The 576,716-nt window shown below is 40.2% G+C and overlaps 29 protein-coding genes, 1 long non-coding RNA gene and 16 other non-coding genes across 81 annotated transcripts in view; 37 read left to right on the top strand and 9 right to left on the bottom strand.

Moving 5' to 3' along the window:
- Positions 1-5,506: 5,506 nt before the first annotated feature.
- Positions 5,507-6,808, bottom strand: LOC119740611 (muscarinic acetylcholine receptor M5-like). Its single transcript, XM_038215971.1, has one exon. It carries the CDS (start codon positions 6,806-6,808, stop codon positions 5,507-5,509), a length of 1,302 nt encoding a protein of 433 aa, XP_038071899.1.
- Positions 6,809-30,018: 23,210 nt separating this feature from the next.
- On the top strand, positions 30,019-47,402 carry LOC119740731. Of its 2 annotated transcripts, none has more exons than XM_038216131.1 (3): positions 30,019-30,257; positions 40,668-40,836; positions 42,029-47,402. In XM_038216131.1, the coding sequence occupies exons 2-3, from the start codon at positions 40,721-40,723 to the stop codon at positions 44,700-44,702; spliced, it is 2,790 nt and encodes a 929-aa protein (XP_038072059.1). In that variant the 5' UTR covers positions 30,019-30,257; positions 40,668-40,720; the 3' UTR covers positions 44,703-47,402. The 2 variants fall into 2 exon arrangements, with proteins under 2 accessions (XP_038072059.1, XP_038072060.1); XM_038216132.1 differs by lacking the exon at positions 30,019-30,257 and adding an exon at positions 33,295-33,506.
- A 22,735-nt stretch (positions 47,403-70,137) lies between these two features.
- LOC119741555 (toll-interacting protein-like) lies at positions 70,138-77,472 on the bottom strand. The gene is made up of 6 exons (XM_038217357.1): positions 77,369-77,472; positions 75,385-75,567; positions 74,359-74,541; positions 73,399-73,551; positions 72,149-72,257; positions 70,138-70,921 (listed from the first exon to the last, which is right to left on the bottom strand). The coding sequence occupies exons 1-6, from the start codon at positions 77,408-77,410 to the stop codon at positions 70,719-70,721; spliced, it is 873 nt and encodes a 290-aa protein (XP_038073285.1). The 5' UTR covers positions 77,411-77,472; the 3' UTR covers positions 70,138-70,718.
- Positions 77,473-83,515: 6,043 nt separating this feature from the next.
- On the top strand, positions 83,516-84,817 carry LOC119740609 (muscarinic acetylcholine receptor M3-like). The gene has a single exon (XM_038215970.1). The coding sequence runs from the start codon at positions 83,516-83,518 to the stop codon at positions 84,815-84,817; it is 1,302 nt and encodes a 433-aa protein (XP_038071898.1).
- A 1,196-nt stretch (positions 84,818-86,013) lies between these two features.
- LOC119740608 (muscarinic acetylcholine receptor M5-like) lies at positions 86,014-87,099 on the top strand. Its single transcript, XM_038215969.1, has one exon. The coding sequence runs from the start codon at positions 86,014-86,016 to the stop codon at positions 87,007-87,009; it is 996 nt and encodes a 331-aa protein (XP_038071897.1). The 3' UTR covers positions 87,010-87,099.
- A 4,768-nt stretch (positions 87,100-91,867) lies between these two features.
- On the top strand, positions 91,868-100,130 carry LOC119741841 (aqualysin-1-like). The gene is made up of 8 exons (XM_038217750.1): positions 91,868-91,976; positions 92,071-92,215; positions 92,890-93,025; positions 93,716-93,822; positions 94,856-95,006; positions 96,772-96,956; positions 98,345-98,516; positions 99,782-100,130. Exons 1-8 carry the CDS (start codon positions 91,870-91,872, stop codon positions 99,919-99,921), a joined length of 1,143 nt encoding a protein of 380 aa, XP_038073678.1. The 5' UTR covers positions 91,868-91,869; the 3' UTR covers positions 99,922-100,130.
- Positions 100,131-106,085: 5,955 nt separating this feature from the next.
- LOC119740624 (catalase-like) lies at positions 106,086-132,056 on the top strand. The gene is made up of 12 exons (XM_038215988.1): positions 106,086-106,305; positions 118,254-118,428; positions 118,887-118,997; positions 120,503-120,684; positions 121,570-121,749; positions 125,365-125,475; positions 125,673-125,753; positions 126,479-126,631; positions 127,353-127,491; positions 128,844-129,082; positions 129,977-130,054; positions 130,860-132,056. Exons 1-12 carry the CDS (start codon positions 106,135-106,137, stop codon positions 130,884-130,886), a joined length of 1,647 nt encoding a protein of 548 aa, XP_038071916.1. The 5' UTR covers positions 106,086-106,134; the 3' UTR covers positions 130,887-132,056.
- A 3,214-nt stretch (positions 132,057-135,270) lies between these two features.
- On the bottom strand, positions 135,271-164,481 carry LOC119740623 (protein inscuteable homolog). Of its 3 annotated transcripts, none has more exons than XM_038215984.1 (14): positions 161,459-161,954; positions 146,513-146,572; positions 145,427-145,572; positions 143,435-143,498; positions 142,546-142,669; positions 142,147-142,199; positions 140,711-140,825; positions 139,863-139,976; positions 138,582-138,707; positions 138,227-138,398; positions 137,609-137,784; positions 136,683-136,977; positions 135,848-135,924; positions 135,271-135,636 (listed from the first exon to the last, which is right to left on the bottom strand). In XM_038215984.1, the coding sequence occupies exons 1-14, from the start codon at positions 161,479-161,481 to the stop codon at positions 135,505-135,507; spliced, it is 1,677 nt and encodes a 558-aa protein (XP_038071912.1). In that variant the 5' UTR covers positions 161,482-161,954; the 3' UTR covers positions 135,271-135,504. The 3 variants fall into 3 exon arrangements, with proteins under 3 accessions (XP_038071912.1, XP_038071914.1, XP_038071915.1); XM_038215986.1 differs by lacking the exon at positions 161,459-161,954 and adding an exon at positions 164,343-164,481 and having other exon boundaries at positions 135,272-135,636; XM_038215987.1 differs by lacking the exon at positions 161,459-161,954 and adding an exon at positions 150,546-150,748 and having other exon boundaries at positions 135,272-135,636.
- A 1,963-nt stretch (positions 164,482-166,444) lies between these two features.
- LOC119742102 (glutamate receptor ionotropic, NMDA 1-like) lies at positions 166,445-184,475 on the top strand. The gene is made up of 17 exons (XM_038218125.1): positions 166,445-166,853; positions 167,654-167,782; positions 172,086-172,265; positions 173,534-173,634; positions 174,270-174,569; positions 175,309-175,540; positions 176,565-176,667; positions 177,228-177,346; positions 177,703-177,867; positions 178,083-178,308; positions 178,571-178,719; positions 179,211-179,368; positions 180,010-180,151; positions 180,902-181,031; positions 182,040-182,185; positions 182,833-182,935; positions 183,478-184,475. The coding sequence occupies exons 1-17, from the start codon at positions 166,503-166,505 to the stop codon at positions 183,618-183,620; spliced, it is 2,877 nt and encodes a 958-aa protein (XP_038074053.1). The 5' UTR covers positions 166,445-166,502; the 3' UTR covers positions 183,621-184,475.
- Positions 184,476-189,509: 5,034 nt separating this feature from the next.
- On the bottom strand, positions 189,510-201,944 carry LOC119741081. Of its 3 annotated transcripts, none has more exons than XM_038216746.1 (9): positions 201,773-201,944; positions 198,245-200,488; positions 197,318-197,541; positions 195,893-196,094; positions 195,082-195,255; positions 194,663-194,863; positions 191,495-193,456; positions 190,867-191,019; positions 189,510-189,681 (listed from the first exon to the last, which is right to left on the bottom strand). In XM_038216746.1, the coding sequence occupies exons 1-8, from the start codon at positions 201,823-201,825 to the stop codon at positions 190,905-190,907; spliced, it is 5,175 nt and encodes a 1,724-aa protein (XP_038072674.1). In that variant the 5' UTR covers positions 201,826-201,944; the 3' UTR covers positions 189,510-189,681; positions 190,867-190,904. The 3 variants fall into 3 exon arrangements, with proteins under 3 accessions (XP_038072674.1, XP_038072673.1, XP_038072675.1); XM_038216745.1 differs by having other exon boundaries at positions 201,733-201,910; XM_038216747.1 differs by lacking the exon at positions 201,773-201,944 and adding an exon at positions 201,572-201,617.
- Positions 201,945-205,402: 3,458 nt separating this feature from the next.
- On the bottom strand, positions 205,403-231,270 carry LOC119741115 (fibrillin-2-like). Of its 12 annotated transcripts, XM_038216794.1 has the most exons (36): positions 230,954-231,267; positions 229,710-229,910; positions 228,244-228,612; positions 227,564-227,962; positions 227,007-227,123; positions 225,945-226,343; positions 225,388-225,504; positions 224,637-224,765; positions 224,121-224,240; positions 223,626-223,739; positions 223,037-223,171; positions 221,945-222,058; positions 221,350-221,472; positions 221,042-221,167; positions 220,544-220,699; positions 220,039-220,161; positions 218,935-219,060; positions 217,452-217,586; positions 217,173-217,286; positions 216,586-216,720; positions 215,508-215,621; positions 214,918-215,040; positions 214,610-214,735; positions 214,115-214,270; positions 213,603-213,725; positions 212,513-212,638; positions 211,430-211,522; positions 210,873-210,983; positions 209,801-209,995; positions 208,972-209,196; positions 208,377-208,510; positions 207,754-207,856; positions 207,467-207,655; positions 207,244-207,327; positions 206,705-206,884; positions 205,403-205,769 (listed from the first exon to the last, which is right to left on the bottom strand). In XM_038216794.1, the coding sequence occupies exons 1-36, from the start codon at positions 231,030-231,032 to the stop codon at positions 205,699-205,701; spliced, it is 5,484 nt and encodes a 1,827-aa protein (XP_038072722.1). In that variant the 5' UTR covers positions 231,033-231,267; the 3' UTR covers positions 205,403-205,698. The 12 variants fall into 12 exon arrangements, with proteins under 12 accessions (XP_038072722.1, XP_038072723.1, XP_038072728.1 ...); XM_038216795.1 differs by lacking the exon at positions 212,513-212,638 and having other exon boundaries at positions 230,954-231,265; XM_038216800.1 differs by lacking the exons at positions 225,945-226,343; positions 227,007-227,123 and having other exon boundaries at positions 230,954-231,265.
- A 112-nt stretch (positions 231,271-231,382) lies between these two features.
- On the top strand, positions 231,383-235,175 carry LOC119741117. The gene is made up of 3 exons (XR_005272718.1): positions 231,383-231,544; positions 233,687-233,848; positions 234,995-235,175. It is a non-coding gene; the product is annotated as an uncharacterized LOC119741117 (long non-coding RNA).
- An 11,908-nt stretch (positions 235,176-247,083) lies between these two features.
- On the top strand, positions 247,084-248,343 carry LOC119740607 (tripartite motif-containing protein 59-like). Its single transcript, XM_038215968.1, has one exon. It carries the CDS (start codon positions 247,084-247,086, stop codon positions 248,341-248,343), a length of 1,260 nt encoding a protein of 419 aa, XP_038071896.1.
- A 4,398-nt stretch (positions 248,344-252,741) lies between these two features.
- Positions 252,742-254,853, top strand: LOC119741151 (tripartite motif-containing protein 3-like). Its single transcript, XM_038216848.1, has 2 exons — positions 252,742-253,894; positions 254,207-254,853. The coding sequence occupies exons 1-2, from the start codon at positions 252,778-252,780 to the stop codon at positions 254,836-254,838; spliced, it is 1,749 nt and encodes a 582-aa protein (XP_038072776.1). The 5' UTR covers positions 252,742-252,777; the 3' UTR covers positions 254,839-254,853.
- A 2,847-nt stretch (positions 254,854-257,700) lies between these two features.
- Positions 257,701-271,829, top strand: LOC119741150 (hemicentin-2-like). Its single transcript, XM_038216847.1, has 8 exons — positions 257,701-257,993; positions 266,065-266,211; positions 266,556-266,697; positions 267,156-267,310; positions 268,677-268,816; positions 269,785-269,953; positions 270,491-270,799; positions 271,700-271,829. The coding sequence occupies exons 2-8, from the start codon at positions 266,115-266,117 to the stop codon at positions 271,801-271,803; spliced, it is 1,116 nt and encodes a 371-aa protein (XP_038072775.1). The 5' UTR covers positions 257,701-257,993; positions 266,065-266,114; the 3' UTR covers positions 271,804-271,829.
- Positions 271,830-277,689: 5,860 nt separating this feature from the next.
- Positions 277,690-277,761, top strand: Trnad-guc. The gene has a single exon. It is a non-coding gene; the product is annotated as a tRNA-Asp (tRNA).
- An 84-nt stretch (positions 277,762-277,845) lies between these two features.
- Positions 277,846-277,917, top strand: Trnad-guc. Its single transcript has one exon. It is a non-coding gene; the product is annotated as a tRNA-Asp (tRNA).
- An 84-nt stretch (positions 277,918-278,001) lies between these two features.
- Positions 278,002-278,073, top strand: Trnad-guc. Its single transcript has one exon. It is a non-coding gene; the product is annotated as a tRNA-Asp (tRNA).
- Positions 278,074-278,157: 84 nt separating this feature from the next.
- Trnad-guc lies at positions 278,158-278,229 on the top strand. The gene has a single exon. It is a non-coding gene; the product is annotated as a tRNA-Asp (tRNA).
- Positions 278,230-278,312: 83 nt separating this feature from the next.
- Trnad-guc lies at positions 278,313-278,384 on the top strand. Its single transcript has one exon. It is a non-coding gene; the product is annotated as a tRNA-Asp (tRNA).
- Positions 278,385-279,920: 1,536 nt separating this feature from the next.
- Positions 279,921-279,992, top strand: Trnad-guc. Its single transcript has one exon. It is a non-coding gene; the product is annotated as a tRNA-Asp (tRNA).
- An 83-nt stretch (positions 279,993-280,075) lies between these two features.
- Trnad-guc lies at positions 280,076-280,147 on the top strand. Its single transcript has one exon. It is a non-coding gene; the product is annotated as a tRNA-Asp (tRNA).
- A 238-nt stretch (positions 280,148-280,385) lies between these two features.
- Trnad-guc lies at positions 280,386-280,457 on the top strand. The gene has a single exon. It is a non-coding gene; the product is annotated as a tRNA-Asp (tRNA).
- A 1,721-nt stretch (positions 280,458-282,178) lies between these two features.
- Positions 282,179-291,926, bottom strand: LOC119740273. The gene is made up of 5 exons (XM_038215534.1): positions 291,575-291,926; positions 286,755-287,117; positions 285,301-285,606; positions 284,434-284,499; positions 282,179-282,986 (listed from the first exon to the last, which is right to left on the bottom strand). The coding sequence occupies exons 1-5, from the start codon at positions 291,876-291,878 to the stop codon at positions 282,850-282,852; spliced, it is 1,176 nt and encodes a 391-aa protein (XP_038071462.1). The 5' UTR covers positions 291,879-291,926; the 3' UTR covers positions 282,179-282,849.
- A 5,609-nt stretch (positions 291,927-297,535) lies between these two features.
- Positions 297,536-297,607, top strand: Trnad-guc. The gene has a single exon. It is a non-coding gene; the product is annotated as a tRNA-Asp (tRNA).
- Positions 297,608-297,691: 84 nt separating this feature from the next.
- On the top strand, positions 297,692-297,763 carry Trnad-guc. Its single transcript has one exon. It is a non-coding gene; the product is annotated as a tRNA-Asp (tRNA).
- Positions 297,764-301,052: 3,289 nt separating this feature from the next.
- Positions 301,053-301,124, top strand: Trnad-guc. The gene has a single exon. It is a non-coding gene; the product is annotated as a tRNA-Asp (tRNA).
- Positions 301,125-301,207: 83 nt separating this feature from the next.
- On the top strand, positions 301,208-301,279 carry Trnad-guc. The gene has a single exon. It is a non-coding gene; the product is annotated as a tRNA-Asp (tRNA).
- Positions 301,280-301,673: 394 nt separating this feature from the next.
- On the top strand, positions 301,674-301,745 carry Trnad-guc. The gene has a single exon. It is a non-coding gene; the product is annotated as a tRNA-Asp (tRNA).
- A 1,537-nt stretch (positions 301,746-303,282) lies between these two features.
- Positions 303,283-312,591, top strand: LOC119741692. Of its 2 annotated transcripts, XM_038217544.1 has the most exons (6): positions 303,283-303,593; positions 305,104-305,193; positions 307,306-307,689; positions 308,224-308,529; positions 309,398-309,463; positions 311,361-312,591. In XM_038217544.1, the coding sequence occupies exons 1-6, from the start codon at positions 303,518-303,520 to the stop codon at positions 311,537-311,539; spliced, it is 1,101 nt and encodes a 366-aa protein (XP_038073472.1). In that variant the 5' UTR covers positions 303,283-303,517; the 3' UTR covers positions 311,540-312,591. The 2 variants fall into 2 exon arrangements, with proteins under 2 accessions (XP_038073472.1, XP_038073473.1); XM_038217545.1 differs by lacking the exon at positions 305,104-305,193.
- A 2,895-nt stretch (positions 312,592-315,486) lies between these two features.
- Trnad-guc lies at positions 315,487-315,558 on the top strand. The gene has a single exon. It is a non-coding gene; the product is annotated as a tRNA-Asp (tRNA).
- Positions 315,559-315,644: 86 nt separating this feature from the next.
- On the top strand, positions 315,645-315,716 carry Trnad-guc. The gene has a single exon. It is a non-coding gene; the product is annotated as a tRNA-Asp (tRNA).
- A 2,278-nt stretch (positions 315,717-317,994) lies between these two features.
- Positions 317,995-318,066, top strand: Trnad-guc. Its single transcript has one exon. It is a non-coding gene; the product is annotated as a tRNA-Asp (tRNA).
- A 1,500-nt stretch (positions 318,067-319,566) lies between these two features.
- LOC119741690 lies at positions 319,567-333,869 on the top strand. Of its 5 annotated transcripts, none has more exons than XM_038217538.1 (7): positions 319,567-319,910; positions 321,701-321,790; positions 324,231-324,608; positions 325,148-325,453; positions 325,783-325,851; positions 332,396-332,585; positions 333,365-333,869. In XM_038217538.1, the coding sequence occupies exons 1-7, from the start codon at positions 319,835-319,837 to the stop codon at positions 333,414-333,416; spliced, it is 1,161 nt and encodes a 386-aa protein (XP_038073466.1). In that variant the 5' UTR covers positions 319,567-319,834; the 3' UTR covers positions 333,417-333,869. The 5 variants fall into 5 exon arrangements, with proteins under 5 accessions (XP_038073466.1, XP_038073470.1, XP_038073467.1 ...); XM_038217539.1 differs by having other exon boundaries at positions 319,569-319,910; positions 325,786-325,851; XM_038217542.1 differs by lacking the exon at positions 321,701-321,790 and having other exon boundaries at positions 319,568-319,910.
- A 4,710-nt stretch (positions 333,870-338,579) lies between these two features.
- LOC119741160 lies at positions 338,580-364,031 on the top strand. 5 transcript variants are annotated; one of them, XM_038216863.1, is made up of 7 exons: positions 338,580-339,004; positions 359,831-359,918; positions 360,467-360,802; positions 361,990-362,292; positions 362,594-362,647; positions 363,255-363,429; positions 363,711-364,031. In XM_038216863.1, the coding sequence occupies exons 1-7, from the start codon at positions 338,996-338,998 to the stop codon at positions 363,775-363,777; spliced, it is 1,032 nt and encodes a 343-aa protein (XP_038072791.1). In that variant the 5' UTR covers positions 338,580-338,995; the 3' UTR covers positions 363,778-364,031. The 5 variants fall into 5 exon arrangements, with proteins under 5 accessions (XP_038072791.1, XP_038072794.1, XP_038072790.1 ...); XM_038216866.1 differs by lacking the exons at positions 359,831-359,918; positions 360,467-360,802; positions 361,990-362,292; ... (1 more) ...; positions 363,255-363,429; positions 363,711-364,031 and adding exons at positions 347,887-347,971; positions 348,647-348,973; positions 350,049-350,354; ... (1 more) ...; positions 351,543-351,725; positions 352,108-352,191 and having other exon boundaries at positions 338,585-339,004; XM_038216862.1 differs by lacking the exons at positions 359,831-359,918; positions 360,467-360,802; positions 361,990-362,292; ... (1 more) ...; positions 363,255-363,429; positions 363,711-364,031 and adding exons at positions 347,887-347,971; positions 348,647-348,973; positions 350,049-350,354; ... (1 more) ...; positions 351,543-351,711; positions 352,108-354,309 and having other exon boundaries at positions 338,586-339,004.
- A 3,780-nt stretch (positions 364,032-367,811) lies between these two features.
- Positions 367,812-377,487, top strand: LOC119741159. The gene is made up of 7 exons (XM_038216861.1): positions 367,812-367,898; positions 371,009-371,087; positions 371,725-372,063; positions 372,927-373,226; positions 374,040-374,096; positions 375,367-375,562; positions 376,855-377,487. The coding sequence occupies exons 1-7, from the start codon at positions 367,821-367,823 to the stop codon at positions 376,940-376,942; spliced, it is 1,137 nt and encodes a 378-aa protein (XP_038072789.1). The 5' UTR covers positions 367,812-367,820; the 3' UTR covers positions 376,943-377,487.
- Positions 377,488-380,950: 3,463 nt separating this feature from the next.
- Positions 380,951-393,120, top strand: LOC119740855 (juvenile hormone acid O-methyltransferase-like). Its single transcript, XM_038216306.1, has 5 exons — positions 380,951-381,128; positions 388,313-388,488; positions 389,826-390,130; positions 390,807-390,939; positions 391,825-393,120. Exons 2-5 carry the CDS (start codon positions 388,314-388,316, stop codon positions 391,995-391,997), a joined length of 786 nt encoding a protein of 261 aa, XP_038072234.1. The 5' UTR covers positions 380,951-381,128; position 388,313; the 3' UTR covers positions 391,998-393,120.
- A 1,009-nt stretch (positions 393,121-394,129) lies between these two features.
- Positions 394,130-401,470, top strand: LOC119740856 (juvenile hormone acid O-methyltransferase-like). Its single transcript, XM_038216307.1, has 5 exons — positions 394,130-394,332; positions 397,128-397,309; positions 398,572-398,876; positions 400,235-400,367; positions 401,007-401,470. The coding sequence occupies exons 2-5, from the start codon at positions 397,135-397,137 to the stop codon at positions 401,177-401,179; spliced, it is 786 nt and encodes a 261-aa protein (XP_038072235.1). The 5' UTR covers positions 394,130-394,332; positions 397,128-397,134; the 3' UTR covers positions 401,180-401,470.
- Positions 401,471-403,344: 1,874 nt separating this feature from the next.
- On the top strand, positions 403,345-410,121 carry LOC119740857 (juvenile hormone acid O-methyltransferase-like). Of its 3 annotated transcripts, none has more exons than XM_038216310.1 (5): positions 403,345-403,447; positions 405,895-406,076; positions 407,900-408,204; positions 408,769-408,901; positions 409,500-410,121. In XM_038216310.1, the coding sequence occupies exons 2-5, from the start codon at positions 405,902-405,904 to the stop codon at positions 409,670-409,672; spliced, it is 786 nt and encodes a 261-aa protein (XP_038072238.1). In that variant the 5' UTR covers positions 403,345-403,447; positions 405,895-405,901; the 3' UTR covers positions 409,673-410,121. The 3 variants fall into 3 exon arrangements, with proteins under 3 accessions (XP_038072238.1, XP_038072236.1, XP_038072237.1); XM_038216308.1 differs by lacking the exon at positions 403,345-403,447 and adding an exon at positions 403,618-403,696; XM_038216309.1 differs by lacking the exon at positions 403,345-403,447 and adding an exon at positions 404,254-404,351.
- A 939-nt stretch (positions 410,122-411,060) lies between these two features.
- Positions 411,061-423,604, top strand: LOC119740605. Its single transcript, XM_038215964.1, has 7 exons — positions 411,061-411,715; positions 416,732-416,809; positions 417,765-418,139; positions 419,638-419,955; positions 420,457-420,546; positions 421,035-421,200; positions 421,859-423,604. The coding sequence occupies exons 2-7, from the start codon at positions 416,740-416,742 to the stop codon at positions 421,929-421,931; spliced, it is 1,092 nt and encodes a 363-aa protein (XP_038071892.1). The 5' UTR covers positions 411,061-411,715; positions 416,732-416,739; the 3' UTR covers positions 421,932-423,604.
- Positions 423,605-425,160: 1,556 nt separating this feature from the next.
- Positions 425,161-465,250, top strand: LOC119742144 (bcl-2-like protein 1). 5 transcript variants are annotated; one of them, XM_038218183.1, is made up of 6 exons: positions 444,578-444,619; positions 445,276-445,414; positions 453,767-453,910; positions 455,036-455,199; positions 460,568-460,756; positions 463,089-463,176. In XM_038218183.1, the coding sequence occupies exons 1-5, from the start codon at positions 444,593-444,595 to the stop codon at positions 460,709-460,711; spliced, it is 618 nt and encodes a 205-aa protein (XP_038074111.1). In that variant the 5' UTR covers positions 444,578-444,592; the 3' UTR covers positions 460,712-460,756; positions 463,089-463,176. The 5 variants fall into 5 exon arrangements, with proteins under 5 accessions (XP_038074113.1, XP_038074114.1, XP_038074112.1 ...); XM_038218185.1 differs by lacking the exons at positions 444,578-444,619; positions 460,568-460,756 and adding an exon at positions 425,161-425,316 and having other exon boundaries at positions 463,089-465,250; XM_038218186.1 differs by lacking the exons at positions 444,578-444,619; positions 460,568-460,756 and adding an exon at positions 437,507-437,662 and having other exon boundaries at positions 463,089-465,250.
- Positions 465,251-476,514: 11,264 nt separating this feature from the next.
- On the top strand, positions 476,515-479,849 carry LOC119740459. Its single transcript, XM_038215778.1, has 3 exons — positions 476,515-476,808; positions 478,255-478,459; positions 479,363-479,849. Exons 1-3 carry the CDS (start codon positions 476,551-476,553, stop codon positions 479,590-479,592), a joined length of 693 nt encoding a protein of 230 aa, XP_038071706.1. The 5' UTR covers positions 476,515-476,550; the 3' UTR covers positions 479,593-479,849.
- A 7,202-nt stretch (positions 479,850-487,051) lies between these two features.
- LOC119741129 lies at positions 487,052-520,144 on the bottom strand. Of its 2 annotated transcripts, XR_005272719.1 has the most exons (12): positions 519,963-520,144; positions 517,864-518,093; positions 505,826-505,956; positions 502,557-502,675; positions 500,868-500,913; positions 499,133-499,251; positions 498,394-498,460; positions 493,605-493,724; positions 492,953-493,041; positions 490,114-490,861; positions 487,338-488,501; positions 487,052-487,279 (listed from the first exon to the last, which is right to left on the bottom strand). XR_005272719.1 is itself a non-coding variant. In XM_038216820.1 (11 exons), the coding sequence occupies exons 2-11, from the start codon at positions 518,003-518,005 to the stop codon at positions 488,403-488,405; spliced, it is 1,680 nt and encodes a 559-aa protein (XP_038072748.1). In that variant the 5' UTR covers positions 518,006-518,093; positions 519,963-520,144; the 3' UTR covers positions 487,052-488,402. The 2 variants fall into 2 exon arrangements, 1 of the variants encoding a protein (XP_038072748.1); XM_038216820.1 differs by having other exon boundaries at positions 487,052-488,501.
- Positions 520,145-525,276: 5,132 nt separating this feature from the next.
- LOC119741561 (guanine nucleotide exchange factor for Rab-3A-like) lies at positions 525,277-542,374 on the bottom strand. Of its 3 annotated transcripts, none has more exons than XM_038217361.1 (9): positions 542,170-542,374; positions 535,129-535,761; positions 534,299-534,422; positions 533,100-533,195; positions 531,684-531,761; positions 530,884-531,144; positions 529,982-530,190; positions 527,539-527,705; positions 525,277-526,444 (listed from the first exon to the last, which is right to left on the bottom strand). In XM_038217361.1, the coding sequence occupies exons 2-9, from the start codon at positions 535,320-535,322 to the stop codon at positions 526,374-526,376; spliced, it is 1,200 nt and encodes a 399-aa protein (XP_038073289.1). In that variant the 5' UTR covers positions 535,323-535,761; positions 542,170-542,374; the 3' UTR covers positions 525,277-526,373. The 3 variants fall into 3 exon arrangements, with proteins under 3 accessions (XP_038073289.1, XP_038073291.1, XP_038073290.1); XM_038217363.1 differs by lacking the exon at positions 542,170-542,374 and adding an exon at positions 536,194-536,220; XM_038217362.1 differs by lacking the exon at positions 542,170-542,374 and adding an exon at positions 536,122-536,175.
- A 22,552-nt stretch (positions 542,375-564,926) lies between these two features.
- On the top strand, positions 564,927-571,339 carry LOC119740604 (neurotrophin-3-like; the record flags this gene model as incomplete). Its single annotated transcript, XM_038215963.1, has 4 exons — positions 564,927-565,068; positions 568,007-568,227; positions 569,020-569,192; positions 570,039-571,339. Coding segments are annotated over 4 exons (672 nt in total), but the record flags the coding sequence as incomplete, so codon positions are not given.
- Positions 571,340-574,546: 3,207 nt separating this feature from the next.
- The window catches only part of LOC119741054 (phosphomethylethanolamine N-methyltransferase-like), a 13,715-nt gene continuing 11,545 nt past the window's right edge, over positions 574,547-576,716 (bottom strand). For both annotated transcript variants that reach the window (XM_038216669.1, XM_038216670.1), the window contains exons 4-5: positions 576,495-576,633; positions 574,547-575,022 (exon numbers count right to left, since the gene is read on the bottom strand). In XM_038216669.1, coding sequence (XP_038072597.1) covers positions 574,880-575,022; positions 576,495-576,633 — 282 coding nt within the window. In that variant the 3' untranslated portion in view covers positions 574,547-574,879. The remainder of the gene's footprint in view (positions 575,023-576,494; positions 576,634-576,716) is intronic.

The raw sequence follows: 576,716 nt of genomic DNA, 5'->3' as shown, positions 1-576,716 counted from the left end.
TAAAAAGAAAACCGCGAAAACAATATAGATGCTGTTCATGTTTACGTAAATAAGAGTTATCCATGAGAATTGGTCATGAAGAACGTGTCGTTTTTATTATCTACTTTGATGATATTTTTTGTATATCTGAGTTGATTTTTGTTTTCAAACTCCAGATTTGTACAGTCATGTATTGTCAGTGTGCCCGTTTCTTCTTTGTTTCATATCCACAGAGATACGTTCATTAAGGACGTCCATCACTTTGGCAAATCACTGTCTTTCTTTACTCGTACATGAATAAAAGGTTGATTTGATGATATTGGGGAGTGAAGCCTAGTGGTTAGGGTTCGTGACTCGTGATCAGAGGCTCAGGGTTTCGAATCCAGCTGCTGGTCATATGTTGTGTCCTTGGGCATGCCACTTTACCCCCACATGCCTTTCTCCACCAAGGAGTATAAATGGGTACCGGCATTAGCTGGGGAATAACCTGCGATGGACTAGCATCCCATCCAGGGGGAGTAGAAATATTTTCAGTTGTTTAACGCAAAAGACACTGGAGATAAGCGCCGGTCTGATCGGCCATATTGGCTCATGTCAGACTTTACTTTAGTTTCTTTTGGATGTCTGAAAAATTCTTGAAAATCCACTAAAGCTTCTGCCTGAGGTTGTATCACTGCCAGCAAACCATTCGGGATTATGTGCAATATAAAGCACAATGCTACATTTTCAACAAACAATAAAATATTACTGATCAAGGTGACAGGGTTGATGTCGAGGTTGGCTACCTTAACAAATGAAACGTTTTGGAAAGAATGCGAAAATCTCACTCATTTGTTAACATAAACAAGATGTCATTCATTGTTTGAAAACAATTTTCTTTTATAATCTATACAAGAACATAATGATGGTCGCCTCAATTGACATTCATTGAATTATTTTGCTACATGTAATTATTTGGTGACTTTGGGGGTTAAATATTACATTTCAGCAGTACAAACGGAGCAATAAATAAGTCGTCAGCAGCTGTGTACGCATAGACCATGACACATCATGCTAAAACAATTCCATCATGTGACGCTGACTGAATCAACATATTCCACGTTGCTTTTATGTCACTTGAAATATGGTTTGTATTTAAAGGTAATACAATTTTGCAGATATAAAAAAAAACACCCAAAAATGCAAAATTGTCATGAAATAGCTTACTTGACTGTAAGTGAATAGTAGTCTCAAGCATTCTGTGAAGTCATGGCACCTGATATGCTGTCATTTTCAAGAAAAGTGACATTTTTGTAAAAAGAACGGACCTTTTTCTTCAAACTCCGACCCTCAATTCACCAAATTTAGTTAGTCCACTTTGTTTTTGGCAATCGGCTATGCATCCGTGAATGGGTGCAAGCCAGCTAGTCTTGTTCCCTGACTTAAAATTTCCCACGTCTAAAAATTGCTTCGTCTGAAGTAGCGTCAGGGTGAAAAAAACACTTTTTTTCCTTTGGTTTTTCCAGCATCTAAAAAAACAAAACTTTAAACAGGTCAGTGTATTTTTGCTATAAAATACTAACCCCCAAATCCATCCATTTCTTAAAATTTATATCAAAAACAAATGTTGTATATTACCTATTGTTTTGTAGGCAACCGACAGTCATGACGTCACAGCGGTAATCATTAAAACCAAAGTAGTCCCTAAAAAATGGTTGATGGAATAGAACGATAACTGTAGCAGGACTAGTTCGAAATGTTTCACGTACGCTGACAACTTTAATTGCTAATACGGTGCAATTAATTACAATCATTACACAGAAGTATGTGTTACCATTCTTTTACCAAAGAATACAACAAATATTTCTCATTAGGCCAAAAAAAATGGTGTGTTTACGGTAACGGCCGGAAAAAAATCCAGGTAGGTAGGTAGGGAAATAATTTTATTTTGTAATTTTTTTTTTTACTTCAGTTCTGCATGCGCATGCGTGTTCTTTCGCAAAAAATTGTACAAAACCACTATTCAAGCATTGAAGATATTCAATCGGTACATTTCAATTCAAATTAATTCGTATTGTCCGCCAGGGTTCTCCCCAGGATTTTTTTCAAACATGTGGGGGAAGATTTGCTGTGATTCAACAAACCCGAAAATGTTTGAACTTTAGAAGCTCTCTGGTGCATTTTAGAGCAAATCTGGGGATCTTTATCTTAAGATTTGTCTTTGAAATTCAGAGGAGATCTTGTAGGTCACTAATTTTTTTGTAATTAAAGAAAAAATCAAAATTGTTAAATTTAACATTTCACAACCTGTGTTTCACTGCTTCCTAACTAGAAAAGTATGAATTACATTTACATGTAAGTTTCAAATTAAGAAATCAAGGTGGAGAAAAAAATTACTTTTGCTTCCGATTACATGCCTTTCAAAATAGCGTCAGTAGGTCGGAAAATTATTTCGCTAATTTTTTGGGGGTGCTGATTAATGGAGCATCATTCGTACTAATCATAGAGCAAGGAATCATGTTTATTTTGTGCTTGGATTATTTTCATTTGAGCCACGAAAATTATCAAGACTGGCTATCAAAAGTGATTAAAACTTGCCTCACCTAATTAAAAATATATATTTGAGGTCGGTGATTCAACTTTATGCTTAACATGCATCACGGCCGCTGGCACCGCCAACATTCCGCCTGGCTGGCCGAACATCGCGCCGTGCTCACGGCCCACGTGGCCGAAAATCTTGCACTACTGCAGAAACACGCTACGATGTTTCGCCACAAGTTCGAGCTTTGCAATCTCGTCATTTTAATGGAAAACACATACACAGAAAGTAAAGATCATGTTCTGTGAATTAATTCGCAGAAATTCTCTTTCTCCAGCGATGTTTGTTTGGTAATATTTTTACGATCCAACTTCGGCCCACTACATCATCATGCTGTATGATACGAAGTATGGACCGGGGAGAGGCAGTAGTCACTGGTTACGGTCCTACATCATAGCATTGATTCCTTTAGCTGGCGAAGGAAACCAGTGTACCATGCTGTATGTTAGCTGGGTGCTGCTGGTGGTCGACAGAACACGTCATCGTATGCATTTTGATCACACATGCATCGAAAAAAAGGATTTGGGTCAAGATTTTGTATGTCAAGATGAAATAATGGCGTATGTAACGATCAAATGTGCATTTTAATGGCGTGTATGATAATTATATTGTGCGTATCAGGGGCAAAAAAATGTGATCGGCATTTTTTTGTCGGCGTATCGGGCCGGCCGCAATTCCAGCGTATCGGGCCGATGAGCACGTTTGTACGTGGGGAGAACCATGCCGTCCGTCGGCCATCCAGGCGTATCCCGATGCGTTTGTGCAAAAATAATCGTACTTTGTAGTTTGAGAATTCAAGTTTTGAGATCGTTGCGATTTTCGCACGTTTAACACAGGTATGTTTGTGTCATATCATGGTCAGATTCAAGTGTGGAAAATGGTTTTTGTTCGTGGCAAATAATTAAAAGTAGGCTACTTAAAATGTTTGAAATTTGTCAATTATCAACCTTCAAAATGGCAATAAAAAGTTTGAGGTCGGCATATTGGCCAAAAAAATCCAGGTTTGGCCTTAGTGAAAATCTCAAAATTGAAATACCTCAAAATTGTCATATATACATACAAGAAACCTACGTTTGAATATTTTATCCTCTTAATTTTGTTCAAACACGTAGTGTTCAAATTATCTTAAACGTTTACCGTTAATGAAACACATGAAATAATAATGTTATCACACACATTTTCTTTTCAGCCTAAGGAGTGTTGTGCGCATTAGTCTACTGTGTATAGCACACGAGTGGACAAGACAGTAACCTCATTTTCAATTTCCATTAATTGTCTTCAAAATTGCTCCATCGTGCTCTTCAACATTTTCTATTTCAACATGATAACAGATTTGATTTGTTTCCTCCTACCGACTATTACATTTGTATGTAATTGTATACGGGAAAAGCTACTACTTCCTATTTTGGACGTTTTCAACCCTCTGAAAATAGCTTTTCATTGTGAGTTACTTTTACGCCCCTAACGCACAAAAATATACGCACAGTCGTAATATACGGGTAAAAAAGTTTTCCTACTTTTGATCCTAAATAACTGTTTAGTTTACCAACGGATACGATTATGTAAATAAAGGCATGACAAATTTTATCGAGCGAGTTTCATCAGCTTTGTGCAACAGAGTGATATTTAAACGCCATACGAAAACAAATACTTTCAGAATCTGCCACTTTCGACGATACAACGCTGGAGACGGTGGCGGAAGGCGCTTGCTGCGGCCAAAAGCTTATGAAGAAATGCAGGATCACCCCTGATGTCATTGCACACCTCCTCGAGGAAGAGTTATTTAGAATCAAATGTAGGACTTTTTTTATTGACACGTATAGTATTTTGCCATTACATCTGAGGACAAGGCATTGTGGTTGCCTTTGTTCCTAATAACACTCTCCCATAGACTAGGCACACAAACTTAAGTTCGAGGACTGTTTTCAACAAAAGATGGACGATCGAGGACGACAAATAATTCAAAAATGTGTATTCCACAACTCAACGTGACAACTTTTTTTTCAAAGTCTCATTCGAAACTGAATAACTTTTGTGTTGCTAGAAAAATAGCAATTAGTTTAAAACATAAATCTATTTTTTTCGGAGTGAAACTCGGAAAATAGCATCGGGCGGAGAGCGCGGGGGGGGGTCTACTTTAATACCGAGCTAGGGTTTGGCTTGGCTCTTAAAATGTTTTAAGTACAATAGCAATATCTCTTTATCTATTAAACTAGTAGACAGACTACAAAATGTTTAGCTTGAGCTACTTTTCAGTTTATAAAATAAATCGAAGATTGACGAATTAAATTCTAGATAGGTTTGGGTGGGGTGGGTCTACAACTTTGGAATAGATTTGAACACGTGAACTGTGAATTATTGTTTTGAAGAAATTTTGAAACAATAAGGAAAATGTTTGCATTTTTGGTATTATGAAAGAGTGAAATTAGGGACTAGACGTTTTAGAACGAAAATCACTCTCAATTTCGATTGAAATAGTCTGAAAAAAAAAGAACCACTTCAGTCGAAGCTCGAGTGAAACCTCGATCTTTACGATTGAAGAAATTTCACTCTAAAACGTCTAGTCCCTAGTTTCCGACTGTGCCGAGTGAATCTTCACTCAAATGGAGTGGATTTGCACTCTTTGGAATTAAGAGAGTATATGACTTGAAAAAGATAAAATGCAGGGCAGCTTCAGGCCGAAGAAGCTAGTGACCATGTTTCGTGCTCAGCTCAGCGGAAACTTTGAAGTACAAAGCCACGTGCATATATATTTTGTTTTATATATTTTTTGTCACAAATATACAATTCTTCCAACTGTGAGATTGCATTTAACTGATTGGACATCTTTCATATCTACGTTTGAACAATTGCATCCAAAGTCAATGATGTTTTAGCGGTCGAAACATGAATATGATATTAAAAATCTGTCCAACCTCAATGACACTTTTAGCATGACGGATTGCCTACCTATGATCGCTTCGTGCAAGACCTCAAACCCAAAAAGCGCAGAAAATTCTGCCGGAATCGCACCGCAAGGAGCGCGTACAGAAACGGGTTGATGGTCGAGTTGCACCACAGAAGGTAGTTGACTACCTCCCAGGCCAGATCGGAGACGCAGCTCTCGCAGAAAGCGGCAAGGAGCGATGCAATGTAGAAGGGTAACCAGGAGGCAACGAAGACACCCACTAGCACTGAGAGCGTAATCGCTGCTTTGCGGTGCCGGTGGAATTCTCTGCGAGTGGCCCTTTGGTCTCGGTCTGGGCCGATGCTCTTGCTTGCTGCCACGGGATTCCGAGTTTCCTTGGTCGGATTGATGCCGTCCTCTTCTTGGGCAGGCGTTTGGACTTGGCCAGAGTCCAGATGGATTGTTATGTCTTCCAGTGTCCCATCAAAACCCGTGTTACTCTGACCATTTTCGACTCTCGGTACACGCATTTTCTGGGCTGGGGACTGGTTGAGTTCGATGCTTAATCGTTGTCCAACTGACAACTGGTCCTGATGGGCTCTATCTTGATCAAGAATGCTTGCACTGCTCGGGGCCATACCCGAGATCTCGTGAGAATATCCTCCGGGCTTCCGAAATATACCCTTTGAGCGCTGCTTGATGTTGATATACACCCGTGCATTCAAGTAGGTAATGATCAGCAATGGGATGAAGAACTCGACGGCCATTTCGAATGCCAGAAAGGGGAGATTGTCGTACGGCTCCAATTCGCAATCCTCGCCATAGTCTACATTATCAACGCCCGCCAACGGACCCCATGCGAAAGTTACCAATGTGTAAAACAGCCCAGTGATAACCCACGACGTGACGATCATGACAGTAGCCCGTTTGTGCGTCTGAAATGTACCGTAGGCGAGTTTCTTGGTCAGCAGCCAGTACCGATCGAGGCTGATGAACAGAACTGTGATGACGGCAACGTTGGTGGAGGTGTAGTCCAACACGAGCCATATCTGACAGGGGATCTTTCCAAAAGGCCACCGGTCCAGGATGACCCATACTGAATTCAGTGGGAGCGAGACGGCCCCAACTATCAAATCGGAGATGGACAGACTCAGTATGAACGCATTGGAGACGGTGGAGCTGATGCGTGTGTCTTTGGTGTAAGCAGCAATCACAAAGATGTTGCCAATGACTGTCACTACAGCGATGATACCAAGTACGATTGAAATGGATACCGTTCTGGCGAGGCAAAACACCGGTGTGTCCTCGCTGCACACGCTGGCGAGGGTGTCGTCACCAACCGAATCATTAGCGAGTGAATCCATTTACGCTATCGGTATGCAGGCTGTGAAACTTCAATTCGACCAACCACACAACTCATCATGTTCCTCATACGGTCTTCCTTGCTCACTACATCCCTGCATTGACGCATCTCTCCTTATATCTCGGGACGCACCTGACGTTTGTCAATCACGGTGTCTGGCTTGCACGGTTCCCACGGCAATATAATTTGATGACGACCGAAGTGGATTTAGCTGTGATTGGACGAACGGTATCCAGGCAAATATTAACAATATTTGCACAAATCTCATGGTATGCAGTGACTCGATTTTCCCTTTATTATTACTCAATAACAAAATAAGCAGAAGACTTCGATTTTATGATTACTCATTATACAATGAAACAATACAAGCACGGCAAGCATTATTTTTATTGACAAAAATTAATACAAGTACAACCACTTCACATCCGACAATGCAGGGTGAGTAAAAAAACACAACGAAAATGGCAGGACGAATTTTGAATGAATTTTTGCCTGTAGCACTTTCAAAATCTAGGATATGAAAGCCCAGTCACAAGAATCATTCAAATCACTCATGTACTTTCAAGTTACGGAATTGTGAACACAAACACCACTTTAAAGTTCTGTCCACGGATCACAAAAAAGTAAGTGTTCTCTCAGAACAACAATTCCCATAGGGATGCATGTGAATTGTTTTCGTTATGCTGAAAGCACATTTACCTAAAAGAAAGCTCACTAAACGGGCTTTCATATCCTAGATTTTGAAAGTGCTAAACAGGCAAAACGTCATTCAAAAATTGGTCCTGCCATTTGGGTTGCGGTTTTTTTTTTTACTTACCCTGTACACAAGCTATCTCGACCATTTCCGAAAAATCCAATTGGAAACAGTGCCATGAGATCGGCAGCTGCCAGACATAAATTGGTTGGTCAGCATAATTATTTAGGTCTGTGTATCAGACTACATTTTGTGACTGCTATTGACCGAACCGACGTTTGAAGCAAACATAATCTGATAAGACACGTGCACTTCAGAGAGCACTTATAGCACATTAACTTGAAATGTCAGCTCAGGCAGGGGGAGCTTTCTCGTATAATTTGTAAGGTTCTCTTAGACGTGGCAACCATTGTATAACGCACTCACCTTTATCCTTCCCTTTGTAATTTCGACATGACAGCGCTAATTGGACACTACTGGGGAAAAAAGGTACATTTTAGGCTGCATTCATTTCTTGGAGTGCTTACTAGTGATACTGAATCAATTAGAAGTACGGGACCCTCGAAACATCACGGTAAATAAACACAAATTCAACTGTTTTTTATCAGTTGTCTTGACAACAGTTGCTACAATTTAGAGATTGACCGAACGACTTCAGCGCAAGCTACTATCCAGTGTGCATTTAGGTTACCTAGCAATGAGTCGAGCCACTTAGAATGTACGAGAAAGTTGTGATCCGGCTTTTACAAATGCGTGGCCAAGTGTAGCTCTACACACAGAGCCTTTCTGTCATAGCCAGTGATTAAAAACCACATCAGTTTGTAAAACTGAAAAAAATGTTAATTTCTTCATTCTTTTTAATAAGACCACAAAAAATAAAGGAGCGACACACCGTGGTTGAAGGTGAATCGATTGAAACGTCTACTATCGGTGGCGTGTCCAACTTTTGGGTTGGTGAAATGGCTTCCTGGTCTTCTGACAAAAATCGGTGACTTGTATTTTTCGTTCGTTGAAATAATTAAAAGGTAAGAATGAAAAAAGGCAACATTTTACCAGGGGACGTCTCCCCTTGATCGTTGCAAGGGCGGGGGGGGGGGGGGAATGGGGGATCTAGACCCCCCCCCGGATGAGCGAAATGGGGAGGGGGAAGAAGGGGGGAAAAAGAAGAAAAAAGAAATAAGAGTTGTAAAGTCATATTTGCTTTTCATTTACTACCCATTTAACAAAATAAGCGTAGGTTGGGGTGTCAATGGGGATGGGTTGGGCAAATATCCCCCCTTCCATCCTCGATTAAATGATAAATTGAGAAAATGATTAAGAAAGTACAAAAACTTTGGGGTGAAATGTATTTTGCCCCACCCCTAGAAAAATCCTGGCGACTCCCATGTTCCCTCGACTTGCTCCCCCTACCACCACCCCCGCCACCACCCCTAAATATAAAATGAAAAACAAGATTCAAATGTATTAGTTACACGAACGGATAAGACCTTTGTTCCTTCATGCCTTTCATCTGATGAAATGGGAGTTAGATGCTAACATGTAAAAAAATGTCAGAATCAGAAGCAAAGTTATTTAGTTGAATTTCTTATTTTCAGGTCTTCTTTATGTCAGGATCAGGATACTCTCCATCGATCACAATAGCTTTCTAAAACTAGGACAATGAAGTCAGCGGTTGCCGACTGTTTTCAATTAAAATTAAGTCTTTTAAACTCCTTTAATCCGACGTCGAGAATTGAAGTAAGAGGCTATTATGTTCTGTCCTTGTAATACAAGGAAAAAGGTTATGCGCGTACGAAATGCTCGTGTAAAGTAATTAAGGCATGCAATATGATTCTTGGCCTCCGTGCTTCATTGGAATCACGACACTGCACTGAAATGCAAATATGAATTCCCCTGTAGGAGATAGGGTTTCAGATTTATGGACAAAAATGTCTCCCGTCCCCCGCTTTATAACGGCAGCAAAAAGGCTAGTGACGTGACTACAGACAATTGTGCAATGTATAACTCCCCAGTCATCTCGAGCTAGGATTGTGGAGTAACACCGCTGATTGAAGCGAGCATTATGTACTGCGATGCTTGTACGGTCTACATTTTTTTTTGTGACTGAAAGAGGTTATTTAACCATTTCCCACATAACGTATCAGACGTAAAGGCGAAGCTTGAGTAAAATATTGCAATAGGGTATGAGTACATTTGCTTTGGTACTCTGGTCATATATTTATTTTGATATTTAAGTCATATATCGGAATATGGTCGGAATCGTGACCGACTGGTCCAAAGCACCAAACTTGGCAGATAGATTCGTATAGCCCTAGAGAAGATATTTAGAAGGGTGACATCTGAATTTTTTTTTTAGGAAAGGTGCCTAATTTGCACTGAGTCGTATATAGCCTCTGTGTACTATACTCATTTTAACACTTCGGTAAATTAGCTTTTTTTCAAATTTTTATGCTTTTTCAAAAGAATATTTTTGGGATTCTACTATTCAAAATCCTTGCTTCGATAAAATTGTCTGAAACATATTATGAGAACATATATGCAATATCAAAAAATGGCTACTCGCCCTGAAGTTGCCATTGTTTACCATTTCCTTAGTCTTGCCAAACCTCATTATTGGTGAACTTAAATTACTAAAGTTACTAATTGGCACAGTTACCCTAATAAAACAGTATGGAAAATCATGTGAACAATGATAACATCATGATATTTAGCACAGAAAATAAAAAAGGGGCAAAAGGAGATGTCAGTAAATTGTGGTTATTTATAACAATTATGTCTACGTCAAAATGTGTTTTTTTTTGCAGATAAATTTGGGATTACTTTGAACCTGTTCAAGTCCCTCACGTTAGGCAACCCTTCGCCTAATTGTAGCACAATTTACGGACACTTTATTTATTTCCCTTTTATTTTTCTGGGCTAAATATCATGATGTTATTATTGTTCACATGATTGTCCATATAGCTTGATTGCGGTAACTGTGCCAGTAAGCAACTTTGTGAACTTGAAAATCATCAATACAAAGGTTTGGCAAAACTACTTGATAATAATGGGGATTTTTTGGCACCCCAAAACGAATTTCAGGGTGTCATCCCTTCTCAAATCTTCTTATTAAACGGTTATCTGCCAAGTTTGGTGCTTTTGACCAAACAGTAACGATCTTGTCAAAATAAATTGCATCTAAGCCACTTGACTACTCGTACTTGTACTCGCACTCATGAAAAACAAATGTGATGGTACTCGTACTGGTACTCGAACTCATGACATACTCATACTTTTACTTATAAAAATGTACTCGACTACATCACTGATCCAGTCTCTCCGTGTTACCTGTGGCAATGAGAATGGACTATAACTTGAAAACAGAAGCATTTAAATAAAATCAAGCAAATACCTAATGAATCATGTTCAGCCTGAGGGATGATTAAGACAAGAGGCGTCAAGATGAGGTCATAACCTAGGAGCCATGGGCGCCATCTAGTGACATCTCAATAACCTTCCTTGAATGTATTTTTATAACTTGTAAACTAAATGGGATGATGCCAGACCATTTATATGCCTTCCAAGCCGCACTTTCGATTTGTGTTTCAATGTGGCTTAAACAATTTTGTAATTGAAATTAAGTCATTGCCGACTCGTGAATAAAGCGTATGGACCCCCCCCCCCCTATCTTGACTAGGAACCTCCGCTGTTGAAGCGTACCAGACGGGTTACAACAAGGGCTACGCAGACTCTGTGATAAACAAAAAGAAGACGTAGCCGCTTTGTATTGTTATGTTGGCGTCGCGCGTGCGTGACTCTACAATTAGAATGGTTAATGGACAATTGTTTGTCCTTGTCGCTCAATTGACATTTAGGCGAGAAAGCAATTTAATGGTTGTATTATTGTGTGTATTTTCCTGGAGTAACTGCATTATTAATGACAGAAGCTCATTATGTACGATCTTATTTATAAAAGATATAAATATTGCAAGAAAGGCCAACATACTGTTTTCTCGACATTTAGTTTTACTGTTCAGTATTATGCTAATAGAAATGGTATATTTGTAGATGCTTCGTAGTTGCGGTTGATTACACAGCCGAATTGTTTACAACAATAGGTTTTCATTGTGTGTACACACACACACCCTAGCATGTTGGTGTAAATGGTGTAAATCAAGCATTTTCCATTGTTCCTCGTCATCAATCTTTTGTTTATAGCTCCCATTGGTTTTGTAAACGTTTTCTAATCGAGGTCGTCCAGGATTTGACTCCTGTCCTGTTATTTATTTAGCAATAAAAAAAACGGAGATTGAACAGGATTTATAAAGCGCCATTCCATCTAGATCATGGCACTAAAGCAACACAAGATAATGAAAACAGACATATTAACATGAAATTTGAAACAGGTTAGCTTTTAAGTGTTTTCTGAGTAATGAAATAGTCTCCTGTGATCTGATGCTCGAGGATATGGTGTTCCAGAGCTTAGGGCCGGCAATAATGAAGGCACGGTCAGTGGAGGTGTTCTTGGATCTCTGCACCGACAATAGTGTACCATCGTTACTGGAACGAAGGCCAGGTCGGCCAGATACGTTGAGCTGGATGAGGCGGTTAAGGTACCGAGGAGCTGTGTGTTGAAGACATTTGAAGATGAGGAGGGCTATCTTGAATTCAATTCTTTGCCGAATGGGAAGCCAGTGAAGTTGGTTAAGTAGTGGAGAAGCCGATTCACGCCTGCCAGCGGTAAATAAAAGGTGGTATATAGATGGTGAATGCCAACGGACCTAATACCGAGCCTTGTGGTACCCCAGTGTTTTTTGGTGGGAAAACGTGCCGTCAATACACACGCTACAAGATCTGTTCCTAAGATAACTTCGGAACCAAGATAGTGCCTTTCCTGTCAGGCCAATGGAATTACTGAGCATCCGTAGAAGGATCTGGTGGTCCACAGTGTCAAAGGCGGCACTTAAATCTAGAAGGACAAGAAACACGCCTTTGGTGTCACCAATCATCAGCATGATATCATTTTTGATGGAGAGCAGTGCAGTTGCAGTGCTGTGTCCAGATCTATATGCAGATTGTTGCGGTTCCCATAGATTGTGATCATCCATGTGTGTCGTAATGCGAGAACCGATAACCTTTTCAATGACCTTCGAAAGAAAAGGTAAGTTCGACACCGGACGATAGTTGGCAAGTTCGTTGATGTCAAGCGACGGCTTTTTGAGGATTGGAGTGACAAAAGGATGTTTCAGCGAATCTGGAAAGGTACCTGTAGAAATCGATGTGTTGACTATATGGGTAATAATCGGAAGAAATGAATCAGTGTTAGCCTTTAGAAACCAGGTTGGAATAACGTCGAGACTGCATGATTTATTGGCTAAAGAGCTGATGATTTGACTAATCTCTTCACAGGATGCGATCTCAAAGTCCAAAGCTGGTATCACCCCCGTGTTTCGCTTATGTAGGACTGGGACAGCCTCACTCTCCAGGTTGTTGCGAATTGTAGATATTTTGTCTGTGAAGAAGTTGATGAAGTCATTAGCCAATAACTGACTTGAGTCAGATGAAGGGCGGGGTTTGCTGTTCTTGTTGAGTAGGGTGCCAACTGTTCGAAACATGCTCTTAGTGTCAGCGTTTTTTAGTTCTTTGGCGAAATACGCTCGTTTTGCTGCTTTAATGAGGCAATTGACGTGTCTCTGCCGATCCATAAAGACTGCGAAGTGCCATTCAAGATGGCTTTTTCACCACATCCGTTCACTCCAACGCCTCATTTTGCGGGCTGCATGAATATCCGCATTGTACCATGGCTGCCGCAATCTGACTTTGCGGTGACGGGTCTGAAGGGGGGCGTGTCGATCAAGCACTCCTGTGCCAGATGTACCGAAAAAGCATTTTTTTTTTTGGTTCAGAATTTGAACAGAGAACCCCTAAACTTAACAGTCTCTTCCTCAAATGACATCACAGCAACAGCGCCCTGAGCTGTCCCGAAAAACAAAATTTAAATGGAACAATTAAATGCTGAAAGAAGTGCACTTTTTAATCAAATTTAATAAATGTATTTTCCATACATTTAAGAGGAATAGAAAGTTGCACAAAACATGTTCCTAAGAAAAGTTCACTTCATGACCCCTTTAATTCGTTTGAAATTGTGCACGTTTTTGCTTTTCTCAAATATTTGTTTTCTGGAAATTGCTACAGTCGCGGACATGAAAACAAATTCGCTGAATAGGCCTACGTTTCGACTAGGCAAACAAACGACGAAAAATGACAAACAAATTATTGTGGGTTTCAATTCAACAATGCGATTAAACATTAATCTCGGAGGTTCGTGTTTAGGTTAAACATTTGTCTTTTTCATGTATTAGGCATGTGTACATGCGCTCCGATAAAAACTGTTCTGTCAACGAATGCATTGGGAATTACAAACTCAATAGTACTTATGTGTTCTACTTATCAGTTTTTACCCAATAAATTGACAAGTGCCATTTCATCGCAGAGCTGACATACCGACGAATAAGCGAAAACCCTGTTTCGAGTAATTCGCGTTTGAAGTTGTACGTTTTTTTGTGGGCGTCGTATTTTACCCTGTTTCGATAATAACTCTTTTGGTGTATATTCGAACTAAAATAGGAAACGTAGTTAATAATTCAATCAGAGAAGTTGTGCGATATGTTTTCATTTGATGGTCAACGTATTCGTCAGTTTGTCAAATTACAAAATCTCTATTAGCCGGTTGTTCTTGATACTGTTTGTATGCTATTCGTCAGTTTGTTGGATCGCGCGCGCACGCGGGGCCGGGGAGATCTGACGAAATGACGAATAACATTTGTTGGTACTTTGAACGCAAACCTTAAATTAGCTGGTTACCAGCGAAATTCTGTATTCGTCACTTTGGCAAATTATGGATTTGTCATTTTTGACAGATTCGCCACAGGCGGGGCTCCGAATCTCAAAATTCGGACAAGTATTCAGAATTCTGGCATACATTTAAAAACCACAAAAATAACAAAATCTCAAAACTGCCGAAATTGGCGATTTGTTTCAAACAATACATTTTCCCTCGATCCATCACATTATTATTTTATTATTTTTTTTTAAGTATAATTCATTTCAGCCTCAACATCATTAAGTTACTGATATTTTTTTTATTTCTCTTCTTTCCACATGCACCAGCTGCTTGCCTGGTTTCACTTAAGACTATTTTGTTTAGTTAGCTGCTTTATAGCAACGCAGAAAAACAAACAATCGCCATCAGACCTCCTCCATTTGTGGCATATTCTGGATTCAAAGTCCAAAATCGGGAAATTACAGTGGCGTAAACGAAAAGTCGCAACTACACGTAATCTACATTGGTTACTTTCGTATTAAAGGTACAGTCCATCATTTGTAATTTGTGCACTTTGTCCGTTTGAAGCAACAAAAGCTCTCAAAATCTAAAGAAGGGTGCTGAACAACTAGCCCGATGAAGTCTCAGCTGAAACTTCACCGTTGTGAGAAAAACACCATTGTAGGATCTCGATTTCAAATCAAAAGTTGCTGAGTCACGTTTTGAATTGGGCTGGAATTCAGCGTCCGAGACACATTAGAAACCGATTGCAGCTTAGCGATGTCGCGCACTGATCCGACGAATTATAACAACAGCACCCGCGTACCGCGTGCGTCGTGCCAACGTTTGTGCGCGCTTCACCGAATAAAAACGAACTACTATAACGGAAAATTCCCAATGAAATTTCAGCTCAAAGGAAAGGCCTTCTTTTGTTGATTTCTTCAAAATGACAGCATGCCATAAAGAATAATTTTACAGGGAGTTTAGTTCCCTTACTATCTTTCAACCAAGCATGTTTTTCAACGACAATTACGTCAGTTACTTTTGGGATAGCTGCAAATGATGACTATAGCTTTAAGACAGGGTAAGATTTTCACTGCTCATCAGAGGACGCGCGGGCATGCCAGCTCAACCACTTCGCCATATACCTTGATGACATAGTGACATTGGTTCACTCTTTATTAAGACTCTACCCCTGTCCATTTACTCCAACACAAGACTGAGCAGTTAAAGAAAACAAGTGTCGAACAAACATGCAATCGTTTAAGCAAACAAACCCGTCAAATGATATAATGAGATTGCCAGACACATAAATGTAGCTTTGAAGCTACGAGTACGGTGAGTTGTAATTTAAGACCAAAAAAAAAAATAGTTTCTTGTCCGAATCTTTAAAAACAGAAGGATGCAGGAATATTTCGTTTACGGTTCCCAGATGGAGGATGGTCTTTGTTAAAATAAAATAAACCACCTTCGTGAGATTCTCTTCCAAAACAGCGGATGCTGTTTTTCTCAAAAATAATTGCCATCAATTTTCTAGACTAGCTTTTAACCTCAAAACGGCTACTCATTGACTCATTCAACTTGGAAATAATTATTAAGACATAAGATATTTCTGATGCTGAAAACTACAGAAACTACGGAAGATTTCGCCTAAGAAAGAGTAAAAATTAATTTGAAAATTAAAGTTAAAAACTAAGGTTGTTTAAAAAGGAAAGCTGCTATTCCATCGAAAGTTTATAGCAGCAGAAGAATTGGCTGCCCGAAAAAGGCACAACTTGACAATTGATCGGCTTAAATTTTAAAATTATATAATTTCACAAAAGACCTGCGACCACTTCTGAAAAGTGCGATTGAAGTGGATTTTTTTAATGCAATTCTAACCGGAAACGTTTACATGCCATTTTCTCAAAGGTTTGCACGAAAAAAAATACACCACGGGCACAACGTAATGAATAGTCAGCTTGCATATAGCAGTTTCTTCAAGGACAATGCCATCAAATAACATTTCCTCCGATTTTGCGTGTGCGTGCTATCAGTTCGCGTGCCTTTGTAGACAATAGCTTATGGACTTTCATCTCGCAACAATATTGATCTAAGAGACGGCCATACCTTCAGAACAAAGAAATATTGCCCTGGCGAAAGAAAACACGCATTTTGCCTATCAAATGGCTGGACTGATGACCCCAGGCACAATAGCAAAATATCTATGGAAGACAAACATGGAACAATTCAGGAAAACGTTCGTCCTGTTTTTATAATTCGTATGATGTTTATTAAGACTGAGACAAATGTAGTGCCTGTATAGTAAACTCGCGTTTGTTTAAAAAAAAGAAGAAGAAATAGTCAAATCAATAACTAACGTCAGCGTGAGAGTTAAAGATGCAGACCCCGTGTTCTTCGAAAAATTGATATCTTTTTGTCACAGTAACGTAATTTCAATTTGTATATTCCAATTTTGGGCCGTCTACAACTCTCCGATGGGCTTTCATTTTGCGGACAAATTAAATACGCACAAACGCACCCGCCCTGCAAGATTCGAATTATTGTCCGACAGCCAATAATTCGAATTTTGTGAAGAAATAATTCCATCACTAAACGTCGGGTTTTTTTCGTTCGATGACTTGTTCAAAGGTGAATAACTTTTGCATTGCTAGGGAAATAGCAATTGAACAAAAAAATACAAATGTATTTTTCTAAGTGAAACTCGAAAATAGCACGGAGAACATATCTTTAAATAACTCCCCTTATTTTGTGAAGTGATCATTATCAGAATTATACGTACAGACTTCAGTTTATGCTGTGAACGCCTGGAGAAACTTGTGGTATAAACCCCCACCTCAATATGGAAATTGAAATTTGAAGACGCAAGCACAGTTGAACTCGCTGCATATCGTAATAAAATGAGCATTATTTAGCAGGTAGGGTTTGGTCTAATTAATTATTAAAGTGTTCCAAATCAAATAGAGTAAGACATATGATGGTTAATGCCTATCTGATTTTATTTGATAGAACCACTTGCGATATCCAATTGTAAATGTGTTTTTTAACTCACGTTTACGATACCTTCGGCTTATTTTTCATTAATGTAACTGATCTTGAAAAGAAAATGTGGACATATTTTCCGGCCATGATCGATTTAGGCCAGCAGAACATAATAAATTGGTTAGGTTTTTGGCACGTTGTTTCGAAATTATTTGATAATCAATAATTGACCAAAAGCAGCAAGTATACAGGTAATGGCGTATCCGCTCCCGAATACCATTTTTGTAGTGCCCCTTTTCACTAGTGGTTAACCCCCCCCTAATATTTTGTACAGAGTGCCCTTTTTTGAACACAAGTGCCATTTTTACCAGCGGCCTTCATGAGTACCCTTTTGGAAATTTCACGCAAACGGTGGCAATAATGCCGCCCTGAAAAGCGCCACCTATTGTCCGATAGCGCCCATGCTCGTCCGGTTTGAACAGCGCCCCCATACGAAAATGGTACCAGCCCCCTCCCCCCCCCCCCCCCCAGCCCCCACCCTTTTTCACGTCTACCGCCTCCAATAGGAATTACCTTGCTTCGCCACTGGTATAACGTATCTGATGGTTTTTAATTTCAATTCTATTCTCCATTTTGCCCGTTTTTTACATAAACTTATTTCAAAAACTCTGACTTTTCCACGTTATAATTTTCCGTTTCGTGGGGCTCTGAAGCGCGCAACCAGGGGGCAGGGGTCAACTTTCAGGCTATATAATTATACACGTTTTACATATTGCACATTGTTGTTTACGAGACACTCTATACAAGAAAAAAACATGTGGGCTAGCGAGTTTTTTTTTCCCAAACGACATCCACATATAGGTGTACGCTACGGCGTTTTGGACTTAACTTTTATAAAAACATGATAAGAAAAGTAAAAATTTGAAAAAAGTGAATGTGAACGTTATGAAATTCGGATTTTATTTCCCTTTTAAAAAAAATCCTCCAAAGTCTCAAGTTAGAAAAGGAAAAGAATTCGGGTGCAAAACCGAGATTCGAATCCGCAACCTCACGGTGCAAAATCCTACCTTCTATCGACTGAGCTGTCGCACTACTCACCAAAACATGGGGAAACAAACAATTATATACCCGCGTACGTATCATAAAAGTATCGTAGCGGGCGCTAAACAACCAAGTATGCGGATGTCGTTTTGGGAGAAAAAATCGCAGCCCGGCTGGCTAGTGAAAAAAAAAAGAGTTAAGGTCGAACCCTGCACAATTAACACTTAAATTGCAGTGCTGTACTGGGTTCAACAAGGAGGCAAATAACGTTTTTTGTGTGAACAGGTTGCCTTATATTTTGTGTTGGTTAAAAAAGTTGAAAGCGGGGATGGGAAACTATACTCCTCCTGCATATCACATGTGATCTGTTTTTCTTTTACAATTATGGACGACAAAACGATGTATAATGACATTAGACCACGGCTGTAAAACCACTGCGCTGCACTAGCAAATATGACACTAGGATTAAGGCTTCGAAACTTATTATTGTTTTCTACCGTTCAACATAACTGTAAAAAAAAAAAACAGCGTAAAAAGTTTTTACGCTGTTTTTTTTTTTTTTTACAGTTATGTTGAAGGTTTTCTTTTGCTAAATGTGTTGTTCTGAAGATGTTATTCACACAAGAAAAACTTCGAGAACCTGTTTTGCAACGCCTTAAAAAGTGCAAGCTAACCCCATATTGTTAAAAATAGATAAATATACAAGTTCAGCCCGGCAAGCGATGCTCTAGTCGACAGTTTGTAGTGACGAGTTTGCACTCATCTGACACAGCCTCCTAAATGACCGTTTATGATGATGTCATTTGATTGATTAGCGGAAGTTTAGACGTGTGAAGAAAATAAGTGCTTGCGCAACAAGCTTCTTGGACTCTTTCGTAATCGTAAAATAAATGACAGCTAAGACAAACCACAACAGACACCACTGACTGGTACAACAGTTGGTTCACACCAACAAATAGGTTCTGCGGAAGCGAATATTAATTGCGTGCAAAAACCCAAGCAAGTGCGCCTAAACATTGGCGAATATTTTAGCCAGAGTCTGGGTGGAATGAAGACTACTCACATATCTATGTTTTATATTGTCCCAGCCACGTGGTAGCCATGCCCCAGGTCATCTATCACAAGATCCTAGTATGGACCATGGTACATATCCACCAGAAAGGGTGTCAGTCTTGTGATCCTACTGGAGGGGTTGAAAATTGGCGGGAAAACCGAGTGTGCTTGTGAACATTTATATAGACTTGTGTACAAATGCATTGTTCACACAGGGATTACCTCGATCACCCCTGTGACCCAAATGGAACTGTCAAATGGCATTGAGGGCAAGTCTGCGGTTTTAATGGCTGTTTGGAGCCTGAGGGATACCAGGGGTTAATCAGGGGTGAATGGTCTGGTTATGAGAGCCGGGCGGCTCAAATCACATGTTGTCATGGATTGATTCCCTCCAGGCTCCTGATATTGTACATTAAAGGTGCACGCTCCGGCGAATGTGCCACAATATATGCTACGTAATATTCTCGACATACGCGATACGACGCAACAAGTAAGCTCCCGAGATCACAAGCTACTCTATTCTAGAGGAGATACCCTCCTTCGCTTTTTACTGTTTGTCGGAAAGGCCCAAGCCGAAGGCGAGAGACGTCATCGGCGACCAGGCCCCAAGCTGGTTGTAAACGTACTTGTTTAATACCAGCCAAGCACATATTTATTCCCATTCGCCAATACCTTTGGGTCAAAAAGTCTGAAAAAGTAAAAAATTATAAATTTCCAGTGATTTTGTTCAACAGTTTCACTTCATGTTTTTTTAAACACCCCTCTGGCTAATGAGCCTCTCGCGAGTATAGTACTAAAAATCTCCTTATGTGGCGGTTGGCACGCGCGTGGCGCGTACTGCGCGAGTGGCGCAGAACCCGGCAGAGCCGGTGTAGTGTGAGTTTAGGACTGTACATGAAATATGGACTCATTGGCATGCATATGTGAAAATTGTGAACGTTTAACCAATAAAAGGGTAAAAAGGACTAGATTCCATAGGAGTCAAAATGTGACCCCGGAAAAGTGTTTAAAAAAAAACAGCCAGCCGGTGTTTTTATCAACCATTTAAAGCCACCCACGTGATTGGCACTCGACCAAGAGGAATGGGTAAACTGTTTTAGGTGGGCCCTATTTATGAATGAGAAATGATGCATAAGCCCTACATGTTTTATGAACATTAAAAAACTTTCTTATGTGATTTGTTTGTGTGTTATTGGTTAAGTAAACAGTAACAAGTTAAGTTTTACAGATTACCAATAAAGGTTACATAAAGTAAACAAAGTAAGTATGCTTATATTACAAACCAACGGACAAACATGAACGAGTTACAAACAATGATTGTCCTACTTATACTAACTTGAATACGTTTTAGGGTTACCGTAAACAGACCTTGTCGGCCTTATAAAACAATTCACTTTACATTTTCAAAGTGTTTTCCACTTCAACTCTGCATTCATTATAATTTGTCAATGACATCCTCATGTCTGGCACCGCTGAGTTGGTATAATCATTTTGAACTATTGTTGCGCACGTGCTTCAGTAATTTCAGTGTGAACGTTTGAGAAGCGAAGTAGGTATAGCTGCACAAAACAAATCGTCTCATCGGTTCAACAAAGTTGACACTGGCAAAGATGCACGACATGCGTGTGGGTGAATGATTAACTGAGATGTGTAATCTAGCTTTCGGTTTAATTAATTGTTGAGGAACAAACAGTACTTGATAGCTTAACTCTTCAGAATGCAATCTATTTTCTTCCACCATGTATGCCTGCTGCATACTTTATTGTTAATGGCACGGCGATTGCCATAGTGTACCGAGGTTACAAATAATTCAACGCACAGAATATCTCCCAGAGCGCCTATTTCCTGAGTGGTTTTACCACGTTAGAGGGCGCTCATGCCATCAAGAGGCGGTTTGCTCGAAAAATATATTAGTCAAGTGGAATTAGATCCAATGTTTGACAAGATCGTGACCGACTTGCCTGTTCAAAGATCCAAACTTATAGCCCTAAAGGATATTTTGAGAAGGGGTAACACCCTACAATTCTTTTGGGAGTGGTGCCTTATTTGCATAAATTGTAATAGCTGCCGTGTAATACTATGTTAATTCTTATTTATTGGTATATATTTATATTTTTTGAAAAATCTATTTTGGTAATTGTACTTACACATCCTTACCTAAATAACATTTTTTAAGGCAAATGACTGGATATATGAATGGTCCAAAATGGCTGCCAATATACCCTCAAACTGCACCTGATCGATTCCCTAGATGTCACCAAGTAGTCTTGCAAAACCTTAGCAAACAAAACCCCCTTTTGCCCTCAGGGCCTATTGTAAGTCAAACATATACACACCAGGTATCATAACATATGACAAACAAAACACACCGTGAGAGTGGGAGATAAGGTAAAATTTTTAGTTATCAAAAACACCTTAACTTATGATTATAATTCGAGGAACTGAGTTTTTTAATTTTTCACAAAGACAGATAGTGAGGGTAGTTATTTAAGAGATTCATCCAAACTATTCCTGTATGTGATGCCTCGATGAACAACACTATTTTTTAGATATTGACGTTCTGTTAAATTGGACGAACAAATTTCCCCTAGCGCTACTTCGAGTATTATAGACATGAATGTTAGATGTTAAGGTGAAACAAGAATTAAAACAGGGAGGGAGTAAATTATGCATACATTTATTATTATTATTATTATTATTATTATTATTATTATTCTGGTTTATTCATATAAAAACACGAGGTAGGCAGCCACAAAAGAGTCGCTGATATAACCTAGTTTACACTTTACAGGAATTAAAAATTGTAAAATAGCAGTTAAAAGGAGTAGAAGCATAAAATTACAACAAAGTAAAGGATCATGTATACAGCACAAAACAGCACAATCTTAAAAAAAACTGATTTATAAACTTTTTTTTTAAAATTCAAAATTGAAGACAGATCATTCAGGGAAGATGGTCTAATAAGAAGTGCTCACTTGCACCTACATTGTAAACAATTAAGAATTACAAAAGTTTAGCTAAAACAGGAATTGTAGACTTCATGTATCTATCAGTCTTGCACTTGGGTAAAACTAGCGTAGACGTGGAACTGTCTCTGAGTATTCTGGTAGTGGTGTTATTCAATTTAAGAGGGGGGAGCATATTTCTAAATCTGGGGGAATGTAATAGTTTTGTGCCAAAGTTATACAGTAAGGTGTCTCTCCTAGTTTGAAGGCTAGAAATACCTAGAACGTCCAAAGCATTGGAATAACTGTGATACTGATGAGAGCCTAACATAATGCGACATAATTTATACATGAATTTTCCCAGATTAAGGTAGTGTAAGTCATTACATTGCAATATAAGTATATTTAATTTAGCAAATAATGGAGCAGAATGATCACGATAGCCAGCGTTCGAAATTATAGGAACCGCTCGTTTTTGTAAAGTGATTTGTTACATTTAGATGACAAACTGCCCCAAGTCAAGATTGAGTGATTTAAATATGGTAAATGAAATGAATTATACGATGTTAGTCAAATCTTACTCGGGAAGTAGTATTTTAAACAATTCATTATAATACCGATATTCTTGGATATTTTTGTCGGTAGTTCATCATTATGATTATTCCAAGTTAGATTTTCATCAATAGTTATAGGCCTACCCAGGAATTAGTTTTAACCTAACTAAGCCTATATAAGGCTTTACTTGCATGATAAAAAGTATAACATCAAGCGTTGTGTACGCTATATACGGTATTTACGGTATTAATTTTTGCACTAGGCAACAAAGACACAAAAATTGATTTATTTTTATGAAGCGTGCAAGTTGACTTATCAAGACCCAGGTATGTTACCGGAGAGGCATAAGATGCGGCCATCGCAAGAGGGCGCTCTACCCATTTTGCCCAAGTCGGGTTGAAATATAAATTCGGGCAAAGTAAATGGCCTCCAATTACTTGGTACAAATACCTTTGAGTGTGTTTAAATTAAGTAAACCAATATTTGACAACCATGACTGCAGCAAGAGGCGCTTGTACCTATATACTTTTGTTCAGAGGAAAGAATGGTGCGTAGTTTTGTCCCAAAATGTGATTACCTTTCTACCCCCAATGCGGCTTATAATGAAGTGTGTTCCCAAATACTGGATGGGTTTCGGCACAGACAACTTTTTGGAATGACAAACATTTGTTGAAAGGTTTATATTTTGAACTTGTTTATTTTTGTTGAATTATTGTTTGCCATTTGTCAACCTCGGAAAACCCACAGAACTGGTTTTGGTATAACCTTGATAAAAGTCAGGAAAACGTATACCAAATTTTAATCCTGACCGTTTCGGAACTATTTGCATGTATATAGAACATCCCAATCAACATTACTTAGTGGGCCCTAAATGGGTCCCACTTGGGCCCCATGTTGGCTGCCCAGTTGGGGACCATAGAGTTTTGTCCCCCGGCGGCACTTGGGTCCCACATGTGTATAAGCCCATAGTTAATTTAATGTGGGTCCTATGTAGATCTCATTTACACTTTAACCGGGTCATAATCGGGCAATATGTACGTATGAATGTGGGCCCTAAATAGGTCCCACTTGGGCTACCTCGTGGGGCCTATGTCGGCTGCCCAGTTGGGGCCCACAGAGATTTGTCCGCCGGCGGCACTTGTGTCCCCTATGGGCAAGCCCAGTTAATTTAATGTGGATCCTATTTCGGTCCCATTTACACTTTAACCGGGTCATGTGGTCAATATGTACGTATGAATGCGTCCTATGTGGGTCCAGTGGCGTCACCAGACTTTTCAGTCTGGGGGGGCACAGGGGGGGCACCAGCATTTGATGGGGGGGGGGGGCACTTAGGTGGATACGGATCGCCGTCCTGGGGGAGGGGTCTAAGGGGAGGGGGTGCCCCCCTCCCCTTTGGAAAATTTTCGCATACGGAGGATGGGCTAGATGCAAAATAGTGCCACATTTGATGCTATATTCGATCTGAAGATATCTCCAGAAATTGCTATTTTTGAGGTAATGATTTTAACAACGCGTAGAATTTTGCAGAGGATAGGGGGGCACCAGCATTTGATGGGGGGGGGGGGCACTCGGGGGGGGGGGCACTAGGTTTTCCAGGGGGGGGGCACGTGCCCCCCCCTGGCCCCCCCCTTGGCGACGCCACTGTGTGGGTCCTGTGGATCCCTTTTACACTTTAACAGGGTCATAAGTGGGCAGTATGTACGTATGAATGTGCGTCCTATGTTGGTCCCTCCTACACTTTAGCTGAGTCATAAGTGGGCAAAAAGTATGTATGAATGTGGGTCCTATGTGGTCCCTTTTACACTTTATCTGGGTCATAAGTTGGCAATATGTACGTATGAATGTGGGTCCTGTGTGGGTCCCTCCTACACTTTAACTGGGTCATATGTGGACAATATGTACGTTTTAATATGGGTCCTTTGTGGGCTGCTAAGCTGGCTCAAATGTGGGTCCCATCTAGGCCCTGAGCAATTTATACAAAGGTAAGCAGCAGGTGAAGCATGGGCTCATTATGGGCACTCCACAAGATGACATTGGTTTAATACTTGGTAGTCTCAGTGAGCTCTCGTGCGGTTCGGTTTGGTCTCTGATTCAGGTCATGGAGAATGGGAGAAGAAAAGCAAACACTAAACCAGCAAGAAACAATAATTGTATAAGTTCTCAAAAGAAAAAAATTTACTTTAATAAATCGGAATTTCCAATGACAATAATCATAACAACAATTTATACAATTCTGGAATTTGTATTTCTGGGTCCAAGTATGTATTTAACAAAACCAGGTTTCGTTACTCCAAGCTATGCAGATTTTATCATGTAATGACAAGTCATAGAATATGGTCTCTTTTTTGGATATTTCTAGAATAATGATTCCACAAGCAGCAAGAAACTTCTTATTTCTTTGCATTTCAAACCTAGAAGACTTAAATCAAAATTACGTCAATGTGTACAGACCGAGCTTGTATACCATAATTACCTGTTGCAATGTTTGTAATGCATTGCAATTAGAAACACCAAGCTAGTAATATCTTACTCTCTAGAGTTTATCATTAACTGAATATGCGCCAGGGATGTAAGTCTCATCAACAATAAGCTAGCTTCTATACAGAGTGTTCCATATTATGGTTCTATACCATTTCGAGCCACTTGTCTAGCACAGATACTTGTACTCCAAAAAAGAAAATCTCTTGGAATTAACTGACATGAAGATAATCTGTAATCTGAAGATATTTCCACACATTAAATACCTGGAAAAAAAAATCTTTTCACGGGCAGGTTTACGCGACGTCAAAGTTGGTTTGCCAATTGTCTTTAACAAAAATGCATGATATCTTATCAAATTTAGTCTCATTCTACCACAGACTGTAATTAACATCCTTTATTTTTATCTGAATATCTACACGTATACTTTAAAGATGCATCCTAGAACTATCTGAAGCAGCTAATGTCTTGTTCAGTCAATTACTAACTTGCTGCAGATTGTTTCTTATCACATTCCTCTCGGCTCGCCGGAGCCCTTTTCCATCTCTGTCATGTCTGTCTCTGTCCCCCGCCAACCAGCCACTTGGATCTCTTCGCAATGGGTTGGACGATCAAAAGCGTTTATACTACGCTGCATCAGGAGTCCTGTTTATTACGTCACGATTTACTATGTTTGGTTGCTGCCCCAACGACGACTTTTACACAAATTGCACGTCTGGGTCGAAACAGGACCTGAAAAACAGCTCTCAAAAGTACCTTTTGTACTCATTTCATGACAGACACAATAGACGTTTTTATTTTATCACACCTTAGGCTACATATACCCTAAAAATGACGATAATGTCTTCGAGCATTCCACAACCTCTTTAAAGTAGATCGTTAATCGTTTACCCCACTTACCTCATATACATTGCGTTGTATCTAAATTACGTACGTATAGATGCGTTGCTCTGGCGTACGGTGTTGGGCCAGTGTAGCGTGAATTTAGGTTTCTAAGAAATACGGACTCATTGGTAATATTGCGCATGCCTAAGCGAAGATAATTAGGATGTGACCGGCCACATGAGAGGGTTTAACCAATAAAAGGGTAAATGAGTCCGATTTTCATAGAAGTCTGATTTTCCGGCAGTTATTACACCGCACTGATTAAATTTATTTCTTGCATAGTAAGTTGCAAGCCTTTATCTGTTTAGTTTATTGGCACGATGGTAAGTATAATAAGTATTGTTATATCGTCTCTTGTGGGTACTATAATTAGTAAGTTGCTATAATTATTAAGTATAGTAAGTTGCATGCTTTTTCTGTTTAGTTTATTGGCACGATATAACAATTCGATTGCTGACTGCTGTGGGCCCGAGTATCTCCTTTTTAGCTCCTTCGGGGTGCATAGCATCCTCTGTGTCGCCTCAGGTGCTATTAGTGTGAGTATATAGGCCTATCATCCGTTTTTCAAAGGGGCCAGCTTCCCTGGTATATCCCGTGGAAGTTTTATATGGACATGCGGAAAGCCAGTCATTATTGCTTATTTGTCTGTTTTTGAATGCACCCGCAGTGACAGTGTGTCAAGGACTAGACTTGATTAGCAAGTTTGCCATTGGACTCGTTTTACCCATTGTACAATTGTTGTTACATACGTTTCTATGAATTTTATTGTGAATGTTATTTTGTTACATCACCCGGATAATAAACCAAACCAAACCAAACCAAACCAAACCGAAGCAAACGTGTGGTATATGTGAGCATGCACATTTCATGCGACCCTGCGCATTGATTGGTCAATGGGAGACTTTTGAGACGCTTGGTGGCAGCAAACATATCGATCCTTTTCTATTGTTTACATCATTCTGAACATGCGCACATTAGCTTAAAGGTAAAGAATGAATGATTATCTGAAATGCCAAAATGATTACGGATGCAAACATAATGTCTAGTTTTTGAATGTTTCAAAAGTGACGTACTGTTTGCTGTGCCAAACGGGCCCGACTACCGCCCTTTCACTTAAGAACAAGATTTGCTGAAGCCTCCCCTATAGGCGCAACAGTTCACTTTGCTGGTCTAAGTTGCCATTTACACATGGCTATCGTCCGATATGTCCGATAAAGGGCATATCGAGACGTACATTGGTCAAACTTCGAATCACCCCCCCCCCTAATGTACGTAAGAGTCCTATAGAACGTGCGATGTTATAATGTATCTACAGGTGGGAACTTGACTGCTCCCCCGGAAACCATACGAAATCGGCCCATGGCAACCAGGCACTTCTGGCTTTTGTTAGATGACAAGAAGTTAACTGTTTTACGCGCGCAATTTAAAAAGATTTTTGGTTTAATTTGTTTTGTATTAAGCCCTAAAAAAAACTATGGCTAGAAATTCCTGTCGGGGAAAAAATTCCATGTGGTGATTTTTCCTTCGTAAAGTGGTTGCTAAGGTACAAATAAATTATGAGTTTTGATCGTTTATGCGGCACTTTTTTCGCTAAGATTTCTAGACATTTAAAGTTTTCACAATGCAATAAAACACTGAACATAAAACCTCACGAGGCAATTTCTTTTTACACGCAATAGTTTTCTTTTCGCTCTATTTTTGTGTTTTGTAAAAAAAAAAATGAGAAATTTTAAACGCCGACTTAAAAGTGTATATTGTTTTAGACTACTATATGTTTTTGGAATGCTTGCGATACGTGGTACCAGACCCCAACAAACCTGACTAATATCTGAGATCGTGGTTAATATATTTTGAGAGCAACATCTGAAGAGCAAAATGGGGCTAAAAACCTTAATTGTGATTTCATGAAGAAAATATTTGAATATCGGTGATAAAATTTTGTGGCATTTAGCGTTACTTAAAGTATTTTATTTTACGTCGAAATTTTACGCAACAACTTTCCAACTTTCACTCGGGAGGTAACACACTAAGTATACAGTGTTTATACGTCGGTGAAGTGCAAAACCTAATTTGATTTACATCACCCCGACGAAAAATTCTATCTTATGAATAGTTAATGCGGTACCCGCTGCTATATGTACATCAGATTTGAACCAGCCAACCGATCCCGTTAGCTCGGTGGTCGATTGGTAAGACATCTGCACTAGAAAGCAGGAGGTCGTGGGTTCGAGTCCCACCCGAGTGATTTTTTCCAACTTTAACTCGGGAGGTAACACACTGAGTATACGTCGTCGGTGAAGGGCAAAACCTAATTTGATTAGGCCTAAGTATTCATTAATTGCAACAAAAAATATATGTTGCTCAGTTTTGGAAAATATTTAAACGCGGTCAATCTAGCGAAAACTTGTTCACAAATCTGATTACTTGATAATCCCCCTTTACTGTTATGTACAAGTATGAATGTTGGGGAAACCTCTGAAATTATATTCCTGTAAACAAACGAATTCTGAGAAAACACAGTTTTTTCCCTGAAATCACTGTTTCTAAGTTCTTTGAAGATATTTTTAAACATTTCCTGGACAAATATACAGTGATTGAACTATTATTAATGATACAATAACAACAGCTCGATGCCAACTTAAATGGGTCTATAAAGGATAAAATGTTCAAAGATATCTTCTTGAGTCTCATCATTGTTCGGCAACCCTAATTACGTATGCAAAAAAAACCTCGAAGTTGCACATGCGCAATGGAAAGTGCGGCTGAAACGTACAGTCCCGCCCCCCTCCCCCGACCCACCCCTCCCCCATGCCCCTGTTGTTACGCCACCATTGTGGAACAACCAGCATATCATATTGCCAACCGTTTGCTGACAAGAGTGATTTCAAACTATACTAATAAGACCAATAAGATACCTTTCAGATGAAGAATTTAAGTTATGCTGATCGATCTCATCACAATCTTTATTGTCTTGGCCCAACTATGATAGCGATATATGCAGAGCGCCCTTGCACAAGTTTAATTTTTTAATATCTCGCACTAACGTCTTGGTAAATTTACAGCAATTGGGCGTGGCCATTTTATGTAAATTAGACCGTTGGTGCAAATATTAATATCTTATACGAGCGAAACGGCGGCTTCCAATTTGGTACCGGTAGTCGATCGCGCACTAGTCACTGGTATACTGCGTTGTATATCTAATTAGCGTTGCTTAATTAGTCACCGGAGTACGTACGTAGAGCGCGCGACTGACTAAAAATCATTTCGTGCCCGCTGATTGGTTCCCTATGAAAGCCTGGTGAGAAAGTACAGAAAAAGTTAAACCGCTATCTACGAATTTCCAAGGATTATGCAAGCAGGCGCACTAGCTGTCTTACATGCCGTTATGATATGCTCACTCCACTGAGCATCTTGGTACAGGACTATAATCATTAAGATAAGTCTGAAAGCCCTACTAATTATACTACGTTGTTTGAAAGCTGCTGAGTAGGTCTACAACATGCAAAAACAAGCAAGTCTTGAGACCCAAGACTTGTGGAGAAAATGCAAGATGTAGTCACATATGCATGAAGATCAGTTTTAACTATGCGTGGTGGACCATATGGTACGTGGATATGGTACGCGTCCTCAACGTATTACGCAATACAGCGCACATCTCAACCCTTGAGCCAGTGCTCATTATGTATGCAGCGTTACTATGGCTACAACTTCATATCCGCGGAACTCAACCCCGCCTGCACCACGCAGACCATACACGTAGGTACGTCGGCCAACCGGGTCATTGTGTGGTAGTATTTCACTGCACCATTATTGATCATGCTTATCACGTACGTCACGATTTATACACTATAAACAGGAGCGCGCGAACCCTGTGCTTGTGGCCGGCTGGCTTATTCACACAGCGATCACACTAGCTCTACGTTCTAACGTACGTGCACACACTGTTTACGGAAAGCATTGTCAATTCACCAAGATAAGAGGACAAAGAAACGGTCTTTGAGCGGTCATGTTGGCGGTAAGTTCCAGTGTAATTTTACATTTTGACATGGGTGTGTGTAGGACTCATTGTGTGAAAATGAGACAGTGTAAGTAAATGTACAACTCCCAAAAAAACATTTAGTAAAAACATTTCGATCTTACCAATTGCCTCATAAAGTTTGAAGCAGTGTGACACTGAGTTGGGTGTACGTGTTGACATATGACACAGGTGACCTGAGAGATCGAGAATAGGGCATGGGTTAAAGTGCAGCCAGGACGTGCAGCTCTGAAGAAAATAAGCTGTACCCTGGTCTGCTCTATGGTTCGTTTGTGGGTAGGTATCAGGAAGTCACATTTGCCCTTTGGATATTCCTTCAAGCTTCCTGATGGAATAAATCACAGCTGTATATAACAAAAGAACTGTACCACATGTACATGTAGTCAGTGTCCTGTGTGGGGTTTATAATGTACTTATTTTCCCTGAAGGTTATTCTCCATGTCGCTCCATTTCCGTGTAGTCACCCCAGTAACTTTCTCTTCAATGTTGGATCCCTATTTAAAGGTTGTTTTGAACGGGGCCTTTTTCATTTTCTTCTGATGCGATCTAAACCATACACAAACTTCAGTGTTGCACTGCTTCAGCATAATTGCCAGGTTTTTTAAATGTAAGCCGTGGTAAATTTTCAGTTTTGTTCTTTTCTTTTATTCTTTTTTCATTACACCAGTTTTTGACCATGGTGTTTTTTTCTAATTCGTGTTCACAAGTTGAACACAAAACCCCTAAATTGTTAAGTGGTTAAACAGCAATGACGCCATATTGAGTGGTCAAAAACATCATAAGACACTTTTTAAGTTCAAAGTAATTGCCCTTACAAATTTACGAATTATGAATGTCTCAAAAGACTCAAAGTATTTACAACATATAGCGGAAAGAATATTTGGACAATTATGTTCCAGCTAGTATGAAAAGAGGGAATAGAAATACCGTACAACAGATCGACATGGTATATCCTTTTAAAAGTTGGGAAAAAGTTCTGTGGACTGACTCATTTATATATTTCTAAAGCGCAATTCGTTTTTATATCAAACATAAGAAAGCGCTGAACAATATAAAAATTAAATCACCATGCAAGTTATCACACACAAACCAAAACAAAAATTCACTATAACAAAAAAACCCAGATATCAACATTTGGAGGCAACATAAAAAAAATTAGCCAGAAGTGATTCTAACATTAATTAAAAAAGTATATCTGAAGGCCAAGAACCTAATTGTGATCCAGTAACGTCCGGCAAAATGATCCAGGTGTAGGAAGGTAGTGAACCAATTGCATTTTTGTTTTACTTTTTATTCTTATTATAGCTGTATTGGTATTACTACTAACGTTGTGTATTTAAAAGGGTACCTTCAATTGTATGCACGTAATTAATTTATTAAAGGAACTCTAGTAAGGAACAAGTCATTGTTTTTGTCAAAATATACTTTTCTTTTTTTCATTTCGGCCAAATAAAACAATCAAAACGTCTGAGATAGGTATTTTGTCCGTGAACACATAGAGTTATACATGTACACAATTATGTGTAATGTTTTTGCCTAAGATAATACTATTCCTCATTGGTGTCCCACTTTAATTTGTGCGATTAATTTTTCAGTAGGCAATGTTTTTAGAGGCAAATTGGCCTGATCATGCAATTAATTTGTTGACCTGGAAGCATCAAGATTCAAGAAGGTGTTACAGCTAGGTCGGCGAAAATTACCTTACGGCTAAGGTTACCCGAATAGACCTCTAACACTTCGATCCAGCACTCAAAAAGCGTAGCGATCTGACGTTTTGTAAATTGGTATCGCTTTTGCAAAGAGCGAATAATAACTATAACAAAGTTATTTTCCCCGCCGCAAGAGCCGGCTAAAATCACAACTCCTAAAATGAAAAAAAAAACCGAAATGTAATCCTGAAAAAAATAAAGCTGTTTTATGGACTCGATTATTGCGAATTTACCACTTTTGAGATTGAGGTTGAAATTTACCCAGAAAGGTTGCGTTTCATACTTCGTAAGAAAGACTTCGCATTTTGCAATATCTATGGACTATTCCATTTTACAATGCGTTATTTCCTTAATAGATTGATATGGAATGGTCCAAATAGGACATACCAAACTATATCTTATTTTGCATGTAGGCCCCATGGCTTTGTTTTGTTAGCACTAACGTTTAAATACTCAATATAGATCGATGAACTGCGGAACAAAATTACTGCTGTACGTTATGAATGCATAAATCGATTCTACCCAAGCTACATGCTGTAGCCTAGGCGCTTTGTCCAAAATAACAAAGAACCAGGCAGGTCAAAAGCTATACGTACACCTGCAGTTACATGTATGTATTATATAGGCAAGCGCTTTGTGTAAGGGCTCAATGAATATGAACAACCTCTACCCGACAGTTCTTTCAATTCCAAAGCTGTGTGGCAAGAACAACTCTGGATAATGCTTGCACAAATTAATGTCACATCAGGTCTATGCTGAAAAGATAAGGTATACATATTTCAAAGATAAGTCGTACATTAAAGGGTCAATAATTTTGAAATGTTACAATATTCAAATTACAACCGCACAGTACGGAAAGATCGACTGATCTCACATTAGGAAGTAAAGCTACAATTCGTTTTGTAACATAATTTACTTTTCCAATTTAACATTAGCTGGATTATAGACTTTAAAGTAACATAAAAGCGATCGCTTTCTTCAGGTCTGACCAAACATAGCATTCCCCTGACAGTAGTTGCTGGAAAAATGTACATCACTTTATATTGTACCAAAAATCAGGAAGTGTGCCTGCAATCAGCATTGTAGGCCTGGTTGTGGTTTTCTGTTAAGCATGACCTATCCAATCCCAAGTTGTTTTGCATATGTACATGTAATACCAACAGTGCTCCGCTTCATTGAAGCTGACTGGCTTTTCTTCAGTAGTGCGCCTGCCTACGCGGTGGGACTGTCTTTCATTGGTCATTACATATTCAGCGTTGCTATAGTTACGGTTGACGTGGGCCCCTGAACGGAATGCAATTTCGTATTGCGGGGAATGGGTAAAACGGCCTTTCGTGTCGTGGTCAGGGCGTGCCTTCAACGTTCCGCGCGCTGTAGGCCTAGCTATACCGTGGGCTTTACGGCAGTTGGTATGCGCTCAGCGTGTACATGTGCATAGCAATTATGTCGCCATGTGCTGACGATTGAATTATAGTGGCATATTGTGCCAAGAGGATCAAAATTCGTTTAGAGATTTGAGGTAAGATTTTTGTTTTAAGTATGATCCAGAAACATTATACATGTAGTGTTATATCATTATTATGGCAGATGACTAAGATTGAGAATTGGGTTGAGAAGTATGATGTCAGAAAAAGGTTTCTTAAATGGCTCATTTAGTATCGATCGGAGCATCGGAGCGACTGGCGTTACGTACTTAAGCGTATATAGAACCCATCTTAGAGGGCAATACATTTGCTGTGCTGGGATACATGAGTGAAGCTTTTGTGCATCCATTGTTACTGAATTGAAATAACAAATGCCCCCTGAGATGGCCTATACTACGTCAGGCTAAAGAAAAAGGACAAAGAAAAATCTTGAAGACTCGATATTGTGATAAACAAAATGTAGTAATTGTGTATTTATCGCGGTTCATTAAAGCATTGAAATTATAAACTCAGGTTTCATGGTATTTGTCCTTTTTTTTTTTTTAATATTTTTATTTCAGTATGAAATAAAATTACCTACTGTTGCTGGTATTTCGAAGCGGTCGTCAGATAAATGATAAAAAAAAAATAAGCCGGGCAGTCATGGTAATGGTTGTGATTAAAATACTACCCCTTTTTTGAATTATTAACTGCTTAGATAAAAATACACTCATGGTGCACCATGGCGCACCTTTTTTTATTTCATATAAGCCAACTTTCACTGTTAGTACGTGTAATTTAGTTTGGTCATTTGGAGGGGTGTTTACTCGCTGGGCCCTTTGTCATATTTATGCTCATTTGAATGTCTATATTCATGAGTTAAAATGAGGTGCCCAATTGGCCGGGAATCAGTGTTGATGCCGTGGACTATTGACGAGTCACAAAGATTCCTTGGTTTGGTATAATTTGTCTGTTTTTGTGTTTATTATTTCCATTGATTACACAAGCAAAGTTGATAGACAATGTTATGACTGCTACATTTAATTTTGAGTTAAAAAAAAAACCCGAAAAAACCAAAACCCTGCAAAAGAGCTACACCCTCACATTCAGAGAATAAAATAGACTGTAAAGATAAGAATGAGTCATAGAATTCAGAGAAATAAATAAAACGAAAGGTGTTAGGCATCATTTTTTGCTGATTACCAATTAAAATTTTGTGCTGTTATTTTAACAAAGAAATTTCTTCCCCCCCCCCCCCCGCTATGGCTTCGCCAAAACCCCGAAAATTGTTTCTCTGCAGGTTTGCTTTTTGCGCCTTCAAAACACAAAAGCTCTTGCTGAATTTTTCCTCGCTGCAAAACGCGCGTGGATTTGCATTCAACTGTAAAAAACGTAAAACGTTGGTATTGCTTGAGGGGAAAAGAAGCAGTGAATGTATAGGACAGAAGAATTAATGTCGTGGCGAGACCCTTTAACAGCACATAGTACAGGCCATTCTTTATTGCGACGCAGGAAATTGGGTTCAACAATAGCAGCGGCAGTTCCCATTAAAATGCGATGAAGCGGATATTTGACCTTGGTAACTTTATCGACCAGATGCTAGATGAACTGGCCGTATTGTCTGATTAGGCAGCTTGCGCCGTGGAGTTGGTGGTCAAAGGTCACCAATTGCTCACGCTGTGTTTGTGTAATCCTGCTGGGCTGTTTGTTCGGACAATACTGTAACAAAGATATAAATTTCAGCTTCCAAAGTCCACAATGAAGAGAAAGACAGAAATGCATTTATTGTGTTGTCACGCCAGGACAGTGTCCACTTAGTCTTACTTTTGAATTTGTTAAGTTATATGCAATCCTTTTCAATACAGTAACTCTTTGTAATTCTGTAACTAATGGGAATAATGGCTTTAACCATAATAACGCGTGCCAGCAAAACCATGGTTATGGATCACACAATTTAAATGAATAACATTAACAGCGCATGAACACTTACACGGTGAAATTCATGTACAAGTACATGTAACGTGTTCTTATTCGCTGGTGTGTGTCCAGAATGCATTTTTCTGGTATGCCTGTGTAACGTATTCCCTCATTTGAGATATTTGTAACCGAATCTGTGAATAATACCGTCAGGTTTGGCATAGATAACTACTTTGCCAATTTGAATGCGTTTAATGTGTCACACCACATGGTCTACAATATAAAAAGGTATTATTGTTAATCAGGTAAGATTTGAGGCTTTGCATGGTGGAGATAGTAATGAATGAAAATTTTGCGGAAACACGATGTGGGAATAATTTCTCAAACTAAGAGAATGGTTAAGAAAAGACCCAGAGGTATAAACTCGACGTTCCGGTCAGTATGCTCTGACTGTCGGTAAGAGCATACCGACCGGAACGTCGACTTTATACCTCTGGTTCTTTTCTTAACCATTCTCTTAGTTCGAGGAATTATATTCCCATATGGTGTTTCCGCAAACCTTTCTTTCATTGTAAATTAAAAACAAATGTTACACCAAACGGTCTACAATTGTGTATGTACAGCAAGGTATTATTAAGGGCATAAATGTGTGATTGGGAGGTATTAATAAACACTATGTGTAAGACTGGTTGGAATCTGGATGCTGATAATTAAGCGAGCCGAAGGCTAGGGTAATTATGATTACCATAGCCTTCGCTGATAATTACCCGAGCCGAAGGCTCGGGTAATTATGATTACCCTTGCCTAGGGTAATTATCAGCATAAAAACTCCAACCAACAGTCCATCAATTGCTATCCAAAAAGTAACTGACGTGATTATTCTTGAAAAACATACTTGGTTTAATTGTAATAATGGGATTAAACTTCCTGTGAATTATTTTTCGGGCATGCTGTCATTTTGAAGAAATCAATGAAAGAAGGCCTTTCCAACTATGCGTCTAATGTAAATTTCCGTTAGAAGTTCGTTTTTTTTTTCAGCGAAGTGCGCACAAGCGTTGACACGACGCGCGCGCGGTTGCTATAATTCGTCGGTTCAGTGCATGACCTCGCGTAGCTGCAATCGGCTCAGTTCGAAAACGTCCCCAAATAATTAGCCTATGTATTTATATCAATTTCTAGAAATGTGTCCATTTTGTTATTTCACGAGTAGTCGAGCACTCATCTAAGTATATTCCGAGTTTCAGCTTAATAGGCCTTTGTTCTTGGAAATGCTAGTGTTACATCTTGAACTATCTCCAAGGAAAATTTCGAAGATGATTTTGCCGACCATCATATCCACCTGCATGGTTTTGAGCATGGCCTTAGGCGCTACGGTTGGCCGATTTCGGCCCGGCAACGCAATGACGAAGGGCATATTAGCATATTCATTAGCGTCACTCGGCTTGACTTGGCGTTGGTCTCGGTGTCAACCAATGGAAGCCGGCAAAAGGGTGATATTTATCAATTAATAACTCGTGAAGGAGGCTTTTTCCCCCCAATTTTTTTACTGCACACAATAATGGATAAGAACCTTATTAATATAATTTCGTTAGGCTTGAAAAGATTGACAGATTTTGCAAACGCTATATGTTACAACTTTCCAAAATGCACGTACAGCCAGGCCTATTTTTCCAATTTCAACGAAAAGTAATGAACATTATCACAACGAATTTTAGCACATACTTGAATCATTGTAAGGGAAATAAACCCTGAAAAGTGCAAGAAGATACGGTTTTAAAACGGGAAAAAAAATAATTTTCAAAGATTTCGCCCGTCAACGGGTCTTCGGTAATCCGCTGTAGTATAACAAAACCATGTCAGTCAAAATGACCAGTCAACAGCTAAGTCCACATTTCTAATCTAAATGACGTCACAATTTCTAAAGTCGACTCCGATTGGCTGGCGCGCGGGGTCGCATAAAATATGTATATATCAGATGTTCGTAGTGTGCTCTAATCTGCAAACGTGAATGTCTGATCCTGACTGAGTTTTACCATGGAACAAACCAAACGCCAATAACAATGAAAGTGAATGTTTCAATATATTATGCCCCATTGGTATACCACTGTTATAATGTTACAGATATTACCGTTACCAATGAAGATTTTAAGCATTGTTAACGGATACAGAAGGTGTTTCTGACATGAAGATAGTATAGTACCGATCAACCAGTGCGCCGATAATGTTAACACTAGGGGTTGTTTTATTGCGTAATGAGATGGCATCTACTTGTTCAATGTGGTGTATATAGAACATGTGAAATCGTGTTTAGAAAATGGATGTTATGGTCACCTGATGTCATCTTTCAACATGCACTGCATGCACATTGTTCATCTCTTGAAATGTGAGTGACTTAAAAGTGTTGACATAATTTTGTTTGATGCGGGCCGAACAACATGCTAAAAATGTTTAATTGTTTGGGTTGCCGAGCGGTTGCGTGTCGGCATAACATAATAATAATAATAATAATAATAAAAAGATACTTATAAAGCGCCAATTTGCCATAAGGGCCTCACAGCGCTAAATACAAAGATAAAAAACAATTACCGAAATACAACAATTATAATACAAAGGGTTTCCGTAGAATTTTTTTTTAAAAAGACAATTACAGAAATATGTTTATTTTCTGTAGTACAATAGGTGTTCCGGTGTCAAGCTAAAAACTGTCCAGTGCGAAATAGTGTCCACTGAACATGCGCGGTAGATGCAGGACACTATTTGAACTCTTGCAAAATAGTGTCCGATGCTAAAAGTGTCCGAGCGCTGTCACGGGGTAATTGCAGCGGGGATTTCAGCACACGACGTCATTAATTCCTGTGTCTGATAACTCCATTACTTATATTACTATACCTAATACATATTCATGATCGAGAGCCGAACGCTCACTGGTCAATTCACCATCACGTGCCAGCTGTTATTTTTGCTGTTTACCAAGCGCGGGCGCGAGGATTCACGCGCCGGGTAAATACGCATGCGTACCCGTGCAACAGTCTACTACGCATGCGCTTTACAAAGTAATCGTGGAACTGTCCCACGGGTGAAGTACGCACGCGCGAACATCGCCCAAACGAGCTACACATGAAGAGCGCGTTATTTTCCCGAGCTCAATGATGCTGAACTCGAGAATATTTATGGACAATAAAGACCCCTTCTGTACAAAAGAAAGTTGTACACAAACTACTGTATTTACAGCTGCACTGTATTGTAAACGAACTGAATTAGTGAAGTTGAGCAATACGATTCTTTTGGTGAACTGGACAAGTTTTTCAAAAAAAAATGTTTTGATGTGCATACTGCAACGAAACAAAAAAATCGGCGCTGAATATGTATGAGGTATAGTAAAACAAATATAGCATGGTTTATTTCGGGTTTATTAGCTCCCCTTGGTATTGGAAGTTGACAAACTAGTTCGCCTCGGGAACTAGTTTGTCAATCTCCAATACCTTGGGGAGCGAATATCAACTGTCCACCTTGAAACCATGTTATATTTATATACTGTACACGTTTTTTTCCTGGCCGGATATAGTGCGGCCGGCCGGATATAGTGCTATGAGGTCACACTCCGTCAGAAGAGTCATATTTATTAGCCAAGTTATAGAGGCACCGTGAAAAGTATCGGCGTAAACGTATCTGCAGCTGCTAATGCATAGAAACCTGGGATTTATACAGATTGGGCGCCCGTCTGAAAGTAATGAGTAATCATCATGCAGTTAATGCATGAAGCAGAGCAGAAATGAAATCATCTCCGGAAATTTGAAAGACAGGAAGAATGTCGTATACCAAAACGAGCAGGCATAAATGGACCTGGCATTGGTCTGGAGCATGTAAATAAAAAACTTGCAGTGCAGAGCAATTAAGAGCAATTTCTTAAAGCGATTAAAATCATAAGCTTGGACTTAAAAAGAAAATCTGAACTGGGATTCACCAGAAGACGATTAAATAATATTGTTAAAAAAAAGTCCGTAGAATGCGAATGTGCTATGATGTGCTTGAAATCGCCGGTGTAGCGTGAATATCCGACTCCATGAAATGTGGACTCATTGGTAGTATTGCGCACGCGTAAGTACGAGAATATGCTAGTTTTAGGATCACATGCGGGAGAGTGACCTGTCACGTGCGAGGGAGTAGCCAATAATCGGGAAAAGGGGTCCGATTTTCATAGGAGTCGGATTTTCATATGGCACCGGTCCTTATTAAGAAAAGCATTAGGCTTCATTAAGGTCATCAGGAAGAGATGAATAATGCTACCCTTCGTGTATTCCAGTGAATGAAATCACGCAGCAGCAAAAATGGCAGCAACACAACGAGTATCTTGGCTGAAAAAAAAAAGTAGTTTAACTGCTATTCACAGGTAATCAATGAATATTACCACAAAATGAAACATAGTGAGCTTTATATAAAACTACAAGTCAGCAGTTTCAAACCTAAAGAAATGAATGGATTCACTCCAAAGATTCCCAAATAAAAACGAACATTAACAAAATTGCTGCCAACTGGTTGATGAATGGATTGACCTAAAATGTACAAATCAAACAAAATTAGGCGGCCAAACATTTCGATCCTAGCCGAATCTTTGTCAAAGATTCTGCTAGGATCGAACATTAGGCCGTCTAATTTTGTTTGATTAAAATATAACACGAATTATATTATTACAATTTCTTATAGATTAAGCTTTTCTTTGGGAAAGCCGGATCAACTTGAATTACAAATATAGCTTTTATCAGATAAGGTCAATCGCATCGTAGATAGCAATCCAGCTATCTACGATGCAACCTTTTATGAACCCTCCACAACAACGAAAACACGTCGGTCTGAATATTCGACATCAATGAACTTGATGTATTTAATGAAACCATCTGTCATTTTCCCAAGGTTGAATTGCAAATAAGTGGCAGCTCGAGTATAATCCATAGAACGGTACCAATTTGGAAAAATAAGTCACAAATAACCACTGTGTAATGGAACGAGCGATTTTCTTTACACTATCGTAAACTAGGATGGTCCTTTGACTGAAAGCTGCGAGGCAAAATCATGTGCGTACTGCGAGGAAACTTTAATTTACATGAAGTCAGGTCGCTGAAACAAGCATGATTCAAGCACGTCTACGACTGCGGAAATTGCAATGATTTCCGCAGGAAGTTACCAAAGAGAAAAAAGAAAAGCAGAGGACGTGACTCACCACTGAATAATTAAAATGGCATGAGGCAGCTTCACAAAGGAACAAGTTCATGTAAAAACACCACACGAGGCTCGTCAACTGCATTGAAAACATTGTTATTATATTAAGTGACATGCATATTACATGTATGTTCTATCTGCAGGAGACCTATAGGCTACATTGAATCACCAGGACACTTTTAAAGGCGGCACAGCCATGCAACGACTTATGCAGAACAGTCATAGTTCTTCTGTTGATCGGAGGGCTCGGCCACCCATGGTGTCCAACAGACTGGAAGAACCAATGGCACTCTTTGCTGTGCCATTGCCAAGGTTTGTGTCACAAGAATGTAGTAACTTTGATACAAACAAATAAATACACAATGCATTATACGTTTACATTTGTAAAAATCTGTAACAACTGTAATTTTTTTGTGAATTCAATGACATGTACATGTTACTGATATAGGGCTGCACAGTCTGCTTTAAAATGTAACAAGGGTCTATATACACAAGCACGGTAACGGGAAGCGTAAACATTAACGTATGATGAGTGGGAGAACACGCGATATTATGCTAATTTATGTAAATTACTGAAATACAGGGTAACGTCATGGCCAGCTCCATCACGCTATAACGGTCAATGCGCTGATGCGATATTAGGGAAACTTGATCAGGTTGCAAACTTCGGCGTATTATCCACCATATAAGCGCGAAATGTTTGTGTGCATTAAAGGGCCAATTGACATGAGGTGACGGATAGCGTGTTGAAACCAACGAGGTTTGCTATACCTCTGTCTTACTGTACATGTATTTTCATTGGCCTAGAGCGATCACGTGTTAAGTTTATCACAGGGAGTGTGCTGTGACGTTGTACGTACGTACGGTACGTACGGTGCGAAACGCTTATATCGTTGGTACCCACGCTATTTTCACTATGATTTCACACATGAGTGGGAGCAGCGAACTAGCCGACGATCAGCTGTTCCGAGCACGGTACGCGACATGCATGTGAGTTGATGTTCAATTGTCATGAATGTTGTGTTTGCTGCTGCTTGTTTACATGTTTTCAAAGTCCAAAGAATCCAAGACAATGGTATAACGTTTTGAACACCCTCGGGGCGCATACTGCATAGTGCCCTGGTGAAAAACCGCGCGGTATTATGAAAATTAATGCACATTTTTGCAAGGTTTATTGGCCAACGACGCCATGGCCAAGTATCAAAGAGAAACCACCCGTGCGTTGATTGGTCGTCAGGCAGATGCGCGGTATTTTTTTTTTGGGGGGGGGGATTGCTCCGGTTTTTAAGTACAGTAGTTGTATGTTCTTCCTCACTGTTTGTACGCACACAGTGCAAACCAGCACATTTGCATTTTGTTAACCTTTTCGGAATCCCGTTACCGCCCGCAGTGTGAACAGGCCATAAACTTCTTGTATTTATGACAGTTTTCCTCTCTCCTTCACCCTGACATACATAAGTCTTGATATCATTTCCATTGTGAATTAATGTCATCCTCTTTACAGTTCCAGTAAGAGCGATTTCTTGTGCCTCTGTAAACGTCTATTCTGGAGCGTTGGGACCTCTTACTTCTCGGCTTTCTGTCCTCTGACCGCTGAAGAAACCAGACTTCTACCACATTCTTCCGCGGTGGTCCAACTCGTATCGGTGACACCTGCTGTACCTCCCGGTAATGATGGCAAGCAATATCTGAAGCAGGATCTATTGGCGTACACTATACCGGGAGACATTGTCGGTATTCCTTATGTAGCCATCTCAAAGAACCATCAACCAAGGGGAAAACTTGCCAAAGCTTTTCCTTTTGACGATCTGGCGTCGTGTGCATGGGTCCCCGCTATCAATGCCCCATTCGTGGGCTGCACAGCTGATGAAATAGGTATAGGCCCCCAAAAGGACGTGTTCATCATTAAGAATGATGAGAAGACGAGACAGTCGTTGTTGAAGGGTGAGAATGTCATCTTCTCACAACAGGACGGCCAAAGTAGTAACAGTGAAGAGTCGAGTATCAAGTCCGCCCCAGAACTGCGACCGGAGCAGGTCATTCCTCGAAACTTGCCGCGAAAAGAGAGCGCACTGCCAACTAACGTCTCTCCTACTTCCAGCTCGTTGTACAAGTTGTACAACTCGGGCAAGAGAGATACAGAGAATGGAACGTCCATCACTCCATCAGCAAATGGATTGAACGTTCCCGTCAAAGAATCAACACCAACGCCGCCCAAGAAAAAAAAGGAGTTGCCTACAATGGTTCTACCTCGGATCGATGCCGTGTTTTCGTTGGCAGATTCGACAACCACTAATGAAAGTTTATCAAAGAAGATTGCAGATACCCTAGCGAAAAGAAGTGCTTTTTCATCGCAGCAAAGCCACGCCGTGAAGACGTCAACACCAGTAGATTCCGGCACGACCTCGAAAGATGCACCACTTAAACAAGGTGATTGTGGTATCCCTAAGTCTCAGTTAACGAACTCCCCAAGGACTTCTGCGATTGGAGCAACCATGGCATCTGAATTACGAGAGTCACGTTCAGGTACGACTCGCACATTAGCAACACCCACAATGGCAAGCAGAAGTGGCTCTGTACAATCCTCTCCAGTCTGTTCATTAGATTCGACGAGACAACCCGATGAACGACCGTCTGCCCAGACTGTCCATCCAGTCAATGCCATTCCTCGTGGGAAGACCGACGGTGGGGCCCAGGCGCAACAACAACAACAACTCGTGAAGTTGTGGGAGTCGTCAGAAATCACGCCAAGCGGTCCAGTATCCCAGTACAGACAGGGTCTTGAAAATCAAGCGCGTTCCTGCAGAAGGTCGCCTGGCTTAACCGTGAAACAAATTCTGATGAGTCGTCGTCAGTTAACCTCTCCGTTACATTTTGCACATTCTACCAGTGTATCTGCAGGAACAGGAGCTTTCCGTTCTTTCGAGGCAGTATATGCAAATGAAGTCGCTGATGTAAATGATGCGCAGACGTGTTCCGCTTTTCAAACAAACTCTGATGAATCCAACACGACAACACTTGGCGAAGCTATTGGGATCGTGGTGGATTGTGTAAACAGTAGTGATGCAGTCTCTCCATGCGAAGAGGGTGAAAAGGTTAAAGTGCCTCCTTTGAAAATGGTTATAAAAACCAAACGAGACAGTGACAATAAGGTCAAAACAACTTGTCATCCTGTCGAAGAAAAGCTTGCCGACTTTGATGGCAAAGTTCTATGTCTTAAACTTCATAAACTGGACATCAGTCGTTATAGCTTTGCAGACTCGGATTTGATAGTGAAAAGTGACTGCGAGTCCAAGGAAAATGCAAGTCTTCTTGGAGCACAGGAAACCACAAGTGTCGGTAACACAGCTAACTTTCAGAATGGAGACAAACATGTCATTCAACCAGAAGCCACAGTTGGTGTACACGTACTCGACCAACTGACGACAAATTTGGATGTCGAAGACACAGTAGACAACATCGACATTGGCATTCCGGGAAATGTTAAACGCCTGGCATCTGTTACAAATGGATGTGATCAAGATGGTGAACATAAGAAGAAAAAGAAAAGGCGAAGAAAGTTTCGACTGACCCTGTCAAAAAGATGTAAACCAAGTCACAACCATGACAGGCCGACCTTTCAACGAAAATTGGAACGAAAGATAGATTCCACACTGACAGAAGGGCGGGAACACCTTTCTGACTGCCAAAACACGCTGCCAAAAAGAACTAAACAACACATACTTGAAGACCTGTCTTGTAATAACGTCAGTGCTTTTGACAATTACTTCCAAGGGCAACCTACGGACCACGAGCCCTCAATAACACATGAGGTGGCAGAGGAGTTCCAGAGTCACATTGACGGGTCAGGAAAAGAGTTTGCGACAGACGTCTCACATACTGCTCAAAAGATACATGAATTTCAAGACGATCTATGGAGCGATGGGGCAAGTTCGACCGACATCGACAGTGAATGGGAATGTCCAGACAAAAAGTCTGCTGAAGTCGACAGTGACTGGGATTCCAGTTTAGAAGATGAAGAAACAAACTCACCTTTCAAAGGTGTACAACCGATCAAGAGCTCACCTTTTGGAGATCTCCAGCATATGGTGCTGCAGGACAGATTGAGGCTGCTAGAACAAACATTAAAAGAGCACCAATCGGTCCTAAATGCGATTCAACGACCACATGATACTTAACGCCGAATCTTTGAAATGATTCGCTGTCGGAAATACAGATTCCAGAATGGGAGCAAAGTCATTCTATACCAAATGTTTGTTTCACGATTGCACTTTAGATACCAATGTTTGCCTTTGTATAAAAGCTTCAGTAATACATGTAAATTGTTTCATTTTTTGGTTCCCTTTTTATCTGTAAGTGACAGCAGTGCTTAATGTAAACTTTATTAGCTGTATAATGCTTGGTAGATTTTCTAAGGCTGAAGGTAACTTTCTGGGAAAGATTTGTAAGATCGATACTTAGCTCGCCTTATTTGAAGGTCAAGTTATTTAACATTTGTGATAATACCTGTAGTTAAGACGAAACCATGCAATGATTTGATTGGATTGTTTAATGTACGTCTTGGAAATTGCTTACAGTAGTTTCGCATGAGTCCCTTCAGACAAGGATATCTCAACCCTAAAAGGTCCAATGGCGGCATCCGCCCACGTCCGTTTTTGTTGATATCATCACCGCGCGTATTTTTTTTTTCGTGCGGAGTCGCAAAGAGTTTGTAGACTGATAAATTGCGGACAGTTTGACACATTCGTCCTAAAAATGTCGATTTTCGAAAATCTTTAAAAACATGGAATATTAATGACCACCGAAAAACCAGTCACAAATCAAGCAGAAATGGAACAAGAAGTCCTGCTAGAGTCTAGTTACCAGCGGCGACATACGAATGTCTTTGTCGCAAACAAAGGTGCATAGCTGGCGACGTACCGGTAACTCAAGACTTGAGGATGACTTGTAAATGATTTCTTGGCCAAAAGTCAAACCTCTCTAGCTTAAGAGTACATGTAGTATGACGTAACGTGAGTTAAGGACATTTTTCAAATGGAGGGGTTACAAGATGTATGCGCTTTTGAGACAGAACATTGTTTCAACCTACAAGTATCTACAGGGTGAGTCAAATAAAAGCGAAATTCAAATGGCAGGACCACTTTTTGAATGACGTTTTGCCTGTAACACTTTCAAAATCAAGGATATGAAAGCCTAATCAATCAGCTTTCTTCTAGTGCAGGAATCATTCAAATCACTCGTACTTTTCAAGTTACGGAATTTTGAACACAATACCGTTTTAAAGTTCTGTCCACGGATCACAAAATAAGTAAGTGTTCTTTCATCAAAACGAAAACAATTCACATGCATCCCTTTGAGAATTTTTTTCGTTTTGCTGAAAGAATACTACTTTTTTTTGTGATCCGTGGACAAAATTTTAACACGGTGTTAGTGTTCAAAATTCTGTTACTCAAAAAGTACACGAGTGATTTCAATTATTCTTGTACTAAAAGAAAGCATAATGTCTGAGCTTTCAAATCCCAGATTAGAAAAGTTCCAGAGGCAAAACTTCATTCAAAAATTGATCCTGCCATTTGTGTTTTTTTTTACTCACCCTGTATAGATAATACTAAAACAATGTTTGCTAATGAGCCATATATGCTTCAAAACGGGGACATGTATGTCTAATGTGCCAAATTGTAAATGTTAACTGTGTGATATATGTTTTACATGTTTTAACTTAAAAGTAAAATAGCATGTGCTGAAATGTAAATATTGCTTTTGCTTTTTCATGGTTCACGTATTGCAACCGATCTAGTCTTTGTCAAACAGTTCGGTTGTGAAAAATGGACTGCCATTGCAAGAGCGGTTTCTGTAGTTGTTGGCCGTCGCATAACCGTTTTATTTTACTCGCACTAATGTCTTAGGAATCCTGCATTGACGGGGTGTAGTTATCGTGTGCAACTTAGAATATTGGTGTGAATTGCTCATAACTTGTAGCAACACGACGGCTTAATCATGCATATCGTATACAAATTATATGCAAATTTACTCTTCTTGAAAAAAAAACGCCCACGAATATTAAATTGTTTTGCCGGCGATACAAAAAATGTACTTATTGCATTGTAGTATCTCGTCACATCTAGGCCTACTATTCCTAGAAAAGGAAAGCTTTAAAATACCAATCATTTTTTGGTCAGGAACTCTAAAAGCAGGAGATTGCCACTGGCAATCTGTAACGGAAATCCGTAGGTGTAGATTGGGATACACGCGGTGCGCACTACAGATGCCGCGGTGGTTCGACTCCCACGACATTGGTGCGAGAGGTTCGATGTCTGAGGCTTTTAGTGTTCAGGCAACTTCATGTACATTGAGCATTTCAAAGAAGAGTTGTCATTCTTCCAGCCTAGTGGGTATAGTGAGATGAACTATGAAGGCCCATTGAAAATCATCGCTGAGGTGACATGGCTACCATCAATAAATAAAGTTACAGGTATTATTATTATATACACGATCCCTGCTCCGAATCCACGAAGCCTTTTTCTCTCTCTCCAAATTTATCAGTTGGATAGTTTTACTAAAATGGGAGAACAAAAAGAGTCCGAGAACCGAAGTGTCTTGCAGTGACTCCATCGTAATTTCTGAATTATTCATGACAATGTCTTCACCATGTTCCTTATTGAGGAAAAAATATAGGTGTGCTGGTCGTACCAAATGTATGTACATGTAGTATCTGTTTGATATATAAATATTCTGTACACAAGTGACTCAGCCCGGTGGTTTGGCGTACAAGAAATGATAGCTCGCATCGCCGACGTTTTGTTATTGTCATAGACATTTTACAGATTTGTGTACAAGTTTGCATGTGCAGCTACAACCATTACTTATATAAAAAAAAATTGAAAAAATATTAACCATTGAATAATCTTTTTTATAAAAATATCTATCTTACCCCTAAATTGTGGTTTGGACGAGGTCCTTCCATTATGTCGGCCAGTCATGTTAGTAGGCTAAAACTACATTGTATTGATACAGTACATGTAGGGCCTACATGCATCTAGTTTATTGTATATAATTTAGTATTTTCTTTATCTTTTTCAGTTTTGCATTTTGTACATGTACTCAACTTCAATCGAAGCAATAAAATATTAAAAGTGGGCTACATCTTTTTGCCTGATAACATTGTCGTGTTTTATTTGACATTCGATATTGTCTGACAAAGTGGTATGGAAGATTCGTTCTGCGGCGGATTTCATGAAACAAAGCGCCATTACGCCGCGGTCTGTATAAGATTTAAGCATCAATAATAGACATAATTTCCAGCGCCTTGAGTACCACATCGCTTGTTCACCCTCGTCTTAGACTGGCGTTCCAAAGTCGCGCCTTTTCAGACTTTTCCAAAGATTTGAACCCAGTGCACCAAAACTTCGAGGGTTGAAAACAGGCGCGATTACGTCGAAACGCCTACTGTTACAGTTGTCAGAACGACTCTGAGTCGAGGGGAAATCAATAAGTACGTCTAAAACCAAAGGCTAGTAGTTTAGTCGGAAAAGGGGGGTATCGTGCACCCTCGGAAATCAATTTCTAATCAACGTGTCTAGGTCAGAAAAAATGCGTAGAAAACGATTTGCTATGTTAAAAAATTAAAAAAATGTCCCACGCATTGTTTTTATGCAAATTAGTGCCGCCATTACCGAAAAATCTATTTTTAATTATATCTCAGCCAATATTGCAGATAACTGAACGAACTAGGTGTCTAAACCCATGTTTTCAAGGTCAGAGATCACAATAAAACTATTTTGGAAGTCACCACATGTGTCTGTGGCATAGGAATATGCAAATTAGTGCCGCTAATACCGGAACATCATGTTTTTGGCATATCTCGGCCAATATAGAACATAACTACACCAGTAAGGTGTCTAAACCCATGTTTTGATGGTCAAGTATCATTAGAAGACCATTCACGAAGTAACTATGTGTGTCTTTTGCATGAAAATATGTAACATATTAAGTGTCGGTTTATCAGATATTTGATTTTTAGCCAATATCTCGGCAAATATTGCACATAACTACACAAGTAAGGTGTCTAAACCCATGCTTTGAGGATCAGGTATCATTAGAAGACCATTTACGAAGTAACTATGTGTGTCTTTGGCATGAACATATGTAAATTCTAATTTGCCAGTTTATAAAAAAATTGATTTTTAGCCAATATTATATTCAATTTCAGCCAATAGTACAGTTTATTTTAAATATGATGGCTTAAAATAAACTTTAATCATTATTGCTTATCAAAAACCCTTCTGTCAACATTAGCTGCAATATTGGCCAAGATATTGGCTAAAAATCAAATTTCCGATAAATCGACACTTTTGAATTTACATATTAACCTGCCAAGGACACGCATAGTTACTTCATGAATGGTCTTCTAATGATACCTGACCCTCAAAACATGGGTTTAGACACCTTATTTGTGTAGTTATGTGAAATATTGGCCGAGATATTGGCTAAAAATCAAATATCTGATAAACCGACACTTTATAATTTACATATTTTCATGCCAAAGACACACATAGTTACTTCGTGAATGGTCTTCTAATGATACTTGACCCTCAAAACATGGGTTTAGACACCTTACTGGTGTAGTTATGTGCTATATTGGCCGAGATATGCCAAAAACACGACTTTCCGGTATTAGCGGCACTAATTTGCATATTCCTATGCCACAGACACACGTGGTCACTTCCAGAATAGTTTTATTGTGATCTCTGACCTTGAAAACATGGGTTTAGACACCTAGTTCGTTCAGTTATCAGCAATATTGGCTGAGATATAATTAAAAATAGATTTTTCGGTAATGGCGGCACTAATTTGCATAAAAACAATACGTGGGACATTTTTTGAATTTTTTAACATAGCAAATCGTTTTCTGCGCGTTTTTTCTGACCTAGACACGTTGATTAGAAATTGATTTCCGAGGGTGCACGATACCCCCCTTTTCCGACTGAACTATAGTTGTTCCTAGGATTACTGTATTTGGTTCGACTGTGAAACGCCAGCCTCAAACAGGTGTAAGATACATGTACATGTACTTCCCTGACTCATGAAATGCCGAGGAAATTTGCCTCCGACTACAGGATAGAAGTGACGTCGTGAGGGGAGTTTGCATTTTAAAAGTCAGGGTATTTCCATACCAGGATTTTGTTGTATATCTTTTTCTCTGCCCACTGTAGGATTATCTGGTTAATCCCTTAAGGCAGTTTGCCAAACCACAGGTGGCCAGTCCAGGCCATCCTCTCTGGACAAACACATGTACAGCGGAGCCCCATAATTTGGAATTTCCAATTGTTGTGCACCAATTTCAATGATCAAAAACAGGAAAAGTGTTTTCATTTCTGGACATAAACAAATGCTACACTAGATAATAATTATATTTATTGAAAAGGTGTGTGCCAATAGGTCATTTGGGAAGGGTTAGGGCAAACCTAACAAGTCATTTAGTCAAATGATACTAATTGCTTCCTGGTGGTTGTGGGAATTCAAGTTCAAATCCTGATACAGGCTTGGGCAAAAACCCGAATATAAGCTCTGTACTCGGGTTTTGTCTCGAAAGAGAGATTCATGGCATGGTAGTGGAATTCACCTTAGTTCTTGGTTCACTAGTGGCGGACTGCTAGCTGCATTCTGGACAAAGATCATTGCAATGATGGAGATCCTTGATCCGTTCTCGGTCTTAGTCTCGAAGCAACGAGGTCTAAGTTTGCTAGGAGTCGAAAATGGCGACCCAAACCCGTTTCATGTGACGCTTGATATCGGCTGTTTACCGAATTCGGAATTGTCTCATTTTGAAACTGTAAAACGAGAGGTAATATGTATATCTTGGGAAGTGTGTATTGTTTTTAAATGATGTGATTGAAGGAAAGCCTATGGCGATTATAGGGGCTTTTCTAAATAAAAAAGCGACCGTGATCCTGGAGAAATTGAGAGAAAATGACCCAAATATTTGGACCGCTGTACGTTTTTAAAGGGCCGCTTTCGCTTCTTGCCCCCAGGACCATTGATGCGCATGCGTGCATAATTATGAACGTATTAGTAAAAGGTCCACAATTGTCGTTGAATAAAGTTTACATTATACAAATCTTGGAATATGCATCACAATTGTGACAGTCATTAATTATACATCCCATGAAGCAGATCAAACTGAACTGAAGTAATCTAAATATAACTTTGCACAAAAATACATGTTCATGTACTTCCTTAAAATAACAGCAGCGATGGACCTGGCTTTCAGTAAACGGAATGGGAGGGGGATATGGAAGGGGGTTAATTTGAGGCGTGCGTAGGGTTCGGGGTATGCTCCCCCGAACGTTTTGAATCTACGGTACTTTCTCCCCTAAATACTGGGGCAATTGGAGAATAAATATTGAAACTTTAGCATTCCATGTACATGTACTATTCACATTTTTGCCCCACAATTTTATCATCATATCGGTAGTCAGCGGAGAACCTGGCCGATGGAGGTGCAACGGTTGCCTCCACCCGTCCCTCTAAATCTGCCACTGAACAGACAGATGACGACTTTGGGTATGGAGACTTTATGAGATAGGCAGAGCATGCACTTTCTGTACAGAGTACATGTAGTTCTGAAAATATGCAGGTCGGGTCAATCTGCCACTGAACAGACAGATGACGACTTTGGGTATGGAGACTTTATGAGATAGGCAGAGCATGCACATTCTGTACAGAGTACATGTAGTTCTGAAAATATGCAGGCCGGGTCAATCTGCCACTGAACAGACAGATGACGACTTTGGGTATGGAGACTTTATGAGATAGGCAGAGCATGCACATTCTGTACAGAGTACATGTCGTTCTGAAAATATGCAGGTCGGGTGAATTTGAGAAATGAATGGCGGTTTGCGCCTTTGATCAACGGATTATGATGAATATTGGCCTTTGATCGCTGCACCACGCATAAATCAATAGCTTAGTCGTCACAGAAGTTACAGACAGCCCGGTGCCATACCTGACAGTCTCCACAATCGATCGTCAGGTCGACTTTTTTTTTATTCTTCCTCTTTGTTTAGATTAAAGGGACTTTTGGTTGTGTAACTGTGTATCTGTAAGGTGTTTGAACTTTGTAGTATGTTAGATGTACACTTTCTTATAACTGTCATGTACAATTACAAATGCAATGCAATAAATAAGCGCAATAAAAGCTGGACGAGTATTTGAAGGTATATAAAGAACACAGTGCTGTTTCGGCATTTTGATGCGTGTAATACGTTTATGTCATTTTATAAACTGATGGGATTGTGCAGTAGAAAGTTGCACAGCGATCAGACGAGTAGCACTGATGATAGCACACTGTTGAAATGCAAGATCAATACTGTTGAAATGCATCATACAGCACCTTTAATGTGACGTTAATTGTTTGACACATGATGGCGTCATCATTTCATCACTTCAATCTTCGTCTGTAACATAGCAAGGTCCAGGTACATACCTCGTTACAACCGAATTGGGCATTTAGTTCTGTTGATATAGCCAGGCATTTGAAAAAACACGTTTGAAATACACGTTTAACCCTAAAAGACCAGGCTATTTCGATCATCTCTCAGCCGGGGGGGGGGGGGGGTGGGTATCGGCCATCGAGTGACAAACAATTTTAAAACTCGGTACATACATAGAACAGGTTATCATAAACATACCTAAGAAATTTCATGACTATAGCTCAAAGGGTTTTGGAATTATGGCTAATTAATTATTCATATGCATGAATGCTAATTCTGCTCTGTGTACACTACGTGTATGGGGAAATTCAGTTTTCAAGGCGCATAGCGCCGGAAATTTTTTTTCCTGCGCGGCAACCCGTTGTCCGATTTTTATGTCTTGGTATCAAAAGTTGCGCAAGGCTCGAGGCTAATAAGTCGGAACAGCTCGGGTCGCGAATATTTTTTTTGAAGCTATCGCGGAAAAAGTTGAGGGGCGGATTCCGCCACCCCGGCCACTTTCTGGTTAAAATGTGACATAATGCTATGGGAGAGCTACTTGACAGTGATTTAGTTCACTTTTTAGCAATCCTGCAGGGGCGTGCAATTATCTCGGGGTAAGGGTCTTAGATTGTTTTTTAATTAATGGTTTTAGGTGTATTTTAACTCATCATGTCTTTTTTTTAATGTCTATACTGTCTGTAATATTATTTTTTTTTATCCATTGTAAATGTGACCTGCGAAATAATCAATGAAATGAAATGGAAATGAAACGTTGCGTAACATTATTATGACGTCAGCATGATTTAACTTTATTTTTCATCTATAACACATTCTGTTGTATGTGCATACCGAGTAATAACCCAATCGGAATACAGTTCTGTAAATATGAATATAGGCCTTTTAATGATGAACCTTCGTCCTATCACACATAACGTCATAATTACTTCACTTCAATTTTCATCTAGGCCTATAACACTTCCCGGCTTAGGTACATACAAATTAGCTACACCCAAATCGGATATAATTCTTTTCATATATGCCTTACAAAAATGCACCTTTAATGTCAACACATGACATGTTATTACGTCAACATGATCTCAATTAAATTTCCATCTACATGTTTAACACATCCCGGTGTAGGTACATGTACACACCAAGTTACAACCAAATCGGACTTGCAGGTTCTGTGTTCATGCCTTAGACAAAATACACATTTAATATGACGTCATATGACACATATATGATGAATTCAGCATGACATCCTTTAAATTTTCATATATTACACATCCTAGTTTAGATTCATACCAACTTTCAACCAAATTGAATGCTGTAGATATAGACCTTTTAATTTATACACCCCGACCAATATGAATGGGTATAACTGTTTCAAGTATTAGGAATGCAGTTTTAACTTCATGGCAAACTGTTTTGGTATGATTTGTGTTGGCTTGTGAATATGATTGGCTTATTAGCATACTCGGTTTTTCTGGTCGCTTTTAGCCAACTCGGTGTCAGTATATGAGCACTCCATCGTGTCTGATGTAAACAAAGTTCGTCTTTTCTCGGGAACGGTAAGACATAAGGTTAGTTTCGTTTGACCTAAACTTTTAACGTAGTACATGTATAGGTACACAATCAAAAAGATGAGAGATTCCCGTGGATATCAGGCTGAAATGCCCTTTTAAGCCAAACTGTCGTTTTGGTCCATACGGTTAAGCATCACATTTGTCAATTGGAATGTGTTTGGTGGTGTTCACGGTGTGTTGACCGTATAGGTGAGTACAGGCTTTACGACTGAGGACTTGGGACAACGGGGTGTGTGCGATAACAACGGGCCTGACGCTGCCCGAGGACCTGGGCACTAGTCCTCGGGAGAATTTCGTGTACACATCTCATGGGAGCTGTCGAAAAAAAGTACAAACAAAAGGGACCAAAAGAAGGAATTAAAGGAGCAGGTCCTCATGAGTATAGTAAAACACGACTGCGTGTGTTAACGGTGGTAAGTATGACCGGTATTTCACGCGAAATATATATATATATAATCCCCATCAACGATGGTGTGAACTTGTGCCTACGTATTAGTACAGGTAACCCGCATGCATTGACGACAATTAGAAAGCGCTAGGCTCGGTGGAATTCAATGGGTTGTTTAACAAAGGAACTGAGTGGGATGCATGAGGAGTGATTGATGGACTGCCGCAGGTGTAACAACAATAGTAATATTCACATCGCACGAACGCGGTGTGGGACAGGGTTTTAGTTAAGACCCCCTTTACACAGGGCTGCGGCATTTGGGCCTCGTTGTGCGACCATAAAACTGGCCAGGTCGCCGTTGGAGGCTCAAAGGAGGCCGAATGGTTGCCTAGGTCGTTCAAAGGCGGTACAAAAGAGGTTCAGACATTGCCATGGACGCCATGGTCGCCGTAAATTTTTGAACATGTTCAAAACAGCCGCGCAAAGGTCGCAGGGGAGATTGGTTGCTCAAATGAGGCAGAAGGAGGGCACAAGCATTGCCGTGGTTGCTGAACCGTAAAACATTTGTAGGTCAACAATAATATTTTAAAATTGATCCTGAACCTGACCGGAAGCCAGTGCAGGTCAAACAGCAATGGTGAAACATGACAGAATTTATACGACTTACAAACAAGTCGAGCACCAAGCCCGCGGGAACGGGCTGCAGCCCCCACAGCACCCCCAACTATTTGGATTGGGGTGCTGGAATATGCTTCAGCACCCCCTACTCCCGGGCAAAAATATGTTCCAGCGGCTAACCGCGGCGCTTCGAAAGTCTAACACTGTAAAATATCAGGAGGAGGTATTTTCTAAATCTTCAGGCAGTGCAGAATCGATATTTCTCTCAAGGTATATAAAATCATGACATGTCTATGATATTTCCGCCACGATGGAAGCTTTGACCCGAAATCAATAACCTCGGCCATGACGATGGTGGCAAAGTTGATTAAGCTTGCCAGGATTTTTTTCATTCGATCTTTCAATAGGGGCAAATACCTTTCCCCTGAAGGTTTTTCTTTTCATTTAAAAGTTTCATTGACGTTGCAAGCATTCTGTACTCAACGTTAACAAATAGCAAGGTTAATTAAAACCAGTCATGCTTTACGCCAATTCCAGTGTAGTTTCGTTTTAATAGAAAAAAACTATTCATGCTTTACCCACTGCAAGTTTTTCCTCATAAAAACTCTGTAGACCGATAAATCACTGCCTAAAGCCCCAAACTTGCCATCTACCGATCATAAACATAAAGACACATTTGGTCTTTTAGTCTTTTATATTTGCCATTCCCCGTAACAAACAAATAACTCTGCAAATATATCGAGAGCCACATCGTTTGGTGAGTTAAAAATATTTTATAAGTTTCAGTATACTACCAGTTTATTTCATCACAGTGCATCCAGAATCCAAAATTTTCCTGGGCCTTAAAGCGGACCCCTGGCCATGTGGCCCCTCGCCGTAAGGGCTCGGAAAATAGAACAAAACATACACCACGGAATTTACCAAATGTAAGAAAGCAGCCTTGCAACAATGATATTTACATGCGATGTCATGCGTAATGATACAATTCTTTTTCCAGAATTAAATGGAACCAAAAATGGAGATAAAAATACAGAGTTCTCCACTTTTCAGTACAGTTAAACGTTTTAAGAGCAACAGTATATTCTAAACAAAATAATAAAATAAAGTTTCTTTATAATCTCAAAAACCTTTTGCTAAAAAAAGTCCAAATGAAAGTGGCCAGCAATCGCCTCAGATTGCACCACAGAGCATCTATATTCCGAATTGAGCCACGACGTAAGGGCTTTGCGCTCCGCTTTCGTATTGATTTTGTCCGTCCTTTAGAAATCCCAGCACCCCCTGGCAAAAGTTTGTCCCAGCGGCAGTGTCGAGCACAGGCATTTTGCACTCGTTGAAGTTGATTTATTTGACAGTCAGGTAAGCCATATAGAAGGCTGTTACAGTAATCCAATCCACTGGAAATGAATGCATCAATGTTTCGGTACACTTAGTGGTCTGGTATTTTCTAATGGGTCTGATGTTATGTAAATAATAAAATGCACTGCCACAAACCTTAGAAACGTGAGTAGTCGTAGTCATTATGTACATCAAACCATGAACCTAAGTGACGAGTACTGACGACTAATGGGCACATGTGTTACAATAAAAAATAGTGATTCAGCCACGGTGAAGCCAGGCAGGCGCTATTCAGCACAGCGATTCATGGCCCTAAATTTGGTGGATTACTCCCCCCCCCCCCTGATGCGTAGGGAGCCCTGCTGATTTCCTACGCCCTCGTGCACACGGGACGAAAGCAATTTGTAAAGTTGTTATTCTGTGTCCCAAAAGGGGGTCCGCTCATAAGTCCGACACCTCATAGGCCCGACGCCTCATAAGTCCGACAAAATCGCATCCCCCAACCAAATAAAGGCCCATAAGTCCGACGCCTCATAGGTCCGACGACTCATAAGTCCGACAAATTAAACGCCTCGTTTTTCCGACGTCGGACTTATGAGGCGTCGGACCTATGAGGCGTCGGACTTATGATGCGCCCCCCCCCCCCCCAAAAAGCCTAGTCTATGTAATAAACCATGGTTTATACAATTTGAGCAGATCAGGCGCTGATTGATTATGCAACAACTGCATCTTGACCTCTAGATTTTGACCAATCAGCGGGCGCTTTCTATGTCGGGTCTTTGGTCATTCACCCGTTGTCGCGTCGTAAACATTGATTAAGACACAGCAACAAAGGCTGTGGTCACGCGCTCTGTATTATGTTATGCAAAACGCGCCCGGCTGTTGTATTACAAAACACTGCATTGTACTGATTTGGGAACGAAATGACATCACGATTTAGTAAAGTCTTCTCCGATTGGCTGAGGCGCGAAATCGCATTAATCTGCATGTGTTACTCGGACTACAAAAAGCCCACTTAGGCCAGAAAGTAATGCCTACGACGATTTAGGGGCTTTTCTAATAAAACAAAAGCGACAAATCCCGGAGAAATTGAGAGAAAAAATAACCCGAATATTTAATCCCCTGTACACATGGACTGTTTTCGCTTCTTGCCGCCAGACCCATTTATGCGCGTGCGTGCATTATTATGAATTTAATATTTTAAGAAGGGGCAAAGTGAGCGTACAGTGATCATATGCGCAGATTAGTCTAGATAAAGTTTTTTTCGTGAACGTTAAAACCAGTGACCAACAGAACTGAGCTAACTTACGGCAACATTTTCCCCATTTGTTTATAAAGGAACGTCTAAATTTACGTCACTTTATTAGAAGCGCCATATAATGTCAGGTTGTATCACATGCATTTGTGAATAATAAAATGTGTGAACAAATAATGTGTGTACGCAAATAATGTGTCTGACTCTGTGGTTATTTTCTATCAGATTAGCGACAAATTACCTAAAGTGTTTTTGATATGATCTTTAATATGTCAGACCTCATTGGGTTGGACTTCTACACATCCCACTGTTATTTTTAAGCTTTAAACGAAAAGCATGTAATACGAAAGGAGGAAAGCTGTTCTGAATTTGGATGGTCTAATTAGAACTCGCATCATTGTCCAAACCTGCAGAGAGGGCACAAAATATTTGTTGTTAAAAGGTTGGATTTACTGAAGTAAACGCAACTTAAAGATGAGCTGCTTGTTCAGACGGCAATCAGCAATTGGCACTGTAAAATCCAAACCAACACTATTCCAACACAGCGTGGCTCGTTATATCAGGAAGGGAATCGATATTTTAATAAGTTCCACATAATAGGTCTATGTTGTCGCATAATGTAGACCTTGCTGCAACGTCTTGATAGAGGCAATCAATGTTGATATTATGCTCCTCTGCATACGCGACGCAATGTCGCCGCTCGATATGGAATATCACCTTGCAGCGTCTTGACCTCGAGATTCTAACCATTCAGCGGGCGCTTCTATAATGCTCCTCTGGATACAAATTGGTTGCTATACGCGACGCAATGTCGCCGCTCGATATGGAATATCACCGGCACCATGCAGCGTCTTGACCTCGAGATTCTAACCATTCAGCGGGCGCTTCTATACAGGGCGAGTAAAAAAAAACGAAACTCAAATGTCGGGACTACTGTTTTACTTAATTTCTGCATGTAGCACTTTCAAAATTTAGGACATGATATCCCAATTCAAAAGCTTTCTTTTAGTACAAGAATCATTCAAATCACTCATGTACTTTTCAAGTTACGGAATTTTAAACACTAGCCACCCTTTTAAAGTTCTGTCCACGGATCACAAAAAAAAAATGTGTGCGTTCTTTCAGCAAAGCGAAAACCATTCACACACATCGCTATGTGATTTGTTTTCGTTTTGCTGAAAGAACGCTGAATTTTTTGGTGATCAGTGGGGGTCCGCTCATAAGTCCGACGCCTCATAGGTCCAACGCCTCATAAGTCCGACAAAATCGCATCCCCTAACCAAATAAAGGCCCATAAGTCCGACGCCTCAAAGGTCCGACGCCTCCTAAGTCCGACGCCTCATAGGTCCGACGCCTCATAAGTCCGACGCCTCATGTAGTCCGACAACGTAAAAACGAGGCGTTTAATTTGTCGGACTTATGAGGCGTCGGACTTATGAGGCGTCGGACCTATGAAGCGGAATAAATAAATTTTATGCATCATAAGTCCGACGCCTCATAAGTCCGAAATTTCGGACTTATGAGGCGTCGGACCTATGAGGCGTCGGACTTATGATACGGCCCCGATCAGTGGACAGAACCTTAAAACGGTGGTTGTGTTTAAAATTCCGTAACTTCAAAAGTACATGAGTGATTTGAGTGATTCTTGTCATTAAAAAAACCTTATGAATGGGGCTTTCATATCCTAGATTTTGAAAGTGCTACATGCAGAACTTCACTAAAACAATGGTCCCAATATTCGGGTTTCTTTTTTTTTTACTCACCCTGTATTGGGTCTTCGGTAAGCCGTTGTATTACGAAAACGTGGAAGCCAAATTGACCAATCAACAGCTTTGTCCACATTTCTGATCGAAATTGTGCAACTTAAACATTTTTTGGATAGCTGCAATTGATGTACTCTACCTTTAAAGTTTCTGATGGGCACAGAGTCCGCGCACGCACTCTGTGTAGCCACACACTCTGTCCACCTGCCGTTGCCATGGGCACGGGAGTGAATGTCCCATATAATTATATTTTACCCCAAAGTGGCCTTGAGTAGGGCCAGTCATCTCGCACTTTGTTTTAAGCGAACTATTCTTTGACAATTGGGATATGTTCTGGGTGAACATCCCGTGATAATGATTATTTCATGTTATCTCAATGTGTTCTCTTACAAAGTTGTTCCTGGCGAACATATCGGCTATTCATATTTCTTTTGACATGGTCTATAATTAGTTCAAATATTGCATGTTTTGGGGTACTTTTTATGGAAATCAGCTCGCGTATATTTGTGAACCCTCATCAATCGCGAATTTATTGCACCCGCTATCGGTCTAATTGCGTCATTCGGATAGATCATCTATCTATAGAACAATTAATACGGAATGCCAGACGTAGAATGTATAACCAACGTATGGTTTGAAAGATACGCATTTCCACTTTAAGATCAGTGAGACACATCAAACGTCCAAATCTGAAAATTTTTGACAGAGTTATGAGTAATTTAAGAGAGGTCAAATTGACAACGGGGCCAAGATTTAGCTTACTGCCTCTGTGTGGATATTTGACTTGTCTACAAAAACGTGATTAGCGAGTAAACACAATTCTAAACACTTTCTTGCTATCCGTCATGCTAAAATGTTTAGCATGTAAACATGTTTACAAACTGATAGCAAGAAAGTGTTTAGAATTGTATTTACTCGCTAAACACATTTTTTTGTAGGCCAGGCAATTATCCACACGAGTGACCTTTGTCAAAATTCAAAATACCTAAAATGTAAAACTTGGTCCCATGTCAATTTGACCTCTCTTGGAAATTATTCATAACTCTGTCAAAAATTATCAGATTTGGGCGTTTGATGTCTCATTTTAAAGTGGAAAGGCGTACTTTTTCAACCACTCCTATAATTATTTATGTTGGTCACACATTCTACGTCTGGCATTACGTCATATTTTGTTTGCATTATATTGTTACATACTGTATATGTTCACAAGTTGGGTTTAATTTTAACACATAAATAAATGAATGAATGAAAAAAAATCTCATATTCAAAATACAAATCTGACACTAAAAGTAATGTTTTAATCTTGACAAAAATAATACAAATTCATTGGTATCTGTATGCCTGTGTAATCTGAAATGGTTCACACTCAACTCAGTAGCTTCAAATTGCATTCATGGACAGCTGAAAAAAATTGACTATTTTAGTAAAATATGCGTAATTGCTCATATCATGAATCAATTTCAATAATTCATATTTTTTTCAAACAAGTTAAACATGCTTATTTAATGTACTGTGTGAGTAAAAAAACACTATACACTTTTAAAATTGGCCATAGTGTTATTATGTAGCAACACAGATAAGATATTTTCATATGTACTTTTCGAGTAACTCTTCCTGCTTCTTTTGGTGACATTTTCACTGGATTAGTTTTCATGCATGACTGCACAGGAGACAATTAAAGGGGTCGGGTGAAATCTGACTTGCCCAACTGGTCAGGGCTGGATAATAATGAGACAACTTAAAAGAACACAACCATTGTCTTGGTTTTGGTCATGGAATGCATAATCAGTTCAGATTTGTGGATCTTGCTTGCAAGAGTTTCAGTAGGCAAATCCGGATGACCTCCAGGATAGGATAGCTCGTGAAATTGACATTCTCAGACAAGACAGGGAGGTGATTCGCCGTGCTGTTGCAGGAATGATGCGCCGAGCCCAGCTGTGCATTGAACGAGATGGTGGCCATGTTGAGGACTAAGACACCGGGGAATTTAATTGCCTTTTTAATTAAATTTAAATGTTTTAAATAAACACGAAGTTTTAAAGCTTCTGAAATCCTGTTTTGTCTCTTTGTTAGACAATGGTTGTGTTCTTTTCAATTGTTTCTTTCTTATCCAGCCCTGACCAACTGGCGCAAGTCAGATTTCACCCGACCCCTTTAATTGTCTCCTCTGCAGTCATGCATGAAAACTTATCCAGTGAAAATGTCACCAAAAGAAGCAGGAAGAGTTCAAGTACATATGAAAATATCTTATCTATATTGCTACATAATAAAACTATGGCCAATTTTAAAAGTGTATAGTTTTATTTCGACTCACACTGCTTCGTTGGTCTGTCAAATTTAATAGCATTTAAGAGGGAAAAATCATTAAACAAGGTCACTCTTTTTGATTCACCCTGCATATGCATAAAATATTAAGACGATTACGTCAACGAAATCAATGATACCGAACACATTAGTCTAAACCTCTCATTTTGGCATGCTTGCACGAATTCCCATGGAGATAACCTGTTTTTCAACATGATGGCGAAGCTTATTAACATAATTATTAAAAAAATATGCGTAATATAATTCCATGCATTACTCATAACTACTAAAGCTTTAGCATTGGTTAATTCAGAGACCCTACACGAGCATGGCTCTGGAAACCTTGTTTAGTAATTTGGGGAATCGCTGAATGGTTTATTTTACATAAACATGTTTAGTTAATGTATTAATTTATATTTATGATGCTTCGAAGGATTGGCACCGTCGGAATATTGATTTATTAGATCAATATTAGGTCAACATTTCTTAACCTTTCAAAAAGGTTTTTTTTTAATGTCAACTTGAAAAATACAATACATGTTGTGGGAACCATGGTGTGCAATGCATCTTCAAGTAGGGATTAAACCCCTAGAAATACCTGGATAAGGAAATGATGCACGTTTCTGTAGAATACTGCGCATTTTATTCTTTTCCCATATCTCTGCACACGATATTCGAATATTTACCACATTTGTAACTGCTCATAAACTTGTGAATCGCTTTAACCAAACAAGTAAAATGTTTCAATTTTTGGTTTGTAATAAATGTGTTTATTAGAGAATAAAGAAATTATTTTTTTATTTTTTTTTCTATTTTTTTAGAAGTAAACAAAAAAATATGCCCAAAAGGTTTCCCCAAATTTTTGGCCACAGAATAAAGAAATTAGGTTTTGTGTGTGTGTGTGTGTGTTTTTTTTTTTTTGGGGGGGGGGGCTATTTGGACGTTGGTGGCGCCACTTACACCCCTATTATACTACTCAAAAATAGGCTACATACATATCACCAAGGTCAAATTGTGGGACTATAAAACAAAATCACCAAAAAAACCCCCCCAAAACAATCGTCAATCTCTTGGGGGGGGGGGGGAAGGGCTGAAGCCCCCCCCCCCCCAAGAGATTGACGATTGTTTTTTTGGTTTTTTTGGATGCGCCTGCATGATGCGCTCCTAAAAACACGTTGAACAGAAAGGGCCAAAATGTAGGAAACTTGAATTTTCGTTTTCACGAAGAGACACATATCTTTACTAATTAATTTTCACTAATTAGCTACTGGGTTTACGTAAAAAATTCAGCTCTCATAGAATCATGTGAAGGTTTCCTTACTGCACAAAGTTGTTGCAAAGTAGTATTTTTTGCAGTTTTAGAATAGGAGAAACTTCTTTTGCGATCTCGAAAACGCTTTTTCTTTGTTCGTGAAAACGGTGACGAATTGTGGTGGATAGACCAATTTAGAGTGACGGATAATATACCAGCCATCTCAGCTGATGATGCAACTTTTAGCTATAAATCCCGGATACGAAAGCTTAAGCCAGAGACCAGTCTTGGCCTGTACTACTCATGATGTTTCAGCTCGACTCCATGTCACTATTCCAACAGAGTTTCGAGGATTCGTCCGGGTCACAAAACTCTAATTGGCGGTTGGCCTGGTTTCGGATTTCCGTCTCTTTCGAAGTCAACAACCGGATGAATCAGTCTTTTGTCTCAATGTCTACTGCATGGTATACACAATCGTGGGTATACTTCCACACGTATCTTGCAACCTGTAATGGCCCTATGCAGAATTTCTTATATGTATGCTGTGCCCTCAAGGATTCGTCCGGGTCACAAAACTCTTAGCCTGGTTTTGGATTTCCGTGTCTATTCTAATGATACATCCTTTCTTATGAACACAACACCAAATTAATATACAACAGATATTACCATATATAGGGTACGGCTTGCCAAGGGGCAGTCAAGCAGTTGGAGCTGGCTCTTGAATTGTCACTATACACAATAATTATACAGATCGATATTCAATGTAATTTAACAAACTCCCGAATAACCCCACTGGATTAAAAACCAGAGATAAAACTCAATGTGCAAAAACTCTGGAAAACCTTGTGGTTGCCAGCAAAAACAAAACGTTTCGAACGTTCACACAAAGTAAAGCTGTTTCTAAAGCTGATTACTCTCAGTTTGTTCTGTGGCAAGCTAGAATGGTCCCCCACGCCTTCGCCTCGTACGTTCTACGTACATTCTATGTACGTCTTTCATATGCAAATTTGACACCCCCTTTCTATCTACCCTGCCTTATATGCACCACCGCCTCGTGGAATTCATTCCTCAATCGATTAGACACATTTTTGCCTGCTATTCAACCGTTTCGCAGGCAAAGGTAATTCTTTTGAGGTCAACACAAAACTAGATACAATGTACCGGTAGTTCGATCTTCTGTCTACTTGTAAATCGTGGATGCTTCCACACGAACGTGCAGATCATGAAACCTGTAGTACTATGAAGATTTCGCCCAGACCATACAATCATATGCCCTATTAATATATTCGAACATCATAGTTTGAGGATTCGTCCGGGTCACAAACCTCTTGGCCTGGTTTCGGATTTCCGTTTCTTCTTACACAAAACCGGATATTTCCATCTTTTATCGACTGAAGTGGTATACGCAATCGTTGAAGCTTTCCAAACGTACATAATTATCATGGAACACGGTGGTACCATGCACTTAGTTTTCGTATCATAAGACCATGTGCCATATTTATTCGAACAGCGTTTTGAGGATTCGTCCGGTTGTTTTTTAGGTCAACACAATACCGGATATTGCGATCTTTTGTCTACTGGTATATACGCAATCGTGGCTACTTGCAACACGTGCAGATTAACCTGTAAAGATCCTGTGAATAGGAGAAGTTTCTCCTATTTTAAAACTGCAAAAAAATACTACTAGCCACAACTTTGCGCAGTAAGAAAACCTTCACATGATTCTATGAGAGCTGAATTTTTACGTGAACCCAGAAGCTAATTAGTATACATAGACCATGCGCCCTGTGACGTCATTCCAACGTGCAACTGACACGCAACCGATGGATGGATGGACGACCCAAAAATTTAAGCATCTAGATGTCCCCCACTTTATTTTTGTCACCAAATTTTAAACCAATTACATTTCAAGAGACACAAATGCTGTGCAGAAGAGCACACTTTGCTAAAAATTGGCATCACGTGACCACAACATCTAATTTGTAAACAAAAATGAAACATATCGTCTATAGCTATTAAACGTTATATAGGTTTAACAATAATATTTTGAGGTATAAATTTGCGTTCACAAAAACTAGCGACACAGAACAGTCGTAGGGCGTTCGTGGTTCGTGTCTCAACAAAGGAAAATGGAGACAAAGAACTTGCCGGATTGAAACTGATACCATATTCCTCACGGACAATGCAACTGTAAAAAAATAATCACTCTACACAGGGCGGATCTTGCTTTCAGGAACTGGGGGGGGGGGGGGGGGTTGATGTAAAGGGAGTTGGTTGAGTCTACAGTGTGCCGAAGGACGCTCTGATGCGGGGGATCAGCCTGGGGGCATGCCCCCTGGTAAATTTTGAAATCTTATCTGATGATTTCACCTGCATTTTAAACATTTTAAGTAATTCAAGAAAAAAAAACTTTAGAGTTCCATTTAATTATCTGTGTCCCCATTTTATAGCTTCATAACATCTAGCTTCAAACTGACGGGTTGGGGTGCAGGGGTGCACCCCCCCCCCCCTAGATCCGCTACGGCTACAGGTCATCATCTTACAACGGACGAATGGTTCGGTAAGTTCGTGTGGCATGCATGGGCGTCGCGAGCCCCCCCCCCCCCCCCCCCTGGAAAAGTAACCTCAGAACGGGAAAAGAAAAATGAAAAATGAGAAAAAAAGAGACGAGCGGCGAATCATATTACTGATAAATTAATGCATGTAACAACATGGACGGTTTTTGACAAAGCGTCGCGAGTGATGTCTAGCACCCCCGGAATAAAATCCTGGCGACGCCCATGTAGTGGCGAGTGGCGTGACATATGGTGTATTTGGTGTGACGGTATCCTTCGCACAAAACTGAAGTACACTTGCATATACTGACTGAAACACTAGAGTCCAAAGTTTGAAATGCGTTGTGCATGTGTTTCTGCTTTAAAGCAATGAGCATTTTCGAATAAGGAAATCCGAAAGCAATTTTAATCATCCGAAACAAACCAAAATGTTCTGAAATGCTTCCGCCATATTATGTTTTGTATCTTCCTCTTCCTGGTAGTATAGCATGTGATCGCAAACTGTCTATTGAACTCAACACATTTGCATGTAGTGTCAATGTATATCATGGAATCTGTCGCTGTAATCGCTTTGGGCCGATTAAACTGCACAAAGGAAAGATAAATTTGATGACAAATATTGATTCTCGAGTCAATGTCAAAATTGAGAATGAAATATTTGAATTTGAAGTGAATGAATAAAAACACCTTGGTCAAACCCTTAAGATACAAGACACAACTAAAGAAGAAGTACTCACAAGAATAAAGGCAGGATGGGGTCTTTTCGGAAGATATCAAGAAATCTTCTATCGCGGACAGAAAACTACTAAATATCAATGAAGAAAGAGAGTATTCGACTGACCAATGCACACTACCGACAATTACTTATTGATGCCAAACAGTTGCCAAGCAAATCTACAATAAATTGTCGACCACCCGGAGAGCAATGGAAAGAAAGATGCTGGGAATTACACTACAAGACCGGATACTCAATCAAATTATCAGGGAAAAAAACAAAGAAAAGGTATCACCAAATACGTCCACACAATGAAATGGAAATGGGCAGGACATGTAGCCAGGATGACAGACAACAGATGGACAAATAGAACAACAAAATAGCAACCTAGAATAGGAAAAAGATAGAGGCAGACCACATAAAAGATGGAAAGATGACATATCAAAGTTGGTTGGGGGACTAGGACAAGGACAGCAAAGGAAAGAACAACCTGGAGGGGTCTGAAAGACGGCTACATCCTGCAGTGGATGGACGACGCCTATAGGTAAAGGTAAAGGTGAATCGCATATTATGTGCCATTTGTTAGCATGTTAAATGTACTCATAGGGATGCAAACTCAACGACCACCAACATGTTTGTATAGGTCTTAATATTTCGTCAATTTTCAAACATTGCGACCGCGTTCGGGTTATAGTCTTTGAATGATTTATTGTACATTAATATCAGATTGACGTTTGTCACATATATGCACCACGGTAATCGGCTATATATGCAGTGCATAATGAGCAACAAATAATAAAACGCTATAAATTATTCACTGCAGTTACAATATAGGATCGACGATGCCTGCATGCTATACGTACGAAAAGGTTTTTCATTAATAATGCATTATTAATGAAACGTGAAGGGAAGCAGCAGTCTCAGGCTACGTAGGGAAGAGCAACAAAAGAACATCCGGCAAACGGGGGCCTTTGTGTATCGTGTCCTCCCTCCCTTCATCGGCCCATTAATTTTATAAGCGAATGATATGGGTGACTGAACAAAAGATAATTAAACAAAAATAGGAGCGAATAGGCCCTACGATCGATTTAGATAAATGACAAGAGGGGGCGCTCTTCAGCCATTCAATGTTATTTTGCACTGCTGCGGTCTCGTCGTAAAATGTAATGCTAGGGGGCGCTCTCTATAGCTTCTGTTGAAAAAGATCTATACGGGATTCAGGGTGACCATTTTAGCCGATTTTCGGCTAACTTTGACAGAATTTTTGTTTAAAAAAACGATTTTGACAGAAAATTTGACAAAATCGATTTTTGGGGCAGATTTCTGGCAGAATTATGCAAAAAATGGTTATTTGAGCAAATTTGAACAAAAAGTTGTTTAAAATAGCTTAAATCCGTTCAAACAAACCCTTGCATAATGGGACAGGTTGGCTGGTCTACTTATATAATTTGAATCTTAATTAAGGCAATACTACCAATCTGCATGTGATGGTAAGTCTTCATAGTATATTTTGAGTAATTCTGGGGAATTTGGCAGATTTTTTGATAAATCTGACAGATTTTTGATGTGCATTTAGCAGAATTTGTCTCTGACCTTGTTACGTGGGATATATCAGACGTTCGACCGTGGCTCTGCACACGTGAATATCTGATCCTCAGATCTCAGGGGATCCAAAATTATAGTAAAGTTTGGAGCCAGCAACATAGCTCACATTTACTACACTGAATTTGTACATGAATCTTGTACAAATTTCGTTAAATAAAAAAAGCCATTTCATGTGTTTCGTGATGTTTTCCCGTTTTATATTTTATTAGTAGCAAGTTCTCATTGCAACTATATAATTTATATACATAATCTGAATATGGCGGCGAATAGTATATCTGTCATAACGACGCTGAAAACCACAAGAAAGTATTAAAATCAATACGTGTATATCATTAAACTACGGTTTGCGAACTGGAAACTCCCAAAACGACTGTTTTCATGGTTACAATTGGCTCGAAGATCGACTTCCGTAATAAATGGAATTAGGAGTGATATGCACCCAATACATCATTTGCTGGGCTATAAACTACTACAAACATTCATTAGTACCAAACAGTCAGAAATTTGTATTTCTTGCGCAATTAAAGAATTTCCTTAAAAAAAAAAATAAGGCTATTACAAATATTTTAATCTCTGCATAATTATTTTGGATGGACATAATAATTTGGGCTATACAATACGAATTTTTGTAAAATCAGAACGTACCCCAATCAACTACATGTGGATGCACTGCAAGCGATTACAAACAGCTATTTTTCAATGACGTAAGTCTTCAAATGCATATTACTCCGCGAATAGACCATAGATTTTTTACAAGACACTGCAGAATTAAAGACCACAAACGACGTGAGCATGGGTCAATTGCAAGCAGCTGCTCAGCATACACACATAAGTGTTAAGCATGAACAATACAGTATTTGCTTAGCTTGGGAATCCCAGCTCTAGTGATCATGACATCGGAAACAACACATCATGAAGTGGTAAAACCCGACAGCAAGAGCCCTCATATAGCACCCCTGTCCGTATTGTATTCAACAGCATAGTGCCAACTACTAGGGGCATGTCCAGTGGCGTATCTAATGGGGGGGGGGGGGGCAGAGGGGGCAGTCTCCCCCCCCCCCCCCCCCCCCCCCCCCCCGGCGGATTTTGTCACAATTTTTCGTTGAGCAATTATTTCAATAAATGGTTAAAGAGTTTTGACATTACACCGTAAAAATGGATATATAATTTGCAGTATGCATAATAATGGTCATTTTTGAAGAGCGCCCCCATTTGGAAGGTGGGTACCAGCTTATAGACCTAAGACACAATGACATCACGCTTTGCTTGCAAGGGCGCTTTCCTATGGGAGCCTGCATGGCTCTCAGCCCCACCTGGCTCCCATAGGAAATGCAATGGTAAACAAAGCGGGACATCATGTCTCTAGGTTACTTCACAGTAGTTCATTTGGGCAGTATTTCTGACAAGGTAATATCAGAACAACTCTACCATTATAAGTAGCACCTTAAACTATCGAAGAAATTCTTAAGGATGCAAATTTCATTAAACATAATGGTAAAGTACGGCTAACTGAAGAAGGTAAATCACAGCTGAACACAGACCACTACAACATGCACAGAAACATCCATATTGGTCATTCTGTAAACTCGGGGTACAAAGTGTGGCATTTTTTTCTTGTCCTCGTTACCTTGGTACTTTGTATTTTGTCATTCAAGAATCATTAAAAGGTAAAAAAGGTAAAGGTACCCATAGCCATTACTGGCCGTAGGGGCAGTGGGATGTTAGAGGTCCACTGTGTCTTGGGCGCGGCATATGAGTGGCGGGGCCCAGTCCTCTCCTCTCGCCGTCTTACCTTCCCTTAACAAATTAGGTACCCATTTTACTGTTGGGTCGTTAGAGTTTTTCCGGTTTTTGGTCCGAATGGGATTCGAACTGCCAACCTTCCACTCCGTAGCTCCACGCTCTAACCGCTCGGCCAAGAGGCCCCTCCAGAATCATTAAGAATGACTTCAAATGAGTTTTTTTTTTCTATTTTGGTGTAGATTGTTTGCTATTCCAAATATCTCTGGGATGAGTGCTGCAGAATAATAAAATCATAGATGTCTCCGAACGGAAAAAAGTGGACCCCAAATTTACAGAATTACCCATATGGTTAAACATCTTCATGAAAGGAGAGCATGTACATCTTTACATATTAGAAACTTAGAAATAACAATATCAGACACGCCAAACCAAAATATTTGCAGCCCTTTCTAAATGAGATCTACATAAAATTATATTAAAAAAAATTGCTTTGCGTCAAATAAATTTCTCATATTATCTGAATAATCTGATACATACATGTATGTCAAATTCTGTTAATTTGCCGAGTGGATTGCATCTTACTGTACATAAATTTCCTTCCTTAAACTTTTATTGTTGGATTTATTTGCTTACTGCCTATCTCAATTCATATCTGGGACACGTTTCGGACAAGTTCCGGAACCTTTTCAGACTATAACTGAAAATCAGCTTGTTTTTATGATTATTATTGTTCACTTCTGGGAGATGATATAGAAATTTCAGCCTGTTTGTTATGTGTTGAACAAGTTTTCAATGTTTAAGTGCTAGCAAAATTTATAATGCAAACATGACTGGTTCTGTCTTACAGAGCTTTTTGTATAAGACCATTTTGTTCATGCTCGGCACGGAAATGAATGCACACATGAAGTTTTGATGTCGCAGTGAGTGTTCACATTGCAACTACACGTATGCAAAAGGCAAACACATGCCAGCAAAATTTGCGGTTATGTTATTCATGGCATTTAATTTTTTTGAAATTGCATTTGCATCCACGACAGTTACGAGCCAATCCTTAATCATAACCCTGCCAGAGGCAAAACCGTGCAGCACGTGTAAAAGTCTGTTGCATAAACTGCAAATTTTCAGACAACTATAAAGCTAGTTCAGTACAGTCAAATCCTGCTCCGGGGCAGCCTGGCTTTGAAATTGTTTGACCTAATGGATCTCGCTTCACTTATGAATAGTTTGGTTGCGGTACCGACTGCTATATCAGATTCGAACCAGCCAGCCGACTCCGGCAAGCTCGATGGTCGAGTAGTAAGATGTCCCCACTAAGTAAGCAGGAGGTCGTGGGTTCGAGTCCCACCCGAGTGGTTTGTGATTTTTTTTCTCACAATCACTCGAGACTACACCGAGTAAACAGTGTTTATAAAAACAAAACAAAAAATATGTCAGTGAAGAGCTAAACCCGACACTGAATTCACACTCTGAAGGCTTCTCCATTTGACAAATGGTGCACGTTATTGCATTTAGCAGGCTTGCTAGCCAACATACGCTAGAGGGATAGGGTTTAAATGAGGATAACTATTTGAGGACTTGGTAAAGATGAGATTGAGATTTTCTTAGCTGCTCATGGCCAGGAGGCTGTTGACGGCAGCGTCCTTGTTGCCGTTGTTGGCCTCTAGGACCGACTTGATAGCCTCGCTCTCCATGTCAGGGAACATGTCCTTCAGACCGGCCACGTCTTCCTCCGTGATCTGGGGTGGCACGCGGACCTGGCTGGGTTGGCGATGGGGTTGTTGAGGCACGGCCTGGGGAGGATAGCCTGGGGGAGATAAACACAGCCACAGTGTCGGTAATGTTAACCCGTTAGCACCTGTACTGCATTGTATTACATTGTGTTTAGTCCCTGATGAATTCATAAAAGCATAGAGTGCTACGGCAATTTTGGACTGTGACGTAGTCTAGTCCATCACAAGTCCTCACGAGTCCTCACAAGTCCTACAGCCTCAACTCAAGTCAATTTTTTTTATTGCTCATTAAAGATAGGGTAGATCATTTGTGCACTTGTTTTCAATTGAAGCAACAAAAGTCCTCAAAATCTAAAGATGGGTGCTTAACAACTAACCCGATGAAGTTTTAGCTCTGTGAATGCTGTAATATTCCAAGAAAACAATATTCTAGGATCTCAATTTCAATTCAAACGTTGCAGAGTTATTTGTTTAATTGCGCCCGAAATCAGCGTCCAGGAAAAGTTCTCATTCAGCGGATTGCAACGACGCAATGTCACAAACTGAACCGACGAATAATGGCAACCGTGTGCACGTGTGTGCTTCGCCTCAACGCTTGTGCGTACCCATTCACGGATTTGCCAAATTACAAACCGACTACTAATGAAATTTCAAAAAATGAGTCAAATGACACATCTTTGGAAATGGCCTTTTTTATTGTTTTCTTCAAATGACAGCATGCCAGAAGGAATAATTTCACAGGGAGTTTATTTCCATCCACATCTTTAAACCAAGTAAGCTTTTTAACAATAATTTGTCAGTTACTTTTTGGATAGCTGCAAATGATCTACTCTACCTTTAACTGATACTTGTCACTAGACTTGCGAAAGGACTTGCAATTTACTTTTGACCAAGCTAGTGATGGATTTGTGATAGAATCCACTACAACACGGTGCAAACAGACCTTTGATTGCTGTGCTGCTTGAGGCATATAGTACTTTTTCAGATTGATGCTGCAATGGTATAGTCAGTTTGGTCATGCACGGTAACTACTTAGCATTAGCGAATACCATGTGATGTACTCTCAGCCAATCAAAAGACACAATCTGTGGGTGGGGTATTAAACTACTTGCATAAGGTCAGATAGATAGATAGATTTGGGAGAAACATGACCCTATATATCGGTGCTGAAATGTGAAGTGAAAACTTAATTTGTATGCTTTAACACATAGTTAAATAATTGATACAGAGCATAGCCAAAGTGATATGTTACTGTACTTGTAGCATCCCTTCTTAAAACACTAGGCCTACAATAGACTTACCCATCATGTTAGGCGCAACAGGGGCATAGCCATAGGGTCCTGGAATGACCATGGTCTGGGGGGCACCGTACACAACTTGAGGTGCAAACATCGGCATCTGCTGAACTTGCTGTTGTCAGAAAAAAAAAATAATAATAACTCCATTCCATCAGGGCTGTCCATTTTAGAAAAATGTAGTATTTGATTATTCAGAACTGCATGTCACCGAATATTTCATTATTTGAAACTCTCTGATCAAGTTTTGCACACGCCAGATGCAAATGCCTACCACACCGGTCAAAAGTTGCACGCAAAACGCGCCGGTTAAATTTGCTTGCAGCGATCTATCTCATGGACTGCTGGAATGTTTTACAGTACATGTAGGTATTTTAAAAGTGTTAAGGTTTTTAACCTGCTAAAAGGATGGGAACAAACCAACGCCTACGAAAAAAAGTGCAATCTGACAATAAAGCGCCGCAAATTTACGATTGAAATAACATCATTGTCGTGTGTGCACGTGTGTAATTTTTGTTTATTTTTTTTTCAATATTCAAACCGGCAGAAAGCTATTTGAATATTTGGTATATTCGGGCAGCCCTAATTGACATACAAATTATCATGCTTCAATAGTTTTAACTAGTGAAAGAGCCTGAGATCGGTCTATGTGAAAGGGTTGTGGAAAAGACAACATTTGTTTTCAATTTTGTTTTATCCCTCCAGGGTATTTGGGCTAGAAATCCTGCCAAACGCAGCAACATGCAACACTTGTCTAAGTAACAAGCCTGCCCTGTGCAGCAAGATCCATCAGGCCTAAAGTCTCAAGGCCAAACTGCCTCAGAGTCTATGGTCCCTGGTCTGTGGTCCCTGAACGCAGCAGGATACAACTGTGGCTTTGTTCTATGGGACTAGCTGTTCATTGTCTCAGAAGCGGCTGTTTATGCACTGTTGTTGGTAACTGAATGCATCAAAGTGCACCAGACTTTTCCACCTGATGCACTGTTGCGTCTGGAAGGTTTAGGGTTATGGGAGTTTCCAAATTTTTTGTTTACCCAGGTTAAATTTGTGGTCAATTACAACCTGAATCTAATCTGAAAGAGATCAATGCACCCATTCATAACCTCATCTTTGGCTGCATGTGAATTACATGGCTACGGCTTGCAATTACACACGCGCCTATGGAAGCAGGTGTAGCCACTCCCCATAGACATGAGTGTTACTACTAGCCATAGCCAAGTCATTCAGGCACAGCCTTTCTCTCTCTTGTTTCTTACCTGATGAGACAGCACAATGTTGATCATGCCTTCCTTCTCGTCTCCCTGTTTACCAGTTAGCGGGTACCAGTCATCCTTGACTTCACCTTGGAATACAGACGGCGCGATCTGGATGTGATTCCACGCAATGCGATAGTCAGCTCCAAAGGATTTCTTCAGAAATTGAAGAAAGACAAAAACAGAGGGATCTGATCAAAGTTTCTGGCAAATTTTAAACAGTTTTAACTACAATTTAATGCAATATTTTGTTGACGTGTTACAAAATATATATCTTTTGGGTTTTTTTCAAAGCCATATCCAAAAATCTGAGGGAAAATAAGCGACAGGCTTAGAAAGAACCCTCTCCTCTCACCCACTATACGTCAATTTACTGTAAAGTTCCCCTTCCCCAACTAAAAAAAAAAAGAAATTCGGACTGATCTGTTGCCTTTACATCCCATGCCTATTTATTGCATATCAATTGACATATGGCAGTGTTCTCCGACTTGAGTCGGTCTCGAGTTGCCATTTCGGCGACCTGGACTCAACTGATGTGACATCTGCAAAAGATTTAGACCCTGCCTCGGATTTAATGACATACATGTTCAGCGTGATTGGGGCTTCCTTGTTATTTCAGTCAATCAGGGGTAAATTTCACCGCGCTGCTAATCACAAAATGTGCAGGTTACCAGCCAAAACTACACGTGATGTATATTGCTCGTGATTAGTATTCAGCTGTTGTTTGCTTAGCATAAAAATCAGATGGAGTTTTGGCTGGTAACCGGCTTTTATAAGCCAGACTTTTTTTTGTGCTAAGAAAATGTTTGTGCTTAGCAGCGCCTGGAAATTGGCCCCAGACAACAAGAAGGGAAAGTACGACACAGCAAAGCGCAAAAATTGAAATCTTTCGAACGAGCTTCCTGTTCTCAATACCAAATATACCACGATAAGCCACTAGTGGTACCCGCCTTTGCTACGTACCTCGTCAAAAATCTCTAAGTACACAGATTCTACCCCAGGCTGTACGTTGCACTGAATGGTCTTGTTCCACCTGGGGTTTTTCGAGCCGTTCAGATCAGTAGGCGTCTCAAACACGGCGTGGCCGACCCTGATGCGACAGTAGGGGTCCATGCGCGTCATGCCGTAGTTCTTGGCTAGCTTGGCCTGCAGTAAATGGAGATAGAAATAGTTTGAGCAATATAACCAAATTGAACACTTTGCAGTCTACATATGAGAATTACTTCAACTGGATCATTACAAGTTCGTAATGTGGCCAACCCGTATACAGGATTTGACTAAAAAGTTTAGTTCTTTACACATGTATTGGGTAAAACTTGATATGCGGCACATATTTTTGGCCAGTGTTGCAGTTAAGTCTTTGTCAGAGTGCAATAATTACATGTGAACTGTTCAATAAGTATGTGAGAGTTTGCACAAGGACTCAGACTCCTTCTGAAAGTACATTTCTCTAATAACTGTGCCAGCTTTGTGCATAAACATTTCTTCTAATTCAAGAGCTCAAATCTTTGTGGGTAGGGGTCTATTTAGGGGACTCGACTCGACTACAACACCGGTATTTCTATGCTGAATGTGTGAATCAGTATGTCATACAAAACCTGCCAAAAATTGGCCTTAGGAATGTACGTTAATGTTTTGCCTCATTTGCCATATTGAGCACATAACACAGTCTTAAGCTACATGCACACCCAATCTTGTTGCAAGAAAGTCAGTGATGAAGACTTGGGCTGTATCCAAATGAACATTATTCTCTGTGGCAACAGATATTTACTGTACCACACCTATGGCTAAAACAGACACCGTAGCCATAAAATATCAGTAATGGATGCAGTGTTAGGCCGTATCAACTGGCTGCGGCTGGGAGTAACACACACACGTCTATGGGGAGTGGCTGTAGCCACAAGCCAGTGGCTTCCATAGGCACACATGTTATTTCCAGCCGCAGCCACAACTTTGGGACACAGCCTTAGCTATCCTCCAACACCATACCTGTACTATTGTGATGCTCAGCCTGCCGATGCATGGCCCACCAGCCACCTGTACGCCAGCCTGACCATATTGTAGGGCTCGTGCTGTCTGCTCGTCGGCAGATATTTGAGTGTTGTTTTGTGCGGGGGCACCGCTGACCCCCTGGATGCGCAGGAAGTCTGGAGGAAGGTCCCCGACCATCACCTGAGTAAAAGAAAGTCGGATTGAGTAAAAGGGTCTGCATGTAAGTGAAGTAGGCCTACATGTACATGTATATGCTGTGTTTTTTAAGCTATAGTCCATCATTTGCAGCCATCCGAAAAGTAACTGGCGTAATTACTGTTGAAAAACAAACTTGGTTGAAAGATAGTAAGGGAACTAAACTCCCTGTGAAATTATTCTTTCTGGGAAACTGTAGTTTTGAAGTAATCAACGAAAGAAGGCATTTCCAACGGTGATTCTTAAGAAGCACCGTAGGAAAATTTAAATTAGTAGTTCGTTTTGTTATTCAGCGCAGCGCGCACAAGTATTGGAACGATGCACACGCGCGCGCGGTTGTTATAATTCGTCGGATCAGTGCGCGACGCCGCGTATAGCTGCAATTCAAAACAATTCAAAACATGATTCAGTAACTTTTGATTTGAAATTGAGATCTTAGAATGCTGCTTTTCTCAGAATGTACAGCTGAAGCTTAGCTGAAACTTCATCAGGTTAGTTGCTCAGATCCTTCATCAGATTTTGAACACTTTTGTTGCTTCAAACGAACAAAATGCACTAACTACAAATGATGGACTATAGCTTTAAACTTGAGAAGAAAAAAAATTAGAAAAGGCCACTAATGATAAACTTGAATTTTTTTCAAGGCTCCTGTCAGCAGGCCAAAAGAACGATTATGATTGGTCAGTGTTTAGAGGCGTTGGCTTGAAATCTCAATTTTGATTGGCCAACATTAGCAGGTTATAATATCATAAGTAATGACACTATCTAGGGATTCCCCAAAACTTTTTTTCATTCTGATAAGCTCTGAACATGATTTGTTCAGTAATTATATTTCCAATTACCACTGCACAATGTGTGAAAAGTTGATCACTAAATTCTTGATATAAGGAGGAGGCATCGAATTGAAGTTTCAATTGGCTAACGGTCCATGCAATGGTTTGTGCTCAAATTGCCCGGTTTGTTTACCCTCTATATTGAACAATATGAACAAGGAGACAAGAGATAAATAGAACTGTATTAAAACCCAAAACTGGAAATTACATTTTGTCGTCTCTCAATCTCATTAAGAATATAATATATTAAAAATATGAAATAGAAACAAACAACACCAGATGTTACTAAAAGCTTGTCAATGAAATTTATTTTTACCCATTTCCAAGTGATTTTTTTTTTCTCAATTTCACCTGTACATCGAGAGCCAACACAAGTGTTTCTTGGGGTGGGTACATTTATAAATCATTCGGCCAAAAACTACAGCAGATAATGGGGAACACAATGTCAAACGTAGTGGCTATTGTTACCGGAAATGCGATTTTCAACTGCTATCGTTACGGAACCATCTGGCTTCCCTGACCTAATGAATTTTTGGCTGTTGGAACCAGACATGCAGACTTTCGAAGTGGGCAAACATGGCAAAATAGTGGGAGCCAGAAATCTGGCCAAAAATTCCTCTTCTTCAGATTTTATCGGAAAAGTCTTTATGTATCAAGGAGCTTACACTTTCCTTTTCAAAATGCACATCGTCAGAAATAAAAATTATTGGAGACTAATCCAAAAGAACTAGGACAAATCCGGAACTAGGATTGGTAGGAAAACGACTGTATGGGGCCGCGAGCGAGAGTTCCGGAAGCTGTGGCCTGTGTCAGTGTTTTGACTGCGTGATTTTGCAACTTCAGTTTCAGGCTCTAGTCTATTGACTTTGTTGCTTGAACACAGAAGAATAGGTAGGCTTACGTTTTACAATTATCTGGCATTCAAAAAAGAAAATAACGGTTCCAGTGCTCACATTTTGCCTGGGATTCCTCGTCGTAGTTTCCGTCGTCGCCATCGCTGTAATTCATGCAATTTACTTTTCGGAAGGAGTATCAGCATTTAGTCTGGTTACCTGAAGTTTTGTCAGCTCATGCAACTATCTGGCATTCACGATGCTGGATTCCAGACAAATCTTGTTGTTGATATTTTGGACCATTACGTCATCTGCAGGACGCCCTCTTTTGGTTAACTTGGATGAGTCATGATCATGAGTGTGGACTTTGAAAACAATGAGTGTTCTTCTTTTCCTCCATCGTATACGAGTAGCTCGATGGGGAAAAAAGAGGGACAAAAATTACGGATGGTAATAAACTGCCAACGCCACGACACGACTTTTTTTGGTGTGATCGAAATCAGCCGTCCGCATCAAAAACAATTTCTACCGCATCAAATTATTGTCAAGTTTAAAAACGGTGAAATAATACTTTCAGATCATTGTGTCTTATTAGTGTATGCTTCCAATATGAATGAGTAGTCATTTGAGGTCGAAAAGCCAGACTCTTACAAAAGTGATGGTAATATTGAGAAAATTAGTTGCTTCCGCCGTCTTGGAAAAAATTGCTCGAAAGCGTTGGATGCAGCGGCGGCCGGGAACGGTTTTCAAACTGGGAGATAATTTTGACCAACGTGTCTAGAACTGATTAATGATATCAAGACCGTCAAAACCTCGTCCGCCCACTCAAGATAGGGAGAAGGCTTTATGCGAATAATTTAATAAAGTGATATTAATGTTGACATCGTCGCCCTTTTTCATGCGGTTATAAAACGCGCACGTATAGGCCTACTTGAAGGGAAGCCACAATATTTTAGAGATCCCTCATTGTTCAAATATTATATGGCGATCATGGATTGTAGCCAATCATGATAGTATTCAAAACGCTGACGGAACGGTTTTCAAACTGGGGGCATCACCAAAAAGGGGCACTTGCTCAGTAAAAGATATCTTCCCTGTGTGCAGCAGGCGTAGGGCCTATTCAGCATTTTTTCGGCACATCCGTGTTGAAATGTAGGGGGGGGGGGCTGCATCTTCTAAAATAGGGGGCGTTTCTTCAAAACCGGCTGTCATGCAAAAGACTGCATTAATAGTTGTAGGGGTTTTGGGGCTTCATTTTCATATTCCTCGTTCACATCAGAACTATTTCCCGAAATTTTCGGGAAGTTTTTGTTTTCATCTGGAGGGGGCACATTTATTCCCGCAAAAGGGGAACTTGGGTAAATCTGGGAGGGGGAGTGCCCCCCCCCCCTCCCGCAGGTTCCACCGCCCCTGGTTGGATATTTGAAAACATTCTTGGATCTATCATTGGCCACTCAAAAATTTCCCAAATCCTCCTTGGTTTTTGGGGTTTTTTTGCTTTAATAGTTTGGACGAGACAACACTTTTCGCCACTTCGACTGTGCCCGCGGCAGCCCATCTGAAATCGTGAAAGTACTTTATGATTACGTCCGTATTATATACACTGGCTAAACTAGCCGGTGTGTGAAATTGGGTTTCTGTGAAATACAAACTCTTGCGCATGACTAAGCCCTGGGACAATGGCTAGGTGAAATGTGCGCGTTAGATGCATTAAGGTAAGAGACACACGGCTTGAGGAGTCCAAATTTAATATGCCACCGGCAAAATAAATAAACTCGGCATATAATGTGACCCTTAGGAGGCTTCCCGTAATAAAACGCGTGTAAATGCGCACTCATTGGTTGTATATAGGTCACGTACGTGTCACTTTAAGTGTGAGAGCTAACTAAAAACCATAGAAGGCAAAGAGACAGCAGGTTTTTGATGTAGGTTTTCCCGGCAAATTTCCTGAAATTTTCTTTCACTTCTGAAAATCGGTCATTCGTTGCCGAGTTTGTCATTCCACGGTTAATAGGTTTTCCCGGCGAATTTCCGAATTGTTCTAATCAGTTTCATTATCAGCCATTCGATTTCGCGAGAGTTTTGCACATGTTGTCAAATTGGGGTTCCTTTATTATTTTGGGTTCATTCAATTTCATTTCTAGGCAGCCTATTTCGTTTTGGCGCATTCAAGACTTAACTTGTAGCAGTCTTAAAGTAAGTCTTTGCAACCTTTTGACGGTTGACGCATTCAAATTAGCAAACATCTGTGCGCTTGTAACGTATAACCATGCTTTTCGTTTCTTATTCGTTTATGGGCAATCGCTTTCATCGTTTGGTTATTTAAATTAGTAAGATTTTTTAATCGATATATTTTCGTATTTTTCTCCGAGGTTCATTTTCCCCCCAAAATCTTGATGACCGAAAATTTACAATGTTACAAATTAACCGATATGAGGGAAACAAGATGTAATTACGAATTAATTAATTGAAAGGGACTAAGATAATTTCTTATTCACTGTTGATCTTTTCTGACTTGTTTAAACGTTTGAGTAAGGGACATCTTTACGTTGACGATTTCTTGACGTGCAAGACATGGCGACACGTAATGTTTGGCAATGGTTGTACTATCGGGAACACTTCTCTTGCGTTATTTCTTAAATTATTTATTGCGGACGTATGTCTGGTCGAACACTTACCGTATTCACAGGGCCCATGCAAAGTCAGTTTTCAATGCAAACCTTGAAATTACATCTTTGTGTCACATTTAACCTTATTTGCAAGTTTTATTTTCCATTTTGAGGGGTGTTTTGGTGCCTTCTCCGTCTTTATGCTAATGCAAAGTTTCATATTCATTAGAAAACCTGTGATGGCATTCCGGGCATGATTAATGTTACACGACTATTTCAGTAAAAAAAGTTGCTAGAATTTTGGATATTTTGCTGTCATACATTTCTTTGTTATGGTGATTATATGATGTGTCAGTACATGGCAGTAAGCCAATGACCAACCCTTTCCCACAAATGTTTTCAATTAGCAAATTGTGGATGAATAATTTGAAAGAAAAAACCTGTAAACTGAACAATGTCTTCCTGAAATGACATCACAGTAACAGCGCGCTCATACGTAGTCCGGAAAAGCATGGACAAAGTTTCAAAAGTGCAATTTTGCAGCAAGATTACCCCCCCCCCCCCAAAGTCAAATGTGTAGTTTTCTTACATTTCACAGTAGTAAAGAGTTGCACAATAAGAAGTCCTGAGAAAAAGTCATTGCACATACCCTTCAAATAAGAAAGAAAGGCATCTACGGATTGAAACATCAAATGTGATTTACGCTAAGGAATACGGACACGTATGAAGTCTTCAAAGATGTTTGACAAAATGTGAAATATGTTTGCCCATTAATGAAAACGAATGCCCGATCAACCCCTGACCATGAACAACGCAAAACTTTTAATATGAATGCATCTTTGATAAGGACGAGTGAAGCTAAAAGGCGATAGAATGCTCGGATAGGGAAATTGAATGATTCTTTTTGATTGTCGAATGCCGATCTGCATAATCTTTCAATTCCGATCTAAATTGAATGAGCCAGGCGTTAAATTAAATGGCGTGAAAGTGGCCGGGAAAACCTATATATAACATCATACCTGACTGCGATGGTCTACATCAGGCGAAGATCCAAAGGCATATTCCGAGTTCAACTGGGACTGGCATGCATTTGGTTCAAAATGATCGACTGAAATCCAGTTTTTGGACCAAGATTATTATGATGCCTTAGTCTGTGAGGGAGAGGTATTAATTGGGTAAGTACTTCCGGTTAATGTAGGTTTCTCGGCCAATTTCCTGAAATGTTCATTCACTTCTGAAAATCGGTCAATCACTTTCGTCTGATTTGAATGCACATCTACAATTCCATTTCAATTCAACGTAAGTTCAATGGTTTTCATTGTCCGTTTTGAGAAACAGACGGCAAATTACGTTACCTGTGCATTCATTTACGCAAGCATACCTTTTCTTAATTGATTTCAGGTAGAGCTAATAATGACTGATGGTTAATGCAAAAGAAATCCCTAAAGGGCCTGTCACATTACATGCGATCTCATAGGAGAACTTACGGCGACCAAAAATATTTCATAAATTTAACAATCGCAGCGAGGACGCAAGAAAATGAAAACTTTCTGTCTCAAAGAAGCTCAAGCTACGCTCATACTGTGCTCTTCCCGCGCTTACGATGCGCTCAACTCGCTCTCTATGCGCCCTTGTCAAGTTCCACTCGGTCTAGTCGCTGCCGCTGCGCTGTCACTGTGCTCACATTACGCTCTGCTCGCTGTTGTCCTTGTAGCTCGCGTCGCGCTCTCTATTCGACCAAAATACGTTCATGTGACGTCACTTGCGCTGTGTAAATACCAAGACAAAACGGTCTTTACACACTTTCAAAATTATTCTACAAGTGCGCAGTCGAGTTACTTTCTCATGGAGACTACATCAACTGTCTTGCGCCTAGGCTGCCTCAATGCCACTTCAATGTCGCACGATTCACGCTCGCACAGCGCCCAAGTTGCGTCTGTCATTACGGCTCCCTGGCCAGAGCGCAGAAGTGTTGCGATTGTTTTGAGCATGTTCAAAGACCTTGGCGCTCATCGGAGACCCTCTGGCGCCCATATGGCGGCCTATGTAGTTGTCGCTGCGATCTAGTAGTTGTTGTTGCGCCCCAGTTATTTTTCAAGGACGCAGTGAGAGTGCTTATAAGATCGAAGACAGTGTGACAGGGCCTTAATGTATCCGGCGCCGATGGCATTAACCTAAAAGTGAAATAGAATGATGAATGTTTGGATTCGCCCACTAAAAGCGAAAAAGAAGTCTTGTAAACAATCTGAATGGACATAAACGAAAGGTGCTGCTCAATCGCTTAATTGATTGAACTGAAATGGAATCGAATGCTCTGGTAGTGAATATGGAATGCGTATTCAGAGCGATTCTCAAATTCAGACGAAAAGGAATGACCGATTTTTAGAAGTGAATGAATATTTTAGGAAATTGGCCGGGAAAACCTAAAGGTAACCCCATCGATGGTGTTGCATATCATCAAGCAGACCTGAGTACACAATGTCACCATAATCACCAACAATAGGGAGGGAGGAGGGGCACGTGCCCCCCATAGCTCAGTGCGATGAAAACGTTTTTAAATCAAGTTGCACACAAACACTATATACATTGCCCTCAGTGCCCTCTAGAAAAATTGGTGCACCCCTAGGGGCAGTATCATAAGTCCGACGTCTCAGTAGGTCCGACGCCTCATAAGTCCGAAATTTCCGAAATTTCGGACTTATGAGGCGTCGGACTTATGAGGCATAAAATTGATATATTCCGCCTTATAAGTCCGACGCCTCATTTATAAGTCCGACGCCTCATAAGTCTGACGTCGGAAAAACGAGGCGTTTAATTTGTCGTACCTACGAGGCGTCGGAGCTATGAGGCGTCGGACTTATGAGGCGTCGGACCTATGAGGCGTCGGACTTATGAGCGGACCACACTCCTAGGTGCCCCTAGCAGCTTAACCCTATAGTTATAAGACTATCAGAGAATACATTGCCATAGTTACCGTAGACACGAGCAAAACTACCGATGCTTTATACGCACTGACGCCATCGCAATGATTAAAGAGATAATTTTGACCAACATGTCTAAAACTGATTAATCAAGACCGTCAATTTTGGTTATGAATGACATAATAATGAGGTGAATGTTTTGCGCACACTGACTTTAATAAATCGTCGTCCGCCCACTCACGATAGGGAGAAGGCTTTGAACGAACAATTTAGTAAAGTGATATTAATGTTTGCCATCGTAGCCCTTTTTCATGCGGTTGTAAAACGCGCACGTTTACTTGAAGGGAAGCCACAATATTTTAGAGATCCCTGAATTATTGTTCAAATAATAATTATGGCGATCATGGATTGTAGTCAATCATGATATTATCGCTGACGACCATCAATCGCGGTTGCCATACGAATAATGATCACCAGGAAGGAACAATTAAGTCTACCATTTTGGTCAAATGATTTTCGTGAAACGTACGTGTGATGTAGTAAACGTGAGTCCGAGGTCGATACTGGGAAAACGATTAGGTGGTTGTGAGTTGAGCAGTGCATTATGAGGATGTCAGAGTATGCAGCACTGGAGATATTGGCTTAGCTGGTCCACCTTTCACCCTAGGTTGGAAGTTAATGACTACTTCCAGACGAACATCTACATGTACAGCATCATTGCCATCCGTCCTAACAACATGTCGAACGAGAACAATGAGACACTAACCGGCGTGTGCAGTGAGGACACACCCGTGTTTTGCCTCGCCAGGACGATATCTATTTCAATCGTTCTCGGTATCCTCTCTATAGTGACAGTCATTGGCAACATTTCGGTGATTGCGGCATACATCAGGGACTGGCGCATAAGGTCATCTGTCGCTAACATGTTTATATTGAATTTGTCCATTTGTGATTTGATCATTGGGGCAGTGTCGCTGCCTGTGGATGCTGCAGCCGTTGTCTTGGGCCGATGGCCTTTGGGGAAAGTCCCCTGTCAGATATGGCTCGTGTTGGACTACACCTCCACCAACGTTGCCGCTATCACCATTCTGTTCATCAGCCTCGATCGGTACTGGCTGCTGACCAAGAAACTCGCCTACGGTACATTTCAGACGCACAAACGCGCTGCTACCATGATTGCTATTTCGTGGACGATCAGTCTGCTGTTTTACACCGTAATAAATTTCGCTTGGGAACCTTTGGCAGGGGTTGGGAACGTAGATTATAATGTCGATTGTGAGCTGGAACCTTATGACAACATTCCATATAATGCATTTGCATTTGTGGCCGAGTTTGTCATTCCGCTGTTTATAACATCATACCTTAATGCGATGGTTTACATCAACATCAGGCGAAGATCCAAAGGCATATTCCGAGTTCAACTAGCTGCTGTGAAGTTACCAAGATCTCCAGGCGAGAGAGCAGAAAGTAGTGAGAGGGATCAAAAAGACGTAACACTGGAACTCACCACAAAAAGCCAAGGATTAGGGCACAACACTGCTCAGGCGCTGCCAGAAGAAAGGAGCGAACCGAGTGATAAAGGTGCGAGAAAGGAAATAGAACTAACTCGGGAGGGAGCCTTTAATAATCTGGGATTTGATGAGCAGATTGGGGATACTAATTTTCAGATCAAAAATGCTACCTCCGATGAGAAGAGAACCGAGGTCAAACCTTCAGGACCGGCCGAATCTCCGGACTCTAGAAGATCTCGAAACCACGAAGTCAGAGAGTTCAGGCGTCATCGCAAAGCTGCCATTACGCTATCGGTGCTGGTGAGCGTCTTCATGGTGTCATGGCTACCTTTCTACGTCACATCAATGATTACCGCCTTTTGTGGTGACTGTGTCTCCAATCTTGCATGGGATGTGGTGAACTATCTGTTGTGGTGTAACTCTACGTTGAACCCGTTTTTGTACGCACTCTTGGTTGTACGTTTCCGGGAGAACATAATGCATTTCTTATGTTTTAGAGCTTGGAGGAACCAAAACGGTCGAAATTGACGTTTTGATGTAACAGTTTGCATACTGTCATAACATTAAAATAGTATGCAATTGTTGATATGGTATATCTATTTGTGAAAATGTGTCGTACTGGACGTATCTACGATCACTGAGACTTTAGCGGCGGCACGGTACGTCCTTGCCTTTTTTGCAGGTATATTCTCTGATAGGGTGATGCTTAAAGATACAACATTTGCAAACATCAAAAAACGAAATGATCAAATTATCACGAAATATTTTACTGGATTGTTAGGGAATGACAGTCCAAAGAAGCCTGCAAAATTGTGGCTTTTGCTGCTGTGCTGACATTTTCAAGAAAACTTGTATATTTTCCAAAACTGGTCGGCCCTTTGGAAAAAACTGGATTTTTTCAAAAACTGCTCCTAATTTTTCGCATTTAGTTAGTCCGCATTTTCTGAAATTTGCAGCAAAAGCAAATGTTGTACATGATAGTCTCAATATTGACCAAAATATCATGATCAGTGGGATACCCCATATTCCAAATGCATCTGACTTTTACTGAAAATATTATCAAGTATGGATTTTTTTCTCTGATTGCGGTTTTATACCATAACATTGTCGTATAATATAAATAAAAACTATACGCATTTGTATATGTTGCACATGAGATAAAACATTCTAACACAACTTTCACCCATTTTGTGGGCGTGGCTTAAGTAAGTAAGTAAGGGAGTCGGTTTATAAGAGCATGCAGCTTGATTCAAACGAGGTCCATTTTGGTGGTGAAATAACCGACCAGTGACTAAATATTTGCCTTCGCAGTTAATTTTCATTTGACTTTCCAGCTGTCAAACATCCTCCGAACGATCGAGTCCTTTCATAATTAGTGCTCTGCCACCTCCATTGATCTGTGAACTACTGATCTTAAACGCAGTGGGTAAGTTAATGGTACAAAGAAAGCCCGCGTACACTGGGCCGGGTAGCACAATCCAGTGGCGAATTCCCCCCCCCCCCCCCCTGGCCACTCACCCGTTCAGCCGCTCCTGACTAAGAACACTAAATGGAATGCTAAAGCTCATAATTGTCAAATTGGCTTTTGCAGGAGAAAGCATCTTAGATTTAAACATTTCCCGGGGGCATGTCTGGCCCCGGACCCCCATACCATATCGCATGGCGTACATTTAGCACGCTTTCACTCATCCCCCACCCCTTCATATCAACCCTCCTCTTTTTCCATGAAAGCTAAATCCGCCCCTGCAACCCGCAAGCCAATCACCATTCTGTTCATCAGCCTCGATCGGTACTGGCTGCTGACCAAGAAACTCGCCTACGGTACATTTCAGACGCACAAACGCGCTGCTACCATGATTGCTATTTCGTGGACGATCAGTCTGCTGTTTTACACCGTAATAAATTTCGCTTGGGAACCTTTGGCAGGCGTTGGGAACGTAGATTATAATGTCGATTGTGAGCTGGAACCTTATGACAACATTCCATATAATGCATTTGCATTTGTTGCCGAGTTTGTCATTCCGCTGTTTATAACATCATACCTTAATGCGATGGTTTACATCAACATCAGGCGAAGATCCAAAGGCATATTCCGAGTTCAACTAGCTGCTGTGAAGTTACCAAGATCTCCAGGCGAGAGAGCAGAAAGTAGTGAGAGGGATCAAAAAGACGTAACACTGGAACTCACCACAAAAAGCCAAGGATTAGGGCACAACACTGCTCAGGCGCTGCCAGAAGAAAGGAGCGAACCGAGTGATAAGGGTGCGAGAAAGGAAATAGAACTAACTCAGGAGGGAGCCTTTAATAATCTGGGATTTGATGAGCAGATTGGGGATACTAATTCTCAGATCAAAAATGCTACCTCCGATGAGAAGAGAACCGAGGTCAAACCTTCAGGACCGGCCGAATCTCCGGACTCTAGAAGATCTCAAAACCACGAAGTCAGAGAGTTCAGGCGTCATCGCAAAGCTGCCATTACTCTATCGGTGCTGGTGAGCGTCTTCATGGTATCATGGCTACCTTTCTACGTCACATCAATGATTACCGCCTTTTGTGCTGACTGTGTCTCCGATCTTGCATGGGATGTGGTGAACTATCTGAAGTGGTGTAACTCTACGTTGAACCCGTTTTTGTACGCACTCTTGGTTCTACGTTTCCGGGAGAACATAATGCATTTCTTATGTTTCAGAACTTGTAGGAACCAAAACGGTCGAAAGTGACATTTTGATGTAACAGTTTGAATACTGTCGTAACATTAAATTAGTATGCAATTGTTTGTATTGGTATATCTATTTGTGAAAATGTGTCGTACTGGACGTATCTACGATCACTGAGACTTTAGCGGTGGCACGGGTACGTCCTTGCTTTTTTTTGCAGGTATATTCTCTGATAGGGTGATGCTTAAAGATACAACATTTGCAAACATCAAAAAACGAAATGATCAAATAATCACGAAATATTTCACTGGATTGTTAGGGAATGACGGTCCATAGAAGCCTGCAAAATTGTGGCTCCTGCTGTGCCATTTTCAAGAAAACTTGTATTTTTTTTCCAAAACTGGTCGGCCCTTTGGAGAAAACTGGATTATTTTTCAAAAACTGCTCCTAATTTTTCGCATTTAGTTAGTCCGCATTTTCTGAATTTTGCAGCAAAAGCAAATGTTGTACATGAAAGTCTCAATATTGACCAAAATATTACGATCAGTGGGATACCCCATATTCCAAATGCATCTGACTTTTACTGAAAATATTATCAAGTATAGATTTTTTTCTCTGATTGCGGTTTTATACCACAACATTGTCGTATAATATAAATAAAAACTATACACATTTGTATATGTAGCACATGAGATAAAACATTCTAACATAACTGTCACCCATTTTGTGGGCGTGGCCTAAGTAAGTAAGTAAGTAAGAGAGTCGGTTTACAAGAGCATGCAGCTTGATTCAAACGAGGTTAATTTTGGTGGTAAAATAACCGACCAGTGACTGAATATTTGCCTTCGCAGTTAATTTTTATTTGACTTTCAAGCTCTCAAACATCCTCCGAACGATCCAGTCCTTTCATAATTAGTGCTCTGCCACCTCCATTGATCTGTGAACTTCTACTGATCTTAAACGCAGTGGGTATGTTAATGGTACAAAGAAAAAGGAAAAAAAACCTAGAGATTCGCGTTTGTTGTTACAAACGCAGAGTGGTCGGGTAGACAACTATTTTATGAAACACTGTCCATTAAGTTATGAATATTTTGCAACATGATGTACAAGTTCAATATAAGGCAATTATTATTCATTGCCGCTATAAAAAGTGCAGCACCAGCCCAGGATGAGGCGATCGGGGGGCTAAATTTGCAAAAACAATCATGAATGGGTATACTGCAGTAATTGGGATATTTGTTGTGTTCTTTGAGACACCGGAATTTAATGTTCCAGGCTAATTTGTGCGGGGGTCGGTTATTGCTCCAAGTTAATTGAAATTTACCGGTGGCGTCATTTGGCATTGTCACGCATGTAGTAATGGGGCGTCATACATGTAGTGGTGACAATATCCAATTACATGTATTAGCCTACTTTTATGTGACATCTGTGAAGGCTCTCAGGCATGACTGTTGTGTGCCTTTACTTTGTAGAGAGCATTGTGATAACTTAATTGGCAGGCAGTGGGCAGTGAAGTGTTTTAAACAAAGACGAAGGAGCTTCCTTAGTTTTCAGGGTTTTTTCTCCAATATAATAGTTCATGTTAAGAGCCCGTAGACATAAATTCTGTTTTGAGATCATGACGACTCCACAGGGGAAAAAAAGAAAATCTTGTCACGAGCATCCCTAGAGGGTGGGGGCATGGAGGATATGACCCCCTCCCCCCTCCCCCCCCCCCCCCCCCCTTAATCGTTTTTGTCGGCAAAATCGTTGTCTTGTCGGCAACATCACCCCGTCGGCAAATTTGCCGGATTGAAAAGCACCACATTTTGTCCGATACTGTCCATGATATTCCGATTTGAACGGCAGCCCCATAAGAAGACTGAAAACCCAATCCACATGTGGACCTGGCCAGGAATTGAACTCGGGCCATGGAGGTGAAAGGCCAGGAAGAACTTCTGCGCCAACCCGATTAAAACAGACAAATTGTGATCTGCAGTCTGTCAGGGAATAAAATTAGTCAGGCTGCGACTGACATCTGCACTTTTCCCGTCAATTTATGTATCTGATCTTACAATCTCCAAGGAGATGGCACCATAACAGAAGAAAACGGGGATAAGTTACACGAACTTGCACGGCCTGCGCGGCTAGCAACAGACACGCGTCGCAAGGATGCCGCTTTTAATAATAAAAAGTTCACACAAGGTTTTGTGATCATACCGTGAACCGTTTGGAAGAGATTTTGCTTGGTTTTGATGTCAGGCTAACGTCTTCATTTTGAATTCACCTAACTTTAACCTTCCGGTTGACCCGGAAGAAAGGGTCAATTGAGTTCACGTACTCAAAAAAAATGTTAATCAATTCATGGTCTATCTGATGACAGAATATAAACATCACTGATTATTTTGTTCAAGAGTTATGAGTGAAAGTAATTGGACCCTTTTCCAGCTAAAATCGCTTGTAATTTGACACCCGATGACGTCATCATGACGTCAGAGTAATATGCACCACTTCGGATGAGGGTCAATATATATTGAAAGTTACAAGTTCATATCATGAACCGTTTAGGAGAAAACCCGCGGAGAATTATTGTCCGGAAAAAAAAGAAAAGATTTACCAGAACAATAACAGAGAGTGGTCGGGTTGTACCCGACCACTCAAATATCTAGTTTTGAGCCCGCGTACACTGGACCGGTAGCACAATCCAATGGCAACCCCCCCCCCCCCCCCCCCCCGGCCACTCACCCGTTCAGCCGCTGACTAGGAACACTAAATGGAATGCTAAAGCTCCTAACTGTCAAATTGGCTTAGACTGCAGGAGAAAGCGTCTTAGATTTAAACATTTCCCGGGGGCATGCCTGGCCCCGGATCCCCCATACCATATCGCATGGCGTGCATTTAGTACGCTTTCACTTATCCCCACCCCTTCATATCAACCCTCCTATTTTTCCATGAAAGCTGGATCCGCCCCTGCAACCCGCAAGCCAATCAACCTTAGGCCAACATAAAGGTCTCCGGTTTCTGGTACAGAGCTTGCCCCAAAAGTGGTTCGGCTAAGCGGGTTGTTTCCCCCTACTTTTTTCTACTTCAAACTTAGGCAAAAAAAAAAAATAAGTCGGTCTCTGGTCAGCGCGCGCGTCGATTTTAAGCATGCGCGTCGATCTTTTTTTTCCCAAAATGTTCCGCGGTAGCTCCAACAGCGCCCTCTATTTCCGCACCTCCTCAATTTTTTTTTTACCAAAGAGCACCAAGGAATGGGAAATTGCACCAAGGCAAATGATCGAAAGCACCAAGGCAAATTATGGAGGACACCAATGTACATGAGGACACCAAAAAAGCAAAATAGTACCCCACCTTGTCTGTACAATCCAAGCTTAAAAAAAAAAAAAAAAGCAAAAAAAAAAAAAAAAAGCCTCGTGGCCGCGTCAATTCTGGAAGTTTGGTCTGACCAGAGACCGAATATTTTTTTTTTTGGCCTTACATTGAGATTTTTTTTTTTTAGTTTTGCCGACGCGCATGGCAGCAGCGACTCTTTGGGGGCCTTACTCACCTAATCTACCCCGTTAAAGTCTCCCAAAAAAACACCCAGTTCCAATCCAACAAAATGTCCACTCCCGGCACATCAATTCTCGTGAGCATGCTCGCCACTTCTATACTAGAACAGCAGGCAACTGATCATCCCCAATTGCTGGGGTCTTTAACACAGTTGCTTAGGTTAATAAGTGACACGCATTACAATATGCATATCATCAACAATAGGTTTCCACCATAAGCTTCAGATAGCCTTGATAATGCACGTTACAAGTCCACGAGATAGGTTAGAGAAAAAAGTTGTCAGACTTTGGTATTTTGTTTCGTTTGCGTCAATTCCAACTGATAAGATTGGACCGTCACCTTTCGTTTTTGCAACAGCCTGAGAATTGGCCATGTTTTTATCTAAAGTGAAGCTGAATTGGTACAACTCAGATATGGTTTCCGGTCCAATTTCTTTGTTCAACAGATTTCACTGGTAACACAGCCATGCTTCTTTGTTGTTTATGCAAGGAATTTTCAAATTGCCGGGTACATAATATAATTTCTGAAGTAATCATAAAGGTTAGACAACCGTTTTATGCTGTTTATCTTTAACATTATTAACTGATCGCGTGCGGTCTAGCGGTTGAGCTGAGGATTCATGATCGTGAGGTTGTGGGTTCGAGCCCTGCCGTGGCCATGCGTGTTGTCCCCTTGAGTAAGGCGCTTTACCTCAATTACTCCTCTCAACCCAGGTGTTAAATGGGTACCGCCATTATTCAATGCTGGGAAGGTAACAGACTCGTTGTGGAGGAGGTATTGCGACCCCCTCCCCCCACAGCAATGAGTCTGGCCCATTCGCTAACGAAAGAGAGATTGGCACTCCGTTCCTCTGTTTCTGTGAACACAGGTTCGCCCCCTTATTAACTTTCTTATCTTCCCTTGTACTAATGAAACAGAGAGAAAAATAGGAGTAGGCCTAGATAAATAATTTATCGGTCGTATATGCTTGAGACATTACAGCTGTAGTCAGAATTGTTTTCAATAATATTTCAAAATGATATGGTATAAGGATTAAATTGTGCGATAATATTCTGGTATAGCTGAAAGTTTATTTGAAGAGAGATGGGCACTCCGTTCCTCCGTTCCTGTGTTTACAGGTTCGCCCCCTTCACTAATATCTTATTAACTTTCTTATCTTCCCTTGTAGAAATGAAAAAGAGAGAAAAATAGGAGTAGGCCTATAAATAATTTATCCGTCGTATATGCTTGAGATATTACAGCTGTAGTCAAAATTGTTTTCAATAATATATAAAAATGATATGGTATAAGGATTAAATTGTGCGATAATATTCCTGTATAGCTGAAAGTTTATAAAAAGGCTGGTGTGTTTCTGCACCTGTTCATTGGTGTTAATATACCTGCTGAACAATGCATACATTGGTTCTTCTGTTGTTGGTTGGCGTAGCTGCAGCTGGAATTGCTCCACTGCTTAAAGTTGATGACAGCCCCAAAGGCCGTTACCTCATCAAATTCAAGTAAAAATGAGAAAATGCAATATATTATTAGAAAATTATTTATGTATGGCATTTACTATTTTGTTCATTTTGAAATTTGTGTGTTTCGTTTCAGGGATGACGTGGACGTGGATATCGTTGCCGATGGCATCCAGCGCCGTGTGCAGCAGCGGCGTTTGGGCCGCGCAGACGTCTCCCATCGCTACCACCAAGTCTTGAAAGGCATGGCCGCAGAACTATCGGAGGAAGCCCTCGATTACGTGAGATTTCCTGAATGATCAAGAATTTCATTTGCAATTCATTTTTCAGTTTCTTATCTATAGATGGTTCAATGTGACTATTTTCAGGGGAATATCTTAATTAATTTTGATGAAGAAATTCATAAAAAGCGAGTTTCTGTTGAATAAGTGTCATGGAAATTGTAATTGTGTTTATTTCCATCGGCTTTGTTGTAGTTAAAACCTACACATGTCCTCACAAATCCTCCAGTAAAAGTCAAGTCACACGCTTTTCAAAATAATGGACTGCGACAAAGGCATTCCTCAAGTTGTAGTTCATCCCATGTTATGCTAAGTTGTGACTGGACTTATGCAGGGAAGGACTTTTGACCCCCTGTTAACCGGACTTGTGCTTGACTACAACACAGTTCATCTGGCATTCTCTCAACAAGGACTTCAGAAGAAAATCCACGTGTCTTGCGTTTTGCGAATCTCGCAGAAACCTAAAGCATTAACAAACAGTTACTAGTTGATTCTGGTTAATTTCCTGGACAGAAAGGCACAACTTAGTTCATAAAGTAAAAAAATTGCGGGTAACACCATGTGGAAACAAATCTCTTCTTGGAAGAAGTGTGGTCCTGAAAAGAACCAGTTGGTTGAGTGTAGAACCGGTTTTTTTTCAAGAACCACATTAGTTCAAATTTTTTCTTGGATAGATTCGAACCTTGGATGAGGTTGAGTACGTGTCTGAGGACGGTTTGGCGCACGGAACAGCCCAACCCTGGGGCTTGGACCGCATTGGACAGAGAAACCTACCCCTTGATGGCTCCTTCTCAACAAACTCTGCATATAGTAAGGACAGAAATAGTTCGTTTGGCACCGTAAATGTTGGTCCTGATTGCTCGATTAATATACAGCTGATCTTGCAATAGTCTTTTTAGAAACATAGGGGACTTGTGTTTTTTAAACAGTTAATCAATGATAATGCAGTGACAATGAGACAATAATGTGTGATCCTAACCCAGGCTGATGAATGAGATTCCCGAGTTGTGGACAAGCTTTCATATACTTAGAAAGTGTTCACACTGATCTGAAAATATGTTTGAGTTGAAAATCTTATGACAGTTGTGGACAATGCCAGTTGTGGACAACTGGGTGTGTGAAATTAATCTTGATACTTATAATAGATTGATAGCTCAAAGCACTCCTGGAAACTTCAGTCGGGTTTGTGGATTATGAGTTGCACTATCCGTAGTTGTTTCATCCGTGCAGCAATTATCTATGGTAGAACAAGCGTTTCATCAAATGGTGGTAGACATTTTTAATAGTTGGGGTGCCTATGTAGCGCGGATACAAAAGTGGTGAAACAAAAGAAACAAATAAGACAATTGAACAAGCCATTGACGGTCTATAGGTCCAAAATAACTGCGTTGCTGGTTGCGTAAACCATACATACCGAGCATATAATTAATCATAATAGATTTACTTCCAAAATCAGTCTGCTTACATCAGCAACCTAAAAAAGAAATGTTTGTCTTTCAGAGGAGGGAGAGGGGGTTGAAATGTGGGTTGTAGACAGCGGTATCTTGCCGACCCACGTTGACTTCGGAGGCCGTGCTTCTGCTGTGTTTGACGGTTATGGTGGCAATGTAAGTTTCACTTCTTTAAAATATTAATCATGTATTAACCAAATTGTGGCGACTGAGTACTTTTCAAACAAGGATATAATTTGGTTATTGTTTTGGGTTGGACATTAAAGGACCCACCAATTTGTTTTGAGAAGTCCTTAAAAAATGCACATTTTCTTTGTCCTTTCTCACTTTATTTTTAATTTTCATTTTGCCATTTTCAAGGGTATTTGGTGCCCTCATGGTTTTTATGTTCACGAAAATGTCCATATTTATGACCAATTGTGTGATGTCAGTTAGGGCAGAAAGTTCAACGTTACAGTTATTCCAGAACCAAAAAAATCCAGAGTTTTTTAAACTAGCTGTCGTAAATTTTCTGTTCTTTGGTGATAATATTAATTATAATAAACAGTGCTTATAAAGCGAATATCAATATTATTAATACTTGTCAGTCTTGAAAAGATTGACAGATATTGCAAACGCAGAGTCTACCAACTTTCAAAAGTGCACGTAGCCAAGCCTATTTTTCCAATTACAACGAAAAGTAATGAACACAAAATTAATGATTTCAATTAGCCATATTTTTGGGTTCACAACCAACTTGAAAGCAAACCCCTGAACTAAACAGTGTCTCCCTAAGATGACATCACAACAACAGCGCCCTCGGTTGTAATAAAAACATGGAAAATTGTAAATGCTTAAAGAAGTGAACTTTTCAAAAAACGTTAACCAAAAAAGGATGTCAAATAGTTGTCGTACATTTAACCCGAACAGAGCGTTGCACAAAAACATGGTCCGAAGTAAAAAAAAAAAAAATAAAAATCATGTCACCATCCCTTAAGAGCGAATTTAAGTTTTGGTGGGGAGGGGGTAGCAAAATGGGTACTTTTTTAAATGGGCAAAAATATAGGTGAGGGTCGTACTTTATAAAGGTTGTGAGGTGGCAAGAAAAAATGATATAATATACATGTAATAAAAATGCATCAAAATGTTGCTGGGGGAGCATCTCCCTGGATACACCAAATAACATTGTTATTCTACCATCTTTGAATAGGGTATAGACTGCCAGGGCCATGGAACCCACTGTGCTGGTACTGCGGCAGGCAGTTATTATGGAGTCGCCAAACAGGCAACCATCAAGGGAGTGAAGGTTTTAGGATCAACTCCCTGTGGCAATTCTGGCTACTACTCTACAATCGTCGCAGGTAGGGTGTAAGGACATTTTCCACTGACTAGCCTAGTTTCCTCAGTTTGTGTATCATATCTCACTGACAGACTGACTCAATGACTGACCGTCACTTGTGACTCTGGCAGTGCTATCGTATAGGATTACCCTGTAATGCCAATGAATGGGCTTAATCCGGCCCATTGTGTATTCATGAAAGAACAAAATGCATTAAAAACCTTAGTGAATAGTTATCCTGAATCAATTCGGGCGATCCACAATGCAGTGCGCCACCAAGAATTTGCTACGGAGAGATAATTTTTCCCAGTGCATTGTGGGAGATGGTCGACAAATTCGCAGAGTGGGACATTTGAAATTGTCACTTTTTCTGCGGTCAGTAGTTTCGTAAGCGTATGATTCAAGGATCTGTTTGCCCTTATCTTTTCTTCTTTTTTTCAATGTGAAGTTTTTTGTAAGACGGCAGAATGCTATACCCCAATCTATAACATATTAGTTCAAGTTGTCTACTGACACCCATTCAAATGGGCCATGTTTTGTCGACTGTAAACTTGAAGAATTAACTTTCCATGGCAAAATCTTGGTGGCGCACTGCATTGTGAATCGCCCGAATTGAATATAATTTGGTGTGCTCTGGGATCGGCTTTACTAGACTTGCCTTGTCGTGTCAATTAAAGGCTGTGGATTCATTACCTCCGCCAAAGAGGTTATGTTTTCATCGGATTTGGTAAGTTTGTTGGTTGGTCGGTTGGTTTGTCTGTTAACAAGATAATTCAACAAGTTATGGACAGATTTGCTTGAAATAGTTTAAGGGGTGGCCCTGTTTTGGTACAAACGATTAGAGTTTGGAAGTGATTTCGATCTGGGTCTGGATCCAGGATGTTTTTCAAGGATTCCTCACCATTTATGCGAGTATTTCTTTTGGGTGCACTGACAATATGGCGGGGAAAGTTCACCCTTGGCGGCGGTTTGCGCTCTCTGAGTGCCTTCTAGTTGACGTCACTGCAATGGGCCTTTGGCTAGTTTGACTTGAACACGGGTCTATCACTGGGAACATTGTTACTCCCCTTTAACTTTGGTAACTGGCAATATTGGATTCGATTTTGTCCTTAAAACAAAACTTTTTCGAACAACAGACTAGAGAGTGAAATTGGATCGAAACTCACAAGAAAAGTCCTTGGATTATGACTGAATTCACAATGGTGACTGTGCACTTGTGCCCAAGTACCCCTTCAGCAGTTCCAAAGAGAGTATAGACCTGAGACAAAATGACGTCACACTTTGTTTACATGTGCGCTATTTTGATATGGGAGCTTAATGGCTCTTGTTTCTACCTAGCTATATACTTTTTTTTACATCTCAGTTAAGTCATAGACCGTAATACGCATGCGTGAAACATGTCACGTGAACAACTAAATCGCCTGATTCGGAATAACTTCTTATAAAGCTTACATCCCAGTGGTCAGCGTGGCTTCGCTATGTAGCCTGCTGAGTTAAATTACTCGTCTGATTGCTGGAGGTTCCAATTTGGATTGTACATTTTAATTTCTTCCCCCTACCCCCCAAAAGTACCTAAATTGTGTTTAATCAAGTCCTCATGGTAGGTTTTTGTTAAAAAGGAAGTTGTAAGTCCGAGAACCATTCTCTGACGCATAGTGCACTTATGGTCATTATCTTCCCCGCAAAATCACATTCTTCCCCCCCCCCCAAATCTTTAGCATCGCGAATGCAACATGGTTGTAATAATAATCAATCCAGTTTCTTTATCATAATTCCTTTACATGTAGGATTGGACTATGTCATTGCAAATGCAAAGAAACCAGCTGTCGTATCCATGTCCATCGGAGGCCCCAAATCTACATATTTCGAGACGGGAGTCAAAAAAGTTGTTTCTGCTGGTATTCCGGTGGTGGTATCAGCTGGTAACAGCAATGCTCTAGCGTGTACATCATCTCCAGCGTGGCTGAGTGAGGTATTGAAGAAGAAGAAAAAGATGTTAAAAGATCATACCTCCACCCCACCCCACTAACTCATGCACCAATGTGTATACACCTGCAATCGTGGACCCCGTATTGTCCTGCTTTTATATTTAACTTGGTAGCAACTGCTCTCATTGTTTTTGTACACGAATATCAATCGTGGACCATTTGTCCTCTATTGTTCAACGTCCACGATTTGAATGGGTATACAAACGCTGTTACCCCTCCCTTCTTCCCTCCCTTTCCAGCCCCCCCCCCCCCCTTTTTTGTGTAGGCCCCATTGTGTGTGGCTTTTTTTTTACATGGGGGAGACCTCCCTTTAACCAGAAATCCCCCCCTTAAAAAAAGGCTGAAACTTAACCAAGTATAGTATCAGTTTGTGATACTAAATAAAATGGCCTCATTGCTACGGGGTTCTTATGTAAGATTGAAGCTTGGAAAGACGACACATATCCAGACAGGATTCTGACTAACAACTGTGTATTCTAGAACTCTCCGTATATAACTGCGTGACTGGCCTTACAAACTCAAGAGGGCGATATACAGTTTTAGTGGTGATGAGTTGCACCTATATCAACCTCGTCCCCAGTGCTTACTTTATTTCAAACATCGTTTTCAGTGGTAAGCCCTGGATAGGAAACTTTCTTCCTGTATCCTGATTCGATACCGAAATTTGCTAGTAATGGATTTATATCGTGTACTTGGTGTTGCTATTTCCAACGTGCGTTAGGGCCTACGTGTTTTCACGATCATTGTGATTATAACGCCCGGGCCGCCTTCTCAAAAATACTCATTTCCTTTCCAATTTGCTCATATTAATATAAAATGTGAAACTGTATATTGGCAGGATAAGATGTAACATTTTAATTTGGAAACAATCCTGTTTTCGTAACTCACGGCGCGACGAATTGATGCTGTTTTTACTCCAGATACCGCATGCAAAAACAAGTAACAAACATGTAACGCATAGGCTATGCATGCACCAGACTATTCCTCATTTGCATACGTGTTCAAAATCTTGCACATGCAAAGATCCAATACCAGTGTGAGAGAGCAGGTAGTGGTTGGTGCGTACTGCTCGACATCCCGGGAACGAGGTTGCACCTATACATCCCAGACACTCGCAATCGTATTGACTCAAGCAAGAAAGTGACTCGACCTTAACTTAACTTGACCTTGTTAAGCTAATGACTCGACTCGACTCGACTCGACTCGAGTCAGTGCCTTACAATGACAGAACTCGACTCGAGTCACCCAAAAGAACGACTCATCTCTGATCACAAAATTCAGAAACCAGTACCTAAAATGCAAATATAACATTAAACTACTACTTCTGAAGGTCTGAAGCTCTTTTTATTCAACTCCATTTTTCCGATGGCAGGTGATTACAGTCGGTTCCACTACCTCTAGTGACTACAGATCATCCTTTTCAAACTACGGATCATGCGTGGACATCTTTGCTCCTGGGTCCTCTATCACAAGTGACTATTACTCATCTAACACCGCCACCAAAGTAATGTCTGGAACCTCCATGGCGTGTCCGCACGTTTCAGGTAGAAAAAAAAGCAACCACGCATTGTTCCTCAACTGTATTTTGTTCTTGCCAAATTTGCTGAAATTTTGTCCCTGGCACGTTTCTCCCTTTTTAACTTTTCTTTAGCTTTCTCTGCTCTTTTCTGCAGTTTGTTTTTTAAAATAATGTTTTTTTGCAAAGAAAAGTGATACAGGTTTATTTTTTTTACGATAAGAACGACAAGCAAAGAAGTTCACTGGAGCAGGATGTGAACCTGCGACCCCACACCATCTTTAAGCGCTCTACCAAATGAGCTATATATCCAACGCTATGTTAGCTTCTTCCAAATAGTCATTGTCTTAGTTTCATGCAAGGGCGTCAATCTCTTCTCAAAAGTGGGGGGGGGGGGGAGGGAGGGGACATCAAGGGCGGATCCAAGGGGGGCCAAAGGGGGCCATGGCCCCCCCAAAAAACGAAACCAATTTATTTTTTGTTTATGTGACATCGCAATAAAGGCAGGCAATGAGTACACCACCATCTTTTCCTCAAAAAAAAAATTGGTTAAAGTGGTCAGAAATTGCCTCAGATCGCACCACAGAGCATCTAGAATCCAAAAAAAAATTCGGGGCCCTTAAGCGGGCCCCGAACCCCACGCCGTAATTTGTTGACCCATTTTTTGGGGGACCAATTTTTTTGTTGCCCCCCCCCCCCAAATGGTGTTCTGGATCCGCCCTTGGGGGACATACCTTGCAATCAGCACTAATGCGAGCGCAAAGCGCGAAGCCCTAACGGCGTGGGGTGCGGGGCCCGCTTAAGGGCCCCAGAAAATGTTTGGATTGTAGACACTCTGTGGTGCGATCTGAGGCAATTACTGACCACTTAAACCAATTTTTGTGAGCAAAAGATCACATTATTTTCAAGTTTTGCGTGAATTGCGTCATTGAATCAGCTATTCTGAGTTATAGAATCGTGCCCCACCGATTGACGCCCATGGTTTCATGTCTAGGTTTATGGCTTCTGACTAGCGCCCTCAGATAACAGAGACATTGACTTACGTGGAGACTGCCAGCTTTTTGCTGGCAAGCCCACTTGGTAGAGCGTCGGTACAGTGTTTGCAGATCGCAGTTCAAACCCTGCCCTAGTCAATGTCTTTATTCAAATATCTTATTATGGGCTACGTGCACAACTACCCCCTCAATGGTAAGCAGGGGAGAGTCTGTTGAGGAGACCAATGAGATGAGATATAAATAGTCATTTCCCCTTTGGGTTTATGATGATTTGTTATTTTTGATTGGTATATTACAGGAATATCTGCCCTCTACTTGGCCGAAAATCCAAGTCTGACACCGCAGCAGATTAGGACCAATCTCGTGAATGCTGCTACTCCCAATGTAATCAATAATGCAGGAAGTGGCAGCCCAAATATCCTTGCTTACGTGGATTAAAATCCAGTTTGAGTCATACAGTTACAGTTTAAATTTGGATTGATTGAAAATGTCAATGAAGTGGAAGTGTCGTTTTTAACCCTCCGAATTTCGGGCGATTCATAATGCAGTGCGCCACCAAGAGATTGCCACGGAGACTTCATGTTTCCCATGTCCAGTACATTGTGGGATATGGTCGACAAATTCGCCGCGCGGGACATTTGAAATTGTTAGTTTTTTTCCGGTCAGTAGTTTCTTAAGCGTATGATTTGAGTATATTTTTGCATTTTTTTAAAATCAATTTGGTGTTTTTTGTGTGTGTTAGGCGGCAGAACGCTATGTCCCTTATATATACAAGTTAGCTGAAGTATATTTTGTCGACCGCAGACTTGAAAAATGGACTCTCCTCTTGGTGGCGCACTGCATTGTGAATCGCCCGAAAATTGGCCAGGGATATTTTTGGGGGTACTTCCTGGGTGGGGCCACCGAGTTAAATTGGGGAACATGCCATTTAGAGTGAAAATCGCTCTGATTTGAAATTCTTTGAAGAAAAAAAAAGAATTACACTTAAGGCCTAATTAAGTGAGAATGTGAGTGAAAACACAGTTCGTTTAATTAATGAATTTCACGGTAAATTTGTCGAACGAATTGAATTTTCACTTTAACAAAATGACTTGTTATTTATTGTCAGGATCGCCCAAGACAATAGAGTTGAAAGTGTAAAGCTTCAGTGTCAAAATGATGTTTGAAACAGACAAAAAAATTCTACTTCCCAGCATTTCCAACAGATGAAAATATGTCTACATTGTCCATTAATTAAAAGCGACATTTCACAAATATTTGAACTTAAAATTCAAACAGCATGTCCAATACTAAACTGGAAATGTTCCACTATAGCATTTAATTTTCAAGATTTAATTTATGCCAACATAATAATTATAGATCTGTTTTATCACTGTGCAATGAAAATAAAAGATAGAATCGTATCAGAACAAATATAGTCCCTTTCTTAGTGAATCGATTCTGGAAATTGAAAAAAATGTTCATATCAGTTACTTTGTATTTGTATAATTTCTAACTTTGGCCACGATACATATTGGATGAGTACCGGTACATGTGGTTGTAGATTTGTAAGGTATGGTATACCTGTTTGCAAATAGCAAAGTGCAAATGTGTCCATCGAAGATAAGTCAAACGTAAACTTCAGAGGCAGTCATAAATAGTTTACCACTCAAGTCAATCAAGGGCGGATCCAGGGGGGGGGGGGCCAAAGGGGGCCATGGCCCCCCCCCCCCCCCAAAAAATTAAAACGAAACCATTTTTTAAATTTTTTTTTTATGTGACATCGCAATAAAGGCAGGCAATGAGTACACCACCATCTTACCTCAAAAAAACATTGGTTAAAGTGGTCAGAAATTGCCTCAGATCGCACCACAGAGCATCTAGAATCCAAAATATTTTCGGGGCCCTTAAGCGGGCCCCGAACCCCACGCCGTAATTTTTTGACCCACTTTTTGGGGGGACCAAAATTTGTTTTGGCCCCCCCCCAAAAAAAATTGTGTCCTGGATCCGCCCTTGAAGTCAATCAAATGAATTGGTTTGAGACATTAATGAGGGAGTTCGTGTTATAAAGAATATCTAGGAGAAATTTGGTAAACTTTTGAGGATTGGTTTTTAAATTCACACATCGCCATTTCCAATCCCACTTGTAATTTCGAAAGACGGTACTTGTTCATATTCACCTACTAAGTTTACTTGCTCTACCTCTTAATGTCCAAACTGGTCCACAAATACAGCCTGTCACCCCTGACAAACTTTTGAGCTGGCCACATCACGGAGGTCGTGGTAAAACCAACTATTTTGCATTAAAAACATGTCAGCCACACTTTACAACCCAAAACAGGGGTGGAAAGATGCCGGGAAATCTTTAATGGCTCTTGCAAAGGCTACAAATCTGTAAATGGGGAAGCGCCTGGCTAATATTTTGATGGCCATTCAAAGAGAAGATTTTTAATATGTCAATGATTCGCAGGGTGTTCTTATTGCTGTTAGTTCTTTTTACTGTCGATGGTGGTTACAAACGAACTAAGGGGAATAAAGAACAAACAATATACAAAGGAACAGCGATTTTCTAAATCTGCAAGCAATGCAGAATTGATACATATGCTATCTATTTATGACAGGTCCATTATTATAGCAACTTGGGCAATGCATTGTGTCGCCAGTGGAGTTATGCTTGATGGATGCTTGACCCCAACATCAATGGACCTGGACCATGACAATGGTGGCAAAGTTGTTTGTGCTTGCCAGGGGTTTTCATTCGATATTTCAATAAGGACAATTGTTAATACCTTTCCCCTGAGAGTGTATACTTTCCGTTTTAAAGCTTCATCGAGGCAGTTCCTATGCTGGCATTCTGTAATCAACCTTAACCCTAAAAGGGCCGGGGCGGAATCCCCTCAACTTTTTCCGCGATAGCTTAAAAAAAAAAATCGCGACCCGAGCGGTTATGACTTTTTAGCCTGGAGCCTTGCGCATCTTTTGATACCAAAAACATAAAAATTGGACCAGGGGTTGCCGCGTAGCGAGCCCCCCCCCCCCCCCCCCGCCCCTTGGGTGCGCCACTGCATGCACGATATGTCGATTTGCTGTATGGGTCTGATGTTACCGTTTTCTCTTGACTATCCAAATTTCATGAAGAATGCTCGTGTCGATCGAGAGCGCAAGTTGGTGCAGAATTCTCAAGCCTCATAGCCTTACTAAGGTCACCTCAAGCTCCACCCTGAAGGATGTTTTTGAGTAAGTTAAGAGGATCGAAGCATCATCTGCAACAACAGCCGACACTTCAAAAAAAAAAAAGAGGGGGGAAAACCCGCTTCGCCACACCACTTTTGGAGCAAGCTCCACACTAGAAACCGGAGATTTTTGAGAGGCCTAATGGGAAAGGGACCGGCTTCATTTAAATACCAATTCTTTAATTACGCCAATTCATGTTTTTAATACAAAATTACAAAAACTAATACAGTACAATAATCTGCAGCTACAACTTGAAACAAAATTGATACGGTTTTGGATCAAACCTTCAAGTCGGCAATACCTGTATTGGCATCCTGTTTGCTAGTCTGTGTCCATTCGCTGATCAATTATGCAATACATCCGCATCTTGACCTCTAGATTTTGACCAATTAGTGGGCGCTTTCTATATCGGGTCTTCAGTCATTCACCCGATGAGACGTCTTATATAGACATGGATAAAAAAAACTTAGACACAGCAACAAAGGCTGTGTCACGCGCTCTGTATCATCAAGCTGCGCGATGCGCGCCCGGCTGTTGTTGTATTACAAAACATTGCACTCGAATTGACCAATCAAAGGTTTAGTCCTGATTTGGGAATGAAATGACGTCACGATTAATAAAGTTGACTCCAATTGGCTGAGAAGATCGCATAAATCTGCTTGATTTGATATATCAGATGTTATACGGGAGACTTGGTTCCGTGGATAACGAGGATACTCAAACTACCTGTTTACTCACCACTAGGCCTACACAAAGACGAAAACCAATGAAACATGAAATGATCAAAGTGCTACGTCCAAACTTATTCATGGCCCCAACTTTAGCTGGGACCGTTTCAATTTGTATGTGTTCAAGTATAGCCCTAGCTTTTTCTTGCTATAATTTTTGGACAGACTGATTTTTAACTGTAATCACCCCATGAAACATCATGTGGACTTTTATCTTGGTATTACTAAGGGAATAAATGTGTGTGATAATTATCCGAGGCAAAGCCGAGGGTAATTATCGCCCATCCAGACGTTAGGGGCCGCGCCACGTTAGGTATAGGGCACATCAACAATATTACCGAAGAGTACAGACTTGTCCACGATCGACACAAGGGCTTGGTAATTTCAATGACTTGGCTTTTTTTTTCAGTTCAACCCGTGACGAAGAATTTCATTACCGCAGATTTGTATGATGAAATTCAGTCATGCGCGTACTGATCTATAGAACTTGGAACGGGTTCAAGTACTGTTGGTGCCTTTAGTTGTCAGTCACGAGATAGCTGTTGACACGTCTGATTGATCAACAAAAATAAACAAAAAAGTGCTGCGCAATGAAGTGAAGTCGGACGATGTCGGTCTGGTACCCAGAAGCTGAGTGTATATGGAGGAAGATCGGACACTGGGTATCATTTTGTACGTTGACCTGTGAAACACGTGAGATCTTCAATCCAGGCTATGAGGAAGGGCGCCTCTAGCGGTAGGTAGGTAAACGCGCGTGCGGCTGAGGTGAATATTATACACGTGGATTTTATGACATCGGGTGTGAAATGCAAGCGGGATTTATCATTGACCCAAAATCAGTAAAAAGAGGGATAACGGAGAAATCTTGAACACGTTAAATTTCCGATCGTGTTTAATGTTTGAACTACGCGATTTCTTCTTCATGCCCAGCGTACATTCGATGGTCCCCGTATCCCGAGTGCGATTCCGTTACCGAGCGCGCGCGATGCATCGATTATGATAATGAGTAGACTGGATCACGTTTGTAAACACATGTGCATTTCAAACGATAATAGGGAGTCGGGAACTAGCGTAGCTTTTATGGCGGATACCAGTTCAAGCTGGTTCCCGATTCCCTTTTACAGTTCGAAATGCACATGTATGTGTTTACAAACGGGCCTCATGCCACCCTTGTCACGACTATTTTTTTTAGGGAGACCGTTCGCATGTACATCACAATCCTTCTTTTTGCTAACTTCCATTTTTTTTGTACGGAATTTATTTTTTGGGGGGGCTAGACAAAATTTTGGGGGGCTAAAGCCCCCCTAGCCCCCCCCCCCCCCCCCGTAGAACTGGGCCTGCCACGACCCTGCAAGGTTTGAAACGGCCGTTAAAACTAAGTCATTCATCAGGAAACAGGTCAACTCGTACGCGAACCAACTCGTACGCGAACCAACTCGTACGCGAGACAACTCGTACGCGGATTGGTCAACTCGTACGCGAGACAACTCGTACGCCAGCCAACTCGTACGCAAGACAACTCGTACGCGGACCAACTCGTACGCGAACCAACTCGTACGCCAGGCAACTCGTACGCGGACCGAAATAAGAAAATTTAAATTGAACGATGTTTACGATCGCCAAAAGTTTACCCCAAAACACACGCCAAAGTTATCGATTTATCACAGTACACAGTACGATTGTATGACTGAATAACTATGATTGTAGCCATATGTATTTTCAACAGTTTAAATTCCATAAATGCAACGATGTCAAGTTAAAAGTTTCAATGATACAAAAAAACATGATCCATTTTAATTGCGACCGATGTGTAGTGCAATGCTGCGGCATGCGCTTCCAACCACACAGCTAGTGTGGAGAATTTGTCAAGACGTACAACGATTTGATTTACACATATCGCGGGGCCACTATAGCAATGTATTGTTGGAAGTCTACAAATGCAGCGGACATTATACGATTTAAATTCTCACTACGTGGCAATATCTTGTCGTATAGCGTACGGTGTGAGCCAGGATCAGACATCGACAGTGTGCAAGTGGTCCGGCAAAACAAATCACAACTTTTTTGTTATGAGCAAAAAAAGCTGATTTAAAACTGAACTAATTGGGACCACTCAGTAACCCAAATTATCCCCTTAACTTAAGAAAAAAAAGAATGTGCCGGACAACTCACGTGTACGAGTTGGCTCGCGTACGAGTAGGTCCGCGTACCCGCGTACGAGTTATCACGCATACGAGTTGGCCGGCGTACGAGTTTGTCCGTGTACGAGTAGTCCTGCGTACGAGTTGGTCGCGTACGAGTTGGCTCGCGTACGAGCTGACCTGTATTCCTTCATGAATAACTCTTTTAATTATTCCCATTCATAAATACTAGGGTACACTGTCAAAACAAGTTCTTTTAACTTGTAGGCATTTCACCATGAAGCACATAAGTGGTGTTATCAATTATAGAATAAACTGCTTTAAAATATTCCATATCGGCATGATTTTAACCCCACAAAAATACATGTACTTTAGAGGCTTTTTCACAACCATGCGTTTGAGCTAGTCGAGAGTCAGCTGAGCTCAAGCAAGTACTTTCGTGTTTCACATTTTTCAGAGGACTGTCCGATCTTCCCCTATGTACGACCTTCGATACAAACCGATGGAGTGCATGTAGGTTATGGTCTGTGTGTGTTACGTAGAGTTCACGCGTTACGAAACGACGAGCCATGTCCTTTTGCATTGTGTCTCTTGCGAGGATTGGACGTCAGGCTTCGAGGGGTGTTGCATCGTCTGCTAAAGGAGCAAATTTTTGGTCTAGAAGAAACCTATCGTCATCTAGCATCATGGCTAATCGTGACAAGGCTTCGAATCAGATGGAGGACTACAAGAAGACGGTGGTAAGCTTTTGGGGTGCCATCATTGAAGTAGGCCTATAGCCTAGCTGAAGTGTATTTCTAGGCCTAATTTCGTGGAAAGCATGGAAAGAGGGCAAGGTTTGTTGTAAGACATGATGAGGGGAAAAAAATCCATACTGGATCACCACTTACATGTTGCCAAACTCATCAGTTTTCACCTCACCATGTGATTTCACCCAAAAGGAATCCAGGAAGCCTCGGCAATGTGATTTTTTTTTCAAGAAAAATGTGTTTTTAGAGCACATTTTGGATGCACACGTCGCTAAGTTGAAGCAGCCGGTCAAAACTGATTAAAGTGTCTGGAAGACAGCAGTATGTTATATCCGGTTCGTTAGTGTGACGTCACCTCCAGCACTTTCTGCACGTTTGGAATCGGAAGTTAACGCAACTCGAGCGTTTGTAGCCAATGGACGCTAGTTATCAGTGGTGCGCGCGTGTGTATGACGTTTTTACTATTAACGAACCAGATACGCATGACGTCAACAACCATGACAACGCATGAGCCGGTCATTATGAATATTTATTTTCTCATGAATATTTAGTTTATTTCAATGGATACTTCAAATACGACCAAAGATCTATCATTGCATTGCGATTATGCGTGTGGTCTAGTGGTAAAAGTCTCGTCTTTCAAGCAAGTGTCCGCGGTTCGAATCTCGATGAAGTAAGTGACTGATTAATAAAAAGGAAAAAAGGAAAGGAGAGGGTGAGAGTAGAGGAGGTAAAGTGGAGGAAATAACCATAAAGGATGCAACTTTTGGTGCTTGAAAATTAATAGCCCCATAAATGTGGCCAATTTATTGGACTACCTCCGTAAATAAAGGCCACACTTCCACCATGTACAAAAACATGTCGAACTTTGTCAAATTTTAATTTTCACATTTAGGTTTAGTTTGTAGTTTATTTTTGCTCTAGAAGCATACTCACCCTCTGTATAGGCTAATCAGAAAGTGCTGCCTTTTTCAGATGTCTAATTTTCGTGCAATTTCATGTTGAAATTTTGATACGCAAACGTGTGTAAACGAATCTCGAAATTTCATGAAAAATACTAATAGACATCTGAAAAAAGCAGTTTCTACCCCAAGAAACTATTCAAAAATTACCAACAAGAGAAGTCTGCTTTAGGTTGACAATGTCATTTTTTATAAATAAAAAAATTCTCGATTCTAATAATTGATCAAAACAAACCAGGGGCCCTACACTACACGATCGCCACCATAACAAGTCTTTTGAAAAACGTAGTGGCTAACTGGCTATTGTTAAATTTCCCACCGTAACACAATTTTCAACTGCTATCACTCATGTAATTACGGCATTGCAACAGCACCATTGGCATGATTGGGAATATGTGCATCACATCATTAATAACAACTGCCTGTTTGACCAGAACGGTCCAGTATACATGTAGCTCGACGCCGACAGTGAAATGTTCAGCTACTATTACTGTAAATATTCCAAAAGCTCCGTGATTGACCGGGCCAGTTTTTTTTTTCCTGGGTCTTAATGTTACCTTTTCCTAAAAAAATTCCACAACTATTTGAAAAATTAAAGTTACATGTATTTCTTGTTTGTTAAAAATGGCATGTTCCACATTCGTCAGACAACATTTGTTAAAATGGAGTTTTAATGACCATTAGTGAGCGCCAGGCATGAGACTGCAGCATCTATGTGTCCAAGACCCTCCCAGTCATCGCCCCTGTGTTTCGCTTTGTAACCAAGTGAGCAAGTACGATCTACATTTGTACAGTATGAAAGTAAAAATATATCACTATACAGAGTGAGTCAAAAAAACCGGAACCCAAACCTCCCAAATATTCCTTATTTTAAAAAAATATGAACATGTAGCATCAAAAATAATAATAACTGGAAAGGCAATATTTCATAAGCTACTTTTAAATGATAAAATTACTGAAATTGCTCAATCCGTTCAAAGAATATCACCATTTAAACGCAATGCAACGACCCTAAAATCTGTCTCGTGCCAAAAAAAAATTTATTGTGTGTTTTCACTGTTTGGAATATCAAAGAAAATGACACAGAATACTTGCTATAACAACTGTCAGTAACTGTAGTACACAATGTCTTTATTAACAACCCTGGTTTGGCAAACAATATGATTTATAAAATCTACTTTTTATAAAGACAGGCCTTCAAAACAACTTTGTTGAAGATTTTTATCTTTCAAACAGGTTATGCATGTCACAATCATCTTCAAACATCACCAGCGATAATCGCTGGTGATGTTTGAAGATGATTGTGACAACGATTCTTGAAATCGCATTTTTGGATGAGACAGGTTTTTGGGTTATTATGTAAATGGTGATATTCTTTGAACAGATTGAGCAATTTCAGTAATTGTTTCATCTAAAAGTAGCTTATGATAGTTTTCTAGTCAATATTTTCTTTGGTGCTAATGCTACAATTTTTTTTTTTAAGCATGAAATATAATTTTTTGGGTTTGGGTTCTGCTTTTTTTGACTTAACCCGGTAGGCCTACATAAAAAAGCAAAAATATATAAATGCAGCCTTTCAGCTGCAATGTTTCCTTTTCAACAGGAAATGACAGTTATCCTGTTTACAATTTAATGGTGTACATGTAGGTCTACTGACCAGTATTAATTTCAAGAGACTTTACAAAAGTCCTGTGATAAGAATTTCAACACATTTTTTTTTGCAGCAGGCATGACAGGACAATTCCACAACGACACTATGGATTTTGTTCTCAACTTCAAACAGTTTCTTTTTGCATGAGTAAAAGTGAAACTGCAATTCTGAAACGTGACTTGCAAAAATGACGTGGAAGTCCCTGTATAAAAGTGAAATTCTACTTAATAACTTGTGGAATGTGAAATAGAATAGGAAATGATTAAGCACGCCTTACACATGTTCTTAAAAATACACACTTTACATGATACAACGGTATGGAACCTGTATTGTAACGATTGTGTACTCAAAAGGGGTGGTGTCCCAAAGTCCCGTGTACATATTGGAGGTGTTTGTGCCAGTACCTGGTGTAGTTGCGTTTTACCATTTTAGGGTCACTGAATCGGCCTTTAGGCTTTGTGTGTAACCCACACGTATTCTCTGTGCCTGGATCTGACCCTGTTTATTTGATGTGACAGAGATATATCGTGTATGTATGTGTAGTGACCTCTGTGGACTTAAACTTTGCCATTGCAAAGGTTTGCTTTGTCTTCTTTGACTAATCTGTAGTCAGGGCGCAAACTTGTGTGCATGCCTTGAGTGCTTTAAATACATGTACTGAACAAATATACTGTTGGCAATCATGACCTTACTAAATAAGAACAACATCTATTTGAGAGATCCTAATACCTGACCTTTGATTTGAGACTTAATGAAAATTTCAAGTTAAATAGTTACAAAACTTTGTTACAGATCAACTGAGGGTTTTTCCAAATTCATAAAAAGTCACAAAAAGTGAATTATCTTCGTCCAGAACGACACTTTGCATTTTTAGCAGTATTATCCTGACAAGTAAATTTTCAGCCAAATTAACTATTGAGCAATAAAGCCTAGTGATACCACTCTTATAAAGTGTGCTCAAGGATTTTTTGTAAAATTCTAATAGCCCAAAGTACTTTCTAAACAGGCTTGAAAACAATTTTTGAATGTCCTGTACGACACGTACATTTTGTACATCTGAAAATTCTAAAATTTCTGCAGAACCTTTCAAGTTTGTCAGTTTAAAGTTTTAAACGAAGTTTGTTAGTCCCTCATAGGAAAGTGGCTTTTTACTGAACCACAGAGTTGAGCTGTGATGCTTGCATTTGAAAGAAAAGAATTTTGTAAAAAAACATCAACCAAAGCAAAGTATGCCAGTTGACACAGCCTTGCAGTTGCCTTGCTACACAAATGGAACAATAACAATTTCTGTCCTTGTTTCTTTGCAAGGGAAAAAGTGCAAGGGCATAGAGATCATTCCAGACGATATGCAGCAATTGATGTTTCCTGGGCAATTCAATGTTTCTCTGCAAAGAATTTATAACCAATAGCCTTATTTATGGAACGCCAAAGAGGCATTTAATGTGATCATCGAATCGGTGATGGACTTTTGCAATCGGTGATGCATATTCACGATCGGTGATGGACTTTCGCGATCGGTGATGGACTTTTACTGGTGATGCATATTCACGATCGGTGATGGACTTTCGCAATCGGTGATGGACTTTTACTGGTGATGCATATTCACGATCGGTGATGGACTTTCGCAATCGGTGATGGACTTTTACTGGTGATGTATATTAACGATCGGTGATGGACTTTCGCGACCGGTGATCAACTTTGCAATCGGTGATGGACTTTTGCAATCGGTGATGGACTTTTGCAATCGGTGATGGACTTTTGCGACCAATGATCAACAAGGGCGGATCCAGGGGGGGGGGGGGCAAAGGCATCGCAATAAAGGCAGACAATGAGTACACCACCATCTTTTCCTTAAAAAAAATAGGTTAAAGTGGTCAGAAATTGCCTCAGATCACACCACAGAGCATCTACAATCCAAATTTTTTGACCCACTGTCTTGGGGACCAAATTTCCCCCCCCCCAAAAAAAATTGTGTTCTGGATCCGCCCTTGATGATCAACGACCCATCACCGATTGCAAAATCCATCATCGATCGCCAAAGTGCATCAGTTATTGAACGTGCATGCCGCTGTGGCTTAGGGTTTCTCGTGTTGCCCCTGACGGTGATATTTGTTTACGGTGTTTTTGTGTTTGAAAGTGTCTTTCTCATATGTGAACTGCATTTTTTTTAAAATTAATGTGCGTAAAATGTTTGTTGTTGGTGTATGCCGCTGTGGCTTTGGGCTTTGGTGCTGCCCAAATTGCAACCGGTAAATGCCCAATCGATGGTATCCGGAATAAAAACACTCCCCCCTGTGGATGTGGCATAAACACAATGATTTTTTTTTATCCAATAAATGGTAAAAAGTTTTTTTGCACCTGGTGATTGATGGGTGGGCCATCGGAGACAGCATATGGCGGGGTTATTGGGGGGCCTGACCAGGCATCCAGGGGGCACAGGAATGCAATCACATCATCATCATCATCATCATAAATCCATCTAATAGCCAATCTTGGTATAGATATGTGGGGCCCTCTGGTCACTTAAGCACACTTAAGCGAGCACATGATGGACAGTACACAGAGGAACTTTCCTTGCAAATGTTTTTCCACCACCACCCCTTACATCCGCCAGTTATAGTGCTCCAAGGTTTCAAGAGACTATACAAATTACAAGGATTAAAATGTTCGCAATTTTTAGGATACAGACAGCCTGCTCCTCATATTTATGGGGCAAATGGAACCATTCAATCCCTTGTTTTTCTATTTTGTTAGGCTAATTTGATACTTGCCGTAGCGATCTCACTGTGTCACGAGGCTATGATGTTTTCCTGACTGAATGTACATCTGTGGGAAGCTATTTTTTGTTATTCAACTTTAATTTGCATTTGTTGTCATTTATTGCCACATATATCTCATTTTCATATAGGCCTACATGTATTTCATTTATTGTCAAGCATATTGTGTATGCCGTGGTTTTGAGTTTCTTGTGTTGCCCACTACTGGTCGGGCCTGGTGTTGCCCCTAAATTGTGTTAATACGGTTATATGTTATATAATATGTCCGTTCTCACTTGCAAACTCCATTTTTTGTAATGTCCGTGAAATGTTTGCAGTTAGTGTATGCCGCTGTGGATTTGGTCCTTTGGTGTTGCCCATATTAACATAACCATAACAATTAACAATTCAAACGGTATATGCCATATCACAGGTATCCGGAATAAAACACTCCTCTGTGAATGTGGCATGAACAGAATGATTTGTTTTATAATAGGCCTATACCCTTCGGGAGACTCTTTAGCGTCACACACTTAGAGGCAAAATATTATCGTCGCAAATAGACTCGATTGCTCGTGGTCAAATTAGTAAAAAATACCCGGCGAATTAAGGTAAAATTGGAGTTACGGGTCATTAAAGTTGGGGGGGGGGGGCGGACATGTGTGCACTAGTTTATGGGAATGTTCCCCAAATAGCCAATTATGGAATATTATAAGTTATTATTTTTTATCATTATTATTAACATTATTATTATTTGGGTTGATTATCACCATCAATCAGCTCAGAAGCTGAATTGCACAGTGATTTACAGTAAAAATTAAAATGAATTAAAAATAAACACATTTCACGAGAAATCGAAACACATACAAAATGCACAACAATCCATTATTCTCAAAAACATATACACTCGGATAATAGCAATTAAAATTGTATACATTTGAAAATCCTATGTTGAACTATTGATGAGTCTGGGCTATTTCGAAATCTCTTGGATGAACTGGGATACTCCTTGAGTGTTCTACTCGATCTAAGATTCATAGTGTGCCAACTTTTTTGATTGAGGAAACCACTCATTAAATTTGCCTGATTTAAAAGCACCTAGTGCAAAGTTTGTACACATAGTGGTTCTTCTATCATAAAGGTGATCCAGAGATAGAGTAATACGGCAAACTCTTTTGGATCGACTAAATTAGATTGGTCTGTTTGAGTGTAATGCTTGAGTGCCAAACCGGCGATGCGTTTGCTAGGACTGGTATAACATAGGGTAACAAGTTCTTTGAGTAAAACCAGTTTCTTTCAGTTTCCTGAACATGAATAATTTTCTATTAGCTTTACCAATCATCTCAGCAATGTGTTTCTCATGTCCTTAAATTTGAGTCCGAGTATTTTTTTACCAATACGCGATAAAAGGTTTTTGCATAATATGATGATTGATGTGTGGGTCATTGGAGACAGCATATATGGCGGGGTTATTGAGGGGTCTGAGCTGGCATCCAGGGGGCACAGGAATGCAATCACATCATCATCATCATCATCATAAATCTATCTAATAGCCAATGTTGGTATAGACATGTGGGGCCCCTGGTCACTTAAGCACACTTAAGCGAGCACATGATGGACAGTACACAGTTCCCCCATCTTTTTTTTTTGGGGGGGGGGGGGGGGCTTTTCCGGGGGGGGGGGGGGGGGAAGCGCCCCCGTGCTCCCCCCTTGTGACGCCCATGGGTGATGGTCTTTCACGATCGGTGATCAACCTTGCATGGACTTTTGCTATCGGTGCAGAGGTTTTTTTTAAAAATATTATCAAAGTAAGTGGGTGAAAATATCCCAGCCAACCCCCCCCCCCCAAAAAAACCCCACTTTCTTCAACTTAAATATGCTGTCATTTCTGGGCGACGGAGGCTGCCGGCGTCATGGGCAGACTAAGCTTTGTTTAGGTTGTCGGTACATAGGTAACTGTTGCGGTTGTACTCCTATTGGAAAATGTTAGTGTGTTTTTATTTATACATTATTCAATATTTTCCTTTGATAACTCCGATGTTTAAAAAGACTGTGCACACCGGTGAATAATTTTTTATTCATTAGTTAAAGAATAATGTAACCAATTGGGTTAAAATAGCGAATGTCTGTTCTGTTTGTGCACTATACAATTGACAAGGCCACTTAAGACAAGCCCGAAAAGATCTCGGAAGTTGCGGCTCGATTGTAGACCGTTGTAGCCTATACATCATGTACATGATGTAAAGGTATGTTCTTAAAATTGAAAAGGATTCCATTATTTTGCTGAACGTCAGTTGGTGCATGGAACGCGTTTGCATGTGGAACACCCAATTTGTGAGCCCCCATGTAAAAATGATTGACCTCGATCGTGCCCCAATTCCACGACTGCAAAAAAAAAATGGTAGCTGGTAAGTGGAGACCTGAAGCACGTGTTGTTGCGAGGGCTAAAGGGACAAGGTGACTGATTGCCAAAGAAGACATGGCTGGCACAAACCATAGAGCTAGCTCTATATTTCCCACAGTGGTCTTAGCAGATTGAGTACCATGCTGCATTACAAAAATGTACACATCGAATCATTGCTCTTTGGAAAAACAATGATAATATTTTCTAATCTTAAAAATGATTAATCTAAATTTAACTCTTATCAAACACACACACCATGGTTCGAAAATTACATCGGTTACGTGGAAGTAAAATTTATCAGATTTTCGCGAAAGGTATTAAAAAAACAGAAGAGCAAAATAAAGGCTCTGCGCATTTGCAATTAAATTTAACTTGCTCCAGAGCAAGGAACATAGATAAGTATAATACGTGTAAATGATTACGACGCAACACACAGATGCGACGGTCGCGAAAGTCCATCACCGTTTCGGTGATCACATTAAATGCCTCTTTGGCGTTCCTGTTTCGCCAAAAGCGGCATTTAATCGGTGATGGACTTTCGCGATCGGTGATGATCTTTCGCGATCGGTGATCAAAGCTGCAATGACCAGTCGTTGAGTAAAAGTCCATCACCGATTGCGAAAGTCCATCACCGATTGCAAAGTTGATCACCGGTCGCGAAAGTCCATCACCGATCGTGAATATGCATCACGTGAAAGTCCATCACCGATTGCGAAAGTCCATCACCGATCGTGAATATGCATCACCAGTAAAAGTCCATCACCGATCGCGAAAGTCCATCACCGATCGTGAATATGCATCACCAGTAAAAGTCCATCACCGATTGCGAAAGTCCATCACCGATCGTGAATATGCATCACCAGTAAAAGTCCATCACCGATCGCGAAAGTCCATCACCGATCGTGAATATGCATCACCGATTGCAAAAGTCCATCACCGATTCGATGATCACATTAAATGCCTCTTTGGCGTTCCATACTTATTAGTGGTATTCAAGGAAATTAGTCAACAGCCAGAAAGGTTGGACTGGCCTTGTGTACATGTAAGTAAAGGTTGCAAGCACTGGCATGCAAGTTCCTGTGTGCATTGATGAGGCCAAAACAAAAATAGTTCTGCTTCGGATTACATGGCATTCTAAAATAGGGTAGGTAGGTAGGAAGGAATTTTTTTTTGGGGGGGGGAGTCAATTTTGTGTGTGTACAATCATATGGAGGTGTCTGCGTGTAGTCAAGGGTAAAAATTAGGAATTGATGTTATTGGGTGTTTTTTCCTCATTATTCCAATAATAGGGGCTGTCAGAATAGGGTAAGTAGGGAAACCGGAAGCAGAACTATTTTTGTTATGGCCTTAAGGTTAAAATTGTCCTGTCTGTGCAACAAGGTCGTATCTTCTAAAATGGCAAGTGACATCATGTACGTGAAATGCGAGTTTTCAATGTGAAAAGGTCGTATCTCACTTTACCCGGATTTACACGCAAAGTCAATGGACGTCATGTTTCACGAGATACGACCTTGTTGCACGGAGCGTATTCGCCCGAGATACGACTTTCTTGCAGAATCGAGTTACGTACCTATCCTTTAAAAAAACAAAAAAAAAAAATTATTATTAAATACCTCACTGGACTGTTAGCGAATGACAGTCTAAAGCATCCTGCAAAATCGTGGAGCCTGGTTTGCTGGCATTTTCAACAAAGGTGGTATTTTTGCATCAATTTCCAATGGTGGTCGGCCGACCAGCTTTGGAAAAAAAATGGCTTGTTAAAATACTGCCCCCATTTTACAAATTTAGTTAGTGGGCATTTCGTTTGCGATTGATCACACACCTATGAAGGGGAACAAGCCAGCTAGACTGGTTCCCTGACCTTATGATTCTCAGACGTCTACAATTTGTTCAATTTCAATTTAAGTTGGGTCAGGGAACCAGACTACAAGAACATGATTGTTTTTCTTGGTTTTTCCAGCATCTACGAACACAAAACTTCAAACAAGTCAGTGTAACAAAATTTGCTATAAAATACTACCCCCCCCCCCCAAATCCATCCATTTCTGAAAACTACAGCAAAGCAAAATGTTGTATATATTCCCTTAAATGCATAATGTCTACATATTAATTAAGGAAGGAGGGAATTGTGAATTGTGTTGAAAATGATCACGCATACAGTATATAGTTACATGCTTCTGTATATTTTTCAGGTTTTTGCAGGTGTGGGCCTACCCACTGTTATGGTGCACATACAATGTATTTACACAAATTGTTCAGTAAATTGTTTCCCTTAATTTATGTGTGGTCTGTCATCAGTTGTTCACAGTGTCACAGTATAATTAACATATTCACGTAACCTGATGCATTGTCCTTACTGTTCAAATGCAATTCAAATTATTGATCTGTTTTAGTGTTTGTTTTCATATATATATATATATATATATATATATATATATATATATATATATATATATATATATATATATATATATATATATATATATATATATATATATATATATATATATATATAAATGTTTACATTATGTAACATACTCATACAGGGTAATGATAACATTGATTCCATAATAACTTCAGCACTGCAGTACAAACATCTACATAAAATGTACATGTTGTTTACACTTTAGTGGATCTGTGAAAAGCTTGTTTTATTTTCTTGCAAAAAATGATATGTATTTTTTTTATAAATACATGTATACATTGACTGCACAATTACAATTTTCCCCAGGCATGCCAGGGGCCTGGTGAAAAACAGGAACAATTGCAAGTCATGCACCGCTGCCTGTCATGATTTGATATATAACCATAAATTCTGTGCCAGGTACGATAGAGTTCTTGCGTAAACGTTTGTGACCTTGGTTATGAAAGTTGAGCTCTCAGATGGATGTTTGTGTTACGGAATGGCACAGTCTGTGGCCCACATTGCCACAAAAACGATTGTCATCAATAAAATGTTATGAAATTTCTGCAATGTCATCGGCTGACCTTCATAAATGTATTGTACAGGCACTGCAGTACATGTTTACATAACTTTTGTACCTGCGTGTACATGTACATTCATGAACATGACATTGTAGATTTAGTTACATTGGGGTTACTAAATTTCACCTACATTTCATGATTCAACACCTGATATGTAACCGGTAGGTGAAAATCAGCTGTCAAAGTGTTCATGAAACTTGATTACGTGTACATGTTACAAGTACAAACTTTACACAATGATTTGACAGAAACTATAAATCAGGGTATGTGTATGTACCGGTACATAGTCAGAAACTTTGGCCTAGAAAAAAGATGTCCTTTTCTGATGGGGTGGGGTTGTTTGAGAACTATGCAAAAATTATGTAAATGAACCCCCCCCCCCCCCCCCCCCCCCCACTGACAGACATACATGTGCCCCCTCCCAACACATACATTTAAATGTACAATGTAGTGTGGCCAGAAAAGCAGAAAAATACAGGAAAGAAAGAAGAAACAAAGAATTCTATTATAAACAACACAAGTGTTGAAAAATGTCCTCCCTCCAGATTGACTATTAAATCAGGGCCTAAGTTCATTAGGGGAGGGGGTATCTATGGGGAGGGGGAGGGGCAATTTTAAAGGAGTTTTTGAAAACCCCCAAACAACCCCGCCCAACCTGAATTGGACATAACTGCAAAAATTGAGTCAAAAAGAAAGTGACCTAATTAGGAAAAAAAAATTACAAGATATGTTCATGTTATTGACCAGTAACTGTGAAAATTTCACATAATTTGCTAAACTCAAATCACAAGTTGTGTATCTCTATTTTAATAGAAATACCACAAACTTCAGCTGTCCAACAGCCACTTGGAATCTCATTCATGTCTTTGAATGCCTACATGTACAATGTATACATCTCTGAAAAATGTAGCTTAAAAAATTGCATTCCATGGACAGCCATGAAAATTGGGTTCTTTTTGTAAAACATTCATACAATTATTACGTCTGATGGCATGTAGATCAATTTCAATAAATGTTTTCACACGAGTAGACAAATGGTGGAAGAACATGCTCGTTTTATACATATGCTTCATAAGTGTATCAAATTTGATTGCATTTTTAAGGGGGGGGGGGGAATCTTTAATTATGTGCTTATCAGCTCTATAAAATTAAAGATGGATTCGAACAAATCTGTTTTACAGGACAAGATGGAACGTCTGACCACGTCCACCGGTATGCCCATTGACAACAAGCTGGCCACCATGACGGTGGGGGAGCGGGGACCCGTTCTGATGCAAGACTTCGTCTTCTCGGACGAGATGTCTCACTTTGGACGGGAGAGAATCCCCGAGCGTGTCGTTCATGCCAAGGGGGCAGGTTAGTGTTTTGATGGGTTGGGAGGGGGTTGGGGGGCGGAGGGTCTGAAGCACGCCTCTGACACCTTTTTTCAGGCTAGTGTTCTAGAGTCATGCTGAACCAATTTATTCCAAAGATTAGAATTAAGTTTGATGATTGAAACAGTTCTAACGATCATATTTGGCTGTGGCAGTGTTCCAGTTTTTACCCCTCTTTATGCACGTACAGTGTATATGTTGCATACTTTTGCGGTGCTCAATGGTCTTGTGCCAAACTGGCAGGCTGAAAGGGAGTGGTATCCCTTGCCTCCAGAGCAAAAGGCTCCCTAAACGGCTTGGGAATCGGTCATGGGAAGCCCTGATTTTGTCCCGGAAAAGTCCCGGAAAAGTCCAGGGATTTCATTTTGGGATTTCTGTGGGAACCCTGCACACGTAATCTATGCATTGTGAATACAATACATCTATTGCTTTCTCTGCCAGGTGCTTTTGGTTATTTTGAGGTCACCCATGACATCTCCAAGTACACCAAGGCTTGCGTCTTTGAGTCCATCGGCAAGAAGACTCCAGTTGCTGTGCGATTCTCAACCGTCGGTAAGTCCTCAGCTTCAAAGGTTCCTGAAGTATCCCTCAGAAGAGAGGAGGTTCATTCCAAGTCATGCTTGCTGGATTTTGTTTTCTCTGGGTTTTTTTTTGGGGGGGGGGATAAAAGTTTCTAATTGGAACTGGTTTTCAGGATCTGTTGAATTGGTAGAATCCTCCTGACACAAAAGAAACCTCTTGTTGTTGAACTTGAAACCTTAGAAACTCTTTCAATGACTGGATTTTTGGAAAGCTAACACATTTTTAGTAATTTTGCCATGCTTTTGTTCCAGGAAGAGAATGGGCTAATGAGTCAGAATGTGTTTACTTGAAGGCATATATAGGATCATTTGCTTTTAATGCTTTTTTTTTCTTCTCCAGTAATAACACCAGCTCAAAATCCAAAGAACCTGTTGCAGTTTCAGCTCAGTGGATATTACACTTTTCGAGAAAATAGTGAAAAACCACGCACAACCTTTTGATCACTGAACACGATTTTTTCAATAGCGCTCTTCATTCCAAAAATCAGTCCATTGACTGATCGTTGGATATCACCCATACATGTACATTTCTTGATTTTTTCTTAGTAACCATGGTAACAGCAAGCAAGATGGAATGATTTCACGGGGTGTTTAGCATCAGTACGATCTTTAATCCAAGTAATATTATTGATAATGATTTGGTAGGTTACTTTTGGGACGAATGCAAATGATCCCATGTATGCCTTTAAATCGGACAGTTTCATTGCTTTGGTTGATGCCATAGTAAAAACATTTTGTTTTTCCGCATTGAGATGTGAGAAACAATAACACATTTTGAAACTGTGTACAGGTTTTACATAGGGTTTGATGCTCCTTAAAGCATGAAGCACAAATAATTTGCTATGATGTTTACGCTTAGTGCTCAGTTTAGGAAGATTTAGCCGTAATCTCTGTACTGCCCCAAACTGTCCTGCCTGCTACTTCCTGTACAGCCCAAAACCATCCGAGCACTCTAGGGTTTTATGGAGTCAGCAGAGAAAAACAATACAATGTAATACAATGTAATACAGTGCTGATAGGTTACATTAACCCCAACTCCCTAGGCCTTTTTGCTAGGATGTAGCCTCAATCCTGCAAAACTTCAGTTGGCCTCATGGAAAAATAGCATATAGCCTCAATCCTGCAAATTCCTCCATTATTTCTTGAATATGGTCCGTGGAGAGGTGACCACTGCCTGAATCCTGCAAAGTCCTCCGGCTATGACTGTCAATAGGCTGAGGCAGAGGCAGTGACATCCTGGAGCAGTGCGGAGGATTTCAAGTATAATCAAGGACTAACTTTGTGCTAGGTTGAGTATAAACGACACAAGATCCGGCCCAAGACCTTGACACAGTGCGTCCTCCGAAATCAGCAACGCACTTTTGCCATGTAACCTCCATCCTGCAAATTCCTCAAATTTGCAAAAAGGATTTTGGAGGATTTGGGATGGTTAGGGTTAAACTTGATGACAAATCCGTTGCCTTGTTTTGTCGGAAGGTGGTGAGTCGGGCTCAGCCGACACGGCCCGTGACCCCCGCGGCTTTGCCATCAAGTTCTACTCGGAGGATGGCAACTGGGACCTGGTGGGCAACAACACCCCGATCTTCTTCATCCGGGACCCAATCTTCTTCCCTAGCTTCATCCACACCCAGAAGAGGAACCCGGTCACTCATCTCAAGGTTTGCTTGTCTGTCTGTCTGTCATTCTGTCAGTTTGTTTGTCTATTCTTACTGTCTTTTGGTGGAGCATCTGTTCAATCTTTCTAATTCTCCCTCACTTTTTCTGCAACCCTTTACTGCTACATTGTACACCGTGCCCATCTTATTGTACGTGTATGTTGATTTTAGGTTTTAGGTTTCTTGATTATATTTCTGCCTCTGTTTTTCTTGATTTTCAAATCCTGATGTTGATTTTACATTCAGACTCGACTGTCAAACACTTGGAGACTATTTCATTCCCTTCTGACCTTGAAACAAAAGTTCAATAATCTGTAAAGGCTTAAATCGTACCACGCATTTAAAAGACAACATGATGATCCTATTGATAATTATACAAGAAATACATTTGGAATGTAGTGTCAGGTGGATAATCTAAAGAGAAAGACACATGTTTTTTTCTGAGTCTAATCCAGGAGTCATGATTTCATTCGGAATCGACTCTAATTCAATTGGCACAAAGCATGGCGAAGCAATTGATATCACAACTCAACCATAGTAGCTATTCGGTTATACGAGATCGGTAAGATGCACAATCCTAACATGGTCACGTATCCCATTAAATTTGTTTTGACGTGTCTGGAATTGATTCTCTGGGGTGTGTGTTTGAGGGGGAGGGGCGCGGAGGGAGTGGGATGGGGGGGGGGGAATGGCTGAAATTTGCAACATCATGGAGTCAATTCTTCCCAAAAGGTGGTGTTAGAATTCAGATTCGATTCTATTCAATTCTAGTATGGAGTCGCCAAAACCTTATAGACAACTCTTGTTTTCTATCCGTTTGCCTAAACCCTGAAACTCATAATCTCTTTACCTTCTTAAAAATTCCTTCCCCCACCACCAACAATTCAGGACCCTGACATGTTCTGGGACTTCATCACCCTCCGCCCAGAGGCTACCCACCAGGTCAGCTTCCTGTTCAGTGACCGCGGGACCCCTGACGGCTACCGTCACATGAACGGCTACGGCAGCCACACCTTCAAGATGGTCAACAAGGACGGGCAAGGCGTCTACTGCAAGTTCCATTTCAAGGTTTGTACTTTTAACACCAAAGTTCCTGCAGCTGCTAAGCAGGGGTATTTACTGCTTAGCAAAGTTAAGAAAGTTTAGCTGAGAACCGTTCACGTGCATTACACATTGCATAACATTTTGGCTGGTTATTTTTTTTCCCAAGCAAATAATTGATGTGCTTAGCAGCTTGATAAAATTGGCCTCTGGATTGAAATCAGAAATTATTATTTATATCAAAAAATAAATCAGCGTATTGTACATGTTTGCTCTTGTAAAATGTACCCGGATGACTGCAATATTATGTCAGTAAAAGTACCCGGATGACGACAATATTAGTTTTGATATTGTCCATATCCAGGCATTTTAACAAATTCGCTGATTCCTGCTCAAGCAAGAGAAGTTACATGTAGTTTCGACACATTAGACATGGGTCGTTTTCTGACCGTTTACATCAAAGACTGCAGTACTTGAATTTCTGTGATTTTTTCTCATCAGGATGAGTTGGATCAGTTTATATTTTATGGTAAATTTAGTGTATCTAAACTTTGGAGACCCAGTCATCTACATGTAATGTTACCTTCTCTCACAAAATGCTAATACGGAGTACATTTGTGTAATATTTGAAGGCAACTTTTTCAAAGGTATGATTTTAATGATTCTCGTACTTCATTAAGATAATCCAGAAATTTCAATATCCTGTTAAAATTTAAAGTGAACTAACTCTGTCAATATACCTGAAGAAATTCAATGTCTCAAAACAAGATCGTTTTGCCCCTCTCAAAGTGTTTTATGTATTGGATGTATTTGAAATTCCCAGTTGCAGTCTACATTCGTGAAACCAGAGTTAGCCAGACGTTAGCACACAGTACTATATTTACCGGTATCAGGAGAATAGAAGTCCCAAAAATCATAGAAATGAACTCAATTCATGTCATGAAACAGTAAAACAAAAACGATTTTCGACGGGAATTTTGGATAGCCTTGAGGCTGTAGCTGTGTTCTAGTTTATTCCCCGTCCCAGTAGCCAAGCCACGTTGGCAGTCACGGCTAGTGATTGTTAAACTTTCTGCTGAGTTCATTTTGTAAGGAAAAATCCTTGACCCCATAACAAATGTTTGTCAAAGACTTGAATCTTTTTCACCACTGAATAGTGCATATTTTGGCTTTTGCAAATATGTTTATCATCCTTTGAAAGGTTCAAGCCGAAAACAATATTCCGAGGCACGAAATAGTATGCTTGTTTGTTTTCACGCTTGATGCACAGCAAAAAGGTTTAGAGTTAGGTTTTTCTATTCAGGGTGTCAAGGTATTTTTGGTGGTTGATCTTTTGAGGAATTTTGTAAGCTGGGCTATAAAAGTCACCATCTATTGTTGCACATTTTATTGGTACTAGTACTCTTGACAATGAGTGCATTGAGTTAGCAATATGCTTTAGTTCAAGCTGACCCCAGTGTTTGAAGTCACACGTACTTTAAAACACTGAGACCCAGATGTCATTTTGGTATTTATTGTGCTGTTCTCCACCAAAATTAAGAAAAAAAAACCAGCCAATAGTGGGTGCGATGCCATTAATCAAGATCTTCACAACTATTTATTTTGTAGATAAAATTGTCATCGAGTGCATTTTGAGCATATAGGCCTACTCAGAGTGTAATTTGTCTTCTAATACCTATTCATTGTCCTACACAATGTAAATCTCCCAAAACCAACTTTAGGATTTTGAAACATGTCGGCAGGGATAGCTTAAGTTGGGCACTATTCAAACCCTAGACTACAAAGTAATGTACAGATCCTAAACTTTAAAGGTAATTTTTTTGAAAATATTAGTGATCACAATCCTTGGCCACTTGCATGTATTGCTTTGCATAGTGTATATTTTAAGAAAATGATCTTTTTTGTGGGGTCTAACATTTATACAGATGTACATGTATTGATCATAGGCATACATTGTACTGTTGTACAAATTTTGTATCTATTTCATGTGTCTACGTTTACACCCCCCCCCCCCAAACAAGTTAGATAAATCGGGTAAGTTGTTTCAAATTGATACCCATGTACATGTACATGTGCATGTCACATGTCAGCCAATTATTTAAAAAGTTACTGCTCAAAGGTCACAAGATCAGACCAAACAAACCCTTGATCATTGGAATGGCCTTCGGCAATTTTTCGTAATGGCAGAACTTTGAAACATGTACGCAGTGTTCTTATATTGCTGTGCCTACGTGCTAGACTCCACTGATGTTGTCTATATTTACAACAAGGTCATGTGTCACCCTAGCTCTATGCAGCATTCAGCCTTGCCTGGTGCGTGTGTTATCAGTTGTGTTGCACTTTGGAATTACTGTTCATTTGTGATAATGCAACGGGACCTTCGTTTGTAATCTGCCTTTTAATAATATGCAAGTCATTTTGATTTTGTCAGAATTCCATTGTACAATTGGCGTGTACATGTTCACATACTTTTTTGTACTTGCACTTGTGCATATATTCTATAATCATTATAATAATACATGAACAAAAGCAAATATAAGGGCAATTCCAGTGTCATGTAATGTCCATGACAAAGCTTTCAGTGAGTGAACCTGAAAGTGTATTTTTCAAATCTTACTCCATCCGTCATCTAGTCATCAATTAGACCATGGTGCCTATTACTCACTGTAGCGCCCCAAACTGCCCTGCCTATTACTCACTGTAGCGCCCCAAACCTCCTGAGCACTCGTGGGTGATTGATTTTTCAGTGAGTATTAACACAATGTAATACAATTTAGTACAGGTGCTATACACATGAAATGGACATCTGTCAATGTATACTTTTACACTTTTGTCCACTATTATTACATGTGTTGACATGCAATGCCCCTAACCCTGCTGAATCCAACAGGATCCAAGTATGTCATAAACCCGTACGAGCCTGTTGGATTGAGCAGTAAAACCCTTGTACAAATGTACATGTACATATTCAGAGTCGGATTCTGTTGGGTACTGATAAATAACGCCAAGTTGGACTCTGTTGGATCCAGCAGACAACTAAAAATAAGGCACAGTTGGATTCTGTTGGATTGAGCAGGAAGTAACCGTTAGACTCTGTTGGATTTAGCAGGGTAGTCCTGAAGAACCCTTAAGGTTATAGGCTGATTGAACATCATGCACAACACTGTCTTTAATAGTCGTACTAACTGTCATTTTTTTGTTATCTATTTAAGTGCTGAAATTTGTTTTCGGAATTGTCTTGCTTTCCTTTAAAAAATTCAAAACCTGTCCCTAAATTTTGTCTGGATTTGGGAACTTCATGTACCCTTTCTGGAAATTTCTATAAATGTTCCACCCTGTCTGAAAGATAAAAGCAACCTATTGCCTTTGACTTGCAAAAAAAATCTGATAATCTTCGACCTTTGCAATCATTGTCGTCTACAACGGAGGTTACCGGCTTATCAGTCAAAAGTCAGCCTCACAAGTCAAGTTTTAGGCACGTTGCATGTGTACAAGAATGTGTCTGACAATAAAGTTCACTCTTATGAATATTCATTAAACAGAATAAAAAAAAACATGAAAATTATTCAAATGAAATAAATGTACATTGAGCTCAAGATTCATGTCAGTTATCTAATTCTCTTTATTTCTCTTTATCGACAGACTGACCAAGGCATCCGCAACCTGAATGCAGCCCAGGCTGATGCTCTGGCCTCTAGCGACCCTGACTACGCCATCCGTGATCTGCACAATGCCATCGCCACCAACAACTTTGTAAGTATCAAACACCATAGTCTCAAGAGTCTGAGAATATATCTTGGCTATTTTGAATTTCTAACCCTACTGAAGTATGTTCGTGTGCCAGTAATTTCCGATTCATGCTCTTTGCCCTTCCTATGTAGGTGACGTGCCTCCCCTTGAGATGTTTTTATTAGTGGCCATTGTTTATTTTTCTCTCTCTATCTCGGCAGCCATCTTGGAGCGTGAAGCTGCAGGTCATGACCTTTGAGCAGGCAGAGAAGCACAGGGACAATCCATTCGACTTGACCAAGGTAAGGGTGATGTACAACTCCTGTACTGCGCATAAGAGCTATGGACCCCATGCACGAACAGTGGATGCCATTTTGTGATCATAACAAAAGGCCATTTTGTGACCGCACAAAGCATGCTCCACTGCAATGCACTCGAGTCCTCCATGTATCTCTCTTTTTGCAAGGACTCGTTTCAATTCATATCCGGGACGCCTTCAGAACAAGATGCGGGTAGAATCATTCACTTTGCCCAGAAGAAGCTCTGCATTTGTTCCGGAAATGTTCCGAGAACATTTTTTATTAGCAACTGCTTGACTCACCGTCATGCATACCGATGTCTTTATTGCGGGAAGATTGCTGGGAAGTTGTTCAGAATCCTGCAACGTATACATGTACCCGGTACAATGTCCGCAACTTGTCCAGAACTCGTCCGGAATATGAGTGAAGGGCACATGTGCACAGTGTCCATATGGCCTGTCAACAACATGTGCACGTTGCCCATGGTCCAAAAAAAAAAAAAAATGGTGTTGGCAGTGATATATTAAAGTTTTGTTTTCAAGAGCCTTTGCTTTGGGCTTTATACATCAATGGATCCAGGTGAAAATGTTGTGACACTGTGAAGTGTGGGTATATCAAGGCCATGAATCCTGGGGGGGGGGGGGGGGGGCAGGGTTCCAACGGTTCAATTATTAGTTGTACTTGCTGCACATCATTTGCATGGCTGGCTTTTCCCCCCGTTGCCATAGGTCTGGTCCCAGAAGGAGTACCCACTCATCCCTGTCGGCAAGATGGTGCTCAACCTCAACCCCAGGAACTACTTTGCCGAAGTGGAGCAGATCGCCTTCGCCCCGGCTCACATGATTCCCGGCATCGAGGCCTCACCTGACAAGATGCTGCAGGTTGGTTCACGTTTTGTTTGTTTGATGAGTTGATCTGGATCAACCTGGGCTCATCCTAACCCCCTAGGCCCTTTAGGCTAGGAACCATCCTCAATCCTGCAAAATCCTTCAATTGTTACCATGTCAAAATTGGATGCAGCCTCAAACCTCCAAAATCATCCATTATTTGTTGAATCTGTTCAGTGGAAGGGTGACCATTGCCTCGGGCATGCAACTTTTCCTCGGATCAGCTGATTTCCTCTTTTTTCACTTCCAATGTGTGCCATTGAAAATAGAAATTTACACTGTACAAAGTCTTGGAAAGATTTGAATTTCCTCTTTTTTTGTGACTTCCCAGTTGCATGCCTGTTGCATCAATCCTTCAAATTCCTCCAACAACCGCTGTTGATAGGTTGGGGCCGTGCCGATGACATTCAGAAGCAGTGTGGTTGATATCGAGCATAATGCAAGGCTTACTTGCTTACTTATGCATGAATGAACAATAAACAATGCTGGGTACATCCTAGGGACTCAAACACAATGCATCCTGCAAAATCAACTGACAATTTTTTTGTCATTCAGCCTCAATCCTCCAAAATCTTTCAACAGTGCCCGGAGGTTTTTTTGACAAACTGTGCTCTTTCTAGAGATAATCTGCTCAAATATCATGTGATTTTGTTTTGTCTAATTCCAGAAGTCAATTTAGTACTAAAACAATATCCAATTGCCTGGTATCCTACAGGGACGTCTGTTCTCCTACCCTGATACGCACCGCCACCGTCTGGGAACCAACTACCTTCAGATCCCGGTCAACTGCCCTTACAAGGCCAAGACTCGCAACTACCAGCGGGACGGACCACAGTGCGTCACCGACAACCAGAGTGAGTCCAGAGCTTACATCTTACAAACCCCTTCCTATACGCAGTGTCTCAGAAAAAGTACAGCAGGTTCACCTGGTCAAGGTTTGGGCCAAGTGGCACGAGGCAATGTTTACAGGCAACAGGGAGGACACCAAATGCTTTGAAAGATAAAGGAACTCTTGAAAAGATGAAAGTTATTTTCCCAACAGTTAATGGAAGTGCCTCATACACTTACATAGAATTCAAATTTGCCGGTGTTTTTTTTTTCCTTCTTGGAGATGGCGTGGAATGAGTAAGCTCTTTTCATTTATTGTAATTCATTATTGGCAAGCTTTCTGGACTCTCTGGTATGAAAATAAGCTTGTCAAAGTGTATAAATTTGCAACTATTTTTGATTCATAGAGTAGTTCTTACATGTAGGAATATCACCTTAAAAGGCCTTTATATATCTGTTTTAAAACTAATAAGGTCCAATCGTACAACGTCAAAGTACCACATGACCTTCTGGTTTATCGGTGATCAGCCACCATTGCAGTAGGCAAGCGTTTGGTTCGCAACCAAGCTGTACATTGTAAACTATAGGGTAGGGCTTACGTTCATGTAAATAACCACAAATTCGTGATGTTAAAGGGTCACTACTTGTGCCGCATACAGTTGTCATAATCGTGACCACTTAATATTACAGTGGAACGCCGCTACAATGAACATCGTGGGATCCACAGAAATTGTTCGTAATATCGATCATTCGGTATAGTGATTTTCACACTTTAAATTAAATAGTGGCGCCCTCTTTTGATCATTGTTATTGTGTAGTTGCATTTTCAAACCACGCGCTGATTTGCCAAATGTGTCCATTAATATTTTCAATTCCGTAGCAAAACTTCACCAAGTACGCCCTGGTAGTTACTGAAAGACGACTTCGAACACGTGCGACTATTGAATCATGTAACTACATACTTTTTGAGTTTACATGGGTGGCTTTTTCCTATTCGTTAAGGAAATGATAGCCATTTGTCGCTCTTCTGTTGACTTTTCCAACAACAATCATGACAATGTTCAGTACGTTTTGTACACAAAAACTGGGAGCCAAGGCTGATGTTCGGTCTAGCCGAATGTTCAGTATAGCGGTGTTCGGTATAGCAACGTTCCACTGTACTGAGTGTTGGCTCAGAATTTTCTCTTGGTTTTTGCCATGCATCACAGCTTAAAAGGCTTGTTTATGACCTATGCTGCTCACAGTGCTATACAATATTTGCCTACTACAATGGCGATGGATGCAGGCTGGATCACACGGATCAAATAGAGAGCCACGAGTACTGCAATCAATCACTATTTGTTATGACGACATTTTGGGGGGTTTGTTTTTGTGACAGCTGGAGCTCCCAACTACTTCCCTAACAGCTTCAACGGTCCCCAGGATGACCTGAAGTACGCCCAGCAGACCTTCCATTGCTCTGGCGATGTGGCTCGCTACAACACCAAGGATGACGACAACTTCACCCAGCCCGGCCACCTGTGGAACAACGTGCTGACCCCTGCTGACCAAGACGCGCTGGTCTCCAACATGGCCGGACATCTCAAGAATGCCCAGGAGTTCATCCAGAAGCGAGCAGTATGTTCCCTCCTTCTCTCTTTCTGTATAGACCCCGCCCCCACATGGAAGGCCAGTTATGTTCCCTTCCCACTTGCCACTCAAACACCAATGAGATTATGGATTTTGGTCATGTGACCACAATAGCTGAGACAAACTCAGTCAAAGGGCCATTCAAAATCATCAATGTTTTAACATTTTGATTTCCTTCCCCCCCCCCCATTTTTTTTTGACCCACCCATCCTCTCCAATTTTTGATCTTAAGAAACTGACTTGCTATTCAGAACAATCCGAATACAAGTATGCCGAGTTCAGCGATAGTGTGTTGAAGTCGTGGGTCCGCCCCTCTTGTACATGTTCCCAGATTACTTTTTGTGTTTCATCATGTGATAGGATGTTGGAAATGACCGATTGCAATCTTCATGGACACAGATATGACCGTACTTCTGTCTTTTTTTGCAAACGGATGAGGCTGTGCCTCTTGTGTGCACTTGTGGAAAAAGAGTCCAAACACATTTTTTTTGGGAGTAAATTTCGATTTTCAGTTATTTTCCTTCACCCACCAACCTACAATTTCAAGAAAAACATTTGAAAAACAAAAATGTAAATTTGATAATTTTGAGTAACCCCTTATTCAGCAGATTTTTGGGAGTGAATTTTGATTTTCAGTTATTTTCCTTCACCCACTAACCTACATTTTGAATAAAATAAATTATGAAAAACAAAAATTGAAATTTGGTAATTTTGAGTGGCACCTTATTCAACGGATTTTAGCTAAATCCCTAAAATCAGTGCACTCTATTTTGGTACAAAATTATCAGTGTGAAATTTCTTGAGGAAGGTAACCCAAAGATACTGACTGTGACTTGATAATGTGTAATATGGACTTGAATTTGTGTCTCTCTATTTGAACAGGTTGAGAACTGGTCTCAGTGTGACAAGGAGTGGGGCCGTCGCCTGCAGGCTGCTCTGGACGAACACAAGGCAAACGCTGTAAGTTGACATGAACGGGAACAAGAAAATATGTAGTTTGCCTAATTTTTCCTGTGTTTGTTTTGCTTTGCATGTGATGTAAAGCATAGTGAGCCTACATGTATGTACACTAATCACCTTGTTTTCATGTTCATCGAGTGTTACCATATATGGTGGCCACTGTACTTTAACATTTGCACACTTTAGGGACATCCCTTGTTTTTGTTGATAACTTCCCTTTGTGAAGATGTTTGTGTGTTCTAATACAAATAAAAAAGGGCCAAAAGGGCCAAAATACATCCATTAAGGATTTTGCCGAGTTTGACAAAATGTACGAGGGCAAATTTTTGAAATTCTTCTTTTTGTGGAGTCCTTTTTAACACATTTGTTTTTGAATTCAGGTAATTCACAACGCAGTGCGCAACCAAGAGTTTGCCATGAATTCCATTTTTCAAGTTTATGGTCGACAAAACATGGCCCATTTTAATGAGTATCAGGAGACAACTTGAGCTTATATGTTATAGATTGGGGCATAGCGTTCTGCCGTATCACAAAAAACACCATACTGATAAAAAGAAAAGGGCAAACATATACTCGAATCATACGGTTACAAAACTACTGACCGGACAAACTAACAATTTCAGATGTCCCACGCTGCGAATTTGTCAACCATTTCCCACAGTGCACTGGGAAAAATTATTGCTCCGTGGCAAACTCTTGGTGGCGCACTGCATTGTGAATTCAAGTCCTGGAAATGTTTGGGATTTCCTTAAAAAAATTCAGTTTGTAGTCAGTGATGTATTCTGATTCCTTTTTCTTCCCGCAGGCGAAGGCAGCCGTGGCCAAGATGTAAACAGATGCACCAAGTAAGCTTGAAGCTGATTGGCCAGTCCCACTGGTTTCAAAACATTTGGCCAATAATATCAGAGCTTAAAAACTAACAACTCTTATCTGCATAAATTTGAGCAAAGGTAACCTTTCAATTTTAGTTACACAACATGAAAAACAAAATACTGGCACAATACGTGAATCAACTACCAAGAAATTGGAATAACATCATTTTGCGAAACGAAAACAAAAGCACACTTCCATTACAGATCCTGTAATTTCATACAGTGCCTTGAGCAGATTAAAAATGATACTGTTTTCCCGCTTGCTTTTCTGACGGTTGTTTTTGAAAAAGTTGTTTGAGCTTTGCTGATTTAAGGCACTGCCTGTAATGTACGTAAACCGTAATTATTTTGTAGATTTTAGATTCTAAAAATATTTTATCAAATGATTTTTATTTTTCAAATATACTGAAATGGTTTCTTTCTTCTTTTTGTCAAAAATTATATTGCTGACCATAGTTACATGATGTAGCAGTTGGATCAAAGCCTTAAAAGAAAATGTTTGGTTTGATTTTTTAAAGTTATGGTTTGGTGAATGAAATTTAGTACCTGGAAAATCTGTAGCTTAAGTTACTGCTGGCCCATTAGAAAAAGGATAATATTCAAATATTTTTGAAGCTAAAAATTACCAATGGCATGACTTCATTTCTAGCTTTCCAACATTCTTCATGCAATTACCATTTTAATACCAAAAAAATCACTTTGTTTGCTAAATAATGTCATTTTTTGATCCTGTACAGAAATTTTAATGATCAAAATCCCATTGATTTTTTTTTCCTTCTGCGGTGATGGTTTTTTTTGTTAACAGTTTAAAGTGTGATCTCCTTTCACATATCGTAATAAAAATATTACAACATTAATCCAGAGATTATCTTACACATTTTTACTGCAATATTGGGTGCTAGTATATGGTTCAAATCATTGAATTGTTATGATTGATTGGTAATCATGGAGAGATTTTAAGTTTGGTTGTCACATTTGCTGATGTCGTCTTTACGATAAATAATTGTTGAAATAATACTCTGGGAAAAAAAATTGTGCCAACGAATGCTCTCATGTTGAATTTCACTCATTTTTCTATCATTCCAATGTACACTATATAATGAGAAATAAAACGTAGCATTCAAATCAAATCATTGTGTTCATGTTTTTATTATTCTCACCAGGGTCAATAAGTTACTTTTCAAATAATTTTGCTGGGCAATAAACTCTGCAATACATAAGGGAATAAAAATATGTGCTTCGCCATTTTGAACAAGTGCGTTTAAAACTGGCTAAGGCCTGGATGCAGATAACGGCCCGAGCCGAAGGCGAGGGTCATCCGTGTCCGAGCTATAAACCAGCTAGGGGTCTTAAACGGACTTGTTTAAGGGTATAGTCCATCATTTGTAATTTGTGCATTTTGTTCATTTGAAGCAACAAAAGTGCTCAATATCTGAAGAAGGATGCTGAACAACCAATCTGATGAAGTTTCAGCTTGGCTTCAGCTGCATTTTTCGAGAAAAACAACATTCTAGGATCTCGATTTCAAATCAAAAGTTGCTGAATCATGTTTTGAATTGGGCCTGAATTCAGCGTCCGAGACACGTTCTCACTGAGCTAATTGCAGCTACGCGATGTCACGCACTGATCCGAAGAATTATAGCAACCGCGTGAACGTGTGCGTCGTGCCAATGCTTGCGCGCGCTTTGCCGAATAACAAAACGAACTACTAGTTTGAATTTTCTACAGTGCGTCTTAAGAAGCACCGTTGGAAAGGCCTTCTTTTGTTGATTTCTTCAAAATGACAGCTTGTCATAAAGAATAATTTCACAGGGAGTTTAGTCCTCTTACTATCTTCCAACCAAGTATGTTTTTCAACACTAATTACGCCAGTTACTTTTTGGATAGCTGCAAATGATGGACTCGGGCTTTAATACCGGCCAAACACATTTATTCCCATTCATAAATACCTTCCAGTCAAAAAGTCAAAACAAGTCAAAAATTCACAAATTTCCAATGATTTTGTTGTGAAACGCCCCTCTGGTCGTGTCTGTGGAATGTCGTGTGTCTCGCGCGCATAGTGACAAAAATCATCTTGTATGGAAATTGGCGCGCACCTTGTGTACTGCGCGATGTGGCACAGAACGCAGTGGTGTTTTGTTGGTGACGGGCCCTTGACCAATAGTAATTGCTACACTGTCGGGTATTTATGAATTCTGCTTGCAAACCCCAACAAGGTTGTGATGACAAATCTAAATCGATAAACAGTTCAACCACTTCAAAGTGCCATCCCCTTATTGTCAGAGGACCAATACTATCACAGCTGCTAATTGGAAAATACCGCTTAGCAAACTTATGAGCTGAGCAAAAATAAGTCAGGTAAATGTGATACATTGTACTCAAAATCAATTAGCATGGCTCAGAACAGTTATCGGAACGATGGAAAAGGATTAAACTTGTTTATCTATCCAGCACATTGTGAGAGTATTAACCATGGAGCTGTATTAAAATTACTAGAGCGCTGACTCTTGCAGAATCCTTTTCAACACATTTGGCTTTTGTACAGCTTTTCATTTTGCTCTACCCAAACAGCGCAACGCGTGCGCGTATCCGCTGCAGACTTTTTTTTTAAACCGTCATGACGCACTAAAGTTATTTGCATACGTTCTACTTGCGTGTTGCATTTAGAGTACACTTTCAAAATTCAATCCATCTCATTTCATTATGTTCTACAAACATGCACATTCAAAATGTCTGCGCCCAGGACGGCTTCAGAGCGTCTCCGCACGCAAGAATGAGGAGTTAGCGCTCTAGTAATTTGAAATAGCTGTATGTTAAAACCAAGAACCATAAACAAGCTACATACTCTTTGCCTACAATATAGGTTCCATTTTTTCCAAAAAGCTAGTGGAAGATCTGTGAAGAGTATATAATATTTCTATAAGTTTGTTCCAAAACCTACAAATAATAACTCTGATATATATCTCACAACATCTCTTTGTGTATACATGTGCATCTGTATATATACATACCAAAAACATTCAAATACATTTTCTTGTAAAAGTTTTACATGCGTTAATAAATACACAAAAAAATCTTATATACACTTTCATCTTTAAGTTATGCCACAATATTGCTATGGATATCACGTGCAGTCTATGTTCACGGATGTATATACTCAGAATTATTTCTGGAAGATTACTTTATGGACTTCTTACATGCAAGTATATGGCACCTTTATGAGCACAGTCATTTACTCAAGCTCAAGATGGCTCATGTTTTAAATGCAGATAGGATCACTGTTTTTCATGCCTTTCGCTCGTTTCCAATAAGGCCACCAAAAAAAATACTCGGTCTCTGGTCAGCGCGCACGTCGATTTTAATCATGCGCGTCAACCTTGTTTGTTTCAAAACCTATTACCTGTTGAAATTTCAGCTCAGTGGATTTTACACTTTTCAAGAAAACAGTGAAACACCATTCACTACCTTTTGATCACGAAACAAGGTTTTGTCAAAACCACTCTTTACTCTCAAAAATCAGTCAGTTGGCTGGTCATTGGAAATCACCTTCATGTCTTGATTTCCTCTAAATGACAGTAAGCCAGACAGAATAATTTCACAGGGTGTTTAGTTCCAGTATGATGTTTTACCTAAGTAAAATTTTCAATAATAATTTGATAGGTTACTTTTGAGATAAATGAAAATGATCCTATATGCCTTTAAGTGAGAGGGCCATGCGTCTTTCAGACAAAAAATTGAAAAAAAGTTACTCAAGCCAAAGTTGCGAAATGAAACCCAATAAATAACACCCGTCATATAAAACAATGACAGCCAGTTCCCACTGGCAATCTTCATTATTCCAAAGAATTGAATTAAGTACATAAATGTTTGATGTTTGAAACAATGTCAAATTATCAAATGTTGTTTAGAATGACTCGAGGGCCCAGTTCATAGCGCTGCTTAACAGGCAATTTTGTGCTAACCGAGTCACCGTCTATTTCATAGAGACCGTAAGCAGTAAGCAAAAGCACGCTAGACCACACAGGAAGAGGATGCTTAAATCAGTGACGTAACACTAGAAATCGACATGTGCGTGCAACTGTTAGCACGAAATAGTGCTTAAGCAGCGGCATGATTTTCTGCTTTGGTAAGTACAAGTTTTCTGCAAACTGTTAAGCAGCGCTACGAAATTGGGCCCAGAGTATCCGCTCCGTTCACAAGTACCCCCTCACCGGCAAAGAGAGTACAGTTGGGGGGTGACTGACCGACGCCATCTTGCCTGACTGCGATTCATTTGCCGCAAAGCGCGGCCACTGCGTGTACATAGTACAAATCCCCTGGTGTACGTGCGTCACACACAAGGAACGGTGCGCGTCAACCAGCGAAATGTCCCGCCCATGGGACGTCGTTGCTAGGTAAAAGGGCGCCCCCTTGTCGGCGCACGGAGCCCATAGTCAATGGAACATGAGTTTGCTCGTCTGAAACTAAAACCTAGTTGGGTCAACTCAAGTCGCTCCTAAAACTGTTTTGTTCAGTGCGACTCTGGAACGCCAGTCAACAAAGGTGTAGAATACATATGTGCACATTTCTGGCCAGATGTCATACAAAACTCTCTTTAGTTGCTGAACACATGAGGTACGAGTCGATGAGTCTTGGTTTGATGAGCTGGTCGACATCGGAAGACTTGAAGACGGAAGGGCCCAGGAGGTTGTGGAGCTTTCTCAATGCAGCCTGGGGAAGACAGAAGGGTAAAGGATTGTCCAAAATGAGGTCATATTATTGAAACTGAACATCAGAGGACTAAAACATGCAAAGGCCTAACGGTACAAAAATGTAGGTCTGAGTTTAAACTTTTAACTTAACCATCCAGACGAAGTTCTTTTTCAAGAAACATTAACCCCAACCCCAATTTGCTTTCTTTACTTTAGACCTTTTAACTTACAAGGCAGGCAACAAGGACTGGCTCACTGTCGTTCCTCTCTCGTCTGTTGCAGCAAAGCTCCACTAATCTCGGTATCGCTGCACAGGTACAAAAACAAAGAAAAGAAAAACACAACAGGCATTCAAACTCTTTCTAATTACATCTGAAATGGTTATGCAAGAATACCATAATCAAACTGCTTCGCAACATTTCAGGTATGTCTTTGGATGGTTAAACTCTGATCTGAGTGATGAAATGAGGGCCTGATCTTTCTTACCCCATTTCCTATAGGAATTTTTGAACCAGTTCATTCCTGCACCTAGGATATCCAAGGGCCAATTCCACAGTTACTCATGTTACATTTTCGTAACGTGAGTAACCGATTTTGTGCATCTTGTTTATCATACATAACACATTTTTCTGGATGTCATCTTTGGTGCTTAGGAAGGTCTAGGTCTACTCTATGTACCATGGGGATAACAGTTATTCAACCTTTTCAGTAAGGTAATTACAGCCCAAGGAAACTCAAAAGTACATCAAAAATGTAACGTGAGTAACCATGGAATTGCCCCTAGGCTATGTCAACATATGGATGCCAGCCCGTCATGTACTCAAACTATGTAGAACCCATCGGTGCCTATAAAGTCCAATAAGATTGAACTGATATTGATGCAATGATACTGATGCAATGATACTGATGCAATCAATCCATTACCGCCTGTACTGCACCGTATTACATAGTATTTATCCAACAATGAATCTTTAAAACCATAGAATAGAAGAGAGTAACAGGCATGACGGCTTTTCTTGGGGGGGGGGGGGTGGGAGTGGTACAAGGAATATGAGTAAAACTCACCATCTAATTCCAGAATGAGCTCAGCGCTATCCTGGTCTCTGGCCAATCTTGCTAAGGCTATAGCCGCCTTCTGGTGCACCTTCTCACAAGACGATGACATCACCACATCCTGCTTGCCACCGCTGCCACTGCAGCCCCCGCTCAGCCCGCTACCCTTCAGACCTTTCTTGGCACTGCTGGGGTGGACTAGCGCCCTCGTGTGGAGAAAGTCCACCAACAGCTCCGTGCCGCCCGAGACCATGATCTCCTTCCGACACTGGTCCGTGACGGCCATGTTGGCCAGTATCGTTGCTACCTGAAAATACCAGCAGAAGGTTTCACCATAACTGCAACTTGCTTACTTTGAGACCACTCACTATTTATTCCATAGAGTTGATATGAGAGAAGCATTTCTCATCTTTAATATAAGAGAAGAATTTGTCTTCTTTAATGAAACTAGGCGAGCCTAGTAAAGCTGGTCCCAGAGTGCACATCATTCTATTCCATTGATTCAGAATGGCTATTCACTGCAAGTCTTTTCCTGCATGCATGATCTACACAATGGGCCGGATTGACCCATTCACTGGCATTACAGGGTAATCCTATACAATAGCACTGCCAACTCACAAGTGTCAGTCAGTCAGTGAGATAGGCACGAAGAGACTTTAGGCTGGCCCTCTGGGACCAGCAAAACTAGCTGTAATTCAAATCTTATGCATGCATATCTGCTTCAAAGTGTCCAATCATAATTGGTGAGATTCATTATTTTACTATGTATAATCATACAACTTTTTAGGCAGAGTGGTAAAATGTAAAGCACTGTTTTTATGATGGAAAAGGTCAGATTTCTGTCAGACAATTCACTGGGTCAGTCTTGACTAATGAAAATATAATCCTAACTTTGAAAGGAATATTGAACCTAACAAATATGTAAATAATTTCTATACCTGGTCTTTGCAGTACAAGGTGTTGGCCATGCCGTTATTGCAGCCCTTGACTAGCGCCCTCGCTGTGTGGAAGCTGGCCAGGCAATCGCAGGCCATACTGTCCATGAAGGTGATGTTGGCTATTGCAGAAGTCGCGATGACAAAGACAGAACTTGACGAAGCCGACCCGGATAACGCTGACGGCAGAAAATTACGACAACTTACAAGATAATCAGATTTAATTTTCAAAGCTCCCACTAATATAACCGACTCAATATTTTTCAATGTAGGCCACATGTACAATATTAAAATGGAGGGCCAACCATTTTAAACCAACTTCATAACCAGTTGTGTGGTTTTTTTAACGAAGGAATGAGCTTTACAAATGTTTGGGAACTGAGGAAGTGTTAATGCAAATGATTTATTGAAAACAAATAAAACATCACAAGTCAATCATAGATGACTCAGACTTGATTAAATTCAAAAGCTGCTGGGTTGACGTCGAAGCCCTTTCTTTCCTATTGTGCGCACCTTGTTACTAATGATGTTAGTTGTGATTGGTTTATGAGTTGACTAGTGAAGGATTTCACAATGAATCTGACTAGTGATCTTCATTACACTGCTGGCCGGCGATCTTACCAGTTAATTCTTTCAGCAAGTCTTCCATGTACTCAATGAACCCTAGTAAGTGATGGTAATTGTCGATATTTGGTGACGTGATCTGTGCAATGACTGACGCTGCCTCGGCCTTGACTGACTCCGTTGCCGTGGGAGAAGACAAGATTTCACTAAGGTATTCCACGCCGCTTGCCTGAAAAGATACAAGAATTCTTGGTGAAATATTTTGCATAGGGGACATGTACATTTTCCGATGCAGTGATGTAACTTTGTAAGCCACTTCCCATACACATATCCGCTTGAGTTATAAACTGGCAAAATAGGCTCACATTATCAAGATGTTGAGTATTTCTAATTTGGTTTCATTTGGTCTCACCCTCTCCAACTCCTGTCTTCCCTCTGCAACATTGCACAGGTTAGCCACGGTCTTGAGAGCCATGGGCTTCATGGCATTGAGAGATGCTTGTTGGCAGAGCTGCAGTAAAGCTGGAATAGCGCCCTCCTGTGACAGTAATGAGGCAAGAGTTTCAAAAAAAAATCTTTCAAAATCACGGGGAAAAATATTGAAACCCTTCAATCAGAGCACATGCATAGAAATTAGAATACAGCAACTGAAATCATTACAGTATAAGAAGGATTAATTAAATTCAGAAGCTTCAAAGTCTTTGCCGAAACACCCTCCAGGAATGAAATTGGATGGAATGAAAAATCCACAGCAATAATCGGCAAAGAGTTTAAGGGTCACCAAGTGGCCCCAGGGCAACATAGGGTCTACGGTATATGTTCATATTTGCTTAAAGGGAATGTACAACATTTGCTTTTGCTACAATTTTCAGAAATAAATGGATTTGCAAAAAAATAAACGTTACAGCAAATATTGTTAAACTGACTTGTTTCACGTTTTGGGCTTGTAGATGCTGGAAAAACCAAGAAAACCAAACATTTTCTTGTAGTCTGAAAAATGAACGTTACAGCAAATATTGTTAAACTGACTTGTTTCACATTTTGGGCTTGTAGATGCTGGAAAAACCAAGAAAACCAAACATTTTCTTGTAGTCTGGTTCCCTGACCCCACTTAAGATGAAACGGAGCAATATGTAGGCTTTGGGGAATTGTAAGGTCAGAGAATCAGTCTAGCAGGCTTGTACCTCTTCACAGGTGTGTAATCAATTGCAAAGAAAATGCAAAATAACTAAATATGAAAAATTAGGAGCAGTTTTGAAAATAAGCCAGTTTTCTCCAATGCTCGTCGGCTGACCAGCGTTGGAAAAATACCATTTTTCTTGCAAATGTCAGAACACCAGGAGCCACAATTTTACAGGATGCTTTTATAGACTGTCATTCCCTAACAATCCAGTAAGGGTTTTTGTGATAATTTGATCATTTCGTTTTTTGATGTTTGCAAATGTTGTACCTTCCCTTTAAAGGCACCCCTTACAAACTTTTGTCCCATTAAAACTTTTATAAGTAAAAACACCTTTACGGTAACACCTACAGAATTCCAAATTTCCAAAGGGATTCTATATAAATCCTGAAATCAGGGAAAGTCCTGACAAAAACAAATCCTAAAATAGGGAAAAATCCTGTCAAAATTCATCCCTGCACCTATTTTTGAGAAGTAAAACAACTTATGTGTTAACCATAAATGAGACTTTACCTTGGCAAGTAACCTTCTGATTTCACTGTCGTCTTCAGACAGACAGTGTATGGAGTTGATGGCAATCTTGATGTTGTACTCACTGGCGGACTCGTGAATACTCCTCACAACCGTCTGAAACGAAAACACAAATCAAGATTATCAAATGTGCATTGTTTCTGTGCGTAAAGCGACCTGGTAATGGTGAGATTAATTGACATCTTGATTTATAAGATGGAATGTTTGCATCAGGGAAACGGGAATTTTAAACAACTTAATGTTTAATTTAAATAACTTCCTGCTGCTGTATCAGATTTGAACCAGCCAACTGACCACAGCAAGCTCAGTTGTCATGGAGATATCAACCTAGTAATCTATTTTTTTTCTTCCAAATTATTGAAAAGACGGAGTATGCAATGCTCACAAAATCATCCTTATGTACATCCTAAAGCCTTGTTATTAATCAGAGTGAAAGGGAACGAAACTTTGGAATTTGTGAAGTTGCGAGTTTTTGAGTTACGAATTTATAAAGCTGAACACAGTTTAGGTTAATTATTTTGAATTTAAAAGAGAAATTGAACCTGCTTTTATAAAATGTATCATTCCGGTGCTCTACCAACTGAGCTAGCCTGCAGTTTACATACCCATTTTGTCATTGTTTTTGTTCAAGGGGCGACAGTTTAAGTTGGACAAATTCTGACATGAATGTTTTATTTATGTTAAGTTCTGAATGCATTCTCACCCACGTGAAGGAACTTTCATTCCAACGAACAAAGAAATCAGTTTAAAGCATCGTGTCCCAAGAAACTTAAAAGTTTACTTATCTCACAGGCATCACTAAACAATAACTTAAAAAGAGGTTTTCTGACCTGAATGAGAATGCCTTGCACCATGTGAACCAAGTCGTTGAACGCCTTCCCTAAACTGCTCAGTACGTTCAAAGTCGGTAACGCTGGGGGTAGAGTACCGTTCAACTCTTCAAAACTGTAAATTAAAAAAAAGAAGGATTGATTAACTGATCCAATCACAACTTTCACTGAAGATTCTTGAAGTCTATAAATGTCTTTATTTCGTATTACTTTACCAGGATAGCCAAACCATTTTTGGGTGAACAGTTCTCTCCCTTAGGGCCCTATAGGTAAATACAAATTTTGAGGATTAAGGCTAAATCCCTCACATGGTCAAAACTTAATAAACATTTTTAAAAACCATAACATTTTAAATGAATCATGAAAACCAACAGTGAGTTAATAAATGCAACTGGAAAAGGAAATTAAATGCCTGGAAATTAAAATTGGCTACAAATATCAAAATTGTATACTTAGTTATTAAATGTATTCAGATTTCAGTAAATATCACATTAAAAAATGTTAAACATGAAAACTCTGCACGTCGCCAAGAAAAATAAAAATAGCCCCAGACATATCATTTAAAGACCCAAGAGTCTCGAAATTACTCAGACGTTGTACTGTATTAAAAAAAAGGTCAAGAAGGACAATCAGTTTTGAGTTTAGATTTCTTTTTACTTTGCAGCTCTGGACAATAGTTGTCATGCTCTGTTGGTTTTACAATTGTGCCACATAAAAAGAGCAACTTATTCATATTGGCAGTGAATTTCATACTTCAAAGCCGTCTTTGTCAGAGTGCTTTTCCTCTTAACAGTTGATCCAGTTCTTCAACTTATAAAAATGCTGCAATGTAACGCCCCAAGATTCCATCGGATTCAGTGCTGAATGAAATAGTGTTTATCTGTTACAACGGAATCTGGATATTTTCAGTTGAAACATATTCCATTTCATCCTGCCTTTCTCAACTTTGTGGACTAGTTATGATTTCAAAGGGAAGCAAACAATAATAATAATAATGTGTATTTATAAAACGCAGGTATCCAACAGTATTGGTGCTAAAGGCGCTACATCATTATAAACCTTCTCGCTGGGCCAATGAAACATTCCAAACACAATCTCAGCTACATGTACCTGAACCTGGGAAGTATACAGCTCGATGCTGCCATTTTGGCGCAAAGCAGCTAAAATCAACCACAATAACCATCTCTGCCCTTACAACGAGTATAGAGTGACAAGTGCCTTGCCCAAGGGCACACGCACCATAACCCCAGGCTGGACTCGAACCCACAACCTGCAGAATTACCCGCAGACCACGAATTCAATGCTCAAGATCAGGAGGCAACATGACTCCAAAGAATGTTGTTTTGACTTTGAAACACTCTCTTGACAGTCACACATCCATGCTACACTCTTCTTTTTTTTTAGTTCTCAGGGGGAAAAAGGCAATATATTCGTACCTCTCTGCATGCTTCACAAGTCGACCACATTCCTCAAGAACTGTCTGTTGTCGCTGTAACAAAACAAATAGGGAAGAAATGTGAGCATAACGAACAAAAACTCAGACTTCTGTCAAAAGTATATGAGGATTCTTCTAAACTCAACCACAGATTCTCTTTTTCTGAGACTTAAACCACACAGCAACTGACATGCTGATCCTGTTGTCGTTGACTATATTATGTTACTGTTGGAAGCATTTCAACTTAACAGGAATCAATTCAATCATAAATGTTCTAAACAGACTGTGCAGGAAAAATGAAATTACTTTAATATTTTATGTATTTATTGCACAAATGATTAGGTTTAAGAAGGGGAAAAAGGTTATAAAGTGTAGTTACTCCTGTATTTGTAATACCTACTTGGAACAAATGCAGTGGCATGGTGGGGACATAGGAGGTGCACTCATGTAGGAATGTGCGTAGCCGAATGGTCAATGAAAGACACAACCAGTGGACTTGATCCCAAGAACCTGAATCAAGTTTACTGTTTGAGAAAACAAAAATATCCACATTAGGCCCCCCAAAATAATAGTCGGTCTCTGGTCAGACCGAAGTTCCGGAATTGATGCGGCGACGTGTTTTTTTTTTTTTTTCAAGCTTGAATTGTACAGACAAGGTGGGTACTATTTTGCTTTTTGTGTCCTCATGCATATACATTGGTGTCCTCCATAATTTGCCTTGGTGCCCTCCATTATTTGGCGCAATCTCCCCGTTCCTTGGTGCTCCTTGGTACAAACATTTGAGGAGGTGCAGCAATAGAGGGTGCTGTTAAGTAGCTTCCGTGGTAAAAAAAAAGGTCGACGCACGCGCTGACCAGAGATGGACTATTTTTTTTTTTTTTGCCTTACCACTTGTTCTTTACTTTTATACACAAACTCACGTTGCTCATCACCTTGCAAATGTGCTACTTCATTATCACACTGTAGGTCTACATGGTCATGTAAATGTACATGTACATCATTTTTATGCTCATCTTCTGTTCTGTGGATATTTCCACGTCAAATCCTTCTCTTCTATTTTCAGAATGCTTTTTTTTTCTTTTTACAGAAAAAGAGCTTTATGGCATTGTGCAAGAGGACACTGACACAATGCAAATTCTACAATGTACATGTAGCTATTATAGTCCTTCACGTAGCTGTGTTCTTCTATGTCAAATCCACCAGAAACCACATCAAACGTAATGGGCTTGCATATGAATGAAACCATAGTTTTTTGCATAATTTCTAATAAATAATTCAGAAACACTTACTAGTATAATTTGGCAAAATCTGCTGAGATAGAACTGGCTCGTTGCCTGAGGATGTAAATATTATCTGACAAAGAAAAAAAATCACATCAAATTAAAAAAAAAAAGTCATTATTGTACAAAAATGCCCTTGGAAGGATGAGAATCACACAAAGAAGAAACTGTCACTGACATTTCTCAAGGTTTTTGTAAACAGCAAAATTCTAAGACGCCTTGCAGTTTACAAAAGGTTGTACAGGTAGTCTTAAAGCTAACAGCTTAATTTTGACAAGTGATAATTTCTTTTCAAAAAGCAAGGATGAGGGTCTAATCCAGATGTAATCTCCAAGATTACATCGGATTATGAGCGCACATTACAATGAAATTACAGATAAAAGATACAGATGTTAGTCCAGATAATCTGGATTAAAACTTTGGACTTTTTTGTATTGTAGGAACACAATTTTTTTTATTACAAACTGCTTCATGACACTGTACATAAATAAGAAAGAGAATGCATTATCGTTATCACTGGAACCCAAAGGTTGCCATAACACCAGTGACACAAATCTGTGTTTACGACTGAGGGTGATGGCGCCCAAAAACATCCTGAAACTTCCCAAGCAGTTAATACTGGAAATTTATGCCCAGTAAATATTCAATTTTTCTTTTTTGTAATTAGCTAAAATGATTTTATTGTATTTTTTTACAACCAAAATCTTGAGAGAGATGATCCAATGGCCCATTCCCCGTTGGTCAAAAAGTGAGGGAGGGGGATATATACCCCAAAATTCCCCCCCCCCCCCCCACCGAAACACCCATGCATGGGGGGGGGGGGGGGGGGGCGTGAAGGGCGCACGCCCCCTTCTTTTTTCTTCAGAAAAAAAATGTTAGACAAGCTATTCTTAATTTCACCTGGACATACTAAATCTTGATGGAAAAAGCCTGTATTTCTGACGCATGTGTCATCAAAGTGCACATTCACGACATGGAAGCCATGCCGCTGTACCATGTTCCGTACGGCATGCGGCAGTGCAGTGCAGTGCCATCGCCATTCACTGGTTCCCACCACGTTCCCAACAGAATCAAAACTATGATGTAGGACCAGAACCAGTGACTACGGGCTACATGATTATATACATTGCGACTGTTTCGTGCGTTGAATTTGGATCACAGAAAATACCAAACGAACATCAATGGAGAAAGAGAATTTCTTTAAATTAATTCCCCCAGAACGTGATCTCTCTTTTTTGTGTATGTATTTTCCATTAAAATAAATATTTATAACGAGATGGGTTTTTCCGGGTCCCACACAATACACAGTGCTGTTATATGCACACCGATACTGTGCCGTGTGCGCGACTTTTCCAGTTTAGGAAGTTGTAATGTTTGTGAAATGATTATTCAATATTTGTTTTTAAAAATATTATAAATCTCCTCTGAATTTTGAGGAAAAATCTGCCGCAGAGACCCCCAGATTTGCTCTAAAATGCACCAGAGAGCTTCTAAAGTTCAAAACTTTTTCGGGGCTCTTAGGCGGGCCCCGAACCCCACGCCGTGGCTTCACGAGTTGGTGTGTCACAACAAAACTTCCCACACAGGTTTGCAAAATGTCACGCCCCCCCCCTTTTGAAACAATACTGGATCCGCCCCTAATTAAAGCCTGTCTCAGATTGGTGTTCAACATGTTCAAGAGTTGTACCAAAATATATTTTTCCAAAGATTTGAATGAAATACATATAGAGGCCTACCTGATAAGTTCAATGTTTTAAACAGTTTAGAGCAAGACTGTTATAGTCACTCGAAATGACACTAGAGCCCAGTCAATGAAAAGTGTATAGAAAAAAGACACTTGTTTGAAACTAAAATCTATTAGGGACAACATTAGTGGCGCCTAATACTATTTGGTTTTGTCCGACTCTAGTTTTTAAGCCAGTCTAAAAATCAGTCAGTGAACAACACTTCTGTTGGCAAAGTACAAAATTCTTGACAGAGACGCTGGCAAAGATGACAAACCTCGTGCACTGGAGGTGACCTTAGCCATGTCGTGTGCCGAGGTCCGGATGGGCTTGCCTTGCAGTATGCACATGCACTCGCATTCTGTCATGGTCCTCAGATCTTGCAACCATCTCACTACTGAATCCTTATCGGTCATGTGCATCCTGCAGACAAGGATATCAAAAGTCAAGTTCTTGGGGAAATGGGTGGTACAGAGGACATGAGTTAACCCCAAAATAAGTCATTTGGCAAGGGTTCACACGTACCGGTACGAGACATGTGAAGACATGCTATGCTAGATCGTCATTTAAAAAGCGTCTGGAAATTGAATGAAACGATGCATTTTGTTTTATTCATCAATCCAATTTTGAAATTATGGTGACAATTGATGCGTCATTACTGGGACACTTCCTTGCCTGAGCGTCCATCGCGCATGCATTGTAAAAGCTCTGACCACTAAAGGCGAGTGCATTCATTGGATGAAATACCAGAGCAAGCTTTGGAGCATCCCTATAATGGTGGAAAACCACCCCAGTAATCACAACAAGTACCAAGTGGTACAACCCACAGCGGCTGGGTAACGTGTGAAGACGGCTTTAATATGGCATCGTCTGTGCACTCAAATGGGGCGTGATCTAATATGCAAAACTATGCAAACTAGACACATGCGCATCAGTATTTTCAGTCTTCGAATGCAAAGCTGGAATACTCGAGTTGCATGAATACAATATATGGCCGAGTTAAAACTGTCCACCAACCAACCAACAAACAAACAAACCAACCGACCAACATAAGCAGCTCAAGCCATGGGTGTGTTTCACACCCTCCATGGGAAAAAGTGGGCAACTTAGATTGGTCTATATTCATGTCTTTCTCTCAGGTTCAAAATCTGTGTTTTCAGGCAAAAGTCCGAAAAAATATCTTGCCTCCTCCTATGCCAAGTCTACTTATCCCCTTTCCCTCCACTGATTTTTGAAATGTTAACGGCAGGAAAGACAAGAAAACAAAGGAGAAAAGGTTGTCCCTAGCATCGAATGAGGCCCAGTACCAACCCATCACCCCCCCCCCCAGAAAAAAATGGAAAACAGAAGAAGCAGGACTTACTCAATAACGTCATCAGCAAGCCAACCGGCCAGTGCACTTTCATTGAATCCATTCATGCCCCTGTAAGAAGAACACAAAATTCATCTAGACACATAACAAAATCATCCAGGGGTTCCAGTCAAATAATTGCAAGCACGTGATTTTGGTCGCACCGCTTCAGTGAGGACTTTAGAACATCAGAACAACTTAAATATCATTTTTTAGTATAGAGTTCTACAGTGACTTATCCATTATGATATTTTGTGCATGTAGTTTTATGACACAGTATTAGTAAGCACATGATTTTGGTCGCACCGCTTCAGTGAGGACTTTAGAACATCAGAACAACTTAAATATCATTTTTTAGTATAGAGTTCTACAGTGACTTATCCATTATGATATTTTGTGCATGTAGTTCTATGACACAGTATTAGAAAAATGTTGAGGGCTAATAAGGCTCTAGGGAGTTTTCAGACAATGTCAAGTTGGCATCAGTGACCTGGAATAAAGACATTAGTGCGTTGTGAATCAATTTACGACAATGCAATAAAATGGAGGACAATAGCAGACACTGGAAAATATAACCATTTAAATGAGATAACATTCTCTCTACAGCACAGATCAAAGTCAAAATGATCTTTGTTTTGCTCGTTTAAAAAAAACATCTGCTGACATCTACAAGCAACAGCTGATTGGCAGGGATTTTATGGATTCTGCAGCTACATTGTATACACATACATTCCGGTAGCACCGCTACATTATGGGGGCTTGTTGTTCCAGCTTTGTTGAAGTAAATGTGCACAATGTACATAGTATGCGTTGGTTAATTTAAATGCAATTTAACCGACTCAGACAAGCTTTCCAGCAGAAATGACTTCGGGGTTAGGGTTTATCTAAGTTGGCATTGCTAACATCAGTTTATGGACTTATTTACACACCCAGGCCAGAACAGAAAAACACTCTCTTTTAAAAAGTTGGTTCAAAACCAGACCATTTTGGATAATTTTCATGTTTGTCTGTGCTGCCCAAAATTAGACGACGTAACACACTGTGTGTGAGACGCATACTGTGCACATACTGGCACTTAGACCTTTAGAAACCATGCACAACTATTGTGTTTAGCATGGGTGCGGCTGTTCTTGAAAAGCTGGGAATACCAGATCACAAAAGTACGAAACATCCCATTTTCCTTTTCCCCCTTGCAATACAATCATCAATTTAAGCAATTTGTAACACATATTTTGAAACACGTTACCATTAATAACTCAAATTATCAATACTCACGATTGAGATGTTTAAAACCAGCACAAATTTAAACCAACTAAAATCACGACAATTTCCATATCATTTTTTTTAAAGATACAATTGGATCCCTACACAAATAACGCTATAGCGTCAGGTTACTAAGCATTCCGTAATGAAAATTCTGTTTCAATTATCTGTGGATACAAGTGGCCGTCAATGATTAAACACTGATCAATCTGTGACGCTGACATTTTTTGACACCGCTCTCCGTGTTTCTATTGTGTTCGTATCCAAAGTCCGCGTTCACGAGAATCGCAGTTTGGCAAAGTCCCAAACAACGCCAGACCCCTCTTCGTCACTTTGACTGGCAGAATCTAACTTCATTATAATGATACTCGAACAATATCTGATCACTATACGGGCTGTCGTTTGGAATCCAGGCACACCTGTTTTGGTTGTAATAGGTTACATTGCAAATGCAATCATTTATTTGCACAACGCCTTATCCAGTGATTGTTCAACCTGAGAATGAGGTTATTTTTGCACTCCAAATATCTTGAGACTGAAAAATTGAAAATTAATTCTTTAGAAAACTAGATGAATCATTGACAGGGGACAGAATAAATTCTTTTATAAAGGACACATTGGTTCAAATTTCAAGATAATCCTCTCCCCCCCCCCAAAAAAAGTAATAAAATAAAAATAGAAAATACGAAATAAAAAGGCAACATTAAAAAAAACAAATAATCTCGCTCGTCAACCTACCGTACCCTACATGTGAGTAGTAGGGTATTTATGTAGTTTAGAAACCTTATTTTAATTTCGTTTTCAATATTATTTTTAAAGGCACGTTTACTTTTTTCCCAAATAATTTCAATTTTAATATTTGTGGACCAACAACAACTGCTTTCCGACAGATGGAGGTCACAGACAATAATGACCATGTTCCACAGCGCACCACACCAAGTCTGAAATAGCTAGCAAAAATGTAGATAATAAGTGAAATGACTGGATATCAGGTTAAGACAATGAGCAGCCAGTAATGTATGCTAAACACCTTGCATGATTGCTAACATTCCATTGTGGTTATTTACCGTGCATACCCATTTGGATAATTTCAGTCCGCAGAAAGTCATTCGTTACTTAAACAATGCACTTCTTCAGCGACCCAGTTGGTCCTGTAAAATGCACCACTGTGGAGCGTAAACGTACAATCAAAAGTCAACACTTGACAATTAGGGAAGTGTACTGATGGTCAGTCCGCACTGGACTTAATTTGAAAAGTTCACAACAGTCTACGTAAAGTTTACCAAAAAATCAAATACGAACACGGATTTAGTCAGTGAAGGAAAGAACAAAGTTACAGCTTGCCATTTGCACAATGCGACTACCGGTACTTCAGAAAACAAGCACTTCATACATTGGCTCAATGGTTAGTATTTGCCACTCATGTACAAAGTGATGCCTGCTGGGCGCATCCCTGTTTGTACACAAGCCCATGGAGAATTAGAAATTGTGTACGTATTTTGTACGTTTATCTGCGTTTGTATTCCATACCGGTGCGTCATCACCACAATCAGCAAATGAGCGTGTCATGTTGCTCTACGCAAACAGCGCAACGCCTTCAAAGAGTCTCCGCGCGCAAGAATGTAGAGTTAGCGCTCTAGTAATTTAATACAGCTGTATGGTACATGTATTTGCACAGTGTGACTACTTCGGAAAAAAAGCACTTCATTCAAGTGTAGGCTCCATACAAACAACAATGGAATTGTAAAAGATCTTTCCAAGTAAGAACCCCGCCCTCAGGACAACACAAACTCCAAAAAATAACATTGACAATGCAGGGATGGTGTAAGTGTGTGCTAAGACTTTGGAGGGCCTGTCTAAAATTTCAAAGCATTTCTTTTCCAGACTGAAACTTGGTTCACTCACAGTTCATGTGCATGTATACAAAAATGTCTGCCGGATACTGTGACATTATCCAACAGGTTCAACATGAGGGCAAACCAGTACTTTGATACTGCATTTGCAACTGTAGGTATGCTACAATTTAACTGAGACTTGTTCCAAAAAGAAATTGATACCAGCCTGGTAAAGGTTTATCAATGTCTGTAATCTGTGCTGAGCATCTCTCAGACACAAACGTGCACATGTAAGGCCCAAAAAATAATACTTCTGCTTCCGGTTACCCTACCTACCCTATTTTGACAGCCCCTACCCTAATTTTTTTGGCGAAAAAAAAAAAAACGAGGAAAAAAACTTGAAGATCATCAATTACTACCTTCAATTTACCCTTGCTACACGCACACACCTCCATATGATCGTTCACACAAAAAATTGCCCCAACAAAATTCCTACCTACATATTTGTACCTACCCCATTTTCAAATGCCATACATATGTGTGTTATTGGAAGCAGAACTATTTTTTTTTTGGCCTAAACAGTTCACCCAAAAATTTAACTGTAAGAAATAGAAGAAAACCAAAAATTGCTGGGCAAAGCATGACTAGAAAAATACTGAAAGTATACTGCACTAAAATCACAACTGACTAATTTGGAAAATGTCAAAGTAAATTCAACACAATTACAATTTCAAGGTACACTAAAAAAAAATTCAATCCAAAGTCATGTATAACCATGTGCATCAAAACAAGCCACTCTCCAGCAAACCATGGAATTCCTCCATGATCGAGCAAACTAACACTACAACCAAAGAGCTAGGACCCAGCTGTAGGGCCCTAGCTCTACATGCTACAACCAATACCGCCAAAAAAACAAGAGTGCTAAAAGAGCAAAACATAACACTCACAGTCACAATAAAGTGCTTCCTCTACCTCATGCCATGAAGCTTGCTCTTCAAAGAAACCCTGATCAAATATTTTGCCTACAGCCCTCCCTGATCAAGAACACCTGTGTCACTTGCAGCTACAGTGTAACTGCTAATTGATTGGCAAATTGGCAAGCAAACATAGGGGCTGTACTGCCACAATTCAGCAAACACAACTAACAAGATTACAACAGCTCCATGATTACACTGCTGTGGCAGCAATTCAATAGTGAATACACTAATGAATGTAACTGTTTAGCACACCACAAAAGAGTCTGGCAACAAAGCAGGCTCAACATCAAGATGCTCCATTCTTTCTATTGAGGAAGACATGGAATGTCTTGTACAGTCAAATATAAAGTCCTGGTGCCAAAGATCTACATAATGAGAAGAATTTCTAGCCAATGAAAAATTGACACCAGAAGGAATCCTGGTGAACTACTCATGACAAATTTTCATACTTCTTCAAAAGAGTCTCAAGTTGGCTGATTAATATCATCCAGTGGTTTTAACGTTCAAGGTTTCAACCAAAAAAAGACGGGAGAGAATTTAGTATGTCATGCCAACTTTATTTTGGCCTGACAATGTAAAAATTTTAAGTAAGTTTCAAGCAGACATTGATTGACAGTGTAGCATTGAAATTTTGGGAAAATAGGCCTGTGTAGAACAGCTCAGGACTAGTGCCAAAAATAGTTTTTACCGTTTAGTCAAATCAAAGTAAATAATTAATGAAGATGAATCAGGTTGAAATTTCTCTCAACACTAATAGGCTTCCTACCAGTACCAGCTGCTTTGACTGCAGATTATCATATCTGATATGATATAATACCAAATTGCACCTTTTTCAGTCAGTTTCGAAATAAAACTTAACAAAAGTGGGACTCTTCATTAATGCTTGCAATACAAGAAATTGTGACTCATTTGAAAAAAAAAAACACTGTGCAATGCTCATGCTCAGCACACAGACACAATGCTTACACAAACACACACAAGCGATGAAATCCAGGAAGAACGATGAAATCCACATTTATGCATGTCCCAGTTTTTTTCTAGGCTATATAATAAACTAGGACACCGGTTCTCCAAAATGCATGCAGAGGTAATTCTGGCGTATCAGTTTCAGCCTAGGGTAGAGCAATTTGTTTTCAGCGTCCCCATTACTTCCCCACTGAAAGCCACAGGCCAATCTCCGAAAATGAGGTCACAGCCTTGTTTTTAGCATCACGGATCATTTGTCATTCGGCAGTGAACCTTTATAATGGGACAAAGTAGTGAAAGAGCTGTTCCAACAGAAAAAAATAATACCAAACTATAAAATACTGTACCTCCAGCCTGGGCAGAGCAACAGGTTTAAAACCTACATCATTGATGGATATAGCTAACAATGTGTGCACAAAACTAAAACAGCTAAAAACCAGAGGCAATCAATACAGATTGGTCAACTGTTTTTAAAATAGTCCAGCTAGCAACTACTTTTTCTAGCAGCAGACCTCGTAACAGCCACTTTGTTGTGCTTGGATATGCATGAGTGAACCTTTAATGCGTTCATTATTACTGAATTAAAATAACAAAATATGCCCTCTAAGATGGCTGCTACGCACAAAGGTTATTCACTCTTGAATTAAACATCTCACGAAAAATGGACCTATAAAATATGCAACAACAATTACAAATTTCTTATTATTTGGGCCTGACAATTTGTAAGAAAGAACTTTTTGTGTGTAAGAGATGAAGAGTAGTCCTAAAGGACAGCTTTTTTTCAGAGGGTCTAAAGATAAAAGTTGGTTTTATCACGTGGAATCCATTAAGCAAGATTTAAATGAAAAAGAAAAATGTTTACAAAATCTTGGTCCTGTAGCAGAAAGTCCACTGACACAAGCTTAAAACATATTGATTTGGAAATTCTGGTAATTCAAGTCACGAAGGACACCAACAGCACAAATGTGCAACCAGTACGAAGCTCAGATAATTTTGACATAAATAAACCATGTTTACAAGCTCGTCCTTAAATTATGTACAACACAGGGCCACAGATCTGAATAAAGAAACACTTTTTTCTTGTTAAACTTACTGCCTGCAGCACCAAAACATACGAGCTGACCAAACAACAGTTTAGGTTTTTAATGACCTATTGATTGGCAGGGATAGTGGTCGATATCCCAGGGTTTAATCCGGACAATCTGTCAGGGTCTTTGTCCGCACGTTGTTCACGGTAGCGCAGTTACGCTGCGACACTGTGTGGCAAGCACTTGAAGTTATCACTGTATGATTATCAGTACTCGTCAACCCCCTCCCCCCCCCCCCAAACCCACCCACACACACAGTCAATGCACTATATCCATTTTCAATATTGCAATTTCATCCCTTTTATATTTAGGTTAAGCACACTCCATCACACAGGAGATTTCAGGATTGTACCCTTGCGTTTGAGACATAAAAAGTTTGCCCAGGCCATGACGTCATTAATGTACTGTCATGCGTATGTTTTAGTTTAAACCAACAAAAACAGTCTTTCTACCAGGGTTCCGGTATGTTGGGCATCTGCAATCTATAAAAAAAAAAAAGAGGCTTATTTCAGATTGATGTTTGGCTCATACATGCACAGCTCCATTCAGAGTAGACTGATTCACTTAGAACCTACATTTTACATTATATTTTGGGTTTTTTTGTATTAAAAGTAATTATTCCCTGGCTAAACATTGTGAGCCGATTTATTTAATCAATGTCTCATTCAAAAGTGAATAACATTTGAATTGGTAGTAGAGGAGTACTTTACATACAAGTATTTTGAAGGTGACAAAAGAACTTGGACAGTACATTCTTAATTTAAAAATAAGAGACCAAAGACAGTATAAAGGGATGAGTTGGATGGGGAAAAATTGGAAAACCAAGCTACATGTACATTGCACAGAGAGGCAATATTCATGATGGCAGAGTACTGAGGCTGTGATATTTCTGTCTGAGAAAATTATTGGAGACATTCCCAGAGGTGTAGTAGGGGATTCAATTACATGTGTGAGGTGCACCCAGGGGGATGAGTGAATGATGAGTTTTCTTATTCAGAATGACAGGGATCTATACTCTTATTACATTTGTTAGCTTTGTTTGTTTCTATACTACTGGGAGGTTTTGTGCAGACCCAAATTACATGCTCAATATTTGTCAATGTCAATCACTGTGAGCAGCATGCACTGAACTTTGTTCATTGCTCTAGATTCGAAGCTTATAATTTCTTTCTTTCAAAATAAAATTTGAAACTAAAGTGGTGAACAGCGAGTTCAATTTTAATTGTTTCTTAGAATGAAGTATTTAAATCAAACATACATGAAAATGTACATGTAAATTATTGATTGAAATGATTCACCATTTGTGAAAGGGATAAAATATCAAAGATGAAAACAATTTTGTGATGGAAATAATTCACCATTTTTAACAATAAAACATGAATCACCTTTATTGCATGCAAGTAATGCAGAACATAAAATGTTACTGCCTTAGAATCCTTGTACAATTCCCCCCAGGTCCAATTGTGGTTTTTTTGCTGGCAGGTTGGGTGGCACATAGCATCACCTGCATCTGTTACCAATTTCTCAGCGGTTTTATGAGAATGTGCTCAAAAAGGTTTCTGGCAAAATGTCAATTCTAAAAACAGACACAGGACCATCATACACTGGCACCATAGGTGGTGGACCAAAACAATGTCAGGAATTTCATCTCACCGTTGAAACTTGGCCTAAGGTTGTACGGTACCTTGAGTCCAAAATTGTCTGAAATTCAGAACCCAAAAATATCTCTAATGTGTAATACACAGTATTATTTAAACAAATTTGTCCACAAACTATCCACCCCCCCCCTTTTCACCATGCACTTGGTGCTCTTGTACTACATGTTCAAGTACATGTAGCTTAATGTGCTAACATATTATAATAGGGGTTCTTTTCTGCATGTACAAATCATTTAATTTATCCAACTTGTTCCTTGGAGCCATGTTTGTCTGTTTTTTTCATTTTCGTCTGCAGTTTTTCATTTGCCGCCTTTGATTGAAGCGAACACAAACGTGTTTACAATTCAAAACAACATATTTGACATGTTACATGCATTGGAACATTATGAGGTCATTCAAAGTGCAAGTACATGTATGCAGTTCAGAGGCAAACAAAATGTAGTCATATTTCCAATCACATCATTTTCAAAAAGTGCTTATTAGTAGACCGTTACCTTCATGCATTCCTGACTTGCTACAGACCACGAAAATACTACACTTTCATCCAATCAAATGAAGCTCAACAACCAAAACAAGTGATCAATAGAAACGAAATTTCAACACGGTAGGCCTACCCTTCAGTAGGCCTACCGGTACCCTACTTTGGGCCCAGTCACGCATCGCTGGAGCAGCACAGAGGCCTTACAAAGTTCAACTTGACAAAAAATTGGGCAATTTCACAAAGTGATTGGCTCTTTTATTATATTTTTTCACTCGCAATATTTGCTTTGATTGAGAAGGTTAAAATTGTAGCCAATTTCTTTACAGGTCAGTACGTGCATCAGTACCTGACAGCAGGTAACCATAGCTCTATGAAGTAACAAACAAATGAAAACAAATCTAAAACAGAAAAAGAAAAAAATATCCAATGGGCTCCGTGCACAAGTACCAATGCAACGGTTACTAAAAAGAGACAATTTGGGGAGACCACTAGGAAGGACATTCGAACGGAGGACCATTCGAATGCGACGCCAGACGCTCATGCTAAGACGCTATGGGTTAGGACACATTCAGAACAAGTAGTAGTCATGCGTAATGTACTTAAAGTTATACGCGTGCGAACCAGCACGTGCATGCAGTGTGCCCCTCCCACGTGGGTTTAAAACATAGTTATAAAACACCATCTACTGTGCATACGCAAATCTATTGAACATACATGTAGTTGATGTATCAAAGCACACAAGGATCACTTGGAGTTGTACATGTACATGTACATACGTAACTCCTTTGGAACATGACTTTTTTCGGGGGTGGGGGGCAAGTAAATAAAACCTCAAGAATTTGAAAGATTCATACAAGGCATAAATTTGCATAAATGATGACACCAAAATTGCCCATTTGGTGACTCTTTGTCTCAATCAACTGCTGTACCGGGTATGCGTACACTATGCAAGATGAGCAAAAAAAAAACATCAATCATGAAAACGTCTCCAGTTTTGGTATCACTAAAGCTCTTCTAAAATGTGGAGAAAAACAAAGTTGGTGACTTTCTTTTTCCATTTTCTCCGGCAACCGGTTTCTACTTTACAGGTCATTGGCTCACTCTGTGCACTTGATTAAATGACAACTAGACTTGCTACCAATCATACCAGACAAAAAAAATGTAAATAAGAATACAAGCAAAGAATACAAATACCTGCAATACTTCAAAAATACTTACACGTTGAATTAAACATAAAATCCGGCTTTAAACTGTATACAACAGAAACACTTGTGTGCAATGAAACTTGAATAAAGTAACAAAAGAATTAATCAATAAAACCTGCTCGAATGAGAGAACTTGTGCAAGTTTATCCCCAAATGCAACCGTTTAATCAATGGGCCAGGCAAGGTGGAGTTATTGATCTGAAGGTGGATAAAGCTGGAGGATTAAAGAGAAGATTACACAGCCCCAGGCTACGGAGGAGAGAGCTAGGGATGCTGCAAAATGTACAGTCTAATGAGGGTAAAAGACCCCATCGTAAACACCTGTCTAGCTGATTTAAATCTGCCAGTGTAGTTTCTTGAAATTTACAAAGCGATTGAGTCATAACTTTCACTAAAACAGTTAGGGCCTAGTACCAGTGCTAGAAGGACTGACACATGATTGCCTGCTTCAATACGGCAAATGAAAGAAAAAACCTGAAAAAACTAGAACCCCCCAAAAATCAGATTACACACTTAAATGCATGTAAACATGATGTACATGTACCTATAGGGTTGCAGACCAGTAAATCGGTCCGAAATTGCCTTCGCCGGCCAAATGACGATTTGCATGCCCTCAAAATCTTCAGTATTTGAGCATGCTGTGGGCCATGAACTTGAGGGTTTGTAAAAAATATGGGTGGAAGCCGTGCACAGGACTGTGAGCTTGTAGTTCCGTTCAATTTGGATGAAATTGGGGCCCTTAAAGCGCTCTATTTTTCAATGGAGTGTAGGCATCGTTTTTCAACATGGCGATGGGCTTCAGGACTATTTTCAGGGGTGATCATCTTCGGGTGGACATTTCTCCTCTAAAAGTCATCAGTTGACCCCCCAGAAAATTGAAAAGAAAATGAGAGATGATGAAAAAAGCTTTAATTTGATGTGTGTCTCGAACACCTTGGAGAGTTGTGAGTATTTTTCCCGAATTTCTGAAGTGTGAGCATTTACCATTGGGGCCTATTGAAGTTTATTTACTGGTCTGCAACCTTAATATTAAGTGTTCTTAACGTCATTAGCCCTTCGCATGACAGCATCTTGTACCGGTAAGTGCAGTACTTTTGCTGTTCAGAGATCCCACATGTACATTCTCATGAGCAGACTTTTTGTGCACAAATTAAAAGATTACTGAAGTATGCAATGACAGGGTCTATCACTGGGTACTTTAGGCAAAGTATTAACAACATCAAACAAAGGGTTCATTCTGTTATGGTTAATACCAGAAAATGAAAATCTATAGAAGGGCATTTGATTGATTTTGAAGCAGATGGCCAAGGACTTGAACAAAACCCTGTTCTACCATCTGAAAAAAGGGTTCTCTGGAGATGAACATATGTGATTAATCTATCTAGGCAAAGCGAACAAAGATGGTTGAAGTGGATTAGAAACAGTTTTTACATGTAAATTTGTACATATGATATGTGATGGGGAGGACAAATATGTGTCAAGTGACACATTTTTGGAAATTTCCGTTTGTAGTTGGTTTGTAATTGGGCGAATCCATGAATGGGTGCAAGCGTTGACACGATGCACACGCATGCACAGCTGCCTATGTTCAGTGTGTGACACTGCGTGGCTACAATCGGCTAAACGAGATCATGTCCCGAATGTTGAATTTTGGGATTTTATCAAGAGAGGGCACAATTCATAATATGATATCTATGGCAACTTTTGAACTGAAATCCAGATCCAGAATATTGCGTTTTCTCGAAATATACAGCATCCACAGAGCTAAAACTTCATCAGGTTTAGTTGCAAAACATATTTGTCTTTATAGATTTTGAGCACTCTTGTTGTTTCAAACGGAAGAAAACATTCACAAATGGTTCAACCTGTAAGACTCTTCACAGGAGGGGAACCTTTTAGGGGTTGAGCACTGTAAACCCTACAAGTAAAAGGCCTATATCCCCTTCCCTTCCCTGACAATTAAATACTTAGAATCCCACCAACTTTAATGCCACCATACCAGCTCTACATCAGGGGTGTTTGCTCTTGGGATTCCCCACACCATTCAAGAAGCTGAAACTGAACAACAAAATAACAGTGATTCCTTGGAAAGCCTTGTGGTATCAGCTGGGCAGCAAACAGATCAAGACCCAAGTCACAGGGGTTGCTAGTAACAGTTGCCACAACTGAGAACCAATCTAGGCCACAATACTTTACCCCTTTAGCACTTGTAGTACATTGTACTACATTCTATTACATTGTGTTACACTGTATTACTTTGTAATACACTGTATTACATATGTACATACTTTGTAATACTGTACTTTGTATTTACTCAAGGCTTGGGTTTTACAGGAATGGACCAGTTATACAGTTTTTTTTAGAGAACAGAGGGGAGCCTGTATTATTTTATTGGGAGGTTGATGCCCCTTGAACAATGTGACAACCAGTTCCTCAAAACTCCTTTTTCCAGGGCTCATCAGGAAGAATTGTCCAGGAGAATAATAATGTAGGATGTAACCCAAGGGATGTAATGGACCCCATGCACTGCTAACAAGGAGACTGCTAGAAGAAAACTCCAAGATTTTAAACATGGTGTCCATGTGTAAACCCTGAACCTGCAAGCCTACAAAAGTCCAACCCGCTCCTTTTGTTTGCCAATGCCTTCGGTGTGAATGTCCTATGAAGGCATCCCTACAACATCGTCCAACCCCAATCCATGACTGTACAGTGCAGACATGTAGGGCTTCTTCTTGTCAAAGTTTGAGCATCTTTTCTGGTTAAGGTTGACACTAAGCCCCATTAGTCTGACATTTTGTCAGCTTGTTGCACTTTTGGTTTTTCGCTGTTTGCAAGGAGATCAAAACTTCTCTGTTGTACAAACATGCACTTTTTAAAAAATTCCTGTTTACATCAGTGATGCATCAAATGTGTAAACAAGCAGACACAGTATATACTTCTTGAACAAAATTCATAGCCACAGTTTCACAATCTGTCAGTTTATTTCAGAAATCAGTTACAATGACAAAAATACGGACAATAAGAAAGGGGAAGCTGGGATACACTTGACGTTCAATAGCTTTTGCTGAAACATTTGTACACTGAACTGACAACTTAAATTGGAACAAAAAAAACCACAAAAAACTGACTACAGCAGGAATCGAACCTCCGCTATACAGCGTACCCCAAAGTTTTTGTTCTAGAGCCTATTTTTTGACACAAAGTCGGGAGTCATTTTGTCCCAAAGAATTACTACACCACATCCACAAATTTGACTTAATTGGAAAGAGAAATTAATTGTAAATGTAGTAATACCCACGTGAAAGATGTGAGCTTCACAAAATAGGCTCTGCAGCAAAAACTATACTGGACCGAATCGGGAGATCTTGGCAACAGATTTCTTCTAAAAAGATTCTCAATCCATTGGTACAGGTGGTTTGAGTCTCAAGTTAGTGGAAGTACATGTATGCCATTCTGGTTTTTGGGGCCACCCTATCTAATACTGTACCCATATGTTCTACCATGTGAGCTGTCCATGTGTCGGTAGCCATCCAACTTGTCAATGTCTTTTGTTCAAATGCCCTTACATTCAGTCGGAAAAACCCCATTCCTATTGGTTCTGGAGGTCAAATGTGTCTTTGTTCATCGGGAAATCAATTAACCCAAACACCTGCTGCAGATTCTTTAGAACCCTAAAGAATCCAACAGAACCCCAAACTTCAAAGTGTGAAGCCGGCTGTATCTAAAAGAAATTGCCTTTTATTGGAATAAATGAAACCTTTTGCCCCATTTGAGACAGATAGCCCTAGGTACCCCCTAGAGTGCGAAAGACCATTCCCTTCCATTGTTTGTAAAAAAAATCAAATCCAAAAAACTCTTCCCCACCAGGTTTAGCTGTAAAGACCCACACATGTAGACCTCCACGGTGGCCGGTGGCCGATCGTGTCAATATAAAAGGGAGGAGAAAATCAAATGGAATGTTTACAGATGATTAACCAAGGTGTACAAATATTCTGATATGGTTGCCTTCGGTAAATTTGTACAAAACAGACCGGCATGCCTGACAAACAAGCTACTGTATGGTGGCGTGTGTGCGTAACTAGGAGCAGCCCAGCGTAGCCAAACTAGAAATGTCACTAATAATCCAGCGCAATGCACTGGAAGATTAATTGAGCTACGTTTGTAAATAAAAAATTTGAGAGAGAGAGTGGGAGAGATCGGGAAAGTGGAGGATACACACATCATGTGCAATATCCAGGAAAAGAAATGACCGATATTCAAAAGAAAGATCTCTTTTAATTTTTTTTTTTCCTTTTTTTCCACTGTAGGTTAATAGCAAGACCACACTGTATTTAGCCAGCCCATTCCTCTTCCACCCTCTCCTCAGAAATAGAACAGATAAAAATTGATGCATTTGTGGGAGGGGATGGGAGTGTCTGTTGAAAGTAGTGGTGTGGCAAGGGGGGGGGGGCAAAACTCCTCCCCTCCCCCATGACCCAAAACAATGGGGAGGAGGGAGAAGGGAAGGGGGTTAGCCGCATCTAAGGATCAATGACCTGGGGCCAATTTCACAGCACTGCTAATCACAACAATTTGCTTAGCACAAAAAAAGTCTGGCTCATAAAAGCAGGTTACCAGCCAGAACTCAACGTGATGTATTTTCTCGTGATTAGTATTCAGCTGTTGTTTGTTTTGCATGAAATCACATGGAGTTTTGGCTGATAATCTGCTTTTACAAGCCGGACTTTTTTTGTGCTAAGCAAACTTTTGTGCTCTCCGCACATGGCCTGCTTGGGTGTGGCGTACTGTATCTGGACGTGGTTGAAACTATCAACACTGCCATCACCACTGCTGCCGGCATATTGAAATTTTGGGAAATTTTTTTGGGTAACCCCTCCCTCCCCCCCCCCCCCCAAGAAAAATTCTTGCTACGCTACAGTTCTAAACATCTGCACATAATACAAGAAGAGTCTACTGTGCACTAGTGTACACAGGCAGCAAGGAAAACCACAGGGCCTACGGTGCTGCAATGGGCCTTAAACTGCCGGTTCTTTATCTAACAGAACTCAACCCATCAAACCCCAACAGCATATTTTGTTGGAATCTGTCAGGATGGGTACAGTACCCCTAAACTGACAGTCTTTTACATTGGGTTGGCACACCTCCAGAAACTAAGTCAGAAATGTGTGTGCAATTTCCCATATGGTGTTGGAAACTGCCAGGATGGGTATATGGTTCCTGGTAAATCATTCTAGGGAGTTAGGGTTAAACAGTTTTTAAAAACTGTTCTCATGTGACAAGAGCGTCCCTGTTAGCCAATAGGATGAACATTTCACCTTGATTATCCTTGGCTTAACCATCAACCCTCTTCTGCGCTGTCACTTTCTCAAGTCATTAGAATAGTTTCTAACATTTCAAGTGCACTTGTTTCCACAGTTCTAAAAATAATTGATCCAACCAAAAATATTCCCCTCATACAATAAAATCTATCAACATGAAAACGTACCTGATTATCCCAATGCGACTCATGTCCTTACATGTATTTTATTTTAATCCACTTCCTTCACGCGACCATGAATCCTGAAAAAAATTCCTGCACTGCTGAATAGCTCTCGGTGTAACCAATCTATTCCTATTCAAAAGGTGTCTGTAAAGTACAGTGGCGTTATCATTTTTCACACTGGTGGCATAAGCGTCGAGTATCTCCCGGACAACATTTCAATGCAATACCTTCCTTGGCTCGTATAGATGACAAAGTGAGGCAATACCGAACCGATTAAAGCACTGAATACCCTCCATCAGTGTCTGCCCCTGGACAATATCGCACCTAATACCCATTCAGCTATTGTCATAGGCTAATAAAGTAAAAGGGTAACATGTCCTTTCAGTTGAAGTTTCTTTGTGGATGGGCGCACACCTAAAACTTGTAGTGGTGCAGCCCATTCAGAGCTAATAAACGGGTGAGTTTTTGCAGGGTGATGAGAGTGATTCATTTAGTTTGTAGGGGTGTCCAACTTTTGACATGAGAACTCACTGGAATTCAGGTACACACGTCTGCTTGATAAACATATCCACAGATTGAGCTATTATGCTTTACAATTTCCAGGTACAGGTAAACAAACCAGTTCAATTTTTTTAATAATTTTTTTTATCATTTTCTATTTTTTTCTACTGGATAATGAAGCGCAGTAAAAAAAAAAATATGTTTAGCGTCCTCGCCCGCTTCCTTTTTTGGCGGCCGCTTGGAATTTTTTTTTTTTTTTTTTTAAATGCTGTTATAGCAATGATTTCTCACCTCATATGCATGTGGAGCTTTGCAGTTAATATTTCTGATATTTAATCCTGGGATTTGTTTTTCGTAACTCGCCGACAATTCATCGCCACTTGCCGGTTGTTTTAGAAGTGCAGGACTGCATTGGTCTTTGATGGGGAACGAGTGAGACAAACTTTTTGAAAGCGGGTTCTGAAAGTTTTCTCAATATTTCTAATGGATTTCATTAAAACCTTTTCAAATTTTCGGGAGCTGCACACCATTTCCAATTGCTGTGAAAATTCATACGAAGATAGGAATCCTGATTTGAATAGACAAATCAAATGTTTAATAAATAAAAAAAAATAAACATTTTTGTGAGAACATAAATGCAGGCCACATGGACAAGAATGCCCGCGTGGCAGTGTTTTTTAATTCTTGTAAAACCATGCTAGAAAACTATTAAAAACACTGTAAATATGTTTAATTCTCTTGTCCAGCATGTCTGTTTCATTTTTTGTATCTTTGAACAGTGTAAAAAACCAACGGTTGTCGGCTATCTTGAAAATAAAAAATTTAAAAAAATAAAAATAAAAAGCCCCGCCTTCCCTTTTATTTTTTTTAAAACCCGGACGCTAAACATGTTTGGTTTTTTTATTTGGCCTAAAAAATAATTTCTTTGAATTAATTTGAAATAACCCCAAAGGCATCTCACTTAATTACAGTGTAAATACCACCACACTAAAATTGTTCTGTCAAAATTTGCAATCAATATAAAATGGATGAAAACAAATGGACTTCAAAATTAGGGAGTTGTGACTACTGAAGAGAAAGTCCGTGTACGTAGCCTGCTAAGTGTACTAAGTACTAGCAGCCAAGGAATCATTAGTCCAAAACTTTGGGACTCTAAATATATTGTTGATGTACCCTAACGTGGCGCGGCCCCTAACGTGGCGCACTTTGATTTTTCGCCTGTAGCGCCTAGCTAGAGCAAAAGTTTTAACTGAAATTTCACAGAAAGTGAAATTTCATAAAGTTATAAACACTCCCGTTCATAAATTGCGAGTTTATTTACCCGCTACAAAGTTAAAAGAAAAAATTATTTTGGCGTGATTTTCCGATTTTATTTTCAAGTGCAAAGTGAACCCTTTGAAAATGCCCCGCAAAATAAGAAAATAATTTTGTGACAAACATCTGGCTGGGTTATGTAGGTAGAGATAATAATGATTTATCAGAATTTATCAAGTTTACAGAAATTCTTAAATGTTAATTTGGAATTTTCCGAGATTTATTTAAGTGCGCCACGTTAGGGAACACTCCGCCAAATTGTGCCCAATTTCCGGACGCCACCGTTTTTTAATTTCCGCTTAAATTTTATGAAACCGAAATTGTTCACAGAGGTTAAACAGCAAGCATTAATAAGGTAAAAGTACCAGTATTTCACTGCATGAATTTGAGGTTTGTCAACAAAGAGGTTTGGCAACACTACACGAGGAAATTTGGGTAAGCTTCGAAGTGCGCCACGTTAGGGAACACGACTATACTGTGTTTAAGATCAGAGTTCCAAATCTTAAAAATATGCAATACAAGAAAATAGACTGGCACATGAAACTACCAACCATGCAGTCAAACACCCTTTTACTGCATCAATCAACTGTGTCAAAAGAAACATCCGGTACCCAGTCTCTATTTCTACACATTTTCATAATCATGCCACCAGACTACTGAAGGGTCAACCTTCTCAAAAAGACACATCACTTGACTTGGCAAAGTCTCTGGTCACTGGTGAAAAATGTTGAAGAAAAGTCTCCTTTATTATATCACGGAGGAAGACATAGATTGACCTCAAACTTGGCTGGTGAAAAACTGAGGACCTCGCCTTGTCTTTGCCTCATGAAAATTTTGGAGAATTTTGTCTGCTAAAGAGTTACTATTTAGTTGGCCTGATTTTGTTTTGCACGTTTTTCTGCACTCAACATGCTCGCAAGGTGACGGTCCCAGTCGGAGCAGCTGAGGACATGGAGGAGGAATGTAGAAGCTGAAATTGAGGTTAAACTCAAGAATCAAACAATGTTTTCATTCTTTAAATTACAAGCTCAGTTAATCCAACGGAAACGGACAATCAACGCTGAATACTTACCTGTCATTAGTCAGATGTATGGTCGAGCAAGTCCGGGATTATGGGCACATGTAGAGTAAAATCGTCGACAATTTATGAAGCAAAATTTATGAAGCAAAATTATGGAGTTCAGCTCGCGCTCGCTTCATATCCAGCGTGAGTGTGTTTTTAATTTTTCGCACATGGTATAACAACAGCGCCCTCTTTTGTTAAGATTCGCAAGCGACAACGATATTAAGCTTGCTGTTGTTACCCGTTGCTTTCATAAATTAAAAAAAAACTTAAAAGTTCATGACAAAAATAAAATTCGGGCAGTAAAAATTCAACCCATTTTCGTCTGACACATCATTGATGACAGTTTTTACAAACTTTTGTCTAGACCAGGACAATTTTTTTTTAATAGGTTTTTAATTATTGTCCGAAGATATAAAATGAAAAAATAGCACCCCCCCCCAAAAAAAAATTGACCCTGAAAACCGTCGATCCTGAAAACACGTGCGACTTTTTCGACGTGATTTCCGGAGCCGTTTAAGCACTCCATCCATAACAAAAATTAAACAGTTGTCAGCACTTCCTCTTATTTTGTTTTATTTTAAAATTCTCATATAGGGGGCCTACATACTTTCTTACCAATAGGTTTGAAAATTTTGGACAAACTGTGACAGAACACCTATCATGTTAAACCATTCTTTGAAAAAAAATCATTGTTTTCTTTGATTATTGTAAAGACGTCCTATAAAAGTCATAAATCAAGCAAGTTGGATAGTATTGTATGCGCCTAACAATTTATTAGCATTACAACATAAATCATAATTTATCATATAGTTATCCCGTTGTCGCAATTGGTAATTTCATCATATCACAGTACGGGTGGCCGTGGGGTCGCGCAGGCCGTCAACAAAAATGATAATTATCATCAACCCTGGAATCATCACTTATGTCGAGTACATGTCAGCTGTTCCATCACCGCATGGTAGATGCGCATAATGGTGTCTGCCTCACGATCAGTGGTTGAACACCGATGAGATTAGGACAACATCGAACACTTGCTATGCTCTCAGCGTATAGGGGAAATAGCTATTTGATGCATAATTTTTCATTTCATCACCACCATACCAGTTAAGTAATTGTCAACCTGCGTCGCACGATAAACCGTATAGTCTGGCTTCCGAGATATGCTGAGAAAGGGGCTGGTCAATCGTGCATCTTGATCGTGAGCAATCTGAAATCGAACTTGGAGACGTTTTATGCCGTACCACGCTCCTTCGGTCGATCGAGTCATCATTTTGCACGAAGGATCGCATCAGACTCCGACGACCGGGCAATGTTAAATACTTCCGTACGTAATAAGCTAGGCCATCAATCGACGTGCGTGTGGACGGACGCCTGTATTTCTTTTGCGTTGTGTATGAGGGAATTTGGTGTAACATTCAAACCAGAGGGCATCACGCACAGTTTGTTGGATGTACTGATTCCAACGGATGTAAAGGTAAGGAATACTGACAAAATTGATGCGATTTTCATCCTGTTGTTGCCTTGACAACCCTTCATCTTCTTGCCTCTTGATCTTCTTCTTGGCCAATGTCATTCTCATCAGTTCATTATCACCTCGCGGATGTTATCCACTATGGTTTGAGATGTTGGCACGAATTGAGAAGGGATCATAATTTATTCAAAGATGCACGTTGTTTTGAGTCAAGCTGAGATGTCCGGGGGTGTTCAAGATTTCTGTATACCAAGTCACACACAATAATTGCTGTACCAGCTGTACGCAATAATATTTATGTATAGCATTTTGATTGTTCGGTGTGCTATTCGAGGACAACACGACTATTAATCCTCAAAGATGTGTCGATCATCATTCAGTTGAAATTATATACCGTAATTAATGAAACGCAACATGCCATAAATGGGTAGAAGATTTGAGACGGAGTGATAAAATAAATCGAGAGAATAATTATTTCAGTTCGTGAATTTTAATAAAATATAAATAATTTTCATTTTGGTGAATTTTTTCAGAAGTATTTCAAGTGAGCTCTTCATCGTTTGCTCTTCCCTTTTGTCATCCCCATTGCCCAAATCTTTTTTTTTTTCTGTTGATATTCCCTTACAGATCTTTAAAAAAAAAATCTTCCTACAGAAACCATTTTAAGTTCAATCTCTAAAACTTCCGCAATACACATGTTCAACATGGCCGAGACTGTGGAGAACCAGCAGCACCATCACCAACATCATCACCACGATCGCCGTAAGACTCACCACTACGACCCGCTCCCGATCTGCGTCCTCTTACTCCTCCACCTGGCCCGCGTCATGCACGCTGCCGGCGCGCCGGGCATCTCCGAGATACGCATCGGGGCCATGCTCAGCACGGATGAAGACACGGCCACGCTGCAGGAGGCCGTGCGAGAGGTTAACGATAACAGTCTGATACTGCCGGGCAACTATCAGCTCAACGTCACCTCTATCGTCATGACCACTAACCCTATCGAGTCGGCCATAAGGGTCTGCGAGAAAATCATACCAAACCAGGTATTGCAGAGTTTGTTTAAAAAGCTTGTAGGCCTACCTGATAAGCTTACTTGGCCTTGGGTGGGACTCGAACCCACGACCTCTTTGTTAGTAGTCTTGCAATCGACCATATAACTTATAGCTTGCGTCGGTGATGGGCAAAACCCAATATTGAATTTACATCAGCCAGAAGCCAATTCCATGTTATGAATAAATCTGAAAAGGTTATCTGAACCCTTTTTTCAGCCTTGAACAAATATTTACAGAAAGTTTTGTTGCCCTGAAACATGGGCGTCGCCAGGAGGGGGCAAGGGGGGGGGGGGGCAAAAAAAGCGGAAAAAGGAGAACAAAGGAGAACAAAAAAGATGGGCGAAGTCATATTGCTGTTAATCTAATGCTCATTTAACAACATGGGCGTCCGCAGGGGTGTTAATGGGGATGGGATGGGCAAATGTTTCCCACCCACCCCGGAAAAATGATAAATTGAGAATATGCTAGAAAAAAAGGACAAGGATTTTGGGAAATAATGTGCTTTGCCCCCCTCTGGAAACAACCCTGGCAACGCCCATGCCCTGAAATCGTTCCAAAAGGTTTTATACTTATTTCGCCATGAAAAGTGTTCAAAAGACCTCTAGAAATATGCTTTCCGGTTCCCCGGAGAAACCCTGCGATTCTCCCCGCTGGTTAAAATGTTCGTTTCCTATAAAAAACAAAAAAAATGAAGCAGCGGAAAACGAGGTCACCATAATTTTGTTACAGCCGTTTCTGGTCCACACGATGTCACAAATTAAGAAATGATTAATTTCCCCTGACTCCATCAGGTGTACGCCGTAATTTCCGGTCATTCGCCGGAGCTGTACATGTCCTCGGTCTCCGTGTCCTATACGTGCGGGTTCTACGGTATACCTGTCATCGGCATCTCGGCAAGGGAGTGTATTTTCTCGGATAAGGTAAGGTTTTAAAAAGAAATTGAAAGATTAATTTCATATTTTTTTTTTCATGCTGCAATGCTAATATATACAGACCACAATCTTCTGTACCATATAGGCCTATGTAAAGTTTGACTGCAACTGAACATGCTGTATTAATATTTCCAAAGAGTACATATCAATTAAAGGGCTCATGTATCTTTTTTTAAATGCAATCCTTGGAAATGCACATTTGTGTCCTGTTCACCTTTTTTTTTCAATTTTTGTTTTGCCTTTTCAAGGGTATAATATTTTGGTGCCTTTTTGTTTCATGCTAATGCGAATTTGCATATTCACGAGCAAAAGTGTGATGTCATTTCGGGCAGAAACCTCAATGTAAAAGCTATATTTCGGCACAGAAGTTGCGAGAAATTTGGATATTTCTCTGTTGTAAATGTTCTATCTTATAGGCCTAAAGTGATTTTGTACTCTAAATCGTCTGTTCCTTATTTCAATGAGTGGACCACTCACTGAAATAAGGAACAGACGATTTAGTAGAGTGGAATCCCACTCCTTGTTTGAATGAATGATGAGGGCAATAATACTTAGATTATGTTCCATTTAATAAATGGAAGTGTGGATTTATTTTCCTCTAATGATTACACAGATATCAATTTCAGTCTATTGCAAACAGCAATTTCAGTTGAAAGAAAAAAAGACATTATTATTACAAGACTTGAACTTTTAAGAATGTATCGCACGATCGGGCTTAGTGGACATAATGATGAAGATGGAGTACATGAGCGTGATCGAATAAATCACATTAGTCTTCTATAGGTATCTGAGCATTACACAACAAGTTGATAACAAATCACGGGGTTGTGAAAGCGCTGAAGGCACTGTGAATTTGTTACATAGAATGAAAGAATGTCACAATCAGATCAAATTAAAGTCCAACAACCACACCAGCGCGAAATTATAACACCCGATAGACCACTATAAGGATGTCCCTTTCATCACAAACATTCGCATTTCCACGATCTCTTCCACAAATCAATGCTATTACACGCCGTCAGTATTTCATAAACAGATTTGCGTGCATTCCTTGCCTAATGAGTAATTCCCATGCATAGAAAAATCAATGGGCCGTGTAAATTATACGCCTGTATTCGATAGCATTATTTCTGCATGACAAAAACAGTCACTTGGTAAAGGGTCTCGCGGAGACATTTTCCTTCTGCCATCCATGCCACTGAACCATGCACCTTTTATTCCACACACACGCATCCCGGCCGTCCATTACACGGATGCATTCTTCTCGGGAGGATTTGCTTTTCCTCCTCATTTCCTATGCCCGCTCCCCTATCTTGCCATGTACCCGTCACCCTACAGTCTCTCTCTCTATTCTTGGGTACGTCTCATACTCACCTTTCTCCGGGAGGAGGGGGGGGGGGGGGCATTTGTCCCCACGGCCTCGGGGCTGTGGGGATAATCGCCCACCACCATATCTGTCCCTCGCCTGACTATATGATAATCAGGAAGGGTTGCTTTACAAAGGTTGTATATACCGGGTCCTTGTTTTTATTTGTGAGATGAATTAAACACTGAACGAGATGGAAGAAATTAGCTCTGGGAGTTATGTCGTGTTTTGCCTGCTCGATTGATGAAAGACACGAATCGATATAATCATGGGTTGTGGTGAGGCTCATGAAAATTGGAAAGACCGAAGAAACGGTTCCCTTTTGATTAAATGAAAAAATCTCTCAAAACATAGCCTCTTTAATTCATTCATTCATTCATTGTTTACCAATTTGTCATGTTATACAATGTGCGTTATTCCCCTGAGTTGTAATAATGAAAAAAAGAACAGAAATGCGAAGCTCCTATAATGCAAAACTTGAAATTTATACTTTGCAGTTGTTTATGTCGGGGCACTACTGTTGGGGTGTCTTTTCTTGTTCAATTTGAAGATATTCTCATGAATTTTTCAAAATAGGCCTAATATGGATATTATACAGTCATAATATTGTACACAGACCAGTGACCAGTAAAGTCAAGGTGTTTATCGAGTCTGGAATATAAAAATTATTTGAATAGTTATATATATTTGTTTTAAAATTGAAAATTTGAAGAAAACAACCCAGCGGGATAGTTAAAGTTCGAGTCCAACTTAATCACCAAAATACAATAAATGCCTTAGAAAGATCCCTCTGTTTCCATCGGTTACCGAATAAATTTTGCTCCACGTGCGTGCTCAAGCGTTTGACGTTAAAACAAATAATTGCCATAAAAAATTCATCCGCATATTCTTGACGGAGGGGGGCGCGTAAGTCTGTGACTTTCCCGCGAAATGCCAAGGAATCGTGATTATGAATGCAAACATATAGCTCCTTCCCTTTTTTATTTGCGATCGACCGATCGATAGTGGGGAAAAGGGCAATGGTCATACATCCGACGTGCATTGATGTCTAGAATTCTAGACTCTGTAATGGCCATCTTAAAGTTATTGCCTCGTAAGCATACCGGGGTTCCCGAATAAGATATTGCCTTTGTGCAATTTATTCGCCGACAATGTAACCCATACAATTACAAATACGGTATATGGTATAATAAGTAAGGAGACAAAGTTGGACAAACATATTTCAGCAGTCGTTCTTTCATATACATGCAGGCATACACGCCTTTATCTAGTGTGAAGGGCATTATGGTTGAGATCAGTATTAGGTTTTGCCCTTCACCGACTTATAAACACTGTATACTCCGTGTGTTACCTCCCGAGTGAAAGTTGGAAAAAAAAATCACTCGGGTGGGACTCGAACCCACGACTTCCTGCTTTCTAGTGCAGACGTCTTACCATTCGACCGCCGAGCTTGCGGGATTGGTTGGCTGGTTCGAATCTGGTGTACATGTAGCACTGAGCAGGTACCGCAATAATAAAATATTGGTAATATGGAATTTTCCCCAACGCAAATTCTATCTTACTAATACTAAATTGTGATATAGCCCATTTTTTTTCACACGGTCTACATTTTCAAAGAAAAATTTAACTTACACCACCATTTTGACCGCACCGCGCCGCAAGGGCGTGTGGGAAATCATGATTTTATAATAACATACAAAGGAATGATCCATAATGCCGAAAGGCCAAAGATTAACCCACAAATAACATATAACATTAGCTTAATACATCAGACAGGCCAGCTAAATAATAGGACATCATTAATTTCAAAGACAGCCACGCCAGGATTATACTTGGCTAAGAAAATAGATTGCTTTGCACCTGATATAGCGGTCTTACTATTAGGCCTACCTGGGAAACCAAAACCACATGACTATGTCAGCCAATCATAATGCAGTGTTGTCGTGTTGTGCAAACCAGGGATCACCATGACTGTGACTTAACAAATGAATAGATTGGTCATATTTTTGACGGGTTTCCTTAAAAGTTACTGACTTGTTTTGTCAATATACCTCATCGCCGATCCTTGATAACCCTGCAATCAAATCCCTGCCAATGGCAGACAAGAAACACTTTCACGCATGATTTGAATTTTTTTTAATTCCTGTTTACGTTTTGCTCTTTTGGTCTGAGTCAAGACAGGCTTTTGTAGTGGAATGAAAGCGAAACACCAAGTAAGCCTACAACTGGATGGTATAGTACCCTAACAATATCATAGTTTATATGCGCATAACATCCTGTACAAAAAAGTAATAAGAAACGACACAACCTTACGCAGCGTTTACAAAAAAACTTTGCAACAACTCGTCAACTGCTGCCCTTTGGGCAGCAGGTACTTTCCCGCACTACGCAAGACCCTATTCATAGCAATACAACAAAAAGCCACGTGCCAGACAGTGTCCAGACAGTTGCCAGACAGTGCGCTGGAAAGATAATTGACTGGCGGCTGTGGTATGCAGTTATGAAGGGAGATGACTGTGTCAAGTTACAGGTCTTTGTTGATGTTTCAATGAGACTTGGCAGGAGGCCTGGTCGAAAGTTTGTTGACACGGCCTGGGTGTAGCCCTGGCTGCAAAGTTAATTGAACCAGCTTATTTGGCAAGGGTCGAATGAGGATTAGATGGAAGGTGGCCGTCATTGGCCCTCTTTTTTTTTTCAAAAAATTCGGTTACCTGGGGCCCAAAGGGCAGCAGGTCACTCTGCGCAAGGTTAAAAATGTTATTGATTGTTGGTCCACGGCAAAAAAATGCTGGGTTAAATTATCATACCTCACTGTTCATTTAGATGGTGTTCATTTAAAAAAAATGTAGTGTCTCAAAATATAACCCTTTATTTAATGATCCCTGCATTATTTTATGTCTCTTGCCTTCACCTTACTTGCGGCAGCACATCCACAAGTCCTACCTCCGTACCGTCCCCCCGTACTCCCAACAAGCCACTGTCTGGGCCGACCTGGTGGAACATTTTGACTGGAGCAGCGTGGTCACCATCACTAGTAGCGACCAAGATGGCCGCTCCATCCTCAGCACGCTACGCAAGCGTCAGAAACACAATGAACTCTTCAAGGTGAGTTTTCTTGTTATTCTGAGGAAAAGTGGGTCTCATTCCCCAAGAGAACCTGTGGTGTTATTTTTTAAATAAAGGTTAACTCTAATACAGAGGCTAAAGGAAACAGGAACATGCATTTATCTTGACATCAATATATTACATGTACATGTCGTCGGGTCAAAGCAGAAAGGACTTATAAGCCCTATTCATCATTTTCCATTATTTCAAGATAATCGAGTTTGAAGATTCACACTGCTTTGAAAATTGCAAAATGTTATTTAAATAGTTTAAATTATGCATATTGTTAAAGGGGGTTCTTTAACTTAACAGTTAAGTATTACTTGCCATTTTTTGTAACTTAGTTATTTAATTACAGCTAATTAAAAAAATAAGACCTTTTGGTGCTTTTCAATATAACACTGAAAGAAATGACAAAAGGACAAAAGGGTGAGTGCAAAAAGGTCCTACAAGCTCTTAAGCCCTTTTTGCATTTCCCAACATTATCAGTTATTTCAAACAGAAAGTCTTGCCTGTTTAAAGGAAAAAGGCTTATGAGCTTATAAGGCCTTTTTGATCCCAGTTGTATGACAAGATCAGTATCAGTCCTTTTAAAATTTCTTAATTTCTCCTTAATTGGATGAATAATTAACATAAAACCTCTTTGGGATAAAGACTGTACTGAAAGTAAACAGTTACCATCAAAAAACAAAAATTGACCTAAAGCATGGTATAAGCCCTTTCTGCTTTGACCCGACGATGTATAGGCCTATACAGATATTTTGTGGGTAAAAAGGGTGAGTGTTCCTATTTTAATTACCATTTTGTGGAAAATGTCAGTCACTTCAAAGTCTAGCATATTTTGTTGTGTTGGGATACAATAATTATGGTAAAACAAAGACAAAGATGCGGCATTGTCATCTCACCAACTCACAAAACGGACAATGCTACATTGTCACATATTATTTTGTCTGAGGTATGCGTTGACATTCTTTTTTAAAGTGATGTGTGAAACGAAGATTGAGACGAGCTATTTTTCAATATAAGTATTTCGAAGAAATTTCCGGAGTTTGTTTGGTTCACCGTAAGTGAAGGGGTTAGAGTATAGGTCAAGCCAGGACAAACAAAATGGATGGGCGACGATCATTAAAGGACTGATGGCCCTCGGTGAGGTGGGGGGGGGGGGTAAGCCACATCAACCAACCCCGTTGGATCCGCCCTTGAATTTGCATATAATGATCCGGACCTAGCTGCAATGTAATTCTTGCTTTTATAATTATTTTCTTTAGATTGAAAAGTCCATCACGTACAAGCCAGGGGCGAATAACATGACAGATACTCTACTAGAAGCAAGAAAATGCACGTCGAGAGTGATGCTGCTTTACGCTAGGTAAGTCAGCACAGAATCGGAGTATTTCATTTTTTTGCCCATTGCGTCCAACTGATAAGAAACGCTATTGATAAGAAACGAGGAGGCGATTTTTGAACTGTAAACTCTTGAATAAGATTGTGTCGAATCAAATGAGCTGAAACGTTGACCATTGTGTAAACAGTTATTAAATCAGCTACTTACCACAGACACCTCGTGCTATCTTCTGAAGCTATGGACCTTCAGATTCGAACCGGTCAGCCATATTGGGATTGGTACGAAATGAAGAGGTGATTTAAACCTCTATTTGAATTAGCTCGAACGTTCATCTGTTTAAAGTTATTTTAATCAGCTACTCTCCACAAAAGCCCCGATGTATACCTTCATAAGCTGGACTATTATCAGATTCGAAGAGGTCAACAGAAGTCAGATAGCTCGGTTTTTGAGTTGTAAGACGTCTGTTTCACAGTAGGCCCTAAATGAACTTCGCAGGATTATACCTACATAAGTTGTAGTTCTCAAGCCTTCATTATTGGTATAAAACATCTTTTGAAAACCGCAGTCAAAATTCATTGCGAGTGACCATGGTCTTTCTTAACCGTGCCTTCCCATGCGTTTAACAAAGCTGACGGTTTTTCCTTTTATCAATGCCCTAGCGAGAAAGACGCCACCACCATCTACCAAGACACGCAGCGTCTGAACATGACGGGCAACGGCTACGCCTGGCTGGTCACAGAGCAAGGCATCACGGGCGAGGCCCTGGCTGGCGCACCGGAGGGCGTGCTAGCCATGTACCTAGAGCAAGGCACGGACACCAAGTCACATATCCAGGATGCGGTCCGGGTGATTGCCAAGGGTATCCACAGCTTCGTGCAGAACGAGGGTATCATGCCGCCTCCTGCCGGCTGTCGGCATTCCGGGGACAGCCTCTGGCCCAGCGGCCAACTCTTTTACGGGTACATGTACATTGAAAATTTCGGTGTTAAACTAACATGGAGGCTGCGGTGTTTAATTTACACAGAGTTTTTTTTTTAAATCGTAACATTTTTTTGTGGTCAGATATTCATATACCGTGAATACTCTCGAGTGTTCGGTGTAAAAATTTACACCGTGTACGATTTTAAGTTAACACCGCGTATGGTTTGAGATTAACCCCGAGATTTGCGGTGTTGAAATAACACGGTGTTATTACAAGACAGTCTTAAATACCACGTGGTGTCACTTTCACACAACAGCGTGTAACACATCGCTGTGATGAATTACTTGCACGAGATTTGATGAGGGCAAAGTAGAGGGCAAAGTGCTGTTTCAGTATCAACATGTAAACAATATAGAAGTTACTGGATAATTTGATGAAAATTGCAAGTGTTGCACTTGACATCATCATAACGGAAACATTATTGTACAACCAATGTCAACTACATCTAAATTCACAGTAAAAAAAAAACATTCTTCGCCCGACATCTTGTAATATTATGGACCTATCACAATCATGGTTAATCCCAGAACATTGACAAATTGGGCGTCCTTTCAATCTAGAACACTTGTTAAAAAACATTCTTTGCAGACATTATGTCGATCTTTAGGTCTGCTTTTTATATACTCCTGCAGAATATCATAACCAAAATCCTTATGAATAGCAAAATCCTCATGTTTTACACACGTACATTGGAGCTCCAATTACTCTCCAATCAGAAATCTAGTGGATGCCACGGTTCTTCAAGGGGCGACGGGCGCCATCGATTTCGATAAGCACGGAGATCGCAAGTCGGCCAAGTACAAGCTCATCAACATCCAGGGCGGGGAGCCAGTAACCATCGGGGCCTGGTCGTCCGACACACGGCTGACCACCAACCATGTCTCCGTCATATGGCCGGGAGGAACGAGGGAAAAGCCCGAGGGATACGAACTACAAACTCATCTCAGAGTGAGTATTTTCGCCACTCCAGAGGAGCAATGCACTCGAGATGCCCAGTATGCGAGGAAGAAAGTGTGAAATATAATTTTTGCTTCGTGATTTTTTTCAAGGCGATAACGCAACTCTGCCATACTTGAACCTTTGTTATAAAAGAAATTGGTAACACCAAAAAAATCGTATTAATGATCCCTCTCAATAAGTCGATTCCAATTGAAAAGTTTCATTACGATTAACCAAGCAAGCATTTGCTACTGTGTCGGCTACAGGAAAGAAATTAAATTTTGTAAGTTTTATTATATTTTTATTTTATTTCTGGTAATGAGACCAAATATTCTTCAAAGGAGCCCTAGACACTGTAGCTAGCAAGCCTGAAGAAACCTGTAGAGAGGAGGCAATGAGAAGAAATTACAGTCTTAGACGTCGGGAGGAAAACCCCAGAAGAATATTCTGGGAAAAACCCAGGCAGGGACTGAAAACCAATTCATAATGACTGTAGCCAGGGCAGGAATCGAACCCTGGTCACAGCGGTGGCAGGCGAGGAAAGTACTACGCCAACCTGACTAAAACAATAATATAAAGCTGATTTATGTGTGCCCCTTGGGCTTACTCTTTATAGAATCTTCACAAAATAACGACATTTACTTACTGATGTACCTTACCTTATCAACCTAAACGCATTATGTTTGCCATATTCATCTCCATGGGCGTCGCCAGGATTTTTTCTAGAGGGGGGCAAATTTTTTTTTTGCCAAAAAATGCTTGTATTTCTCAACACATTCTCGATTTATCAGTTTAAGAGGGGGGGGGGGGGGGGGCAGGGACATTCCCCCCCCCCAACTCATTAAATTTGCACCACTTTGTCTTTGCGCCTCTTTTTCTTTTCTTTTTATCTTCCTTTTTTGGGTGCTTTTCCGGGGGGGGGGCAAGTGCCCCCCCCCCCTTGCCCCCCCCCCCTCGCGACGCCCATGTTCATCTCTGAGATGAAGATAATTATAACATTGTACCAATTTTTCGTTTTCGTTTTCTGTTCGAGGTCGTAATCATGAAGGATTCTCCCTTTGTGTACGTGGACGAACAAGACCCAATGACGAAGAAATGCTTGAACGACACGATACCGTGCTTGGCCACAAACGGAGGTACGTACGGACAACCACCACATCAAAACTTTATCTGACAGAAATAATGTAATCAACGCATAAGGTGAACAACATTACAACTGTCCCTTCGACGGAACTACATGGATATAGTAAGACTACAATTATTTCAGTTTTAGCATAGGCCTATACCCAACAGTAAACTGGAAAACATCAAATCGTATGGCTAAAAAGGTAGTTTCAAATAAGACAAGGTTCCAAAATGTCATTTTCTCGACAAAAATAGGCATTACAAAGTGGCAATTTTGATTCCGAAGACTCCAGATATTTCCAGCCGTGTTCTCAAATCTCAAGGCAATCTGTCTTATTTCAATAACGTTAATAAAAATGGAAATCAAAAGTCTTATTTTTTTTATTTCAACAACGAAAAAGCTTTATATCATATGCACACAGAATCATCCGAACCAATTGTGAAGTCGAAAAATTAAACCCTTCAAAAACACGGTGCCCTCGAAATGCTTGTTAAGTCCTCCAAAATGCTTTATGTCAGACCTCAGGTTATCATTATAGGTCCTTTGAATATTTGTTTTCCTTCTGAGCAGATAGCATGCAGTGTTGCTACGGTTACTGCATCGATCTTCTTCAAGTTCTATCAAAGGAACTGAATTTCACGATCGATCTTCACCAAGTGCAGGACGGTACCTATGGTGACTATGAAAAGGTGAATTTCAGTTGCCAGTATTCATGCATGGGCAAAAAAACCTTTTTTTTCTGAAACCAAGACAGTCATACTAATGGAGTGATCCCTGTTTTTTTTCCCATTAATAAATCCTCCAGAGCCTGAATCGTCAATTGAAGGTGAAATCCTATTCATCAGAAAGTACCACTTGATTAAACCGAAAAGCAAAACAAAAAAAGATTTACATTTCGGGGGTACAAAAGTTTTGATCAGAACAAAGTGGCAAATTATTTCAAACTTGAATTAATGCCAATTAAATGGGATCATTATATAGCATTGGTTTTTCTTGAAATGAAATTTGATAAAATCAATAATGAAATCAAGTTTGGTTCTCCAAGGTCAACGGAACGGAGAAGAAGCGCTGGAATGGCATGATTGGTGAGCTGGTGGACGGCAAAGCTGACATGATCATGGCTCCTTTGACCATCAACAACGAGAGAGCACGTTTCATTGACTTCTCAAAACCCTACAAGTACCAAGGCTTGACAATCTTGGTCAAAAAGGTAACGAGGATTTGGTACTACTTTCTGCCCTAACATGTCTAAATCAATGCTTTATCCGAGAATATTTTTAATTTGCCAATTTGGAAAACAATTTAAAAATCACTACTTTATACGAGCCAACGTCTCGGTTTCAGTTGTCGCTAAGGCCTATATAGCCTATTACTTGTTATAATATCAAAATATTCATGGCAATATGTTGATCTCATTTCGAAAAGGCTGACTCGGGAACCAACCTACTATCATTCATGCGTCCCTTCCAAATCTCCCTGTGGATCCTGATTGGCGTTTGCATCCACGTGATTGCTGTCGTCATCTATCTGCTGGACCGGTTCAGTCCCTTCTCTCATCCGCGGAACGCCGAGGAGGAGACAGACGCCCTCAACCTCTCCCAGGCACTCTGGTTCTCCTGGTCCGTGCTACTGAACAGCGGAGTCGGCGAAAGTTAGTCATCAACGTATTCAATTTAAGAGGCTAATTTAGTTAAATCAGTTATACTCATCCGTGGATCATTTTGACTAATCAAGATTAAGACACTTTCAAAAAGTTCCCACCATGTAGTTTACATCCCGAATGGATTACGAAATTGTAGCGGAGGTGACGCAAAATTATTGATCTGGCCAATATTGAATATACCCATCAGTCGATTTTGGTGTCTCCTTCATCGCTAATCTGACCCACGACATCACCCTTGTGGTTTCCACAGGGACACCACGGAGCTTCGGTGCTCGGGTGCTAGGAGTGGTCTGGGCAGGCTTCGCGATGATCATGGTGGCTTCCTACACGGCCAACCTTGCTGCTTACCTCGTACTGGATCGACCTCAGGCTCGCATTAATGGCATCAATGATGCAAAGGTCCCTTTTTTTTCCTTCAAATTAATTAAAAGTTGCATACATAATTACGTGCAGTTTCGGTTGAGACAAATACAGACAATATAGACTTTGGCTAGTCATTGATGTCTGAACAACAAGCAGGACATTGCTTCTGACATTAGTATTAAAATGCGTAGTTACCATGGTACATTTGTAAAAACAATCAGCCAACACCAAAGAGTCGCTTTCTAATCACTATAAATACCAGACAAAACAGAAAAAAATTATAAAATACATAATTTTTTACATGTTAGTATTTGTTATTCGTAGCCGTAAGGGCAGATAATTGAAATAGCATATTTCAACACCTTGCTTTCCTCTGCAACTTATATAACTTCAAACGCATTTTTTCTTTTCGTTACCTATTGCCCTTTTTATCATTTTCTTGTGGCCGCCAAGTTGGTGGCCTTGATATTGTGGTTGGCGATTTAATTATAAAATAATTGAAATTATTCTTTGATTTCCGTCCACAGATGCGGAATCCATCGTCAGCATTTACCTATGCCACCGTCAGCAAAAGTTCGGTAGAGATGTACTTTCGTCGACAGGTGGAGCTGTCGTCCATGTATCGCTTCATGAAAACATACAATTACAAGGAAGCTGATATGGCCATTGAGGACCTGAAAAGCGGGTACCGAATCATGCCCATACTGGCTGTTTATCTTCCCAAATACTCCCACTCTGTCTGTATAGCTGTGTCTGTAGTTGCGAAACTGGTATATGAGTGTAACAAAGTTACCAATCTCGTTGAGTAACTTTGTTGGTACGGTCTTAGAATCATCACGATGGGATCTTCATTTCTTTTAAACTGTTTTGTTACACAAGAATTGGTTTGAAGGAAACTCAAAGTTTGCAGTATCTATCGCTCTTAAAAAGCAAGGCAGGGTTGATACCGTTAAACATGTATTGCGAAACTTACTACAGTCGGCTCCCGTTATTACGAAAACGGTTAGGACGAAGTTTTGGTTATAACAAACACATATCTTCTCGGCAAAATTGTGCACATTTCTATGGGGAGAAATTCGCTTAAGACGAAATCAAACAATACACAATTTGTGTTACAACGAAATGTTTTGACGACCCCGTTGCGTAAAAAAGCATTGTTCGCGACCCATTTAAATAACTACCGGTATTGCAGGAGATATCCACACCATAAATTACTGATCAATGGTTTTCCTCTTTCTCACAACAGAACCATGGTGGCTACGAATTAATGAGACACTCATGATGTGAAATTGTGAACCTTTTTTCGTTTTCTGCAACTTATCATAGCAAACTGGATGCCTTCATATACGACTCTGCCATGCTGGACTTTGAAGTGTCTCGTGATTGTGGCCTGATCACCGTAGGCGAACTCTTCGGACGATCAGGGTTTGGTATTGGGCTTCAAAAAGGAAGTCTATGGACGCAGAAGGCGAGTTGGCTCAGCGCTTTAAAGCCGAATTAACTTCCCTTATTTTCAAACCAGATTTCAGAGTTTAAACGTTTGCCTTCCTATCATATGAACTGGGGAATTATCATTTAAAATTTAATGAGTAGTCCAGCCCAACTCTAATTTTCAGGAGACAGCGAAAAAAATTGTCCGTTGGGTCATGGAGTTCCGAAGTGTGACGTCATTTAGAACCAAAAAGTGTAGTGCAACCCATGGTGCAACCAAATGAGTACGCGCGCGTGTTGGTTCACGGGCTGAATCACGCGCTAATGTCTTTCACACACATTTTGTGCGCAAGTCGTATTCACTTTGGTACATTGACGGGGGAATAAACATTGAGGGGAAAAGAAATACATTGCTGGGTCTTGCCCAATATGTTCCCTTTCTTTTCCCATTAATGTCTTTGTTACTTTACATGACGATGGAGGGTATACATGCATCTATCACACAAGAAGGGACATTATGGGGTTAAGGATTTTTTTCGCAAGGGGGCGGGGTTGGGGTTGGGGGGTTAGTAAGGGTAGTTTGTGAAAACACAACGTTGGGACTTGATAAATAAGGCATGTCTACCCTTAGTTGTACGTTGATAATTCTTTAAATGTCTATAGCACTGGAATAGGGTCGTGGATAACCCCTCTGGAGAGAGACATGCTCAAAGAGCAGACAAGGTACTAAATGGGAAGAGGCTAATGGTGAACTGTTTCTTGCTTTGGTTACACATTTTTACGGTAGGTATCTTTGCGGATCCTGGAACTGCACGAGAGAGGTAAGATTGGTGAACTGGACCTCAAATGGATTACATCGAAGCAGTGCGGTGTCAAATCTATCCAGCCGACCACACTGGGACTATCCAGCATGGGAGGCGAGTAGATTTCAAAGGGCACACAGATGATATAGCATTTAATGTAGCAGTAATTATTGATGATCAAGTTTTGCAAGGCATCTTTTTAGGGGTGCATGCATACCTATGTTCCCCGTCCCTACTATGTTCCCCGTCCCTACCTTCCCCAGTCCCTATCTTCCCTGGTCCCTAGCCCAAGCCAGGCTATAACCTTAACATATGGACTGGGGAACACTATCTGATAGGATACTATCAGCACCACAGAGACATAGTTGAAAGCAACCATAAATAGGATGCTGTCACTGATCACCTTGTCATGGCTGTTCATATATTGTTGGAAAAAAATATGGTATCCTGACGCCACTTCGGTGGTTGTGTACAAAGTTTATGGAGAGTCGAGATCATTACCTAACAAAATTGGAAATGTTTCTCAGCCCCAAATTCATGTCTTCTCAACATTTTTGCAATGACATATCTTCATTGAGATTATATACGATGAAAAAAATGGCGTCAGGATGGAACACTCTTTCCCATTGTTTAGTCATCAATGGATCACTGCTGCATATATCAGGGGTGTGAGTGACCACTAAAAAAAATAGTTGAAAACAGCTGAGAAAGGTGTAAAAAAAGTTGAACTTTGGAAATCTCCTATACTTTCGTACACAGCAAGTGAGGGGGGGGGGGGGGAAGCTGAAATCAGCTTTAAAGCTGAGATTTCACACCCCTGATATATATCGTCATTGAAATAATACATTTGAGCCGGGGACATTAAACTATTATAGTCCAAACTTTTTTTCTTTCTTTTTTTAGAAAACATTTGTTAGTACATAGTCTAAGTTTTCTTTAGTAAAACGTTATGCGCACCCACCCTTTCACTATCACATTCCTGAGAAACAAAAACAAAGTTTAAAATCGTCATGGACATTTGGGGTCGAAGACAGAGGTGAAGAAAAGTCAACAAGTAAAGCCAAAAAAAAAAACCTTTTTGAATTGCCTGTAAAATTTACCGTATCATTTCCATCCCATCAGGAGTCTTCATATTGGTGGCTGGTGGTTTCCTAGTTGGTTGTGTCATCAACCGTATGGAGATCCACTACAAACGTCACCAGCAGACCAAGGAGAGACAGGTAGAGCTGGCCAGGGTAGCAGTCAGCCACTGGAGGGGTACCGTCAGGGTGAGTCGACGCTCAGCCATCAGTGGTGGATGGGTAAAACTTTGAAACAATACTCAAGATTACGAGTTTTTGATATATTTTTTTTACTCAGTGACTCAGTACTTGAGTGACTCAATTAGTGAGTCCCTCATCAGTGTCTCAGTTATAAGTCACTCATCAGTGACTCAGTCAGCCGGAGGACAATATTGCCCTGCGATTGACTCTGAGTCATTAACGCTGGTTGTCCAGTTCTAGTAAAAAATATATTTTCACCACAGAGGCTTTAACAATTAAATTGTGTTTATCCGCAAAGCACATTTTCTGAGACAAATCGACTTTTATTTGCATATTTATACATGTAGAAGCTCTGTTGAAGAAACTCTTGAAAAGTAACAAAGCTATTTGCTTGAAATTCTGCAGAATTGTTTTGAAGACATTTCAATCAATTTTTTATGGAAAACCTTGCGGATGGACTAGTAGAAAAAATATCGAGCAACAACTTTATAATACAAAGTCCAGACTCCAGAATGTCAAACACTAACTCAAAGTGACTTATGTACCTTTAACACAAGGTATAAGCAAAATATGTGCTCAGCTTTAGCACGGAACAAGTTCAAGCCAAACTGAACTGACTTGACATTATTACATGTACTCTTTTCCTTGTACAGAGAAGACGCAAGAGAAACAGCTCCAAATACATGGTGCCGGCTCCAACTCCCGAGCCAGTGGAGAAACGCAATGGTGTCCAAGGAGCATCGTCTCTTGAAAAAGGTCCAAAATGAAGTAGCAATCAGTCTGAACTTTTCCACATCAAAAGTGTCTTAATCCTACATAATTTGTATGATCATGTAGCTGGGATAACAACAGTGGCTAAAAATAATGTTACACAAATGCAACATTTTTGTATAAGGTGTGGGTGGGTAAAGTTAGGTGGTTGAAAATATCTTTTCATTTACACACAAGTTTCATCTGTTCCTGGACTCGGGAACCATTCAATTTCGAGGAGCTAGGACTGGGAATTACATGTACATCAGGCAATGTGAGTTGTTACATGGCCACCCCTACTTATATGGTTTGTTGAAATTAATCTTGGGTCAGAAACCTTTAAGGTTATTCATATGACATTCAAGAGGATTACAAAACTTGTAAGTTTACAGGGTTTTTTTCAGGCTGGTGGGGTGCAGCGACTTGGGTGTTTTAGGGGGGATCTCCAATTTCATTACAAGAATTAAACAACTAATCAAAATAATAAAGCTGACCATTGTTGGAAGTTTTTCTGAGTACATGTACTTGTCTGTGCCCTTGATATGCAGAGATGGACGGTGCCATCCCACTGGCTGTAATTAACAGGAGAGATCGGACCATTCCAATGCTTCAGCTGCCCAGTAACACCTATCGTTGGGGTTCCTCAGCCGATTCTTTTTGCTCCTCACCCAACAGCTTGTCATCCAACTGAGCTTTCTCCTTAATGTAAAGGATGTCACCCAAACAGCTAAAAGGTGAACCTCTAAGCCTAGGCCTGGCACGCCTCTGCAGCTTGCATCTTGTTCCATGTTAATATGATGATCGTCAAGAGATACAGGAACGGCCCCTCCATAACTTGACCAAACATTCTTATTCCTCAACAAACACCGTCATCCAACCAGCTCAGAAGTGAACCTCCAGGCGTAGGCCTGGCATGCCTCTGCAGTTTGTATCTTGTCCCATTGGGAAGACGCTGATAAATCTCACCCAAACATTCTCATTTCTCCTCAACGAACAGCACGTCAACCTCCACACCTCTACAACTGGCATCTTGTCCAACTTGAATGACATTGACCAGCATCAAGAGAAATATAGAATTGGTCCCTGCACATCTACTCGTAACAACATGACCTCAACTTACCTCAATAGTTGAGGTCATGCAGTTAGTCAAGAACCAGCGTCAATTCCCCCAGGCCAGCACACAATTATGCCCCAAGGTTCATCATACAGATCTGCGCAATTGCTTCAAGTTGCTTGATAATCATCTTACAGGGTTCAATGGTTGGCATCTTCAACAGAAAAAGGACAAGTCTTGTTTCACGTTTCCTCAGTAGGTTTAATTTCTACAGCTTTTCCCTTTTCACAGCATAGCCTCAACTATAGTACCCTCCTTAGATCTCTGGCTGACAAATTCAGCTACGCCACCACAGCAGTTGCAATCAATCAAGTGAATGTTTTTAAAAGTTAAGAGTTCCCTTGTTATTTTGATATAGCCATACTTGACTGGAGGTGATTGATATGCAGGTGTACCAGTACCTCTTTTGTCTGTTGGTGGAATTTGACTAGTCACAGCGTTCACACAAATGTGATCTGTTTTTTTTTTTATACTAGCCTGCATACAAATGCATGGCAGGGGAAGTGGAATTTGAAGAAAAAAAAATGTTTGACTGTCTGTGAATGGTAGCTCTGCCTCATTATTTTGTGTATGGTCAAAGTACTTTGTGTGGTACAAGAAGTTGCAACCCAAACCAGTCTGTGATGCAATTCACCTCTACTGAAGAAAGTGCAGTTGCCTATATTGTGGGATCTGTTGCATGAAAGGGCCCTCTGGATGTGCTGCAGTTAATCATGTAATTGCTCAACTGTATAATGGGGGGGGGGGGGGGGGCGGAATGCTCATTGCTCATATAATGTATTCAGTGCTATCAGGCAGGTAATTATTCAGGAGCTAGATCTAAATGTAAAAACTAAGCATGGTGCATGATAAATAGTGAAGGGGGTGGGGAGAGGGGAAGGGATGTGTGATTCCCCTTCCCCCCCCCCACCCCGCACCCCACGCCCTGGAAAAGCACAAAAAAAAGAAAGAACAAATTTTAAAAAAAGAGGCGCGAAGTGATATTGCTGTTAATTTAAAGGGGGGGGGGGGGGAATGTCCCTGTCCCCCCTCTCAAAAATGCTACATTGAGAATATGATGGAAAAAGTACAGTGATGTCGTGGGGGGGGGGGGGACGTACTTTGTCCCCTCTTGCAAATTGCAATTGGACTGGAGCCTTATCTGTATACTGCGCATTTATGTCATTGAACATGTATGGGATTAGGTACACTGGATGTTGTTAACTTCAAAACATCACTGTGAAATTATCGTGGGTACAAAAATGCCTATTGATGCAACAGTGGTACTGTCGAGTATAAACATGTGTAGGAAAGCAGGGCTGGCCCTACACAGGTGTACATTATTTTTGTAGGTGTCCTCTTTGTTTTGATGTTGTCAACTATGTCCTATTGTTGGTTACATGCATGTGGTTAAATAATTTATGATTGTTGTTTCTGCTACAAAACGTGTGGTAGATATTTCATGTTAAGTGCAGGCTATAAGTCTAACATACAACAAAATCTTTCATATAGCATAATGTCTGGTGTGTTTTGTCTTCAGCGGCTATGTACAGATGTTATTTAAAACCAGAAACCAAATAAATGTAAAGTAACATATGTTATCGAGTACAAATGTATTTGTCGAGTTGGGTGCTGGAGATTATGCGTTGTGACAGGGTATTCACATTTATTTCATTTTTTTAAACTGTTGCAATTGAAAAAAACAACTCTAGAATTATTTTCCTTTAGTTTGTTTTAAGTGTGTAGAAGGAAAAGGAAAGGAAAACAGGTTTTTTTACAAATCCAATCTATTACATATACTGCAATTCTAAGAACTTCAGAACAATCATGATACAGCTTAATACAATTATGACCGATATAGAAAAATGTATATACATGTTATGTGATTTTGGGGTTAGTATTTTATAGCAAATACTGTTACCCTCACCTGTTTAAAGTTCTGTGTTCAAACATGCTAGATAAACCAAGGGGGGAATCGTTTTTGTAGTCTTGTTCCCTGATCCTACTTCAGACGGAAGGATCGATTTATAGAGAATTGTCAGGTCAGGGAACCAGACTAGCTGGCTTGCACCCATTCACGGGTGTATAACCAATTGCAAACAAAATGTGGACTTCATGTCGGTCAACATTTGGTAAATTGGGGGCAGTATTTGAAAAAAGTAATTGGAAATTGATATAAATATTCCACTTTTCTTGAAAATGACAGGAGGTGCCATGATTTCACAGGATGCTTATTCATTTACAGTCAAGTAAGGTATTTCATAATAATTTGGTCGTTTTGTTTTGTGATGTTTGCAAATGTTTTATATTACCTTTAATAACATATGGCTGATATTTTTTCAGAGAGGCTGCACGTTAGCACAAAAGTGGCATTTTTTCCAGTAAAAGGAATATGATGAACAATGAGCAAATTCCTACGTCTGGCAACTTAACAAACACAAGGGGCTTCATCAGTGAGCATATAAGCGTTAAAACAAAAGTTAATAATACTCGTTAGTCATTTTTCTGAGTACAATGTTATAACACCGCTCTTTATTTCCTACGTTTGAGTGGCATTGCTAGATGTTATATTAATAAACTTGGCTAAAAGCGACACTTTCCACTGCCTGAGCATCTACACGTATTTACAGAGGTGAAACGATATAAATATCCATCTATTAACAAGTGTACAAAAATTAATTGTTTTGACAAAAAGTGAGGTATATTCTAAAATACAAAATAAAATAATGCTGCGTTGCAATGCTGGTTTTATAAATAAATAATACTACTACTACATAAACTGTATGTCTGTTATTCAATAATTAAATAAAATGGATTTCAGGACTGCTTTGAATGGCTCAATTTTGAATTTCTTTTTGTTCAGAGAGTGACACACAATAGATTCTGTTTCTATTCTTGCGATGCAATTTTTTGGAATCCTTACTTAAAGATTTATGCCCTTGCTCTACAAAAATAGTGATTTTCTTTTCTCTTAATACATGTACATTTTCAATTTGTACGTTCTGTTTTAATTTTTTTTAAATCTGCATTTGGGTGTCTGTATTTCTCTGAAAAAGAGCTTTATTTTGTGCACAAAATAAAGCTGCCCTGCGAGAGCTGAATTATTGTCTGGCGGCCAATAATTCAAATTTTGTAAAGAAATAATTCAATGACTACATGTTGGTGACTTTTTTTTTTTCAATCAATGTCTCATTCAAAAATGAATAACTTTTTAATGCCGGGGAGAAAAAAAGTAACAATTGAGAAAACAAATCTATTTTTTGGGTAAAACTCGAAATACAATTTAGCACAGAGAATACATCTTTAAAAGAGGGAGACCAAGCAAACACACACAAAAAAGATCTATACCTATCAGTGGTGTGCTTTTACGGGAAGTACAGGAACCGAGTGCTTTATTGAGGTAAATATTCAGCTTTATAGCTTTAAGGTGTAAATTAATTAATGGGTATAGTTGGTTACAGGTACCCGATCCCATAATCTGGAACCAGTCACTAGCGTCACCGGTCAGGTACTCGGGTACCCGGTTCCTATGCACACCCCTACAAAATAATTATATAATATTGGATGGCTTTGAGGTGGATACAAGAATATATTGCATGAGCTATGACAATATTGCATGAGTCGAAGATGAGTGCAATATTGTCATAGTGAGTGCAATATGTGACCTGTTCTGTCAAAGTCAGACTTTTCTGGGCACAAGGTCAAAAATGAGATTTTTGCATATTGTTCAAATATGTTCTTTTTCCTTTTAATAGGTGGTTTAATTTTTTAAACCAGTCATTCCTGCGCAAAGTTATGCTGTTTTGAAGTTCATTGTGTCAAAAAGTAAAAAACAAAGAAAATGGCCACGAACGTCACAAAACAGTAATTTCTTTAACTGATATACCTTAACAACTCATCAAAAATACTATAATTAGAGATCAAATTAGAGTTTCAAACTTTTATAGTATATTTTAGACATGCTCAGGATTACAAATATGCACAAATTAGACAATGGAAAAAAATCACCCCCACAGCGTTTTTTGGCCCTATCTCAATTTCAACCTCTGCCCAGAAGCGTCTGCTTTTGACAGAACAGGTCACATATATTCTTGTACCAACAGAAAACAAGCAATCCAATATTATTATTTATTTCAGGCTGACTTGATCCGCAAAAAGGACTATTCAAGACACTGTCTTCATTACATCTTTTTCGTTTACATCAAACTTTTTGAAGCTGCCACTGTAATTGTTGACGACAGTGCGCATATACCTGGCCTTCTGCGCGCTGCATGCGCGCTGCATGCACGCGGCGTGTTCCTTGTTCGACGGTACGCGCGCGCTACACTCTGCTGAGTGGTTGACAACTGTGACTTTCTATGCTCTTGTTCAAGCAGGAACCAGCGAAAATGCCCGGATGACTGCAATAATAACGTTACTGCAGTCAACCGGGTACTTTATTATTGCAGTCATCCGGGAACTTTTTATGAAAGCATACAATATGCTGATTTATTATTACCTCTGGAAGCCTGATTTAAATAATAATCATAGTTATAAAATGTATCCACTTGCATGAGATGATGCAAGTCCCGATGTAACTCTGGAAGCCTGATATCAATAATAATCACAGTTATAAAATGTATCCACTTGCATGAGATGATGCAAGTCCCGATGACCGAACAACATTTTTTTTTTTTAAAGCATTTTATGTTTTAAATGTAAATATGTAATTGAATAATCGTTTATGACTGCAATACACAAGGTTTATATATTTAAAGCTTTCATTTTCATGTGTTCCACCTTTTTAGTTGAATTATGCTCTTTGAAAAACTAGGGTGATGAATCGACTACTAGTCATCAATGACCGAAAATGAATTGACACAACTGTACATACACATATTTTCTGCCCAAACGAGAAAGGCTTCGCTTGCTACTACACACGATTGCAGCTTACACCGACATGATCACTAAGTGACGCACATGAGTGCACCGGCCACTATAAATATAGTACACACTAAGGTACAATCAATTTTCCTAAAAATATATAAAAATGACACAAACATCTTTTTTTTTTCCATTTAAGAACATTTCTCATTGCAAACATTTTTTGTTTGTTCAAGGATTCCTCGAATACTCTTTTATTAAATGCATATCTGCCAAAAACAAAAACAAAACGAAGAATGTTATCACGATACGTCACCACACTTCAAGGCTTGGTGTGTAATACATGGTGAGTAAAAAAAAAAAAAAAAAAAAAAAAACCCAAATGTCGGGACCATTGTTTTAGTGCAGTTCTGCATGTAGCACTTTCAAAATCTAGGATATGAAAGCCCAATTCATAAGCTTTCTTTTAGTACAAGAATCATTCACATCACTCATGGACTTTTTAAGTTACGGAATTTTAAACACAACCACCGTTTTAAAGTTCTGTCCACGGATAACAAGAAGATAAGCGTTCTTTCAGCAAAACGAAAACAATTCACACACATCTCTATGTGATTTGATTTGATTTTCATATCCTAGATTTTGAAAGTGCTACATGCAAAACTTCACTAAAACAATAGGCCTTGACATTTGGGTTTCGTCTTTTTGACTCACCCTGTGTAATGGCAGAATTAAACTTAAACGAGTCACAGTCGTAGCGTGATGACTATTGGTCCTTGATGTGGCTCAACTGTGTCTGTAAAAAGAAAATAACTACCTTGTCAGTAAGGAAGTACCAATTTTCCATATACATGTGTAGGACATCTTTACAAAAATCAGTGCGTGCTTTACACCGGCAATCACCATTGTGTAGTCTTTATGTTAGTCTTGGAATCATAAGCTAGGATTTTTTATTTTCTAGCTGGTAGTTTTGGGCAGCTATACCATGGGCATAGAATACATGGGAGTCTGTATGCACTGATGAGAGACTTTTGACCTTTTTTGCTCGCAATGCCAGCCTGCAATATTGTTTTTCTGAGGAGAACAGTTGACTGCAATAGTCAATCCATTAGGCCTGCCCACTACACACATGGCAGCAACACGTGCATCTCTCCAATGCCACACTGCATGGTCCAGCCTTGTTCTCAGAATGTCGGTCGCTTCGGCACCTGCCAACTCGACACCTGCCAACTGGGCACCTGCCAACTCGGCACAGTATAGTCTATATGTTAGTCTTGGAATCACAGGCACCTGCCAACTCGCCAATGTATTGTCTATATGACTCGGCACCTGCCAACTCGGCACCTGCCAACTAGGCACCTGCCAACTTGGCACCCGACAGACTTGGCACCTGACAGACTTGGCACCTGACCCCCCAATGGAAGTCAGTAATGTTGAAAAGACATGAATCTGGAACTGAGTAACATTTTGAATTTTGTTAGTAAATTCTTCTTGACTCCCTTCTGACTTTGTACACAACCATCAAAGTGGCGATAGACTTTGTACACAACCAACAAAGTGGCGTATAAGATACCACATTTTTTTGTATCTGAGGTGCTGAGTTGGTCAACTGCCCAGTCAGCTAGGTGCCTAGTTTTTTTTGTACAGGTGCCGAGTTGGCAAGGTGCCGAGTTGGTTGGTGCCGAGTTAGCAAGGTCCAAGTTGGCAGGTGCCGAGTTGGTGGGTGCCGAGTTGGCAAGGTGCCGAGTTTGTGGGTGCCGAGTTGGCAAGGTGCTGAGTTGGTGGGTGCCAAGTTGGTTGGTGCCGAGTTAGCAAGGTGCCAAGTTAGCAGGTGCCAAGTTGGCAAGGCGCCTAAGTGACCAGTTACCGCTCCTGTTTGCACACACATTGGACGTTAATCCCGATGGTGACTGGTCAGAGCACTACTGGGCAGAGCTAAATGGATCGGTCTTCTGAGCTCAAATGTCAGGATAAAACCCACCTTGACTGGGAGGTCCATGCAGTGATGTTGATGTGAATCTAATGGTAGAGATCCTCATCAGCTACAGGCTGCTCCTGTTCTTCTTGTTCTTCTTCACGGTGTGAGGCGACAACAGCTAAGTCCTTGGCATGTCTCTGAGCTGCAGCAGCAGAGCTTTATAGGGAAGAGATAATGGAGGATAATTGTTTCAGGACATTTGCCGAAATCGTGATAAATGCTTCACAGCAATTCCAGTGTTATGAAAGGAAGTGTAATGTCCGTTACGGAGCCAATTAACCGTGATATCTAATTAATGATTCACAGAAATGTTCCACAACTCCCAGTCTGTAATCTGCTTGACCATTTATAACTAGACAATGGATGTATAAGATTTAAAATACACGTATATATTTTCACTGAGCTGTGAAAAACAGTCACAAGGATTGCATAATGCTGGAAGAGCCCTAGATCAAAGATTATTTTCTGTTAAAAAATACTACAAAACAGGGAATAGAAAGTTATTGTGCTTGGCCTTTCATACATTACTCATTTGGTTTTCTATTTGGATTCTATCTGGTAATGAAACCAAGCATTCCTCAAAAATGCACCCACACTTTTTGTTTCAGAGGGTTCATGTAAAATAATGTACCTGATAGCAGCATACTTGTCCATGCCGCACAACATTTTCTCCTGGATGACTTTCTTCCTTAGGGCCAAGTCAAAGGGGTTTTCCGTCATTCCCTCCGACTTCGAGCTATTTTTCTCTGCATCATTAAGAACCTCAGTGGAGATGGTTGCAGGCCTCTTTGGGTGCTCTGCCGACGAGGGTTGCGAGTTTTTCAGACGTTTCTTTTGTTTTGTGAACATTGGGTTTAAACATCCACGCTCAGGATCTTCAGTTGTCCTTTTGGAGTCAGCATCAGGGTTGAATTCTTTTGGAAGCAATGCAATGTGACCACTCTTCAGTGTTGCAGGGCGTGATCCTGACGATGCATCATCTTGCAATCTATTTGACTTACTGACTTGAGGCAATGGGAGATGTTTGCCAATCAACTTCCTCTTGGGCCTTCCACTGCCCATCCGCAGCAATGAAAATGCACGTTTCCTTTTCATAACCTCGGCTTTGCCATGCTCAATAAATTCAGAATAGGAGACTGCTGGACTGGATTCGTTGGTGTGCTGTTTGGCAAGCTCTGCCAACTGCTTACTTGCTGCGACACTGTCATCACATTTGGTACTACCCTGGTGGTTGCTTTTGCCTGGGCTAGACTTCGGAGAACCTCCTTTGCAACGTGGCATTCCAAACGAGACTTTCTGAGGCTGCAGTGGTGCCAGTTGTGCAAGCCTCATTCGCTCTCTGTATCGCCTCATGCCCTCCCTAGCCCTGACGCGGTTCCGATCTCGGAGGTTCATGCTCTTGTACGGCTCTTGCGTGAAATCAATACGAGCTAGATTTGAAGGGCTGCCTTGTTCAAACTTAACTGGTTTGGTCTTTGAGATCTTACGAGGCAAAGGGGTCTCTGTTTCTGGATTGTTAGATATCTGGACCTCTGTACCAACCTGGGAAGCAATTGTCTTTATCTTTGCTTTCGGCTCCTCAGTTCTTTGAGTTGAAGGGAGATCCATAGTCTCCTGATGTTTTATTTCAGAAGGTTCAATTTTGACTGCAACCTGCGCAAGAACGTCAAACGGTTTCTTGCTCCCTGGCACTTGGGAGGTACTCTCAATGACCTCAGTATTGGCCAAGGCAGGGTGCGCTGTTACCTTAGCTGGTGAAATACATGTACGATTTGCCCCTTCGACAACTTCAATCTTCCCTCCGTTAAAAGCGACAGGTGTTTTTAGAGACACAGGGCCAGGGGTATCGAGCGCTCCAGATCCCCAAATAACTGGAGATGCTTCCAAGAGAAGTTGACTGTCTGGTAGTACCGACCGGCACATCAGTGTCTGGGCAGCAAGTTTAGCCTGCCGCAGCTTCTCTCTGTGCCTCCTCATTCCCTCCCTGGCCCTGATGCGGTTCCTCTCGATCTTAGAGAGACCCTCAACTTCCCAAGGAAGTACTGAGTGAGGCTGACATGGAACCTCGGCATTGCTTTGATCCACAAAGCTTACGCTTGGGACTGAGTCACCCACACTCCCAGAAAGAGGCACTTCAAATTTGTTGTCCAGTCCGTTGTCGCTTGAAAATTCATGTGCTTCATCAACCTGGCCGGTATTATCACTGGTATCAAGATCATCCAGGGGAATTTGAAACACAAATTTGGCCGTTTTCTTTTGCGGAGAGGAGGACAGGGGACTTTTGAGAGCCCTGCTGGCTTCTGTCGCTTCCTGATTCAAGGGATTCCCTGACTCCGCATTGGACCCTTCTGCAAAGGGTGATATTAAGGATCTAATGGACCTCCTGGAAGCTTTTCTTTTTCTCTTGCCCGAGTGGAGCCAAATAGTGCGGGGGCTGTTCTTGATTTTGGCTTCGGTGTCTTGGCCCGTGTCAGGTGGCACTTCATCCTGAGAGACAGGAGCATCTTCGGCAACGGAAGGTGCCGTGTCTGGTACCTCATCTTCACTTCTGTTAGCCTCAGGAGAAGGATTTGCGAAGAGAGAGTCGCCAGAACTGGATAAAACAAAGAGAACAGATTCAACTGATTACCTTACAGTTTAACAAACAAATTGGAAACTTGTTTTTGTTTTATCGTGGAAAAACACCAGTCTTTGAATCAAATCCCTTTCTGGGTCTCAAATGTACTGAAATGCAAGTTTGTATAGTAGCAATTAAGCCTCGGAAACAAGATTTTGTTTTGACTGATTACTCTGAATGAATAGAAGTATGAGTGTTAAGACACACAGCCGAACAAATTTGCAAGAAATGTACAACACTCACAAAACACTCTGAATGTTTTTGAGTCACATCCCTTTTCTTAGTACTTCTACATTTTCAGAGTTGTAAAAAGGGCACATTTCCCCCTTAAATAGTCAGCATAAAACCTTCAAGATCCCAAGATTGAGCAAACCCCACAGCATGTGTGTGGGGGTGACGGACACATAGGGGCAGTAGTATTTAAGTGCTTGTCATGTCTCTCTCTGTATCACCATTGAGGGATGATTGTGTTAGGAGACTACAGGGTGAGTCAAAAAAAAAGGAAACCCAAATGGCTGGACCAATTTTTTAATGAGGTTCTGCATGTAGCACTATCAAATTCTAGGATATGAAAGCCCAATTAAATAAGCTTTCTTTTAGTACAAGAATCATTCAAATCACTCATGTACTTTTCAAGTGTTCTTTCAGCAAGGCGAAAACAATTCACATAGGGATGCATGTGAATTATTTTCATTTGCTGAAAGAATGCACATCTTTTTTGTGATCCGTGGACAGAACTCTAAAACGATGGTTGTGTTTAACATTCCATACTTTGTAAAGTACACGAGTGATTTGAATGATTCTTGTACTAAAAGAAAGCTTATTAATATACCAGTTCGGTATTTCAACTGCGCATGTGCGCAATGATATGGGTCGGGGGTCATTCCGGATAATCAAACTTTTCGAAGGTGCATGAACGCGGTCACACGCTTGCGTGTAAATTACTAGCAGAATGGGTGTGCACGTAACATCGCATAACATCATGTCAGCGATGTTATTCTGAATGACGTAGGATCACTGAAATACCGAATTGGCTTATTGGGCTTTTATATCGTTGATTTTGAAAGTGTTACATGAAAAACTTTATTAAATGGTCCCGCCATTTGGGTTTCCTTTTTTGACTCGCCCTGTATTGGGTGCACTGGCTTAAAAAAACAAAAACTTGCAGTGTTGACAATGTACCTTGTGACTACTCCTTGTTGTATCTGCCCACATGTGACTCCGCTCCCCTCAGTTTGTCTGCTTGTAGTCTGCCCTCCCTGTCCCGTGGCAGTACTCCCATGAAGTGTCGGATCGATTCTCCCATCTTGGTTGCCCAGCACTCCTCCTGGCTCAGTCTGTGTTGACGTGGAGACAAAGGATTTGGGGCTGAATGCTTGACACCTGTTAAAAACAAAAACAATTTAGATGTGCACAACGAATCATTCAGAGTGTCTTCACATGACGACGTACATTTTAAAATCTGATTTGAAGGCTGCTCTCAGGATTTAAATCTTTAGGTTTATTTCAAACAAAAAATGGAACAACTAACAGATTGGAAAAGTAATCGAGTAAAAGTACTTGACGGCCAAAATAAAAGACACCAACAATGCTCTACAGACCTGTCAGCATGGGACTGTAGTCTGGCCAGCTGTTCCTCGACCTCCTTCAAGCGATCGTGTCGCTGCTTCTCTCGCTCTAAGAACCTCCGCCAGGTTTGCGGAGAAGGAGACTCATCATCCACGGGACCCGGGGACGAGCAGTCTACGTTCAGTCGGCGATGGGGATGTGTTGCACTGGTCAAAGAAGGAAAAAAAAAGAGTCGGGGTTCCAAGGTTAGTACCGAGCAGTGTTCAAGTCCATCACAAGTCCCTTCACAAGTCCTTTCATAGAGCCGGCAACAAGTAACTGGATGAACAATGACAAAGGAATGCTTTTGTAGCAGTTCATTTGAATATCTAGAGACTTAACTTGAGACTGAGACTTGTAATTGACTTGTGATGGACCAGCCAGTCTGATTCCCTGACCTGACAATTCCCTGACGTCTATAAATTGCTCCCTTTCATCCGAAGAAGGATCAGGGAACCAGACTACAAGAACAGCATTTTTTTTCACTAGGTTTTTCCAGCATCCATAAACAAGAAAGTTTAAACAGGTCAGTGTAACAATATTTGCTATAAAATACTAACCCCGAATCCAACCATTTCTGAAAATTACAGCAAAAGCAAATGTTGTATACTGCTTTTAAGCTAAAAAAAATTCCTTTTTTGAAAGAAAACAAAAAGACATTTTTCGTGGATCCAATGATGTTTTGTACTTGCACATGACATTTTCACTCTTCACATGAAATTTAGAGCAAAGCAAAGTTGTGAGAGCAAAGGCAAATACTTTGATGTTTTCTAGTTGAAAGATGAACTGATCTTAAAGACTTACCTCATCAACTCCTCCACTTTCTTGGACAGTTTTGCCCCTGGCCTGGGAGATTCGACCCTATCCCTCGCCTGGGGCTTCATCAAGCTGCTGTCTTTCTGGGGAGTGCTTGCAGTGACAGGGTCTAATCTCTTTGACTCCAGTGGCATGTTTGCGGAGAATGATGTACTCCCACTCTGGCCACTATCATCTGGTGGTGCATCTTCTAATAAAAGAAATTCAATAATTTACAGAAGATGAACTTCTCGCAACGTCTCTATCAAATTTTGATAAACCATTGCCTAGCTATCTTATTTGCAATAATCAAATCTTTCAGGTATGGTTAACAATCTTAACCCTCCTATGCAAACATACGTTCTGTGCCAAGTTGTCCTTTCAGTCATAATCAATCATGTGACCATTAAAGAGCTCCCAGCCTACACAAAGCAAGATTGACTGGCTGTGACTGCTTATGTAACTTGATACAGCTATGCGTTGACTGTAGGTGATTGATGAGCCAGCTGTGCCTACCACTTGCCTGTTTTTGTCTGTTGACTGAATTTGACTAGTCACAGTGCTTGCCAGAAATATTATCTGACTGTTGGTGACTAGCCTGTGTATTAAAGGCATGGCAGGGGAGGAGGATTGATTTTTTGACTGACTGTTCAGATAGCAGGAGGGTTCTTGTAAGTGTATACTTCTTTTCTGTTGAACAGTCAAAAATCATTCTGCAATGGACACTTTGTTCTTTGAATAAGAAAACCCCCAATGTGAACGACCTTTATGAATAACAATCTGCTCTGACGTACTTGACCAGTCTGTCCCTGAAAAGCACTCATTTGTGGCCACAAAATGTTATCAACAATTGTACATGAAAATTTACATGTATTGTCCGTTCACCCAATCTAAAGGAAATATAGGTATTCCCGGCTATTTTAAAAGATTTTCCACTCAAATTCACCAACTCTATCATTTCATTTCGTCCACAAAAAAATTTCACTGGCTTTTAACAAAACCAATTTAGTCATTTACCATTTAATTATAAAGTTTGGTCCACCTCTTTAGTCACCGGGTCGAGAATATTCGTCATAACAGATCAAATTCGTTTAAGCTGTTGCCGAATGGCTGCATTCAAAGATCAAATTTGTCTTATATAAATCAAATAAATGAAATTTGATTTCTGAATAACACAATTCGGCGTAGACGAGATGAAATCGAATACCCCCAGGTCCAAAATGTATGCTCATTGTTTGAATTTGTTTGGACTAAATTTGAAATTGTCTGACAAAAGATGAAATTGAACATTGGGTGTGCACTAAATCGATGTTGCTGGACAAATTTGAATATAGGAATCAGTGAATTCGAATATTTTTTTTTTTATAAATAGCTGGGAAAATCTATAGTAAATGAGTTTCATTCCAGCAGTTGCATCTTCCGCTTTCCACCAACCTGCAAATAATGCACTTCTGCAACTCCTCTGCTCTTTGCCGGTATCGTTCATGTCTCTTGAAGTGAACTCAAAGTGTTTTGTGATGCATCTTGGGCTGGCTTGCTTCCGTCTGGAGCGCCCCTTCTGTAGATGTCGCATCTTCTCTTGGGTAGATGCGGCAACATCCACAGATCTGGTCTGGGCATCTTCTGGCTCCTGGCATCCGCTCGTGCCTGATCTGAGACTATGAGAAGAACAGGAGCAAAGATGAGCTGAGAGATGGTTTTACTTATATCACTTACAAATGTAGATTTGTTTTCCCTGGAGTAAATTGGGCTGTTCTGAAAACTAGTGTAGCAGAGGCCAAAGTGAATCAGCTGTTTAATGCAGATATTTGCTCAGCACAAAAACATTTGCTGAGCAAAAATAGGTTACCTGGCACATTGTCATTTGGATTTATAATTTGAGACGAGCTCTCAGCTGATTTGTTCTTTGGCAGGCGAATTCGCTTAGCAGTGTTGTCTGCTTAACAGGGCCCAATTTCATGGCTGTGCTTACCGTTAGCAAAACATCCCTGCTTACTGTAGCAGAAAAATATGTGCTTACAGTAAGAGTATTTTAGGGGTTAGCAAGGAATTTTGGCATCTGCTAGCGCAGTTAGCACAAAAGGGTGATCGTAAGCACCAAATTATGTGTTAAGCATAGCCATAAAATTGGGCCTAGATCCTTTGGTTCACAGATGCAGGACAACATACAAACCAGGATATGCATAATAAAATAACTGCACTAGATTTAGGCCATGTCTGAATTATATGGCTATGACTGGCAGTAACAACACATGTGTCTTTGGGTAGTGGCTTTAGTCGCTTTCATAAGCACATGTGTCATTGCAAGCCGTAGCCAAATGATTCAGACATAGCCTTGGTCTGAACCCAAATTACTCTGACCTTTCATCTTCTGCATTGCCTTCACCAGGCTGGCAATGCTGTGCTCTGCTCAGATCTGTAGTCCTTTCTTCTCCTTGCTCCTTCACTCCTTGACCCATATCTTCCTTTTGATTAGCAGTGCCTTCTGTAAGAGCAGCTGATGTGGCTGTCGGTGGTTCCTGTTGACCTGACACCCCAGCTTGGCTTGGGAGTCCTGAAATTAGACCTGAGACTCCCTGTAAACCTGTGATGCCTGGAAGGTACGCCCCGCCTTGGAGGGTGGTCACAGCTTGGAGTCCCTGGGCTGATTGCAAGCCAGCAATGCCAACCCCTTGCAGACCTTGGATCCCTGGAAGACCTGTGATTCCTTGCAGAGTCACAAGCCCTTGCAGACCCGTCGTCGGTTGGAAACTTGGAATTCCCTGAAACGCCTGAACTGCTTGAAGATTCGGGATACCCTGGAGACCCACCAGTCCTGCTGGGCTCGTGGGACCTGTGATGCCCGGTAGACATCCAAATCCTTGAAGACTTGTGAGCCCTTGGAGACCAGAGAGCCCCGGCAGTCCTCCCACTACCCCCTGAAGACTTGCAATGTTCTGGATGCCGCTGACGCCTTGAAGGCCTGCCACTGGAAGAAATCTTGGATCTGTAACCCCTTGGAGACCCTGGAGGGTAGAGCTCCCAACAATGCTTTGAATTCCTGCCAAGCCTTGAACACCTGTCAAGCCTTCTAGCTTTGGCAAGCCCGCAATTCCTTGCAAGCTTGGGACACCTTTACCATCTGATGTTTTCTGTGCTGCGACAATGTTGGCCTGGCCTGATACACTAACAGTGTTGAGTCCTTGGATGTTAGCAGCTGCATTTATCAACTGCTGTTGTTGCAGCAGCCCTGAGATCTGAACATCTTGCAGAGTCTGTGAGAGATTCAATCCTACCAAAGCCGATGGTTGAGTTGATGGTGATTCATAAACAACTGGTGCTGCTAAATTACCGGACAACTGTGCAGAGCCAAGCGCGGCTTGAGAGGTTGGAGCTGCCAATGGAGTTGAGACAGATTCCACAGAAGGAGCTCCAGTTAACTTCTCGGCACTCTTCTCTCTTGAAAACGCATCTTCCACAACATCTTTTGATTTGATGGAATCAAACTCACCGTCCTTCTGGCTCACATTGCCCAAACTCTCCACGTTTATAACATCTGAGCTTGTTGACGGTTTGGTCGATGTTTCACAAGCACTCTGTTTCGATGCATATGATCTTTTGCCAGAAGGTACATATTCGACCTGTCGTTGCAGGCTGCAAGAACCACTCACAAAGGACTTTGAATCAGTGCATCCTAAGTCATCAATTGGGAAAAAATTGATGAAGTCTCTTACATTTTGTTGTTTGAACCTCCGCCTTCTGCGTTGCCACTGTCCCTTTTGGTCACAATTTTTGGAGAGGTTTTTGACGTCTGTACTATAAATGTTACTGGCATTAAATGATTTACCAGTAAGATCTGTATTTTTGGGGTCTTCCACGATTCCAGGGCTGTCATCACCGTGAATACTTGGGGCTTGCAAATCCAACTTTTTGACACCTGCCTCCATTTGCAGAGAAATCAGGTGCTGGTTTGGGTCATCAAGAGACAACTGATCTTCAACTAAACTTTCCTCCGCCTCATCTGGAATATTTTCACACACACGCCCTCTGAGCATAATTGTATTGTCTTGCAGGGTGCCCTCAATCACAGTCACCCCGGTTTGCTGGGTAAATGGTGATATTTCAGTTTTGGTACTCGTACATGTTCCCACATTTCTCTCAGTGAGTGAAGTCGGGTTTTCAATTATCAATGAGCGTGAAGATGTGTCACGTAAAGTCCAAGAACACGAAGCTTCTTCATGCTTGCCTTGATCGTCGGCTTCTTTAAGAGAGACTGAAGATGGCGATATGTACCTGGCATACTCGATAGCCGGCAATTTACGTTCTTCACTTGCTCCTCTCTCAAAGTTCTTGGACTGCGGTGTCAGAAGTATCAACCGTCTCTTCTTGGTGCGTGAACCTTTAGGTCGACCACGACCCCTCGGTAATGGGGGAGGGGCTTCCATTTGTACACACGCATCACTTAATTCTTCAGGGGATGATTCGGAGGCCCGTTTCCTTTCGCGGTAACGGCGCGCCCTCTCTCTACCCAAGATACGTTTCCTCCAACGTTTCTCCTCGTCTGAGAGATGATCCACTCTGACACGGGTCCTTTTCACTTTTTTGAAAGACAGCTGACCTGTGGGCCTGTTGAGTCGAACGAGAGAGATGAGGATATTGTCAGTGGGACTTATCAAACTGAGCTTGGTTTGCTGGTGAGAGATGAGGTTAGAAAATTTGTTTTTGAGTTTTTGGATAACTATGTTATTTATGAAGTGGTATTTCAAATGATGCCAACTATAATTGTATACACCTGTTGCTTTAGAGATTTCTCAGACAAACAATTTACAATGCACACATCTTTGGCACCTCTGTCATGCCCAATAGAGGGTATGCACAGCCGTTTTTCAACATTAACTTATATGCATACACGGGTAATCCTTACTTTTAGGACACCTCTATTTTTTACGAGTTCTGTTCAAAACTGACTTTTGCAGATGTCTGTCCAGTACCAAAGTGACTTTTGCAGGCTAAAGCAGTCTTTAGAAGTCAAGAAGGTGTCATTGCCAATTGTTCAGATGTGCCACGAAGTATCAGAATGTCTATTTTGAGTGTCATTTAGTCAACTGTTTGGGTGAGTCTTTCCCTTCCTATATAGGAACGGGGTCCTAAAAGTAAGGATTACCCATACACGGCTATACACATCGCATACACGGCTATGCGATGTGTGCAGGCTGCGCCGTTTAGGAAACAGTTGCCGGTGTACGCGTGCGCACACAACATGCCCGACTGTGGAAGCGGTCGCACACTTGGACGGCGCGTCGTACGTCATCAGTTTGACCTCATGAATTTGAATCGCACAACAACATTCAAGACAGCGGTGACAGCTCGACGAGGCTCGGTTTCCGAATTGAAGGTGAAATTTCTCTCTTTTCTTCCCCAAGGTATGTGAACCTAACCACCACCATTTGTATTTTCACTTCCAACTGAAGCCTACAGGGGCGCATAAGGTAGTTTGAAGACTGTTTTGGAGGTAAAATCTGAAGATTTTGATTTGGGGGTTACGAGTGAAAATGGTCAAAAAAATTTGTAGCCGCAATATTGAATATAGGGCCATCGATATCGGACTCTACCATCGCCCGACCATGTCCAAATGTAAGTTAAAAAAGCAATCTGTAGAGTCCTAGTTACTCGGACTACATGTACTCTACATCATGACTAAACACTAACTATGGGCTAGCCCTGGTGGACTCCTTTTCCTCCCTACGTTAGTCGTATTGCAATGAAGACTTCGTCCAACCTGGGCTAACTATGGGCCTACGACGTACAGTCCACTGCAGCAGCGCATACGAAATGTCACTGTCGCACAACAAACATGACAAAATGCTTACGAAATAAAAGCTATTCTGAAGTCAGACTTGAGATTATCACCTTGGAACAATTGCAGAATCGTTGTCGTCATCCCCGTGACTCGAATGGTCCATTTCTCAAGGCATCCCAGCCGAATTGAGAGAGAGAGACCCTCGAATAAAAGCCTTGATTCCCAAACAAAGCACAGCAGTCGGCATAGCTTCCGTAAAATCGAATGGACAGATTAAATGGTCTCAAGCTCAAAACACATACGGTAAGAGGAGCTAGCGGTAATTCTTTAACGCTTTTCCAGCCGTTGTTATTTTCTAACTTCATCGGATTTGATTCTTTTTTAGTTTTCACGAACATTTATTTTAACACAAATGAATGGATGATTTTAAATTTAATCATTTTTAATGATAAAGAGTTATTATCCTTGAATTTTGAAGAAGAATATTATACTTTGGTAATTTTAACGACTTGAATCCAAACTACGTGTACAATGTAGAGGTCGCTCTCCAATATCCTTTGGGCCAGCAGGTGCAAAAAGCGTTGACAACTGACAGAAGCGTGATGATATGCCGTGTATTATTAAGGGAATAAATGTGTGCTCCGGAGGTTTTTATCACTCTGTTTAATACCACTTAGAGTCTGGGTGCTGATAATTACCCGAGCCGGAGGCGAGGGTAATTATCAGCACCCAGACTCTAAGTGGTATTAAACAGAGTGATAAATACCGACGGAGTACATATTTATTCCCATTCATAAATACCTTTTCGGTAAAAAAAAATCATATAATTCGTTCAAAACATCCCGATTTTGTTCAACAAATTCACTTTATGCTTTTTGAAACATCCCTCCTGCAAAATAATGGAGTGTTCAGCTGGCGAATAAGATGAAAACAACCCTTTTATGGAGATTGACGCGCGCGTATCATGTTCTACGCGATGTCGCGCAGAACGCACCTGGCGCGTTGCGTTTTGAATTAAGAACTATAAAATTCTAACTCCCTGGTAGTGTTGCGCATGCCTACGTGAGGATTGTGAACGTTCAACCAATGACACGATAAGAGGCACTGGATTTTTAGGAGTCCATATTTTATTGTGACACTGGAAAAGTGTTTAAGACCAGCTAGCCATGTCTTTATCATCCGTTTAATACCGGCCACGTGACGGGCTCTCGACCAATAGGAATGGCTAAACTGTCTGAGGTATTTATGAATGGGGGTTATTGATCCTCCCCATTCCCTCCCCCCTCAAAAAAAGGAAAAAAAACACAGTTAAACGAGAGAAAAAGTTAAAGAACACAATTATGAGGGCCGGCGGATTAATTTCGAACCAAGTAATCGATTGGTCCTCCCGCCCCTTCATTTCATTGATAAAACTCCTCCCCCCCCCCATCACAAAAATTATCTTCATTCGGACCGTACAGTTCTGTGTTTTCTGTTGCATATCAGCAAATTAATGTAAATCAGGTCCATAGCATGCACTGGCAAACTAAGGCTAAGCAAAAAAAAAAAAAAAACCCAAAAACATGGGCTAGATGCAACAGACAAAGAGGCCAAAAATTAGGTCACTTTTTAAAATGTATCATTGTTTTCGGGTTTTTTTTTTCACTTAAAAAAAGGCGGCCTTCAAAAAGAAAGCGGGGGGGGGGGGCGCTATACATGTTTTTTTTTATTTAGCCTAATATTCATTGCTCATAATACGCTTCTTAGCGCAATAGTCTTCTGCTGGAATTATTTTGCGCTCACGTTGAGCATTGACGGTCTAGATGTGGAACGCAAATGTGGGCTTCCATAAATAGCAAGCATAGTATATCGGATGTGATTACTCATCAACTTACACGGAGCGGACATCTTAAGCGGGCATAAGTGATGTGAATCCCAATAGTCAGGCAGCTTAGGCCAGCTTTCGGAATGGATGTGGACATTCCGGACAAAAGCGCCAAAATGTCCATACATGCTCCTCATTGCCTTAGCTTTCAATTTTTGATAGGAATCAACTAATCCCAAAACAATATGGCGGCCATCTTGGATTTTAAAGATGGCTGCCATTGAAAACCTATTTTTACCCATATCTCATCTTCTAAGCCACTTAAGAGTAAAGTTTTGGTGTCTAAACATGCATTTTCAGGGTCAAGGAATGCAACTGTACCATTTGGGATAGTATCAAATGGTTTGTTTGTCCAGATACAGTGTTGTTGCCATCTTATTTTTGAAGATGGCCGCCGGCATTGAAAACTACGTGTATTGCAACTTTAAGCCACGTAACATTGAAATCTTAGTGTCTAAACATATATTTTCAGGGTCAAAGAACGCAACTGAACCATTTGGGTTAGTGCCAAATGGTTAATTTGTCCACATACATTGCGGTGGCCATCTTGGATTTTAAAGATGGCCGCCATTGAAAACTTATATCCACCGACCAATATCGTTCTTCCAGGCCACCTAGGATTAAAATTTTGGCGTCCAAACATACATTTTCAGGGTCAAGGAATGCAGCTATGCCACTTATGACAGTGTCAAATGGTCAGTTTGTACACTATTGTGGCCATCTTTGATTTTGAAGATGGCCAGTGCACCAGATAATAATATTGCATTTACTGATATCTCGGCTACTACCCCATATCAAATCACAGTCTAGGTGTCATAACATACATTTTCAAGGTCAGAAAAAACAACTCTTTTATTCAGAAGAGACAAAGATGATTTTAGTTATACTCACAAAATAGTCAACCTGAAGATAAAATCTACTACAGAATACTGTTGATATGTACTGCAGTCACCGAAAATACAGTGGGAAGTATTATGCCAGTCATATTATGTGAGAATAAATGTCATCACTCACAAAGTTTACAGTTTAAAAGTGCTCGCCCTAATTCTCAAGGTGTTGCATGCACGTCTTGCGCCGCATACACTTTGATTCTTGAAGCCACATTAACTAGTTCACTTGGAGGCCACAGGTAACATGGTCCAGACAGGAACCCATACTGTTTTTGTTCATGTTCGAGTGCCTGGTCCTAAACAGGCTTGTCCCATTCCTGAAAAAATCCCTTATCCGTCAGCAACCTGGATTGCGACATTGCAAGTCAACAACAAGCCAACTCTTAATCTGGCACAACACGCTGAAGATGGGTTTCAAAACGACAAATACGTGGAGCTATTTTTGTGGATCTTTCGGTCACATATAATACTGTAAACCACTGCCGCCTCCTGAAAAAGATCTAGTTGTTGTCCCAATACCTCGCATTTGGGTCATTCCATGTCAGACCAACGCACTTTTTTACCTCATGTCTTCCGATTTTGATAAAAATTGCTGTGCTTGTAGGTCCTGATGAGCAATGAATGCACACCAATTTTTAGCCCGATCCGACCTACCATTAGTCTGAGTATCACCCGTTCTACGGAGCGAGCCGTCTTCAACGAGCGTCTATTACATAGACTAACCTACCATGTGGTCTGGGCAGAAACCACAAGAAACGGACATTTTTAGAGTAAAATACCACCCTTTTGGTAGAAGTATGTCAAAACCATGTCAATTTTCATCGAATATAAGTGAATTTGGTATTAAAATAATTATATTGCATGCTCAAATCAACTCATTTGTCAAAATTAAATTTTGTGAAAAGTAGGTCATGTGACCTTTAATATGTTATCGTGACCTTTGACCCAATTTATGTACTAATGTATCATTCCGAAAATCAACGCAATTGAAATGACTTGATAGAGCATGTCTTCCTCTATCAGAATCCACATATATGGCATATTTAAAAAAGAAACATGTAGTTGTACTGTTGGTTAAACTTACTTATTATTAACAAAATCGTTATTATTACATAAAAGTATTTAAGTACATACGTAAACCTGTAACTTCATATACTTTTATTGTTAATGGAAGTTTATTTTCTGTGTAACATAAAATTGACACAATGTGTTTTAAGCTATGATAATGTTGGAGTTTCTTAGAGTTGGCAAGATCCATCGTGACGATGGGAGGCTCTGAAAGCTAGCTCACACCATGCTCGTTCAACTGGACCGGGCCAGCTGGTTGGGTCGTGGTCGTTGCCACTGTCACTTCTGAAACGACAAAAATAGATGTCATTAGTGATACTGTGAATGTTAACATAGGTTTATCCCGGCTATTTATAAAAATCATTCAAACTTATTCACCAACTCTAACATTCAATTTCGTCCGGCGAGAATAATTTAACACGCTTTTAACAAAACCAATAGTCATTTACCATCCAATTTTAAAATTTGGTCACCCTCTTTAGTCACCGGGTCGAGAATATTAGTCGTTACAGATCAAATACGTCTAAGCTGTTGCTGAATGGCAGCATTCAGAGATCGAGCTTATATATATCAATTAGACGAACTTGATTTCCGAATAACACAGTTTGGCATAGACAAAACGAAATCGAATACTCCGGGACAAAACGTGTGCTCATTATTTAAATTTGCTTGAACTGAATTTGAAATTGTCTAACAAAAGACGAAATTAAACATTAAAAGTGCACTAAATCGATGTTGCGGGATGAATTTGAATATAAGAATCGGTAAATTCGAATGAGAAACGTTTAAAATAGCCGGGAAACCATATATATGTAAATAGAAGGGTTCTTTTATACTAGAGTGGTACTAGAATGTCAGTACGTAAACATGGCTGTTTGTCCCCAATTGTTTCAGACTAGAATCGGTCGTGTGCACAAAAGCAGAGCACCTACTTGACTCACCCCTGCACCTCATCGAAACTATTTTTAAAAATGTATATATAAACTAAAAAGGGGCATCTTCTGTTTAAATAATTGAAAGATGTCAACATTTTGAATGAGGAACGAAGCGATCTGACAAGGCTAAATAACTAGAAAAATCAAAACCTGTCAAAGTTGTGAAGGACAAAACTCACGAATGAGAAAATGCTTATGATACCAGATACCGAGGGTTCGAACAATCCTTTACAACTTTTGATAAGGCATTGGTGTAGTCCGCTGAAGAGGCTTTGTCATCATTACCTTCAATTAGGAAGCATTCGCTGCTGCTTATGGCGGCTTCCGTGGCGGTGGTTTGACCGGCCGGACAGGACACGCAGGACTCCTGACCGAATCCCCCCTGATAGGTCCCCATGGCACACGGCAGACACGAGGGCATCGAGCCCGCTGCGGCCGAGTAGTACATACCACGAGGGCAAGCAACTGTTGAGAAACACATTTTGGTGGAGATTTAATGCTTTTGCTCCTTGATACATGTCCTGGTATACTTCGATGGACTTGACTGTAACATTTTTTTTACTTAACTAAAATTTGTCATTTAAACAAAAAAAATATATATCACAGCAGTATAAATTCGTATGGTATTACTGGCCTGTGACTTCGGTGTCTGCTTTACCTATTACATGTACTTCAGTAATTGGTGATTATGAGTTTTAATATCCGTTGGTCCTGACATGTGCTTATGAAAGGAGCTACAGAAGTGTACCATTTTGAAGCAAATTTTGCGAATCGTTGCACTTCAGTAAAATTAAACAATGAAATGAAAATACAATGTTACTTACTGCACACAGGGTCTTCAAGCACTGTGAACGACTTCAACTCAGTACCAGTCGGGCAAGTTGTCTGGTTGCCGAGGTAACTGTAAGCTATTAAGTCAGGAAAATAGCATATTGACATTATCTTATTTGAAATGAATGTTAAATTGAAATAATTCATACACATTTTAATTGCAAAACTGGTGTTTTGATATTGATTTAATACATGTATTGCATCGGTAATACTTACGACTGCAGTCTGGTACCTCCCGCGAAGGCCACCACACGCCAAAGAAGCCGCACAGGTACACGTTTTCCGGGGGTCCGTCAAAGAAGTAATATGATTGGTTGCAGCGGGGCTCACAGATCTTGCCAAACATCCAATCAGAGCAGCCGCTCTCCCCGTTCAGCGGGCCGTTCGGTTTGCCGCACACGACGGCTGTTTGTAGAGAGGAAGAAGAATTTAAAACAGAACGTGAAATTGGAATTAAAACAAAATTAATAGAATGAAATAAAATACACAAATATAATACGTACTCTGGATGGATATGCTGAACTTGCAGGTGGCTGAATTGCCTGCCGCATCACGGACGTCTGTCAGGAAGGTGTACGTGCCCCACGTGAAACGGCCTTCCGGTGACTACACGACAAGCAAGAGAACAAGGTCCAACGAGTGAGTGATTCGTTGCAGTTCCCCAAGTTTTGTAAATGTTTGCTCAGTTTTGTTTTAATACAAATGGATTTCTCTAAATTCCATTTTTTATCCATCCAAATTCATCACCAGAACCCCCCCCCCCCCCAATGCTAAATGCAAACAAGTTAAGTCAACATTCACTTCCACTTGCCCTGCCATACTTTTAACCAAGGCTAGTCACCAGCAGTCGGATCACAATTATGTCAAGCAAGCACTGTGACTAGTCAAACTGGGTCAACAGACAAAGCAGGCAAGTTGTGGATCACAGCTGTTTTATTATCACTCATCCGCAGTCAAAGCATAGCTGTATCAAGTTACTTAAACAGTCCCGGCCAGTCAATCCTGCTTCATGTAGGCTGGGAATTCTTAACTGTTGAAAACAGTCACTTTATTTATTTTGACCGAAAGGACTATTTTGGCACAGAATGTGTGTTTGCATATGAGGTTTGAAAATGTGTCGACTCACGATCCAGGTGTTGTTCCCCACCACCGCGACGTTGTCGGTGGCCACCGGGGGCTCCCACTCGATCTCTGGGTACTGCTCCTGGGTGTTCACGGTGAAGGACTCCGGGCAGAACTCGAAGACTGGAGGTTCCTCATCTGAAGATGTCAAAGATGAAATGGAAAACAAAATGACACCGATAAACTGAACTCCCCCTGCCGATTTTGACTGGGGTACAGGAGCGCAGCAAGCATCACTTGTTCCTATCTATACTATTATTTTCTTTATTCAAGTAGCCCTTAACATTTCAAATACTTTTGGCCTTGTAATGCTGGGCAACTGCCATTAAAATTAGACCCTGTCGTAAAATTATGAAATTGACTGGAGGGGGGTTTGAACCTGCGACCTCCCTAACACCGTACCTGAGCTCTACTAACGGATCAATCCAGCCCTATGTTGGCACTTGCCCAGTTTGTCAAGATCCTTGTTCAAGGGTGCTTGTCAGAAGCCATAACCCTCATATGCCAAGTAGCCAGGGATCACTCCAAAATCATAATGCTAGCAACATTAGCAATGTTGCAAACCTTGCAAATATCAACAGAGAGGATACGACTCATACCTGTGACGATAACGGTCAAAGAGCACGTGGCCAAAGATTCCGTGGAGTTGCTCCAGGCCGTGTAGGTGACCGTGGTCCTACCGGCAGGGAACGGGTGACCGACGGCTGGTACGCTGGCCTCCAGACGGTCTAAGGTGTGCACCGGCTTGGGCAGGTCGACTACGGCGTGTGATTCGCCTGGCTCCAGCACTACGGACACGTCCCGTGGGCAAGTTACCTCGGAAACTATGGTCATTACAAAAGAGAAAAGAGTGAAAAGGCAAAGTTGTGGAAACGGACAATCACAATCTAAGTCAATCACAACATCAGGTCACAAGTCAAGCCACAAAAATAATGTGTTTGTCACAATCTATTCGAATACATGTAGGCCTTGTCTGATTTGACTTTGGACACGCTAGTGGTTGGCTTGTAATGACTTGCGATGACTTGGGATGACTTACGATAACCAAGTGCCTTTTATTACAAATTGAATAATTATGCGAAAATGTAAGGTTCCCTACATTTGGGAATTGAACTACATTCATTGTGTGGAATGCGCACATTACAAACTAATCGGCCTAATTACATTTTCTGATTTTCTGATAACCCATTTTCCAATAATACCCCGTTATAAAGTATCATACTCCCAAACAGTCTGGTACATTCGACACTGGTCACTCTCTTTTTCTTCCCATCGTCGGGGAACAAGACAGCAATGGACCCTTGTATTGAGACGTTTGTGTCAAATTTCACAGTATTTCCATTTAATTTGGGCAAAATTCTAAATGATCAGTCTGAATTCTGAGATGAAGCCGAAAAAACCGACGTTTTGGAAATGGGAAAGTCTCACCCTCACTGCAAGACGGCTTCTCATTGGACCATTCCCCGCATGCCTGGCAATTCGTCAAGGAAGAGCCAATCAGCGTGTAGCCTTCATCGCAGGAGTAGGCGCAGATGCCGCTGAACTCGATCTCGCCGTCCTGCAGGCACGATGGCGGACTCACCAGGCCGTGATCGGGATGCTGTAGCCCCGGACAACGTACAGCTACACAGCATCACAAGGAGGCATTATTAGACTCTTTCACGTGTGTCGTGATAATATTACTCCCGTGAGAATGTTGCCTCCGTGTGATCTGCGCATGTGTGTACAGATTCCCACACCTCAGTGTCCTTTTGTTTTTGAATAGTCCTCCAAGATTAATATGTACACAATTCAAAGTCATCACGATGACAAGTTACATGAGTTCATTACATGAGAATTAATCTGTATCTGAATATGGGTATTAAAAACAACGATGCCAGTTTCTCACCTTAAGTCGATTTTTTTTATGACTTTCGGCCACATACGTTTCATTTATTTTCAGGATACGAAATTGAATCATGCCGTTAATGTTGGTCAAATTAGGGCGACCATACACTTTCAACCAGCTGGTTTGAAATAACGTTGGGTATATTTTTCTAACAACCGGCAAATGGTGTGAAATTACTTGTATTACTTGAAAAATAGAGATCACTGCAAATAAGGTGGCTCTGATCGGCCACATGCGTTTCAATGTTTTCCAAAATGAAATTTTACCATTCTGTGAAAAGTTGCTCACATTAGGGTGACCATACACTGTAAATCTGCTTGTATGAAATGATGTTGGGTAGTTTTATAACAACCGGCCAACAGAATAACATATACTTAAATAACTTGTTAATTTGAGTACGTTAACAGTTTTTGTAAAGAGATTTTGGCCAAAAGTGGCCAACGCTGGGCAACAAGTTCAGCAGCAATTGCCCACTTTGAAGTGTGTACAATATCGACCAAAGATGACCATTAATGAACGCCGGGTGTAGAACATTACTGCAAAACGCAAGTTCACGTCTACGGCTTAGTGGAAAATCCCCGGTGATAAATTCATGAAACATGTTAGACTTACGATTGCAGGCTACTGGCTCGCCCGACCACCGACCGGTATTCTGGCAGGTCTTTCTGGCGTTTCCTTGCAGCTCGTAACCGTTCTTACAGCCGAGTCGGCACGTGGTTCCAACTACAGCAAACGATCAAATACACGCTTGATCTTCTCAGCAAGTTGGACTGATATATTTAACTCAAAAATACTATGACAAGGGAATTGGATTAATTTCTGTTTTTTTGCTTCACATTTTGCAGAACTGTTTTAAAATTTACTTTCTGTTTTTAATAACATCATTTAATGAAGTTTTTAAAATTTATATTGAGGGCTTATATTTCTTTCATTTTAGCCTTTTTATTGCAACAAACTTGTAAACGAAAGCAACACAGCCCTTATGAAGAAATAAACAAATCAAAAAACAAATGAAATGATAATTTATCCAATAAATGTCAAATAAAAGTGAAAGCACTACCAGCCTGCACAGATCGTTGATTTTAACCCCCCAAAAATTAAACCAAGTTGCAATACATTAAATAAGTTTTTGTATTTTTTTAAAATACGATTTTGCATCGATTCCATACCTATGATCTGATTGGTGGCGTGGGTACCAAGACAATGGTCTCTAGGGGACACATTCATGTTTTCCGACAGGACCAATGGACTGCACGTCACAGCTGGAAAATAATAAATGTGAATAAAGTGTTGGGGGAATGGAAACAAGTTGTAAAATGAGTTAATGGAATTGGATGTCTTTATTAAGATGAGTTGGTTGAGTTTCATGCCTATTGACTAATACGCGATGTGGCAATAGGCCACGCCCACTTTGCAAGTGGGCAACATTCGGTTACACAATCACGGCTGTGATTGGTCGAAACATCAGGGGCGGGCACAGGACACAGTTAAGTATTTTATCCAGTTCGTACTGTAACTGCGTCATATACGCGCACGCACAGCCGATTACTTGCACCCATTGGCTAAACTCGCCACTGTGCACTACTTCCGGTTCCAGTGATTTCAAATGCTGCTCCGTGTGTAGTGGGCGTGGTTTAAGTTCAAATGACCTCACACTTACGAACGGGATGGGCGGGGCACATGGTATACGACAAGATGAAGTTGCCAGTGTAAAATTAATACAGTGCGGTAAACCATGCAGCAAGTGGTTCAATATAGAAACAACTTTGTGAATGTCCGTCTCGCACTCGTTTACGTCTACCAAAAAAATGAGCGAAAAAAACTCAAAATATAAACTGAAAAGCCTTTTCCTGTATTCCTATTTTCAAGATCAAGGTGAACATTAATGGCAACTGTATTCATCGACTTTCATACCCCCTTTGATTTGAAAGTGTTTTGGTCTTTAATTCACGAAAATGAAACGCTTTAACAAGTTTTGTTGTTTGACAAATTTAGAATCATTATCCAGACTAATACTAAGTTTTGGTAATGGAAACAGTGTTGTACTGGATCCCTATAATTATTATAGCTTGAAGTGGCTGATCATTATTTCATTTCACTTCAACATCCACTTGGTGGATTTGTTTCCCATTAATAAATAGGCGTCCAGGGAGCCACATATTTACGTCATTCAATTTCATTTGAATATCATGGTGGTGTTGCAAATAAAACTCAAACTCAGAATTGGTCTGATCGAACGATCAGATGCTCACCGGCACAGAGGTAGGGATCAGAGGGATCCACGGTATAACCATCGCTACAGTCACAGACGAAGCTACCCTCCGTGTTGAAGCACTGGTGCTGGCAGCCGCCATTACTCTGAGAACATTCGTCGTGGTCTGAAAACCAGGTACCATTGATACGAGTGTAAGCTTATTTCTTTCTTAAACAGCTTCATTACAAGTACATGCATGGCTAAATTTTTCATCGATGTCAATTGTCGCGATTGTCGTCTTTAATGTTTTCATCAGCATCACAACTGTCAAAATAATCATTGTACAGTAACTGACTGACCATCTTAATTGTCACTGTAAGTAATAATAACACATTTTGTAATAATGTAAAAATAATAATTATTACTGATAATGGGTCACTAAAAAGACACTGACTTGTGCACACATTTGTTTTCCAACTTTATTGACCCCTAACCCCAATTTTACCTTATCCTACTGCACGAATGTTCGTATTTTTACTAACTGGACCACGGGCAATCGATCTAGCCTATTTGCGATATTAAAAGTTTGCCTCTAAATTGGGGTTGGGGCATTAAGGAGACATTGAAATGTCTCCCTAACTCCACATGTCTCCCAAAGGTATAACTTATGACTCTAAAGTGTCTCCCGACGGTCCTACGTGAGGTTGTAATGTGGTGCTTATAATCCATTATAGAAAAGGTCTCAAAGCACTTTACAACTTTTACCCCTGTTCATCAGGCCAAGAGGCCATTTTGTTGCAGCAGCTCGAGGTCAGAATATTCTGTCTTTAACTTCACAGGTACCCATTTATACTCCTAAGTGGAGAGAGGCAATTGTAGTAAAGTGCCTTGCCCAAGGACACAAGCACCAGGTTCCTCGTCAGGAAAGTTTGAATGGAACACCACAGCGCTTTGTTCTCAGCACTGTCAATGTCATTCTTATGGTCCTTGCCACATCCTTCGCTTCTGTCAATGTCACCGACTTTGTCACTAGCATCATCAACATCAAGTTCATCATCATGAACATTAACATAAGTGGCGTCACCACCGTCACCATTTTCATTTTAAAAAAAACCCATAAAACTTAATTGACAAAATAATGCAGTCACCTTGGCACGTCGATCCATCGTCCATCAGCATGTAGCCGTTCGGGCATGCGCAGTAGAAGCTGCCCGGAGTGTTGATGCAGTGCTGCTTGCATCCCCCGTTGTCCTGCTCACATTCGTCAATATCTCAATCGAAAGAGTTAGGGAGAAACTCAAAAGTTAGGATGATTCAACAGCTCTTTGGGAGAGAGGTGTTAAAACTGTTTCAGCTTACGTGTTTGTATCTAGAGGGTTTGGCAAAAGGTTTATTTTACATGTATGATGACTGATATTTGAAATTGCGGCAAATAACTGAGATCTAGATAACGAAAAACAGTAGGAATATCACTGATTTGATTTAATAAATCTACGATTGATTTTAAACAAAATCAGAGGACAGTAACACTGGCTATTCTACCTCTTTAAAAGGGGAATAGGCAAGTTTCAAAACAGAGGGAAACTGAATAATGGAATAGTATGTCAGAACTCTGGAAGTATTTTTTTTTGAAGAGTAATTTTGGTTTTTCTTTTTTTACCTTTGCAGGGTATATCACGAGTGTAGTCTCCGGTGTAGCCAGGCGAGCACAGGCAGTCCCGGATCGAAGCCTTGCCCCTGCCGACGGTTCGCGAATGGGCCGGGCACTCCAGACACTCGTTGGCGGTGGCGCTGCGGTACGAGTTGGGCCTGCATTCTGAATCGGGTCGAAGGCAGCAAATAGATCTTGTCAATAGTTTGCAATTATCAGGAACCATGGATTGTATTAAGGGCACCAGTTTGAATACATTGAACTGTGGATCATAAGAAGTTTGACAAAGTAGTGTAGATTTCAACCATAAGAAATCAGTATCAAACTATCTTCAATTCGTTTTGGCTGTGTCTCTTGATCATTCAGTGTTTTCCATTTTTGCACGGTATACATGTTCTTAAACTTAAGGGATTGGCAATGATGAATAAATGAATACTGCCGCGATGAATTGGAAAAAGAAAATGGAATTGTCCATTGACCTTTGACCGATGAGGGCGTGCTTACCTTGACACGATCTCCCATCAGGCATCAGGATGTTGCCAGGTGGACAGTCGCAGCGATAGGTGCCAGGGACATTCACGCATGCGTGTTGGCAGTCATGTGACCTGGAATTCTGACACTCGTCAATATCTGCACAAAAAATGAAACAAAATCGAAAAAGTTTAATAGAACTACAAATTTTGGCCTGAGATTGATGAACATCACATCTGAAAGTAGACTTCGGCCCATTAAGTGCCATTTAGCAATTTCGTTTTCAATGTTAAGCGTATTTCTTTTTGACTTCAATTCAAATATGGATAAATAACGGTCACCTTCACAGCTGTGACGGTCAGCGGCGAGTCGGTACCCAGACTCTGTACATCTACAGTTATAGGAGCCCCACGTATTGGTGCACTGTCCCTGGCAGATATTAGACTCCACACACTCGTTGCGATCTGCAAATCACGGTTTCAAATGACACAAATCAGTGAAAATGATTAGTTTCAGAAAAGGAAATTATCATGCCTATAAGCGGACAGACAAAAAGATGTTCGATTATAAAGTTACTTTTTGACGAAACAAAAATCGCAATTTTCAATGTAGCATGTAAAACGGCCATTTTTAAAAGTGTGCCTAATTTCGACGAGTTTTGGATCTTCAATTTCTTATACGTTTTCGGAGAAACGACTATGAAATTACATTACTTTACAACATTCAAAATTGTTCCTCGTGAAGTTTTACACACAAAACATAGCATTTACTACTTTTATTACCATCCAATTAGCCGAGCATAACTTTAACGTGAGAAAAAAATACCATAAAAAAAAGGAACAGTAAGCCCAGCAGTTAGGTAGTTATGCCTCTAAAGAAACCCCAACTAGAAAGCCTCATGGCTGATGTTAATTTTGAAGTCCCATCTTACCGATGCAACTGGCACCGTTGGGAGCGGGCTTATAGCCGTCAGCGCAGGTACATATCTTGACGCCGTCGGGTTGGGAGCAGGAAGTGGAGTATCGTCCGCAACTGCATGGGATTTCTACCAAAAGAACAATTGTCTTTCAAAACTTGTCGTCACTGTTTAACTCAACTTTAAACTTATCTTTTTTTCCTCGAAATCGTTGAAACCAACCAATACCAACCAGGTATCGAGTAATTAGTTATTCGACACAAGGACGATAGAAAAGCAGTATCAAGAAATTTCGAAAATGGATTATGGATTTTTGTAGTGCATACCACAAGCAACTATAGCTAGGCCTACATGGCATTTTTTTCAGTAACGTTTATTTCCATCAAAAGCACAGCAAAGGCATTATGCGAACAGTAACAAGTTGTATTATGACGGAGGCATGGTTTAAAAAGCCTATACTTAAATGCAAATCTGGAAAGAAAACTATTTCAAAGAATTTGAAGAAAAACAGACAACCAATAGACAGATATGAAACACAACAATAACCAATGACAGACTGACCAATGACCAATGACAGACTGGTCAAAGACATTACATAACAATAACACTAAATAAATAATACGAGGAAATATGGAGCAAATTATACATGCACGGTAAAATAGAACTTTTCGTACTTATCAGCCATTATCTAATCTTTTATCTTCAAATGATTGCAAGAAGAACTCAACACCAAGAATTGAGTCATCACTTTGACAGACAGAAAGATGACAAACAACCGCCAAAAGAATTTCAGAAACAGAATGAATCGTTTTGTGTAGGATTTATTGTTTAATACTAAACGAGTCATCATTTTGCTAGACAGAAAGATGACAAAGAACCGCCAAAGGAATTTTTAAAAAATAGACTGGTTTTTGTGTTTGTAGAATTTATTATTGCTTCATCAATCGAAGATTCAATCAACGTATTTTATTTGCTACGAGCGAGTGGATGTACGCCTATTTTCTGAAAACTCTGTATTAATTGGGTGTCTCCAGTTTCCAAATACAAGTATACCCATACAAGGGTGAAGCAAAAGACTTTTCCCGTAAATTACCTTCGCAGGAACGTTCATCAGCGGCGAGACGAAGCCACCTCTGTGGGCAAGAGCAGCTGTAGGAGCCCTGGGTATTATAACACGCCGCCTGGCAGTCGGCTAGACTATTCCCGCTCTCTTGACACTCATCGATGTCTGTTGGGAAAATTAGAGATAATCAGAGTTTTGGATTAAGAAAAAAATGGAGAGGAAGGGCTTGGGTTCACCAACCGGACAAAAGAGGAATCAGGAAAATGGAGGTGGACAATAAGTCACCCTAATAGGAGGAGACAGTAGGATTAGAGCATAAAAGGTACAGGGAAACAGGCAAAAGAATGGACCCAAAAAAGGTTGTTTCATCGTCATGCGATACCGAAGTGAGCAAAAAAGACAGCACTATTTTTAATAGTTAGGAGGACCGAGCAAGTATCTAAAATTGCAAAAATATTAGCAGACCTAGTTACGTACATAACTGGCCAATTATTTAGGGCTGAACCCTTAGGAATAATGGGAAATCGAGAATTGTTCACGAAAGCTTAAAATTGGCTTGCAATAATTCTAAGCTGTCATCTGACATCCGTCACCCCTATAATCCTGCGTTAACTTACCGACACAGCTTGTCCCATCAACAGCGGGTCTGTAGCCCTGAAGACAGGCGCAGATTTTCTGGCCGTCGGGCTGGGAGCAAGTGTCGGTGCCAGCGCCGCAACTGCATGGCATTACTACATCAAATACATCAATAAGAGCCAGTAGCATTGGGTCAGCAATTGGTTTTGCTGAGACGTTTTACTAACTTATTTCTAATTATACAACTCTAGCAAAGCCTAAATTTGGTTGCTCTGTCTTGAACATTTCTATAAAATGTTTTTTTTTTTAACCAAAAGTACCTTCGCAGGTCCGTTTGTCTGCTGCGAGACGGAGCCACTCCTGTGGGCATAGGCAATAGTAGGAACCCAGTGTATTACGACACGCTGCCTCGCAGTCGGCTAGACCGTCCCCGCTCTCTCGGCACTCATCAATGTCTGTTGGGAAATCAGAGATTTAAAACATCAGTTTTCATAGCTTGTTACTTTAAACAATACAAGGGTCATGTCTTGGAAGACATAAGATGATTGACGAAAACAGCAGTGAAGCTACATTGACTTAAACTTTAATGCAGCCTTGAGTTCTTTTGCTGCTCCTTGAGAAACCTTGGAAATGAAACTTACCATTGCACTCAGTGCCATCGGAGCTGGGCCTGTACCCCTGAGCACATGTGCATTTCTTTAGTCTGTTAATCTCCTTGGGTCGGGTTAGGTTGGGATGGGTTTGATCTGGTTGGGTCGGGTCGGGTCGGGTTAGGTTGGGTTGGGTCGGGTTGGGTTCAACCTCGTCCCCAGGGTGTCGAGCAGTACGCGCCCACCACTACCTGTTCTCTCACCCTGGCATTGGATCATTTGCATGTGCAAGATTTTTGCACACGTATGCAAATAGGCAACAGTCTGGTGCCTGGATATGCGTTACACATTAGCGCTTGTTTTTGTATGCGGTGTCTGGGCTAAAAACAGAGTCAATTCGTAGCAGCGCGAGCCGGCGGCGTGAGTTACGAAAACACTGCATGTTGTCTTATCAAGACAACATGCAGTATCATACTTCATATTAATATAAGCAAATTGGAAAGGAAATTAATATTAAAAGGAAAGGAAATTAATATTAAAATTGGAAAGGAAATTAATATTTTCGAGAAGGCGTGGACGAATGATCGCGAAAACACGTACTGCACGTTGTGAATATATAGCACCAAGTACACGATAAAAATCCATTACTAGCCAATTGCGGTATCCAATCAGGATACAGGAATAAAGTTTCCTATCCAGGGTTTACTATTGGAAACGCGGTTGGAAATAAAGTAAGCACTGGGGACGAGGTTGGGTTGGGTTGGGTCGGGTTGGGTTCAATTTCGTAGAAACTTACCAAGACAGTGGAAGCCATCCGTGCTTGCCCTGTATCCCGCAAAACATCGACACCTTTGAGCAACACCCCATGGGTACACCCCCTTTGATTTGAAAGTGTTTTGGTCTTTAATTCACGAAAATGAAACGCTTTAACAAGTTTTGTTGTTTGACAAATTTAGAATCATTATCCAGACTAATATTAAGTTTTGGTAATGGAAACAGTGTTGTACTGGATCCCTATAATTATTATAGCTTACAGTGGCTGATCATTATTTTATTTCACTTCAACATCCACTTGGTGGATTTGTTTCCCATTAATAAATAGGCGTCCAGGGAGCCACATATTTACGTCATTCAATTTCATTTGAACATCATTGTGGTGTTGCAAATAAAACTCAAACTCAGAATTGGTATGATCGAACGATCAGATGCTCACCGGCACAGAGGTAGGGATCCGAGGGATCCACGGTATGACCATCGTTACAGTCACAGACGAAGCTACCCCCTGTGTTGAAGCACTGGTGCTGGCAGCCGCCATTACTCTGAGAACATTCGTTGTGGTCTGAAAACCAGGTACCATTGATACGAGTATAAGCTGATTTCTTTCTTAAACAGCTTCATTACGAGTACATGCATGGCTAAATTTTTCATCGATGTCAATTGTCGCGATTGTCGTCTTTAATGTTTTCATCAGCATCACAACTGTCAAAATAATCATTGTACAGTAACTGACTGACCATCTTCATTGTCACTGTAAGTAATAATAACACATTTTGTAATTATGTAAAAATAATAATTATTACCGATAATGGGTCACTAGAAAGACATTCCCACTGAACTGTGCACACATTTTTTTTCCAACTTTATTGACCCCTAACCCCAATTTTACCTTATCCTACTGCACGAATGTTCGTATTTTTACTAACTGGACCACGGGCAATCGATCTAGCCTATTTACGATATTAAAAGTTTGCCTCTAAATTGGGGTTGGGGCATTAAGGAGACATTGAAATGTCTCCCTAACTCCACGTCTCCTAAAGGTATAACTAATGACTCTAAAGTGTCTCCCGACGGTCCTACGTGCGGTTGTAATGTGGTGCTTAAAATCCATAATACAAAAGGTCTCAAAGCACTTTACAACTTTTACCCCTGTTCATCAGGCCATGAGGCCATTTTGTTGCAGCAGCTCAAGATCAGAATATTCTGTCTCTGCCTTCACATGTACCCATTTATACTCCTAAGTGAAGAGAGGCAATTGTACTAAAGTGCCTTGCCCAAGGACACAAGCACCAAAGCACCAGGTTCCTCGTCAGGAAAGTTCGAATGGAACACCACAGCGCTTTGTTCTCAGCACTGTCAAATGTCATTCTTATGGTCCTTGCCACATCCTTCGCTTCTGTCAATGTCACCGACTTTGTCACTAGCATCATCAACATCAAGTTCATCATCATGAACATTAACATAAGCTGCGTCACCACCGTCAGTATTTTCATTTTAATAAAAAAACATAAAACTTAATTAAACAAAATAATGCAGTCACCTTGGCACGTCGATCCATCGTCCATCAGCATGTAGCCGTTCGGGCATGCGCAGTAGAAGCTGCCCGGAGTGTTGATGCAGTGCTGCTTGCATTTTCCGTTGTCCTGCTCACATTCGTTAATATCTCAATCGAAAGGGAGAAACTCAAAAGTTAGGATGATTCAACAGCTCTTTGGGAGAGAGGTGTTAAAACTGTTTCAGCTTGCGTGTTTGTATCTAGAGGGTTTGGCAAAAGGTTTATTTTACATGCATGATGACTGATATTTGAAATTGCGGCAAATAACTGAGATTTAGATAACGAAAAACAGTAGGAATATCACTGATTTGATTTAATAAATCTACGATTGATTTTAAACAAAATCAGAGGACAGTAACACTGGCTATTCTACCTCTTTAAAAGGGGAATAGGCAAGTTTTCAAAACAGAGGGAAACTGAATAAGGGAATAGTATGTCAGAACTCTGGAAATATTTTTTTTTTAAGAGTAATTTTGTTTTTCTTTTTTACCTTTGCAGGGTATATCAGAAGTGTAGTCTCCGGTGTAGCCGGGCGAGCACAGGCAGTCCCGGATCGAAGCCTTGCCCCTGCCGATGGTTCGCGAATGGGCCGGGCACTCCAGACACTCATTGGCGGTGGCGTTGCGGTACGAGTTGGGCCTGCATTCTGAATCGGGTTGAAGGCAGCAAATAGATCTTGTCAATAGTTTGCAATTATTCAGTACCATGGATTGTATTAAGGGCACCAGTTTGAATACATTGAACTGTGGATCATAACAAGTTTGACAAAGTAGTGTAGATTTCAGTATAAGAAGAAATCAGTATCGAACTATCTTCAATTCGTTTTTGGCTGTGTCTCTTGATGATTCAGTGTTTTCCATTTTTGCATGGTATACATGTACTTAAACTTAAGGGATTGGCAATGATGAATAAATGAAAATTGCCGCGATGAATTGGAAAAAGAAAATGGAATTGTCTATTGACCTTTGACCTATGAGGGCGTGCTTACCTTGACACGATCTCCCATCAGGCATCAGGATGTTGCCAGGTGGACAGTCGCAGCGATAGGTACCGGGGACATTCACGCATGCGTGTTGGCAGTCATGTGACCTGGAATTCTGACACTCGTCAATGTCTGCACAGAAAATGAAACAAAATCGAAAAAGTTTATTAGAACGACAAATTTTGGCCTGAGATTGATGAACATCACATCTGAAAGTAGACTTCGGCCTATTAAGTGCCATTTAGCAATTTCGTTTTCAATGTTAAGCGTATTTCTTTTTGACTTCAATTCAAATATGGATAAATAACGGTCACCTTCACAGCTGTGACGGTCAGCGGCGAGTCGGTACCCAGACTCTGTACATCTACAGTTATAGGAACCCCACGTATTGGTGCACTGTCCCTGGCAGATATTAGACTCCACACACTCGTTGCGATCTGCAAATCACGATTTCAAATGACACAAATCAGTGAAAATGATTAGTTACAGAAAAGGAAATTATCATGCCTATAAGCGGACAGACAAAAAGATGTACGATTATAAAGTTACTTTTTGACGAAACAAAAATCGCAATTTTCAATGTAGCATGTAAATGGCCGTTTTTAAAAGTGTGCCTAATTTCGACGAGTTTTGGCTCTTCAAATTCTTATACGTTTTCGGAGAAACGACTATGAAATTACATTACATTTAACAACATTCAAAATTGTTCCTCATGAAGTTTTACACACAAAACATAGCATTTACTACTTTTATTACCATCCAATTAGCCGAGCATAACTTATACGTGAGAAAAAAATACCATCAAAAAAAAAAGAAACAGTAAGCCCAGCAGTCAGGTAGTTATGCGTCTAAAGAAACCCCAACTAGAAAGCCTCATGGCTGATTGTTAATTTTGAAGTCCCAACTTACCGACGCAACTAGCACCGTTGGGAGCGGGCTTATAGCCGTCAGCGCAGGTACATATCTTGACGCCGTCGGGTTGGGAGCAGGAAGTGGAGTATCGTCCGCAACTGCATGGGATTTCTACCAAAAGAACAATTGTCTTTCAAAACTTGTCGTCACTGTTTAACTCAACTTTAAACTTATCTTTTTTCCCTCGAAATCGTTGAAACAAGAATACCAACCAGGTATCGAGTAATTAGTTATTCGACACAAGGACGATAGAAAAGCAGTATCAAGAAATTTCGAAAATGGATTATGGATTTTTGTAAGGCATACCACAAGCAACTATAGCTAGGCCTACATGGAATTTTTTTCAGTAACATTTATTTTCATCAAAAGCAAAGCAAAGGCATTATGCGAACGGTAACAAGTTGTATTAGGACGGAGGCGTGGTTTTAAAAAGCCAAAGCTAATAGATACATGCCTATACTTAAATGCGAATCTGGAAAGAAAATGATTTCAAGGAATTTGAATAAAAACAGACAACCAGTAGACAAATATGAAACACAACAATAACCAATGACAGACTGACCAACATACAGACAACAGCGGTCAAAGACATTACATAACAATAACATTAAATAATACGAGGAAATATGGAGCAAATTATACATGCACGGTAAAATAGAACTTTTCGTACTTATCAGCCATTATCTAATCTTTTATCTTCAAATGATTGCAAGAAGAACCCAACACCAAGAATTGAGTCATCACTTTGACAGACAGAAAGATGACAAACAACCGCCAAAAGAATTTTAGAAACAAAATGAATCGTTTTGTGTAGGATTTATTGTTTAATACTAAACGAGTCATCATTTTGCTAGACAGAAAGATGACAAAGAACCGCCAAAGGAATTTTTAAAAAATAGACTGGTTTTTGTGTTTGTAGGATTTATTATTGCTTCATCAATCGAAGATTCAATCAACGTATTTTATTTGCTACGAGCGAGTGGATGTAGGCCTATTTTCTGAAAACTCTGTATTAATTGGGTGTCTCCAGTTTCCAAATACAAGTATACCCATACAACGGTGAAGCAAAAGACTTTTCCCGTAAATTACCTTCGCAGGAACGTTCATCAGCGGCGAGACGAAGCCACCTCTGTGGGCAAGAGCAGCTGTAGGAGCCCTGGGTATTATAACACGCCGCCTGGCAGTCGGCTAGACTATTCCTGCTCTCTTGACACTCATCGACGTCTGTTGGGAAAATCAGAGATAATCAGAGTTGTGGATTAAGAAAAAAATGGAGAGGAAGGGCTTGGGTTCACCAACTGGACAAAAGAGGAATAAAGAAAAGGGAAGTGGACAATAAGTCACCCTTATAGGAGGAGACAGTAGGATTAGAGCATAAAAGGTACAGGGAAACAGGCAAAAGAATGGACCCAAAAAAAAGGTTGTTTCATCGTCATGCGATACCGAAGTGAGCAAAAAAGACAGCACTATTTTTAATAGTTAGGAGGACCGAGCAAGTATCTAATATTGCAAAAATATTAGCAGACCTAGTTACGTACATAACTGGCCAATTATTTAGGGCTGAACCTTTAGGAATAATGGGAAATCGAGAATTGTTCACGAAAGCTTAAAATTGGCTTGCAATAATTCTATGCTGTCATCTGACATCCGTAACCCCTATAATCCTGCGTTAACTTACCGACACAGCTTGTCCCATCAACAGCGGGTCTGTAGCCCTGAAGACAGGTGCAGATTTTCTGGCCATCGGGCTGGGAGCAAGTGTTGGTGCCAGCGCCGCAACTGCATGGCATTACTAGATTAAATACATCAATGAGAGCTGGTAACATTGGGTCAGCAATTGGTTTTGTCGAGACGTTTTACTAACTTATTTCTACTTATTTCTGTAATTATACAACTCTAGCAAAGCCTAAATTAGGTTGCTCTGTCTCGAACATTTCTATAAATGCAGTGAAGCTACATTGACTTACTCTTTAATGCAGCCTTGAGTTCTTTTGCTGCTCCTTGAGAAACCTTGGAAATGAAACTTACCATCACACTCAGTGCCATCGGAGCTGGGCCTGTACCCCTGAGCACATGTGCATTTCTTTAGTCTGTTAATCTCCTTGGGTTGGGTTGGGTTGGGTTAGGTTGGGTTGGGTCGGGTTGGGTCGGGTTCAATTTCGTAGAAACTTACCAAGACAGTGGAAGCCATCCGTGCTTGCCTTGTATCCCGCAATACATCGACACCTTCGAGCAACACCCCATGCGTACACGCACTCACCGTGTTCGCCACAGTTACACCTACCTTGGTTCTCTGAATAAGACAATATGCACAATGGTAATCACAATGCTTACTGATACAATGAATTGTGAATACAGAAAGTAATCAACCAATTAACCTCAAAATAAATTAACTTTTTCTCTTCTTCTTTTCACTCCAAGTTAGGCAGGCACACTTCAATTCATTTACACTCAGCAGAGAATTCAGATAATTTTAATTCTTGTCTTTATTTCTTGTTTGTCCACTCATGTTTATAAATTGCTTTGTTTGTTTGCTCTGGCATGGCTTTTAGCCTTACTGAAATAAATGTTTTGTATTAATGAATGAATGAATGAATGAATGAATGAATGAATGAATGAATGAATGAATGAATGAATGAATGAATGAATGAGACATCAGACAGACAAGATTATTATCATAATAACTCACGTATACAAGAGGTTTTGTCGGGCGCCAAATTGAAGCCTGAGTGACAATAGCAAACAAAACTTCCCGGGGAGTTGTAACATATGTGCTGACAGGGTCCTCTGCCAACGTTAGTTGAACACTCGTTGAAATCTAGAGGGAAGACCGATCGACACAAACAACAATAGTTCAAAGCTATCTCGTTTGTGTGATGTACAAATCCACTGTATCGCCTCATGGAGGAAGGATAATAATTCCTCTGTGTATGCGTGTAATCTGGACACGTTGGTTTTTGTCTTCAGATTCGTAAACAAGACTCCTGTGAAATCCCCACGAGTCAATAAAAGTCAAACTGACCTACAAGTTATTCAGTCTGTTATGTCCCAGAAAAAAAGTCATTATTTTGTCATTATTCATGTATAAACCTGACTTGTGATTGACTTGTGACTAACTTTTGATTGACTTTTGATTGACTAGGTAAGAACTTTTTTTTCTTTCTGTGCACCAATTTCATTTGTATAAGCATCCTGAGATTTCAACCAGTAGTCAGAGATATCGGCAAGGGCTTTGATCAGTTTCCGGTAACAAACCTCTAAGCTTATGCAGTCGCATGGTTACCATCGTCGTATAGCTGGGCCAGAGACACATTTTGCCAATCTGATTGCATGTATGTATTAAGAAAGAAATCCATCAATGTTTTATTCAGCAAAGTCAAAGTTAACTATAGAATGACTGTAAAACCCCAAAAATGGTGGGAAAGTTAACAGTTGTGTACCTTGGCATGTCTTGCCGTCTGAAGCTAGTTTGTACCCGTCCCGGCACGAGCAAATTGCGCCGTGAGGTCCGTTCCTGCATATCTGTTGGCAGCCGCCATTTCTATTACCACAAGTGGCTGTAGCAAATAGGCACGAGAGAAAGGGACATTCTTCATCTCATTGGGTATGTTGTGGTTTTTTGTTTTTACTTGTTCTGCGGTGTTGTTTGGAACTAGACGGCATAGTCTGTACATTTTTTCCAATTACTCTTAATATTTAATTTATTTGAATGGCTTTTGAGGGACTTTTTGTGTTGACTATCAGGGAACTAATTTGTAGTGGTAGGATTTGCCCTTCTCCGACGCAATGCTTGTAAGCACTGTATTTTCTTTGCTAAGCTTGCTCGGCTCAAACCCAGGACTTCCTGCATACTAGTTCAGATAATGTGTTCACCACTCTATACCACCAGCTTACCCGGGTCGGCTAGCCGGTTCGAATCTTATAAAGCAGCCATTTCTGTTGTGACGGTGAGTTGTAAACATCTGCAGCATTTATCAAAAGAACGTAGGGTACTTACATAGGCAATTTGGTGGTGTTCCAACAACGCTGCCAGCAGAGCAGTACACTGCATAGTTGGCTGGGTACAAGGTAAAGCCATGGTGACATCTGTAAGTGATAGCGTAAAAGAAGGTCCTGGACGCATCATATTTATTTACATACACAGGGGGGTTAGCATTCTCTACTCTGGGTGCAGTACCACAGCGATCGCCTTCCAGTACCGTAGCAGGATAGCCGCCGCTCTGCAACTGACAGGTTGGTAATGTCCCGTTCCACACCAGGCCGTTGCAGAAGAGCACCGAGGAACCCCTTATCTTGTACCCAGACCGGCACTCGATCTTCAGCATCGCTCCTGCATTCTTGATGTTGATGATGCCGTTCTGAACAGCTGTATTCCTCGGAACTTGACAACCCTGGCCTGTGTTGAGAAGAAAAAAATGACTCTTCATTTCTGAATTAAGTCAACGAAAATTCATCTTTGATGTATGTGCCAGGATGAATAACCTTGTGTCCGATCCGATGCAGTGAAAAATCTGTTAATAACACTGGCAGTTAAGAATGAGAGCTGAACCCGACCACAAAATCTTAATATAAGGAGAGTAAGAGACCACTTGGGTTTTTTTTGGGGGGGGGGGGGGGGGCTGGCAGAGAGGAGATAAGCTATTTCCAGATTTATTTAAATGTTTTCTTTCATTTTACACTGCATCGGATCGGACACAAGGTTATTTATCCTGGCACATACATCAAAGATGAATTTTTCGTTGACTTGTGACTAACTTTTGATTGACTTTTGATTGACTAGGTAAGAACTTTTTTTTCTGTGCACCAATTTCATTTGTATAAGCATCCTGAGATTTCAACCAGTAGTCAGAGATATCGGCAAGGGCTTTGATCAGTTTCCGGTAACAAACCTCTAAGCTTATGCAGTCGCATGGTTACCATCGTCGTATAGCTGGGCCAGAGACACATTTTGCCAATCTGATTGCATGTATGTATTAAGAAAGAAATCCATCAATGTTTTATTCAACAATAGAATGACTGTAAAAACCCCAAAATGGTGGGAAAGTTAACAGTTGTGTACCTTGGCATGTCTTGCCGTCTGAAGCTAGTTTGTACCCGTCCCGGCACGAGCAAATTGCGCCGTCAGCTCCGTTCCTGCATATCTGTTGGCAGCCGCCATTTTGATAACCACAAGTGGCTGTAGCAAATAGGCACGAGAGAAAGGGACATTCTTCATCTCATTAGGTATGTTGTGGTTTTTTGTTTTTACTTGTTCTGCGGTGTTGTTTGGAACTAGACGGCATAGTCTGTACATTTTTTCCAATTACTCTTAATATTTAATTTATTTGAATGGCTTTTGAGGGACTTTTTGTGTTGACTATCAGGGAACTAATTTGTAGTGGTAGGATTTGCCCTTCTCCGACGCAATGCTTGTAAGCACTGTATTTTCTTTGCTAAGCTTGCTCGGCTCAAACCCAGGACTTCCTGCATACTAGTTCAGATAATGTGTTCACCACTCTATACCACCAGCTTACCCAGGTCGGCTAGCCAGTTCGAATCTTATAAAGCAGCCATTTCTGTTGTGACGGTGAGTTGTAAACATCTGCAGCATTCATCAAAAGAACGTAGGGTACTTACATAGGCAATTTGGTGGTGTTCCAACAACGCTGCCAGCAGAGCAGTACACTGCATAGTTGGATGGGTACAAGGTAAAGCCATGGTGACATCTGTAAGTGATAGCGTAAAAGAAGGTCCTGGACGCATCATATTTATTTACATACACAGGGGGGTTAGCATTCTCTACTCTGGGTGCAGTACCACAGCGATCGCCTTCCAGTACCGTAGCAGGATAGCCGCCGCTCTGCAACTGACAGGTTGGTAATGTCCCGTTCCACACCCGGCCGTTGCAGAAGAGCACCGAGGAACCCCTTATCTCGTACCCAGACCGGCACCCGATCTTCAGCATTGCTCCTTCATGCTTGATGTTGATGATGCCGTCCTGAACAGCTGTAGTCCTCGGAACTTGACAACCCTGGCCTGTGTTGAGAAGAAAAAAATGACTCTTCATTTCTGAATTAAGTCAACGAAAATTCATCTTTGATGTATGTGCCAGGATGAATGACCTTGTGTCCGATCCGATACAGTGAAAAATCTGTTAATAACACTGGCAGTTAAGAATGAGAGCTGAACCAAACCACAAAATCTTAATATAAGGAGAGTAAGAGACCACTTGGGTTTTTTTTGGGGGGGGGGGGGCTGGCAGGGAGGAGATAAGCTATTTCCAGATTTATTTAAATGTTTTCTTCCATTTGACTTACGTATGCACACTGAAGGTGATCCGATCCACTGCCCATCCGCACCGCATCGTATGCTCCCAACACCAAGTCTCGCCTTGTAGCCCTGTGCGCACGTGTAGGTAACCAGTCCGCCTGCGCCTTGCGTCACTCGTGCGTTCTCGATCCGGGGTGCCAGCCCGCACGTCGCAGTCGATCGCACCGCTCGCACCGCTCGCACACACTGCGATAGCTGGTTGCGCCAGCGTGTACCGTCGCAGTAGGTCACCGTGGACCCGGGGCCCTGGGGCTCAAACCCGGTGTGGCAGCGGTGCCAACGGACCGTTCCTCCGTTGTATCGACTCACCGAGGAGAATGGTACAACGGGTGCGTCGTCTTCCGAACATCCCCCAGCTGATTACCAAGAACAGGAGAGATTTCAAATCATTTCACATCGACTTTGTTTTGTTAACAATTTTGTAAGTTTGGTGGTGAAAGTTTGACGAAAAAAAATCAATGAAGTGATACAAAAGGTATTGAAAAAGTCTTTGTTAATTTTATCCCACAAATTCGGGCGCATGGTTAAAGATAACATACTGCTTAGCAATTTATGCGATAAAACATGAATCAGCTTGGATTGTATAGTCACATCGTGTAATAATTGAAAAGAATGGCTGGTATGGTAACCTGTGTCAGCTGAACATAATTATATTCTGTGCTTCGCAATTTCTATGCTTAACGCCTCCATGAAACCGGCCCCAAGGCAAAACTGAGGCCTACTGGCAACTATATTTTAGGTGGGCAAGTGGTTAATTTGACGAAAAGTCAACAGCCCTGAGTGTGATCCATTCATGTCGCTTTCCCTTTATGAGCACTTAACCACATACCCGTGCAAAAATGTAACACCAGGAAGTAAAATGGAACCAACAGGTGTACTGGGTTTAGTTATCGCTCATCTCAAAACAAGATGTTAAACTTTGCATAAATTTATAATATTGATTTTTGTTTGGATAAAATAAATGCCAGCGAACTGATGATACAATGAAAGCAGGTGCACTCGCTTAAGTCCCATGTAAGATTAGTCCCTAAATCAGGATCAGATTTGACCTTGCACTCCTCTGGGTATAATAAATAAACCATTCTTTGGTGTCAAACTGAATTTTCTTTATCAAAAGGACAATTATCATGTCAAAATGAAACTTTTCTGGGTCGCGTTTAAATGGCAAGGAAAAGTGGCTTGGAGAAGTGTAACTTTTTAACATAAAGAAAATGTCAAGTCAATATCCAAACTTGACCCGAATCTGGGTCGAATCTGTACGGACCTTCTAAAAAAATGGGACATATTTTCACCGTGTAACCTATTTTTGACATTTCTCTCATACTCGTGGTATTGACAAGATAATAATCAAACTTGCACCCAGCCGATTATATAGCTGAAGTTAGCTATTTTTCCGGTGGTGGTCAAAACAAATTATTTTTAAGCATGTACCGACGTTGACGAGATTTCTTACCCGAGCAGACCGGTGTGCTACCGCTCCATCTCCCATTCTCCTGGCAGTGCCTTTCGCGACTACCGAACGTGTACATCTGGTACCCCTCGTCACACGAGTACGAGACGGATGCGCCGTGGTTGTAGGCCTCATAGCTGCCGTTCTCGATGCCGGGCGGCTGGTCGCATGGGGGTCTGTCATTCTCCCCAGAATCAATTCGGTCTGATGAGTAAAAACAAAAAAAATATGCCACAAAATAAAATTTCTAAAAAACAAAATGTTTGCAGAAAAAAATGTGTGATGCGCGCGGCTTGTGATTGACGAAAATGTTTCAGTGCTGATTCTATGTTTCAGTGCTGATACTAATGAATTAACATTTATAATTATATTCTCAGGGTCCCGTGGAAGACCACATTATGTGTGAACAGGCTACCCTGATAAATGATCAGAAATAAATAAATAAATAAAAAAATAAGATTTACACTAAAGTGTTCCGGTGTATTCCTCCTCATCTATAATGCATATACCCTTAATACTATGGCCAGTATTATAATGATTTTGTGTGGGCATTCACTGGCAAAACATTCATACACAATGTAGCCCAGGTTGGACGAAGTCTTCATTGCAATCCCTCCGTAACGTAGGGAGGAAAGGGAGTCCACCAGGGCTAATACACAATGCAAACAACAAAATAGACAACCGGTTAGACGAACACATGGATAGAGATGTTAAAAACATGGTTTGTTCAAGCAAAGCGTCGAGCCTTTTGCATGCGGGTGCATGCTGACATCGGAGAGATGAGTAGGTGTGTGTCCCTAGAAAAGTCACTTTGCTCCAATACATTTTTTTTCCACCGATAAATTCGTACTCTGTTGTTGTTACATGTATAAAGACTAATCGGGTGATCACACTGAGAAGACATTACCGCGAGGTACACGATATAGTAACCTCACTAATCTTGCGCGCAGGTCGCTTGTATACGGCAACTAGGCAAAAAGCCCAATCTTTAAAGCTTATTAACAATGGTCAGATTCTTATAAGGGTGACTGAGTAATTAAAACCATAGATGATACAGGTTGGCAGCAAATACCTGCTGCTGAAAAACATGTTCCTTAAAAGGTGAAGCAGCCCATCCCCACCGCCCCCTCCATCCCACTTCAAGGCGCCACCACTCAGATGTGCCACTGAGTCGAACAACACAATATGTAGCGCATACACAATGCTTACAAGATAAGGGAAGAAGACAGTATGAGCCAATTGCTTACCGTTCTGTGCTGTGACCAATCGGAGCCGTGTTACGAGGCAGACAGCGACCCACATCACAAGACAACCACGCCACGCCATCCTTAACCCTCAGTTCCACGAGTATCCACACAGTTTAGAAATATCCTCTCGTGAAAAAAACCTCTCTCTCTAAACAGTTCTTCAGACTGGAGTGGATCAGTATGCGACGCCACAAGCCAAGAGCACAAGCCTTACAGTGGTGACAAGGAGGAAATACCGAAAACACACCAGCTTGCACTTTGTGCATGCTATGGGCTGTTACGGTATGTTGGCAAAGTGACATGCCAGCAAACCCGGAACTTTACCAGAGTGAGAGACCACCGGAAACAAGGGATCACTACAAGGGCAGCAGCACGAGTGCTCGTGTAGGCGTGTACAGACCGAGACCTTGATGAGAGGTTGGTTCGCGAAGCACCAATCGTGCACGCCGGTCGCTTAGTAAACAGCTGGTATTTATACGGATGTTGAAGTTCTTCAACGTACTTGCTTCTTATCGCAGGACTTAACATTTCTGAAAGAGAAAATCGGCCCGGGATTGGTAGAGATAGTTGTTAGTTGGACAAAATACCCTGGTAAGTTCAATTTATTGGAACTTTGATCGGTAAGAATGTGCAATGGTAAAATAATTTTAATGCGAAAAACACAGAGGCCCTATGGTGCTAATAAGTGGGGTAAATATTAAGGCGAGGTACGGGGGATCCCCTCCGCCCTTCCGCTTGCGGACCTTTGCCCGTTCCTGTGCCTTCACTCAGAAATTAGTTCCCTTTCCAGGAAATAAGGACCTCCTGAAGTACCTCCCTGCAAAATGGACCCTAATACGCCACTGGCGCATAATTATTGCTGTACTGGTACATTTTTGTAACTGCCTTTATAACCTTAAAGGGGCACTAGGTCCTGAAATCCCCGAAAATGTTATGTTTTGGATTGTTTACTTAGCCTATTTCAAACATCTGGTTGAAAGGAAACCAACCTAATATCTTACCATTCCTGAAAAAAAGACCAACAAAAACCGCTTGTTTACATCAGACATGACAGAGTACGAATATGTTTTTCGTGTCGTTCTCATGTACGCTATACACGTTGTGTGTCTCGGGAACAGCACGCGGTGACCAATCACCAATGCAAAAAATTGTGGTTTCTTCAACTTTACGCGTACGAATGAAATCACAACTAGCATCCAAACAGCTCGAATATATGGGGTAGCAAAAGTGGACCCTGAAATTCGTTCTCGCACGCATAATACAGGAATAACACAAAAACGCCCAATTTTGAAACGATAGTTGTGTGGATGTAGGCCTATATATCTTACTTTTAAAAGTTATTTCCGATTATCATCATCTCGTTCAAAGCGTGTTTTGTAGCCCAATTGGGCAGTTCCAGGACCTAGTGTCCCTTTAACAATAAACATCAAAAATATTGTTTGGTATAAGAAGAAATTAAAAATCATTTTTCCGGTTATATGATCAACTTGCATATTTAGTCCATTATTATCAAATGTCAGCTTCATATTATACACAGATTTCTGTTTAATCAAATATAATAGTCATCTGTTATGGAATATGCCTCTGCCGATAAAGTTTGATAAAGGCATGTATTTCCTGTTAGGCCTACTTGTGATAATGACTTGTGTCTTCAATAAAGACATAAGGTTGACTTGTGATCGACTAAGTACAGCTTTGAAAACATGTTTTAATCGGCATGCTGTCGGGAAAGCTTTCACTATTTTGTAAAGAATCTCGTTTGAAATATACCTAATCTTCTTCAACATGTTCAAGGGCGCAAACTTAATATACAACTGCCTTATGCTGACTTACGATGACTTTGTGGGGAGAATATTCAAAGCACGTAGGACCGTGGAAGAACCCTGATACAGTGACCCAAACGGTTAGTTTTGTCAACCACCGGTGATAAGAGCGGGTTTTCCCTGTAGCTTTCTCCCCATGGAACACGCTAGCTCCGGCTTCCGCCAACGAGTTTCCTGTGATAAACAAACATTATCAAATCTGCAGAATGTACAGTCGATCGATTTACCATGAAGTTGAAAATTCACAAGAGAATCACTCCATGTAAAGTTTTAAATGGTGAAAACATCTGGTGATTTTACTGGTGATATTAAAGGAGCCAAGCATGTGTTTTTGATGGATGGATTATCGTATGCCGTCCAGGTACACAGAAACACTTTTTTATATTGTGATCAGAACCATGAACCCACTGAGAAAGTGCTTAGAAAAATAAAGGCTGTGTTTCCAGCATTGGATATTTGTTACTCATGAAAAAGATGGCATATTTCCGAGATGGCATATTAAATTATCTTTTACTTAAAATAATATCTAGTGTGATAACCGGGTAGTGGGTGCTTCAATGTGTGTTGTTATTTGCTCAGTGCGTTTTTATTGAGAGAGAGAGAGAGTAGTATAGTGCGAGCCTTTCACACCCGAGTTTCAAGGTACTGTCTTTGCACAGCAATAAATCCTTAAAAAAACCTTTGTAACTACATGTACATCTTTTCACTTATGTTTTTTTTATGCAATAGAGTATAAACTCAGTTTGACTTCCTGAAAAACATTGGTGTGTTGGTAAATAAAATGAGAGTTTCTGTCGATTTTAATTTTGACAAGATTTGTTAAAGGTCTTGTCCCTGAAAAGTTGCTCTGGTGATGTGAAACGCATATTGATGGCAAGGTTGAATTTTTTTTCGTTGCTTAACCATTTAGCGTGCCCACGCGGAACTTACAAGTCCACCTGTGAGCCCACGGACGGATGCACCCCGTGCCCGCCTGACTCGACCACAGCCGCTGAGGGCAGCAAACTCCTAGGAGCGTGCTTCTGCAAGGAAGGCTACGAGGGGGATCCCATGCGTGGGGAGTCCTGCAGGCGTAAGTGGGATTTTGAATTCCGGTAGTCGGGTTTTTTTTTCAGGTGAAGTTGCCGCGTTCTCGAAGAGGGTATCAGGATGAAGCTCAGTATAAAGCGTTGACGGACTAGGGAGAAGAGGCTCGTATATAGGCACAAAATGCATGTTCCAGAATTTAAAATTCATGTCATGGTCCATGGTCATGGTATCATACAAACCAAACAGGTGCCGGTGTGTGGTACTCCCTCACCCTATCACAAGTTTCCGTAAAATGAAGACAAGGCAAGTCCAGCTTGTTCCAGAGCGAAACATTTCTGTTCAAACGATTCCGAATAGCTACTCACTTGAAGTCTCCCGTGCTTGAGGCCTACACGATGGGCAGGATTTAATAATAATAATGTGATGCTCCTATATAGCGCTTTATACCAAAGGTCTCAAAGCGCTTCACAATTATTATTACACCTGTTCATCAGGGCCTTGGGACCATTTTTTGCAGCAGCTCCAGATCAGCGCATTCTGGTCTTTACTTTTACATGTACGCATTTATACTCCTGGGTGGACAGAGGCAATTGTAGTAAAGTGTCCTGCCACAGAACACAAGCATTATGTTCCCCGTCAGGGTTCGAACCCACGTACCACAGCACGGGAGGTCGAACACCGGAACCATTGGACCACAGCGCTCCACAGTGCCAATTTATTGGCGTCATACGAAGTAACCGTATTTCAAACGTTTGGGACGAGACGAGACTCCAGCAAGGCTAGTTCACAAGTGATAGCCAGTGGCTAAATCAGTAAGGTACAACCAGGACTATTGATTGGCCCAGCAAAAATCCAGATTAAAAAAAAAAAATTGATATGCTATGTTTGCATGTTACTTCCCAAAAGCTTCGATTTTTAAGTTGAATAGTTATTCCGACGTTCATTCCGTATGTCTTGCACATAATTTTTCATCGGCAATTTTTTTTGCACCAAGGCCGGTTCATACAGCGAACGCAAACGCCATTTTGTGACACCGCGGTTAAGTTGAACACATTTCGAATTTCGTTATGTGAATGTTTTGTGGCGTCAAATCCGCTTTGCACATGCATTTGCGAAAAGTGAGAACCAGCCTTTATTGCGATCATAATGGATATGAAAACTCACCCTGTTGTTGTGTCATCGTCTACAGTGGTGACCTGCCCGATTTTGACGTCTCCTAGAAATGGCCAGATTTTGCCGTCCCCCTGCAGCAACAAGTACCAATCAGTGTGCTCGTTTCAGTGTGACATCAGCTACGAGCTGGAGGACGCGGCCCCGGCCAAACGCCGATGTCAGGCCAACGGCCACTGGACAGAAACAACACAACATTGTCGAAGTAAGATTATCTTGTAATTCCAACATCCAATCAAATAAATAAATGTTTATAAAACACAATCTGAGTCCCCAAGTAAGGGGTCTGAATGCTCCTGAAACCGAAGCCGGGACGAGGCAGATAATTCAAAATCCCGACAATAATTCTGTAAAACCTTTATAATTACCCAATCTTTTAAATGACTAACTGGAATGAAAGTTTGCATAAGCTTTCTAAGCAACAGCTACTTCATCGGATGCAATGAAGAGAGGCATCATCATAAATGCGATTGATTGAAGGATATCTAAAGTCATCAATTGGGAAAAAATTGATGAAGTCTCTTACATTTTGTTGTTTGAACCTCCGCCTTCTGCATTGCCACTGTCCCTTTTGGTCACAATTTTTGGAGAGGTTTTTGCCGTCTGTACTATAAATGTTACTGGCATTAAATGATTTACCAGTAAGATCTGTATTTTTGGGGTCTTCCACGGTTCCAGGGCTGTCATCACTGTGAATACTTGGGGCTTGCAAATCCAACTTTTTGACACCTTCCTCCATTTGCAGAGAAATCAGGTGCTGGTTTGGGTCATCAAGAGACAACTGATCTTCAACTAAACTTTCCTCCGCCTCATTTGGAATATTTTCACACACACGTCCTCTGAGCATAATTGTATTGTCTTGCAGAGTGCCCTCAATCACAGTCACCCCGGTTTGCTGGGTAAATGGTGATATTCAGTTTCGGTGCAGACAGCATTCCTCCTGAAGTCATGAAGTGCGGTGGTTCTGCCCTGTCAACTGAGCTTCTTAACGTATTGCAACTGTGCTGGCACTCACGCTGTCTACCACAAGACCTAAAGGATGCAAATATTATCTCTTCAAAAACAAAGGTAGCAGACAAGATTGTAACAACTACAGAGGCATTTCCTTGTTGAGCATAGCCGGCAAGGTTCTCGCCCGTGTACTACTTCCCAGGTTACTGGTCATCGGTGATAGAGTCCTTCCAGAGAGCCAGTGTGGGTTTCGTGCCTCCCGCTCAACTGTCGATATGGTTTTCTCCCTTCGACAGCTACAGGAGAAGTGCATTGAGCAACTACGCCCGCTCTACGTCGTATTTATCGACCTGACGAAGGCTTTTGACTCTGTAAGTCGCTCAGGCCTGTTCTTCATCTTGAAGCGCCTGGGCTGTCCAGACACACTACTGCAGTCAAGCTCATGCAGGACGGAAAGTTGTGGCAGAAAGGCTAATGCATCGGAGCACACTTCTACATCGCTAGCAAAGAGGGAGCTGTAGTGGTCCAGCGGTCCAGCTGTGCTGATGGATCAGTAATAGCTATGCCAGAAGCTGACAGCAGTGGAGCACTCTTCTTTGGGGTAGGACCGATGGCCTCTTTAATACCATTGTACAGGCCACGAAGATCCCCAGAGTCAGCGCAGAGTTGGATGCGGGCACTGAGACCAGTCAAGTAACGGTAGAGGGCGGTACGGACAAGGCGTTGAACGTTACTCTACATAATGACGGACTATTAGGGGGCTACATTTAAACAATTTCGATGGATTTTTGCCGGAGGTAATGACGGCAAACTAACGTTTACTAAAGGTTTGCCGGCGGCAATCCATATCAACAGAGGGCGCTGTACTCTTTAAGATAGGGCTGAATTATAAGATGTATTAAATTCCCACCAAAAAGCACGTTTGGTGTAGTGGTTGAGCAAAGGCTTTAGTGAACGGGATGACTCGGGTTTGATCCCGAACCCCGCCACATTTTTAAGTTTTTTTCTTCCCATCCCCAAATAAGTAAGAATATTCTTCTTTTATTATTTTAACATGTCTCAAACATTTTATTGCAAAGTATGACATTTTCTTTTTCAGATTTGTGGCTCTGGAGGATTTTTTTTAAAGGGAAATAAAGTCCGAAATTATAAAATGGTCTGAATCCCATCTTGTGAATACGAGGTTCCAACGATAATATTGGCATGGAGCCAGACTAAAATTTGTCATCAGAAAATGTTAAAGTAAAAAAAAAAACAGTAACTGCGCATGTTCAGTGCATATCCGGCAAACTAACGTTTACTAAAGGTTTGCCGTCTCCGGCAAAATATCCACTGCCAACAATTATTTTAACTAGCGGGATGCCGCGCTTCGCGCGGCACCCGCTAGATGGGTGGAGTTGACTGTTTCGTAATAATTACTGTATACAATGAAATCTCGATAATTTAAACTCCAATAACTCCAAACAACTGTTAAGTCAAATAAAGAATCAGACCCTCTGCTGCACGCGAGCCTATTTGGACTCGCCATTAGTCTCGCCCAAGTTGTATTTGCGTTTAGCAACGTGCGCGCACATAACATTTCCTGCAGAGATTGTGCGAGGGTCCAGGACATATTGTCAATATAGGGGAAGGGGCTAGCTAGGGTGAAGGGTGCTAGTTGGAACGCCCAATTTCCGTAAAACCCGTCAACCGTGTCACCAATATTTCCGGGGATGGGGAGAAATATTTCCAGGGATGGGGAGAAATGGTTTTTGTTATAGAGGGGAGATGGTGACATTGAAATTGTTGATATTGTGGGGGTTTATGTTTGTGCTGGGATTCATACCGTTTAAATGTTGTTTTAAATTGCGCGCCAATTAGGAAGGTCTTGCTGTCAACAGTTGAATGAAATTAAGTATTTATTGCCGACCGATTGTCTCATGCGATGTCTCATTATATAAAGCTCATAAATAATGTTGTGCTAGAATATTGTCCAGTCAATTTGAATATTGAATTTTCAAGGTGCCAAACCATTAAGGACGTATACACCAACTGTACAAATAGGTAATTTAGATGAAACGCGGTTTGATCTTGGCCTATACAACGTCGTATCCATCGTTCTCACTACAGAGGAGAGAAGGGGGCAGCCAGTGGGGGTGGGGGTTGAATATTGTGTGGGCGTCGCCAGGATTTTTTCTAGAGGGGGCAAAACATATTTTTGCCCCAAAAATGCCTGTTTTTCTCAACACATTCTCGATTTATCAGTTTCAGAGGGGGGCAGGGACATTTTGCCCCCCCCCCCAACCCATTAAATTCACACCACTATGACTTCACGCCCCCCCTTTTTTTTTTGCTTTTATGGAGTGCCCCCCCCCCCCTTCGCGACGCCCATGCCTATTTATGTTACACCTGTGAATGGTCACTTATATTTCCGGGGAAGTGGGCAACAATTTATATTTGTTATGGTGAAGGGGGTGTTTCTTATTAAAGTAGAAGTTAATGTCATTATAGCAGTTGGTGTTTTTATTATGGTGATGGGGTTGTACAGCAAAGTATTGTAACACGTTTATTTGCAGAAGAGAGTAAAACTAAAAGAAAGGACATATTGGAGCACTTCATAATTATGTCAAGCATCACATGTTAAATGTATTTATTATAAAACTGTGAAAATGAAATCAGGTATACACGAATTTTTTTAGTAATAATGTATTTGCATTCATTACTGTACAGGGTAGTACTTCGACAAAACTCAGGGGATATAATTGTAGTCAGTTTTCGGAGCAATTTTCGCAAGGGACGTCGGTCCAGGCTTGTTAACCATAGGCACAAACATTCCATGAAAGACTTTCAAGCAAGACGGCCAAAGGTTATTATGCAAATGCAGTTTTTTGTGTTAAAAGCTGTAATCATAAATAATGACAGTGGCATTGTAAGTTACAGGACAACATTTTTTTAATGAGTGTTGGTGAAAACTCATGAGAAATGGAGGGGTATGCGAGTATGAATATTTCGTTGTGAAATTTTAAGAGTGATTATGTAATTTGGTAATCAAAGACATTGTTTTGTTATCAAATAAGTTTGCCAGGATCGACACAGTCTGCTTGGCCAGTAATTATCGGGTAATCATTCCATCATTATTCATGGGTACAACTAAGCCAAGGATATAATTTTAAAAAAAGGATGGACATAAAACAGCAGAAAAGAGTGATTTTTTTCATGACTTCTAAAAATAAAATTATGGCTAGAAGGAAAATGTGTTTTGAATGGGTAAAGAGAAAAAGCAGGAATCTTGCAGTTGAACTGGAAAGAATAGGTGTGTCACGTCTTCGTCTTGAGTTGAGATTCTTGCTTTGGGAACTGGTTGAAGCATGCACTGGAGCATGCTTGGAGCATGGTTGGAGCTGGTCATGTGATGTGGGTGTCATCGGGAGTCCTGTGTAAAGGAGTTAGAAAGAAAAGAATAACGACTAAGGTGAAGAAAACTTGTAAAACAAATACATCGGCTAACAATAGCTACAAATAAATTAGACAGGTGTTGCAATACCCCATTTATGCGGAATGCACTACTGAAGTACTAACCAAACATGCCAAACAACGAAACATGTCTTATATGTTGTATTTTAGTGACCCCCCCCCCCCGCATATGATTTTATCTCAGCAGAACAGCAGAGACACTGAACAGTCATCAATGTATTAGTTTCCTCTTTATCCTGCTTGGGTTCATGTCTGTTGTCGAGTCATTTGATTTTCTGCCAGAGTGTATTCTCTAATTTCCACTATTCTAACTGTGTTGGTTTCAAGTTTTAGTCTTCGCCTGTATTTTTTGGTTTTTGGCCTGAGGTTTGAACTTGATCACGTCTTTAATTTTGATTTGAGGGTTTCTTTATTAAGTTGGTTATTGGTCTTTGATTTGCAGTAAATTAATTTTGTTTTGCCTATGAGTATGAAAGTCATTTCTTTAAAGGAAGTTTTGAGTATGATTTGCCGTGTTCTAAGATTACCACAAAGATTTAATTTGCATCATTTGTATGGAATGAATGTACATTTCATGGCCTATATACAAATGCAGCATTTTTTTTCTAGCTAGTAGGCCTATAGGCCTAGGCCTAAAACAAACTAAAGCAAAATCCAAAAACAAACTACAAACAAAGCCCAATTGTGAAATCAAAAGTTGGCAAAGTTCTACAAACATGTTCGGGTACATGTTCCAAGTGAGGCCTGTATTTACGGAGGTCATGCAGTAAATTGGCCACATTAAGCCTAGCTAAGTAAACCCACGGCCAAACTCTCGATGTCCGAGGCCTCCCCCCGTACGTACATTCATACAACCCTCCCCGTTCTACCACCAGACTACGCCATCATTGGACACTCACAAACTCACACTTTTCACAAACAACAATGCTTCTCATTGCCAGTGGCGTTCGAAAGAATACCACTTTTCACAAACAACAATATATATCATAAATGAGACTTACCGTTCAATGAGAAAACTGGAGCAAGGAACAGATACATCAACCATGTCAACAACGCTGTGCTGAAGAAATGTGGGGCAAGTTGCATGCGCTGCATGCTCATAACGAACGTATACGTGGCACGTCAATTATCCGGCCCATACGCTGCATGCTCTCATAACGAACGTACGTGGCCATACGCAAGATGGCCGGCGCGGCCGGCTCAATGGGGAAGGGAATTATGGGAAAATAGGGTGGAAATAGCCGGGCCCCGTTCCGCATCCCCCGCAGCCAACGGGCGCGATGGGGACGGGAGACCGGTCGGGAAAATGGCAGCGCCCCCGAATCATTTTCGTGATTGTAGTATAGACTAGCGGGATGCCGCGCTTCGCGCGGCACCCGCTAGATGGGTGGAGTTGACTGTTTCGTAATAATTACTGTATGCAGTGAAATCTCGATAATAACTCCAATAACTCCAAACAACTGTTAAGTCAAATAAAGAATCAGACGCTCTGCTGCACGCGAGCCTATTTGGGCTCGCCATCAGTCTCACCTAAGTTGTATTTGCGTTTAGCAACGTGCGCGCACATAACATTTCCTGTGGAGATTGTGCGAGGGTCCAGGACATATTGTCAATATAGGGGAGGGGCTAGTTAGGGTGAAAGGTGCTAGTCGGAACGCCCAATTTCCGTACAACCCGTCAACCATGTCACAAATATTTCCGGGGATGGGGAGAAATATTTCCAGGGACGGGGAGAAATGGTTTTTGTTATAGAGGGGAGATGGTGATATTGAAATCGCTGATATTGTGGAGGTTTATGTTTGTGCTGGGATTCATACCGTTTAAATGTTGTTTTAAATTGCGCACCGATTAGGAAGGTCTTGCTGTCAACAGTTGAATGAAATTAAGTATTTATTGTCGACCGATTGTCTCATGCAATGTCTCATTACATGTATATAAAGCTCATAACTAATGTTGTGCTGGAATATTGTCCAGTCAAATTGAACATTGATTTTTCAAGGTGCCAAACCATAAAGGACGTATACACCAACTGTACAATTAGGTAGTTTAGATGAAACGCGGTTTGATCTTGACCTTTACAACGTCGTATTCATAGTTCTCACTACAGAGGAGAGGAGGGGGAAGCCAGTGGGGGTGGGGGTTGGATATTGTGTGGCCTATTTACATGGGCGTCGCCAGGATTTGTTTTCTAGAGGGGGCAAAACATATTTTTGCCAAAAAAATGCCTGTTTTTCTCAACACATTCTCCATTTATCAGTTTTAGAGAAGGGCAGGGACATTTAGCCCCCCAACTCATTAAATTTAAAATTGAACTCATTTTTCGGGGGGGGGGGGCAAGTGCCCCCCTTGCCCCCCCCCCCCCCCCCCCCTTGCGACGCCCATGCCTACTTATGTTACACCTGTGAATGGTCACTTATATTTCCGGGGAAGTGGGCAACAATTTATATTCGTTATGGTGAAGGGGGTGTTTTTTATGTATTAAGTAGTAGTTAATGTCATTATAACAGTTCGTGTTTTTATTATGGTGATGGGGTTGTAGAGCAAAGTATTGTAACACGTTTATTTGCAGAAGAGAGTAAAACTATAAGAAAGGACACATTGGAGCACTTCATAATTATGTCAAGCACCACATGTTAAATGTATTTACGGTCGGGTACGCAGATCCGTTTCGGCGGAGATTTACCGCCAGGCCCGCAGCAGACTACCAAAGGATCACCCCCACACGCACTCTCGCTCACACAACCCAACCGGACTAACCCGGGGGACTGGGGAAGGATGGGGACCTGACACCAGATATGTGTTTCGGAAGATTATTTTATTCGCCTACCCTACGTGATCTTATACTCAATCACTTCCCTTACAAACTCAGAGATTACATAATTATCTGGATTATGATGCGGGAATCATTTATCAATTACACTCACACAAAGTACGAGGATCCCTCCGCTGCGACTATAGGTGATTGGTGATTGGTTAATTGTGGGAGATTAGAACAGTGCAACTTTTCCTGAGACCGCGCACGGGTTCCGGCCACAGCAGAAAGAGAGCGAAGCTGAGGGAATGGCCGCTTATATACACTGGCGCTATTGGCTGTTGCCCCCATAAACCTGGGTACGGGTGAGTGCACGCGCAAACCGCAGCGGCTGGCTACCAGTAAAGAACTAAAGTGCGCCCTCTATTAAATGCATTGCGCTACACTATTCTGAAGTCAGACTTGAGATTATCACCTTGGAACAATGGCAGAATCGTTGTCGTCATCCCCGTGACTCGAATGGTCCATTTCTCAAGGCATCCCAGCCGAATTGAGAGAGAGACCATTGAATAAATGCCTTGATTCCCAAAACAAAGCACAGCAGTCAGCATAGCTTCCGTAAAATTAAATGGTCTCAAGCTCAAAACACATACAGTAAGATAAGAGGAGCTAGCGGTAGTTCTTTAACGCTTTTCCAGCCGTTGTTATTTTCTAACTTGATCGGATTTGATTCTTTTTAGTCTTCACGAACATTTATTTTAACACAAATGAATGGGTAATTTTAACTGTAATCATTTTTAATGATAAAGAGTTATCATTCTTGATTTTTGAAAGAGAATATTATACTTTGGTATTTTTAACGATTTGAATCCAAACTACGTGTACAATGTAGAGGTCGCTCTCCACTATCCTTTGGGCCAGCAGGTGCAAAAAGCGTTGACAACTGACAAGAAGCATGATCTGCCGTGTAGGCCTATGGGGTTGCAAACACGTTTTTGATCCTCCCCCCCCCCCTCCTAAAAAAAATCACAGTTAACGAGAGAAAAAGTCAAAAAACACAATTATGAGGGCCGGCGGATTCATTTCGAACCCGTGACCCCGTGACGTGATCGCATAACAAGTTTCAAAGTCATGATAACACATACTAATTGACCGTACATCGAGAGTTGTGCTTATCGATTGGTCCTCCCACCCCTTCATTTCATTGATAAAACTCCTCCCCCACCACAAAAATTATCTTCATTCGGACCGTACCATTCTGCGTTTTCTGTTGCATATCAGCAAATTAATGTAAATCAGGTCCATAGCATGCAAGCAAACTAAGGCTAAGCCAAAAAAAAAAAAAAAAAAAAAACATGGGCTACTAATACAACAGACAAAGAGGCCAAAAATTAGGTCACTTTTAAAATTTATCATTGTTTTCGTGTGTTTTTTTCCCCTTAAAAAAAAAGGAGGCGGCCTCCAAAAAGAAAGCGGGGGGCGCTATACATGGTTTTTTTTTTTTATTTAGCCTATAATTTTCATTGCTCATAATACGCTTCTTAGCGCAATAGTCTTCTGCTGGAATTATTTTACGCTCACGTTGAGCATTGACGGTCCACAAATATGGGCTTCCATAAATAGCAAGCAACTATAGTATATCGGATGTGATTACTCATCATCTTACACGGAGCGGACATCTTAAGAGGGCATAAGTGATGTGAATCCCAGGAGAGGAACCGGTGCACGTGACAAGAATCCAGCATATAGCTATAGACCATTATCATGTTGCGGCCATCTTGATTTTTCCCCATTCAAATCAACGTAACCGAGGCGATGCTGGAAGGAAATATAGTCTGGTTCCTTTTTGCAAAAAAACCCATTATTTTTCAGTATTGTTATTGGAGACAAAAAACATGACTGAAATGGAGGCAGCATGAAAAAGGTGGATATAGACCTTTATCATGCTGCCACCATTTCAGTCATGTTCCCTGCATCAGTATACTGAATGATGTGTTGTGCAAAAAGGAACCAGACTATTTTTTTCTTCCAGCCTCGCTTTGGATACGTTAATTGATTTGAATTGGGAAAAATCAAGATGGCCACAACATGATAATTGTCAATTAATAGCAGGGTCAGGGGCAGATTCAGGATGTTTTGGCAGGGGAAGGGGGGTCATCAACAAATCAATGCTGAAATGTAGACAGGTTTTTTTGTCCGGACACTTGGCTCCGGAAAATCAAAACTCTATTAGTCCTGAATCCTCCAATTTCAATACAATTTTGCACACCCCCTAGGGAGTTAGGGTGCTCGTGCCGTACTTTCATTGGCGGCGCTGTTTAAAATCCGACGATTATTAACACTATATTACAGGATAGTGTACAAATACCCTCGTAACCAAACAGGCTCTGTCCGTATTTTGGGCACAGGCGTATATTTATACCAGTATAATTATTTTTGAGTGTCAGAAAAGGGAGGTGGGGTTTATCATTATTTTTAATAATTCTAATTGGAACACAAATTTCGTCTCGTATACGCCAAACCTTGTTTTTCAGAAATCAAATTCGTCTAAAATAAGACGAATTCGATCTCTGAATGCTGCCAACGGTAAATGACAAAATTGGTTTTGGTAAAAGCGTGCGAATATTTTGTCGGACGAAATTGTATGGTAGAGTTGGTGAGTTTGAATGAAAAACGTTTCAAAATAGCCGGGAAAACCTATAAGTAAATTTAAATTAATAAACGAAAAGAACAAGACTATAGTCTTGAAATGAAATGAGGAAACGTCAAGCCTGCGATGACCCTCAATTCCCCTGTGAATTTGTCTTCCTAAAATTACGTCCGACAGATTTTGAAGAAGATAAAAATCCAAGCAAACAAACAAAAATGTTATGAAGAAACAGGGAAAGAAGAAGAAGTGGAAATTAATCTTATTAGCGCACTTAATGTCACAATGAAGTATGACGAAATATTGAAGTTTTCGATTAAATTGTGTGGCATTAGACGAATTTGTTTTTCTGAATAACACGGTTCGGCGTACATGTATACGATCGCGACGAAAGCGATACCTCCTTGACGGAATTATGTGCGCCCATGGTTTGAATTTGCTTCAACTACAACTGAAATTTTGTGTTAAAGGACGAAATTAAACAAATCGATTTTGCTGGACGAATTTGAATTCTAAAACCGCAGAATTTGAATGAAAAAAGGTTTAAAATAGTCGGGGAAAATTTTCGGGCCAATATTAAAACAAATTTCTGTTGATATATTTTCTTTCGTGACTGATGTGTAGTTCAGTCGGTAGGGCCTAAAAAGTAATTTTTGAAATGTCTTTTTTTGACTTAAAGTAATTTTAAATGGCATAGTTCTGCTTTTGAACCACCAGTCTGGTTCCTCAGCCCATGTTCCTTCCTCTATGCCTGACATATAGCCGTCACATAAAAAAAATATATATAATTGAACATTTCGCATATAAACAACCTCGTCCCCAGAGCTTAATTTATTTTCAACCTCGTTTCCAATGGTTAGCCCTGGGATTGGAACTTGCTTCCTGTAGCGCAATTAGCAGGTAATGCATTTCTATATCGTGTACTTGGTGTTGATGTTTCCAACGAATATTACGTCTTTTTACGTTTATTGTAATTATTACATCCGCACCTACTCATAATAATCATTTCTTTCCCAATTTGCTTATATATTAATATGATGCATATTGGCTGGATAAGATTTGTGACACTTTGAAAAAATTGTGTATTGTCGTAACTCCCGCCGCCACGAATTGATTCTCTTTTTACCCTAGACACCACATACATAAACAACGCTGATGTAACGCATAGGCAGGCACCAGACTATAATATTCCTCATTTGCATACGTATTTAAAAAAAATTGTGGATATGCAAAATGATCCAATACCAGGGTGAGAGAGCAGATAGTGGTGGGCGCGTACTGCTCGACACACTGGGAACGATGTTGCATACAACCCTGCCCTCATCATATTATAGGTTTTCCCGGCTATTTAAAAACATTTTTCATTCGACTTCACCAACCCTATCTCTTAATTTCGTCCGCAAAAAAAATCACAAGACCAGTTTAGTCATTTACCATTCAGTTTTAAAGTTTGTTCACCTTTTTTAAAACGTTTATCATGCGAATTTTTAAGTTTGTTCACCTTTTTAGTCTTCTTTATTCACCAGGTCGAGAATATTACAAATCATATTCGTCGATGGCAGCACTCAGAGATCGAATTCGCCTTCCATAAATCAACCAGACGAATTTGATTTCTAAATAACAAGGTTTGGCGTAGGCGAGAAGAAATCGAATACTCCAGGACGAAAACTTGTGCTTATTGTTTGAATTTGCTTGAACTGAATTGAAATTGTCCGACAAAAGACGAATTTAAACATTGGAAGTGCACTATTTTGATGTTGATGGACGATTTTGAATATTAGAAACGGTGAATTCAAATGATGAGAGATTTAAAATAGCAGGGAAAACATATATTATAATCGTTAAGGTGCGTAGGAAATGGCGTTCTCAAGCCTTCCGACATGGGAAAGCGGACCTTGTGCTATCTCTAATCAAAATCCTACTGACATACACTTTAGACCGATACACTTGAGATTCAGTGATAAAATAGAATAATGTTGTATTGGAAAATATGTATTATGGAGGAAAACAAATACTCGAGGTGGGTAATTTGGGGGAGTCCAATGTAAGCCGCAGTGGCACACAATGGCTACTTCACTTTAACCTATCACTTCTGGCTTGGTTATGTTTGCTTGAGTCTGCAATATAATTAGAACTGGTATTGTGCTTTTAATCAGCCAGATACTGAGTAAACCATAATTTTCCCACTCATGAACAAGACTGTAAATTGTAAAGAAAGACTTAATGCATTGCGTAAAACTGAATTCACAAATTCAGCCAACAAGATATCCGACAACAAGACTTGTCTTGTATCACTTTCCGGATCATGGCGGAAGAAGGGACTCGTCCTGCTGTTTTAGAGAGGATCACAGACGATCATCTTAAGTGCTCAATCTGTCGAGAACTGTACAAAGAGCTAAAGACTTTATCCTGTTTGCACAGGTTTTGTATGCAGTGCCTCGTGACATACCGGCAGTCTCATTGGGATTCTGACCATTTGATGTGTCCACTATGTCGCCAACAAACATCCGTTCCCGGGGGTGACATCAGGAATCTCGCTACAGATTTTGCACCGGCATCGTTGGAAGAAGTGGTGCAGAAAGAATATGGACCCACAATACAGACATGCAGTATTCATGAACAAGGAAAATGCGAACTTTTCTGTGAGACTTGTACCAAACTCATATGTCTTACGTGCCTGACGGAGTCCCACAAACGTCACGAGTTTAAAGAGGTCAGACGCATGAACATCGCCGATAAGAGGAAAAGAATCAAAGACAAAATACCACAGTACCAAAAATCCGTGGCAGATCTCACGCAGGCTTTACAATCCGTGGACAAAGAAAAACGAGACTTCGCAGTAGCAATGGTGAGACTCAAGGAGGAGGTAGAAGGTGAAGCTAGAGTTATGAAAGACAAAGTGGACGATTCAAAGCGAAGCATCTTGCGTCAGCTCGATCAGATCCAGACGGAGAGGGAGAAAGAGCTTAAGGACTTCTCTCACGACCTCAACTTTATGAGAAAAACCACGCAGAAGCTTCTTGACGAATCCAACCTTGTACTAGAAACGAACCATCAATATGTGTTCCTCCAGAAATATACTAGTACCGGTATGGGTTCGCTCGGTAAAAACCGGCGTCGTATTCCTAGCATGAAGAATAATCCAGTAGTTACATTCACGCCGTGTGAGAAAGACATTCCCGTGGGAAAAGTGTTGAAACACAGTACTATTTTCAAAATAAAAGGTCTAATGATAGATCTTGTGTGGTTTCTAAAGATGGTCATGATAGCGGTGGTGATGTTTATTGGGTTAGTGACGTGTGTGGAGGCGATGGTTGGAATTACGACGAAAATGGCAGTGCTGAGCTTGGTTGTAATGCTCTGTATTTTGAAGAACCTGATCAAAATCGGTGCAGTTCACAAAATGAAAAGTAAAATGAAAGCTGTTGTGAAGTTTCTAAGCATGGTCATGATGAGGGTGGTGATGCTCATGATGTTAGTCACGCTTGTGGTGATGATGATTGGAAAAACAACGATAATAGCAATGATGTGCTGGGTTATAACTAGCATGTTCTGTATTTTGTAGAACTGATCAAAATAACAACAAAGGCACTGACATGAATGTCATCATGAACGGTACATGATGGACTGTGTGCTCAAGAAAATGGCACTGTTATATGAAATCTTTGGTAAAAAATATTTCAGTTAAATTTAACAACGGGAACACTTCCAAATGATCGCAAAATAGCGAAAATTATACCGATATCTAAAAGTGGTGATTCACAGTCCTTTAGTAATTACAGACCTATTTCGTTGTTGCCCTGTTTATCTAAAGTTCTTGCAAGACTTATCGTCAATCGAATAAGTTCAATGATGATAACAAGATCTTAGATCACTCACAATATGGATTACTTATGCCGATTACTCAACTCATATGGTACTGACAAAATAACTTCATATTTATGTGGGAGTCCCGATATTATAGGACACCGCCGTTGCGTGTGGTGTGTTTGTCGTGAGAGGGTTTTCTCTATGACACTGCGCGCTATTGCGTGCGGAGGGACTTTCCCTCAATGAGCAATATTTTCGCGTAAACTGGGCGATGAGAAATCCGGACACATGCGCATGCATGCGATAATTATTTCCAATAAGGATCCAGATGGAAATTATAACATATTAATAGTGCCACAACAAGCCAGGTTAGTCAAACTACTTTTCTAGGGGTAATCATAATAGATAACAAGCTTACATTGAAAAATCATTGTTATTATATACAAAAGAATGCGCTGCTTTGTATGTTAAATACGTTTATCTCTATATAGCCTAAACTGTAATATGGAGTACTAAAATTTTGTATATACAAATATATCGTTCAAAACGCTTCGCTCTCTTAATTTCCTTAAAGAATAATAGTACATGTAGTATTAGCCTATACTAATAAGTAAAACAATTGTAATATCTTATTATTTGGTAATTATTATCACTTCATAATGGCAAGCCCGGGCTACCACTGATTTTCAGTTTGTGTGTTGATGAGCTTCGATTTTTGCTGAATTAGAAAGTGTCTCGGGCAGCTATCAATAAAGAGATAGTTTAATAACCTTATGTTCAACTGTCATACCAATTCACGAGCTGTAAACGGTTTTTGTGTGTGTTAATTTTAAAAAAAATCATACTGCGCACCCGCAGAGGTACGAAAGCCCATTAGCGCCACTGCAAGTATATATGTTACAGATTGTGTAATTCGTTATTATACAAATAACGAATGTTTGTGAGTGTGATGGTAAGAATAATTTCATGAGGTGACAGATTGAATGTTCTATTCCACGAGGCGAAGCCGAGTGGAATAGAACATTCAATCTGTCACCGAATGAAATTATTCTTTCCATCGCACGAACGTAAAACATTCGTTATTTGTTTTATACAACACCTGAATAAATTCTCGTCATTTGATTGGTAAATTATAAACTACAATTTATTTTGATTTTAAAGATGTTGAACTACCCCTTCACGAAAATGTTTGAACCCAACGCTGTAGCGCTGGCTCTTTGGAACAATACGCGCTACGCTGAACGCGCACACCAGCATGCATTTTGCACGCAAATACCGCGTCATGGAACAAGCGCAAAGTGAAACGGTATAACGCATGGGTATAACGCATGGTCGCACCGTGCATTATACCGAATAATAATATGTCACGTGATCTACAATTCACCAATCAGATGACGGGGATTTATTCAGGTGTTGTATAATACGGATTATTAATTCGTTATTACGGATTATTAATTCGTTATAACGGATTATTTAATTCGTTATTACGGATTATTAATTCGTTATTACGGATTATTTAATTCGTTATTACGGATTACTAATTCGTTATAACGGATTATTTAATTCGTTATTACGGATTATTAATTCGTTATTACGGATTATTAATTCGTTATTACGGATTATTTAATTCGTTATTACGGATTATTAATTCGTTATTACGAATTAGGTCTGATGTTCTCACACGTGGAGAGCACGTGACCAGGGGCCTGTGTATATAGCGCCGCTAGGCGGCGCTATCTTTGCATACAACGTTTGCACTCCTGTGCCATACTTGCCGAGTAATGACTCAGAACGTATGAGTAATTCGTAATAACGAATTAATAATCCGTAATAACGAATTAATAATCCGTAATAACGAATTAATAATCCGTAATAACGAATTAATAATCCGTAATAACGAATTAAATAATCCGTTATAACGAATTAATAATCCGTAATAACGAATTAATTAATCCGTAATAACGAATTAATAATCCGTAATAACGAATTAATAATCCGTAATAACGAATTAATAATCCGTAATAACGAATTAATAATCCGTAATAACGAATTAAATAATCCGTTATAACGAATTAATAATCCGTAATAACGAATTAATAATCCGTAATAACGAATTAAATAATCCGCAACATATATACTTGCAGTGGCGCTAATGGGCTTTCGTACAGAGGTGATCCAATCAACGGTTTTTTTTTAATGGGAACTAGCTACCGGTCCCCATAATATGGGACCGGGAACCAGTCTACCCTAACTATTGCTTTCTCAACGTTGAGGGGGTATACGCGGATACGCTAGTACATGCACTTGAGTATACGCGTATCCCATAGCATAGGCTGTTCCAACATCGCGGGCCTTTGTATGTATAAATTGACGTGAGATTTTTAGTTCAACAATGGAAAGCGCATTTCTCCTTTGATTTAATAATGCCCACACCTAGCTACCAATTTAAAATGCAAGGACAACATAGCTCTTGTAAAATTATGTCTTATCCGAATTTTGTCGTGTGTTGAGCCTCATACCGTACTATTTGGCAATGTCTGGAAATTCCCCACACTATATTTGGCTGTTGCAACATCGTGGGGAATTTTTATTGACATGAAATTATAGGTCAAAAATGATTTGTGTTATGTATGCCCATGCATTATATAGAGTGTTTGAGTTCATGGGCTGCATAATGAGAATGGACTGTGGTGTGGTGTTCCACGACGGTTTCAAAGTACGTCTTCAATTATATTGCGTGCATGGTCAGCTACAGTAGGCCTGCATTATACAAGAATATATATTTATGCCAGAATACGTGAGTATTATGGGATATCATTTTTATTATGATGTGGGTGTGTGATTGAGAGAGTGCAGGTATACACAGACGACCATGTATGCACTCTCTCAACTTCACCCGACACCGTAAATGAACCGAATGTTGTCAAACTAGTCCAACCATGCATGGGCTGTGAACATTCGGTTCAGTAACGGATCTGGGGGGGGGGGGGCGCATGGATGACTCCTGTCAGCCTCTGACTCATGTTATAATACCAGTAAAATGGGCCCAGAATTCAAAATGAAATGTTTTAATTAGTTCCTAAATTTATTCTCAAATAGCCTTAGAATGCAGGAGAAACATCGTAGATTTCAAGATTTGCTCTACACTCAACCTCCCTCCCCCCTTCGTATCACCCCATCCCCGTTTCCGTAAAGAAAGATCCGCCCTGTAGTACATGTATATCCCAGATAATAGGATCTGGAGTGCATAAAAACATGCAACAAAAATCTAGCCAACTTTGCTCACTCTTTAGGTGTCAAAATTCCCCAAAATCTTCATGAGGTAAAACAAGGTCCTCAGCATTTCACCAGCCAATAAGTTTGAGGTCTCAATTCAATTTGGAAAGGAGCATTTTCTTCAACATTTTGCACATGAGAATGAAGCCAAGTGATTTCAATTTGAAGCCTAAAACTAGACTGGTACATGCCAAACTTTTTGGGGAAAAAATTATCCTTCATTGTAGTAGTCTGGTGGCATGACTATGGATAATATTTAAAATAGAGACTAGGTACCAGATGTTTCTTTTGACACAGTTGATTGATGCAGTACTAATTGGACTGGTTGTTTCCTGAGCAGTGGCAGCACCATATTTCCCCCTTTTTTTTGGGGGGGGGGGGAGCAAGTGAAGTGCAAAGAAGTATTTCTTTATGGGGAGGAAAAACTCAACGGCCCTAGAGAAATCGAAGGGTGGGGGGCTGACATCATTTGACGCTTGGGGCGCTTTTCAAAACCATTCATATAGCCCCGTTTTAGGGTCACTTATGAGGGTTTCCGTTTACATTAAATGTACAGTAAAATATTTACTTCGAGTCTCTTTTTAAAATTTTGTTTTACCTTATTTTTTATTTTATTTTTTTCGAAGTTTTTTGGGGGAGGCAAACTGTGGATGGGGAGGGGGGGGGTTCAACAATACAAGCGGGGGGGGGGGGGGTACTCTCATACACCCCCCCCCCCCCCCGTAGCGCCGCCACTGTTTATATGCCAGTCTATTTTCTTGTTTTGTATATATGTTTTCACTAAAAGTCCTGGGACTCTCATAAGCACAATATTCTAGAGTCCCAAATGTTTGGACTGCGTTCATCAAGACTGATTTATTTCAAGTGTAGAACACAGCAAATCTATTATGATTTCGGAAGTAACAATTATCCAATGCTATATTTCGATAGGACGACTGGGAACATTGAAAGCATGGCTGTAGGAGGGACGCACCGTTCGATTTTGATGAAGTTTGGCAAGGAACATCTACAGTGTTCAATTTGCCAAGACTTTCTCAAGACGCCGAAGACGCTATCCTGCCTGCACAGCTTTTGCGAAGAGTGTCTCTTTCTATACCAAAAATCGCCACAGCGAAGTATATTGTGTCCATTGTGCAGAAAAGAAACGTCAAGTCCAAAGGGGGGCGTCAGAAAACTTGTGACTGATTTCAAACTAGCTTGCATGATCGAAGAGGTGGTGCGAGCAAAAGACACTCAAACGATTCCGACTTGCAGCAGCCATGCAGGAAGGAAATGCGTGGTGTTTTGTGAGACTTGCTGCGAGCTGATCTGCTTAACCTGCCTTACAAAATCCAACCGCCACAGGAAACATGAAGTTGGAGAAGTCAGTCAAGAAACAGAGGTCGCCAGGAAAAGGCAACTCATGACAGAACATCAAGCAAAATACGAGGAAAAGCTAGCTGAGAACGATGTAGCATTAACAACCGCAGGAGTTTTGGGGAAGGACTTGTCAAAGGTGGTACAAAAATTGCGGAAGGAGGTGGAAGTAAAAGCAAACGAAGAGACTGCCAAAATCGCTGCTGCCAAGAAATGCTTACTGGATGATATACATCAGTTTGAAAAAGAAAGAGAAAGACTGCTCAATGGATACACCGAAGATCTCAAGTCCAGAAAGGAAACTCTGCAGCAAATTATTGGCCACTCCGAAAATGTACTGCATTTGTGCAATGACTACGAATTTCTCCGAGGGTTCTCGAGAGTGAGCTCTGACCTTAGAGTTTTTACTGCCCATCCTGATCCGAACATTGACGAGAACGTATCGGTACTAGAGTTCAGGCCATCTACCCCATTAGGAAGTACTTACCTTGGAAGCTTACTCAGGACAACACAGTGGAAGTTGAGGGCAGAATCCAGTCACTCGAAGAATAGTGGTGGCAGAGGTGTTACTACTGGGCGTGATGGAAGTGTCCTCGTAGCTGACTTGTGGAATAGACAAATTGTTACATTTGCATCCAGCGAGAGCCTTCCAACCTTTAAATCCATAAAAACACGTAAGCTACGCAGTAACACAATGACATTATGGTTATAAAAGAAAAGAGGGCTTCGACTTACGCGGGGACTATATTGGGGTTCATTAAAGTTACTTGATATTCATTTCAGAAGACTTCGATTGCGTTTGAAAATCATTTGATTCAAAAGTCTAACCGAGTTATTCCATGAATGGTGGCAACTGAATGCATATGTTGTATCCGTTATTCAGCACACTCTTTAAAAAATTATGTATGGATGCTAAACAGGTAATGTATTTTCTTCGTTTTATAAAGCGACCTATACATGATAATTCTATTCCGCTCTTTTTTCAGGTCCGCGAGATGTAGCAGTGACTAACCATCATTTAGTGGTTGTAGATGATACTGCTTTTGTGAAGATGTTCTCACTTACCGAGAGTGGGGCGCATTTTCAATTCCCCACCGTGCCTTGCGAGGTTAGTAATGACCACGTAGATCTCCGAAGTGTAGCTGTTGATGGAAGTGGCCACATCGTTGTTGGTGATGTCAAGAGAAAAGTTCTGACGGAGCACAAACCCAGGGATGGCGCCATCGTTCGGGTACTGCAGTTGGAAACACCACCGGAGTTCCTGGCTATTAACAGCGTGTCTCATACATTGGTTTCTGGTGAGTACAGTGGTATCGCACAGGGAGTTAATCAGGGCGATACCGTGTTCACCATCATGCCGACCATCAAAGGCACAAGGGTGCGATGCTGCACCGGAGTGTCCTGGGGCAAGCATGGGCTCATCTACATTGCCATGCACAACAAAACCACTGGCAGTGGCCATGTTCACATGTACGACGCATTAGGTCGGTTTGTTAAATGCATCATACAGGGGTTGTACCTGCCCCAAGGCATTGGCCTGACTGAGGATGACAAACAAATTGTCGTGGCGGACTACGACAACATTAAAGTGTATACAAAAGAGAATCTCCAAACATGAACTTCACCAGCACAACATCGGCTCGTTAAAATATGCTGGGCGTACTCTTCAGCAATCATTTTAGAAATTACTCTCCTAACGAATTTTGGCCTGTTCTAACTGGACAATAAATGCTTTTATCAATTACAGGTGTCCGGAACCCCCTGAAAAGAGTTTTTTATATTTTGTTATTACTCCCATGCACAGAAACAAATCTGCCTTGCGAGTAGACTGGTTCGTGCTTCCCACATTATATACATGTTTTGTATTTAAAAAAAGGCGTCGGAACCAATCTACCCTGCGAGAACTAAATTATTGTAGGGCTGCAAATATCTCAAAATTTGTAAAGTAATTATTGCATGACTGAACGTGTATCGAATTTTTCTTTCGGTCGATATCTCATCCTAAATGTAATGACTTTTGTTCAGTTAAAAACATTCTTTACCCCGCTATAGGAAACTTTGAAAAAATGCACAAGGGTGCAGTACATCTGTAATTCATTTATTCTCCAATTATAGATAAAAGCTAGTTAACAAAAAGTCAGTCTGTTTTTAGTGAAGTTTAAAATGTTTACTAAAGTTTAGCTTATCGCAGAAATCAATAGATTCATAATAGATTATGCATATATATGCAACATCTATATCGAGTGAAATGTATGACACCAGTAGTTTAAAAATACAAATGTAGGTCAAAGAATATTTGAAAAAGAAATAACTAAGTATGGCGAATAATTTGATCAATAATCAAAAGCTGGAACCCTGTCAACAGCTAGCGCAACAATCGTCACGAATTAAACACACTAGGCAATCAGCTGTTGTTTGATTGAACCTGCTTCGAGATCATTTTAAATGAACTCGTATACTTCGTAAAGACAAACAAAATGTATTGTATAAGTACAGAGCTAAAATTAGAACATAATTATTCCATTTTAAACGGCATAATCATTCAAGGAGTATTTATTACAACCCTTGAGAAAGGAGGATAAGACAACCACTTGGCTCCTTTTAGACTGGTTTCAAGTTTGTTTTATAAAGGGTTCCCTTGAAAAAAAGTAACCGTCAACAAAGCATGTCTATAACACTCCCGAGAAAATACTGCACGTATATTAAAACTGCTTTAGAATAAATCATAACTTTTTGTAAAATTTCCCCATAACATAAGAAAGCGGTTTTGCTCCCGCAATTTTTGTTTTTCATTATGAATACAGAGGTGTTTAACAACGTTGTCACTGGTGGAAGTGTGGTAAATCCAGTAGCTTACTCACGGTCTCCGATTGGAACTTGTCAACAGTTGTGTACAATTTCAGGAACAGGGGCCAGAATTTAAATGTTTGTGATTGGATAACTCATTGCATTGAGTTTATTACAAACTTTAATTCTTTATTACAAACTTTCCGAACAATGCTCCGAACAATGCTTCATTTAACTTGGCTTGAAGTTTGTTTCTTAAATACCTATTGAACAGTGTGGCAGCCTGCATATTCCCTTCACGTTGCGGTTGAATATTTCAAAAATACCGTCATGTACTTTGGGTGTGCCTCCGTTTCAAAATCAGAATAGACTGTATGCTACAAGGAGCTGAAGAAGAGTATAAGCCTAAGCCACAGTGGCGATATCCCATCAGCTAAACCACGGAAAAATATCGCGCTTCCTACAAAGCTGCAACCCAGAAAAATTAATATGAAAATTAAACTTAAGCTCTCATGCAATACAAACCCAAACCCGCAACTGTTTCAAAGGTCTAGTATGCTTCACCTTTCAAGGGTCAGGCTTCGATCATTGCTATTCGACAGCTTGGTACAACTGAACACTCTGGCGTGCAAAGTAAACATCAAGTCCCAAAATAGAGTTATATATAGAGATATTTGCACGAGCTATTACTATTCAAAATACCGAAATGTCTGTCAGTTTTCGGAAGAGCTCTAATAGAATTAGAATATCCCGGTTTGAATATTTCTATTTTCAGGATTACAGTTGACTTTGCACGCCATTCGACACATCTACTCGTAACACGCCAGTATATCAATTTCACAAAACAGTCGTTAAATGGTCCGTGCAATGAATTTTATACTGGAGCACATTTTTTTTGTCAAATGTCCATTCATCTAAAATGTATAAAAACTATGAAAATTTTGCAGTGCACTTTTAAAAAAACATTGAAAATGTTTCGAGCTGTTCCTTACAAATGAGGGCGCTGTTGCTGTGATGTTATTTTAGGACCACACTCTTCGCATTAGGGTTTTCTCTTCAAATAGTGAACCCGAAAAACTGCTTTTAGAAAACACTAAAATTTAACGTACATAAAACATTTTTCTCACTGTCTGACTGTCAAATACTAATACAACAATGAATAATAGCAAAAGAAAAACCACAGCGAACCCAAAGAACTCTGTAGACTTTTTATGCTGAAACAGATATGAAACCGGTGTCTGCCTTGAATTACATCACAGTTTTGCTCATGAATAAGGAAATTTGCATCAGAATAAAACCGAAAAGGTATTAAAATTGGCAATATGAATATTGTAAATAACGTTAAATTGGACATAAATGTATATTTCAAGGATTGCATTACGTGGGCCCTTTAATGTATCCTTACATGACAATCCTGTGCGAAGAGCGAATATTAGATCAAAGGCCAAGGAAACACCTTCGTATCATGCCATTTGTATATGCCTGTTCTAGAATATCATGATCCTCCTTCCCCAATGATTTGAAATTTAGTGTCACTATTCTTAAACTATAGGAAGGGGGACAGAGGATATGACACATCGGTTAGAGGTCGCCACGCACAGACTCAAACTTTACAGTCTCGTGAAAACCCAGTAGAAAGACGTGTGTCAAAGCGGACCAGAATTTTTCCCTGGCAAATTAAAGCCCCCTGCAAGCCACAGGCGTCCAGAAATAGCTGCTTGTAGATCGATGTTCATCTTAATACATGGTATCTTGCTGAAAAGGGGAAACGTGGACAGGAAATAAAGTCGAGATAAGTGAACCCTTTTTGGACTTTGTTGGTCAGGTTTCAACTGGCAACGCCTTGAGTCAGTTGCCCAGCATTTGTGTTGCGGAAAAAGTGACGGCCACGCAGGACCCGCCTGTCACTTTCTTACAATCTACGAGGATGTAAAACGTCTTAAGACATGCGTGTGATATGTGACGTACACGGCCTGCACAGGTGTGGTGAGTTTCAAGGAATAAAGTTCAATGTCTAAGGCCAAAAAAAAAGTCTCCGGTTTCTGGTATGGAGCTTGCCCAAAAAGTGGTGCGGCGACGAGGCTTTTTTTTTTTTTTTTACCTGTTTTTTTTTTTTGCTTCAAATGTCGGCTGATGACTGCAAATGGTGCCCGACTAAACTTAGTGCAAATATTATTTGCCACAGAGGCCACATAAAGCGTATTCTCGACCATAACCCAATCTAAAAACACGTCAAAATTGTGCAGCAGCAGGATTCCAGTCAATCCAGTGAGTTTGGCGGTTTCATCATCTTTCATTGAAAAAAAAAACTTTTTCATTTTGCCGACGCGCATGGCTACGGCGACGCGCGCGCATACCAGAAACCGGAGACTTTTTTTTTGGCCTGATGAAGTGGTGTGTTTTCTTTTTTGTTGTTGCATTTTTAATGATGGTATTAACAGGCCCTAGAGATCGAAAAGTAAAGTTTGCATATTGCTGAGAAGTCTAAAAAGTGCGATTCGGGGGATTTAGGAGTTACCAGGTAGGATGGGTGGGGGGTGTTGTAATATCCCCCTTCTCACTTTTGACAAGGGGGCGGGCCATTGGATCATTCCCCGTAGACACTTTTACGTTGTGAGAAACACAAAAAGACGGATCTTGAGGTCTTTTGCAGTAGCACTGAAAAACCGGAGAAAAAGGACACAAAAGCTTGAAATGCATCGTTTAGATGTAAGGTTAAGGCGCGTTATAAGATGTACAGCTGTACACGAACAGCGCCCCTACTAGTGTAAGACCGAAATTTAGACTGACCCTGAGCACACATCCCTGATACCACTCTCACAACAGGTGTTCCACATTACACCCAAGGTCTTCACGTCACTCTTTTCCAAGCAATACACCCACAGCATACCAAGACTGTGATTTAACCCTTGTACAGGGGAAAGTGACCTCATAAGGGTACTCCCCCGGACTGACCATTACGTCAGTCTATGGTCAGTCTACCTTTACTCAGAAATGATGTCATATAAGTTATGTTTTCCTTATATGACATCATCTCCTATTTTCACTCCAAGTGGTCCCTCTGAAACTGTATAAAATGTCCCCATTTTCCCACTTTCATGGAGTTCTTCTTCTTCTCCCTGGGAAACCAGAGGCATAGCCATAAGCTGATTCAGCCCTATGCTCTGGCCAGTCTTCATCTACAAAACTCTTCAGAACCTCTGTCTTCTGTCTCCAACTTCCGTTTTCTAGTACCCAGCCATACCCATAAGCTGATGCAGCCGTATGGTCTGAGGTTATAGTTCTGTACATACACAATACCGGTAGAATATTGAGTTCTTGAAAATAAACCAGTTTTCCATATAGCTGAGCTCATAGTCATTACCAGTGTGTCTTTGTATAGTCTTCGTAGTCATCTGTTCATCCTGCTCTTAGCCACAGCTACCCTATCCTAACATATAGTATAGTCAAACAACCCAAAGACTATAGCCAAATCTATATGTTACACTGGTGGCAGCGAGTGTTTACCCGCATAAGCCGATGAAGTGGCATCTCATCTGTAACTAACTTTGTCGCCTGTTCCTGCTGTTCCTGCTGTTCCTGCTGTTCCTGCTGTTCCTGCTGTTCCTGCTGTTCCTGCTGTTCCTGCTGTTCCTGCTGTTCCTACTTCTATTTCTACCGTTCCTGCTTCCAGTTTCTGCGTGTTCCAGTTGTCCTGCGTGTTCCAGTTTCCAGTCATCCTGTTTGTTCCCGATTTTACGGCTCGCCAAAGTCCCCCTTTCCACTTCCTGAGCCGTCTCCCTGTGGCTGATTTGACCTGTTCCAGCCTTTCTGCCCCTGTTCCTGTTGCCGCTACTGCCGTTCCTGTTGTCTGCAAGCCATCTCTCCGTGTCTCGACTCCTGTGTCTTCTCTTCCGAACTGTTCCTGTCTTCGAACTGTTCCTGTTTCTCACCTGTGTTCCTGTTCCTGTTCCTGTCATCCCCGTCCTCCGTTCTACTCATCGTCTTCTCAGCTGTGTCCACTCCAGCCAGTTCATCCAGTCCTGTATGCCAATCATCCCTATGGAGTGCATCACCGACTGACCAACGCTGACAGTGCCCAGCTGCAGACTTAATTCTTGCAAGTTCTTTTGTTTTTGCATATTTTTGTACCATTTTCCTTGTTTTATATACCATTTCCGTGTTGATTTCATCATAGTTTGTGCACATTGTTTATTTTAGCCACATTTCTTTGCAATTGATTATTGTTGTAGCCTTATCGTTCCCTAGGTTTATTAGTTTTATGTTTATTATCTCTACACTGCGTTTTATTGTACTGTACCACTTGCCCTCACCATGTCTCCTCCTCCCACGAGTAGTAGCTCCACCTCCCGCTTCCATTCCCATCACTATCCATGTTCCCTCCACCGCCACCCCCTAAACCTCCAGATCCGCCACAATTTCCTGCGTCCTCTCTCACACGATCAACTTCACCTCTACTTTCGACTGAGCCAATTCATTTGCGACCAACTCCAGCGTACAATTTCCAAAAATCCCCATCACTCTCTCCCGTTGTTCAGCGTACTCGCAGTGGTCGAGTTGTAACTCGCCCTATACGACTTGAGTTCCCCTCCAGTTCATATTATTAATTTTCCGTAGAATTTGTTTATTTGATCAAGTTGTGTAACTACATCCACGGCAATGTGTGTACATTTTCACAATATTCGTTGATTCAATTCATTACCCATTTATTTGATTTATAAGAAGTGCATTGTTCACTCCAATATATTAATGTCAATTTCACCAGATTATCCACTTATACCTAATATCCATCTATATTACTGATGTTTTGTCTTGTTTAACAACTTGTACTTCCTTGAATATTCTGTATATTTTTTTTCATTCATTGTTTTGAATAGTGTAACGACAATTCTGTGTATTCATAAGTTTAATATTCTTGCACACGCATAGAAAATAAGCAATATTAATTTGTTTTTGTTTAACTCAATGCTTTATTTTATGTAACAGTAATTCATTCATTTTTATACTTTGAAAATGAGGACATTTTCTTCCCCAAGAGGAAAGTAAATGTAAGACCGAAATTTAGACTGACCCTGAGCACACATCCCTGATACCACTCTCACAACAGGTGTTCCACATTACACCCAAGGTCTTCACGTCACTCTTTTCCAAGCAATACACCCACAGCATACCAAGACTGTGATTTAACCCTTGTACAGGGGAAAGTGACCTCATAAGGGTACTCCCCCGGACTGACCATTACGTCAGTCTATGGTCAGTCTACCTTTACTCAGAAATGATGTCATATAAGTTATGTTTTCCTTATATGACATCATCTCCTATTTTCACTCCAAGTGGTCCCTCTGAAACTGTATAAAATGTCCCCATTTTCCCACTTTCATGGAGTTCTTCTTCTTCTCCCTGGGAAACCAGAGGCATAGCCATAAGCTGATTCAGCCCTATGCTCTGGCCAGTCTTCATCTACAAAACTCTTCAGAACCTCTGTCTTCTGTCTCCAACTTCCGTTTTCTAGTACCCAGCCATACCCATAAGCTGATGCAGCCGTATGGTCTGAGGTTATAGTTCTGTACATACACAATACCGGTAGAATATTGAGTTCTTGAAAATAAACCAGTTTTCCATATAGCTGAGCTCATAGTCATTACCAGTGTGTCTTTGTATAGTCTTCGTAGTCATCTGTTCATCCTGCTCTTAGCCACAGCTACCCTATCCTAACATATAGTATAGTCAAACAACCCAAAGACTATAGCCAAATTTATATGTTACACTAGTAGGTTTATTAGTTTTATGTTTATTATCTCTACACTGCGTTTTATTGTACTGTACCACTTGCCCTCACCATGTCTCCTCCTCCCACGAGTAGTAGCTCCACCTCCCGCTTCCATTCCCATCACTATCCATGTTCCCTCCACCGCCACCCCCTAAACCTCCAGATCCGCCACAATTTCCTGCGTCCTCTCTCACACGATCAACTTCACCTCTACTTTCGACTGAGCCAATTCATTTGCGACCAACTCCAGCGTACAATTTCCAAAAATCCCCATCACTCTCTCCCGTTGTTCAGCGTACTCGCAGTGGTCGAGTTGTAACTCGCCCTATACGACTTGAGTTCCCCTCCAGTTCATATTATTAATTTTCCGTAGAATTTGTTTATTTGATCAAGTTGTGTAACTACATCCACGGCAATGTGTGTACATTTTCACAATATTCGTTGATTCAATTCATTACCCATTTATTTGATTTATAAGAAGTGCATTGTTCACTCCAATATATTAATGTCAATTTCACCAGATTATCCACTTATACCTAATATCCATCTATATTACTGATGTTTTGTCTTGTTTAACAACTTGTACTTCCTTGAATATTCTGTATATTTTTTTTCATTCATTGTTTTGAATAGTGTAACGACAATTCTGTGTATTCATAAGTTTAATATTCTTGCACACGCATAGAAAATAAGCAATATTAATTTGTTTTTGTTTAACTCAATGCTTTATTTTATGTAACAGTAATTCATTCATTTTTATACTTTGAAAATGAGGACATTTTCTTCCCCAAGAGGAAAGTAAATGTAAGACCGAAATTTAGACTGACCCTGAGCACACATCCCTGATACCACTCTCACAACAGGTGTTCCACATTACACCCAAGGTCTTCACGTCACTCTTTTCCAAGCAATACACCCACAGCATACCAAGACTGTGATTTAACCCTTGTACAGGGGAAAGTGACCTCATAAGGGTACTCCCCCGGACTGACCATTACGTCAGTCTATGGTCAGTCTACCTTTACTCAGAAATGATGTCATATAAGTTATGTTTTCCTTATATGACATCATCTCCTATTTTCACTCCAAGTGGTCCCTCTGAAACTGTATAAAATGTCCCCATTTTCCCACTTTCATGGAGTTCTTCTTCTTCTCCCTGGGAAACCAGAGGCATAGCCATAAGCTGATTCAGCCCTATGCTCTGGCCAGTCTTCATCTACAAAACTCTTCAGAACCTCTGTCTTCTGTCTCCAACTTCCGTTTTCTAGTACCCAGCCATACCCATAAGCTGATGCAGCCGTATGGTCTGAGGTTATAGTTCTGTACATACACAATACCGGTAGAATATTGAGTTCTTGAAAATAAACCAGTTTTCCATATAGCTGAGCTCATAGTCATTACCAGTGTGTCTTTGTATAGTCTTCGTAGTCATCTGTTCATCCTGCTCTTAGCCACAGCTACCCTATCCTAACATATAGTATAGTCAAACAACCCAAAGACTATAGCCAAATTTATATGTTACACTAGTACTGTGGTGTGGTGTCCACGCCAAAACAAACCAAGATAGGGGTGTCTTGCAAGACTTGCAAGACACCCCGGCACAGATTTACGTCACTGGGAGTTAGAACTGATATAGTATTGCACTTTGAAGTGCATGGAAATATATAAACAATATGCCAAGGGATCGTACAGGGAGGGAGTGACTGAGACGGTACAATGCTGGTATTGGTCACTTGCTGATGGTATGCATAACGAATCCGGTTACGTGAGTACTGTCCACTTCCGAGGCCCCCTTCAATGGAGAAACCTTTATATGCACGCTATAAACGAAGGGGGGGGTTGATGGCCTGCAGCCTGCAGACGTTTGTGATGTGGCAAATGTACAGGGTGACCAAAAAAATGCAACCCTGAAATATTTGCCTTTTTTTTTCAAAAACGTGCACAGTGAATTGTTACGTTTTGGGTATCAGATTGAAGAAGAGGGCTTTTTCTTTCAAATACTGAAAAAAATTCATTAAACGGCACATTGGGTTGCTGAGAAAATGCCAATTATGTGATAACAAGTGATTTTTCATCCTTTCCAATGGTGCTTCAAGTAGTGAAATATTTACTGTAAGCCCTCTGTGCAATTGTCTTTCATCTTTGGAATGTCCTTAATATTTTGACATATTTATGATGCTGAAACGGTTTAAATTACGAGTGCAAGGCAGTGGCATATCGGGGGGGGGGGGGGGGGCAGAGGGGGCACTCTGCCCCCGGCGGCTTTTTTAACAACTTTTTTTGCTCAGTAATTATTTTAATAAATGGTTTAGATAGTTCTGACATCAATCCCCGGAAAGAAAACCGCAAAAAAAATACAATTCGCCGTGAAAATGGGTATATAATTATCATTATTCATAGTAATGGTCAGTTTTGAAGGGCGCCCCCATTTGGAAGATGGGAACAAGCCCCCCCCCCCCCCCCCCCATGGCCGGAGAAAAAAAAACATGTCAACATTTCCATCGAATTTGTTTGCACTATTTTCATGTGCCGTGTTGTTTGTAAGGATAAGAGCACAATATGCGCTAAATGCATTTCATTCACATAGTGTAATTCTCTTAACTGTTGCAATGTCATGGACCAAAAAGGAGTTGTGTTGCCATAAATAGTTGCCATAATTGCCTTTTTTTTCAGAAACCCAATGTGCTATTTTCATGATTTTTTTTCTGTTTTTGAATGAAAAAGCTCTCAGCTTGAATCAGATACCCAAAATATAACAATACACGGATCACGTTTATGAAAAAAAGGGCAAAAGTTATAGGGTTGCAATTTTTTTTTTTTTGGGGGGGGGGGGGGGGGGGGTCACCATGTATATCAACCCTTGGTCGGTTAGCTTTTTTTTTTGCAAAGGAAGTCGATTGCAACAGCACACAGGTGAACGGGATGACTCGTTGCATTTGACCGGCACGCCAGCGAGGCACGCCGGTACCCGGTGCTGCGCCGGTACACGCTATGAATCACGTAGTTGACATTCAACTTTCCTCTAATTGGAGACAAACTTGACACTTAGTCATGACCTCTTGAGAAAAAAAGTAGGCATAACTCGTATTATTTTCTGCATAAACCGTATGCATGTATAGGTCATTCGATTGGGTTCAAAGTGTGACATTTTTTTCTGTCCCTGTTACCTTGGTACTTTGTAATTTGCCATTCAAGTATTATATAAAGAATGACCTTTTTTACATTCTACCCACGCTCTGAGGACGACTGCATTAAAGGGAATGTACATCGTTGGCTTTCGCTGTAATTTGCAGAAATGAACTAGTTGAGGGGTAGTATAATAGAACAAAATATTGTTACACTGACATGTTTGAAGTTTTGTGTCCGAAAATGCTTGAAAAACCAAGAAAAACAAAAATGTTCAAGTAGTCTGGTTCCCTGACTCCACTCAAAATGAAATGGATCAATTTATAGATGCCGGAAAATTGTAAGATAAGGGAACAAGTCTAGCTGGCCTGCACCCGTTCATGAACATGTAACCAATAGCAAACACAATTTGGACTGAAACAAATGGTACATATAGAGCAGTAGTTGAAAAATAGTTAGGTTTTTCCAACGGTGGTCGGCCGACCACCGTTGGAAACGCATACAAAAATACCATTTTCTTGAAAATGACTTCACACCAGGTGCCATAATTTTACAGAATGCTTCAGACTGTCATTTACCAACATCCTAGTAAGGTATTTCGTAAAAACTTGGTAGTAATTTTTCGATGTTTGCAAATGTTGTATTTTCCCTTTAAGGAGTGCTCCAGAATTATAACATCATCGATGTCAGATGTAGTAGGGATGGAAAAAAGTGGATCGGACCAAACATTTAAAAAATTACCCATAAGGACAATATTATCATCTGGGTGAAAGGGGCATGATTTTGCAGATTCAATAATGTTAAAGTTCGATTATGGAAAACAACAGTGCCGAAATGACACACTTCTTCTTAATATTGTACACTTCTCCAGGTGTGCCGCACATGATCCGGTTATAGTATGACATCCATGTTCGAGCCCTCCATTGCCCCCCCCCCTTATAAAATCTACCCTGATGTCAATGGCGTCAAGCGTCCCTCTGCTAGGCTTGTGCACCTCCCCCCCCCCCCTGCGTCACCTGCTCTTACTTTTGCCGGGGTCATTTTTTTAAAAATGTTAAACACCCATTGGTTCCCAGGTTCGCACTGCCTATTAACGGCAAAATATCCGAATGCCCCAAATTTCTGTCCCAGTCTCATTGCGATCCTTCCGATTTCTTGCAGTGCATAATACGCCTATGAACTTTCTCATCGAGTGTTACGACTAAGCAAGAATGAAGAGCAGAACACGTCACCTTCTTCTCGTGGTTGCACTGCAGCTGGTGCCATGGACACTTGCACAGTATCAACCTCCGTTTAATCCTAATACATGTAAGTGATAACTTCCTGATTCACTTCAAGATGGCTAGGTACAGAAACACAAGCAAATTAAATAGCGCCCTCACTGACGTTTCAAGACGAACCTCGATCGTTATTTGTACCAATTAAGCGTTCAACTCTTGACCTCTATTCTGGTTCATAAAAAAATTGTGACAGAAACAAGGGCATCACAAAAGCAACAATATGGTGTTCTTTAATGGACGTTTATTAAATGTTTTTTTGTGGTGGCCCTTTTGGTACACCGTACTGGCAACGAATTATTGGTCCTTTTTAAACTTTTCTTTCGGTTATTGACTGTTTGTTGTCGATCTACTGGTATTTATTTGGGACTGAAGACGTCCGTATCTCCCCACCGGATGGCATTCAAAGCCTGCAGGGGCTACATCAGAAGCTCCGGTGTGATGCCAGTTACATGGGGGAACCAGTCGACGTTTTCTGGTACAAGAATGACCAGCTAATGCTGGATACCAACCCAAGGTAGGTTGACGTTGAAAGCAAAAAAAAAGACAACAATTTCGACATTTATTCTGGCAGAGCGTGCGTGGGCAACACTCACGTAGAAAGGCTTGCGAAAAGGCGAGATCAGTAGGCCCTAAGCATGCGCAGTCTGCAGAACGTTTGAATAGTCCAACTCGCTATAGCATTCAAATTTATGAGCGCATGCGCAAAAGCAAGTATCCGAGGCAGGGAGCGCAATCAGTGATTTTCAATGCGTGAGAGTACGAACGTTTTGAGATTGGTCGAATTTCTCAAATTCTGGTCCGTCAGGCCTTTTCGGCTCCAAAATCATTAGTATTAATCATTAATAATACAGCCATTTTACATATAACACCTTACAAAATTACTTTCTCAGCATTTTGTGATCATCAACCATTTAAATGAGTTAAAGAAATAAACCGCATCCTCTTGTTTGTTGACTTGTCTTAAACATGCAGACTTCCCATAGACGAGTCCACCAACCGAATGGACACGGCGTCCTTCACGATACTGACCATCTTGAGCACTAGGGTCTCCGATAGCGGGCGCTACAGCTGCCGCATGATGCCCCCTGGCAGGGGAGTATCTACTGTGGTAGTCGCTGTATATGAACGTACGTTTTTCAAGTGTATTTTCAGATAAGAAATACCCACACCCCGAACATAATTGTTTCACAATCTCTTCTTGTAATACCAAAAGATGAGCCATATCATGCTCACAGTGTACGTTTACAAAATACACGCGTTGAATTCTGAAGGCCAATAGATAATTTTAATAAAGCTATTTATGGTGTCAAAAGTAAACAATTTGAAATAAATTCGAGATAGTAGGAAGGCAATATGTGAAGAGAGTGAAGTCTGTGCAGCAACCCAAAAGAGCTCCCTTCTACTTGGCTATTATCTCAAAAGGCTTACAGGATGTTATGCCAGATGGACATTGTACCTAGCCCGGTAGTAACACGTCCAACACAAGACTTCATTACAAGTCATGCAGTCCCACTTTAAGGTGACGTGTTATTGAAATGAACCCTGACATTGACATTCCTTTTTCACTTTTCGTCTCCTTTAACCCGATAATCTATACTTGCGATTTACTTGTGATTTGACTTGTGATTGACTCGTTATCGATTCTATAGTGGTGTTCCCTAACGTGACGCGCGCACTTCGATGTTTCCCACGTCCTTCCTCATGCAGTGTTGTCAAACCTCTTCGTTGGCAAACTTCAAACTCATTCAGTTAAATACTGGCACATGTACATTGTACTTTCATCTTAACAATGCCTGATGTTGAACCTTTGTAAACAATTTCAGTGTCATGAAATTAGTCCGAAATTCAAAAACGGTCACGTCCGGAAATTGGGCATAACATCGGCTGAAATATTTATATTTTTAGTTGATAAATTCTGATAAAGCATTATTATCTGATACCGGATGAGAAGTTTGTCAGACAATAATTTTCTTATTTTGGGGTGTATTTTCATAGGGTTCACTGTGCACTTCGAAATAAAATCGAAAAATCACGTCAAAATAAATATCTACGCTAACTTTGGGCACATGAAGTCACGGTTTATGAACGGGAATTTGTAGAGCTTGATGAAATTTGAATTTTTCTATACTGTAAAATTTCAGGAAAAAAATATTTGTTCTAGCAAGGCGCGATAGAGGCGAAAAATCAAAGTGCGCCACGTTAGGGGCCGCGCAACATTATGGTTAATTAATAACGCTATATTAATCGTGAAATGCATATGCTGTCAAGTTTGACCTCCAGAGTTCATAACAAGTCCATCACTTGTCCTGTCACATTTGGGATGAACAACGAAGACATGATGTTGTTATAGTTCAAGTTGTGACATGACTTGAGACTTGGAGTACTGTTTTTGAAATATTTGTGCTCGACTTATGAGGACTGGCGATGGACTTGACTCCAACATCGTTTCGCAATACATTGTGTATTTCGTTTTTCTTATACTGCTCAATGCAGACCCGATGGTCATCGGGAGCCCCAGCCAGTTGCTTGTTCCAGGCGAGAACATGACGCTGACGTGTCAGATGGTACCAGACCTAACGGACCACGGAGGCAAATATTTCTGGCACAAAGAAGGTCGCTTCATAGGCACAAGGGTAGGTAGGTGACACTGTGACAATTAAGTCAACGTGAAAGCAGACTTCGCAGACTTCAACTCTGTCTTTTCATCTTACCTGTACCATCATTACACATCATCACTTTCACCCATCGTTTGCATAATGAGCCATTTTGTTTTCAAATTGATATTTCGTCCCCGATTTGGCTTCGTTCGTAGCTGGCAACCGAACTATTTCTGAACCTTAACATTTGTGTTTCCAGCCAATAAATTTGTCGGTACTTGTCCTTCGATTTGATGCTCTTAAAGCAGGAAATGGTTCTCCAAAATTGGGAAGTGGGAGCCCTACGCCGAAGACGAGAAATGGCCAAAGTCATCATAACTGCGCAAATTCGAACAAAAACTATTGTGTTTGTCCAAGATTTGCAACGCTTCCGTGTATACCTCAAACGCTTGTTAGATGACGTTGGTTCGACTTAAATCCAGTATACTATTCAAGACCAGCCGCTCTAGATTTGTCATAATGCTGGTTATCAATAGCTGCTGATATCTTGTACAGCAATTAGGAGCAAGAACTCGGAAGTTTTGTGATTCATGCAGTTCGTCATGGGATCCTTTGCTATTTGTTCTCGGCTCGCAGACGCAAAGTGCGTCACAATACGGGCGATTCACAATAGTGCGCCTCCAAGAGTTTGCAACGCGTTGGCCACTCACAATGCGCGAAATCAGTCGACCTTTTCCAAACGTGCATTGGGTCGACCGATTTTGCGCATTGTGATTGGCCAACGCGTTGCAAACTCTTGGAGGCGCACTATTGTGAAACGACCGTATTCATTGAATTCAGCCACTGCTCATTCTTTCCTGTTCTTTTGTAGTCCCCACATCTTGAATTTTTCATAGCATTGTGTTTTAAAGTATCAATACCCACGTGATATAGTCATCGCGATTTTTTGGGCGTCTTTTCTGCCTACATTATTCCCAAAATCGTAACTTTGTCATATCTTACAGGGTTTGATTGATGTGGATTCGAACGGTTCACCAGACGTTTACATAACACCCAATGGTAACCTGACCATCTTCAACCCGCTGCCAGTCTTCGGTGGGACGTACACCTGCCGTATCAGGTACAACGTCAACGGTAAAACCAACTACGTATCCGGCGACATCAAAGTCTTCGGTAAATTGCTTTTTTTTTTTCGACTTTCAAATCTATTTTTTTTCTCTCAGCAACACATTTTGTGCGACTTTCTGCTTCTCGTAAATTATGTATGAAAACTATTTGACGTTCGTTTTAGGTTAATTGTATGTAGAAGTGCACTTCTTTAAACATTTACACATGTTCCATACTTTTCCGGACAACTGAGGGCGATGTTGCTGTGATGCCATCTCAGTAAGACACTGTTCAGTTGAGAGCTTTTCTGTTCAAATTGTAAACTCGCACATGTTTGCTCATTGGCTAAAAAATTGCAACATTCAGATTGTTTACGTGAAATGACATCACACTTTTGCTCATGAATATGGGACTTGACATTTGCAATTGCATAAATATAAAAAAAAAAACACCAAATGCCTTTGAAAATGGCAAACCGAAAATGAAAATATGGTTACATGGGACACAATTGTATTTTCAGGGATTGCATTGAAAATTAGTGATTATTAAAAAAAAAATACTGTGAATTTGATGGGCTTTTTTTTATTTAAATCGCTCATCCAGTCAACACCACAGTTCACACGGAGCCCTACAATTGGTACAACGTCAATTCCAGGCGCCCTCTACAGCTGCAGTGCATCGTTGAGGGATTCCCTTACGCTGACGTCTATTGGAGTCACCAAGGCAACCGAATCTGGGGGACCGACGCGCGCAATAACGTCACGCTGCTGACCAGGCCGCTGGATCACGTGACCATGCTCTCCACACTCTCCATCCGGGTACTTTCGAGAAACTTCAACGTCACCCACTACACGTGCACTGGTACCAATACTTTTGGCACGGACCGAAAGGTGGCAGCGATAGTTAACACTGGTAATTACTTTAAAACGTTTTGGTTAGTTTAATAACAATGGATACACAAGAGATTTACTCAATCGTATCCCCATGAACAAAAACACAGACCTCAAAAATGGATTCAATGCAAAGGATCTATTCCCTTGTTCTCTCTAAACTTCCATTTATATATTTTTCGTATCATTCTTTTTAAAAAGACACTCTTGTCAAATGAATAGACTAAAAGGACTTTTTCCGCGGGGAAGTTATTCAATGACTGAACCATCGCGTAATTTTAAAAAGGTATAGAGAAGGTTCCGCATCTGAGCAACGTTGCTATAGTTCCGCTGCTAACTTAAGCCATGTTTGGAAAAGAAGATTTCTTTTTGTCCCGAGGCGTCTTGGTGAACTTTAAAATTTGGTAAAGAATATTACATTTTATCAGGCGTTTTTCTTAAAATGTCGGCATTTTCGTTTTTCAGGGAGAAGAAAACAACCTCCTCAGAACAAAATGCACGCTTCATATTTCAGGCCATAATTATTGGCTTTTTGGGGTTTTTTTGCCTTGTGTAAAGTAAAGTTAAGTCTGTCCGAGCCAATGTGGCCCATCAGGCCGGCGTCTATCTCCGGTTTCAGTAGACTGAGAATATTTTCTATTCCCCCCTTGGACGGGATGCTAGTTCATCGCATGTTAGGAGCGAGGTAAAGTGAGGATGAAGTGGCTTGCCCAAGGACACAACATATGGTCAGCAGCTGGATTCGAACCCTTGACTCTCTGATCATGAAACACAAACCCTATTAACCAGGCCACATTCCCCCTGTGTGCTAGATGTTAATTATACACATAATATTCTGCTTTTTATGCCCTGGCATTTTTATCGTTTGGCAACCCTAAATCTTAATTAACTTCTCTATTCTTCCCCCTCCTTTCCTCCACAGAGCAAGTCTTCAGCCCATTCGGGATCGGAGCTTCATCACTCGTGATGCGATCAACCGTTCTCTACTGTTTAGCATTTGTCCTCTGGGTTCTTCTGATTGTTTAACTGCCAGCACACATTATGTGTCATTTCTAGCTATGTTATCCATCAATAGTTGCCTTTGTGTGCGTATACATGTATATAAAAGTTAAGATGTTATGAAGCATACTGCTTCTTGTCAAGGGCGGATCTTGGGGGGGGGGGGGGGGGGGGGGCAACGGGGATCATGCCCCCTCTCCCCCCCCCCCCAAAAAAAGAACCCATTTTTTTTTTTTTTAAGTGACGTCGCAATAAAGGCAGGCGCTGCGTACACCACCATCTTTTCCTACAAAAAAATTGTCAAAGTGGTCAGATCGCACCACAGAGCATCTAGAATCTCCCCAAAAATTGGGGCCCGAACCCCACGCCGTACTTTTTTGACCCACTTTTTAAGGACCAAAAATATTCCCCCCCCCCGAAAAAAAAGGATTGTGTTCTGGATCCGTCCTCGGCTTGCTTCTTGTAAATATGCCACGATCTTTGCGGGAAGTATCGAGTTGGAAAAATAGACTAAATTCTGGTTATGTTGATGGGAAATTCATTGTATGGCTAGTGGTTAACCTACAAGCATAACAAAAACACACGCTTCCTTCCATGTTCACAGGCAGGATATACTCATGACAAACCAGTGTAAACACTATGCATTATAGATTAGTGTTTATTTTAAGTGATTTTGAGGGAGCTTCATTTGTGTAACCTTGACCAAGGCTTGGAACGTCTTGCTACTTTTGTTGTGGTTGTGGGGGGGTGGGTTAAATTGCTGCCTTTTTGCAATTCGCTAATGACCGCAGTAAGCACTGAGCAGTGCGGCTTACTTTATAGTGGTATGCCCACGCATTCGTAGTTCAACTCATCGTGCTACCCGTTATACGCGGCAGCGTCACGCATTAATGATCACTTGTGCACGGACCGAATGCCACTGATGAACAACGCAGACAGTCCGTACGGCCTACGTACGGGGATGTACGTGAGAGTGTCTATAACGGAATGGCGTTGGTGTGTCGTTTATGTCTGGGACAGTCTCTGCGCGATGGATTTAATCAAGGTTGATCAAGATTTGTCATTGTGTGGTTGTTGGTAAACCTACAGGCATAACCAAAAAACTATTTCAAAACAATGCAGTCAGGATATCGTGATAAATCATTACAGATGTTTAAAGGAGAGCATTAATTTTGTAGTCTATTCTTTTGTAACAATCAATGATTCACTGATGTAAATTTGAAGTCTATTATTATTTCATTACAAGTTACGATGTCAGGATGATAATGCGAGAGAGTCAATGTCTGTCCACTCGGAGGTAGGCTGCGGGGGGGGGGGGTGCTAGCGCTTTTAGTTGTCCAGTTAGTGTATTCTTAATGTGTTGCTTGAAATTGTATCCTAATGTGTAAAGAGTGTACACGGTCAATTGTTCATGAAATGGCTTGCTTAGAAGGGGTGCATATACCTATGTTCCCCAGCCCTAACCATCAAACCCTAACCCTTACCCTATAAGGATTTTGGGGAGCATATAGATATTGGGGAACATATAGGTATTGGGGAACATTGGGTAGACCCAAAGATCGATTTGAGAAACATTTGAAACATGATACAGGGAAGGCTAATAAAAACAAGTTCTCTTAGTCTATTGCATCCGCAATGCTGGACCACGATGTATGTTCAATGATATGGGGCCATCTGTGTCATTTCCGGCTATTGTATTAACATGTTCGAAGTGTTCTTTTTACAAAACGAAAGATAAAATCTCATGACAAATTAACCCAAGATCAAAATGGATCAGCTATACAGCTGGGTAACTTTGTCTGTATGTTCACAGTTTCAAGTTCCAGTTACAGGTCAATTAGAGGTCATGCAGTCTAAATATCCAGGGGCCGATCCAGGAATTTTTTGCGGGGGTGTCCGATACAGATAATAACTCCTATATAATGTCGTCTTTTTTATAATTACTATATTTTGTTATTATTTTTTTTTGGGGGGGGGGTGTCAGACAGGGGGGGGGGGGGGGAGTCGACTCCCCCCTTCTGGATCCTTGCCTGATATCATTGATTACACTTGTAGAAGACTTTCTCTCACAAACACGCAGCTCAGTTCAAGCGATTTACATTATGATTATAGGTCCTTGTTTTTGATGCGAGTAGTCAAGAACCCTTTAATTCATTGCTGCCGCTGTTATCGTCTTGGCCGTGGGACTAGAAGGGACTTTCCCCCCATCGACTGCTCGACGAGCCGTGGCGTTCGTCATTAATGAACCATCTCCAAGTGCAGCTGAAGACGGACTCAGCTGGGTTTTCCCGAAATGCTAATATCGACCATAGACCGTGACAAATTAAAACAAAAATTCTCAAGTCTTTGCACTAAATAAAGAAGTGTATATCCTTGACGCGAGTGCATATCTCAGACGTTCAGCAAGAATCGCGATTTTTAAAGGCATGGAGGAGCATTTGCGTTTATGCATTTCGTTCGTGTCAAAAAATAACACTGCACTCAAAATCCAAAAACGAAAGTTCAAAACCTTACCTGTTGAAATTTCAGCTCAGTGGAATTGGATAATACACTTTTGGAGAAAACAGTGAAAAAACATGCACAACCTTCTAGTCATGAAACACGATTCCGCCCATAGCACTCTCCCATAACATAACACTCTGCCCCGTAGCACATTCCCAGCGATAAGTCAACTGACTGATCGATGGAAATCACCTACATTTCTCGATTTCTTCTAAATGGCAGCAGGCCAGACGGAATATTTTCACAGGGTGTTTAGTTCCAGTACGATCTTTAAAGGGCCCATTCAGTGTAATTGTTTTAATGCAATCCTCGAAAATGCGCCCTTGTGGCCCATTTAACCTTATTTTCAATGTTTCTTTTGTAATTTTCAGGGGCATTTTGATGCCTTTTTGGTTTTTATACTAATGCGAATTTCCATATTCATCAGTAAAAGCGAGATGACATTTCAGGCAGAAACCTCAATGGTGTAATTATTTCAGCACTGAAAGTTGCCAGTATTTTAAATGTTAAATGTGTTTTTTTTCTATAGCGATTCGTTGTTGTGACAGTACATTGCAGTAAGCCATGTACAATTTATTTTATCTGTTCTTAATGGAACGAATAAACATAACTCATCAATTTGAAAATAATAATTAATTAAACCAACATACATTGAAAGCTTATGAAAGAACCTTGGTCGAGCGGCGCGTCTGGTTATCCATATGTCCCAGGTTCAGATTTCGCTCAGTCATTTTCTTGTTCATCCCCATACTTATAAAGAACCTGTTGTTAAATATTAACAAGACCGCGGTGACCTTGGGCCTAAAATCCCCCTCACAACTCGGGAAAAACAAGACATTAAAAATTGAACATTGTTCGACACGAACTTGTCCCTAAGTGTCCTTTAATAAACGTAGAACAAAACATTGCATAGGCCAGACGGGGCACGCAAGCAGATACGGCAGTCGCGTCAGGCACTTATCGAATGTAAGAATCTAATCCTTCGCCTTCAAGACGAATGATGATTGATGACATTCTTTATTGCCAGGCTGCGGGAACGAAAGGGACTTCCCCCTGGTGAGCAACTGGGACAGGGAATGTAATGCTTCACATCTCACATGTTCACCGTCAATATTTATTACAACCTGCGGACTGTGTATGTTTATTTGGGAGTATGTAATATAAATACTTCAGACCCGACCCCAGCCCCCCCCCCCCCGACCTAAAAAATACTAGTCTTGCTTCCTGCGAAGATGTGCTGTGGAAGAAATCTACAATTTGACATAAAAAAAAAACGTTTTCAGGAAAACGTTTTCAGGAAAACGTTTTCACTAAAATTTTTTTTTGCCTTCTGAAGATTATCTTTTACGAATAAGGAAGATCATGAATAACCTCATTCCCATCCTAACCCTAATATCCTACCTATGATCTTACAGTCACCAAGAAAACTGGTGTTTGATTCCCCGCTAGGGAGGCAAACTTTGTTTGTCAGCTCACATTGTTCAATATCTGCAACATCAAAGAAAATGAGTAAAAAATCGTACATCGTCACTTATATAATCCTCCGTTGTATGGTTGTCAGTATCTCTTAAACCATTGCGTCAACAGAAGTATTGGCATTAACTTTGAGTGGAGATGAAAAGACTTGGGGAAAATGTTGCAACCTGACGCCACTTCCGCGATTCTGTACAAAGTCTTTCCTAACAAAATTGGAAATATTTCTCAGTCCCAGATTCATGTCTCATCATCATTTTTGCAATGAATGACCTTCATTGAGATGATATATGAAGAAAAAAAAGTGGCGCCAGGTTGCAAAATTTTTCCCGACTTCTTCCGTCGACATATGGATAGTTCAGACGATGATTTCTTTCTGACTATAGAAGTAGGTTTTGCAGTGACGGCGGAGAATCTGACAGTGAAGATGCATTGGTTCGGAAGGAATTTTCACGCATGCGGTCCTATTAATAAGGGAATAAATGTGTGCTCTGGAGGTTTTTATCACTCTGTTTAAGACCACTTAGAGTCTGGGTGCTGATAATTACCCGAGCCGGAGGCGAGGGTAATTATCAGCACCCAGACTCTAAGTGGTCTTAAACAGAGTGATAAATACCGACGGAGCACATATTTATTCCCATTCATAAATACCTTTTCGGTAAGAAAAAATCATATAATTCGTTCAAAACATCCCGATTTTGTTCAACAAATTCACTTAATGCTTTTTGAAACATCCCTCTTGCAAAATAATGGAGTGTTCAGCTGGCGAGTAAGATGTAAACAACCCTTTTATTGAGATTGACGCGCGCGTATCATGTTCTGCGCGATGTCGCGCAGAACGCACCTGGCGCGTTGCATTTTGAATTTAGAACTATAAAATTCTGACTCCCTGGTAGTGTTGCGCATGCCTACGTGAGGATTGTGAACGTTCAACCAATGAAACGATAAGAGGCACTGGATTTTTAGGAGTCCACATTTTATTGTGACACTGGAAAAGTGTTTAAGACCAGCTAGCCATGTCTTTATCATCCGTTTAAGACCGGCCACGTGACGGGCTCTCGACCAATAGGAATAGCTAAACTGTCTGAGGTATTTATGAATGCTCATTATGGAGAACAATGGTCCGACGTGTTCATAGTGTTGATTCTTCGTTCCGAATCCACACTTTGTGACCAGCGTAACAGATTCGTAGTTCCGAATTCACACTTTTAACAATACATGTAGTGTGACGTCATAGCAATGGTTTAAGTCGAAGAATACACTCGCAAGTGTGGATTCTTAATTTACGAATTCTTCGCGCCTCGTGAATTCTTTAAGTACGCATCCACACTTTGTCGTGTATTCTCCTTGAGGCCAAAACAAAAAGTCTCCGGTTTCTGGTATGCGCGCGCGTCGCCGTAGCCATGCGCGTCGGCAAAATGAAAACGTTTTTTTTTTTCAATGAAAGATGATGTCTCAAAACCGCCAAACTCACTGGTTTGACTGGAATCCTGCTGCTGCACAATTTTACCGTGTTTTTAGATGGGGTTATGATCGAGAATAAGCTTTATGTGGCCTCTCTGGTCTCCCATAATATTTGCACTAAGTTTAGTCGGGCACCATTTGCAGTCATCAGCCGACATTTGAAGCAAAATAAAACAGGTAACAAAAAAAAAGCCGAGTCGCCGCACCACTTTTTGGGCAAGCTCCATACCAGAAACCGGAGACTTCTTTTTTTGGCCTAACCGAAGGACACTCAGGAGACCAGGCTTCGATTCCTTGCCGGAGAGACTTCGTTAAGTTCATAGTTCAGTATCTGCCAGGGTAGAAAAGATGAGTAGATTCAATTTGGTTATTGTCACCATTCCTCGGAAGGCATTTATGGTTTACTTTTGTCATTTCGTATGGTTCAGTGTCTGTCACGGTAAAGAAGCTGAGTTAATTACTCATTGTCATCAATCCTCGGTAGTAAAGTGGTTAGTATCTCTGACTGTCACTCAGGAGACCGGGGTTCGATTCCCCGCCGGGGAGGCATTTAGGGTTTTCTTTTGTCATTTTGTATGGTTCAATGTCTGCCACGGTAAAGAAGCTGAGTTAATTCATAATTGTCACCAATCCTCGGTAGTATAGTGGTTAGTATCTCTGACTGTCACTCAGGAGACCGGGGTTCGATTCCCCGCCGGGGAGGCATTTAGGGTTTTCTTTTGTCATTTCTTATCGTTTAATGTCTGTCACGGTAAAGAAGCTGAGTTAATTACTCATTGTCACCAATCCTCGGTAGTATAGTGGTTAGTATCTCTGACTGTCACTCAGGAGACCGGGGTTCGATTCCCCGCCGGGGAGGCATTTAGGGTTTTCTTTTGTCATTTCGTATGGTTCAATGTCTGTCACGGTAAAGAAGCTGAGTTAATTACTCATTGTCACCAATCCTCGGTAGTATAGTGGTTAGTATCTCTGACTGTCACTCAGGAGACCAGGGTTCGATTCCCCGCCGGGGAGGCATTTAGGGTATCTTTTGTCATTTTGTATGGTTCAATGTCTGTCATGGTAAAGAAGCTGAGTTAATTACTCATTGTCACCAATCCTCGGTAGTATAGTGGTTAGTATCTCTGACTGTCACTCAGGAGACCGGGGTTCGATTCCCCGCCAGGGAGGCATTTAGGGTTTTCTTTTGTCATTTCGTATGGTTCAATGTCTGTCACGGTAAAGAAGCTGAGTTAATTACTCATTGTCACCAATCCTCGGTAGTATAGTGGTTAGTATCTCTAACTGTCACTCAGGAGACCGGGGTCCGATTCCCCGCCGGGGAGGCATTTTCGGTTTTTCTTTTGTCAGCCTGTATCATTCACTGTCTTCGATACATCACTGTCACTTTTGATTGAGGTGCATCGACAGATATGTAAAATTCCTACTTTACAAAACCAATTGATTCGCGGCCCCAAAATTTAAGCCTTCCAGTGTAGGTTTGCTCCTGCCCGTATGACTTGGAAACAGTCTAGGCCTACAGACCCTCAGGATACAATCCTCGATGTAGACAAAGAGTTTTGCTTTTGTTAAAATAAATCCAATTAAATTGGGGCGGGGAAAATCGAATTTTTTGAAGAGAACGGACAATATTCGTGTTTTGCTTACAGGACTTTTAAACAATGGCGTACGGAAAACGCACACACCGGACCCGCAACACTTGGCAACACCATGCACGCCTTGCCTGCTTGACGTTGCGTTTTCACTACAGGTAGTGCCAAAGTATTCTAACCTCACGCTCCAAAATACGGAACATCATCGGAACAGGTTTAAACTGACGTTAATGGATAGGAAATGTCTCGTGGAAATAACATGTGGGGGGAACCTTGAAGGTAATACAGTCACTATAATGATTGGTGCTGTCTGGTTAAAATTAGCCTAAACAGCCAACACGGAAATAAAGATTCATGAATGACGAATTCGTCAACTAAACCACGATGGGAAACATGATCTAGTTTTTATCAAAGAGACAGAGAAGTGACTGGAATAGAAACGAACGTACAACCTCCTGAACATCTTACGACGCTCTATGCTGTCTTGATATACCCCAGGAGAACAGCTATCACGGACCGGCTTTCTTGACTGATATCTGAGAAAATTATTGCACAGTTGAAAGTATAGGATTTGAATAGATGAACTTAGATTAGGATTTGAATAGATGTACCTATATTAGGATTTAAACAGATGAACTAAGATTAGGATTTGAATAGATGAACTTTGATTAGGATTTGAACAGATGGACTTAGATTAGGATTTGAATTAAATCAGGATTTGAATAGCTAAATTTAGATAAGGATGGAGTTAGGAACATATGCAATAGCCCTCCCCCGGTCGACATACCTTCCAGAAATGCTGTTGTTTGTTATTTAAACAAATTAAAAATAATCTTGTTGCGTTAATTGTGTTAATCAGGAAAGAGAATACAAGTTTTTATGAGAAACAACATGACCCCACCAGACAGCGCTGTCAAGTAGAGAATGCTGTAATTTGTACATTAGCACCGTTCCTCGGTAGTGTAGTGATTAATATCTTTGACTGCATCTCCGGTGACCGGGATTCGATTCCCTGCCTATGAGACAAGTGTGGGTTGTTGTTTTTTGTCAGCTCCTATCTTTCATTGTCTGTCAAGGTATGAAGATGGGAAGATTATTCATCATTGTCACCAATCCTCGGTAGTATAGTGGTTAGTATCTCTGACTGTCACTCAGGAGTCCGGGGTTCGATTACCCGCCGGGGAGGCATTTAGGGTTTCTTTTGTCATTTCGTATGGTTCAATGTCTGCCACGGTAAAGAAGCTGAGTTAATTACTCATTGTCGCCAATCCTCGGTAGTATAGTGGTTAGTATCTCTGACTGTCACTCAGGAGACCAGGGTTCGATCCCCCGCCGGGGAGGCATTTAGGGTTTCTTTTGTCATTTTGTATGGTTCAATGTCTGTCACGGTAAAGAAGCTGAGTTGATTACTCATTGTCACCAATCCTCAGTAGTTAGTGGTTAGTATCTCTGACTGTCACTCAGGAGACCGGGGTTCGATTCCCCGCCGGGGAGGCATTTAGGGTTTTCTTTTGTCATTTCGTATCGTTCAGTGTCTGCCACGGTAAAGAAGCTGAGTTAATTACTCACTGTCACCAATCCTCGGTAGTATAGTGGTTAGTATCTCTGACTGTCACTCAGGAGACCGGGGTTCGATTCCCCGCCGGGGAGGCATTCAGGGTTTTCTTTTCGGGGGTGGCTAGTGATTTTAAATAAATATATGTATCTTTTTAGCTCATATCGTTCAATATCTGCCGAGATTAAAAAATATCTTCTCCAAACCTTAAAAACAAAATACATATTGGTAGAAACAGTTTTGTTTCGTTTGGTTTAATCATTAGCAGGTTTGTTTTATTACAGGGAAACAACTTAACACGTACAATTATTTTAAAAACCCACCAATTCTGCTCGATGTGTCCATTTGTATAGGCACGAGCAGACCTTTTCTGATTCCATTGCCACTGACTTTAACAAAATTACTCCCGAAGATTGCTTTTGTATGCAAACCGTTTTATTATCACTTTAACATAAATCTGTCAAATTAATACGCGGAGGAGGTCGTGCGGAAAATGTACATCCGAACCAACACCTGTCAATATCATCACTGAGCGCATGCATGACGGCTGCGTTTTCATTAGACAGGTACGGACAAAGTTCATTGTACATGCTCCAAAATATGGAGCATCGTCGAAACATTACACTGAAGTTCAATGACAGGAAGTGTCGGTAGGGAGAACAACAAGTGTGGAAGCCTCCAAAGTTTCACCGTCACTGTGCTCATGATTGGTACTGTCTGGTTGAAACGTCCTAGCAGTGGATGGTAGCTCTGTAGACGAATCTCAAATTACTATGCTCTCCTTTGTCGTGAGTATTCAAATAGAATGGGTGCATACCTTTGTTCCACAAAACCTCTGTTGCCCAATACCTAGGTTCCCCAACCCTCACCCTCACCCTCACCTTAACCCTTACCCTAACCCTAACCCTAACCCTAACCCTAACCCTAACCCTAACCCTAGGGATTTTGGGAAACATAGGTATTGGGTGCATAGGTATTGGGGAACATCGGGTATACCCCAATAGAATAACTCCTTATAAGCTCCAAATGGCTTGACATTAAGAGCCTCGCTTTCGATGTTAATTTGAAGCTCGTTAGTCAAAGGCTGATCAGCGATCATTCCCACATCCAGCTAACTATAAACCAAGGGGTGGAAGTGGGCGCCGGTTTATTGAAAAGCAAGGGATGGGTTACCCTCGCATTTAGATATTGTATTCCGCTGGACATCGACATACTGACCGCGCATCACCCTTTTTATCCCAACGGTTTAAAACAACACCTGACGTACGAGATAAAGTTTAATGATCACGATAAAGTCGTCAACAGTACAGTTACGTCGGCGATGTAGTCCATCTCGGACTTGACTCTCGAATACGAAGTGGTGGCCAACAGAAACCTGGCTACCACCATCAAAAATAAACACAAGGGATTGATGCAATACCTAATTGATAAAATCCACTCGCTCGAAGTTAGATCCGTCAACAAATCGGACACGCTTCGGAAAAACCGAAAACCAAAACTTACAAAAGGAGGGCATAAATTCATCTCTCAATTTACATTGCTCATTTTCCCCCAAATTTTTCCATTCTTTTTTCAGTGCATGCCAAATATTCAATTTTTAATCGATTTCCACAATAGTTCACATTTTAAATAAAATTTACAGTTTCAAAGTTATAAAAGCACTAGACTGTTATAAAATGCTAATATTCCGATGTAGCAAATTACCGGAATGAATTGAAGTAAATTACAAAAGTTATAAAACGCGTTTGAATCTACTAGCATATACGTTGTATTACCCACTGGACTGTTAATAAGCATATAAAATTAATTAATGCAATTGTGTTCCTATAACTCAGTTCTTTATTCCAACAGATTCTGTTAATTTAAACTATATCAAATGTAATTAATTTCCTTGTCAATACACTATTGAAACAGCTACACTACAACAGGTGCCATGATTATAATAATCTCTGGGTGAACACGCGGAGCTTTATTAAAGATGACACCTCTTGATATTTTCGATGACACCCCTTGATATTTTTCGAGTTTCGTCTAAAAAAATCCCAATGGCTGTTTTCCTAGCAATATAAAGTTATCTACTTTTAAATGATACATTGGACGTGTAGTTATTGAATTAAAGTTTCTTCCAAAACTTCCAATTATTGGATGCCATGCCAGACAATAACTCGGCTCTAGCAGAGCGGGTTGGTTGTTTTTAGGGGTTTTTTTCTCGCAAACTGAAAGCCCTTTTTTTATAGGGTCGCAGACGCCCAGACTCGGATAAAGGAGTTTTTTCTCTAACATACAAAATCGTTAGGGAAAAATTATCATTTAGGGGGTCAGAGTACGGGATGGGTATCTAGCTTACACGGAGAAGTAACAATGCACTCGTGCGCATGCCCAGGGTCACGTGCCGTACCGGTTGTGTTCCATAATATGTAAATCAAATACGTAAAATCAAAATGTAGCTATATAATGGGGGAAGACAAGCTATCCCTTGAAGTTCGACTAGGCCTGCTCATCCAAGGTCGCCCCTGCGATGGCTTGAGCAAGCCGGTCGGGGCTGGTTCGACTCCATTTCTTGAAGAATCTAATCTGGAGGGGCAGAAGCTCCTCCATCAGTTTCAAGACTTTCGTAAGAGGTTCTGTACAATTCCAAGAAGGGGTGATGATAGTTAGATACAATGGTCGAGTAGTTTCAGTTGGGGGTTTTAGAGTAGGGCTTATACGCCACAAAGTAATTTCAAAGAAAGTATGGGATAAAAGTCTGTTTTGTAAGCTTTGTGAAAGCTGAATTCAAATAATTTTGGAAAATTTGAAAAGAAAAGATTTGCTCGAGCTTTGCTTCAAAAAAAGGAATGCTATGATACACGTATTGCATGTATGCTTACCGGCCAACAGACGGGCAAACCAGCGGATATTAAATCTCCAAGGAGCACTCAGAACTAAATATAGTTCTAAACCGACTCGTTCTTTATTTTGTTATGTGCATGGAGTCTGTTCTCCATTCGATGCATCCTAACATCCCAAGTTTTTAATTAAAATAAGTTCGTCGACCACAAACCCTGTAGGTGCCATTTGATGTGGTAGCTATCCTCACAAAAACTGACATTCAATTACGAGAAAGAAAGTCGCGGTTGACACTTTGCTTTAACTAAGAAAAAATAAGAAGAAATGGGAAAGCACGATTCTGACAAGGAGTTGAGCAGTTCGGCAGTACGAGGGATTTGGGATTTGGCTAAGAACTGGTCCGATTTGACCAAATCCAGGGTTTTCTTTTACCAAACACTTTTCTTTGTCAAAAACTCATACTTTTCTTGGCCAGAATGACACTTTTGTCAAGAATTGCCGGTCGAAATTACCCGGTAAATGAAAAGTGTCAGCATTTTATTCTTTTAAATGTTTTATTAAATTGAAATCTTTAGCGCGGGTAGTCCATTTCAGTTTAAAAAACTGCTTTCCAAGGAGTTTAACACGGAAAAACAGGTGTTTCGACACTGAAAAGTGTCAGGTCAAATAGACCGCAGATGCCGGGTCAATATAGGGACTTTTAAGAGGGTGTTCTTCCCTTCCCTCGATTCACCTTCGATTCACAGTCGATTCACAGAGCTCTGGGGCTTACTTCACGGAGCTAATCACAGAGAATATTTGCTCAGCAGGAACAGGTTACCAGTCAAAATAACACGTGATGTACACAGTCATGCGTGTACATATTTTGACTGGTTCCCTTTCGACACTTGCTAACCTAACCATTTTCTGAAACTGAGCCTTAAAATGAGAACAGGCAGTGACGCCAATGAAAGAGGTTTTCCAAACCGCGGCCTCGCCTCCAAATTCGGCTCACCTCTAGCTCTCAACAGTTTAAAACCCTTATCGTTAAATGCAAGTAGAGAAATAAAAGATGGATCTATATTGGTTTCGGAGTTCCACAAGTCCTGAAGCCCAAGTCAGAAGAAAAAGCCGAGGCTTGGAAAACGCCATAAAATCACAATCGCATGTAGACAAGCAGAAGAAGTATGTTAGTGGCATTTGGCAAACATTTTCTTTTTCTTTCAATTTGAAAAGCAATCATTGCATGAGAACTAGAATTACCCTGGGGTCTCTGTGTCAGGAGAGGCTTAGTGGGAACCACAGTTGATGGAAGGTCAACGCAGCAATCTGCAGTGGATTATAATTCACGCCAAATGTTAATATAATGACTATTTTGTTTTAATGATGTGATATTTAGTACACTGAGAGAATCATAAATGAAATGAAACAAATTCATGGTGTTACTGTTGGGCAGTTTTATATCCCACAAGGGTTGTAGTTGAAAAAAGTGAAGGTCGGGGACTGTAAAATCTGAAATATATTATAGGAATAAAACATTGCACAAACTATTCACAGCACTTATGGCACGAAGTTTTGTTGTGAAGCCAAAACAATATCAGAATGGTGTGCTAGATGTCCTCTGTGGGGAAAGTTATGGACGAATCTGGCCCTGCGATCACTGTAAACACACGGAGGCCCAAATCAATGGCGACCAACGGAACCTGTCCATGGCTGCCTATGGGTGCACACCGGTAACAAGGCCAAAACCCATCCCATGAGCTCATGAATAAAAATAATACCCTCAAAATAGTCTACATTAGAGAGTTCTGAGAGCCTGATGCAATTGGACTCGAAAGTGGCGCTTTATCTTGCCATGTTGTGGAGGAATCGTTTTTCAAGAAGGCAACTTTTCCGCTTTGGGGAAAATGGGGGGCGTCTTCTTTGGGTGAGAATATCTCGAAAAGTCAATGGTCAACCCGCCAAAAAATGAAAGGTGATGTGTTGATCATCATCTTTCTGTGCAGTTTAAATACCTGTGAGAGTTCTGAGTATTTTTAAAAGAATGTTGAAGTATGGGCATTTAGCACTATAGTGTCTATGGGAAGTTTAATGCAGGGGTGCACCCCTATGATTCACCGTGATTCTTACCATGAATATCTGTCGACATGTGGGCGACTTTCAAGCGACGTGCCGAGATGTACGTGAATTCAGCCGTGACGGTGCACGGGGTCCTCGTGGCCCTGCGGTCGCATTTGCTGATTGCCAGCAGGTCGTTGTCCCTGTGAACGGCGGCGGGCGGCGAGAGCTCGGCCGACGGGGCGGGAGACGCCGACTCCAGGGGGACGGGGTGGCCGTTGATCCGCCAGCTCAGCTCACCCTCGAAGTGGCAGTTATCGCTGGCAGTCACGGTGGTGAAGTTGCCGTTGCTGTGTTCGTGCAGACTTAGATCTGGTCCTGTTTTGAAAAAGGGAAAGAGTATCGAAACCAAACCTCACAATTAGCCAAAATGGTAGAAATTCATACCGGGTTATCTGAGTATTGCAGAGTTATTGTCTCTATTAAACACTTTCACGTCACCGCAATGACACAATAAATGCAAAAAGAAAAATATATCGATGCATTCGCTTATTGCATATAAATTAAACGTTTCACATTTGTGCACACTGCAACACATTATATCCGAGGACAACGGGAATCATGACTCAAACTGCTTGCGAAAACTTCTTTTGTTATCAATATACAATCGTTGTGGAAACCAAACCTAGCCACAATGGTGGAACTTCATACCGGGTTATCTGAGTATTGCAAAGTTATTGTCTCTATTAAACACTTTCACCGCAATGACACAATAAAGGCAAAAAAAATATCGATGATATCCCTTAGGCCAACGAAAAAAGTCTCCGGTTTTTGGTATGAGCGCGCGTCGCCGTAGCCATGCGAGTCGGCAAAATGAAAAAGTTTTTTTCAATGAAAGATGATGTCTCAAAACCGCCAAACTCACTGGTTGGACTGGAATCCTGCTGCTGCACAATTTTAACGTGTTTTTAGATTGGGTTATGGTCGAGAATAAGCTTTATGTGGCCTTTCTGGACTCCCATATATTTGCACTAAGTTTAGTCGGGCACTATTTGCAGTCATCAGCCGACATAAGAAGCAAAAAAATCAGATACGCCGCACCACTTTTTGGGCAAGCTCCATACCAGAAACCGGAGACTTTTTTGTGGCCTTGTTGCATATATAAAATTAAACTGTTTACATTTGTCCACACTGCAAGACATAATATATCCGAGGACGACGGAGACCATGACCTCAACTGCTTGCGAACACTTCTTTCGTTATCGCTATAGAATCGTTGTGAAAAAAATAATAAAAAAATCATCGTCCTTGAATTCGTTGAAACTCATTTTCAAACTTTTTTTCAATAGTAAATCAAATGGGTTTTAGTTGGGTTTGTTTTTGTTTTTAAGATAACAGAATCAAAGCTCAAGCAATTCAGTACTGGGACAAAAACATGACCATTCTTAATTTCAATTTTTAATATCGTGAAATCCTTATGGTATAACGCATTGTAAACCAAACTGGTGAAGTAAAGTTCATGTTACCCTCGCATACGGTAACCGTCGTCTCGTGGGTCCGATGACCCTGTTCGCCACTGCGGCGAATCTCTGATGGTGGTTGCTGCTGACCGTTTGGAAGCACCACGCACCCGTAAGTGCCGGCAGCCTGCGGAGTCGCTGTCATGACGAAAATCGTGCTTGAGGAGCAACGTCGACCAGCATCGCAGCTGCAACTGTGGGACGATGTCGGATTGCTAGCTTGCACTCCCATTACGCTGTTGCCCTCCGCTTTGTACAGAAAGCTCTTGTATTCACAGTCCGGGGTTAGGCCGGTACAGATCAGTCTGATCTGTCCTCCTTCCGGTACGCTCGGATTGACAGGTCTCAGTTTGGTCGGTATGATTGCGGCTGAAAAAATATATTGTTGGTAATTCTCAACAGGCGAACAGCGTAAAAAGTTGAAGCCTAATATTTATTTCACTCTCGATTTTGTTTTCACGTTGATGAAAAAAGACAATACGAGCCTTGTAAAGCTGGCCACAATACGAGCCTTGTAAAGCTGGCCACAGAGCGTGCAAAATGTAAATTAAATTGATAGTCAGCTGTACCCAACGTCCAGAGTAAGCCCATTACACGGTAATCCTATTCCATAGCACTGCCCGACTCTCTTCACCTGTGCCTTTTGCCTTGTTGCCCTAATGACTGATACAGGGATTCATCAGTTTGACTAACCACTGCCTTTTCCTTGCCTTTGATGAATACTGAACCATTTTACAGAATGCATGTTATTTGAGCAGGGAAGGAGAATTCGAACATAAAGGAATCAACATCCGTACAAAAGATAATCTATGTTTTGCAATGGTGCATACGAATTTAATACAGACATAAATTAAAACGTCACCTCTCGAAAACAAATTGGAAGCAACAGCATGGTCGTCGCAAAGATTTTTTCTAAAGCACATTTTTCCAAAATCCCTATACTTTTCCTGCATATCATTTTTTTCGAGGGTGGGCAGGGACATTCCGCCCTACCCCCACCCCTTTAAATTAACAGCAATATGACTTCGCGCCCCTTTTTCTTTTTCTTGTTTTTTTCCTCCTTTTTTTGGCTTGTCCGGGGGGGGGGCAAGCGCCACCCTCCCCCTGCGACGCCCATGATTAAAAGTTTACATAACCGAACACTAGACAGTATAAGAGAAAGTAAAGTTGAAACACGGCCATAGTCTAAGAATATCAGTCTGTACAGCCGAGATGCAGGACATGCCAAAAGTGCTCTCATTACATGGTTAGTAATTACTAGAGAAAGCTGCAATATTTATGCAATTAATTAACTGAAGTCCACAACGAACATTGCACATGGATCGATGGATATTTAAGTTAATACGTCTGAAAATTAAAAAAGACCCGAAGAATAAGCTTTTCTGTCCGTTCTATTACAGAGTTACATGTTTAAACCGACAATAGATATTATTCTTCGTTTTGATTGCTACTTTTATAGCAACATAAAAAGTTGCTCACTTTTGAATGAGACATCGACCGAAAAATAAATGGCACATGCACATTTATAAGTTATGGATTATTTACTGCACAAAACAATTGCGACTAGTCAATCTGTTCTCGTAAGGTAGCCTGGGGGCCAAGTTTAGGATCAATAATTGTCTTTGACTCCTTTTTGTCAGTCCGTCGTTAGTCATTGTCTGTGTTTCATTTGTACTTGTCTATTGGTGTGTTTGCTTTTCTTTAAATTCTTTGCATTTTTTTTTAAAGTTGTGCACTGAAGTAAAGGCATGCCCAGATATAAGCTTCGACCTTATAAAAATAATTCCCCCATCTTAATATGACTACTTGGCCCCTATTGATCTTAAGATGCTTTTAATATGCTTTTAATGGGGAAAACAATGTTATTGAAATTGAAACAAAAATTGAAAATACTGTTCGGGCGGATCTGTGTGCGCAAGGAAACTCAAAATGAAAGCCTTGTTTAGAGAGTTGTAGCCGTCGAAATATATATAAAAAGCAAGTTTTTGGATAAAATAAAGAAAATAAAACACACTCAAAGTTCATTTGTAAGTGGACCAAAGTCTTCAAAAACAAATTTTGCAGATGAAAATGCCTCTAGATGTATGAAATGATATGCACGCCCAGCTTTACAATTTCTAAAGCTTTTCTATTCCCTGCTTAAAGACGGTCAGTGACACTCGGGGACTTATTCTGAAGTTGTTACAAGACTGCTGTTCTAAAAAAAATAAATAAATAAATAAATTCTGTGCATCTGACTCGGGCGTCCAGCGTAACCCACGGACACGGTACCCCAAGGATGACCATTCATCATCACCACTACTATCAATTATCACTAAACATGACCAAACAGACGCATACAAACAAACATATGAAAGTTTGATTTTGCCCTTCACAGTGGCGTAGCCACCGGGGGGGGGGGGGCGACCGCCCCCCCCCCATGAAACCTTGTCACCCCCCCCCCCCCCGCCCCCCCCCCCCCCCCCCCCCCACTGAGATTTTGAGTTTCTAAAAAAATTATCATTGATCTACATGACACCATGGGCGTCAATCCTGGGGGGGAAAGGGGACTGGTCCCCCCCCACACTTTTTGAAGGGTGGGGGACACAATATCAAATGTCCCCCCCCCCCCAGATTTTTGAACTCGTGTCTCATTTACAGGGCCATATTATGTACTACAATGTATCTTTTGCTTAGAAAATATTGGTTAAAGTGGTCAGAAATTGCCTCAGATAGCACCACAGAGCATTTAGAATCAACATTTTTTCGGGGCCCTTAAGCGGGCCCCGAACCCCACGCCTAAAGCTCAGAATCCTGGTAGCTGATTCAATGACTCCAACCTCGAAAACAATGTTCAAAAAATTTTCTTATGCCTTTAGCTGAGAAAGCCTCGAAAATTATGTTTAAATTATTATCTTTTGTGCTAAGATAATTATTGGTTAAAGTGGTAAGAAATTGCCTCAGATCACACCACAGAGCATCGAGAATCCAATTTTTTTCGGGGCCCTTAAGCGGGCCCCGAACCCCACGCCTATAGCTCAGAATACCGATAGCTGATTCAATGGCTCCAACCTCGAAAACGATGTTCAAATAATTATCTTTTGCTAAGAAAATATTAGTTAAAGCATGTAGGAAAGTGGTAAGAAATTGCTTCAGATCACACCACAAAACATCTGGAATCCAATTTTTAAGCGGGCCCCGAACCCCCACGCTGTAAAGGGATTCGCGCTTCGCGATCGCATCAGTTCTGATCAAGGTATGTGTTTCCCCCCCCCCACTTTTTGAGAAGCGATTGACGCCCCTACATGACGCCCCCCCCCATGAAATGTTCCAGCCCGCCCCCCCCCCAGCGACCCCCACTGAAAAATTCCTGGCTACGCCACTGGCCCTTCACCAATCTGAATGAATACAAACACTCTATCTATACTCAGTGCTGTCCGAGATTCAGTGTGCGAAATGGAAAACTGAAAAATAAAACTAGCTGGCTATGTCACCATTTTGCATGGTTATTTCACAAAACCTGTATATAGGTAATATACATCTTAATATGTGATGTGAAATACACATTGCCCATAGTATGCCAGTTGAAATAATCACGCAAAACGGTGGCTTAACAAGCAACGTACTTTTTCCGAGACACACACGCGTACGCGTACCATTTCTAATGGTCACTGTATCGTGTTTTGCCCCTCGCCGATATACGAAGTAATTTTGTCAGCACTGTTATTCAGAGTAGTCTTTGAGCTTGCGAGGAAAGAAATGACTAGCTAACTTACACCGGTGGGAATCGAACCCTCGACCTCCTGATTACTCACAAGGGCGGATCCAGGGGGGGGGGGGCAAATGGGGCCATGCCCCCCCCAAAAAAAAAAACTAAACCATGTGACATCGCAATAAAGGCAGGCAATGAGTACACCACCATCTTTTCCTCAAAAAAAACATTGGTTAAAGTGGTCAGAAATTGCCTCAGATCGCACCACAGAGCATCTAGAATCCAAACAAATTTCGGGGCCCTTAAGCGGGCCCCGAACCCCATGCCGTAATTTTTTGGACAAACTTTTTGGGGGGATCAAAAAAAATTTTGGGCCCCCCCCCCAAAAAATTGTGTGCTGGATCCGCCCTTGTCGTGAAAACGTCTAAACTACCCGACTACCGCAAACTCTGATGGGCTGCAATCCCGGCCAAAATGGTTGGGACACTTCCTGAGCCTGACACGGTCACCCACTCCCCCGCTACCCCGGTCAATGTTGTTCTCTCCAGCTGATGGAGCACAAACCGCGCAATGAGAGACAATATTGAACGGGGGTTGGGGGCCCACCGAGATTTGGCCAGGATTGTAGTTAAATGTACCCCCAACATATGAGCAAAATAAGGCAGAGTCAAATAATCTTTCGAATATTTCATCGACATGACTTGCATTCCTCAAGCTCTACATACATGTAGAGTAAAACGCAACCGACCCCGTTTTTTTCCAAGAATGACTAGTGTCAAACTTCTCAGAGGTGCCACATTCAATCTGGTTGCTTAAACCAAGCGCAGGCCCTGTATTATAGGCCTACATACGTATACAAATGTACTGTGTTCTGTGTGATTTATAAAAATTTATAAATAATGCGAAATGACAAAACACGACGGCTAGCACATATTGAAACATCACAGTGAATGTCATGTAAACATACTGTACAAAGTGTTGCTGTAAACAGCAGGTGAAAACATACCACTAACATCATACCACTGCTATACTGCGACGTGCAAAATTGTTTGGCCACTGTGCACTGAAATAAAAAACAATCTGTTTGAAGTAAACCATACATTCAGTAATGAACAGCTTTTGTTCGCAGACATACCTGCCAGATGGGCAGATGGCAACACGCACACCAATAGTGCAGAGATCAGGAACAGACTGTGATAAAGAAACGTCTTCATTTTGATGTCACTGGGCTGGTGCGTACAACACGTGAATATAATCGGTCTTATGAGGCCTAAACAGTCGATGGGTACTATACAGTCAAGAATGAGAAACAGCGAGTTTGCAAGACGCTGCGTCTGGTTCTCTTCACTTCCTTTTGTTTGCAATGTCTGATCTCCTGACTCAACCCTCCTCCTTTTCATCGACAAAAACATGAGCAAGAGACTGTCCCTTCTGAGCATACAGGAATAATTTTGTGGACCAACAGTGACGGTGACGTCATTGTTATTTCACCAGACTGAGAGAGGGGAAAAAATAGAAAGTGGTCGCTTGTAATATCCATGCAGTATTCCACAGGAAGTAAGCTTTGCTTTTTAATCATGTGGAATGTTGATTTTTCGAAAAGATGTTCCTCATTGCGGTTATGATGTAATATCCTTGTCCTTGCCAAAATAATAATATTGTTTTAATATTAGAGGAAATTTTTACCAAAATGCAAGAGGATTTGAAGACAGAATTGGTACTTCCTTCGTGTGTCTACGCAATGCTTCAGTTGGAGCACAGCCAAGGGGAAAGTTGACATCTTTTTTGAACAGATTTCTGTTTTCTTACAAGTCGATCTGCTTGGGGTTTAACTGATATATTTTTGGGGGAAAAAACCTAAAATGTTAGACTCTTTTAGAGGAAGTTACACATAATTATAGTCAAGGGAAGAGAGAAATTAACAATGTGACATTTCCTTCAAATATTTGAGCCAATCAGCTATCTTCATGATTTTTGCTTTCTTCCACTTGTCTCAAGGGCGGATCCGGGGGGGGGGCAAAGGGGGTCATGGCCCCCCAAAACAAATCCATTTTTTAGTGACTTCGAAATAAAGACATGACAATGAGTACACCACCATCTTTATCTAAAAAAAAACAATGGTCAAAGTGTTCAGAAATTGCCTTAGATCGCACTACAGAGCATCAAGAATCCAACAAATTTTCGGGACCCTTAAGCGGGCCCCGAACCCCACGCCGTAATTTGTTTGGACACACTTTTTGGAGACCAACATTTTTTTTGGCCCCTCAAAAAGAAAATTATGTTCGGGATCCACCCTTGACTTGTCTCTCTCTCTTCCTACCCTGGGTTGGCAATAAACGCAAGACTTAATACTTAATACGCTTTGACGGTTGTCGACGTTGCTAGTCGATACCACGAAGCAGAACCCATGGTTTCTAAAACAGCGGATCAAACCCGAAGTGCTATCGTCAAGATTTACGCGTGATCTCTTTTGGGTTACCCGTAAAACGTTTTTCTGATCGTTAATATGTTTTCTTCGGTAAACGGTTTCGTGGCGTTCCATTTAAAATCCTTGTACAATGTACAGTAATGAAATTAGTCAAAAATTCCAGAACTGTCACGTCCGGAAATTGGGCACAACATCGGCTGAGTGTTCCCCATTGTGGGGCATTTGACTAAATCTCGGTAAATCCCAAGTTAACATTTATTTCATTAGTTGATAAATTATGTAAAAGCATTATTATCTGTACTTATATACCGGATTAGAAGCTTGTCAGAAAATAATGTTCTTATTTTTTGGGTGCATTTTCATAGGGTTCACTGTGCACTTCGAAATAAACTCGGAAAATCACGCCAAAATAAATATACTGCTTCTGTAAGATATGCCACGATCTTACGGGAAGTATATCGAGTTGGAGCATTCTGGTTATGTGGATATGAAACTCATTGTTTGGCTAGTGGTTAACCTACCAGTATAATGTAAGCAAATGCTTCCTTCCATGTGCATAGACAGGATACTTATGGCAAACCAGTGTAAACACTATGCATTATAGATTAGTGTTTTAAGTGATTTTGAGGGAGCTTCATTTGTGTAACCTTGACCAAGGCTTGGAACGTCTTGCTACTTTTGTTGTGGTTGTTTGGGGTTAAATTGTTGCCTTTCTGCAATTCACTAATGACCGTCGTAAGCACTGAGCAGTGCGGCTTACTTGATAGTGGTATGCCCAGGCATTCGTAGTTCAACTCATCGTGCTATCCGCTTTATAAGCGGACGGGGGATGTACGTGACAGTGTCTATAACGGAACGGGGTTGGTGTGTCGTTAACGTGTGGGACTGTCTCTGCGCGATGGATCCATCTGCTCGATGGATCAAGGTTTATCAAGATTTGTCATTGTGTGGTTGTTGGTAAACCTACAGACATAACAAAAAATGTTTCTAAACAATGCAGTCAGTCAATGCAGTCAATGCTAGCGCTTTTAGTTGTCCAGTTAGTGTATTCTTAATGTGTTGCTTGAAATTGCATCAAATGTGTAAAGAGTGTTTGTCAATTTTCCATAAAATGGTTTACTTAGAAGGGGTGAATACCTATGTTCCCCAAGACCTATGTTCCCCAATACCTATGTTCCCCAATACCTATGTTCCCCAATACCTATGTTCCCCAATGCTAACCCTAACCGCTAACCCTTACCCCTAACCCTAACCCTAAGGATTTTGGGGAATTTGGGAACAAAGGTATTGGGGAACATCGGGTAGACCCCCTTAGAAGTATAGCATCAAATTTGTTTCGTTTAGTTTCATACAACAGACAGGAAGATCATTTTGAGAACAATTGAAACATGATACAGGGAAGGCTATTATCAAACATATATCTCAGTATGTTGCATCCGCAATGCCTATATACCACGGCGTATGTTCAATAATGGGGCCATCTGTGTCATTTCCGGCTATTGTGTAAATATTCGAAGTGCTCGTTTTCCAAACGAAAGATTAAATCTCATGATGAATGAGCCCAAGACAAATGGATCAGCTGTGTATTAACTTTGTCTGTAGGTTCACACTTTCCAGTCATAGGTCAATTGGGGGTCATTACCAGTCTATATATCCAGGGGCGGATCCAGGATTTTTTTGCGGGGGGGGGGGTGTCAGGCCTGTCAGGTACTGATAATAACCCCTACGGAATGTCATTCTGTATTAGTAGTCATTTTTACAAATATTTTTTTGGGGAAAGTGTCATATGGGGGGGGGGGGGTCGACCTTCTGGATCCGCGCCTGATGTAATCAATTGCACTTGCAGAAGAATTTCTCTCACAAACACGCAGCTCAGTCCAAGCGATTCGCATTATAAAAAGATCCTTGTTTTTGATGCGAGCAGTCCAAGAACCCTTTCATTTATTGCTGCCGCTGTTATCGTCTTGGCCGTGGGACTAGAAGGGACTTCCCCCCATCGAGCGATCGACGAGCCGTGGCGTTCGTCATTAACAAACCGTCTCCGAGTACAGCCGAAGACGGACTCCGCTGGGTTTCCCCTGAATGCTAATATCGACCATAGACCGTGACAATTTAAAGCAAAAATTCTCAAGTCTCGGGGAATGTTTGGATTCCACATTTTTTAATTTTTCTTTGCACATAATGAAGAAGTGTATGAAGCCTTGACACGAGTGCAGTCTCAGTTGTTCATCAAGAATCACGATTTTTAAAGGCATGGAGGAGCATTTGCGGCTCATGCATTTTGTTTTTATAAAAAAAAAACCATTACTTAAAACCTTACCTGTTGACATTTCAGCTCAGTGGATATTACACTTTTCGAGAAAACAGTGAAAAACCATGCACAACCTTTTGATCATGTGTAAGGATTTCATTGATTCACCCCTATTTTGAAATGGTGCAGTCCTAAAAGTTTAGCCCAATAGCATAAGGTGCATCATCCTAGACCCAGTCTTTTGTCAAACTTAGCCCGTTATATAATCAACTAGCAGCAGCCAGCTCTTGGGGTAGCAGTGCGTTACATAATCGCGCTTCCTTCAGCAAGTAGTTAGCCAGTTTTTGTGGTGGTTGTGGTTTCATTTGCAGAAGTAGTAAAAAGCCATGGTTGTGCAATTTTGCCCAATTTGGAGTTAACGACAATCATGGGTCAGGTGTTTAAACAAGGGTAACCAGGGAGTTGTTTTGCCAACAGTGAAAGGCAGTTGTGTGATTTTGGGTGTGTGTAGTTTGAACTGGAATGGGAGAGTGATGATCAAGGCGATCAGATCAGACCAGATAGCGATAGAGAGTAGTTGTGATTTTGAAGTATAGTGTGATCATGAAACACGATTTTGCACACATAGCATTCTCCCATAAGGCATAACACTCTGCTCCAAAGCACATTCTCAACAATGAGTGACTGATCGTTTGGGAATCACATACATTTCCCGATTTCTTATTTCTTGTAGATATTAGCAAGCCAGGCGGAATAATTTCACAGGGTGTTAAGTACCAGTACAGGGCCCATGTAATGTAATAATTGTTTAAATGCAATCTTCGACAATGCACATTTTTGTCCCATTTTTAATGGTGTTTTTTTTTGTCATGTTAAGGCTATTTTAGTACTTCTTTCGTTTTTAAACTTTTGCGAAGTACATCCTTGAGTAAAAAAGCATGATGTCATTTCGGGCAGAAACTGCTATTTTAGCACTGACAGTTGTCATAATTGTGGATATTTTGCTGTCTTAAAATAGTGTTTTTTTTTTGTAGTGATTCGTTGTTGTGTCATGGCAGTATTAAAGTCAATAAGCAAATCTTGTTTGCGCATTTCACAATTTAAACATAAACTGAGCAGTGTCTTCCTGAAATGACATTAATGACGTCACGGCAACAGCGCCCTCAGTTTCCGGAAAAGTTTGAAACGTTCTTAGAGGTATAGTACACTTTGCAATAAAATAAACCAGGAAAAGAGATGTCAAATGGTTTTAATACATCTAAGCGCAGTAGAAAGTTGCACAATAATTAAATGCTCCTTAGAAATATTCTTTTCATGGACCCTTTCGTACAATCCAAGTAAGTTTGTTGTGTATATTAATATGCAAATGGCTCTATAGGCCCGATGTCTTTAAACATGCTGCTATAGCTCTGTACTGAAAGAGGGACCGTGCATCCGTTATTAAGGAAATTAGTGCTTATTAAGCATGTTCAGGTTATTTCACACTTCGCGGTAGAAAGAACATTGGTCGAGCGCCGGTTCCGCAGTCACGTCAGACACTCATCGAATGTAAGAATCTAATCCTTCGCCTTCAAGACGAATGATGATTAATGGCATGCTTAATTGCCAAGCTATGGAGCGAGAGGGGCTTCCCTCGGTGAGCAACTGGGACAGGGAATGTAATGCTTCACATCTCACATGTTCACCGTCAATATTTATTACTACCTGCGACGTGTGTATGTTTATTTGGGAGTGTGTAATTTAAAGACGGAAAACCCGATCTCCCCCCCCCCCACCCCGACCTAAAAAATACTAATGTTGCTTCATGCAAAGATGTGCTGCGGAAGAAATCTACAATTTGACATTAACAAAACTTGTCCCTAAGTGTCCTTTAATAAACGTAGAACAAAACATTGCACAGGCCAGACGGGGCACGCAAGCAGATACGGCAGTCGCATCAGGCACTTATCGAATGTAAGAATCTAATCCTTCACCTCCAAGACGAATGATGATTGATGACATTCTTTATTGCCAGGCTGGGATGTAATGCTTCGCATCTCACATGTTCACCGTCAATATTTAATACTACCTGCGGTATGTAATATAAAGACTGAAGACCCGATTCCCCCCACACATCCTTGCTTCCTGCGAAGATCTGCAACGGAAGAAATCTACAATTTTAAATATAAAAAAGTTCACACATTTCTTGACCCTCTCATGGAAATTTTCGTTTTACCTTTTGAAGATTATCTATAAAACGAATAAAGATAGATCGTGAATAACCTCATTCCTACCATAACCCTATTATCCTAACCTATGATCTTACCGTCACTCACAAGAATGGTGCCGGAAAGGCATTTAGGGTTTTGTTTTGTCATTTTGTATGATTCAATGTCTGTCACGGTGAAGAAGCTGAATTAATTACTCATTGTCACCAATCCTCGGTAGTATAGTGGTTAGTATCTCTGACTGTCACTCAGGAGACCGGGGTTCGATTCCCCGCCGGGGAGGCATTTAGGGTTTTCTTTTGTCATTTCTTATCGTTCAGTGTCTGTCACGGTAAAGAAGCTGAGTTAATTACTCATTGTCGCCAATCCTCGGTAGTATAGTGGTTAGTATCTCTGACTGTCACTCAGGAGACCGGGGTTCGATTCTCCGCCGGGGAGGCATTTAGGGTTTTCTTTTGTCATTTCGTATCGTGTAATGTCTGTCATGGTAAAGAAGCTGAGTTAATTACTCATTGTCACCAATCCTCGGTAGTACAGTGGTTAGTATCTCTGTCACTCAGGAGACCGGGGTTCGATTCCCCGCTGGGGAGGCGTTTGTGTTTTTGTTTTTGCCAGCCCGTATCATTCATTGTCTTTGATACATATTGATTACTTTTGATTGAGGTGATCGAAAGATTTGGAAAAAGGCTTAATTTGGGATAATTACTTACAAAATCAATTGCTTTTCGGCCCCAAAATTTAGGCCTTCCAGTGTAGGTTTGCCCCTGCCCATATAGAATCAGGATCGATAATGTAGTGACTTAGAAACAGTCTCTAGACCCTCAGGATACGATCCTTAATATAGAAAAATAGTTTTACTTTTGTTTAAATTAAACCAGTTTAAAAGGGGGCGGGGTAAATCCAATTTGTTGATTAGCACGGACAGTGTACGTCAGTGTTGGAGCAAAGGCTTTGACCCTCGAGGCCAAGGCCAAGGCCAAGGTTTGACCCCCAAGGCCAAGGCCAAGGCCAAGGCTTTGACCCTCAAGCCTCGAGGCCAAGACCAAGGCTTTACCCTCAAGGCCAAGGCCAAGACCAAGGCCCTGTTTTATGAAATGACCACCGATATAGAACTAATTATAGTCACCTGAGTGACACATCATCACGCAAGGGCGGATCCAGAACACATTTTGGGGGGGGGGGGCAAAGAAATTTTGGTCCCCCACAAAAAAAGTGGTTCAAAAATTACGGCTTAGGCTTCAGGGCCCGTTTAAGGGCCCCGAAAAAAAATTGGATTCGAGATGCTCTGTGGTGCGATTTGAGGCAATTTCTGACCATTTTAACCGATGTTTTTTGAGGAAAAGATGATGGTGTACTCATTGCCTGCCTTTATTACGACGTCACATAAAAAAAAAATGGTTTCGTTTTTTTTTTTGGGGGGGGGAGGGGGGGATGGCCCCATTTTGGCCCCCCTGGATCCGCCCTTATCATCACGAATTGCTCGTTACGAAGAACAACATTTCTTTTATTGCAATCAACATGCTCGCATAGGCCTACACCGTTTTATGACTGCACTGTATCTATTAAAGTATAGGTTCAGGTCTTCAATATGGTTTAACTAAACAAAATAATGATTTACTTCTATATTGACACACAATTCTCCCAAGTGTAACGAAAGGGGCATCCGAGAAACTGATTTGGGAAATTTGTATTTGCTGGCCCAACATGGTCAGAAATATCAGCATTATCTAAAACAGATACATGCAAATCTTTAGCACTTACATGTATCAGGGAGACATATACAACCAATCAGATCTATTCCGTAGTTATATGCAATTAAAGTGATCATCTCATTAGCCCCACAAGTGTACAGAATATTTTTGCAGCAAATCTACTACAATGGTAACAAAATGTGATGCTACAAAAATGGAAGTGTGCCCAACACACAAATCTATAGGGTGCTTCCCTCCTCCATGGTAATACGATTAAAATGGTAACAGCAAAATTTCGAACAGATTTATCTGAAAAATGCAAAAATCTATGGGCCTTGAAGAGCCTTGACCCAAAATTGCAAGGCCCTGAACCCTCAAGGCCAAGGCCAAGGCTTTTGCCCTCAAGCCTCGAGGGCAAGGCCAAGGCCCTAAAATCCAGCCTTTAGGCAGCCTTAAGGCAGCCTTAAGGCCAAGGCCCAGCATCAAGGCACTTCATCACTGGTGTACGTGTCTTGCTCACCTGACTTCTAGCAGGGGTCGTACGGAACACGCACATCCTGGATCCGCAACACATGGCAAATCATGCGCGCCTCGCTTGCATGACGTTGCGTTTTCATTATAGTTGGTGCCGAAGTACATTGAACTTCACGCTCCAATCTCAACGCTCCAATATAAGGCCCAAAAAGTTTTCCGGTTTCTGGTATGGCGCTTGCCCCAAAAGTGGTGCGGCGACGCGGGTTATTTTGTACCCAACTTTTTTTCTCTTCAAATGTCGACTGATGTTGCAGATGACGCTTTAATTAATTCGATTCCCTTAAAACTCTCAAAATATCCTTCAGAGTGCAGCTTGAGGTGACCTCAGTAAGGCCATAAGGCTTGAGAAGTATATTGAGCTAATTAAAAAGCGTTTACAGGTTCCAGATACACGACCATCGCTCCGTCAGTCTGGCTTCCAGACGCACAATCACAAAATTACAACACCGTCTGCAAATGGTGCCGGACTAAATTTAGTGCAAAATATGTTGGAGTGCAGAGAGGCCACATAAAGCTTATACTCGATCGTAACCCCATCTAAAAACACATTTAAATTGTGCAGCAGCAGGATTACAGTCAAACCAGTGAGTTTGGCGGTTTTGAGACATCATCTTACATTGAATTTTTTTTTTTAATTTTGCAAACTCGCATGGCTACGGCGACGCGCGCATACTAGAAAACGGAGACTTTTTGGGGGGCCTAATACATCATCGGAACAAGTTCAGTACATTGACGTTCATTGATAGGAAATGCCTCGTGGAAATAACATGCGGGGGACCTTGAAGGTAATACAGTCACTGTAATGATTGGTGCTGTCTGGTTAAAATTAGCCTAAACAGCCAACACGGAAATAAAGTTTGATGAATAATAAATTCATCAACTAAACCACGATGGAAAACATGATCATGGTTTTAATCAAAGAGACAAAGAACTGACTGGAAGAGAAACGAACGTACAACCTCCTGAACATCTTCCGACGCTCTATGCTGTCTTGAGATGAACTTAGATCAGAATTTTAATATACAAATAAACTTAGATTAGAATTTGAATAAATGAACATAGATTAAGATTTGGAAAGATGAACTTAGATCAGGAGTTGAATATATTATATTAGGATGCAGACAGGAACATGTAATTGCCCCCCGTAGTAGTACTTTCCAGAAATGCGGTTGTTTGATTTAGAGAAACGAACGAATGCCTTGTTCCGTTAATTGTGTTAATCGAGAAATTGTGTTAAATTGGGAAAGATAATGCACGTTTTTATGAGAAACAAAACCCCTTCAGACAGCAATGTACAATACATTGATTGAAGATGAGTACGTTGTAATTTAAATATTAGCAGCGACCCTCGGTAGTAAAGTGATTAGTATCGCTGACAGTCATTCGGGAGACTGGGGTTCGATTCCCCGGCGGGGGATGCATTTAGGGTTTTCTTTTGTCATTTCGTATGGTTCAATGTCTGTCACGGTAAAGAAGCTGAGTTAATTACTCATTGTCACCAATCCTCGGTAGTATAGTGGTTAGTATCTCTGACTGTCACTCAGGAGACCGGGGTTCGATTCCCCGCCGGGGAGGCATTTAGGGTTTACTTTTGTCATTTCGTATGGTTCATGTCTGTCATGGTAAAGAAGCTGAGTTAATTACTCATTGTCACCAATCCTCGGTAGTATAGTGGTTAGTATCTCTGACTGTCTCTCAGGAGACCGGGGTTCGATTCCCCGCCGGGGAGGCATTTAGGGTTTTCTTTTGTCATTTCGTATGGTTCATGTCTGTCATGGTAAAGAAGCTGAGTTAATTACTCATTGTCACCAATCCTCGGTAGTATAGTGGTTAGTATCTCTGACTGTCACTCAGGAGATCGGGGTTCGATTCCCCGCCGGGAGGCATTTAGGGTTTTACTTTTGTCATTTCGTATGGTTCATGTCTGTCATGGTAAAGAAGCTGAGTTAATTACTCATTGTCACCAATCCTCAGTAGTATAGTGGTTAGTATCTCTGACTGTCACTCAGGAGACCGGGGTTCGATTCCCCGCCAGGGATGCATTCAGGGTTTTCTTTTGTCATTTCTTATCGTTCAATGTCTGCCACGGTAAAGAAGCTGAGTTAATTACTCATTGTCACCAATCCTCGGTAGTATAGTGGTTAGTATCTCTGACTGTCACTCAGGAGACCGGGGTTCGATTCCCCGGCGGGGAGGCATTTAGGGTTTTCTTTTGTCATTTCGTATGGTTCAATGTCTGCCACGGTGAAGAAGCTGAGTTAATTACTCATTGTTACCAATCCTCGGTAGTATAGTGGTTAGTATCTCTGACTGTCACTCAGGGACCGGTGTTCGATTTCCCACTGGGGAGGCTAGTGGTATTTATTTATTTATTTATTTTTTGCTCCAGAAGATTGATTTTGTATGCAAACCACTTTAACATCACTTTAAGGGAAATATGTTGCTTATTGAATTTAATACGCAGAGGAGGTCGTACGGAAATGTGCATCAGATCTGAACCAACACCTGCCAATATCATTACGACGCGCATGCATGACCGCTGCGTTTTCATTATACAGTGCGGACAAAGTTCATTGTACATGCTCCAAAACATGGAGCATCATCGAAACATTACACTGAAGTTCAATGACAGGAAGTGTCGGTAGGGAGAACAACAAGTGTGGAAGCCTCCAAAGTTTCACTGTCACTGTGCTCATGATTAGTACCGTCTGGTTGAAACGGCCTAGCAGTGGATAATAGCACTGTAGACGAATTTCAAATTACTATATGCAAAGCGAGGCCCCCTATGCTCTCCTTTGTTGAGAGTAGTCAAATAGAATGGGTGCATACCTTTGTTCCAATACCTATGTTGCCCAGTTTAGTACCTATCTTCCCCTAACCCTAACCCTAACCTAAACCCTAACCCGAAGGGATTTTGGGGAACATAGGTATTGGGGAACATCTGGTATACCCCAATAGAATAACTCCTTAAGCTCCAAATGGTTTGACATTAAGAGCCTTGCTTTCAATGTTAATATATTTGAAGTTCGTCAGTGAGGATGATCAGCGATCATGACCACATCGAGCTGACTCTTGACCAAAGGGGGTGGAAGTGGGCGCCGGTTTATTGAATAGCATTTGCAAGGGATGAGTGACCCTCGAATTTAGGAAGAGGGGCAGACAAGTTGGAAGAAAGCAAAATCACGAAGATTGGTGATTGGCTCAAATATTTGAAGGAAGTGACATGTTGTTAGTTTCTCCCTTCCCCTGACTTTATGTAATTTCCTATGAAAGAGTCTAAAAATTATCGGGGGATTTTCTCAAAATAGATCTGTCAAACCCCAAGCAGAATTGACTTGTAAGAAAGAAATATTTATCCCCCAAAAAAGATGTCATGACTTTCCCCTTGGCTGTGCTCCAACCGAAGCATTACGAAGACACACGATGGAGATACCAATTATATTTTCAAATCCTCTTGCGTTTTGGAAAAAAAAATAAAACATTTCCTTTAATATTAACAATATTATTATTTTGGCAAGGATAAAGATATCACATCATATAACCGCAATGAGGAACATCTTTACGAAAAATCAACATTCCACATGATTAAAAAGCAATTGACGTCCTGCGGAATACTGCATGGATTTTACAACGACCACTTTCCATTTTTTTCCCACCCCCAGTCTGGTGAAATAACAATGACGTCACCGTCACTGTGTGGTAGGTTCCCAAAATAGATTCTTCCTGTATGCTCAGAAGGGACAGTCCCTTGCTCATGTTTTTGTCGATAAATAGGAGGAGGGTTCAGGTCAGAAGATCAGACATCGCAAACACTCGACTCAGTGAGAAGGAAAGTGAAGAGAACCACACGCAGCGTCTTGCAAACTCGTTCGTTTCTCATTCTTGACTGTATAGTACCCATCGACTGTTTAGGCCTCATAAGACCGATACATTCACTTGCCTTGTACACCAACCTATTGGCACCAAAATGGAGATGTTTCTTTGCAGTCTGTTTCTGACATCTGCACTATTGGTGTGCGTGTTGCCATCTGCCCACCTGGCAGGTAAGTCTGCGAACAAAAGCTGTTTATTACTGAATGTATGGTTTACTTCAAACAAATTGTTGTTTTTATTTCAGTGCACAATGGCGCAACAATATGGCACGGCGCAGTGCACTAGCAGTGGTATTATTCCTTAGTCATGATGTTTTACCTGCTGCGTATACAGCATTACTTTGTGCAGTGTGTGTACATGACATTTACTGTGATGTATCAACATGTGCTAACCGTTGTGTTTTGTCATTTCGTATTATGTTGGGCCTTTATGTTTTATAAATCACACAGAACACAGTACTGAGCATATGTATACGTAGGCCTGCCTATGGGCCTGCGCTTAAGCAACCAGACACATATCATCAGATTAGACAATTTTGTGTTCATGAAATATATATAAACCACATAATACCACACAGGCAGCGTACACCGCTTGAATGTTACACTTCTGAGAAGTTTGACACTCATTCTTGGAAAAACAGGGTCGGTTGCGTTTACACTATAAGGACATGTAGGCCTATGTAGATTTTTGGGAAAACAAGTCTTGTCGATAAAATGTTCGAAAGATTATTTGACTGCAAGATTATTTTGCTCATTTGGGGGTAAAGCCCATCAGAGTTTGCGGTAGACGAGTATAGTTAAGACGTTTTCATAGTAAGCATTCAGGAGGTCGAGGGTTCGAGTCCCACCGGTCAGCTCGTCATTTTCTTTCCTCGCAAGTCCAAAGACTACTCTGAGTATTAGAGGTATGCATCAAAACCGGATTACCCGAGTACCCGACCGCCGATGTCAGTAAGCGATTCCAGGTTAAGGATCGGGTATCCGTATACCCAGTTTTACAAATAGCCAGCAACTTCTAAGACAATGTAAAAAAAGATTTTGAATGTCATTGATGGGGAATTTCCAAAATGAAACCAGGCTACATGGAAGATCAATACAGATTCCACGTTTATTGTGCAGATGATGTTCGTGATAGTTCCAGTTTAACTTGCAAAGCTATCAAGCCCTTCAGACGACTTCCGGGATTTGAATTTTGGGTTGGGTTTTGTTTTACGGGTAACCGGTACCCGTGTTTTACTTCAACTGGGTAGCCGGTTCCCGTACTAACCGTATAGTCACACCACTGCTGAGTAAACAGTGCAGACAAAATTACTTCGGTGAGGGGCAAAACCGAGTGACCATTAGAAATGGTATGCGTACGGGACACGTATACACATGCGGCTCGGCAAACGTATGTGGTGCTTGTTAAATCCTTTTTGCGTGATTATTTCATCTGGCATACTACGGGCAATGTGTATTTCACATCAAAATATTAAGATGTATAAACCTATAATAAAGGTGTTGTGAAATAACCATTCAAAATGGTATAAGATAACCAGCTACGGTTTTTTGTCCGTTTTCCGTTTCGCACAAAATCTGCCAGCACTGAGTATACATACTGAGTGTTTGTATTCATTAAGTTGGTGAAGAGCAAAATCAAAATTCTGTAAGTTTGTTTGTATGTCTGTTTGGTCATGTTTAGTGATAATTGATGGTAGTGATGATGATGAATGGTCATCCTTGGTGTACCGTGTCCGTGGCTTACGCTCCACATCCGAGTCAGATGCACAGCGTGAGTTTCAATCGCTCCCGTTGCAGTCACAATGCATGCGGCCAGCTTTGCTTTCTTTCTGCGCTAAGTTGAGAACACATATCGGACAGTTTATTCAGCTTAACAAAATCACTCACTCTGGATAATGAAAACAATGCATGCCGAAGAAGCTTCATGTTTGTTCGTTGTCTGTCTTTTGCTTCATAATAATGCATGTATTGCATTGAGTGCTCTTCTTTTTAATCCATTTTGCACTAATAGAGCAAACTGGTGTTAAATCCGCACTGCAGTTTTCGCAGTGTGTAAAGAATTATGACATTATAGGAATATAACAAGGTGATTTTTTTTCCCATTTTACTGGAATTCATTGCATGTACATTACTGTGTGAATTTTGCCCATCAAGTCATTCCATGCGTTGGGTTCCTAACCTTTTTCGAAAGTTCGCCTATTTCAAGAGTTTATACCAGTGATTGCATTCCAGGAAATAAGCTTCACAATGTAATTTGATGTGTTTCTAGTATATTGAATTTTTTTTTAATCAGTCTAACAACTTCAGAATAAGTCACCAAGTGTCACTGTCTTTAAGCAGGGAATAGAAAAGCTTTAGAAATTGTAAAACTTGGCGTGCATATCATTACAATCTAGAGGCATTTTCATCTGCACGTTTTGTTTTTGGCGACTTTCGTCTCCTTTCAAATGAACTTCGAGTGTTTTGTTTTCTTTATTAAACGAAAAACTTGCTTTTCTTCGACAGCTACAACTCTCTGAAAGGCTTTCATTTTGAGTTGCCTTTGCGCACACATAGTTTATTTCAATAACACTTATTTCCATCGAAAGCACCTTAAGATCAATAGGGACCTAGTAGTTATATTAAGATGGAGGAATTATTTTAAAAAGCCGAAGCTTATATAGAGGCGTGCCTACACTTAAATGCAAAACTGTAAAAATCAAAAGCGATTGCAAAGAATTAAAAGAAAAGCAAACACACCAATAGACAAGTACAAATGAAACACAAACAATGGCCAACGACGGACTGACAATAGGGGTCAAAGACAATTATTGATCTTAAACGTGGCCCCCAGTCTACCCTGCGAGTACAGATTGACTGGTCGCAATTGTTTTGTATAACGTGTACACTTATTATTCCATAATTTCTAAACGTGGGCCATTTTTTTCGATCGATTTCTCATTCAAAAGTGAGTAACTTTTTATGCTGCTAGAAAAGTAGCAATCAAAACAATATCTATTGTCGGTTTATACAAGTAACTCTATAATAGAACGGACAGAAAAGCTCATTCCACGGGTCCTTTTTTATTTAATCTTCATTACCTTTATAATTTATTCATGGATCCATGCACAATGTTCATGGTTGACTCAAGTTGATTCATTGCATTAATATTGCAGCTTTCTCTAGTAACATGAACCATGTGGTGATTAACCTGTGCACGCTAGAGCACGCTTGACATGTCATACTGCGCCTTGATCTGCATTTCACGGACAGTTTGTAGACTGGTTCCCTGTTTTCCATCTCGGCTGTAATCGAGAATCTGCTGGTATAGGGATTTTGGAGAAAAAAAAATGTGCTTTGCCCCCCTGTAGAAAAAAATATTGGCGACGCCCATGCTGTTGCTCCCAATTTGTTTTCAAAAAAGAGGTCTTGATATTTAATTTATATCTGCATTAAATTTGCAGAGGCCATTGCAGAACATAGATTATCTTTTATATGGATGTTGATTCCTATATGTTCGAATTCTTCTTCCCTGCTCAAATTACATGTATTCCGTAAAATGGTTCAGTATTCATCAAAGGCAAGGAAAAGGCAGTGGTTAGTCAAACTGATGAATCCCTGTATCAGTCATTAGGGCACCAAGGCAAAAGGCACAGGTGAAGAGAGTCGGGCAGTGTTATTGAATAGGATTACCGTGTAATGGGCTTACTCTGGACGTTGGGTACACGTGACCATCAATAATTTAATATAAACTTTGCGCGCTCTGTGGCCAACTTTACAAGGCTTGTGTTGTCTTATATTATCAATGTGAAAACAAAATCGAGAGTGAAATAACTACTTTAGGCTTCACCTTGTCATGCTGTTCGCCTGTTGAGAATTACCAACAATATTATATTTTTTTCAGCCGCAACCATACCGACCACACTGAGACCTTTGAATCCGAGCGTACCGGAAGGAGGACAGATCAGACTGGAGTGTACCGGCGTAACCCCGGACTGTGAATACAAGAGCCTTCTGTACAAAGCGGAGGGCAACAGCAAAATGGGAGACGTTAGACCCGTGCAAGCTAACAATCCAACATCCTCCCACAATTGCAGCTGCAATGCTGGTGGACGTTTTAACCGTTGCTCCTCAAGCACGATTTTCGTCATGACAGCCACTCTGCAGGCTGCCGGCACGTACGGGTGCGTGGTGCTTCCAAACGGTCAGCAGCAACTAACACCAGAGATTAACCGCGGTGGCGAACAGGGTTATCGGTCCCACGAGACGAATGTTACCGTATGCGAGGGTAAATATGAACTTTACTCCACCAGTCGGGTTCAAAATGCTTTATACCAAAAAAATTCAACGATATCATGAAAAAGTGAAATTAAGAACAAAATGCATATTTTTGTCCCAGTACTGAATCGCTTTACCTTTGATTCTACACTGTTAATCTTTAAAAAAAAAAACGTATCCAACTGACACGCATTTGTTTTACTATAGAAAAAAAGGTTTAAAAATGAGTTTCAACGAAGTCAAGGACGATTAATTTATTTCCACAACGATTGTATATTGATAACGAAAGACGTTTTCGCAAGCAGATTGAGTCATGGTTCCTGTCGTCCTCGGATATTATGTGTTGCAGTGTGCACAAATGTGAAACGTTTAAATTTTATAGGCAATAAGCGAATGCATCGATATTTTTTTCGCATTTATTGTGTCATTGCGGTGAAAGTGTTTAAGAAAGACTCTGCAATTCTCAGATAACCCGTATGACGTTCCACCATTTTGGCTAAGTTGTGAGGTTTGGTTTCAATACTCTTTCCCTCTTTCAAAACAGAACCAGATCTAAGTCTGAACAAATACAGCAACGGCAACTTCACCACCGTGAATGCCAGCGATAACTGCCACTTCGAGGGTGAGCTGAGCTGGCGGATCAACGGCCACCGCGTCCCCCAGGAGTCGGCGTCTCCCGCCCCGCCGGCCGGGCTCTCGCCGCCCGCCGCCGTTCACAGGGACAACGACCTGCTGGCAATCAGCAAATGCGACCGCTGGGCCACGAGGACCCCGTGCACCGTCACAGCAGAATTCACGTACATCTCGGCACGTCGCTTGAAAGTCGCCCACATATCGACAGATATTCATGGTAAGAATCACGGTGAATCATAATGGGTGCACCCCTGCATTAAAATTCCCATAGACACTACAGTGCTAAATGCCCATATTTTAAAATTCTTTTAAAAATACTCAGAACTCTCACAGGTATTTAAGCTGCACAGAAAAATGATGATCAACATGTCATCTTTCGTTTTCTTTTCATTTTTTGGTGGGTTGACCATTGACTTTTCGAGATATTCTCACCCAAAGAAGACGCCCCCCCAATTTCCCCAAAGAGGAAAAGTAGCCATCTTGAAAAACGATCCCTCCACAACGTGGCAAGATATAGCACCACTTTCGAGCCCAATTGCATCCAAAATGCTCAGAATTGGAATCCCCAATTCCGGGCCAGAGGTTCATTGCCATATCTCTTCAATTCCTCAATGTTATGGCTCTCAGAACTCTCTAATATAGACTATTTTGAGGGTATAATTTTTTATTCATGAGCTCATGGGATGGGTTTAGGCATATTTACCGGTGTGCACCCATAGGCAGCCATCGACTGGTCGCCATTGATTTGGGCCTCCGTGTGTTTACAGTGATCGCATGGCCAGATTCGTCCATAACTTTCCTCACAGAGGACATCTAGCATACCATTCTGATATTGTTTTGGCTACACAAAAAAACTTCCTGCCATAAGTGCTGGGAAAAGTTTGTGCAATGTTTTATTCCTATTTATATTTCAGTTTCACTTTTTTTCAACTACAACCCCTGTCGGATTTAAAACTGTCCCATGCACACTTACACATGAATTTGTTTCATTTCATTTATAATACCCACCATGTACCCAATAATCACATCATTGAAACAAAGTAGTCATTGTATTAACATTTGGCGTGAATTATAATCCACTGCAGATTGCTGCGTTGACCTTCCATCAACTGTGGTTCCCACTAAGCCTCTCCTGACACAGAGACCCCAGGGTAAGTCTAATTCCCATGCAATGATTCTTTTTTTTCAAATCGAAAGAAAAAGAAAAAAAATCGCCAATTGCCACTAACATACTCCTTCTGCTTTTCTAATAACACTGTCACTGTGATGCGATTGTGATTTTATGGCTTTTTGCAAGCCTCGGCTTTGTCTTTCGAATTTGGTTTCGGGACTTGTGGAACTCCGCAACCAAAATTCATTGTTTTTGTGTGGATATATAGCTACCACATCAAATGGCACCTGTGGTCGATGAATTTCTTTTAAAATACGATTTACTTCATGCGAGTGTGTTGGGGAATTAGAACTCTATGAAATACAGACTCGTTGGTTGTATTGCGCATGCCCGTGAAGATAATTAGGACAGTAACATGTCACGTGTGACGATTGCAGTCGATATAAGGTAAAAGGGACCTGGGTCCACAGGAGTCAAAAATTCATATGACACCGGACTTACTGCCAATTCTCGTCTAAAACCAGTAAACTTTCAGAAGATGAAATTTAACAAACAATCAAAAATAAATCAAATATGAATGGTGAAATAAAATGAACAAGCAATGAAAATGAATGGCATTGGTTCTAATTACACGAGAATGCTTTTATTATTTTATAAGGGCGCATGCAAAGCCCCTCTTTTGTGAATTAGTACTCTTCTGTATAGCTCATTGAATTTCTTTTAATAGCCCCAATTTGCAGTAACGTATTGTTTGTGGCAATTTATTTTAATTTTCTTTTAATTCTCTTTTATTTTATGTTTTGTTCTGAACAAATTCAATCTCAAATATCATGTCTAATTCCATATCTGGAGCGTTGTTGTTGAAATTATAGTGACTTAAACATCGCATCTGTAGCACATGACAAATGATGATGCATCGACCTGTCAGCTAAAAGGGCCATGAAATATTTTTTTTCTTAGGAACTTGTGCAACTTTCTATTCCTCTTAAATATATGAAAACTATTTGACATCCAGTTTTGGTTAATTTTATTGAAAAGTGCACTTCTTAATAAACATTAAAAAAATCATGTTTTTTTCGGACAACCGATGGCGCTGTTGCTGTGATGTCATTTAGGAAGACACTGTTCAGTTTAGAGACTTTCTATTCACGTTATGAACTCAAACATTAATTTTGCTCATTAAAAACATCTATGAGAAAAGTTTATCACTGGCTTACTGCCATGTACTGACACAACAACGAATCACTAAAGAAAAGACCATTTACGTCAGCAAAATATTCAAAATTCTGGAAACTTTTTGTGCTGAAGTAGCTGTAACATTGAGGTTTCTGCCTGAAATGGCATCACACATTTTGCTCAAATTTTTTTTAAAAGCCCCAAAATACCCCTAAAAATTGCAAAACAAAAGTTGAAAATATGGTTAAATGGGACACAAAGGTGCATTTTCAAGGATTGCATTAAAAGAAATTACATTTCATGGGCCCTTTAAACTTGCCAAAACACAGCAACCTTGATTTCGAAAAATGTCTGCAGCAAAATGTGCCCAAAGAGAATGTTAGGATGCATCGGAAAGAGAACAGACTCCATGCATAGAACAAAATAAAGACCGAGTCGGTTAGGAACTGTCGAATTAAATTTAGTTCTGAGTGCTCGCTGGAGATTTTAATATTCGCTGGTTTGCCCGTCTGGACTTCAGTTGGCCGGTAAACATGCATGCAATACGTGTATCATAGCATTTTTTTTCCTTTGAAGCAAAGCTCGAGCATATCTTTTCTTTTCAAATTGCCCAACATTTAACAAATTGAGCTTTCACATAGATAACTCCACAGACTTTTATCCCATACTCTCTTTGAAATCAATTTGTGGCGCATGAGCCCTACTCTAAAACTCCCACCTGAAACTACTAACTATCTTCACCCCTTCTTGAAATTGCACAGGACTTCTTACGACTATTATGGCACCCACCTGGCAAGAGAAATGGAACTTGAAGAAGAAAGTCTTGGAACTGAAGGAGGAGCTTCTGCCCCTCCAGATTAAATTCTTCAAGAAATGGAGTCGAAACAGCCCCAAAAATATGCCTGCTCAAGTCATCGCAGAGGCGGCCTCCGATGATTAGTTGAACTTCAAGGGACATCTTTTCTTCCTCCATTATATCTAAAAAAAAAATTGCGTATTTGGTTTAAATGTTATGGAACACTACGGCACGTGACCCTGGGCATGCGCACGAGTGTCTTGTTACTTCATTGTGTAAGCTAGATTCTCATCCTGTTTTACAAAACAAACAAAACCCCGAATTTAATTTGTATGTTAGCGAAAGAACTCCTTTATCCGCTTTTGGGCGTCTGCAACCTTATGAAAAAAATTGCTTTGATTTTGCGCCAAAAAAACAATCAACCCACTCTGCTAGAGCCGAATTATTGTCTGGCAGACAATAAGTCGAATCTTAGGAAGAAATAATTCAATAACTACACGTCCATGTCTCATTCAAAAGTGAATAACATATATATTGCTATAAAACGGCAATTGCAAAAAAAATAACATTTGTTAAGGTGAAACTCGAAAATAGTACGGGGAGTACATCTTTTATGTAGCTTATCATGTCACCTGCTGTCATGTAGCCTGTTGGCAAGGAAATTGATAACATGTAATAGTTTAGCATAAAATTTTGGATTGAAGAGCTGAGTTACAGGAACATAATTTTCATTAAAATGTGAACTATATTGGAAGTCGATTAGAAATTGAATATTTGGCATACACTAAAACAAAATGGAAAAAATTGACGAAAAAAAACTGAGATAGAAAACCGAGGTGTGCAATGTAGATTGAGAGATTGTTAACCGAGTTGTAGAAAAGGTTCTTTTGAAATACGGAAATGATGTATATATTTTATGATTATTACGTTTGGGATGATTACTGTGGTTTGAACCAAATGATGATTGCAGACAGTGAAATTACCAATGTAAATAATGAATTTCAGGCCTCATATTGAAAAATCAATGTTTTTAAAGAAAAGTACCATAAGTTTTGATGTAAATTATGACAGATTTACCAGAAATGATATATTTTGACGATAATAATATATTTTGACATTTATTTCTACTTGTGTATCGGCAGTACTTTTAGCTCTTTAATGATGAAGCTTAAATAAATACATTTTTGTAAAATGAACTAACTTTTGTTGAACATTTGTTTCCTATGGATGTTGCAATTTTGAGACAAAAACCCGAATACGAAAAATAGTGAAGTGCAAAGAAATATGAACGAAAAGAACCTCACTATGCAGGGGTCATCTTTATAATGGCTCAAAAAAGGCTAATTTGGAGGAACTCAATACGAAATAAACATTGGAAATGAACAAAATAAGAACAGTGGCGCACTCAGGATTTGGCTGGGGGGGGGGGGGGGCTCAAGAACAAATTTCAAAAATTGTTGCCCAAAATTGTTGGCCGCAGAAAAAAAAAATGGGTTGGGGACATATGTAATGTAATTGTTTAAATGCAATCCTCAACAATGCACCTTTTTGTCCCATTTTTAATGGTGTTTTTTGGGTCATTTTAAGGCTATTATAGTACTTTTTCGTTTTTAAACTTACGCGAATTAAATCCTTGAGTAAAAAAGCATGATGTCATTTCGGGTAGAAACTGCTATTTTAGCACTGACAGTTGCCAGAATTGTGGATATTTTGCTGTCTTAAATGTTCTTTTCTGTGGTGATTCGTTGTGTCATGGCAATAAGTCAATAAGCAACTGTTGTTTTCGCATGTTCACAATTTAAACAGAAAACCTCTGAACTCAGTTGTCCGGAAAAGTTTGTAACTTTAATTTGGTAATATGAAAGGAGCGTCAACAGCTCAATACCTTATCAAGCTGGTTGACAATTTGTGTTCGCATGCTGAATCTTCAAAAAGTTACAGCACAATAGTGATAACTGATTTTAGTAAGGCTTTTGATCTAGTTGACCACAATCTTCGTGTTAAGGATTTACTCCATTTGGGCACACGCTCATCTGTTATCCCCTGGATATGCAGTTTTTTGACTGATCGATCACAGTGCGTCAGGTACAAAAACTCGTTATCTGAATTCAATGTTTTGAATGGTGGTCTTCCACAGGGGACTAATTTTTGTCCCTTGGGTTTTCTTGCCAAATTTAATGATAAAGTGAGGTTTGGGGCTCTTACTAACAGTTAGATTCTGAGTCTGAAATATGTAGATGATCATTGTTGAGAGTAGTACAAACAATGAACCGATAGTTATCCAGGCTGTCTTAGATGAATTTAGTGAATGGGCTGTGCAAAACAATATGACAATCAATCCTGATAAATGTGCGTATATGAATGTGTGTTTCATGAAAAATATACCTCAGTTTTCATCCATTCAGATTTCGGATACTGACCTTCAGATAGTAGATTGTGTGAAAATTCTTGGCGTTTTGGTAAGTTAAGACCTCAAATGGGACAAGCATATCGATCACATCTTTCATAAGGCTAACAGCAAAATGTTTATGCTCAAATTGTTAAAGACATTTAACTTATCACTTTAAGACTTGTTAACAATTTATACAAAGGCTACATTCGTCCACTCACTGAATATGCTACACAGGTTTGGAATGCAGGGTTAACTAAAGTTCATGTTGATAAACTGGAGAGCATCCAAAAACGTGCCCTCAAAATTATACTGGGATTTGATTATGTTGATTATGAGCATGCCCTAATGAAATGCAATTTAGTTTCTCTTCAAAACCGTCGAATGGATCTCTGTCTTGACTTCGCTAACAAACTGAAACACCCTAGCTTATTTCAGGACTGGTTACCTCAGCCGAGAAGTAGTCATGTGCAATATCAGCTTAGAAACAGTGACAACTTATCCAAAATGATGTGCAAGACTAAACGATACCAGAATAGCCCCATCCCATAGTTTGTTGAGCTTTTGAACAACAGTTCCAAGTCTTAACTCCCATTCATACTAGAATTTGATAATCAAACATAAAAACATAAATAAAATACAATAATACAAAATCCTATTTTATTCATGTACTGCATTCCTAGGGAAAAACAATTTCTTATCATGTACTATTCTGGTAGAGTGCGCCTTTCTTATATTCCGATGTGCAAATCTTAACTCATTTTTTGTTTTAATGTACTGTATTCTGATATTTGTATGTGTGATGGTAAATGTGTTAGTAAATTTGTATTTCTGATTTTGTGCTTTTAATTTGACGCATTGTGACAATTTAGCCTCTGGCTACAAACACAATGATTAATAAACCAGAATAATAATAATAATAATAACAACGTTCTGAGAGGTATACGCTTTGCAATAAAATAAAATAAAAAAGGAGATGTCAAATAGTTTTAATACATCTATAAGCACAATAGAAAGCTGCGCAATAATAATACGCTCCTTAGAAATATTCTTTTCATGGACACTTTAATCCAAGTAAGTTTTTGTGGATATTAATATGCAAAGGCTCTATAAGCCCTAAGTCTTTAAACATGACGCAAGCACTGAATTGAAAGAGGGACCATGCATCCAGTTATTAAGGAAATTAGTGCTTATGTGCACGTTCAGGCTATGTCACACTTCGCGGTAGAAAGAACATTGGTCGAGCGCAGGTCCCGCAGTCACGTCAGACACTCATCGAATGCAAGAATCTAATCCTTCACCTTCAAGATGAATGATGATTGAGGACATTCTTCATTGCCAGGCTGCGGGAACGAAAGGGACTTCCCCCTGGTGAGCAACTGGGACAGGGAATGTAATGCTTCGCTCACATGTTCACCGTCAATATTTATTACTATCTACAATTTCAAATATAAAAAAGTTCACACATTTCTTGACCCTCTCATGAAAATTTTCGTTTTACCTTATGAAGATTATCTATATGACGAATAAAGAAGATCGTGAATAACCTCATTCCTATCCTAACCCTATTATCCTAACCTATGATCTTACCGTCACTCACAAGAATGGTGCCGCAAAGGCATTTAGGGTTTTCTTTTGTCATTTTGTATGGTTCAATGTCTGTCACGGTAAAGAAGCTGAGTTAATTACTCATTGTCGCCAATCCTCGGTAGTATAGTGGTTAGTATCTCTGACTGTCACTCAGGAGACCGGGGTTCGATTCCCCGCCGGGGAGGCATTTAGGGGGTTTTTTTTGGTCATTTTGTATGGTTCAATGTCTGTCACGGTAAAGAAGTTGAGTTTATTACTCACTGTCACCAATCCTCGGTAGTATAGTGGTTAGTATCTCTGACTGTCACTCAGGAGACCGGGGTTCGATTCCCCGCCGGGGAGGCATTTAGGGTTTTTTTGTCATTTTGTATCGTTTAATGTCTGTCATGGTAAAGAAGCTGAGTTAATTACTCATTGTCACCAATCCTCAGTAGTATAGTGGTTAGTATCTCTTAAGGGTTTTCTTTTGTCATATTGTTTCGTTTAATGTCTGTCATGGTAAAGAAGCTGAGTTAATTACTCATGCGCCAATCCTCGGTAGTATAGTGGTTAGTATCTCTGACTGTCACTCAGGAGACCGGGGTTCGATTCCCGCCGGGGAGGCATTTAGGGTTTTCTTTTGTCATTTCGTATCGTGTAATGTCTGTCACGGTTAAGAAGCTGAGTTAATTACTCATTGTCGCCAATCCTCGGTAGTATAGTGGTTAGTATCTCTGACTGGCACTCAGGAGACCGGGGTTCGATTACCCGCTGGGTAGGCTTTTGTGTTTTTGTTTTTGCCAGCCCGTATCATTCACTGTCTTCGATACATATTTATTACTTTTGATTGAGGTGATCGAAGATTGAAAAAAAGGGCTTAATTTGGGATAATTACTTACAAAATCAATTGCTTTTCGGCCCCAAAATTGAGGCCTTCCAGTGTTAGGTTTGCCCCTGGCCATATAGAATCAGGATCGATAATGTAGTGACTTAGAAACAGTCTCTAGGCCCTCAGGATACAATTCTTAATATAGAAAAATAGTTTTACTTTTGTTTAAATAAAACCAGTTTAAAAAGGGGGCGGGGTAAATCCAATTTGTTGATTAGCACGGACAGTATACGTGTCTTGCTCACCTGACTTCTAGCTGGGGTCGTACGGAACACGCACATCCTGGATCCGCAACACATGGCAAACCATGCGCCTCGCTTGCATGACGTTGCGTTTTCATTATAGTTGGTGCCGAAGTACATTGAACTTCACGCTCCAATCCCAAAGCTCCAATATAAGGCCCAAAAAGTTTTCCGGTTTCTGGTATGGCGCTAATTAAAAAGCGTTTACAGGTTCCAGATACACGACCATCGCTCCGTCAGTCTGGCTTCCAGACGCACATTCACAAAATTACAACACCGTCTGCAAATGGTGCCCGACTAAATTTAGTGCAAAATATGTTGCAGCGCAGTGAGGCCACATAAAGCTCATACTCGATCGTAACCCCATCTAAAAACACATTAAAATTGTGCAGCAGCAGGATTACAGTCAAACAAGTGAGTTTGGCGGTTTTGAGACATCATCTTACATTGAAAAAAAAAACGTTTTAATTTTGCAAACTCGCATGGCTACGGCGACGCGCGCATACTAGAAAACGGAGACTTTTTGGGGGGGGGGCCTAATACATCATCGGAACAGGTTCAGTACATTGACGTTCAATGATATGAAATGCCTCGTGGAAATAACATGTGGGGGACCTTGAAGGTAATACAGTCACTGTAATGATTGGTGCTGTCTGGTTAAAATTAGCCTAAACAGCCAACACGGAAATGAAGACTGATGAATAATGAATTCATCAACTAAACCACGATGGAAAACATGATCTAGTTTTAATCAAAAAGACAGAGAAGTGACTGGAATAGAAACGAACGTACAACCTCCTGAACATTTTACGACGCTCTATGCTGTCTTGATATACCCCAGGAGAACAGCTATCACGGACTGGCTTTCTTGACTGATATCCAATATGTTCCTCAAGGATTCCGAGAAAATCATTGCACAGATGAATTTATATTTTAATAGATGATTTCAGATAAAGATTTGAATAGATGAACCTAGACAGAATTTGAATAGATGACATAGATTAAGATTTGAAAAGATGACCTTAGATTAGGATTTGAACACATGAACTTTGATTAGGATTTGAATGGATGTACATAGACTAGGGTTTGAATAGATGATGAACTTAGATCATGAGTTGAATATATTATATTAAGATGCAGTTAGGAGCATATGTAATAGCCCCCGGTCGTAGTACTTTCCAGAAATGCGGTTTAGAGAAATTAAAGACTGCCTTGTTCCGATATTGTGTTTATCGGGAAATTGTGTCAAATTGGGAAAGATAATGCACGTTTTTATGAGAAACAAAACGCCATCAGACAGCGTTGTACAATACATTGATTGAAGACGAGTACGTTGTAATTTGAACATTAACACCGTCCCTCGGTATTATAGTGGTTAGTATCTCTGACTGTCATTGAGACCGGGGTTCGATTACCCGCCGGGGAGGCATTTAGGGTTTTCTTTTGTCATTTCTTATCGTTCAATGTCTGCCACGGTAAAGAAGCTGAGTTAACAGCTCATTGTCACCAATCCTCGGTAGTATAGTGGTTAGTATCTCTGACTGTCACTCAGGAGACCGGGGTTCGATTCCCCGCCGGGGAGGCATTTAGGGTTTTCTTTTGCCTTTTCATATGGTTCAATGTCTGTCACGGTAAAAAAGCTGAGTTAATTATTCATTGTCGCCAATCCTCCTTAGTATAGTGGTTAGTATCTCTGAATGTCACTCAGGAGACCAGGGTTCGATTTCCCACTGGGTAGGCTAGTGGTATTTTTTTGTTTTTCGCTCCAAAAGATTGATTTTGTATGCAAACCATTTTAACATCACCTTAAGGGAAATATGTTGCTTATTCAATTGATTATACGCGGTGGAGGTCGTACGGAAATGTGCATCCGAACCAACACCTGCCAATACCATTACGACGCGCATGCATGACCGCTGCGTTTTCATTATACGGTGCGGACAAAGTTCATTGTACATGCTCCAAAACATGGAGCATCATCGAAGCATTACACTGAAGTTCAATGACAGGAAGCGTCGGTAGGGAGAACAACAAGTGTGGAAGCCTCCAAGGTGACACCGTCACTGTGCTCATGATTGGTACCGTCTGGTTGAAACGGCCTAGCAGTGGATGGTAGCACTGTAGACGAATTTCAAATTACTATATGCAAAGCGAGGCCCCCTATGCTCTCCTTTGTTTAGGGTCTTCAAATAGAATGGGTGCATACCTTTGTTCCTATACCTATGTTGCCCAGTACCTATCTTCCCCAACCCTAACCCTTACCCTAACCTTAACCCTAACCCTAACCCTAAGGATTTTGGGGAACATAGGTATTGGGGAACATCTGGTATACCCCAATAGAATAACTCCTTAAGCTCCAAATGATTTGACATTAAGAGCCTCGCTTTCAATGTTAATACATTTGAAGTTCGTCAGTCAGAGGATGATCAGCGTTCATGACCACATCGAGCTGACTGTTAACCAAAGGGGGTGGAAGTGGGCGCCGGTTTATTGAATAGCATTATCAAGGGATGAGTGACCCCCGAATTTAGGAAGAGGGACAGACAAGTTGGAAGAAAGCAAAATCACGAAGATTGGTGATTGGCTCAAATATTTGAAGGAAGTGACACGTTGTTAGTTTCTCCCTTCCCCTGACTTTATGTAATTTCCTATAAAAAAGTCTAAAATTATCGGGGGATTTTCTCACAAATAGATCTGTCAAACCCCAAGCAGAATTGACTTGTAAGAAAGAAATATTTGTCCCCAAAAAAGATGTCATTACTTTCCCCTTGGCTGTGCTCCAACCGAAGCATTACGAAGACACACGATGGAGATACCAATTCTGTCTTCAAATCCTCTTGCGTTTTGGAAAAAAATAAAAAATTTCCTCTAATATTAACAATATTATTATTTTGGCAAGGATAAAGATATCACATCATATAACCGCAATGAGGAACAACTTTTCGAAAAATCAACATTCCACATGATTAAAAAGCAGTTGACTTCCTGCGGAATACTGCATGGATATTACAAGCGACCACTTTCCATTTTTTTCCTCACCCTCAGTCTGGCGAAATAACAATGACGTCACCGTCACTGTGTGGTTGGTTCCTCAAATAGATTCTTCCTGTATGCTCAGAAGGGACAGTCCCTTGCTCATGTTTTTGTCGATAAATAGGAGAAGGGTTCAGGTCAGGAGATCAGACATCGCAAACACTCGACTCAGTGAGAAGGAAAGTGAAGAGAACCACACGCAGCGTCTTGCAAACTCGTTCGTTTCTCATTCTTGACTGCGTAGTACCCATCGACTGTTTAGGCCTCATAAGACCGATACATTCACTTGCCTTGTACACCAACCTATTGGCACCAAAATGGAGATGTTTCTTTGCAGTCTGTTTATGACATCTGCACTATTGGTGTGCGTGTTGCCGTCTGCCCACCTGGCAGGTAAGTCTGCGAACAAAAGCTGTTTATTACTGAATGTATGGTTTACTTCAAACAGATTGTTGCTTTTATTTCAGTGCACAATGGCGCAACAATATGGCACGGCGCAGTAGCAGTGGTATTATTAGTCATGATGTTTACCTGCTGCGTACAGCATTACTTTGTGCAGTGTGTGTACATGACATTCACTGTGATGTTTCAACATGTGCTAGCCGTTGTGTTTTGCCATTTCGTATTATGTTGGCCTTCGTGTTTTATAAATCACACAGAACACAGTACACTGAAAAATTGCCTGGGTTAATTTTACCAAAGAAAGGGTGACAACTGGAACTACCCAAACTTGGGTTGTTCTATAACCATTTGTTTGGGTTAGAATTTTCTGCTAAATTCAACCAAAACTTGTGGTCATTCAAGACCAAATTTTAATTTGTCTTGTATGACTACAGCTTTTGGTTGAATTTAACATGAATTTTAACCCAGACAATTGGTTATAGAACAACCCAAGTTTGGGTAGTTCCAGTTTTCACCCTTTCTTTGGTAAAATTAAGTGCAATTCTTCAGTGTACTGAGCATATGTATACGTAGGCCTGCCTATGGGCCTGCGCTTAAACAACCAGACACATATCATCAGATTAGACAATTTTGTGTTCATGAAATATATACCACATAATACCACACAGGCGGCGTACACAGCTTGAATGTTACTCTAGGCTGAAAAAGTTTGACATTCATTCTTGGAAAAACGGGGTCAGTTGCGTTTACACTACAAAGACATGTAGGCCTATGTAATTTTTTGGGGGAAACAAGTCTTGTCGATGAAATGTTCGAAAGATTATTTGACTGCGAGATTATTTTGCTCATTTGGGGGTAAAGCCCATCAGAGTTTGCAGTAGTCGAGTATAGTTTAGACGTTTTCATAGTAAGCATTCAGGAGGTCGAGGGTTCGAGTCCCACCGGTCAGCTCGTCATTTTCTTTCTTCGCAAGTCCAAAGACTACTCTGAGTATTAGAGGTATGCATCAAGCCGGATTACCCGAGTACCCGACCGCCGATGACAGTAAGCGATTCCAGGTTAAGGATCGGGTATCCGTATACCCAGTTTTACAAATAGCCAGCAATTCTAAGACAATGTAATAAAAGATTTTGAATGTCATTGATGGGGAATTTCCAAAATGAAACCAGGCTACATGGAAGATCAATACAGATTCCACGTTTATTGTGCAGATGATGTTCGTGATAGTTCCAGTTTAACTTGCCAAGCTATCAAGCCCTTCAGACGACTTCCGGGATTTGAATTTTGGGGTTGGGTTTCTTTTACGGGTACCTGGGTATCCGTGTTTTACTTCAACTGGGTAGCCGGTTCCCGAACTAACCGTATAGTCACACCACTACTGAGTAAACAGTGCAGACAAAATTACTTCGGTGAGGGGCAAAACCGAGTGACCATTAGAAATGGTATGCGTACGGGACGACACGTATACACATGCGGCTCGGCAAACGTATGTGGTGCTTGTTAAATCACCGTTTTGCATGATTATTTCATCTGGCATACTACGGGCAATGTTTATTTCACATCAAAATATTCAGATGTATAAACCTATAATAAATGTGTTGTGAAATAACCATACAAAATGGTATAAGATAACCAGCTACGGTTTGTTTGTCCCGTTTTCCGTTTCACACAAAATCTGCCAGCACTGAGTATACAGACTGAATGTTTGAATTCATTAAGTTGGTGAAGAGCAAAATCAAAATTTCAGATGTTTGTTTGTATGTCTGTTTGGTCATGTTTAGTGATAATTGATGGTAGTGGTGATGATGAATGGTCATCCTTGGTGTACCGTGTCCGTGGCTTACGCTCCACATCCGAGTCAGATGCACAGCGTGAGTTTCAATCGCTCCCGTTGCAGTCACAATGCATGCGGCCAGCTTTGCTTTCTTTCTGCGCTTAGTTGAGAACACCATGGAGCAAGAGAACACATATCGGACAGCTTTGCTTTCTTTCTGCGCTAAGTTGAGAACACATATCGGACAGTTTATTCAGCTTAACAAAATCACTCACTCTGAATAATGAAAACGGTGCATGCCGAAGAAGCTTCATGTTTGTTCGTTGTCTGTCTTTTGCTTCATAATAACGCATGTATTGCATTGAGTGTTCTGTCAAATTCGTACTTCTTTTAATACATTTTGCACTAATAGAGCAAACTGGTGTTAAATCCGCACTGCAGTTTTCGCAGTGTGTAAAGGAATATGAAATTATAGGAATATATAACAACATGATTTTGTTTCATGTTAATGGAATTCATTGCATGAACATTTCAGTGTGAAGTTTCCCCCTCAAGTCAATCCATACGTTGGGTTCCCATCCCATTTCGAAAGTTCCCCTATTTCAAGAGTATATACCATTATTGCATTCCAGGAAATAAGCTTCACAGTATATTTTGATGTGTTTCTAGTATATTGAAATTCTTTTATAAACCAATCTAACAACTTCAGAAAAAGTCCACATGTGACACTGTCTTTAAGGAGGGAATAGAAAAGCTGTAGAAATTGTAAAACTGGGCGTGCATATCATTACAATCTAGAGGCATATTCGTTTGCACGATTTGTGTTTTGGCGACTTTCGTCTCCTTTCAAATGAACTTTGAGTGTTTTGTTTTCTTTATTAAACGAAAAACTTGCTTTTCTTTGACAGCTAAAACTCTCTGAAAGGCTTTCATTTTGAGTTGCCTTTGCGCACACATAGTTTATTTCAATAACACTTATTTCCATCGAAAGCAGATTAAAAGCACCTTAAGATCAATAGGGGCCTAAGTTGTTATATTAAGATGGAGGAATTATTTTTAAAAACCGAAGCTTATATAGGGGCGTGCCTACACTTAAATGCAAAACTGTAAAAATCAAAAGCGATTGCAAAGAATTTAAAGAAAAACAAACACACCAATAGACAAGTACGAATGAAACACAAACAATGGCCAACGATGGACTGACAATAGGGGTAAAAAACAACAATTATCGAGTCTAAGGGCCGCCCAGAGTACCCTGCGAGAACATATTGACGGGTTGCAGTTGCATTGTATAACGTGTACAGTCATTAATCCACAACTTCTAAACGTGGGCCATTTTTTCGGTCAATGTCTCATTTAAAAGTGAGTTACACTTTATGTTGCTAGAAAAGTAGTAATCAAAACGAATAATATCTATCGTCGGTTTATACATGTTACTCTGTAATAGAGCGGGCAGAAAAGCTCATTCCATGGTCCTTCATTACCTTTATGTCCTTCGATCCATGCGCAATGTTCATGGTTGACTTAAGTTAATTCATTGCATTAGTATTGCAACTTTCTCCAGTAATTATAAACCATGTGATGATTAACCTGTGCACGCTAGAGCACGTTTTGCATGTCATGCTGCGCCTTGCTCAGCATTTCATCGACAGCTGTGTCCTGCATCCCGGCTGTACAGACTGATATTCTTAGACTATGGCCGTGTTTCAACTTTACTTTCTCTTATGCTGTCTAGTATTCGGTTATGTAAACTGTTGCCCATGGGCGTCGCAAGGCGGGCGCCCTCCCCCCCCCCCCCCACACACACACACACACGGACAAGAACCCCCCCCCCCCCCAAAAAAAAGAGGGGAAAAAAGAAAAAAGAACGGGCGCGAAATCATGTTGCTGTTAATTAAATGGGCCGGGGGAATGTCCCTGCCCACCCTCGAAACAAATGGTATATCGAGAATATGCTGGAAAAGTATAGGGAATTTGAAAAAAAATGTGCTTTGCCCCCCTGTAGAAAAAAATACTGGCGACGCCCATGCTGTTGCTCCCAATTTGTTTTCGAGAGAGGTCTTGATATTTAATTTATATCTGCATTAAATTCGTATAGATCATTGCAAAACATAGATTATCTTTTGTATGGATGTTGATTCTTATATGTTCGAATTCTACTTCCCTGCTCAAATTACATGCATTCCGTAAAACGGTTCAGTATTCATCAAAGGCAAGGAAAAGGCAGTGGTTAGTCAAACTGATGAATCTCTGTATCAGTCATTAGGGCAACAAGGCAAACGGCACAGGTGAAGACAGTCGGGCAGTGCTATTGAATAGGATTACCGCATAATTGGCTCAATCTGGACGTTGGGTACACGTGACCATCAATAATTTAATATAAATTTTGCGCTCTCTGTGGCCAGCTTTACAAGGCTTGTGTTGTCTAATTTCATCAATGTGAAAACAAAATCGAGAGTTAAATAACTACTTTAGACTTCACCTTGTTATGCTGTTCGCCTGTTGAGAATTACCAACAATATTATATTTTTTTTCAGCCGCAACCATAACGGCCACACTGAGACCTTTGAATCCGAGCGTACCAGAAGGAGGACAGATCAGGCTGATCTGTACCGGCGTAACCCCGGACGCGGACTGTGAATACAAGAGCTTTCTGTACAAAGTGGAGGGTAACAGCGAAATGGGAGACGTTAGACCCGTGCAAGCCAGCAATCCGACATCGTCCCAAAATTGCAGCTGCTATACTGGACGTTGCTTATCAAGCACGATTTTCGTCATGACAGCCACTCTGCAGGCTGCCGGCACGTACGGGTGCGTGGTGCTTCCAAACGGTCAGCCGCAACCAACATCAGAGATTCCCCGCAGTGGCGAACCGGGTAATCGGACCCCCGAGACGAACGTTACCGTATGCGAGGGTAAATATGAACTTTACTCCACCAGTCGGGTTCAAAATGCTTTATACCATAAGGATTCAACGATATCATGAAAAAGTGAAATTAAGAACAAAATGCATATTTTTGTCCCAATACTGAATCGCTTGAGCTTTGATTCTACACTGTTAATCTTTAAAAAAAAACAGTATCCAACTGAAACGCATTTGTTTTACTATAGAAAAAAAGGTTTGAAAATGAGTTTCAACGAATTCAAGGACGATTGATTTATTTCCACAACGATTGAATATTGATAACGAAAGAAGTTTTCGCAAGCAGTTTGAGTCATGGTTCCCGTCGTCCTCGGATATAATGTGTTGCAGTGTGCACAAATGTGAAACGTTTAATTTTTATATGCAATAAGCGAATGCATCGATTGTTTTGTTGCATTTATTGTGTCATTGCGGTGGAAGTGTTTAAGAGAGACAATAACTCTGCAATACTCAGATAACCTGGTATGAAGTTCCACCATTTTGGCTAATTGTGAGGTTTGGTTTCGATACTCTTTCCCTCTTTCAAAACAGAACCAGATCTAAGTCTGCACGAACGCAGCAACGGCAACTTCACCACCGTGAATGCCAGCGAAAACTGCAACTTCGAGGGTGAGCTGAGCTGGCGGATCAACGGCCACCCCGTCCCCCGGGAGTCGGCGTCTCCCGCCCCGTCGGCCGGGCTCTCGCCGCCCGCCGCCGTTCACAGGGACAACGACCTGCTGGCAATCAGCAAATGCGACCGCTGGGCCACGAGGACCCCGTGCACAGTCACAGCAGAATTCACGTACATCTCGGCACGTCGCTTGAAAGTCGCCCACATATCGACAGATATTCATGGTAAGAATCACGGTGAATCATAGGCAGCCATCGGCAGGTCCCGTTGGTCGCCATTAAAGGCGGCATCCGTGTGTGTGCAGTGGTCGCGTGACCACATTCGTCCATAATTTAAATTCCCCACGGAGGACATGTAGCACACCTTTCTGATTTTTTTTTATACACAAAAACTTCGTGCCATAAGTGCTGTGAATAATTTGTGCAATGTTGTATGCACAATAACACATGAATTTGTTTACATTTCATTTATAATACCCTCCGTGTACTAAATAACACATCATTAAAACAAAGTAGTCATTGTATTAGCATTTGGCGTGAATTATAATCCACAGCAGATTGCTGCGTTGACCTTCCATCAACTGTGGTTCCCACTAAGCCTCTCCTGACACAGCGACCCCAGGGTAAGTCTAATTCTCATGCAATGATTCTTATTTCAAATCGAAAGAAAAAGAAAAAGTTCGCCAATTGCCACTAACATACTCCTTGTGCTTTTCTAATAACACTGTCACTGTGACGCGATTGTGATTTTATGGCGTTTTGCAAGCCTCGACTTTGTCTTTCGAATTTGGTTCGGGACTTGTGGAACTCCGCAACCAAAATTCATCCCATTTTCTACAACGCAAGGCCCATACCTGAAATGTCTCTATTTGGTTTGGACGATAAGGGCTTTAAATGGGGGTGAGAGCAAGAGGTGAGCCGAGGTTGGAGGCGAGGCCGCGGTTTTTAAAACCTCTTTTATTGAAGTCACAGCAGCCAGTGTTTCTTTTAAGGCTCAGTTTCATGGAGATGCTAAGCAGAAAATAATTAGGTTAGCACAAGCCGATAGGGAACCAGTCAAAATATGTACATGACTGTGTACATCACGTGAAATTTTGGCTGGTATAGCTTGTTTCTGCTGAGCAAAAATTCTATGCGATTAGCTCCGTGAAATTAACCCCAGAGCTCAGTGAATCGACAGTGAATCGAGTGAAGAATGCTCTCTTAAAAGTACCTAGTCAGATTGACCCGGAATGTGCGTTCTGACTCATTAACCGGGTAATTTCGACAGGGAATTCTTGACAAAAGTGTCATTCTGATCCATTTTTTGACAATGTCGGTCAAATCGGACCAGAGACTTTTAATAGTGTGCAGCCAAATCCCAAATCCCTCGTACTGCCGAACTGCTAAACTCCTTGTCAGAATCCTGCTTTCCCATTTCTTATTATTTTTTTTCTCAGTTAAAGCAAAGTGTCAACTGCGACTTTCAGTGTCAACGACGAATTTCTCGTAATTGCATGCTTGTTTTTGTGTGGATATAATAACTACCACATCAAAATAATGGTACCTACGTTTATGGTCGATGAATTTCTTTTAAAATACGATTAAGTTCATACGAGTGTGGTGTGAAATTAAAACTCTATGAAACACAGACTCGTTGGTTGCATTGCGCATGCCCTTGAAGATAATAAGGACAGTATAACATGTCACGTGTGAAGGTTGCAGTCTATATAAGGTAAAATGGACCCGATTCCATCGGAGTCCAAAATTCATATGACACCGGACTTGCAGCCAATTCTCGTCACTAAAACACAGTAAACTTTGGAAGAAGTTGGAATTCAACAAACAATCAAAAATAAATCAAAATGTAAATGGTGAAATATAATGAACAAGAAATGAAAATGAATGGCATTGGGTTTTAATCACATGAAAATGCTTTTATTATTTTATGGTGGTGCATGCAAAGCCCTTTTTTTCGAATTAGTACTCCATTGTATTTGTAGCTTATTCTTTATAACACTTTATTTTCTTTTCTTTTACAATCAAGTTTTCTTTTGAGCAAATTGAATCTCAAATATCTGTCCATTTCAACATCTGGATCGTTGTTGTCGCGTGATAGTGACTCGCATCTAGAGCGCATGACGAATAATAGTGTCTCGACTTATCAGCTTAAAGGGTTCATGAAATGATTTTTTTAGAAACACGTGCAACTTTCTATTCCTCTTAAAATGTATGAAAACTATTTGACATTCAGTTTTGGTTAATTTTATTGAAATGTGCACTTCTTGATAGACTTATAAAAAAAATCCATGCTTTTCCGGACAACCGAGGGCGCTGTTGCTGTGATGCATTTCAGGAAGACATTTTATTTTCAGTTTAGAGGCTTTCTATTCACATTATGAACCCAAATATTTGCTCACTGAAAACATATTTGAGAAAAGTTTGATCACTGGCTTACTGCCATGTACTGACACAACAACGAATCACTAAAGAAAAGACAATTTACGTCAGCAAATATTCAAAATTCTGGAAACTTTTTGTGCTGAAGTAACTGTAACATTGAGGTTTCTGCCTGAAATGACATCACACATTTTGCTCATACTTGTGGAAATTTGCATTAGCATAAACAAATAAAAGGCCCCAAAATACCCTTAAAAATTGCAAAACAAAAGTTAAAATATGGTTAAATGGGACACAAAGGTGCATTTTCAAGGATTGCATTAAGAAATTACATTTCATGGGCCCTTTAAACTTGCCAAACACAGCAACCTTGATTCGAAAATGTCTGCAGCAAAATGTGCCCAAAGAGAATGTTAGGATGCACCCGGAAGGAGAACAGACTCCATGCACAGAACAAAACAAAGAACGAGTCGGTTTGGAACTGTCGAATTAAATTTAGTTCTGAGTGCTCGCTGGAGATTTTAATATTCGCTGGTTTGCCCGTCTGGACTTCAATTGGCCGGTAAGCATGCATGCAATACGTGTATCATAGCATTTTTTTTTCTTTGAAGCAAAGCTCGAGCATATCTTTTCTTTTCAAATTGCCCAACATTAAACAAATTCAGCTTTCACAAAGATAACTCCACAGACTTTTATCCCATACTCTCTTTGAAATCAATTTGTGGCGCATGAGCCCTACTCTAAAAAAAACCACCTGAAACTACTTGACCACGGCGTCTAACTGTCTTCACCCCTTCTTGAAATTTCACAGGACTTCTTACGACTATTATGGCACCCACCTGGCAAGAGAAATGGGACCTGAAGAAGAAAGTCTTGGAACTGAAGGAGGAGCTTCTGCCCCTCCAGATTAAATTCTTCAAGAAATGGAGTCGAAACAGCCCCAAAAATATGCCTGCTCAAGTCATCGCAGAGGCGGCCTCCGATGATTAGTTGAACTCCAAGGGACATCTTTTCTTCCTCCATTATATCTAAATTTGGTTTTGCGTATTTGGATTAAATGTTATGGAACACTACGGCACGTGACCCTGGGCATGCGCACGAGTGTCTTGTTACTTCATCGTGTAAGCTAGATTCTCATCCTGTTTTACCAAAAAAAAAAAAAACGAATTTAATTTGTATGTTAGCGAAAGTGCTCCTTTATCCGATTTTGGGCGTCTGCAACTTTATGAAAAAAATTGCTTTGATTTTGCGCCAAAAAACAATCAACCCACTCTGCTAGAGCCGAATTATTGTCTGGCAGACAATAAGTCGAATTTTAGGAAGAAATAATTCAATAACTACACGTCCATGTCTCATTCAACAGTGAATAACTTTTATATTGCTATAAAACGGCAATTGCAAAAAAAAAAAAAACATTTGTTAAGGTGAAACTCGAAAATAGTTCGAGGAGTACATCTTTTATGTAGCTTATCATGTCACCTGCTGTCATGTAGCCTGTTGGCAAGGAAATTGATAACATTTAATAGTTTAGCATAATATATTGGAATGAAGAGCTGAGTTACAGGAACATAATTGCATTATTTTTAATTAATTTTATATGCTTATTAACAGTGCATTAAGTAATATATATATACATGTATATGCTTGTAGGATTTAAACGCATTTTATAACTTTTGTAATATAGGCCTACTTCAAGTCATTCCATTAATTTGCTACATCGGAATATAGCAGTTTATTTTAGTCTAGTGATTTTATTACTTTGAAATTTTAAATTTTCATTCAAATGTGAACTATATTGGAAGTCGATTAGAAATTGAATATTTGGCATATACTAAAACAAAATGAAAAAATTGAAAAAAAACTGATAGAAAATCGAGGTGTGCAATGTAGATTGAGAGATTGTTAACCGAGTTGTAGAAAAGGTTCTTTTGAAATACGGAAATGATATATATATTTTATGATTATTACGTTTGGATGATTACTGTGGTTTGAACAAAATGATGGTTGCAGACAGTGAAATTACCAATGTAAATAATGAATTTTAGGCCTCATATTGAAAAATCTATGTTTCTAAAGAAAGGTACCATAAGTTTTGATGTAAATTATGACAGATTTACCAGAAATGATATATTTTGACGATAATAATATATTTTGACATTTATTTCTACTTGCGGCAGTACTTTTAGCTCTTGAATGATGAAGCTTAAATAAATAAATTTTTGTAAAATGAACTAATTTTTGTTGAACATTTGTTTCCTATGGATGTTGCAATTTTGAGACAAAAACCCGAATACAAAAAAATAGTGAAGTGCTAAGAGATATGAAAGAAAAGTACCTCACTATGCAGGGGTCATCTTTTTAATGGCTCAAAAAAGGGCTAATTTGGAGGAACTCAATACGAAATAAACATTGAAAATGAACAAAAAAAGGGCTAATTTGGAGGAACTCAATACGAAATAAACATTGAAAATGAACAAAATAAGAACAGTGGCGCACACAGGATTTGGCTTGGGGGAGGGGCTCAAAAACAAATTTCAAAAATGTTGCCCTCAATTTTTGGCCGCAGAAAGAAAATTGGGGTTTTTTTTCAGGGGCGGACCATTTTGACGTTGGTAGCGCCACTCACACCCCTATTATATCACTCGAAAATAGGCCACATTCTTATCGTCAAGGTCAAATCGTGGGACTAAATAAAAAATTACGCACCCCTGGGGTGCGCCACCGATTAAGAAATGTTTAAAGTCAATAAATAAGTGCACGAATCAGCAAAATAAAAGAAATCTAAAGTCAGACATAAACAGAAATGCTACTGAGATAATGATATGACGATAAAAGACATTTGAATATAAATACATACGGCAAGGTTTTAAGAAGCTGATTGATTGCACAGAATAGAAGGTGTGCTGGTCATAGCCAGTTTGTGGGAACGAGTACAATATTTATTTTTTGCTGAATATGACTCAAATTTACCGGAACTTTGAGCTTCCGGATGTCGTCAGGGAGGGGGAGGGGCGGGTTTGAGAAACACTGTCTGCTATTGGGAAGTTAACTCATGTACATATAATGATAAACGGTTCCATCAATGGATATGGCTGTCGGCTCCAAAAGATAACATGGGAGGATCTAGCTATGAAACGGGGGAGGGGTGATGTGAAGGGGATGGGTGAAGGTGTGCCAAATGCACGCGGGGATTGGGGTTCCCCCCTCCCCCCTCCCCCGGACAATTGTGAAATTTACGATGCTTTTCATATCATAGCATTAGTCAGCAGCTGGACGGGGGAGGGAGGCAATAGGAGGAGGGGTTGTGAAAGAAAAACCGTTCAGCCCCTGACTAATGTTATGACTAATGTTATGACTAATGTTATGACTAATGATAGGGGGAGGAATGGGGGAGTGGGGTTTGAACCTCCCCCCCCCCCCCAACCCCGATCTGCCACTGGATTATCACATTGAAACTTTGAAAGAATCACGTGTTTTCCGATCTGACGTCACGACAAATTACTTCAGTCTGCACCCTACACATGCCAAAAACAAACGTTGACTCGCGGTGTTGGGAATTGGCATCATACCTTAATTTTACACATTGTGAAATGTCTGCAGTACCAGGGTGAGAGAGAGCAGCATCGATGGCATGGGAACGAAGTTGCTCCTTTCGCCATTTTGAAAAATAGCTTTATCCGATATTCTGTCACGAGTAAAATTGTGGTTCATTTACCCTAAAAACAGAAAAGTCAATTTCTTTTATCAACCTTGATAATGTACGCATTGACAAACCCTATGTCGATCAAGATATTAGTCAGTAAAAATATATAGTCAATTTTCAGAGGGATTATTTAGATGATGCCAAATGACCCATGAAATGAATTTTGGATGGAAACATGCTATGCAGATATCCATCATTTTGTAGTGGATGAAATTGATGGGACACATTCTTTTCTGAACCAGAGTAGTGCCCTTTAATCATTATTTCCAATGTCCATTCTAATTGATGAAAACGACCGATGGCGCTTTTGTTTTGATGCCAATAATTAGTGACCATTTTTTTTTGTTAATGGCGCTCGAGGGCGCTGTTCAGTGCCAATAATCAGAACCATATTTTGGGGTCACTTAATTGATTTTAGCGGTCATCTATACTGGCTTACTGCAACCTCGACCCCAGAGTGTCGAGCAGAACGTGCCCATCACTACCTGCTCTCTCACCCTGGTATTGGACATTTGCATGTGCAAGATTTTTGAACACGTATGCAAATGAGGAACAGTCTGGTGCCTGCATGTGCGTTACATTATCGTTCGTTTTTGTGTGCGGTGTCTGGGGTAAAAACAGAGTCAATTCGTCGCAGCGCGAGCACATTGTTACGATCTTATCGAGACAACATGCAGTATCACATTTCATATTAATATGAACAAATTGGAAAAGGAAAGGAATTTTTTTGAGAAGGCGTGGACGAATGATCGTGAAAACACGTTCTGCACGTTGTGAATAACAACACCAAGTACACGATAAAAATCCATTAGCCAATTGCGATATCGAATCAGGATACAGGAAGAAAGTTTACTATCCATGGTTTACTATTGGAAACACGGTTGGAAATAAAGTCAGCACTGGGGACGAGGTTGGGTTTACTGTGATGATGTCTTCCCTCAACCTCTGTCACCTGGGGTCGAATCCGGGTGAATTGAAACGCACCTGATTCAGCAACCCTATTTGAAAAGCTTAGATTTCAACACCCACCCGTTCTGGAACCGCATCTGGATGACCCATTTTTTACGATTTTTTTATATTGACAGAGGAGACAAAAGCACCTCCAACACCTCAACACCGCGCCGACTTATCGCAGCTTCCCTCATCAACAAGGAAGGTACAGCAGAAGCCACCCCGGTATCTGGCCGAGATCAGTGCGGTAGCGCTGGGCGTGTCCACCATCGCGCTGGGAGCGGTAGCCTGCTACTACCGTTCAAGATGGAAACGACTGAGAGGGTAAGGTGGAATACAACTGACTATGGCTAGTAGTAATGTGTCTATATGGGAAGAGGCTTTAGTCGCTTGCATAGACGCATGAGTAATTGTAAGTCGTAGCCACAAAATACTGACGCGGCCTACTTTGCAGTGACACGAGTTTAACGATTTTTTTGTGTGGGTTCAGTGACCCGTTTTGCCATAATTGGAAAGGAGATCGACAGATATTTCCAAACAGCGAGACCTGTATGCAGAGTTTGATCAAACACAAGACAAAACACAACTCAAATCGCAAGACAATTCACAAGTCATGGCACCGTGATGGAGAAGAACATTGACAAATGAGGAATGAATTTGTCACAACTTTGTGTCTTGTCACAACTCTTTGTAACCTGTGACTTGATCTGAGAATGGAGGTGACCTGTGATTTGGCTGTGATTTCGAAAAGGCCAAACCTGGCTTTGTCTGCGTCTTCGGCTTTATCAGATTTTTTAGGCCCCGACTTCGGGTACTCTCCAGCTGCATGTTAGTGCATGTTATGCTTCAGGAACATTGAATCGGTTGACATGAAGCCAAATGTTAGAATATTTCCGATGTGTTTGCCTTTCGGTGATTCAGAATTCGGAGGCTAAGCCGAAGCTGAAGACGAAGGAAAGGTTTCGAAAAAAAAACCGAATCCATTACAATTGTGCCTATAGGCCAATGTGCGTGTGTTTCCCTCCTCCCTTGATGAGTTCGAGAGCAAAAAAAAAGTCATTTTGCGGAGGCTTTGATTGGCTTTTTATTTGTCGCTTTCACAGGTCTACAACTACAGGTGTTCCGGGCCCTGTTGCTGAGGTTACTGAGGTATGAAAGACAGCACTCGGTATAAAGTGCATGGACCGTACCGTCGACAAAAGTGAACTTATTTCGGCCTATCTGCACTATGCTTTGTGTATCGGAATGTCAACGACGGATCCAATTTTCGGGGGGAGGTCAAAATAAAAAAATTGGAAGTGGGAGTGGCCCTCAGTTGTCGCTAGAGGGCTCTCCTTTTGTTTCCTTTTCCCTCGTTTCTTTTGTGTAATATTTCACGATTCCCAGGGAAAGGGGACAGCATTCAATTATAAAAAGTTGTCTTCACCCCTTCAATTTTAACTATAAAACATTTGGAACGTTGCGCCCCCCCCCCCCCCCATTCTCCAGATCCGATTGTGGAGAATATACATGTATTGTCGAACACAAAATATAACCGTTGCTGATCGTCGACTGCGTCCTCGGGGGATGGCCTTAAATCATAGGCTGGAACGCCCTCCTCAGTGCTTGTCTTGGAATTATTTTTGAAATAATTATTTTTGTACTGACTAGTTTTGGTTCAAGACTAGAACTTGGTGTGCTTCGCCGGCCACAGAGGGCAAGTATAAGCTGGAATTCGTTCACTTTAAGAAACAGATTGTGCTTTCCATGGAGGTCTGAGCAGTGGCGTATCCAGGGGGGGGGGGGGGGGGGGGGGGGCACCTCACCCTGGCGGGTTTTTTGAAAGATATTTTTTTCAGTAACTATTTCCACAAATGGTAGAAAGTTCTGACATGAAAAAAGAAAAGAAAATTAAGTTTCAAAAACCGTTACAATACGCCGTGAAAATCGGCATATATTTTACGAAGGCCAAGTTTCCGGGGAAAAAAAACACGTGCACGTTTCGGCCCGGATGGCCAAGCATTACATTCACAGTGTGGACTTCCGAACAAAAGATGTCCACATAAACCAGGTAGCAGCGACGTTGTGTGGACTTGCCCAGGTCCACAAAGGTTTTCCCCTATCTGAAAAACAGGTTAAGAGGCATTTTGCGGTTAGGTTTATCCGTGGGAAAATGAAGAGAAAAACTAAAGGGAATCATAGAAAAAAATTGGGTTGTAAGAGTTTTCACATGAGTTTTTTTTTCACTGGTTTTTCTTAACTACACGAAAACAAAGGAATGTCCACACTAGGTACCGGTATGTAAAACAAACGTGTCTGTGCGAGTGCGCCCCCCCCCCCCCCCACCCCCACCACCCCCCCACCCCCCACCACACACACACACACACACACATCAAAAGCTGTATACGCCACTGGGGCTAAGGTTGTAGTCTTGGGAACTCTTATAGCTGATTAGTTCATAAAAATGACTATATACAGCCAGACCGAATATTGAGTGGCGGCTCAATTCTGTAATAATCCTGTGATATATTCATATCGCTAATGACGTTTGTGCCGGTTTACGGGCTCATAAATAATGCAACTCAATGTGGGAGCAAGACTGATGATTGCCCTGTGGCTGTGCACTGGGTTGGTAATTCCAGACACATAGCCTTGACGGGTCATTCTATAAATTTTGGGTCCAAAGTGTAACATTTTTCCTGTCCCTGTTACCTTGGTAAATTGTATACTATAATTTACCATTCAAGTATCGGAATGACTTCAATGATTTCGTATTTGTTAAGTGCATGAGTGGTTTGCTATTCATTATCATTTTCGGAGGACGACTACATTAAAGAGTACATCAGAATTATATTATCATGGATGCCAGATGTGTCAGGGACAGAAAAGGAAACAAAATTATAGAAGGTCAATGAAGTGAAGTTATAGGTCCTTTCCTAACTAAAAAATGAGCCTTTTTCTTGCTGGGTCTGGACTATTCGCGTGGTAACACAAAAGTCTGTCACTTTAATTTCAAATGGCCGTGCACATAAATCAAACATCAGTTGTTGGAAACTCTGTGAACTGAGCACGATATCTCCTCGTGAAAAAAAATGACAGTTATGCAGTTGAAACAAGGAGTGTTTAAAATGGACCACTGTCGAATGTGAGGTGCATCTCGTTCGTTGATTTATATTACAACTCTGAATACCATGCGTTGCCAGCATGTTTGATTAAATCGTCAACGAGGAGTATGATTTCTGTTGATATGTACTTGTTGGGTTTGATCATGGACTCTTCTGAGTTAATAGCTTGCAAATTATGTGGCTCCGAGAGTGAGTATACTTGACACTTGACGTTGGAGTGCCGGTGCTTGAGGGCGGTTCTTGATACCTTTATTGACAGGTGTTTTGGTTTCATGTGGGATGATATGTTAATTTTTAATAGATTGGATTGGACACACATACTTGACACTTGAAGTGCGTAGCATAGGTCGAGCACAAATATTTCTGATTTTGAGATACAATAGTTTAACATGATTGCCTCAATGAAACTGGTATTTTATAGGAATTGTTTGTTTCTTTGTAACGCATTGATAATTATATTAAATGACAACGTGTTATTCCAACTCCAATTCAGATAAGTATGTATGTGGCTTAATAATTTAACAAACTATCTTCAAGGAACTTAATACGATATTTTTCTATTTGTCATAATTCTTAAATTGTCAAAGATCAACCTCTTTCCCAGTCTCCCCATTTTGTTGTACATTTTGTTTTTATTACAAAGATGCAAATTAAGGAAACGTTTTTTTATTTGTAGATTTCATAAGAAGGGCAGTCTTGCATTTTTTTTCCCTATATGACTGTGGTTGTAAGTATTTATTGTTTATATTTGTATTGATGAGGATTTAATTTTAGAATCTTAAAACTGACGGGCCGGGTAAACATTGAAAGTGTGGTAAGTTAATTGTATTTAATCAAGAAGTGATCGGCGACATTGCGTATATTTGAGAAAGATTTTAGCATGATTGTACTTTATATTTTACTTCAAAAAATAAAATCAACAATTTAAAATTTTCCTCAATTGTGCTCAAAATCTTGGGTAATTTTTCATTTGTAGTACAAAAGACTGGCATCCAAAAACACTGTTCCCAAGAGGTAATAAACAGAATGGATTGGATACCTTTAATTTAAGATTGGAGTCATTGTATTTCCTTGTTATTGTTATCGAAACCTACCATGGAAACAGTGAGGCCCCAAAGGATTGTTGTTGCCCTTTAGTCACATGACACAGCTGTGGAAGAACTATATACTGTTGAACCAAACAATATATTCCGGGAAATCATGTCATGTGTATATATAGTTGCCCTAGGCCTATAACCTTGGTGCGTTTTTTCTTCAATAAAAAAAATTGGAAAGACCGAAAAATGAATAGGCCTATGTGTGCTAAGCGTTGAACGACAGAAAAATATGTCAAAGACGAATGTTGAATCACCTTTTTTTCTTCTTGCACAAGTGGAATACCGCCCTTAAATTGGGGGTGTGGCCTAAACCCCCAACCCCCTACACATTCTAGTCTCCTGGTTATCAATATACACTCTTAAAGGGATATTACGGTCTCGAATGCGCCCAATTGGGCTCCAAAACGCGTGTTTAACGAAAGTGCATAAATTGTAAAGAGCATTTAAAAGTAGGATATACACGTCCACGCGACCATCCTTTTAGAAACTGGGAATTTAGTGTGTTATTCGTGTGTGAGAATGCGAGTTGTGAATCCTGCCGTACAGTGGTTCGCATTCTTCGGACGTGTAACAAATAACGCTTGTGTATTGGTGATGTGTGTATAATGACACACACGCACAATGACACAGTACACTGAATATGCGGCTTGAAATACGTATGATTATGCCACAAAATGGCCGCTGCGTCCAATGTAAACAACTGGTTTTTTGTGTCTTTTCTCAGGAACGGTAAGTTCGTTTTCTTTCAACCAGATCTTTGAAATAGGATAAATAAACAATCCAAAACAAAAATGTTCGGGGATTTCATGCCGTTATGCCCCTTTAAACCCCCCGGGTCAGTTTCGATCCAAAATCTGCATCTACTCTTCTGGGTCAAATGTAATTTTGTGGTGTCAAAAGGCACGGAAAGATGACTGACGGACCCGGGTTTCGGTCGAATCTGATCAGGGACTTTTAAGAACGCATGTAAATTCATTTTACTGAGGAAGACAGAGTTCACTCTCCGAATCGTCGAGACTGCAATTTAACACCTCGGCTTTCGGGTTGTTTTTTTTTAACTATAGATCTCGTCACAGAAGAGCGGTATTACATGGTGTATACCCACAAACCTATTGAACCGGTGAAGTGTGAAATGTTGGTGTTGTCGTTGGTTGCATTACTGCCTACGTAAAGATAATTGGGATGTGTAGATCACGTGCGAGTGTTACAATCCATAATGGTAAAAAGAGACAAGGTTTGATAGGAGACCAAATTTTCTATGAACCGGCTTTCCAACATTCGTTTGTACACACAAAAATTGGGGTCGATAAACATCTCAATACACACAGGTGCTAGGTTGGCAGTCTTTGCACTTTCCACATGGAACAAAAATAAAATGAACCCCGGATCACATCCTGAAAGGCGTGTTGTCTGAGAACCTTTTGTGTGTGCCTGTGTTTACCAGGAAACAGTCTGTATAATTTATTCCAAAGCGCCGGGAAAGTTCAGTCGCGGTCAGGTCAACCTGTTCATTTCTCACGCTGGGTGGTTAAAAAAAAAAAAAACAGCCGCACTTGAAAATGTTCGGTGAGGTTGAAAGAATCCTGAAATTACTTCCACACACGCAACCTCATTATTTATGCAGGCCTAATTGCATTGAAGTCGACTCGCTTTTTAGAATCGATTGTAGATAAACGATCACCAAAATGCCGAACAATTTCACAACAGGGTTATTTTGCTTCACTCATTTTTTTTAAAAACAATTTCACGTTTCTATTGGATTGGTTCTCTGCACTATACATGTAGTAAATGTACCGAACTTAGTACTGTCAGTATAGACATGCAGTGGCCGCGGACAATGAGTTGATTTCAACAGTCATGGTCCTCAAATTGATGGCATAATATTCCGAACATGCATGCTGAGAAAAACTTCATCATTCCAATCCAAAATCATCATAACTTTTGCTTTATTTTGTGATTTTTTTTTTACAGAATACAAGTGAGGCTCCACGATGCACATAAAGATGAAATAAGTGACATCAAGCTTTTGTGTTGAATGGGATCCCGACCCCGGTCATAACAGAACTTGAATTCTGTCAAGTCACTTTCTTCCAAGAAAATCCGACTGGATTTCATCTGTCGTTGATCATACATAAATAGATCTGACGACACAAAAAGTCCCATCCGTCGATTACGAAATTAAAAAAACACTGCATTGGTTGAACTGTTCATATCTGTATGTATTTTTTAGAAATTCTGTAGATGGGATTCCCAAAACGGACGTGACGTTTCATAACACGTGATTCTCTGCATATGTAAACACGCGATTACAAACACAGTCATACTACTAAAGCTATGTTGAGCACAAGCATCGTATAGTTCCCCTCCTTCCAAAAAGTGCAAATTTCTGCGACAAGAACAACGCTCTGCAGGTGTGGATCGCTTACGGAGCTCTCCGACTTTCACTTCTGTTCAGAGGTAATTGATCAAAGAGGTCGAGGAGGCTAGCTAGAGAGAAAACATCCCTCGGAAAAACAGAAGTAGTCTTACTGCCATGCAACAGGTATGTGGACGGGGGTTACTGTACGGTACCCGTATTGTTTGAGAATTACCTGCCCTCGTGTATATGGTTTTGTGTGTGATTCTGCGTAAACTGAGTTGATCGTGGCCTACTACAGAAAGTGAAGTTATCCTTGATTGCTTGGGGTCTATGGGGAGTTTTTCTAGTTTATTTCAATGCTGGATATGCTGTCCCTTTTTCAACAGTTCGGTCTTTTGAAGACAATATCAAGGTTGAACGCGTTAGACTATGTACCGTGTTTACCGTCACAATGTACACAATATACTGATCATGGCTTCCAAATTATTGTACATGTATCTAGGCATATCAAGTATTCTTTATACGTAGGCAATAGTTCAAAGGTAGCCATTTGATATAAACTTAAACAGTTCAGATGTGGTTTTAACTTTTTCTATGGTGTTTTAAAACCAGTTTTTTCTGTTTGTTTTTCCTTGAGAGAATTTAACACAACAAAACATATCTGTTTTATCTTATAATTTGCAAACAACCAGACTAGTAGGCCTACCACAAATGTGATATATTAACTTTTGGCCCCCCTTTAAACCCTGAGCATATTTACTAAAACAGGTTGTGCGATTGATTGAATGCATAGGCTATGAATTGAAAAGGATGACAAAGAAAGAACTGTGCATTGTTTTGAAGCCCAAAATTCCAGAATGTTACCAGTATAAGCGGCTATTTATCGTTAAATATTTTATTGTGTGCGAGCGTTCTCAAAGGAATGATCTTGACGTGTCTTTTCTTTGGGCCATGATATTCTCCCTCCGGTGTTGGTTTTCCCATAAGGGGCCATTCAGAATAGTCAATGTTCAAACATTTCGTTCTTTCATCGGAATTGTTTTGACCCACCCACCCACCCCAAATTTTGACTGAACTTTAAAACGGTGGTTGTGTTTAAAATTATGTACCGTGAAAAGTACATGCGTGATTTCAATGATTGTTGTACTAAAAAAGCTTATTAATTGGGCTTTCATATCTTAGATTTTGAAAGTGCTACATGCAGAACGTCATTGAAATATTGGTCCTGCCATGTGGGTTTCCTTTTTTTGTTTTGACTCGCTCTGTATTGGTAGTAGCCTAATGTAGTTGGCACCATTTTCGTTTCTCAAATTGTTTCATGCGGAAACTGAGTTTGCGGTGACACCAAGTGAAAACAATTTCTTTTATAAAACTCCTTAAAATATTTGTCATATCATTTAAAGTGTGTTTTGTATTTGTGTTTAAAAGATCGCCCGAAAGTTTAAAAAGTATTGGAAGTATCAAATAAAATCAATTTAGAGACCATTAATGGTATTTTCAAAACTGAAGAATCGTCTTCAAATTAAAACCCAAAGATATTACCGTGGCAACCTGAGGGAATTGGGACTTTGTTTCTTTGTTTGCGCAATGACGTCAATCCCTATATTTGGGAAATCCCAACATCGAATTCTGCCAATCGTCCGATCAAAGTACATGTACCGATAGTCGAATTAAATAATTGACCTATCATGGAGACCCATTACTTCAACTCCCTGCATATTCACAATGCTGCATGCAGCATGCGGAGAATGTTAGGTCATAGGTCCATACAATTTCCCATTGCGGTCTGTATGCATACATTTACATGCGGATTCGCTTGCAACGATTTTAGTGCGTGATCTAACATGGGAAAGCTCATCACAATAACTCGTGCCCTACAACTTGCTCAAATGTCAACATTGGATACCTTCGTCACATTGGGGGAAAATAATACCCTTAAAGTAACAGCTTATTGCCAAATTTATTCAAACTTTCTTAATTTAATTAAAAACATCGGATCGGGCGTAATCGTCTGCAAAAAAAATCAAACATGTTTAATTTGGTGGCTGCTCTATGTTCCGACGCCCCTATGTTCCTACAACCTGCACATAAATTGTTACTCCTGGTTAGGGTTATAGGGTTAAGGCTAGGGCTAGGGTTAGGAGTAAGGTTAGGAGTAGGAACATGTGCAGTCGGAACATAGGGGTGTCGGAACATAGGGGCGTAAAAAAGGGACGAACCTGTGTTCACAGGAACGGAGTGCCCATCCCTCTTTCGTTTAGCGATTGGGCCAGACTCATATGCTGCTGTGGGGGATCGCCACACCTCCTCCACAGCGAGTCTGTTACCTTCCCCGCATTGAATAATGCCGGTACCCATAGGGGAGTAATTGAGGTAAAGCACCTTCCTCAAGGGTACAACACGCATGGCAATGATGGGGCTTGAATTCACAACCTAGTCGATCATGAATCCTGTACTCCACCGTTAGACCACATGCTCCCACTTAAGGGGCGTAGCCCTTAATTTCATCTGGTCGCCCCGTGTACTGTTAGACCGTTCCGATCTGTACGTCCGAAGACCCGACGATTCCGGTGAACCGGTGGTAAAAATCAGAAAGCTTAGTTTGCGTGGATGGGCTTTAGCGAATGTCTGATGTGGATCCTGTTCACTATTTTCACTTTATAAAAAAGAGGGAAAGCGATTGCAATTTACAAAAAAAAAAATACGCTTCAGTAAAGGTTTTAATTTTTTTTATGTTTTATGGTTCAGTCACGACCAGATTTGTTTTGAAGCCCTGTATAATATTATGGTTCAGTTCTGTAAATAGCGGTTTTTATTCAAGGAATTTATATGTCTGTATTGAGTGGACAAGGAAATGACCACGAAATGACATCTATGTAGTGGTTTAAAGGGATCAGGATTTAAAACTTACAAAGAAGCAATAATTTGTGCAACTTTCTACTCCTTTTGAATGTATCAAACTTGAATGTACTGAAACAACAAACGAATCACCAAAGAAAAGAAAATTGACCACAGCAAATACCCAAAATTCTGGCACCGTTATCGCTTTAAAGAAGGGGTGATTTTAGAATAAAGATTATAGATGGTGATGAAAAAGCCGTAGTTTTTCCTATAAAAAAAAAATTGACACACATGAGTTTGAACAAACACATATCAGCTCCTGTGCATCCCATAAACTAGATTGGATACAGAAGTAGTTTAAAACAATTATTGATAATAAATCATTCCGAATCTTCACATTGAGTATTTTTATTATTTCTGGCTCAACTTATGAGTACAGTCTTGGAGACGGTCCGAATAAACTGCGAATTTTCTTCAGATCATCCATCAGTGCAAAAAGTAAATAAAATTGAGCCATTAACAATTATTATAAAGTCGTCACAAAACGAAAGCACTCGACAGACACCAGATAATTTGTTTACGCAAACCACAGGTTCGATGTTTAATCGATAAAATACCTCGGATTGTTCGAGTACACTAGTCAGTGAAGTTGTTGGCTCAATAACAAAAATACCTATCAATGGAAATTCCCCCGTGGTGCCATTGCTCCAAAAATTTCCATGAATTTTTCCTGGTCCCTTGATGAAACATTAGTTCACAAAATTCTTACTGTGCGGGAACTAACAAGCTTTATCGTGCCAAATTGAAACAAGTCCAAGTGTTATGAAAACATTGGACTTCTTCTGTTACAAATAAAAACAGGTTCATTTTAGTTCTGCACAGATTAGGTAAAACGGATGTCCCTTCCTTGCCTTTCCTTTTTGTTGAAAGCTGTTGTTATATTGTTGTACATGTATAATATATATTTCCTTGTTCAGTGGGTTTTAATAATGAAGCAGTAGTAAACGTTGCAGTCCCGTGATCCTTAATTCTTAATTTCGGCCCGATCGCCCAGCGCTTGCAACTCAACAAACGCGAATCTCTGGTGGTTTTTTTTTTTTGGTGTTTTTTGACTAAGTTGACAACTGTCAAATGTTATGATATATAACAGTGCACACACAAACACCAAATTTTTATTTTAATGAACCCATATCGTCATCTTTGAAAGACTTCTGACTATTACTCCAATCGAAAGTCCTCGAACACCTTATTAAACGATCATCAGGCTCAGCCCGAGTTGTATATACGGCAACAGGCGCGTCAGCGGAGCCCAGTTCTACATCCCGTGCAGGGTCATCGGAGGTCAGTTTTCACGCCAATAAGCCGAAGCCCCACCCCAAACCTCGTCCCCAGTGCTTACTTTATTTCCAACCTCGTTTCCAATAGTAAGCCCTGGATAGGAAACTTTCTTCGTGTATCCCGATTCGATACTGCAATTGGCTAGTAATGGATTTATATCGTGTATGCCTACTCGGTGTTGTTATTTCCAATGTCATCAGTGTGCATTGGGAACGTCCACTCCTTCTCAAAATTACTCCTTTCCTTTCCAATTTGCACTATTGATATGAAATGTGATACTGCATATTGGCGGGATAAGGTTATAATATTTTAACTTCGAAAACAATCGTGTTTTGGTAACTCACGGCGCAACGAATCGATGTTGTTTTTACACCCAGGCACCGCATACAAAAAACAAACTCCAATGTAACGCACATGCAGGCACAAGACTATTCCTCATTTGCTTTGTTCAAAATTTTGCACATGCAAATGATCCAATACCAGGGTGAGAGAGCAGGTAGTATGAAGCACACGTATGAAAGCATATGATCGCGCTACAAATACAATTGTCTCCTCTCTTGTAATGCATAACTGCCCTTCAAAAAATAATACCCCTCTCGTATTAACAAAATTGTGCACTTCTCGAGATGGAAAACTACCCCTCGAAGCACAAATACCCCTCTCGCAATAATAAACGTGTTCCTCTTTTGAGATGGAAAATTGGCGAACAAACATAATGTTGCTCCTCTTGCAATACCTTCTCGAGATGGAAAACTGTCCCTCGAAAGCACAATTAGTGCCCCGCTTGCAACATTGAAACTGTAGCTCCTCTAAAATTGTCCCCTACAAAAAGTGCTCTTCACGCGAATAAAATGGTCCCTGAACTGGCCATCAAAAGTAACAGTGCCCCTCTCGCGATAAAAAAAGGTCTCTCTTTAACTAGGTAAAAGAAACACAAAGAGCAAGATGGACAACGTATTCATAATTTGTTCCTCGTCGTATAGGTTGATGGCGAAATGAACGGGACCATATTCTTTGCCACTTTCACATCGACGGAAGGTACCCCTTTTCTAAGCAAGTGCCCCTTGTTGGTGTTGCCCCCCCCCCCCCCCCCCCCCCCCGTTTAAAAAAGCGTTTGCCTTCCCTGGATGGCTATCTCTCCACCCATTCCCGCGCCATATTGACTCATCGTCTTAAATTCTAATAACACATTAATGTCTCCCTGTGTTCAGTGATAAACGTTTTTCAAGAACAGTTTCCTCCATCTTTTGGTCCTGAGGTGGAAAAAACAGCTATTTTCCTCGATTTATTTCCTGATATACACCAGAAAACAATTGAAGTGAAAGTGTTTTACTTTGTTCCCGACACTTTTTGTATTTCCAGACTTCTCAATTTCATCACAATGCCTCGGGAGCAAATTGTAAACGGGGAAATATCAGTGTATTCTTTTCATTGCGGAAAGTTGTTGAATCGTTTTATGATGACGGGGAGGGCATGTTGAAGTCTCGTTTCACTTTCGATGCTGCAGGATAAACATGTTTTTCCAAATGTTTCTGTGTGAACAACTCTTTTCCAAAACCATTCCTCGAAAGGCTCTACACACTGAGAACCCAATATCCCACAATAAGCCGTTTCACTGATGCCGACGTCTTTGTGATCACGTGGTAATTTAAGGTGTTTTTTTTTTTAAATAGAAATACGCACCATCATGCCATTGTGTCATGAGCATCCGAAATGGGACGTGTTTTTATTGATTCTGTACCTGCATCAGTGTTGCTGTCCTTTTGTGTAGCGATCAAGCTAGAGGAGTCGTTTGTCGACCCCGGTCAATTTTTTTTTATTATAGATTTGAAAGGAGCACAATCTCAGCATTACTTCTGTGAAAACTGCATGCTGATACCACCGTTAGTTAAAAAATTATGGAAGTCGGAACACCAAGAGATGTGATGAAGTGATGTGATAAAGTGGCCCTATTTTGGCCTGTATATCCAAATGAAAATTCCCGACAAACGACTCATGTAGCTTGATCGCATCATATTTTTGCTTCACCCAAACGTAAATGTTGTCCTTTGTGTAATAATTTGATATTAACTTAAACTGTAATATTGTATTTCAACTTATTGTAAACATTATACTATTTCCAAGGACAGCATAAATGTACTGTACTGCTAATAAATCCCCCCTTCCGATTTCCACGTGTAAAAAGATGGCGGCATCTGTGAAACGGCTAATGGCGAACATTGATTTTTGAGGGTGCTGTGCAGGTCTACAATCAGGTACAAAATCTGCAAGTCATGGCCAACACTTTGCTGCCGATAGGGGTAGTCTTCCAATCAAACTCACAAACCTATAGAAAATAGGCGAATTAGGTCACGTGATTACTGCACTCACGGGGCTTCCTTTAATGGAGAAACCATTGTACAAGCGACTGTGCAAAGCTACTGTCATTGTCAGAGTAGCTATAGCATAGTGTTTCCGCCATTGAAGGGGGCCTTCGTAATGATATTATTGACAGCGTGCCCGGATCGGTCTGTACATTAAGTTCAGCTAAAGGTTATTTGATCTGATTTTTGTAAGCTGCATCCTCTTGGGCCCAATTGCAACATTGAGTTTACCCACAGCAACTTCCATCCTCTGGCCCACACAGAAGCTGGGGGGAAAAAATCATTAAATCGCTGTGCTTCGCAGTAACATTTTCACTTCTATCAATAAATAACACCTTTGCTTCATCCTTACATTTTTGCCTTATTTTCTGGGATTCCCCATTGCGTACCGCCTATCCAGCGGAATGACAAACGCAATTAGTAATTCACAAACTTACACCGGCCAGACAGCATGTCTGTACAGATGAGACGCCGCACTCGCGCCTGAACCGTCTCACACTTTTGGTATTCAAACGGGTATTCCCCGTATTTCGTAAAAAACAAACCTCCCCGCATCTCTTATCATCTTTAAAGGGAATATACATCATTGGCTTTTGCTGTAATTTTCAGAAATGAACTATTTGAGGGGTTAGTATAATAGATCAAATATTGTTACACTGACATGTTTGAAGTTTTGTGTTCGAAAATGCTGGAAAAACCAAGAAAAACAAAACTGTTCAAGTAGTCTGGTTCCCTGACTCCACTAAATATAAAATGGATCAATTTACAGATGCCGGAAAATTGTAAGGTAAGGGTACCAGTCTAGCTGGCCTGCACCCGTTCATGAACATGTAACCAATAGCGAACACAATTTGGACTGAATTAATGGAATGGTGAATTTGGAGCAGTAGTTGAAAAATAGTAAGGTTTTCCCAACAGTGGTCGGCAGACCTCCGCTGGAAATTTTTACAAAAATACCATTTTCTTGAAAATGACTTCACACCAGGTGCCATAAGTTTACAGGATGCTTTAGACTGTTATTTACCAACATCCTATTAAGGTATTTCATACAAACTTGGTAGTTTTATTTTTCGATGTTTGCAAATGTTGTATATGCCCTTTAAAATGACCAACACGTAGTATAATAGGCCTAAAGCTGATCCGGCCGGCTTACATCTCACACCGGCCAGACACAATGTCTGTAGCGTACGATGAGACGCCACACTCGGACTTGAAATTTCTTGGGCTTGGGTTTCAGACGGGTATTCCCCGTATTTCGCAAAACACCCCCCCCCCCCCATCTTATAAAATGACTAGCGCGCAGTCAGAGGTGCATTGTAACCTGAGAGAGAGGCGTGAGATCGCACCACCAACCGTGAATGCTTCCATGAGTGAATACTGAGCATCCTTCCTTACGGTAGGCACAACATAAATATTGTTGCATGAAATTATTGTGTGATAGGGACCAATATCTCATTATATTTATGGTCGCGGTAGACGCGTAGTCAATGCTCAAAATGAGCATTGTGCGCGTATAATTTGGGAAGAAATGAGCCTCGTTCACCATGCATAGAGACCTAGGGTCCTCGCTCTATTAACCGATATGTTTGTGTAGGGTCCACAGTGCAAAGAGTGTTAGTAACTCCATGCAGTTTCGTAATGTTTTGGGGTGTTTTTTTTCCAGTCAATTGTATCTAGTCGGGTATTTTAAAATTATATCTGGAAGCAAAGACATCAAAAAGGAATTAGTCATCAATACTTTCTCTCAGGTGCGCGTAGTTTTCTGGTTATTGCATTGTCCATATTGCATCATATCGTGTGGGAAAATTACCAACTTATTTCATTATCTGAATGACTCACTTTGGGTTTTTTTTATTTGTTTCGGCTTTGTACAAAACAAAATGCATTTGACTCAAACAGAGTGTACTGCATGTACAGCCTTTAAAATCACTTTTTTTTCCTAATGGTGATGCATCTAGACTTTCACTTTTCTTCGAAAAAGCATTGCGGCAATAAATCTTCAGTTCATATTATCCGGGATTCATGGACCGTTGGCCGGTTAGAAAATGGAATGTCATAAGTAATTAATGGGTGTAGGGCGAAGCTATTTCCCCTGCATAAGTTACTGATGTGTTGTGAACTGAGTTATGGTTTCTTTATGTCTACTCTGTGTACGAGGAATATATGAAAAACTGTTCTTTCGGCATAATGGACCAATCAATGATTTTGTTGACTGTCATGAGTTTGAAATTGTACGACTTATGTAGGCCTCCCGATCGACAGGTGTGTTTCGGTTGAGCCCATTACCATTTTGGCTGCGTGTGTTTAAGCACGGCCCTGGCAGCATGGTGCGTTTTTATGCAATGTTGAAGGGCAATTATTTTCCGCTTGTCTCCTGCCTGAGGGGATTTAGCCTATTAGTCTATGGAATAGAAGCCTGTACTAGCGTTTGTTATGAAATGCATGCAGTTTATGACAAACAACCCTGCGTCATGACCTGCAGATTCTGACCGCTCATTTTTCTCTGAAAATTATTTTTTATAGCCACTGGTAAGGTACAAGACAATGGACAGCTGTAAACTCCAACTGATGGCCCTCCTTGCCGTTCTCCTCCTGAAGACAGCCATCGGTAAGACGAAAATCCTTCTTTTTGATGTAGTATATACACCCTGATGTAGTATATACACCCAGAGTATCCAGCTGTTGATGTGGGGGAGGGGGGGGGGGCGCAACCGCCCGAGAATTTTTTTTCCCAAACAACATCCGCATACATGGTTATTTAGCGCCCTCTACGATACTTTTATGACACGTACGCAGGTATACAGGGTGGATTTAAAAAAAAAAAAACCGAGATATTATTGCTAATTGGAACAGAAGTAGGGCACATGTGAATCAAAGGGAGATCTCCTCTGTTAGGGTTGAATCTCCTCTTCAAAATGACACCCTGATCATGTCATTACATTCATGGTTGACTGAGCAGTGGCCAATTTTATGAAAGGGTCTATTTAAAGAATTAAGTCACTTTTCATGGTGAAATCTCTTTTCCCCCACCTGCTTTGATTGGCAACCATAGCCTTTCACTCTGTGACAATTGACACAACAAAAACCACAATTGAAGGTGCCCCCCCCCCTCCTCTGGACGCGCCACTGCTTATTGTTCTGGCGAGGCCCCTGGGTCCGAATTTCTTTTTCCGTGGGTGTTGGATTGAAATTATAACATTTGAAAATAAGGAAATATACACTGTAGTATAATGTACGGATCTCCAGCCGCCGAGCCAATGGTAAGCCTACTTCCTTTTTTTAGGAACTGCTGCGACGTGGATCAGCATTATCCCACAGGGCGTGTGTGTAGCTCCTGGAGACCATATCCAGTTGGACTGCACTCTGCGAGCGGCATCCTACAATGACACACGGCTGTCGTTCTACAAGGGATCCGTCCTAGTCAACAACACCAACCACGACTTTCCTAAACTGTGTCGACGGAGAGGCTCGAGGTGCAAATGGGATCTGACGGCGCGTCTGACGGTGGATCCTGCATCTGCGAGCGATGAGGACGTTTACCGTTGTGAGGCGGTACAAGATGGAAGACCATACACAGCCAGTGCTACAGTGTTTGTGCAATACCGATCAGGTAAAAACACATCAGCATTTCATTGATCACTTAGGCATCTGCTATTCGCAAACTGGGGCCAATTTCATCCAGCTGCTAAGCACAAAACGTTTGCTTAGTATGAAAAGTCTGCCTCGGCAAAAACAGGATTACCAAGCAAATGTCCATGTGATGTATATTGCTTGTGATTGGTATTCAGTTGTTGTTTGCTTAGCATGAAAATCACATGGAGTTTTGGCTGGTAACCTGCTTTTATAAGCCAGACTTTTTTTGTGCTAAGCAAATTTTTGTGCTAAGCAGCGCCATGAAATTGGCCCATGCTGAAACGAAACTGGGCTGTGACCATTTTGGCGTAGCTTACGCGAACGTTTTAGGCCACGCGCGTGGTATGCAACCGTTGATCTCCATAAGGCTTACTAATGGAGTTCAATGGATGCAACCCTGTACTTGCAAAATCAAGTCGATTTCACGCGTTACGCAACATATTACATTGCGCAACATACATTTTCAAATCCGAGACTTTACGCAACAAATTATTGCGTAACCTATGAAGTCACTGATGGTGATGTAGTAATATTATGGCGTGCCGACGGGAAATTGATAATTTTATTGACTAATCGTGGCAGTCGGAGAGTCTGTCACTGCCCAATTTATCGCGGCTGGTCACAGAACATTCACGGCTTTGTTTTGAAGGCAATTAAAGGAATAATGAATTTTACCCGGGTCAGAATTTTGAATGGAAAGTTGCCTCCCGAGTCCGAAGAAAGTCGGACAAAGCCTGTTTTCATAATGGCGGAGGGAGGTGAATTGAATACTGTTTTGCGACCTGTATATGAAGCTGTACACAAAGTGTTATATCCTATATTATATTCTAAGCTTGGTGCAGTTATTTCAAGTGTATTGCACAGCTACACAACGAAATTTGTAGCAATATAGCCACAAGTCCAGTATTTGAGCCACTCACAGTGTGGCTAATGAAAATGGTGATCTACGATGATGATGCCACTCACATTGTGGCTAATGAAAATGGTGATCTACGATTTTTAACGAACATTTTAAGATTTAACTTTCGTAATCTTTACTTTCTATAATCTAGAGTTTCAATTGCCCACCAGTAGGGTGGCTGATCTGGGGGAGAGTGTCACTGTCCTACTGGACCGAAAATGTGACCAACTGGAGCCAGTCAGCGTCACCAGAACGGGCAAGGATGGAGTGGTCAAAGTGCTACCCTACCGGTACGGCCGAGAAGATGATCGGTCTGCGTACGTGGACAAGACATACGGCGCGCTCGAAATTCCAAACTTCAAGTGCACGGACGCGGGTTACTACAATTTCACTGTGATGGCGCGCAGGGGCTTTGAACCTGTGTCCACGTCAAAGTCCATGTACATAGGCCTAAACGGTGAGTTTAAAATGAAATAAATGTAAACCATATTTGTATGAAACAATATACAGGTATGCTAAGACGCAGTACTTGTGACATATCCATAAACATTTGCATGGAGACATTATAATTATGATTGGCATATATTCACTTATTTTCAAAAAGTGCACATTTTCACCTTGATGTTGTGGGGAAGCTCAGAGGACCTTCATATCTGTGTCTCTCTCCGCACACAGTGTGCCACGCAAATGAACGAAAGAGAACATGCAAACCATTAACTTAGGCCTATATCTTCGGTCAATTTTCATATACAGCTTCGTGTGAAGGTTGCTGCCCAGAAGACGCTACCGTGGCTCCAACCCGCAAGAGTAAGTTTGTCCAATTGAGGGTTTTTTTTCGGGGAAAGAAACGGGTTGTCACGGCACTCGATCCCGGAAAGTCTGCGGTTTAAAGCACTTCCTATATAAACACCAAGGAGTTGTTATCGGGGGAAACACATATGACAGTCAGCACTTTCGTTTAAACTGTCATGTTCAAACATGTCGAAAAAAAACAGGTTTTTTTTTTCGACTGGCATTTCCTTATACAATGTAAATAAAAGAAACGAGTGTAGATTAATGAGTTTTGGCGAATATGCAGGGCACAAAAAATTAGACAAATTCGACAATTTTCTCATAGAAAGTTGTTTATTCAAGCAAAGAGAGGGTATGTAGCATAAGTTAAGTTTCATTGGAAAACAAAAGCGAGTCTGCGCCTCGTCCTCTTCCCGGGCGATGACCGGCTTTGCGGGCGATCAACTCGAGGTGGTACGGTGAGCAACTCGTACGTGAACACACACACATGCACATGCGCAAGCGATGTCGTGCTTTACCATTACGTCTGACAAGATGATTATGTTAAACCTGCCACTTCTGGAATAGTGTACTTTCACATTCCTACTTGCGGAAATACCACACCATTGCTCTATAATAAGGCCCTATATTGGCAGTCAATTTCACCAATGTCTTGCACTCCGAAGAAAAACATAACATCTTGTGAAACACCAACATGTATAGAGCTCGATATCTCATCAGTCACTGTAGGGGTCCACTCGGAATTCAACAGAATATTTTATAGAAACTCAAGGTGGATTTGTTTGGGAGGAGCGTTCATTGCAACCCAAACGCTCCTTCACTTTGAAATAATGTGTTTTTTTTTGTCACGTAGGTACAGCGAATACCCAGGCTGAAACCACTGCAGTACGGGGAGTCATCGAAAAGCTGGGTTGTGCAGAAAATAACACCGCCTACATTGTCGTCATAGTGGTCCTTGTCTCGGCGATCGCCGGCTGCGTCGTGATGATACTCTACTATCGCCGCAAACTTGATTTGACGAAGTAAAACCTCCATTGTGGGTCACTTTATAATAAATACAAATATGTTTTTTTTGAATGGGCTTAATGGCTGTAACAAAATGGTGTCGTATAACTGATATTGATAAAAAAAAAACCAGAATCGTCAAGTGGAACGTTTCAACCCCTTTCCTACATTTTTTTGAGCATACAATCAAAGAGACCTTATTTCTCTGATGTTTCTTAAGAAATTCACCCAAAAAGGAGAACATTTAGGCTATGTTCTTTGTCACACAATGTCACACGAAGTCCATTGTTTGAAAGAGGGTTGCTATAATTATAGGGTCTCTTTGTTTACAATATACCTCCTTAAAACTTCTCTGGGGGTACTCGTTTTGTTATCCTTATTTATGTTGTGTTGATATGTGTTATTCTCGACAGAAGGAACCAGACGGAAGTGAATGTTGAAGCCAATGATGAAGCAGACCCACTAAAGTCTGGCCCAAACTACACCGAAATGACCGGGGTCAGCGTTTAAAACAGTTCATCTTGTCAAGAACATAAAGAAATGACAATTGCTTTCTTGTGCTATTATTTTGGTGAGTTTATTCCGATTGCTTTTTACAAAAGTTATTCACTTTAAAATGGTGATACCGAACGCATAGCCACGGAATAATTACTTTGCCAATTTTGAATTGTTTGCAGCCCGACAATAATTCAAGCTGATCTTTTGGTGTAGGCCTATAAGAGGCGCAACGGTGACCCCATATTAAAGATTTTTGATATGGTAGCAGACGTTGAAAGTATAGGTCTGTCTCAAATGACATCACTTCCTACAGATTGTCACGTGCATGAGCATTTAGCAGTTTTCTAATTTTCCTACGAAGATGGCGTGCTATGAGAGAGATCTATAAGTAGACCACAAAAAATAAAGGGTAGATCTTCGTCATTGCTTAAGTGTTTTCACTAGAAACGCGCAACTTAACACTGGTGCCGACACACGAACCAGAGGCTAACAGTTAAAAATAATAAAGGAGTTATTATTGGTTGATAGTTCGTTAGAAGAACAAAAAAAAATCGAATTTGTTGACGAGCACGGGAAGGAACCTTAAGGGTCAGTTCAGAAGTGGTCGAAGTTTATCTGAAACAGTTCAGGGTTGCACAAGCTCCATTAAGCTCAAGGACCCCAATGAAAAAGTTTCTAACATCCCACTATAGATTGGAGTTATAATTGTTAAAATGATCTACATGTATTTTTAATGACGGGGGAAAACAGATGCAAAGACACAAAGGAAGTAGTCTTTGAAAATGTACTTTTTTATTTAAAATAAGACTACATCTGGAAATACAGTTGCAATATTATTATACATTTACTGAAGGTTGGATTTGATGTTCTCGACTCCAGAATTTTCGAGTTGAGCGAAATATTGCTCAATATTGACACGGAAGACAATGACATTTGGATCCCTTGACGTAGACTTATTATGTTTAGGTTTATCTCTCGAAATGGTTCTAAAGAAAGACTATTCGTGGACAAATTTGAATTTGAGTGTGCTCTGGTTTTTTTTTTTTTTGTAACATACACTTTATAATAAAGTGCAACAAACGTTCACATTATTTCCTGCAGGAGTCATGTCCACAATGTGTGTTTTCGTTCTAAGAAAATATATATATTTGTGTCAAAATGAACGAACAAAACTGTCTTCTGTTGGACTTATAATCGGACATCAAAAAGTATTTCGAATGACGGTGTTTATGTTCTTGTTAAAGACTTGATTGACTCCTGCAGAAAAACACTACCGTTATGCTGCACTAGTACACATTTTTGTCTCCTTTTTGTCAACTGGGTTGGTGATTGCATTGGCAATACTTAAAGACAAAATACGAGATTCATGATCAAGATTTGTTGGATATATAGGGATTGTCTTTTGTACGAAAATGACGGGCGCTTGTGTGTACGAGTGTAGCATAATGAAAGTAACACCCTATGGGTACATTTATATTTTGTTGACATACTGAGTCAAGCAATAGAAAAATTACATGCGCATTTTATCTCTGTCAATAGATATTAATGATTGGAAAGAAATATCGTAGGGGCAAATATTGTCATAACTATACACAATGACGATACCTTACCTCAAGATATTTTTTAAAAAAATTTAGATTGATTTATTTGTGTTTAAAACTGTATGTAGTAGCCATATTGGCGTCTCATAACCGCTCTGAGTTCATAATCAGTTTTCAAACTTGTTTGCCTGGGGAAAAAAACCTTGGTATTCCTGTTTTGATTGTTAGGGGAGTAATAAATTTGATATAGTTCAATTCTCAGTAATCTGATCTTTCCTCTTTTGTGTCGCTATGCACATGTATAAAAAAGAAGATAAATTTGATCATTCGTTTATAATGTATTAGATAGGATGATCAAAATCATTGGTCATATTATATAACAGCTAGTTTGATAGTTTACTTGTGGCCAGTAGCATAATTGGCAATTTTTAATCGTGTGTAAAATTGGTCGAATAAAGATGATCAACTGGCCTAATAGTATTGTGTTTTTATATCTGAGTCACGAGTCACAAAGGTCGAGTCCGAGCCACGAATCGCCCACCTTTAATGTATATTGGAAATAAATATTGAGGCACTGCTAAAACCTCATAGTGTAATGTTTCCATTTTTCACAGCTTTTCTCTCTATTTCTCTTTGTTGAACTGGAAATAAATGTGTAACATGCCAAATAAGACAAGACACCAGGTTTTGCAAGGACAATCTGGCACTGAACACTAGTTCAAGTGTGTATTTACGCAATGTCAAGAATGGACGCTGGGTACATGTTTCGATACATTGATTCCCCAAATCAATATATTGAAAACGAACCAGCCGCACGCGTTGTGTACATGTACAGTACATAATTATGCATTTGTTCTGCACCGCACTGACTGATATCGCTTGCCCAGAAGAGGATCGTCTTCCAAACAATTTGTAATTATATTTTTCAAAAAAAAGTGATTTGTGCTAATTTTGGTCGAGTCCCGAGCATGGGCTTCGCTATAGGATGGGGCAAGGGGGACGCCTGCCCCCACCCCCGCCCACCTGGAAAAGCCCCCAAAGAGGGGGGGAGAGAGAATAGGAGAGATGAAAAGTAAATATGTTACTGTAATTTAATGTTTATATTTAGCAGTAGGAACTGCCGAAGGGACCCTAAAACGCATTTTTTTTGTACAGTCCGAGTCCGAGTCATTCGTCATCGTGACTCGAAGTCCGAGTCCCATAAAAGGAGGGAAAATTGGACTCGAATGAGTCACAAGTCACCAGAGTCTGACAATCGTCCAGAAAATGATGGCCTACATGTTTCTGAACAGGGCGCGTAATTTTTATTCCTAGGAGGGTTAGGGCAATGTCATGAATAATTCATGTTTATCCATGAGAACGGACAATGACATCAACAGCATTGTTGTTAGTTACTCAACTAGTTACAATACATTAAAGCATTTTAAAGAACGGTTGTCGTCGAGCTACCACACAGTAGCCTAGTGGATAGCGGGATGAGCTATGGATACAAAGATCCCTGGTTCGAATCCACGTCGTCGCTGCTCATTTTCATCAGCTATTTTTCTTCTCCAAATTTATCACTGAGATAATTTTAAATTAAGGGGAAAATAGAACGAGAACCTAAGTCTTGCAATGATTCAAAGAAAAAACTGAATTATTCATGACATTGCCCCTAACCCTCCTAGGGAAAAAAATTACGCAAACAGGGCGGTATCGAACTTTGTTTGGAATAGCCTTTCGCCAAGGCCATCGTGGCTTAAAGCGGCCGAGCTGCAAACCCAAAAGCGACTGGAGCACAGATTAAGTCAGCACGCACGAGTGGCAAAGCCACGAGGCCTTTTACAACTTGATTTTGTTGAATTATTCATATTTTTTATGCAAATAAGAAGGTGGTGAAGGTTAACCAATCACAACGCGGATTTTGCCTAGTCGCTTCCATTTTTAAAAGATGGGTGAGTAAGGAAAACGTAAGAGCAAATAACTGTAAGTTCAGATGAAAAATATGTTCATACCCTCAAATAATTTCTTGAAATACGTTTAAAAGTAAAGTTAAAATAAGATAATGTTAGAACAATTACGCGGTCACGATCTCGTGGAAAACTATAGACTCGCATTTTTTGTTTTAAAATTTTGTGCAAGCATCCGGGCGCGTCGACGCGTCCAGGTAGTAGCCACGCACGCACGAAAAGGCTGATGATTATTTGGAATTTTGCTATCCTTTTGGGGTAGCAAAAATCGAGATTATAAAGAAAGACATAAGAATTTCTCGACAAGTTAGAAAAGGCACTCGCACGTGTGGTCTCCCGCTCCAGTCGCCTCGCTTTTTCGCTGCTTTGAATGCGGGCAAGTTAACCCTAAAGGGGCCGGGGGCGGGATCCGCCCCCCCCCCCCACTCAACATTTTCCGTGATAGCCTCTAAAAAAAAATTTCGCGACCCGAGCTCTTATGACTTTTTAGCTTCGAGCTTTGCGCATCTTTTGATACCAAAAACATAAAAATCGGACCACGGGTTGCCGCATAGCGACAAATTTTCCGGCGCTACGCGCCGGGAAAACTGAATTTTCGCATATACGTCGTGTACACAGAGCAGAATTGCCATTCGTACATTTGAATAATTAATTAGCCATAATTCCAAAACCCTTTGCCCTATAGTCATGAAATTTCTTGGGTATGTTTAGGAAGAGTTGCTCTATGCATGTGCCGAGTTTCCAAAAAAAATTTCGTCACTCGATGGGCGGAATCCGCCCCCCCCCCGGCTGAGAGATGGTCAAAATAACCCTGCCCCTTTAGGGTTAAGCCACGATGGCCTTGGTGAAAGGCTATGTTTGGAACTGTGGCGAAGACTTCATCCTTAAAGCTGTCTGTCCCTTGGTTAGGGTACAAAAGCATTTTTGCTTCACCCAAGCCTAAGTGTTGTCCTTTGTGTAATAATTTGATATTAACTTAAACTGTAATATTGTATTTCAACTTATTGTAAACACTATACATTTCCAAGGACAGCATTGAAATAAATGTACTATACTACTACTACTAATAAATGCCCCCCCCCCCCCCCCCCAGATTACCACGTGATCACAAAGATGACGGCATCTGTGAAACGGCTAATGGCGAACATTGATTTTTGAGGGTGCTGTGCAGGTCTACAATCAGGTACAAAATCTGCAAGTCATGGCCAACACTTTGCTGCCGATAGGGGTAGTCTTCCAGTCAAACTCACAAACCTATAGAAAATAGACGAATTAGGTCACGTGATTACTGCACACACGAGGCCCCCTTCAATGGAGAAACCATTGTGCAATGCTACTGTGAAAAGCTACTGTCATTGTCAGAGTAGCTATAGCATAGTGTTTCCGACATTGGAGGGGGCCTTCGCAATGGAATTGTTGATAGCGAGCCCGGATTGGTCTGTACATTAAGTTCCGAGCAAAAGCTTATTTGTTCTGATTTTTGTAAGCTGCATCCTCTTAGGCCTAATTGCAAGATTGAGTTTACCCACAGTAACTTCCATCCTCTGGCCCACAGAAGCCGGGAAAAAATCATTAAATCGCCGTGCTTAGCAGTAACATTTTTCACTTCTATCAATAAATAACACCTTTGCTTCATTCTTACATTGTTTGCATAATTTTCTGGGATTCCCCATTGCTTACCGCCTATCCAGCAGAACGACAAATGCAATTAGTCATTCACAAACTTACACCGGCCAGACAGCAGACGAGACGCCGCAGTCGATCGCGCCTGAACTGTCTTTCGCTTTTGGTTTCAAACGGGTATTCCCCGTATTTCGTAAAAAACAAACCTCCCCGCATCTCTTATCATCTTTAAAATGACCAGCACGTAGTAAATCTACAGCTGATCCTGCCGGCTTACATCTCACACCGGCCAGACAGAATGTCTGTAGCGTACGATGAGACGCCACACTCGGACTTGAAATTTCTTGGGCTTGGGTTTCAGACGGGTATTCCCCGTATTTCGCAAACGCCCCCCCCCCCCCCCCTACATCTTATAAAATGACCAGCGCGCAGTCAGAGGTGCATTATAACCTGAGAGCGGCGTGAGATCGCATCACAAATCGTGAATACTTCCGTGAGTGAATACTGAGCATCCTTCTCTTACGGTAGGCACAGCATAACTATCGTTGCATGAAATTATTCTGTGATAGGGACCAATATCTCATTAACCGATGTGTTTGTGTAGGGTCCACAGTGCAAAGAGTAATGCTTGTTAGTAACTCCATGCATTTTCGTAATGTTTTGGGGGGTTATTTTTTCAGTCAAATGTATCTAGTCGGGTATTTTAAAATTATATCTGGAAGCAAAGACATCAAAAAGGAATTAGTCATCAACATTTTCTCTCAGGTGCGCATAGTTTTTGGTCATAGCGTTGTCCATATTGCAACATCTCGTGCGGGAAAATCACCAAGTTATTATTATTATTATTTTTTTTTTAAAGTATTTCCTTATCAACAAAAATCAAAGTAAATTCTACATCTCATTTCAGCGTTAAATTTTTGTTTATAGCTGTATACCTGTTCGATGTTATTGTTATTATTATTATTATTTTTTGGGGAGGGGACGGAATTGAAATAATGGCTGACAGTTTAAGCTTCATTTTAACGTTCTAAAAACTAGTCCTGTGAAATGTTCAGACACATTTCTCTTTTTACGCTACTTTTTCATTTTATGCTGATTAAGGATATTTCCAATCTTTTATGTAGCAACTATGCAGATTTAGTTTGCATTTTTTCTTTTTAAATGGAAAAGTGCCTTAAAAACTACATGATTCTTGGAGAATGGAAAGGGGAGGAGCCAAGTGATTTAATTTTTCATCCCCTCAAAGACAATGGAAAAACACCTGCAATCACCGTGACAACCTAGAATGATATCTACATTTGTTTTTTACAAATGAAGAGTTTATTTACAAAACGTGAGTGTATCATTCGGCAAAAAAGTTATTTCTTAATCTGAGTGACTCACTTTATTATTTTTGGCGGCTATGTACAAAAAACAACAACAGAGTGTTTCTGTATGTACTCCCTCTAAAAGCACTTTTTTCCCAATGGTGATGCATCGGCTTTCACTTTTCGCAAATTGCAACAATAAATATTTAGTTCACGGACCATTGGCGGGTTTAAAATCCGGGAGCTTATGTAGACATCCGTATTCATCGACGGGTTGTGTTTCCTTCTTTAGTCCTGCCCATAACCATTTTTAGCACGTACATTATGCATGGTGTGTTTTCATGCAATATTCAGTATGATGCGTTCTCACGCAATATTAAAGGGCAGTGTGGTGTGTTCTCACGAACTATTTAAGGGTATCATATACCGCCTTCTGTCTCCAGGAGGGGATTAGGCTAATTAGTATATGGAATAGACGCTAACACTAGCATTTATTATGAAATGCATGCAGATTATGCAAAACAACACTGCGTCTTGACCTCCAGATTCTAACCACAATGAGAGGGCGCCTTCTCACATGTCTTCATTAACTTGGACCCGATTTCATGGCTCTGCTAACCAGAGAATTCTACACTTTTTACGATCACCATTTTGTGCTTACCGCGCTAGCAGAAAAATTCTGTGCAAACCCTGTAAGCACAGAATCCTTAGAATCCATGCCCATTAGCCAAAATTCCTCGCCAATCTATGAAATACACTTACACAGAATTGCACAGAATGTTCTGCTATAATAGTAGAAATTGGGCCGCGATGTTGTCATGATGACCTATCAAGTATCGACAGCTTTGGCCGAATTTCACAGCTTCTAAGGCGGCTCTGATTGGCTGGCCCGCGAAGTCGGATACAACAATTATTTACATACAAGGATATATCACAGGTTCATAGTGTGGCTCTGATCATTTGAACGTCTGATCCTCAGACTAGGGATGTAGGCCTAGGCCTATATGGGGCTTAATTGTTGATGGTTTAATTTTGATGTTGCAGAATTTAACGTTCAATCATTATTGTTACATCAATTTACTGTTCCAGGTAAGAGGAGAGTATTAAATCCTTGTGTTTTCCAACCCTTCTGCCCAACTCCGTCTGTTTGTCGTTTCCTTTGTCGTTGACCTTGTCCTGCATCTCCATTGTCCTACATCTCCGAAATTGTTTTTATAGACACAGATAAGGTGCAAGACAATGGACAGCTGTAAATTCCCACTGATGGCCCTCCTCCTTGCCGTCCTCGTCCAGAAGACAGTCATTGGTAAGACGAAAATCCTTTTTTTATACCCGGACGCGATTTTTTTTTCCCCAAACGACATAACAGAATGAGGTGAACGCTATGACTAGTATGAGGTTTTGGAGTTTACTTCCCTTATATCATGAGAAAATAATATATAAAGGGTTGGGGGAATCCTCCAAAACCGCATATTAGAAAAAAAAATCGGGAAATGTGGTTGCGAACCCACACCCTCCGATTTGAAGACCATGCCATTATTCAGCTGAGCCATCGAAGAGCTCGACAGCAAACCGTAATTAATGGCATTATACGTGTACCTGCGTACGTATAATTAAGGTATCGTATCGAGGGCGGTCAACAACCATCTATACGATGTTGTTTGGGGAAAAATAATTTCGCGACCCGGACGTAGTTACAATTGGTCTGGCAAGGCCCATGGGCCCCTATTTTTTTTGTCTGTGGGTGTTGGATTGAAATTTTACTATTTGGGAATAAGGAAAATATACAATTTACGGATATCCAGCCGAAAATTTAACTATGGTGTGCCTGCTCTTCTGTTACTGTTTTTATAGGAACAGTTGCGACGCAGATTAGCTTAATCCCAGAGGGCGTTTGTGTACCTCTTGGACACCCTATTGTCTTGTACTGTACTCTGCAATCGGCATCCAACAGCGACACACGGCTGTTGTTCTACAAGGGATCGATGCCAATCGACACCAACCTCACCCAGGTAATAACCTTTCCTCCACGGTGTCTACGGAGAGGCTCGAAGTGCAAATGGGATCTGACGGCCAGTCTGACGGTGGATCCAGCATCTGAGAGCGATGAGGGCGTCTACTGGTGTAAAGCGGTAGAAGATGGAGAACACTTCAACGCCAGTGCTGAAGTGTTTGTGCAATACCAATCAGGTAAGAACATTGCATTGTGGGTTGGTTTATGGTGTAAATCGAGGACGATGAATTGAGAACAGGAACCAAATCGAGGACGACCTCGATTAGAAAATGTTTACAAAACCAATGAGAGCTGTTGCAAAAAGGAAAAGGGAAGAGGAACATTAGAAAATCCTCGATTCACACAATAAACAAACGTGAGAGATCACGTATAGATAATAGACCATTATCATGTTGCGGCCTTCTTTGATTTTTTTCCCCATTCAACTCAACGTAACCAAAGCGAGGCTGGAAGTTAAACAGTCTGGTTCCTTTTTGCACAAAATACATCATTCAGTACTACTGTTTTTGGATACAGGGAACATGACTGAAACGGTGGCAGCATGCATAGGTCTAGAGGCATTCGCTATTCGCCTCTGAATGGATATGCCATGTTACCTGAAACAGGGCTGCATTCCGCTTAGGAAACCGTTGCGAACCCATCCTGCACTTGCAGAACCAAGTAGAATTGACGAAAGTACGTTAATTACGCAGTGGCTTGCAGTTGCGCAACATTCACATTACACACCTTTGGGATATGACACAAGTCCACGAATTTCGCAACAAATTATTGTGTAACTTATGAAATCATTGAATGTGGCATAGGCCTAGTTATCGGCGTGCTGACGGGAAATTAGGCATTTTTAATGACTCATTGTGACAGTCGTAGACTCTGTCATAATTGCCCACCTTATCAAGGCTTTTTTTTATATCAACGACTTTATTTTTGAAGGTAATAAAATGCAATTTTACCCGTTTTAGAACGTTGCAGCTCGATTCCGAAGAAAGTCACACAAACCGTTTTTTACAATGGCAGATGGAGGAACAATTTTACGACCGGAGTAAACAACCGCCGTAAAAGCTATGATTTCTCTTCGTCAAAGCGCTGTGCAGTTATTGCGCAGCTACACAATAGAATTTGTTGGCAGAAGTTCTCTTTTGTTTCTAGAAATCAGCCAGTTAACCAATTGTTGGAAATCACCTACATTTTCCATTTTCTACTAAACGCAAGCAACACGGAATAATTCCACGGTGTTTTCACGGTGCCAATACGATTTTCAATCCATAATCTTTTGATAATATTGAGTTCGGTTGGTTGCTTTTGGAAAGTAGCCTGCCTTTGAAGATGATATTAAACTTGCACTTTCATTCTCTATTATCTATAGAGTTCGAATTGCCCGACAGTGTGATGGCGGTAAAGCTGGGGGAGAAAGTCAAGGTAAAGTTGGACCGAAAATGCGACAAACTTGAACCGGTCCAAGTCACCAGAACGGGCAGGGGTCGAGTGATCGAAAAGCTGCCCTACCGGTACGGCCACGAGGAAAGTCAGTCTGCGTACGTCGATAAGCTAGAAGGCGCGCTCGTCATACCTAACTTTCAGTGCACGGACGAGGGGAACTATTCCGTCACTGTTATGGCTGGCAGGGGCTTTGAACCTGTGTTCACGTCAAGGTTTATTTACATAAAAGGTGAGATTAAAATGAAATAAATGTAAGCCATAATTGTATGAAACAATGTACAGGTATGCTGAGATGCATGAGCAATTGCATGGAGCCATATACGCTAATTATAATTGCATATAATTATATTCTCTTATAAAATATGCATATTTCCACCTTGTATATAGGGAACGTGACAAACTAATCCATGCAAATGGGACCATTATGTATGTGTATCATATCTCTGCACACACAGTGTCACACAAAAATTACCTGAAGAACATGCAAACAACATAATTTATTTATATCTTTGGTCAATTTTCATATACAGCTTCGTGCGAAGGTTGCTGCCCAGAAGAAGCTACCGTGGCTCCAACCCGCAAGAGTAAGTTTGCCCAATTGACTCGGGGGTATTTTTCGGGGAAGGAACGGGTTGTCACGGCACTCGATCCCGAAACGTCTGCGGTTTAAAGCACTTCCTATATAAACACCAAGGAGTTTGTTATCGGGGGAAACACATATGACAGTCAGTACTTTCGTTTAAACTGTCATGTTCAAACATGTCGAAAAAAACAGGGTTTTTTTCGACTGGCATTTCCTTATACAATGTAAATAAAAGAAATTAGTGTAGATTAATGATTTTTGGCGAATATGCAAGGCACAAGAATTAGAAAATTCGACAATTTTCTCATAGAAAGTTGTTTATTCAAGCAAATAGAGGATATGTAGCATAAGTTAAGTTTCATTGGAAAACGAAAGCGAGTCTGCGCCTCGCCCTCTTCATGATGGCCGGCTTTGCGGGCAATCAACTGGAGGTGGTACGGTGAGACGCCAACATGTATAGAACTCGATATCTCATCAGTCGCTGTAGAGCTTCACTCAGAATTTAACGGAATGTTTAATAGAAACTCAAGGTGGATTTGTTGGGGAGGAGCGTTCATTACAACCCAAACGCTCCTTCACTTTGAAATAATGTTTTTTTTGTCACGTAGGTACAGCGAATACCCAGGCTGAAACCACTGCAATACCGGGAGTCATCGAAAAGCTGGGTGGTGCAGAAAATAACACCGCCTATATTGTCGTCATAGTGGTCCTTGCCGTCTCGGCGATCGCCGGCTTCGTCGTGATGATACTCTACTATCGCCGCGAAATTCGTGATTTGACGAGGTAAAACCTTCATTGTGGGTCACTTTGTAATAAATTCAAATAATATATGTCTTTGGAGTGGGCCAATGCATGGCTATAACAAAATTGTGTCGCAACTGACATGAACAACAAAACAGAATCGTCAAGCCGTATGGAAGTCCCCCCCCCCCCCCACCCTCGTATGCTTGAGCGTACAATCACACATATCACACGTGGCGGGGGTTTCTTAGATTACAATCTTTAAATACATGTAACCATTTTTAATTCTTATTTGTGCTGTGTTTATATTTTATTCTCGACAGAGCGTACAATACGAGAGCGCACGCTGACGCCAAAGGAGAAACGGATCGACTAGACGTTGACGTTTAGAACATTTCCTTTTGTCGAGAACAGGGGAACTGAATAGATGAAGGTTTATTGTTTTTGCGTGCAATTTTTGAGTTTATCCCAATTGCTGTTCATAGCAATACAAAGTTAGTCACTTTGAAACGAGATACCGAATGTTTAGTCGTGGAGTGGTTTAGCCAATTTCGATTTACTTATGGTCCGACCATTATTGGTGCATCTGGAAGCAGACGTTGATATTAGAGGTAGACTACTCTAAAAAAAAAATTAAAAAAAAAAAAAAAAAAAAAAGGGGGGGGGTAGAACTTCATCTTTGCCATCGTGTTTCATTGGAGACGCTCACCCTAACACTGGTGCCGACACGGGAACCCACAGGTCTGCAGTTGCTCAAAATAATGAAAGAATTATTATTGGTAGAAGAAAAAAATCGTTGAAGAGCACGTGGATACATTTTAAGGGTCGGTTCAGAATGGTACAAGTTTATCTGAAACAGTTCAGGGTTGTACCAACCAGATTCATCAAGCTTGGTGACGTTTAGGTAAATATGGTGTTCCATGAACCCGTATCAAAAAGATTCTCACAACATCCTACTAGAATGTTGGAGTTCTAGTAATATATTCAAAAATGATATATATTTATACAAACACTGAAAAGCTCAAACGGATATTGTTATATAATGTTTTGTAATGACACGAACTGTTATTTTGTTATTTACCATGAAACGTTACAGGTGTTAAATTGATAGCTTTATTCAAATTAAGCAATTCATAGCATTTGATAAAATCAAGCATTTATAGATTTGATGTTCTCGACTCCAGAATTTGTATGTCGAGCGATATATTGCTTAATATTGACACAGAAAAAAATGACGTTTGGATTCCTTGACGCAGAATATGTTTATCTCCCAAAATGGCTTATTTAATTTCATGTGAGACTATTCGTAGACATATTTGAATTCGTGTGTGCTCTGATTTTTTTCTAACATACACTTTATATTAAAGTGCAACAAGCGTTTACATTATTTCCCGCAGAAGTCATGTCCAAAATCAGTGTTTCCGCTCTAAACAAAAGTGTAGATATACAAAATGAACTATCAAAACTGTCTTCTGTTGGACTTATAGTCGGACATCAAAAACTATTTGTACATTTCGTATGACGGTGTTTATGTTCATGTTAAAGACTTCATTGACTCCTGCGGAAATATGCATAAGAAAAACACTACCGTTATGCTGCACTGGTACACATTATTGCGTGGGAGACCAAAGTAAGATAATGTATAATTCTAAATATCTTAACACTTGATAAATGTGATGTAAATTTCTTTTATCACTTGAAGCAAACATTTATTTTTGGGGGGCGAGAGAAATATAAGACTGTTTTTGGAGTGGCGAAGGGAGGGCTGCATTCACACCCTTTTTCCAACCGGGCTGGTGATTGTATTGGCAGTATTACTTGAAGACAAAATACGAGATTCATGATCAAGATGATATTTATTGGATATGATGGTTGTCTTTTGTACGCAAATGACGGGCGCTTGTGTGTGCGAGTGTAGCATAAGGTGAAGGTAATACCCTGTGGGTACATTTTATATTTTGTTGACATACTGAGTCGAGCAACAGTGTAAATTCTATCACAATAGATATTTATTATAGGAAAATATTGTAGGGCAAATAGTAACATAACTAAGCAATGACGATATCTTACCTCGGGAGGTTTAAAACTAGAGTAGTTTACTAGTGTTTTAAACTGCATTAGCGGTATTAGCGTCTCATGTAACTGCTCTGAGTTGATAATCCGATTTCCGAGTGTTTTGCTCGATGTTTTTTTTTTTTTTGGATGTTAGTGCAGTATTAAAGTTATATGATTTGAGTGCTTATATAGTAGTTTATAGTTGATAGTTCAATTCTCAGTAATCTGATATTTCCTCTTTTGTGTCGCTATGTACAGGTATAAAAAGAAGATAAATTTGATCATAATGTATTATACACAGGTAGTAAGATATAAATCATTGGTCAAATTATTTAACAGCTAGTTTGATAGTTTATCAAATTACTTGTGGTCAGTAGCATAATTTGCATTTTTTTTAATACGGTGTATAAAATTGGTCGAATAAAGATATATCAACTGACCTTAGATTTTTTGTCACACAGTTTAGCCTTCGGATAGTTATTTGCTGTGTAAAATACCTATCAAAATCCTCAACCTGCCTGGGTCACTGCTCCCAATGCATTTTCCCGGCCCCTCGATGACTCAATTTACAAAAATTGGTTTGTCCAGGGATTGTCAGGTTTTAAGTTTCCTTTATCGCGCGCACACCAGGAACTAGTCCAAGCATTCGATACAAAATAAAAACATGTCTAGTTGAGAATGACTTACAAGAAAATCAACTGGATGTCTTTCTATTTTCTTTTGTTATGAAATCTAGAGTTATTGAACTAAGTAGGCCTAAGCCGTTTCAAACTAACGACTTTTTTTTTTATTTGGTCAATATTTTGCAATTATATATACGCAATGTGAAGTGCCTTTTTTTTTACAGAACCAACTAATATCTTGGTTTTGCAAACTGAGCAAGAAGTAGTGAGGAAACGATTTTTCAACGCAGCTCACGGCAAACACAATTCTGCAAAGTCTGTTTCTTTGGGATTGTTTGTTCATTGTTTGATATAATATTGCTTGCCAGAGCTAGAGAGGGTCAGTCTTCTTTGGGTTGCAGACCAGTAAATAAACTGCCATAGACCCCGGAAAAATACAACTCTCCAAAGTGTTTGAGACACACATCAAATCCAAGCTTAGTTCATCATCTTTCATTTTCTGTTCAATTTTTGGGGGTAATCCAATGGCCTATGAGTGAAATTTCCATCCAAAGATGATCACCCCTAAAATAAGGCCTGAATTATTAGCCCATCGCAAAACGAAGCAATTTTAGGGCCCAATTTCATCCAAATTTCACAGAAATACGAGTTCGCTGTCCTGTTCACGGCTTCCACCCTTCTGTTTACAAACCCTGAAGTTCATGGCCCTCAAAATGTTCTAAAGCGAAAGCATTGAGGGCATGTGCGATTTGGACAGTGTAGGCAATTTCGGGCCTATTTTCTGGCATCCTCTGTTTCCTTGTTTGTGGCGTCGTCGTCAATGTAATATAATTATAGTCGCAGTCGTGTTCATTTCCTGAACAACTTTCCCCAGGCCCTGGATGAAGTAATGTCATAACTATGTATGCGCTTTGCATTGTTGAGAATTAAGGGTCAACCCCATCTTCGTATAATCTTGAGCCATTGTCTTTAAATTTCCATTTGACATTAATGTTTATAAGCTTTATAGAGATGAAACTTTTTCAAGGACACTCGGTCGAATGTTTCCTGCGTATTTTGATCTTGAGGGGGAAAATACTCAATTTCCTCGATTTATATCCTAATATACGCCATAAAACGAGGGATTAGTGTTCTCGTTTGTTCCTAACGTTTTTTGTATAGTTCCTGGTTTATCAGTTTCAAACATTTAATCCTTGGAGGCCAGTAGCAAACGAAAGAATGCCGAATTATTTTTATTACTTCAAGGTTTTTCAATCGTAGATGGATATGTGGGTATGTCGAAATCTCGTTTCACTTTCGATTTTCCTCTGATTATAAAATTTCTCAAAATATTTCCTTGTCAACAACTCCGAGTTTTCCAAAAACCTCGAAAGAATGTCTCGAAAGGCTGGTTACACTGTATTGAGAACCGCATACAAAATACCCCAACATGACATAAATGTGAGAGTGCTGGAGGTATACAATCAGGAACAAAATCCACACATCAATGCCAACAACGCGCTGCTGAGCTTGTATTCACTGGTCGGCCATATTAAAATGTAAAAGAGGGTAAAATCTTAATTTTTGGAAATTAAATTTAACAACTTGCCGCTACATCTTGCGCTGATGAAATTGTCTGACGGGGAATACCCGTCTATATCCAAGACGTATTTCGTAACAGCAAACAGGGATTTTCCCTGGCCCCGTATCTTATCAGTATATGCCTTGCCGTATAAATGACTAGCACAGAATACCAGGTGATCAGAATTCCGCTGAATGCGTCAGCTATCGCACCACACCGTGTACTGCACTGCACTACACTACATGAGTGATACAGAGCATCCTTCCAATAAGGTAGGCACACAATACTTGGTGGTGCATGAAATATTATTTGATATGGATCATAATTCGTAGTAGACGCTAAGGCGAAGTCAACGTTATGTTATCGCAAATAAGCACTGTGCGTACATGTACTATGTACTTTGGGCAGACACGATCATTGGTCTTATACAGGGAAGAGTTCAACCCGAGGTGTGTGTATAAAATGGCCATTTGTATGCACAGTTTGTTCTGCGATATGAGCGCATGCATCGTGAAGGATTTCACTGATTGCTCTTATTTCAGTGGATTTCATTGCCAAAAAGGTCGTTTTATGATAAATTGACACCTGCACATTAATGTTGATGTTTTTTTAAAGACAATTTAGCATTATTTGTTGGTGTAACGGCTCTGAATGGATGTTTGAAAATGACAAAATATGCATTACAAACATCATAGAAATGTCCACTTTTTTTAAATGGCACCACAACGCGACTTAATATTAAATAGAAAGACTAATTTACATTCTTCCAAAATCAGTTCGTCTGTAAACAATAACCTGTTTACCTGGGTCAGGGCACATTGATTTTGTTCAACATATCTAAGAAAAATATCGAACTTCAGATGATTCTGCCGCTATGACTGCTGGAAATGTTCCTGCCGATTGCTCAAAGCTTCAATCCCCGATGTACATGTAAACCCACGTAGTATACGCGTGCAAGTTTGAAATGTTTATCGGCTTTCTCTTCCTAATTATCTACAATTCTTGAAGCTTTTGGGGATAATCTTATTAAAATCACCTTATTTATACAGATTTCTATTTTATTTTTTCTTGATATCCTGTAGTATTGTAACCCTATAGTTTCGCAATATTTGTAACTGGTCTTATTTTTCTGTCATTGAAATGAATCTAGTCGAATAATCATATATAGAATGTTATACCTGGAAGAAATTAAACACATTTAAAGTTGAAGAATTCGTCATCACTATTTTCTCCCAGGTGTGCATAGTATTGCGTCACCCAAAATGCTGTAGTCGATATCGCAACATCTCTGAAGGGAAAATCCCCCGTTATTTCATAATGAGATGAATGACTCACTTTGCCCAACAAAAACATCAGATTTCACCATCAAAACGGCCTCTAAATTACTAAATACGCCACCTGCGGTACAAGTAGACATCGATAATTAAGATGGCTGTACTGAAGTTTACTTACGATCCGGATGAAAAGTGAAAATTTCCCGTTCAATTCCGAGAGCTCCCCTTGCGATCGTGGACACGTTAAATTTCAGACTCGTGTTCATGTTTGAACGACGCGATTTGGTCTTCATGCCCAGCGTACATTAGATGGTTCCCGTATCCCGAGTGCGATTCCGTTACCGAGCGCGCGTGATGCATCGATATGTACATGTAAACCCACGTAGTACACGCGTGCAAGTTGGACATGTATATCGGCTTTCTCTTCCTAATTTTCTACAATTCTTGAAGCTTTGGGGGATAATCTTAAAATCACCTTATTTATACAGATTTCTATTTTACTTTTTCTTGATATCCTGTAGTATTGTAACCCTATAGTTTCGCAATATTTGTAATTGGTCTTATTTTTCTTTCATTGAAACGAATCTAGTCGAATAATCATATAGAGTGTTATACCTGAAAGAAAATAAACACATTTAAAGAAGACTTCGTCATCACTGTTTTCCCCCTGGTGCGCATAGTATTGCGTCACCCAAAATGCTGTAGTCAATATCGCAACATCTCTACAGGAAAAATCCCCAGATATTTCATAATAGATGCATGACTAACTTTTGGACTTTTGGCGGCTTTTTATAGCTTAAACAAATATTTGAACAAGACATGGATTTAAATCAAAAGGGGGGCTACCCGTGTGTAGTGCCAAACAGTAGTTTAAATTCGTGCCGGTGAATTGGGGGGATGACCAAAAAAATAAATGCACGGTCGTGCATGGATATTCAAAAAGCGGGGGGGGGGGGGGGGGGGGAGGGGGGTTGCTGAACACCACATTACACTAGGGGGCGTTCTTCATATAGATGTATATCAATGTAGGCCTATACATCAAAACGGTGCATTTTCAAAGCTTCTGTACTTTGTTTCTCCACTTTTCAGTGCTATTAAGTACATTTTGGTTGCAAGGTTCGGATGTTCTAATAATACCTCAACATCTGCGATTTTTTTTTCTCATAACGAACAAGTGGGGGATGATTCTAATGCACATCCCCCGGTCTAAAAGTGGGGGATATAATAACACCCCCCCCCCCCCGGAGGATTTACGCCTCTGGTACCAAAATCAACTTCCCGATGGATATACTTTCACTCCTCGGAAAAGTATTGCATTATCAATCTTTATTTTGGTCATGTATCCGGGTTCATGAACCGTGATAAACAAAACGGAATGCCATAAGGTCATATAAGGTCATAGTGTTCGACAGCTATGTCTGCACATAATACTGCCGCTCCTCACGTGTACATGAGTTGGGAAGTCTGTTGTATGTAACTCTGTGCATGTGATGTACGTGTGCCACTATGTACAAGGAATAAATGCTAATTGCTATTTCGGCTTAATTGGGCCCAAGAGACTTTGGCTGAGTCTGATTATGTATGCCTCATATTTCCTTCCTCCTCCTTAACCATTTGGCTGCAGGTAGGTGTTTAGCACGGCAGTATGATGTTTTCTCATGTAATTTGTAAAACTAATTACAGCATTCTGTTCCCTGGAGGGCACGGGGCTTGTGTTAAATTATTGATGGTTTAATGTTGATGTTATTGTATTTGATATTCAAATTAAACATTATTGTTTAATCAATTTGCAGTTCCGGGTTTAATTCATTCGTTTTCCAAGCCTATTGTGCAATCCTTCCCTTCGTCTTTTCCTGCAATCCTGTTGACCCTGTCCTACCTTTCCATGACCCCCCCCCCTCCCCCTTACCCCAACCCACCCACATGAAAATTCCCCACCATGCCTCTCGAAACACCAACAGCTGTTTCTCTAAGCACACCCGTCTCAGTATAGCTGATCCTGCACATCCACTGACTGCTTTACATCTCACAGTTTTTTTTTCCTCTCTGATGATTTTTAAAATCTCACAGTTTTTTTTCTCTCTGATGATTTGCTTTGATGGACACAGGTTAACCACAAGATAATGGACGCCTCCTCCTTCTTGATGGCTCTGCTCCTCTGCGTGCTCCTACAGGAGACCGCCCTTGGTATGAAAAAAACTAAAAGAACTTCCCAAAATCTTCATCTTGATTTTGTTTTTAACAATCGTGCTGTTTAGATTAATCGAGTAGGCCCTACATAGTCTTGGCACACTAAAAAATGAGATGTGTTATATGGAAAATAATTTATCTCCGTTCTGTGTGGAAGAGTCCTAACTTTTATTATTCCAGAATGAAATTCTCAATGCAAGACTGTTTAATAATGGGAAAAATTAGTCAAGCTAGTCTCAGATCACAAGAAATTCTCGATTCAAAATGGATATTTACTGGAAGTCTTTTTTTCATGCAACCGGTCTACACACTGGTCCGTCTTTGGCCAATTCAAGGGCGTTACGGGGTAATCCTATACGATAGCACTGCCCGGATATCTTCAACAGTCTGTATCCAGTCTGAGTGACAACTGACAGTCAGTCTGTCTGTCACTTGGGGAGTCAGTCAGTCAGTGAGACAGTTGAAATGATGATTATAGGTTGGCCCCTTGGGACCATGGTAACAGAATGAGATTCTGTAGAATCCAGTACACTGTATGGATTGAAATGAAACCTGAATTCAAAACAAAACGAATGCAAAACCATGCGTTAAAGATATCTCATCTGAAACAAACTGGAACCCCTTTTTTGTCTAGGGTCTGCCGCAACGCAAATCTACATGGAGACGACAGGTGTCTGTGTAGCTCCCGGGGATGCATTTGAGCTGTACTGTACACTGCGCTCGGCATCCAGGAAAGATACACAGGTATCATTCGGCAAGGGATCCACGCCGATCAACGACACGAGCCACACCCAGGTTCTCGCCTTCACTCCAATGTGTCGGCAGATCGACTCGGACTACAAATGGGACCTGAAGGTGAGGCTGACAGTGCATGCTGCATCCGTGACCGATGGGGGCGTCTACTGGTGTCGGGCAGTAGAAAATGGCATAACGTACACATCGAGTGCCACCGTGTTTGTCCAACGACAATCCGGTAAGAGAACCATGGCATTTCACGTATAGGCACCTGCTATTCTCTTTGTGCATTGAATCGCCGTGTGAGAGCAACCTGAAACGCACCTGGGCTGCGTTCCATTTACGCAAACGTTTGCGCGAGTGGAACGCCGACCTGCAATTACATATCTCGGTAGAATCGCGTCGGCAGCATGTGAAATATTGTCCAATTACATGATATACAAATGGACGCGGAAGGCGCAAAATCTGAGACAACATTTCACATTGCGCAACATTTCCCATAGCGCAACATTTCGGATATAGTACCCGACTTCCGCAACAAGTTATTGAGTAACTTATGAAGTCATTTTAGGTGATGCAGTCACTCAATGATCTTCATAAAATCGGCTTGTATGTTACTTAATCTATTTATAAACCCATTCAAGTGACCGAATTTTTAGAGCCTCACTTTTCAATAATTATGTTAAAGGGATCACTGAACCTCTGTGGCGTTGTTACACCCCAACTATGTAGTTGGGACGATCCCAGCTATACAGTTTGGATCGCCCCGGCTGTAATACAAAGTCATGTATTGTTGGGACTGCGCAACCCATTGGGACTAAACAGTTGGGACCATAATTATTTGGGACTGCCCCAACTGTACGTTGTGACCGTTGTTGGGACTGCCCAATTACAGTTGGGAACATGATAGTTGGGACGTGGCAGTGCTAAAAAGGTACGCACATTATATCCCCATGTATCTCAAGGGGATTTTCAGTAAAATGTTGGAAAGGAAAACAAGGTTTCTATCAAAAACAGAGCGTATACTATTTACCTTTCATCAGACCAACTTTGAGAGCATTTAGATATTACTTTACGATTTAATTTACTCCTATAATCTAGAGTTTGAATTGGCCACTAATTTGACGGCAAATCTGGGGGAGACTGTCACTGTCCCGCTAGACCGAAAATGCGACCACAAAGCTCCAGTCCGAGTCACCCGAACGAGCAGGGATGGAATAGTCGAAGAGCTACCCTACCGGTACAGCCACGAAGGTTATCAGAATGCGTACGTCGACAAGCTAGACGGCGCGCTCATCATTCCAAACTTCAAGTGCACGGACGCGGCTAACTACAATTTCAATGTAATGGCAAGCAGGGGCTTGGAACCTGTGTCCACGTCAAAGTCCATTGACATAAATGGTAAGATTAAAATGATATATGTAAACCAAATAGGTATGCTATACGATGCATGACTTCTGATGTATGTAGTGCACATGTACATGTACATGTACATGTACATGATGTACATGCATATTGGTTTACAGGGTGAGTAAATAAAGTGTCACTTTGGATTAGTCTCCCACAAAAACGGGAAAAGTTACCAGGGTTATTTTCAGTCAACAATCAGTCTGGGCATACGTTCACTAAAATTTGTCTGCAACAGCTCTGCAGACCATCCGTGTTCTTCGCCTCAACTATGCATTGCTTTGAATGGCAGACAAATGGAAGGTCGAGCGGCAGGACAGTGAAAGTGTGAACCTTATCTGTAATTCAGATTCAAGTTCAGTAAATGTAATTCCATTTCATTCATGTCCTGTCCTGTTGTTACTTTATTTCCTTCATTGTCCAGAGGCCCATTGTTGCTATTGTGTCGATAGCAAGAGGCCTATTCTTAACATTGTGTTGGCAGTGTTTTCGGGTAGTCGCAAAGAAAGGCCTGTATCCTATTCATGCATAGCTGGATATCAGTGAAAATTTTACTGAACGTGATCAATACCCAGACCGATTATTGTTGGCTGAAAAAAAAATCTGGTAACTTTCCCGTTTTTTGTGGGAGACAAGAACTAATCCAAAGGAACATTTTTTTTACTCATCTTGTGTATACTCACTTAATTTCAAAGAGTGTACGTTTTCATTTTGATTTTGTAGGGAAGATAACGTATCTGTGTCACGAACAAATCAGCACAAAAACTTGCAAAAATTAATTAGTAGCTTTGGTCAATTTTCATACAGCTTCGTGTAAAAGTTGCTGCCCAGAGGACGCGGTTCCGGTGACTCCAACCCTCAAGAGTAAGTTTTTACAAGGCCAATAGATCTTTCTCGGGGTGCGCCACCTTGAAAATATAAGCGAGGCAAATAACGCAAAATGGTGGCTGTAACTACTTTGCGAGAGTTATTCGTTCACCGCACACACTATTTACGCCGCCAACTTTACTTGTCTCGCTTTGATTATCAAGATGGCGTACCCTGAGTAAGCTCTGTTGAGTTTTTTTCCGTAGAAAGGAATGGGTTGTCGGGGCACTCTAGCCCGTAAACATTATAAGGATTATCTGGGGGAAGTATGGCAATCAGCACTTGTTTCAACTGTCATATTATGTTTCCATTGTTTCGACTGGCATTTCCTCATTATGAAGGAAAGAGATGTGTGTGGTTTAATGATTTTTGCCGAATATGCCAGACAAAAGGCATAGACATGTTCGTTAAATGTTTTCATTAAAAGTTGGTTATTCAAGCAGAGAGAGGCTTAATATACACATTTTACATTATATTAACTTGCATTTAAAGCCTCGTCCTCTTCACGGTCGATGATCGCCAGTGCTCTCGATTAACTCGAGGTGGTGAGACACGCACATACACACCCACACTTGTTTCACATGACTAGTGTGGACTTTCCATTGCTTTCGTGTAGTTAAGAAAAACCAGTGAAAAAACTCATTTTTCTCAAACTGTGAAAACTCTTTCAACCCAATTTTTTTTCTATGATTCCCTTTAGTGTTTCTCTTCATTCTGCTACAGATAAACCTAACCCAAAAATGCCTCTAAACCTGTTTTCCAGAAATGGGGAAACACTGTGTGGACGTGGGGTAAGTCCACACAACGTCGGTACTACCTACATTATGTGGACGTCTTTTGTTCGGAAGTCCACACTGCGTATGTAAGACAAACTCACCCATGGACACCCACACACACAATTATGGGCAAGCACGCGGTCGTACTTTTCACATTACGTCTGGCAAGGCAGTACCTGCCACTTTCGGAATAGCGTACTTTTGTATCCCAACTTGCGGAAATACCGTACGTATACGGTACATTGCTTTATCCAGCCCAAGTTTTATATCGGCAGTCTTTCGCGTATATGCCTTGCGCCCCCAAACAAAGTCATAACAACCTGTGAAAGGCCAAAAGAGCTCGATATCTCACCAGTCACTCAATTTCCTTCTGTTCAACATAATATTTAATAGAAACTAAAATAAGGTGAATTTGTTGGGGAGGATCGTTGATTACAAACCACAACACTCCTTCACTATTTGAACTGAGTTTCTTTCTCACTTGGGTACAGCAACTGGCCAGGCTGACACCGGTCGCAAAACCAATGAAGCACCGGGAACCGTAGTCGCCCCAAACCAAATGCTGGATGCAGAGAATCAACCGGATAACGGCGCTTACATTGTCATAGGACTCCTTGTCGTCTGGGGGATCGCCGCCCCCCTTGTTGTGCATTTTTGGCACCGGCGCAAGAACCGTCGATCCTCCAGGTGAAACGTTTGTGTCTTAACAGATTAATGACTATAGTAATTGTATATAATTATACATGCGTCTATGACATCGGTTCAAGGATTAAGGTTGACGTGGGCATACAGGAACTTCTGAAATCTCCTTGTCTCGTTATGGACCCATTTTCATAAAACTGAATGGTTCCAAGGGCGGGTCCAGAACACAATTGTGGGCACCAAAAAAAATGTGGTGCTCCAAAAAGCGGGTCCTAAAAATTACGGCGTGTTGTTCGGGCCCCCGCTCAAGGGCCCCTATTTTTTTTGGATTCTAGATGCTTTGTGCAAGCTGAGGCAATTTCTGACCATTTTAACCAATTGTTTTTTAGTAAATGTGTACGGGTGCCTGCCTTTATTGCGACGTCACTTTTATTTTTTAAAATGGTTCATGTTGTGGGCCATGGTCCCCGTTGCCCCCCTCCCCTTAACGGTTCTTGGGTGCTGAATGGTAATAACATATCAACCGATATGAAAACCCACTTGCTCATGGAAGTATGTTATCATCAGCCCAGGGCAAGTTCGCGCAAGAACTATTGTTGACCGTTGGTTAACCATAGCTCGACTAAAGTTAGCCCGAACTCTGTCTAGTCGACTATTTGGAACCAACCTACTGGGGCTGGTTGCATCGCTGGTAACCAATAGCCGCGCCCATTCATAACGTACAGCAGGGAGCCAGGATCCAAGAGTTTTGCGATGACATTTGACCAGCGTTTGACTAGAGACGTTCGCACGTAGCTATTAGAGCGCAGGCGTAAGGTACGTCACAAATCAACCACTAGTCGACTAATGGTCCTTGCCCGAACTTGGCCTCAGCTGACAATGACGTAATGCCGCGCCGCACTATAGTTGTGTGGATTTTGATAGAACAAAAGTACTTTAGCATTAATGAACCCTACAAAAAAGGAGACAGTATTTTCAATTTTGCGATAATGCAAGAGAAAAGTTTAAATATATTTCGATTCAGAGATGAGGGGAGTTTATACACTCTAAAAAAAGTCCCTGGTCAGATTTTATCCGAAATCTGTGTCATATGCATGTATTTGACCTGATACTTTCAGGGTCACAATTCTATTTTTTTCCAATTCATGTTTCCCGGTCTAAATGATATTTTTGCCGAGGTTGACCGAGCGGAATGTCATTTTGAGCCGAAAAGGTGACCATTTTGACCTTGAAATTATCAGGTCAAATTATGACCCGAATTCCGGGTCAAATCCGATCCAGGACTTTCAAGAGTGTGTCTGAATTATAACATTCAGATTGTTTCTTGTTTTTGACAGTACAAGCGATGCAGAAGATGGAGCGAATGGAACCAGGGAACCGCTTAATATACAGGTGATCTCAAACGGCCAAGCCCATAGCCAGTGAAAATAATGAGGAATCAATCAAAACTGGACACGGGCCGAAACAAGAAAACAAATTCGCCATATTTATTAGGTTCAGAAAATAGACGATTCAGGGCACAATGTAAAAAATGAAATGTTTTACAAATGTATAAAGTTCCAACGTTCAAGGTGTTTTTTTTGCAGCATTAAATCATAGCAAAACCTAGAAAAATCCCATTTTGAAAAATTCATTACTTTTAGGTCTGCCTGATTCGCAAGAACACGTCATACATTTAAGCTCTGGAGTGGTATTCACAATTACTAAGTCAGCTTTCAATGCATATTTGAAGCCACTTAAGGGTTGTAATTATCATCCTATGGAGTGTAAAGCAGCAAACCAGAAAAGTGGGGGAATGAAAAGAAAAAAAAGAAGAGGCCGTAAGCCGATATTATGATTGTAAATTTAGCTTCAATCACACAATATAAAGTGCCAGAAAGGTGTGTAAAATGCTAGAGTGAACTCCTGCAAATCATTGAAGAGCATCAAATCATAGCATCAAATGCTGCCTTCCAACCCCCCCCCCCCCCCCCCCCCCCACTTTCTAGCTTTGCCTAGACCAGTCGAAAAAAATAATGGTAATCCCTTTTCCCAATACCAATATCCCATGACAAAATCTTGGGGTGGGCCACTGGCGTGCTTGACCAAAATATTACAAAATAAATATAATTACCTTTATCTTTAAAGGTGGATTTGTAGTGATCAATTCCTACAGTTACTGAGAAAATTGAATTCTCTACTGCAAATGCCTTATCAACCTCAAAAGCCCTCTATCGTAACATTTCCCAAAATATAACTCAAAAACAAGAAGAATATCATAACTCAAAACGAACTGAACTCTTAACTTTGAAAAAGGCTGATAGGCTTATATGTAAAATATAATTGTGTATATAAGATAAGTTTACATTGAAATTTAACAATCAATTAAATAATTAAACTAAAATGATGTAAATGTGCTTTGAATGGATGTCATTATCAAATACAAATCAGAGTATTAAAAACTATACATTAAAATTTGTATTTAAGTGGATGTTAAAACGGGTGAGGGCACTGTTTTTCTAACTACTAAACTCAAGTTAGAGCCGGGATGGTCGAGTTTTTGTATCTCTCAGCTCTGCAACGAGGAATAATTAGACTAGAGAAGGTGATGTCCGTAGGTTTTCTACCCGTACTATTTGATTTCTGAGGAGGGAGCATATTTCTAAGCCTTTGAGAGGTTCATGAGTTTATGTTTAAAACTTTAAAAATGTGATTTCTTCAAGATTCCAAAGTAGGAATTCTTAATAGTTCTAGGGCCTTAGAGTACCAATCATTGTTTATCTTTCGAAATGTTTCTTCTTCTTTTTTTGGTACTAATTTTATGTGAGTCTATTCGTGAACAAATATGTGTGCTATGATTTTTGTCTAACATACACTTTATATTAAAGTGCAAACGTTCACATTATTTCCTGCAGGAGTCAGCTTCAAAATCTGTTCCAGTTTTTAGTACAGATCATGTGTCGAGATCAATACTGTTTTTTATCTGGACATCGAAAACTATTTGCATATTTCGTATGACGGTAGTGTTTATGTTCTTGTTAAGACTTGATTTGACTCCTGCGGAAATATGTACAAGAAAAATAATACCGTTATGCTGCACTGGTACACATTGATGCACGTGGGAGACCAAAGCGAGATAGACAATGCAAACTTATAAACATTTTCACCCTTGAAATGAATCATTATTTCAAGTATAAATGGATTTTTTGAGGAGGCAGGGCGAGAGAAATAAGTTTGTTTTGGGAGTAGCTAAGGTAGGGCTACATTAATGCCCCCTTTTTCCAACTGGTGTGTGCCGATCAATTCTTGAAGACAAAATACGAGATTCATGATCAAGATGATATTGATTGGATATGAGGGTTGTCTTTTGAACGCCAATGACGGGCGCTTGTGTGTACGAGTGTAGCATATTAAAGGTGAAGGTAACGCCCTATGGGTACATTTATATTTTGTTGACATGAGTCGAGCAACAGTAGATATTGATTGGAAAAATATGTAGGTGCAAATGCACCGTTTAAAAAATCAGATTGATATATTTGTGCTAGAGTCTACGTGTAACATCTCTGAGTTGATAAACAGTTTCTACTGTAATTGTTTTGTTGGAAACACCTTGGTATTTCCTCTTCTTGTAATGTTTGAGATGATTATTACAATTATATATAATTTGAGGTTTATATCATTGTGTATTTTTGACCTCGTTCAATGTCCAGTAATCTAATCCTTCCGCTTTTGTGTCGCTAAGAAGAAAGCTTAATTTGATCCTTCGATCATAATGTAGGCCTATTATATAGTATGATGTAAACAATTGGTACTATTATTTAACCGCTAGGTTAATAGTTTATTAGATTATTTGTCGTGGCTAGCAGCATAATTGGCCATTTAAGGGATATAAACTGGCCTGAGTATTGTATTTTGAATACATCCACTTATATGTTGTTACGTGATTTATACAATTATTAAAACCGATCGCATTAGACAGCCATATTTGGGGTGTGTTTTGTTATGTTAATTCATGAATGCACAAGAAGTCTACTCATGCGCACACTGCAAAAAACTGCAGTGTTAAATTTACACCATTGGTATCTATATAGGACCATCTGGTGTTAGATTTTACTGGTGTTGTCCTACTCCTGCATATACACCTAATGGTGTTAAATTAACACTACAGCTTTTGCAGTGTATCCCTGTTGAACAACAATACACACCTCCAAAATGGCCACAGTGCAAACCATCCTCATTTATATAAGAATGACGTAAGTGATATTTTGGTTGAAGCTTGCATTTGTTTCTTTCAACGATAAAAACAATAATTGCTCGACGCAAACAATGTTTTTGATTACCTTTTTCCATGTAAAATTCATTTTTCATTGATGTGCTATATATTATTTACTGTTTAAATAATTCTCCTTTGAAGAGTTTATTGTACTATTAAAACAAAAAGTAATGAGCTATTAAGGCTATGTGTGAGGCTTGAAAGTGATTCACCGACTCTTTGCCCCCTAAAGTTATATATACATATTTTGGCAGAATGATTCCTAACCGTAACTACCCCAATAAACACTCATGGTGAAATTTTAGCTTGGTATTCTTCAGTGAAATTTAGGAATAATCACTTGGAGATGGGTAAAAATGAATTTCATTTACGACCTCTCACAACCGGCATTGTCGTTCCTATATAGGTCTCCTTAATACGCTGCTAATTATGTGCATGTTTGTTTTCATTTCGTCTATACTTGCGTGAAAACGTTTCCATATTATCGCTTTGCCATTAACAATTTAATGATGGCCTTTAGTTTTGGAGGTGATTTTCTTAAAACGTTGATAATCGTGTGTCGTATTTCTCACCGGACGAAATACGAATTCAGGCAGACTTGCGATGTTTTTATCTGCAGCACACATCGTCAATGGATCCTGATTATCCAGCTAGTTCAATGTTTATTCATAAGAAAACAACAATGACGTCACACCATTTCTATCACTCAGTCATGAATGCACATATAGACATTTCAAAGAACGGCTTTCGTTAAACTGCCCAGTGGCCTAGTGGTGTGGAATGAACTATGGATCGCAAAATCTGTGGTTCGAACCCATGTCAACTTTCATCAAATATTTTTGTTGGTTGGGATAAGTTTAAATGAAGGGAAAACTCTACGAGAACATAAGTGTCTTTCATCTACACAGAGTGATACATATTCATGTTACAGTGCGTGATATGATTGGTTAAAATACGACGTATGCAGCCAAAAAAAAATACGCGGCCGGCTTTAAGCCCGGTTCATACTCGGCGCGAAGATACTTCATGCGAATGCGAATGCGAAGCGAATTTGACGTCATGAAACATTCGCTGCGAAATTCGCCCGAGTTGAACTTTCGCGAATTCGCAGCACGAATACTTGCCATGACGTCACAGATTCGCGTTCGCTTTCGCATGAACTGGGCTTTATGCCAACAATGCCATTGTTCCCTTTGTGCGAGCAAACAAGGACATCTCGCCGGCTTGATATGTGGGGCAACAGTTTGACCGGACCCAAGGCTGAAATAGCTGCATGTGCATAGTTGCATCGATAGCAGTACTGTTAAAAGCAGAATTTTGACGTCTGAACTGTAGAGTGACTGTTGTTCATATCTTAAGGTACGTATACGTTGTTGTTAGATGAGGATTCACTTCAAATTACCACTGAGTAACCTGTAGTATGCATTTCTTTCCACACAATATTGTGCACAACAGTATTCGGTAGTATTCGGTAGTATTCGGTCATTGGGTCCCAAAGAGCCCGTTACGGTTAAGTAGGCCTACAGACCTTTCTGCGCTTGGTTGGCAAACTGCATTTTTGCCAACCACGGCCTGCAAAACTATGGAAGGTCCAACACTGCAAAAATGAAGAAGAGTTATAACAGATCACCAAAATATTATTTGATACTTGAAAATACAATATTTTCAACAAAGCTACAAAATAATTCCTACATATGCCTTTTTATATATGTGTTGATGGCGTTATTAGGACTTTTTTTGGAAAAATATGTTGCCAACCACGGCTTCAATTTATGCGCTTACGGCAGCCCATACAAAATGGCGCCAGTGTCATATGGAGAACTTTGCCACCCATAATTACTAGCGGGATGCCGCGCTTCGCGCGGCACCCGCTAGATGGGTGGAGTTGACTGTTTCGTAATAATTACTGTATACAGTGAAATCTCGATAATTTAAACTCCAATAACTCCAAACAATGTTAAGTCAAATAAAGAATCAGACGCTCTGCTGCACGCGCGCGAGCCTATTTGGAGTCGCCATCAGTCTCACCTAAGTTGTATTTGCGTTTAGCAACGTGCGCGCACATAACGTTTCCAGCGGAGATTGTGCGAGGGTCCAGGACATATTGTCAATATAGGGGAAGGGGTTAGCTAGGGTGAAGGGTGCTAGTCGGAACGCCCAATTTCGGTACAACCCGTCAACCATGTCACAAATATTTCCGGGGATGGGGAGATATATTTCCAGGGACGGGGAGAAATGGTTTTTGTTATAGAGGGGAGATGGTGATATTGAAATCGCTGATATTGTGGAGGTTTATGTTTATGCTGGGATTCATACCGTTTAAATGTTGTTTTAAATTGCGCACCGATTAGGAAGGTCTTGCTGTCAACAGTTGAATGAAATTAAGTATTTATTGCCGACCGATTGTCTCATGCGATGTCTCATTACATGTATATAAAGCTCATAACTAATGTTGTGCTGGAATATTGTCCAGTCAAATTGAACATTGATTTTTCAAGGTGCCAAACCATAAAGGACGTATACACCAACTGTACAATTAGGTAATTTAGATGCAACGCGGTTTGATCTTGGCCTATACAACGTCGTATCCATCGTTCTCACTACAGAGGAGAGGAGGGGGAAGCTAGTGGGGGTGGGGGTTGGATATTGTGTGGCCTATTTACATGGGCGTCGCCAGGATTTGTTTTCTAGAGGGGGCAAAACATATTTTTGCCAAAACAATGCCTGTTTTTCTCAACACATTCTCCATTTATCAGTTTTAGAGGGGGGCAGGGACATTTTGCCCCCCCCCAACTCATTTAATTTAAAATTAAACTCATTTTTTCCCCTTCTTTTTTCTTTTTTTTCTTTTCCGGGGGGGGGGGGGGCAAGTGCCCCCCTTGCCCCCCCCCCTTGCGACGCCCATGCCTAGTTATGTTACACCTGTGAATGGTCACTTATATTTCCGGGGAAGTGGGCAACAATTTATATTCGTTATGGTGAAGGGGGTGTTTCTTATGTATTAAGTAGTAGTTAATGTCATTATAGCAGTTGGTGTTTTTATTATGGTGATGGGGTTGTAGAGGAAAGTATTGTAACACGTTCATTTGCAGAAGAGAGTAAAACTATAAGAAAGGACATATTGGAGCACTTCATAATTATGTCAAGCACCACATGTTAAATGTATTTATTACAAAACTGTGAAAATGAAATCAGGTACAATGCACACACGAATTTTTTAGTAATAATGTATTTGCATTCATTACAGGGTAGTACTTCGACAAAACTCAGGGGATATAATTGTAGTAAATTTTCGGAGCGATTTTTGCAAGGGACGTCGGTCCAGGCTTGTTTAGCATAGGCAAAAACATTCCATGAAAGACTTTCAAGCAAGACGGGTAATCATTCCATAATTATTCTTGGGTACAACTAAGCCAAGGATATAACTTTAAAAAAGGATGGACATAAAACAGCAGAAAAGAGTGATTATTTTTGCACTATTTCATTTTCATGACTTCTAAATAATAATAAAATTATGGCTAGAAGAAAAATGTGTTTTGAATGGGTAAAAAGAAAAAGCAGGAATCTTGCAGTTGAACTGGAAAGAATAGGTGTGTCACGTCTTCGTCTTGAGTCGAGATTCTTGCTTTGGGAACTGGTTGCAGCATGCACTGGAGCATGCTTGGAGCATGGTTGGAGCTGGTCATGTGATGTGGGTGTCATCGGGAGTCCTGTGTAAAGGAGTAACAAAGAAAACTTGTAAAAAAAAATACATCAGCTAACACTACAAATAAATTGTTCCTGCGCGGTTTGTGCCTTACGGTTCTGCGCGCCTTGCGTGCTCACAGCACATCGCGCAGTAATCGCCATCTTTATTTTCGGGTTGCGTGTTTTCGCTGTGCTGTCATCGTAATTCCCCCCCCCCCCCCAAATTTCCCTAAAAAAATCAAAACCCTGCCCTCTATCTATGACATACTTGTTTATTGAGAATGTCTCCAACAATTTTGGTCGGGCTTTTTTAAAGTGGATTTTGTTCCCTTATAGGAACCGGGCCCTACTACATACTAAATACTACACGATCGCCATGTCCGAGGCCCACGCGATTGGGTCACACTTTTCACAAACAACAATTGTCATTGCCAGCAGTGGTGTTCGAAAGAATACTTATAATCCTTTGCCAGAGGTGTTCGAAAGAATTACTACTAACTATAATCTATAATGTGTCATAGCACAAATCGGACTTACCATTGAAAGAGAAAATTGTAGCATAATCAATGCATCAAACGACCATCAAACGAAGCTAGTAGTGCTGAGGAAATGTGGGGCAAGCATGCCTTTAGCTTTGCATGTTGCATGGAATACCGTTGCTACGAATTGGTTTTAGACGATTGGTTTAGCTCACATGGACAGATGAAATTAGGTTCGGTACGGTAGGTCGGCATAATTTTACCTTTTTCTGAAAGGTTGAGATTTTCAAATTAAATGTAGTTGATTTTTGAATCCGCCAGTGCTACTTACATTCGCGATTTTTTAGAGAAGAATTCTGCGTTTGTTTGTTTTTTTACAAGTTCGCTTGATTGATTGGGAAGTTGTCTTCGCGATAACCAGTATGTATAAAGAATGCATGATTGAATCGCTGTAACCTGTGTATGCCGCGGTACAATTGCTGGTTGGTTAGACAAGTAAAATGACAAGAAAACACCGATATTTGCGAGGTCTATTGTATAAAAGGGAGCTACTATAAAAAAAAAAGGAATATAGCATCACGCATGCTTATACAGTTGTACGGACAGTGTCCGCCAGTTTTTTGCTTGGGTCAGATAGTTTTTTAGTCCTAATTATTATATATCCAAATAATATTTTGTAAAAAAAAGAAAAAATGGGGAGTTGATTTTTATTTTTTGTTAAAATCAGAATTTTATATAATTTCACCGGAAATGCGAGGTTTCTTGGGTCAAATGCGATTTTCTTGGGTCAGAAAATTAATTTTAACAGATCAGATAATTTAATCCTTTAAAACAGTTGATAATTAGACACAAATTAAAGGGGTTTCCTTTTTTAATTTTATGATTTTTTTCTTTCTCTTCGTTGATCTTTGCAGTATCCCAATAATTTTTCACTCGCACGCCGGCCTGGTTAAGGAATAGTTTGTTTAGCCCCGGCCGCCTCTGTTTTGACAAGCATTTGGTTAGCGGGCTATACCGCTAATTTCGAACCCTGATGTGTTATGTGTTATACCTCCATGGTTATTACCAAGCATTTCAGTTGTAAATAGAAATTGCTAGGCCTACGGATGTCCCCGCGTGTCTGCTTTTTAATTGATCAATGGTTGAGAACCACAATGAAAGTTGAGTGACAGGCAGTTGACAAGTCTGATCGATCTCTTTTGATCTTCTAAACCCGCCGGTTCTTTTAGGACACCGAACCGCGAGAACAGATCCATGGTAGTCCAGAGCGTTGCAATTGGGTCAGTTTGTCAGTTTGACAATGGTGACAATTAATTGACTGACAGGTACATTGATTAAAAAAACACGAAAAATGCAACTGGTACATCGTTGCATTAATATATGGAATTAAATTTGACGTGACAAGGCTACAGGTATGCACAAAACGATACAACACTCGTCTAACTACAAAAATCAGTTACTTTATTATCATCATTCACGGGTTCACTCCCAATCACACACAACGGTCACACATTGAACTACGGACTACCCGTCACACTATTCCCAAATTCTTCCTAACCATGCCAACCCAATCCTCGAAACCACTCCTAAAACGGCCCGCGTACGAGTTGGTTCGCGTACGAGTTGGTTCGCGTACGAGTTGGCTCGCGTACGAGTTGGCATGCGTACGAGTTGGTTCGCGTACGAGTTGTATCGCATACGAGTTGACCAATCCGCGTACGAGTTGACTCGCGTACGAGTTGGTTCGCGTACGAGTTGACCTGTTTCCACGTATACGTGGCACGACAGGTGTAGCGTGAATATCCGACTCCATGAAATGTGGACTCATTGGTAGTACTGCGCACGCGTGAGTACGATACTGCGCTATTTTTAGGATCATTTCGGGAGAGTGACCTGTCACGTGCGAGGGATCAACCAATAATAGGGAAATAGGGGTCCGATTTTTATAGGAGTCGAATTTTCATGTGACACCGGCCCATACGCAAGATGGCCGGCGCGGCCCAATGGGGAAGGGAATTATGGGAAATAGGGTGGAAATAGCCGGGCCCCGTTCCGCATCCCCCGCGGCCAACGGGCGCGGGCGGGACAGGAGACCGGTCGGGAAAATGGCAGCGCCCCCCAATCATTTTCGTGATTGTAGTAATAGATGTGCAGAAAATCAAAGCCCTGCATGCTCTGCGGTCACACACAACGGTGTATTGACCCGGCGACCTGCATAGCCCCACTGCGTATAGCCCGGACTATACATAAACAGCAGGTCGATCCTCGGAACAAAAGCGATGTCTGATTTGACAAGAAAAGTGCCCCTTGTTCTTCTCAACCAATCTAAACGGTTGTTACATGAATGGAAAGCTTATTGTGTTATCTTTCAGAAACCGTGCGAGGTAATTGTATGCGACCGGGTTCACACGTGTGCTGTTCGAAGAAGTAAACCCGCACCCTCAAAAATCGGGGAAATGTGCCGTGATCTCCATAGGAAACGCGAAATTTTCACTGAGTTGCCCGTTTTTCAATGAAAAAGTGCACATAATTATTCGGCTTTCATCATAAAGAAATTATATTGTGAAAGAGGAAAATCTGTATTTTGTGATGCGATGCGAGGAAGTAAGTTTAACCAACACACTTTCCGCATAATAACGAAAGTTTGCTCAGAGCGCCTAGACATGATCCAGTCTTCCCACGTAAACAGAGCTCCACTAGGCACTAGTGGTGAGTGAGCAAATGCTCCCTAGTTCTCCCATGGAGGAATTCCTCCATGGTTCTCCATATGAAACAAAAGAAAGGCCGGAAAATATTCCATACTGGGCCACCACTCAGAGCTCCTGCCCAAAGTCTATGGGCCATGACAGAACATTTTAAAGTATTATCAAAGAATTTGTGCACTCCTTAAACAGTGTTCCTTCATCAGATTTACAACTTTTGGTACTTTTCAGGTCATATTAAGGAATATGAGTGGTGGCCCAGTATGGAACTTTTTCCAAAAGGCCTATATTCCAAAGGATTACATAAAAATGATACGGACGGATCATCCTAACTTGGGTGTTTCGGTTTGCGGTGGCTGCTTGCGAAAGCAGTAATAGTACAGGCATTATACGGCTGCATGATTACGGCTGTTCTAGTCTCATAAATAGGCATATGTCCTTTCTTGCAGACAGGGCCCTGGAGTGCTCTGAAACGTGCAAAACTAAATCAGGCCCACTTTACTCACACTTTAGCCAGCAAATTTCTCAAAAAATTCCACTGGGGCAAAGAAAATGTCCTCAGTATTTCACCAACCAAGTTTGCAGACTCAGTTCAATTTTTAAAGGAGACCTTTCTTCAATATTTTGCACATGAGAGGGAAGTCAAGTGATTTAAAAATGGGGCTAAATACTAGACTGGTACATGTCCAACCATGGTCCAACTATTTGAAAAGACTGACTTCTTTCCAGTGTCAATAGTCTGGTGGCTTGACTATGGAGAAATGTGTAGTAAATTGAGACTAGTTCCCGCTTCATGCCACATGTTTCTTAAATTCTTTGGCATGGTTGATTGATGCAGTACTGAAGCTGTGTTGGACTGGTTGTTTTAGGCGCCAGTCTATTTTCTTGTTTTGCATGTTTTCAATACCTTAAGTTTTGGGACTCTCATACACAGTATTGAGAGTCCCAAATTTTCGGACTAGTCTTCTTGTATAATGTTCTTGTGGGTGTCAATACTTTTGGTGGTGGGTTTTTTTGTGAGGGGACCTCACAATATTTTCCTTTTCTTTCTTTTTATTGAAAATTTTCCTCCGTTTATCAGTGTCAGGACTTGTTCTTTCCTTTAAGTACGTAATTGGCCCAAGGTTGTGGAAATGTTCCTGCCTATTTAAACTCTTTCCAGAGAACTGGAGGTCAACACGGTGCAGTACGCTCCCACTAGCTGCTCTCTCACCGGTACTGGATCATTTGCAACTTCAAAAATCTCGCACGTGCAGATTTGGTCCAGCATAGCCTGGTGGCTAGCCAAAGTAAATGAGCGTTTGGTTTCTGTATGCGGTGTCCGTAGCACGGACGGAATCAATTCGTCACCGCGTGTGATCGAAAAACACGATTTTTCTGGTTTTCTGGCGAAGGGAGGATTTGACGTGATATTGAACTTTAAATCTTATGCTGGAAATACAGTTACCAAGTGCACTATATAAACCCATTATTTGCTATTACGGTAGCGAATCAGCGTACAGGAACCACGTTTTCAATCTAGAGGCTTTTATTTGAAACGAGGTTGAAAATTATGAAGACCCTGGGGACTAGGTTGGCTAGAGGAGGCAACCCCTTCCACTGAGTGTGTACATAAACCGAATATTGTTTTTTTCTTCAAATGTTCAACTGTTAAAAGATTATATATTTTTTTCAGCATGAATTTTTCAGCGATCAAAGATTACAAGGGAGACGGTAGATACTATGTTCATGCAGTCATAGTGCGCAATCTCGACAAGCTTACTTTTCGACCGGAGGATGACATCATAGACGTTGGTTGTGGTACGGGCGAAGAGACGAAAGCATTAGCGAGGAAAGTTAACAGCGCAACAGGTATATTGAGCGATTCACGGAAGTTGCGTCAGGGTGATGTAAATCAATGTTTTGCTATTCAGTTTAACGACATATAAACACTGCATACTCAGTGTGTTACCTCCTAAGTGAAAGTTGGGGGTATAAACCAAATTCGAATCAGCCAAGTGATCCGTTGGCGGCTGAACGGTTTTCAAACTGGGGGCATCACCAAAAAGGGGCACTTGCTCAGTAAAAGGCATCTTCCGTCTGTGCAGAAGCGTATCCAGCATTTTGGGGTTGTTGTTTTTTTTTTGGGGGGGGGGCACATCCGTGCTGACATGTCGGAATATTTTTTTCACCGGACACTTTGCCTCCGTAAAATCAAATGGGGAAGAGCGGTGGGTGGGGGTGTGGGGGTGTGTAAGGGGGTGGGGTGGAGGGGGGGGGGGGGGCTGGTGCCATCTTCCAAAATTTGGCGCTCTTCAAAACCGGCCATTATGCAAACTACGCATTATGTTAGGGTTTTGGGGATCATATTCCTCGTTCATATCCGAACTCTCTATACCATTCTGGGAAATGGTTACTGATTAAAATTCTCTGAAATTTTAGTGTCAGTTTTGCTTTCATCTCGAGGGGGCACATTTATGTTCGAGTGGGCACTTTTATGTGTGAACACCTTTTTCAAAATAATAAAAGCTAATGCTGCGCACGTACGCGCAGAGGTGATCCAATCAATGGCTTTAAATGGGAACTAGCTACCAGTTTGACTGCATCCCCCCCCCTCCGGCTCCCTCCCCCCCCCAAATATGACTGGCCTCAGTAGAGCCATGGTCTCGTTTGTGGAGCTGAGTTGGGGAGGGGGCTTTTAAATTGCATGTGGCGGAAAAATACTTCCAAGGTAGCGCGTATTAAGGTGACATTAGGTGGAGTGCTCAGAAAATGATACGTTCCCCGTGCTATTTTCGAGTTTCATTTCGAAAACAGATTTTTTTTTTTCAAATTGCTATTTTTCTAGAAATATTCACTTTTGAATGAGGCATCGAACAAAAAAAAACGCCAAAAATCTAACTATTGCTTGTACGATACTCGACTCTCGCAGGGTGGGTTCATTTTGTGCGTTAAAAAAAGAATCCTTTTTCAGAGATTTGCAAACGCCCAAAACCGGTATAGTTGTTCGTTTAAACAAAACATACACATTGAAAATTCGTTAGGAGAAGAAAAAGTTTTCCAGAAATATTATTATCCACGGAATATCTGGTTTCCGACACACTGTCGTTTCTTTGTTCAAAACGCCAGAAATCCAATATGAAATTCCTTGATAACATTATTTGTTGACGATCTATCATCATCTACCAAATGAATGTTTTATAACACAGGCATTGACACTTCAGATGAGATGCTAGCCGTCGCTCATGCCAACAACTCGGCACCCAATATAACTTACAATTGGGGAGACGCACGGACCATTGGAGACAACCCGGACTATCTGGGAAGATTCGACAAGGCTGTCAGCTTCTTCGTTCTTCACTGGTTCCCGGACCACGCTAAGGCACTCAGGAGCATCTTGGCTTGTCTCAAGCCGGGAGGGGAGGTGCTGCTCATCGTGAGTAAACCAACAACGTTTGCAAAGGAGGCACTTGCTTTTCTAAGCAGTCACGCCAAGTGGGGTGAATACATGCAGGTGAGTCACACGGCCCACCCGTATTAGTCTGGTTCCCTGTCTTGACCATCCCCTGACGCCTCTTATGGTATGTCAGGTATAGCCAAAAAAGGGTATGACGCTTAGCATCGCCCTTGTCCGGGAGCATACTGAAGGCAAAAGCACCAAGCTAGACAATTTAGCTAGGCATGACATATTACAAGTGCAGGACATTATGTGCAATTATAATCGACACATTTTGATAACTGCAGTTCCTTCCATTAACAGAACCGTATCCCAGAATTAGAAATGACCGCAAAGATGAACACCGTCTTTTTATAAACAAGTCGAATTAAATTGCGTATTCAACACTTAGGCCAAAAAAAAAAGTCTCCGGTTTCTGGTATGGAGCTTGTCCAAAAAGTGATGCGGCGACGCGGCTTTTTTTTTTTTTTTACCCGACTTTTTTGCTTCAAATGTCGGCTGATGACTGCAAATGGTGCCCGACTAAACTTAGTGAAAATATATGGGAGTCCAGAGAGGCCACATAAAGCTTATTCTCGATCATAACCCCATCTAAAAACACGTTGAAATTGCGCAGCAGCAGAATTCCAGTCAAACCAGTGAGTTTGGCGGTTTTGATACATCATCTGGTACGCGCGCGCATACCAGAAACCGGAGACTTTTTTTGTTTGGCCTTATTCTCTTTTTTTTATAGGCCTACAATAGTCCGTACTACTTCTGGAACCAGTCAGTTGCTGAGATGGAACAGCTGTTTGAGAGTTGTGGTTGGACCAACCCAAGGTCTGAGATACAATACTTCTTGCCAGAAACAGAGCTGCGAACGAAAAGTAATGCATAATGAGTCTTTAACCTCGTTCTCACGCTCCACTTAGTTTCAACCCCGGTCTTCATAGTAGACATTAAGAGGGTAGCTGGTTTATATGTTCTGATTGGTTTTTGCAATACATAATGTATTTAGATCTTTTGATTTCATTTTTCATTATAAGCCTATATGCATATTATGTCAGTTTAAGTTCACTGTGAACATATTACCCTCCTTACAAACTATTTTCCATTTCTGATTTTGAATATTGTCATTTTAGCGTAATGACCGCAGATGGAATCATTGTGTTTTCCCGATCAGACTTTAACTGAAATTACTTTAGTCTGGTACCCCAAACGTCACATAAAACATGGACTTGCAGTGGTATACTTGTACCAGTCTCTTCCACGCCTCGTGATATCCAAGGTTTTGGCCAACGATCCATTGCTAAAGTGAGATAACAGCTAATATAGCATTCTGCTTGAAATTAAGCCATGCTTGGCCTTGGGCCTGGGGACGGGTTGGTGGATACCAAACGCGTTTTTATGACGATAATCATTGAATGATCTATCCTTTAATAAAACGGTCAGCTAATAAATCATATTGATACGATCCCTGCTTTGGCATCTTCGGCTTCTATATCGGCATAATCATAGACGAATTTCAAATAAACACTGGAACCGAAGGCCTAATATTCTCTCTTCAGTGAGGATTTAAAAAAGCCCCCCCCCCCCGTGTCATACAATGCTTCTCACTAGGAGCCTCGGCATGCCTGATATATGAAATGTGTCTAAACTTTTAGTTTCTCACCTGCATTTCTGGCTAAATAGTACGATATGTTTTTCTAACAACGTTAACCCTCTTCCTACTCTGAAAATAAAATTACCCTTTCTCTGTTTTCCCTTCGTAGTATTTTTGAAGACAGTTTGGGCAGCATCAACGCAAATACCGGAGTCGGACCAGGAAGCGTATTTGGAGGATCTCTGGCAGTGGGCGTTGTCTCGATACCCGGATGAGACTCGACCAGGATATGTCTTCTTTCCGATACAGCTGTTGGTCACACACGCTTCAAAGCCGCTCTAAAGTCGCCGATTGTCTGCGATGCTCTCTGTTTAGTGGGATAATTTAATATTTGCCATTTCGAAGGAAATGGTGTTGAGCAAAAAGAAAGGGGGTGGTATTTAGAGGATTCAGGATGTTGCTAAAGTCGGAGGGTTCGTTATATTTCAAATTATCCACGCTATTTTTTTTCTTTTTCTGAACAAATCTTTAAGCTCTGGCAGGAGCTTTTACATGTCACTTGGTGGTCGGTCGGTCGGCACGTCTGTCACCGGAAAATTGACCAAAATAAGCCTCATACTTAGTGTTCCATTAAATATAACTATATACCAAATTATATTTTTCAAAAAAAACCAACAAAATTAATTAAATACATTAAAAAAAATTGTTAAAATTCAGAAAGATGTTTATAAAAAGTTTGTAAACGGAGGTAAAATTTATGAACTTACCACCCCCCCCCCATATTTTGTAAAGATTGCCTTTTTCCATCAAAATGCCCCTTTTTCACCAGCGCATACCCCCCCCAAAAAAAAAAAATTGTAGAGTGCCAATCTTTTGTTCAAAAGTGCCCTTTTCTAAAAAATTCCATTATAAAAAAAAAGTCGGGCTTGTTTTTTGTGGCATCAGCCGTTACGGGTGCCTTTTTCTTAAATTTCGCGCCGGGTATCGCCCTGAAAATTGTCCGTTAGTGTGCATAGTCGTCGCTTTTGAACAGCGCCCCATCGAGAGATGGTACCCCCCCCCCCCCCCCCCAACAGACACACACCCACGTGTGTTCACCGTCGATCGTGGACGTCCTATTGTCCCTCTTTTGTTTGTACTTTTTAGGAAGACTCCCACATGTTTTGTACAGACCCAAATCGTGGACGTATGCTGGGAATCGTGGACGTTAGATATTATTCTCTTTTGTTCTCTGATATTTTTTGTCCACGCTTTGAAAAGATGAACAGTACACAGCCACACACCCACACTTAGCATATGGGGTTTGTGGGGTACCACTATTGTTTGACCCTTATCCCCTTCTTTTGTTCTCCTTTGTCCAACACATAGCGTTGCCGTTAGGGCTATGGGGTACTTCAATTTCTAAAGACGGACTTGCGGGGTACCATTGTCCCTACTGTTGCCCTTTGTTCCCGGTACCCCATAAGTGCCAATATGTACGAGCACATTGATTTTACAGAGGCCAAGTGTCCGAAGAAAACAACGTGTTTACATTTCAGCACTGATGTGCAAGTGCCTAAGTTTTTTCACTAAAGAAATGTTTACCACCCCCCCCAATAAAAACGACCTTGCTACGCCCCTGATGCGGATTGTTTACTTTGTGCGAGACTGCGGGTAAAAGGACATCTCGCCACGCGGATTGATATGTTACGTAACAGCTTGACTATGGAACGCCAAACGTACCAATTTATGATGTTACCGGGTAAACGTAATTTACTGATGTCGTCAATGCATTATGTGATGTTGTCAATCTATTTTGTGATGTTGTCAATCCATTATGTGATGTAGTTAATGCAGTCAGGCAGCTTCAAATTGAAGCTTTTTCAAAACTAATCGGCTATATTTTCAAATCTGCCATATTTTTCCGTCAAATTACTAATTTTACAAAATTCTGCTTGCTCCTTAAACGAAATCGATCTGCTTAACTTTCTGTTTCACTCGTTTTGGCCCGAAAAATTCTGTCAAATTTAGCCGAAATTCAGCTAAAACGGTCACCCTGGCTCCCGAATTATGTGATGTAGCGAATCTATTATGCGGTGTTATCAATCCATTACGCAGTAACTCCACGTAAATGGGTTGACGACATCACATAATGGACTGACTACATCACATAATGGATTGACTACATCACATAATGGATTGACGACATCACATAATGGATTGACTACATCACATAATGCATTGACTACATCACATAATGAATTGACTACATCACCTAATGGATAGACAACATCACATAATGGATTGACTACATCACCTAATGGATAGACAACATCACATAATGGATTGACTACATCACATAATGGATTGACTACATCACATAATAGATTGACTACATCACGTAATGCATTGACCACATCACATAATGGATTGACTACATCACATAATGGATTGACGACATCACATAATGAATTGACTACATCACATAATAGATTGACTACATCACATAATAGATTGACGACATCATCATATTACGTTTACCTGGTAACATCATAAATTGGTACGTTTGGCGTTCCATACTTGACCGGACCCAAGGCTGAAATGGCCGGTAGCTCCATGGTGTGATGTACATGTACTGCGTGTTAAAAGCACTGGCAAGATTTTGAACGGAAGAGTGACAATTAGTTCATATCTTGAGGTACGTAGTTATAGATTAGGATTCATTAAGTATATTCCATTAAAAGGATTACCATGCAACTCGATCATTTAAAAATGAAATAAAAATCTTTTGGACATGTCAGACGAGTCAGCAAATTTCGATTATACTCGACAGAGTCAACATCGACAATGCTGGCCAGCTAGGACATTGTACAATGCTGAAACACCAGATAGCATTATTGTTTGGACAGGTATGCGATAATTTTCGCACTAAAAAGCAGTACTAGTGGACATAACTTGTACGCATGGCACAAGACGCACAAACGCCTAACTGGCAAAAACCGTAATGTTCTGGGTCACTGCTTTTGCCACCCCTAAACTGAAAAGTGTCTTTCTGAAATGACATCACAGCAACAGCGCCCTTGGATGTCCGTAAAAACGTGAAATTTTCAACGCTTAAAGAGGTACACTTTTCAGTAAAATCAACCAAAAGGAATTTTGAATAGTTTTCATACTATTTAAGAGTAAGAGAAAGTTGCACAAAATTAGTGTCAAGTGTTCCTAAGAAAAATCTTCATCGCATGGACCCTTCAAGGTTTTCCTTGATTTCCAGAGTGGCTGGAAATCCTGAATAAAATTATGTTAATATCAAATTATGTTAATATTAAATTATAACATCATGTTTAAACGACATTCAACTTAGATCGATTCAACATTCTTGAACCACAGTTTTCCTTGTCGTGAAGGGAAATGCATGTGCAGTTAAACCTGCTGCTGTTATGGGCGACCAGCCTCGAATGATTCCAATTGACTTTTAACAGTCTGTTAGAGTGGGTGTCCATACTTTTGGTGGTTTTTTTTTTGGGGGGGGGGGGCTCTCAATAGTTTCCCTTTGTTTTTATGTTTTTATATTCATCCTTTTATTCATGTCGGGATTAAACAACGGTTTTTTTATCTTTGTATTTTGAAATGTAAACAATTAATGCGGCCTGACGTTGCGAACTGAACAAGTTCTTCGTCTGTGTATTTTTACCCTAATTTGTAATCAGGGGTATAGATGAACACATCACATGATGACAGTTTTTATACTTCATTCCTAGACAGCCCGGCTTACATTTTGTATTGTATCTTTTTAACTTGTACATTACCTTTTTCTTCTTCTTAATGTCTACAGATAACAAAGTATAATAATAATGATAAATAAATAAATAGGTAAATAAATAATTGTCAAATATTGATCACGTGATTAAGTAGGACTTTGGTAATTATAAACGATGGTTCTCGCCCACACTCGCTCTGGCTTGATTGGTAATGTGTATGTAACTGGGATTTCAGTAAAGAAGTAGGCCTACTCCAGTAAAGACATTTCGGTTGAAAGGTCAAATGTCACAAAGGTCAAAGTTAAAGACATCATCAGTGCGTTCGATAACTTCCCCCGCGCTTACTCGTGCAAGCGCGACAGCGTTCGATTTACCTTTCACGTGACTTCTCGCGCTTACTCGAGCCTGGTCCAAGTGACCGACTCGCCGAGCCGGTCACTTGTGTAAGTATCCCATAAGGCCATGCAACGTCCGGCGGGCGCCTCATCAGGCCGTATCCGAAACGGGCTTCAACGGAGCATAGAGCTACAAACCCGATGTAGCTCTATGCACGGAGCTATATACGACTACGAATTATTGTCAGCGTATTAGCTGGGCGTGAAGGCCGTGGACGTGCTCTCGGATGCAGCCTGGGAAAAAATGTTGCAACCTGACGCCACTTGCGCAATTGTGTACAAAGTCTATGGAGATTCAAAAATAATTTCCTAACTAAATTGGAAATATTTCTCAGTCCCAGATTCATGTCTTATCGTCATTTTTGCAATGCATGACCTTTATTGAGATGATATATGAAGAAAAAAGTGGCGTCAGTGGCAACATCCCCCCCCCCGGAAAAGCAAAAAAAGGAAGAAAAAAAAGAGAGAACAAAAAGAAAAGAGGCGAGAAGTCATACTTGTGTAAATTTAATGGGGGGGGGCAAAATGTCCCTACCCCCCCCCCTAAAACTGATAAATCGAGAATATGTTGAGAAAAACAGGATTTCTTCTGGAAAACATGTTTTGCCCCCTCTAGAAAAAAATCCTGGCTACGCCCATGTTTCCAACTCTTGCACGAAACTTTACCCGAAACCGTTCGTTTATTTAGCTCCACTGCGCATGTCTGTCATTACGCGAGGAGCCAGGCGCGAGTAAGCTGGGGGGAGTAATCGAACGCACTGCTAGCCTTAGGTTGGAAAAATGTTCCTGCGTATTTACACCCTTACCAGAGACCTAGAGGTCAACCTCGCTCCCATGGTGTCGAGAAGTACGCTTAGACTACCTGCTCTCTCACAGGTACTGGATCATTGGCATGTTAAAAAATCGTGCACATGCAGATTACATAATAGTCTGGTGCCTGGCCATAGATCATCAGCGTTGGTTTCTGTATGCGGTGTCTGTAGTACAACGGATTCAATTTGATACGGCGTGAGATAAAAAAAAAAACATGGAGATATGAAGATATCCAATATGGAGACTCAAACTGAATATTATTAAAAGCAAAATGGCGAAGGGAGGATTAGAGGAGTATTTGACTTATTAATGAACTTTAAATCACATATGCTGGAAATACAATTACAAAGTACACGATAAAACCCATATTTGCTATTGCGATCAGCATACAGAATCAGCATACAGGAACCACGTATCAATCCAGAGGCTTTTGAAACGAGGCTAGAGGTAGCAACACCTTCCACTGAGCATACATAAACCGAACATTTTCAAATTTTCAACTGTTAAAGATTTTCATTATTTTTCAGATTCAGTATGAATTTTTCAGCGGCCAAAAATTACGAAGGAGACGGTAGATTCTTTCAACATTCAATCATAATGCGCAACCTCGACAAGCTTACTTTTCGACCTGAGGATGACGTTATTGACGTTGGTTGTGGTACGGGCGAAGAGACGAAAGCATTAGCGAGGAAAGTTAACAGCGTAACAGGTATAAAGCGAATAAACCAATTAATTAATAAATCACTTTTACGTATTGTGTCCCGGCCACATAATAAACACGACCGAGGTCAATTCAGCACATCATAGTATGGACTATGGTACATTTTTGTAATGTTACACAACACAAAGTGCGAACCCTTGAAAATATTAGAATTATCCTCCGTGGCGGCCTAGAACTTGATACACTATGGTATCCGAACCAATCAGAGTGCTCACCGGGAATTCGCTAGCGATTCCAAATACTCCCATATGTTGTATACAAAATTGAAAACGTATTCGCCAAGTCGGTAATTGAACATCAATAGTCAGCATCATTTGGTCTGGGAACCAGACTACCGCATTGCATGCAGCGATACATATTTTGCGTGCATGGAACCAGTATTACCGTACACAAAACAATTACCGACTTGGCACCAAGCCTAGAAAGTTACCTTCGTGGAGACACTGGCGATTTTGCCTTCTGGTTATGGTAAGGTTTTTTTGATAGGCATGTGTTCAAATGCTATACGCACCGCTGTGAACATCGTTTCCAAAATTGAAAATAATGCTTCGTACGCCGGAGGTGATCACCAATGGCTTTAAATGGGAACTATACCCAACGGTTAGACTGTTTACCCCCCCCCCTATAAAATATGACTGGTATAAATGGAAACATGGTCTCGTTTGTGGAGCTGAGTTGGGGGGGGGGGCTCAAATTACATGTGGCAGCAAATACTTCCAACATCGCGCGTATTATATAGGGTGACATTAGGTGGACTGCTCAGGAAATGATTTCCCGCGTGCTATTTTGGAGTTTCACTTCGACGACAGATTTGATATTTTTTCAATTATTATTTTTCTAAGTTCACTTTTGAATGAGGCAGCGGACAAAAAAATTCCCAAAATCGAATTATTGGCTGTCAGACAATATTAGAAGGGCGGGTTCATTATTTTGTGCGTAAAATGAAATTCCTTTTCAGAGGGTTGCAGACACCCAAAATAGTTTTTCGTTAAAACAAAACATACATAATTGAAAATTCGTCAGGAGAGCATCTTTAAGTTTTCCAATCTAGAACATGTTATAATCTTAAATGAAACGAGCATCCATATCTAGTTCCCACAGTGTCATTTCTCTTTTTTCAAAAATTAATTCCCAGATATCACAGTTAAAATATCATTCCAAATGATGACCTTCTCCAAAATTCCATTGTGTGAATGCTTTTTAAAATTCATTGACGATCTGTCATCTACTATTGAATATTTTTAACACAGGCATTGACACTTCAGAGGAGATGCTAGCCGTCGCTCATGCCAACAACTCGGCACCCAATATAACTTACAATTGGGGAGACGCACGGACCATTGGAGACAACCCGGACTATCTGGGAAGATTCGACAAGGCTGTCAGCTTCTTCGTTCTTCACTGGTGCCCGGACCACGCTAAAGCACTCAGGAGCATCTTGGCTTGTCTCAAGCCGGGAGGGGAGGGGCTGCTAATCGCGGGTAAACCAACAACGTTTGTAAAGGAGGCACATGATTTTCTAAGCAGTCACGCCAAGTGGGGTAAATACATGCAGGTGAGCCATTTCACTGACATGACATTCCCCTGACGTACGCCTGGTAACCATAATAACAACCTCGTCCCAAGGGTGTCGAGCACTACGTGCCCACCACTACCTGCTCTTTCACCCTGGTGTTGGATCATTTGCATGTGCAAGATTTTTGAACACGTATGCAAATGAGGAATACATGTAGTCTGGCGCATGCATGTACGTTACATTAGCGTTTGTTTTTGTATGCGGTGTCTGAGGTAAAAACAGTATCAAATTGCCCCTGCCAATATGCAGTATCACATTTCATATTACTGTATGAGCAAACTGGAAAGAAAATGAGTATTATTGAGATGGCGTGGACGTTATAATTACAGTGATCGTGAAAACACCTATTGCACGTTGAAAATAACACCACCAACTACACGACATATATCCATTACTAGCAAATTGCGGTATCGAATCAGGATAGGCCTACAGGAAGAAAGTTTCCTATCCAGAGCTTACTATTGGAAACGAGGTTGGAAATAAAGTAAGCACTGGGGACAAGGTTGCCATAATATTCGCTCGGTCCCCCCCCCCCCCCCCCCCGCCCTGCAAACAGGACGCTGGGATACTCTGATGAATTCACGCTCTGATTGGTTGGATTTTGCGTGACCAGTGACCTGCGCGTCATCAAGGTCATGACTCTGCAAGGTTTGAAACGGCCGTTAATACTGATTCATTACTCTTTTATTCCATTTTAGACATGTTTTTTTTTTTCGTTGAAAAGCGTAATAATGTAGGAAATTCTGTAAATTCTGTGTTGTAAATTTACAATTCCCGTCACTCGCTCAGGCTCCGTTTCGAATCACGAACGGTCGGATTGCATTGTGCGACGCTCAAAATTTTGTCCACATGGTCCGCAATGAAACAGAAATCACATCCGGTATGGAATGCGCGCAATTCTATAGGAAGTTTTCGGATAGCATTTGTGCACATTGTCTAACTGCGGTCTTGAACAGCTGCAGCCAGATGCTTAATACATAGGTCAGAGGCCACTTCCTTCACAAGATTCTGTGAAGCTCATCAGAGTATCCCAGCGTCCTGTTTGCAGGGCGGGGGCGGAGGGGGGTACGAGCGAAGCCATAATAGAACATGACGCTCAGCATGCCCTCTTCCGGCCTGGGAGCATACCTGAGGCAAAAAGCCAGGCTGGCTATACGCCAGGCACTACATGTTCCAACTGCTCGGACATTGTTCAGTTACAATCCATTGATTTGAATAACCGCAGTTCCTACTATGTACAGAATCGTATCCCAGAAATAGAAATGACCGCAAAATGTAAATGAAAATCGTATTTAAAACCAAGTTCCCGGTTTTGACAATTTGACATATTTTTCCAGGACTACAAGAGTCCATTCAACTTCTGGAACCAGTCCGTGTCAGAGACTGAAGAGCTGCTTGAGAGTTGTGGTTGGATCAACACGTGGTCTGAGATACAATACTTCCTGCCAGAAACAGAGCTGCGAACAAAAAGTAATTCCTATTAGGAGGAAATTCCTCAACCTCCGTCCCACGTTCCACTTAGTTTCAACCCCGGTCTTCATAGTAGACATTAGGAGAGTAGGTGGTTCCTTTGTTCAGAATGGTTTTTGCAATACGCAATGGGTTTATGTCTTTTGATTTCAATGATCATTATAAGCCTATAGGCCTATAATGTCAGTTAAAGTTCACTGGGAACACATTAATTACCATCCTAGATCCTTACAAACTGTTTTCCCTTTCTCATTTGAACATTGACCTATAGTGAAGGTAACACTATGTAGAAATCTCTTTTGGGAAGATGTGTGGTTCTGAAAAGAACCGGTCGGTTGTAAAACTCGACGTTCTGATCAGTATGCTCTGACAAGAGATCGTTGTCATTCTTAGCGTAATGACTGGATATCGAATGGGTGTTATTTTACTTTGTAGGCCTAACTGTGTGACATCATTTTGTTTTTCCCGATCCGACTTCAATAGGAAGCACTTTGTTCTAGTACATAATAGTACATAACGTCATATTACATGTATATTAAATATTAAATGTGTCTTACGAGGGTTCTCGTCTAACAACAATAACTCTTTTATTAATCCGAAACCAAAAATAACATTTTCTCTGTTTTTTTTTGCTCCTAGTATTTTTGAAGACAATTTGGGCAACATCATCGCAAATACCGGAGTCGGATCAGGAGGCGTATCTAGAGGATTTCTGGCAGTGGGCGTTGTCTCGATACCCGGATGAGTCTCGACCAGGATATGTCTTCTTTCCGATCGATCTGATGGTCATACACGCTTCTAAGCCACTCTAAAGTCGCCGAATGTCTGCGATGCTCTCTGTATTGTTATTGTTGTCTGGGAGTGTCTGTGATGTGTTTATAATATTTGCCATTGCGAAAGAAACAATGTCAAACAAAAGGTGTACACTACACTACACTTTATCTCAAACAGGGCTACAGCAAATGTATTCTTGATGAACAAGGATAATAACATTATTGTTCACATATATATACATGTATTGCCAATTTGAATATACAACATTATGTATCGTTCTTTATGCAGCATCGAAATAAATGTATGTATCAATCAACATGGTGCTTTAATGGAATGCCAGACTTAGAATGTGTAACCAATGATAGATTTATAGGAAAGGTATGAAAGATACGCCTTTCCACTTTAAAACAAGACAAGGAACGTCTACATCTGATAATGTTTGACAGAGATATGGGTAATTATCCAATAGAGGTCAAATTGACCTTGGGACCACGTTTTCGTTTCGTTTCGTTTTTTTTTTGTTATTTAATATGTTTTGTTATTTTATTTTATTGATTTAATTTTTTTTTTATTTTTTTATTTTTTATTGTCTACTTATTTATTTATTGATTTGTTCGATAGTTTGTTTGTTTACTTCTTTATTGGTTCTTTTTTGTTTTCCTTTATGTTCATGTATGTTGTTTTGGATCATATTTGTTTGTAAGATTTGTCCTGGTCGAATAAATAATAATAATAATAATAATTTCAATTTAAGGCATTGAGACAAAGGTAGCCTTATTTCCTCTGTGTGGATATTTGCCTGGCCCGGGCCTACAAAAATGTGTTTAGCGACATAAGCACAATTCTAAAAAAAAATCTTGCTATCAGTTTGTAAACATGTTTAGCGCCCCCATTGAAAGTATGGTATGAGCCCCCCCCCCCCCCTCCCCCATTGATTTTACGGAACCAAGTGTCTGCATTTCAGCATTGATTTGTTGATGACTTTGGTCTGACCAGAGACCGAATGTTTTTTTTTTTGGCCTTCTTGAACATCTTTTTTTAAGGGCACTCTCTGTCCATGAAAGTTCCATTGTCTGGTTCCCATTGTACAGCTGCAAACGCAAAATGACGTCGAAGGAGGATATTTCCACCGCGAAATCATTACAGCTTTTACGGGATCAAAGACAGCCCGTTTACTAAAATAATAATAAAACGGCACACCGTTTAAAGTGAATGGCGCCCCCAATTGCCAATCAGTATACTTGTCTCTGTGGTTCTCCTTTCGTGGGAGGGGTAGGGTCTCAAGAAATCATCCTACATGCGTGTAGTTTTTAATACAGGGAAAATCTCCGAATTTATTAGAGTATGTTTTGGTAAAAAACGTCAGTGACGTCGAAGCAACACCCAAATGGATTTTGAGTGCTCGCTACGCGCGCGTATTTTACGGAACCGAGTGATTTTCGTTTTCACGAAGTAAGCCGGGAACAAGCGAAGAGGTAATTTTGCAATATTTTTAGTTCTATTTCTTTAAAATTTTGTTTTCTTTCTCAGGAACAAACTTGGAAGCTTTGTTATTTTTCTTTTTTCGCTGTAATGCATGTAAGCAACAAAAGTCCAAAATTCTTGTCTAAATTTACCTTTTACTTATGATTGTTGTTTAATTACTATATCACTATTGAAAAATGGAACTCATTGATTTGATTGTCTTTCTTTGTTAAATCTCTTTTCTCGAAAGGTCCTGCTTAATTCAGCGAACTTATAACTGCTCGATTTACATGATCTCGTCCAATTACAATTGTAGTTTGTGCCAATGACCTTATTTCTCTACGAATTCTGGATTCGGAACCCACCCCCACCCCCCAAAAATGGCAATTAAATGATTGAACTGAAGTCCATGCATGTAGGCCCTATGTACAAGGACCCCCGGAATATACGAATAATTTACTGAGCTGCAATAGGCCTACTGGGCAAACGTTTGTATATCCCCTCAATGGTTTAGGCGATTGGTGGATAATAATGAATGTAGAAAAAGAAAATCCAAATTCTTATTTAAAAAACAATAAAATAGTTATAACCTATAGTTTTACTGTTTTACACGGTAACTTCTCGGCAAGGTAAAATCCTAATTCAGTAATATATCAACAGGACTAAAGCCATTTGTTGTGATCAGTCGTGTTTCCCGACGTTTCCTGCGCGATGTGAAAGGATGTGCTGACGGGCAACAGACGCTGAGCATGTCAACGTTCAAAAGGATAGTTCACGCGTAAATGCGTTACGAACAAAAACAGTCAAGAAAAGGCGAGTAAAACCAGTTTCCACTCCCCAGGGTAAAATTAGATTCTTCGGTATGTTATCCAGTGATTTTTTCTTCGTGTGATAGTGTTAAAGTGATATTGCAATTGATTCCTGGTCAGGGCCTGTTTTGTCTTAAATTGACCGTAGGCCTATATCATGGCGATTATTAGCAGTAGGCCTTGGCAGGATAGTAGAGCGTATACCGCAAACATAGCTATCTCATTCTAAACGAATGCCATGGCATGGGGGTAGTACACACTTGCAACAGGGCAACTTTACGGGTGAGTAACTATAACAGCATTTCCCGTCTAAAATGGCACATGGCTGCCACTTGCCAACATAACTTGCGGCCTGGATGATGTTGATGATGCTCAAACTGAAGTCTAGCTGGAAGTTCGCCACAGATCGTAGCCCCGTATAACAAAAAATGTGACTCATCACCGCTGACACAGCAATCATACGCAAAAACAAAATCCTGAAAATGTGTATTTCCTGATGTTAAAATCTGGACTGTTTTTTTCCCACCTGATATTCACTATATCTCTAGATATCCTGTATAAATTTTCAGAATTTGCACTGAGACTGTGTCACAATGACTGCAGCCTCGAGGTCGATCACTGGCCGGGCCGTATGCATGCACCTATGAGAAGTACACGTGTAGCTTCCATGGCGAAAATCGATTGCAAGTCGAGGTTTCATATTCAGGAAACCCGCATTCCATAAATTGATGCGAGAAAGATACATGTACACTGTACACTGTACGTTTCCGGTGAATGTACATGAACATGCATGTACATGTACATGGTGTAGACCTAACAGTAAATTACAATTGCATTACGAATGCGCTACAGTGACACTTGACCTCCGCATTGGCTGGCGGTGGCACTGGGTAAATAAATCTATAGGGTGCGGGTGACGTGAATGGTACAGTACAGGGTGAGTAAAAAAAAAAACGAAACCCAAATGTTGAGACAATTGTTTTAGGGAATTTCTGCATGTACCATTTTCAAACTCTAGGATATGAAAGCCCAATTCATAAGCTTTCTTTTAGTACAAATCATTCAAACTACTCATGTACCTTTTGAGTTACGGGATTTTAAACACAACCACCGTTTTAAAGTTCTGTCCACGGATCGTAAAAAAGTTCAGTGTTCTTTCAGCAAAACGCCGAAAGAGCGCGAACTTTTTTGATGATCTGTGGACCGTAACCTTAAAACGGTGGTTGTGTTTAAAATTCTGTAACTTGAAAAGTACATGAGTGATTTGAATGATTCTTGTACTAAAAAAAAAGCTCATGAATTGGGAGTTCATATCCCAGATTTTGAAAGTGATACATGCAGAACTTCAATAAAACAATAGTCCCGACATTTGGGTGGTTTTTTTTACTCACCCTGTATTATAACGATTTTCGATGCATAACGTGAACAGCTGGTCCTGGTAGGCATTAAATTATGAGAAAGTACGTTGATTTCGTGACGATTTATTAAAAGCAATTCATAAATATCTAAGACAGTTTACCCACTCCCTATTGAACAGCCTTCGACCGGCTGGCTGGTCTTATATACCTTTGCAGTGTCCCATGTATATGAATTAAATCCGGTGTCTTTGACTGTTTTATTGGTTGAAATTCACAATCCCCACTTAGGCTGGCATGCGCAATACTAGTGCCAGTGAGTCAGTATTTTAAAGTCCTAAATTCACAATAGACCGCTTGCAGACGCGATCGATAATTGACGCGCGAAGGTGCGCGACGCCATGTTGTGGGACAAAATGTGCATGGATAGATATACGCTTGTCCCACAACATGGCGTCGCGCGCCTTCGCGCGTCAGTTATCGAATGCATCTGCAAGCAGTCTATAAACCGTCACAGCTGCATTGTGCGCCACTCGCGCACTACGCGCGACGCGCGCGCCAATCTCCATAAAGAGTTGTTTACGACCCTCGCAAAACTGGACATACCATATTATAGCTAGAGGGGTGTATCGAAAAAAACGAGATAAAATTGTTGAACAAAATCATAGGAAAGTTATAATTTTTTGGCTAAGTTTGACTTTTGGACCGAAAAGTTTCAATTGTTTTGACCGAAAATTTATTAATGGAAATAGAAATGTGCTTGGCCGGTATTAAACACTTTGTTTTAAGACTGGTTGAATCTGGAATGCTGATAATTACCCTCACCTTTGGCTCGGGCAAATATCAGCATCCAACCGGTCTTAAACAGAGTGTTTAAAACCGGCCAAACACATGATTTATTCCCTTATTAAATCATTTTTAGCTTTCATAATTTTCAGAGACAAACAGCCAAATACACTGAACAAAATAATCTGCGGCCCTGTTCCATAATGTTTTGTCCCAGCAAAGCCGAGGCTTACTCTGCGCAGTTTCAGGATGTTCAGTCAAGGATTACAACTTCCACAGAGTGTATTGTAACTCGCATAATTCTTTTTTTTTCAATTGGAAAGGTTTCAATATTTTCAGTTTCAGTATGAACTTTTCAGCGAGCAAAGATTACCAGAGTGACGGTAGATACTATCAGCATGCAGTCATAGTGCGCAACCTCGACAAGCTTACTTTTCGACCCGAGGATGTCATTATAGACGTTGGTTGTGGTACGGGCGAAGAGACGAAAGCATTAGCGAGAAAAGTTCACAGCGTAACAGGTAAATTTGGGCAAGTAAAATCAACAGGCAATAAACAAGTGCCCTTTAACAAGTGCCCTTTTTGTGCAGTTATGGGTGCCTATTTTTTAATTTCGCACATGCATCTCCCTGAAAAGCACCATTGTCCGTTAATGTGCATAATCGTCGGTTTTGAACAACACCCCATCCAGCCCCAAAACCCCTATTCAATTTTACGGAAGGCCAAGTGATATCAGCATGGATGGGCAAATGCCCTTTTCAAGAAATTTTACCCCCCCCCCCCCAATAAAAATGACCTTGCTACACCCTGCAGTGTGGCGAAGGGAAAACATTTTTTTTTTCATGTACGGTAATTATCGGAGGCGACGGATGGGATCCGTTCCTAGACGTACCGCGTCCGCATCCTGTGTGGCCAGCGCTTCACGCTGTGATCTCTGCAACGGTTAAAAAAGTACCCGGTGATAAGGTGATCCGGTGATCGGTGATGTGGCAGAATCGGAAAGGACATGTTTTTTCTGTTTTATTCAAAGATACAATCAACAATTAAATAACAATAATCTATGTACATGTACAGTTAGGCCTAATCGTCTGCTCTATAGGTACTACTGAATTACACAAAACAACAATTCTAACAAAACAGTTTACTCGACATGACGCAGCTGGAGTTCCTGCTCAAAAGGATGATAAGGTTGGAATACTGGCCAAATTTAAAACGACTCACTGTTTGTTTACCCATATTAATTAGAGTATTCAGAAACCGATAACTATTGTATGTTTCCCCTACCCGAAAAGAATATTTTCCACGGACAGACTGAATGATTTGCCATACTTAGATGCAGCAATCTTTTCGATTTCGTTCCAAAGGGGTTTTACACATTTTACACAGAAAAAGTGTTCAGTGTAATCAATACAAAGACCATGTGCATGCAGCGGGATTAATAAGGTTCCAGATACCTTGATCATGCTGCCACCATTTCAGTCATGTTTCTGTATCTTATAACAGTAGGCCTACTGAATGATAATGTGCTTTGTGTGCGTGCAAAAAGGAACCAGACTATTTTTGCTTGTCGGCCACTTCGCCCATGCCACTTCGCCCCTAACTACTTCGCCCCATTCCCACTTCGCCCCATGCCACTTCGCCCCTAACTACTTCGCCCCATTCCCACTTCGCCCTATGCCACTTCGCCCCATTCCCACTTCGCCCCATTCCCACCCCATCCCCACTTCGCCCCATCCCCCCTTCGCCCCATCCCCACTTCGCTCACGTCTAAATTGTAGGTCAGGCAGCCTCCGTTGCTAAAATAAACATGACGACATTGATGGCCCTTTTCCAAAGCTTGGCTTCGTTTCCGATTTCGCTTTGTCACTTAAAGCTATTAATGTTCTGATCAAATTTTTAAATAAATCACTTGTTTCGTAATATCATACAGTTATGATACAATGCGCCCTGAAAATGGGCACATTGTGCGTAGTCCGCATAATGGCCGGCCGGTTTTGCAGAGCGCCCCCTATTTCAATGGAAAATGGTACCACCCCCCCCCCCACCCGCCCCACCAGCCCCACCCGCCCCACCAGCCCCACCCCACTCACCCCACTCACCCCACTCACCCCACTGTTACATTTTACGGAGGCAAAGTGTCCGGTGAAAACGTGTCGACATTATCACGGCTGTGCAAGTGCCCCTTTGGTGATTGCCACCCCCCCCCCCCCCCCCCACACACACCCCACCCCCACCTCAGTTTGAAAACCGTTCCGCCGTTGTGATAATAATCTATAGGCTTGCGTAGTCTTGTTTCTCGATGACCACATTAATGTGATAGGCCTATATTTCTTGTCCAATATAGCCATTGACTCGTCAGAGGAGATGTTAGCCATCGCTTGTGCAAACAGCCAAGCCCCTAATTTAAGTTACACTTTGGGAGACGCGCAGACCATCGGAGACAACCCGGACTATCAGGGAAGATTCGACAAGGCTGTTAGCTTCTTCGTTCTTCACTGGTGCCCGGACCAAGCTAAGGCACTCAGGAGCATCTTGGCTTGTCTCAAGCCGGGAGGGGAGGGGCTGTTCATCATAGTTAACCAAACACCGTTCGTAAACGATGCAGACACGTTCGTAAAAAGTCACGCCAGGTGGGGTGATTACGCGAAGGTAATTGACAGACTGCTGGACAGTTGTCTTTTTGTGTGAGATTTTAGCCACAAAAAGGTATGTTCTGAGCCAATATGGTTCATCAGGCCGGCATTTATCTCTGGTTTCCGTGGCATAAAACGACTGGGAATGCAGCAGATAATGGGGATGCCAGTCCATCGCCGGTTTCTCCCCAGCTAGTTCCAGTACCCATTTATACTCCTGGTGGAGAGAGGTAGGTCTTTGAAAACGAAAATTCCACAACTGTTCATAGTAAAGTTAAAGAGATACAGTCCACAAAGTTGTAGTCTTAAAAGTTTTCATGCACCTTTTTTTCAAAATACTCAATCTTAATTGTAAATTCGCATCTTCATCAGGTACTAAATGATAATTGACATCAATGGGTGCTCATGATTAAAAGGAAAACTCCGATAAGTTGTCTCTCGCTCCTTGATGATGAGAACATGTGTTGGGATCGAATCCCCTCACACACAAAAAGGACGGCAAATATGAATATAATTATCTCCCAACAGCTGTATGGAATTGAATTTTTCATATTTTTGTGATTTTTCTTTTCCCCCCCAGGACTTCAAGACTTCTTATTGCTTCTGGAATCGGTCTGTTGCAGAGACACAGGAGTTTTTTGCGACGTGCGGTTGGACAAACGCAAGTTGCGAGATACAGCACCACTTACCAGAAACAGAACTGCGAACGAAACGTAAGCAGCGAACTGGGCCCAATTTCATGGCTCTGTATGCTAACTACAGAAAATCTGCGCTTGTGAACCGATCATCATCTGTATAGCGCAGACATTAATTACTAATTACTGTAGGGATAATACGCATTCGTGCTAACTTGTGGAATTTGGTAGCTGCTAGCACCTTTGACTTTCAGGTCTCACTACTGTGTTCAAATCCCACCGTGAATGGATACAAGCCTTCTAGACTGACCTTACAATATTCCCCGAAGTCTATAAAAAATTGTTCCGTTTCATCTTAAGTGGGGTCAGGGAACCAGACTACAAGAACATGGTTGGTTTTCTTGGATTTTCCAGCATCTCCGAATCCAAAACGTGAAGCAAGTCAGTTCAACAATATTTTCTATAACATACTAATTCTCCAAATCCATTTATTTCTGAAAATTGCAGCAAAAGCAAATGTTGAACATTCCCTTTAAACGTCTCCAGTCACATGTGTGACCCGGGACGTGGATTTTTTTTTTTCACCCAACCCTTTAAAAGTTGGGTCAAAAGTATAATCCGGATCAACTAACTATAACTGAGCGCATAATCAGAATGTATCTGTTTTCTTCTTTAGTGTCCATGAAGACTGTATTGGGGATCTCGGAGCGGATACCGGAGTCAGAGGTGGATGCTTATTTAGAAGATCTCTGGCAGTGGACTCTGTCCCGATACCCGGATGAGACTGGACCAGGTTATGTCTTCCTTCCGATAGAGCTGATGGTGGCACACGCTTGTAAGCCGCTCTAAGGTCTGCGATTGTCTGCAACGTGTCTCTGCTGGGGAATGTCTGCGATTTGATTTGATTTGATTTGATTTTATACTTTTTCTTTTTTCATTCACGGTCTACACGTTGTACGGATTAGGTGAAGGTGAATATAACAAATGGAATTTGGGTAAAACTGTTCTAGTCAAAAAATTAAATTTCATTGCAATGCAAATATTTTTACAGAGTGGTTAATGGTTTTCCCCGCGTTGGGAATATATATTTTAATATTTGGTTTTGGCCTTCACTGACGTAACTTTTTTACTAAGGGCCCATGTAGGCCTACACTTAGTTGAATGTTGACAACAAACAGGGTGACCGTAGGGTCAGAGCCAAATTCTGCTAAATGCACATCAAAAATCTGTCAAATTTCCCAGAATTACTCGAAATACACTATAAACACTTAAAATCACATGCAGAATGGTAGTATTGCCTTAATTAAGATTCAAGTCACATAAAGATGATGTGAAATTATTGGTAAATTTCGGGCAAAACGCGGATCCGGCCACGACGAAGTCCGTTTTCCAGTGAACCTGTCCCATTATGCAAGGGGTTGTTTGAAAGGATTGAAGCATTTTTAAAACAAACACTGTTTTTCTGTCAAATAACAGTTTTTGCAGAATTCTGCCAGAAATTTGCCCCAAAAATTCCTTTCTGTCGGGTTTTCTATCAAACTCGTTTTTTTTAAACAAAAATTCTGTCTAAGTTAGCCGAAAATCGGCTAAACAGTCACCCTGACAACAAAGCGTATCGTTACCACCAATGCTTTGGTCTGTGTTGTTGATATAGAGAATTACATTTATATACATTTGCTTGCCATTTTGTTCTAACAAAATTTTTGTTATGTTTTTATTTTTGTTCATTTACTTCTCATGTATAATTTTTTTATGTAATTTTCAATTCTCAGTTTTTGTTTACTTTATGATATATACATGTATTTGCTTTGTCATTGTACTTTGTCATTTGTTGGCCGAATAAATAATAATAATTTGCTTATTATGCCTAGTACCCATTCCCGAGCAACAAAGATCAAAGATCAAAGGATATAGTCTTTAGAGAGGAAACATTGTTTTCCCGGCGTTATATAAACACAAATTGGGAAAACCCTAGCCGTTATTTTTAAACGGATACTATGAAACGAGTGGTACTTCCCAGCCCTTTACACAATAGGAGTCCTTGTTGATGGAGGCTGCGCTGCATCCGCTCGCCGCCTTTGTAGTATGGCAGATATAGGTGATGAGATTGTGCCTTTGATGATACAAGCATTGCATTTGGCACACAGTCAGAGTATGTCATGAGAAAGAACTTTGGCTGTAGGGCCATCGCAGATGTGTTCTTTGAAAAAAATACTAGGGGTGGAATAACAAGGACAAATCTGCGATGGCACTATAGCCAAATATCTTTCTGAAGACATACTCTGACTGTGTGCCAATTCACCCCCATGCTTGTATCATTGATGACATCCCCAGATATTTCCCCTATCTACCCCTCTACTGACTGCTCCATACACTGACGAAGAACGGAAACGACTCTAGAGCATTCAAAGATAAGCTGCTAGAAGGTGCTTCAACAATTTCACCAGAAACTCCAGTGTTGCTGCCATGATATGAGCTTGGATGGCCACTCCTTGAGTCCCGAAGACTGGCGACACGTCTCATCATGCTCGACAAAATTGTTCACGGGTTGGCTGACATTGAAGCTGGGCACTGTCTTACCTCACTAACAAGAACACACAGGAGGTCTCACCAATTCTCATACCACCGACTTCAAGCCAAAAGCAAGATCTACAGCACCATGCAGCTTTTATCCATCCACCACCCCACACTGGAATAACCTGCGTCCCACGTCATCAGTGCTAAAAGTTTGGATACATTCAAAAATGCCCTCACTGATCTCTCGTGCAACATCAACCTCCTACCTTAGCCCCTCTAGCCCCGCTAGCGGGATGCGGCTGTAGCCGTTTTGCTGGAGGAAATCTAAACAGACACAGATACACTATTGAGCACATAAACATCTTCGACGTTACGGTAAGCATTTCTTCTTATGTTGGATAGCTACTCATGGAATAGTAAAGATGTATTCGAATCTTGGTATGAGATGACTGTACACTCACGAGGCTCCTTCAGTGGAGGAAACTATTCTGCACACTATTGTACAAAGCAACTGCCTCGTGACGGATTATCTGAACAATAGCTAGCGCAATGTTTTCGCCATTGAAGGGGGCCTTCGTGATAAAATTGTTAGCGTGCTCGGATTTGTGGGACAGGAAATGAAACATGGTTTTTGTGTTTCTCATTGACGTCGAAACTATAGGGCTGTGCATTCGAATAATTTAGTATTTGATTATTCCAACTTGGACTTGATCCAACATTCCAATATTCCATTTTAGTTGATCAAGTTCAATATGTACGTGCCAGCTTAAAGGGAATATACATCATTTGCTTTTGCTGTAATTTTCAGAAATGGATGGGATTGGGGGGTTGGAAATATAAAGCAAATATAGTTACACTGACTTTTTGGAGGTTTTGGGTTCGAAAATGCTATAAAAACCAAGAAAAACGATCATTTTCCTGTAGTCTGGTTCCCTGACTCCATATAAGAAGAAACAGAGCAGTTTACATACATTGGGGAATTGTAAGGTCAGGGAACCAGTCTAGCTGGCTCGTACCCGTTCATAGGTTTGTAATCGATTGCAAACAAGTGCGATGGTCAATTGGGGCCAGTATTTGAAAAAAAGCCAGTTATTTCCAACGCTGATCGGCCGATCAGCGTTGGAAATTGATACAAAAATACCACTTTTCTTGAAAATGACAGTATACCAGGTGCCATAATTTTACAGGATGCTTTAGACTGTCATTTACCAACATCCTATTAAGGTATTTCGCAAAAACTTGGTAGTTTTATTTTTCGATGTTTGCAAATGTTGTATATTCCCTTTAATTTATCCGCCAATCGGGATTTGTGTGCTCTGCGCCTGTCGAAAAATTAATTGTCAGAGAGCTTTTTAAAATAATAACGGAATAGCTGATAATAATTGAATAATTGATCGATTTTAAAGAATACTCTCGTAGAAGCTATCAAATCATGTACGAAAATAAAATGGTTTTCAAAGAAAGTGTGGTATTTGACAAGCAATAAAACCACGGAAATTATACGATTGCACTTAATTTCGTGGACGTTTTTCATAGTCTCCTCGAGACCACTCACATTTTTTTTCGAATACAATGTATTTGAAACAAAAATAAAAATCTATTGAGATACTCGGTTGATGATCGAATATTCGGTATAGTGGGCACAACCAACGAAACCTCTTGGTATACATCAGTGGCGTAGTCAGGAATTTTCCGGGGGGGGGGGGGGGGGGGGCTGGAACATTTCATGGGGGGCGTCATGTAGATTAATGATAATTTTTTTAAAAAACTCAAAATCTCAGTCGGGGGGGGGCGACAAGGTTTCATGTCGCCCCCCCCCCCCCCCCCCCCCCCCCCCACGGCCCCCGTGGCTACGCCACTGATATACATGTAACAAAGTTCAATCGGCAAGTATTTGCAATGCAAATAGTTTATGTACATTGTGCATATAACCCATGTTATGTGGCCAGTGGGTAAAACTGTTCTGGTTAAAAATAAATAATTGCATGCAATGTTAATGTTTTTAAAGAGTGATTAATGGTAATTGTGTCGGGGATATAATATTTGGTTTTGGCCTTCAGTGACGTAACTTTTATGAGTTGTGTACTTAGTTGAGCGTTGACAACACAGTGAATCATTACCACCAATGCTTACAAATACATGTATTGAGGGAAAAAAATTCATTATTCCAAATATTTGTTTGTTACGCCAATTACTGTTCCCAAGCAACAACGATCAAAGATCACGGGAAAACAAACTGATGTTTCCCGTGCGTTAGGCCTTTATAAACATTGGGAATACCCAAGCCGATATTTTAACCGGATAGTGCAATATAAGTTGATTGGTATTACCGGCCTTAACATAATTCCGAGGAGTCCTTGTTGATTGCAGTAGTGCACCGCCTTTGATCTTCGGCGTTACGGTAAGCATTTTTTCCCGGTGGGCCTGGATAGTCAGGCATGTAATATGGGCACGACCTGATCAAAGCCAGCACAATGCTTCCTAGCCTCCGTGGAAGGGGTTTCGTGATAGAGTTGTATAGCGTGCTCGGATTTATCTTAAGTTTAATAGATCGCCGTGGGCGCGGGGCAGGACAAAACATGGTTAGTTTGTTTGGCAATGACACCGAAACCAATAAGGATATGCATATTAGAATAATAATGGAGGCGTTCGATTTCAGTTGATCAAGTTTAAAAATGTCCCAGCCGAAACTGTCTGCTGAGCGGGAATTGCGTACTCCTGCGCTTGTCGAAAATTTACAAAGAGCTTTTTAAAGTAACAGGTACATAGGCAGAGGAATGGCTGATATTTAGTCGATTTTAAAAGAATAAATTTGAGCTAATACTTCAGAAGTTCAGCACGAAAGTGGCTTTCAACAAATTGTGTGGTACTTGACAAGCAATTAAATCACGGAAATTATACGATTAATACTGTGGACTCTCCTCGAAATCGCTCCCATTCTTATTATAATTATTTGAATCGAAATAAATGGTATTTGGATATCCGATTGATGAGCGATTATTCGGCATATTCGGCACAGCCCTGTATCGGAACCTCTGGTTAATGGCGGTGTAGCATGAATTTAGGTTTTCTGAAATACGGACTCATTTGTGGTATTGCGCACGCTCATACATAGATAATTAGGAGAGGGACCGGTCACGTGAGAGGGTTTAACCAATAAAAGGGGAAAAGAGTCCGATTTTCATACGAGTCCGATTTTTTCATATGACTGCGGCAAGTGTTTGCAATGCAAAAATTAAATTGATTAAACAGAATATATACATGTACATGTATTTGGAAATCGATATCGCGGATTTCTCCAGTAGCATTTCTTCATAAAAAGGTGGGTGTCTTACATGTAGCAACTAAATCATTCTTTGTATTACCCCAAAATACGTTTGTATTTGACAGCGCACCGTATACCTTAAAAAATCCCCTCCGAAATTCTTCTCTACCCTGGAACTATGGTTGCTGTTAAAATTGTGCCATTAAAAATGTCCAAGTGTAATTACACGTTGGTTAGTCAACTAGCCTACTTAACTTCGCCAGTGTAGAATTGTAACACCCCCCCCCCCCATCACCACCACCACCACCAGCACCCTCCAACTTGGCGAGGGATCTACTTTCACTGTTCAATTCATGGGCACATTGCTATGACAGAAATTCCCGGAAATTATTGCATACGCAAACATTTTCCCCGGACGTTTCCGGACTCACACAGCCACAAACGGGTCGTAACCTGTCGTCGCAATTGGAATTCCCGACGAAGCCGTTGAATGGTAAATCAGTGTAGTTTATTTCAAAGTAGTTTTAAGATCTTGTCAACCTTAAAAGGGGTAATAATATTGAAAGAAACCGAACAGTGAAACCGAATTCTATTTGAGTCGATTTACAATGAGTAAAGTTAGTGGGTAAAGCTATGGCCGAATGCCCGCGAGATAGTTGTCCTCGCCGAAAGTGCGTTTTCGTTCCGAACACACTGACACGGGATCCTCTATAATTTTGCCACTTTTTTATATTCCAGTGAGGATTAATTGGTCTGCGAGAACGACCTATAACAACATCAACATTTTGTGGGTTGGTTTGTAGAAAGTACCCCCCTGTAAAGTTTTGGTCATCATATTGACAACGAAATGGAAAACCAAGATGGCGTCTCTGGGTTCGCCTGGTGCGAAACAAATGTAGAGGGATTTATGTCAATCTGGCAATGCATCAGTCATTTTCCATTATTTACATACGTTAATTTTCAATTGCATGTACCACCCCAACCGAGGCTCTTAGTACTGCACAATTATTATAGGACATGGGTACCTCATGTTTCGAAAGTTTATAATCTTCACTACATGTATACCGACGAGAGAACTAAGAATAGGAATTTATATAAATAAGGTTGTTCATCATTGGCTATTTATCTAGCCTTCCGCCTGGCTGTATTGATGTAATGTTATAAAAACAAACGGGTCAGATAAAAAAAAACGGCCGATTGTTTTGGTTTTTTTTGTTGTTGTTTTTTGTACAGATATGGACAGTGCAACAGAATCCCATATTACAACAAAACAGATTCCAGTTTGTTGCCAACATATCTGTTTACTGGGAGTCCTCAATCATCAAGAGTTTACAGAGAGTGGGAAACAATAATTAGATTGAGTAAACGAGGTGAAAAGGGGGAAATACAATCGTGGGGAAGTTCCGTCTGGAAAACCCGGGAACTGATGGGGCAGACGGGAATAACCTAAAATCAGGTCGTTGTTGATTTATTGTTTTGGGGTTTTTTTGGAGATTGATTTCAATAATGTTATCAGCCTCCCAAGGGGGCTGTTTGTTTTGTACCGACCAACAAGGGGAATACCAATGTCCACTCGTGTCGTGTTTTTGACTCACGGGTCACATAAGAAAACGACCGATTTATGTTATCTATTTATTTGGGGGGGGGGGTAAAGATATGATGCAACATAATTATTCCAATTGTGGGACAACATCTGTTTACTTGGAGTCCCAGTCATACGCAAGTGCTTACAGAGTGGACGACAACAATTAAATTGGGTAAACGCAATGAAAAGGCGGAAATACACTTGAAGGAAACAGGGGAAGTTCCGGCTGGGAAACCCTGGGAACGGTTTGGGCAGACGGGAATAACCTAAAAAGAAATTGGGTTCTTTTTTTCTGGAGATTGATTTCAATAAAATGTAAGCCCTAAGCGTTGCTTGTTTTGTACCAACAAGGGGAATAACAACAAAACCTACAGCCAAGTCGTGTCGGGTTTACGTAAATGATTCACAGAATTCTATTCAGGACTTTTGTATGATTGTTCTGCGTGTGAGGGTATTATGTTGTTGCAGTGGCATTGGTTTTGAAGGCCTCTCATTGTGTTTTGTTGTCCTGTTAAACATTCTCATATTTTCCCCATGCAAGCTGCACAGATGAATTCTTACTTGGTATTATTAGCTGCGCTGATGCTGCTGATGTCCCTTACGAGACCCTCAGTCACAGGTAAGACTGTAAGACATGCGTTCAATTTTGTATGTTTTACAAGCATTATAGTATCATTGGCATTTATCCACCGACTTATTATCAACAAAACACTTGGATCAAAGATCGTATAAAAACACCCCGTGAAATTATGTTGTCTGGCTTGTTCTCCGTTCAGAAGAAATCGCGACATGTATACGGATCAGTTAATTGACTGGGGGTTTTTTTTGGGGGGGGGGGGGGGGGGGGGGGGGGGGGGGAGAGAGCTGTTGACAAAATCGTGTTTACTGATCAAAGGGTTGTGCATGCGTTTTCACGGTTTCATCGAAAAGTGTAGGCTAATTCAACTGAGCTGCCAGTCAACCTACGTCAATTTGAATCTTCTTCAGATTTTGAGTGGTGTTCTTGGAAACAAACAAAATGCATGAAAAGTAAATGATGCTTTAGTCTTTGAGAAACCATTTGCAAACATTGAAAAATGAATTTGAAATCATTATATTGAAATATCTTAGTTTATAGTGCAAGTAAGTTGTATTGGATTAATGAAATCATTGCGCCTAGTATGCTGTCATGTTCAAGAAAAGAGGAATTTCCTCACGATGGTTAAGACCAAACCATTCTATATTTTATATTAATTTAATTTATTTGAATTTTCATTAAAATTATTTCAGTTCATTTATTTCTTTTGAATTGTTTACTTTATTCATATTTAGTTTATTTGATTCACTACTATGTGTCAGAAAGCCCGGAAAAAAATTCAAATCAAATTAAGAATTGCGAAGGGGAACCATTTTTTTCAAGTGACGCGTTTTCAATGCACATCAAAGCAGGCCCAGTGCCCAACATTCAATTATGTTGTGGTGCTTTGATACCGTTCTTATAACCAAGTATTTCACAGAACTCACTTTCCTAGTTGTATGTACACCAGACATTTATCCACTTTATGCCGACCTATATTTTTTTACAATTAATATAGAGACATCTGCAGCATCTGTACTCGTCTCACCCAAGGGGGTCTGTGCATCACCGGGAGATTTTTACCAACTGAAATGGATAGCCAAGAACGCAGACCCGGCCGAAACCCTCCAGGTGCACTGCCGACGACTCGATGGGTCGCTGATCGAGCACGAACATGATGAGCGATACACGATTGACGAAAGCAAGTGCTGTGACAATCGCACGCGGAAGTACACGTGCGCCCTGGGGACAACGCTAACGGTACTTCACCTCACTGACCATGAGGATTCTGGGTCATGTGACTGTGACGTGGTGAAGGTTGGAGTGCCGGTAGGCGTGCATGATGAGACACCTGGAGACTCTACAGCCAATGTCTGGGTCAGAAACGACACAGGTTTGTGACCGTCCCCGGTCAGCAGAGCTGCATTCAATTCACAAAAAAAGTCACTATACAGTTCGTCATTAGTAATCACAAGTCGTCACAAGGCATCACAAGTAAACTTTAAGTCAACACAAGTCAACAGGCGTCATCATAAAGCATCATAAGTAATCACAAGTCATCACAAGTCAATCACAAGTCATCACAAGTCATCACTAGTCAACACAAGTCATTACAAGTCATGACAAGTCATGACAAGTCATCACAAGTCAATCACAAGTCAATCACAAGTCATCACAAGTCAACACACGTCATCAAAGTCAACACAAATCATCAAAGTCAACACAAGTCATCACAAGTCATCACAAGTCAATCACAAGTCAATCACAAGTCCATCACAAGTCATTACAAGTCAAGCACAAGTCATCACAAGTCATCACAAGTTAACACAAGTCATTACAAGTCATGACAAGTCATCACAAGTCATCACAAGTTAATAACAAGTCAATCACAAATCACCACAAGTCATCACAAGTCAACACAAGTCATCACAAGTCATCACAAGTCAACACAAGTCATCACAAGTCAACACTTGAATCATCAAAAGTCATCACAAGTCAACACAAGTCATCACAAGTCATCACAATGCATCATATGTCATCAAAGTCAACACAAATCATCAAAGTCAACACAAGTCAACACAAGTCATCATAAGTCATCATCGGTAATCACAAGCCCACACAAGTCATCACAAATCAATCACAAGCCCATCGCAAGTGACACACTCTAAAAACAGTGTGTAAATTTTTGTTGAGTAAAGTTGTTGGGTAAAATAATTGAGTAAATTTTTAAACAATTATTGATTTAAACCCCAAAACATTATTACGCATCGCTTGTGTAATAACAAAATACGGGTTTTTCCCTGCTTCCACGCGGTAATTAAATTATGCTCAATAATGCGTAGCCTGTGAGTCTTTATCCGAAAAGTTGATAAACGCTTTGTTGTGTACTCCGATTTGGACAAAAATTACAATGTATGGTAAACCATGTATAAAATCTATCAAATATATTGCGACACGTTCATTTTTATGCCGTCTTCCATTTATATGGCCTGACTTTTTGATTTGAGATAGAAATGTGATTTACTCAATTGCTGCAATTTTGTATCGGGGACGGTTGGGGTGGGAAGAGAGTAACTGTTTATGTCATGTCGATTTTGAAGAAAAGTAAGTTTACGAGATTATCACAACGAAGTTCCACTTAGGCATATTAAAAAATGCAAAAGGTCAAACCGATGCAACAAATGTATGCAATTGACCCTCTCACATTTTTTTTCAAAGCTCCACTTTAACGGCAGTCAGTCAAAGTAGGTATACCGAATAATAAATTATTATAGTACAAACTAACGACGAATTGTACGAAGATTGTACAAATTGTCATCATGTGGGTATATGTCATGTAGTTTGGAAAATTCTTGGATATTTTTTTCCTTTTTATTTCATCACTATTGCAGTTTTCTCCCTATCGGAGGACGACATCACGATAACTCCAGGCCAGGGCGAGTTGACTGTATCGTTTGAAATCAAATGTGACTTCGATGGTACTTTCGAGGTCATCCGCGAAAACGGAGACGGCACGCCATTGAAGCACATCGGGGATTGGGATAACACCAACCCTCGCCAAGCGCCTTACATCAGGCTGAACTCGGGGCAGATCCCGGTGCTTTGCTTCCCGGCCCCGGGCTGCGGCGACCAGGGGCTTTACCGCGTCACCTACCGGGCTAGTAGATTCTACAAACCGGTCGAGACGACACGGTATCTGCAAGTACGCGGTAAGAAAGTAATGTTCTTAAACAAGTGGAGTTGCGTACGGGAATCAGAAATGATGAGGAAAAATAATGATATCTTCAGGTGTATGGGAGTACTCCTCAATGTACCAGAATTACACAGTAAATAGAGTCTATATTTTGAAATCAATCTGACCTGGAGATTGTCATTCTAGGAATTGCAGGACGATTTTTTTACATGCTACGTTATGCGATGGTTTAAAATACATGCACTTCATTAGTGACACTTGTTCTTCATGCATATAATGACACTATGTTTAAATCAATTTTATTTGCTTCTTCAACCAAGAAAATTAATAAAGAGATTGTAAAAACATATTAAATAATTATTTCATTCTTCATTTAGGCAGACATCATTTTCTCAGTTTGCCTTGATTCCAAAAAAACCTCAACAGGAAGATTTTCACGCAAACTGTAACGAGAGGACTTTGTGTATATTTTATATTGACTTCGCTTTTTTTTCGTTTCTTGGATAAAATAATACAGTCGACGATACATCTTGCCCTGGCCCTGGAGAGATCGTCGACACTCTAGACACTACTCTCAGTTCTGCAGGCACAACTCTCAGTTCTGCAGGCAAGTATCTTCGGATATAATGCACAGAAGGGGTAGCGAGGCATGGCATCTTTAGTTAGAGTTTTGTAATGTTAGACAGCAACCTGTCATATATTTACACCTGTCATAATATAATAGACAGTACCGAACAAGATTCTAATTTCAATATGCCATGTATAAAAACACCGTTTTATGCACTGAAGTCTCATGTCAAAATTTGGCCCAGAATCCGGGTCATTATTATTGGATCTGATACTGTCGTGGTCAAAAGGACCTTTGTCTGGTCAAAATGACCCGCAAAATGATCCAGATAAGTATCATTTCAACCAAGAATAGCGTCATTTTCCCTAAAAAGTATCAGGTCAAAATATGACCGGAATTCCATGTTAAATCTGGCCGGGGTAAAAACACTAAGAGCGTATATTACCTTTACATCTAAAAACTGTTAAAAACATTCTACTTTGGCAGTTGTAACAACTTGTAGACGTGTAAACATTTTGCTATTCTAGGCGAAAGCAACCAGGTCGGACAGCACTGTCCCAAATGTGATGCTGCCAAGTCCGACCAGGTGTACCAGGTGGCAATTGGAGTACTAGGCGGAGTGCTGCTGCTGGTGGTGATAGCGGCGTGTGGATATCTGTTTTACCGGAAGCGTCAACTGACAGCGCGAAAACGGTAAAGAATAATACCCCTTTATATTATAATGAGAATTATAATTGTTTGTTTTAACATTTACTTTATGGACGATTATCAATTCCAATTCCCTATGCGGCATTTTGCAACTGCCTTCATGTAAAAATTGCATGCAGTTTCAATCCTCCAAAATCATCCGTTATTTCTTGAATGTGGTCCTCGGAGGGGTGACCACTGCCTCAATCCTGCAAAATCCTCCGTCCAGCAGTCACGGTTGATGCATTATGTTGAGACAGAGCCAGTGGCATCCTAGAGCAGTGCGGAGGATTTCAAGAATACAACTGTATATCTAGACTGAGCATAAACAACGGTCCGGCCTACTTTGACACAGTGCATCGTCCCAAATCAGCCGCTCATTTTGCATATATAGCCGCAATGATGCAAATCCTCCACTTTACAAAGAGGATCATTTTGGAGGATTTGGGAACGATAGGGTTAATACAAGTTCATTTAATTGTGATCATTTACGTTACTGAGCAGTGATATACGGGGCACGTTATTTTTGTCTGCCAAACTTCATAAGACCGGTTAGCGCTTTTTTGGTCAAGTTCACTTCTCCCAAAATTTGGAACATATCTTGTTCAAGAAAATTTCGACAAAATGTGGGGACATCATTATTGGTATGTTTATTATATTTTAGTGGACTGGAAAATAGGTCCGTCACGGTGCCCCTGAACGATTCGAATTCGGCAGGCGAGACTAGCCAGCCTTGACATGGTGGTTCCGCGGGCTCACTGACCGCCTCGCCCTGCAGGACACCTGAACTGGTCCGGCCGCACAGGACTGACCATTTTACGAGAGGAGACAGTTTTTGGTATAATTACTTAAAACGTTCAACTTACCTGTAGACTTTTGTGTGATTAACAACAACAACTTCGAGTTTCGTGTCCACGCAAATATTATTTGCTAGTCGATAATGCCAATCAATTCTGGGCTTGTGTCAGCAGATTTTGACAATTACCTAGTCATAATACCGGCCTCGAGATGTTTTAAAATATTTTCTCGGACAATCAATGCTTTGATCAACTTGTATAAAACGGAAGTATAGGGTGTGCATGATTTTAGACCATGTCTCAATGGTTCAGGATCCAAAACAGAAGGATTGAAAATATTCGCTAAAAACGTTACTCCGGACATTCGTTGATGATAAAAAAAAACCCATACAAACAAACAAACAGCAGCCCAACAACCCAACAATCGACTGGCCCATGACTTTTTTTTATTGATTGGCTATTGGTGTGCTTTAAATTACATAAGGCCAAGGCCAAGTAAAAGAAAATACCAGTTGATCGTCCCCGCCCGCTCTCTTTTTGAGAATGCATCATTTTCTTTAATTTCAGGCATAAACTTTTGAATAAAGATGTTTCAGAAGGTCAAATGCGTCTAATACCTTTCCTAATGTTCAGTAAGCACTTTCAGATGGTTTTGTGGTCATCAACTAGTGGACAACTATCCAGAACTATCAAAGAAAAGAGCCTCCTTCTTTTTGAGGAACATATCGTATAAGCTAAAACCTACTTTTCAAAAAAAATGTAAATAAAAGGCCCTCATCCGGCCTCTTTTTGAAGAAAAAAAACCCGGACGATCAACTGATTGACTTGGCCTAATGTTCAAACGCAACAAGCATGACTTTATTTTAAGGTCACGATTCTTTTAAGCTGTATATATTTTTTAACCCCAGTATTAATCTTGTCAGCCATGCACATGGTATTCAGTGCGAGAAATTTAGAACACGTGATTTTAAGCCCTATGCAAACCCAACGACAGATGGCGCTATCAACACAGTACGAGGCCTGCACTGCGTCCAAAAATTAAAAAGCTCGTGCTCTTCCAAAAATAGAGTTTTTTGGTTTTCTCCTGACGAATGTTTAATTTGTTTGTTTTGTTTTAACGAAAAAAAATACTTTAGTGCAAATTTGGGCGTTTGCAACCCTTGGCTAAAAAGTAACTTCATTCTGCGCACAAAATTAGCCTGCCCTTCAAGAGCCAATAGTGTAATTCGATTTTTTTTTGTGAAGAAATAATTCAATAATTAGATTACGTCAGTGGATTGTTTTCGTTCCATGTCTCATAAAGTGAATAACTTTTATATTGCTAGGAAAATAGCAATTGAACAAAACAAGGTGAAACGAGGTGAAACTCGCAAATAGCACGATGAATGCAAGACTTTAAGAAGTTGTCTTCGATACTAAGTGCGAACGATATATAGATGCATGGTAGACTATTCCGTTTGAACACACCCATACTTTTAAGTGTAAGCACTATTACGTAGATTATAATCTTCGTGTACATATGTACTGATAATCACTAACAATTAATGCATTATATTTGCTCCAAAGTATACAACTAACTTTGTGCAAGAATCGACAGCGGGATCCGGGGGGGGGGGGGGGCAACAGGGGCCATGCCCCCCCCCAAAAAAAAACACCCCGAACTCTTTTAAGTATCGTCGCAAAAAACTTACACCACCCACAAAACTCAACAAAAGCAATATATATATCTGATTATAATGTAGCTTATGGCAGAGCCTGAAATGGAGAAACAAAGTAGTGTACAACCAAAGTAAAGAAAATATGGGGTGTTTTTTTCCCCGATTCTCAGTCTCTTGTAATTTTTGTATGATATCTTTAATGTCTACGTTCAGATCGTAATTGTGTCACTAGAGACGATAAAAAAAATTAGCGGTGTATATATCAGCTCAAAAGATGTGTAGCCGTATACTGTAAACTCATCTCTTTCAAACAGCTTTTGATTTGTAATGAATTTTATTGTAAGCTTTTTAACTGAACTTAATTTAACTGAATATTAAGTTAAACACCAATTTTTAATAATGTCTTTTGATATAATTATTTCAAATTTTCATTTCTAATTTTATTGTGTCTGGGGATTTATTTTAATGCATATCATAGTACATTATTTTAATGTACCAATTTTCATTATTGTAAAAGCACAGTTTTTTTTATAAAAATTGCGCTTAATAAAATGCATTATTATTATACAAACATTAACATTATGTGATGAAGTTCGAGATGTTTATGTGGAACCTTTTTTTTTGGGGGGGGGGATACAATTTTGTGTTGTACTATAATCATATTGTTATTTTAGGTTTTTGTTACAAGGCAAAGCGATCCCCAAACACAACTTGGGGGAATAAGGCCTTCAGTGATGAAGCTGAAACCTTCAGATAAGATTACAAAAACAAAGTCATAAGATAAACGGATTTTTTTTTAATCCCACGATTTGACCTTGTTGATATGTATGTGGCCTAAAATTTTCGGCAACTTTATTTGAAAAAAATTAAAGTTCTAAAATATTTGAAAACAAAACTTGTGAGCCCCCCCCCCCCCAGCCAAAATCCTGGGTGCGCCACTGAAACGGAAGAGGTCATCTAACAGGTGGCCAGGAGCCGGACCCCCCCCCCCCCCCCCCCCCCGGAGTACGTGTTAAATCATCAGCTGTACAACAAGTACAAGTAGGTCACTTAAATTTCAGTTCATTCGATGTGGTGCCCAAATCTACCGAAGTCACATGATGTCCAATCGTGGCCAATGTTCACTGAAGGTCACAAAAGTAAACGTGATTAATATCTCCAGTTGATTTTCTGGGAATGTTTGAGTCATTGATGATGAAATTTTGCTCTGTGAATAAATTAATCAGCGCCATGTGATGAGCCTGTCAACCAAGAGAGGGCGCTATTTTAGTAACGTTAAGGTGATATTCGCCTCCTAAAAAATAACCAAAAACATGCACACAAAAAGAGACACCCTGACAAAAGATGCTCTTCATGAAGCGATTTTGTCTGCTAAAATTATTCTTTCTTTTCCATTGTCAGTAAAAGAAAATATAAATGTTTATTATAAGGGCACGCGTGTAAAATTAAAAACAACCATGGAGCTATAGGAACATACACGCGAGCATATCGCCGTGACACCAACTACACGTTATAAGTATCACTTCTGCCCCGATTGATTTGCATGGCCGATCTGGCAGGAACTGGGAGAACGGCAAATGGCGACGGGTATTTTTCAACATGTTTTGGTGTTTTAGGTGGAAGAGGTCGTTGGAAATGTCTAGGAAATCGCAAAGGACATGAGTAAGGTATGTACCACATTTTTGTATGAGTATGTAAGTTTAATTTTCGTTAAAATTATGAAAATTTGATGGGTAATTGTGTCGATAAAATAACCGTTGGTTGTACCGTACGCGGTGCATCAACATGCATGCTAGGCTAAATCGGATGCTGTACCCGTACCCACACAGTTCACACGTCACATGTTCATATCATTAAGTGACGTACATTTCATGACAAGTTCAGTTTCAAGTATTATTGTCCTTCTTATTCCTCCCATGCTTCTATATAATCACGGTCACAAACACTTTAGAAAACATGTTAATTTTAAATTAATAAAATGACAAATGATTATGTTGTTGCATTGTAATATACAGCTTTTTTCTGTTCATATTTTGTCTAGAAAATTAGATTTTTTTGCGAGTTCCATCAAATTTTGTTGTATGGTCGATGTCCATGTTTTCAAATCATTGAAATGTTACAGAGTGTGTGAAAAGTAATTTGGTATGTAGGCACTAATATTAGTCAAATGATTTAGATAATTTGCCCTATCTCATATCTGCCTATATAAAAGATAAGTTACAAATTACAATTCATGTACATGTACTGGGGCCTAGTTCTCATATAGGTATATTTTCGGACCAGGTGTGATTGTCGCATCTGGTCACTGACCTTAATTTAACAATGACCTATAGCGGTGGCCATTTTGACTGTGCGTATGCGTGCTGAAGTTCTTCTGGTTGCCATGGCGTTGTAGTTCACCACTTCCGGCCAAAGTACCCGGATGTTTGGATCCAAGAATTGGGTTTTGAGTATGTCGAAGAGAGGTTGAAGGAGAAAAAAAGTAGAAATTTGAGTTGTTGTCAGACAGTCGGTTCAAAGTTTACATCTTCCAGGTGCCAAATTTCATATAACACAACTAAGGCAAAAAAAAAATTACTCGGTCTCTGGTCAGCTCGCGCGTCGATTTTAATCATGCGCGTCAACCTTTTGTTCTTCTTGAAATTAACATGGAAGCTACAACAGGGCCCTCTATTGCCGCACCTCCTCAATTTTTTGTACCAAGGAGCACCAAGGAATGGGAAATTGCACCAAGGCAAATGATAAAGGGCACCAAGGCAAATTATGGAGGACACCAATGTATAATGAGGACACAAAAAAGAAAAATAGTACCCACCTTGTCTGTACAATGCAAGCTTGAAAAAAAAAAAAGCCACCAAAAAAACACATAAAAAAAACAAACGTCGCCGCATCAATTCCGGAACTTTGGTCTGACCAGAGACCGATTTTTTTTTTTGGGCCTAATGGGGAGCTTGTGGTTGTGTGGTTATTCTACAATGTCCTGCGTTAACCAGTGGTTAATACAGGACATTGTGGTTGTACTCGTGTACTGGGTTCGAGTTTGTGGGCGTGTTTCTCATCTCTGACTGCACAAAGTATACACTGCTAAACAAACTGGTGGCAGTTATCAAAATACTGGAAAACCAAATTTTGGAGGAATTGTGTAACATGTGTAAGTTTCAGTGTATGGCAAAACATCTGAAACTGTTACTAAATCAATAAAAAACAGAAGTTCAGTGAAATTTTGAGCAACACAAGCACAGTGGTACGTCCATGTACTTGTACACTGTATGCCATTATATGCACATATCTGCATACACGTATTGATCATAAATGGCAATTAAGTGATAAAAGCATGTTCACGCCCACGCACGCTTGCACAAACACACAGTGTAGGCGTTGGGTTTAATGCATAAAATTACATACACACTATATTTATAATCTTGATCAAGTTTAATATAAAGATGACTGAAGTGGAAAATCCTTACAAAAAAGTTTATCGAATTCAAAATGTTAAATCAAATCTTTGCGATTGCCGGTGCCCAGCATATGGCGTATGTGCTGGGTTATTGTATCTAATTGGCCCCATACTGCATGACGGTATGGTCCAATGGTGATTCCCACCATGTGACATTTAAAAAAAGCCCCAGGCACTCAGCCTGTTTTTCTCTATTATTTCCAACGGTCAGTCGAATCTGGAGTTTGTTCATGAGGCGCACACTTCATGCATGTACAGATGTCCATGTACATGTAAACATGAACACATTGGTGCATGAAATAAAACTGAATGTACCGGTATATCTATATGTACAGTCGAGTCTCGTTAATTCAAACTCGTTCGGACCTAGCCAAATTGTTTGTTATATCAGAATTTTGTATTAAGAGGAACATCAGTCCCATTCATTGTGTACGTAAATGCACAGTCGGGACCAAGGCTTTATGTTTGTTATAACCAGAATTTTGTATTAACAGAGTTTGTACTAATGAGAGTCGACTGTATACACTCAAAGGGTGAAATAAAGACACAGAATCTGCTTGGACAAAATACAATACATGTCATGATGCGCATGCACATTTTCCTAAGGCAATCAGTTGAAAGCTGTCATGTACTGGTACATGCATCCGATGTACATGTAGCATTGCCTTCAATAATTTAGATGTACAATGTATAATGTACACAATGTATGTGTACATCATACATGTATGCATATGTATAGACTAATTCGGCGACAGCCATTTTCTGCGGTTGCACCAGGCCCGCGTGAGTCGTGCTCAAGTAATACGCACGCATTCTGGCCTCCTTTGACCAATAGGCCTATTGTTTCCAAAATGCACGCGTCTTGTCTTTAAGAACACATGCCGCATGAGCGCAAACACAATTCCACAGGTCTCAAAAATGGCTTCTCATTTTGTTCGCCGAATTATTCCATATGGCACCTAATTTTGGTCGTCCAGATACATACATGAAATGGTTGGAAATTGTAAGATCTTAATAAATCAACCTCTTCCTTATTGTCCAGAAATGGAATAAACAGGTGCAATTCATTTTCTATGCGCTTGTACAATTTATGAACAATTATGTATTTGTGGGGGAGAAAAACCATTCAAACAAATTGCATTTCAGATAACATGTACAGACGTGTAGTAGGCCTCAGTCCCTCCCATCATAGCCTACAAGGTACATGTATTATAGATGTACATACATACATAGGAGGCTTTACTGCATGACTCTGCCTGGGTGGAGACTGACAGTGACAGGCAAGAAGCGTGGGCTGTGATTAAGCCTCTCTTCCACCCACTCTCAGTACAAAGAGGATTGTGTTCTATTGTAATAGACTTAAATTTTGTACATCCATACCTTACAGTAATACACTTTCATCATTCATGTTCACAGTTCAGTTTCACAATATGAGGAGGATCAACATACACCGTATGTAGTACTATGTACATGTATGTATTTAAATGACACAGTAGGCTACATGTACATGTGAAAATGTACATGAAAAGCTTGAACAAGTTCATTCATTTGGTTTAATTACTAGTTTTGCAGATTATGCAGAAATGAACCGAAAATGAAAAGTACATTTTATATTGTATATTTGGATGATTGCCTCAAGAATTTCTTAGATTGTCTGTTTCACTGCTGAAAAATTTATATTTCAAAAGGGTGATTCTGGGACAGTGAACTTATTGTCATTTTCCACTGAAGTCATGGCTACTCAGAATTTGAAAGCCAACAGCATGCAAATTGTCATTTGATCCACTAATTTTCTCTTAATTGTTTTTAAAGTAAATTTTAATTTTTAAACCATAAAATAATTGGGGAAAATACCCAGAAAGTCTTATTCCATCTGGGAACTTTCCTCTTGTTTTGTGATTTCTCAGTTGCAAGTCTGAGTCTTTACAAGCACTGCATAAGGTGAAGTAAAACAAAAAACCAAGTTTCTCGTCCCCGCCCGCTTCCTTTTTGGAGGCTTCCTTTTTGAAAAATGTAGTAGAAAAACACCGAAAAAGTCTACAAATTCAGCGGAAAATAAATACCAATACCAATACAACTCTAAATGACACTGTAAATATGTTCAGTTCTCTTGTCCAACTTGTCTTTCATTTTTAAAAGTGTCTTTGAACAGTGGAACACCAACGGTTGCAGGAAATTTTGAAAAGGCGGTCATCTTGAAAAAATAAAAAATAAAAAGCCCCAATTTCCTCCCTTTTTTAAAAAACCCCGGACGAGAAACTTTTTTTTTTTTTACTAGGCCTAATAATAAGGTCATCTTGAAAAAATAAAAAATAAAAAGCCCCAATTTCCTCCCTTTTTTAAAAAACCCCGGACGAGAAACTTTTTTTTTTTTTTACTAGGCCTAATAATAAATATGATGCAAAGTACCCGGTATAAAAATTATATATTTTGTCACCTTCAAAATAAGCATTCCTCAGGTGAACTGCTGGAGTGTACTTGAATATTTTCCTTTTGTGAGGTCATTGAGGTCATTGACCTTGGATAACCTTTCCGGCCCTCACAGTCTCATCCACAAGACAAGAAGAACCTTTGTTTTGACATTTAGTGCCACTCACTGATCAGAATGTTGCAATTTGTCAGCGTGTGGTGGGGTTTTTTTTGGGGGGGGGGAATGATTATTGGTGAAAACACAGTGTCTACATGTACGTGTACGGAAACAGATGAAAGACATGTACTCCAGACTGGATAGCGTTTTACAGTGTACATTTTACATGTACCGGTACCAGTACATGTACATGTGTACATTTATGCATGTATGTGTTTTTGTGAAAACGGTCGTTTACCCTGAAAATGATTGCAAAAAAATACATGTATAATGACTACTTGAAAGTATTTTTTTAGGTATACCGCTTGTATACATACAATGTATGTATTGTTCTGCGTAAGTTCAAAGCTCTCAAATCATGTACATTGTATAGTGGCTGTCTACAAAAATGTGGCATTTAACAATCAAACAAAACCTCCCAACTTATATGAATAAATTACTTTTTGTCATCTTCTCGAGACGGCCGACATTTTTCAAATATTTTACTTGATAAAATTCTAATGGATGTTCAGTGGATGATAAACTACAGTACATGTATTTCGATATTCGATACATTCAGCACTTCAAGAGCTTGGCGCAAACCTTGGCAACTTTTTTGTGCTTTCCAGGTATTAAGCCCGTGCATTCAAAGTACGTTGTATGGTGAAAGTACCGGTAGCGGTGGGATTAATATCCGGATTTTCTAAAATTTGGTTTGAATTCTGTAATTTAGTTGATTTTGGAAACCAGAATAAACCAGCCTTACAAACATTAAGCCTTTCTTATGGCTAAATGGCACTTGAACTAAAGAAAAACAATTGGAACATCCCCCAATTTGCTCAACGGTCTCCGATTGTTGTACTCGCTGACACTCCATAGTCTTCTTGGTAAAGCCTGCCCATTCGTCTGATCAGAGAGTTCCCACCAAATTTTTTCAACATTACAACTCTGGAATGGAATTTAAGGCCCAGTGGTCATTGCATCCCAAGTCACTTTTTGTTGGCAGGACTGTGAGCTAAATGGGAGCTTCTGAAATTGGATAACTGTTATTCGGTTTGAAAAAAGAGAGGATAACAGGATTTTGAAATCTCTGCTTTCAACCCGCCACTAGACAGAAAGTGCATTGAAAAGCACACATACAAAAGGTATTGTACCAGTAGCAAGGCTGTACACGTAATTTTATTACTCCAGGAAAATTATCTAAAAAGCCTCCATGTGGAACTAGAAGGATCTAGAAGAATTAAAGTTAATTACAGATTAATTAATTATTAGTTTGCAAATGAGAGGGTGTCTCTACGTTTTACAAACCAAGGTTAAATTTCATGTGAGACACCCAAATGCTGCATGTACATGTACATGTAATTTGTAAAGACTTTGATATTCCATTTGAAATGTAATGTGCATTCAGTATTACCGGTACTGTTATACATGTACAATGTACACGATGTAGTTCCCTATAAATTTGAGAAAATGAATTCTTGCGCAAGTTACATTGAAGTAACAATCAAAACGCTCTGTAGGGTTCTAGATTTTAAGCCCAAATTACGGAAGTCTACATTCACAGCGGGCATTATGCAATAAGAATACAATACCACTCCAGGAGAATTATGGATTCTAGCATTCCATTGTGGTAACATAAGACCTTGATCTATTATGGGCTTATTAGTGCCCTCTTGAATTGGTTCCCATGGACTATTGCAATACACATGGGCAAGTATGCGATCCATGGGAGACAGCAAGTCAACTTTCGGTTTTGGAACAATGGTTGGAAGTTGGCCCAACTTTTTTTGTGTACAAAATCCATGTGTACTTTGTACTCTGGAGATATGTTATACACATGGACAAATGAGAGATTTCAACACTCTTTCGAAATCAGGATAGTGGAGGGACTTTCCTGAGGTATTGCTTTTAGCATAAATTTGTGACTGGAAAAAGTCTGGACAGAATTTGTAGGCTATTGGGAGTTGAAGAGTTTGTGTAAATGATATGAGACTGTATCAGATGATTATAATTAAACCCGTAAATATGGGCATGAATCCTAGCACTGTATTGTTTTGAACTTCAGTGATAAGAAGAAAAGTGAATGTTTGACGGGTTCAGATACTACTGGTATGATATGAATGTTTCATATGAAAACACTTAACATACTGCATCAGATACTCATTTTCTCTCAATTTCCAATGAATTGTCAAATTCCCAATGGAAATATTCCCATCTAGAGATTCCCAGGAATTTTTGCAACACAACACATGTAACTTAGCAACACACAACTTGCACCAAACATGACAAACTTTTTTAAAATCACAGCAGTGAATTGTAGGCAAAACAATTACGTTGAAATTCTGAGAAAACTGTGGATACACGCTCAAGTGCTCACGTGAAGGCCTACATGTAGGTATTGTTTAGCACACCTTTAACTGTGTGGGAAAATGGCACTTTGCAATGTCAGTGACAGCGCACAAAGCCTTGTAGGAGCCTACAATAATACTTTTAATGCAACAATTGTGGTTTTACAGCAAATTCAAAGGACAGTTTGTTAGTACAAGTACTTTTGCAACCATGCTTTCAAAAGCAGGCATGCAACTTTTCCTCGGATCAGCTGACTTCCTCTTTTTTGACCTCTTATGTGTGTCATTGAAAATAGAAAAACACTGTACAAAGTGTTGGAAAGATTTGAATTTCCTCTTTTTTTTGTGACTTTCCAGTTGCATGCCTGCAATTTTTAAGGGAACGATGAGAAATAAACAGTATGTACATGTACTTGTATACATGTATACCCAATACTAGCATTCATAACATTAACAACTGCATGCAGACCTGTGTATGTAATAGTGTCACCTTCTCTTACTTATTGTATACTGTACAAGCATACAAAATAAAGCATACCCCAGTACCAGTAAACACTACACAAGAGTTACATTTTGATACCTTGTATGTAAAATGTAACAAACCAGCAAGGCATGCACAAATCACAATACTTTACAATGTATGTTTAATTACCAGTGGCGTAAATCTGTGTTGACGACTGGGGGAATCCTGAAACTTCCCTGAATCCCCAGACGTTGCAAATTCGAAAAGCCTTTGGGCCAGGGGGAGTGGGCTGGACACCATTTGACACTTTTGATTTCTTAATTGGCTACAAAAAAAAAATTGTACGCCCTTCTATAATGTGTATGTGCAGTTAACCCACAAAATAATGAATATCTGAACTCTGGGTGCTTTGTGCTTCCCCAATTTATGAATTACAAAAAATGTACATGTACATAAAAGAAGCCATGTCATATTTGTACCATGTACAATGTTCAACCGGGCACCTACGGTTCTTGTGCCCCAGTTTGGGATTCGATGAGCATGTTGAGTTTTCAATTTTACAACATCCATTACGTAGGCCTATGAAATGAACAAAAAAGTATCTGTGTCGGAGTTGACTGATGTGACACGCATACATTTTGAGCAACAGGATATTTTGACACGACGGCCTGTTATTCTTTTGTCTGTGATTATGACATCATTTGTTTTCACTCTTCAGTTGAAGTGCTAATGAGGGAAATCCCCTAATCGGACCACTCTCCCTTGCATGCTGTTTACAGATAGAACACGGTCAATGTTTAGATCACGCAGCGTGTCTTTATAATGCGAATAGGAAACACATGACATCATGTGATCCACAGCAGGAAAATACCTTGTGTTTTTGTGAGTCACATGCCTTGACGAAAACCCGGAACTGTTGAAACAGATGCTGAAACAAAACAGGCTTGTGGTTTGAAAGTGAAAGTCTCGTATGTCTATATATATTATTTTTAACCATTGATATAAGTAAGGCAGACTTTCAAGGATTGGTCAGAGCGGCAGTTTTGTTCTAAGAAATAGGATCTGTACGTACATTTGTGTCGTCTGTTTTTGTTTTACATGGCAGGAGCTTTTAAAATTACACCAATGGACTTGCTGGGCCTATTGGTAAGACAAATTGTATTCATTGTTTATTAAACACATTGCCACTCACCCAAATTCCATACTTATGTACCAGGGTACTTTACTACTCGAGACTTTCAATACTAACATACAAAATGGAGACATTCACCCATGTACATGTATGCATTTGTAAATGACTAGCGGGATGCCGCGCTTCGCGCGGCACCCGCTAGATGGGTAGAGTTGACTGTTTCGTAATAATTACTGTATGCAATGAAATTTCGATAATTTAAACTCTAATAACTCCAAACAACTGTTAAGTCAAATAAAGAATCATACCCTCTGCTGCACGCGAGGCGCAAGCCTATTTGGACTCGCCATCAGTCTCGCCTAATTTGTATTTGCGTTCAACGTGCGCGTACATAACGTTTCCTGCGGAGATTGTGCGAGGGTCCAGGACATATTGTCAATATAGGGGAAGGGGCTAGCTAGGGTGAAGGGTGCTAGTCGGAACGCCCAATTTCCGTAAAACCCGTCGACCATGTCACCAATATTTCCGGGGATGGGGAGAAACATTTCCAAAGATGGGGAGAAATGGTTTTTGTCATAGAGGGGAGATGGTGATATTGAAATCGCTGATATTGTGGAGGTTTATGTTTGTGCTGGGATTCATACCGTTTAAATGTTTTAAATTGCGCGCCGATTAGGAAGGTCTTGCTGTCAACAGTTGAATGAAATTAAGTATTCATTGCCGACCGATTGTCTCATGCGGTGTCTCATTATATAAAGCTCATAAATAGTGTTGTGCTGGAATATTGTCCAGTCAATTTGAACATTGAATTTTCAAGGTGCCAAACCATTAAGGACGTATACACCAACTGTACAATTAGGAAATTTAGATGAAACGCGGTTTGATCTTGGCCTATACAACGTCGTATCCATCGTTCTCACTACAGAGGAGAGGAGGGGGCAGCCAGTGGGGGTGGGTTTGGATATTGTGTGTGCGTCGCCAGGATTTTTTCTAGAGGGGGGCAAAACATATTTTTGCCCACAAAATGCCTGTTTTTCTCAACACATTCTCGATTTATCAGTTTTAGAGGGGGGCAGGGACATTTTGCTCCCCCAACCCATTAAATTTACACCACTATGACTTCGCGCCTCTTTTTTTTTTTTTTTTTTGCTTTTCCGCCCATGCTTATTTATGTTACACCTGTGAATGGTCACTTATATTTCCGGGGAAGTGGGCAACAATTTATATTTGTTATGGTGAAGGGGGTGTTTCTTATGTATTAAGTAGAAGTTAATGTCATTATAGCAGTTGGTGTTTTTATTATGGTGATGGGGTTGTACAGCAAAGTATCGTAACACGTTTATTTGCAGAAGAGAGTAAAACTAAAAGAAAGGACATATTGGAGCACTTCATAATTATGTCAAGCACCACATGTTAAATGTATTTATTACAAAACGGTGAAAATGAAATCAGGTATACACGAATTATATTAGTAATAATGTATTTGCATTCGATACTGTACAGGGTAGTACTTTGACAAAACTCAGGGGATATAATTGTAGTCAGTTTTCGGAGCAATTTTCGCAAGGGACGTCGGTCCAGGCTTGTATACCATAGGCACAGACATTCCATGAAAGGCCTTCAAGCAAGACGGCCAAAGGTTATTGTGCGATTGCAGTTTTTTGTGTGTTAAAAGCTGTAATCATAAATAATGACAGTGGCATTGTAAGTTACAGGACAACATTTATTTAATGAGAGTTGGTGAAAACTCATGAGAAATGGAGGGGTATGCGAGTATGAATATTTTGTTGTGAAATTTTAAGAGTGATTATGTAATTTGGTAATCAAAGACATTGTTTTGTTATCAAATAAGTTTGCCAGGATCGACACAGTCTGCTTGGCCAGTAATTATCGGGTAATCATTCCATCATTATTCTTGGGTACAACTAAGCCAAGGATATAATTTTTTAAAAGGATGGACATAAAACAGCAGAAAAGAATGATTTTTTTTTTCACTATTTCATGACTTCTAAAAATAAAATTATGGCTAGAAGAAAAGTGGTTTTTGAATGGATAAAGAGAAAAAGCAGGAATCTTGCAGTTGAACTGGAAAGAATAGGTGTGTCACGTCTTCGTCTTGAGTTGAGATTCTTGCTTTGGGAACTGGTTGAAGCATGCACTGGAGCATGCTTGGAGCATGGTTGGAGCTGGTCATGTGATGTGGGTGTCATCGGGAGTCCTGTGTAAAGGAGTTAGAAAGAAAAGAATAACGACTAAGGTGAAGAAAACTTGTAAAAAAATACATCGGCTAACAATAGCTACAAATAAATTAGACAGGTGTTGCAATACCCATGGAGGAAGGAATAGACCCCATTTATGCGGAATGCACTATTGAAGTACTAACCAAACATGCCAAACAAAGAAACATGTCTTATATGTTGTATTTTTGTTCGGGTACATGTTCCAAGTGAGGCCTGTATTTACGGAGGTCATGCAGTAAATTGGCCACATTAAGCCTAGCTAAGTAAACCCACGGCCAAACTCTCGATGTCCGAGGCCTCCCCCCCCCCCCGGCCCGTACAACCCTCCCCGTACTACCACCAGACTACGCCATCATTGGACACTCACAAACTCACACTTTTCACAAACAACAATGCTTCTCATTGCCAGCGGCGTTCGAAAGAATACCACTTTTCACAAACAACAATACATATCACAAATGAGACTTACCGTTCAAAGAGAAAACTGGAGCAAGGAACAGATACATCGCTGTGCTGAAGAAATATGGGGCAAGTTGCATGCGCTGCATGCTCATAACGAACGTATACGTGGCACGAAAATTATCCGGCCCATACGCTGCATGCTCATAACGAACGTAGGGCCTACATGTACTGTACATGTATACGACGTGGCACGTCAATTATCCGGCCAATACGGTACGCAAGATGGCCGGCGCGGCCCAATGGGGAAGGGAATTATGGGAAATAGAGCATTGAAATAGAGTGGAAATAGCCGGGCCCCGTTCCGCATCCCCCGCAGCCAACGGGCGCGATGGGGACGGGAGACCGGTCGGAAAAATGGCAGCGCCCCCGAATCGTTTTCGTGATTGTAGTATAGATGTTGGTTATCAGTTTTCACATGAAAATATTTGTTAATGTATACATGTACCTACAGTAGTTTAAAGTGGAGTCATCATGATCCACTGTCTGTTATTATTTTCTTTAGTTACATCGTTTGTACAGTTTCTTGAAATAACTGAAACAACTCTGTACATGACTACATGTACATATGTATGTACAACTACAATGTACAATGTACAGACTGTATGTACCGGTACAAGGGATTTGAGGAAAAATAGGGCAATTATTAACTGTATTATGACTACATGTATGTATGTAATTTATATGGCATACATGTACCGTACATATTTTGCTCAGTTGAATCACTTTTGAGCTCATGATTTGTAGATTTTTTGTTATACATACTGACATATTGTGCAATAAAGCATGCCACTTACAAAAATGTACATGAATGCAGTAAACCTGCAGCAAAAGAAATACTCTTTTGTTCAAAATGAAACTTCAAGTGGATGGAGTGTCCCTTTGATAAATTTAGAACCCTTGGGATACCCCTAGACTAATCTTGAACCCACCCACCTGCTCACATGACGGTTAGATCTTGTCCAAAGAATGTTGTTTACTAGAACCATAATGCTGCAACTGGGTGCAGTAAATACTTTCGTTTTGCTCGAACAATCGTACATTACATGTACATTGTACAAATGAATGTTATCGATGGATGAGATTAGCAGTCTAGTCAAAATGTCCATGTTCTGTAAGATCTCGTTATCATTATGAAGTAATGAACTCGTAACTCAACGTGGATGGTCAGGCGTTTAGGATTTATTAGGCATTACAACATGTACATGTACAGTGTGCATTGAAGGGTACGGAGTTCGCAGTCTGCAACAACTGTGTCAGTGTCATTGTCAGCTCTTGGCTCCATTGCTGTAACCACCAGCTCATCCATTTCATTGCAGTTGAAGTGTATTCAGCTCTGCCTGTACAGGTAAGACCAATTTGTACTCCATGTACATGTACAAATGTACTTAAAGGTAGCGGGAACATGGCCTCTTTATGTATGTTTCTTAACCCAGCCTGTTTTGCTTGGCATAATGCATCGATGCATATTGCTTATTTTACATGTTATGCAGCTTGTCCCTTTTGGTCATGTTGGTTTTCCTTCTCATGATCAGGAATGCCCTCTCGAGAATCTGAGAAAGGACAAAATCACTTTAGGAAAATCTTGCAAACGTGTACATGTATGTATGTAAATCCCAGGGCTGTACATGTACATGTAGTACATGTACATGTACATGTAGTACATGTACATGTACCGTAGGTCACACATGGTCAAGTACAGTGCTGGTGGCATAAGTGTGGATTTTGCAGGTAGAGATCCGTAAGTGGGAACTTGTTTTCCATGAATTTGATGAAAAAGAAACTCAATCCAAAGTTTGCCTTAATTTTCTGGCAGAATATCCGGGCATATCTGTAGGACATTCGTAACAAATTCATAGAGATTTCTACCACGAATGAGCTACGAATCTCCAAGATTAACGTGTACAAATAGCCACGAATAACACTACGAATTAGTACAGTCCCACGGTTGCAATACGGATTGATTTTCATGACGATTCACCACGAAAGTTTTGAACAGTTTAAAACTTCCGTAGCCCTCAATGAATACCCAAGGAAGATGACGGATAACCATGGATGTACATGTACTAAGGATGAATACGGTATTGTTTATCACGAATTTTAAACCGTGGATATCCGTAGCTCCAAACCGTGAATGTGTGACTGGGGCTTAAAACATTTATAGGCCTACTGTTCATCACCTGAATGGAAATTTGTACAGCAGGGGTTTTACCAAAATATCCCAAGCGAACGAGAAATCAAAATCCTGACGGAATGTCCATTATTTTATTTCATGCACCAGCAGGGGTACATGTATGTGTATCTAAAGCTAAGGAAAGAAAGGTTTTTGTAAAAAAAAGGAAAGTGTAACCTACATGTACATGTTTATAAGGCCTTCAATTGACAAGATAACTAAATAACAAACATCAGGTTCCAAATTGTACAAAGATAATTTCATCACAACATATAATTATTTGACAGAGGGTGACAAATATAATTAAACAGAGCTAGCTAGAAAGACATCCGATAAAAAAACTATTAATAATACAATAATAATTAAAAACAATTTTCATGTACAAATAATGACGTTTACATAGTGCCTCTTTTCCAAAGGGAACAACGCCCTCCTGACTTCTCTGATGGTCTTAATAACAAAACAAAATTTAAAATGCTTGTTGTACACATGTATTTATGTGAATCTGTACAGATGAATGAAAATGTGTGTACGGCACAACATCAAACATCTTAATTAAATGAATGTTCATATCAGAGCACAAAATGTACAGTATTGTACACTCTGTCACCCAAGCATTGCATTTGAAATGGTAGTAATGTGTGGTATAATATTACAATTGAATTATAAAGACAAGCTTCATCACCAAATTACCTTTTTACATGTATATCAGAAAGAAAATGGAAAATATCTTTCATGGAACCAAAAAAAACCCCTGAAATTTGATCTCCGTTTGACGTATTTAAAAGGATATTACAACATTTGCAAACAAAAACGAAACTACCAAACTATTACAAAATATTCTTACTTGATTGAAAGTAAATAGCGGTAATATTCCCAAATAGCCAGAAAATCATTGCGGCAGGTATCCTGTTAGAGTGTTATTTTACAGAAAAGTGGAATTTTGTATTATTTTCCAATGCTGGTCGGATAGCCATCGCTGCAAAAAAAAAAAAACCATGTTTTTCCCCTTCAAATACTGCCCCCAATTGAGTTAGTCCACATTGTGTTTGAAATTGGTGACACATCCGTGCACGGACACAAGGGTGCAATTAAGCCAGCTAGTCTGGTTTCCTGACATGAGAATTCTGGATCTTTCCTGAAGAAAACATGTCAAAATCTATTCAGCTGCATGTTGTATACGTTCATGTTGAAGGGTCAGGACAACGGTTTTAAATGTGTCCTAACACCAAAATGAAGAATTGATACACAGTACTGTACAATGCAAATCAATCCATGCATGTTATCAATTCTATCATGAAGGCCCCCTTCAATGGCGAAAGCATTGTGTCGGTGTGTCATGAAGGAACGGAACAATGTACATGTACAGTATGTATGGTACATCGTTGGGATATACAGGGGCAGGTGCTTTGTACAATAGCGCGCGCAATGGTTTCTCCATTGAAGGGGGCCTTGTACATATGCAAGTGTACTGGTGGTACACAGTGATCACGTGTCTGGATTGGTCTATTGGCTCCGTGCGTGAACAACAGAGGGCGCTTTTTGACCACTTTCGAGAGCCCCGTGGACTGGACACACTGCAGTGTCTTCGCTTGAGCGTCAGGCATTGTCAGCAGTGCGTTCGAATGGAGTCCCATTAAAAAAGGTAAAGGGGACGAACCTGTGTTCACAGGAACTGAGTGCCCATCTCTCTTTCATTAGCGATTGGGCCAGACTCATATGCTGCTGTGGGGGGATCGCCACACCTCCTCCACAGCGAGTCTGTTACCTTCCCAGCACTGAACAATGCCGGTACCCATTTAACACCTGGGTTGAGAGGAGTACCGGTAATTGAGGTAAAGCGCCTTACTCAAGGGCACAACACGCATGGCCACGGTGGGGCTTGAAGTTGAACCCACAACCTCTCGATCACGAATCCTGTGCTCCACCGCTAGACCACACGTGCCCCATTGGTCTCCCCCAACTCTCCCTTTCTTGCCGTTGAGAAGGTACTTTTGCACGGAGCCTGTACAATGTACGGTATACATGGGGAGTTATTTCACAATATCAATGAAACACTGCCATTTGCCCCAAGTGCTGTCTATGATTACACACCAACCCTCTTGCAACATCTCTCAAATTAACCTCCAATCTTGGTGCACCTCCAAACCTGTCCCAACATGCGTGTGCCACACCAACTACATGTGACAATCCACCCAGGCCTAACGTCACACACATACGGAAATGCCAAATGCCAGGAATGCCTGCGGTTTGCGGTCATTCCAGAGGTCAGCCCATTCATAAAAGGAAGCCAGTGTTTGTGTGTAGGTGTACATGTAGGTGGTGGAACCGAACTGGAAATGATCATTGACCCCCACACTGTGTACACGCTGTCAGATATGGGTCAGTGATTAGGGCTGTGGGATTTTATATTAACCCTTACTCTCTGAGGGTAGTTTACTGCATGTCAGTTGGTTATGCCAATGCCCTCCAGCTGCAGTTTTTTGGCAGATAACAAGTCTTAACAGTGAAGGCTCCAATTGGCAGGAGTTGGAGGCCCTGGAGGGTGCCTGATACTGACCAGCTGGGGGCACTCACTTTGTTATCAGAGGACTCTCATTGTTCTCTGTGGCATGTATTGGAGTGCCTGTCCAGTTACCCTTGAAATGACATGGCAGATATTGGAGGGCCATGCAAAAAACATAGGAGATTTTCTTGAGGCACATATTGGCATGCATTGGAGGGTCAAGTAGGGTAAGGGTTAATGCATAGCCCCGGTACATGTACATGTACATGTACATGTAGTTGTTGGGGCTATGGGGTTATGTACAATGGATGTTGGGTATTTTTTACAATGTACGGTACTGCACCAGTACATTATTTATACACATTACCGGTATATGAATTATATACATGTTCACATTTATACACATTACCGGTATATGAATTATATACATGTACATGTGAACGTGTTCTACATGTACATGTACATATCCCCCCCCCCCCCCCCCCCCCCCACCACCAACACACAAAGGGAGAACAACAGATCCTTTCAGTCCTCGGAATGTTTGGTCTTTTGTAGGAAACGGTCTTCTGTAGTTAGTTGGTGTGCTTAGTGTATGGGAGAGTGTTAAATTACAGGGACAAAGGGAAACACAGAGCATTGTCCTCGAGAGGACAATGCTTTGTCACAAACTGTAGTTTGTGTCTTGGAAATATGATGTTCATTTATTTGTTTTTCCCCAAGAGATGAAGAAATACAAAATGTTAAAAGAAATTTGAACATTTTTATTAAACATCAAGTACATATGTATACATGTACATGTATACATGTATGTATTGGTGTATGTACTTAATTTCATTCCGACCTGTTGGAGTTAACCATCATTTGTACACATGTATACATTGTACCGTACACTTAATACAGGATCTGAACAAGGATGCGATAGTGCACCTTTTTGCCACAAGCAGGATTTCCCTAATGATATGCACCATCCATGTCCCGACCGGTAGTCATTATGCGCCGTATTTCAATCTGATGGGTTCCACACTGGTACACGTGCACGTGCACATTGTGCTGTACGTGGTCGGTACAATGTGCATGTACCGGTATATACCGGTACATGTATACAATGTACATATGTGCTGTATGTCTGTATGTTTTTGCACTGTATAAAAATAAATGCACAAAGTGTTCATGTTCATAGTGTACGAAATAACGGTATCTACTAAATGTGTGTAAACAATATTTAAAAAAAAAAGTACATTTAAATGTACCGGTACATTGTACACTGGAGGAAAAAATGGACAATTAAATATTGTGTAAACTGATACACCATACACTAGATATACCGTCATGTACATGTTCATATCACGTACATGTACATGGACTCTGTACAATGTATGATGATATGAGTCTGCATGTGAGTACAATGAAGTACCGGTATTTAAAGTCTAGAAGCTACGTGTAATCTTATACACGTATCCATGTAGCGTGAATCATTTTTACCATACGGTATGTGTAAAGTGCCACATTTTGTCCAATAACGTCATCATTCCAGATAGGGTTTCCGACAGCCAGCAACATCCACATGTTTGCCAATAATGCCACGCATTATGCGCTTCTTGCTCAATCTCGGGACGCCCCGGCCACCGTTGCACAGTGACGGCTAGACTCGTCGATGACGAATTGTATCCCCAAATCTTCCCACTTCTTGGACCATTCCAAAACCCTTCCGTTGTAAATTGAACGGTATCGGAAGTGACAGGAAATTAATACCCCTTCCTTCTTAAATGGAAGGATCCTGCTCTCTTGGAGAATTTCTTTTTAAAACTAGTAGACAGCCTGTTGATGAATTCAGAACACACGTTGATGTTGAGAAGCAACGTAGAGCCTTCCACTCCGTGGTAAGCAATATTATTTCTGTGCAGAACTTTGCGTGTACACACAGTCTTCAAGTGGTGTTTTTTTAAGAAGGGGCAGGATACGCACTTTAAAGTTCTTTTGTTTTTTCAATGTTATTATAAAAGAAACAGTAATGACCAGGCAGTAACCACCTATTGGTACATGCAATGTACATTTTGTATGTGTGTACATGTACACATGTTTATTTCCGTCCTAATGTTGCTGCTGTGTAATGAAAAGTATTCAAGATGAGTATACGTATTACATTGTACATAGTGAAGTGGCACATATGTAGTATTATACCTCTTGTTCTTAGAACCACACTTGTCTTAAGATTTCCTCTCTTCATCTGATGCGTTTGCAAACTTCGCCCAAGTCAAGATTGACAATCATGTACCAGTACCGGACTACCAGTGCATTAACGTATTTGTTTGTAAAGTTTGGGATAGTGCTTCGTTTAAGTACAGAACTGAAACTTTTAGTGACATTGTAGCAAAAGCACATTCACAAGCTTTTTACAGGTCTACAACAAGTAGGCCTGTAGTTCACTGTACCGTAAAGTTCACTGTACGTGTACACATGCAAAGTACGGATATGTGTTGTTGCAAACTACACATTTTTTTCCCCCATCATCTGTATCAACACTGTTGATACCGTGTGTGCTCTCATGAGTTAATCACAAGTTGATTGCAAGTAAAGTGAGGGGTCTCTGTGAAGTGAAGCGGGCAAGGCAAAGCCTTGTTCGATATAACCATCAAGTCAATTGAACTTTCCTAGAAGTGCAACATCACTGTTGACTAGTGTGTGTTCCGCATTCCATGTTAACCTCATATTACAAACTGAAATTTAAACTGTTTGTGGTCTTAATTATAGCCTTGAAAAACTGTTGCGCCAGGTCTTGTGTATGAAAACATCATGCTGTGTCTTAAGGTGCATGTATTGTGTTCTACACAAAAAAGATGCACATTATGTTCACGGTACAGTGTACATGCTTTAAATGTATTGTGCTAACCAGAGACCACATGATTGTGTGCATTTACGGAACATGATGCATGTACGTAGTGTCAATTCTCTGAAATTACAATTCTGCTCTACTACTGTCATGTATTAACTCTTGTGCCTATCAAAAGAAAACAGGGGACATTCAGTCACACGTAGCGGTATGATGTACCGGTACTTCATGTTTGGTACATCCAGTGCATGGTAAAAAAGTACAAAAGTTTTGGTATAATTGATAAAATGCAAAAAAGTCACGTCTGATACAATGAATAGTTTGATTAACCTTGACTTGTTTTGACCCAGTCACAGGAATCTCGTATTATAACACATCAAAAATGGTAAAAAAAAAATCAAATACAAAGTTCACTTGACGTTGATCTGAAAGTTCAGTGCCGTCATATCATTATCAGCATTGAGTGATTCATTTCGCAGAACAGAGAATTAAAAGGTCTGATGATAAATCCATACCAGCAGTTTTTTGTTTTCATTTCACGCTTTCACACGAATTGGCTTAAGTTGTACTTGGAGTATTGGATGGAGGCTCGTAAACCTTGATGGGCTCACAAGAATCTTGTGACAGCCATTTTGCCTATAGAGATACATTCTTTGTCACCCAACAACACATCTATGCTCACGTGTACATGTACAATGTACATGTACATGGTCATTCACCTGAACAGAAACGTTGTCTGTCTTTGGTAGTGCCAAAAGTGGAATTGGCAATGAACATCGTGAAGACTTCTGGAAAGGTAATCTGACCAGCAAAGTGCATTGCACACGACATGCTTTTGATTCAAAACTTCAGAAGCACGATTTGTTCTTAAAGCTATAGTCCATCATTTGTAATTAGTGCATTTTGTTCGTTTGAAGCAACAAAAGTGTTCAAAATCCAATGACGGATACTGACCAACTTATACTTGATGAAGTTTCAGCTCAGCTTCAGCTTCATATTCCGAGAAAAACAGCATTCTAGGATCTCAATTTCAAATCAAAATTTGCTAAATCATGTTTCGAATTGTTTTGAATTGCAGCTTTACGCGATGTTGCGCACTGATCCGACGAATTATAGCAACTGCGCGCGCCTGTGCGTCGTTCCAATGCTTGTGCGCGTTGCTCCGAATAACAAAACGAACTACTAATTTAAATTTTCCTACGGTGCTTCTTTAAAGACGCACCGTTGGAAATGCCTTCTTTCGTTGATTTCTTCAAAATGAGAGCTTGCCAGAAAGGATAATTTCACAGGAAAATTAGTCCCCTTACTATCTTTCAACCAGTATGTTTTTCAACAATAATTACGCCAGTTACTATTTTGGATAGCTGCAAATGATGGACTCGGGCTTTAAAGACGTTGACATTATCTTAATTAACAATTGTGTTTACTATTTGTTGTTTTTTTGGCCTACAGATGAGCGACAGTGTCACAAAGCAGTACATAGAGGATTACTGCATCAACAGAATACGACGGGGAAATATCGACCTGGAGAGCTACCAACATGTGAGCCAAGAGCCCTTCAACACGGTGGCCAGAAGAATGCGGGAAATAGGTTGGTTGAGGACACTGTACATGGTTGGACTTGGTGTGGTCCATGGGGTTTAAATGCACACCTGCCCAGAGGGTGTACAAAACCCATGGACCATATCCCATTTGCACAAGTTTTCAAGTAATTTTTTTTACAAGTGCATGCAGTATATTCTGTGAATGGCAATCAAGTTTCATTCTTCACTGAACAATACCAAATACCTTTACTGCACTTTTACATGATGTATACATGTCCTGTCAGTTTTTTTGTACAAACTCCCCCTCCCCCCCCCCCAACAATATGAATCCGGGAACTTGAGGCCTTATCAGTTGTCACGCTATCCAAAATCTCCACGTTGGACCTGAATCAGTTCCCGAGATTCGGGGAACCCCCTTTTCACTGAACAAGAAATCAACACAACTTCTACAGGGGTAAAATTCAACTCTGTTCAGGACCAGGTTTCGGAGCCTCTCTCCCCTTGTAGAAACCCGAAACCTACAGCCAACCCACGTTCAAACAAGTACGAGTGTGAATGGTATGCCTTGTTGATCTGCATTGACTATGGCCCAGTTGGTGTTGATTTCAAAATGGGTAGGGACAGGATCAAATTTCACTTTTATCCTTAATTTTTAAGTAAGATTTGAGGCTTTGCATGGTGGAGATACTAATGAATGAAAGGTTTGCGGAAGCACCATGTGGGAATAATTTCTCAACTAAATTTCTCTAAGTTGAGAAATTATTCCCACATGGTGCTTCCGCTAACCTTTCATTCATCCTTAATTTTTTTTAAAAACTTCTTGGCTTAGGGAAGCCTGACAATGTTCAGTTAAAATGTAACACTTAGTCTAAGGGTCAAATTAGGTTTTGCCCTTCACCAACGTTTAAACACTGTATACTCAGTGTGTTACCTGTCGAGTGAAAGTTGGAAAAAATCACTCGGGTGGGACTCGAACCCATGACCTCCTGCTTTCGAGTGCAGATGTCAAATTCCATCTTATAATAGTCTAAGGGTGTTTGGCTTGATACGTGCACATGCACCGGTAAGTAAACACTGGGATGGGAAGCTAAGAACTGTCTTGCCCTGAACTTGTGAGAAGGCTGCTACAAGTACAAGTATGTACCGTATGTGAGACTTGAAAGAACAGTCGGACCTTTTCAGGCGGCATATTTTGAAAAGGCATGCATTATACTGGTACTTGAATTGAGGCATGTTACATGTACATGTGTATCTTGCGTACTGTAGGGAATTCTTGGAGAATGATGCCAAGTATAGGATTTTGCTTAAGATAATCCAGTTCTTTTTGTTGAGTTGTTGAACAAACACCTTGAGTTGAACATCAGAGCAAAAAAAGTTTAAGCTGCAGAAATAATATTTTTTTTTGGCCATGTTGTTACAACTACAAGTCAGGAGCTGTATTCGAATACATTGCACTGTTTTGTAGTCCCTGGAAATGATCTGTGCAGTGTGTGGGTAGTTTCTTTTCATTTTAACGGTTTTTTTTTCCCCGAGATGAGCTGAAATACGTCACGCATGTCTAGACATGATTCAATTTTGATCCTTGTCTGTGAAATTATAAACCTAAACTCTTTGTGGTGCCTGAAGCTTGCATATTGTTGATGTCAAAATGTAGTTTCAAATAGTGTGTCCGCAGTTTTTAGGACAAAAATAATTTGGCATTGCTCTGGCTAAAAGTAAAAAGGTCTAAACTACAGCACCAGCTGCAGATTTGAACTTGTCAAGTGATAAGGGGTGAGATGTTTCAGGATTTGTACTGATTTCAGGATTTTTTGTCAGGACTTTTCCCTGATTTCACAATTTTTTAAGAATCCCTTTTTAAATCTGGAATACCCTGAATTATTACATGTACCATAAAGGTGTTTTTTTTTTCTATAACAGTAAGAAAGTGGTATTTTAGGGGTACCGGTACCTTTATGCACATTTTTTCCTTATGAGTTTTACTTTGCTTAACATTATTGAAACCAGTTTAAAATTGTTTGGGCATACCCCTGGTGAAAAAATGGAATAAATAAAGAAAGAAATACCGGTACAGTTTGCATACATACATGTAAATAAATTTATACCAACATACATAAACCATAGACCATGTACATGTACATACATGTATAATACATGTACATTTTTCTTGGGCCCTAGGTACCCTCAAACCCTCTGCTGATTATTTCATGGATTTTTCATTTTCTCCCAATCTCACCCCTGAATTAATTGTGGCAAGAGGTTGTGTTTTTTTTTTTTTGAGGGGGGTTATGCCGTTAAGGGTAAATTTCCAAGCTGCAAAGCACATGCACAGTAATGTACTTTTCACGCAACTGTTTGACCCGTTTATTTGCATGCAGTATGGTGCAAGCTCTTTTTTTTCCGAGTGGAAGGCAAGTGCATGCACGATATTTTGAGTTAATGTAGGAAGAGATGCACAGTATGCCTGTTACAGTGTTAAAACATGCACATGTACAATGTATGTACATGGTATGCGCACTAGATGTACAAGCACTGTACAGTACATTAGTACGTGCACGCAGTCGTATATCGACCTCCCACCGTGGACGTTCTATTGTCCCTCTTTTGTTTGTACTCTAACTTTTGTAGGAAGACTCCCATACATGTATGTTTTGTTCACGATCCCATTTGCGGACTTATGCTGGGAATCGCGGACGATATTGTTCTCTTTAGTTTTCCGTCATTTTCGTCCACGGTTTAAATGCCTGAACACGCCCACAAGTGCATGTACTGTATCAGGACAATAAATACATACCGGTACAAAGCTCCTGGGAAGTTGGGAATCGGGCATTAGCCATGCATACATGTATGTGCCTGGCACGTCATCATTGACCCCAAAAAACAACAACATGCTCTTTCTTATATTGGGACCGCTACATCTCGCAGTGGGTATTGACAAAAAAAGGAAGTGTTTTCGTGTATTTCAGTTGTCTGGAAGATTTTAATCGCATTTTGAGGAGGCTGCAGGGACCTCCACAGGCTATGTAGAGTGAGAACTACGGTAGTACCCAAGAGACAGTTTGGCAACACTTCTTTTTGACTTTCTTTGCAAAAAATAAAAGTGAAACGTTATTTTTTAGACTTTGGAAAACATGTTTTTGTCACTCACTTCTGATATATACATACGTAAATACTCGTAGTAGACTCACTAGACTGAAGTTAATGAACTGTCTCTGTTTTGGCTGCAGGTGTGAAATTGATCTTGTTATTGAAGGATTGGTCTCCCTCTATTTCGTGTTCAAACGATGGCTTTCTTGGCTGTCGAGCTACATCCCGAAATAATTTTAGGGATATTATGACATAAAACTTGACGTCTGTACGTAGGTGTAGATGGGCAAGGTTATTGGGGGTCCACCCTGCCTTACGGCAGACTGATATGTATAGTTAGGCATTCCTTTCAGGAACTTCTTCTTTTCTTTTCTGTTTGAGAGGGGCAAGGGCTTTCCTGGACACTACTTTTACAAAATGTTGGACTTCAAATTTTTTAGGAGCTCACAGACTGCTACCGGTAACATTAGAAGTAATGTCACTAATGTGACAATTGACCTGCCGCTCGCTGGCACGTAGTCACATCCCTTTAGACAATCCTATGGAATTTTGTACATTAGATTTGGCACGTTCTGCGTTCTTGTATAATATCATGTAATTGGACAATATTTCACAAGCTGCGTTGACGCGATTCTACCGTGATAGCTGAATTTTCTCCAGTGAAATTCTATACCAGGTCATGCCTAGTGTTTGGGATGGTTTTTGGACCAACACCCATTTCATGATATGAGTCACGGAAAAAAAAGGGGAAAACATCAGTTGTGAATCAGGGTATTTAAATATCTGAAAAGCCACATGTGCTCATGTATGGTCAATATTGTTTTTCAATTTCATTATTTGACTGACATGTAAGCCTACGGTTGTGTTTTTTTAAAGGAAAAAGTCTTTCAAGGTACATACATGTACGTATGCATGTATCGCAGGCGCACAAATGTAAACTGAGACAAAGTGTAATTCTAGAAACACTGCCATAGTTTGATGCATTATCATGTCGAAATTGTCTAGACATGTTGTATAAAAAATTTATAATTGTCTGCACTTCAATTCTCAACCTTTCACCAACCAAACACATTGCTGGGCAAATGCCAAAAAAAAAACGGCATTGCATTGCAAAGTTGCAACATATGTTCACTCTAGAGACTTTTCTCTGGTATTTTTTTTTTTAGATGAGTCGGTTAACGTCAGTTTTTTTGCTGTATTACAAATGCAACTTTACAAATTGCTAAAATGTGACAGTTCCATTGGGAAATAACCCTTAACTCATGATGTACTGTACAGGTACATGTATGTAACGAACACAAACTTTTCACTCTCTGTCAATGTCTACATTCTGTAATGTCCTGTGCATGTACTGTACATGTACATACATGATGTACATGTATATTGTGTAAAAAAAACCCAAGAATTGAAGTTGCTTCTTGAACCCTACTCTAGGCATTTTTACTAGGACGCAACCTCAATCCTGCAAAATCCTCCAGCTGCCTCCATGTAAAAATTGCATACAGCCTCAATCCTGCAAAATCCTCCGTTATTTCTTGAATGTGGTCCTTGGAGGGGTGACCACTGCCTCAATCCTGCAAAATCCTCCAGCAATCACTGTCAATATGTTGATGTAGAGTGGAGCCAGTGATATCCTGGAACAGTGTTGAGGATTTCAAGTATTGTAAATGTCCAAATGTATGCACGGCTGACCATAAACAATGCAAGATCCGGCCCAAGACCTTGACACATTGCAGCATCCAAAATCAGCCTAACATTTTTGCCTTAAATACATGTAGTCTCAATCCTGCAAAATCCTCCATTTTGCAAAGAGGATTTTGGAGGAATTTGGAAGGTTAGGGTTAATAAATTGTGGAAATAAAGCATTGTATGTACATGTACATGGGTAGACGATAAGATACAAACAAACCTGATTATAATGTAAATAAGCATGTGCAACATGAATGTCCTACATATGCAATTAGTACCATATTTAATAAGTTTGGCTTCTTATCAAAGCCGAGTTGTCTAGACCTCGGACTTTGAATGTATTGATTTGTGACAATCACTCACAGAGCATCCAGCATCTGTTGTTCTTTCTCTGGGTTGCGTCTGTCAGTCTCGCCTGCAAAACAAATCTTGCATCACCCTCCTCTCTGATTGGGAAAAAGGGGGCAGCTTGGAGACTGGCCAAAACCACAAAGCAAAGTCCCTGCAAATCTCCACCAGGTTTTTCTTTATCTTTTTAGTTTTCTGCTTTTCTCGGAATCCTGGTTTCATCATGGTCAATTTTGTGGCTCCCATTGTGTTTAGTCACGGGTTGTATTCAAAGTGCGCTGATGTCATTGCTAAATTTAGCCTACTGAAGTTAGAAGGGGAACACCAGGGAATGTGTCAGCGTTGCACAAGAAGCCTGGAAGCTTACAACTTGAAACTGATCTGAATACAACTGTGAATACAAATATGCAAATAATTTGAATACTTTACTCAAGTGTTCACATGTGGGTGATTTTCACATGAGGGTGATTTTGTTTTTCTATTACGTGTAAATGTACATTTGTACGTGTATAGAATGAAAGTATAGGATTAAATTTTGTTCAGAGATTGGGCACATGTACGTACGGTACATTTTTCAATAACTTGCACTGTAAAGTACATTAAGGTACAATTGTATAGAATAAAGATTTTTATCCTACATGTGACTCCCTGGGCATTTTTGCAAGGATGTAAACTCAATCCTGCAAAATCCTCAAACTGCCTCCATGTAAAAATAGCATACAGCCTCAATCCTGCAATTGCAAAATCCTCCGTTACTTCTTGAATGTGGTCCTTGGAGGGGCGACCACTGCCTGAATCCTGCAAAAACCTCCGGCAATCACTTTCAATATGTTGAGGCAGAGCCAGTGACATCCTGGAGAAGTGCAGAGGATTTCAAGTATAATCTAGGCCTAAATTTGTGCATGGATAAACAAAAGGTCCGGCCCGAGACCTTGACACAGTGCATCCTCCGAAATCAGCAACACACTTTTGCCATGTACATAGCCTCAATCCTGCAAAATCCTCCATATTGCAAAGAGAAATTTGGAGGATTTTGGAAGGTTAGGGTTAGACTAAAGGTTACAATTTAACTAAAAATTATCAGGCTTCCCTAAGCCAAGAAGTTCCCCCCAAAAATAAGGATTATAAAGTGAAATTTGTAATGACAAAATGTTGGGTATGCTTTGTTAGTGCAACAAATGTAATAAAAATGCATCACTAGAAAAGATATAAATATTGTTTGTCCTGTAAAGCAAAGAAAAGGTAGATTTTCAGTTTTCTTCCCTTGGGGAAAAAAGGAGTTTTGTATCCTGCTGCATCACCCCAACATGTGTCCAAGTACGGCAATCTTAGTTAAAGTTGACTGAACTCAAGAAATTTGATTCGGTCCCTTGATATACATGTATGTGTCTCCTTTTAGTCCGCTTAGTGTCATCGATATCCATTTATAACCAATTTAGAGTCTACTTTTATACTGCCAAGTTTCGCCAACTTTGAAGCTGTGATTGCGATAATGGATGGGGGCTCATTGCCACGTGTGTGATGCTGTCCTGGGAGAGAGGACCTTGTAAAAACAGGATCAGAAAGAGCTGCATTTATACAATATACCATTATAAAAAAAAGGTTATATTTCAGGAGAAGAAAAACACTTGATATGTGTCACCAGATAGCCGTGCTTTGAAGGAAAACAAGAATAGTGGGACTTGAGGAAATTCACGGTTGCTTTGAAAGAAAGTAAGAAAACAAAATATTCCCAAATGGCTGGATGATTGGCCCTTAATGGTGCAATGTCTGAATGAGACTGAATGGCTGTATTCTTTGAAGGCAGGAAGTTCCGGAGGAGTTTTTTTTTTTTTTTTTTTTTTTTTTTTAAGGAGCTCAGATGTGGACAGTAGACTGAGATTTATTTTTGTATACTGCTATTAGGTTACTGAAGTTCAAGTCAGCATCAAAAGCTTCAGGATAAAAACAAAATACATAATGGTCATTAGTTTGTGACATTTCTATGGCTTTTGCAGGGAGTTGGGGTATAGATTTACTCTGGGGGAATTTGGAAATGAAATTTTGGGCAAGTAACAAACATGTTTTGTTGGCACATGTGAGGGAGGGTGATAAACAGCCGTGAGCATAAAAAAAAGCAGAAAATAAATCGGAGCTCCTGAAGCCTACAAACATGTACATGTACACGTACGTACAAATGTACACATATTATTTGTAGATTTTTGCAAGCAATGAAAATAAGGCCCCCCCCCCCCCCCAAAAAAATAGTTCTGCTTTCGATAGCATGGCATTCAAAAATAAGGGAACCGGAACATTTAGGTACCTAGGTAGGGAATTTTTTTTGGGAGGGGGCAATTTTTGTGTGTGTACGATCATATGGAGGTGTTTAGTCAGGGGTAAAAGGTAGAAATTTATGGTTTTGGGTGTTTTTTTCCTTCTCATTTTTCCCATAAAAAAATTAGGGTAGGGGCTGTCAGAATAGGGTAGGTAGGGAAACTGGAAGCAGAACTTTTGTTTTTGTTTTTTGGCCTAACATCCAACTTGATACATGTGTAAATCTTATGGTTATATATTTCAAGCGCATTATAACATGATTTGTTCCTAAGCTCAGATTACATGGTACGTGATGTTAAGGATTGTTGAAGTTTTTTATTAAAATATTCCAAAATATTGCAATATGGAGGATTTTGCAGGATTGAGGCAATATGGCATAATTGTGTGGCTGATTTAGGAGGACGCACTGTGTCAAGGTCTTAGGCCAGACCTTGCGTTGTTTATGCTCGGCCCTGCATACATTTAGGCCTATATTATACTTATTACTTGAAATTCTCCGCACTGCTCCAGGATGTCACTGGCACTGCCTCAATATGTCGACAGTGATTCCCAGAGGATTTTGCAGGATTGAGGCAGTGGTCACCCTTCCAAAGACCACATTCAAGAAATAATGGAGGATTTTGCAGGATTGAGGCTGTATGGCATTTTCACACAGAGGCAGTTGGAGGATTTTGCAGGATTGAGGTTACATCCTAGCAAAAATGCCTAGATGGAGTTAGGGTTAAGTTCAACCACTGTATAGTGGCAACCACTGACGTGTATAGTACATATGCACCGCCAGAGACTCTGGGAAAGCTTATGATTTACAAGTAACTCGTCACCTCCCTCCCCTATGAATATACATTGCCAGATCTTGTTGACACTTCCTGCAGCGTTAACTGGTTCATTTCCAATTTAGACCAAAACATTCAACAATCTGATGCAGATTAAGCAATGGTATTTTCTGTCTCTGTTCTTTGCAGGTGAAGAAATAGAAAGCAGAAATCCCGACTTCTTTGCAGGATGCTGCGAGCAGCTTCACATCAGTGAAACCACAGCGTATGCCAAGTTTAAGGACCTCGCAGATGAGCTGTTTAAGGACCAAGAAAACGGGCAAAGGGGGACATGTGAGTTAACTGTTGTTAAAAAAACAAAAAAACAAACAGGCATTAAAGGTAAAAAAATTAACTACCAAATTATTATGAAATACCTTACTTGACCGTGAGTAAATAATATTCTCAAGCCTCTGTATCATTTTTGGTCGAACCATTGTTTTTCATATACCGCCCCCAATCGACCAAATTTAGTTAGTCCACATTTTGTTTGCAATCGGTTACATGAAGGGGCACAAGCAAGCTGATGTCGTAACCAGACCTGACAATTCCCCGACCTCTGTAAACTGTTTTGTTTCGTCCGAAGCATCAGGTCAGGGAACGACACTTCATAGAAGTGTTTTTTCCTTTTCTTTTTATCTGTCATCCATGAACACAAACCTTTAAACAGGTCAGTGGAACGATATGGGCCATAATGTACTAAGCCCAAAATCCGTCCAGTTTTGAAAATTACAGCAAACGGTATAGGCCTATTACCTTTGAAACCCTCTCAGCACCAACCCTACCTTGCCCAACGCCACAACATGTAACCCTGTGTCAAAAGAAGAAGCCTGCCCAGTGTAAAGAGACGCAGCAGGTCCGAATTCTCAAGACCAAACTGCTTCAGGAGTGTGTGGTTGCCAACACCACCATTGTTCAATGGGACTAGCTCTCATTGTCTCTAGAATGGGCCGTTAATGCACAGGTGTTGATGGCTCAATGCCACGTGGTTGTACAGGCTTTACACCTGTTGCACTATGAAGCATCTGGTAGGGTTAGGGTAATTTATAACCAGAAACTCAGAATTCCATTATATAGGTGCTATGTATTATTGCGAGAATCTCTCATCTGTACAAGTACACGCACATGTAGAACTCATCAAGGCGTTTGTACCAAGTTATATTTTTGAATGGATCCTTTCAAGTGTTTCACACCCGAACAAAATCATTTCTGAAATTATAACTTAGCGGTTAGAAGCAGTTACCAATGATCGACTGTTGCAGAGTCTAGTCAATGGAAAAAGAAATTGGAAAATGAATACCTAAAGTTCGCCTGTGTGAAACCAATATAATTTGGGTCATACTGAGTTGCTCCTAATATTACTGTATTCAGCATGACTCTGTGAAGTTTATACCAGATGTTCATTTGTGTTCTTTGCAGGTATGTCGTGGGGTAGAATAGCAGCCTTCATCACGTTCAGCGGCCGGCTGGCTTTACATTGTGCGTCCAATAACATGGAGTCGTTAGTCCCCAGCGTTATAGGCTGGACCTCCAGATATATTGACACCAAGTTGGTGGTCTGGATGAGCGATCATCAAGGCTGGGTAAGCCAGGTCAATATCATTTTGGCTACGGCTAGCAGTAACACACGTTTCTATGGGAAGTGGCTACAGCCACTTCCATAGGGGCATGTGTAATTGCAAGCCGCAGCCATGTAATTTGGAAGCTGTTTGAGAGTAGAATATCTGAGTGGTGATGGTAAAAACGTAGGGTAAGGGGGACGAACCTGTGTTCACAGGAACGGAGTGCTCATCTCTCCTTCGAAGGCCAGACTCGAGTCCATGAACTGCTGCTGTGGGTGGATCGCCACACCTCCTCCACAGCGAGTCTGTTGCCTTCCCAGCATTGAATAATGCTGGTACCCATTTAACACCTGGGTTGAGAGGAGCTATTGAGGTAAAGCGCCTTACTCAAGGGCACAACACGCATGGCCACGGTGGGGCTCGAACCCACAATCCAACGATCATGGATCCTAGGCTCCACCGTTACACCACTCATGCCTACAATGTGATGGTGTCACAGTTTGTTTGTGGGTATGCTTTCTTATGGGAGCCAGATGGGTATGAACGGACGCTGTCTTGCCAGGCTCCTATAAGAAATGCACACAGTGTTGTGTTCAAGTCCGTCACAAGTCTGGTCACACGTAACAGTGGTTAAACAAACAACAAAGGAATTCCTCTGTCACAGACTATTTCAATGGCTCTGACTAGACTTATGAATGGATGACTTGTGATTAAGTTGTGAGGACTTGTAATGGACTGGACTACAATACTGTTGGGTACGGCTTGCGATTACACAAGTGGCTATGGAAGCGGCTGAAGCAAATTCCCATTGACGTGTGTGTTACTGCTAGCCGTAGCCGAGTAACGCAGACACAGTCCAAGTCAGAATCAGTAGACCTAAGCGGTAATGATGTCATACCGGGTAGTTGATTACAAATTTACATAGGTGTGTGTTTTCTTATGGGAGCCGGTTCGGATGACGGGAAATCGTCCCAACTTGGCGCCAGAGAAATACATGTGTGTAATAAAAAGGTGACGTTGTTACCTCAAAGAGCTAGCAGGAGAAGTTTCGTGGAAGAAGTGAAGTGGTTGTCAACTTCTTACAGTGAACAGTGCATTCTGTTGAAACGTTGCGTTTATCTATTCTCAGAGCCATATATGTATGCTCACAAACGAGGTGTATGGTTCTGCTGTGAATATACAAATGTGATGTGATCAAGCTACATGAGTCGTTTGTCGGGAATTTTCATTTGGAGATACAATCCAAAATAGGGCCACTTCATCACATCACTTCATCACATCTCTTGGTGTTCCGACTTCCATAATTTTTGAACTAAAGATGGTACCGGCATGCAGGTTTCACAGCAGTAATGCTGAGATTGTGCTCTTTTCAAATCTGTAATAATTTTTTTTTGACCGGGGTCGACAAACGACTCATTTAGCTTGATCGCATCACATATATTGATTGAATCATTTGTTCATGTGCAGCTCATTTCGCTTCATTCGTTGTCTATCTTCACAATTGATGTGGGGCTCAATCACAGTGGTCAGTCACCCTACCGGTACATTGCAACTTTTACTCCTAATTTACTCGTACCAATTGAACTATCCATTTTGCTTAAATTACAGTTACTTCCTTTCAGATACATTTTGCAGCAAAACAGGATGGTCATTAGGGACTGTGAAAGGACAAATAAATCCAAAGACATTATTTGCAAGAATTGAGTGTTTCATAAGTGAACATAATGATGAGGCATGCTCATTGCTGCAACATTCATTTCCATTAATTTCATTGCCTGGATTAAAGCTTTCTAAATCCCAAAAAAATCCAGACACTGGAGATAGCGGTGGGATTTAAATCCAGATTTTTTAAAACTCAGTTGGTATTCCACTATTCAGTGTCAATTTTGGAAACTGGATATTCGAAATATTCCATTTTTTGTGACACAGACTTAAAAAACCAACTGGAACATCCCCCAATTTGCTCCATGGTCTTTGATTGTAACTGCATTCACTTGCTAGTGGTTTTCATGGTATAAAAATAGCCTGCTGAGTCGACTTGTCAGAGAGTTCCCACAGATTTTTTTTTTTCAACATAACAGCTCTGGAGTGTTTTTGTAAAGGCCCAGTGGTCATTGAATCCTGCAAACTATACCCAGTCATTGGGAGGGCATTGCATGTGGCACCTCACTCGTCATTGTTTGTTGGTGTGACTTGTAGATGGATGGGAACTTCCGGTGAAATCGGAGTAACAGTTATTGGGTTCAAAAAAAATGAGGATAACTGGATTTTGAAATCGCTGATTTCTCCTGCCACTAATTGAAGAAAACCAAATCAAATTAGCCCAAGAGTAGAATCTGAAATAGTTTCACCGTTGCTGCGTCATTCAGTGTGGTAATTTTTTTGGGAAGGTTTCTGTTTTTACATGTAATCGACTGTTTGTTGTAAATTCACTGCCGACAAACCTTTATCTTGCACTGTGAGTTACATACATACAAAACAGATAGACCAAACAACAAGGCGGCAGGAATATAAAATCCAATAATACACAGGCTTCCCAGCCACTCTAAAAATCAAGGAAAATCTTAAAATTTGTTTCCGTTATTCCAGTCAGAGAAAACTTGGGGAATAGGGGGGGGGGGGGGGGGGAAATTGTGGAAAACTCAAGGAATTTGACAGTCACTCAAAAGGGAAGGTTTTTGTTGCCAGTTTGGCATCTTGTGCAATGTGTTCAAGTTGTGTGAGGAAACAATGGCTAGAAGTGGAGAAAGAAGGCCATCGCTTGTCAACAAGTTGCTTGTGTATTATCAATATCGTGGTTGCTTTACTACAACCACCTCTTGACTTCCCAGCAACCTTGTTAAAGTAAACACATTTCTCATGGTTTTCTGGAAATTTCTCGGGGAAATGTCAGGCAAAACTCAGGGGATTTTGTTTTCATAAAGTGCTGGGAAACCTGATATAACGTCAAAACTTTTGAGTGTTAACACTTGGTTTGGACAAACAAATTTCCAAGTCATGATTCTAAAAAAAAACAGAGATGATGCCGAAGCTGGAGACGAAGTCAGAATTTGGGAAATGGCCATAAATTGCTCCACCAAGACATTCCACATACTTCCCAATGTTGTCAGTGATTTGTCTACCCATTCAGAACTCGTGTATGTTTACGCAGCCCAGCCCCCATCTGCATGTTCTTCACATGAATCAGTCGAGCATGAGTTTGCGATTAAGACGTTGCTATTCCACCAATGCAACAGATGTCGTAAATTGCAGTATTCCTGGCATAGCCCTCTCTGTAGTCAATTCCCGATCCTTGAAGAATATTTCAAAACTGTACATCAAAACAAAATCCTGTCCAAATACGGTGCTCTTCAAAACTTTCGTTATTTCTTGTTTTATTTTTCTTCTTTTTAAATTTTTTTTTTTTTAACTTTAAAAAAATGCTAATGTACTGGCATATGGTGTCTTCCTTTGCAGTTTTTGATACAGGAGATTTCCTGAATCCTACAGAATTCACCATTGGGCACATTTTCAACTTTTTATTTTTAAAGTCTGTCAGAAAGTACTGTAAAAGTATCAGTAGTTTGGCTTTTTCCTCTTAAATCCTGTGAAACGTTTTGGCACAAATCCAACAAGAGGTCCTCTCTTTGTCCCATAGGTAACGCCATGTTTTTGTTTAATTACACAATCATCACAAAGACTTATAACATCAAAAGTCTTGTGGGTATTCTCCTTGCAGATGCCCAACAGTAATAAATAACACAGAAATCCATGAATATCTGAAAGGATTAAACTTTTGTTACCTATGGGACATAGCGTGCACAAATCCTTACCCTTTGATGGATCTGGATTTTAGTTTGGTTAAGTTGAAAACAGTGTTCTACCCAAAAAGGCCAGTGCGAACACAGCTTTAGTCTGCAGAGGGAACAATTTGTCATTGAAAATTTTTTCTTTTCATTGACAGTTAAAACGTGAGAAAGTGCAGTTTGTGTGAAGTGTGACCAATGTTTATTGAAGAGGAAGTGTTTTTATAAGGGTGCGCCTGTGATGTGCCTGTGATGTGTTTATTTGCTCGTGTAATGCTATCGGTCTGGTCTGGTATGCATTGAGGGCATTTACGGATTCCTTGGACGTTTCCCGATCCGTGAGTTACGTGCTGAGAATGTTCTTGACATGTCTGACACTAAACTGTTATTTTTTTCCAAGTTTTTTTTTTTTTCATTCTCATTTTTCTTTATAAGTTTCTTCTTGTTATCAGTTTACATTGTACATGTATGTTGAGTGGCCGAAGCTGAAGTTAAACAAATTCTCCCTGACCAAGTTTTTTTTATCCAGATGTTCATTTCAAACTGTATTGATTACTGCTGCTAAAATCCAACAGCTCAGACATTTACATATCTAGCATTATTGTTGATACAAAGTTTATTGACTCCAAAATAAATAAATTTGTTATTGCTCATGTTGGTTTTTCCCCCTGGAATGTAAATCCAAATATATATGACAAGTGCTGACATGTTTTCTAGTCTCAAAGTGGTTTGGGATGAACATGTAAATATACAATGTACTTGTACGAGTACCTAATTGTTTTGTTACCCAGCGTGAATGCAATGTATCCTTTTGTAAACAAGTTAAATGAGAAGTGTTCTTCATGGAATAGTGGTGCTGGCTTCTGTAAATCCTTTCAACTACCAAGTCAGTAAATTGTACAGGTCCTTTTACATTTGCCGGTACTGGGTACCTGTGCTTGCGCCTGCAGCGGCGTCACTAGGGTCAAACTTCTGGGAGGCGCCAGGGGGCACTTCAGTTTTTCAAGGGGACACTAAAGGCAAATGAAACATCATATCAAGATATAATTTTGTTTCAATTCGAGATTTCAAAGGGGGGGAGGCACCCCGGGGGGCACAGACATTCCCTGGTGGGGCACGTGCCCCGTGCGCCCCCCACCCCCACCCCCACCCCAACCTAGTTATGCCACTGGCTTGTGCCCATGTACGTGTACCCATGTACGTGTATTTGTACAGTATAATTTAGCTACTGGCTGCCAGTGACCAACACCTACATGTAAATGTATGCCTTGTCTGGAAATATACATTCCACTGACATTTGGATATGCTCATGCAAATGATGCATACATCTTAGCCATTTTGAGGTATGTTGGACAGATTACGAGGGCGCTATTTAATTCAGGTACATTTGGGTAAATACAAAATAGCCAATCCAAACCCAATAGCCCCGCCTTATTGTGTCCATGATATCTTTAAAAAGCTAATTATTGACTGAACCACTTGCACATGTACATTGCCACTTGGTGTTCACAAAACTAGAAATCATTCATTTTGAGGTTCCTCAGTGATGTTTTTGGTCTTTACTTCTTCCTTGTTTTCTTCCTGCCTGCTTGGTGACGCCTCAGGATGGATTTGCCAAATTCTTTGACGATGACAAAGCAAGGGAGAAAGCGCTAAGCGACACGGTCACCGATATTGTGACGTCCGTGTGCCAATTTGCCGTGTTTGGTGCCGGACTCGCCGCGCTTGCTTGCTTGCTGAAGAGATAGGGAACCAGACCGTGCACATTGATGTGTAGGGTTCAAAGGTCAAGGGTACAGTAACTGTCATTCTTTATTTTATCATTTACTCAAAGTTGCTGTGCCCGTGCTGTTTTTGAGTTTCACCCCAAAAATATAGATTTTTGGTTTTTAAATTGTTATTTTTCTTGCACTACAAAAGATATTTACTTGCAAAATCTGCCTACATTGATTTTATAATTATTTACTTTACAAATTTCAATTTATATGCAGCCTGGCAATAATAACTTTATTATGTGTTATTGGCGCAAAGGCAACCCAAGATACCGTTAAAAGCGTATCTTAGACGGTTGAAAACATCTGAAATAGAAAAATAGTAGTTTCTTCCGCTGAAATAAAACATACATCAGGAGAAAAGGAGCAAATATGTTGAACAGCATGGGTACAACAACTTATATTTTTTGCACTGGCGTGTCGTTGCCACTTTTGAGAACTGTTGATGATGTTCTGTTGCTTGTCCTGATGCTGTATGTAGCCAGTGTTCCAGTCTGCTTGTGAGGGAAAAAAATGCATGTGATATGCCTTTTTTTTCTTGGCATACATGTACATAGTATGCATACGGTACATGTATCTCTGACAAACAACCTGTGACACCTTTATTTTTCAAAGTGTGTTTCGTTTAGCTTCAAGATTATTTACTGCATGTTTTGTTCACTTGTAAATATATGTATGTACATTGTCAACTCCAAGGGTTGGTGTTACCTTGTGTACAGTTGGCCGCATGTACATGTATATTTATATGTACCGGTAAGTGTACCACTATTTGCAAATTCAGCTGTAATGTTGCTGGCAGACTAGAAACAGGTGGCAAATTGTTTCCCAGCTCCTGAAATGTCTGATGCAAGATAATTGTTTCTGATGTGTATCAGTTTACAGAATGGAGTGCGTAGTGAAAGTGAGATTATCATGTTGGTTCCATGAATAGGTGAAAATACCGGTATACTGAAAATGTTTTTTTGTCAGTGAAGAGTACTTCCCCATCTGCAGTAATTCTAAAGTTTTACACAAAACAGTGTTTGTGTTCAGCGCGCAATTAAACTAGTTAGGTAAGGTCTTCTAGACTGGTTCCTGTACCCTCTTTTCAGTGAAAATAGTGAAGGGACTGGGAACCAGCCAATGCATCTGGGCAATTCCACGGTTACTCACGTTACATTTTTGATGTACTTTTGAGTTTCCTTGGGCTGCAATGACCTTACTGAAAAAGTTTAATAACTGTTAGCTCTATGGTAGATAGAGTAGACCTAGACCTACCTACATGTAAGCACCGAAGGTGACATCCAGAAAAATGTGTTATGTATGATAAACAAGACGCAGAAAATCGGTTACTCACGTTACGAAATTGTAATGTGAGTAACCGATTTTGTGCATCTTGGTTATCATACGTAACACATTTTTCTGGATGTCATCTTTGGTGCTTAGGTAGGTCTAGGTCTACTCTATCTACCATGGGGATAACAGTTATTAAACCTTTTCAGTAAGGTAATTGCAGCCCAAGGAAACTCAAAAGTACATCAAAAATGTAACGTGAGTAACCGTGGAATTGCCCAGATGCACTTTCGTGCTTGGGTTTGCGCTTTCGTGCTTATGTCTGCACTTTCAGTTGCGTTTATTTGAAACTTTTTATTTTGGGAAAGAGTGTTGCATGCGCCAGTACGGTAAATTCACTATTGTGTTGGTTTGATTTGCCTGATAGTCAGATGGTACACATTAAACAAATGGGCAAAATGGGTGGGCAGTCAAATATCTCTCTACACATTCATGTGTGTAAGAGAAAGAAAACTTAATTCAATAGATTAAATTGAATATGTCAAAAAAAAAATTATTCAAAGATTGATGATTGAGTGATTTTTATAAATTGAATTAAATATATTTGTGCTGTCCTTAAGGAGAATAAATGTCATGAATTTCACTCATGAATTCCTCTCAAGACTTCACTGTAATTTTTGTTTTTGCACTTTTTCATTGTTGGCAATGTTTGTGATGATTGATTATGAGCAATTCCGTAAAATTCAACGTGCGTCCGTCCACAAGATGCTCATGTACCTTAGTTTGGTCTGTAATTGTTTTCTGCTGTAATTGTTTTTTTGAATCACATTCACTTTTCCAACAGCAGCTCATTAAAATGTCTGACATGTACATCCGAATTTACGGAATTGTCCTTATGTTATATCATTATTTTATGATTTCATGTAACTCTGTTGTTGAGGATTTTGTGAGGAAGGCTTCTGTGTATTTGAGCTTTTCATTGATCCCTTCAAGTTTTTTTTTAACTTCTTGTGAAATTCAGGAAAGAGATGACCTGATATAACTACTAATTTTTTTTGTCTGTCTGTGTGTGTTCTTGCAGGACGGCTTTCTTGACTTCTTCGACAAGAATCGCGTGCGGGAAACGGAGAACGAAATCTTAACTAACGCTATCGGCACTGCGTTAACATACGGGGCTGTGGGCGTCGGGGTCGTCGCAGGACTTGCCATGCTTTTCCGGCGGTGAAACAAAAATGCTTTGTCCATTTGCTGCAAGCTGATAGATATCAGACTTTCATAAACTTGTCGCGGACTTTGACACAGCTCCGCTTTTCTGGTGGTACATAGTGACTTCAGCCAAGTCGTCATGTTGCCCAACTGGAAGAGATTTTCCCCAAGAATGGACGCAGTCAACAGACATCGAGGATTTGAAAGCCGTATTCTTGTACCTTTGTTTCCGCTACACTTGTAAACAGTGTAAATATTTTACTGGTCATCGTTGTCGAGCAAGAGCGGGGAGGAAGGGAATCATCAATGGAGAGTTTAATCCACAAAAAAAGAAGAAAATAACAGGGGAAAAAAAATGAAGGCCTCATTCATTCAGGGGGTATCACAGAGTGACTTTGAATTTCTGTCAGGAGGACAGATAAGAAAGAAAAAAGTTAAATTGTTTATTGCCACCCTGCAGCTGAATTGAGTGTTAAAAAAAAAAAATGCCGTGTATGTCCAGTCCACTGTCTAGCCCTTTGTCGAATCCAGTTCTGTACTTTCCCCCCTCGATTCAATCGTATTTCCTGACTCCTTTTAGAAACGGGACATGTTTGCAAGGATTTGATTTCAGGTTCTTGAAAGGAACGGTTGAATGGCACTGGCAGTTCATTACAACCAACCAAAACTTCTTCTTTTGTCGATGCATTACACACCCACACACTCTTTTCGGAGAAACATGTGTACTTGCTCAGATTGATATCACTGTCATTTCATGCAAAACAAGTGTTCCCTTTTGGTGTTTGACCCTGCCTTGAATCAATCTATTATTGCGGGGGAGGTCTTAAGATGTTTCATATTTCACCTACAGAAATGGCCATGTCTGCCCCTCTTTCTTACCAGCCCTGGCAAATTCCCATGGGTGGTGTATTACTTACACTGAACATCCAACATAATCCCAACTCACTTTTGTGGACTCACTTCTGTCCTAACAAACCCTTATCCCTGTACATTGTACAGGCTGTCTCTTGGGTTTCAAAGTAGAATCAAAAACAGTCTTAGAGCTCCGAGGACAAACATTTCTGAATGCCATAGATTGAAGAAGAAAACAAAAAACAGTTTCAAGAACACGAACAGAACCTTGTACAAAACACCGTCAAATTGCATGATTTGTAACTGCCCAAAAGGACACTAGATTTTACACACTTTTGTTCATCAGTGTCTCATATTTCAACTGTGTACAGTAATAGACTGATGCACTAAGGCCCGCCCTATGATGTTTGGACCAATCACAGTCAGTGATTAATGTCAAACATGCGTGCGCTTGCGTACAGTGTGCGCGTCAGTTACATGCAGTGTAGCAGGGGAGAGACGCACGTGGTGTTGCCCACGTGCAGCAGTGGGTGGTGCTTAATGTATCGTGTCTGTTCCCTTTCTGTTATGCGCACACTGCACATACATTGCACTGGGCAGGGCCCAATTTCTTGGCTCTGCTTACCGTTAGCGAAAAATGCCTGCTTATGGTAAGCGTATTTCACAGGTTAGTGAGGAATTTTGGCTTCTACGTATGCGTACATCCCATAACTAAAGCTTCTGTGCTTACAGGAATTTTTGTGCTAGCGCTGTTAGCACAAACTGATGATCGTAAGCGTGGAATTCTGTGGTTAACAGAGCCATAAAATTGGGCCCAGATCCGAAGACTTCATATCTGAGGGCGCCAAATACATTTCAGGTTGTCCTTTTGCACACAGGCTGCGTCCCACTTACTTGGCTATGGTTAGCAGTAACACACCATCTATGGGAAGTGGCTGCAGTCACTTTCCAAGTACCGTAAGCCGTGTCCGAATTACTTGGCTACGGCTTGGAATTACACACACGTCTATGATAGCGGCTGCAGCCACTTTCCATACACTCGTGTGTAAATTCAAGCCGTAGCCAAGTAATTTGGACACGGCTAATTTGGAGGCAGACTGAGTTCCATTTCAATTTGACGGCATCACATGTGGCTCCGAACTTTGAAATATCCAACGATCAAATATCATGTCACAATGAAGAGACTAGAATGATATCCCTCATGGCATGTGATTATAAGTCCTGGTGCTTTCCTTTACACGTGGCTCAAAATCTGTGATAAACTGGTAGAGTTTATCAAACTTATGCTACGTGCACAGAGTTTGTCGCATATACCTTGTACGTGTTCATTGAATATTTCAGATCCAAGTTTAAGCGAGATTCTTACTAAGCCCTTTTTTTCCTTGAAGTCAGTTCATGTTGGATTTGCAAAATATTTGAGAGAAATGTCCTTGTATTTTTTCAAGTCAAACGGTTCTGAAGGAAAGATTTGGACCATCAGCAAATTTCTCAGAGTTATTGGCATAGAAAAAAAAGCTTTAAAATGCATATTGTTGAATCGTGTGCTCTTTTAATTGCATCTAATGCATTTTGCCTGGATGTCAGCAAGTTTCTGTGAAGCGCATTCATTTCCAGGTCTCAACAAAGACAGCCTTTTTAGCTGCCTATTTTCCTCTTTTTCAAATTGAACATGTCTATTTACCTAACACACTTGAAACAGATTTACTGCATTTGATCGACCCGAGAACTCATTCAGTTAATGTTTCTTGGAGAAGTTGCTGACAAGTATTTCTTTACATCATTTGGCATTACCCTACATGGAGAAATTCATCAGCTACAGCTTAAAGAAGCATGTAGCTCTTGCAGGATCCTGTAACTAACCCAAATGAGCCTATAGATAGCAGAACAGGTTTTCCGCAAACTATCTGGGACATTTAATGAAATAACGCCCAAATTGGCTAGAATTCGGTTTATATTTTTCCCCCCTACCATTAAAATTCCTCTATGTGGAAACAGTTCTGTAGGCTCTTACATTGTCCATTCTATCCCTTAATACTCATTTGCCCGATTTGTAAGATATTACATGTATGTTAATAATGCCAGGAGATCATTTTTTGTATATATAAAAAAATATATATTATATAGCTTTTATGAGTTTTCCCTTTTTTAAGTACTATAAACCTTCAGTATTTTTTAAAAAGATGTTCATTTCCTCTCGCCTAAGACACTGATCCTTTTTTTCCCTCAAATCATTTTTGGATTGTTAGATCAGTTCTCGGCAGTCTATTAGCGGAAGAAACTCCTTCAGAAATTTAAAAGTCTCCTGTTCACTTCAAAAGTTGATCTAACTTTTTTTTTTGTAATTTATAACTGGCAAATCGCTCTCCATTTTGGTTTTTGTACAAAGATTGTAATAAGGTTATTTAGACATGTAGCTGAACAGTCAGTAGAAAGTAGCAAACAGTCTGGTAACCACAGGCTGACCAATAGACCTCTTGCGTAGAGCGCCCTCACTGGGTACAGCTTTCGTTATTTCAATTCACTGACATTGAAAGTACACGTACCTGTACAAAGTGTCAACCTATGAGGGCACTTTATGCAAGGTGTCTGTTCAGCTTCTAGCTCTCAACACATGAATATGTTGTGTTTCAGTTTAAGGTATCTACTCTGTAAGGCTGTATCCAGTGCCATTTATCAAACCTTGGATATTTCTTGAGCTTTGGCTCAGTCTTCTGCTCCATGAATTTTAGCCGCATGCTGTGGCAAAGTATGACTCGTGCGAAGGCCCTATTATGAGTCTATTCTCAGCTAACGTAGAATTGTTCATTACCCTGTAAAAGAAAACTAAATTTTGGAATCATTTCATTTGTTTGAAAAGTTTTAGGGTTCCAAGCTGACTGGTGTTGCCAAAGTCAGAGAGAAACAAAACGAGTTTGGGAATTGGTTCCTAGTAATTGGAGATGAAGTCTAGTTCCTGGACTGTTCCACATACCAAACTGTGATAGCTCATCAATGTAATTACCATTCATTGCACCAGGTACAGTTGTACTGTTGGGCTGTATAAGTAGGCCATAGTGGCCCTGAATGTCTTCATACCAAAAACATGCGTATATTTGGAAACCAGTCTCACTGATGGAAACTGCCTGTGTCTCAGCTGTGTGATGGACTGCACATGACACACCTAAAGATTGAACTAAATTTGCTAAATTGCTTCAATAAATGTAAAATTTCTACTCTTAACACTAAAAAAAGAACAGCGCCCTCGTTGGCACTTTGGCATTGTGAATGTGAAGCCATGCCTATGTCTACGAGAATATTTCCAGATATTTACTATCATCAAACCGTATCAAAATCTTATTCAACCAACAGGCATAGCTTGAGCTCCTTTGACACAGGAGTCTTGATAGTTTGTGTTTTGGTTTTGAAATTTGATATTTTTTTTGTTTTATATCTTAGTAAAGTAAGCAGATGGATGTTATATTGAGATGTGTTTCTTTGGAAATATAATCACCAATACATATAATGTTTTTCATTTCACATTAGTTTGCAAGCTCTGAAATGTTTCCGCTTGCTTCACTTTTTGTTTTTATAATTTTGGTCATATAAGTATACTGCATTATATTTTGTACAAAATACATCAAACTTTAAATCAATCTAATGTGTAGTTAAACAATTATACAAATCATTTACTTTTTTCCCAAAGTTTGGGAATCATTGATGTATCTTCAACTGTCATTGATATTTGTTATTGTCAGTTCCAGTTTTTGAAAAGTCGGCATAACTTGTGACGCAAGATCAAACTTGTTCCCATTATGAATTCTCTATACTTCTGGGTTTGTAAAGGACAAAGAATGAATGCATTGGCAGAAAAAAAGTTAAATGTGCTGTTTTCTGACTTTTTCGGTAATATCCACAAGGCATTCCAATATCGTATTTTGACCCCAAAACCCTGACATGTACTTGGAAAATGGACAATTTCTCTTGAGTGTTCAAGGCATGCAAAAAAACTACCACCACCAATAAGTGTAACTTTGTTTTAGTACCCATTGAATCAATCCTTTCCAACTCTTGGCTTAATAAGAGGTGAACGTGAATTTTTTTGGGGGGCCACATCAATTATACAAAGGCAACAATGCTCGCAATATGGTAACCAAATGGATTTGTTTTTATGTTATGTTAAAAACTGTAACTTTCCTTCCCACAAATTAATTTGTAGAGTCATATGAATATGAGTGGAAACATTTGTGCCAGTAATGGTAGATTTTGAAGGGGGGGGGGGGAGGGCAGATTGTGCTTTCAAAATCTATCAAATTATCAAAGTCCGTCATCTAATCTGTTAGCAGATCTGATCAGAAACACTAAACATGATCGCCACATAACGTTGTCTGGATTTGGCCATTCTTGACTTGCAGCCAATTTGCACCAACTAGCTTGTTAAGCAGATGAAAATAAAGAAAGACACAGAAAGCAGTCAGCCAAAATCACTCATTATAGCATCTGCTGCATGTATAGACTTTTTGCCTAGAGCGCCCTCATGGAGGACAGTTATTTTTTTCACTGACTATGGAAGTACAAAGTGTCCTCTCAATCAAATCCTCTTTGAGGGCGCTTTTTGCAAAGGGTCTACTGCCTGTGGAGCTTTAGCTTGTGTACTTTTTTTCTTTTGACATAGAGGTCAGTTCTTATGGACACAAATTGGAAAAGCTTGTTCTTTTTTCAGTAGTTAGTACTTGCTGCTAGCCTGAGTACGGTAGTTAAAAAAAAAAAGAGAGACAATTGTATTAGGCTGATCATGAAAAGATTGGCAGCTGTAAAGTATTGAAGAGAGAATAGGCATTGTCACATTCTATCAACAAGACTTGAACACGCATTTTGGCAACAATTTAAACTAAATGCATCACTGCCATTTTTTTCTCTTGAATTATTGATGTGTACATGTAAAAGATTTCCCCCAAAATTACTGAAATTGGTTTCACTGAAACCGGCCTATTCTAGAATTTATTTCGAGGAGTTGAGGAGATATTGTACATTGTATGAGCATTCCATTCTGAGTGTACTTTATATAGAATGGAATAGTGGGAGTGTAAATAGTGGTCAAAGATTGAGTTCATTGTATTTAAATCTGTTTAAAAAATAAAGTCATATTTTTTTTTCTTTTTTAATCATCATAGCAGGCTGAGCGTACAGACTCGCTAACTGGCATAGAGCACATTATGTTAGTTGCATTTCACTGTTCAGTATACAAGTATGTTGTATTTATAGAGCCATATTGAATTACTAGAGACCTAAAACGCTGTGCAAAGCCTGCTGGATCCATGTTTGTGCACAAACCTATGGAAAGCTTGAAATATGTACGGCTTTTGTATGACAATTTGCAATTGAAACTGATGTATGTATGTGGAGCTCATATGCCAAAAACAACAATGCACAATCACATAATTAGCGTTTCATTTTGCTCTGAACATACAACCATGGATCTTCTAGATCCGTGATACAACACACGCGGGCGCGTATGCGCTCCAAAAGTTTTTTTTTTCCTTGACATTGATGAAACCGGGCCTATGTTGTCACGTTTTTTTGTAATCTCGATTTGCATTTAGAACTCACAAGTGAAATTCCATGTTTTCAATATGTTTTAACAATCACACACATGCGTTTGAAATGTGTGCGCAAAGGACGCATCCAAAAATATTCCACGCGAGGGAACGGGGAGTTAGCGCTCTAGTAATTCAATATAGCTCTATGGTTGTATCTCGCTGGTAAATACTGTTGGAACTCACCTAAACAGATTTGTAAAGGAGTGGGCATGCCTTAGTAAGCACCACGCTTAATTTGTCCAAACTGCACAAACTTTGATTCTTCAGTGCAACTATACCGTGCAGTTGGGCTTTAAAAACAGTAATTACAAGATGAAAGATGTGTTTTGGTTATTTTTATTATGTCAACATTTTATAACTGTATAAAAATGCGTTCAGTCTTGCGTATATGATTCCTGAGCTGCTTGTGTTGTGCTTTTGTTGCATAATTGGTGTGCCCATGTTGCTGTTTTTGTTGTTGCAACGTTCTGAGTGTTTCTTGGCGGAAAATTTCAGCTCATTTGTGTTAAAACCTTGATTTAATTGGGCAGTTGGTGAATCAGTGGGGTGCAGGAAAGAGTGGGGGGGGATGAGAATTGGGGGTTGGGAATAGATGTTTAGGGCTAGCTACGTCTAGCCAATCAAAGAAAAGCTCACCCATTGGCTGCCTAATGTCAGACAAATATCCATGTGTGTATTAAGTTATTAATTCATCATATATGCATTTAATGGCCGTACTTGTTAAATTTTACATATATGTATATTTTTTTTCTCCAAAATAACGACTTCGGTCTATACTAAGCATTCAAGACCACTTTTGTTTTATGGTCTCCGTTATTTCATTAATGAAACATTTGATTCGTACCATAAAGCAAAGTCTATGAATAACAATAACAGGTTGTTAAGATGCAATAATTTGCATTTTTTTTTTCTTCAAATATTGCTCACTGCTTTTTCCCAGTCAGCAGAAACATTGGTTCGTACCCCACGCCTACCTTTCATTCTGTTGCCACCGGTGGGTCAAAACTATCATCAATTTTGAATTACTTGAGAAGATGTTCAGATTACTTTTGGACTTAATACAGTGGGGTACTTCATTTGAAAGAAAAGTAGTGGTAATTATTTCAGTGTTGAAATGAGTATAATATATGTTCTGACGGGTGATTTCTTCTTTCAGCAAGTATTCTCGATTTTGTACTTTTTTTTCCCCTTTTGATTATTTATACATGACATTTGATCCTCTTGCATGCACTCACACTATGAAAGCAGAACAAGGTTGGCCCATGTCTTCATTTAAACTCAACACCAAAACACCAAAAAGTGTCGCCCAATAGCAAGACTGCATTGCAACTCACATGATCTATGTAGTATTTAAATGATGGTTAACAATTGTTGACTGCTGTGATGTGGGATATATGGCATTTTTAACACTCGAGGGTGCTATGTGCCCCGACGGGTTAAAAAATCCCACATCATTGCAGTCAACAATTGTTTTGTTATATCGTGGCAATCAGTCCGAAAAAGTTAAAGGCTTGGAACTTAATATGCCAGAGATGAATTAAATCACCGTGGTGTACCCTTTGATAACTGTGAGCTTTCCTCCTGGACATGAGACTGAGCGGTTGCATTTCTCAAAGTTCAGTCGAGGGATTTGCGGGCCCACACATTCGGCACGCGCAGGCAACGCGTTGTATATGTGGTTAATTATATGCAACGCAGTGTATAATGAGGTAATTTAAATGCAACGCAGTATGTAGCAAGTAAACGGTCGTTCTAGACCAATGAATTCACAGTATCCCGAGACACGATATAACAAGTACATTTATGTAGATAAGCTTTTCATTGTCTCTGGCTGGGTCAAGTTCTGGACTAAATTTCATGGAGGTGACAAGCAGAAAATAGTGCCTAGTAAATATTTGCACCCAGCCCAAAAAAAAAGCTGAGGACCGGTCCCGTGCATACATTGCATGGTGTTTTAGCTGGTAACCAGTTTCTGCTAAGCAAGTATTTTCCGTGATTAACAAATTTCTGTGCTCGGCATGGCAGCCCCTTAAAATTTGCCCTTGCTAAATGTGTTAGTGTGGTGCAAGGATCCCCCGGTACTACGTATATCATTAGTGTGCTACGATTAAAAAATGAAGGAAACAAGAGAGAAAAGGAACTATTACACATTCGTGTGCTTGTAAACATGTGTTTATTTTGTCTGTGTTTTATTTCCACTAAACCCTTTATCCTGTGAGAAAGATCACAATGGGATCAAAACATAAGGACCTTTTATTTGTATATTTCAGGTTTAACAGTCAGTTAGCATCAAATTAGGTTTTGCTCTTCACCGACGTTTAAACACTGCATACTCAGTGTGTTACCTCCCGAGTGAAAGTTGGAGTATGCGGTGTTTAAACGTCTGTGAAGGGCAAAACCTATTAAGATTTATATCACCCAGACGCAAAATTCCATCTTATAATAGTCAGTTAGCAGTTTGCAGCAATATTGTTCACTTTTTACCTCAAAATGGATAAATTTCAAATGTACAGCTTGGGATGGTATTTATGAATGCGAATTTTGTGTCCAAAATGCTTGACATAAAAAAGTTTGTTTTACTAAAAAGTCGGGCACAAACCCAATCTTACTTTAAGTAGGGTGTGCTTATAGGATGTGCCTGGCCTGCACTTTTAAGCCGATATGATACAATCGTGCAGTTTGTTAGTAGGAATTTAAAAAAACCCATTAATCTAGGCGGACTTGAAGAGAAAGAGCAAGAGAGAAAGCTCTGGAACTTTCAAACAAATTTTTTTTAAAGATAACATTCAAGCAAAAATTTTTGCCATTGACATTACGCTGAAGAGAGAAGACAAGGAGTGTTCTGTAACATCATTTTTATAATTCCAGAACGAAGAATTTGTTTTTAAGTTTTTGTCCACAGTTATCTGCAAATAATGGTGTCATGTCTACTTCTCGATTGACATTTAAGATAAATGTATCATCTACCGTCTATTGAAATAAAAGTTAATGCTTTGTTGTTATTTTTAGCTGTGTCAAATGTCGCGGATGTATCGGCACATGTAATGAGCAGATTAGGAACGCCTGCTGGCTGTAATGGAGAGCTATAAATAAGCTGCCAGATCACGTACGCTAGGAAGCTCGGTAACAAATCTTTGAAAAAAAAATTCAAACAAATCAATATTAATTTGTCTGCAGTACTGAGGCAATTTCTGACCACTTTCACCAATTTCTTTTTAGGAAAAGATGGTGGTGTGCAGTGCCTGCCTTTTATTGCGACGTCAACTTAAAACAAAAAAAAGTTAAGTTTTTTTTTGGGGGGGGGGGGCGTCCGCCCTTGTCCGGAATTGTTTACTTTTTATTCTGTTATTCTTTTCGGTAACTACTTTTTATGCTTATATTTCATGTGGCAGGCTGATTATGACCGCAATTAAGTTGGTTCATTTGATGTCGTAGGATTTCGACTGGGTTGGACTTTTGCCTTTGATCAGCCCTGCCATGGTTACTCAAGTTATCGTTGTTGACATGAAACTATTGAAAAGGAGAAGGGAAAAATCTATGTTCTCTGACACAGATATCTCTGGGTCCCAATATTTGTTTATTCATTGATAAAACAGTCTATGGACCCAACTCTATGATACACCCATGCAGTTGTTTACCACATACAACCATAGGGACTTTTTACTTGTTCTATTTTGCCCAGAGTACCATCAATATTCTGTTTGTCATCTGTATAATCAGTTGCATCAGTACAGGTTATATATAGATGTATCTCGCACCAGACGTTTTAGGTCTGAAGTCATGAACGTGGGTTTTTTTGGCTTTTGAAGTTTTGCTTCATTTCAGTCGTTAACTTCATTCAAGTGTCAACATCCAAACTGAACAAATACGTACTTGTTGGCTATGGAACAAATCCTGTGAACAGATTTCGCATTGGATAGAAGATACTATAATGCGACATCGATCCATTTGCATTCCCACTGTTGCATAAATTTGGTATCACTGTTATTAATATCGTTACTTTGTTGATCATAAAAGGTCAAGCTGAAGTTTGTAACTTCCGAACAAGGAACCAGATTCGACTACCAGATTGAAGAGGTAAGTGGCATTAAAAAAAACTATTAAAAAAATTTAAAAGGCAAGAAAATCACACAAGATAAGATTAGGCTTCGGGTCTAGCATAAAATGGTAGAGTTTGACCTGGAAGTTTGACAGCTGGTCAGCCAGTCATTCATGTCTTAGCTGGTCAGCCGTACTTGAAAAGTCTGAGCTGAACATTTTGAAATTATACTCGATGATTCAGTCACTAAGTCAGCGACTCAGTCAGGGGGAAGAATGCGTGCCCTTCTGGTCCAAATTTAAAGTCTGTGATTGTCTGACATTAATATTGATCACTTTTTTGAAGAATTTGAGGTTTTTTCCCTAGAATTTCGGACAGTTATGACATGGACTCTAAGTCTCACCAAAAATGCAGCTTATAAAAGGTAATAAATATACAATATTTGCTTTCGCTGTAAGTTTCAAAAATGGATGAAATAGGGGTTTAGTATTTTATAGAAACTAATGTTACTCTGACCTGTTTAAACTTTTGTGTTCATAGATGCTGGAAAAACCAAGAAAAAAAATGCTGTTCTTGTAGTCTGGTTCCCTGACCCTACTTTAGACGAAACGGAGCAATTAATAGACGGGGAGGAATTGTCGGGTTAGGGAACCAGACTAGCTGGCTTGCACTCATTCACGGATGTGAAACCGATTGCCAACAAAGTGGGGGCAGTATTTGAAAAACAGTCAGTTTTTTCCAACAATGGTCGGTTGACCATCGTTGGAAATTGATACAAAAATCCCTTCTATTTTTTTTAAATGACAGCACACCAGGTGTCATGATTTTATAGGATGCTTGAATCCTATTATTCACTTACAATCAAGTAAGGTATTTCATAATTATTTTTAGTTTTGTTTTTTGATGTTTGCAAATGTTGTAAACTTACCTTTAAAAGTAAAAGGAAAAATTTCCTCCAACTATTGATTAATTTGAAGTTCTTTTATATGGACAAATAATATTAAAGATAAAGTTTACAAAATCAGCTTTGACATCAATCTCAGAATTGGGTGATAAATGTAAGTGTGCCTGTTGTCGGAGACCTCAAATGCCAACTTGGCTCGATTTTTGAAAAAGGAAACAACCTCTAAGTGGTTTTTTTTTATGAGAATATTAAGATCTAAGGAAGTTGGGAACCATGATTCTGAGCTGGTGCTTTACATTAAGTGTATAAATTCTTTGGACTGTTTATAGGGAATTTCAGACAGTGCATTTTGCAATTTTAGTTATTCTCGTTTGTATGGTTGAAAGCAAGTCATCTCAAGTCAATCACAAGTCATTAATTAGATATGCATAATAGTGAAAAGCTATTAGATTATAGAGTGAGGCAGGCTAGAATTCTTTGCTTTTCTTGACTTGTGATTTCCTTTTGATTTGACTTGGGATTTAACTTGTGATTTGATTTGTGATTTGATTTATAATTTGCCTTGTGGTTGACAATGTTTCTTGCGTATTTTACTTTGTGCAGTTGCATGATCACTTCGTCAAAGAACTTGAAAAAGTCTTTCTTGATTCATCATTACAGGTGAGGAATTTCAACAAAATGATGGGGATGATGTCATAGGTCACCGTCATTGCAAGCTTCAAATGCTGGATTAGATCAACGGGAAACTCTCAGAAAAATTGTGTGAATTGAAAGTGTCGAAGCTGAAACCAATCAACAAGCCACTTATTGATCAGGCATTGGACAATTCAAAAGCAGAGGTCAAAGGTGACAGCATCCCCATGGCGATGGAGACAGTAGTCGAGGTGACAGATTTCAGTTCAGGAGAGGTAATGTGGATTTTGGACTGGATCTCCCAAAATGAGTCTTAAAGGTAGAGTAGATCATTTGCAGCTATCCAAAAAGACGCCGACCAAATTATTGTTGAATAGCTTACTTTGTTTAAAGATGGTAATGGCAATAACTCCCTGTGAAATTATTTTTTCTGGCATGCTGTCATTTTGAAGAAAACACAAAGAAGGCCATTTCCAAAGGTGCGTCAAGTGACACATTTTTGGAAATTTCCATTGGTTTGTAATTTGGCGAATCCGTGAATGGGTGCGCGCGCACAAGCATTGCTATTATTTGTCGGTTCAGTACATGACATCATGAAGCTGCAATCGGCTGATTGAGAACGTGTCCCAGATGCTGATTTCGGGCGCAATTCAAACATGACTCGGGAACTTTTGAATTGAAATTGAGATCCTAGAAAATTGTTTTCTCGGAATATACATCATTCATCATTCACTTCATCAGCTTAGTTGTTAAGCACCCGTCTTTAGATTTTGAGAATTTTTGTTTCTTAATTCAAACGAAAAAAAAATGCACAGATGACAAATGATCTACCCTACCTTTAAAGACATTTTTTGGGTCATTGTAGTCTCTTTAGCCCATATGCAATGAGTGACACATCATCGACACTATGAGATTTCCTGACGGTTATGTTTGATGAAAGGAGATTTTATACACATTTGCTTGATGAGTCAAGCTAATATAGACAATTTCATCGGTGATGTCATGCAGACAGGCAACTAACAGGCAAAACCCAATCTGTCTCATGATATTTTTCCCACTGAAACAGTATATTATGTCAACACTTTTAAACCTCATTTCAAGAGATATACATGAAGTGCAGGAAAGCACAGTTTCCAAAAAGTTGGCATCATGTGATCACCACATCCATTTTGTAAAGGTGCGACATTACCTTTACAGAGGGTAAAATGATGAGTCAAGCTACATTGACAAATGTTGCCAGAAAATTATTTTGCAATTTCACTCAAGAGAGTTCCATTCTTGCATGCAGACGCGTGCCGTTTTGGCAGCCAAGGAAGACGCAGTTTCCAGAAAGATGTCCGCCCCTCGGTTCTGTCGCATCTGCTTTGAGGGCGAACAACACATACCCCCAGCCTCATCATCTTGCCTTTCCTGCTTACCCTCGGGGCCAGCAGGTGCTGCCAATCCCCTCATCAGACCCTGCTTATGCTCGGGCACTGCAGCCTGTGTTCACCTGATGTGCCTGCAGAGATGGCAGGCCCATTCCAAGTCGGCAGTCTGCGAGCTCTGCCAGGCACCGTTTGAGATTCCAAAAGGATTGAGGATTACAGAGGTTAGAGTAGCAGTAGGCCACAAACAAATTACATGGCTACGGCTTGCACTTACACATGCAATATGGAAGCGGCTCTGGCTGTAGCCACTTCCCATTGACATGTGTTACTACTAGCATAGCCATGTGATTAAGGACATGGCCTATGGCTTACAAAAGTAAGTTTTACAAAAATGAATAGTTATTCCCTCAAATTGTGTGAGTAGACCTGAAAGACATCTTAAACTGGAACTTAAGTTAGAGGAAAACTGTAGACATGCAAGCATTAGACGATCATTTCGGGCCTTTAGAAGCAGTCAACTTTACACAAGTGCACTGCTAAGGTGGTAACCATATTTGTCTTTGTATTTCTGGAGAGAAATGGTCGTGGTAAAGTGTGCTGCTGAAGGGCACAGGTACTTGACAGTGTGGTATTGATATTCCAGTTGTCACTTCTCAAATGTTAGTATTTTCATAATGTGTTTAACAACCCACAACTGAATCCACCATTGATTAATACGGGTAATTCTTAGCTCCAAACATTAATTGGTTTCAGTTTATGTAGACATTAACCCATTAGCACTTAATACAGTTAATTTGGTCCCTGATGAATCCATGAACCATGGGTGGTTTTGGGTGGTAGAGGAAGTAACAGGCAGGGCAGTATGGGGCTGGACGGGGACTACAGGGTGACCCAAAAACAATGCAACCCTAAAACATTTGCCTTTTGAAAGAAAAGGATCGGTGGATTTTTATTTTTGGGTATCAGATTAAAGCTGAGAGCTTTTCCTTTCAAATACTGAAAAAATCATGAAAATAGCACTTTGGGTTGCTGAGAAAATGCCAATTATGTAAAAGCAGTCATTTTTCATCCTGTACACAAATACTTCAAACAGTGGAACATTTTACTGTAAGCCTACTGTGTAATTATCCTTCATTTATGCAAATGTCTTTAATGTGTTGATATATTTATGATGCTGAAAAGGTTTTAAATAGGACTAAAAAGGATGAGATACCTGTTCACGTGGAAAATAAAAGGTATTTCCATCAGATTCATTTGCACTCTTGTCCTAGTAATTTTATGTGCCGTGGTGTTTGTAAGGATTAGGACATGCACAAATAGGTACAGTGAAAATCCCTTACTGTGGTATTTTTGTGTGTACAAGATGAAAAATGACTACTTTTACATAATTGGCATTTTCTCAGCAACTCAAAGTGCTATTTTCATGATTGTTTCAGTATATGAAAGAAAAGGCTCTCAGCTCTAATCTGATACCCAAAACATAAAAATCCACCGATCCCTTTTTTTTTTTTAAAGGCAAATGTTTTAGGGTTGCATTTTTTTGGTCACCCTGTAGTGTGTTTTATATTACATCCTTTTGAGTCCCTTCAAAAATAGGAAGCCAGCAAGGACAAAAAAGCTTTCACCTAATGATAAATATCTATGTCTCTTTTCTCAACCATAACCAGGTCACGGACGCCATGGACCAACAGGCTTTGACCGGCTCACCCCAAGGTGGGGCAGGAATTGGGTGCTTGCAGAAGCTGGCCGTGTCGTCTGTGTATACGATCCTTGTACTCATACCCCTGACAGCCATGGTGTTGATTATAAGCCTGCCGCTGGGCCAGCGCTGGAAAGGGGAGACGTGGCTTGACACCAGCTTGGGCATGCTGGGTAATTTACTTGTCTGTTAGGATCACATTGATCGCTGCCAAATTACTTGGCTAAAAGTTACTCTGTATAAACCCAAGTCCGAGCCACAAGTTTGAATCAAACAGATGCATATAGTATCCCACAAATGAATGACCAGGACAGCATAATAATCAGGAGCATTGTTATGAAGAGCAGGTGTACTCCAAGTACCAACACACGCATGATAAGGTGTCCAAAATTTGTCGTTTTGTTACTAATATTTTCGAAAAGCAGTACTGTTATTGCTGAAGAATAGGTGACTCACGAGTCACGAGGCCTCAACTTTGAGTCTGAGTCGTTCTAGTCAAGTCCAAGTCTTTTGTCAATGTAACTTGGGTTGACTTCCAAGTTACCAAAATTATGACTCTGGATGAATTCGAGCCCGAGTTCTGGACTTTTGAGTCATACAACTTTGATACGAACGTAGCCAAAATGCAGGTCTCAAATTCCATAATTTTAAGGCTGTGCCAAATATATATCGCATATCCAAATATTTGATCATCCGCCGAATATCCCAATAGCATTTTACCAAATAGAATATTCCACAAAAAAATGTGCGCCGTCTCAAGAAGTTGAAAAATGTCTGTGATGTAATTTTATTGGTCATACCGGTATGTCACATTTTTGTGGACGGCCACTTTTATATATGCATGATTTGAGATATACTCCATGAGGAATATCAACTCTTATTTTCATCTTAAAAATCTAATATCGGCTAGGCAGCTATCTCGAAAAATAGTATCGATATGCAGATATTCATACAATATTTTTACCTCGATGTCAATGTTCGAGTATTCAATCAAATCCAAGTTCCAATAATCGAATACCAAATTATTCGAAGATGCTCAGCACTGTTCATTTTTTAATTTCTGATTCCTTCAACAGTGCGAGTCATTTTATCGCTCCTGGTTCTAGGGGTGTACGTCCTGACTATCTACTGCTGTATCTTCAAGCGTGGCTGCCTCCTGAACTGGATGAATACCAGCCGACAGCGACAGCGCTGGCCATACCCGAGAGCCGGTGCACCACACAACACTGAATGGAATCACCCCCTCATGTATAGGGGAGTCGGGAACCGGGACTATCACTACATGGACATTGCTTTCATGCTGTAGTCATGCAACATGTTCTGTCAGAACCAGATGATATTCTGGTTGGACCTTGAAACAGAGATATGACACGTCTTCAATTTTCAGGAGTTTTTCCTTCAACTTTTTGAAAAAGTTTCAGACTAATTTGGCCTTTAAAAGGTGTATCCGTACGTACTGCAACAGGCAGTTTGAGTTGTCCCTTTTGTGACATCTTGCAATTTAAAGGGAAGATACAACATTTGCAAACATCAAAAAACGAAATGATCAACTTATCACGAAATATCTTACTGGATTGCTAGGGAATGACAGTCCAAAGCATCCTGTAAAATTGTGGCCCCTGGTGTGCTGACATTTTCAAGACAACTTGTATTTTTCCAGCGCTGGTCGGCCGACCAGCATTGGAGATAACTGACTTTTTTTCAAAAAGTGCTCTTTTTCATATTTAGTTATTCCGCATATTTAGTTATTCCGTATTTTCTTTGCAATTGATTACACACCTGTGAAGGGGTACAAGCCTGCTAGACTGATTCTCTGACCTTACAATCCCCCAAAGTCTATAAATGACTCCATTTCATCTTACATGGGGTCAGGGAACCAGATTACAAAAACATGGTTGATTTTCTTGGATTTTCCAGCATCTCCGAACCCAAAACGTGAAACAACTCAGTTTAACGATATTTGCTATAACCTACTAATCCTCCAAATCCATTTATTTCTGAACATTGCAGCAAAAGCAAATGTTATACATTCCCTTTAAGCAGGCATATTTTTGCCAAGGAAGATCCATTTTTAAATGTTAGATGGTCATCGTAAAGGCGTGGATCTCAACAATATAAGACCTGTGTGTTCGACTAGCTACCCAAAAGAGTCCGTTTTCGACAGAACTTATCACATTTTATTACTGTACAAAGTCTTTCATGCACCATCATGGAGTAAAGTGCGCATGACTAAATTGCATTTGAACGGTTGTGGGTGATATGACCAAAAAATTAATGCTGCATAGGATTTTATTTTTAAGCAAACGTAACGCCAGCTATTTCGCTATCGAGTTTCAACAGCTACTCAACAGTATTTTAATTGGAACAATCACCCAATTGTCATTGAAGGAAGGATTGCGGAAAAGCTCAAGAAAGTATAATTTTTCACAAACATGATTTATCTATCAAAGTACAAATCCATCTGTGTATTGGGAGACAATCCATCTGTGTATTGGGCGGAGGCCCCCCCCCCCCCCCCCCCCCCCCGGCCTTTTTAGGGTTATAATAGAAAATGTAGACAAGTTGTCGAAATCAATCCACACATACTGCGAGACTATAGAACTTTCATTTGTTTTTATTTTCTGTGTACAGTAACACACACGGAATAATCACTGTAAACCAAGAAAGTCTACAACATTTCTGTTCCGGACAAAATGACTAAAAAGTGAACAATTTTGTGACTAAGTTATACTGTTAGAAGCATTAGATGTCTGAAACAGCAACTTTTTTGGCCGGAACAAGAATACTTCAGACCTTCTCAGTTCATGATTTATACAACTCAAATGGTAAACACATGGCAAAGTAGCTTGCCACTGAAAAATGTACATGCCTCACCTAACGTTATAAAAGATGTTATATGCTACTATGTTTTGTATATTAGCAAGCTAAAATGTATAGCAAAAAAGTTCAACATTCCAATTATAACAAGCTGAAAAAAACATTTGTATAAAAACAAGCTGAAATAAATGAAACATCAATGGAACATATCGATAATGTCACTTCACTGATACACTTGCAAATTGTTGACCAACAACCTTTTTGGAACAATTATGTAAATAACTTTTGTCATGCAGTGTAAAAGCAGTTGAAAAAAAATGAGAAAAACAAATTTGGGTAGTCAATTTTGTGGCACATTTTAAAGTTCTCCACAGCAAAATATCATCAGCAAGCACCAATTCCTTTTTTTAAATATGACAATTGACTTCCAAATTTTAATAAATTCCAAATCTGCATAAACAGATGTGTATATGACACAGTGATTAAGCCCGACACGGGTCAACTTGCTGGATAGGGGTCCGTTAAAAAACCCAAAAAAAAACACAGGGTTTGGAAAACATCTGGGGAATTCTCAACAAAAATAGAGTTTGTATGGTAGCATAAAAATGCCGACTGATTAAGACAGCAGACCGACACGCGGCATTTAATAGTTTTCCTCATCACTAAGAATCCTGGGGTTTTTTGTTCTTCAAATTTTTAACGAGGACCAAAACCTGTGTGCACAATGAAGTTGATGTGACTTTGAAGTACAGATCTAGGACTGATTATCATAAAGACACTGACTGGAGCAGGGTTCGAACCTGGCTTCGGACTAGCACCCCTTGAACAAAGACATTGACAAAATGGGGAACCGCCAACATAGGGCTGGATAGCTCAGTTGGTAGAGCACCAGAACGGTAATCCGGAGGTCAGAGGTTCAAGCTCCGCTCCAGTCAATTTCTTTGTTTAACTTTAAAATTATTATAATACTCCTAGGCAGTTTCTCCTTGTGATTAATTTGAAAATGAATGCGAGCGTGTAGACTTTCAGGCGAGCCGATTTAGCGCAGACCTATTTATGCTAAATAAAATGCTGAGGGCACACACGTATACATTTTCTTAATAATTTGTCTAATAATTTGTACACCAAGTATTTTTTTACAGTTTAGAATAAAAACCTCAGCCAACGTGATATACATGACACACTTGAAAATGTACTAACTATATATTTTACCCAGCATGCATGTTAACAAATTTAAAATTCGTCATGCAGAGCTTTCCTGACATGCACAGGTTAAGATATTTTCCAGTTGTTATGAGCTACCACCGAATGTGTTACTGTATGGGCTCCGTGCGCCAACAAAGAGGGCGCCCTTTTACCTAGCAACGACGTCCCATGGGCGGGACACATACATTTCGCTGGTTGAGGCACGTACACCAGGGGATTTGTACTATGCACACGCAGTGGACGTGCTTCGCGGCGAAATATTGCAGTCAGGCAAGATGGTGTCGTTCGGTCACCCCCAACTGTGAGGGGGTACTTGTGAACGGAGCGGATTATCGTCTGGTGCAGTTATAATATTCAGTGGTCAAAACATTGGAGGAAAATGTGCTGGTACATGTAATGCACTTGAGCTATAACTTCATTTCCTGAGAGTGCGTCACATGTACAGGTAGGATGAAATTGACAGACATGTTGGTACATCCTAGATCAGGACAAGAGTTAAGTTTGGTTCACATTCAGTGCAAAAACTGACGCAAGTTTCCGTGCTGCAAATTTACAACAAGTTGAACGCACTTCAACTCTGGCAAATTGCACTGCGAATGTTTGGCGACGTGAAATTGGCATTGCATTTACATTTGCGCCAAATATGACTTGCGTGAAAGATATCAGAAATTATTGAAGAAGGCAAAAAAATATATGGTGTCTTGTCGCATCTCTATTTTACGAATGATGCCCCAGTCAGTATAACATTACTTTGATGGTGTACTGCAGTATTTTAAGTTTAATATTGTTCTGGTATCAAACATCTCTTATTCTACAATTTTATTGACAAAAATATGATTGCATTTGTCAATACCTTTGCTCACAGCGCACAAGTTTCAGTTAAAGTGAAACTTGTCAGGTTCTGAATTTTCAATTTTTGTCAACTTGGTGTTTTTTTTCCCCAAAATATAAACTTTCTTTGCATCTGGTACATCTGTTTCAAACCAAATGAAAGAGTATTTCTGAAATATGGTGAAGTTACCCAAGAGATCCAAAGTGGTGGCTCCACTACTTATGCGTTAACCTAAAAGCTTGTATTTCAGTCCCACTAACAAAATATTATTTCCAACTTCATTGTCTGTGTATTACAAAAGTAACATATGTACACTAATACCGGTAGGTCTTGTTAAAATGACATCATTTCCTACAGACCATCCACGTGCATCGGCACTTTGAGCGTCAACTTGCACAACGCGCATCGGCAGCGTCGTATTTTAAACACAATTCGAGCAACAAGCACGCGTGTTTGGAACATTTTCAACACTGCGCAATGCGTGCTTGATTGCATAAAATACGCAGTTGCAGTTCTCCTACAGAGATGGCCATCATTGAGCAAGCCCTATTAGGACAACATAGTTACATCCAGAATTTGAACAAATACCTAAAGGGGGCAATCTAGTCGGCTGAAATAGATCACTTGATTTTAAACAAGTAAATTTTTATGTGTCAAGATTCCATTGATTGAACTTCGGACTCCGATTGTTTATCTTTCCAATGTAGTTGCGATTTTAAACATCAAAATTTTCCTGTACTTAAGTCAATATTTGGAAGATTTTGGAATGACGTGACTTTGGCTATGCCCCTCTGAAAAAGGTGTGACTACACCCTACAGATGTACACTATTGTCATTGATGATAGGTTTAATGTGTGCATTTTGTTAGAGTACGGCATCACAAAACTTTACTATGTATATGTACTGTGCAATTTTTGGTAAATTTCTTGTCAGTTTTACTTTAAAACAAACTCCGATAAAAAAACCCACTTCATTAAGTTTTAGTGTACCTGCTATTTATCTGTGTTAAATGTACAAGAATAACTTCCATAACTTTCTAAAGAATAACTTTCATACAAATTCTTCTTTATACTTAAAAAAAAAAGACATTTCTACAAGAATCACCAAAATTTGCGGCGCATAAATATGTTAGAAAAAATAATTCATAAATTACACACATTAGAAAGACAGTGATTTTAATTTTTTTTGATTACTCCAATACATAAGTAGTTTTTTGTACTAACAGCCTTCAATAACAGTTCAATAGAGGGCAGCAAACAATTGCCTTATTAATGAAATCTTAGCCACTCTACCCAGGATAAACTTGTCTTACGATTCCTTAAATTTTCGTTGCAAACTTGCACCGCATATCGTAATTAGTTGTAATTATTTTACCCTTATATACAACCATCACTTCCAAACGTAGTTAGAATAATAAAAATCTTTGACAATGAATTTCTTTTGGTCAAAGACAGTGCTAGATGACATCTAGAATATCTAACATCATCTGTAGCGGACACCTTTTTAACCAAAATGCCAGCTCAACTCGCCACAGCCACAGAGCGAAACCTACAATGTGTTGCAGGTTTCAAACTTGTTGGCAGATTACAAAACTTGTAGGAAAACCAAAAAGACGATGTATAGTGTAAGATTTGGAACCCAGAAATACAAAACTTTCAGTCTAGGAAAAGGCTCACATTTACATTTCAATGTGCTTCAACTGCCTTTAACCAGTTCACGCCGGAAAATATTTTGACAAGAACGGAACGAGGCGCAGGATTACTTTTCACTCGACCTCAAGCCAGGCGGGTTGAAGCCATCACACTTGGGCAGCACACTTATATTTCCGGCCTCGCTCGCTGACATATATTTCTGGCCTCGCTCGTTGGGTGTTTATCAATCATCCGTTCTGAATACCGCAAAACCTTTGGGTGTATACCCGTGATCCGGCGCGAACTGGTAAAGTGACTTGCGACGATCACCATAATGGTTGAACAAATCAGGCCTAGGTCCCTCAAAAGTTTCTGTACTGTTTCTTTTGTCGCGTTTTTCACAAACATATAAACAAACGTGTGCAATTTCATATCCATGTGCTCGTTATTGTTCTGCCTGAAACATGAAAATGCAAAAACTATCATAAAATGGCGAGTCAAATGTGGTATTGATAACTAAGAACTAACAGACTAAGAAGAATCTGATCCAGATGTCATCCAGGAATTAAGGAACATGGTTTTTGTCAAATTCAAATGACTTACTTATCACCCCATTCCCCAACTACTGGCACTGAAGCATCAACTATTCAGTTTGAGTTTGGCCCGTTTTTTTAATTCTAAAATATAGTTTTACCTTATTTGACCATGTTAAAGCATTGTTGTAAAAAGCTTCAGCGTTTCCCCTTTTTGCTTTTTCCATCATCTATTGCACGCAAAACTGCTACACCTGTCAACAATTCCTACTGTACCCCATTGTGTGTGTGACTCTATTCATTATTTCTGTGAAAATCTTAACACAAAACAACTGCTACTTATGTGACTGTATAAGATTAGTAGATATGATTTGGTTTATTTCTGAGCAAACGCTGATTTGCGTTTACTGACATATTATGGGGTTCACAGTGTATCAAGGAGGTTTACGAAAACCAGGAGTCATTTCTGGCTAAGATCTCACCTTACATGCCTCAGAAGAACTGAATGTTCAAACATAATGAAGTACTGTCAACTTTGCCCTCATGAAGTAGGGACCCATATTGAGCCAGTGTAAAGTTGGAACCTTGAGCCAAACCTGGAATGAAAACTGAGGTTCGCTAACCATCCTAAACATAAATCGTTTGCGTGTAGCAGTACAACAAGCACATTATACTGTCAGTTAGGGTCAAGTAGGTTCAAAAACACCTAATGTGGATGAGTTAGAAAGGCTTTTTCTATGCCAGCAAGTGCATTGCCATTTTCGCAATCAGACTTGGGTGCGTTGACTATCCACAATGGAGCTCTCTGCCGTTTTGCACTTGCAGTTCATAGTGCACACAAATAAACATGGGTGTCTGTGTGTTACTTTGTTACTTTGGTACATACGGCACACCCTGTGTGTCACTGTCAGGGTTATCACACAGTGCACAGTTATTGCCATGTAAATTATGGACTATGTACAACTGTACATGCGCATCAGATTCCACTCTCCATGTACAGTACACGTACATGTGAACCACAAGTTTTATGTAGCAGCTAATTGCAAAGCACCAGACCAAAAACAAGGACATCAGGCACATCGCGTCCCATATCATCATCTGGTGCCCTGACTACATAATATGTATATATATACCCCCGGTACATGCATAGGCGTCGCCAGGATTTTTTTCTAAAGGGGGCAAAATATGTTTTTCCTGAAAAATTCCTGAATTTCTCAACATATTCTCGATTTATCAGTTTTAGAGGGGGGCAGGGACATTCCCCCCCCCCCCCCCAAACCCATTAAATTTACACCAATATGACTTCGCGCCTATTTTTCTTTTCTTTCTTCCCTTTTTTTTTTTTTTGCTTTTCGGGGGGGGGGGGGGGGGGGGGGGGGGGGGGGTTGGAGTTGGGGCCAAGCGCCCCCTTGCCCCCCCCCCCCCCCCGCGGCGCCCATGTATACATGTATATTTTTTACCAGCTGCTAAAACCCCTGATCATTACCTGTATTATTTAACCACGTGAATTAATACATCTCAACGCATGTACATGTATACAATCTGATATTGCATATTATGTAATGCAACCTTTCTTTCTATAAACAGGCATCTCATACTTGGTTTATCAAAATAATTATCTTTAAATGCATACACAACTGTTTTTACATGTACTGCTTGGTTTCAACTGCACTTGATATTAATTGGATGAGTGATTGAAGTTATGGCCCCCGTCCTTTAAGTGGGCAAAAAATCTAATTTTAGGTATTTCATTTACCTATCGAGTTAGCATTGTTGAAATCCAACAAGAATGTCGTTGAAAGAGGGCAGTGTTTAGGTTTGGGGAAAGAAAGTAGAATCTTGACGCCTTTTTTTACAAACGTATTGTCAGCAAAACTGTCTTCTCACTTTGTTTCATGTCTCTACTGGAGATTTTTGAGGGAAAATGTATGCAATACTGCAGTTTGCAATGTTGACATCGATTAGAAAGAGGCCCTCTAGGGACAAGGCAATTTTGTGCTGTCACTAGAGGGCCTCCTTCACATTAAAGGACAGGGTACCATCCTATTATGGTTGGTTGGTTGGTTGGTATCAGCTCTGATTCTAAAATATAAACAAAATATGTTACAATCCTCAGAGAAAGTATCAAAAAGTCGGGATCCTCAGTTTCTTTCTTCTTCCATCTCTATGCTGCACACATCAACATCATGTTCAATTTCAAAGAAATTTTTTGTCACCAGACCACACGGTTAGGGTGATAAGTACAAATGAACTTGACAACTGGGTGCAATTCCATGGAACCACGTAGCAGAAAATCTTAATTAGCAAATTAACGCGCTTAGCAAAACTCAGCTGAGTACCAGTCACATGCAGTACACATTGAATGACAATTTGGATGGTGATCTGTTTTTGCTAAGCTATTTTTCCTGAGCTTAGCACATTTTTGTGCTGACGAGTTCCTGGTCTTTTTCCATCCAAGTAAAAGTAAAATACTCCTCTTGCCAAGAGACCTCTCAGAAACAGCGCCCAATGTCACGGCGCTGCTGAACAGTTAGCAGAAAAGTTGTGCTTAGCATAGCAGAGCAATTTGCTAACCTAGCTTAAGCATTATTTCACGGTGTGGATGTGTTAACGGTCGCGCGTGCATGGAGATTTCTATTGTTACGTCACTAAGTTAAGCAAATTTTTCCTCCGAAGTAAGCGTGCCTTTTGCTGTGCTTATGCTTACAGTCTCCATGAAATAGACGGAGGCTCTGTAAGCCAAAAATTGTGTGCTTAGCAGCGCCGTGAAATTGGGCCCATTCTGGCCCCCACCCAACAAACACAAAATAATTGTTAGAATCTTTCCTAACTATACATATACATTTGTACACAGAAATTTCAGAATGGAAAAAGAAAACAAGGCAATAAACAGGAAGTATGAAAAATACAAGAGAAGTGAGGTGAGCTTGTTGACATTCAGTAACATCATATACTGTGAGTACTCAAAACAGGACTGCCAATCCACATAATGGATCTACAGTACCAGACCATCCACTGGTTCTTTGCGTTGCATTTGTGTACGTGCATACCGGGTGCCAGGAGTAAATCCCAGACTTCTCTCTAACGAAGGTTGTCATTATACGTTCATGATGCCACCGGGAAACACTGCAAAGATGATGAGGTACAGTATGACCACCAGACCGACTAAAACGGCAAAGGCTGCATTGCGCCATCTCTGGAGAAAAAAGAAAAGTTTAAAAGAAAAGCATTTATGATGAATACTTCTTTGTAATTAAAACGTTAGGTCGCATCCCAATTACATTGCACTAATTTAGGGTCCAAAGTGTGACATTTTTCCTGTCCCTGTTACCTTGGTACTTTGTCATTTGCCATTCAAGTGTCATTAAGAATGACTTCAAATGATTTTTTATTTGTTGGGTAGGTACATGTAGTTTGCTATTCATAATCACTCTTGGAGGACGACTGCATTAAGGAGTGCATCAGAATTATACAATCATAGATGTCAGATGTAACCGGGACAGGGGAAAACAAGTTTTGATGTCTCAATCTCAATAAGCACAAATCAAATACAAATCAAGTGAATCACAAGCCCAATCTCAAGTCACATCTTAAAGAGCCCATGCAATGTAATTTTTTTTTTTACCCTCGGAACTGACACTAAAAAAAAATCACGCGGTGGAACCACATGGAGAATTTTATCACCAAACGTGTTTCTAGGTCAATAACCCCTGCATGCATGGACATGCACAAGATATAGGTCATTCACATGGCCAGGGATTGTTTACAACCTGTCTGAGCTCTGGGCGGCACGAGGGATTGACACAAAGAGATCGGCGGCACTTAGGGGTTGGCCACTAAGATCTCCAATTACTGCACAAAGGCATTAGGCGCTATCTTGGCTTCTGTCTTTCAACACTCCTTACTCTGCAGTGGCTAGGGTCTGGCCAATGGGAGTCTACAGGCTCGTGGTGTATAGTAAGGGTGAGGATTACATGGAAGCTTGGCCTTATTGGCCCATTGAAAAAAAATTATGACCATATTTGGAAAATGTGGAGAATTTTATCACCGCGTGGCTTCTGAACCTCATATTCAATCTTCGTTTTGCCATTTTCAAGGGTAATTTGGTGCCTTTTTGGTTTTTATGTCAATACCAATTTCCATATTCATGAGAATGTCAAATAGTTTTCATACATTTAAGAGTAGAAAGTTGCACAAAATGTGTTCCAAAGAAAAATTCATCTCATGGCCCCTTTAAGAAACGGGGGAAGAACGATGACAAAGAGATGCCTTACCACAGTTCGTTTGAAAAGTTTGTCAATTTGCTTGTTCCTTGACTTGAGACTAAACTTCAAATTAGCTTCGACAATGAACTGGCATTGTTCATCCCCACTACTTGTAGCCTGACTTGTGCCTAATTGTGATTGACCTGAGTGTCATAGTCGAAGTCCCGTCACAAGTAAATCACAACCAATATTAGGTTTTGCCCTTTACCGACTTATAAACACTGTATACTCAGTGTGTTACCTCCCAAGTAAAAGTAACATACTGAGTATACAGTGTTTATACGTCGGTGAAAGGCAAAGCCCAATATTGATTTACATCATCCCGACGCAAAATTCCATCTTATGAATACTTAAATCAAAAATCCTTTCACGAGTCCAGTCACAAGTCACAGTGATTGAACAAAAGAAGCGATTTTGTCACATTTCATTTAAAAATAGATAGTGACTTGACTTGCACTCGTTGACATTTGATGGAGAATTGTGACAGATTCGACTACGCTGTGATTGACTTGTGACCGACGTGAATCCAACTACGATCCTCACCCTATTCTGTCGGAACTTCTCCATGAATCCCCGCATCCGCTCCGAGAGGGGCACGTAGCTGAACCTCGCGTTGCAGACCTCGCATCGTCGATTGCCCGAGATGTGAATCCACTTGACCAAGCACTGGCGGTGAATGCTGGCGGATGAACCCGCGCAGCGGCAGGGGCGTATCAGCCGGTTCTTGGGCGAGGTCTCAGCTTCGAAGCACACCCGGCAGCTATTACCCAGCTCGCTGGCCGAGCGTGGCACCGAGGAAACCAGGGAAGAACTGTCGCTGGAGTCGTTGCGATGAGGGAGGGTCCCCAGGCCCACGACGACCGACGGTCCTGCGGAGGTATCACTCTGATAGGCCATAGTGCCCACTGGGATGACCTCATGATAGGGTCCCTGTCCACGGATTATCACCTCTTGGGGAATGACGCTGATCGAAGGCAGCGCGTGAGGGTGGGCATCATGGTCACTAGAGGAGGAATCACTGTGAGCGTACGTCAAAGGGCCGTACGGTAAGATATTAACCTCCAAAGCCTCTTGCGCTGCCTCGTGTCCTGACGTGGAGGGTTTATCCTCACCACTACAGCCAGGTGTATTAGTCTCTGGATGCAAGCCACCATCTTTAGCGTCCGTGTCTTTGAGACTCTTTGGCATGCAAGCGTGAAGCAATTTCTCCCGCTGTAAGTCTGTTGTTGGAGAGTCGTTTCTGGTTGCTATAGAGGCAGATTTCGCATCCTCTTCTGTTGCATGTTTAAGCCTTGGAGAAGAATCAAAGGTAAACATTGCGTGAACAAGAAACAAATATCAGAGCACTGAAAAATCAGTTAAGCAAAGGTCAGGTCGTCCTGAAAATGCAAAGGAGAATACAATACAAACTTTGCATGGACCATTAATACACAAATGTTCATGTTCATGTTGCGAAGTGTTAAAAACCTGCGATGAGACTAATCTGCGATGGTCTGGCATCCCATCCTGCAGGGGGAAAAGGGATAGTCTTTTCTGACTAAAGACAGCATTAACTTTTCTTTAACTTACATTTCTATTACACGTAGAAGAGAACAGCAGGGAAAGTACCAACCTATTAAAGTGATTAACATGTTGCCAAATGACGTGATACGTAGACATAAAGACACGTCACATGATAAGATGAGATATCACATACATTAATTTAGGGGTGTGCATATACGGGTAGTACGGGAACCCAGTACCCAATTGAAAAAAAAACCCTGGGTACCCAGGTACCCGTTAAAGCCCGAGTCCATCTTTTGCAGCTATCCAAAAAAGTAACTAACGTAATTTTTGTTGAAAAACATACTGGTTGAAAGATAGTAAGGGGACTAAACTCCCTGTGAAATTATTCTTTCTGGCAAGCTCTCATTTTGAAGAAATCAACGAAAGAAGGCATTTCCAACGGTGCTTCTTAAGAAGCACCGTAGGAAAATTTAAATTAGTTGTTCGTTTTGTTATTCGGCGCAGCGCGCACAAGCATTGGAACGACGCACAGGCGCGCGCGGTTGCTATAATTCGTCGGATCAGTGCGCGACATCGCGTAAAGCTGCAATTCAAAACAATTCGAAACATGATTTAGCAACTTTTGATCTTAAATTGAGATCCTAGAATGCTGTTTTTCTCGGAATATGAAGCTGAGCTGAAACTTCATCAAGTAAGTTGTTCAGTATCCTTCATTAGATTTTGAACACTTTTGTTGCTTCAAACGAACAAAATGCACTAATTACAAATGATGGACTATAGCTTTAAAGGGAAAATACAACATTTGCAAATATCAAAAAATAAAACTACCAAATCATTTTGAAATACCTTGCTGGACTGTTAGTGAATGACAGTATAAGCATCCTGTAAAATCATGACACCTGGTATACTGTCATTTTCAAGAAAAGTGGTATTTTTGTATCAATTTCCAACGCTGATCGGCCGATCAGCGTTGGAAACAACTGGCTTTTTTTCAAATACTGGCCACAATTGACCATCGCACTTGTTTGCAATCGATTACAAACCTACGAACGGGTACGAGCCAGCTAGACTGGTTCCCTGACCTTACAATTCCCCAATGTATGTAAACTGCTGTTTCTTCTTATATGGAGTCAGGGAACCAGACTATAGGAAAATGATCGTTTTTCTTGGTTTTTATAGCATTTTCGAACCCAAAACCTCAAAAAGGTCAGTGTAACTATATTTGCTATATATTTCCAACCCCCCAATTCCATCCATTTCTGAAAATTACAGCAAAAGCAAATGATGTATATTCCCTTTAAAGAAACCCAACTCTCAATGTGGAATCTTGGAAGCTGCTGTTCAGATTGTTCATAAAGGTCCACATGATAATACTACCACATCGGTGCGTCAATACAGCAAGATGCAAGTGTGCACAGTGAGCTTAGCTTACGGTGTACTCTGCAACTTTTGCGAGCGTCATAAACATGAAATATGTTCTGTTTTCCCATGTAGCCTAGTTTTCATTTTGAAACTTCCCCAAAATGACATTGAAAACCTTTATTTTTCATTGTCTGAGAAGTTACTAAGTAATTTGTAAAGTTGGTTACGGGTTCCCGATCCCATAATCTGGAACCGGTTCCTGACATTAACGGTCGGGTATTTGGGTACCCGGTTCTGATGCACAGCCTTACATACATTTTTACATTGACAATTTTTTTTGTGTGCAGTGACTCTTTTTGTGACGCAATGACTTGAACACTTCATATCCCTTCACCTGAAACTGACTTGCAGGGCTAAAAGGGTTTTACATATTGCTGTGAATATTGACTTCCCACCAGGAGGGTGTATGACGTGGGTCACGCATGGTCTATTTAGTAGCTTGGGAGGACATTACCTGGTCAGAATAGTTTCCTGCCAGTATTGCACCTTGACCTCTGCATCCACCTCTTCAGATTTGACCACCGACAGAAGATTCATCACAGACTGATAAAAAAACAAAGTGGGGGGAAAAAATTCTTCAAAATACATCCAGAAATTGTGATCATTCGACAGGTGTGACGTGGTAATGTTGAACTCTGGTAAGGCAAATCTTACACCATTTTTTTTCTTACAATATTAACATGGTAGACATTGTAGGCCTTTCCGTTTTCAAGACTCTTTTAATAAAATCAGATTTTAAAAATCTAAATTAAAGGATTGTGAAGTTTTTTCCTGTCGTAGAAAATCTGTTCACAAGTGCCATTTTCTAAAACTGATACATCTCTACAGTCACGCAAGAAAAACAAATGGACCAGGTTAAATTTCAGTTTAAAAATTTCCATAAAACAGTGGAAGAAGTGTTTTGATGAGTGATAATAGGCCTGCCTACTTGGGACAAAAATGCACAATTTTCAGGACTTTCGAGGAAAGTTTCTTCTAACTTTGGAACACTCCTACGTCTTTTACATAGATAGGCAGAAACATTTTATTTGAGGAATTTATACATCTAGGATTTATTGTGATTCTCCCAACAACAAAAAACAAAAGTAAGACAGCACTGATTGTACCTCAACTATGACATAGGCTGCACGGGGCCCGATAAGACATGAAGGTAGCTCCCCGGCAGGGATGTCTTGCTGGAACAGCTGACGATCCGAGCAGGAGAGGAGGTGAGAACACACTAGATCCTGCGATCAACAAAAATGACATATCAAAGCCGTTAACATTATGAAACAAAGGCATCTCGGTGAACTTTCTGTCAAGATGTACTGTCTGAGCTATTTTCGCCCTGAAAATAGATTTCAATTTTAAATTGCTGTTTTTCAATTTTGAATGCGACAGCGACTGGAAAAAAAATAGCCCATGTTTAGTAATGCAACACATTTTTAATTATTCGCCGCTCGATATGCCTGACAACGGGCAGAGCAGACTGTTCGAAACGTTGAGTCCCTCCGGTTCTTTTCAGAACCACACATACTCACAAAAGAGATTTATTCACATGGTGCTACCGCAAACTTATCTTGTCTTGGTGTGTTTGTTCTAACAAAGCAGACTGGTTCCTGCCAACTTTTAGACTCGATTATGTAGGGACTGGGAATCAAATTTGCAAAAGAGAACAGACTACAGTTTTTTGGAAGTAGACATTACTACAAAGCAAACGCTTCTCCGTCAACTTTTTAAAAATTCAACGCAGGTTTTCCAGACATCTCCACAAACAATCTGCAAGTGAATCGTGCATTTGAACTGCAGATTGAAGCACGGATGATATGCCTTGGGCCAGACATCAGAAAATTGCATGGTAAATTCATTATATCATTTGCATTATTGGATTTAGCGCTATAACCCTACAAACAACCACCTGTTGCATTCAATTGTAAAAGACAGGTGACGCAATGCTGCAGGCAATCATGTGATTAATGCAAAAACAACATGTGCAGGTACTTGACGAATCTGTATTTTCTGGAAGCCTGGGGATATTAAAAAGTGCCTAATTTCACAATCCAAAGCCATCCATGCATTAAACGTTTCCCAGGAACACTTTTTTGAACATGTTGAACAAACTTGTTACATCTCACCCTTCAAATATGATCAAAATTACCGTCACAACATGTATGTATACATATATGGCGTCCCTACAAAAACTATATGTATCCCCATTATCTGATATGTTCAACATAAATTAATGAAAATCTAAGGAAATCGTTTCCTCTGGATAAAAATCCAGGTAGGCAAAAGTCCTCATCTAAGAAACGGTGAAATAATTATTGGATTTAATTTTAAAGGGCACGTCTGGAATTCTTGACTGACTGACATAATTATAACTGGACTACATGTTGATTGCATAATTACATGTATGCACAAGTATGGGAACATGTTTATGTACTATAAAAAATATTGATGTTATGCAAAAGAACATTCATCCTATGCTGTCCATATGGAATTGTGATGTTAAGAACTATGTCAAGCATGTAAAGCATGTACATGCATAGTACGGTACGTGTACACTGCAAACAGTCATTTATAGAACCATGGAGGAATAAGAACAACATGTACATGAAAGCATGCTCAGCAAATCCGAAAAAAATCTGTGTTTCCAAAAAAGACCACAAAGGACTAAAATAATCTGCTACCTTGAAATATCACCAAGAAATTGTGTATATTTCTAATCAAGAAAATGCCTTAATTTTATCACTTTTTTGTAAATTATTTTCTGCTTTACATCCATGTACATGTACATGTGCACATACACAGAGCAGGTCTTGTAATGTACAACATGCATGTACTCAAAAGACTTTAATTCAAATAAAATGGACATTATTTCAAATTTTTGCATCTGAGAAATAATTCCTCCCTTTGAGTATTCGAATGCTTAATAATTCACAAGTCATTCAAATTCATAGCCCCACTTTTATTTCCTCAAAAAAAAAAAAAATTCAATAAGCTTCCTGCTTCGAGGCAGCATCGGATTCCGGGGGGAATAGTTCAGTGTTAGGTTCAACATCATTACCAAAAAAAAAAAAAAGGAAGAAATTAAAAAACAACAAGGAAACTGTGAAATTTCCCCTGGGATGGTTGAATACATGGACAGAGGTGTAGAGTGCACAGGAGTCAATCTAATTTCAGGAGAAATTTCAGGAGAAATTTCTGTGTGGGTAGTGAGCCTAACAAGAAGCATTCGGCCATGTTGACCCGGTCAATCGTAAATGAGAGACATACATTTTCTGCCGAACAGACCAGGTAGCATTATGAAGCTAACAAGCCATCGAATATTATGAGGCACAATTTACTAGGAAATTTCATAATTGATGCAACGTCTGTAACATCCTTTGATTATTTCATTTAATTGGGAACTGGTCTGGTAATTATTTCATAAAATGATTTTTCGTTTTTCTTTTTAAGATCATTTGTTTCAATAGAGTGTGCTAGTTTCGCCAGTCTACATTTGAATTTACCCGATTGTTATCTGCATGATCGATCGGACGGAAGTTGAGGTCATCGACGTTAGTTTTATGAAAGTCATCAATTCGCAATAAATTCAACATGTCTAAAATGTACTGTTTCTTCCTTTTCGAAATACCCATTTATTGCCCTTGATTGGATGGGCCCAGCCAGGACACAAAATAATTTCAAACAATTGGACGTTACACAAATTGTAGATCCTATACATGGTGTCTAGATGTGCTGTAAACTCATAAAATCTTGCGGGATTTTGTGGTCAACTTGCACTCTATTCCAAAATACAGATTTTGTTTTTTAGTTCTTCAAATATGCATAGCTCTTCAGTATGTAATGTGATAAATCTATCACTCATTTTGATATCCAGAAGATTGTGGACATTATGCGGATGAAAACACCGAAAGTTTCCATCAATTTCCTGGTTCGTGTACAGGCTATTGTTGTTTTAAGAGTACCGCACGATGTTGAATGGATTCATGTTTTTACGCGATATATTCTCACTCGTACATTTCCTTGGGTTCCATGGATTTCACAGAAAAAAAAACAGTGAGCAGTGAAACAAGTTCAGCAAGGTTTTGTAACTTGATTAGTAGCATCAACTGCAAACTTTACACATGACTGTGTTAGACCAAAGAAAATACACCAATAAACAAATTTGGAACAATCACGTACATGTACAGCATTAATAATTTACATTTGTAAGTAAATGTATCTGTTAATCATCTCGAGTTCGCCATGTGACCAACAAATATGTACACGGACAAAACAAGTTTGCCAATTTCCAATATTCAGCAGTATTATTTTGATGAGTTGCCAAGCGCAATACACTTAGCAAATTTCTCATTACGGCAAAACCCTAAGGACAGTAATCTGTCCAAAATATAAAACATACAAATTATTCTCTCCAATAAGCCACGACTAATTTAACGGCACTCCAACGCGGCAATTAAGTATGTTGAGGTAAAACAGGTTGCCAAGCAATATTGTGACGAACAAAACATATTGCTTTTGATGGGTCTCGGCCTACATTTGCCTGAATCCTTCCAATTTTATAATTCCACATGCCCACTGGAGTTAGGGTTGATTTTTTTTAACAGTATTCACAATGTGTGTCCTAATATTTTTTGCTGAGCAGAAACTGAGCCTGCGGATTCTGTTGGTCACGTTTTGTGAATAAGGCTTTTAAGGTAAGTGTTGTTTGTCAAACATGTTTTAAAAGTGTCAATATCAATAGCAAACCTTTATCAAGGAAGGCGAAAAAAAGTGGATGATGGCAAGAACTTTCCAGAATCTTGAAATACTCCTCTCCAATCATTTTGTTTGTTTCCAATAATAACACCACTCAAAATCCAACAAAGAAGTTCAAAACCAAACCTGTTTAACTTTCAGCTCAGTGGATATTACACTTGTGGAGAAAACAGTGAATAACCAGGCGTAACCTTTTGATCATGAAACAAGATTACGTCTATAGAACTGTTTATTGCCAAGATCAGGCAATTGACTGATCGTTTTGAAATCACCAACATTTTCTTTATTTCTCCCTGACTGAAAGCCAGCCAGACGGAGTAATTTCACTGGGTATTTAGTACCAGTACGATCTCTAAAGGGAATGTACACCATTGGCTTTTGCTGTAATTTTCAGAAATGGACTATTTGATGGATTAGTATCAAATATTGTTACACTGACATGTTTAAGTTTTGTGTTCGAAAATGCTGGAGAAACCAAGAAAAACAAAAATGATCAAGTAGTCTGGTTCTCCGACTCCACTAAAGATGAAGTGGATCAAGTTATAGATGCCGGAAAATTGTAAGGTAAGGGAACCAGTCTAGCTGGCCTGCACCCGTTCATGAACATGTAACCAATTAAAAACAAAATTTGAACTTAAAAAAATATAGTAAATTTGGAGCAGTAGTTGAAATATAGTTAGGTTTTTCCAACGGTGGTCGGCCAACCACCGTTGGAAATTTATACAAAAATACCACTTTTCTTGAAAATGACTTCACACCAGGTGCCATAATTTTACAGGATGCTTTAGACTGTCATTTACTAACATCCTAGTAAGGTATTTCGTAAAACTTTGGTAGTTTTGTTTTATCGATACTTTAAACCACTACCCATATGCATGTGACTTACTCATACTCATAGCCATAACCAAGTTATTTTGATGAAGCCCAAGTCTGCCCAAATACCATTATAGACCTTACGCATAGCAGCCATCTTAGAAGGCGTCTTTTGTTATTTTAACCCAGTAACAGTGAATGCTCAGAAAGGTTCACTCATGAATATCCCAGCAAAACAAAGGCATTGCCCTCCAAGATGGCCGCCACGCATAAGCTCTATTGATTTACCCAACTCACTTTCATAGGGAGCTACAACTCTTCTAGCGTGCACCAACTTACCACCGTGGGTAGGAAGTAGCTCTTGACCGTGTCTGCTGATAGTTGTGGGTAACACTGACCAAAGGGTCTGACAAGGAAACACAAATCAAACTAGGCATTCACGCTTGGAGGAAAAGCTTTTACATTTTTTCTAGATTCTAAACAGTCAAGAATGATAAAATTCAAAGCATACACTCGTCAGAAGGAAAGTGTCGTCTACTGGGATCTCGATTGGTACTCAGTTACATGAACAATTCTCACAGACAGCCTTTCGCTCATATCTGACGGGATTTTCAAAAAACTTTTCACTTACATGAAAACTGTCATATTTGATTTTTTGTCAACAAGAATGCAAAGAGATTTGGCCCCAACACTGGGCTTTACTTGGACAACTTCAAAATCAGGAGATATAGATTGATATGCACAATTTTTTTCCCAATCTAAGAATTGTTAAATATTTGTGAGCAAATGGGTTTCTCTGAAGATTTTATGCCGAGGTTGCGTACTGCAACAGGAAAATTTGGCAGCTGAATATGTACGAGGTATAGTAAACAAATATAATATGAGTTGTTTCAGGTGGATAGTCGATATCAGCTCCCCTCGGTTATGGAAGTTGACAAACCGAATAAACGAACAAACCATGTTTTATTTGTATACTGTTTGATTGACAAGTGGGAACGGTCCACACATATCTTTCTGGTATCCTAAGTCCAATCACCATGTTTCAGGGATGACATCAAGTTTTGTTCCATCTACCAACCTGAGCAGGGCAGCGATGTGGCCGATGGAGAGATCTCTAGCATTCCTTAGCTGACGTCGCACCAACTCAAAACCGTCACAACTGCCAAAGTAGTTAATGGTCTGGGCTAGAACCGAGGTCTACAACATCACAAACAGTTGGGGGGAAAAGAAGGGGAAAAAACACAACAATGAATAATAACTTCTGAAAGACAACCATTTTAAAATTCTTTAAAGATGAGTAATTTCTGTGACTGCATGACTTTGCACATTAGTTCTGTTTGGATAAGAACAAATGTATTTCTTTACAGATCTGAAACAAACAGGACAAATGTCAGTAATACAGCGACTCGTAAATTGAAATGTTTCCATTTCTTTTGGATTACACCAGAACATACTCTTACTGAGCGTGCACATGCATCTACAGACAAACGAATTACACAGGATATGCATTCCAAAACTGTGATAATTTTCCGATATAACTTAACATACATGTAACTTCCGCATAGAGTGGTAATGGATTGTGCCACACAGACACAAAACACACTGTTTACTAGTGAACTAGTTTTTACTAGTTTTTTCTATTTGAAATCATTCAACTGTGGATGTGTTTGATGTTTACGACGTGACTGCACAAAGAATCACTAAACATGTTTTTCACGATAGAATACAGCTGCCGATGAAGTTTTAACTGGACAATAACAATGACTCATTTTCCACAACGATTGCCTGTGACACTTGTTGCCTTTGTACACACATTCATACACCACAAACCTTGCATCATCCAAACTGGTAAATGAGTCTAAAAAAATGCTCAACTCTCAATCGTAAAATGTCAGTCTACAGCTTGCGTGGCCCCGCCTATAACTCTCTACGGTCAAACTTTTGTTTTCATGCCCCATTACACTTGACCTAAAGACAGTCAGACTGGTACATTCATGCATGGTGTTTTGACTTTACCCTGAAACCTCCAGAAATTCTAAACGCCTGGTTTGAATGTTTTGGATGGATACAGGACTGTATTAGCCAGTCAGATTAGGCCCCCCCCCCCAAAAAAAATACCAGTTCTGCTTCCGATTACATGGCATTTGGAAATAGGGTAGGTAGGCAGGGAATTTTTTTGGGGGGGGGGCAATTTTTTGTGTGTACGATCATATGGAAGTTTTTGCGTGTAGTCAAGGGTAAAAGGTAGTACGGTAATTTATGGTGTTAGTTTTTTTCCCCTCATTTTCCCCAAAAAAATTAGGGTAAGGGCTGTCGAAATAGGGTAGAAAGGGTAACCAGAAGCAGAACTATTTTTTTTTTGGCCTTGCTTTTCACAGACCTTATTTCCCAATTTCGTCCAAAGAGTTTGGTGTTGGGGTTTGGGGTATACTTGTGTTGCAAACTGGATCCATAACTTTTACAAATTATGGAGCCACAACGATACACAAGACCTCACAAAGAAAGTTGGTAAAAAGGTCTTCGAGGGCAATGCTTTTGTATCGCTTGGAATCAACACAGTCTTTGAATAACAACAACTGACTAGCTTCTAAGATTACTTTTACACATAAGATCTACACCATCACAGTAAATGAAAGATAAAACTATGAATGACATTTTTTAAGGGATTCTGAACGTTAAGCTAGACCAGCATGCATTGTGGACACTTCCTGACTATTTATAATTATTTCCTTCAATCCACAAGGATGCTAAGAATAGTAGATATCAAGTCAAAAGGTCTAACAGTTTAAAACTTTCCCCTTTATGACCGTTACCTTGGAGTAGACTGATCGAGAAGACCATGTTTCTGTTCTGTTGAAGCTGGAAAAAGGAAGGGAAAAAAGGAAAAAATGCTCTAGTGGAGTTTATTAACCACTTAAAGATTTTGATAAAGTTCTATTCCTCATGGCTTAAGGGTCCATGAGATGAATTATTCTTAGGAACACATTTTGTGCAACTTTCTACTCTTCTTAAAATGTATGAAAACTATTTGGCATCCCTTTTTGGTTAATTTTATTAAAAAATGGCACTTCTTGAAACATTTTTTAAAAATTCCATGCTTTTCCGGAAAACTGGGGTGCTGCTGCTGTAATGTCATTTCAGGCAGACACTGTTCAGTTTAGGGGGTTTTCTGTTCAAACTGTGAACCCAACAATTTGCTCATTGAAAACATTTTTGAGAAAAGTTTGCTCATTAGCTTACATGCCATGTACCAACACAACAACGAATCACCAAAGAAAAGTAAATTTACGACAGCGAAACATCCAAAATTCTGGCATGTTTTAGTGCTGAAACAGCTTAACTTGGAGGTTTCTGCCTGAAATGACATCACACTTTTGCTCATGATAACAGCCGAAATACCCTTGAAAATGGCAAAACGAAACTTGAAAATAAGGTTAGATGGGACACAAAGGTGCATTTTCAAGGATTGCATAAATAAAATTACATTGCATAGGCCCCTTAAGTTCAAAGCTCACATTGTACCGTATGTAAACAGGATTTAAATAACTTTCTTAATTGCTTCAGCTTACTGAGGAAGTGATGTTCACAAATTTTCTTTGAACAAGATCTTGAGTATATGCACGTAACTTACTAGCAAGGTTGGGTTACTACTATAACAAGAAAACTACATGGACATGTTCACTGATTCAGCAACCCACTCTCACCAATTAATAATCAAGGTATTTTTGAAAATTTTATCAAAGTCACCAATTTCTTGCTAAATTTCCAACGTGTTCAAAGAATTCTTAGTAAAACTTTTCACGAAATCAAAAGATTTTGAATTCAAAGATTTTTTTCCCCCTGTAAGGCCTGCATTGTGAGCCCTATGATGCTGCCTCCAGTTGGTCGCTAATGCAGCCATACATTTGGCAGAAGTGACATTTGTACGGTCCAAGTTGTAGTCTGAGTATCACCCGTTATCCACGGAGCAAGACTCCTGTATAACGTCTGATATGTCTAGACATATGCAAGCCGCGCGCCAGCCAATCGGAGTCGACTTTAATAAATTGTGACGTCATTTCACTCCTAAATCAGGACTAAATGGTAGATTGGTCAATTCGAATGCAGTGTTTTGTAATGACGTACTTTACATTTATTGTTGATTCTGTAATGCACTTTTGATCAGTTATATGCAAAAGTCGCATTATAAATTTAAATTATTATTATTATTATAAATGCAACAACAGCCTGGCGCATTATCGCGTAACATGATACAGAGCGTGTGATGTGGGGTCTTTTTTAATCCATTGTCTATGACGCGCAGCGGGTGAATGACCAAAGACCCAATACAGAAAGCGCCCGCTGATTGGTCAAAATCTAAGAGGTCAAGAGGCGGGGTCTTGCCTATTAAATCAGCCAATCTGCTCACATCACTATCCAAGTTGTGGGCCACACATAAGTAAAGCGCTATGGTGCCTGGTTAAAATAAATCAATAAAGTCAGGGCAGGGTTTTTTGATGTACCTGATGCTAGGAGAGAAGACCATTGAGAGAGCAGTCAGAGCCTCCAGGGAGCAGATTTTGCCCCTCAGCCTCAGGATGCACGCCTCAAGGACTTGCTCCATGCGGGAGACCAGACAAACCTATAAGAATCATGGAGTGAAAAACAAACAAACATTGAACAACAAAAAAACACTTATAAAAAGTTTGCCCTCAACACATTGACATTTTTATACACGGATCGGAAGCTTTATGCCATTTTGACTCTTATGTGATGTTTAAAAAAAAAAAAAAAGTGGCAACAGCCGTTTCACCAGATCTTTACACAAATAACACATTTGCAAATGTTCGTGTAGATGTACATACATGATGTCTGGGGTGAGACTGACGAAAAATGAAAATCCACAAAATAATCACCAGAGGGTTTGAGGGTCACTGAAAGCCCAAGAGCAGCGTAGGGTCAATGGTACAATGTATGATGTATTTGCCTAAAGCCACCCCTTAATAAATAGGCCTACCTGTTTCTTTTGTCAAACATAAACCTTTATAGGTAAAAACATCTTTACGGTAAAACCTCAAGAATTCCAAATTTCAAAAGGGATTGTTTAAATAGGCCTACCTGTTTCTTTTGTCAAACATAAACCTTTATAGGTAAAAACATCTTTACAGTAAAACCTCAAGAATTCCAGATTTCAAAAGGGATTGTTTGAAATTCTTGAAATCGGAAAAAATCCGGACAAAAAAATTCTTAAATCTGGACAAATCCTGAGATCTCACACCCCTGATTATGTAGAAATGTACAATGTGAAGGGTTGTCATCCCAAGTACCGGTAATTGGTTTACCACTTGTGCACATGAAATGTGACAGGTGTTACTATAATCTATTGATCTAGCATCTCAGGTTCTTTTACAGGTATAAAATAATCAAAATAAATGTATACATAAATGCCAAGCACATGTAGCTTTGTTCATGAATTGACTCAATTAAATGTTGCTGCTCGATGACGCAAACAGTTTAATAATCCTCAGCTGCGAAAAATATTTGTCTAGAAATAATTTCCTCCTGAGTTTCAAATTAGCAACAACAAAAATTACAAGTATACCAGCTGTAGCCATTAAGTTTGGAATTTGCAATTTTGTGTTCAAACTTGTTTGTCAGCCTCTAATTCTTAGAATTATTTCATAACATGTTGCAGAACAAACACCAAGAGATGAAAGAGAACATTGTTGGCGCTAAATTTCTGGGGGGGGGGAATCAATATTTCTTTCAAACAGTCTGCGCACACCTTGGAATAACTTGTACAAAGTCTGATGACCTTTACAAAACCATGTAAAACTGAACAGAGGCAATTTTTTTTTAAACTAAATGTTGTACAAAAGACGACGCAGAACTTCAAATTGGACCTCAGTCAACACTACTCTTTTCAAAGCACACTTACATGTAGGCCAAGTAAAAAATAAACCAGTTTCTTGTCCCCGCCCGCTTCTTTTTTTCCCAGCGCTTTTTTTTTTTTTTAATCATACGTTTGCAACATATTTTGTACATATATTGTCAAATTTTGTCTTTAACATTCCAACAACATTGTAGCTAAATGTATGTAGAAAGGGTTATGGCTCCTTTGGACAATGTTCTGTATCAGCAACATAGTCGAGACAATTGAAGAATCAATCCGCCATCTTGGAAAATCTGCCATCTGCAGGGAAAAAAGGGGGGAAGGGGGAAAAAGTGACCTCCTCCTTCATTTTTTTCAAAAGGGCCAGACAAGAAACTACTTATTATTTTTACTTGGCCTTACATGGAGCTTTGATAATGATTGCAGTCATGTCTAGCAAAACATGTTTATTAACCTTTTGGCCTTTTTCACGATGCACATGTGCTGAACATCCCTGATATCATCTCTTATCCCTTCTAAGAATATTAATCCTGTACCCTTATACAGAAAATCCTTTAACTCCACACACAATATATATCCACCTCCAAGCAAAACAGAATGCTTAATTAATGTACATTTGTATTCAGGCCACATCTGTTCAAGTAGGTTTAACTGTCAAGTGCCGTCCTCTTTTTTTTTTAAATCCTCCCCACTGTTGGTTTAACTGTCTGATCCTTTAATCACTCCTTAATCCTTAATCCTTTGGCATTCTTGTATTGTTATCCCTGGGCTTGATGCTATTGAGCGGAACATGTTTAACTCCAGGAGGGCATGTTTCATCGAAATCCACTTGAAGCCCACTCAAAATCCCAGAAATAGCCCGGACAACTTTGAATACCTAAATAAGCTAGTTGTCTTAAATGTCACTGAATGTGGTTTCAGAAGAGGGGAACTACAGCTAAAAGCTCCTTTGAATTTACAATAATTGTCAGAAGACCAAAATCAGAATGTTACAAAAAAATTTTCAAATTCAAAGAGGCTTGGCTAAACTGTAACAGACTGAGGACACTTTATTCTCTAAATTGAATTGTTTTGGTGGGGTTGTTTTACAGTTTTCTACAGAGGAAAATTATCAGTTTTTTCAAGCTGGTTGAATCTAATGAATTCAATAACTTGATTTTAAGCACTAGTGCAAACTTTGAAGAAAAGGTTGAACATTTAAATAAATTCAAATATTGCACTACAGTAGTGATGTGCACTCACAATCATCTTCATTTTTTTTTTGCTTTTGACAAAAATTCTGCTAGGATTAAAATGTTAGGCCTTTTTTTTTTTTTTTTTTTTTTTTAAAGATTCACAGATTCAAGATCACTCTAACTCCCTAGGCCTTTTTGCTAGGATACAGCCTCAATCCTGCAAAATCCTCCAATTGGCCTCATGAAAAAAACAGCATATAGCATCAATCCTGCAAATTCCTCCATTATTTCTTGAATATGGTCTGTGGAGGGGTGACCACTGCCTGAATCCTGCAAAATTCTGAGGCAGTGGCTTTCAATATGTTGAGGCAGAGCCAGTGACATCCTGTAGTACGGAGGATTTCAAGTATAATCCAGGCCTACATGTATATTTATGCATGGCTGAGCAAAAACAACACAAGGTCCAGCCCAAGACCTTGACAAAGTGCATCCTATGAAATCAGTATGCATTTTTGCCAAGTAACCTCAATCCTCCAAATTCCTCCACTTTGGCAAAGAGGATTTTGAAGGACTTGTGATGGACTTGTGATGACTTGTGATGACTTGTGATTGACTTGTGAATGACTTGTGATTGACTTGTGATTGACTTGTGATGACTTGTGATGGACTTGATATGACTTGTGATGACTCGTGACGGACTTGACTAGAACACCGATATACGCACCTCAAGTTCTGTTTCCTGCAGGCCGCACTGCGAGGAACCCCCCTCTAGCTCCGCCCCCATTCTCTTGATGACATCACACAGGAGAGAGTCCGAAGCCTTCAGTTGTTGTTTGGAGACGTCTGTGCTTTGCTCTGCATTGGCAGAATCAGACAATATACCAAACAAATTAAAACTCAATCCTATCAAATTTGGAAAATCCTGTATTTAGTAAAGAGTAAAAAGATAAATATCAATTTTTTTTTAAATTACTTAATCCTCCCTCTGTGCCAAGTTGTCCTTTCAGTCAAAATCAATCAAATGACTGTTTTCAACAGTTAAGAGCTCCCTGCCTACATAAAGCAGGATTGACTGGCTGTGACTATTTATGTAACTTGATACAGCTGTGCTTTGACTGTGCACAATGTAGGTGATTGATAAGCCAGCTGTGCCACTAGCTTCCTTGCTTTTGTCTGTTGACTGAATTGGACTAGTCAGTGTGCTTGCTGGAAATGTGATCTGACAGTTTGTGACTAGCCTGTGTAAAAGGCATGGCAGGGGAAGTGGATGGAAGTTTTGACGGTTTGTGACTGATTAAACAGTAGGAGGGTTGTACCATCATTTTGGTATTCTCCTGATGGGCAATTCATCGGTTACTCACGTTACATTTTTGATGTACTTTTGAGTTTCCTTGGGCTATAATTACCTTACTGAAAAAGGTTTAATAACTGTTATCCCCATGGTAGATAGAGTAGACCTAGACCTACCTACATGTAAGCACCAAAGATGACATCCAGAAAAATGTGTTCTGTACGATAAACAAGACGCACAAAATCGGTTACTCACGTTATGAAAATGTACCGTGAGTAACCGATTTTGTGCGTCTCATTGATCATACATAACACATTTTTCTGGATGTCATATTTGGTGCTTAGGTAGGTCTAGGTCTACTCTATCAGTAAGGTAATTACAGCCCAAGGAAACTCACAAGTACATCAAAAAAGTAACGCGAGTAACCGTGGTATTCTCCTGATGACAGTCAGAGCATACTGATGCTTCTCAAAACCCTTCCCACAGCCATATTTCTTTCTTACAGCTACTACGAGTCACTTCACAGAGTATAAAATAATGACCAAAAACCATCTGAAAACAGACTGAAATTGGATAAAATAAAGAAACAATGGACAGTTCACACGCAATTGAAACTTGATACATGTGCAAATTCAGGCTTATTTGAACATCATTTTACTTTAGGCGTCGTAAACGTTGCACATCTGCAAACATGAGGAAATACATAAATTTAAGTCATCCAGGGAAGAATCTAGGGCCTTGCATTAAAACGCTTGGTTGTTGTTTCAGGAATCGAATATCCCCAGCCCACCGGCATGTACACATTGGTGGCTTGCAAAGAAAGGCTTTTCCTCAAATCCATTGGAAAATTGAATTCACGCAATTCTATTAAAGACACCGAGATATGGAGACTACATTTCCATTGGGGAAATAAAATGAATGCATTGTTATGGCCATGGGAATATGGGAGGGTTGGTGGGGTTGTTAAGAATAAAGGTATACACTGTGTATAAAAGTGTGACAAAATGTACGCAAAACAAGGGCAGAACGCAATAACATGCAAACTACATGTGTACATACATACATATGTACAATGTACATGTGTAAACATGTACATGTATTCTTCTGGTAAGCTTGCTTGTGGCAAAGTTTTAAAGGTTTTGTTAATTACCTTTTCGTTTTTTTTCTCAATTAATTTTAGCTATGTACAGTACATGTACGTATGTAAATGTACAATGTAAGTTGGCTTCAGATGCACATTTACACATGTGCATGTACATTTCATAGCCTTCTGTTTCAAGGACAGTTTCCCTCAGACTTTCTTGGTTTTCCCTTGATGACCAAAACCTTTTTTTATAATAAAAGAATTAATGAGGCAGAAGTGACAGTCCTGAAGCAAAAGAATGTAAAGATGGGTTTGCACACGAGTAGCACAATCAAATGTATCCTTGCTTCTTGCAAGAAGACAACAAAAGGTTAAATAACACATAAGAGAAACTTCACAATGCAGTAAGTAAGTACATTTTCACTGGATTCTACAGTTCATTACAAAAACAGGCATCAAAACAGATACAGGTATTCTGAGCAGCACTGATCATACGTGACACCTGTCAGCATGGTCAGTGGCTAGTGCTCTGTTCCTTGCTCTATTTATGAAGTCCACTGCCACACTACATGTATACAGAAAAACATGAATTCATGTGTTCTGTTACAACTTATCACTTGTCTAATTAATCCGTACAACACTGTACATCAAGGTACTGTACATAGAATGTACACATGTAATGGGGAAAAAAATATCTTTTTAGTTTACACATGTTGTACATGTTCGTGATACACCCAAAATATAGAACACTAGAGTTGTCCGGCATACACCGAATATTCAAATATTCGATCATCAACTAAATATTGGAAAAGCATTTTGCTGGTTGGAATATATTTGGGTAAAACTAAAAATTAGCCACGTACATGTACACGCAAGACTGCAATGTTATGTTAATCATAAAGTTGTTGCTCTTTATTGTCAGATGCCACTTTTTTTGTCGACCATAACTTGTTTGTCTAAGGCGGGTCATTGTCCCCTCCTTTAACGCCTTGACAGTTACAAAATGCCTAACTGGAAAACACTCTAGCGGCCTATAATATCGATCACTGCGCAGCACGCATATTTTAACTGGCGCGCTTTGCGTGCAACTTTTGACTGGTGCGGCATGCACCTGCAGCTGCCGCATATGATATAGAACTTGATTGCCGAGTTTGAAATATTTAAATATTCGGTTAAACGCAGTTTCGAATAGTCGAATATTAACTTATTTGAAACTGAACAGCCCTATAGATCACATTTATGCAAATTTCATTTGAAACAGATTTTTTTTAAAGAAAGAAGGAACATTTGCATTTTTAACTTTTGAATAACAAGGGTACCAAATGTGGATACAGTTACATGTATGTGTACAAATGTACATACACTCTGAAGACATGCACCAGTATTTTGTAAATTAAAACAAACTACATTGTACATAGTTCATTAATATGTGGACATTATGCACTTTCTGATTTGGTAATAAGCAATATGCTGATCCTTTCCACCGAGGGTATTTTCTTGAAAGTACAAAACCATATTGATTTTGCCATCCATAGACATAATTTTACAAAAAAGTATGTTAGAGACAAAAATATTACATTTACATGCAAGTCAGCAGGGGAAAGAGACTAAGAATTAAAATTGCATGATTTGAAGAAATTTCATATTGAAAACCAGACTTAGTACTGTGAACATCCTCAAAAATAACAAGAATTAAATGTTCAGAATATACCCCAAACATTTTATTTATAATCCTGAAAAAGTCACTTTACATAGTGTAGTCATAAGGCATGCACGCAGATGTGGATGACCTTTCTGTGCGTGCAATGGGAAATGAAATCATGTCAAAAATGCATCGCAAATGACACAAATAAATTGAATTTAAGCAGTGCATCTCCCTAATTTCAAAAAAAAAATTATCCAATTTAGTTTGGTAATTCACAATTCAAACACTTCAGGACAAACTTGTTTTTAAAGGTACCGGTACAAAACTGTATAGGAAAGTGCATTCATGTACATGTAATTCACATACCCATTTACGTGCAACGGCCATACGGAAATGGAAAAACACAAACATTGCTTTGAGCTTGTGCTCACAAAATTTCTAAATGGTGATGTCATGTTTTCCTGAACAATCGATAAAATAATTGTGTTCAGTTGCCGTGTACAAAGGTCGATATCAAACACTTTTCCCGTGGAAAATTACAATACAGATACAGTCTGTTGAGTTTGGCCAAATACACACCCAGTATGAAGTACCGAATATGATTCCTTTTTTTTTTACTATCGTGTGTGAGAGAAACAGGTTTATAACACCTCACCCACAGATTCTGTGTCTTGATTGGCCGAGAGCGAGTCACATGTTACTTTCTAATTTTGCTATCTTTCTGTGCACGGCCAAAAGTACTATGCGCATAGCAACCAAAGTACTATACCATTAGCAACCAAAGTACTATTTCCACGGCGCGGTATTTGTGTGCAAATGCATGCTGGTGTGCGCGTTGCGCGTATTATTCCAAAGAGAGCGCGCCGCAGACTTGGGTTCAAACATTTCGTGAAGGGGTAGTTTTTAAGAGAGAAATACATTTTCCACCAATTTTGTATTGAACTTGAAGTTTATTTCAACTGTGTTCAGATTTAAATAATTTAAAATATTAAAATCAAGCAGAATCTGTGGGTGAAGTGTTATAAAACAAATACATGTATTGAATGCTTTATCTCGTGGTGAAGTAAAACTAGCCTCCCTCGGTGATCCATGGACCATTCTATTTTCCCTCGGCTTCGCCTGGTCCATGGATCACCTCGGGAGGCTAGTTTTACTACACCACTCGAAGCATTCAATATTTGTATAATATTCTGTATTTATAATATATTTTACATTTTATGTTATTTTTTTATTTTACTATGTGTTGTGTGTACATCTTGCAAATGAGGTACCGGTACTTCAAAAGGTCTGGAAACTTGCATATTCAGAGATTTCAAGTTCTAATATGTCCTTTAAGCTCCTCACGCAGAAAATTAACAGCCCCCTAAAAAATGCAAAAATCTGATAATCAGTGAAAACCTGATCTGCAGAAAAGCAACAAGCTTTGGTATCGGATATCTACAGGTTTGTGTCATCGTACACTCTGAAAATGCGATGGACGGAAGGAAGGGCCAACAAAACAGCCATACAATATTCTCCACGGTAATATCTGACGTTGGGCCGCAGGGAGGGGGGGGGGGGAAGTGCCTTCCGTGGGGAGTATAGGGACGCGTGCTCTGCTTCTATTTCAGACTTGGAACCTTAGGCGCGAGGCCGTGGCCCGTCACTAAGATGCGGGAGCCGTTTTTTAATGGGACAATCCTCCTTTTGCAAATGAGTGTGCTCATAGTGGATGGTCGTACATTGTATGGTGTTTAGTACAAGTTTGGTACATTTCGTATGTGAACGAGGTACCTGTCATTTCCAGTACATGTTCAGCAAGAGGAATTAAACTAGACGATGGAAATTGTGCCTAGCACTGACTAATGTGCTTTGGGAATACCTGTCAGAAATTAGGATCTTTCATTTTGTGTCGGTCAAATGTTGCTACATGTAATTCCCAGCTGAGACATGCCTCCGTGGTCAAAAGTATTGTCATGATCAAAACTGTGACGTGGGCAGGCACTCAAAATATGAGACAAATATGTACGTGTACATAACTTTCAAGTCTTACATGAAATTGATCAAAACGATGCCTGTCAGAGCTGAAAAAATGCAACGCCGATGGCACATATAGAACACCATACATTTGGTCAATCCCCCCTTGAGACCCAGGGCCCTAAGCCAGAGCCAAGGCATTTAATGTATTTTGTTTGCTATTTTTTTTTTGGACAGTTAGGCCTACAATTTGGAACTTACAGTTTTATGGGTGAGTTAGGGGGTTCGTTTTTGGTCAACTTTTTTGAGGGACCGACCGACGGACACCAAAGTGACTAAACAATTGTCAAGTACTTAATGTATTTTGTTTGCATCTTTTGTTGACAGTTATAATTTGGTACAAGTTTACAGTTTTATGGGTCACTTAGGGGGATCGTTTTTGGTCAATTCTTTTTTTTTTGGGGGGGGGGGGACCAACCGACAGACACCACAGTGACTTGTAGAAGCTCTGTTGCCAGGGCTCAAAAAGTATGTACATGCCTACCATTCATGTACAGAGTTATTATAAGGCAATTAAAAAAATAAGCCAGTTTCTCGCAAACTTCCTTTTTCCTGCCCCCACTCCCTCTCTTTTGCAATACAATTGTCTGTTTATTTTCCAGCAAAATAAAACATGCAAGTTCAAAATCTCGTAGGAAGGGTGACTGCTCCTTCTCACACAAAAGTATCAGCAAAAGAGTCAAGAAAATTGAAGATTTCATCTGCCATCTTGGAAAATCCACCAACTTAAGAAGAAAAAAAGAGCCAACTCCTTCCTTTAAAAAAAAAAGCCAGACCGAGAAACTTTATTTTTTTGCTTGGCCTAATCTATAAAACAGATAACATGTAACAGAACACAATAAACAATTACATTTGTACGAAAAAAACACATGGTTGACAAGACATTAGACTGTTCAAATTATTTTGCAGAAGACTACCAAACAATATTCTTTTCAGGAGTGGCTCATTCATAACACAACACGAAAGGGTTCACACGAATGTCACAACTTAATTCACACAGGAAATTTGTAGGGTAATGTACGTGAACATGTACACGTACATTACAATGTACCAGGTTAACCTTCAATGAAGGGAGTAGCCACAAATAATAAGGATATATATACAAATAATGACAATTCAAACTTCTCTACAACAATTAAACTAAAATATTGTTGTTGAAACAACACTGTAAAAAATACCGGTACATGCAATTAACACAGGCAATGTTCAATGTTCATGAATGTACACAAACATGCATTCATTATTTTTGATTTAAAGCAGATTAGCATTACATTTAATAATCTGTACAAAATATTAAATAATCATCTAGTCATTTTTCCAGGACAAAACAATTTTTAGTCCAGAAACATCCAACAGTAGGCACATTTTAATTGATCTTAAAATTATATGTATTACGTTAACTCACTTGTATTAGTGATGAATTAAAGGAAATTCTTGTCGCTTACATGTACAATTGAATTGACTTCATTTGTAGTGTACAAGTTTGAATTTACATGCGTGTGTACATGTACATGTACACCCTAAACATTATCCAGTAATGAAGAGCTTCAAGTACAGTACATGTATGTATTCTTCCTCTATGGTTAAAGTGACTGATTTTGTACATTTTTCATGTACATCTACATGTACATGTCTGAATTCTGCAGTTACGTACATGTATACACATGTACAATGTATACGTGTACAGTATGGTTGATAATATTTATGGATGCATGTTGTAAACTGTACGTACAGTACACATCATGTACTGGTAGTTGTTCGTTGTATACCGCGTCAGTACGTACAGTTTCATTTTATGTACATGTACCGGGTACATGTACCGTATCACGTAGGAAAATGATCTTTGATATCAAATACAGCCTTCCAATGTTACAAGTACATGTACCAACTGATACATGTTCACATGTACAATACATGTACCGGTACATTAGTACCCCGGTAAATAAAACTGGCACACAGTAATACAACTTGGAAACTGTTTTCCCAGTCGATGTAAACAGATACCCTGCCCAACAAATTCAGACAATTACATCATAATAATCTGCAAATTAAAAGATCAATCAACATTCATGAGCAACACTAACAACAAATGCTACTTAAATAATACTTTTATAGGATAAACCAAAACGTTCAATCCATTGTTACATGTACAGTAACCTGGAGCCTTTTGCTCCAAACCCTCTCATTTTCAGCACCTGCGCTACAATAAACGCCCTTTTCTGGAGAGAAAAATAATCCATAAATTTCATTTCGTGTCAAACCTTACTTGAGGAACCCATTTAAATGTGCAATTGTTAACACTATACTGCATGATTTGGATAAGCAAGACTGCTGCTACAGACCCTGTTTAATAATAGAGCAAGGAACAGAAGAGTGATGACACATTGTCAGGTCACTGACAGGTCATAAACACTGCTGAGATGTGCAGTCAATTTACTACACACAAGTGACAATTTCATTAAAACTGGATACAATCTTGCCAACTAGAGGTCACTGTACAAAAAGGCCTAGATGCACACGGATGTTTGTACATGGAGGAAGGATATTAGATCTATCAGATTCAATAACTGGCCACTAAAATTGATACGGTATTTCACCCTAGAATTTGCTGTTCACCAGAAAAGTCAGTAATTTTAGTCTTACGACTTTATTGAAAAACATGTACGGTACACCATGCAGGACCATGTAGGCCTATTTAATGCAAAATAATTAGGATTTGCCTAAAAGATGTTGACATCCAATGTACAATGTATTTCAAAAACTTAAAGAGAACAGCTATGTACTGTGTGTGATACATGTACCGGTACCAGTATGTTGTGTTTTCTGGTCTCAAGATATTTCTTGTTCGTGTTTCAGTACAACATTTTACTACATAAAATATTAACAATGTTTAAGTGCAAACTGTACGGGTTCACTCGGCTAGAGTTTATCCATTTACAATGTACATGGTACCCTGGTCCTTGCCCTATGATTTAAATAATTCATTGTTAACCAGTTCGCGCCGGGATTATTTTGAGATTGACCGGACCCAGGCACGGGATTGTTTACATGAACCTCGATGTCAGACGGGTTCAGGCTGTCATCTGCGGGTAGCACACCCTGATATTTCCGGCCTCGCTCACTGCGAGCGGGTTGCTCCCTCGCTCGTTGCGTGGTTATCCATCATCAGTTCCGAATACCACAAATTGCGTGTATATCACGTCATCCGACATGAACTGGTTAATGGAAGTACATTGTCAAGAGTATATTACCGGTACAACTCTTTACAATATTACTTAAAATTGACCTCTGGTCTTGCCCAGCTCTTACAACATTATTCTAATGAATGGGTACATTTTTGTACTTGGCAAAGTATGTTAAAGCAGAATGCTACATGCCCACTGGCACTGGCAGTACATCTCCAACACTCAGTTTCCTAAGTGTAAACCTCTTTGCTTCAATCAACAGACAGTGATGTGCATCACCAATTCATCCGCAGCATTACCCTGGTGTGTTTTGACAGTTGAATTGTGGGCATTGCTGCGATTGTCTCCTTGGCACATCCCCACTGCCCTATCCAAGGACGTTGGTCACCTCAAATTTCTTAAACCCGTGTAGTCGGCACTTTTTACCAACCAAGGGTTGGCAAACTACGGAAGGTCAATGTTACAACAACAACAACAAAATTGTTGATGTTTTTCCAAACATATCATTGAAATGTTGAAGACACAAAAATAATACCCAACAACAAAATTGTTGATGTTTTTCCAAATAAAATGAAATGTTGAAAACACAAAAATAATACCCAACAAATACTACACCAGACTTAATAAAAGTGCCTCTTTCTGTGTACACATAAAGATGTTGTTATTGTTGTTATTGATTGTTACATCGTGTGCTAGGATACTGTAATTCCGTTGGTCGAGAATGGCTATGTGCCCAGTCTGTAAAAAAAAATGCATCTGGTTAGCCTCATAAATACTTGATGCACATTATGGTTGATGCACATGTAAACTATCACAGAGTGTAAGCCTTTCCATCCTTCAAAATCCTCCAGGAGGTTTTGAACTTATGCAGGATTTATATAAGCCCAGACACTGTAGGCTTTATAGTTATAACCTTTGCATCCTATAAGTTCAAGTACATGTACATGTCTTCCTGTACATTTACTGCACAAGAATGTGCCATATGCTTCCTGCATAATGGATGGCGTTGGGGGATTCAGGGGGTTTTCTCACAAAATACCCAGGGAGATGTGATTGACCGCGTTAACAGGTAAACCTGTGAAGTCTGTCATCCATAAACAATGAATGAAATAAACGACTGCCAATATCTGTAACCTGTGGTGTGACCTTGGAGACATAAAAAAAGACCAGCTGCCAAAAATCTGAAATACTTGGGGAAAAAAAACATTTTAGGATCTTACTAATATGGTAAACAACTGTTGTCATTTTACGGCTTAGTGCTCAGTGTTGGAGAAAATTTGGCCAAAAAGATGAATTTTTTTCAGAGTCATTTTTTAACGTGTTTTTCACCCTAAACCCCTAGCCCATTTAGGATGCATCCTCAATTCTGCAAAATCCACCAATCGCCTCCATGTAAAAATAGGATACAGCCTCAATCCTCCAAAATCATCTGTTATTTCCTGAATTTTTTTTTAGTGGAGGGGGGCCCACTGCCTCAATTCTTCAAAACCTCTTGATTGTCTTTTAACACGTTGGAGCAGTGCGGATGATATACAGGAGCGGTGCCGATGATATCCAGATGAAGTTTGAATGATATTCAGCATATTGTAGGCCTCAATTTTATGCATGGCTGAACATAAGCAATGCAAGGTACAGCCGGAGAACCTGTCCACCTGAAACCAACAGGCACTTTAAATAATAGGCATACAGCCTCAATCCAGCAAATTCCCCTAAAAACCGCCTCAGAGGATTGATAGAGGGTTTAATGACCACATGTACATGTACTTGAAGCAGGTGGCTGGGTGCAACTTCTATGGGAGATCGAGTCACACCTCAGTGTGGCTGACAAGTGTGCGATAGATGTTGCATTGTCACATTGGCAAGATACCGGTACAATGCTACAAATTTGACAACTTATAACTATGAATAGAAATATTAATTGTCAGACTAAACATTCACAGACCCCCTGTGCATTCAGTAATCAATATAATAACTTGATTTGTTTTTCAATAAACTGTTCTTTTACAGTACCAGACACACATGATGAGTATGTCCACTAAATTTATTGCAACTTAGGGCCATCTTATGTGTCCTACATATGTACAATGTACATGTACATGTAAGCATTTCTGAAATTCCTCCATGGATCAGCTTCTGAAAAAGAAGAATTTTCCTCTCCGTTTTGCAAGGACATTGCAATCTTATTGATTCCATCAGATACCGACAAAAATAATGAGTTTACATGCTGCATTATAGAAGCCTCTACGTAGTGTACGCCTACATGTAGGCACAGTTTTGGCCAGATTTAGAATAAGGGCGTCTAATGCTTCAAGAGCAACCTACAGAATGGTGTCCAAATTGTTAAAAATAATATTATACCTGAAATTCTTGGCCTGGTAAGATTTTCTTAACCCTAACTCCCTAGGGGGTGTGCAAAATCGTATTGAAATTGGAGGATTCAGGACTGTTTAATTTTGAAAGCTCTGTACCTGCACACCAGAGATACTACGATCACACAAAAGCTGGGGGTGTGTTACATACAGTGGAAGTGACACAAAAAAAAGAGGCGGGTCCGGAACTTGGTCACAAAATTGGCGGGGTGTTACCAAACGTGGCAAACGCCCCGACTACTATTATGCGCCCCTCAGGTGTTCAAATATAAAACGTATCACAGCAGTCAACAATTGGTCATGTTAATGTGAACAATATGGCATGTCGACCCATGCTTGATCAGACCTGGTTCAGTTCACAGTAGACCCGCGCTGTGTTGATTTCAATAATGATGGGCGAGACAATAGTGTGGAAATTCAAAACATGACTCGGCAACTTTTGAATTGAAATCGAGATCCTATAACATTGGGGGTTTTTGGAACAGACCGGTACATGTACATCGTTCACTGTGCTAATAGTCAATGTACATCATTCAGGTTAATAGTTGTTAAAGGGAATATACAACATTTGCAAAACTACCAAATTATTATGCAATACAATATACCTCACTGGACTGTTAGTGAATGACAGTCTATAGCATCCTGTAAAATCATAGCACCTGGTGTGCTGAATTTTCAAGAAAAGTTTTATTTTTGTATCAATTTCCAACGCTGGCCAGCGTTGGGAAAAAAACTGGCTTTTTTCAACTTCTCCCCCCAATTTACCAAATTCAGTTAGTCCGCATTTTGTGTGCAATCTATTACACATCTATGAAAAGGTACAAGCCAGCTAGACTGGTTCCCTGACCTGGTTCTCTCCCCTACGTCTATAAATTGCTCCGTTTCATCTTAAGTGGGGTCAGGGAACCACACTACAAGAACATGATTGTGTTTCTTGGTTTTTCCAGCATCTACAAACACAAAACTTCAAACAAGTCAGTGCAACAATATCTGCTATAAAATACCAACCCCCAAATCAATCCATTTCTGAAAATTACAGCGAAAGCAAATATGTTGTATGCATTCCCTTTAATTAAGCACCCGTCTTTAGATTTTGAGCACTTTTGTTGCTTCAAACAAACAAAAATGCACAAATGACAAATGATCTACCCTAACATAAGTTGCTGACTTACCTCTGCCCCCGTCCTGTTGCTGCAGAACCTGCTGAAGCAGCAGGTCAAATGGCCCACCACCCTGGATCAGCTGGTCCAAGACCGAGGCCTGGCTCTGCAACAGCTGCTGCACCTCAGAGGATGGAGACTTGACTGATCCCATGACGGAGGGAGTCTGCAAACCGAGCAGCGACAGGCTAAATTGTCCAAGAGTGATCTCACTTGTGTGGGATGGTTGATCTACACAACATCTGAAGAAAAAAAACATTGTAAAAGAATGAGAGAAGTTTTACAGAGGGAACTAGTTTTACAGAGGGAACTACATGCACCCATTACCACAAAATGTTTTGTAATTTGTACCCTCAAAAGTCAAAACCCTTTCAAAACTGGGGTTTCAAAACATTTGAAACACCCGCAATGACATCAAAACAATCTACTTTTGCAGTCTTTCAGAAAGACTACAAAGTCCACTTGATGGAAAATAAAAACACACGTTTGCCCTCTGAAACCAAAATCTATAGACTTTATTCATGAGTGAGCTAAACTCTTCATTTTTGGAACTTGTGAGTAGAAATGAATTAAAGCAATGAAATAAAGTTAATTACAAATTACATGTAGGCAGTGTGGAGGTCCACCGTGAAACTTATCAAATTCTATCCATTTGCAACTCAAAAAAAGATCGTGAGTACCACTGTAGCCCCTTCATTGGCACTTTTGTCGGCAGTGGATATTTGGCCGGCACCGGCTTTCTTTTAGTAAACAATATTAAATCAAATTAGATTTTGCCCTTCACCGACGTTTAAACACTAGGGCCTATATACTCAGTGTGTTACCTCCCGAATGAAAGTTAGAAAAAAATCACTCGGGTGGGACTCGAACCCACGACCTCCTGCTTTCTAGTGCAGATGTCTTACCACTCGACCACCGAGCTAACAGGATCGGTTGGCTGGTTCGAATCTGATGTACATAGCAGCAGCGGGTACCGTATAAACTATTATAAGATGGAATTTTGCGTCGGGGTGATATAAATCAAATTAGGTTTTGCCCTTCACTGACGTTTAAACACTGTATACTCAGTGTGTTACCTCCCGAGTGAAAGTTAGAAAAAATCACTCGGGTGGGACTCGAACCCATGACCTCCTGCTTTCTAGTGCAGATGTCTTACCACTCGACTAAAAAATCGCCAACAAAATGGAGGAATGAATGTTGCAACCTTACGCTACTTCAGCGGTTGTGTACGATTCTGAGTCTATGGAGAGTCAAGAACATTTTCTAAGTATTTCCTAACAATTAAACAAAATTGGAAATGTTTCTCAGTCCTACTCCTAGAACTATGAGGCTCCACGTAGTGGAGCCTCATAGGTTCAGAAGCCCGCAAAATTGTTGTCAGCACAAAACACTAATTAAGTACAAAAACGTCCATCCCAAGCAGGCCGTGTAGAGCGGAACGATAGTATGCACATGCGTACAAGTGCAAGTACGTACCCCCCGCGGCGCGCTCCGAGCGATCGAACCGAAAATGACTGCGATCATTCTGCACGCGTGCTCGTTTCAAGTGTTAGGTTGGCTCAGTGCGGAAAGGGCATATTTTTCATCATTTTTGCCGAAAAACAGACAGAATTCACCGATGTTTGTTGGGTGCACATAACGTGAGTATGTCATGAGGTATTGTATGGAGTTTAGGGGCAAACTGTGCAGCGGTTCTGTGGAAAACGGCCTGCTTGGGATGGACGTTTTTGTACTTAATTAGTGTTTTGTGCTGACAACAATTTTGCGGGCTTCTGAACCTATGAGGCTCCACTACGTGGAGCCTCATAGTTCTAGGAGTATCTCAGTCCCAGATCCATGGCTTATCATCATTTCTGCAACGACTGACCTTAATTGAGATGATATATGAAGAAAAAAAGCAGCGTCAGGTTGCAACATTCTTTCCAAAATGGAGGGGTCCTAAACAAAGTACACTTTCGATGTTCCGCGCTGTATGTACACAGCTGTCGGAAATACGCGCCCCACTGCCATACCTTGTATACATTTACTTCCGGATGCACTCCCCACAACTTTCTAAATTCTATACCACGTTTCAACCATCAAACTATTGAATCCGAATGGTTCTAACTTACCTAGATTGCGTTGTTTTTCTTAGGTCACAATAAACACTTCAACTGAGATCTGGGAAACTGCGTTTGAAGTCCCCATAATGAATTAAGTACAAGAAATATGCGTCTACATTTCGTAACCAGATCAGAGATCAGCTGTTTGTGCGCATCACCATCGCATTATCAAATCGCTGCGCAAGTTTTTTGTTGTCATTGAATAATTAATTGCGCGCAACTCTATTTTCGTCCGGCGCTTTCAGAGGGGTGGCACCACTATTCAAAAAAGGAATAAAATCACCATTTTATGCACTAACAAAAATTAGGGGCGGGGAGGGGCGAAACAGGAAAGTTAAGGGGGTGATTGCGGAATGATCGGTCGTGTTCGATTGACTGAGAAAAAAAGTTGTGATTTAAAATCCATGTCACAAAAAAAATTGACAAATTTGGACAATCACTTTTTGGGTAATCAGAGATACTCAAAGACAGTTGTTTCTGGCAATAAATCTGATTTGCTTTTAATATTCTCAAATGTGCAAGTGTATAAATAAGTGAAATATACGTAAACATTTTTGAGCTGTTATATAAACATTATGTGTAAAACATACTTGTGAATTAAACTGGAATGGATATAGGACCAAATTTGTAAAGGTACAAAATTTTGTCTCCAGCAGATATTGATATATATATATATATAAAAAAAAAATATGGTAGCAAACACTAGTGGTAGATTAAAATAGAAATGGAGATTTTGAAATATACCAATTGAAAAAGAAATATCTCAATTTTCGTTTAATAAAAGAAATCAGATAGCAAATAAAAACGTGATAAAGTAAAAAAAAAATTATACACACAGTTTGCAGAATTTCTTCTACAACTGGTTATAATACTTTTAACATTAAATTATCATGTGTGTATATCAACCCAGAACATCCAAGCAAAAATACTCCTTCTAGTGTACGAGCTATGAGGTACATGCATGGTAAGATAAGGTGTAGACGTGTACATGTACATGTACATGTAGGTGTCAAGAAACATCATCCATCAACAGCGCCCTCTGTTGATATGTATATGGCAGTCACCAGATGCAAATCTTGAAGAATTAATTAAGTAAAAAGTTTACGTTTTATGTAAATTTCCCTTCTAAATTGAGAAATCAATAGTGTGATGATTGATGCCTTTGAATGACTTTTAATTGACACAATGAAGGTTCCACATAGATTTAAACAAACAAAATATATGTACCTGCTTAATATTGACTAAGCTGAATTTCTTTATACATAAAAGTTGACAATTTTTTAATTCTCACCAGCCAGTTTTCATAGTATCCTAACACTACACTTGCAAAATTTTCTGGTATATAAATTATATTCAATTTTTTTGCTATGCTAAATTCTGTAATTTAAAAAAATAATCATTATACATGTACTTACCAAATATCAAAATATAGTATATATTTGTACTAAGACATTTCTGTACTACACATATTGAATTCATGTACTGTGATAACAAGCAGATAAGAGTTTTAGGTAATGAAAATATACCAAATCTATTTTACAAGCATATTCATAGACAGTATGGCATGCTAACAGTCTTTGTGTTTTATGTAAAAATGTAGACTATGATCAAGGAATGACAATTTTTTTAATAAGCAAACGGTTCCGTTAATCATGTTCTACTCACAAATTCCAGTGAACGATTTCTTTTAATGACCTGTGCGTTAATATTGCCTTGAGATCAATATTGCGCCAGAGAGTAAATTTAAAATGCCATAAGCATGAAATTTTGAAGTACAAGAACCTTTGCAACACCGGTTTACTGTGCCAGTGTATACACACATCTATGGCTGCTTCTGAATTGCTTGGCTACGGCTTGCAATTATACTGCGCCTATGGAATCAGCTGATAGCCACTTCCCATAGACATGCGTGTCACTACCAGCCATAGCCAAGTCATTCAGGCAAGGGCTATGTTTGAAAATATAAAACCCCTGTTACATAGAAAGTGAGATTATACTGGCATTAAAGGTACACATACCAAGCTAAAAATACTTTCAAATAGTGGTCCTAGGTGCACAGAGAACACACTGCCTTTTTCTGACTGGATCTCAAATACCTGGTTCACGTCCTTTATAATGTTGGATGTATTCTTAGCATAAACAAGTTACAAACAGGCATGCAACTGGGAAATCCCAAAAAAAGAGGGAAATCCCAAAAAAAGAGGAAATTCAAATTTTTCCCAGACTTTGTACAGTGTTTTTCTATTTTCAATGGCACACATGGGAAGTAAAAAAAAGAGGGAATCAGCTGATCCGAGGAAAAGTTGCATGCCTGTACAACACATCTAAAATTGACTCGATACAGTACTAAAGTGACAGAACGAACAGGAAAATACTTTAGTAATACTGAAAGGTCACAGATCCAAGTTTTTTTACTAATTCGTTTCAAAACTGGATAAGTTTATGCCCTTCCAAGTTCTGGACTTAATGGATAACTGTATTGCTGTCTTCTTAATAATACTCAGACATTGTTTTTCTCACAGAGTACAAAAGAATTTCAAAAATGGCAATATCATTACATCCTTGTACCAAAAATCTAGCATTTGCCATATTTGTGGCTGAATATTAACACTGATTGAATCAACACAAGAAAACTGTTGGATTTATAGAAAATAACTTGAGCATGTAAGGGACGTCCAGTAACAGTGAAAAAAAAATTTGCTCGCATAAAAACTTCATTTTTGGGGGGCAAATTTTGAAGGATTATTTCCCTAAAACATAATCAAGCCTCAGTTGAATGCATAAATTGATAGAAAAGAAAAAAAAATTAACAAATTTGATCATTAAAAAGTTAATGCTTGCTTCCAATTTAAAAAAAAAAATCAGTTTATTATATTTGGCATTTGATTCAGATATTGATAAACTTAAAATTGCCAATGTGGCAAATACTGCTTGTTCATTAACGCCAGCCAGTTTCAGCAGTCGCAGCCATAATTCAAAGATAATTGAAAACTATATCTTTGTGCCAGCCAAAGACATACAAATTTTTAATAAAAATGTAAACATTGGAAAAAGGACAAATTATACACTGGCCGTTTATAATTAAGTTGGTTCGAGTAGAATGTTTGACATGCAGGAGACCCAGCGACCCATTTTCATTGATGAATAAACTAATGGTGGAATAACTATGACATGTTCCGGACACTTTCAATTGCCCAAAATTACATTCCTTGAAGATATACAATGTAACAAGCTTGTATCAGTCATGGTTCTTTATCCTCGGCCATGGATGAAGCCCACCAAAAGTGAAGCTTTGTTACAAAGGACTACAGGCCAAGTAGGACACACTGGGCATATCTGCTACAAATTTCAAACCATTAAATATTCATGCCAGAAACCAATGACACTTGCTACTGGAACATTCAAGTGACATCAGGCATCATTTATAAAGCACTAGACTGGCATGCTGCAAAATCTTCAGAAACCGCCTCGTGGATTAAAGACATATAGGATCATTGGCATTTATCCCAAAAGTAACCCACCAAATATTATCAAAAAGCTGACTTGGATTACAGATCGTACTGGTTAAAACACCCTGTGAAATTATTCTGTATAACTTGCTGTAACTTAGAAGAAATTAAGAAATATAGGTGATTTCCAACTGTCAGTCAGTTGACTAATTTTTGGAAATAAAGAGTGCTATTCACGAAATCGTGTTTCTCGATCAAAAGATTGTGCAATGTTTTTCACCGTATTCTCGAAAAGTGTTATGTCCATCGAGCTGAAACTTCAACAGGTTAGGTTTTGAACATTCTTCTTTGGATTTTGAGTGGTGTTATATTTGGAAATGAACAAAATGCAGGAAAAGCAAATGATCCTATATGCCTTTAAGGATCAGGCACAGTAAAGATTAGCAAATCATGCGTCAGGTAACCTGAAATTTAAGAAATCACTGAATCATGGCAGCTTTCTAATCTCCAACATAGAATACATGAACTACTAAAGGCACAAATCTAAATGTATCAAAATATGCGTAGCTATTTTTCATCTCTACGTCAAGTAGATTTTTTTTCTTTCTTTTATATTAAAATTGTCTATGTTTATGTACATTGTACTGTGTATATACTCTTTATATTTAATCAAGTACAAAGATAAATTCATTACAAAAAGAACATCCGATGGAAAAAAACTTTGGTTACTTTTAAATCAAGATATACTTTTGAAAGTTGGGTTAAAACCAGTTACACATTATTTTGAACACCTGAATGTGACAAGTGCACAGAGTACTAACATGAAAACTTTTGAAGACTCAAAATAGGAGTACCTTTTTTCTTGAGTGTTACATTGTACATCTACAGACACGGTCATGTTCTGGTCATTTTTTGCTATCGGAAGTTTCCGAATTCTGTAAGCGAATTCAGGCACGTGATCACATTGCCAATTGCGAGGCCCCCTTCAATGGAGAAACCATTGTGCCATCTACTGTACATGTACAAAGCAACTGCTCCGTTACGGATTATCTGTACCATAGCTAGCACAATGCTTTTCGCCATTGAAGGGGGCCAACATGACAGAAATGACAGCGTGCCCAAATTGGTGTATATATTGTGCTTGAACCGAATGGCAACAAAACTGGAACATCAAGCCCAGTGTAAACTTACATGTATGATCAGCCAAGTACCATTAAAAAAGCAGTAAATGAGAAAAACTAGAAAACACTCAGAGAGCGCAAACCTCCGGCAAGGCTACACAATTCCCCGCCATATTGTCAGTACACCCAAAAAGAATACTCGCATAAATGGTGAAGAATCCTTTATAAAAAATCCTGGATCCAGACCCAGATCCGGATCACTTCCAAAATCTAATCGATTTGTACTTGTACCAAGGACCAACCCTAAAAACTTTTTCATGCAAATGAGTTATCTTGTTAACAGACAAACCAACCAACCAACCAACAAACTAACTGACCAAATCTGATGAAAACATAACCTCCTTGGTGGAGGTAATTATGTTAACCAGTAGTTTACATGTGTGGAGAAAGCATTTCTTCATTACAAAATATAAACTTTCAGTAAATCAACTGAATGCATCTTTTTTTTCTCATACTGTACATGTTAACAAAGTGTACGTAGTATTTTAAAATATAGCTTTATTTAAACCATTTTAAGAACTAAATTCTAGTTAAAAATGCTGAAAAGCTTACAAAAAGAAACAATACTGGATGTCAGGAAGTCATACCGCCCAAAGTAGTCCTTCGTTGCATTTTGTTGTTAAAAAATTTGTCTTTAAACAACGGAAGTAGGTAAAATGGGGAAAAAGTCTGTCGTCTCATACAGGTACTCTCACAACAAGAATAACTCAAAATTTATTGATGGCAAAACTTGACCAAGTTAAAATTTTCTCAACTTTTTGGGAGGGCTGAGCAGTCTCTGATGGCACAAATGGGCCTGCATCGTCACAGCAAATGCACCTTGCATTCTAATTAAAGGCATTTAGGATCATTTGCATTCACCCCTAGAGTAACCTACCAAATAATTATCCGAAAAGTTACTTGGATTAAAGATTGTACTGGTACTAAACACTCCTTGAAATTATTCCGTCTGACTTTATGTCATTTACAATAAATCAAGAAATGTAGGTTATTTCCAGCTAATTTCCAGCAATCAGTCAATTGACTGATTTTTGGAAATACAGAGATTGCTATAAACGAAATGTTTTATGATCAAAAGGTTGTACATGGTTTTTCACTGTTTTCTCGATAAGTGTAATCCTCAATGCGCTGAAATTTCAACAGCTTAGGTTTTGAACATTCTTCTTCGGAATTTGAGTGGTGTTATTACTGGAAGCGAACAAATTGCATGAAAAGCAAATGAACTTATACGCCTTTAAAAAGGACCAACTGCAGCTTCACATGACAAACAACATTTCTGAGCACAAACACATTCTGCTCAGGAAGTGCTTAAAAAAACACATAGTTTTCCTGTTCCTTTTGGCACTTGTGTTTCCACAAGCACAAAAAAATGCTCAGCAAAATACTCTGCTTCAGCACAGTACCCTGAACTCGGACGACACCATCGTGCTTACAGAGGCTCAGTACTGTGGGCAGAAATACGAGTACATAAAAAATACAATACCTTAGTAAGCCAACCTTACACACACTAATAAAAATGGACTTGCAATCTTGGGGAACATTTGAGGTGCTGCTTTCCTTGAATTGTAGAGGCTTGCCCTGAAGTATGCCTTAAAGCCCATGCCATGGGTAAAATGCTTCCACCTCTTCCACCAGTTTCACCTCTTCACAAACTGGACAAAGCAGACTGACCATAATAGCACACGTGTCCAGCGTACACAGTATAGATTTAGAAATACTTTGAAGCAACTTGCGTAGATCACTCGCGATACAAAGCCGAGGGAAGGAGATGGACTTAAGTTAACAACAAATCACTGTAGACCTAGCTTGGTCAGAGACATCTGTTTTCGTAGTCGGATCATCTCCCAGTAGATCTCTTGCACTGTTTACAAAATACAATCAAACAAACAATGAAATGTGGAGATTTATACAGGCAACTTTGGCCCTTCCATTGTAGAAGAATGATGGATGACTAGAAATGCAAGTAGATCAAGATATAGACTATGTCTGATGCATGTTATGTGAAGGAGAGGCACTAGGTGACAGAGGTGCTGCTTTTTTTCCATTTTTCATCTTCTGCCGCGTATGAACTTACTTGTGATTTGACTTGGGATTGACCCAAGTGGACTTGTGATGGACTTGACTTAAACTGTGTGCTAAGGGACGTGTTGACAAGTTTCCGGTACAGCAAAGAAGCTGTTGCTGGAGCAGAGAGCTGAGTTGCCAGAAATGATTTAATGAACTCTGTACATCTGTCTCAATTTTTGCGAGACCAAAGGGCCAGCCTATATCCCTCTGACTAGTCTTGGGCCAAGACGTTGTTGTGTATATTGGATTCACGATAACCCGCCGCTGCAAGAGGGCGTTATCACGACGAATCGATATCACCCAAGAACCGCTAGCAACGATGTCTTGGGAATTTTGTAAAATCTCCCCCCCAAAAAAATGGGGGAAACTAGTTCGCATGCGCTACTTCTGCAGGCAATTGCAGACCATTTTCAGTCCCACACGTGCTACATACCACAAAAGAGCTGCCCTGAATTTGCAAAAGGAATTCTTGCTGCATCTTGCATGCTACTGGATAAAATCTAAGAGTTTGGTTCGGAGTAATTACGACAAGTTTGGAATGCGCGCTGCATATATCAGGCAAAACAGGCGCGCGCAAGACTATCCTCTGACTTACCAGGTTGCTGACTGACCGACTGATGAATGAGTCACCGAGTATAAAAAATGGCCTGAGACTTTTGGGTCCATTTCAACTAGGTAAGCCTACTCTTTTTTTTCTGGTGTTTATAATGGCAGAAGAATTTAGCCAGCTGTTGATCAAAGTAAATATTTTGTACATCGGCCTAATTCTACCAAGAATAAGGTGCCCTATAAGCGTACAATGCTCACATGTATGTATCTGTATACAGAAATCAGCAAAATATCTGAAACCCTCTAAGAGTTTGAAGTCTCTGCCAAAAATTTACTTACGATCACTTTTGACCAGTCCCTGCTTGATGTAGCCCAGGTAGGTGTAGAAGTCACAGACTGCGGTAATTCTGTTCCTAGCCGCGGTGCATATCTTGATCCAATCCTCTGTGTCGCCTAGCTTGATGCGATAGTGGCAAGCACGCTGCTGGTCTGTTAACGAACACCGCCTTTGGTTTGGTATGAGAAGAAACAAAGACAGAATTATTTACACTGTGTAACAATATTTCAGCTGGCCACCTCAAGCTGACATCAATTTGAGCCTAGTAATGAGTAGCAAACGATATAAGGACTGCTTAGCCCTTGAAGAAAGAGGATGATATTTAAAATGATATTTAAAATTCTATACAAAGCTGCATAAAATATTCACTTATCCCCAATGCCCCATCCAAGGGGGTTGGTGACCTCTAATTTCTTTGTGCTCTCATTGCAAGAAATGCATGAACAATATTTATGGAGAGTCGACGTTCGTATGAAGGATTCTTAAAGTGAACATCTCCATTACGCAAGGTGATGAAATCGGCGTCAATGGTGTTGAAGCTGCTGGCTCCTGTGGGAGGTTTGTAGATAACACACTCCTCAAAGATGTGTTTAAAGGGAACATGAAATAAAATTTTGATTGCATTTTTTTTGCTTAAATCAATAAAGGATGATGTTCTTAACAATATTTTGTGTATGGCGGTGTTTAGTTTCTAAGATAAATGGGGGAAAATAATTTGTGAACATGTTTGGTCAAACTACTCCGCCCCACAAAGGGAAGCTTCATTAACATAAAACTTCGCGAGGGGTATGACGCAAGCGAAGGCAGAGACTTGCCGCGCTGCGGGGGCACCGGCATTGCGGCGTGCATCATAATACATGTACATATACATTGCGGCACTGAAAGTTTTTCTGGTGTTTCGTTCGGAATCGAGGAGAAATAACACCCGATTTTCGGCCATGCCGCCAAGGTGTGTGGCTGCTAGGTGTAGTAAAACTACCAAGGATGGAGTAAGCCTTCATTTGTTTCCAGTAAATCCGAAATATCGGAGCCAAGTTGGAGAGCCAAAGTGAAGGTAAATACCAGAGCAAAGTGGTCCGGGCCCAGTGAGTTCGCGGCCCTCTGCGCTGCACTTTGAGCCGTCGTGCTTTGATGCTGGTCTGTACAGCAACTTGCCCCTAAAAAAACATCGAGTCAGTGTCTGAATCATTAGAACTCTGATTCGAATCGGACGAATCTGTACCATTTTCATCGGATTCGCTAAGGAAAGAAGAGGACGGTCTTCGGAACTTTTACGGTCATGACGGTCGTCGTTGTGTTCATTCGACAACGGTGGCACCGTGGCACGTCCACGTGTACTGTACATATCCCATGTAGACACATTCGTACGTGTGCATATAATGCCACGTACGGGTACGCGGCGGCTGCACATACACACAGCACAGTAGCTTCGCTAATCCGTCTCGTACTCAGACGTCATTTACGGGCCCTGGATTTCTCTGCCTTTGTTTATGTCATGAACAGCGCCCTCATTTGGAGTTGCCGCGAAAATCAAAAAGGGGGGTTCAATTTTGGACGGCAAATTACCACACTAAACGTACACCAGAACCAGTTCTGCTTTTAATTCACATTTAATACACATAAATGAATGTATATATAAAATAAAATACGTTATGAAAATTTTGGACTGCATGTTTCCTTTAAGTGTCTGAGGAGAGCCACATGGGCATGTGTGTGTCTCAGCCAGGACAAAGGCCGATTTTTTTCCAGAAGAGCGGTGTGCTCGCCCAGCCAGTCCGGACGCGGTTCAGCTTGACCCAAGCTCGACGTGAAAGTTTGCAACCCGGAGGATTCTTGGTTGCCAAAGAGTGACCAACCCAGAGTGGTTTACTAGGCTTCGTTTCCTTCACAAATTTCTTTTTTTTCACCAGTGCCCAGTGATAGCACTGTGGGGATGCGCCAACACAAAAAATGCCTTCTCAGTGGTAACCTCTGGGTTAAAAGCCACGTCCGAAACGAATGGCTAAGGCTAGCATAACACACATCTATGGGAAGTGGCTGCGGCTGCCTCAATAGACAAATGTGTAATTGCAAGCCGTAGCCAAGTAAATTTGGACACAGCCTCAGCACTAGTCTTTGTTGCAAGACTTGATTGGTATTTTGTTCCCTTAATCTCTGGCAAGTGCAACCAAGCAACCGTTGAGGTAGAGAGGGGTATCAACAAGATACATCAAATCCAGCTTGGGGAAGATTTTGGCACCGGACCCATGAAAATCAGAGCATACCTCATGCATGTATTAGCTTGAGATGGCGCCCGTGAGGTATATTCGCAATTACCCAGGTCAGAGTACCTAAGTTCCCAGACTCGCTTTGATTCACCGCCACAGTGGCTTGACCGCACTTGCCAGGAATTCGGACCAGTCTTGGACTCAGACTACCTCAGCTTCCTTTTTGAGACACACCTACCTTGGCAGGGACCCTTTGTCCGGTAGGGGCTCTATGCACAGGCTGAAACTCTCCACGCAGCTCTGCAGCGTCTCTGACAGCTGCTGGTTAGGGAAGTTGAGACACGGAAAGACATCCTCGGCAAAAATGCGGGCCATAAAGGGATCATCCCGAAGGAAGGTGGGATGCTCCTTCCAGGCCTGGAACTCGCGCAGGAGAACAGGGTCCGCCTGAAAGAAATGGGGGGGGGAGACATTTTGAAGACAATTAAGGAGACTGACTGGTATTTACTGAGACACTTTAGATGACAATGCTTTGACCCAAAATTGACACAAGCCCAGCCCACCTTTGGTTTTTGTGCATTTTTCTCAGAATTTTGTGACTGAGTTTGACTTAGCTACCTTGGTCACGTCAGTGTTTCCCCTGCCCATTCAAACTTGAGGCGGTCCACCTCGCTACTTTCAGTGACCACCTTGCTCAACTTTTGCCAAAATCACCACCTCGCTGTGATTTAGTGTGAAGATTTGCAATAAAGGAAATTTTATAATAAATCGAACAATGTCCATTTTGTGTGATTTATGAGCATTTTCCTTGACCTCTATGTATCAAGAACTCACAATTAGGATGTGAAGATGGAATCATCGGGTATTTTGGTCAGCGCTGCATTCTTTTCAGTTTGCAGACAGCATAAATTTTGTTTCAATCATCAATTTGAATTTTACAACCTCGCTCATTTCATTAGTCAGGGGAAACACTGCGGTCACATGACCAAAAGTCATCATCCAATTGCTCAATCTGAATTTTCCAATTTTTTTGTACCATTATGGGAAAACTTTTAGTAATCATTTCGAAAATTGGGGAAGCTCAAGTGCTTCAAACAATTCTCGCTCTTCGCTCCCTGGATCTTCTTCTGGGGTCCTTACCTCTCCTCTCTTGGGACTCTCCGGCTCCGGCGACGCTGCTTGAACCCCATTGGTCGGCTGTGCTGCCAGCTCCATGCTGATTGGTCCCTGCAGGCTGTGGTTTCTATGGTGACTCAGGACGTTGGCCGAGAGGCCACTCTTGGATCGCTTGGACAGGATGCTGCGCTTCTTGGGGTTGGCCGACTGGGGGTTGGGCTTGCTGGGGGTGGAGGTCAGGACCAGTATCTTCAGGGCTTGCACTTCAGCCTGGAGCACGTCGATCTGTACAAATGCAGCAACAACAGCAGGAACAACCAAAATTATGCATGGAATGAGCGTTAAAATCTCTTGAAGCTGTCAAGGTGTGACGAGGATTATTTGAATAAAACAAAGACAACATGATGATTGTGTTCAAGTTAAGTAGCAGCCCAGATATGGGATAATGTCACTAACAGAAGATATTCACAGCAGTGTGCCAGCCCATCAAACCTTTGTCTCAAATCGACTGTAGACTTTTTGACATTTACCAGGATGTTTTGTCAATTTGAGGGGAAATATGGAGCCCAAGGTAAAACCAAGGGCAAATTCTATCAAGATGGGACTTTAAACTTCCAAGAGTTGAATCTTAAATGACTGCCAATCAATGAGTGAAACTACACCAAAACCAACTGGAACTCTCAGTGCAAATACACACCAGTAAACTAGACAATGTTGTGTGAAGGGAAAAGGTTGATATTTTCCCACCATGAGGCAAAGTCTTATTTGCTTTGTACTCAAACCACACCGTTGACGGAAACACTATACATTGTAGCTGTGCCTACCTTCCCTGTAGCCTCCTTCAGTTTCTTCTCTGCTTTGGCCCTCTTCACGTTGGACTCATTGACCATTATGTGTGCTTCCTGCAAAATGAAACAATAAAAATTACAGGTTCATTGGACATGCGGAAGTACACAGACAACAATTTCTAACCATGTGTACACGAAACCTAAAAGTACCGGGGTACAAACCTATAGTTTGTTTTGCATGCAAAACTGTAAACAGATAGTCAAACACCTGCAAATTGCTAAAAGTTCTTTAAATTTGAATGTCAGTCTTTTATTTATTCTATTTTATTTCCTTGTGGGTACATGTACATGCATGAATACTAAAAATTGATAAATACTTTAAAAAGTGTGCATTTACAATTAGAAATTTGTTTTCAAATAAAAACAGTTGTGGCTTAGAACTGTGTTGACACTGCATAGTACTCTGTGAAAACCTGTAGTTTTGAAATAGGCTTTACACGTATGTGAACCAAATTATTGTTGCAAGACACGATTTACGCACCAGGCAAAACCTTGCTGCGAACCATCTAGGGCCAATTTCACGGCGCTGCTAAGCACAAAAATTTGCTTAGCACAAAAAATCTGGCTTATAAAAACAGGTTACCAGCCAAAACTCCATGTGATGTATATTGCTCGTGATTAGTATTCAGCTGTTGTTTGCTTAGCAGGCATCTTCTCTGCCCAGCAGAATATACTGGTCAGCAAATTTACGTGCTAAGCAAAACACTGACGAGAACCAGTCATGAGCGTTAAACATTGCATGACATTTTGGTTGGTAACCGGTTTCTGCTCAGCAAAGATTTTCTCTGCTCAGCATCTTTCAGAGCTTAACATCTCTGGGTTTGAAAATCAAAATGTAGGTTTTTAAAGGTTTTTCCAAGGTTTTTAGGATGCAAAACCGTGTATTTTTTTCAGCACGAGGTAGCAGAAATCTAGCGCATTGCTCACCTCAGGTTCTCCACACTAGATAAAGTTACCAATTTCATGCAAACTGCCAAATTCTGAACAATTGTACAAGAAATCTTAGAGAGAAAGGCCTATATTGACTACATGGTTATTTTGGCATTATGATAATTAAACTGTGGGTCAAATTTATTTTTAAAAGTTTCTTTAATTTTTTTTTTTAAATGCATGCCAGAATAAAATATAAGAATTTACAGGTTAAATAAGTTACATGTACTTTAGAAAAATAAAATAAGGCTCCCAAGTTGAAATATAGGTTTTTAAAGGTTTATAGGTTTCAAGGTTTGAATGTGAGGCCTGGCTTTAGTGCCAAATTTCTAGCAGCAGTTAAGCGGAAAATACTACTTAGCAAATTAGACTGTTAAGCAAAAGTCAGCGGACAACCAGTCACAACCTGTATACAATGTGTGACATGCTGGCTGGTTACCCACATTTACCAAGCAAATATACCTCAAACAATCTGGCAGTCAGCTCAGTAATCTCCTGGTCCATCTCCTCTCGTACCCTGGTCAGTTTGGACACCTGCTCATCCTTCAACTCCAGTGCCTGGGAAAACAAATCAGTGATAAAAAAGCATAAAAATGAAGTGCCCATGATGGTAAATGGGCGGTAAACAGTTTGTCCGATCTCCAGATCAACCAGAGCAGCTTGACACACCTCCCAATTGTTCCCATGATTTGACTTCTGAATTGGCTTATGCTAGATCCTGTGATTCTAGCATGTCTAGTGAACAATCATGGGAATAGCTTGAAATAGCTTTGATAGGTTTGTTATAAATTATGCGTTATGGTGGGCCAAACCTTTCCTAGTGTTGAAGTACTCAGTTCTCGAACTAGTACTCAAATTCTTTTTTAGAATACGCATACTCACACTCGTACTCAAATACCAAAATACTCGAACTCGAATTCACGGTACTTGTACTCGAGAAGCAAAGTACTTGGACTTGACTATTCAATATCGTACTCTATCATCAAAGTACACTTGTACTCCCTTATAAAAACTTGGGGGAAAATTGAGTGATTTAGTTTTGCATTAAAAAACAACTCCTGACTTGGAGATGAACATGCTCCGTTTTAACAATACTGGAGACATGTGTACCGGGCTGTAGAGAGGATCGATTTCCTTTGTGTTGGTCTTTGCACAGACTACATGCTTCATCTTTATGTACAATGTGCCACCAGCGTCCGAGTGGGATCTCGTTATTCAAGATTTTAATTTTTACCTGAATACTCCACAAAGTACTCATACTCATACTCGGAGGTCCAAGTACTCAAACTCAGTTTTACAAAACTTGTACTCAAACTCGGATGTGAGTGGTACTCGATAGCGTGCTACTCGGTAGTACTTTGTACTCGGATAAAAATACTGCAACACTGATCTTTCCACTGTCCATGGACAGCCGTTTAAAACTTGAACAATGGTGGGCAAATCTTTTGGCTTTTTTTTTGGTAAAGTTTTCTTTTTTTAAGGGACCAGACCCAATGCTCCTTCTAGTCAGTATGATCACTTTTTAGAAGATGGGGTGGCGCTGTTCATGAAATCTTGGGGGGGGGGGCATTTCTTACGTTTAAATTTCAACACTACTGTCATGAAACATCCCTGGGCCCAATGCTTAGCATAATGCAGAACACAAATAGCAATTTCTGTACCACTTTTGCTTTGGTGAGTTCTTCATGCAGTCTGTCTGTGATGCTGGCACGGTGGCCTTTGCTGTTGAGACGTAATCGGAACTCCCCAGCAAGGTCTTGCAAATCGGAATCCGTGTCTTGGTCACTATGGAAGTAAACAAGAAATATCAAGAATAAATCAAGAACAAAGGCAAAACCTATTTGAAAATTTGTATTTGAAAGCCGATTACAAACAATTAGGCGACGTCCTAATTGATTGGCTATGGCTGGAAATAACACAGGTCTATGGGAAGTGGCTGCAGCCGCTTCCATAGGTGTGTGCAATGTTCAGCCGTAGCCAAGTCATTTGGACACTGCCTCATACTACCTTGGGAGCAAATGGCACCCTCGGCTTCAAGCCAGGTGCCATTTTGCAACCCTAGGTCATACAAAACACCATGGACTACATCACGGCAAACAAAAACTGCTTAATTCACACACACAGTTCACCAATACTGAAATTTGTATTCTTGTGGAGACATTTCTTTGTTCTCGTGTAGTAAAGTTTTCGAGTTTCAAAATGCTCTTATTTTAACCACAATTAATTTCCTCGGCTGAAATTCGGACTTAATATATCCCTTTTCTAAAACTCTTCCATTTGCGACAGATCAACCCACCTTGAAAATTCCTAGTTTTTGAGTAAAATCCATATGTCTATTTTGTGAAAATCTTGTGGAGATGTATTCATCTATAGAAATTGCCCTGTGGAGACGTGTGCACGTCTCCAGAGGGCACGGTGTATCAGATCACTGTGTTTGCTACAATGTATTTATTATTTTTTCCCAATCTTGATGTTCACATCAACCACTTACCTCTCCGTCTTCTCAGGCTCCAGCACCTGCCCCTCAGTCTCAGGCCGGTCCCCGTACAACTCATCCGGGATATCAAGCCCGTAATCCTTGTCCTCAAAGCAGTTCCGTCTATCCAACAGGTTGGAGTCACTGCTGGAACGCCCAAAGGGCTGGGGCAAGTCTAGCGATACTTTGGGTACGGCAAGTGTTGTCATCGTGTGTTATGGAGGAGGGGGGCGGGGCAGTTGATGTACAAGTAAGAGATTAAAAAGGGGGAGGGGGACAAGGAGAAGTACTGAGATGAGAAGAAGTTGAAGAATTAGATGAAGACAATCCTAGACACAGAAAACAGCTAGACTGAAGTGAATAAAAAGAAGTGGAGACATGCAACGGTACTAGCAGGATCACTGATGGCAGTGAAACGTCAAGTTAAATTGGGAAGTCATCTCCAAGAATCTGGCTCAGACGTGGCTGACATTGATGTGGTTCTGGGGTTGGGTTGGCTTAAGCACTGACGAGTAACAGCAAATAGCAATATCCATGAATGGCTACGTGCATTGGATGCCTGCTTGGGTTATGGTGTTCTTCGACGCCACACTGCACTGGATTCTCATTTCTCAATCTGCTTTGCGAAGCATGAACACTGGGTCTGACCTGTAAAAAAAAAAAGGAGAAATATGGAGCAAGTGAAACAACAGGCAGAGAATAAGATGACATCAGATAAGTCTGTCCGAAGCTAACATGGATGTAGCTCATCAAGCCGTAATACCAGTAGCATGAAACAATTGTGAAGCAAGTCCATCACCGGTAGAAGGGAAACATTATCCATACTCCTTGGTGCAGAGAGGCAAGAAAAGGTTAAGTGGCTTGCCCAAGGACACAACATAATGGCAAATGCAGGATTGGAACCCCTGAACTTCCGATCGTGGGTCACAAACACTAAACACAAGGCTATACCGCTACTTCCATTAGATCTTTATAATATCCTATTTTTTACTCGCACACTGTAATTACCACACACAATAGAGAAAGGACACACTGCTTATCTCTCAGCCAGAAGCACAATGTCATAGCACTTGTACTTACCTACTGGAAGAAGCTTACAAGTAGGTTATAAATGCACAAATTTTGAAGCCACTATCTCTGCAATAGAGATAGTCACTTTACATGTAGATGGTGTACATGTGTGGTACTATCAAGCATGCAAAGCCCCAAAGCGCGTTTGCCCAACTGATTAATAATAAACTCCTTGGAAAGCCTTTCTGTCAACACTGTAAGGCTGTGACCTGTTAATTAGGGGCAACCAATTGTACTGCATCTGATGCCTATTATTATATCATGAGTATCTACAGACAGCAAAAAATTGTACAATCTGGATAACACTGTTTATCATTTGTTTATTCTGACAAGAAGCAGGTATGAAGTGATATAAACTGGAAGCAAAGGTCTGTTTGCTTTATGGGAAACTATTACCCAATGTGTCAGCTTATATACCAACCAGTGACTCATTGTAGAAGTTCAAACTTCAAAGATTGCCGTGGAAATGTGCATGTAGTCATGGCAGTGTATACATGTCCTGTCAAAATATGAGAGTTTTGTTGCCAAGGATATAGTGGGTGTGGTGCAACACTTGGTGGAGGTTCACAGAATGAGTTGTGAATCATTTGTAACTTTGAAGACTTTCGGGTCGTTCTATAAATTAAGGGTTTAAAGTGTGACATCTGTCCTGTCCTTGTTACCTCGGTACATTGTAATTAGCCATTCAGGTGTCATTAAGAATGACTTGAACAAGCTTTTTTATTTGAAATATTTGTTGGCTCTGGTAGTTTGCTGTTCATAATCACTCTGAGACGATAGGAGAACATCAGAATTATAGATGTCATGTGTAACAGGGACAGGAAAAAAGTGGACCCCAAATTTATTTCTTACATTCACATGAGCCACAATCACACGTTCAGCTTTACAAGTACAGTAAGCTCAAAATGAGTTGCATTTAATTTTTTAAAGTTTGTGAATTTTGTTTTGCTCTCAAATCGCAGGCACAACAATCCAAAATTAAATTTAGATTGTGTGAAAAAGGAAATAGTGTGACCACACGTGCATACGGCCAAAATAAATAATAGTTCTGCTTCCGGTTTCCCTACATGTACCTACCCTATTCTGACAGACCCTCCCCTAATTTTTTTATGGGAAAAATGAGGAAAAATTACCCAAAACCATCAATTTCTACCTTTTATCCTTGACTACACGCAGACGCCTCCATATGATCATACACAAAAAAAATTGGCCAAAAAAAAAAAAAAAAAAAAAATTCCCTACATGTACATACCTACCGTATTTTCAAGTGCCATGTAATCGGAAGCAGAACTATTTTTTTTTTTGCCTAAATTTGCTCTGCTTTGTGGAAACCACATGAAAGCCCAATCCAGACCAATGCAAGGGATAGGATTAAATTACATGTAGTACTGAGTGAGCTATACATGTATGCAGGTACAGAAGTTTGGAAGCATTGGACAACCCTATTTTCATTGACCCCATGGCTAACAAAACCTACAGCTGTTATCTTGGTGGACAATAGAGGTGCATGCAAAGCCCTTGGGTAATACTTATCAAAACAAGTACAATCATGCAAACTGAAAAAAAAAGAATCACACCATATTACCAACCATGTAATCAACTCTTCTGGACTGAGTCGCTGAAATAACAATTAACATTGGTGAAGGTCGAAAACTAAATTTTAGAAGAAAACAACATTGAGCACAGATATGTACGCACTATGGCCTGCACATTGTTGCAGATATGAAACCTTTAACACATTCTATTTCATTGACCCCTGTTTGTGCTAACAAAACCTACAGCTGTTATCTTCATGGACAATAGGGGTATATACAAAGCCCTTAGGTAATAGTTATCATAACAAGCACAATTATGCAAACTGAAAAAAAGAATCACCTATAGGCCTATATCACTATTATCACTAACCATGCACCAACTCTTCTGGACTGAGTCGCAGAAATAACAATTACGATAACAATTGGTGTTCGATTAGGTTGAAAACTAAATTTTGGCAGAAAACATATGTATACGCACTATGGGGTGCACATTGTTGCAGATGTAACACGTACACGTACATCCTCAGAATCGCATGAACATTGTGAGGAAGGAAGTTCAGCCCTAAAAAGGAAGTTACATAAAGTTGTTTTATTTCTGACTTATCTGTACCCTGCACGGAAAGGTTCATGTGCAGGACAATCTCTTGTCTTGTGTATTACTCCAGTCAAGGTCAATATATGAACACTGTACAAAAACATGAGCAAGCAAGGCTTCCTACTGGTAGGTATAAATCTCACAAAATGGAAACTGTTAATCCATTGAACTACAGAGCTACAGGTAAAAAGTAAAGGGGACGAACCTGTATTCACAGGAACGGAGTGCCCATCTCTCTTTCATTAGCGATTGGGCCAGACTCGTATGCTGCTGTGGGGGGATCGCCACACCTCCTCCACAGCGAGTCTATTACCTTCCCAGCATTGAATAATGCCGGTATACCCATTTAACACTTGGGTTGAGAGGAGTAATTGAGGTAAAGTGCCTTACTCAAGGGCACAACACGCATGTCCACGGTGGGGCTCGAACCCACAACCTCTCGATCACGAATCCTGTGCTCCACCGCTAGACCACACGTGCTCCACCGCTAGACCACACGTGCCCACACAGAGCTACATGTACATGTACATGTGTATACATGTAGTATAAAACATGTATGGACAGGTACACATGCGGTAATATCTAGCACTCCACCCCTGGCTTGCCCCTTCCACTATATTGACAATTACGCTGAGTTTCACATAAACGTACATTGTACATGTAGCTGAATATGTCCTCGACCCTCGCACAATCTCTGCTGGAAACGCTGTCATGTGCGCTAAACGCAAAGACAACTTAAGCGAGACTGATAGGATGAGTCAAAATAGGATCGTGTACAACACAAGGTCTGATTCTTTATGTGACTTAGCAGTTGTATTTAGTTATCAGAGTGTGGCTTATCCAGATTTCACTTTACAACGATACAAAACAGTCAACTCCACCCATCTAGCGGGTGCCGTGCGAAGCGCAGCATCCCGCTAGTTTTGTGCATACGCCTACTGCACATACATGTAAAATTGGTCATAAATGTTTAGGGCCAAGCATGGGTCCAAGCATGGAGGAAGGAACACACAACAGCAATATTGCCAGTAGTCACCAAGGTCAAACCCACATGTTGTAAACTGTTTGTACATACAGCAGGACATGTAATTTTATCTAGAGTATGCATCACCATCATCAATACCTGTCTGTAGTGTAAGCTCACAGAAATTATAGGCCTATACCCCAAAAAACGACGAAAGCAACAATGTGAAGAAACGTTTCTATAGGCCTAAACACGTAATTACAGGCATGTTCAGTATTGGACAGTCACACGCATTCAATGTACATTGTGCTCGATCCTTTGTGGATGCATAACCATACTGTACATTTAAAAAAAACAACCAAAAAAACATGTACAAGGTTGTCCTTGGCTATAAAGGTATGACATACTGTGTGATTTTACATGCTCACTGTGTGCATGTCTTGGTGACTATTACATGAATCAAAGTTCCTTTTTGTTCCTCCATGTGCACTGTTGTTGTAGTCTTGACCCCTTTTTCACCCTGTCAGATTTGTCGGTCGCCTTGTCACTCCCGATGCACCTGTTTCTATTATTCCCAACAAAAGGTGGTATGTACCTAGCAAGCCTTACAAGAAGGTGGAACATGAATACACATGCTCAATCAATGAGACCCGCTAATCTGGCCTTGAGAATACCAATAGGTGGCACAGGGATATGTACTGATACAGGGTGAGTCCAAAAAAAGCGGAACCCAAACCCCAAAAATTTATTTCATATTTCAACAAACATGTAGCACCAAAAAAAATAATGACTGGAAAGCCAATTTCATAAACTACTTTTACTTGAGATGAAAAAAAAATACTGAAATTGCTCAATCAATTCAAAGTATATCACCATTTCAACGCAATGACCCTAAAACCTCTTTCGTCCAAAAATGCGATTTCAAGAATCGTCATCGCAATTGTCTTCAAACATCACCAGTGATGTTAAAAACCTCAGTTTGAAAGTTGAAAATATTCAACAAAGTCCTTTTGAAGGCCCGTCTTTTAAAAAAAAAGTTGATTTTATAAATCATACTGTTTGCCTTTGGCTTTAAAGCATCGTTGTTAATAAAGATATTATGTACTACAGTTGTTGACAGTTGTTGAAACAAGTATTCTGTGTCCATCATGCTTTTAAAGTCAAAACACACAATAAATTGCTTTTTTTGGACGAAACAGGTTTTAGGGTCATTGTGTTTCAATGGTGATATTCTTTGAACAAATTGAGCAATTCCAGTAATTTTTTCATCTAAAAGTAGTTTATAAAATTGGCTATCCAGTCATTATTATGTTTGGTGCTACATATTTTTTAAATATGAAATATTTTGTTGGAGTTTGGGTTCTGCTTTTTTTTACTCACCCTGTACATCTGTACATGAATTACAGCTGCCGAAATTACTATTGTTAATTTCCTTTGACGGATACTTCCTGCAGTAGTTTTCCTCATAAACATTATATTATCTGAATTGGGAACTCACAACACAATGGTTTGGAATTCGGAAAAGTTTCCTTCTTCAGTGTTGGATATGAAAATGCCCAAGCATACATCTCATTTTCAATATAGACTACCGCAGTGGTGACGGCTGAAAATTAATACAAAACAAATCTGAAATGAGTTGACAACTTTAATAAGGGTAACATTGTGCTCTTTTCCACAACTGGTTATTGAGTTGTGTTTGCATTTCAGAAATGACTCAACAATTGATATTTTTTGAAAGAAAAACAAAGTGGTTACATGTAATTCACTGTTTACAGAGTTTTTGTGTATTTATTCCCACATTAAATCCCATTCCCACACAAACTGAAAGTGATCATGAAATTGCACAGTTATGTGTGCTACAATGCAGAATGTCGAGCCCATACAATTGTCAATCTGAAATTCTGAATCCTATATTCACATGTAAATATCTGTAATGTCTTCAATCTGGATGGTGAATAGTAAATACAGTAGGTGTGTAAACACATTAAATCTTGAATAACTTTTTACTGATATTTCCGGTACTTTTGTCAGACTGAGACATTGTCAGACTGAGACCGTGCGTGCAGGAAAACATGAAAAACAAATTCAGGCCAACGTTACTCACTCTTTAGCCAACAAAGTTCTCCAAAATTGTTATGAAGCCAAGACAAGGTCCTCAGCATTTCACCAGCCAAGTTGGAAGTCTCAAATCAATTTTTAATTTTCTTCAAATTTTTGCACCTGAGACGGAGTGAAGCCAAGTGATTTCAATTTGTCCCACATGTCCAACTGTTTGAAAAGATTGACCTTCAGTGGTCTGGTGGCAGACCGTGGAGAAACCATAGAATTAGAAAAAGAGATCGCATCAGATGTTACAAATTGAATGGGAAATTTCACTTGTCATCCGAATCATATTTAAAGTAGGCGCCTAAAACTTTAGTACCTCGATCTTAATCATCGATCCTCAGGTGGCGTGTCTAGTATTAAATTTGGGGGCCATTTTGAGGTAAATCTGATGTTTTTGTTGGGCAATGTTGGGTTTTTGGGTCAACGGCAGAATTGTGTCGCGCGACATTTTCTCATCGTTTCTGGAGAATTGTCACCAAAATCATCGAAAAATTTCATATTTTTGTCTTTCTGTTCTGCTGAAGTCGATTAGGCCCTAGGCCTATTTGCTTCATGAATCATGTCTGCTACATCGCAAGTATGAATCTGGGTTGGGATAATAGGGAAAATGGACCGTTTTTGTGTAATGCACTGGGGATATACGGTCCGGGATGTCGGGCCTCTTAATCTTATTTAGGCCTAGGCCTACCCCGTTTTTAACGTGCCTCCAGCTCTAAACTAATGCGTTGAGCTGGAGTTAGGACTCAAGCTACTGCGTACTGGTACTTTAATGTGTCAAACCTCACCTTGATCATCGATGTTCCACACGGATAGTATGCCTTCTTGGTAACCGGTATAACGAGGATCATACAACAATGACCATTTCCTAGGAACTTAGAAACGCCACATCAGATATCATCACTGTCACGACTGTGTCACCCTGTCAACGAATGTCGGTAGAGGAAGTAATACTGTCTGTCGGATCACGTACATCGTGTACGTACGTACGTAGATAAAAAGCAAAGCCAGCTGGCAAGTCTAGTCAGATACCCTTCAGCATTTTGAATGGCACGTGGCCAATTGACGTCTGGGCAAGGACTTGGCAGAATACGACAGAGGGCGCACTTCCAATCTTTTTTCCGCAAGACGACCACGTCTCCGCCCCTTGTCGATGCCACTAAAAAGTTGTATCGCTTGTCACGCTATGGACTCGATGGCTAAACCTTCGGCTTGCAAAATACCACAAGTTCCTTAGCGTGTGTTTCGTATTTACACTAGCTCTCTGCAGGGGCGGCGGAACTGGGGGTGGGGGAGGGGGGGGGGGGACTTGCCCCCAGCTTTTCCCAGGCCAACAAAAGTGCCCCTCTCTCGCGATTATGTGCCCGAGGCCGGCCTCGAGATGAAAACAAAACTGCCCCTCAAACGCACACATGACAGCATATGATCGCGCTACAAATAAAATGGTCTCCTCTCAGTCTCTTGTAATGGAAAATGCCCCTCATAAACACAAGTGCCTTTCTCGCATTAACAAGATTGTGCACCTTCTCGAGATGGAAAACTAGAATACCGCTCTCGCAATAATAAAATTGTGCCCCTCCTCAAGAGGGAAATTTTTTCATCAAAAACAATATAGCGCTCCTCTCGCGATAACTTCTCGAGATGGAAAACTGCACCTCGAAAGCACAATTTTATTAGTGCCCCGCTCGCAACATTATAATTGTGCCCCATTCATGGAAAACTGGCCTTTAAAAATAATAGTGCTCCTCCTCACGCGTATAAAATTGTCACTGAGCTGGCCATCAAAAGCTACGGTGCCCCTCTCGCGATAATGAAAATTGTCTCTTTTTTAGTGACGTCAAAAAATGCACCACCTTAAGCGGGCCCAGAACCCCACGACGTGAATTTTTTGACCCACTTTTTGGGGGTAAACATTCCCCCCCCCTCCACCCCAAATTGAATTTTGGATCCGCCATAGGGAAGGCCGAAGGGCTCTAATTTTCGCACCGACGGAAGGAGCCATTTTCTGGATAAGTGCCTCTTTTGGTGTTGCCCCCAGTTTGAAAAGCGTTCCGCCGCCCCTGGCTCTCTGAAAAAAGTCCCTGATGGTCAGACTATCCCAGAAACTGGGTTCTATTTTGAACCAAAGTATAATTTTCAGGGTAAAAAAATGACACATTTCAAGGCCAAAATGACATTTTTGCAGGGGAAAAAATCAGGAGAAGTGTCACTTTGACCCGGAGAAGTGTCATTTTATGAAAAGAGATCCCAAAGTAGTATTGATATTGCCATAAGTACTAATTAAATTTCAGCTGAATTCGGCTAAACTAGCCTAAAGGGACAATATTTTCTAACTAAAAATGACGATTTTCTCTTAAAAGAAGGTGTCACACCATAACGTAACAAATATTTACAAAACTTACAAATACTCAAATGGAACACATATAATTTGAAATTTAACATTGGGTATAAGCCGAAGGGGAGATTAGAGTGTGAACAGATATGTTTGAGTACCTGTTTGGTAGTGTATCTCATCGTAATGGAAGTGTATCTCATCGTAACTAAATCATCATTCTTTTTTTCACATGTTTTCAGATAAAGTCATTCAACCGATAGTAAAATTTATCACGACGCATTTCAAACCCAAAGGGGTCAGTTTTGAAATTAAATATTGCTGAATGCGGAAGTGGATGAATTCCGTAAGTTTTTTTTTTCACGTACAAATGTTCGCAACTCTGGGCACTATCTAAACATAGCCCAATCCCATACTACGTTGACCTAATTAATTCAAATGTAAAAATATTGTTTTCACTATCACGCCCTTAATTTTACTATATCGATTTCGTTTTAATATAATTTTTTAGTCTTTTGGGTCCAACATGTGTTATCCCATGTTCTAGTGTTTTGTCATACATTCCTCATCCTGAATCCCTGACCAATTCTTACGTTTTTTGTGGGTATACATTGTGTATTTTAAACATCGCAATAATGTCACTTTTTGTATTTTAAATCTTATGCTTAATGTAAATTTTTAATGCTTTTTTCCCCAGTAAATCATGTACAATTTGGCCTTCGGGCCACGATCGACGCATGGGTTTTAATAAACCAGAATAAAATAATAAATATTACCCTGGATTGGACACTTGGGAGACATCCCTAGACTTGTGCACACATTTTTTCAAACTTAAATGTGCCCTAACCCAATATTCCCTTGTCCTTTTCCCACAAATTTAAGTATGTTTACTAATTAGACCACAAACAACAAATATAATCTAATTGCGACAGTAAAATTTTTCGCCTGAAGGGGGGGGGGATGTGACATTAGGGAGACATGAAAATGTCTCTCTAATGAACGATGTCTCCCATCGTGCGAAGAAATTACGACAACGTGTCTCCTGAATGGTAGCATTACACATATTAATAATAATGATAATAAAATAGTTGTAACAAACGCAAACATTCCAGTTTCTTTCTGTAAATAATTATCCAAGTTTTTTTCCTTAAAATTTTGCATTACCGAGTTAAAACGTCGGTCAAGATTTACATCAGGGTTTCCCATCATAAAGGTCCAATCTTGTAAATTCAAAATATGGATTTAAACGATAGGATATGCCTTTTTTTCTACGGCAGCGTCCGGGTGGAATAGTAATCCCAGGCGAAAGATTATTCCACCCGAAAGATGGAAAACATTTCCCCATGGGAAGACAGCGGGATATGTGCCTTGAGGTCACTCTGAGTGAAAATAGCTGTAGGCCTATGTTGACTTATAGTATAAGAATTACTATTTTTGTTATAGCTTTGTATTCTGTTCCGTCAATTGAAAAATCAGGAGAAGTGTCACTTTGACCCGGAGAAGTGTCATTTTATGAAAAGAGATCCCAAAGTACTATTAATTTTGCCATAAGTACTAATTAAATTTCAGCTGAATTCGGCTAAACTAGCCTAAAGGGACAATATTTTCTAAAAATGACGATTCTCCTTTAAAAGTAGGCAACGCGCCAAAAAAGGGGACCTTGAGTACAAGTTTAGTGTTGTAGCTTGATGGATGATGACTTGCCATAAGTTGTTGATGAATTTAATGATTAATAAAAGGGTAAAGCGGCCTCTTGTGGTGATGACACCGCTCCCAACTGTCTTTTACATAACACAATGGTTATACTAAAATTTCGGAAATATCCTTATATAAGACCAAAAAACACCCAGTTCCTGAAAGGAACATGATGCCTACCTCAATTTCTAGTTCGAGGAAAAAAAAGTGTCGAACTGACTTAAATAATGATTCCTCGTCAGTCCGGAAATTGACTCAAGTTTATACTGTCTCTATACTCTCAACGGCTGTACCCTTCGACGAAAGATGAATGCATGGCGTCAACACTTGAACTTAATACGGCCGCCCGCTCCGATCTACCATGCGGCAGCTAACGTGACGTCAAAGTAACTTCTGCCCACACTGTCAACCTATATCTACGCATGTTTAAACTGGCTCAGACTGGATGAGCACTCTCATAGTCAGTCTTCAGGTAGGTCACATTGTGATTTCCGATATTAACGGCTGTCGAGTGTCAGTATTCCCTGAAATCAGGAGATGAAAGATTTCGGAAAACTCACTCGATGGCCGCACTCTAGTGTGTGCCCTTTATTACGGATTATCGGTACACGTCGGATGACCGGGAATGTTCTCGGTTGCTCGGATTACCACGCATTCATGACGTCGGACTCCGGATCACAATCATGACATCGATGTACCCATTCCAATCCATCAACCCTTTCGTCTAATGCTAGCTTGAGAGCATGTATCCCCTTAATTTAATGTTTTAAATCTGGAATAAAAAGTCATACCTTGATTATACTCATGAGCTGATGTACCCCTTCCCATCAATCAAACCTTCAGCTAATGCTAGCTTGAGAGCATACTCCCCTTAATATTTTAAATTTGGGATACCTTAATGTTTCTCATGAGCTGGCATAAGGTTGCACGCCCACGTACCCCCTTCTCATCCATCAACCCTTCGAATGATGCTAGCCGGAGAGCATGCATGTATTCCCCTTATTATTAAAATTTGGGATAAAAGTCATACCTAGTAATGATTCTCTTGAGCCATGGTATAAAGTTTGACACATAGCCTGAATTTTACCTCATCCATTCCTACGCAGGTGCGGTCCGCAGTTCCATATTGCTTTTTTGGCCAACAGTTGGGTAAAGGGTCTGAGGGAACTTCAGGGCTATCCGGAAAAAATGTAAGCATAGGATAATTTGAAGGGAAAAAACTCAGATCTAAGGCTTGAGGTTAGTCGATTATCATGCTACTACCAGTTCCTTGCCAGATAAGACCCGAATCCAGGTTTGAATCGTCACGATACTTTTCAGGGTCGGAATATGACACTTTCCGGGTCCAAAATGACACTTCCCTGGATCATTTTCCGTGGCATTTCGACCCAGAAATCCGAAATCATCTTTGATCCTGAAACCGATCTGACCAGGGATTTTCTGGTTCGTATATTCGGCAGTGAAAAATGCACGTATACCTCCATTGTAATACCCACTGGCACCCACTCACCCAATCGTCATGTAACCTCAAACATAATATTGCTGCGACGGAACGGAAGGCCCTTAGGCGCGGCTCGGCGCACTCCCATTTGAGAAAAAAAATTCCCAGCTTTAATACCCCATTTCAGAATAAAAATTCCGACATGTTAACAAAAAATGGTGAAGCTTTCGTTTGTTTAATCATACCACACAAGTCGGAGGTTGATTTCCTTACCCATCATAGGAATAAGCAACTCCCTGTGTTTTTGTATATTTTCGAAAATGATTGAAATCAAATTTAAGGAACCTGTAAACATGTATATAGGTCTGTAATACCTAACTCGATACGGGTATGCATTTGCAATACACGTACTCCATCAGCATCCAGCGGACCCAAATATTTATGAATGGGCGGGAATTTTTCCTTTCGTCCGCGGCAGGGTGGGTTGAGGATGCCCTAGGGTGACGGGTCCTTGTCTGCCGTCAAAGCCCACTCGACTTTTAACCGACTTCTGAAGACGGAAGGTCAGCAGGTTAGGTCTTCGCCAGTTGCGGCCATTTGAAAAAAATACCCCGTTTATATATTGCTTCCTCTCCTAAATGTATTAAGCCAGCCCCAAATTGACCAAGACTTCGTGCAGTCCATTAATTGGCAGAGAATATTTAATACTCGGACGAGCAGATATCGGAAGTTCTTTAAGATGTGCGTCACCCGAGCCTCTTTTCGAACAGCTACTCTTTTCTCAAAATAAAAACAAAATAACATTTGGCTTAAAAACGTGGATGCATGCAGCAAAAGGGTATACGAAATTTAAAAGAACATGGCAAAAACAAAATCTTACAACTTAAAGGTTCAAAAAATGTGGATCCGTCCTCTTTTACAGGTATCCTAAAAAAAATTGATTTAATTTTGTAAATGAAAAGAGACGTAGGAGCCTCACTTAAAATAACATATATAATGCGAGCTTAAATAAGTGTCGCCACGTCGAAAGAAACTAGAATTCTATTTTGTCTGGCCTTTTTTTTAATGAGTAAAACACGTGTCTTATAAGTCAAATTATGCACATGTGGGTTGTTCCTCTTAACACTTCAGCCGTCTTATTTATTCGTTATCCTCATCATTTCGTCGTCACTGTTGAGTTCAACATCATTGAGACGAGAGGTTTCTGTAAACACGGCTGATGCTGCCAAGGGATTGGCCAGATTCTTCCTGGGTTGACACATTTTTGTCACCTAGTTTACGCTTTGACCGAAACTCCCCGCCCGTATACATGTGAATAGTTACCCGTTTTCCGCGACCCACACGTTCAGACGATTTGAGACACGACGTGAACACCAGTGTTCGAAGTCCGGCTGATTCTGTTTCTTTACTTCACCGGCACCGCCAGATAGAGACGATGCCTTTTTGTACAGAACTGACTTTGGCGCGAGTTACTGTATTCACGACACTCATCTTCTTATTACTATGTATGTGCCGTACAGGTGAGTAAATTTCAAGATTCTTCTCTTTTCGAATATATCTAGTGCCCATTCTTTCTTGTCAAAACGAGCAAATGCATGCCAAATTTTAATTTTTCATGCAATGCGTTTCCCAACTGGTGACATTCACAGTAGTCGTACCTTGATACAGGTACGGTGATACTATAGTGGTGTTCAAAGTGACTTGTTTTACATCAACAACAACAAAAGCATTGTGAACCTTGAAAACCGTTGGTCCTGGGTTCGAACTCTGGCTTCCAGTACCCACTACATTAGTCTTCCTGTTCCTCAGGTTTATGAAAGTAAATTTTTCTTGATATACCAAGAGACGTTCCCACATGAAACAAAATGTTGACGTTCCTCGATGTAGTCAAGCGATTTGTCGACTACATTTGTGTTTAGTTTGTTTCAGTATGTAGCCTAAGTAGGGAGGTCAGTATGCTACTTCATCTTCAAAAGCTCAACATCAATGGCGCGGTTTAAGATAAAACTGTTTTAAAAGATGTCTCAACCTTGACACCTCGTTATTCCATAATTCGGGATCCCATATACGTTTTCTCTCCTTAATAACACGACCTGGGGGTTCATTGATTGAAGGTTTTTGTTCAGACAGAATCTTTCTTCACGTTATTGTAAATGCGGTGTCACTTGTCTTAGGATTACGTAGCGGAAGAAATGGCATTTAAGGCCGTAAATTTAAGCAGTTTCGTTAACTTTGCTTTTTTAAGCAGTGCATGCTTGACTATGGGTAAGCATGGGGCAGGCACTCCCCACTCGGGGACTGTACCCCACCCCCTCCCCCAGCTCAGATTTTGATTTGGATAAAATTAGATTTTTAAAATTAAAACCCACATTGAGTGCCGGCCCCTCCAGAAACTGAGTAGTCCCCCCCCCCCCCTAACAACTGCGAATTGCGCATTCACGCCACTCCCGCGCTGGAGATTAGTTACAAAGTTTACATGGGAATCGTTTTTGTTTACGCTTTCATAACGTCCGCGAATCATCTGTGTCATTATTAAATTTCCCTTTATAATTATTATGATCAAGAAAAGGCCGCACTGCCTCATTTCAACTGGTTGTTTTTTCCGTCAACAACCTGACTGCGAGACCACAACTATATAGGCCTACTTGCAAATTCAAATTATATGTGTCTTGGAAAGGTTTGTGGTGCTATTTTCAAACCCTTGAAGTTGTTCCTGAAAACTCCTTAGTAGCAATGGCCTCACCGCAAACGAGAGAGACATTATCCTGATACGACTCACCAATCATAAGAACCCATCTCAGGGGCAGATCCAGCCTTGGATCATGAGAGGGCGGGGGTAAGCCACCAAGAGGCGGATTTAGAAAGCATTTGCTGTGTTTTTTCCGCACGATTTTCCTTTTTTTGCAGACCAAGAGGAGGTTTAGACCCCGTCACCCCCCCCCTCCCTGCAGTAGATCTGCCACTGCTTCTCTAGAAGTTCCTTCTCTAATCATCGTCAAATTTGAAATAAAAAGAAACTATATACCAAGCATGCAATTGTTTCGCCGCACATACCGACGCTTTGGTTTTCAGATTCAGGCTAAACTATTTCAGCGATTTAGACAATAATTTGGTCCAAAAGTTTTTAAAAATTATTCAGGGCTGTTGCGACTTGAATGTCTGCAATTTTTTTAAACATCAATGGGAAGCAATGGGAAGCTAAGAAGACCCACTTTCAGACCCGTAGCCGGAAGGGGGTGGTCTGGGGGTCGCCAAAAGACCACAAGTCATTGAAGTCTTAGTGTGAATGTTGGGGAACATTGTGCCAAGAAGCGCCGAGTTCATGCTCATGCATGTCAGATCTGGGCCTAGATACATTTAAATGGGGAAGACGGAGGACGTGACCATGCTCAATCAATCAATTGCATACGTTAATTGGTAAGGGCGAGGTTGAACTGGTTTTTAAAAATGGGTGAAAAGTAGGTCGATTTACGGGGAGTAAAAAATGTCTTGTGCTTCCGTTTTTCGGAAGTTCACTTAAATTCTTTAAACGGTTTGTTACTGTTTATCTGTACCACCATGGATACCTGGATCTACTTCATAGACAAACGGGGCAAGAGTACGTGCCCCTATTTACCAGTCTCCGGCCTTAATCCCTCGAGATATCAAAATCACATAGGGCAAGGGGTGGAATATCCGATTGTTTAAGGGTGTTGGTAAGATTTGGTGAGAAAAGCCGGCAAGGTTGTCTCAGGGTTTAAATGCATTATCATTTGCTTTTCATGCATTTTGTTCGTTTATAATAACACCACTCAAAATGCCGAAGAATTAAATGTTCGAAACCTAACCCGTTGAAGTTTCAGCTGAGTGGATATTACACTTTTCGAGAAAACAGTGAAAAACCAACCTTTTGATCCCAAAACACAATTTCGACCATAGCACTCTTTATTTCCAAAATTCAGTCAATTCTGATCGTTGGAAATCACCTACATTTCTTGATATCTTTTGAATGACAGCAAGCCAAACAAAATAATTTCACGGGGTGTTTATTGTATAGGTCTACCACTACGATCTTCAATCCAAGTAAGCTTTTTGATAACTCGGTAGGTTAACTTTGGGGTATATATCCTATTCCAAACTTTTCTGTCGATTCACTCCCTTCCCAATCCACCCTGTCATATCCCCAACCGCTCATCCCATTTCTAACATGTAAATGGGGAATATTTTAGATCTAATTTAAGGTCCTTACATTTTAGCTTCTTAATAGTATAATTTGAATGATTACTTTTGTATAATTTTTGTTGAATGTATTCTTAATATTGTTACAGCTTTACACAATTTCGCTATTGGTATGGTGGCGAGGAGGCTGATGTAATGAATCATTATCTATCTATCTATCTATCGATACCTTTAAATACTATACGCCATGTAATGTAGACCATACACCACTAGTGTCTGCTCTCAACATTGCCACTTATAGGGCGTTTTCGAATCCCTGTTCTTGACAACACGCGTGTAACACGAGAACGTGTTCTCGAGCTGGTTGTTACGAACGCGCGGGTGCGTGTCGCATCGATATAAAGCAATGCAAATGGCCGACAATCGTCTGAATTTGTACTTAGGCCTATTCCAAATGAACGAGGACGACTGTTGCAAAACCGGACATGCGGGGATGAAATTGCAGACCTGCACTATAATGGTATTCTTATTCCAATCATTAGGGTATTAGCAAAAAAAAACCAAACACACAAACAACTTACGAATCTGCACAGTCCGCCATTTTGTTCAAGCTGCACCTCGCCGAACCCTCCATCAACCGGGGAGTGAAAAAATCGATCCGCGAACGCCCTCTCGGGTCTGTTCGTTACGTTCGAGACCGCTGTTCTCGTGTCGGGTTAACCCGAGTGTTGTCAAGAACAGGGATTCGAAAACGCCCATATTGTATCCGTTTCCCACACCAACTCGAGCTGAAGGACCGCACGCATGCTAAATATAGTGCCTATAGTACTGGCCCAGTTTTTTCCCCCAGGTTTTGGAATAAGAGCCTTCTAGCAAACAAACGGGTCCAGCAGGTTAGTTATGAGACCCATGGACACCGGGTCGAAATAAGGGAATTACAAGTATACAAACGGGGGCGAACATCAATTTGGCATTGTCAAATCTGGTTCCTAGACCCCAGTTTATTTAAATACAATCAGTGTTGTAGTCGAGTATTTTTTTCCGAGTACCGAGTACTGCCGAGTACTTAGGTTACCGAGTACGAGTACTTCTGAGTACAAGTTCAGGTCTTCAAGTACGAGTACTTGTACTACCGAGTACGAGTACTTGTATGCCGAGTACGAGTCCGAGTACGAGTACTTCTATTTCCGAATACGGCCATACGGCAAATGCGCGTAATTGGCCCAGGCCCAGTCAGACCGATATACAGACCCACTCACGGCTAGCTGTTAAATGTATTTGTCCGGACGTGCACATAGAAAAATCAGGAATTTTTGATTCTCTGCAAACAATCAACCATTTCCAATATACAACTGAAAGTATCAATAATAAAACAAGGCCGTGGTAAGTCAAGCTATAGGCTACCATTTTATTTCGAGTACTGTTATTCGAGTAGGACTACTTTGATAATCGAGTACAATTTCGACATGTTGAGTACGAGTACTTTACTGCCCAAGTACGAGTACCGTCGTTTCGAGTACGAGTACTTTGACATTCGAGTACGAGTATGAGTTCTCTTTAAAAAAGTACTCGAGTAGTACTCGAGTGCGAGTACCGAGTACGAGTACTACAACACATGGTACTCTCACCTGCGCCGATGAATACGAGACAATTGGCCACCCCACCCCCCTCCCACCTTGAAAAAAGTCTTGTAACACTTATGAGAGTATAATGAATGTAAAGAACAGCGGAAGAAAGACAAAAAAAATATGTTGTAAAGATGTACTGCCCGTGCCAGATTCGATTTTCACCCCGAATATTTTTTTCTATCCTATTGCAGGGTAGACTGGTTCCCGCCTCTATCAGAATCAATAATGTCGGGACTGGGAATCAGTGTACTCACAGGGCAGATCATTTTGCGCAATTAAATTTTTCGTGAAAATTAAACAAACAATTTGAAAATTCGTGAGAAGAAATCGTTGCTTACGGGCTAGGCAATCCGTGTCTAACATGTTAACAGTTTTTAGATTTGGTATGATACTTGTCTCAATTTCCATTAAGTAACAACACTTCTTCGCGTCTTACCAATGTCCAAAATGATTCAATTAACTTCAGGATAAAATAACACCCTCCGAGGGCAACGCTGACGTCCTCCGGGAACTTTGTTATCGCGCAATTATCAAAACCGCAGAGGTAACTCTACACATCTAAATACGAAATTTCCTGCAAGTTTATTTTTCATTTTGGTCGGGAGGTGCGGTTTTGCGTCGAGTGTTTTCGCTGGCAAATCTGAACTGGAAAATAAATGCAAACGAGTAAAACGATACTAGCTGATTCCAGAAATATCTCGCTGATTCAGGCTGAGGACGAAGGACGAGGGAGCTGCGGGACCCCACTTGTGGTAGATTTGTGGGTTAACCTGTACTTCAAGTACGATCGGTTACAGCCAGCCACGCTAACGTCACAAGCCTCAAGTCCAACAAGCACTATTGTCTTTCGCGACTTTGGTAGATCTGCTTTCCCACTTCACAGGAAGGTCAACTTTTTTTTGCAACGAATATTTGGTTCACATGAGTTCCACTTATTTTAGGACACGATGTCTTTTTTGTATTGTTGTGTTTCTGTCGTTATTGTGTCTCAGGTGGATGTTGCCTAGTATGGCCACATTTCATACGCGGCAACCCCGAAATAGAATTTGATGTTCGACATAATTCCTTCAGTTGAGGATTGTTCGATTTTTTCCCCAAATGAACAACGGTAGGCCAAAACTGATTTTAAAAGAAAAAAAGAAAAAAAGGGATACCCATTGTTCATTAATTGTCTAATTTTCAACAGGACACGGTACCAAATCAGTTGATTCCGTTTTAAATGGGGCAATCAAGATCTTTTACTCAAAGCATTGGATTTTCAGAGTATTCCTGTGTGTTTCCCCCTTTCATGATTGATACATGGCTAACAGTAATCAGAGTATTTTGCTGGTACCAGGTAGGTCCTGCCTATTGTCCTCGTTGTTCCTCACAAAGCCGGGCAGTGCTATCATATAGGATTGCATGGTAACACCAATGAATGGGCTTAATCCGACCAACTGTCTACATAGACGCAACAGACTTCCATTCTAACATCATTAAATACAATTGTGTGGACTCTGTGACCAGCCTGACTAGAATGCCCTTGTTTTGCTAGTCACTTTCCGGGTAGATTTGAAATCAATTCGTTAATTGGCCGCTGGTTTAGTTCGCCTGCGCTGCCGCGTTGACGTCCAGGGGTTACGTGTAGTGTGCGGGTATGTCACACGCGGGAACGATGCGTGCATCGTCGGCCCCAAAATGCGTGGACTTCGATTCCAATTAACACTTCCGGGACGTATTTTGAGCTGTTCATTAATAAAAGCCATCTTCTTTTCATTAATAAAAGCCATCTTCATTTGATGTATTTTGGGGGCTTTTTTTTATACAAAAAACTATTCTATCAGATCATGATGAGGTGTGGTAGAAGTACGGCTAGCGCCATGAAGGCCTATAGAGTGCGTTCGTTTAGCTCACCTGGGTCGACACGGGTCAGCCTTGTGCCGTCCGATTAGCTCTGACGTCATTCTTGGGGCTCACCCGGGTCAGCCACCACAGACCCTGCTCGTAGAGCAGAGTCACTGGTGGATGTACGTCACGCATGCGTTGTTCATTACCTAGAAACGGACAAATATGGCGGCCGGACAGCGGGAATCTCAAGTGGATTTAAAAGTTCACTTTATTTGAAGTCTAAAGGTAATCATTCATTGAGTTCATTGCGACTTTTGAGGCTCCAGTTTCAGCCCAACTTTTTTGAGTTTTGCAATTGACTAACAAGCAGTAAATCTCAAACTAAGACTCAATCCGAAACGGGCGTTTTGTCATTGGCTACAGCCACGGCTAAGGGCGTCACGTGAGGATCGTGATGGCCCACGGTTGAGCGTTCGATAAGCTCGGCTCTCGTTTCTTTACCCGTGTCGACCCGGCCGAGCTAAATGAACGCACCCATAGGTAAAGTACAAGCCGGCGTGGGTGGAACGGAACGGATCGAGTACGTAATCGGACCCACTTTACGGATCCGCGTCAAGTACGCCGCGCCGGGGCAAACAAAACTATTTAGAACGAAAACAAATGTATATATCTCGATCTTAAAGGTCCGATCCGATTGTTTTACGATGGAGAAATGCTCGACATTACCACTTTCAGTGAAGAACTTTTGGGGTTCATAATTTGTACAGAATATCTTTGCATTGTAGAGAGTGTGACGTGAATCGCAACAATAGCGTCCTCTGTTGTCAGGAAATAGCATGGACCCGGAGAAACAATGCCAGAAATGGGACAATGCAAGAACAAGTTTAGGTGTAACTTTTTTTGGGGGGGGGGGGCATTTAAAAACAATCTGTCTTTGAAAAGGCAGATATGCGTGGGATCGTTCATGGTTTAAAGGACATTACGTCCTGGAATGCGCCCAATTGGGCTACAAAACGCACTTTAAATGAAATGGTTTTAATTGGACAGATCATTTCGAAGTAGGACATAAATGTCCACACAATTTGAAGAATGTAAAGATATAGCTAAACCATCAAAAATGGTCCGAGATAGTCCTATGCCTTTACATAAAAGTCGAAAAAGGACAAAATCATTTTCCCACCTCCAAAACTAATGACGACGTCTGTCAACCTCAACTTCTTCACAAATTGCCTTAGTTTGCAAAATTGGGTTTAAAATGTTTTCTTAACCAAAAAAAGTGTCATGTTTGATAATGTAAAAACAAAGCGAGTGCTTGATATTCCATAACTGCTATCCAATTTTTAAGTAGTTTCGCCTGCAGAAAGTACCATGTATCATAACGGCAACCGGGCGACCCCTTTTAGTCGCATGGCTAATGCGTATCAAAGCCTCTTACCAGATATCACTATTGCCATAACATCATACATTGACGCTTCTCAGACAAATTCATCATTTTGCCAGGGGGATGAGCGCATTGTGGTCCATTACGAGTGTAATCCGTGCCTGAAGGTCATTCACGGGTTGCCACCATCAGTAAGCAATGTCTCGCTTTGCTCAGAAGTTTCATTTTCTTGTCCATTAGAACCAACTGCCTAACCCATATTCCGGGGTTAAGGGCGATGATTCTTACAACTCAACGTACCATTCGGTTATTCCGATATCTCTCTCTAGACACTCAGGCTTGGTAAGCCCCATTATCAAAATTTGGAATTTTGTTCTGCCGGCGTTGAGTCAAACACGGCAAAGAGCAAAAAGCCTGCACCGTGAAGCAAGTTTGACTCCCCCTCCCCCTCTCTCAAAAAATCCACCAAATGGATTTTTTCTTCAATTTTTAGGTAATGCTGTTAGGCCAGTAGCTCCATGGTAATACTGCACAATTACTTAATGCTCATGCATTAGAAGTTAACTACATGTCATTAGAAGTTAACTGCCATGTTCCAAGAAAGTGAAACGACTTGGTTTCCGCATAAATGGGAGATTTTTGAAATTAAGGAAGGTTCTTAAAAACAGGGGTAGGCCTAGTTTGGTTGATTCCGGTTTACTTCACTGGACCACTTCCTTTAATCCCAGGACTACCTGGCATCATTTGTCACCCGTTTGGTGGGTCACAGAGCCTTTCAAAGAGCTAACTACGTTGGGTGTAAATGAAGTCCAAATGTATACTTGAGGATCACTTATGCAAAACTTGAGTATTGGGAAGTATTAGAAGTTAAGAAGGCTTACAACTCTATAAGCTATTCCACCCATACCTCCGCCGACCGCAAGTTATAAATATTTCACCAGAAAAAAAAATTGTGCATCATAATTATACACTTTCTAGAAACAAGGCAATTAGTCCCAGAGCACACAAAACTATATTCATTTGATAAAGAATGGCTACAAAGTTCGTAGCTCAAGTTGTGGCGGTAACGAGATGGAAAGAAGAATGCACTTTCATCGTTCACGTGGAAACTAAACTTATTGGCTACACATATAATTTACAAGTGACAGTCAGTCGGGGAGTCAGTCAGTCAGTCAGTCAGTCAGGCGCGAAGACGACTTACAGACTGCCCCCCCCCCCCGGGCCCAGCTTTAAAAAAAATGGGTTTTAATTCTCTTCAAGTAGAAATAATTATAATAATAACTAGAGGTTCGCGTTTGTTGTTACAAACGCAGAGTGGTAGGGCAGGCATTTAAAAAAAACACTGTCCATCCCAATAAATTATTTTGTTGAAAAATGCATCTTTAACGGTGTGCTAAATTTCCATAAACATTTTATGTACACATACGAGTTATATCTAGCTTGATGACGTCATTATTAAAAAAAACGGGAAGTGAATACTGATTTAGTTCGGAGTTAATAAATGTTTATTGTGAAGTTAAGTAAGGTATGAAAATATGGAAAATATAACTGTATGTATTTATAACACCTAACATCCGGTTTCGTGACGTCACTAGTATTTGGAAGCAAAAGGTTAACATTAATTGTTATGAAATTGTTATTTGGGCTACGAAGATATACGACATGGATCAAATGGTAGAATTCAATTTAAAAAAAGATCATTTTCAAATTCTCATTGACATAACTTCCGGTCTGATGACGTCATGAATTTGAAACCTCGCTAAGTTATCTGTGGCTAATCAAAGAATATCAAGGGGTGATTTGGTAAAATTGGAACCGATGTTCTTCAGGTAAAAGAAAACAAACACAATTTTATGTGCCGCTAGGGGGCGCATTTTCGGATTATGACGTCACTGTTTTTTGTGACTTGCATTTCTCACTAAACACTTGCATAATATATATGTCTGTAGTAAAATGCTTCCGCTTTTGCGTTATATTCAGTTTTCATTGCACTTCCGGTAACACCGGAAGTAAAGGTCAAGCGGTTTTGTGTCCGGGAACAAGAAATGTTTCTTACAGCATAGTCTACAACCTCACGAAAAAACGAACACGAAACTCTATTTAGTTCAAAAGATATAGCACAAACTGTTTTGTCAAAATTTGCCCTTAAATCGCTTGTAATTTGATACCTGATGACGTCATGATGACGTAACAAAATGTATAACATTTTCGTAACATGGTACAAGTTCACACAAGTTTTTGTGATTGTACCGTAAACCGTTCGGAAGAAATTTTGCTTTGTTTTTATTTCAGGCTCACGTCTTCATTTTGAATTCACCCAACTTTGACCTTCCGGTAGACCCGGAAGTAAAGGTCAAGCGAGTTTACGTACGTGACAAAAAATGTAAAGCAATTATTGGTCTATCTCAATGCACAATACAAACATCATTGATTATTTAGTTCAAGAGTTATAGGTGAAAGTAATTGGTCACTTTTCCACCTAAAATCACTTGTAATTTGACACCCGATGACGTAATCATGACGTCAGAGTAATATGCACCACTTAGGATGAGGGTCGATATATATTGAAAGTTCCAAGTTCCTATCATAAACCGTTTAGGAGAAAACCCGCGGAAACGTGCTGTACGGAAAAAAAAAGAAAGAAAGAAAGAAAGAAAGAAAGAAAGAAAGATTAATCGTAACAGATCCAAAGAGTGGTCGGGTTGAGCCCGACCACTCAATAATTTGGGAGGCTAATCATCCTTACGCGCAGCTGGTATGCTGAATTGCGAAGGACGCGGCTACAACGTGGTCGGGCCGCAGGCACGTAAAGGCGCCTATGGCTGCCGGCCACATCGACCCATATATGACCACGGAGCACAGCCTGAGATCGAAAGTGTTTGATTTTTCCGGAGGGAGGAAAACTGGAGGGCCCGGAGAAAAAAAACCCTCATGGCACAGGAGAGAACCAACGCACAACTCTACTCACATGTGATCCACGGCCAGGATTCGAACCGTGGTCACCTTGGTGAGAGGCGAGCGCTTTACGCACAAGCCACCTATGCCACCCTAGAAACCATGCATCTTTGGAATAATGAAGTAACATACTGACTGTTCTCGCTATAGGTAACTAATGTCAGATTGTATAAATCGCCGCCAGGGACTTGAGCGCTGAAAATACTTTGAGTAGGCTTAAAATATACATGTAGTACGTTGTAAACATGTATTTTAGGCGCCATATTCTTCTGAACTATATGCAAAGCCCGGGGGAAAAAAACATACAAATCTTAGCACAAATGAAGCACAAATCACTTTATAAGAAACTTTAACTGTATTTTTACCGGTCTCTAACAGCCTTTGGGTACACAGCAGCTTTGCGTTCAAGTGGGTCCCATTTGGCCCAATAATATTATTGTATGGCTGAAGACCATGTTTCGAAAAACCAATGATGCATCGATTCCACAAGGTGTGCTGATGATGTGAAGATACGTCTTCGTATAGGCATTCAGGAACAAACACTTACATCCATCAATATGCACAGTTCTGCATGGAAGCCCCTATGGCAAGCGATTCGAGACAGAGGGCAAGGCTCTTCGGAGCGGGTATACAAAGATACTATTATGAACTAACCAGGGCTAGGTTACCGGATGAAAGATGACGTATGCATGATAATGAGATTGAAAGTGCATAATAGCGCTTTCGTGCACCGTGTCACAGGTGGATGAAATATAAATTAGCCGCATCGCGCAGGCCCAGGCACGGGACTGAATTACGAATCCGTTCACTTTAGCAAGGGCGGATCCGGGGGGGGGGGGGCAAAGGGGCCATGCCCCCCCCCAAAAAAAAACGAAACCAATTTTTTTTATGTGACGTCGCAATAAAGGCAGTCAATGAGTACACCACCATCTTTTCCTCAAAAAACATTGGTTAAAGTGGTCAGAAATGCCTCAGATCGCACCACAGAGCATCTAGAATACAAACATTTCTCGGGGCCCTGAAGCGGGCCCCTAACCCCATGCCGTAAAATTTTTGGACCCACTTTTGGGGGGACCAAATTTTTTTTTTGCTCCCCCCCCCCCAAAAAAATTGTGTTCTGGATCCGCCCTTGCGCTGTAGTCGACGGGAAATTCATTCAAAAACTTGTAAGGACTGTGCCTTAATTGATGGCTGAGTATTCACCCAAACACACGCGCAACATTCTTTTTGTTTGGCTGGCAAACTGCAGGTATTGAGCACAAGCTGTGCTTCTGGCGTGAATTTGAATGGGAAAATTCCAAACGGGGAAGGCAAAGCGCGGGACCATGCACAACTGGTTTGGCAAGGTAGTTTAAGGCTTCGTCCGAATACTGGGCTACGGTCAGCAAAACGCATGAGCTTATCGCCGGCGGCTGACTTCACTTCCCCTAAAGCAACACGTGTGTTACTGCCGAGGCCGTTTACTATAGCCAAGTAACGTGGACACTCAGCCACATAGGCCTCTTTCAAAACGAAGTGTCTGGGTTTAAATACAAACATGGTTTTCTTTTAGACTTTTTACCTTCTTTTGAAACAGCGATTGTATTTGGTTCAATTCACATAAACTAGAGGCTTTTTAGACGCTTGGTGGCAGCAAACATGTTATTGTTTCACAGATGCCTCTTTGCGTCATTGGACCCTTTACTCTAACATAGGCGGTTACGTGGTGCATCCAAACTAATATTTCAACCACAACATGAAAAAGATCCTCCAAATGATAGGAGGTTAGAATTTTTTTTTTTAGGTGAACAATAATTGTATGGAAATTATCACAACTCCAGTGAAAATAACATGATGCCAAAGATTAGTTTACCTTTTCCAAAGGTCAGCTGGCTGGTTCGAATCTGATATAGCAGCGCATGCCGCAACCAAACTATTCATTAAAAAAGATGGAATTTGCGTCGGTGTGATGCAAATTCATTATTGGGTTCTGCCCAATATGTTTTTACAAAAAGTAGCCTCCCAACGGACTAAATTAGTTTGTTGTGATTACACTTTTGGCAAGGTTGCGAGGTTGGACTGTGCCAAAACGCCGCGGTTTTCCTTGTTTTGGCGGGAATTATTCCGACCGTGACGCAGATTAGTATTGTTGTCGTCGCAGACAGACCAAAATGTTGGCACCGTATACAATTTCGCCTGGTGTGAATTGGGATTGTTCCATACGGTTAACCTCAATATCCCTGTGTAAAGTTTTAGAAAGTTGAAAACACTTATGATAAAGCGATCGCTCATAACAGATTTTGAAGGCGCGCAAACCTGTGGGGAAACATTGTTTTATTCACAGAAATGGCGTTTGTTCGGTCACCAACGGACGCACAATCACGAGAATACCTATCCTTAACTCCGTCAGCCCTGTTTCAGTTTATCCATGTTGCTGCCTATACCCTACACTCAAAACAATGAACTCTGACTGAAGTAATATTAAACCAATTAAATGATTAAAGAATACTTAAAACTCAATTTTAGTTGCTTTGACGTTGATATTTGAGTTTAAAAAACATAAAATGTTAAAAGTGAATTATACTTTATTTATTAAGTTTCATCCACACAAAGAAAATGAGTAAAGACAACATCATTTAAAATTGAGTTAATGATACATAAACTTCTTGGTTAACATTACTCAAAAAACAGATTCATCATGTGCGCTTAATTCATTTCAGTACTAAATACTTAAATCTATAACTTGTAGATTGAACGTGAAGTATTTACGTCATAAAAACACAACAAAGCGAAGTAAAGCTGATATCGATAAAAGAGTCCTTAATTAAACGTAAGATTTGACTGGCAAGTTTGAGTAATAAACACGTAAATCACAAAGAGTGGGTACAACTTAAAGTCTTTAAGTCTTCAATGATAAATTCAATTTTCAATCAAAATTGTTTTAATATTAGGTTGTGTGTATTTGACATTAAATTGCTTTTCGTGCGAACATAATATATGGTTTTTTCGGGGAGGGGGGGGGGTTGTATTTACGTCCAACCAACTAGCAGGAGTAGTACGATGAGTTCTGAGTGTTATGGAGATTATATTAAATGGCATAGCGCGGCCATCGTATCCCTGTTGTAAATCAAGCACTTCGGTGAATGCGCGCGGAGTCTTGTCTTTAGAACAGTGAGTAAATGCAAACAATTGCACACGTTCTTTCACCAGTGCTGTCGATATTGAATATGAAAATTCCACTTGGAACTTTGTTATAATGTACCAAGATTGTGTTGTGATAAGTGAGGATACCCTGAAGTATGAAGCAACACTACACTTTGGTAAATCTAACGACGTAGCAGATAATTCCATCCTTTTAAACTATAGATCCCCTTTGTATGTGAGTTGCAATTACTTAAATTATAATAAGCTGAATGCACTTATTTGGGCAAGTGGGTTGTCTTAAATGTATTAAGTAGATTCTAAATGATTGAATTTAATTGATACTTACTTAAAAACTGAAGTGGCGATAACTTAAAATTATTACAAGTTGAAATGACGTAATCGAATTAAGGCAACTTTGTTGTCTGAATTTTATTGAGTAGATCGAAAGATTTTTTTTGAGCGTACATGTCCTGCATCTTTTATTAAGAACAATGAATAATACCCTCAGCATGGATGAATGTGATTGCCACTGAATAATTGAGGACGATCAATCAATGGTGGGGATTAGAATGCATGAGAAATTTGTCGCAATGTATTATTGTGTCCCAGCAAAAGAAGCAGTTGCCAAATATTGTGAAACCTCCTAATAATTATAATAAATTGAAAGGGGAACAACGTGTATTCAAACATCAGGATTTGACGGGCTCACTGATCACCTTTGTAATTGTCTGCACTATAGAGCTACAATTAGTATCAAGTTGCTTCACCTTTAATAACAAACTGGATTTGTTTATGTTTGTTTTTTTCTGGAGAGTGCAGTGCAATGATCAACTTCAATTATATATATATATATATATATATATATATATATATATATATATATATATATATATATATATATATATATATATATATATATATATATATATATATATATATATATATATATATATATATATTTTGTTAAATAAAAATAATACCTGAGTCTTATATAGCGCACGTATCTACCAACAATTAGGTACTAAAGGTGCTGGACATTATGTCTATTATTAAAGACAGGTAAATGAAGTTTATGAGAAATATGAGACGCACTATGTGGCACCTTATATAAGGGGTTTACAAAGGTGCTGGGGCGCATATTGCAGCCACTGCCAGAAACACCGGGGCAAACCCCTTCTCATAGCAATAAGTGTTACAGTACACAACACACGGGATCTATACGGCTTTACGTCCCATCCGAAGGACGAAGCAATAATGGTAAAATGCCTTGCTCAAGAGCACAAGCACCATGTTCCCACGGTCAGGATTCGAACCCATGTACCACGGCACACGAGTCGAACACCGTAACCACTGGACCACAGCACCCCACTAAATAATACTCTTTTGATTTCCTTCCTCAACAACATATCAATTTCTTTTTCTTCGTTCTTTACTTCATGGAGGGTCACATTTTAAAGTGTTCCGAACGAAGTAAGATTCACAATGACGAAACCATTCTGTCTTCTTTTTCAGGTGTTGCTGGTATCGTCGACCGGCCGACAGATTTGTTTGAAGGTAAATAATTCATTGATGAAATCTCCCCGCTTTCATCACAATTTCAGTCTCGAAAGAATATTCTTTTGAATATCAGATTTACAAGAAAACCTAAAAAAAAATTTTTAAAAAAATTCATGGCCAAGAAGAGTTGCAAAACTCCATTAGAATGAACTTTATTCCATAGCTTAATCGAGAAAAGGCTTACAGTGCACATGCATGTGCTGGCATCTCCCGTTCACACAAAGAAGCAATGAAGCGAAACTTAATTGTATCTCTGGATGACTGGTCCGTTTAGTGCAGCACAACCCAACATGGGAGAGCTGTGCCTGACACATTTTGACAAAAATGACAGTTGGACAAAGCAAATAGCCGAATTCCACTTGTACAAGGTTACCTAATCCCACTGAAAATGCAAATTAAGAGAACAGATGCATTACTTAAACATATAGCCAAGATGTGTATCAAGAAGTGCAAGACATTATTAATAGCTGTGCCCGCAACACGACACCAGTCATTATTTGCTTGACAGCAACCATTTTTCACCGCCCTCTCCCAAATCCACGCCCACGCCCCGCAACAGTTGCTGCATTTATCAGCTGCTGCATTCATTACTTAAACATATAGCCAAGAGGTGTACCAAGAAGTGCAAGACATTATTAATAGCTGTGCCCGCAACACGACACCAGTCATTATTTGCTGGACAGCAACCATTTTTTCATCGCCCCCATCCACGCCCACGCCCCGCCCACCTCCCACTCACAACAGGTGCTGCATTTATCAACATCACCCAAGGATTAGGAAATCACAAAATGGTGTTGACTCGTAAAGATCAGCAAAGTACATAGAGATGAAAGATGAGAAAGATTTAAGTGAACTTTTTAAGGTTGGATTTAAAGTGAATTAAAATATTATGGTGAACAAAATCATCATGAAGCAAAGTAAAGACAATTATTACTTGATGTAAACCGTTTGTTAAGATGTCTAAGCATAACGTTAACATGTTATGACCAATTACAATTTTGAATTGATATTTTCTAACTATCGAGATGAGGGTAAACAACAACAAACCATTTGACCGGGTCAACAAAGTGAACATAATTTCATATCTCATATTAATAACTGTTTATTATATCATGATCAAGTTAAGTCAATCATGTAATAACTTTAATTTAGTTCTTAAGATTGTTTTTTTTTTTTTTCATTTCAAACTTATACATTTTAAAATTCATAAAATAATGAAAAAAGGAATCCATATGCATGCTTTAACTCAAACGTTCTTATTTTGGTGTCAATGACTAGAAAAAGCATGAAAGTATAATGATCTGATCACGGATGTAATGCGAGCACTCATTGTTTCTCGGACCAAAATATCGCGTTTACAACTTGCAATAATACAATCAATGTAGGCCTACCTGAAATTAATGAGCATGTCAGACACCCGCGAGTATGGCACTACCTTATGTCTTTGAATTGTGGTGGCCGGATACGTCCATTACCCATCTTGTCCATATCTCCCTCCAGATTTTGATTTTGATGCAGACCACCAAGATAGTAGAGGACCACCCCCTCAAGCAATACACGACAACGGAATGCTTCACCTAGTTCTGCACTGTAAGTTCCAACGCCACTCGAAACCCTTTGTAATCCATGCTTAACTACGCCCTCAGCGGTGAAAATGCTAAACAGTAGGCTTATTATTGAAGGACACCCGGGCATTTACGCACAGGTATGTTTCTCTACTGCGTATAAGGTTGCGCACGTTAATTTTGGGACCATTAAAAATGGTACGCGTACGGAATACGTAGCTACATTATTGTGGTTATTTCACCGAACCAACATACACATCTCAATCTTTTTGATGTGAAAGCACATTGCCCATAATGTGCCAGATGAAATAAGCACGCAAAATGGAGATTTATTTAACAAGAAACTTGTTTTTCTTCCAAACTGCACACGTATCCCTATAGTCTATGGAACAGGCCTGCGATTTAAAAAGCACGAGTTTTCTAGCCCAGGTTGGACGACGTCTTCATTACATTATGACTGACGAGTTTTCATGACGTTTGTTATCTTATAAAAACAATGTTCTCTCGGCATATAATGGATCTTGATCCAAAACTCTGTCGTGATGCAGTTTGTTTGATGTATGGATGAGTTTGAAAGTTTCAAGTAATGCGAACTGAACATAAGGTCGACAATATACTATTATACTTCGAAAGAGGCACCAGATCGCTTAGTAACTGAGCAAGCGACGCCCACGTCAGTACAGAAAAAGGCTTGTACGAAAATGCAAACCGTGAAATTTGAAAATAAGTCACAAACCTGTTGACATTTGCCATAAGAACGTTTCACATCGAGTGGCATCAAAGTAAACAATTCCTGCAATAGTGCAATGAATGTGTTACACTTTTCCATATACGACTACACTGCAAAAACTGCAGTGTTAAATTTAAACCATTGGTATCTATATAGGACAATCTGGTGTTAAATTTTACTGGTGTTATCCTATATAGATGCCAAATGGTGTTAAATTAACACTACAGTTTTTGCAGTGTATGTTCCTCATATTATGCACCATTAATAAAATATCAATTAATCAAAGTTGGGGTTGAACGGTCCATGAGATGTTTTTTCTTAATGACATATTTTGTGCAACATACTCCTCTTAAATGTATGAAAATTATATGACATTCCTCTTTGGTTAATTAATTTTTCAAAGTGCACTTCTTTAAACTTTTTGAATGTCCCATGTTTTTCTTGACAACTAAGGGTGTTGTTGCTGTGATGTCATTTCAGGAAGACACTGTTTAGTTTAGGGGTTTTCTGCTCAAATTGTGAACCCAAAAATTTGCTCATTGAAAATATTTGTGAGAAAAGTTTGCTCATTGCCTCACTGTGAACAACGAATCACCAAACAAAAGAAATTTACGACAGCAATATATCCAAAATTCTGACTTTTTTTGGTGCTGAAATTTGGAGCTGTATCATTGTGGTTTCTGTGTGAAATGACATCAAACTTTTGCTCACGAATATGGAAATTCGCATTAGCATAGCAACCAAAAAGGCACCACATTACGTGAAACTCCCATTTGCCAAAACCCCTGAACTGTACCTACCGATTTCACTGTGACTCTTATCAGCTGTTATCAGTAAAGTAATTATAAGATAAACACTTACCCTGGCACCCACTTCCCCAGGGCCAGTAACCATGAGCTGAGGTAATTGGCCTATCAATTATGGCATGCACATCTGGTAGCCGGGACTACTTGCAGTGTGTGTGCCTTGAAGAGCATGGCTGAAGTCGGACTGTTTCTTATTTGATATCTCGAGATATATTTGATCGATTTTTATGATTCAAAGTTGCTCACATAATAACTTTTGACACTTTTCCAAATACTTTACATTATAAACAAGAACCTAGAAGACTTTGGTAGATATTTTTTGTCAGTAAGCTCACAGGCAGAGGCACCATACACCACCTGTTCACGGCTCGTTAACTCTTGATCAGATAAGAGAGATCGCGTTGAAAGCTGCTTAATCTGAAATCGGTAGGTACGACCCGAGTTTGTCATAGGCAAACTCGGGTCTAGCTCAAATGGGAGATTTACGTAATGAAAAATGCCCTTTGAATTGGCAACACGAAAATTGAAAAATAAGGTTAAATGGGACACAAACATGCATATCCGATTGGGTTACATTAAAACATTAAAACATTGCATGAGCACTTTAAGGATAGGCCAACGTGTTTAAATGAGAAACGAGTATCGAATCCCGTCAACAGTTCTGCGACTACAATAAAACGGGGTCGATTCCATTAAAGGGGCACATCGTCCTGAAATCGCCGAAAATGTTATGTTTAAGATTGTTTACTTATCCTATTTCAAAAGGGATGGGTGAAGGGAAACTATAATCCTAATAGTTTTTGAGGAAAGACGTATACGTATTTCCAGCCGTATATAAACCTTATACATTTAATGAGTTGGGGGGGGGGCAAAATGTCCCTGCCCCGGTCTAAAACTGAGAAATCGAGAATTTGTTCAGAAATACAAGAATTTTTTGGGAAAAATATGTTTTGCCCCCCTCTAGAAAAAATCCTGGCGACGCCGATGCTCCCAGGAAACCTGAAATGCCGCGGTAATTTGATAAATCTAAAATGATACCGGATGGTTTTTCAATGTTAATTAGCCAACATATTTACAAAACATAGAAACACAAACGTTTTCGTAGGAACTTGTGCGAATCGTGACTAGCACTCAAATAGATGGATCAGTTTTGAGAGTTAAAATTTTGACCACCGAAATTTGTTCTCGCAAGAATAACACCCAAAAGAATGGCACATTTTTAAAGTAGGGTTGCGTGGACGTTTATATTCTACTTTTAAATGCTGTTTCCAATTCCAACTTACTATACATCATTCCGCAAAAAACGCGTTTTGTAGCCCAATTTGGGCGCTTTCCAGGACGCATGTCCCAATAAACTCTGAACCCTGGTTATCTTCATATTTTGGCACATGAACTTATTTTCGCTTTTTTTTTAATGTGATGACCAGATCTTTCACAGAAACTTATACGAGAAATGGAAGGCGAGGAGGAGACGATGCTCAACCAGCGACAAGGCCAGGTGCTGCACGACAAGATCACGGGCTTCTACGATGAGATCCTCAAGCATCCGGCGCTGAACAGCAACCGGATTGCCTTCAGTCAGAAGAAGCCGGATTTCGCCGAGTACCGGCCGGATCACCCCGGAGAGGCCTCGCCGTCTCATCGGCGGGTGAGAACGAAGAACACTCCCCCGATTAATGCATGCCTTATCCCCCGACACCAGGGGATTCATTACAAACAAAGTTGTATGTGTCAAATTGCTGATGGACCTATTGCAAAAATATTTTGGTACTGGTAGGACTATATACGAGATACGGATTATATACTTAGTGTCAGTTGAGCTGTAAGCCTGTAGGCTTTTCTTGGTTCTGTAAATTGCTTTTCAATTTGTTGCCTCCGATAAACAGGCTAATATTTTCACCGGAGGTGGTCCCCTTTTCGTCTAAGTGCCACCCACCTTAGTTTGCCCCACATAAATCTTAATTTTCTCATTACTGAATGTTGAAGTTTAGTTCTTCGCTTCGGAGTTAAGGATGCCACATACAATAATCTACATGTCCAGGACTCCACCTTAGAGTGCTCATTCTTATGCGTTGTTCTGTTGGTGTTGTTTTAAAAGTAACTATTTTGTGGATAAGAACTGAAGGTTTGCATGGCTAAAAGCCAACTACTAGAGAGAGATTGTGGTTGCAACATGTGACAAGAAATGTCTTGTGAGTTTACAGGCAGTTCTGAAATGAGCCAGCTCTCGCGAAAAGTGGGCAACTGGTGAACAATAATGTCAAACAGAACCGAATAAGCCTCTGTACTGATGACGTCACACTTTGTTAACGCGCACTTTCATATGGAGCCAGTGGGGGCCCACGGTGTGAGGTCATCAGTACCGAGACTTATTGGTAATATTATATAAGGGGTAAAAGGACAAAAGTATTTAGGGTCAGATTTCCTTGACTCTTTGCAGGGCAAACGTGCAACTGGCCTTCTGACCGAGATCTGCCAAAGCGTCCGCGGATGGGAGCAAGAAACCATCGGCGTGACGAGGAACCATGAAGTGGTCAACCTGTATCCAGATCAGCATTTTTTTACCACCAGGTGTCTGAGTAACGGGCAGAGCTGCAACTACATCAACGATTGGTAAGATAGTCTTAGATGTGGCTGCTGAAAGGGGATTGAATAAGCCATTTGCGAGTTATAAATTTGAATAAAATCTGGAACGCTGACTTATTCATCCAATGCTTTGCACGTTTTAACTTTGCATTCTCTCGACCAAAGAGACAGCAACTTTAACACGTGATTCGAGGCATGCCTTATGCTAGCAACCCCCAGCTCCGGAATGGTCTGGTGTCTGTGTGCCATTCTCACCCATTGTGAACAATGTATTTGTGCTGAGCGTCTCTTACGTATCTATGCAAGAGCTTGCCCCGAATCATGTGAATAGCAACAGTGTCTTTGGTCTGGAGAATTCAAAGTTATTATGTGCCAAGCATTCTGAGCAAGTCAGTGCACCAGACGTTTTTCAAATTTAAATTAAAAAGGGCATAGGTCACTCGCAAATGGTTTATTCTTGCTACTTCACCAAATATATCGTAACTATTAGCATGTTTGTTTCGGCAGCTGTGAACTTTGGTCAGAAGCTTTTCTTAAATCTATCACGATTTATTGGTCAGAAGCTTTTCATAAAATTCATCAATACGACTTGAGATTGTTCAGAATTGAGGCAAATTGTGCGAATCCCACTGCTGCCACCAGAAAAAAAATGTGTATCTGCAATAGCCACCATTTTGAGTAAACGACGCCAATTGGGGGTACACCAAACCCGTGAACTCAAAGTTAATCATAGGTTTACATTTTAATATGATTAAAAAAAATACAGTTTACAATCTTTGGGATTGAAGTAAAGTTTCCTAATTGCTTCAATAATGATATTTCCATAGTGTGTACATGTACTCAGAAAATGGCGCCGTTATTATCTTCATACAGGACGGTGACTTCGGAGTGTACTTCGCGCTCGTCGTGGACGATTGCCTACGTCGAGGTGTTAGACGGTTCGAGTATTGGCTACGACTGGGAATGGATTGCCATCGATACATGCTGCAGCTGTGCCGCTAGCGCGTAATATCAATCATTGAGGAAGGTACTTGTAGAATGAGACAAAAGATTTGGGGATGATTTTATATAGCCTAGATCCCCAGCCCTGGCCCGTAAAACTTTCTCTCGGAGGAAGGGTTTGATTTATATTTACGAACATCACTGACTGATGAAGCTTATTCACTCAAGATGCCTTAATCGTGGCTCAGCTTTATTTGTGGTTGTAAAAAAAATATATCACGCCCACAACATATTATTCCTATGTGTATCACCTGTGATCCTACCAGTGCATATGACGTTATCAGTTTGTTGTACTTTATCTGAAAAAAAAGACTAAGTGTGCAATTTAAAATGTGACAAGTGATTAACAAAACGTACATTCATGACACTATTAAAGGATTTCGAAGACTAACGTTTAAGAAATACGCTAAATTGTAAGCACTGGACTACTTTTTGAATTGTTTTCTCTAGTTGAGTTTCCGCAAGTAGGATATTGTTGTGTATAAAAGACAAAATCAAAAATTATATTATACCGAATTCTGGATGAGTGACTACTCTTCTCATTGTTTTCTCGCTGAGTGCAATGACGAGCAGACATGAATAGTATTTATGACAGCTGTAATATTTTAAGACGTGTTATTTCAGAGTTTAATTCTGGGAAACTGAGACTTAATATCAGCAATTAATTCAAAAAATTTGCAATTATAAATATGCTTTTAAGAGACCAAACGCGACCGCATATCCCCCGTGGGATTGCAGCGGACGGAAGACTAAGGAGTAAGGACACCGCTTAGAAATTTGAAAGTAAAATTATGTTTTTTTTCCATGCCGTTTTTATTGTCTCTAAAATTTCAGCCGATTTCATACCTCAGTCTGTCAAGGGAAACCGCTGAATTTTATTAGGCCTATATCCACTTTTGCATGCTATACATACACTCACTGCTTGTGTTCCCGAATACAAATTCACGAGGAAAAAATATATAGAAAAGAAAATTTAAATAAAAGCTGGCAACCCTCAACCTTTACTTGGGAAAACCGCGCGTTGACGTTGTCGTACCCTTGGGAACTCGACTGAGCCTGATGTCTGAAGTGCGATAAGTCAAATTTGTGCAGGTAGCAGACCAGTAAATAAACCTCCATAGACCCCAATGGTAAATGCTCCCACTTCAAAAATTCGGGAAAAATACTCACAACTCTCCAAGGTGTTCGAGACACACATCAAATTAAAGCTTATTTCATCATCTTTCATTTTTTTTTCAATTTTCGGGGGGTCAACTGATGACTTTTAGGAGAAATTTCCATCTGAAGATGATCACCCCTGAAAATAGTCCTGAAGCCCATCGCCATTTTGAAAAACGATGCCTACACTCCATTGCAAAATAGAGCGCTTTTAGGGTCCAAATTACATCCAAATTACACAGAACTGTAAGCTCCCAGTCCTGTGCACGGTTTCCACCCATATTTTTTACAAATCCTCAAGTTCATGGCCCACAGCATGCTCAAACACCGAAGATTTTGAGGGCATGCAAATCGTGATTTGGCCGGCGCAGGCAATTTCGGACCGATTTACTGGTCTGCACCCTGCAGGCAGGAGAAAGCGGGGGTTAACAATGACGCAATATCTTGTGGTTTTTTGTTTGTTTATAGTCCATATTATTGTCCAGTGAGTTGTGCATTATCGTGCATCACAAAGACCTATACTTGGCAGTTACCTTTAAACAAAATAAAGACCCGTTCTCTGGAGAATAATGTAAATTCAATTCTTATTGAGACAAATAAATAAACACCGCAGAAAAAGAAAGTCCACACTCATTGGAGGGGTCATAATTGTTTAATCTGATCGTCTTATGATGACGTCATTTATATAGGCCTTTGGGGAATTGTGTTATCCCTGTTTGATACCGAAGACTGTAAATTGTCCGAGATTGACATCGGTTTATGAAAAATGATGCACTTTGAAAAGTTGCAGATTTAAAGATTACGCGAGGAGGAATTGCTGAGCGCAAACTAATATGCCCGTACTTATTGGCCCCTATCGACTGCACAGTGCCCGAACAAAGCGCGGGTAATTCAATTCGCGTGCTCAGGGCGGATCCAGGAATTTTTGCAGGGGGGGGGGGGGGGTTCATCAGCAAAATAATCTGAAATGTAGACAGGTTTTTTCCTCCGGACACTTGGCCTCCGTAAAATCAAAAACCTGTGGGGGGGGGGGGGGGGGGGGTGTCTGGGGGGGCTGGTTCCATATTTCAATAGGGGGCGCTGTTCAAATTCGACGATTATTAACAATAGATTACAGAATGGTGCACAAATACCCCCTATCTAAGCTGCCTCTGTCCGTATTTGAACAGGCGGACATTATACCAGTTTTATAATTTGGGGGGGGGGGGTCAGAGCAGGGGGGGGTCGCATATTTTTAAAGAATTTCTATGAATTGTTTTTGGGGTTTTTTTGGACAGAGCTGTGGTTTTTTTGTTCCCCACCGGATCTGCGCCTGGTGCTCCCATGCATACAAGCAATGTGCGATCGGTATTCCCTGCCGTTCGTTTCGGGCAATGTAAAACATTGTCACGCAGCAATTTTCATTTTAAGTGAAAATTGCTAAATTTATAAATTTGCATTCCGAGATTGACATCGGTTTATGAAAAATGATGCACTTTGAAAAGTTGCAGATTTAAAGATTACGCGAGGAGGAATTGCTGAGCGCAAACACATATGCCCGTACTTATTGGCCCCTATCGACTGCACAGTGCCCGAACAAAGCGCGGGTAATTCAATTCGCGTGCTCAGGGCGGATCCAGGAATTTTTGCAGGGGGGGGGGGGGGTTCATCAGCAAAATAATCTGAAATGTAGACAGGTTTTTTCCTCCGGACACTTGGCCTCCGTAAAATCAAAAACCTGTGGGGGGGGGGGGGGGGGGGGGTGTCTGGGGGGGCTGGTTCCATATTTCAATAGGGGGCGCTGTTCAAATTCGACGATTATTAACAATAGATTACAGAATGGTGCACAAATACCCCCTATCTAAGCTGCCTCTGTCCGTATTTGAACAGGCGGACATTATACCAGTTTTATAATTTTTTTTTGGGGGGGGGGGGTCAGAGCAGGGGGGGGGTCGCATATTTTTAAAGAATTTCTATGAATTGTTTTTTGGGTTTTTTTGGACAGAGCTGTGGTTTTTTTGTTCCCCCACCGGATCTGCGCCTGGTGCTCCCATGCATACAAGCAATGTGCGATCGGTATTCCCTGCCGTTCGTTTCGGGCAATGTAAAACATTGTCACGCAGCAATTTTCATTTTAAGTGAAAATTGCTAAATTTATAAATTTGCAACTTTTCAAACTGCAACATTTTTTCATAAACAGTTGCCAATGTTGGGCGATTTACAGTCTTTGGTGGTAAACTATACCAGTTTTATTTGTATTTGTTTTTTTTTGGGGGGGGGGGCGTCAGAGCAGGGGAGGTGGGTTCGCATATTTTTAAAGAATTTCTATGAATTGTTGTTTTTTTTTTTGGACAGAGCTGTTTTTTTTTGTTCCCCCACCGGATCTGCGCCTGGTGCTCCCATGCATATACAAGCAATGTGCGATCGGTATTCCCTGCCGTTCATTTCGGGCAATGTAAAACATTGTCACGCAGCAATTTTCACTTTAAGTGAAAAGTGCTAAATTTATAAATTTGCAACTTTTCAAACTGCAACATTTTTCATAAACAGTTGCCAATGTTGGGCGATTTACAGTCTTTGGTAGCAAACGGGGTATCAAAATGTAGCTAACAACATTCCCCCAAAGGTCTATAATATAATGGACGTCATTAATCATTATAAGATGTTCAGATTCAAAATTATGAATCCTCCAATGAGTGTGGACGTTTTTGCGGTGTTTATTACACGCACACAACAGCCACCATTATCCTAAACATTATGGTCTCAACATCTGTTAATAAAAAATAACAAATATGAATAACCGTTGTTCTTCATTAGGCCTACGTGAATTATTTATATTTTATTGCAAGTTGTACAAACTTCCTTCATATTGTCTGTAAAGGCTGGTCACTTTACAAAGAGGATGTAAAATACAGTATATGTTTCTTCTGTTACATGTGTGTTTTCATTTTTAATGAAATAAAATGTTTCAAGTTGTGGTCCCGTTCTTCTGATTTGATTTCACATGGTTAATCCGCCTAAAACCACCAAAAAAAAACCTCCAAATATACAGGGTGAGTCAAAAAAAGGAAAACCATTTGTTTTAATGAAGTTCTGCATGTAGCACTTTCAAAAGCTAGGATATGAAAGCCCAGTTAATAAGCTTTCTTCTGGTACAAGAATCATTCAAATCACCTGTGTACTTTTCAGTTTACGGAATTTTAAACACAACCACCGTTTTAAAGTTCTGCCCACGGATCTCAAAATAGGTAAGTGTTCTTTTAGCAAAACCAAAACAATTCACATAAGGATGTGTGTGAATTGTTTTGGTTTTGCTGAAAGAACACACACCTTTTAAAAGGGCCTTACTGGACATTTGAAAGGCCTTACTGAAGCTTTTCATGAATAATTAACCCCTAAGCTACTCGGTTAAAACTAAAGCATTTTTTTCATTGCTATCCTAAAACTTGGTGCGCTGTCAAAAAATCAGCAAAACTGTGCTTTTAGGACTAAAATTATCCAATCCAAGAAAATGTCAGCGATTTCAGGACGATGTCACCTTTAAAGAAGTTGAAGTTCATAGCCAAATGTTTATTCTATTTTTTTGCGACGAGCTGAACATATTGCCAAGGTGAATTCGTACCGTAGTAGTCCTTGGAAAACTTGCGTACGTCTGCCATGCATTCTGAGCTGTGCTTGTCTGGTATCGAACTCAATGCGGATAAGACTCCCATGTAGCCTGACAAAAGAAAAGACAGCCGTTGGTTTACGGCGTTTTGCCTGTTTAGAATTTAGGCCTATTATTGTAAAGTCGGCGTATGCAAAGGACTGTATATTTTCTTGTTATCCCAGCATTGTCGAGATTTCGACAAAGAGGCTTTTCTTTTTAAGCTATCCTCCTACGCTTAAGCTTAGAAAAGAGCACGTATGATTCATTGGAATACCCAAACAACACTTTAAAATGGTCAATATGCCATCCTCTATAAATAAATATGGCAAATTTACATCAAATACATGTACATGTTTAACAAATTTATATCAAATTTCGGATTCCCTATAAATTCTTGAAGGAAAGATAATGATCAATAGGAACTTGGAATGCAATGACAGTCTTTACATAGTAATGGTGTAATTTAGGCTATGCTAGAATACTTTCAAAAGCTGTGTCGGATTAAGGGTTCCTATGGGCTCTAGACACACTAGTCCGTAGGCTCTACGGGCTCTCAATTTTAAGTCGATGCTAAATAGCTATACAAAGCAAGCCAAACTATTAGCTCTAAAAGAACGACAAACTTTACACGTAAAATGTATACGTACATGTTCATGCGGCTAAGTCAGCGTCAGTTGGTGAAATCGAAAATTCTGAGAGAGACTCTCAAAACTTGTCTTGTGTGTGGGTGTGTGTGTGTGTGGGTTTTGGGTGTTGGTCATGTGTTTGTTTGGGGGTTTTTTTGGGGGGGGGGCACATTGCAGTATTTTCGTAAGCCCTAAAATTGTTCGTATTGGATATTCCGGGCCTGCTTAAAGGGCAAAGTCCATTGCAGCCATTTTGAATTTGATGACGTCACTTGGCTCAAACCCAACAGCGACCCGTTGGCCTACCCATGGACCAATGTCACGGGCTGATCATAAAGTGCCCTCTTTGGACAATTTTGAGCAAAGGCTTCACTTCATGAGAAGACCAAGTCGACGGTAATACTAGTCTGAAAGTTCGCCCCCTGGTAAATGAATGGCGGCACGACTCCGGCACCCGTGAATAGGAAAACTAACGTGTGAAAATTTTAGAATTTGCACGAATTTTTTTTTTCAATGACTTAAGAAAATCACCCTAAAGTCCTTTGTCAAGTTATTACATGTAGCTTATCAATTTGAAACTGATAAATTGCCTAACATGACAGAGAAATATCGTCATGAAAATTGACCTCTCACTTCCGAAAATCTCAAACACATGTGGACTAGTGAAACTTACGGATGCATATTCCTAAATCGTTGTACGTAGATGAGAATTTCTGAAATTTGAGGTGGTCATTAGGTGAAAAAAATGAAGTGAAATTGAAGACAAACATGTCTCTATTTTTTTTCTATAGCCAATGTGACGTCTTCACCCATAATTTTTTGTATTTCTGAGCAAGTTTCTTCACCGGTTGAGGCCGGTGGTAGGTACAAGAAATATGATGCAATTGCTAATACGCATGACAAATGACCTTTTACCTTCTGCATCCTCGTCCGAGAAATCGTCCGTAGCCAGTTCGTGTTCCTCTATCTTGACGACGGTGAAGCCGTTGTCTGCAAAAAGTTCCTTCACTTCGTCCAAGGTCGATTCAAGAACGACATTCTTGGATTTTGCGTCCTGGAAAAAGGATTGATCACTGTGTTCAAAATGGTCAACCTTCATCTCTTCAGTACGAAGCCTTAAATAGCGATCAAGAAAAT

This window comes from Patiria miniata, unplaced genomic scaffold (assembly GCF_015706575.1).
Source record: "Patiria miniata isolate m_02_andy unplaced genomic scaffold, ASM1570657v1 HiC_scaffold_5, whole genome shotgun sequence".
Taxonomy (NCBI): Eukaryota; Metazoa; Echinodermata; class Asteroidea; order Valvatida; family Asterinidae; genus Patiria; species Patiria miniata.
This window is presented reverse-complemented; position numbering and strand designations above follow the sequence as displayed.

Excerpts from the sequence above, each read along its gene's own strand:
- LOC119740611 (XM_038215971.1), bottom strand. The coding sequence starts at position 6,808 with ATGGATTCACTCGCTAATGATTCGGTTGGTGACGACACCCTCGCCAGC.
- LOC119740731 (XM_038216131.1), top strand. The coding sequence starts at position 40,721 with ATGCAACGACTTATGCAGAACAGTCATAGTTCTTCTGTTGATCGGAGG. Across the intron at positions 40,837-42,028 it reads TTTGCTGTGCCATTGCCAAG|TTCCAGTAAGAGCGATTTCT; the intron begins GTTTGTGTCACA and ends TCCTCTTTACAG.
- LOC119741555 (XM_038217357.1), bottom strand. The coding sequence starts at position 77,410 with ATGGCGACGACGGAAACTACGACGAGGAATCCCAGGCAAAAT. Across the intron at positions 74,542-75,384 it reads TGAGCATCACAATAGTACAG|GCCAAGCTAGCCAAGAACTA; the intron begins GTATGGTGTTGG and ends CATTTACTGCAG. Across the intron at positions 73,552-74,358 it reads ACTTAGAGATTTTTGACGAG|AAATCCTTTGGAGCTGACTA; the intron begins GTACGTAGCAAA and ends CAATTTCTGAAG.
- LOC119740609 (XM_038215970.1), top strand. The coding sequence starts at position 83,516 with ATGTCGAACGAGAACAATGAGACACTAACCGGCGTGTGCAGTGAGGAC.
- LOC119740608 (XM_038215969.1), top strand. The coding sequence starts at position 86,014 with ATGAAAGCTAAATCCGCCCCTGCAACCCGCAAGCCAATCACCATTCTG.
- LOC119741841 (XM_038217750.1), top strand. The coding sequence starts at position 91,870 with ATGCATACATTGGTTCTTCTGTTGTTGGTTGGCGTAGCTGCAGCTGGA. Across the intron at positions 95,007-96,771 it reads CTACTCTACAATCGTCGCAG|GATTGGACTATGTCATTGCA; the intron begins GTAGGGTGTAAG and ends CTTTACATGTAG. Across the intron at positions 96,957-98,344 it reads CTCCAGCGTGGCTGAGTGAG|GTGATTACAGTCGGTTCCAC; the intron begins GTATTGAAGAAG and ends TTCCGATGGCAG.
- LOC119740624 (XM_038215988.1), top strand. The coding sequence starts at position 106,135 with ATGTCCTTTTGCATTGTGTCTCTTGCGAGGATTGGACGTCAGGCTTCG. Across the intron at positions 118,998-120,502 it reads TGTGCGATTCTCAACCGTCG|GTGGTGAGTCGGGCTCAGCC; the intron begins GTAAGTCCTCAG and ends TTTTGTCGGAAG. Across the intron at positions 127,492-128,843 it reads GTGCGTCACCGACAACCAGA|CTGGAGCTCCCAACTACTTC; the intron begins GTGAGTCCAGAG and ends TTTTTGTGACAG.
- LOC119740623 (XM_038215984.1), bottom strand. The coding sequence starts at position 161,481 with ATGAGTCGCATTGGGATAATCAG. Across the intron at positions 146,573-161,458 it reads AGTCGCATTGGGATAATCAG|GGGCATGAATGGATTCAATG; the intron begins GTACGTTTTCAT and ends TTCTTCTTACAG. Across the intron at positions 139,977-140,710 it reads TGCAAGGCATTCTCATTCAG|ACGGTTGTGAGGAGTATTCA; the intron begins GTCAGAAAACCT and ends TTTTCGTTTCAG.
- LOC119742102 (XM_038218125.1), top strand. The coding sequence starts at position 166,503 with ATGTTCAACATGGCCGAGACTGTGGAGAACCAGCAGCACCATCACCAA. Across the intron at positions 174,570-175,308 it reads AGCGGCCAACTCTTTTACGG|AAATCTAGTGGATGCCACGG; the intron begins GTACATGTACAT and ends CTCTCCAATCAG. Across the intron at positions 179,369-180,009 it reads ATTGAGGACCTGAAAAGCGG|CAAACTGGATGCCTTCATAT; the intron begins GTACCGAATCAT and ends AACTTATCATAG.
- LOC119741081 (XM_038216745.1), bottom strand. The coding sequence starts at position 201,803 with ATGACGACAACGATTCTGCAATTGTTCCAAGGTGATAATCTCAAGTCT. Across the intron at positions 197,542-198,244 it reads GGCAATGCAGAAGATGAAAG|TCTCAGATCAGGCACGAGCG; the intron begins GTCAGAGTAATT and ends TTCTTCTCATAG. Across the intron at positions 195,256-195,892 it reads AAAGTGGAGGAGTTGATGAG|TGCAACACATCCCCATCGCC; the intron begins GTAAGTCTTTAA and ends TTCTTTGACCAG.
- LOC119741115 (XM_038216794.1), bottom strand. The coding sequence starts at position 231,032 with ATGGCGTGGCGTGGTTGTCTTGTGATGTGGGTCGCTGTCTGCCTCGTA. Across the intron at positions 229,911-230,953 it reads ATTGGTCACAGCACAGAACG|ACCGAATTGATTCTGGGGAG; the intron begins GTAAGCAATTGG and ends TTTACTCATCAG. Across the intron at positions 224,766-225,387 it reads AGACGGCAAGACATGCCAAG|ATTTCAACGAGTGTTCAACT; the intron begins GTACACAACTGT and ends TCTTCCCTCTAG.
- LOC119740607 (XM_038215968.1), top strand. The coding sequence starts at position 247,084 with ATGGCGGAAGAAGGGACTCGTCCTGCTGTTTTAGAGAGGATCACAGAC.
- LOC119741151 (XM_038216848.1), top strand. The coding sequence starts at position 252,778 with ATGCTATATTTCGATAGGACGACTGGGAACATTGAAAGCATGGCTGTA. Across the intron at positions 253,895-254,206 it reads CTTTAAATCCATAAAAACAC|GTCCGCGAGATGTAGCAGTG; the intron begins GTAAGCTACGCA and ends CTCTTTTTTCAG.
- LOC119741150 (XM_038216847.1), top strand. The coding sequence starts at position 266,115 with ATGAAGAGCAGAACACGTCACCTTCTTCTCGTGGTTGCACTGCAGCTG. Across the intron at positions 266,212-266,555 it reads TCCGTTTAATCCTAATACAT|ACGTCCGTATCTCCCCACCG; the intron begins GTAAGTGATAAC and ends TTGGGACTGAAG. Across the intron at positions 270,800-271,699 it reads GGCAGCGATAGTTAACACTG|AGCAAGTCTTCAGCCCATTC; the intron begins GTAATTACTTTA and ends TTTCCTCCACAG.
- LOC119740273 (XM_038215534.1), bottom strand. The coding sequence starts at position 291,878 with ATGCTCAGAAGGGACAGTCTCTTGCTCATGTTTTTGTCGATGAAAAGG. Across the intron at positions 285,607-286,754 it reads GACGGTTACCGTATGCGAGG|GACCAGATCTAAGTCTGCAC; the intron begins GTAACATGAACT and ends TTTTCAAAACAG. Across the intron at positions 282,987-284,433 it reads CCTGACACAGAGACCCCAGG|AACCTCTTACGAAAGTCTTG; the intron begins GTAATTCTAGTT and ends GGAATTGTACAG.
- LOC119741692 (XM_038217544.1), top strand. The coding sequence starts at position 303,518 with ATGGAGATGTTTCTTTGCAGTCTGTTTCTGACATCTGCACTATTGGTG. Across the intron at positions 305,194-307,305 it reads ATCCGAGTCAGATGCACAGC|CCGCAACCATACCGACCACA; the intron begins GTGAGTTTCAAT and ends TATTTTTTTCAG. Across the intron at positions 309,464-311,360 it reads CCTGACACAGAGACCCCAGG|GACTTCTTACGACTATTATG; the intron begins GTAAGTCTAATT and ends GAAATTGCACAG.
- LOC119741690 (XM_038217538.1), top strand. The coding sequence starts at position 319,835 with ATGGAGATGTTTCTTTGCAGTCTGTTTATGACATCTGCACTATTGGTG. Across the intron at positions 321,791-324,230 it reads ATCCGAGTCAGATGCACAGC|CCGCAACCATAACGGCCACA; the intron begins GTGAGTTTCAAT and ends ATTTTTTTTCAG. Across the intron at positions 325,454-325,782 it reads CATATCGACAGATATTCATG|CAGATTGCTGCGTTGACCTT; the intron begins GTAAGAATCACG and ends TATAATCCACAG.
- LOC119741160 (XM_038216862.1), top strand. Across the intron at positions 348,974-350,048 it reads GTTTGTGCAATACCGATCAG|AGTTTCAATTGCCCACCAGT; the intron begins GTAAAAACACAT and ends TCTATAATCTAG. Across the intron at positions 351,712-352,107 it reads CGCAAACTTGATTTGACGAA|AAGGAACCAGACGGAAGTGA; the intron begins GTAAAACCTCCA and ends TATTCTCGACAG.
- LOC119741159 (XM_038216861.1), top strand. The coding sequence starts at position 367,821 with ATGCGTCAGCTATCGCACCACACCGTGTACTGCACTGCACTACACTAC. Across the intron at positions 372,064-372,926 it reads GTTTGTCCAACGACAATCCG|AGTTTGAATTGGCCACTAAT; the intron begins GTAAGAGAACCA and ends CCTATAATCTAG. Across the intron at positions 374,097-375,366 it reads GGTGACTCCAACCCTCAAGA|CAACTGGCCAGGCTGACACC; the intron begins GTAAGTTTTTAC and ends ACTTGGGTACAG.
- LOC119740855 (XM_038216306.1), top strand. The coding sequence starts at position 388,314 with ATGAATTTTTCAGCGATCAAAGATTACAAGGGAGACGGTAGATACTAT. Across the intron at positions 390,131-390,806 it reads AGTGGGGTGAATACATGCAG|GCCTACAATAGTCCGTACTA; the intron begins GTGAGTCACACG and ends TTTTTTTTATAG. Across the intron at positions 390,940-391,824 it reads AACAGAGCTGCGAACGAAAA|TATTTTTGAAGACAGTTTGG; the intron begins GTAATGCATAAT and ends TTCCCTTCGTAG.
- LOC119740856 (XM_038216307.1), top strand. The coding sequence starts at position 397,135 with ATGAATTTTTCAGCGGCCAAAAATTACGAAGGAGACGGTAGATTCTTT. Across the intron at positions 397,310-398,571 it reads GAAAGTTAACAGCGTAACAG|GCATTGACACTTCAGAGGAG; the intron begins GTATAAAGCGAA and ends TTTTTAACACAG. Across the intron at positions 398,877-400,234 it reads AGTGGGGTAAATACATGCAG|GACTACAAGAGTCCATTCAA; the intron begins GTGAGCCATTTC and ends ATATTTTTCCAG.
- LOC119740857 (XM_038216310.1), top strand. The coding sequence starts at position 405,902 with ATGAACTTTTCAGCGAGCAAAGATTACCAGAGTGACGGTAGATACTAT. Across the intron at positions 406,077-407,899 it reads AAAAGTTCACAGCGTAACAG|CCATTGACTCGTCAGAGGAG; the intron begins GTAAATTTGGGC and ends TGTCCAATATAG. Across the intron at positions 408,902-409,499 it reads AACAGAACTGCGAACGAAAC|TGTCCATGAAGACTGTATTG; the intron begins GTAAGCAGCGAA and ends TTTCTTCTTTAG.
- LOC119740605 (XM_038215964.1), top strand. The coding sequence starts at position 416,740 with ATGAATTCTTACTTGGTATTATTAGCTGCGCTGATGCTGCTGATGTCC. Across the intron at positions 418,140-419,637 it reads CTGGGTCAGAAACGACACAG|TTTTCTCCCTATCGGAGGAC; the intron begins GTTTGTGACCGT and ends TCACTATTGCAG. Across the intron at positions 419,956-420,456 it reads ACGGTATCTGCAAGTACGCG|TCGACGATACATCTTGCCCT; the intron begins GTAAGAAAGTAA and ends AAAATAATACAG.
- LOC119742144 (XM_038218184.1), top strand. The coding sequence starts at position 442,760 with ATGGAAGGATCCTGCTCTCTTGGAGAATTTCTTTTTAAAACTAGTAGA. Across the intron at positions 445,415-453,766 it reads CAGAAGAATGCGGGAAATAG|GTGAAGAAATAGAAAGCAGA; the intron begins GTTGGTTGAGGA and ends TGTTCTTTGCAG. Across the intron at positions 455,200-463,088 it reads TGAGCGATCATCAAGGCTGG|GACGGCTTTCTTGACTTCTT; the intron begins GTAAGCCAGGTC and ends GTGTTCTTGCAG.
- LOC119740459 (XM_038215778.1), top strand. The coding sequence starts at position 476,551 with ATGTCCGCCCCTCGGTTCTGTCGCATCTGCTTTGAGGGCGAACAACAC. Across the intron at positions 476,809-478,254 it reads AAGGATTGAGGATTACAGAG|GTCACGGACGCCATGGACCA; the intron begins GTTAGAGTAGCA and ends AACCATAACCAG. Across the intron at positions 478,460-479,362 it reads CACCAGCTTGGGCATGCTGG|TGCGAGTCATTTTATCGCTC; the intron begins GTAATTTACTTG and ends TTCCTTCAACAG.
- LOC119741129 (XM_038216820.1), bottom strand. The coding sequence starts at position 518,005 with ATGGGATCAGTCAAGTCTCCATCCTCTGAGGTGCAGCAGCTGTTGCAG. Across the intron at positions 490,862-492,952 it reads CAGGAAACTATTCTGACCAG|GCTTAAACATGCAACAGAAG; the intron begins GTAATGTCCTCC and ends TTCTTCTCCAAG. Across the intron at positions 488,502-490,113 it reads AGAAGTTCCGACAGAATAGG|AGATGGCGCAATGCAGCCTT; the intron begins GTGAGGATCGTA and ends TTTTTTCTCCAG.
- LOC119741561 (XM_038217361.1), bottom strand. The coding sequence starts at position 535,322 with ATGACAACACTTGCCGTACCCAAAGTATCGCTAGACTTGCCCCAGCCC. Across the intron at positions 530,191-530,883 it reads AGAGTCCCAAGAGAGGAGAG|GCGGACCCTGTTCTCCTGCG; the intron begins GTAAGGACCCCA and ends CATTTCTTTCAG. Across the intron at positions 526,445-527,538 it reads GGGACTGGTCAAAAGTGATC|TGCAAGAGATCTACTGGGAG; the intron begins GTAAGTAAATTT and ends TTTTGTAAACAG.